This window comes from Hoplias malabaricus, chromosome 17 (assembly GCF_029633855.1).
Source record: "Hoplias malabaricus isolate fHopMal1 chromosome 17, fHopMal1.hap1, whole genome shotgun sequence".
Lineage (NCBI taxonomy): Eukaryota > Metazoa > Chordata > Actinopteri > Characiformes > Erythrinidae > Hoplias > Hoplias malabaricus.
Window position 1 is genome coordinate 4,091,843 of NC_089816.1, and position 550,059 is coordinate 4,641,901.

At 39.8% G+C, this 550,059-nt stretch overlaps 26 protein-coding genes and 1 non-coding gene across 63 annotated transcripts; 17 read left to right on the forward strand and 10 right to left on the reverse strand.

Moving 5' to 3' along the window:
- The first annotated feature begins 51,712 nt into the window (after window positions 1-51,712).
- Window positions 51,713-68,951, forward strand: xpnpep2 (X-prolyl aminopeptidase (aminopeptidase P) 2, membrane-bound). Its single transcript, XM_066649901.1, has 21 exons — window positions 51,713-51,758; window positions 52,293-52,360; window positions 53,093-53,203; window positions 53,442-53,505; window positions 53,986-54,090; window positions 56,497-56,583; window positions 56,755-56,898; window positions 57,191-57,292; window positions 58,134-58,215; window positions 58,318-58,519; window positions 59,781-59,870; window positions 60,313-60,422; window positions 61,592-61,669; window positions 61,828-61,899; window positions 64,161-64,221; window positions 64,323-64,392; window positions 64,942-65,046; window positions 66,398-66,457; window positions 67,334-67,410; window positions 67,510-67,599; window positions 68,239-68,951. Exons 1-21 carry the CDS (start codon window positions 51,713-51,715, stop codon window positions 68,428-68,430), a joined length of 2,016 nt encoding a protein of 671 aa, XP_066505998.1. The 3' UTR covers window positions 68,431-68,951.
- Window positions 68,952-75,595: 6,644 nt separating this feature from the next.
- Window positions 75,596-88,874, forward strand: sash3 (SAM and SH3 domain containing 3). Its single transcript, XM_066649547.1, has 8 exons — window positions 75,596-75,797; window positions 78,648-78,740; window positions 81,469-81,603; window positions 85,114-85,261; window positions 85,494-85,636; window positions 85,716-85,928; window positions 86,993-87,137; window positions 87,872-88,874. The coding sequence occupies exons 1-8, from the start codon at window positions 75,735-75,737 to the stop codon at window positions 88,087-88,089; spliced, it is 1,158 nt and encodes a 385-aa protein (XP_066505644.1). The 5' UTR covers window positions 75,596-75,734; the 3' UTR covers window positions 88,090-88,874.
- Window positions 88,875-89,716: 842 nt separating this feature from the next.
- On the reverse strand, window positions 89,717-116,264 carry zdhhc9 (zinc finger DHHC-type palmitoyltransferase 9). 2 transcript variants are annotated; one of them, XM_066649495.1, is made up of 10 exons: window positions 116,052-116,264; window positions 115,377-115,609; window positions 107,778-107,938; window positions 101,247-101,405; window positions 99,466-99,603; window positions 98,573-98,621; window positions 97,108-97,210; window positions 94,956-95,059; window positions 94,112-94,220; window positions 89,717-92,252 (listed from the first exon to the last, which is right to left on the reverse strand). In XM_066649495.1, the coding sequence occupies exons 2-10, from the start codon at window positions 115,541-115,543 to the stop codon at window positions 92,073-92,075; spliced, it is 1,170 nt and encodes a 389-aa protein (XP_066505592.1). In that variant the 5' UTR covers window positions 115,544-115,609; window positions 116,052-116,264; the 3' UTR covers window positions 89,717-92,072. The 2 variants fall into 2 exon arrangements, with proteins under 2 accessions (XP_066505592.1, XP_066505591.1); XM_066649494.1 differs by having other exon boundaries at window positions 116,038-116,264.
- Window positions 116,265-118,985: 2,721 nt separating this feature from the next.
- Window positions 118,986-121,329, forward strand: c1galt1c1 (C1GALT1-specific chaperone 1). 3 transcript variants are annotated; one of them, XM_066649659.1, is made up of 2 exons: window positions 118,986-119,044; window positions 119,965-121,329. In XM_066649659.1, exon 2 carries the CDS (start codon window positions 119,979-119,981, stop codon window positions 120,927-120,929), a length of 951 nt encoding a protein of 316 aa, XP_066505756.1. In that variant the 5' UTR covers window positions 118,986-119,044; window positions 119,965-119,978; the 3' UTR covers window positions 120,930-121,329. The 3 variants fall into 3 exon arrangements, with proteins under 3 accessions (XP_066505756.1, XP_066505754.1, XP_066505755.1); XM_066649657.1 differs by having other exon boundaries at window positions 118,990-119,044; window positions 119,887-121,329; XM_066649658.1 differs by lacking the exon at window positions 118,986-119,044 and adding an exon at window positions 119,121-119,156 and having other exon boundaries at window positions 119,887-121,329.
- Window positions 121,330-122,210: 881 nt separating this feature from the next.
- On the reverse strand, window positions 122,211-128,960 carry mcts1 (MCTS1 re-initiation and release factor). The gene is made up of 6 exons (XM_066649587.1): window positions 128,761-128,960; window positions 126,505-126,657; window positions 126,300-126,397; window positions 125,606-125,739; window positions 122,589-122,656; window positions 122,211-122,458 (listed from the first exon to the last, which is right to left on the reverse strand). The coding sequence occupies exons 1-6, from the start codon at window positions 128,769-128,771 to the stop codon at window positions 122,377-122,379; spliced, it is 546 nt and encodes a 181-aa protein (XP_066505684.1). The 5' UTR covers window positions 128,772-128,960; the 3' UTR covers window positions 122,211-122,376.
- Window positions 128,961-131,276: 2,316 nt separating this feature from the next.
- Window positions 131,277-145,080, reverse strand: cul4b (cullin 4B). The gene is made up of 20 exons (XM_066649553.1): window positions 144,061-145,080; window positions 142,703-142,818; window positions 141,068-141,171; window positions 139,534-139,603; window positions 139,133-139,206; window positions 138,792-138,954; window positions 137,677-137,766; window positions 136,701-136,783; window positions 136,533-136,600; window positions 136,307-136,425; window positions 135,630-135,822; window positions 135,368-135,472; window positions 135,130-135,240; window positions 134,612-134,697; window positions 134,420-134,527; window positions 134,205-134,318; window positions 133,866-133,971; window positions 133,520-133,692; window positions 133,283-133,435; window positions 131,277-132,586 (listed from the first exon to the last, which is right to left on the reverse strand). The coding sequence occupies exons 1-20, from the start codon at window positions 144,491-144,493 to the stop codon at window positions 132,491-132,493; spliced, it is 2,565 nt and encodes an 854-aa protein (XP_066505650.1). The 5' UTR covers window positions 144,494-145,080; the 3' UTR covers window positions 131,277-132,490.
- Window positions 145,081-148,935: 3,855 nt separating this feature from the next.
- Window positions 148,936-156,269, forward strand: lamp2 (lysosomal-associated membrane protein 2). 2 transcript variants are annotated; one of them, XM_066649249.1, is made up of 6 exons: window positions 148,936-149,090; window positions 150,826-151,352; window positions 151,450-151,581; window positions 151,740-151,794; window positions 151,880-152,050; window positions 154,634-156,269. In XM_066649249.1, exons 1-6 carry the CDS (start codon window positions 149,045-149,047, stop codon window positions 154,774-154,776), a joined length of 1,074 nt encoding a protein of 357 aa, XP_066505346.1. In that variant the 5' UTR covers window positions 148,936-149,044; the 3' UTR covers window positions 154,777-156,269. The 2 variants fall into 2 exon arrangements, with proteins under 2 accessions (XP_066505346.1, XP_066505347.1); XM_066649250.1 differs by lacking the exon at window positions 154,634-156,269 and adding an exon at window positions 152,191-153,678.
- A 2,026-nt stretch (window positions 156,270-158,295) lies between these two features.
- atp1b4 (ATPase Na+/K+ transporting subunit beta 4) lies at window positions 158,296-171,538 on the reverse strand. Its single transcript, XM_066648592.1, has 9 exons — window positions 171,348-171,538; window positions 170,640-170,714; window positions 167,853-168,081; window positions 163,679-163,807; window positions 163,378-163,491; window positions 162,721-162,920; window positions 160,452-160,508; window positions 160,276-160,368; window positions 158,296-160,002 (listed from the first exon to the last, which is right to left on the reverse strand). Exons 2-9 carry the CDS (start codon window positions 170,703-170,705, stop codon window positions 159,841-159,843), a joined length of 1,050 nt encoding a protein of 349 aa, XP_066504689.1. The 5' UTR covers window positions 170,706-170,714; window positions 171,348-171,538; the 3' UTR covers window positions 158,296-159,840.
- A 7,366-nt stretch (window positions 171,539-178,904) lies between these two features.
- On the forward strand, window positions 178,905-190,425 carry tmem255a (transmembrane protein 255A). Of its 5 annotated transcripts, none has more exons than XM_066648597.1 (10): window positions 178,905-179,654; window positions 180,145-180,287; window positions 180,675-180,737; window positions 182,489-182,578; window positions 184,784-184,849; window positions 185,403-185,488; window positions 185,668-185,739; window positions 186,216-186,378; window positions 189,243-189,380; window positions 190,285-190,425. In XM_066648597.1, exons 2-10 carry the CDS (start codon window positions 180,189-180,191, stop codon window positions 190,423-190,425), a joined length of 918 nt encoding a protein of 305 aa, XP_066504694.1. In that variant the 5' UTR covers window positions 178,905-179,654; window positions 180,145-180,188. The 5 variants fall into 5 exon arrangements, with proteins under 5 accessions (XP_066504694.1, XP_066504695.1, XP_066504690.1 ...); XM_066648598.1 differs by having other exon boundaries at window positions 178,905-179,348; XM_066648593.1 differs by having other exon boundaries at window positions 178,905-179,232.
- Window positions 190,426-191,820: 1,395 nt separating this feature from the next.
- zbtb33 (zinc finger and BTB domain containing 33) lies at window positions 191,821-196,715 on the reverse strand. The gene is made up of 2 exons (XM_066648591.1): window positions 196,578-196,715; window positions 191,821-195,202 (listed from the first exon to the last, which is right to left on the reverse strand). Exon 2 carries the CDS (start codon window positions 195,198-195,200, stop codon window positions 193,290-193,292), a length of 1,911 nt encoding a protein of 636 aa, XP_066504688.1. The 5' UTR covers window positions 195,201-195,202; window positions 196,578-196,715; the 3' UTR covers window positions 191,821-193,289.
- A 504-nt stretch (window positions 196,716-197,219) lies between these two features.
- Window positions 197,220-201,024, forward strand: nkap (NFKB activating protein). Its single transcript, XM_066649063.1, has 8 exons — window positions 197,220-197,904; window positions 198,418-198,498; window positions 198,590-198,654; window positions 198,754-198,849; window positions 199,072-199,111; window positions 199,200-199,388; window positions 200,324-200,473; window positions 200,564-201,024. The coding sequence occupies exons 1-8, from the start codon at window positions 197,588-197,590 to the stop codon at window positions 200,736-200,738; spliced, it is 1,113 nt and encodes a 370-aa protein (XP_066505160.1). The 5' UTR covers window positions 197,220-197,587; the 3' UTR covers window positions 200,739-201,024.
- Window positions 201,025-203,671: 2,647 nt separating this feature from the next.
- ndufa1 (NADH:ubiquinone oxidoreductase subunit A1) lies at window positions 203,672-205,083 on the reverse strand. The gene is made up of 3 exons (XM_066649064.1): window positions 204,860-205,083; window positions 204,162-204,251; window positions 203,672-203,778 (listed from the first exon to the last, which is right to left on the reverse strand). The coding sequence occupies exons 1-3, from the start codon at window positions 204,959-204,961 to the stop codon at window positions 203,758-203,760; spliced, it is 213 nt and encodes a 70-aa protein (XP_066505161.1). The 5' UTR covers window positions 204,962-205,083; the 3' UTR covers window positions 203,672-203,757.
- A 340-nt stretch (window positions 205,084-205,423) lies between these two features.
- On the forward strand, window positions 205,424-210,929 carry upf3b (UPF3B regulator of nonsense mediated mRNA decay). Of its 2 annotated transcripts, none has more exons than XM_066649061.1 (10): window positions 205,424-205,796; window positions 207,236-207,342; window positions 207,470-207,576; window positions 207,722-207,820; window positions 207,914-208,024; window positions 208,108-208,151; window positions 208,717-208,908; window positions 209,130-209,290; window positions 209,442-209,766; window positions 210,086-210,929. In XM_066649061.1, exons 1-10 carry the CDS (start codon window positions 205,683-205,685, stop codon window positions 210,215-210,217), a joined length of 1,392 nt encoding a protein of 463 aa, XP_066505158.1. In that variant the 5' UTR covers window positions 205,424-205,682; the 3' UTR covers window positions 210,218-210,929. The 2 variants fall into 2 exon arrangements, with proteins under 2 accessions (XP_066505158.1, XP_066505157.1); XM_066649060.1 differs by having other exon boundaries at window positions 205,426-205,796; window positions 209,439-209,766.
- A 2,141-nt stretch (window positions 210,930-213,070) lies between these two features.
- On the forward strand, window positions 213,071-215,949 carry rpl39 (ribosomal protein L39). Its single transcript, XM_066649684.1, has 3 exons — window positions 213,071-213,131; window positions 213,410-213,513; window positions 215,759-215,949. Exons 1-3 carry the CDS (start codon window positions 213,129-213,131, stop codon window positions 215,805-215,807), a joined length of 156 nt encoding a protein of 51 aa, XP_066505781.1. The 5' UTR covers window positions 213,071-213,128; the 3' UTR covers window positions 215,808-215,949.
- Window positions 215,387-215,516, forward strand: LOC136674212 (small nucleolar RNA SNORA69). The gene has a single exon (XR_010796016.1). It is a non-coding gene; the product is annotated as a small nucleolar RNA SNORA69 (small nucleolar RNA).
- Window positions 215,950-216,017: 68 nt separating the features above from the next.
- Window positions 216,018-219,379, reverse strand: sowahd (sosondowah ankyrin repeat domain family d). Its single transcript, XM_066649683.1, has 2 exons — window positions 219,145-219,379; window positions 216,018-218,752 (listed from the first exon to the last, which is right to left on the reverse strand). Exon 2 carries the CDS (start codon window positions 218,680-218,682, stop codon window positions 217,684-217,686), a length of 999 nt encoding a protein of 332 aa, XP_066505780.1. The 5' UTR covers window positions 218,683-218,752; window positions 219,145-219,379; the 3' UTR covers window positions 216,018-217,683.
- Window positions 219,380-226,296: 6,917 nt separating this feature from the next.
- Window positions 226,297-245,825, forward strand: septin6 (septin 6). Of its 5 annotated transcripts, none has more exons than XR_010795931.1 (11): window positions 226,297-226,412; window positions 228,816-228,930; window positions 231,030-231,225; window positions 232,106-232,292; window positions 234,472-234,633; window positions 237,556-237,652; window positions 238,570-238,738; window positions 238,860-238,992; window positions 239,232-239,422; window positions 240,866-240,922; window positions 241,851-245,825. XR_010795931.1 is itself a non-coding variant. In XM_066648796.1 (11 exons), the coding sequence occupies exons 1-10, from the start codon at window positions 226,383-226,385 to the stop codon at window positions 241,202-241,204; spliced, it is 1,284 nt and encodes a 427-aa protein (XP_066504893.1). In that variant the 5' UTR covers window positions 226,297-226,382; the 3' UTR covers window positions 241,205-241,248; window positions 241,851-245,825. The 5 variants fall into 5 exon arrangements, 4 of the variants coding, with proteins under 4 accessions (XP_066504893.1, XP_066504891.1, XP_066504894.1 ...); XM_066648796.1 differs by lacking the exon at window positions 240,866-240,922 and adding an exon at window positions 241,201-241,248; XM_066648794.1 differs by lacking the exon at window positions 240,866-240,922 and having other exon boundaries at window positions 244,420-245,825.
- A 1,175-nt stretch (window positions 245,826-247,000) lies between these two features.
- On the forward strand, window positions 247,001-259,123 carry rab41 (RAB41, member RAS oncogene family). Of its 5 annotated transcripts, XR_010795941.1 has the most exons (9): window positions 247,001-247,218; window positions 248,238-248,296; window positions 248,795-248,848; window positions 251,717-251,822; window positions 252,310-252,421; window positions 252,965-253,058; window positions 253,395-253,488; window positions 254,034-254,100; window positions 256,994-257,063. XR_010795941.1 is itself a non-coding variant. In XM_066649159.1 (8 exons), the coding sequence occupies exons 1-8, from the start codon at window positions 247,140-247,142 to the stop codon at window positions 257,056-257,058; spliced, it is 636 nt and encodes a 211-aa protein (XP_066505256.1). In that variant the 5' UTR covers window positions 247,001-247,139; the 3' UTR covers window positions 257,059-259,123. The 5 variants fall into 5 exon arrangements, 4 of the variants coding, with proteins under 4 accessions (XP_066505256.1, XP_066505257.1, XP_066505255.1 ...); XM_066649159.1 differs by lacking the exons at window positions 251,717-251,822; window positions 253,395-253,488 and adding an exon at window positions 250,801-250,906 and having other exon boundaries at window positions 256,994-259,123; XM_066649160.1 differs by lacking the exons at window positions 251,717-251,822; window positions 252,965-253,058 and adding an exon at window positions 250,801-250,906 and having other exon boundaries at window positions 256,994-259,123.
- A 2,729-nt stretch (window positions 259,124-261,852) lies between these two features.
- On the forward strand, window positions 261,853-266,570 carry stard14 (START domain containing 14). Its single transcript, XM_066648572.1, has 6 exons — window positions 261,853-262,239; window positions 262,613-262,760; window positions 263,062-263,165; window positions 263,389-263,506; window positions 263,598-263,650; window positions 264,788-266,570. The coding sequence occupies exons 1-6, from the start codon at window positions 262,057-262,059 to the stop codon at window positions 264,992-264,994; spliced, it is 813 nt and encodes a 270-aa protein (XP_066504669.1). The 5' UTR covers window positions 261,853-262,056; the 3' UTR covers window positions 264,995-266,570.
- A 135-nt stretch (window positions 266,571-266,705) lies between these two features.
- Window positions 266,706-276,051, reverse strand: pdzd11 (PDZ domain containing 11). Of its 5 annotated transcripts, none has more exons than XM_066648574.1 (7): window positions 275,807-276,051; window positions 270,514-270,588; window positions 269,477-269,579; window positions 269,246-269,386; window positions 268,615-268,713; window positions 268,465-268,525; window positions 266,706-267,970 (listed from the first exon to the last, which is right to left on the reverse strand). In XM_066648574.1, the coding sequence occupies exons 3-7, from the start codon at window positions 269,567-269,569 to the stop codon at window positions 267,936-267,938; spliced, it is 429 nt and encodes a 142-aa protein (XP_066504671.1). In that variant the 5' UTR covers window positions 269,570-269,579; window positions 270,514-270,588; window positions 275,807-276,051; the 3' UTR covers window positions 266,706-267,935. The 5 variants fall into 5 exon arrangements, with proteins under 5 accessions (XP_066504671.1, XP_066504672.1, XP_066504675.1 ...); XM_066648575.1 differs by lacking the exon at window positions 275,807-276,051 and adding an exon at window positions 270,731-270,746; XM_066648578.1 differs by lacking the exons at window positions 269,246-269,386; window positions 275,807-276,051 and adding an exon at window positions 271,031-271,046.
- gdpd2 (glycerophosphodiester phosphodiesterase domain containing 2) lies at window positions 270,689-299,878 on the forward strand. 2 transcript variants are annotated; one of them, XM_066648570.1, is made up of 15 exons: window positions 270,689-270,796; window positions 284,683-284,865; window positions 287,507-287,610; window positions 287,885-287,978; window positions 288,082-288,141; window positions 289,441-289,539; window positions 289,810-289,903; window positions 291,067-291,206; window positions 291,726-291,808; window positions 292,403-292,562; window positions 292,652-292,852; window positions 294,025-294,173; window positions 294,767-294,914; window positions 296,259-296,341; window positions 297,580-299,878. In XM_066648570.1, the coding sequence occupies exons 2-15, from the start codon at window positions 284,782-284,784 to the stop codon at window positions 297,650-297,652; spliced, it is 1,572 nt and encodes a 523-aa protein (XP_066504667.1). In that variant the 5' UTR covers window positions 270,689-270,796; window positions 284,683-284,781; the 3' UTR covers window positions 297,653-299,878. The 2 variants fall into 2 exon arrangements, with proteins under 2 accessions (XP_066504667.1, XP_066504668.1); XM_066648571.1 differs by lacking the exon at window positions 270,689-270,796 and adding an exon at window positions 275,126-275,409.
- A 7,131-nt stretch (window positions 299,879-307,009) lies between these two features.
- On the forward strand, window positions 307,010-412,984 carry dlg3 (discs, large homolog 3 (Drosophila)). Of its 9 annotated transcripts, none has more exons than XM_066649144.1 (25): window positions 307,010-307,459; window positions 309,359-309,490; window positions 315,641-315,726; window positions 321,515-321,628; window positions 369,069-369,122; window positions 369,845-369,895; window positions 371,882-372,006; window positions 374,347-374,516; window positions 374,999-375,135; window positions 377,295-377,439; window positions 378,941-379,115; window positions 381,111-381,257; window positions 390,729-390,885; window positions 391,746-391,848; window positions 399,656-399,770; window positions 405,300-405,476; window positions 405,782-405,857; window positions 406,784-406,886; window positions 408,462-408,503; window positions 409,029-409,079; window positions 409,169-409,270; window positions 409,359-409,531; window positions 409,637-409,746; window positions 409,840-409,931; window positions 411,413-412,984. In XM_066649144.1, exons 1-25 carry the CDS (start codon window positions 307,381-307,383, stop codon window positions 411,517-411,519), a joined length of 2,823 nt encoding a protein of 940 aa, XP_066505241.1. In that variant the 5' UTR covers window positions 307,010-307,380; the 3' UTR covers window positions 411,520-412,984. The 9 variants fall into 9 exon arrangements, with proteins under 9 accessions (XP_066505241.1, XP_066505244.1, XP_066505243.1 ...); XM_066649147.1 differs by having other exon boundaries at window positions 378,959-379,115; XM_066649146.1 differs by having other exon boundaries at window positions 321,518-321,628.
- A 1,253-nt stretch (window positions 412,985-414,237) lies between these two features.
- On the reverse strand, window positions 414,238-424,685 carry tex11 (testis expressed 11). 3 transcript variants are annotated; one of them, XM_066649155.1, is made up of 29 exons: window positions 424,298-424,678; window positions 424,038-424,153; window positions 423,340-423,424; window positions 423,115-423,194; window positions 422,898-422,978; window positions 422,247-422,363; window positions 422,010-422,090; window positions 421,794-421,879; window positions 421,617-421,674; window positions 421,407-421,502; window positions 421,174-421,255; window positions 420,974-421,049; window positions 420,710-420,861; window positions 420,486-420,559; window positions 420,235-420,372; window positions 420,041-420,143; window positions 419,794-419,918; window positions 419,202-419,287; window positions 418,982-419,035; window positions 418,631-418,671; window positions 418,385-418,474; window positions 418,178-418,248; window positions 417,940-418,056; window positions 417,231-417,303; window positions 416,952-417,101; window positions 416,472-416,580; window positions 416,243-416,363; window positions 415,580-415,747; window positions 414,238-414,800 (listed from the first exon to the last, which is right to left on the reverse strand). In XM_066649155.1, the coding sequence occupies exons 1-29, from the start codon at window positions 424,323-424,325 to the stop codon at window positions 414,729-414,731; spliced, it is 2,730 nt and encodes a 909-aa protein (XP_066505252.1). In that variant the 5' UTR covers window positions 424,326-424,678; the 3' UTR covers window positions 414,238-414,728. The 3 variants fall into 3 exon arrangements, with proteins under 3 accessions (XP_066505252.1, XP_066505251.1, XP_066505253.1); XM_066649154.1 differs by having other exon boundaries at window positions 420,486-420,571; XM_066649156.1 differs by lacking the exons at window positions 414,238-414,800; window positions 415,580-415,747; window positions 416,243-416,363; window positions 416,472-416,580; window positions 416,952-417,101 and having other exon boundaries at window positions 417,277-417,845; window positions 420,486-420,571; window positions 424,298-424,685.
- Window positions 424,686-427,837: 3,152 nt separating this feature from the next.
- kdrl (kinase insert domain receptor like) lies at window positions 427,838-487,021 on the forward strand. Its single transcript, XM_066649054.1, has 41 exons — window positions 427,838-428,245; window positions 437,753-437,837; window positions 439,793-440,001; window positions 441,397-441,518; window positions 442,941-443,100; window positions 443,452-443,588; window positions 444,516-444,684; window positions 444,780-444,900; window positions 445,059-445,225; window positions 445,939-446,095; window positions 446,573-446,693; window positions 448,233-448,338; window positions 450,706-450,790; window positions 452,162-452,370; window positions 453,221-453,342; window positions 455,327-455,486; window positions 455,845-455,981; window positions 456,686-456,857; window positions 456,953-457,070; window positions 457,228-457,394; window positions 458,154-458,310; window positions 460,532-460,652; window positions 461,740-461,845; window positions 463,303-463,587; window positions 463,746-463,892; window positions 464,925-465,053; window positions 465,886-465,992; window positions 466,428-466,563; window positions 466,968-467,072; window positions 468,615-468,728; window positions 468,814-468,902; window positions 469,771-469,924; window positions 470,430-470,527; window positions 471,304-471,426; window positions 472,724-472,835; window positions 474,127-474,226; window positions 478,172-478,277; window positions 479,815-479,936; window positions 481,603-481,681; window positions 482,326-482,426; window positions 484,927-487,021. The coding sequence occupies exons 1-41, from the start codon at window positions 428,182-428,184 to the stop codon at window positions 485,102-485,104; spliced, it is 5,457 nt and encodes a 1,818-aa protein (XP_066505151.1). The 5' UTR covers window positions 427,838-428,181; the 3' UTR covers window positions 485,105-487,021.
- Window positions 487,022-513,747: 26,726 nt separating this feature from the next.
- cdx4 (caudal type homeobox 4) lies at window positions 513,748-518,018 on the forward strand. The gene is made up of 3 exons (XM_066650082.1): window positions 513,748-514,201; window positions 516,933-517,078; window positions 517,755-518,018. Exons 1-3 carry the CDS (start codon window positions 513,748-513,750, stop codon window positions 517,983-517,985), a joined length of 831 nt encoding a protein of 276 aa, XP_066506179.1. The 3' UTR covers window positions 517,986-518,018.
- Window positions 518,019-520,331: 2,313 nt separating this feature from the next.
- On the forward strand, window positions 520,332-524,865 carry chic1 (cysteine-rich hydrophobic domain 1). Its single transcript, XM_066649441.1, has 6 exons — window positions 520,332-520,480; window positions 521,505-521,559; window positions 522,453-522,608; window positions 522,946-523,002; window positions 523,406-523,465; window positions 523,609-524,865. Exons 1-6 carry the CDS (start codon window positions 520,338-520,340, stop codon window positions 523,657-523,659), a joined length of 522 nt encoding a protein of 173 aa, XP_066505538.1. The 5' UTR covers window positions 520,332-520,337; the 3' UTR covers window positions 523,660-524,865.
- A 776-nt stretch (window positions 524,866-525,641) lies between these two features.
- lnx2b (ligand of numb-protein X 2b) lies at window positions 525,642-547,296 on the reverse strand. Of its 5 annotated transcripts, none has more exons than XM_066649672.1 (10): window positions 547,081-547,296; window positions 539,708-540,268; window positions 537,186-537,376; window positions 536,027-536,220; window positions 532,111-532,512; window positions 531,691-531,825; window positions 528,719-528,893; window positions 527,796-528,039; window positions 527,498-527,656; window positions 525,642-527,356 (listed from the first exon to the last, which is right to left on the reverse strand). In XM_066649672.1, the coding sequence occupies exons 2-10, from the start codon at window positions 540,100-540,102 to the stop codon at window positions 527,221-527,223; spliced, it is 2,031 nt and encodes a 676-aa protein (XP_066505769.1). In that variant the 5' UTR covers window positions 540,103-540,268; window positions 547,081-547,296; the 3' UTR covers window positions 525,642-527,220. The 5 variants fall into 5 exon arrangements, with proteins under 5 accessions (XP_066505769.1, XP_066505768.1, XP_066505771.1 ...); XM_066649671.1 differs by having other exon boundaries at window positions 539,708-540,271; XM_066649674.1 differs by having other exon boundaries at window positions 547,071-547,296.
- Between the last annotated feature and the right edge of the window lie 2,763 nt (window positions 547,297-550,059).

Genomic DNA, 550,059 nt, shown 5'->3' on the forward strand with positions numbered 1-550,059 from the left:
TATCTCCATGGGCACTTCATCGGAAGTAGCCTTATAGTCACTGACCCGGCCCAAGCCGGTTTCAGGAGAATTCATACCTGACACAGGAAAGACTCAGATGTTTACAGGAAGCCCTTTCAACAAAGGAATGCTATGTATGCGGTGTATGAAGCATGTTTGCTACCGTTGATGATGCCCTGATGTTTTTGCAGGAGACTCAAACCAAGCGCTACGTGTTTTGCGCCTTTATTATTAGCAGAACATGTGTTCCCGCTTCCTTCTCACCTGAAATTGTGGGTCATGAACATACGACGCGAGTCACGTTTATGAGTGCTATCGATCGACAGCGAACATTCAGCAGGTGGTCTTTCTAAAAAAAGGTCTCTTATCTGACAAAATGTTTACCTCGTTATTTGTCTCCATTCATGATTAATGTCTTTCCTGTTTATTATCCGCCCCTTAATTGCAGGCCTCAAACATGGAGCAAAGCAACAAACAGGGGAGGATGTTTGTTGCTGTCGTTATGTGGGTTGAATGTTGTAGAAAAGGTGGTTGGAGAAGTAAATTCTAGCGCTGACCGCTCTATGGAGCTCACGTTACAGCCAATTGCTCCCATATGCGATAAAGTCGACAGATAAAAGTTAACTGAATCTGTCCACAGGCTGGTTATTTGTTTCTCTAACCAAGATCCAATTTCATCCAGAAATGTAGTTTTTTGGACTTTCTCTTGGACAATTAGATTTAGCCGGTGCGGATCCCGCTAATGCGATTACATTTCACCTCTTTGTGTTTTTCCTCATATCACAAAGATGTACAAATCTGAGCTCAAAGGATTAATACAGAACCACTTCCAGAAATGTTGAGATGCTGAGAAAAATGTAAATAAATAAAAACAATATGCAAGGATGTAAAAATCATTTACACCCTATAATTCATTGAAAATAGAACAAAGACAATATTTCAAATGTGTAAACGTAACATTTTTGTTGGACTTTTTCATTTATATATATATATATATATATATATATATATGTGTGTGTGTGTGTGTGTGTGTGTGTGTGGACATTGAGACAGGGACTGGATTTAAAAGAAGCATCCTAGTGAGGCTGCGATTTTTTAGAAGTAAACATGGGAAGTGGTTCATCACTGTGAAAGAATGTGCAGGCAAATACTGAGCCACATTGCTAAATGTAAAATGGCAAAGAACCTGGGGATTTCTTCATGCACAGTGCACAACAGCATTGAAAGTTTCAGAGAATTTGGAGAAACGTCTATATGCACAGACATACAAAGTTTGTCGCTGCAAACTCACAAACTCAAAGAAGACAATAAAGAGAATCCATAAGTGCTGCCACCTTCTCTGGGCCTGAGCTCATTTGAGATGGACTGAGAAAAATGTGGGATTCCTTTTTGAAACCATGGATGATGCGTCCTCTGGGTTAAAGAGTAGATGAAATGTCCAGCTTATTATAAGATAACAGTTCAAACGCCAGCATCCATGATGGTGTGAGGGGGCATTAGTGCACATGGCATCTGTGACTTGCACATCTGTGAAGGCACCATTAATGATATATATAAGTTAGTTTGGACCCATCTACACAACATCTATTTCAGATAGGGCCTTGTTTATTTCAGTGAGACGAGGCCAATTAACATTCTGCATGAATTACAGCAGAATGGCTGCTTAGTAAAAGGTGTTCAGGAGCTAAACCAGTCCAGACCTGTTACCCACTGAAAACAGCTGGTGCATTATGAAACAGACAAACACTAACTGAGCCCCCCGAGCTGCTGAGCAGCTGAAATTCTATAACAAGCAAGCATCTGACATTAATTCACTTTCAAAACTATAGTAACTGGTCTCCTCAGTTTCCAAACGCTTACAGAATGTTGTTAAAGAAATAAGTGATGCGACACAGTGATAAGAGCTTATCCCAGCTTTTTAAAAACATGTTCAAATCCAATTCAAAAAGGGCAAATGTTTTTTTAAAAATTGCATTTGTTTCTTTTTATTTAAATGTCCCAACTTTTTTTGGAAATGAGGTTGTAGAGCTGGTTGTTATTCTGACATTTATTGACTGTTATGTTGTTGCAAATGCCCTGCAGAACAGGGATTTCCAGAACATTCTTCAAGTTGTCCTGGCCAATTACACCCAATGAACATTTTCTCTGCTGTTGCGTGACTCTGCAGCAGCTGTCTCCATAATCTGGGTTATCCGGCCCATCACACAGAGAGCAGTGACTGAGGCTAACCTATGGAGGAAGACAGTTTAGGGTCGCTGTCGCCTAAACAGAGAGAAATTAACCCACAGGCGCTCATTCATTTACGGACAATGCCAGTGGGTCCAAAAATGTAGCGGTAATTCCCACCTGCACTGCCTTGTTTGCCAGCACTTGACGTGTCCATTCATTTTCACCAAGCTCTGAGTTTTTGTGTACTGATGTGATAAAGCACAAGGATGAATCTCTGACCTAGTGTATGACTTTAGAGAGCTGTTTTTTCCCCCTATCATTATTTCCAATTGAATCGTGAATACTGAAGGTCATGCCCACATGTGTCTGTGTCATACTCAGCATAGGTGTCTTAAATCAACAAACACAGGACAGCTTTGAATTCTTTGTACAACCAGCCCCTAATCAGAGAGGCAGATCTTCACAGAGCTTTCAAAAGTGACACCCTGCTTTCTGAATATATTGTGCCGTGGAAGTTGGAGGAATCCTCTGAAGCCTTGCTCTTCACCCCAGATGTTCTGAACTTGAGTGAATGGGAATGGACTAATGCCAGCTTTTCATACGCTCTCCTGGACATCTAAATGGCACTGTCCTTCCTCTTAAAGTGCATTCATCTTTATGGACTTGTTTTTTCTTATTCCCTTGCACCTCTGAGATTTTAAAAAGGCGATATGTTGTTCATCCGGATCCAGGAGTTCATTTATTGTAACAGCAAGATCAAAAGAAGTCAAAGCACGTTAAACGATTGAAAGGAAGGAGCCAAAGCGCACAGTACTCCCTGCTTCTTGGGTGATGATTTGTAAGAATGCCGGCTGGAAAAACTGGGGGTTGCAGAGTGCTTGAGATTGGCTGCAGCTCTGGCTCGGCAAAGATTCTGATGGACTGATGCAACTGGACAGACAAGAGATAAGAAGTTCTTTTTTTAAAGGAAAAGACAGGAGCAGCAGACAAGGTGTCACTGAACGGCTCTTTGAAAATGCACAATGCTAATGCCTCCATGCACTAATTGCAAACATAGCCTGCTCCTCACTGAACATCTCTGGGGATTTTTTTTCTTCTGTTAACTGATTGTTGGACCATGCTGATCTTACTGTAGATCAGCGCAGTGTGATAACAGACTCACTGAGTGTCAAGAACGGCATGTTGAGTCTGAAACATGTGTAGTACTGGAACATGTTCCAAACTGTCCTGCGGCGAGAGATTGTAATCTACAGATGAAAAATTACAGCTCTTCGACAGGAGCTGAGAAAGTGCTAATAACAAAGAATAGCATGTTGTTAGAGTGTGCTGCTGCTGGCAGTCTCTATATTTTCCTTTTCATGTCACCAGCATTTGCTGTTCATAATTTCACATTTAGCTTCACCGCTTCTGTTTCATGTGTTGCCCTGTCTGCCAGTATACAGGAATTTCAGAACACAATCATAGCCATTCTTTTGGAAGAGGTCATTGTTGGCTTTGATGCAATCAGGCCAAGGTGAACAAAAGAACAAGCAGGAAAGTTTCAATACAAGAGGGACATATTTTGAATGTTGTCATGGGCTCGGCTTCTGTAAAAATCGAAACCCATTTTTCCTCCTCTTCCTTTCCTCTGGCTGAACCTGGCCTGTAAGGGTACTGATGGATTTGTGTTCTCTCTAGGATCCCCTTAAAGGCAGTGACTTCCTGTCTCTCCTGAAGTGGCATGCCTTTTTAAAAGTAGAGGGATGAAACGAAGGTGTTGAAACGAAGTGAATGCCTTCTTTTGGAGTGGTTTGAATGGGAAATAAGAAGCCTCCATAAAAGCTATGGTGGAGTGGCAGCGTTTTGAACCCAGTCTCCTTTGTTTCTTATCTGTGTGAAATTTGCCTTTGATGCGCTGACACCTTCCCTATTATGAATTCTCTTTGCTCTTTCTGGGAAAAATATCATAAACATTCATGGTGGGAAGTGTAAGGTTTTCATGGTATGCCGAGTAATAAATGTAATTTATATTGTGTCACATGTAAAGCCAATAGCAATACATTTTGTAACATTTTTCCCACAGCTGTGTGTTGTTATCCGCTACAAGGGTAATGGGTAAGAAAAGGCAGCCCTATTAATGACCTGGGGTCTGTAATGACCACAGCCAGGACCGGAATACCTGTATCATAAATCGTTTCTTTTTGGGTCAGGCCCACTCCTGGTCCACACCTGTTAGGGGGAGTTTTTCAACCTGGGATCATGGACCCATTAGGAACCATTTCACTCTGTGACCACTGAAATGCATGGAAAACACCTGAGGTAAAAATTCCATGTTTCCTGCCCGTTAGTGCTGGGAAGGGGTCAGGTTGTTTGAACTGTTCCGAAATTCCTTTTTTAAATGATGGAAAAGTGAAATTGGAATAATTGGCTTGTCGCTTTTATATTAGACACAAAAGCAGCATTGATTTTCAGGGTGAAAGTGGGCATAAAGTATGCAGAACAAAAGATTGTCTGTAATTGTAGAACTACCAAGTTCTCCTGTGTGGTCAGTGGAGCTGAGAGAATGGGCAATGAGTGTAGAAGCAAGGAGGTGGTCTTAATATTATGGCTGGTCTGTGTGGGTGTGTGAGAGTATAATATAATGCAACTATATAAACATTCTGGGTTTGAAGTATGTTGGCTGACTCCATTTGATGCATCTGAGATTAATGATTTTGATAATTTCAGAAGAATTGAGAACATCTGAAAGGAACTTTTGGAGGTAGAAATTAAAAGGAGGGGAGTGAATCCAGCCAAGGATGTGTTCCCCTTTGTGTATTTGGCATATTGATAAATGGACTTCCTTGGAGGACCCCATTCCTCTCATACAGTGCCACTGGCCTCTGTCTGTAACGTAGCAACTAGACTTGATGGACAGAACTGTAGTCCACAGCTGTTATATCTCATGGTATCTTGTAGCATATTAGACCTCCAGTTCTCTCACTTTCCCCTGGGCAGATGGAACAAGAGCATACTTTCAGTACAATAACACGCACCATGTTTATTGTCTAAAGCAATGCATTCAAACTTACGTTCCATGAGCTGAGACCTGGATGATGGAGCTGTACTCCAAGGCAGCAATACTCACAGCTCAATGCCAAATCTATTAATATCCCTGTAATGTTATTTGCTAACATCCATTGATTGTAATGCCTGATGATTAAAGTGAAGACCTGTAGTGAGCTTGAGTCTTCTGTGTGGTAAACAATATGAACTGAAATAACAGTTTTATTTTTCATGTTTAACACCGTTTCAGATTCTGACCAAAGCATCCCTACTCTAGGGAGTGCATATAAACCCATTTGATTTCCAGAGCATAAATCTTAGAAGATGAATCAGCAATTGACTGAAGAGTTGCAGGAACCTTCGCCTGCAGTACTAAGAAGCATTTGTGCTATTACAGGGTACTTCAGTTTCCCAGCTGACCTCGCAATCAATTATTTTCCTGCTTGAGAGTCTTTTTTTTGCATAGCCATTTAGCCGCCAGCTGTCTTAAAGTGTCTGATTAGCTCATTCAGTCATGGCATATAATGCAAAATATTGCATATTTTAAAAATATATATACTATAGATATATAGATCTTAGTTTTCAGAGTAATATGTTTGAATCAGTGGACAACTGAAGTGATTTAAGTGGCACTAATAGTGCTAATGTCAAAATAGGTTGTAATGAAATAGTAAATCAGAGGGTATTGTCAGAAACCCAGTACCTGCCCCCATTCCGCTTTGTGGACTGTTAATGTTATCAGCCATGTAAGGGAATGCCTAAGACAGCAGAGTTGGAAGGATGCATGGGGTCAGTTGAATCGCCCAATATTCGTCGACACACTGTTCAACATTCTGGTACAGGTTTGTCCTGTTTTGAGTTGCAGCCCGTACTCACTTTAGAATTGATGTATATTGCTGTGGATTTGATGACATTCACCCAAAAGAATATTAGTGATGTGTTGGATAATTCACTTTGGATGCCTTTCCAGTGCATCCATTGCAAAAATTAACATAGAAATGGGTATAGATTATTTCCTATAAATTAAAAACAGGAATGTAACTGAAACCTAGAAGGACTCACGTAGACAAGAAGACTATTAATAACATGCAAATAGGATTGTTTTTAATGGTGATATTGAGAATGTGTAGACATATAAAAGCAACAAGCAATCTGGGCCAGCCCTTATTGTCCACTGATCCCTCAGGGTTCACAAGGTTTATGTCTTAATGCACCTGCGCCAAGGCAACGAATGCCCATTAAACTTTGCAAAACTCCCAATGGAAGCGTCACATGCTTTCAAGCTCTGGATGTGGCAAACAAGCTCGTACAGCTTATCCTGTCTGTCCAATCTAAGACTTCTGTAAAAACCATGGTCTGAGCCGGTGAACAGTCCTCAAGGGGGTTATAGGCTCTGAATTGTGTACAAAGAGAGGAGTGACTCATCATTTGTGTTGGTCCCTCATAGACACGTTGTTGTGTAAGTCAGCAACTGTGTTCTTTATGGTCCTTGTGTCTAAGTACTCTTCATCAAACCCTATGGCCAGTTTATCATTGGCCAGGATGACAGCACTGGACATCTCACAGCTAAGACTAACCCATAAGAGATTTCTCAGTGGTGGGGGGATGATGTTTTTGCCTCCTCCACATACTGGCCTTTGTCCCAACCAGGGCAACAGCTGTGGCTGCTGGGAAGAAGCACAGGGTGCTGAGGGGCTCTAGAATGGTAGCACATTCCCTAGTCTGATGATTGCCTCAAGCTTTGCCAAAACTGTCCAAGCCAACAGGCAGGGAGCGTATCGTCCTCTCTGGCTTTTCCACTGCCGAGATTTAGTGTGCTGCCTGCCTTTCAGCTTTCACTGATTAGCTGTACATTAAAACCACTTTTTTTGCTGTGGGAGGTGGGGGTGCTCTCACTTTTAAAGGTGGAATGACCTCTCTGAGCGGTGGGGCTGTAATAATAGGTGCTGAAGCAGACCAAAAAAAAAAAAGAAACAGGCCCCAAGCCTAAAAATGTAACACAAACTTTTTTCTCAAACTCGTTAAGACAAGAATTTTGTTCAGAGACATTCCTCTGCAAACTGCGTGAAAATTGAGGGTTTTTTTCCCTCTATTTCAGCGGCATTTTCAAACCCCATCTCCCTCTGCCACAGTTGCATTGTGCTTTGGTGTTTTGCTAGAACGGCTTTGTTTGTGGTTCATAAAAGAAATGGGCTCAGGCAATTTTCACTGACAGCAATTTACCATGGCACAGCATGTGAAATATCCAATTGAAACCTTTCAGAAGCAGACTCCCAGTGGGTTTTGCTTACTAAAGAGATAGACTGATTTATTTAAGAAAGGAAGACTGTGTTTATTGGCTACTTGGATGGACTGTAGATTTAATAGTGTGAGTTTGAATTTGATGTCGCAGTAGCATATTTTTCCATCCTGTGGCATGACTAATTGACTCATGGTGTAGAGTAGGATGGCTTGTTGGAATGACAGTGTTATTGCTGGACAGTTACTGGCAAAGAGAAGCATGACTATAGCAAGTATGACTATAGCAACAAATCCCAAAATATTTCCAAATGAATGTACGTTTTGTTGAATTTACAAATGCATGCAATGTCCACATTCACAGTCTTTATTTATACTGATGTTTTGAATGGTTTGCTGTCCCATCATGAGGAAACAAACAGATCTGTTGTATTTTTTATATATTCTACATCAGTGTTTATATAGTAAAGTCTCAAATGAACTTGTGTTTTTTTCTGATTCATTCCCATCTGTTTTTGCATGAGGGCAAATATGTGCACATTGATTCAAACAGAAGAATAGAATATGTTTTGGCTCCCACAGCTTCCCTCCTTTGACCCTAGACTTGAGCAGACAAATAGAACGAACATAAGGGAAGATGCAGAAGGTGTCATGAAGGAGCATCAACACTATTACTCACAGGAAACACTCTGTGATACACTCTGCTTTATCTTACAAAAACTCTTCAGTCCCCTCCTGCTGAATATATTTGTCTGTGCAAGAAAAAGCACTTCTCATTGGAGGTCTTTTTTAATATTTGGATTATATTTATATTCAAAGTCACACTTAATCTTTGGGATATGTGTGTGTTTTCCTATTATTTTAAAAAGTAGCCTAGCAAACAATGTAAAATTATTTTTATGGATACGAATCACACACCTGAAACACAAAGGAGCAGATTCACAAAACACACCACTTTAAAATGTCCGGCTCTGTAATTAAGTCATTCCATACATCAGTGCAGCAGTAGCTCTAGTTTTCTCTCTTCCACAGTCCAAAACCACATGTTGGTAGATGTAGATGTATTGGCCGTGCAAAAACTGTCCATAAGTGTGAATGTGCGAGTGTGTGGTGCCATGTGATGGACTGGTGCCCAGTCTAGGGTGGGTTTCTGCCTTGCACCCAATGATTCCAGGTAGGCTCCTGACCTATTGAGACACTCAACCATACGAAGCAGTTACAGGACATGAATGCACAAATGAACCAATAGTAGCAGTAATCAGAACATCACTCTACTCACTTAAAGTGCATGGTTCTGACGTACTGAATTTGTTAGTACTGCACTCTGAGACCCATGCAGTAATTGACTTGATACTCAGTACTAATAGATCAAAATGTAGCTTCCTATAATTCATGGTAATAAACTGAGAGGGTATGTGCGCATAATTGGATCATAAACAAACTAATGTCCTAAATATTGGTCAAACACCATATGCAAATTAAGAAAAAGTCTGTATGTGGCATGTATCACACAAATGAAACATTAATTCATTCATTGTCTGTAATCAATTTTCCAGTTCAGACTGAAGGTGGGTCTGGAATCACTGCGTGTAAAGCAGGGACACACCTTCAAGAAGGCACCAGTCATCACAGGGCTTTCGCACACACACACTGGACACCAACATGGGTTTTTTGAACAGTGGGAGGAATCCGCAGCACTCGGAGGAAACCCTTACAGACACGAGTAGAACACACCACTCCTGAGAGACCGTCATCCAAATCTGGGTTTGAACTCACAACCCCAGTCATCTTGCCGCCCACAAATGGAAAAATACTAATCCTTGTTTACTAATCAGCAAATGCATTATGGTGAAACTAAATTCTTCTTAATGCCATGACCTTGTTGCATAATGTTACGTATGGTTTTTGTTACTGTGTCTATGGAGCAGAAGTTCTAAACTCAAAAAGGCATGACTGATGTATTTTTGGGCCATTTGCATTCAAATATTTTCTTAATTTAACCCTGATGTTCTACCCATTTAATCACCTGAGTGTATCTTGAGAACTCTCTTCTCATTTGTTCATAAGAGTGTTCACGTCAGCAGGGTTATTGAAGCAGACTGAGGGAAAATAGCTGGCAGTTGTTTGTTGCCATGGTTCCTCACAAAGTTAAGCTCTGTCATCAAAGCCTTTATGAGAAAGCAGAATGGATCCATTTTCTTCTGTTGCCTTTCAGCGTTATATTACCAGGTGGTACAGTGATAAGAAGGAGTAAAAACTTTTTAAAAATGCTTTGCAGAAACATAATCAACACCCCAGTGATTTATTATCGTGTCATGACTGAAATCCATCCCAATTACAGCAATCTTCAATGAAATTAAAGTATGTATGCAGAATATTTGCTTTGAGACACTTAAAACAGCTTTTAGTCATGGATATTAAAGGGGACATATTATACCCCTTTCACCATGTTCCCACAGTCCTCTGGGGTCTTAATGAAACATCTGTGACATGTTTTGGTAGAAATACCACAAGGATCAAACACAGCACAGATCACTGTCTAAACAGTGCTGTTCAGAATGATTGGATTCAGCACCTGTTCCTTTAAATGAAAATGAGGCTCTGTTTACTGCAATATCACAGGGAGCACAGTGAGGCGCGAGAGGCAGAAACACTCACATTCTCACAAATTCTCACATTTGCCATATTCAATCGCTACTCTTATTTCTCCACACTTGTTTGTTTTGCTCCGTTTAGCTTGGTCTTTGCACTCTCACATAAATGCAGGTCCAGCGCTGTGATTGGACATGTTCAGATGAGGAGGTGGGACCGTTTGAAATATACCGTCTGTGAAGAATTTTGTAAGACAAGGCAGATCACAAAAACGGACTTACTTGTATTTCACAGTTTGTGTAAATGTCCCTTTCAAGTATTTCATGTTTTTCATTTCACAGTGCCAGTCAAAAGTTTGGACACAGCAAATATATTTTTATTGTTTTCTACATCTGTGAGGAGTGTGGTGTGTTCTCCCTGTGTCTGCATGGGTTTCCTCCGGGTGACTGTCTGTGAGGAGTGTGGTGTGTTCTCCCTGTGTCTGCATGGGTTTCCTCCGGGTGACTGTCTGTGAGGAGTGTGGTGTGTTCTTCCTGTGTCTGCGTGGGTTTCCTCCGGGTGCTCCGGTTTCCTCACACGGTCCAAAAACACACGTTGGTAGGTGGATTGGTGACTCAAAATTGTCCGTAGGTGTGAGTGAATGTGTGTGTCTGTGTTGCCCTGTGAAGGACTGGCGCCCCCTCCAGGGTGTATTCCCGCCTTGCGCCCAATGATTCCAGGTAGGTTCTGGACCCACCGTGACACTGAACTGGATAAGAGTTACAGATAATGAATGAATGAATGAATGTTTTCTACATAGTAGATTCAAATTAAAATTTGTAATAAACATCAAAGATTATCAATGGGTCATGGAATGTGTGGATTAAGCAGATAGGATGACGTTTACAAGGTATTCCATAGTTTTGGTGTCTTCAGTGTAGGAAATGATTGTGTGTTCAAACTTTTGACTTTTCGCAAATCTTTCCTGTCACTGTTTAAACAGAAACAGCATTTTTTTTTGTGGCAATACAACTTCAATAATGTTGTAATCCAGCTGTAAATCTGTGTGAGGTATGGAATGGGAGTAGTGCATTTATGCTGTGCATCTTTTTGTCAACTTACTCATATACATTCTATTAGTCATAGATAACTTTGCCAAAAACCAAGATGACCACCAATTATTTGGCCACCTGTGTTGTCCCCTGTGCTTTTTGATGATTTGTGTAGAATAATTATCTCAAGCTTTCATTGTTCCCTGGAAGAGAAGCCGCCCTTTGTTGCCAAAATAGATACCGTATGCAACCGCTTAAGGGTACTGCGAGAGGGGAAAAAATGCTCCGGCCATCTGTGTGCTATTTAGATTGATCCCCAGCCATGGCTGCTTAATTCAAAAACTGTCAGGGAGTGTCATTAGGTGCGGCCATTTTCGAGCTTCGGATTTCATTAGCCACAGGAAGGCCCATATTACCCCTCAGGATTAATGTCAAGTCTTCCAGTGCAGCTATAGCACAGTGGACTGCTTTGGTGCAGCTTTGCTGACCCTCTTGTCTAACTTCAACCCGACTCATTAAAGATTATGTAGGCCAAGGGGAACCCGAAAATAGCTGAAGAATTATGGGCATTTGGCCCCTAAAGACTCATTCCCAATGCACCAATAGAGAGAACATTGTCACCCACTGTCCCATCAAACATATTTATTTCATCCTCGCTGGGGGAATCACCTCATGCTGACTTCTGCTTCGTTTACTACACTGCCCCTAATTGTTTTGCTTTGTTTTAATTTAGTCTCTTGGAATAAAACTGGCACTGTAGGCTGTAATCAGCACCAGTTTATCCTGGGTGGAGTAAACAAAGCTGTGGAGGTGACGTGTCTTTCCCTTATTGGTTTCTCTCTCTTTAGTACTATCAGAAGGAAGAAGTGGAGTGCTGAGTCATGGCCACAGCAGAGCCACTGAGCATGATAACTCAGTGAGGGTGAGAGGAATCATCCCTCTTCCTGTTTTAATTAGGAAGAGCAGACCCTTGACAGGCAATCATGTCATCAGCTTCCTTCCCCACGTTGATTATATATAGAGGGAGAGGGAGAACTGCGTCACAGCCGCTACAATAGGTTTTGGAGCATCTCAACTGGTCTGGTTATTTCCATTTTGGCTTGAAGGGTACTTCATGTGGTCCTCACAATAACATAAATTCAGATGTGTGATATTCCAACAGCTGAGCGTGACACAGCCAACTCTTTAACAACTGGCCCAGATTGGCCATAAACAGCCTCTCGCTATTCAGTTTGACTTCAACACGCTGGCATTTCGTGAGGCCCGCAGAATGAGAGTCTTGCCTTCATTCACGTGATTCTGTATTTTTTTCCCCTTTTCATGAGGTTCTTAAATGAACTCCATCACCGGCCATTCATCACACATTGCTGGCATGTCAGAACCTCTGCATGCATTTCCAGGTGCACTGGTGACCTGCTTTGTGACCCAAAAATCAGGAAACTATGATTCAGAGGTTGGTCCTTGTGTCAAAGCATGTGCTTCAGAGCTCAGGTGTAAGGTTAAGTGTGTTGTCGTCTGCGCAGGTGTTTTTAAACTCTACCTCCCCCTTTGATGCACTGTAAATACCTACATTAATGTTTCCAGAGCATTCTCCAAAGACCCAACAATACTTGTTCCAGTCCCTTTGAACATTTTATATCTTTTTTTTTTTACTATGATAATGCTGTCCGCTTGCCAGACTATAAGAACAATAAGAAGTGGGGTTCCAGGGGTTGCACAGTGGGCTACAAAATAAGCAATGCCTTAAGGGGGGTGGGGGGGGGGGATCTCTGTTTACCAACCCATAACCGAACTGCTCAATTTTTCTACTAAACTGCTAAAAGTTTAAATTGTTTGTCACAAACGACCAGAAGGTAGTTTTCTGGGCAGAGCAGACCTGATTTAAGGGTAAATAATATGCTGAAATCATTCAAGGAATTATGGTTCATCCTTGACATTTGATAAACTACTAAATATACAACATTTTATTCTCATTTTTTACTTTACTACATTATTTTGAACCCAGTAGCTGTCCTTCAAATTGTGTGAAAATGTCATGATAGATTGACCAATAGAAATGCTCCAAAAATGCTACTTGGAATCAAATAAAATGTAAATGTTTTGAAACCCCTGAAGTTAGTATTTTGGACATGGACCTGTAATGAAGTAGGTTTCATAGGACTGGAAACAGTAATCCCAAATGGTAGTGCATTTCAGGCTTGGTATTTCATTTACACTACTGTTAATTTATGAGCAGTTATCATCGAACATTACGCAAATATACCAACTTGGTTTCTTCAAATTGAGGTGCTTGAAGGGTAAAGACATGTTTTTCCAGATATTTTGTTGATGAGTGCTGTTCTGCATCCTATGCCAGAAAAGGCCTGATGATGACTGCCTTTAACTGTGAACAGCTTATTGAGTTTCCTCCAGGAAACCTCCCTTGTGCATCGCTGAAACCTGTGCTGTAGGCAGTCACTGTGGAGACTTCAATTACAGGCAAGTCCCAGTCGGCTGATTTCTAACTGTGGCCGGCAAATTAGAGGAGAGTGAGAGAGTGAGAGAGTGAGAGAGAGAGAGAGAGAGAGAGAGAGTGAGAGAGAGAAGAAGAAGAAGAAGATCATTTGGAGAAAGCCAGTCTGAAGTTTGGTTACAGTACCAAAAAGAGGAATTGAAACAAAACAAAACTCAAGCAGAGTTAAGCAAGTATACTATTGTTGTTGTTTTTTTTTGTTTTTTTGGCAGACTAAATAGAAGCAACTTTTTGTTCACACACTGGATATGAGCCATCTCTATGCTCACTGTTATTCTGAGCCATAATCCACCCAATGACTGATTTATAACAGGCATTAAAGTGTTGCCTAAACTTCATAAACATAAACTTTTATACAGTAAATATAGATAATGCCCTTAACACAGGGAAAAAAAGGGTAGGAGGGCTATGCACATGCATTAAACTTGGGGGTAGGTGGGGGCAGGTTGTGTGATTTGGTATCCCCTTCACAGTGGAAGCAGGTCATTAGAGCTCTAAGCTCAAAGTTGTACGTGTGGACTTGTTCAATGAATGGTATTCAGCCAAGAGTGAGAGCTGCTTAAGTTGAGATTTACGCCCTTTGAATTCTGCATACGGTCATTTAGACACGTACAAGCCAGAAGTGCATTAAAGAAATAAGAGATTAGTGGACTTTTCCTGCCCATATTTATATGAATACAACATAGCTGAGGGGCTAAAAGCCTGATTCATGTACTGTGCTCTACCTCCTACACTTTTCACGTCATTAGACATTTTCCAAGGTTGGGGGAGCTTCAGTGCATCACTTGTTCCAAGACTCCAGCTGTATTTTTTATTTACTGATTTTATTTCACAAGTTATCTAATTTCCCAAGAAAGACTCATGTCCTTTTGGAGTGATGAAGGCTAGTAGAGCCATATTTTGACACTAAGGTGAGATTACATTATGTGAGTCTCTTGAAAAGAATAGCCTTTTAAAGCCATTCAGGAAATTCAGACGAGACATTGTTAAACATGCATGCTTAAAGATAAGAGCTTTTAGAAACTGAAGGACAGCTGCTTGAGTCATCATTGACGTCTGCTGAAAAGATAACTAAGTTCAAGTAGAAGAACATTCCTTAGAAAAACAGACTAATTTTGATGATGTTTTCTCAGAATTGCATAGTATCTTTGTAGGGGACCTTGGGTTTCTTTATTGATTGATTTTTCTTTTTCTTTTTCTTCCTCAGCCCTTACACCCTTTTGCTTTATATTTTTACCTAGCAAACAGGTAAAGGTGTTCACCCACTTTTCGTCATTTCTCATATCTCACACCACATTACACATACATCTCTGGACAATACGTCTGCCATTTTAAAAACCAAAGCCTTATCTTGATATATAGAACAGAAGTGAAAAAAGTTATAAGCTCTTGCTCTCTTTAAAGTTTGGTATTTGCTTACGTTTTGGTTTTAAAGATTGTGATTTGTCTTAAAATAACCATTTTGTCCATGTTTTCTTGTTGTTTGACCATCCATCCATCCATCCATTATCTGTAACCCTTATCCAGTTCAGGTTCGCGGGAGGTCCAGAGCCTACCTGGAATCATTGGGCGCATGGCGGGAATACACCCTGAAGGGGGCGCCAGTCCTTCACAGGGCAACACACACACTCACACATTCACTCACACAGTCACACCTACGGACACTTTTGAGTCACCAATCCACCTGCCAACGTGTGTTCTTGGACTGTGGGAGGAAACCAGAGCACCCAGAGGAAACCCACGCGGACACAGGGAGAACACACCACGCTCCTCACAGACAGTCACCCGGAGCGCGAATCGAACCCACAACCTCCAGGTCCCTGGAGCTGTGTGACTGTGACACTAACCTGCTGCGCCACCATGCTGCCTGTTGTTTGACCACCATGCTAAAAAAAAAACTGAAATCCTAATATTCTCATGATAGAGATTGTGACAAGAATGTGAACTGCTAATTAAACCAAAAGCAGTGATTAAAGGATTGTGTTTAACCTGCAATAAAAGTATGTAATGATAACAGGTTTCAGATTACCGTATCTAATATCCAAATAGTACATGGACCCTCCTGGATTTTACTTAGCTTTTAGCATTATTTTCTTTTAATTGCTTTGTAAATAAAGTGGAACCGCCCATTCACACATAGCCAACTTCAAGTCAAATCTCTAATTAAATCCTTATGCCTTCTTAACTGAAGTTAAGCTGTTCAGTCTCTGTCCATATGTTGGCTCAGAAGAGCAGTGCTGTCTCTGAACTTCACTCTGCTTCAGTACACAATATATATATATAGGACTAAATTGGACGGCCCTGTATATAATTTTCGACATGAACATTACACTCCTACATTATTTTCCCCTTTATTATTTAGGTACCTTTCCATTGGTAGCTTGCCAAATGTGGACCTCTTCCTTCATCTGTTTCAGCACTCTAACTGATTTGGTCTCTCTGCCAAGAGCAGGAGGTTCTGTGATTACATTTACTCAGCTCTTAACGCTGCCATTTACACCTGATTAAATGAAGTACAGCACTTGTTAGTTTAGTCATTTGTGTCAAATACTGTTCAGAGGAGTTTTTCTTGTTCGGGCTTGTTTTGCAGTTGTTTTGTTTTGCTAAATCATTTATGTGAAGATTTGTGAAGATTTGTTTGAATTCACTTCATAGGAACTTGTGAGATCAGGTTCCAGTGTTGAATGATTACTTTTTGATCACAAAAGCAACTCCAGCTCATCTCAAAATTGTTGAATGGAGCACCATCACTCTAGGGAACACAGCTGCAGTGTTCCAAAGCCAAGTGATGGTTTGAGCGCACACTTTGTATTGGATATGGAGAAGGTTCATATCCAGCTGCTCCAGTTGGTATAATTCTACTGACCATACTGGAGCACTTCGTAGTTATACAATTACAGACAGTAGATCATCTTTTTCTCTGAATGCTTTCTTATCGTATCCCAATCTCACTCTGCTTTTCAGTAGTCTGAGCAGGAGCTTAAGTATTTAAAGCCCTCAGTGTCACCGTTGGACTGAGAATAGTCCAGCAACCAAAAATATCCAGCTAACACTGTCTTGTTGGCAGGAACCTGTGTCCACTGAGGAAGGACTAAAGGATGACCAACACAAACTGTGCACCAACAGATGAGCTACTGTCTCTGACTTTCCATCTACAAGGTAGTGTCAGACAGTGAACAGCGAATGGATAAAACCTCAAGTAGCTCTTGTGTCTTATCCACTCATACCAGCACAGCAAACAATAACACATTACCATCATTTCAGTGTCACTGATCAGTGTGAATGATCTACCACTCATGCTCTGTGGTGGTCTTGATCATTAAAGAACAGGGTGTAACAGGGTTATCGAAGTACGCAGAGAAACAGGTGGGCTATGTGTTTTGGTACAGTCAGTGGAGCTGATAAAACAGACAGTGAGTGTAGAAACAACGTGTTCCTAATCCAGTGATGGTTCAGTGTAGTGTACTGCACCTTTTCTATTATAAGGAAAGCAGTAAAAAATGGTAAATAGCACTGTCATGGTTCCTTATATAACCATATATAGCGTTTCCCTTACATTGTTTTTGTGACTTTTGGAAATGATATTTAATAATAAACTCCCTGAGACAAAGCAATCCTTTCAGTTTCTCCTGCAGAGTTCCTGGCATGACTGACAGGAGGATATTAACAGTCTCAGACTTTGTTTTCAGCACAGCTTTCAATGTGTCAGTTGTGAAAACATCCAGTAGGTATGCATGCACGGCTGGCTCTGCAAAGCCACAACACTTCAATGTCTGGCTCAGAACTGGAGAGGGAAAGTGCTAGACGAGCAAAAAACATGTGATCCTGAAGGGAGAAGACTTCCTGCTACAGCAGAATGTCAGAGAGCTGCGAAATGTAATCACAATTTTCGCTGGCTTCAGAGCACCTTAACCCTGATTCCAGAGCCATCTATCTCGATTCTAGGTGCATGTGTTGGGCAGACTACTACGGTAAGGTGTGACTGACACCTGCTACAGAAAAAGAGAGGTTGCATCTCAGTTGTGTACTACACATTAATACTGTACTGTATATGCTTTGTACTAACCTTAAAAGTGTGAGTTTAGCCTGATAGTACACAACATATTCATATACTACAGTTTACATTACTAACAGGAGGTGATGAAATGTTGCTATGACAACTCGTGCCATACCAAACTGCAGCTGCAACCCTGTTCTGACATTTTTTCAAATGGTTCAAAGTTTGAATCTCAAATTTCTCACTCCACGCTGTGTAGTGCACAGTGCAATTCATACAATAATCATTTCTGCATTAAAACAAGCTTTACGTTCTTCTGTCTAACATTTTTTGACACTGTCTGTGTGTAGTAGTAGTAGTTTTAGTGAAGTACACTATTTGGGACTTAGCCAACATGTATTTTCCAGATGTGAGTGGAATTTTCCAATTCCGTTTCTCGTTAAATTGTGGAACAATAGTGTCATTTCTTACCATGCTGAAAATTCGACTTGTTCTAAGTATGCATTGTGGATTTTTTTTAGTATATCCAAATTTGAAACTTGTGACTACAGTACATGTAACATAGTGCGCGATTGGGACATAGCTAGGGTGGCCTAGCATCGTGGGTACCGACAGTCCAAATACTAGGGATGCCCCTAAATGGGCAAGATCACACAGATGAGGGGTCTCGCTTCAAAGACAAAAACAGTAATATACATGTATCACTAGCTGTGCATCATGACCAGGTGTGCAGACGAAAGGGATGAGGCGCTGTTTCCCAATCTCTGAGGTACTGCATGTGTTGCATGAGTATTTAAGGAAAGAATCAAGGAAACCCTGCATAATGTATCAGACAGACTTGCAAATCAGCATGTCAAGTTCAAGCTCAAATCACCTTTGATATTTTTTCTTTAGCTACACTCAGGAGAGACGGCAGCTTGCCATGTGCTTAGGTAATTCTTTACATCACTCAGGTATCGACTAACGCTGCGTGTGATGAATCTCAACACATCGTGTTTAAAGGAGAAAAAAATGTTGCAATAATTGACTCATGGTAATTCTAAAACAGAACAGTTGAACCCTGTGGACTTTCCCATAGGAAAGTGACTGTGGAAATGAATTCATTCTTCTGTACCTGACTCAGATTACGATATCAGTGAAGGACCACTACATACTACGTAAGTGGCCTTTGAGCCTCTCTAAGTTCACATTCCTCCTCTGTCATCTTTTGAGTAATGATAAACCAAATATATTCCTACAATTCCCAATGAGTATAAATCAACAAGAAAGAGCTGCTAATGGAAACATTTATGTTAATTTATATCTTGGGAAAATACATTTTTCTGTTGAAAGTTTGAACTAGTCCAAAGTTTCACAGGGACCTATACACGGAAGTTTCTTTGTTCTCAAAAAAATCCTACGAACATTATGCCCAGCCGATATTATGTCCTTTTGCCGTGTTCAACATCACAGAGAAGATAGATGTGATGGCGTTAGCAGAAGATCAATGGAGCCAGCAGCCCAAGCCTAGGCTGCTCAGCCCATCCAGAGCTCAGCGGGGTGCTTCTCATGTGTCCACATGAAACCCCAAGGTCAAATGGTGAGAGCTGGTCTTTGTGATTGGAATCTGTTAGATTCTATGATCGCCCATGACATCAGATGGAGAAGATCAAATCAATTCCTCACAACCAGATTAGACATGCCGGCAGGGAGTCGGGAGCATGCTTGCGGGCTTATGTTAAAATGCCTTCATCTTCTCTGGCAAGCCTCTTTTAAAAGAAGAAAATGGACTCCTAAAAGATTAGCTAGAGTCCACAAACAGCATGTAAAATCTCCCCATTATATGGGGTTTTAGATTGTCATATTTTTTATTATTATAATTATTATGGTTATTAGTGGTTTGAGAGTGCCTTGTGATATTGTTGTTACGATGCAAAAATAAGGTGTAGCAGTGTATTGAGGAAAATATTTTATTCAATATTCCATGTGATGCAATTTTTAAAAATATATTATACCCAATATCATAAATTGAATTAACTTTTGCTACAATTATTTTGCTAAATGTATTTAGTTTTTTGACAGTCCTTGTTAGAATAACATTTAAAACAACGATAATCAGATTATTTTGCTCACCTTGTGGTTTGCAACTGCTCTTCATTCTTGTTTCTTACTGAGAGAAGATTGTGTTTTCCTCCTTCAGCCAATAAGATTCTTTAAATCCAAATCTTTAAAACTAATTGTGTACAATCTGCTCAGTTCGTAGTATCCATCTGAATCCTCATTATGCCGTCCTGAGAGGATAAGGCTTGCCATAGTTTGGCCTTCACATCCGGCTGTCAACCCCACCACAACATATAGCATTGGTTAGCTAGCCAATAATCCAAAGACTTGGTAAAGTCCGACCGTATGTTTGCTGTTCAAACTGTTTTCTTGCTCATGGCTCTTAATCCTGTGATGGCTTGTGGCATATTGGGGGGATTTCACAGGAGATATGGACAGACAGAGTGCAGGCTCTATCACACTAAGACTAGCCAGCAAAGTTAGCGCTCAGGGCATCTTCCTCAGTGTTTGCCTGCCATCTGTTTCATAGGCGCCGGTCCAGCAGTGAGACAGGGCACCAGAAGGAAAATGGTTTCCTTACACCCTTGTCCTTGCACTTATTCTGTAACTCACCCACCTTTTTATTAGGGGTAAATGTGTTCAGTGTTTTCATATCACTGCCAAAGAAGAAGACTTAGTCACATCCTGCAGCTTCCTTCATTTACTGTTGGCTGTACAGTCTCTGCTGGCTAACAAATCTTTGCGTGCCAGTTTAGTTTAAGTTTCTTGGCCTCATTGGTTTCATAATGTAGACAGCAATGTGAAGACATGAGCTAGTGTCATGTTTTCCACATCCCTCCTATCTCTGCTCAAGATTTTGTGCAGTTAATGTGTTCAAATGTGTTTTAACGGAACACTGGGAGGATATTTGCCTTAAAATTACAGCTTCAGAATCTGAATAAAAAAATTACTCCAGGCTCAGCACTGCAGAAACTGCATTATGTAAGTTATGGAGGAGGACAGCGTCCATTATGATCTAACAAAATCTGCCAAGTCTAAATGGGCCCTTACTGGCCTGTTCTTAACTTCACATAAAAAAATACACTTTTGTTTTATGAAGGTGCAGAGTCCTCCTCCTTTTTTCCAGTTAACGAGTTATCATTTGGAGACACCGCTGCACATACCTTAGATAACTAAAAACATTGCCAGAATGTTATGAGAGCTCCCTGGACTTTAGACTTTAATATAAACAAACTGAAGCCTGGCTCTCCTGTGTCACATTCAGGAAAAGACATGCTGCCATAAATCACTTTGTCAGCCTCTGAGTTTTTGAACCTGGAGACTGCCCACTGCTTGTATCATTTTTGATGTTGTAGCTTCCCTCCATGAGGTTGGCAGTAGTTCCTGTATGCTCAGTGTGCACTCGGCAGATGAGCGTGGGAAGCTCATTCCAAGCTTAGTTTGACAGCATCCTGCAAAATGCCCCTTTCACTATAAGAGTGATGGACTGATATAAGACTGGATATGGCAGTTTTGGTTTAATATTGGAAGTCATAAATTCTATATTAGAGATGGTGCTTTTGCTGGTGTCAGTTTTCATGCAGGGTCACACCGTTCTAGTCTTTCTGTGAGAAATCTGGACTACATCTTTCTCAAGCTTCCACCATAAAGACTGTTATTTCTAGGGAGGCATTGGAACGTATTCAAAGTGGAGTTAAGCACCCGTAGCCTCATTATTAAGATTTAGTACTTAAAGATTTTTCTCTTGCAAAATATACACTCCAGAATGTAGCTATATGACTGCTTCACTGTCCTTTCTGTTCTTTGCTCTTAACAGTTGCATTTTATAGCAGTGTTTACTGGGAACCTATAATCCATTTTCTGTCATTTCTTCATTTAAGGGTCGCAGTGGCCCTTGCCCTTAATTACGGGGCACAATGGAGGAACATGCCCTGGACGGGTCACCAGTGCATCACAGCTATGGTTTTTGTACTGTGGGGGTCAAAAATATGGCCAGCTGTGCTTAAAGTGATCCTAATTCTATCATATAACTCATTGTTTTGCACTATAATGCTTTTGGGACATGGTTGTTTGTTGTAAATGCTGGGTACTGTTGAACAAAAGCCTTTAAGGACATGATTGGCTGCATGGTTTTTGTTTCCACAGCAGTATTTTGTGGACAAATAGCCAAAGGAGTGCGGAGGTTTTTAATGCGGATCAGGAACTGCATTCCAGTGTCTTTTGAACATAAAAATGTTCTTATTCCCAAACATTGTTCTTACTCAGCAGATTATTTCCCATAACATCTGTGTGATTTCTTCCACACAGTTTTTAATTGCAGCAAGTATTTATAAGGAAACCTTGTTGGTGAGGATTCTGGATTACTTCTCTTTACAGGCAGACTGTGTTGATTGACAGGGCTGCTCCCTGCCCCTGCTCTGACAGGGTTCAGTGCGGATGTCTGGTTAATGAGGTCGACTTCGAGGATTATAATCAGAGGGGGGATATTACTGCCCATATGTGTCAGGCCAGATGAGCAAACCTCCCAGATCTAGTGTGTCCACAGAGTCTATTCTGCTCTCAAGCGCCCCTTATTCACCATAAAACAACATGGATCCATGTCACTGAATCCCTGGGGTGACTTAAAACAGTCAAACACCAATGACAGACAAGTATTGTTTAAAAAAAAAAAAAAAAATATATATATATATATATATATATATATATATATATATATATATATATATATATATATATATATATATATATATATATATTTATGTTTGCAAGACCCTAGAGATATATGTATCTTGACTTTTCAGCATCTTGTACTACATGTGATAGCTTGTTTTAACAGGCACATAAAAATCATTAAGAATGAACTGAACTATTCATCTCATTTGAATGAATAAATAAAGGCAGAAAAAGCAAAGTTCAATTTGTACTGTTTGTGCGTTATCAGTAGGCATGATTTAACACTCTCCTGATTTTTCCATGAGTGTGCTCACCTATCCTTCACTGGTCGGCACTTTTGAAGAGGAAAAACTTGAGGGAAAGATGAAAGATGGAAAGAAAAACAACACACACACAAAGTTTTGGTGGGCCCTTAGGAACAGCGCAACATATGGAAGCTATCAGAGGGCTACACTCCCATCTGTGTGCACAACCGTAGCCCACTGGCACCCATCGGCCATTGCACATCGAGCTGGAAATACTCCTTAGATGAGGACCCATGGAATTGCAAGAGGACTCGGAATTCCTCAGGGATTCTGAGTCAACTAGGAAGAGTGCAGGAAGGAGAAAGGACAGAGATGATATCAGAGGGACGTGCAGATGTTTGGTTGTGTTTAAAGAAAACAGGTGCGTATGTTTTTTGGTGAGTTTTGAGGAGATTCTCATGTTTCTGCTTGCACCAAATTCTCCAATCCAGACCGACCATTCCTTCTTTATCATGAAAACACTGCCCTAATACTCAGAGACAGGGCTCTCAAGTTTTCAAGTTTGCTTGGAGTGAGATTGATGGGGCGCTAAGTATAAAAGCATAGCTAAATATAAAAAAGTATATATATATATATATATATATATACTACTTGACGATCCTGACGGATCTCTTCCACAACTTGTGCACGCACTCGGAGCCTATGTTACGTCCGATGCGCATGCGTGCTTGTAGCGGAAACCTATTTCAGACCTCACCTGGCAACAAGAAATCTTGTTTTCTGATTGGACTGACTCGTTTGTAGGATTAATTTCTCTGCGGCGAAGTTAACCATTTCTCAGCGTGAGAAATGCCATATTTGGCGTGTGAGCCTATCAACTTGTTGAAATTCATCATGTTTCTCGAGCCCTGCTCAGAGATTTTGTGGCAAAATATCTATTTTCTATTACCTTTTACAAGAAGGTGTATAATTAATTTAGCACAACTGTCAAGTCAGTCGTAATTTTCAATATCTGCACCAGAAAATAAGTTTGATTAGCCTCTGTTTGTTAATTAACAGAGCACAGATATAACCAGAAAAAGAAAGAAAACTGTGATTCCCATGACTGTCAAGAACAAAATGTTTTTTTTTTATAAACTTTTAAAGTTAAAGCTTGGGTTTTATTGGGTTATAATTATATTGCACCCTCTGCTGTGATTTGTGACCAGTAACCAGTGCATACATGCATCTATTTCTCCTGTGTATGTTCACACTTGGGCGGCACGGGGGTGCAGCAGGTAGTGTCGCAGTCACACAGCTCCAGGGGCCTGGAGGTGGTGGGTTCAAGTCCCGCTCCGGGTGACTGTCTGTGAGGAGTGTGGTGTGTTCTCCCTGTGTCTGTGTGGGTTTCCTCTAGGTGACTGTCTGTGAGGAGTGTGGTGTGTTCTCCCTGTGTCTGCGTGGGTTTCCTCCGGGTGACTGTCTGTGAAGAGTGTGGTGTGTTCTCTCTGTGTCTGCGTGGGTTTCTTCCAGGTGACTGTCTGTGAGGAGTGTGGTGTGTTCTCCCTGTGTCTGCGTGGGTTTCCTCCGGGTGACTGTCTGTGAGGAGTGTGGTGTGTTCTCTCTGTGTCTGCGTGGGTTTCCTCCGGGTGACTGTCTGTGAGGAGTGTGGTGTGTTCTCTCTGTGTCTGTGTGGGTTTCCTCCAGGTGCTCCGGTTTCCTCCCACGGTCCTAAAAACCACGTTGGTAGGTGGATTGGCGACTCAAAAGTGTCCGTAGGTGTGCGTGTGTGTGTGTCTGTGTTGCCCTGTGAAGGACTGGTGCCCCCTCCAGGGTGTGTTCCTGCCTTGTGACCAATGATTCCAGGTAGGCTCTAGACCCACCGTGACCCTGAACTGGATAAGGGTTACAGATGAATGAATGAATGTTCACATTTTGTTATATTCAAAAGAGGTATATTTCAGAGAAAAACAGATCAACGTTAATTAAATTGTGTCAAAATCTTACTAGAAGTATGAAGTCAAATGTTTTTTTCACAGTTTCTAATTTTGAAATAGGGTTTTAAGAAAAAAAAAATTAAATTATACACATCATTATACGGTTACTAGAAGTTACCCAGACCTCTCATTCTCTCCAAGACCTCACTAACTGGAGCACTGCAAGTTTTTTTGTCAGTGAAATATTTATTGCGAGTGGGTACATTTTTTATGACCTCTTTTCAGTGTGCCCTGGATGGCATGCTGTATGCTGTATCAATCTAGCAGCAACTAGCCCTTAACATCCTTACAACCACTCCCTGGCGGCTCTCTGACACACACAAACACACACACTCCTGAAAAGTTACACAGTTTGAGAAATCTCTCTGATTTACTGCATTTGCAGCAGTGAGGCTTTCTGGAGCCCCAATGACCTGACCAGACAAGTGGAAACGATCTGCCCCAGCCGGACCTGTTTTTTTTTTTAGAGAGAGAGATGGTTTTTAAAATCACCTCGTTACTAATAATGTTCTGTGTTTACAAGACCTTTGGGAATTTCAACTTGAACTTAATATCAGTTACTAAGTAAATGGCAGCAGAAGATTTTGCTAGATCCACATTGTAAGTAAGCAAAGTTCAAACTTATTTTCAGTACCTTACAGTAGAACACTGTTAGGGCAGAACAGGTACAGGGAAATTGGGTAACATTTTGAGACCAGCATAAAACAACCTTAGATTTGAAGGTGTTGAGAAGGGGGTTTTGTTGAGAACATTTTAATTTGGCAATTACTATTGCTTTTTCCAAACAGCTAAAAAAATTAAGAACCGAAGCTAACAGCTAACAGCTAACAGCTTCCAAACAGCTAAAAATATTTAAGAACCGAAGCTAACAGCTAAGCTAACAGCTTCCAAACAGCTAAAAATATTTAAGAACCGAAGCTAACAGCTAACAGCTTCCAAACAGCTAAAAATATTTAAGAAGCGAAGGCACCAAATCTGTAAAGTGTCTACAGGTGGCCTAGGGGAATTGCCCTTCCAGAGGGATCATTGCCCCATCCAATGATATATCACTCTTATATCTGTTTTTCGAGATTTGCCTTGTTCTTTACTCCCTCCTTCATTTTTATGTGTTCTTTGCTTTATTAGTGTTAATTCTTGTTTTTTTAAGAATGGCACGTGAGTGTGTAGCTCTATTGAAAGCCGCACCAGAAGAGAGAACAAGGCTGAGAAAAGAACGCCAGGGCATTTCTGACCTTACTTTGCCAGTGTGCCAATGTTTAGAAAGGGAAACAGAGAGAAAGAGGCATGGCCCTCAACATTCTAAAAAAAATTGGATGCTGTTATTGTATTCCTTTTTCTGCCATTTTTCTCACAATTAAACTACACCCTTATTTGCATATCCTGTTTAGGAAAATCAGCGTTTTTAAACAAATTATCCAAATGCCCACCCACCCAATGTAGTCAGATGTTGGCCTGTTCACCAAATGATGCAGAGTTCTGAATGTAATGTTCCATTATTCATGCCAACTTCAAGGTTGGTTCCTGACCACCATGACCATGATCTGCATGAAATGGTTACAGAAGATGAATAGATGAATGATTTATATCGGTGACCACAGTCTTTCATTCGTGTAGTCACATGTAATAGTTTTGGGCTAGTCAAAAACCAAATAAGAACACATTTTCTGCAGGGAAACATACATTTTTGCATAATTTAATGCACAGTTTATTTACTGAACTTAATATATTAGAAAAAAAAATAATTTACCGCATGATAATAATGGGAAATTGCAATAGGAAGGTTGCACTCTTCATATGATCAATCATTCAGTATGTGTGTGTGTGTGTGTGTGTGGGCGCTTCAGCTCCTGAACCTCCCCTACGGCAAAAGTGGCTGGGCCTGCAGACTTCACACCTCTCAGCACCACACACCTGTGACTGATTAGGAGCTGCGTGAGCAACCAATGAGCCATGTCTTCTCTCATCAAATATTTCATCCCATTTCAGGAAAGTTGGGTCCTGACCTGTGTTACAGAGAGAGCTGTTCTCGTTTCAGATTGATTTACCTGCAGGCTCACTATTAAAAGTTTAGGAATCACATTATTACGTATTATATTTTATATTATTTATCATTTTCTTTCAGTGCTTCAGTATTAATAATGCAAATGATTATTTCATAGAGATAAACAATCTTTATATGTATTTATTTATTGTGTGTGTGTGTGTGTGTGTGTGTGTGTGTGTGTGTGTGTGTGTGTGAAGTTGGGGAGGTCTGACTCATAGCATGCAGCCCAACAGCAGCCGAACACCTTGATCTACTTTGTACCTTCTTTTTGTTGTAAAAACATTGCCTCCGTCTCTTTCTGTGTAAATGAAAGAACAGCTGCCTGAGGTTTTTCCCCTTTTTTCCCATTTTCCTTTAGAAGTATTCACCCCCATCTGGATCTGTAGTTCGTGTCTTTGTCCCCAGAGCCAACCCTCAGGCAGCCGTACCCTATCCCACAGGAACTGACTGGCCACAATACGCTGGACGCTCAGAAGAAGCCAGAGCTTTCTTATCATCAGGATGTTGTTCAGTGAGGGGAGATGTTTTTGTTTGTTTGTTTTATAAACGTATTTGTTTCCAGAAGTGAAAAATAAATAAATCAGGTGACACCCGCGTGAAGAGGGAGCGGTGAACTGGGCCAGCTGCAGCCGTGTGTGGAGGAGAGTAATGGAGTCATCAATCAGCACGCCGGATTAAAACACCACAACAATACAGCTGAGGCTTCAACAGTGACTGTGCTGTCCGAGCTCAAGGTTTCCATGTTCATAAACAGGATGCAAATACAAGTAAACGCTTACAGAATCATTTAATCATCTGTGTAGTGCTAACTGAGAGGTAGGCCTAAACAGACATATGGACTATGCAATTGGAATAAATATTCACTATGATGTCCAAGTACAAATAAATACATATTTTTATTAATTCATTCATTCATTCATTATCTGTAACCCTTATCCAGTTCAGGGTCGCGGTGGGTCCAGAGTCTACCTGGAATCATTGGGCGCAAGGCGGGAATACACCCTGGAGGGGGCACCAGTCCTTCACAGGGCGATATTTTTATTATATTTTTGTATAGAGTCATTGTCAAAAGAAAAAAGTCTCTCCAAAATAATCATTTTTACAAGAGAAGGGAAAAAAACTAAATAGAAGTCCATGTAAAAAATGATTTTACTCCAAACAGTGTGAAGGAGAGCTACTGTGTTCAAATGATGTAGTAAACAAAAAATCCACAAAAATGAAGGTGCTTTTCTCTGAACGTCGACGATATGTTTCTCATATTCACAGTCACAAGAAGTGGTCCCACGTTGCACTCCTGTTGAATCTAATGGAATCATGAAATAGTTTGACCATATATTTTCTACGTGGCTTTTTATATCTCTACATGTTCAGTATTTGAAGTGAAATATAAAACCATGATATTTCTACTGATAATCTCTGCAGGGACTCTGTGGAAATACCCCTTGATGTAAATTACTCTTTGCACAAACATACATCTACTGATTATCATCCGTTTCTATTACGTTCTTTGATTTTTTTGTGTTTAGCATCACTAAGCGATGGGTTATAATTTCACAAATGGAAAACATGATTGTTTATCCCGCATTACCTGAAATCTGTCTCTCTGATTTTTGATGTAGTCTGATCCACTTGTACCTTGTTTGTTGGCTTGCCATTCCTGAAGCACCGTCCAAAGTTCAAAATGGAGAAAATGGCCAGGCTCTTTTCCCTGAATTACACTCAGTTGACCATTTTGGAATTCAAAGCCTTAGAGTTAAATTAGCCTGAATTCAAAGGAACAATGGCTTCTTCTCATCAAAGCCAAACAAGGTTCTCAACTTCTCCTTTTGATAAAGCGTTTCCCAGTCTTTTTCTCTGAGGAATGAAATTCAGGGGTACACTTGTGGCTTTCAGAAAAGCTTGTGCAAAGCATTCAAAACCACTCATAAAATGTTTTTTGGATGAGGACAAAGGACTAGTGCCATAGAAATGGAAATGAATGAGCTTCTAGTGAGTAAGCTGTTTTTCTCCCAGCATCAACCCAGTCACCACTTTTGATGAAATCCGTTTTAAAGCTGAATTTGCTTTTTTCGCTTTCGTCACTGTCATTTATGCAAGCTGTGGCCTTATTCATTTGGCACGTTGTCATAGATCTGCTGAGAACTCATTCAAGCTGTGACAGACTGAGCGATTTTTGCTTTTAAAACCAATTCTTATAATCACCATGGTGATATTTAAAATGTGATCAAACACTGGGAGTTCCCTGCTACAGTGTCTATGTTCCTTCATCTCACTTCTTTTAGAGAGCAATCATGTCAGTACCACTGTGTGATGGTTCACCATCCCTTCATCTGAGGGTTTTTTTTTAATCTTCTGTGACCTGCATCTTTGAACATCTGAAAAAGTCCCCTCGTCTCTGTGTATATATACACAATATCTGGCAAGCAGCTCAGGATCCTATTAAGAGGCACCTATCTGTATAATCTGAGGCATGTAGGTATGCATCCTCTTGAATTCCACTGCCTTTGTTTTCAGAGGTAAGGGAAGAGCATTAACGAGTCTTCTGTTGACTTGACATCCTTGGAAAGTCATCTATGGCCTCGCACCTGCTGACAATCCGGGCTCATGCGCTCCCCATTTGCGTTGCTTGGAGGATGCATCAGCTGGAAAGTATGTTTATGCCCGAAGACTTAAGGAGGTGCAGACGGCTTGAGGAAATGGCCAGGAATGTCAAGATGATCATCACTTCCATGTCCACCTAGGCAGCCAAGAATGTGAGCATTGTTTGGAAAAACGGTGCGATACATCATTGATATAAACATCTGTGCACTTCATATAACTCCACAGCCCTGTTGTGTATGGGTTTCCCCTTATTGTGGCAGACACTCAGAAAGTATGGGTCATGAAGTGCCAGCAATGATAACAAGAGTCTGACACTCTCAAGTGGCTGAGGTTCATGTATTATTCCATTTATGTTCCAGCTATTAAGGCTCCTGACAGGGACACTGTACGGTAAGGGTAGGGTCAGTGAGTGCACTGGCGAGATGAAGGCTGCTTCTGTTTGACAGGGACACGGCTAGAAGTGTCCTTGACAGTTGGAAAGCTCTGCTCAGTGTAGTGAAAAGCTACACATAGCACATTTAATTGGTAACACTATGAACAAGGATATTTGAAAGCCCTCTTTTAACAAATACGCCTGCTCTCTCATGTCAGAATCTTTGAAACATGGTTACTGGACTTTTAGCAAAATTCTAACAGCTCATTTATTGGGAGACTTGTATACAGTCTGTACAGGCTCTTGCCTATATTAACTGTATTTATAGCCTGGACTGGCGCATCTATGAGAAAGCTGCTGAAGAGTGCTCTCATGAGAAAGACATGAAATACGGCTCACTATTTTACATCGTTTGGCATTTCCAAATGAATCTGTGTGATAAAATGGGTTTATTATTCTCCATAAGTCCAGCAGCTGGATTTTTGTGTCACAAACACATTGAACTCACTGATAGTGAGACTGCTGAATTTAACTAAATGGTGATGCACACTATGCTGAATAGTTTTCAGGAATTGTTTCAGGTTGAAGAGCTTATAGACACCTTCCATGAACAGTTGTGGAACGGCTAATGTTTAATACACTGTCAGGTGAACAGCAAATTAATGAATGTCTTTGCTAATCCAAGCCTCTCTGCCAAGTGTTTGTCCCTCAAATCTTAAGCCAGCAGTTCAAGGAGCACTGGGAGCAGGGTTGCTAGGATGTTGTGACAAAATTCTTTTAAAAGACACGCAAAAACCAAAATCTTTTATGTGTACAAAATAACTTGTATTTTCTGATGTTTTACGTATAATTGTAATTTAATCATTCAAACATTTCTCACACTCTTTTATCGTTTTATGGCAACTGTTGCATAGTATTTCTAATGAAAATGCCAAGGTAGAAGAGCTTATTCATCTCTGTGTAATTATGAGTTCCATCAAGAAAAATGTGCTGCAAAACAATTTCAATTTGGTTAAAATGATTCAATTTGGTAATTTCCCTGTTGGCAATAGTGAAGGTTTATTAATACTTCATTCATTCATTCAATTTATTCATTATCTGTAACCACTTATCCTGGAATAATTGGGCGCAAGGCGGGAATTCACCCTGGAGGGGGCGCCAGTCCATCACAGGGCAACACACACTCACACATTCACACCTACGGACACTTTTGAGTGCCCAATCCACCTACCAACGTGTGTTTTTGGACTGTGGGAGGAAACCGGAGCACCCGGAGGAAACCCACGCGGACACAGGGAGAACACACCGCACTCCTCACAGACAGTCACCCGGAAGAAACCCACGCTGACACAGGGAGAACACACCACACTCCTCACAGACAGTCACCCGGAAGAAACCCACGCTGACACAGGGAGAACACACCGCACTCCTCACAGACAGTCACCCGGAAGAAACCCACGCTGACACAGGGAGAACACACCACACTCCTCACAGACAGTCACCCAGAAGAAACCCACGCTGACACAGGGAGAACACACCACACTCCTCACAGACAGTCACCCGGAGGAAACCCACGCGAACACAGGGAGAACACACCGCACTCCTCACAGACAGTCACCCGGAAGAAACCCACGCTGACACAGGGAGAACACATCACACTCCTCACAGACAGACACCCGGAGGAAACCCACGCGGACACGGGGAGAACACACCACACTCCTCACAGACAGTCACCCGGAGCGGGAATTGAACCTCCAGGTCCCTGGAGCTATGTGACACTACCTGCTGCGCCACCATGCTGCCATATTAATACTTAATTATTACAAATTCCATTTAAAATATATGTCATTTAAATACTACACACCAGTTACCATAAAATGACAAACAAGCAGCAGACTTCTTGTTACAGACTTGGAATTACAAATAAACATTGAATAGAAATAAAACCTATTTGAACACCTTATAAAAACCACCCATGTAACAGAGCAGCAAAATAGGTTTAAAAGAATGTGCAGTATGTAAGACATGCTATAATGGGCCATTTGTTTTTATATATTATATATCTATTTATATATTTTTATTCGGATATGTCACACATTTTTGCACGGAGGCACTTAAAAGCTCAGCCCAAGGATTGAGATTCTACATCTGCACTTCAAAAGTAACCCACTTCCACAGCAAAGCCACAGATGTGGCAACAATGTTCATGAAGAATGCTTGATTTTCCTTGTTATTTGAAGCTCACAGTTAATCTGCGTTCACATAGCTTGTAGGGTCTTGTGGAATGTTTAAGTCATATCTACAGAAAGCAGAAGCTTTGATTTTGGTCAAAGACAAAAATATATCCGTGTTAAACATTGTGTTTTTCCATACAAGACTACATAACTCTATTTAAATGTCCTGGTAACACACTTGCCCTTCAGGTGTAAGCAATGGTCAGTCGCAGGCTCCTCTACGCAGGTCACTGGCACACAGAAGGAGGTGCTGAAAGGTCAGATATATAATCTGGAAATTAACCAAGCTGGCTTCAGCTCTCCCAGCAGGCGTTTGATTCCCATGATAGAGATGGTCAGACCTTCGCTATCCTCCACGGCTCTGGGTTAACCTGGCAACCTGTGATGCTGCCCTCTGCACCGATGCCCTGAGTGAGATTTATGAGAACCCTGCTTTGTTTGCCTTGGGCTTACTGTTGTTTTGCTTGTCCTTTTAGAGAGTGCAGCTTGAGATAATGAATCAACAAACTGAGGGGAGAGTTCAAGCATCTGAGAGACCCTTCTTTTGACCGGTCATCTGTTTTGACCATTTACCTGATACTAGGAGACACACGATAGCCGAGCAACCAAAGCTCCTTCTGGTTGGTGCACTCAGTCAAACACGCTTGAATCAAGCATACGCTCAGAAACTGTCTTATCCCAGGAGCAAAGGTCTGGACTTGAATAGGCTGGACCCAGCTGGAGGGTCAATTTGGGATTCCTTTTGGCTCGTTTTAAAGGGACTCAATCATCTTCAATCAGCACAAAGTACTTGGGGCTTTTCAAGAATCACAGAAGGAGCGGAACAGCAATTTCTTCATGCCCCATTGGCAGAACCACTTTTTTTTTTTTGCTCAGCAGGTTCAGAGTATGCTTTAAGCTCACTGTGCTAGTGTAGCATTTTAAAGCAAATGCAGCATATCATCACTTTTAGGATTAAACCCAAAAATATTTTGTTATTATCTGGTATTTTCATTTTTATATATTTTTTCTTGTTCTGTACATGTGACTGCTGTATGAACCTAATGCCTTTTTAAATGTTAGATGTGAGAGATGGCGCAAGGTGATCATGGCAGAATAAGAACTGCCAGGGATATAAGAGCTATAGAGCTAAATATAGCAGGTGACACCAGAGTAGTGAAAGGAATGTATTTGTAGGGGTCAGAGCTAGCAGTGTGTTTCTGTGTTTGAGATGCAAAATTGCTGGAGGTGTGAGTGACAGACAGTGTGGCCACTTTTTTTTCCACTGGTCAGCTCTGAAATGCTTAGCTTATGACAGAACCATTTTCAGTTGAGCCCCATGCTTCTCTCTCTCTCTCTCTCTCTCTCTCTCTCTCTCTCATAGTGAAGAGTAAAATCAAAAAATCAATGCCCCCTCACAGGCCTTGTTTTTCCAACAAATTGACTGCAGAGCTTGTGGAATATACATTGTTTAATATTCATATTGAATTTCATGTGTGTAGCTTTGATTCAATTAAAGGGTAATTCTATCATTTTGTAATCGGTACCAGGGTTCATGATTTATAAAAATAAATAAATACATTTTAGTTCTGCACTATGGAGTCAAGTGCCAAATTCAAGTCAATGCAAAAGAGAGCACCCTACATACAGGCTACTTGGAGGTAACCTTTCATGAGGTAGTTAAGAGGAAAAAAATAAGACTTTCTAAATCTGTTGAAGAACTATTACAAGAAATGGTGCTGCCAACCACTGCATGTGTTAGCCCACCAAACCTGCCCCCATGAAATCATCAGTGTCAACTTTGCAAAAAAAAGCGCAAGAAAAAAAAAACAATAGGTAGTGTCACTCTCACACAGCTCCAGGTTGATGTGTTTCCCTGTGTTCGCGTTGGGTTCCTCCTGATGCTCCAGTTTCCTCCCACAGTCCAAAAACACATTGGTAGGTGGACTGACTACTCAAAATTGTCCATAGGTGCGAGTGTGTGTCGCCCCGCGATGGACTGGCCCGCCCTCCAGTGTGTGCTCCTGCCTTGTACCCTGTGATTCTGGGTAGGCTCCGGACCCACCGCCGCCCTGAACTGGATAAGGGTTACAGACAGTAAATGAATGAATGAATGAAAAATGTAGACATTTAATCCCTGCGCCATCGTGTTATTAGTTGTCTTTGTATTGGTGTCAGTGCTTTGCCATAGAGTAGTTTGGTGGTTTAGTAAATGTAAAATTCATTCATTCATTCATTATCTGTAACCCTTATCCAGTTCAGGGTCGCGGTGTGTCCAGAGCCTACCTGGAATCACTGGGCGCAAGGTGGGAATACACCCTGGAGGGGGCGCTAGTCCTTCACAGGGCAACACAGACACACACACATTCACTCACACAAACACACTTACACCTATGGACAATTTTCAGTTGCCAATCCACCTACCAACGTGTGTTTTTGGACTGTGGGAGGAAACCGGAGCACCCGGAGGAAACCCAGGCCAACACGGGGAGAACACACCGACTCCTCACAGACAGTCGCCCGGAGCGGGAATCGAACCCACAGCCTCCAGGCCCCTGGTGCTGTGTGACTGCGACACCTACCTGCTGCACCACTGTGCCGCCCATAAATGTAAATATATATTTTTATTATTTATGAATGAATGGCTTATATAAAAGAAAGAAGATGAATATAAGCAGTTCAAAAAATCTTTCAGTTCATCCATAGACAAAGTACTAATTCCAGCATTGGCTTTATGTAAATGCAGGCACTCGTCCAAAATTATTAAGATAAGACAAGGACCTGAATAAATTTGGTAAGAAATAGTCTGTTTTAATAAAGCCTAAAATCCATTTAGTGTGTGTGTGTGTGTGTGTTTGTGTGTGTGTGTGTACAGAAGAAAAAACTACTCAAGCTACTCAAATTATATCTCTGCATGTAGATGATTTAATTTCATGCAACACTTTCATGTAAAATTTAAAAAAAAAGAAAATTCAAAGTTAATTTTTCAGTGTGTGTGTGTGTGTGTGTGTGTGTGTGTGTGTACATGTGTACACGCGCATTTCAACTGTTAGCTTGAGGTCACCAGTGAACTATGAAATCCTCCATGATTAAAGTGGAAAACCTTCAACAGCAAATTAAGAGCCTCGATAATAGGCATCATTGAGCAAAACAAAGGCCCAGACATTTATAAACACTTAAAAACATGCACACTCAAACACACACACACGCACACACACTTATCCAAGCCAAAATACAGGATGCCAGATAGAGAGAGGAAGCTGGCCGGAAGTTAGGAAGCAGGGACGGTGGGGACCGGAGCGTGGCTGTGTCCCTGAAACCAGCATGCACTTGAGCCTTCTCCTTCCTCCCTGTATTTTTCCTGTTTACCATTTCTCTCTCACTTCGCTCGGATGTTTTCCTTCACTCCCCCAAAGTCAATACCCTCCTGTGGTGAGCAGAGCACTTGTCTGATTTCACCACTTCTGTTTGGCTGCCGGACATCATTAAAAAGCTCAGAAAATATCGACCCTGGGAAGTCTGAAGTCCAACGTGTAGTGCATTGTTTTGAAAATCGTTCTGGTTTTGGCTTAAGTTATTTTTGGAGCTCCCCCCACCTTGCAGCTCCACTCACTCTTTTCACTTAGACTGCCTGCAACTGCAAGAGGCCATTATTTTCCACCCACGTCTGTGCAGAGAAATAAAACAATGCCACTTCCAAGGATTTCCCAAAGAATCTGTTAATTTCATCTTGCCACTGACTCTGGAGAGAAATGTTTTCATGTAATTGTATTTTAACCACAGCTTTCCTTTTACATCAGTGGGAATATTTGATGTGTCGGAAACTCGCCCTATTCACTATAAAGTGCACTCTTTTGGGGTTCCATCATTTGCTAGTAGTGTCCAAGTAGCTTTCAAACAATTTCACAACACAAAGTAGTGCACAACCCATGTAAACTATTGAATAGCAGATACCCATAACAACCTGCATGAGTTAGTGTCAAATTATTTACTAACCTCTTGAATTTAGTTCCCTCTGATAGTGCACTGTGTAGTGAATAATATAGAGAATAGTGAATAGTGACCCATTTCGGACACAGCGCTTGAATACAAATACAAATCAGATTTCTACGCACGAAAAAATGTTGCATCAGATTTTGAAATAGAACCTGATCTAATTTCTGCGTTTTACAGATGCGTTAAAATCAGCTCGACCAATCAGATCTCAGTTGTCATGGTTACATACCATACAAATGAGCAGGATGGCGGTGGCTGAACAGCTTGTATTATTTGTAGCAGAGCACAAAAGCTTAAAAAACAAGCAACACTGTAAAACTATTAATGAAAATATATTTTTATTGAGAGGAGCAACACACAGAAGCAAAGCCTCAAAATGACGTTCAGAAACACTGCTGAACTCCCCTTGTTTTTCTGTAGACTCTGGGGAATTCAGTGTGTGTATGTCGATTAGTTGCAGCACTTAAAGTAAAATAATACATTCATCATTGATCCTACTCAATGAACAAAGTTCTTCTACCTCTTCCAGTGTCTTCCCATGATTTCAGAGCGCTGAGACCAAAACGTATCAGACTTGGTGTATATATATATATATATACTCTGTGTGAAATGGCCTTAAGAAATACAAGTCATGTAAAAAATAAACAACCTTAATTTTACTGCACATTGAACTGATGGATGCCAAATTGCAAACAATTTTCTTTTTGAACGCCCTTTTGATACGTCTGCTCTTTACAGATATGCTTAAGATGAACCCAGCAAGGGTCAAACATCACCAGCCACTTTGTGTGTTTGATTCAAGCATTTGTACATGTTGCGATCCTTAAAATCTGGAAACCGCAAGGGGAAATGGAGCTCATAGCCAACCAAAACAAGAAGTGCACCCCAGGGGAGTTCCGCTGCATGAGCGCCCTCTTCACTTCTTCCTTTCCATTTACCCAGGGACCCCACTGATGTGCCTTTCATCAAGGCCCAAAATCAACTCACACATGCAGCATGTGCAAGCATGGTTCAGCCAAGGCTGCAGCTTGTTCCCCAGAGGCAGTGCTGTAAAGCCTAATGCACAGCAGGTGAAAGCCAATTACTGAGCATAGATGTGACTAAATAACTACAAGAATGAATGAATGTACATCATGCCTTGAATGTGGTGCTCAGTTAAGTCCACAGAGTTTTTGTGCTTCTGTGTTTGGACACTGTGTGTGTGTGTGTGTGTGTGTGTGTGTGTGTGTGTGTGTGTGTGTGTGTGTGTGTGTGGAAGCATATGTGGATAACTAATGTTATATTATATCTGTACAAGAAATACCATGACTGTCTTTTAACTTTGCCTTGTCACTGCTTACATGTTCAAGCAGAACACACACTGCTCTAAATCCCACTAATGTATTGTAGTTACATCGGTCCTTTCTGTATTCAAACAACAGGCTGAGCATGTTGCTGATCTCACAGCCTAAAGTACACACTTGGAGCATGTGTTGGGATACATATTAAGCACCCTGATGCTCTGAATATATAGTGAACTGCTGATAAGGTTATGAGGCCTAATAAAACCTTTCATAGGCCCAGTTCCAGAGCTACATCGTGGGGGCATCCAAAATATAGGAATGTCTAATTCCAATGCAGTAATGCATACAAATATAAACTAATAAAAATACAATTTTACTGCTACTGCTGGTGGTTGGATCAATAACATTTAGCTGAATATAATTGCTCTTGTTAGGGACCTGATATTTCAAGGAGATTTTTTTATGTCCACGATGGTGATCTTTATTTTTGGAGCATGTTTAAAATGGAGCATGTTTATGAACTCGTCTACAGCTCCCTGTGAATGGGACTGTTTTGCAACATCATTTTTTGTTGAGTTTATTATTATTATTATTAATGCCACAACTACGGGAGATTGAGACTTAAGGCGATTGTAATCAAAAAACACTTTTTATAAAATTTAGAAGATAATTCCTTACCATTTGCTGGTCTCCAGTCTGTTTTCCTGCTGGAAACCAGTGTGATGTGTACTACTGAGTTTTAGGGTCACAGCATTTGGGAAGGAAATAAAAAATCAGAGAATAAAGTCGGAATTCTGAGAATAATGTCGCAATAATTCTAATAATAAAGTCAGAATATTTTGCTGAATAAAGAGGCAGACACAACCACAATGTAACTGAGGAATGCAGTGTATTGCCAAAGTCATACTATGGTATAGATTTCAGGAAAAATCACTCAGTTCTCTTCCACATCAGAACCAGGTTGTGATTAGTTTTTAAACCCTGAATCGGTGCCAGAACCGTTTATTCAGAAGAGGGCATGTAGTTTCACAGGATACAGTTAATGATCACCAAAATGATGGATCCAGAGCGAGTGGAACTCTGGCGTATCCACGAGGCTCCATCGTGTTACGGCTCGGACTCGTAAAAGTAAAGCCGTATGCATCGCAATCTGGGGTTTCCACAGACGGGGTTTAGTCGTCATGTCGTGTGGATGCGTTTAATAAAGAATTCTGTTAACTTCACTGACTGCTTCTTTCACAACTCACTCATGGCACACAGTCTGTGAGTCAGTCTGTCTACATTTTATAATCAATAATAACCCAAACAGTGTTTCTCTAAATATTCTGAGTTTATTCTCTGAATTTTACAGACCGTTTTTCTCAGAATTATTCCAAGATTATTCTCAGAATTCTGACTTTATTCTCTTTTTTTCAATGCCGTGGCCCTAAATCTCCATCATAGATGTGTTTATAAAGCCCCAGTGTCTGTAAATGAGTGAAAACACAGACTGGCTCGGTCCGGTATGCTAGGCTTTCTTTCTCTCTACTCGCATTTGGTGTATTTTTAGACATTAAAAATAGGAACCGAAAATAAGGAGATTGCTCATGACTGCTTCATAGGTGGATATTGCCTTATTTTTGCTGTGTGGAAATGTCTCCAAATTCAAGATACGGCTAACTGCGTTACTGAACGTGTTACAAAGCTAAACAGCTCGAGTTACAAATGAGTTTCTGTGGTAATTCAAACAGTGAATAAAATCTTACAGACGAGTTTATCCATGTACAAACAACAAAAAGTTTTCCCCTCAAACACGTCGTTCCACCTTAAAAGATGCTTTAGTGTCCAGAAAGAACTGCGCTTATCAACAATCGTATACGTTGCAGAATGGTTTCCATGCTCTTTGTGCGTCACACTGCTTCTTTATGCCATTTAATTTCAGTGACCTGATGACTATTAAAGATTGTTTCTACTGAGAACAAATCTACCAAGCATCTTTCATACCTCACGTGCTACCAGGGCATTTTTGATTCAGTGTTATATATATATATATATTAATGTGGCCTGTGATACCTTCTTGATTCTTCTAGACTGCTCAGCACAGGTCTACCAAAGTTTACATTTATAGCTTTATAAGTCTAAAGCTTGGCTCATACATGAGATTTTGGAGGCTCTTGGCAGGCTTTGAATTCCATTAGGAATGTGAAACCTGTACTGAGTGCTGAGTCTGCCATCGTGCTCTCTGGTATCACCAAAAAGTGCCTCGACCCATAAATATTTAACAGGGGATACTAATAGAATCTTCAATTTCACCTCTCTCACTACAGAACACCCTTGCTTGGATTTTTGTTCTCAAAGCATGCCCTCTTCTCTCCTTTGCATAAATATTTATAAGGGAGCAGTCCTTATTGGAGCATCAGTGATTTAGTCTAATGAGCTAGTCAGGGGAAAATAGTTCTGCTATACATTCTCCATCAAAGCCGAGTGATCCACATTAGTGAGAGCAGATTAGAGGCATCACACTCTCCTCCCATTGAGCAGCACTGAACCCAGAGCTCTCTATTATTCAGAGGTAGTAGAAGTCCACACATCTTCATTAATTCTGCTGAGTGAAGCTAAGCCCAGTAGGTTCTGTTCTTCTGATACAGGCAAGGCATGTAAGATAGTGTGAGAGAGAGCATTTTGTGTGTGTGTGTGTGTGTGTGTACACATCTCTGCCTGGAGACCACCCGCTGATTATGTAAAACTCCTCCGCCTCCGAGTGTCTAAGCACAGCCAAGAGGGAAGTTTAGCATCCATCTCTTCTGACCTTGTCTGACCTACTTAATCCCATCATTTCTCAGGCTCTTATTAAATACATCAAACACCACGGCCTTCATCAGTCCGTCCGAGAGACTGGCAGCTGACAGCACACAGCCTCTGCTAGACTCTCCACACTCCTCTCACACTCCCTGCATTCTTTATGTGGGAGATACACTTCAAAGCCACGTGGTATCTGCTAACATGTCGGGGTGATTTGGATTGATCAAGGTATTTGACCCGAGAATCACCCACACGAGCAGTGCCTCATGAGTTATCACACACTCTTTACAAAGAAGGTTCATTAAGGGTTTTTAGTAAAAGCGATATTTCTACTTTGAGTTCTATATAGAACCACCTGCATCATGAAATTGTTCTTCGGATTCATGGAGAATGTAGTGTATATGGTTTTAAATGTAACAAGCCAGACTTCGTAACAATAATAGAACCCTTTTTGGTGCTGTACAGAACCATCTTCAAAAAAGTGTGCAATCTGAAGAACCATTTCATCAGAGGGACAAAACCTTTTGAGAATGGAAGGAGTTCTATAAAGAACACATGCTTCTAACTAAAGAACCATACAAGAACCCTTTGTTAAAAGTGTATAGCATAAAGATCTTATGGGATGTGTTATTTGTTTCATAAAAATAGGAACCATATCTCTCTCACACACACACACACACTTTCTTTTTTTAAACCACTTTTCTGCTGAATTTGACTTATTTCCACTTCCACCCCCTACTTAGGACTCCCCCCAGTCACACAGTTCTACGAGGTGACAAGGTGAAGGCAAGCACATGCACCCTCTGAGACACTAAAGCCAGCCCCTGCTTCTTTTAAAACTGCTGCCAGCACTAAATCACTCGAGCTCAACACACTTTGTGGAAAAGCTAAATGCCCACTTTTGTTATGTTATAGATGTGATAGATGTGTTTTATAGCATTGTGCTTAGTAACGGGGAGAGGGAGGGCCTTCCCACACATCCAAAAAGAGCAAGGCCGATTCTGTTTACTTGGACTCTCAACCACAGAGCACTAAGGCATTAGCAGGCACTGATCTCCTGATCATATCTGCCAGTGCTTAGACAGTTGTGCTCTGCTGGTATATAATATTCATGTCACTTCCAGGTTGAACAAGTCATTCTAGAGTAGTCTGCTTTTTGTTGGGCATCAAGGACTTTACAATAGCCTATGGCTACCGAGTATGAAAAGGTCACTGTGAAAATGATAATCCAATTATCACAGCCAGAAAATGTTCTTATATGTCTGCCAAAAGTTTCATGACGATTAAATGTAACTGAGATCTTTTTGCAATTTATGTTCCCTTCCAAAACTATAGCTTATTCTAATTAGATGGGAGTTTTGCAGAATTGTGCAAGGCAAAGACTAAAGCCTTCCAGAATCTGCCCTTCAAACATGAACATTTCCTCAGCTTTTATCTTGAGCTGTTAGTAAAGTTTGTGCTGATTAATTTGGAAAAGAAGCAGTGGGACTCTGCTCGCCGAATGCCAGAAACACAGATTACTTTGTGTAATCTAGAGGGAAATTGTTTCATTCACAATCAGCGTCTAAGGGACCTAAGAATGGAAGTGCAAACAAATGGTACTGGAGCCCAGAGAGATGTTTACACTACCTCAGAGTCACTCTCAAGGCCACTGTGTTACGTGACCCCCCTCACAGAGCTACAAGCTGCACTTTTACTTTTCTGTGGCTTTGCAGCTACATGTCTGTCTTCCTGTCTCCCTGATTCCTCGCCTGTACTCTATATTTCAAACTGTAAAAGCATGCTGTGTAATGCTGGCTGGGACGGCTTTGCTCCTGGGGGTCTTCTATAGTGTCTGTGTTTGCATTTATGATTCATATCTCAGCCCTAGACTTGACCTTTTTCAGCAGACGTGATCATAAAAAGGCGTCATGACTTCTTCCTGTATTCATCTCAAAGTAGAAGCAGACAACGTTCATTGTTTTCATTTTAAAATCCTTTCTATTATTTTTTTTTTAAATCACTCATTAATATTCACAAAAACAATTGCAATTCCATCCAAATATGATTTACTGCTCTGCAATCCATCGATGGGAAGATTAATACCTCACTAATTCATGCTTGGCAGTTTCATGTTTGAAAATGTGTGATTATCAGTGAGTGATGGTTTCACGCTGCAGCCGAATCCCAAACGTCTCCCTGTACCCTCTGTAGGGCGCAGTGTATGTCATTAAATAACAGTTTCTGTACTCACGCAGTGCCTTATATTCATTCATTCATTCATTATCTGTAACAGCTTATCCAATTCAGGGTCGCGGTGGGTCCAGAGCCTACCTGGAATCATTGGGCGCAAGGCGGGAATACAGCCTGGAGGGGGCGCCAGTCCTTCACAGGGCAACACAGACACACACACACATTCACTCACACCTACGGACACTTTTGAGTCGTCAATCCACCTACCAATGTGTGTTTTTGGACTGTGGGAGGAAACTGGAACACACTGAGGAAACCCACGCAGACACAGAGGGAACACACCACACTCCTCACAGACAGTCACCCGGAGGGGGATTCGAACCCACAACCTCCAGACCCCTGGAGCTGTGTGACTGCGACACCTACCTGCTGCGCCACCGTGCCGCCCACTAGTGCCTTATATGTCAAAAATAATTTTAGAGCACACTACAAGGTTAGTACTTGTGATGTAGGGCACTGTCTGCGTGCAGTATTTTTAGTTTTATTATCTGTTATCTGAACTATGTAAGAAGTATGGGATCGCTCTTTGGGATGGAGCCCAAGCCTCTACTGACTTACACAGATGAACAAAGCTTTTGTGATGTGGATAAATGGGTCAGGGATAAGTACTTGTGTTTTTTTTTATATTATTTCAACATCCAAATTAGGACAAGATAAAATGTTGAAAGGAACAATAAAACTATTTTAATAGCACAGTTTAGCACAGAGGTATGTATTTGAGTAATGAGTAAGCACTCAATATGGTGGCTACTGTACAGTGATGTCACCTGCATGGATGGACAATAACCAGTGTGTCCGGAGAACAAGCATGTGCACATTGGTTGAATTCGTTCTTTAAAGAGGTGGCTGCAAACCTTATACGACATACAGCTGCAATTAGAATTATTCAATCCTTATTGCAAATGAGGTTTATGAGTAAAATACACTAACTTTCATCTGTTTGCAATGTTGAAAGTTCCATTGACGACCATCCTTCAGCTTCCTCACAGAAGGCAGTTCGTTTTCTTGTAGGATTTTCTGATACTTGATTTAACTTACTTTGCTCCAGTTGCTGCCGGTTTCCAGTTCCAGAAGAAACAAAGCAGCTCCAGAGCACCACCAAGCTTCACTGTTGACAAAATGATCTATTCAGCCTATGTTTCATTTTCCTTCTTCCAGACATACCTCTGATCCACAGGTCTGAACTGTTCCAGTTTTGTTTCATCACTCCACAAAACAGAATCCCAAAACAACAATAAACCTGGTTGTTTATATGGTTATGAGCATTTTGGAGCCAATGTTTTTTGTGCTTCTGGGTCAGTATAAGTGCAGATTTTGGAGTTTGGGCATGAAGACCTTCAGCTTGTAGTATGCGCATTACATTGCAAACTGAAACCCCAGTGCCTGTTGCCACAGGACGCAGTCACTCAAGCACTATTAACCAACTGTCAACTCAGAAATTTGGTGGCTACCGACCTGTGTAGTGTAGCCAGTGTTCCTTTAACTTTGAACCTGAAAATGATGCTTCCAACCATATCTCTACACAGTCAGTTGTCAACGGTCACTATGGTGGTACCCTCAAGGGTACATTTTCAGTACATTTAGTTAGGGAATTGTACCATATTCTATATTGTAGATTTTTAAGTTGATTCCATATTCCATATAATATACCTGTACCTTACCTATTTTTTTCTGAAAGTGTAGGCACGTGTAATGCCTTAGCTACCTCTTATATATATTTCCTTTCTTTGTGCAAGGCAATGATCTTTTTGGGCAATTCTCATGACTTTGATATGAAACTAAATGTTTAACTTTTCCTCCGGGTGCTCTGGTTTCCTCCCACAGTCCAAAAAACACACGTTGGTAGGTGGACTGGCGACTCAAAAGTGTCCGTAGGTGTGAGTGTGTGAGCGAGTGTGTGTGTGTGTGTTGCCCTGTGAAGGACTGGCGCCCCCTCCAGGGTGTATTCCCGCCTTGCGCCCAATGATTCCAGGTAGGCTCTGGACCCACCGCGACCCTGAATTGGATAAGGGTTACAGACAATGAATGAATGAATGAATAAACATTTAACTTGGGGAAACCACTTGTTATATTATAGTTTTAAGCTTTTTCAATTGTTTCTGTTTGATTGACCGAGTCGGTGTGTGACTGTGACTGTGACAGTGCAAGCTAAAGCTGGGGATATATATAGATACATTTCATTTTTACACAGTTTTGAAAATGACTATATTCATTATGCCGAGGATACGCAGGTTTCCATCGAAGTAAATTTCAGCTGTTTTTCTCTCTCGCAGCCGCTGGAGCAGTTCTCAGCACATTTATCGCCCGCACTCAGGTCAGGTCTGATAACTGTTAGTAAGTCAACAAAGGACAAAAATGAAACCAGTGCCGAAGCTTTAATTCCAAAAAGGAGCGCTATTAAGACCTTGACTGGTTTGAGACACGATGCTCTCCTAGAGCCGGCGGGAGGGGCAGATACTCCACAGCTCCCAAACAGAGAATGCGCTTCTGATTGGTCGTCAATTTTTCTTAGCCAATCAGCAGCCAGATTTAGCTGTCAGATTTAGTGCTGCAGCTAATGGAGTCACCTTCCCTCCTACTAGGGTTTGTTTGTTTTGTGGCGACTAATGCTAATAATAATAATAATAATAATAAATAAAAAATCTTATTTTACCACCGTGTCTCAAAGAAACTACATTTAATTTTTCCCTCAACACATCTGTGACGGCAATAAAACAGACTGAGTTTTAGAATCAAAGTAATTGTTTATACATAAATATCACATAATACGATAAATAATAATATTAAGTTATGGATATGAATGGTTTATGAAGACACCATTTGTTTACTTTGTTATAAAAAAAAAAAAAATAAGTAGCAGCTTGGATTTTCTTTGAAGTGTGTACTGTGTAACAGTGCTACAGGAAAATCTAATTATCAGATTGGGACAGTATCGAGAGATACTCAATATTTAACGGCTCGTAATGGGATCTAGGCAAAAAAACCTTGATTGGGACATCACTATTTCTTAGACATACAGTTTGATAATTACGGTTCGATAATGCGGTATGTTCCTTTTGGTGTTAAAAATAAACATTAATACGTTGACATTATATTTTGGTATGGTTTTCATAATATTGTATCGTATATCACCATTTATTTAGTATATATATATATATATATACTATATAAATATATTCGATATATACTATATACATATATTCGATATATACTATATACATATATTCGAGATATGAGTTTTTTGGCCCTACAAACTAGTAAAAGGTTTGTGTAGAAGCATAAATCACAGTTTTTTAGACCAAACCTATACAATATAGTAGGAGCCCATTATAAACAATGTAAGATTTTAAATAGAAAAAATAAATAAATAAATACTGTTAATTTAAGTTAATCATCCTACCCACGTGTCAGGTTTAAATCTCTCCCCCCTTCCTTTTAAGAGCCGAAAAGCCTCCATTAGTGAGGTGCAACCATAACACTGAGGCCTCATGATCTCCATCACACACTGTTATGGGCTTGTAAGATACATAATGGAGAGAGTGTGACAGTGGGAGCTGTATTAGATTCAGCAAAAGACCAAAGACCAGATGCCTCTGTTTAATCTCAGTTGTACAACATTTATCATAACTTCACTGACCAGTATGGCCCAGAGGAGGACAGCTTTCTTTTTGATACTTGGTTCCTCTTAATATTTCTCCCTCATGGCCTAAGGGAGTCTTCCTCTTCTGCACCAGTGTGAATTAACTTGTATTTTTGTAAGGGTGATTTGTGACAATGTATGGTGTGCACTCCCTTAACCCAACATTTGTTTTGGAATGAAGGGTACTGCTCTGTCATTTGCCCACATTTCCAACAGCATCTAATTTTCTAGGAAGGCTTTACCTTAGATGTTGGAACAGTTTTTTGTGAGGATTTGACTGCATTCAGCCCTGAGAACATTCATGAGCTCCGGTGCTGATTCATTATTCCAAATGCTCGGTTCCATTGCTCCACAGCCCAGTGCTGCCAATCTCTAGCCGTTGCTTAGCCTTGAGAATGGTAGCCCTTAGATCATGTGTGGTTGCTCCAGAGCATCCCATTTCATTTTAATACCTTTGTATAGAGGGTGGCACTGTGGCGCAGTAGGTAGTGTCGCAGTCACACAGCTCCAGGGACCTGGAGGTTGTGGGTTCCAATTCCCGCTCCGGGTGACTGTCTGTGTGGAGTGTGGTGTGTTCTCCCTGTGTCTGCATGGGTTTTCTTCGAGTGACTGTCTGTGAGGAGTGTGGTGTGTTCTCCCTGTGTCTGCGTGGGTTTCCTCCGGGTGACTGTCTGTGAGGAGTGTGGTGTGTTCTCCCTGTGTCTGCGTGGGTTTCCTCCGGGTGTCTGTCTGTGAGGAGTGTGGTGTGTTCTCCCTGTGTCTGCATGGGTTTCCTCCAGGTGACTGTCTGTGAGGAGTGTGGTTTTTTCTTCCTGTGTCTGCGTGGGTTTCCTCCGGGTGCTCTGGTTTCCTCCCACAGTCCAAAAACACACGTTGGTAGGTGGATTGGCGACTCAAAAGTGCCCGTAGGTGTGAGTGTGTGAGTGAATGTGTGAGTGTGTGTGTTGCCCTGTGAAGGACTGGGGCCCCCTCCAGGGTGTATTCACGCCTTGTGCCCAGTGATTCCAGGTAGACTCTGGACCCACCGCAAACCTGAACTGGATAAGAGCTTACAGATAATGAATGAATGAATGAATGAATGAATGAACCTTTGTATAGATATTTTACAAGTTTACTCAACTGGTGCACTTTTAGGTAGCTGAGTTCACTCATTGGAAGGCATGTCCACAAATTGTAGTACGTATAGTGAATTTATCTGTGGAAAGAAGCACCTAAAAGCAGCACAGTAGGTTTGTTATTTGTATTAATGGTGACATGTGAGTGTCACAGTGTGGAGTGTGACAGTGGTAGATTCACTAAGTGTTACATTCCGTATGTACTCAGTCTTACACTGAGGATAGTTATATCCATAAGTGACTGTCCACCCTGGGCTCAGTCCTCAGTGTCAGCTCTGGTAAAGCTGGTGTTTCAAGGCTGCTGCACATTACCAGGGAACGGTTGCCAGGGCTACCATTTATTAATATCTATTGGTAACTTTGAGCACTGTGCTCATTTGAGCAAATAATGAAGGCAGACACCGTCTCCTGGGGAGAATATGCTGACATTTGAGCGTTGGAATATGCATAGCCTGTGTGTGTGTGTGTGTGTGTACGTGTGAGTGTGTGTGTGTGTGGGGACGGACCTTGTATTTGAAAAATGAATATCTATGATTTGCATTTGTCTGGTTCTCATGCATTAAAGTGCTGTATCATGTTTTAATCCTATGAAGTTCATAAAAATACAAGAGTATCTCATTTTTTTTGACTATACAGGGTACATGTTGGGTCTAGACAGTGTATTATTTTTCTGTGTTTAGTGGAATATACCCAGTAAAGATAACGTGCATGCATTCTGGGGCCAAATGTAAACAGTGTCCTTACATTGAAGGGACAATGAATGGTTTCCATATGGAATTAATATATTACGGAAATTATATTATGGCTTCTATGTCTACAGTAGAAGCTGAATATTTTATAGTTGTATATACGTTAGTTGTAAGGGTTATATCTATGTTATGTACATTCAGAAACTCGTTCTCTTTTTCTCTCATTCTTTTCAACTGTATCTTGTTTTTTGTTGTTGTTGTTGTTTTTTTTCATATTGGCAGAGGCCATCATTTTTAAGAAAGGCATGTGAGTGTGAGGCAGAGCTGAGGGCGACATGACAAGAGCATGATTGTGCAGCTGGATTGAACGGTTTGTCCACCGTGAGGCTCTGCAGAAAACACAAATCAAAAAGCAAAGCTGAGTAAAGAAAAGCAGTGGTGTGTCTGTCTGTGCAGAGAGAGGAAGAGTGTGAGAGAGAGAAAGACTAGAGAGATATTTCTTCTTTCTCACAGGATAATGGCCCTAGACCTTCGTACAAAAATTGGATGCTGTAATTGTATTTCTTTTGTCATCTTCCCTCCCTCTTAAATTACATGACACCCTCGTTTACCAACTCTATAAAGAGAAGCAAAAAGCAAAACAACTTGCCCACACACATTACCCAAATGCCCACCTGAAGACGAGAGCCTAGCAATGCTTCTGCAGTATAACAACTATTTACCTAGTGTTTGCATTGTATTTGGTGATCTAGAGATGTATATTTAATGTGAAAATACAATGCCACCTTTTATAATGGAATTGACCAGCTGTGAAGAGTGTGGTGTGTTCTCCCCGTGTCCGCGTGGGTTTCCTCCGGGTGACTGTCTGTGAGGAGTGTGGTGTGTTCTCCCCGTGTCCGCGTGGGTTTCCTCCGGGTAACTGTCTGTGAGGAGTGTGGTGTGTTCTCCCCGTGTCCGTGTGGGTTTCCTCCGGGTGACTGTCTGTGAGGAGCGTGGTGTGTTCTCCCTGTGTCTGCGTGGGTTTCCTCCGAGTGACTGTCTGTGAGGAGTGTGGTGTGTTCTCCCCATGTCCGCGTGGGTTTCCTCCGGGTGACTGTCTGTGAGGAGTGTGGTGTGTTCTCCCCATGTCCGCGTGGGTTTCCTCCGGGTGACTGTCTGTGAGGAGTGTGGTGTGTTCTCCCCATGTCCGCGTGGGTTTCCTCCGGGTGCTCTGGTTTCCTCCCACAGTCCAAAAACACATGTTGGTAGGTGGATTGGCGACTCAAAAAGTGTCCGTAGGTGTGAGTGAATGTGTGTGTGTGTCTGTGTTGCCCTGTGAAGGACTGGCGCCCCCTCCAGGGTGTATTCCCGCCTTGCGCCCAATGATTCCAGGTAGGTTCTGGACCCACCGCGACCCTGAACTGGATAAGGGTTACAGATAATGAATGAATGAATGTAATGGTAGATAGGAATACTGGATATATACTGGGTCTGGTTCATATACTGGATATACGTTCATTGAGGTTTGGGTTAAAAAAGAAGTACTATTACAGTTCAGCTGAATAAATAAATAAATAAGTTGGCCATCTGCCAAGGTGTAGGTGTAAAGGTATTTTCCGACACAAATACAGTTCCCCGGATAGAGATCTCTCGTGTATATGAATGTATGTTTCTTGCTGTGTTTCTGAATGTTTAGAGCATTCAGAAGCAACTTTAACCAGCAGTTAATATGTGTATCTAACATGGAGTGTAGAAGAGCATTATAGACTGTATGAGAAAACAGAAATGAGAGAGAGAGAGAGAGATAACAGTCCCTGTTAACAGCTTTGTGTTTGGTGTTTGCTGGTATTCGTGAAACCTGGCAATAGTCCTTGCATACGGGCATGTTTGTATGTGTTTGTGTGGTATAGGGGTAAAAAAAAAAAAGAAAACATGCACATCTGTCACTCCCATTTTCTCACGGCAGCATAGATCTGATTTTATGCCCCAGTGTAAACTCTTGCCAGTGGCTCTCCCTATTGTCTCCCTTTGAGTATTACATGCTCTCCATAGTTCACGTTCATGTCAGTGTGCTGCCTGAAGGGGGATGAAGTATGAAACCGAATGCAAAAACAAATATCATCATCATCATGTTTGAGGACATTTTTACTGTCAATTTGTGCCAGAATATCATTTGTTAAGGCTGGTAAACACATTAGAACAAGTGAATGGACAAATCTGTAGTGCCTAAAAGCAGATTCGTAAAGTTATGGATTTTTGAAACTAACCTGTTGAATTAAGGTATTGTTAAAAATGAATGGATGAATGAAATAGAAAATGAAGACATTATTAATTGACATTACATGACTATGACATTTAGGCATAAACTGCTCGCTAATGTTTAAAAGCTCTCAGTAATGCTAAGCTACTGAATATATTCAAAAATATATACTCAGAAATTAATGATTATATTATCAATCACATTAATAACTACTTGTTTATTTATTATAGTTCTACCCACTGCTATAATTTAGACCCTAATCTGTATGTAGATCTACATTTCTGATCTTAAATGGTCTTATATCTGAGATGCTTGTGTGTATGTTTACATTCTCTATCAGTGTTATCTTGACAACTACATAGTGTAGCTCCTATTACAGTCAGAAGCCATTAGAATATTTATAGAGCAAGTCTGCCCCCTGCTGCAAGATTCTTGACATTTTTATTATAAATGGGAAATTGCATGATGTGATACAGCGGTTATGTGTTTAATCATCATTGGTTTGTACATGAACTGATGTGGACATAAATACAGCATTCTCCAAATTTTATATTTTATATGTACATTGTAAAAAAAAAAATACAATAATATTAAAAAAATAAATTAAAAAAAAATTAACTTTGTGGCTTTTTTTATTTATAATATTTATCTAAAGTAAATAAAACTGGATATTTGCTTTTTTTTATTTAGATTTATGTTTAATTTCTATCAGTGTAATTTCTACAAATTTCTATGAACTCGGTCATAACACAGTGTAATGTTATGAGGCATTGCTGCTGCTGGGGAATATGATTAGAGTTAATGACAGCGTTTATAATTCACAGTTAATTGTTTACTAAATACATTATATGTAATGTTCATAACTGTACTCATTCTTTCTATATTTTGGTTTACTTGAGACTCGTTTGTTTATTTTGTTTCTTTTTAGCTTTATCTTTAATTCTTTTGCTTGTAACTCATGAAGCTCATGTGCGCTTCTTAATTCAGTTCATTCCTAGTTTCCTTCTCATGGCCAAACATTAACAGCAGAGCTGAGTGGTGCCAGAAGTCATGTGTTTATCTTTTACTTAGAAACATCATTTGAGGCAAAGTACAAGCACCCAGCAACATTTTATGGACAGACAAAGATCAGATTAATGACGTTATAAGATCATAACTGAACAAAAGGCCTCTCTTCACCAGGCAGGCACATGACAGGACATGACAGCTGCTCTTCAGCCTGGTAACACAGCAGTGATCGTGTCTCTAAACAAGCAGATATTTTATCTACCGTTTGTGACCACTGAAGATATTTTGAGGGGAATTGTAAGCACTATCACTCCTGTCGGTTTATTGCCTTAAAATAACAGGGTATGAAATTCTGGAACCCCATGGTAACGGTTTGGGTTTTAAATGTTATAATTTTTTCTTGCTGTTCTCATTATTATAAGCATTTACCTCAAGTTCAGTTTTAAAGAGTCTAAAATCACCATGTTCAATGGCAAGTGTGGATTTTAGAGGTGTAATTGAAATCAGAAGAAATGCTGAATGAGGTGTTCGCTAACATGTGGTCATAATAATGTGTGTTTTGTGCAGTAGACGGATGAGTGATGAAGTGTATGATTATGGTTGGTGTGTATTATAAGTCAGAAACATTTGCTTGTCTGTATAATGTAACGAGAAAATTACTGGAATTTCCTCTGTGACAGTCAGATGATTTCCCTGAGTCCCTGGAGTGAGGGCACCATTAAATTGAGAGAGGGGGAGAGAGAGAGAGTGAGAGAGAGTGAGAGTGAGAGAGTGTGTCCTAGAAAAAACGCACACTCACCCCTTCTTGCAAGAGCAAGCATGCCTTTATTGCAAGAGTAAAGAGCCAAAGTTCCACCCCCTCGTCTACTGCGTATTACTCTGATCAGAGAACGCCTCAGAACACAGATAGAAGATATTGCATATATATATATACACTCACACACATCTGCTCTGCTGCTTCTCCGTGTGTGTGTGGATTTGCTGGGAGCACATGGTCCACAATGACTTCTAGGTGGATTCTGGTTCTCTGTCTTGTGGTTCTTGAAGGTAATAGAAATAGTTTAGAAATATTAGACGTAAATAAAGAAGGGTTGCATGCTTAATGATCTATTATTAATGATTTATTATCTGTTGTTTGTGATGAATATGTGGCTTTATTCATTAAAATATGTTTGCATCTGAGATTGTATTCTGCATTGGCGAGTCGGTTTATAGATATTTATTTACTAACCTGGTGTATCTTTGGGTTTTGGGTAATGGGTGTTGTTTGGATTTATTTTTGGATTGTTTTTCACTCATGCCGTGACATGTGCTAGGTTCACTCCAATGTGGCTGTCTTTCTATAGAAATGGGCATTTTTCTGACTTATTTTCTTACTTATTTAAATGTATTTATATTATAGGAAGTTAAAGAAGCTAGTAGTGTTAAAGTGTCATGAAACTTTAGGACCAGTCCACTCACTTTAGCTCATCAGCACACAAGCTAAAGAGCGTTCACTATTGTATTTGGATGGCTAACGAAAACAAAGTGAATGATTGTGATTGTTGTGCTTTCTTTGTGTTTTTGTACTCTTCATTACAGGAGAGAGGCATGCAGCATTTGCTGAGGGAGGAGCAGGGAGTGAAAGGAACTGCTCTACAGTGCCGCCGGTACTCTGTCTCTCTACCCTCAAATACACTTCATCTCTCTCTCTCTCTCTCTTCCAAATTCCTGTCATCGTGGCCTGTTCTTTTTCTGTTTTTTTCTCCCCTGGGTGTTGGTCACAGTGAGCATCAGCTCTGCTCAGGCAGCCTCCAGATTTAATCCAGGCTGCCAGGTGTGAAGGATTTAGCACCGGTACCTTGTTCCCTTTTGTGGGTTCTTCTTACTGTAATGTTCTGCTCCTGAATGGCTATTTTCTGCTCTGAAGACACTACATTGAGATGTCTTTTTGGTTTATAATAAATAAAAAAAAAATAATAATAAAACCAAATGGAGTGATATGGATTCAAACAATAGGGATATAATGAAACTATAAAATGAATATCTTCATTAGTAACACTGTTAGGATTACATTAACTGGTTAAGAAATGTTTCTGAAAACAACATGCTTCTTTAAGGGTCTGGACAACACAGCGAAACAAATCCTCTAGAGTTCTTGAAGAATCTTGTGTCTAAAACACTGGGCTTTGTTCAATACTGAACGTGTGTAAAAATCCTTAAAGAAACAAAGCTGAAGGGACTAGAAGATGCTTAAAATGAATACATTGTTTGAGAAGAATAATCCTCACATTGTCTCATTGGTTCCCAGTTAATTCAAAAGTTGTATTTCTGTTTTTGTTTGTTTATTTTGTTTGTTTGTTTGTTTGTTTGTTTGTTTGTTTGTTTGTTTGTTTTTGCAGTATCTCCCCTCAACAGCTGTGAACACAACTCTGAGGCTACTTCAGCTGAGAGCAGTGATGAAACCCAAAAACATCTTGGCATACATCATACCTGGAACAGATGCACATCTGGTACCAGAACTCATTTAACGTTCTCTTTTCCTTTTCCTTTCAACCCCCCCCTCCTCCCACACACACACACACACCTTATCCTTTCTTTTTTCCTTTCACCAACCCATCCCTCCATTTCCCTTTCCTTGTTTCCCTATCTTTCATTTCCATTCCTTTTCTCTGAGTCCATTATTTTCCCTAATTTGTATTTTCTCTCTCGTTTTTCATGTTCTTATGAATGACCTCTTGGTTGTTGCAGAGTGAGTACATTGCCCCTCGGGATGCCAGGTTGGGCTGGATATCAGGCTTCACTGGCTCCTCAGGTGTGTTCAGATTTTCTTAAAATACATTAGTGTATTTCCTCCCACAGTCCAAAAACACACGTTGGTAGGTGGATTGGCGACTCAAAAGTGTCCGTAGGTGTGAGTGTGTGATTGAATGTGAGTCTGTGAGTGTGTGTGTCTGTGTTGCCCTGTGAAGGACTGGCGCCCCCTCCAGGGTGTATTCCCGCCTTGCGCCCAATGATTCCAGGTAGGCTCTGGACCCACCACGACACCGTGGTTACAGATAATGAATGAATGAGTGAACATTAGTGTACAGGTGTTCCGTGCACACATAATTAATATAATCACAAAAGACAAGCTTTGACACCCTATATATTTGTCTAGATAAAATAACTAGGCACAATGGCAATTTCCCACAGGGTTAATATTGCAAACGCTATAATAAAACGAATGCAAACATAGCTTTATATCTTTAATGAAATGTTGTAATTTTGAACCGAATTCTTTTTACCTCTAAAGGTACAGCAGTTGTGACCCAGGACAAAGCGGTGTTGTGGACTGACAGTCGCTACTGGGTCCAGGCAGAGCGCCAGTTAGACTGCAACTGGGACCTGGAACGAGACGGTAAGCACAAGAATTAAGAGCTTTGTCACAGTTGTATGCCTAGGCCTTTGGCAAAAATCAAGGTATCACCACATTTCCCCTGCTTTTTGCTTCATGACATGAAACATATTGTAAACAAATGTAAATAAATAATTTATATTAATGGAACTTTTCCCAAATCAATAAGAGGAAACAATTACGGAATCCCTGACGTTAAAAGGGAGCACTTATTGACATTAAGGAGCTGTTGGTTTGGCCTAATGAAAGAAAACTTGGCCCCAACAAGAGATGTGTAAATAAAAACATGGAATTGATTATGTACCTCCCTCAATTAGCAAATCCAACACAGTGTGGCAAAACAAGTTAGTTGTTCCTTGTCAGCTGTGTATAAAAAAATTGGAAAGATTATAAAAGGACAAAATACAGTTACACTCAGGATAACAAGAAAACATAAGGATAGAAAACTCAGAGCAATATCTACAGTAAAGTTTGTTTGTTTGTTGTTCACACTATTATGTTTTGCCATTGATATGTTAAACCTAGCCAGAATGTTCAACTTATAAACAAACTGTTTTCTGTTATCTCTGTGATTTGTTTATTTTCTATGTAAAAAAAGAGAGAGAAGGGTAATTCCATTATTTTCGTTTGCTAAAGTTAAACTATGTGCATATTCTGCTGGTTCCCACTGCAATAAATAAATAAAATTTATTTGTGCAGCAGGTAGTGTCGCAGTCACACAGCTCCAGGGGCCTGGAGGTTGTGGGTTCGATTCCCGCTCCAGGTGACTGTCTGTGAGGAGTGTGGTGTGTTCTCCCTGTGTCTGTGTGGGTTTCCTCCAGGTGACTGTCTGTGAGGTGTGTGGTGTGTTCTCCCTGTGTCTGCATGGGTTTCCTCCGGGTGACTGTCTGTGAGAAGTGTGGTGTGTTCTCCCTGTGTCTGCGTGGGTTTCGTCCGGGTGACTGTTTGTGAGGAGTGTGGTGTGTTCTCCTTGTGTCTGTGTGGGTTTCCTCCGGGTGACTGTCTGTGAGGAGTGTGGTGTGTTCTCCCTGTGTCTGCGGGGGTTTCCTCCGGGTGACTGTCTGTGAGGAGTGTGGTGTGTTCTCCCTGTGTCTGCGGGGGTTTTCTCCGGGTGACTATCTGTGAGGAGTGTGGTGTGTTCTCCCTGTGTCTGCATGGGTTTCCTCCTGGTGATTGTCTGTGAGGAGTGTGGTGTGTTCTCCCTGTGTCTGCGTGGGTTTCCTCCGGGTGACTGTCTGTGAGGAGTGTGGTGGGTTCTCCCTATGTCTGTGTGGGTTTCTTCCAGGTGACTGTCTGTGAGGAGTGTGGTGTGTTCTCTCTGTGTCTGCGTGGGTTTCCTCTGAGTGACTGTCTGTGAGGAGTGTGGTGTGTTCTCCCTGTGTCTGTGTGGGTTTTCTCCGGGTGCTCCAATTTCCTCCCACGATCCAAAAACACACATTGGTAGGTGGATTGGCGACTCAAAAGTGCCCATAGGTGTGAGTGTGTGAGTGAATGTGTGTGTGTTGCTCTGTGAAGGACTGGCGCCCCCTCCAGGGTGTATTCCCGCCTTGCGCCCAATGATTCTAGGTAGACTCTGGACCCACCACGACCCTGAACTGGATAAGCGCTTACAGATAATGAATGAATGAATGAATAAAATAAAAAAAAAACACATATCTCCAAAACTAGTAACTTTCTAAACGTTCAATGAACGCCAGTGTAAAAGATTTTATTCCAAGTAATTTTGGACCATATTGGTCCATTCATCATGAACTTTTCACATAGTCTGACGGACGGCTGCTGTGTTTGATATATGTAGAAAATATTATAACTGTAAACCGCAAATTGGCAAAAAAAAGAGTAAATGTTTTTCACTGGACAGTGATGAAATGTGCATAGTTTTCTTTCTGGTCTTTTGTGGGTTTTCCCTTTATTTCAGCCCCAGTACAACAGCTGTATTATTGTCGGTTGTACCAGTGTACCACTGATAATGTTAACTCTTTGCATATGCATCTTATTAAGTTAATTGGAGGGGTCATAATATGTTTGTCACTACAGAAAGGGGTCACAATGTTAAGATCTCCTGAAAATGAGAAATATAAAGCCCCCAGAGTGTTGGAGCTCCATTCAAATGTTTCTAGAACAATAGAGGCTAAAGCTAACAGAATCCCTATTAATATACCCTCCTTTTTAGAAGTTATGTTGAAGGAGCATTCCAGGTAGGCTCTGGACCCACCACGACCCTGAACTGGATAAGAGTTACAGATAATGAACGAATGAATGATTGAAAGAATGTTGAATGAGCAGGTGTCCACAAACATTTGGCCACATAGTGCATAATAATCACTGCATCAGAAAGTCAAGGAATATTTGTGGGTACCTGATACAAAGCTGTATTGATATGTTTGGTCTAATTATACTGGAACATAGTCTCTATCTCCAGCATCACCAACTGGCTCATAAAAGAAACTAAAGTGGGAGATGCAGTGGGCATAGATCCATTCCTCTTCTCTGTGGGTAAGCAACAGCAAACACACGTTCTCTTTCTTAGAACTTAGAACCCTTCCACTTAAAATTACCCTCATATTAGTGCTGTATATGGATTTACGCTGAAGGTTAATTGATCCAGTAACCAAGGACAACATCCCAATGTGTTCACTATTGGATCATTGCTCTTTGTCAATACAGACACATTTGCTGCCTACAACAACAAGCTGGCTCCAGCTAAACTGACCCTAAAATCTATCACTGATAACCTGGTGGATGAAATATGGGCCGGGCGGCCGCCTCTCCCTCCTGATAACCTCACCCGCTTACCAGACGACTTCATCGGTGTGTTTGTGTGTGAGCCTCCTGTATCTGATTCCTTATCACTTCACTGATAAATACCTGCAAACATAAAAACAGAAAAGCAATCACAGCCATAAAGCTCCCATGTACATTATTGCTTAAAGTAATAAGAATGGCAGATGGCTTTAGGGATAAACGCTATTGTGGTCTGTGTATTTACTCTTCCACAGACAGTTTAATTCTGAATGGAAAGTCAGGTAAATGGAGTGGTCGTAAAGTTCATAAGTATCCACAAGGCCCTGAGTGTGCATTTGTTTTGCATTTGAATCAACAGAGAGGACCTGGCAGAACAAGGTGGACCAGATACGGGATCAGATGATGGAAAATCAATATAAGCCAACTGCTCTCCTGCTCTCAGCTCTGGATGAAACAGCGTGTAAGAGAAATCTTTTTTTTTTTGGTGACCTAAGTTACTAAATCATGGTGATTGTGATAGATGAGTGGTCTTCAGGATTACACCACAAGTCCAAAGTCCCTCGGGTGAGTGGCAAAATGTCTTCCATATTACGCCACAAGTCCAATCTCCTTGATTTACTACACTGAGAAAAGGGATGTACTGAACTAACAAGCTTTAAACGTGTACAGCATGTCCACGTCTAAAATGTTCTAATTTGTGTAATCTATTATTTTAATGTGTACCTAACACTGACACAGAGTCAGTTGTGCACAAACATATTATAAAACATCTCTATAGAGATTATTGTAAATTAAAATGATGCCAGGGAAAGAGATATAGAGCCCTTTTGGGGCTGTAACTTTGTGCTCTAATGTGATGGAACCCCATCCACTACACTTCACATAGTTAAAGTGGTCTCTGTGATACAGAATATTTGTAATGTAATATATGACAATTTATTAAGAATAGTTAAGAAATTATATGCACATTTAAAACAAGCAAATTACATTGTATTTCATATTCTACTGCATTTAAGGAACAATAAATAGTACTTTTACCTTAAAATTACAGCTTCAAAATCTTTGTGATGCTTCACTGATCTGTAAGAGGGAGAAAAGGGCCTTTGTTTGTAGCTTGAGTTCAGCACTGCAAAAAACTGCACTGTGTAATTTAAGGAGGAGGATAGAAACCCCACTACACCACCCCCCTTTTTAGGAACAAAACTGTTTGCAACTTCAGTTTGAAATTAATATTAAATGAATAAATTACGTTGAGGTTCCAGTCTGTTCAAATGTTTTTTTCTATTTTTATTTCCATTCAGGGCTCTTTAACCTGCGTGGTAATGACATCCCCTTCAACCCTTTCTTCTACTCCTACACTCTACTCACATTTGACAGGATATGGCAAGTTGATTATTTTCCTTTTCATAATTATATTACTCTAGAAATGTATATAATCTATACAACATAATTGTGACCACCAACCCTGCTACTTCTCTTTTAAAGGCTCTTTGTTCACACTGAAAGAGTGACAGAAGAGCTGAAGTTGTACTTGAACACTTCCTGCAACACTTCCCACTGTGTGCAGCTGTTTCGGTATGACTCTGTCCGCAGTTTTTTGGTAAACTACCTGCAGGAGCCATTTGTACGAGTTTGGGTGGGAACAGAGTACACTAACCAAGCCCTCTATGAGCTCATCACTCCAGAGGTAAGAGTGTGCTCTGTTACACAGTTGCTATTAGACCAGAGTTTAGCAATTAGAGAGTTTATAAAGGAAGAAGAGACGGGTCACTAGTTAAAAATTAATGGAAAATTAATGGAAATTTTATAACTTGTTATTCTCATCAAGGTGTCTGTTTATGGTTAAAGCCTTGCCCTTTAAAAAAAGAGAGCCAATCAGATCACAGAAAAAAAACACAAACTAAAACATAGTAGAGCTGGTATTTGTCCATTTTTAAAGTCGTATTTTTGTTTTTGGTTCTAGATATAAAGGTCCCTCCTCATTGGAAGAGAATGAAGCCTTATTTTGGACATGCTTACCTATGAATACTATAGTATTTCACACAACAACAGATTTTAAAATAATTCCAACATCATCCAAATGCAAACTCAATAAGCCATCAGCAGTTCTGTCCCTGCAGAGTTCTAAATCACTCTCTGCTTGTGCTTGGTGTGATTTTCATTACTATATGATGTCTCTCAAATGAGGTGTGAAACCATTTTCACGATTACCAGAGCCAATTGTTTTGATTCACTAGGATACACAATGATGGAATGAAATTATTTCTCTCAAATATTTCATTAATACACACAAAAATGAGAGAATCCTCTATTTGTATTTCTTAACTGTTCAGCTAAAGGTGTAAATATTCCTAATTTCGAAGTCCAAATCAAGTTCTAGGGCGGCACAGTGGCACAATGGCACAGCAGGTAGTCTTGCAGTCACACAGCACCAGGGACCTGGAGGTTGTGGGTTCAAGTCCCAGTCCAGGTGACTGTCTGTGAGGAGTGTGGTGTGTTCTCCCTGTGTCTGCGTGGGTTTCCTCTGGGTGACAAAAGTGTCCGTAGGTGTGAATGTGTGTGTGGTGTGCTGGTGCTGGGGTGCTGGGGTGCTGGTGCCACCTCCAGGATTAAGTTCTAATCTGATCATTGTAACAATATAGCAACAGGTTTGATATAAATTCTTATTTTCCGTCTAGGACATATGGAGTGTTTATGCAGCACTGACAACATTAGATGTGTGAAGACAAAAGAACAGTTGTCTCACTTTAAACCATAATGTGAATATAACCATTGTCTTTGATGTATGTGTGAATGTAGTGTGAATCTGTTGCTTTTCTTGATCCTCAGTGATGACCTTATATTTGTCAGAGCAGTTTAAAATGTTAGTTGTAGCTCTTAAGTTAGTCCTTTAATGAGGGAGATGAAAATATTTCACAAGCCAATAAATATGCTCGTTCCCCTTCCAGGAGAAACTCCTGCAAAGCGCATACTCTCCGGTGTTGATCACTAAAGCCGTCAAAGACCAGACAGAGCAGAAGATCCTCAGAGAAGCTCATGTAAGAAAACACTGTTACTCTTAAAAGGAACTTGTCTGGAGCACTCAGACAATAGGAAATTTCCACAGCCATCATTATCTCAGAGTTATTGAGTGATGCTTTATTATGCCATAAAACCAAATCAGGAGAAAGCTCTTTTCAGCCTGACTACAGCACTTTGTTCTTATCAAATAACCTTGATTTAATGCCTCTTTTTTATTGATATTGATGACTTGTCTTTTATATTCACTCTAAATTCTTTGTGGGTGTTATATCTCATAAAGACAAAATTCCATTTTCTATTTTGAGACTGCATTCAATTAAAGCTCCTCAATCTGGCACCTGTTTGGTCTTGTACCAGTGATTTTATTACAACTCAGTGGCGGCAGTATCTTGGAGAACAAGTGTGTTGAGTGCTCATTCTCTCCTTCGAGCTCTGAATGTGTTTACTGGCCTGTCATAGGTAAGGGATGCTGTAGCGGTCATGCAGCTTCTCCATCATCTGGAAAGGACAGTGCCTGAGGGCAAGGAGACAGAGCACACTGCAGCGGAATTTGTCAATATATGTCGCAGGTAGGAAACTGCTGGACCTAAATGAGCAAAAAGAAACTCATTTTACACCTTCTACAATTTTGCACAACTTATATATATATTGTCATTGCTCGAAGAAAATATGATTGATTATTGCTTTTAAATATAAAGTATTCTTTGAAAATACCGGTTGTTGTTTACAATGTGTCTAATTACAGGCCTTAAACTTAAAATCATTACTTTGTAAATCTACCAAATGAGACGAAAGCTCACCTTTGTTCTTAATTTGTGTTGGTAACTGGTCAGTCATACAAGGTTAGTTTTCCATCACTCATACTAGCATATTACACATGCACACAAAAAATACACAAAGATGCACATACACTAGGACTGGGCAATTAATTGACATTCAGAACTTCTAATCAACACAAACTACTTTTAATTTTGCTAAATTTTTTTAAATTCTGTTGACATTCCCCCCATTGTGTGTTTCATGTACTGTCCCCTTAACCCATTCTACCGCACATGCAGTTCTGTGATTCTGTCACATGGAAGTAACATGGAGTGCAACCTAAACACAGAGGCCATTCGAGAAACTCAAGCAGTTTTTCCAGAGAAATATGTCATTTGGACGTATCTTGACTTTAATGAAGATGACACTGAATGTAAAGAAGTAAAACGTAAACACTGAGAAAAAACAGATTCAGCATCCGGCCTTAACACCATCCGTCTGTTTCAACACTTGAAGCACAATCACATCACCACATAAGAGCAGTGCATGGCTTAGAAAAACAAGACTGACCAGCTCCCTGCAACACTGGAAAAAATATGTACAAGCACTGTCTGTGAACTGTTTCTAAACAAAATAATCATTCACGAATCATAACTGAGGTAAAATGTTCAACTAATCGCTATGTTAAGTTGTGGTCATATCACCCAGCACTAACAGACACAAACACACACTAACCTGTCAGTGTCGCTGCTGTGTTGAACAGGAAATGATGAATGTGACAGAGGATAGATGATTATCTGTTTAATAGCAGATGGGCTGCAAACAGATAATGTACACTTATATTTAGGACAAGTTAGGTAGATGGGTATCGTTAAGTGGTCAGTAAATAGAAGGCCTATATTAATTAGTGGACCGTGGGTTTGCTTTCTTTCTATGTGTTTTCATGATGAATGATACGATTGTGTGATTGTCTTGTCAGCAAACAAAAAAACAGCAGGGGGCCAAGTTTTGAGACTATATCTGCCAGTGGACCTAACGCTGCCCTTGCTCATTACAGGTACAGAATACATTGTATAACACTTAGCAGACTGTCCTGTTCATTTTCTGATTTGGATACTGCCCACTTGTGCAGGGCATTGCATATGTTTTATAAATTTTATTGTTATATAATAACATAACTTTTATATATAAAAGTTTATTGATCTAACATTGCAGCCCGTCTAATGAAACCACCAGACAGCTGAGTGTGAAAGAGATGTATCTTGTTGACTCAGGTGGACAGTACCTGTGAGTATGACATTACATGACATATCATTTTTTGATAAGCGCAGCAGTGTGCAAAATACCCACTTGTAATCGGGGTCCCTATGGTGTACAATGTGTGCTGGACACTTGAGTGTTATTTTGGCATTATGAAATATAACTGAATAATTTAGATCACCGCTGCATACTCTAAACATATGTCTAAACAGCCTTTTAGTACTGGATAAGCAGCCTGCGTCTTTTCTCTCCTCACACCTCCTCTGCTCGTATTAGACATAAATAAAAAAGGGGGAGCACCTCCAAGTTCTGCATAATGCATTAAGGAGACAAGTACGGGATAACAATCATTCCTAAAACTGAATAACTAAATAACTTAAGGTGGATGCACACAGCTATGATGTAACTCTTCTGCATTTGTGTGTATATATATATATATATATATGTTTCCTATCTACAGCAGAGCAAAGAGGAGCGAGATAACATACCAAATCCCTACAGCACCCGCCTAATAACAGACTAGTGCTGCTGTGCTGATTAGTTAAAAAATATAAGCATAATTTCTCCATTTCAAGGGAGAATATACAAACCGGATTCCAAAAAAGTTGGGACACTAAACAAAGTGTGAATAAAAACTGAATGCAATGATGTGGAGATGGCAAACGTCAATATTTTATTCGTAATAGAACATAGACGACAGATCAATAGTTTAATCTGAGTAAATGTAACATTTTAAAGGAAAAATGTGTTGATTCAAAATTCCACAGTGTCAACAAATCCTAAAAAAGTTGGGACAAGTAGCAATAAGTGGCTGGAAAAAGGAAATTGAGCATATAACAAACAGCTGGAAGACCAATTAACACTAATTAGGTCAATTGACAACATGATTGGGTATAAAAAGAGCTTCTTGGAGTGTCAGTGTCTCTCTGAAGCCAAGATGGTAAGAGGATCACCAATTCCACCATTGTTGCGCAGAAAGATAGTGCAGCGATACCAGAATGGTGTTACCCAGCGTAAAATAGCATAGACTTTAAAGTTATCATCATCAACCATGCATAACATCATCAAAAGATTCAGAGAATCTGGAACAATTGCTGTGCCTAAGGGTCAAGGCCGTAAAACTCTACTGGATGCTCGTGATCTCCGGGCCCTTAAACGTCACTGCACCTCAAACAGGAATGCCACTGTCAAGGAAATAACAGAATGAGCTCAGGAATACGTCCAGAAAGCATTGTCAGTGAACACAATCCACCGTTCCAGGAAGCCATTTCTAAGCAAGCTCCACAAGCTCAGACGTTTGCACTGGGCCAGGGGTCTTTTAAAATGGTGTGTGGCAAAATGGAAGACTGTTCTGTGGTCAGATGAGTCACGATTTGAAGTTCTTTATGGAACACTGGGATGCCATGTCATCCGGACCAGAGAGGACAAGGATAACCCAAGTTGTTATCAACGCTCTGTTCAGAAGCCTGCATCACTGATGGTATGGGGTTGCATGAGTGCTTGTGGCATGGGCAGCTTGCATGTCTGGAAAGGCACCATTAATACAGAGAACTATGTTCAGGTTCTAGAACAACATATGCTCCCATCTAGACGTCATCTCTTTCAGGGAAGACCCTGCATTTTTCAACAAGATAATGCCAGACCACATTCTGCAGCAATCACAACATCATGGCTACGTAGGAGAAGGATACGGGGACTGAAATGGCAGCCTGCAGTCCAGATCTTTCACCTATAGAGAACATTTGGAGCATCATAAAGAAGAAGGTGCGACAAAGAAGGCCCAAGACGATTGAACAGTTAGAGGCCTGTATTAGACATGAATGGGAGAGCATTCCTATTTCTAAACTTGAGAAACTGGTCTCCTCTGTCCCCAGACGTCTGTTGAGTGTTGTAAGAAGAAGGGGGGATGCCACACAGTGGTAAAAAATGGCCTTGTCCCAACTTTTTTGGGATTTGTTGACGCCATGAAATTTTGAATCAACATATTTTTCCCTTAAAATGATACATTCTCTCAGTTTAAACTTCTGATCTGTGATTTGTGTTCTATTCTGAATAAAATATTAGATGTTGGCACCCCCACATCATTGCATTCAGTTTTTATTCACAATTTGTTTAGTTTCCCAACTTTTTTGGAATCTGGTTTGTACATTTAGATGTTTACTTTTGTTGCAAACCCAGTAGGGTTTAGACATTCACTAAAATGTGTTTTTTAGGGATACCCAAAACGGAAATTACCTTGATATCAAGTCACTACATTAACACACTTGCCACTTAATTCTGTTTCTCAGTGATGGAACAACTGATATTACCCGCACAGTGCACTGGGGAGATCCTACTGCCTTTCAGAAGGTACTGTCAACCGGCAAAATAGAAGGAATTTCAAGTTTACTGCTGCATATTAAATCCAAATATGAGATAACAACGTTTTCTTGTTCATTCTTCTATAAAAGGAGGCCTTCACAAGAGTCCTGATGGGAAATATTGAAATTTCAAGGACCATCTTTCCAGTGGGGACCAAAGGTAAGACACTCTGGCTTTGTTCACACTACAAGAAAAAATCTAATGTATTTCTTATAATTTTAAAGAATCTTATTTCTAGACCAAGTTTTCTCACTTCAGGTCACAACTGACCAAAAGCAATTTGTAACATTTCCTTATGTAGCCAGGTTGTTTGTCATAGTAACAAACTACGAGGGTTTACACTGAAGGTGGGGAGAGAAGAATATCCCACCTGAAATAATAGGAGAAAAATATTAAGTCTATTAGTCTACTTACTTATAAGTCTAATCTAATAGTCTAGTCACATAAGATCTAATGTTATAATGTCCCTCATGTAGAAATCAAATTTTACTGTTAAGGGTATGTAGAATAATCTGATTTGTGCTGCCAATATAAACACAGTTTCTGTGTATTTTTCACGCACATATGCACATTTCATGCATATATACGTATATACTCACAGCCTGCCCCTGTTCTCCCACAAGAGGTCTCCCTCTAGTCAGCAGTTTTACTCACTGACCTCAAAGCAACATCAAATGCAGGCTATTCATCAGTTGTTGTTTTTTTAAGGTATCAACATTGAGATGCTTGGACGCAGAGCACTGTGGGAGGTTGGCCTGAATTACGGTCATGGTACAGGTCACGGTGTGGGGAACTACTTTGGAGTTCATGAATGTAAGTTTGATAGTTTAAAAGGATTTCTCTGTAGTAATAGTTATGTAATAACTATCATAATTGCATACTTAGTTAATAAAGCACTTTCATATATGTAGCAGCTGAAAGCATACTTCACAGACAGGAAATATACTTCAACAGTGCTCTGAGATGGAACCATACATAAAGTATAAATAAATAATTCATCAAAATTTTACATCACAGGAGAACATATTTGAAACACAATATTTATTTAAAAGCTGGATTTAACAAAGATATTTTCAATTTTTTTTAAAGTGTGTACCAAGCCTGACCTTCTAATTAAAAGAATAACAGTGGTTGCACTTTACAGATTGGTAATAAATGTGTAATTGGTAGTAATATAGTAATAAGATGTATTTCCCCATAAATTAAATGTTTCATAGTTTCTAAATGTTTCCTGTTAAATAAGTATTTAGTAATTACACATGTAAATGATTTCTAATATTAATCTTATTACTCAAGAGACAGTAGTCTTATGAAATGATGTGTCGTTAGAATAAAACACCCACTCTACAAATACTGAAATTACAGGGAAACTCCGTTTCCTCATTATTGTGTCTTACAGTAATGTGGGTACCTGCTGTAATGTGTGGTTGCTCTGGTGGGTAAAGCCACTGCCCACTGCTCAGGAGACTAGAGTTCAAAGCCCTGTTTGGCTAAGCAGAGATCAGTATGAGCCAATGACTGAGGTTTGATTTGTTGCTCATGTAAAGCGTAGATCGGTATGAACTGATTATTAGGATTCAATTCCTTTTTCAGGTACAGCGCAGATCAGAAAGGCTTGATGCTATCAGCTGATGTGAGAGGCAATAACTGTCTATACATCGCACTGTACCTAATCTCAGCCACAGACACTCCGCCCACAAGTAGATAAAGAGTCTGATACTTTTAGTGTATTAATCTGGCCTCACTGTCACATCTGCGTATATGCACTTTTTTGTACTGGCTCCGGTACTGGTCCAACGTGAAATACCGCCTCCACACATCCTTCTAAATTTGCAGACTGGTGATTGGTCTTTTGGTGTCTGAGTCAAATTTCTTTTCCTGCAGTAGTGGCAATGCAAGACTTCATTGAATTTGATCATTTAAAGGCATAACAGTGAAGAATCAGAGTCAATCAGATATTGGCTTTTATCCAATTTTTTACATCACTAATTACATATAATTACAGCATATTTTACTTGTGGTCATATTACAAAAAAGTAATAAGAACATGTATTTTGTGATTCACTCTGCTTTAACACTATAGTCAATGGGTGGGTATCATCTATTCCTCTCTCACATCCCAGCTCTTACGTAACCTGACATCTTCTCATATCCTTCTTCTTAGGGCCTGTGGGCTTTCAGTCCAATAATATTGCGTTCAAAGAAGGCATGTTCACATCCATTGGTAAGACATTAGTTTGTAATTCATAATGTAAAACTCATAGCTGAAACAATAACATGTTTAATGGAAGATGCAATTCAATTTGCTGTCAGAACAGAAATATGAAAATATGACTGCTCCTTGAAGTTGTAATGGAATTCAGTGTGGCAATAGTATTTACTGGTCATTTTTATTGGTTTTTCAGCATATAAACAGAGTTTGCACAATATGCCAGAAAGTGCAAACAGAGAGAAATCAGGGGTTAAATTGGATATAGGAAGTGGCAGAAGCAACGCAGTCACACAGCTCCAGGGACCTGGAGGTTGTGGGTTCGATTCCCACTCCGGGTGACTGTCTGTGAGGAGTGTGGTGTGTTCTCCCTGTGTCTGCGTGGATTTCCTCCGGGTGACTGTCTGTGAGGAGTGTGGTGTGTTCTCCCGGTGTCTGTGTGGGTTTCCTCCGGGTGACTGTCTGTGAAGATTGTGGTGTGTCCTCCCTGTGTCTGCGTGGGTTTCCTCCAGGTCACTGTCTGTGAGGAGTGTGGTGTGTTCTCTCTGTGTCTGCGTGGGTTTCCTCCAGGTGACTGTCTGTGTGGAGTGTGGTGTGTTCTCCCTGTTTCCGTGTGGGTTTCCTCCGGGTAACTGTCTGTGAGGAGTGTGGTGTGTTCTCTCTGTGTCTGCGTGGGTTTCCTCCAGGTGACTGTCTGTGTGGAGTATGGTGTGTTCTCCCTGTTTCCGTGTGGGTTTCCTCCGGGTAACTGTCTGTGAGGAGTGTGGTGTGCTCTGGACCCACCGTGACCCTGAACTGGATAAGGATTACAGATGATGAATGAATGAGAAGCAACATTTAGTGGCAAAAATCCAGGAGCTATAGCCACCGTTTTTCTTTTCCCTTATACAGAGCCTGGATATTATAAGCAGAATGATTTTGGGATAAGAATTGAGGATGTTGCTGTCACTATGCCTGCTAACACAAAGGTAAGCACAGGTCACAATTTCCAACACCGTGTGGAGCATTTTTCTGGATTATTTCAAGAGGTGCTGAATTGTTTGCTGTTCTTTTTGATTATTATCCAGCATGGTAATAACTTCCTGACATTTGAAACGGTGTCCCTGGTCCCATATGACAGGAAGTTGATTGACACTTCTATTCTCAGCCTTGAGCAGGTAATGAAACATGCTCCTCTAATGATGTTGCTGTAAAACTTTGTTTGTGCTGCTGATGCAAGGATTGTAAAGTGCTAATTAGAGTTGGCTTCCTTTAAAAATCCCCCTCAACATCCTTCCCCAGTCACAGATCTCAAGCGTATCGGCACAGGGCTGCTTTCATGAAAGCTTTGTGTTTTTTTCGCTTAGTTGAGCAGCAGCTGCTTTATTGAGCTTATATTTCCTGGTGTTGGTTAAAGTGTTGGTTTTTATTCACCTTTAGGCATGCACCTTACATATTAGATTCATTGTAATTACTGAATAATAATATTGAAAAACTGAAACAATTATATTGATCTTTGTTACATGCTAACACACTTCTTGGGTTCATAGTGACAAAGTAATATTTGTTTATTTAAACCTGGGAATAGATTACAGAAAGATTTAGAAAATATATGTATATTTAAAGATAAATAAGGAGAAAATATTGAAATTTGAAAATATTTTAGGTAACTGTCCAAATTAAGCAATTTTATAAAACTAACGTAATGTGTAATGTGCTGATTTTGTTGTGTGTGTTTGTGCTCATGTGTGCTTCTGTTCTGTGAGTTATCTTAAGGAATGACAAGGAAAACCTTTGACTCTTCTCATTTGCTTTAGCTGGTGTGGCTGAACTCGTATTACCAGATGATCCGGGATAAAGTGGGTCCAGAACTGAAGAACCAGGACCTGACGGAGGTGTATGATTGGATGTTGAGGAACACAGAACCTTTACTAAAAGATGGATCATCTGCTGTGGTTCACTCCGTATATCTGCTGCTGCTGCTTGTGCTGCCCACAGCCTTACTGTGAAATCTCCTGAGAAAGATATGATACACACACACACACACACACACACACACACACACACACACATATACCCCAAACCTATCTAAACCAATATATACCACTCCAGCACTGCCCTGACCACACCACTGTCCAATTCTTAATTTGTGGAAATATTCCATAGAACAAAATTATAAAAGCTTTAAGAACTTTTCACATCAGGACACATTGGATGCTCCACTGTTTTTCAGCCTAATCTTCATCTATATTTAGAGGGAATTATATATATTTATTATTTCTGCATATTAAGTAAAAAGAACTAGAATGTTCTATTTTTGCAATGGAGCTTCAATTGACAACATGAACATTTCAATGAATATTTATATGTTTTAGATAATTACCACTCTCCAGATTAGTTTTGTTGTGCCCCTCATACATTTCCAGTGCGACTGCCAGGCCTATTTTTAACCCAGTAACACAAGCAAAGAGATTTTTTTTTCCTCAGTGATACAGCGCCATGTATCTGTTTGGTGGATGTGTTTATATTTTCAAAATGTGGACAATTTTGTATCTACTGACAATCATTGTTGACTGATAATTTATTAAATCAAGCTTCTAACTTTCTCTCAATGTGGTATTACATACTTAAGAAATGTCTGTTCCTGCATAAAGAGAGAGGTTCTGTGGTTTACAATTAACCCCTCAACCCCCATGAACTACCAGGAGCTCCACTTACAGTCAGAGTACTTCACTCTTCCTCTTTCTTCCTTCATTGCTTTGAAAAGAGTGTTTTCATTTTTGTCAAGCTAGTAAATTTGTCAAGAAAGAAATGTAGTTCCTCCAGAATATGGTGGTACGTTAACACAGAAGAGCTGTAGACAGTTACGATAATAAATATAGTCAGTTGGCAAACAACAAAAATATCCATAAATACACTGTAAAAAAAGATGTAATTTTACAGGAAAAATCTTAACGTAAACTACTGTTTCATTTAAATACAGAACATCACTGTGGACTGAAAAGCATTATGGGTAACTTTGTTGTAATTATATAGCCCCCATGTGAGCATTTCCTAAGTTCAGTAACTGTTAGTAGCAAAGGATGCTGGGAAACTGACTGTTCAGCCTGAAATACTTGTCACATAAGGAGTTTGACTTTCGTTTGCATCCTAATTCATTTTGGCTCAAAGATTGTTAATCAGAGGCCGTTTATTTATAAGAGTGGCCTTGACAATACTTTTATTGACAAGGACTTTTATGTTGTATCCACTCTGGTGGAAAAGTGCTACATGAAATATGGCTGAACTAACAGCAGAAGGTGAAATAACGTTCCTACTCATGCATGTAGGAGTTAATCAGTCAGTCTATAAGGTAAAATGCCTCTTCTAGGCCCAGGAGGCGGTCTGGCAATAACAAATACCTACTCAGCAAAAGAATAGCCCATTCAGGTCCAGCCCTAAATTTAATGTACAGTACTGCTTAAAAAGATTTTTTAAAAATTACAGTAATAACCGTGTTGTGTTACAGTAATAAATGTGCTGTATTTACTATTACATACTCTAAGTACTCTAAAAAATATAATAATAAACAAACTGCTGCCAGTAAATTATTGTAAATGTAATAAATTCTCATATCTCCAAGGAAAAGGAGAAGATAAAATAAATACCTTAAGTTTTTAGTGATGGAGAAACCCATGCCCATTAGTATATACTTACATCCTTCAAAATATAAATATATAAGCAATATAAGGTGGAGCGGTAAATATTCAGCTTCGTTGATCTTTTCCAACTTAAATGGTGCCGCAGCTACACTGTGTTTTAACACTGAGAAAGATGCTTGTAAATAAAACTGTATTTAAAGCTGTGTATATGCACTGAATGAAAACTAAACAGAGTGCAACTATTGAAGGTGGAATGTTATAAATCCACTCTCCCAGTCCGCCAGGCACCAGTTAACAGTGAGTCAGGATTTCCCTTGACCAGGAGTGACAGAGAAGCACCAGTCCATCATTACAACCACACAGCAACGTGAGCAAAGAAACACTCCACCAATATTAGGTGTCAAGGAGAAGGAAGATGAGTTCAGTCATGTTAGAGCCTTTTAGCAGCACTTATTGTTCTCCAGAGGTGAAAGTGAATCCAGTTCAGTGTTAACTTTTGTCCAGAAAGAAAATCTCCAGCAGCACTGCTGTGTCTGATCCACTCTTATCAGCACACACTAACATCACCACCACGTCATTGTCACTGCAGTGTTGAGAATGAAACACCAAATAATAAATGCTCTGTGGTGGCCTTGTGATAGTACTGACCATTGAAGATGAAGATAAAAGGATACAAACAACTCCAGTGTGTAATTGTAGAAGTACGAGGTGAACTCATGCGGTCAGTGGAGCTGATTAAATGAACTCTAGAAAGGAGGAGGATATTTTATTATTTCATACTGAAATTATTTTATGCACAGTAGAAAATATAGGTCAACAGCATTAATTAGAGCTGTTATTAGTCCAATGATCATTTTTAATAGCCCCTAGCAGTGTTAAAATGAGCAGATTAAAATGTCTGTGCATGTAATTAAAGTCTCTAGCTCCACAGCTCATTTTGCAGCTATTGAGGTTTGCTGCTTGTGCCAGTGGAGGTCCTGTTGCCTGGCAACGGTTCTGTCAGTGGCATAAAGGTGTAAATGTGGTTTCTGCACTCTCTCTCTCTCTCTCTCTCTCTCTCACACACACACACACACACACACACACACATACACACACACACAAACATGAACACACTGTCTCTATTGCTTTCTTCCTCTTTCTGTTTACTCCTCTCTCTCTCTCTCTCTCTCTCTCTCTCTCTCTCTCTCTCTGTCTCTGTCTTTTGCAGACACTTTGTTTGTTTCTGAACAACAGGATGAGAATGGTGCACGTGTGTAACACCAGGGTCACTAAGGTCTCTCACTTTTCTCTCTCTCACTCTTTTATTATTTTTAATTATTTTAATATTAATTGAAAAAGAAAATCAAATATTGGGAAATGTTGTAAAATTAAAGGAAATGCAACCTTTAATTTTATTTCATTCTCTTGTACCTGTACATAAACACATTTAGAATTTGATGCCTGTAACACACCTCAGAAAAGACAAGGACTGCATGTTTTTTGACTGGCGTGCAGTCCAGATCTGTCTAGTATGGCCTAGCATGAAACTGAGAATAGGGCAACAGCAGCCACAGATTGTTGAGCAGCTGGTATATATCAAGCTAGAATGGGCAAAAACCCCACTTGGAAAATTTTTACAATTACTCTCCTCAGTTCCCAAATGATTAAACAGTGTAATATAAAGAAAGTTAATGTAAGGCAATGGTAAAAATGCCTCTGTCACAGCTTTTTTGAAATGTGTTGCTGGCATTGATTTTTGGGAATCATTTTTTGTACTTTGTCAGTTAAATAAAGCTTCAAAAATTCTTGATTTTATTGCATTTTACAAAATGTCCAAACTCTTCTGGAAATGGAGTTTACACATATAGCTTTCTGTTCATGGGACACATGTGAAACCTGACAAAGCCTGAGATGCTGTGTGCATTTTAATATGTTTCCCTGCTCACCAACATTGTAGAGATTGCTTTTCTTGATTTATTATAGCCTTTCTATTAGTTTTAATTAAGGGTGGGACTTTAACGTGTTAATTTTGATTAATTAATTACAGGGAAAATAAAAAATGTAACGCATTTTAATCGCACTTTGCACCATGGAAAGTTTCTCAGTGCATGAGTTCCAGGCGTACAGATTACAACGACGCACAATGTGATGAACATGACGGAGATGACGGAAGAGACTACGGTGGTGGATGGGAAATTTAAATACAAGAAACTTCCAGATGGAAGTGCAAACAAAAATGTTGTTATTTGCACTTTATGCAGGAAGCAGTTTACGCATCACAGTATCACTTCCACCATTCGTTACCACCTTAATGCAAAACACGTTAGGGCTAGCACGCAGGTCAGTAATGTTTACAGTAATGTAAACAGTGTCTGGGTTCACATTCAGAAACAAAATGTCAAAGTCCACGTCAGACCAATTGACCAACTGGGTGTAGACTGGTGGAAAAATAAACAAGATTTTGAATTTAAGCTTATGTTCGTTGATTCATTCATCAACCAAACTTCAATCAATAATTATCATGCTAACTATCAAAATGTGATTAATTTCGATTAATTAATTACAAAGCTTCTAATTAATTTGATAATTTTTTTTATCAAGTCCCACCCCTAGTTTTAATCATTTTGCATGGATCACTCTTAGGGTGCCTATAGACAATGCAAGGACAGAACAGTAGACGCATGCAGCCCTTGTCCGTCTAGAAGTTCAAAATCCAGATGGAAACAAGACATTTTGTGACTGGAAATAAATAAGGACCGTACCAAACATGGATACACAGACACACATCTTTATATTCTACCAATCTGGCATCATACAGAACTGGGAAATAGTACACAATGCCCTGATTCACCTTTCTGCCATTTTGGATTTAGTCATTCGTCGGTCTGTATCTGCACATCCTCGTCTCTATTGGTTGATGTCCTTTACGACATCAATTCATTGCAGTTCATTGCAGCAAAAGTTGAAATGGCTTGACGGAGCATCGTTAACTGCATACAGTTTGTAGATACATTTAAGGAACGTGTCTCTGACGCCCCATCAGCCGCTAGTGTGCAAACACCCTTATTAGCAAGAAGTCCCTATGATCAAAACCGTTGCCCATGGATTGGATGTTTTTTCTTTATTGCTCTACTACCTTTCTGAGTACACACTAGATATTTTGTGCATAAGAGAAGCAGCCATATTCAAACCAGAGACCAAATAAATTCTTGTCTGATGTGAACAGGTCCGTAGCTGCATGATTTTTTTACTTTTATTATTAATGCTTTTTCTTGCACTTCTGCCATTTTGGTGATTCAACAATTCAACAATTCAACAACAACGTGCTTGGTATGTCTTACAAAAGGCTATTAAGGTCAGTAGATATAATGACACGGTCTCTCTGTTTTCCCCCTCTTATTCCTATCATTCTTATTGAAATTAGAGAAATACATTAAATATTGTTCCCAGAAAAAATAAAATAAATAAAATTAATTAAAACATTATTGCATTTGAGCAACAGGATGAGAGGCAGAGGGAGCACAAACATGTGAGAGTCATTAAGGTAGTTAGATGACAAGTGTTTTTGCAGTTCCTCTGTAGTTGTCATTTGGTTTTGTTTCTGTCTTTTTTTTTGTTTTTTAATGAAGGCAGCTCTGACTGGTGAGGAACTTGGTGATGGGCAAAAAAAGCAAATGTTGCCATGGATGAGATCATTCTGAAAGGAATGATGGCTCCGAAGTTTCTAAATCACATTCTTGTTTCTTCTTCTTTTTGTAAATTAAATAGTGTGTGATCACACAATGTACGCTGGTGGGATCACTTTAAATTAAAAGGCAACCCTGACCCATAATGATTCTCATCATGTGGTCAGCTGAATATAAAAATAACCCTCTCACAAAACACACACACACAAACACACAGGGACTTCCTCTAGTTTCTGTTTATGTACTTCTTTTTCTTGTTGTCTGCTAAAAGACAAGCGCCACTTTCCAAGGGGCATTTAAGGCTTTTTTTATTGTTATTCACAATATATTCACAGTATTTTAACTGTATTCAGAACAGGCCCAAGTCATGAAGCATGTCTTAAATCCCTCTGTGGTCAGGTTTCTGTAACAAATCACACTTTGTTTAAGTCACGTTTACACCTGCTCATTGGTGGCCAGGTTTCAGTACACATCAGCTTGTAAATGCTTTCATTTCTAATGGTGATTTTTGCTTTGTTCTCTTTTTTCTCTTTTGATTTCTCCAGTCTAATTATTTCTGTGTGCTCTTAGTGTTTGATTGGCTAGGTCTAACCTTGTTTTGCACGTTTACATAAATGCATAAAGAGGCGGGACCACTCTTAAGTGCCTGTTGTCTACATAAGACCTAAGACATAATCAAAATATCTCCTTTATCATGTGTTTTCAGGCTTCAGGCAGATTACAAAAAAACTGACTGGGCTTTTTATTTCACAATTTGTGTTTTTGTAGGCTCCAGATTCACAGGTTGCTCAATACTAAGTGCTGTTAATCACTCAATACACTTTGCAAAAAACGTACTCTACTACTTACTCTAAAATCTGACGTTACCAGTGTTTCCATGTACATTTACATACACCCTTATATTACTCAAATGTCTAAAAGTGAAGGAGCTTTCTGTAGATTCCTTCCGATATGTAGATTTCTTACTGATGATCGTGCAGGGAAAATGATGACATCCGTTAATGTTGAGACAGCACCAGTAGTTCAGTTTCAAAAAACGGTAGTTCAGTTAACGTGTCCCTGTGTGGAAGCTGAAGATGTAGGAGTTGACAAGTTTTTAAAAAAAACAAAAAACCTGAACTTATTTTACGTGCTGAATGAGTCACCTCTGAAACTCATGTTTCCCTGGGCCGGCTTTGTTTTGCAAGTTAGACACAACAGCTTGTTTCTTCTGCATTTTCTGTCACACCATAAAACGTAAGTGTACAAAGTGATTGCAAAGGTTTGTTCTATCAGAGGTGAACATTATGGAAACGTAAAATGTATTCCTCATCCACTGTGTAATAGCCTCTGCACTCACTAGATAGGATTTTCAGCCTCATAAACATTAATAAGGTCAGGTACTCATGTTGGATGATTAGTTCTTAATTTGGAACCCATTCCAACGCATCGTAAATGAGTTGGATGAAGCACCATCATTTTGGAAAACACAGCTGCACTGCTTCACAGCCCAATGCTAGGGGCTTTATGTTATTGTAACTCAAACTTGGTGTAGGGAGATACAAGACATGAATGAACAACAAACCATTTGTGATATCCCTGAACATACCTGAATTTACTCATTATACAAGGTTTCCACAAAAAAACTGACAAACAGCAAGTCGTGGTGTGACTGATGGTGTCACTGCTGTTGAAGAAACTGTACGAGGCATGCTTTGTTAAAGTGCTGTTAGATACATTTTGTTTTTACACAGGTATAAACCACCAAATCCAACCCAAGAAAAAAAGAAGTTCCTGTCTGATCATATGACTTCCTCTCACTCACAGCTCTCCACTGCAGCAGCAGAGAGAAAGAAGTTTTTTTCTCTCTTTCTTCCTCCTCTGGGTGCTATTGTGTGTGTGTGGGGGCCGCTCTGACAGTAAGAGTGACAGGCGTCAGGGCGAGCTGAGAAAAAGTTTATCAGAGACGCCTTTAATAGTTGTATTTCTTCAGTAAAAAATAAATATCGCCTTCATTTGAGCACTATGTTACGACGGAAACCCTCCAATGCCTCAGAAAAGGAGCAGGGCCAGGTGCAGAAGAAGAAGGTGAGACTTTGTGATACTTTGCTACATGTTTAGTCCATTGTGTGTGTGTGTGTGTTTGTGCCCTTGAGGGTGGGGGGTGGGTTTACAGTGAATGTGAAACTGGATCAAAGGTAAGGTCAAACATTGGCCCCAAGACTTTCATCAGATTTTCAAGAAAAAAAAAGTGTCCTTTGTTAAGTTTTTAGAAATTGGTAGACACTCTTATACACAACAACTGACATTTTTTGTCATGTTACAAATGTGGGCCGACATAAAGGAGTCCTGCTGAAGGATTCTTACTGGAACAGCATGTGGTCTTGCCCAAACTAAGTATCAAACCCTACTCTTTGTAAAAGGTACTGGTGTAGTTTTGAAATGCACACCCTCTGAAACCTATGAGGCAGTTAACAGCAATGTTACGGGTTCCTACTTAAGAGCCTGTCTTTTAAAACCTATGTAATGAACCAATTGTCGATTGTCTTGTATTGGGCCATTGTCTCAAAACACTAAAGTGAATCCTTCTTAGGTTTGCACCACTGTATCATTGTTCAGGTTGAGCTGCATGGCTGCTCAGTTTCCTGTAGAGACACAGACCATCGTCACACATCCTGAATTTATTCTTATCTCATAAGCCACAGAGTCAGGCCCTTTAGAGGCTCCGATGTGACATTTTTATATAAGTGCTTTTGAGCTGATATGCTCCAGGTCTCTTCGTTTAGCAGGGAATCATTTGCACCTCCTACGCCTTTGCAGCTCAAACCCTGTTTTCCACTCGATTGTCATCGTTTGTTCATCGCCCACAAGTTTCAGTATTTCTCCTCACAATGCCTATGTGTGCTCTACATTCTTCTGAAGCAACGAGCAGCCCTAAAGGCCAACCATCAACCTTTGAAGAGCACTCAAAGACAAGACAGAAAAGGGCTAAATATACAGGCAGAACGTATGGATTTAAGGCTCTGGTATTTTCACCAAAGCCGTTTTACCATCATTTACACCACAGTTTCTGTTTGTAAGAACTTTCTCAGGAAGACGATTTCTAAATGAGCTTTTTTCATGGTTCCCTCGGTTTTATGAGCAAACTTACTTGACTTCTCATCAGAGATCATTTGAGCTTTGAGTACATTGTGACTCACAAAAGTCCCATTGGAGAGTTATATTTGCCAGGTACAGGAGAGAGCTTACATTAAACTTACTTAACAAAATCAATTATATATTTATTCCATTGCAATATATGGTCCTTTTGAGTTATGCTGGGAAAGAACAATCTTATCAGAGACAGATAAGCAGTTATGTATATATCAGATTACTACAAATCTTACTAAACTAGGGCCGTTGGTTTGGTTCAGTCATAGTTACTGCATATTATAGGTTCTAAAACGGTCCCACTGTGTGATATTACTAACACGTTTAAGTGTACACAACCTTATCCTTTTCATAGGTGTATGTAATCTTTGATACATTCTTCCAACTGTGTAATGATTTGTACACATACCCAAAGCTGCTACATCCATTAAATTGACTGTTATATTAGAGTAACATTCTAAACAGGTATTTGCTATTGTTCTGGTTGAGGATTGTGTCGCTGGTAAAGAGGTTATAGCAGATTTCTCGGTAAACGTGTGGCTTTTCTTCTTAACTCCACCCATTATTCATGCCACAGTTTCTCAGTACAGGAAGTAAGTGCGACAGCTAACATTTGCAAACCAATCCCAGCTAAACATTGCACTGGCTCCATAGCAGATGACTGATTTCAACTAAATTTGTCATCTGTGTTCAAAGGACTACCCACAGTTTTGTTTGATCCTAGTCGTGAAGCCTATTGAGCTTGTGTACCAGTTGTATAGGATATAATTGTTTTTTTCTGATCTCATTTCTCAGGAACCATAGTTGTACTGTCCCTAATATAGATACGCATCTAGGAACACACCATAAAATACATCATCACAGATCGCATGACATCATATTCTGTTTGTGGCTGTGGATTTGCTCAGAAAGCTGTATGAAAGCATTGGTTAATTTTAGCCGTACGTTATATGTAATGTGGGGTAAAAATAAGTAGGGGATTTTGCGTGTAGGCATTTCATGTATTTCTGTTTTTTCAGTGTGATTTTTCATTTATTGTTTCTGTTTAAAAGTCACCAAATTCACACCCGCATTATGTGAAATGTCCTTATAGTGATTTACAGTCACTGCCCGCTGTTATGTGAGTGCTCACTCCCATGGTTGGGTTAAATGTGGAAGACACATTTCATTGTACATTGTTTCATTTCATTTTATTTAATTTTTATAACACAGCACCATTGTGAAGCACATGACAGGCTCACAGTGAGTTAGCCAGACTGAAGTACAGACTCCACACGTTAATTTAACACAGTGTTACAAGTAGGTCTCACACAGTAAACAATAATAAATATTTTCCTCTTATAATGTTTATTTCTTTATTTACTTACTTACTTACAGACTCACAAATCCTTGCTCTGTATGCACTGTAAATGCATAATAAATAAAGGTACATATTGAGATTGTAACGTTTGCTTTCCAACTCTCTTTCTGTTATTGGCATAAAGAAGTAATGCTCCTCGGATACTTTTTTCGTTATTAAGAAAAACATATTATATCGTGTTACTGTGCTCTGCCCACAGTTAATATTAGTTAATTGCCATCAAACTGACGATCCAAGCAACAGAGAATAAATTTGCCAATAGTTAATAATATTAGCTTTTATCCTAATTGTCACTTCTAGCATTTATTGTCACTCATTATTAATTTGTATGTAAACATGGTACAGAACAGCTCCTCAAAATCTTTTGATAGGACATAATGCCATCATATTTCTCTAAGAAGAGTGTGTGTGTGTGTTTGTGTCCACAGCTGACACTGCAGAGGTCCAGCAGTTTTAAAGACTTCATGAAGCCTAAGCCATCATCACCTGTGGTTAATTCTGAGTTCAATCTGGAAGAGCCGGTGAGTTTATATGTAATAGTGGTTCTATGTATTTTGACTCTTGTTCCAACCGTCGATAATGTAATAAGTCTGTTGCTTTGGGAAACAACACGTTAAATATATCGTAGCTAAAGCTCACTAATCACTGAATTATGTGCTCAAACATACACCGATTATATTCGAATTACCTCTTTATTCAGCAGTAATTCTCCATTTTTTTCAGCTTCACTTTACAAATAACTGCACCTTGGAGTTCTGCAGTTACAGAATGTAGTCCATCTGTAGTTCTGCATACTTTGTTAGAACACTTCCACCCTGTTTTTCTATGGTCACAACCACAGCACCACTGCAGGAGGTAGCATTTGGAACATGGATCATTGTCAGCACATGAGGTAGTGAAGCGATAGTGTGTTTTTGCATTGGTATAAGGGGAACAGATGCAGCAGTCTCACGGTCGATTTGAAACAGTGTGTCCACTCACTGGCCACTCTATTAGACGCACCTACCTTGTTTGTCCACCTTGTAGATCAGTGAAAGTAGATTCACTCTTAAAAATAAAGGTGATGCAAAAGTATTTGAGCAACGCCATAGAGGAACCATTTTTCTGTTCCACAAAGAACCATCTTTGCTCAAGATAGAGCATTGGATATTTTAAATTTAAAAGGTTCTTTATCTTCACATCTCTTAAAAAAACATGCTATTTGTGGAACCAACTGTGGTTCTTCTATGGCTTTACAAAAAGCACCCTTTGTAGCACTTTTATTTTTATTGCTATAGTAGCCATCTTCTGTTCCTTCATCAATGTTCACAAAACGGAAGAGACAGGAAGCTGCTGGTTGGATATTTTTTGGGTGGTTGGCTATTCTCAGTCAAAAAGTGACACTCAGGTTTTTTAAAACTCCAGTCGCACTGCTGTGTCTGATCCACTCATACCAGAAGAGTGTCACTGCAGTGTTGAGAATTGTCCACCAAACATGCATTGTGGTGGTCCTGCCAGGGTCCTGACCCTTGAATAACAACGTAAAACGGGCCTAAACATGTATACAAAGTAACTGGACTACAGTTTGTAACTGAAGAACTAGAAGATGCACCTTTTGGAGTAGAGCTGATAAAATGAACAATGATGTAGAAACAAGAAAGTCATTTTACTGTTTTGACTTTAATATATTTACTGTCTTGCCTTTAGTACTCTTTCACTGGAGGAAAAATATGCATATTTATGAAATACATTAAGTAAAGAAAAAGTACTATATTACAGTGTAACCAGTCTGCACACAGCTGAGGGATGAGACAGAAAAAAAGATGAGTTTGAGATTTAGCAGTGGCCTGTAAAACCACACAGGCTCTATTTAAAAAACAGCAGGATATCAGCTCTGTCTGAGGCAGCCAACCATAGAGCCTGAACAGTCTTCTGAAAACACACTCATCTAACATAAATGTAGGACATACTAAAAAATATAGAATCAAATGTTAATACAGGCACAGGGATGAATGATCATTACCACACACAGTTCAAGGGTTTTTACACCCTTGCACTAAAAGACTTAAGGAGACTTATGTAAATCTCAGTAAAGTCAAACACAATGCTTAAATTTGCTGTGATAACAACACTGTGAACTACAGATAGAAAATAACCCTATTCTCATCAACACTAAGAACCTTCTCAAATTTCATGCTGAAAAAAAAATTACTATTTTTATCTGCACAGAAGTGCCTTATGTCTCCTTATTTGTCTGATGCTGTTTGTCCTGAGAAATGCATTATCTGAAATATAAAATAACAATATTAAGGCACTGATATCTATTACTGTTGGTCATTTAAAAGTTAATAACTGTTCCCAGGAGAGGTGGGAACTTTTATGTTAGGCTGTGGTTTTTTAACTTGCTGTAAGTGAACCCAGTAACATTGGTCAGAGCAGCGGGTTCCTTCTGCAGAACCTGTTGCAAACTGTAGCTGCAACGACAGTGACTCACTGTGATAATCACACAGTATACACACTCTGATGCAGAAAAAAAAAACGTCAAACACAAGAAATACCCAACTCTCAGCACTGTAGCTAGTCTTAAATTCAGAGATAAGCTTAATATTGGTTTAATATTGTATGATATTGCATTAACAGCTCGTTAAAGTACTTTCCCCAAAAAAAAGTAAACAATTTAATGAGAGTAAGCTTGTTTTTTTATATATTTGTGGTCAGTTGAATTTCTCAGAAAGTCTTCCAGCATATATCAACACAGGAACTGACGTGTTACCACTTGATTCTTCTCCTTTTTGGATCATATTGGTTTTAAAGTGGCCCAATCTGAAAGCAGCACCAGCAACAACTTCAAATTCAGCACCTAAAATAGTGACGAAATATGAAGGAAGTAAGAAGTAGATTCCTTTACTCACTTACTACATGATTTGACGTAAAGATATTGTGATTTGGAAAAACGCAAATCCGTCAGCGGTGAAATGACATTCTTAATAACCTTATGTGACTTTAGAACATGGACAAAACACCTTAGATGTCTTTTTAAAGTGTATATTTGGTTTTGAATCTGTGACTAATTCCAGTTAATCTCCCTATATGCTATATGCTATATGCTATGTTATGTAGCATACATAACATACATTTCATTAATGGTTTGGTTAAGTTTACTTTTGGTTTCTAGGTTAAGATTAGGGCTAGGTTAAGTGAAAGGTTAAAGCAGTGATTTAATATCTATGATAAATTTTTCTAAAGTAGTGTTTGCTGAATTCCATGCAGCTTCCCGAGGGGGTGGTTCAAGAAGAATCTGGAAAAAACAGCGGGAAATTGGGAAAGAAGTGGCGGAACGTCATCACCAGAACTATGACCCGCAAAACATCTAAAATGGTGCAGAAAGCTTTGCAGGAGGAGGGGGTGAGTCCAAAGATCCACCAGCACATAACATGCAAATTGCTGAATAAATAATAGTATTCAAAAGGGGATTTTCACATTACCAGCCACCTATTTACATCCAGCCTGGGTGAGTAGGAGAGTGCAAAAGGAAACAAAAGCAAGGGCAGCCTAGATTAGCCACATAGCCATTGCATGACAAAGCATGTGTCATATAAGCATCACTGATATTTCAGTAATAGATAGGCAGTCATGTGTCCAAAACATACAAACTTATAATTAGAAGTCCATACATGTAATATAGTAATGCCCTGTATTTCAGTAAGGTCATTAAAAACTGACGTTTTATTTCATGCAACATTTCATGTGATCATGCCTAATAAAGGACATGAGGCTTTTCCTCGAAGCATAAAAAATGTATATAAAATATATATTCTGTTTTTACAGTGATTTAATTATAGTGTACTATATATTACAGTGATATTAAATGGCTGTCACTAGAAGTTTATCATTTAAAAGGAATTTGTTAATAATTAGAAATTATGACCCATCAGATTTATAAATTACATAGCTATTCTTGTTGTTTACAAGTAGACATGATCTTGTGAAGACGATTATTTCTGGTGTGAAGCAAATAATGTCTTACATAAATCATGTCTATTGAGTGAACATCTATAGTTAAAATTGCATTAACCTTACTTCGGAATTATCAAAAATAAACTTGGTTGACAACCACTGTAATGATGTCACACAGACATCAAGAAAATATGTTTATAAAATAAAATTATAAAAATAATAAAAATGAAACACGTGTCGACTGTTGGTTGACATCAGGGAAAGATATCTTCTCAGTATCTTTTCAACTGACCCTTGCCCACTGGGCTTGGACCGTTCATGAAAGTCATTTCCTCCTCTTCCCTGCTGGAATTTTTCTGTCTGTGCTCAGTGACTGTCAGTAATTCCATATATCTGATGTCCAATAGAACATAGGTGATCCACAAGCTACTATAGTGTAGTTAAAATTCACTATGTCCCATATGTATTCACTGCCACAGATGGGTTACATGCAAAGGTCAAATTTCATTATAATGTTGTACAATGATCATAAAGCAAGATTTCTCAAGAGGCTGTTTCTCAATATGTGTTCTTGTGTGTTCTTATGTCCTCATGCTCTTGCTTGATGTCATCTTCCACTGCTAAAGAATACAGGCCACAAGAATGATTAAAGTACCTGTACTTTACTATTTAATATAACACAGCATATTAATCTGAGATATTAAATGTAAGATAAACACTATGGTACAACTCTAGATCTAATAAGAAATATTGTTGATGTGGTTCGGGTTGAGGCAAGAACAAAGCCAGCTGAGAAAGAGCCCTGCCCCAGAAAAGAACTGCTATAGTGAGTGTTCTGTCCTTCACTAGAGCTTCTGTCAAGTCATATATCTTAAAGTGTCCTCTGATGGAGTATGAAGTTTGGAAATGTCTTTTGTTTTCAGTCAGCCATGAGATATTTTGAAAATGAGTAACGGTAATTAGAGGAGTAATGTTCCTCTCGTGACTTTATGCATGAAGGAGGGAACACAGGTTGTTTCCTGAGAGCAGGAATAGCATGATAAAGGAAAAAAGACAAATGAGAATTACAGTCTTCAAGTGATTGCTGTAAACAACATTTACCCAGTCCTATAAAAAGCAGATTTCAGATTCATAGTCATCACAGTGTAGTCTTATTATGCATATTGCCTGTTTTCAAGATAGTAATGAAATGTAACAGTGCTAACAAGTAATTAGCATAAAAAACTAACTGTAATTGCGTCAGACACAGTCCATGTTCTCAGCAGAGATGGTTTAATTGAGGTCAGCCACTTATTAAAGGAATCAATTTTCCCTAAACCAAGCGGACACTGACCTACATCAAAGTTCTAATTGAGAGACATTCAAACTCCACTGTAGACAAATCAGAATCTTTATTTCAGTTGGAGATAGGCTGCTCCATAACCGAAATGTATATAGTGTGCCCTCAACAATGTAGCACCTCATGTTCTCTACAAACATTAGCTAGCCCAGATAAGCTTTGTGTGAACTTTAGGGCTACAACAGTGTTCATGAGTTAATTTAATCTAAGTTCTGTGTTAAAGAGCGTTCATGAACAGGTTTATCAGGATGTGGTTCGATGAGAGGCTTTGAGAGGCTAATCCGCTAGCGGCACACTTTAGCCCTTTAGCCAAACTGTGCTACTGGCATGTAATTCTCATTTAACTATGCACATGTTGATTTAACACGGCCAAGTTAGCTAGTTCTTCACACACACATCTCTTTTACAAAAAAGGTTTTTTATGGAAAGATTTTAGCACATTTAAAAAGAGAATTGTTTCATCAGGACACAAGAATGATTCATGTGGCTAAGAATGTTTAGTTAAGACACAGAAAAGTTTGATGTGGCTTTATACATTACGTTTTTTAATTTGCTCTTGAATATAAGGCTTCAAAAAGACAAGTAATCCAAAAGTATCTGAAAATAATCTATATTTTTTGTATAGTGATGATATAGTTTACAGTTTTTATCATGTATTTACTAAAATATATAGCAATGCAATAAATGTAATTTTCCAATATACCATTTAAGGTGGAAAAAACATTTGAATATGAAGCTGAAACATTTTTGAATGTGTGGATTTAATGTATTCTCTTCTTCAAATGGAATAATGTCCCAATACATTAGCACATGCCTTCAAGCAATTGCAACAGCCAATCCAAACAGAAACCGAACACAAGAAAAAAAAGAAATTGGAACATGAAAAAACAAAATTAAAACCACAGTACATCACACACATATGCAGTAATGAAATGTTTTGGTCTCGTGCCTTTTGTGTTTTCTGTTCATGTTTGTTGTTTGTGCTCAGGAGCGTCACCTATCTCTAGCTGTTAAGGCCTAAAGGTGGTAGTCCAAAAACTGATTGTGTCTCCCCCTTGTGGACATTAGTGAGAAAATCAGGCCAGGATTAAAAACAGGATTAAACTGCTTTGTACTTTTAGATGATGTAATTATTTCAGCACAGCGTTTAAAGCATAAAATCTATTTAAAATAAATACAAATCAGGATTGTAGAGATTTTCTGATTTCTATTAAACATTAAAAAAAAAGCTTCACACATGAATTTTTTCTAAAATGTATATCTTTGATTTATTTGATTTTGAAATGAAATGTGTTTTTGGAGCCAAAATTATCTGTTTGCTCAGTAAAAGCATAAAATTGACTTAATAATACAGAAACTTTGATGTTAATCCTGAGTAATCCTAGCTTTGTGTTGGGTGTGGCTTTAAACAAATCTGAAGGTTTGACTCTAGAATTTGAAATCATTTTCTTTTATACACCTGCTGAGTGTCCAGAATTTTTAGATACTTGGTGTGAGTGAAGGTTACTTCATAAGAAAATACACTATGGCAAATTGTGCGTAGACACCCTTTATACTATGGGTTTAGCTACTAAACCTCCACTAAATCTGAAGGTCTGTGTTGGATGCCTTTCTTGCAGATTGAAAGTGGAGAGGACGGCTCCTCGTCCCCCATGTCCCCACTTGACAGCTGGACACCAGACCTGAGCGTCGGGAACCGCACATCTGTGTGCTCCAACAGCTCAGAGGACACCGTTCACACCCCTCTCTCCCGCCAGCTCTCTGGGTGTAAGTCTGTGTTCCCATTGACTTATACAAAACACTGGTGTACATGTTATAACACTCTAGCCCACACGTGGCTTTGATCATTGTGACTCCTGTTGCTCCAGATCATCCCAGTCAGATTCATGCTAATGTTCCCAAAGCCTGGCAAGGGACGTTTAGCAGTGGAAGTACTTTCCTTTGTCCGTTCCGAATTAAAGGCTGATGGCTGACTGTATTCACTGACTGTTTGGTGCAGGTGGAGACAGGCAGAGCCTGGACAGCGGTTTCAGTCAGAGGGACAGTATGGAGAGCACTTACACTGGACCTTTCTGCGGCAAATGCCTCGTCCACACCGACTTCACCCCCAGCCCTTACGACATCGACTCTCTGAAATTACAGGTCAGATTCTCTCTGTATAATGAAAGAGTGAATTTGGTACTTTCGTGTTAAGTAATTAATAGTGGCCTGTGCTCCGCAGAAAGGAGACATCATTCAGATCATTGAGAAACCACCCGCTGGCACATGGACCGGGAAACTTAATACCAAAGTGGGCTCCTTCAAGTTCATTTACGTTACCATTCTCCCAGAGGAGGACACACCACCAAAGAGGAAGAGGACCCATACCCAAGGACGTCGCAATAAACCCAAACCCAAAACAATGGAGGAGCTTCTAGACAGGATCGGACTCACTGTAAGATGTCTTTAAATTCGAATGTACCTTCTTATAATATCACCCATTGGGCTTTGATGGGCTTTATGTCATTTGGCAGACACTGTTAACCTAAAATCTTGATCTGTCACAGAGGTAGTCTAATGCAATATAAGAGTCATATTCACATCACAGTACACATTCATTCATTCATTATCTGTAACCGCTTATCCAGTTCAGGGTCGCGGTGAGTCCAGAGCCTACCTGGAATCATTGGGCGCAAGGCAGGAATACACCCGGGAATGGGCGCCAGTCCTTCACAGGGCAACACAGACACACACATATTCACACCTACGGACACTTTTTGAGTCGCCAATCCACCTACCAACGTGTGTTTTTGGACTTTGGGAGGAAACCGGAGTACCCGGAGGAAACCCACACAGACACATAGAGAACACACCACCCTCCTCACAGACAGTCACCCGGAGGAAACCCACGCAGACACAGAGAGAACACACCAAACTCCTCACAGACAGTCACCCGGAGGAAACCCACGCGGACACAGGGAGAACACACCACACTCCTCACAGACAGTCACCCGGAGGAAACCCACGCAGACACAGGAAGAACACACCACACTCCTCACAGACAGTCACCCGGAGGAAACCCACGTGGACACAGAGAGAACACAACAACTCCTCACAGACAGTCACCCGGAGGAAACCCACCCGGACACAGAGAGAACACAACAAATCCTCACAGTCACCCACCCAGAGCGGGAATCGAACCCACAACCTCCAGGTCCCTGGAGCTGTGTGACTGCGACACCTACCTGCTGCACCACCGTGCCGCCGACAGTACACATCACATTATGAAATATATACCTAGGAACACTGTTGAAACGATGAAAGATTAGTTTGGTTTTAAATACTGTGTTGAGAATTGTACATCACCCTCTTACAGTCAGTCAATGACTCTTTAGCTATAGAAAGGTATCTTATAAAATGGTGAATGAGTGCAGAGAAAATCTCTAATAAACCTAATAGACTCATAGATTCATACATTCATTATTCCAAACAGTTAAATGGGCTCTTTTGTGTGTCTAGGAGCTGGGAAATCTTCTCTCCATGCATGGTTTCCTGAGTCTGGAGGACTTTGGAGCACTAAAGGAGTCCCACCTGAATGAGTTGAACATCACAGATCCTGAACAACGTGCTAAAATACTGACAGCTGCAGAACTGCTTCATGACTGTAGGAACTTTTCCCTTTCTCTGTGTGTTTGGCTCCGTCTGACCTCCTCGGCTTTTATGGAGGAGCAAAGTTCAATAATCGAACTGTAGATGAACGCTATTTTTTTCAGGGAATTAGAGGGACTATGACTTGGGACAGTGGCATTAGTCTGAATAAAGATAAAGTTCGGTACAGAACTTCAGGGCTTAAGTGGATTGAATACCTCAGCAATAGCAGGAAGGAAATGCTGTACAGCTGCTAGCAAGTCAACGTGAGGGAGTCCACTGATAACGATGGATGCGTATTTCGCTCCTTCTTTTGAAGTGGATCATTATCTTAATTTGAATATTCCCACATTTCCCTCCTCTTGTTAAACACATGGCTGCGTGTTTAGACCAAATCCCAGCGATTGTGTTCACCCTCGTTTTTTGCTGCTAATTGGACGAGCCTCTGCTTGTTTACTGTTTATTAGACGTTAAGGATTCGATGAATGTACTGGTCCCCAGGAGCTGTTTCAGCAAACGTTTGTGGGGAAATTAAAGAAGAAGCAGTGAGCACTGGTCACTAGTGTTACACAACATCTAGTTCTTAATTATATGAATTTATGGAATATAAAAGACATCATTTATGAGTTTCAGGGAAGAGATATGTTCTAATAAATGGATCTTTAGAACACAATGATGATTGTGAGATTATTTTGTACTGTGTTCTGAGTCTACACACATTCTGAGTGTAATTCCCTTGTCTTTGAACAGCTGAGAGCGAGTTGGAGGAGGAAGAGGAGAGGGCTGATGAGAAGGCTGATATGCCACGGGACTCTGGCTGCTACGAGAGCACAGAGAACCTGACGAACGGACGTGAGGAACCCGAGACGGAGCCTGAGGCCGGGGCTAAAGGTGACGAGGAAACAGCCGAAGAGCTGGAAAAGGTTCAGGAACAGCTGCAGGAACTGACAGTGGACGAAGGTTCCTGAGAAACGCACAGAAGTCAGCGGTGGAGTACTCCACCAGCTACGTTTTTATGGGGGTTGCCTACATTCACATTAATGAAGGATTAAGAGCTCAGTGTGAGCTTGTAGTATACAACCTCCTAGGTCAGATCTTTGCTTCAGCTCCAATTTGAAGACTTCACCTCAGTGAACTGACTGAAATATTTACATGTGTTTGAAGCTGAAGGGAGGGATTTTAATGTACTCACTGAATGGACGTTACTCTGGTAATATGCTTCAGGTTTTAAGAGCTTTTCATATGAATTTCAGTGAAAAGTTAATGTACATTGCGCTTAAGTGTCTCAAAGTCAAGATCGATATTTTGACTGTCCTTCCTTTTACAGTTTAGCTATATTTCTTGGGTGAAGCATATCATCTCTCTACTACATCGACAATTTTATATTTTTAAATGTCATTTTAATGTACAAGAATGTACAAGATATTCATATTCAGGTTCCTATAGATATTTGACTTATTTACAAGAGAATACATTATGCCTTTTCTTTGAATACGTGGAAGTTGTTTGTTCCTCTAGCTGTCTTTGTTCTATGTATTGTTTAATCATCAAGTTGCATTGCCGTGTGTAAATATTTATGTAGTCGTTATGTATTTGTGTCCCCATCGGTACTTTCTGTTTTGAGTGTGTGGTCTTGTCTGAATAAATTCATTCATTTATTCATTATCTGTAACCGCTTATCCAGTTCAGGGTCGCGGTGGGTCCAGAGCCTACCTGGAATCATTGGGCGCAAGGCAGGGATACACCCTGGAGGGGGCGCCAGTCCTTCACAGGGCAACACAGACACACACACATTCACTCACACCTACAGACACTTTTGAGTCGCCAAGCCACCTACCTTTTTTTTGGACTGCGGGAGGAAACCGGAGCATCCGGAGGAAACCCACGCGGACACAGGGAGAACACACCACACTCCTCACAGACAGTCACCCGGAGGAAACCCACACAGACACAGGGAGAACACACCACACTCCTCACAGACAGTCACCCAGAGGAATCCCATGCAGACACAGGGAGAACACACCACACTCCTCACAGACAGTCACCCGGAGGAAACCCACGCAGACACAGGGAGAACACACCACACTCCTCACAGACAGTCACCCGGAGGAAACCCACGCAGACACAGGGAGAACACACCACACTCCTCACAGACAGTCACCCGGAGGAAACCCACGCAGACACAGGGAGAACACACCACACTCCTCACAGACAGTCACCCGGAGGAAACCCACGCAGACACAGGGAGAACACACCACACTCCTCACAGACAGTCACCCGAAGCGGGAATCGAACCCACAACCTCCAAGTCCCTGGAGCTGTGTGACTGCGACACTAACCTGCTGCACCACCGTGCCGCCTGTCTGAATAAATCTCACATAAAATAGTACAGAGTCAGCATCCATTGCCTAGGAAAATTAATCATCCAAAATTGGCAACCAACTTGATTAATCCTCTTGTACTTCAGTGCTATTTGATGCTCACAGCCAAATACCAGCAGAGTGTAAAGCCTAAAAAAGTAGAAACCTTTACTACAACAAAGAGTTGAGAAACGCTGAATGACATACAATTTGGACAAGTGTGATAATAAGACATTGTATAATTTAATGAACATATACACACACACACACACACACCAATTCAGCATGTAAAAAGAAGTGGAAAAGTATGTATAAGGGGATCACAGTGTTAATACAAAAGAAAACGTGAACGTAATTTGACCTGTGATGCCTTATATCATATACATTACACACTGTAAACATATCTAGAGCAGACCTTCATTTGCTAATATTTCCAATACATTTAAACCTTTGCATTAGGACTAATTGTTAACTTACAACTCATGTGCTTGATCGTTTTCATCTGGCAGCCACAGAATCAGCATCTTTGAGCCTTTACACGTGGTTTCATACAGTCAGAAGGAAATAAAAAGATTGAGCTCGTTTTGCAGCATGTCAGTGAAGCGCAAGTGAAATATCACTGCTGTACGCTCATTTGTGCAGCTACTCTTGAAGCCTAATAATAAAACAGGCAAAACTGCGTTAGAATCTGCCCAGCGAAAGATGTAAATGCACATAATCCCGTGGTAGTTTTGTCCTGCTGTTGATTGTATAAGGCCTCTGATCAAACAGCACCAGAATGTGGCCTTCACATGATTTTTCTATTGACGTACAACATAAAACCAACTGGGGAAAAAAACGTATACAGCTCTTAAAATCATACAAGGAAACAAGCCATGAACATGCAGAAGTATCAATTAAACACAGCGTGTTTTCTCATTCATCTGTGGTAGTGTTCTCTATATGGATATTTATATAAGCATATAGTCCTTATTTCATCTTTCAATTCCCAATCATTTCACATCAAACACAAATACTGACTGCTTGCTCTCTTCAGCTTGGTCACAGCACTCAGGAAAACAAAGTGTAACCACATATACCCCCCGCCCTGCACCCAATTTACAACTCTAACACAAACATAATCAAATTAAATAAATCATTAAACAAAAAAATATAGTAAACTGTTGGTTTTACTTGGCAAAAAAAAGGAAGGTCATTGTAATCCTTCATTGTACACAAACAATCCTTCCACTACCACTTGGCTCAAGCACAGACAGACCCCTACTCTAGCACACACACAAAAAAAAAGACATGTCAAAAGCACAGATCATGGACAAGCATGGGTTAAATATGTTGCCCACAGGCCATCAATCATCTGACACCTCTCATACCTCTTGTAAACACTCTTTAGTTCCCTGGGCCCGGTTCTATTTCTCAGCATGGACATCAACGGATGTGTGTAAATGACGAGCAAAACCCTTCTACCCCTTGTCTTCAGCTCTGCTGTTCATCAGGGGTGCCCCTCACTTGCAGAGATTTTGGAAAAGAGAAATTAAGTGCCGAAAAAGAGAATCTGACTACGGACAAAACACGAGAAGAAGATGAAGATGACACTCACGCTAAGGTTCATCAGGTGAATGAAGCAAAATCAGCGGATTCTTGCCTAATGTCCACAACCTCGCAATGTTATTTTTACACTATGTACATTTACACCATGGCATCCTGTCGTTTTCTTTTTGCTTGTCAATGTATCACTGGTGTCCTCTTTATATTAAAAAAAATAAATAAAAAAACAAAGTCAACTTATACTCAACACAGACTATTTTGGCTAGTTCTATGAAATGAAGTTCTGAAGGGTTTCTCTGCGAATGGCCTTGTGGGAGATAGTGCAGCTTTTAGATAAGGCACTGTTACTAGTGTCTGATACTACTTACACACACTAACACAGAGACACATACACAGCTCACTGAACCAGAAGATCAGAGTGTGAGAAGCCTTCGTTTATACTGATCGGGAACATTTGGTACTGAACCTAAGCCTTGGTAACATTTGGGGGAGGAAAAAAAAACAAAAGTTTTCTAACATGTACATTACAGAAACGATATAATGTAGGAAGCAGGGTGCTGTGCAATCCCACAGACTGGGAAAGAGTCCGTTCGATGTCCAGATGTCCAGTCTGAGCATAGGCTGCTAGTTCATCCTTGATCCAATCCAGAAATTCCGTGCTGTCCCATCTTCAAAATATCCCCCATAGGTTTCTGTGTTGCATAGGACCTGTGGCACCAAGGACTAGAGAGTCTACAATTGCATGTTCTACAGGGTGTACGTTAGCTCAGGTGGAGCAGATGAATGGTAAAGGGCCATTCAGGATCAGATCAATAATGCCACTTGAAAGCATTGCATGTGGACTGTCAACGAAACACAAGTCACTTTGTTGACATTTTTACTTCTATGTCTGTATTTGCCATGCAGCTTTTCAGATAAAAAAGGACCTTCAACAGAGGTGTGGCTCAGCTGCCACTTTGAGAGGTCACTTGTCTAGAAAAGGGCATTTAAGTGGTCTCTTTCAATGTTCTTCAACAGGGAAGTGTTTTACAGTTTGCAGCAAATGCCTAATGCGCAGACTCCTTAACAACAATCGGGGCAGGGGATGCTTTAGGACTAGTGTCCCTAGGGCTGGATGGGTTTTCCTCCTTTGGGGTGCTGGCAGAGCTGTTCTGGGCTGCTGCAGCGATGCTAGGCTTGGCCTCGTCTGGAGTGTGCTCGTTGGGAATCAAGGGAGCTGTGGTTTTCTGCAAAAAAACAGAAGAAGCTCTCGTTAGAACAGCAGAAAGCCAGAGAGGTGGAGATAGCAGAAGATCTTTAATAACATAAAAAAATTGAACTGAGTGACTACAAATGTCTGCATAATTAAATTATTAAACTTGAAAACACAATCTTGAGTGGCTTGAGGTTAAATGTGTTCTTCTAGAGAAATGTAGGAGGTAGAACTGACAGTGTAGCAACTGCCACAGCAAAACTGCCCAGAACTCCTCTCCAACCTTTTCAGAGTTCACCTTCCGTCACAGCTTTGACTTCACAGCCCAAAGTTTCACTAATAAGAAGGGTATTTATTCTAAACCCTACCTTCCCATAGTTGAGATACCAGAGACACCTGTATGACTAACACTATGTTAGTCAAGCAAAACTATGCTTGCCTATTTGCACTTGTTATTATTATTATAAGTGTGAGGTGTATTGTTTTTTTGAAATTGTAATTACAACACAAGTTGTTGGTTTTTTTTCTTTCTCTCCTTATATCTTGTATACAAATACAGGGGTTAGACAATGAAAGTGAAACACCTGTCATTGTAGTGTGGGAGGTTTCATGGCTAAATTGGAGCAGCCTGGTGGACAATCTTCATTAACTGCACACTGCACCAGTAAGACCATGTGCATCCAATGGTTCAAACATTGTGTCCTGAAGGCGGTGCCGTGTATCAGGACGACAATGCACCAATACACACAGCAAGACTGGTGAAAGATTGGTTTGATGAACATGAAAGTGAAGTTGAACATCTCCCATGGCCTGCACAGTCACCAGATCTAAATATTATTGAGCCACTTTGGGGTGTTTTGGAGGAGCGAGTCAGGAAACGTTTTCCTCCACCAGCATCACGTAGAGACCTGGCCACTATCCTGCAAGAAGAATGGCTTCAAATCCCTCTGACCACTGTGCAGGACTTGTGTATGTCATTCCCAAGATGAACTGACGCTGTATCGGCCACAAAAAGAGGCCCTACACCGCACTAATAAATTACTGTGGTCTAAAACCAGGTGTTTCACTTTCATTCTCCAACCCCTGTACATTTGTATTTGCTTTTATTTTTATTGTTTACATATTGTTGGTTGAAAGCTAAAGTGGTTTGCAAATTAACGTTACATTTGTATATAAGGTTAATCTGGGTTCTCTTTTTCTGCATTATATCACCTCTAGCAGATAATTAGACTTAGTGCAATTTGTGTAATTTGAGCAAAGGGTGAAACTGTATTTGGTTATTTTTAACAAAACTATTTCTTTAAACATGATCACAGCATTTTACCATCACAAGGGTCATGTGAGCACCACTGCAGGGCTAACAGTGCTAATAATTTCTTGTGAGACTTGCCTGGAGCAATGTACTGACCCCAAAATGCCAACGTTTTATTCAAGACGTTGTGAAAAGGATCCTCAAACATACAAAAGGTCACCTGACTAAATATACGGGCTCATTCAGTTCCAAAGCCAGAGAACAGACACAGCAATGAAACACCCACACACACACCTTCCACAGCTGTTAGAAAGTTCCAGCATGTATCACACACATACACGTGACCACAGCAATCAATCACTCAGGCCTTGATACTCAACGTATTCCTCTGCAGAGCTAAATTAGGTATAAAATTCGAAAACCAAAACATTGAGTCTACCTGGATTTTCTTTCTGAAAGATAACAGCAGCTAAATGCAACTTAATAAATGTAAGAATCAATGTTCCTTCTAGCCTCTCTTTTCCACATGTCCCATCTCCTTCGCTCTTTCAGCAGACTGTAATTGATTTATGAAGTAAGCCTCTTCTGATATGCATAGTCAATATTTTATGCAATCTGGCAACCTTGAAGAACTGGCTTACAGTGTTCGGTGTAACTGGGTGGTTCTTGGTCACAGCAGGGTCAGGAGTGGGTGGGGAAGGGGTGGAGCCGGAAGATTCTTCTGGCATCAACCCTCTCCTGTCCAAAACACTAGAAAAAAGGAAAAAGAAAGAAAAACAGAAAGAATTTATACTTCTTACTTTCCATTTAATCATCATCATCATCATCTTTTCTGTTTAGTGTATTTTAGTAATGTGGTCACAACAGGGCAAACAAAGAAGCATAGGCATTTCTGCCCCTTGCAACTTTAACTCCTTCCAACAAGTTGCTTGGTCTAACTCCATGGCAAGGATGAAATCTGCATTGTTCCTCCTGAATACAAGGTTAAACTATTGGACGGATTCTCGTTCCCATCCCAGAGGGCATCTTATCCACAAAAGAGCTTTCTAACTACTTCAGTGCCAACCAAGGTAGTGAACTGTGATACCCCAAACACCTATAGCCACACCTCCTGCACAGGAGCCATGTCTCTTGGGTTTAGGAGTTCCTCAGAGTGCTCCGTCAAACTCCACACAATATCCTCACTTTCAAAAGTATATTCAGGTTGACTACTGATTTTTAATCTGAAATAATGATCATGATTCCTTATGGCTATATTCAAACATTTATGGGTGGGGCTAAACTGCAGCTATAGACATGGGGACGTGATGATTTTCATATTTTAACAGATATACATTGTAAAATGTCAATAGTAACATCTGGTTCTGTTTTTCTTTTTCCACGACAAGGCCCTTTAACAAATTGTATATATTTTTTCTGCTTATTTACAACATCATTTGACATTGTACAAATCATTTCAACAAAAGAATGCTGTATAACTCCTACCTGGGGTAAGTGGGGCCACAGAGCACTTCACAGCAGTTCTTGATGAGGTTCTTGTGACTGTATGGGTTTTGCATGCGGTTCTTCCCCGACCATGAGCCTTTTATCTGCACAGAACAGATACAGAAGCTTCAGAACTAAGACCTGGACCTGGCAGGACACCCACACCAGCAACTATAACCAGCTCCAAACTCAACGCATTCACTGTCTTCTCATATTCCTCCTGATGCTGCTGCTGCTTCAGGTTAAAACTGGCACTTCCAACAGAGGCTTGGGCAAAGGAACTCACTTCTGACTTATATCTTATTCAAAAGTGCAGTTTCAGTTTTAGTTGTTAACTCCCTCTGGGCCTGGCTTGACCTAGTAATAACAGAATGGGACTTAAAGAATGCACATCTCAAGGAGCAACACAAGCCTACTTGGGCTTTAGCAAGAAGTCTTTCATCTTTTCCTGGACGGAATTTAAGTATAAATCAAAAGCACTGGATAACAGGATGGAGCTTTAATGAATTCTATTTCTGCACAGCCATGGTTAAATAAGAAATGGGACTTAATATGAAACGACTGAAGACTCCATCTATCTGTCATTTTCTCTCGCAATAAAAATAGGAGTTGTTTTGAAGGTGCCCTTTGGCGTCCAAAATCCTCATTTATTTAAAACACGCTTTGTGTATGTGATGTGTACCACTGCCAGCAAGTATTGATATGTCTATTATTAGCAAGATCAGATTCACACAAACAAGACACTGACATGAGCTAATGTGTCAGCCAAGAACATTTTCCCCTTCTCTTCAATTCTCTCTCTTCTTCTCTCCCTCCCTCTCTGTGTCTGCACCGATGAGTAAAGGGCTGGCAGGAAGTGTTATAAATTAATCATTACAGTAAAGGGTGAATGTACCAAAGCCCCAAAACTAGGAACTGCGGTCAGATCAGCAATCCTCAAGTATTCTTCTGTCAAATTTCCAAGGTGATGGTTGTTTGTTTTTCTTTCTGACATTGGGTTATTTTTGTAGCTTACGTATTATAAAAGGCAAACTGGAACTCACATTACCTATTTCTCGGTTTTGATCCACTACCCTAACATGGCACGCTATGTCATATTATCAGCATCATCAGTGTCATACACCGAGCTACAAAAAGTCATTTCATTCCTGAAAGTCATAACCTCACATACACAGTGTTTCTTGTGAAATCAAGACTTTTAATATGGGATTTGTTTCTCCTTCATTGCAGCAAGAAGTCTAGAATATTCCTGGAATATTTTTGTGATGATCTGGGAATTCAGCCATGAGAGCATCCCAGTGGTATTGGATGAATCTCCATCCATCTAGAATAGAGTATACTGCTCTCCTGCCTAATTCCGGTGGACTTTATGCCACTGTAGCTCATCCATTTTGTTTCATGCTTTCTATAGACATTTTCTACAGCCATGTGTGCCCTAATGGACCTGAATTTTAAAGAATCCCTATAGTGAACATACACCAATCAGCCATACCATTATGACCACCTAATTTTTCTAAACTCGCTGTCTATTCTGTCATACAGGAATAGTTAAACACTTAAAGGTTATAGTCCATGTGTTGTCCTGTATGCCATGTGTTTGATACTAGTGGATCAGACAGAGCAGTGGCTGGAGTTTACCCACAGGACCCTACTGCCTGTATATTTTTGGTTGGTGTACTAACCTCACTCCAGCATTGGACATTGATGTGAGACTAACTCACTACCACTGAGTCTGGGGCAAACACAGTTTGCAGAACAACAGATGGACCACAGTCTAACTGCATTACGACCAGTGCATCTGTATGGTCAGTGGAGCTGAGAGAATGGACCATGTCTGTAGAAATAAGGAGGTGGTCCTAATGCTATGGCTGATCGCTGTACCTATGTGATGTTATCTAGCCTTATGAACACTACCCTTCAGTAAATTATCAACACACACACACAGCTAGACAAGTGCATGCACATGAATGTGTTTTACTGTAAATGTGTATTGATTTGGCACATTTTCCATACTCCTACAATGAAGGCTTAGACAGCACAGTTGCCAAGGTGATAGCTGAGTAGTTTAAACACTTCAAAAGAGTTTACCACAGTTCAGTGCATATATTTATCTCTCCACAAAGTGACAGAGTACAACAAAAGAAAGACTCACATCCTCGTTGGTGGTCTGGTTGAGGGAGATCAGGTAAGTGTGGAAGCCCGTTAACCCCACAACAGACCAGAGAGTGAAGAAGCAGACAAGGACCTCTATCACAGTAGAATAAATAGTTAAGGAAACAACACAGAGAACAGTCAGTTAATTCACTACATTTCCTGACTGCTTTGCATGAAAACCCAGTGCCTTCCACTAATGGTTAACAAAAAATTTACATTCACTGCCAACTGTGAATAATGCATGGTGATAGTATTGCCCTGTGACACACCTGATTTGAAAACAGGGTTATTTCATACTAAAATGTGTTTTGAACAGACAATGTTTCATATGCATCTTTATTAAAACTGAACATGGTTGGGTTGGCAAGTGAGGGGAAGAGTGAACTAATTTGACCGATTAATTGCCCAACTGAGATCCGAGTGAGCAGCCAGACGTCCGGACAGATTTATGTCTGAAATTTTGGTCACATGTCTTGCTATTTGAGCAGTCCTGCTAGCCCATTTCTCAACATTACAGTTACAGAATACACAGAGCAAGCTGCTCTGAACTGAGTATTTGTATCTAGACAAAACTCTGCCAATGGGCTTAGCTTCACCTGCAGTGTGTATTCTGAATTTCAGTTGGACCGATTACTTTGGTAGTGTGCCAGAATATAAATCACAGGCTTTGTCCATACTTTGAACAATTTAAATGTGAACAAACAAGATTTTCAAAATTGCACAGTGCACAAAACTGCTTTAGCCATCCACTATTCCTCTATCAAAGGTTGATTTCTAATACTCTATTAGGATGAGTATTTTTGAGTGGTAGACCACTCCTAACCTAGTACTGACCAGATTAATTTGTACCAGTGCAAACCTGCCACAACCAGTCACTGGTTTGAATTTGGTATTGTCCACCCTTCAAGAAATATTGTGTCAGCAGTCGTCTAGAAGTTAGGAACAATTATATAAAGACGATAAACTTATATAAAGGTCCTATAAATTAGGTGGACCTCAAAGTTACCAGTGAGTGTTGGTAAAAGATGATTCTAATAAAGTACATGGTAACTATATATTGGCCATACAGTTATAACTATAAAATCACAGGCCCGTGTCTGCGTTATTCCCTAAATAGACCTTGTCAGAGAGCTTTCCCTCTGTTTTGGGTTTGAATTAATTCTACAAATCTCACTGGTCAGCAAAGTGAAAACTGAGCTCTGATATTTTATGGGCTTAATATCTGAGATCTGTGTTGGCTGTGTAAATGGTTTAATGAGTCCAAAGTGCTGACGTTCCAGGACAATTATCTGCACAATATAATAATAAAGCACGCTGTGTGTGAGGTTATTAAAATATACAGAGCTGTGTGTCTTTGTTTTTTTTGTAATTTCATAATTTTCATGGCAGTTCTGAGGATTTATGCAGGGGTTTTGACAGGATTTTGATGAGAGGTGGTCTGCAAAATCCAAATTAAAGGATATGTTCCTGGGGTTTCCTTAAGAGTGTTCAAAAATCCAGAGTCCACTGAGCCTGTAGGATTAACATGACAAACAAACAGGGTTAATTACTACAAATAATCATATCTGCACACTATTACCATCCCTGTACATCTCTTTTACACTATTTAAATATTAAAAAGAAAGAACCACACACACCACACACACACTTACACTTACACTTCTATCCAACCCCAACCATACTCCCAGCCTGGGCTCATTAGGCGTGCATTTTTATATAACATTAAAAAATCATGATTTAAAATTAGGGATGACATTCAGCGTGCGTTACTCCATAATTTTCGATCACAGGCTCTGAACTAATTAACCAGACTTCGAGTCTATTCAGCAGACTACAGCACACTGTGGAATTCATATGCCTTCTCAACTGCTCTCTCCCTCTCTCTTTCTTTCACTCATCTTCCTCCCTCCCTCCCTCCATCCATCCATTCGTCTCCTGCTGTCTATGCATGGGAGCAGTCTGAAGCAAAGAAAGATGAAAGGCAAGGCATGTCAACCAGCCAATCACCGAGGCACATCAGTGGCCTTCAGAAGATCTGGAACATTCTCCTGCTTTAATAACCCGGAGAGAGCTTATTACTAGAGCATTCGGAGCACTGTTTAATGCCGCAAATGTGAAACACATGGATTCATGACACACCTCTGCACTGAAGGCATTTAGCTTGCAGCTAATGACCATAACCCTCATGTGTGCATATTCATTATTTATCTACATTCTGAAGACAAGGAAATTAAAATTTCATGACACTTTAAGGAGGGGCTCCATAGAGAGAGCAGCTGTCAAAGCCACAAACATTAAGGAAAAATTGTGTAGAAAATGTCAATTATATAAAAATATCTCAGAAGATAACACTCACGCAGTGCCACATGGACGATGTCAAAAGCAAAGATGTAGATGGTAAGGAGGGAGAGGGAGAGTGTGAACAGGTAGAAGTAGCGGTAGTTTCTCTTCCCCACACAATTTCCAACCCATGGGCAGTGATGATCAAAGCGATCTAAAAGAAATAAGGAGAACAAGAGACATGCAGGGGTTTGGAGGTGATATGGGGGAGAGAGAGAGAGAGAGAGAGACAGACAGACAGAGAGAGAAAGAGAGAGAACGAGAGACAGAGAGAGAGAGAGAGAGAGAGACAGACAGAGAGAGAGAGAACGAGAGAGAGAGAAAGACAGAGAGAGAAAGAGAGAGAACGAGAGAGAGAGAGAAAGACAGAGAGAGAAAGAGAGAGAACGAGAGAGAGAGAGAGACAGAGAGAGAGAGACAGAGAGAGAGAGACAAAGAGAGAGAGACAAAGAGAGAGAGACAGAGAGAGAGACAGAGAGAGAGACAGAGAGAGAGACAGAGAGAGAGACAGAGAGAGAGACAGACAGAAAGACAGAGAGAGAACGAGAGAGAAAGACAGAGAGAACGAGAGAGAGAGAGAAAGACAGAGAGAGAACGAGAGAGAGAGAGAGACAGAGACAGAGAGAGAGAGAGACAGAAAAAAACACATTAGTTTCAGATTTGCTATGTTTGCAATTTTAATGGAAGTGAATGCTTAAAAATTATCATCATGTTATTAGAACAAAATATAATAATTATTTTTGACTAATTATTTTGAAATATTAAAAGTGCAGCCCAGAACAAATGAAAATAGTAACCATCACTACACTGGTTGTAAAAATGCCTAGTTTCTTATAGTCATGGGTCTCTAAAGCAAAATTTTGTGGTGCATCAGCAAACAGAAAAAATATACTTTTGCACCATAATGTAAAATAAAGAAGAAAATAAATAAATTCTGAAATATTATACAAATATGTTGCCAAAACTATGTATATAAATCATTTTGTCCAAAAACATAACGTGCATTAACTATGTAATTCCACCAAGAGCTGCTGATTCACTGAGTGATTTCCAATCAGTTTATAAAAAGTGTCGGTTTCAATCACGTTTTATTTCAGTCACATTTCATCAAGCAAGAGTGACAGCCAAAACATTTCTCCTGAGATATAAATCTGCTGGTGTGAAGCCTTCAAAGCTCCCAGAAGCCAAAAAAATATTCCTATCATCTCTGCCATAGGAAATGCTGCACCCATAACGCTTCATAATTGAGCAGAAAGATGAACGACATAGAATAAATAACGCAATAAACACAATAATCACAAAACCTGCAGATCTGAGACAACTGTGCACTGCTTGAAATAAACAGCTTTATTGCCTTTTGGCCTGTATTATCTACCGAAGACCTAGGCCCTGGGCATCAACTATGGGGTGCAGGAGGCAGGAGGAGAAAGGGGAAAAAAAACTTGGCAAGCTATGATCTGTGTGCTTGTGTGTGTGAGAGAGTATACCAGACGCAGAGTAGCAGGTGCAAGCAGCCTAGACAGACAACCCTGTGTTCACAATGACGGTGCAGAGAGAAGGAAAACTGAGCCTTCACTGTGCTCTGAAATCTCCACACATAACTCATATATTTCAGTGTCTATGTGCATGCATATATACATCACTCACAAACAACCTAGCAAGGGCACTTTAATATTCAGCTTCAGGAATATTAGCAATACACACTTGGCTGGACAGTGACTTGTATGGAGCTCTAGAAAGAGTTGTACTGCACAGGAGTATCCAGAGTGTGCAGATAAATAGCAGCAGTTCACTCACCCACACAGTTGTCACAGATGCTGCAGTGTGAGGCACGAGGTGGTCTGAAGATCTTGCAGGTGTAGCAGTACTTAAGTTTGACGATCTGGTTGTTAATCTGGACGTTCCTGATGCGTGGAGGAGGTCGCTGACCTGCCTGGATGTTCCCATTGGCCGCTTCTGTCAAACGATGAATAAATTACAATTAATTATTTATACTGCTACTAGACTACTAGAAGAAATTGTATATATTAAGTATACAAATAAGTTTAAAGCCTTTGGAATCGGAATTCAACAGACTTTTTCACACTTTCTTTGTCGTGTTATGGTAACTGTGTTGTAGTATTAAAATATCAATTGTCATTTCATTTAAAAAAGTATTAATACGCTAGGTTTACCAATGAACATTGAACTCACCATTTTTAAATAATCTAAACCAAAACTCTCACACACACACACACACTGCTTCACGTCAGTATCTACGGTACACCCCATGTGTGTGGGTTTCCTACAGGTGCTCCAGTTTCCTCTCGCCATCCAAGAATACACACTGGTATGTGGATTAACTGTTCAATTAAGTGCATAGGTGTGAGTTTGTTAGTGAATGTGTGGTGCCCTGTGATAGACTGAAGCCCCATCCAAGGTGTGTTCCTGCCTTGCGTCCAGTTAATCCAGATAGGCTCCAGTCCCACTTTGCCCCTGAACAGGACGAAGGTGTTGATGGTATGATGGGTATTGGCCATAGAAGTGTTTAGTATCTAAATTGTTATTGGAAAAGACAATGGGGTATCGTGGCTCATAACACTCAAACTCACTCTCATAACATGCTGTATTTATTCAGAGAGAAGATGAATGGACACAAACACCCAGCAAACCATGCACACGTACATGCACACACGCCCAAGAGCCAAGAACCCTGAAAATGTCAGATCAGGCACTGCTTTTTAAATGCAGGTTAAATCTGTCAATGTAAAATGCCTTGTTTTGACACTTGGTGTATGTGGTGATCAAAACATTGCATTAGAAACAAAAGGCTTTTCTTTCATTCGTGATTGTAGAATTGAACCTCATCCCCTGATTGTCTTATTTGGTCTAGTTCCCAAAAAATGCTTTTTCAGCTGTATATTCTGATGCTTTGGCATTTTGCACCCTTCTAGCAAGACGTCTTATTTTAATTCAGTCGAAAAGTTTCACATCACCTTCATTTGAGCACTGGCTTAAAGATGTTATTCTTGTATCTTGTATTTGGACCCCTTTTGTGCCTTCTTTTTTTTTTAGAGACTCAGAATCCTGATCTTCTAAATTCACCACAATAACTGTAATAGTCTTTTTCTTTAATAAAATTGTATTCTTTATATGTTTTGAGAAATTGGTATATTTAGGTTGGTTTAGGGTCATACCAGTTGACGGGGTGGGTGAGAGTGGGTGAATGTGGACAAGGGTGAGAGAGTGGGGGGGTAATTGTAGTGGGTGGGCCAGGGTGGCTTTTTTTTGGGTGTAGCTAGGGAGACATTACTAAGAAAGTTGAACTGAATGTTGGTCATCTTGTTTTGATTATGTCAATCTTTGTATCTTGCCTACCCAATTTAAAAGATACTAAAAGCTAAACAAAAAAAAAAAATTTCTTAAAACATTTCTTATAGTGGCCCTTATTAAGCAAATTTGTGTATGTTTAAATCTTACCATGAAATTACCATTTTCATTTTTGGCATATGTGTACAACTAACTTAATTCCATCTAGAACAAGCACATGAAATTGGAGTGTAATTGGTTAACAGTGCCTCATCCATGTTACATTTAAATATATATTACACCGTGCTTTTATTTTATATGACTGAAACTGTCCAAAAAAAATAAAAACACATTCAGAGCAGGAAAATAAAGCACAATCAAATATTGTTTAAATATATTATTTTAAACTAATTAAAATGATTTTATTTTAAACTAAATTTATACTACCTCATAATATTAGTAATAATAATAATAATAATAATAATATTAATAAAGACAACATCCTTCCATCTTAAATAAATCTAAGAAGTTGTGTTTTATATATATACACACACATTCATTCATTATCTGTAACCGCTTTTCCAATTCAGGGTCGCGGTGGGTCCAGAGCCTACCTGGAATCATTGGGCAGAAGGCAGGAATACACCCTGGAGGGGGCGCCAGTCCTTCACAGGGCAACACACACACACCCACCCCCCTACGGACACTTTTTGAGTCGCCAATCCACCTACCAACGTGTGTTTTTGGACTGTGGGAGGAAACTGGAGCACCCGGAGGAAACCCACGCGGACACAGGGAGAACACACCAACTCCTCACAGACAGTCACAACACGGAGCGGGAATCGAACCTACAACCTCCAGGTCCCTGGAGCTGTGTGACTGCGACACTACCTGCTGCGCCACCGTGCCGCCCCTATATATATATATATATACACACACACACACATACACACACACACCTCTTATTCATCACCAGTTCCAACCAGATATCTACACACCCAGCCATGAACCTAATCAGTAAGAGCAAACACATGCTTCCTCTTTGAATAGAAGTGGTAGCAGGCTTCACATATCTAAGTGCCCTACTGGACAACACAGTGCACTAGAGGTAGTCCAGATCTGCTACATTAGCCAACAGATGTCCATGCTTTTTAGCACTAGATTGAGGAACAAGGGAAGCCATCCTCCCCACCCAGAGAGTGAGATAACTGTTCTCGTTTAGAAGTCCAAGCCTCAGACAGTGATTAGCACAGATCGAAACATTTCCTCCCTGATGGAAAAAAAGAATCTGCAAATTTCTCAATAACAGATTGCAAATTAATGATGTAATCAATTAAACCAGTGTCTGATCATTTTCCCAGACACATTAGCTACACTTGATTTTGATTGGTCTTTTACTGCTCTGACATTAGACACAGCAGAAAGGTTAGTGTTCCATACACAGTTCCCTGCAAAGTGCTCCCTCTGTTTTTCTGCCTTGTCCTCCCTTGTATTTTTCGAGAAAACACTAGCATCCTATTTGTATTCACTCAGATGCCAGGCTTTAATGAGCTGAGGGGACAGAGGAGCACAGCTGCCCTGTTCATCGACTAGTCTGTGCTAGTTAGCAGCCCATCTATTCCTGCAAAAGTTGCAATCACTCTGCCTCTCATACACACACAAACACATTAAACTGGACTACATCAAGCTCTGAAAATGGAAAAATTTACACAGAGTAATAAATTGTCATGCTCAGCCGAAGGAATCTAACAAAGATCATCTCAAGGAGACACGGTGCTGCTGGGGATATGAATAGTTTGTAGTAGGGTATGAGAGAAAAATAGGGTTATTGGATCAGTTCCACAAGAAAAACATGACCCGCTCTTCCAAAGGACATTATAAAAGACAAAATTCGTTCTTTTACACACAGTTTAATGTTGGCCTTCATCCTAAATGTAACATACAACTCAACAAATGTGGTCTAAACATAGTACTAGCTCATACAACCTTACTTCTGAAATTAAGCGTATACAAAACAACGTCCCCTCTTTTCTATACTAACAGCCTCTAACCTCCCTGGGAGGCGTTACACTGAATATTGTTATAACAATTTGATGGCATTCAGCCTCAAGAGCATTAATGAGGTCAGATACCGATGATGTATGATTAGTTCTAGATAGTGCTAGACGATAAAACCATTTAGATATGTTTCGTGATTCATTTTTGCTCAATAACAATAAGTTTGGGTACTAGAGCTCAATAAACCTTTATTTCTAGTCCTGATTCACACAACCAGCTGCATGCTATCAGGCACATATACTTAGGCTATTACAGTAAATGTAAAAGGATGTACTTTGTCACAGTGACAAAATGTTAATATTGTGATAAATATCGAGATTCATCCATATAGAAAAACTTAGTGATAACATTTTTAGTCATACCACCCAGCATATGTTCTAGATCACAAACTTCACTCAAACTCATCTGAAATATACTTGAGAACACAGTTCCACTGCTCCACATCCCAATGGATTTCAGTGTAGCTAATGGATACAGGTTGTGAGAGAACAACAGAATGGGTGCACCTTAAATTACACAAATTCACTCATTAGAATGAAGGTCTACTTATTTGTCAGTGACGCGCTGTGTTACTTTAAATATTCCTGCTCCCACTCTTCCTGAAGGTGCTGAGTGGAGACAAGAGAATGGAGGGAGAGGTTGAGGAAGGAAGGATGGAGAAAGGGAAGATACAGGAGAAGCAGTGCCAGCAGCAGTCCAAGGAACAATAACAGGGAGGAGGTGGTGGAGAAGTGGAAGTGTGGAGACGGTGGGTTGAATGCAAATAACTATCTCTGCAGGACATACCAACATAACAATGCATTTATTTAAAGAGTGTGTTTTTCTATTAATACACGAAATGCTCTCAGGCACATGTCATACAATGAAATGTTTACTAATTATTGTTTTCTAATTATTTAAAGGGACTTACTCCATTTGAACAACAGGATATTTTGCAACTTATGATGCCCCGTTGCTTGCTAAGCAAGGGAAATTCAGGCGTTAGCACACTCACATGATTTACATTCTACAGAGATTTTGCAGGGCTACCTCTACCCCTGTTCCAGAAAAGTTGGGGTTATGGAATGCAATAAAAACAAAATTGTCTTGAAAGTTTATTTAACGGAAAAATTATCTAATATCTTCACTATTTTATATTGAATGTGTATCTACAACAACAGAGGCCTGTTTTTACACTGTGTTACATTACCCTCCCGGTCAGAATGATCCATTTAAGCTTTGGCACAGAGAACTCATCATCCATGTTTTTCCCAACACAAGCTGAAATATGGAACCATCTGAGCATAGCACAGGTTTGTCTTTCGAACCGTCTGAGAGGAGCTTGGGCCCAGTGAACTACATTACAGAATGGCTTTTGATCCAAGGCTTTCTCCTGGAGTATTTGTTTCAGGGCATTTCTTGATGCAGCAACTTAGTGTTGAGCCACAACACTAAGTTACTATTTGTGAAGTACTCCCGAGTCAATGTGACTATATTTATCAGAGTAGCATCATGGTTTCTCATGCAAGGCTGTCTGAGGGCTCAAAGGTCATGCTGATTCAACAGTGAGTTATGGCCTTGCTAAACTAACTGACATTTTTCCTGATTACCTGAATCATTTCACAATATTATCTTGTACATTGTAAATGGCACAACATTTATTCGCACCTTGCACTGAGATGTTTTCTTTCTGAGTTGTTTGACAATTCTTTCAGTCTGACTCAAATTTGCAAGCCACAAACCACCTCTGCTTGCAAAGATTTTGGTGGGTGCCCCTTTTTATACTCAATCATGGTACCCTCACCATAATGCCAGTTTACAGAATATCACATCTTTTCCTCAAACTAGGTTTGTAAATCAAAACCAAAAAATCCAATACAACATGAAATATCTAGAACAGAATCACAGAGAAAAAAATGAATTGCGCTTTAAGTACATTAAAGTCCCAGGCACAAGTGCAATGCCATAAATAATAAGTCTTAATCCAAACCATAGAAATTATAAGAGCTCATAATAAGAGCTCAACCTTGTTTCTTTCATAATCTACTCACATCCAACTCTGACATGTATGATAGTTACAAAAAACCCTCAAAACTTAACAATTCTTACAACTACTACAATATACGCAACAAGGACACAGATTCATTGATGTAAAGCACTGAATAGTGCCCCTTGTATAGCTTCAAGTATGCTTTGCAACTGAAAACACACAAATACCATAATAATAATAATAATAATAATAATAATAATAATAATACAGTTTATTTGTAACGCACTTTACATTTGAAACATCCCATGCTCCAAGCGACAGTTATTCAGTTAGCCTGCAATAATGCTATGCTACACACACTGCTGATTTTGAGGAAGAGGCTGATGAGCTCAGAGCACACGGGTGAATGCACCCAACTGCCTGTAAACACAGTGGAACTACATGATGAATAAATCAGAACAGAGGGCCTTCAACACCCTGCTTACGCCACAAAGCTTCTGCACTATTTACACCACCACATTCACATCACTGCCTTTACCACACCCTCCATGACATTGCTGAAATTTCACTCACACACAGACATTTATACTAAATATACGGGGCAAAAAAAAGAGATCTTAATATTTCTGTAGTGTCTCATAGACAACTGTGAAGACAAAGGAGGCTTCACCCTGAGAAAAAGACTCCAGGTATATTACATGCGTCTCCCCTTGAGTTTTAGAGGGTGTTTCAGTAGTTTCACACCATTTTCAGATTTACAGAGATAACCATCTTAATGTTTATCTCCATCTAGCCTATACAAAAGACAGATCTCAGCTATTTCTCATCAACTCTAAGAGTGCTGTTGGTTTTGATGTTGTAATCATTTCTTATCTGGAAAATGTTTTCCAGTCTCCATTTTGTTTGATACTGTTTCTCCTGAGGAATTTTAGGAAAGTCACCACAGAGTCTCCTGGGACATCAAAGAGCAAAATTTGAGAAGTGCATTGTTTTCTCTGGGCACACACACTTACCAATCTCCATTTCAATGAAGTTGGCCTCTTCGGGCAGGGCACGAGGCAGAACACCCGGGTCACTGAAGCTGGTCCTCAGTAGCATAGCCATCACAAAGACAAAGAGCACCACGGCAAACACCGGAATGGCTGCAGACAGATGGACGGCCAAGTATGGACACCTGCAGGGGTCAAAACACAAAGCCGATGTTAAAAGCTTGTGCTATCAGTTCATAAATTTAAGATGCTTGGGCATTAAGGTCAAAGCGGAAGTCACAGACGCCCACCCAATGCACTAAAACACACAAAATGATGCCTTCCAGGCTCAACATCGCAGAGAAGTAAACAGAGGAAATATTTGGTGCATTTCTCATGAGGATATGGTAATCAAATCTGGCCATGTTTGCCCTCACATATCCAGTTTCACTATTCAAAAACGATAATATTACAAAAACATTGGACAACACTGGACCAGCATTCTATTAAGGAAAGTGTGACCTGTATTCAGATACTATTCTCATTTCCTGAGGTACTGTATTTCATACTAGACATACACTCACAGTAAACATTAGGACTGACAGCAGTCTATATGTGTATGCTACTGATAGAACGGGTGCCAGTATTGGGGATTAACTTTAGATATGAACTTGGAGAGTAATAAATAATAAAGGTTAAACCAATTATTTCTCTGTGAACTGTGGGGGGAAAAAACAAGCACAGTTACTTCAGCTAAGCATAGGGATGCATATTTTATAAATGTTTCTGCAGAAATAGATTACATGCAGTAAACACATAATAGTGATAAAGTCTTAAATCTTCTGTTCTTCCAGATTACAATGAATTCAACATTAAACATATAGTTTAAAATCAGTTTTGATACATTAGTTCAACGACCAACTCTGGTCATTTAATTTTAAACAATTATGAATCCAAAATATATGAACATGAAAAACAAACGTCAATCATTAACATAACTGATAAGGTGTGAACTGTGACAAAATGTAAGACTGTCTCACCAGTACCTATGAATACAGGATAAACTGATAAAAGGTGGCATTTTAACCATTCATTAGTTTATTGCTGCTGCTCTATAGCCATACCAGAGAGTGCCTCAGAGCCTGGGATAATGTTTACAAAAGAAAACATTCATTCTCCCCAAGGCCTGACCATTTACAGAGGAATCCAAGCAGGTCTCATAAATTTGCAGGCAGCTCGGGTGCATTAAAGCACTACCCAGTGCTCTGGCCACAGACTTGCTGCAGATTGGCCAGGCCTTCGGGCCACTGCATTGAGCTATTAATAGAGAAGGCTCTTCTTCTCTCCTCCTTCTCGGAAGCTCTCGTGCGCCAAACATATGGATAATACATCACTGTGGCAGGTTCTGAGCTAGGCCTCAGAGGGACTATTTCTTACATTTGTTGTCATAAATATATCAGCAATACAACATGGGCTTGAATACAGTCGGATTGACCGGAGATGTAGCTGTAGAAGCACAGCCCTCTTTTCTATTTCCTGACAAACAGGTAAGGCAGAGTAAGGTATCCTGGATCCAACAGTGTAAACCAGCTAGGTGAGTCAGCACAAAGAAGCCAGAACAACAGCAACACAAAGATGCTTGACCAGTGAGACAGGTATGTTCAGTTTGATGTGTGAATAAACAGGGCCAAAAAAAAAAATCCTGACCAATCCAGTCAATAAAATGTTCCATTGCCTGAAGCCTGAGTGGAACACAGCAGTGGTGTAAATAGGAAAAACTCAATATGCATGTGAGTGTGTGTGTGTGCGCGTGTATCGCCCTTGTGTTGATGACTACTATATATCACAGGCCAGTACCATCAATGCTTCCCGGACCAATCTCGCTGCAGCAGAAATGCTCCCTCTGCCACAGCAATCAAAACTACAAATCTATTAAATCACAGATTCAGTTTAAGCTTTAAGCTTATGATGTTATGAAGATACAGTCAAGGTTATAGCATCCCAAGCTGCATTTAACTTAAATGTGCCACAACTATTTGATTAAACATATTCCTATATTAAATGTTATATTTTCAAAGAATGCTCCATTCCATTAATTGCAAACTTGCTTAAGAATTATGCAAGATTTTTTCTCTTTCTGACAGTCTCTCTTTCTGACCTCTTTTATAAAATAGAGGGAAAGTCAAATTTGTTGAGTGGGTAGTTCTTAATTACAAAAACCACTGCAACTTATCCCAAATGTACTGGGGATGTTCCACTGTTTCACTGCCCAATGTTGGCGGGCTTTATAGCCCACTAGCCAATGCCTTGGTGGGTTTAGACACATGTGCAGCTGCTGTGGAGCATGCCATTTTGTTTTATGCTTTTCTACAGAAATTATACCAGCCGTGTGAGCATAACTGAACATGTGAATCCACTAATAATAAAGGTGAAATGCCAACATTAGGACAAGGTGTATTGAGAGCCCTACATATAACGCTACCCTACATTCACTGCCTCTTACTGTAATGAGAGCCTTATTCTCCCTGAACAGCATCCAGACCAGTGACTAAACATAAATCTCCTTTTGCCTTTCCCAGGCACAGATATAATTTAAGCACCCCAAAAAAAGAAAAAAAAAATCCAAATGCTTTCATTTTCCAGCCAGAGTAAATTGGAAAATGGCTGGTTTTTAGAACAACAACTGAAATTACACAACAGAAGTGTTTTATACTGTTTGTGTTATTTAGAATTCCGATTACTGAACTTAAACACTTATCACAGTTCACCTCACTACAGTCATTCCACTCCTTCTGATGCTAGTGCAAATGGTGGCCTTTTATTAACCAACTGTTTTTCACTTTATGGGGGCAATGAGTCGTTGAGGGTGTGTGTTTGTGAGTGAGCAAGAAACAGAGGGACAGCAATAGGGAGAGAGATGGAGAGAGTAATAAGGGTTGGATAAGAGCCGATCAATACTACTGCATTGGTCAGGCCGGTCTCTGGGTGGAGTAGGACAGATGGATGGGGGTGGGGTACTATGCCTTCATTACTAATGGCGTTTTTAAAAGAGCTTTTGTCATTATGCCAGGGAGAGGCTAGTGAGAGGGACCGCAGCCAGAAAAATGGGAAGGGCTAAGACTGGAATATGTATAGGTGTCCCGCCTAGAACACTAAAAAACTGGTGATTATAATCCTATAAAATTTAGCTCATAACAGCATTACTTTAACCATTTCTATGAGAATCAGCCTTTCAGTTCATGGATAAACATTAAATCTATGATAATAATAGCAATACATTCTATTCTGCTAATTTCTGAAGGTGTCACTATGAGACTATAAGCAAATGCTGTTCTCATTAAAATGATCATTAATCTTATAATGTTATAAGACCTGTTAATTTTCTGAAGGCCATAGTAATTGGAGAGCACATTTGGCTGCATCTACCCTGATAACGTGAAGATGAAAAATCCAGATCAGCTTTTCAATTCCAGTCAGTTTTTCAGCATTAAAACAATGCATACTAAAATATCAAAAATGACCAAAGGCAGAATTACAGTACAATATCTAATTGTAAACTAATAAATTATATATTTACAAACTGGCTTTTCTCTCTGCTTTAAATAGTCAACCACATAATTAACCACAAAATTATCACTCACATGTAAGTAAAATATGATCATTTTTGCAAACCAAAATATGTTTGTGTTCTGTGTAATTAAACTGTGCCATCTAAGAGCAAAAGGACATTTGCATAAGCAAACTGAACTGTAATTTTGCATCAAGGTCTGACGCCTTGGTATTTGGCTTCTACTTTGGAGTACAGTGGGTGTTTCAGAGTTACAAAAGCCTAAAATTCACTACATGGCACAGGTCTTAGCCTTGGCATTCAGTCTGTGTACTGTCATTAGCAAGGGGATGAAATCAGGCTGAAATGCTTTGATGTTGTCTTTGCACTGAGAATTTCATATCCAGTTTGGTTAATTCTTAATAAAGGAGTTTAGCTATTTAAGAACGGAGTGATTCACAGAGCAAATTCATTACGTACTGCTGAAAAAACCACATCAGAGCCAAGCAGCAGAATGTTCGTCCCCTCATAAAAGCAAAGTCCACCAAGGCCTCAGCTGTGTTGAAACAACAATCAGACACAAGAGCCCTTGGAAAACCTGCTCCTCAGAGAGCCGTCTGCCATGTTAGACCAAATCATAGCAGCTTATAAGGCCGCCATCTTGCTGGAGGTTCTGTAAGTTGGGACCCAGAAATCCTTCATGCTAGCAGCTAAAATCCCTAGCAGATTCTAAGGCAACTGGTAAATAACTACCACTAATACAAAGACTGAATGTTTTAAATGATTTGTCCTAAAAGTTTCAAGGGCAGATAATCAGCTGAAAGAGGCTCAGGAAAGTATGTCATCACTCAAGCATGTCATTAACAAGTACATTTAAATTTACAACACTTTGGAAACACTCTATTTTAGAGCAACTTTCAGTTTTAATCATGTTATAGAGGCAGTCAAATGCAGTGTTTTGAGTCTTGTCTAGGGACACATTGATATGGTGTTTCTAACGAAGCTGGAAATTACAGCATAGTCTGTTGAATTGATCATCCAAGACCAGGACATATATGTTTATAGGCCTAAAAGTAAGTGATTAAAATCCATGTGAGGTTCATAACAGATCAGAATTCTGTTCAAATACTGCCACTCAATAGCTTATTAGAATTCAGAATCTATCGTTCATCGATAGAAATGTAAATTATACTTAATAATAACACTCTTGAATTTCAAAGAGAGAGAGGCAAAGGGTGGGAAGTGCCTTTCTGTAAAAAAAAAAAAAAATCAATTCAGACCATTTGCCCGAAAACACATTACTGCTGGGTGGAGAAGGAAGTATTTAGCCTACTGATAAATGAGTTACAGGGAAGTGCAGCCTGAAAATAGATCCGTCTTTGAAATGATCGGGAGAAGACCCATTATTAAGGGATAATATTTCACGTCAAAAAGACCAAAAAACATCACTGACACACCCTACTCACTGCGATGACACTAAAAATATGGAAACAAAAGACAAAGCTACAGCTATGAGACCAATCTTGCCTAATGGCAGGAGCCCTGGTTTCACAGATCATTACAGAGGGAGAGAGACAGAGAGAGAGAGAGAGAGAGATGCATGCCTCTGGGCTCTTATTTCTGAGATACTGTCAAAATCTTCTGGCCCAGGTCACAGTAAGGTCAGTACTATGCCTTCCCTCTGCTCCCTTTCACAATCAGTTCCATGTACTTAAGACAGTTAGGGCACGGCGTCTGACCGACATCCAAGCCTCTGATCCGAATTTGCCAGAGCAAAAAAACCATACACAATGACAAATGCTGGGTAATGGCACACTTAGTGTTATTCAGATGAATGCTGTCTGGACCGCAGGACAAAATTTGTAAGAAAAACCTCAGAACCGGACAGGCTGATGTGTTTGTATTTGCGATCAGAGTGAGGAAAAAAAAGGGAGGGCAAGCAAGAGAGAGAGCATTACTCCCCCATCTATCCCAAAGGGCTATGTTGCAATGGAACATCGCAAGCAGGTAACCCAGTCTGAGAGGAAACAAACCAGCCATCCTCAGGAACAGAGACACAGAAGTAGATAAAGCCTGTCAGCCAAGGAATTGGTAAATGGTTGGACTAGTGTAGTGTATATCACAGCTGTGGACAAAACTCCAAACACTGCCTTTGTCTACATCTGTAACATGATAAAAAAATTTTAAGATGATTTGGAGGACAGCATCTGCCATAGATGTAAATCAAAATAAACGTAGGATACATCTAGTATTTCCACTTCATTTAAATGGATTAAAATCAAGTCATTTCCCCAACAGGTAAATACAGAGCAGTTTGGAAAAACTATATAGTGATAAAGGTTTAAACCCATTAAGATTACAACCAAGGGCAACTGATTAAAAGAATTTCTTTTGTTTGTCTCCTTTTCCTGTTAGAGATTTCGTTCCCAAGAATAAATGCTTTTCCTTATTGACTTCTTGGTAGGTCTCCCTCTCTCTTAGTTCTGCTGATGGGCAATGATGTCCACCCAGTTGTTCTTGGATTTCGTCCAGCCTGCTCACAAGGACACTGTCTCTCTGTTCCACATGCTCCCGCTCTGTCAACTCAAAGCCACAGTGCTTATAAAAGGGGCTGGACAACAGTGAGAATAAAAGGATAATAGTGGTGAAGTCCATTTAAAAGCCCTCCAGCACAATTTAACACTTGGTCTCTGGCATATTCATGTCTCAATCTAGATGGTCAACGGGTTTAGAAACCCAAACAGTCAACAGTCATTATAGCTGACTACTGCTTAAAATACAAGAGAGACTGTGAAATGTCCAGTTAATCTATTAGCTCTTCACGGGTCTTTATGGGTTCCAAAACACAGGTTTTTATGTCTGTTTAACACAGGCATTTGTATTATTTTGTAAAGGAAAGCCCATACGACCTGAATTGTGCCATAATAGGTTCTTTTGAGTTACAATACTGCACAGTGGCTTAATTTCAAACTCTCCCCATGAGGTATAATTAACAGCAACTTCGATATTGTGGATGCATGTAATAAACAACCCTCTGGCCATTAGCAGATATTTGCTGAGCCATTTCCAACCTGGGGCATGACTGTAAGCTGCATCAGCCTCATCACTGGCTGGGGGCATGCAACCATTTCCTGTGTGGAACAGTCCCAGTGGAAGCCAAAAGACGCTAGCAAGGCGGATAACGCATGTCTCAGTATTATTTTAGCTTATTGTGAGGCCCAGATATTCCCAGTTCAACTGCAAGGCCCTGAGGTATAATGAAATCTTAGCAGGTTTTTTCCCCCCATATGCATCTCTCTCCAGTGAAAGCTACCATGGCACACAGCTTTAGAAAACAGAATATTAGCAGCCGTAACACACATTCAATGGTCCAAGCATTTGTTGACACCTGCTGATCTCTCAAAGAGGGAATCTGACTTCTTATTAATGCAGTAACAGCGTCTATACTTCTAATAATGTTTGCGATTAGATGTGGGATGTGATGGCATTCGGCCAAGAGAGCCTGACTGAGGATAGGTACTGATGTTAGATGATTAGTTCAAGATCACAAACTCTGCTTCCAACTCCTCCCAAACATACTAGAAGGAGCTCATTCGTTTCACACAACATCAATAACTCACCACCCCATGCTAGGGGTTTTGTACCCCTCTAGCTGACTCCTGGCTATGAGCATGGTGACCTAAAATCACAATGATAAGAGATAACGATTATTTATAGACACTTCATAATCAGAATCAGTTATTTCATCTACATTTACGTGTTCATTTTTGGATGAACAGCTTGTGTATTTTACAAAGAACAGCATGAAACCTTGCTCAATGCCAAGCGCGGGCAAGACGAGGATAAGCCGTTCAGCACTGAGATGTGGGCCAAATGAGCTCTAGTTTCTGGGGTTATGAAGCTCCATCCAAAATCTGCGGTTGGGCAGAGAGCGAAGCCATCGTTATATCCTCACAGCATGTTCACACACCTCGTGTAAAGCCTTCCTTGAAGTGTAGAGACTGACACAGCAGCAAAGCACGGACAAACTACCTGTAAACAGCGTTGGGTGGGTGTTTAGTATTGTATATAATGCATATGATTAAACTTATACTTACTCGAACGCGAAGAAGAGAGAGCAGGTCCCAATAATGAGAAACAAGGTCAAGTAAAACACCCCTTTCTGCCTGGCCATCATTACTCTTCCATCGCAGCAGAAAGTGTTCTTCCCTGGTAATTTCTCCCATTTTCGAGTCACCTTTTTGGAAATCATTACCGCCGACATTATGAGGCTAGTGAGAGGTTTATGCTAATATTTTTACGATAATGCCAGTGTGGGGTGTTGAAAATCCTGAGGTAAAAAAAAAAAAAAAACGACATATAATGAGTAAAAAATATTCAAAATAATCACTGAAATAGCTAAAAGAAGCGAGAGCGGATAAACGATGGAAAAAGATGCTTCTCGACTCAAGAAAACCTCGTAAATTCTTGGCCGGTTCACATATTTTCGTACTGGTTATTAACCATTGCGTTAGCAGCCAATGCTAGCATCTATTTCAATTCTTATCCTATGGCGTTAATGATAAGGAAAACAACAGCCAAAATAATCTCACGTCGATTTTTTTTCAGTCAAACCGCTCTTTTTGCGTTTTTCCAGCCCATATCACTTTTCAAGATGCAAAAATCCGATACATAGAAGTGAGACAGACTACTAAAAAGAAGATATTGGTCGAGGTTTAGTTTGTCGCTGAAGCACAGCTGGATAAACAGAGATTGGACCTTGACCGACTGACATTCGTGCTGTTTTTAAACGTGAGCTGTTTCATTCCTATTATTTCCTTTCCTCTTCTGCATTTAACACGACCTCAGAGCCCAGTGAGAAAACACTCAGTCCCGTTTTGAAGTCTAGAAACAGCCATTTTTTATGTATAGAAATTGCTTGCAGAAATCTTCTAGGCGTTGATTCTTTCTTTTTTCTCCGCAGAGCTCAAACCTGGATTGTGAATGTGAATGGAGCAGAGAAACACGCCTAGAGAGCGAGGGCTCATCTTAAAGGGCCAGCACGTGTACAGTAGCCATATCCAGCAACAAAGAAAACACAACACAATAGGCATGTCCATCTTATTTTCTATTTTAATTGAATATATTGACCAAAACTGTGGACACCCCTTCCAAATAGGTGAATTCAAATACTTTGATGTGCACAGGTGTTCAGTTGCACCAGCAGCATGTATACTAGGCTGGAACACCTGCATATTAGATTAATGTGACTGTGCTCCGTGCCAAGTGTTGACTAGAAGAGTATAAACACCCCTGGCATTGGCTTGTGGATGCTCTGAAGAAATATAACTCCATCCAGTACCTTTAGGATGAATTGGAACCGTGTGTTTTTTTAAATCATGGACAACAATGTCATCAAACATTAGTACCTGACGTAAACCCATGCGGACATGAGGAGAACACACTACATTCCTCACAGACAGTAATCCAGGGCATGAATAGAACCCAGCACCTGAAAACACTGGAGCAGTGCAATAGTGACACTATCTACAGTGCCAGCCTGCCACCACAATTCATTATGTAAATTTAAGTAACAACACAATGTATACTTTATATTATCTATTACCTATACGTTATTATAACCTTCTCCCAAAGGAGTTCACCTGGGCTATTTAATAACTTTGCTTAAGAAGATCAAGGCATACATGGTTGTCTTACCAGTGTTTTCTCTATGTTTATATCCTGAAACATGAGGGTCATGATTCATACAAAGAGATCACGAAGCAAGACGTGTGAGAATTAGGTGAATAACTAATTTTCCTTGCAAATATATGGCAATTTTATTGTCTATTAAAAACCATGTCACTTAGTGCTTTGCTGCACATATTTCTTTTTTTTTGTCCCATCCTGTGAGTCACATTTTAAAGGGAATATAGTTGGCTATGCTAATTTAACTGAAGCACTTTGCATGCTGGAATGTTTTATTTTATCTGGAACACTACAGACTTCCATTGCCAGACCATCTGCTGCCTCTCAGTACAATATGAGTTAACTTTATATTTATCCATCCATCCATTATCTGTAACCGCTTATCCAATTTAGGGTCGCGGGGGGTCCAGAGCCTACCTGGAATCATCGGACGCAAGGCGGGATTACACCCTGGAGGGGACGCCAGTCAGTCACAGGGCAACACAGGCACACACATTCACTCACACACTCACACCTACGGACACTTTAGAGTCGCCAATCCACCTGCAACGTGTGTTTTTGGACTGTGGGAGGAAACCGGAGCACCCGGAGGAAACCCACGCAGACACGGGGAGAACACACCAACTCCTCACAGACAGTCACCCGGAGTGGGAATCGAACCCACCTTTATATTTATATTTTAAATAATATTGCATTATCAATTTTAATGTATTAGAATTTTAACTAGATTTGCATTTCCGGAGAGAAACACATAGTGCTTGAAAAGAGCTGAATGTGTGTGAGTGCATGTCTCTGTATATGATTGAGTGTACACCAATCAACCATAACATACTGAGCACCACCTATGAGTGGATCAGACACAGCTGTGCTACTTTTAAACACTGTGTCCATTCCTCCCTTGGTGGTTCACTTTGTAGATTAAAAGTCAGAGACAGTAGCTCGTCTGTCGCTGCACAGGGTGTAATGGTCGTCCTCTAGTCCTTCATCAGTGGACACAGGACACTGTTGGCTGGATGTTTTTGGTTGGTGGATATTCTAAGTCCAGCAGTGACACTGAGGGTTTTAAAAGCACTAGCAGCACTACTGTTAAAACCATTTAAACCTTCATAAACCAACATCATGAATGAGCATTGATTTGATTGAAGCATGATTCTGCCAACCCTTTAAAAAAGGGTATGCTGTGCAGAGTTGTAGAGTTGGAGTTTGCTCATCCGTTGTGTCCTCCAATCCTTGTTTGTGTTTATACATCAGTAGCTGTTCACATAAGTAATTTATTTGCTTTGTTTCACCCTCAACAGGGCAGGATCTACATAACCTCATAAATATATCAATATGGTTAAACTCTTACTCAACAACCAAGCTGATGTGTTTTGTAATCACTTCATCCAGTTCAGGGTTACAGTGGGTCTGGAGCCTACACAGAATCATCTGATGCATGGCAGGAACACACATTGGACGGGGCTCTAGTCCATCACAGTGTACCACACATTTATACATGACCTCACACAGGTTTGAACCCCCAACCCCAGTGTTGTGTGACAGTGAGACTACCTGCCAAACCATTAGACGTGAACAAGATCACCTTTTCTTTTCATAGCGAGGATTTGTCTTCCAGTAGATGGCAGCATAGCTCGTTTATGTAGAAACCGCTGTCAAAATAGACACACATAAATGTATTATGATGTTCTCTCATAAAAATGTTTATCAGACATTAAACTCGATAAACGTCTTCATATTTTATAACCTGCACATCCTTGAAATAATTTAAAATCCAGGGGAAATCCAGATTTCTGTAGTTTGGTCAAAACTATTAAACAACATTTCCCATGATGCATGTCGGGAAGTCACGTGATAATCGTCCAATCAGCACGTTAGTAGCGTTCTCGCCCTTACAGCCTCCATTAGGTATTTGGAATTTACAGCTGATCTACGGTCAGTTATTTAAAGCGCACTGTGAACTGCAGAGGGAATTAATAAGTAGAGGTCTGATCCCAGAACAGAAATTTGTTTCATTTCTTGTCAGGGAACGTTTACACGTCTAGCTGGTCAGCTACCGACCGTCGTACTGCGCGGAAAGGTAACGTAAACTTAGTGTTCACATTTATTGATTTTTTTTTTCATGAGAAAACGGGTCTGGGGTCGAGAGGTTTACTTAAACAGCGTATGAAGCGTAAGAGGAAAACATAAACGTGTGTTTACCTCGTTTGTGAGAAATAACATTATGTTGTCGTTCTGTAAAGCTAGGTCAGCGACAATGGTGATCCAGCATTAACGTTTATTTGACGCTACTGTTAAAAACTTGATAGTTAATACACTGTATTTAGTGGCTCATTTGGTCATCTCATTTACCTCCTATCTAACTTCATACTGAACTTCCTGGTGATTAAATGTTGTATGTAAATGCTCTCAAATGTAGTTCAATTTTTTCCTCATCGCCTGCATAGTTAAGTTGGTAAAATATTCTTTTTAACACCTAGTTTGAAGTGGTTTTAGCCGAATGTGCCGTTGAGTTAAGTGGTGGGAATAGGAACCAGATATTTGAAGTGTGCAATGCTTCTAAATGCCATCTTACAGAGCAATGTCTGACCAAAAAATGTAAATACATTTAACAAAGGCTACTCAGCCTTACATCAATTTCTAATAGTTTTAAGAGGAGGTTTTGGCCTAATGCGTATATTTTAAGTACATTTACTCAAAAGAGGTACAAGCATATAGGTATGTTTGTTGTTTTGTTTCTCGGATTACTCTAGACATGTTTTCTGGTGGAATTCCCTTTCTAAAGTGTTTAAACGTGTTTCAGAGAATTATACAGATTGCAAAATTAATGTATTTCTTCAGGTGACATATGGCATGGTAGAGGTACTTTTATATTTCTACTTCTGTCCTATTCATGACTTATTTTTCTAATATTTTTCATAGGGCCTTGATGTCTTGAAGACCATTTTACCATTTTTTGCTTGTTCTTTAATCTCACTGACTGATCTTCCTACTCTGCAGAATCGTCCTGCAAAATGTTGTCTGAAAGTGGTTCTTTCCTGAAGGGAATGGTCCTAGGGGGCATCTTTTGCCTGGTATTGTCTCTACTTGGGACCCTTAGTCCAAGGATTCCTTCTCATATAGAAGAACATCTCCATCATCATCTTAAACCCCACAGTAAGGAAGAGCTTCAAAAACTGTCAGAGACACAGATGTCTGAACTCACACAGCAGGTGCAGGTGTACTGTGTCATTATGGTCACGCCTAAGATCCTGGTATATTGGGCAACTGCCAATGACACTTGGAGCAAACACTGTGATAAGTCGGTCTTCTACAGCTCTGAATCCGCCAAAGCTTTGGAGGCGATAGATCTGCAAGAACAAGACGAGTGGGTGCGACTTCGTAAAGCCATCACACATGCGTTTGAGAATGCAGCGGGCCTTCGCTGGTTCTTTATAGCTAAACCCACTATTTTTGCCATTATTGAAAACCTCAAGTATCTGGTGCTGGTTAAAAAGCCAAGTGAGCCTTTCTACATTGGCCATGTGCAGAAATCTGGGGAGCTGGAATATGTGGAGTACGAGAGCGGGATTGTACTCAGCTATGAGGCTATGAGGAGACTTGTGGAAGTGTTTAAGGATGAGGAAAAATGCCCAGAGCGGCGTGCCTTGTGGAAGATGAGTGAAGAAAAGCAGCTTGCTACATGTCTGAAGTTTAGCGGAGTGTTTGCTGAAAATGGGGAGGATGCTCAGGGGAAAGAGCTGTTTAACAAAAAGACAGTAAGCACGCTAATTTCTGAGAGCATGAACCAAAATCCCAGTGATGTCGTTGAGGCCTGCTGCTCAGATATGGCCATTACCTTCAGCGGGATGTCTGCCAATCAGATGCAGGTCATGATGTTTGGAGTTTACAGACTGCGCCCTTATGGACACGACTTTCATGACTCCTTGACGTTTTTACCTCCAAAAGGGTCTGACAATGACTAATACCAGTCAGAGACACTGCTATATTGAATATGTTTATTTAAATGGTGTGGGTCCATTTTGAAAACAGCGTTCTTTATTTGGAATTAAGTGCATTTAGGCTTTGTTTCTTATTTTGTTTCCAGACTCTGGGTGAAAGTTGAGTCAATAGGGGGTTAATTTGCTTTGAAAATGGTTTGGGTTAATTAAAATTTGAAAACCTAAAGGACCAAAGACTGTATTTAGAACTGTGGATGTGTCTGAAAGAAAGCCTGTGTTGCATTACACAGTAAAACAACGAATGAATCAAAGAAGCACTATGCACATTATGACAGATCTGTGCATAAGTGACTTCAGTTATATGACTTAAATGAAAAAAAATTAATATAACACCATAGAATTATGTATCAGAAGTCTGATATTGCCTGATGATTTTATGGTTTTATGAAGATCTTTATACTTACTTTATTCTGCTTTTTGTGGAGGTTGGATCTTGGGGTGCGGACCACTTTACACTGGTACAAAATGAAGGTGTTCTCTTTTTTTATATATAAATATATGTTTGTTTTTATATATATATATATATATAAACAACTGTTACTGTGTTGTCTTGAATGTAAGTAAAATGTTTGGTAATTAATGCCACACTGGTGTGTTTTGAAAAATGGATGCATTTCATTGGAGGAATCTGCTATAACTGATCTATAAACTGTGATTCATTTTTATATAAAATGGTTAATATATTATTTAAATAAACCTTACATCTGGATTTCCTTTAATGCCTAATATGTTTCAGATTTCTATAAAGTTATTTTGTATCAACAGTTATTTAAAAAGCACTATATACAATACATTTATAAAAATGTATATAAAAGCACAATAAATGTGATTTGATTAGAGTTGAGTTTGCCTGTTTTAGAGGCAAATATAATATTTAAAATGTTGTAAATACCAATTAAAAATGTATACTAGAGGTCTAAAAATTTGTTTACATCATGAGATTGCATTATGTATTTGTGTTTTACAAAAATGCAAAATGACATTGTGAGATATCCAGTTCAAAACATAATTTTGTTATAAACTGAAGTTCTAAGAAATTTGGCTGTCCAATTTTACAATTTGTAAAACACATTAACAATTTCATTCATTATTTAATAAAGTGAAGTATATTCCAAGATCAAATCAGTACACTTCCAGCACCACACAAACCCAAATAACTGACCCATGTGAGAAGCACTTGAACTGAGTGTGATTAAGAACTTTTTTCTGATGTTCTACAGCACTACACACTCTTTACAACAAACAAAAACATAATAATAAATCCCCACAAGTTTAAAATAACATGAATGCAAGTTTTATTTGTGCATCAAAATTGGGTTAAATGAAAACATTTGGTATGACTTTCAGTGAGTCTGATGTACAGTAGACTGTTGGACTGTAGTTCAGAAATTATCACATTCAGAATTCTGGTTTACTTGTATGTTTTCATGTGCCACAGTCCATCGTTGAGGTAATGAACATTCTCGATCCCAATCCCCTTGTTTACCTTCTCTCTGTTCAGAACACACACAAATAGGTTATTCCAAAAAACGATGAATGTATTTAAAATGAAAGAACTATTATATTTATTGTTGTCAAAACCAATTCTTTTATTTACTTTTTTTTTGAGAAAAGGACACTTACATGTTTTCTGCAGACATCTTCATTACTCCCACAGAGAGTGCATGCTGCTTACCTTCTGCCATTATGGCCTGAAACGAAGTCAAGGGCTAAAACTTTTTTTTTTTTGACCTTATGTGTTTTGGAAATTTCATCCAACGTTTATTCTGTAATGAAGTGCAGTAAGTAGAAGATTGTTATAAAGTGATCTCGAGGCGCACTTCCTGGTAGAAAGTGTCCCCGTGCAATGGTATCACCCGGCCCGTCTCAGTCGCGCAACAAGACTTGAGTGCAATGGCCGGGGACAGTAACCATTACGAGATTCCTGGCAACCAGTTGTAAGATTCTAAGGGGTGGTTCCTCCTCTCCACCCTGGAAGCTACCTGTCCCGGGGGAGTGCCACACCGATATGCAGTTGCGCCGTATTCGGATCACCCTCCTTACCTACACGAGGGGTGTCCTATCTTACAAGAGAAAAACTCCCTCGCAAGCCCGGTTGCCAGATAGGTTGTGCCTGTCTGCCGAAATGTCAAAGTACGTCTGATGAGTACAATAGAGCACACGACTGAACAGCCTGCCAAATGTCTTGGCCCTAGCTGCATCGATGGGGAACCTGAAAACCTGCACCCTTTCTGCTCCAACAGTGTGGCAATCTGATTCGTAGGGTGCTACTTTGCCCTCTGCCACAAGCCCAAGGGACTAGGCAGAGTACTCAAATCGCACCGTAACTTCAATGACCAATTCGGTGGTTCCTTTGGAGAATACCAGGTCCAGCGGTCTAAATTTGCCCACAGGTCCCCTGATCCGTGGTTCCTTAAGTACACTCCATCCCCACCTCGCGGCCTCCTTGGAGAGAAGGGCACATAACTTTTTGTGTCTCTTGATTCTGCTTTCCTGAACCGCGGGACACTGACCAAGAATGTGAGAGCAGGATTCCAAGCATGCACCCTATCTGGGCAGATGCTCCGGCAATCTGCCCAACCCTTTGACCTTTCACGTGTTAGAGCCTCAAGAGTCAGGTATACATTCGCCCTTAGCTGCAACGCTGCTATGTAGTGTCTTTGTCTAAACCCACACCCTGATGGGTTCTTCATCCATGCACTACTAATTGAGTTTAGTAAACACCTCAACCCCCCAGCTCTGAACTGGCAGATTACACCACTCACGCTTTTCCTTCTGTCTCCAGTCACTCTGGACCAGCCCTCCACCTTCTCCACCTTGTCCGATGGGGGGAATCCTGCCATGATCCCCACCCGCTCTGCACCACAGCCACTCAAACTCTGATTGTCCACTCATGCTTATCATTATCACCCTTACTATACCGTCATTCGAATTAAGCAGCCGGAATAGACGTCTCGCTTGGATGGATGGCATGAGGGCCTAATGTCTGGATACCCAAGCGACCATCTCAGGCACTCGAATATAGCAAGCCATCACAGGTTGACTGTGGAAGGTGCAGCCACTCCTTCCCAGCCTTCCTGATTGTGCCATCCATAGTGGCTAAGGCCGTGCCCTCAAAATCGCAGTGATCAGCTAGATAGATCATCCTTGGGATTGCAAAGATATTCAACATTGACTTCCTGGGCCAGTTTGAGAAGAGCATTATTGATCTTAGTCGCCGACTCCCTCAGTTGGGAGTGGATATCTGGCTTGGTGATCCCAACCCAAGATCATCTGTGAATGCTAAAGGTACTTCCAAGGTTGTCCAGGGCTTGGATTAGGGGATCCATGGCCAGGTGGAGAGGATTGGAAACAGTCTCTCCCTGCTTCACTCCAACCGTCATCTCAGTTGGATACATCTTGTCCCCATTGACAATGATCCTGGTCACGCAGTCCACATAAGCTGACTGGATCAGCTTAATGGGCAAGCATGCGCTAACCTCTCTGCCAGAATCTTAGAAAAGAGCCTTAAAATCACTGATCCAATGGTGATGGGAGATCGCTACGTTAATATACCTCTCACCCACATATTTCTCCTCGAGTCTTTACAGCTCTTCCACCTCTCCGGCACTCCATAGTGAGGTCGCATCTCCCTTCACCCTCTTGGCGTGTACCTCCGTAATCCTCTCCATATTCGGTTCGCTTGGGTGGACGTGTTGCTTGTGCTGGCTAAGCCTGCTCTTAGTTGCGAAGGACACCTTGCAGCTATCACACTGATGGGCCAGTTGAGCCCCCTCTGCTCCTTCTGCTCTCCCCTTGCACTTAGGGTATTGAGAGCTGATAGAGTGGCTATTCTCACTGACCCTGACACACTTACGACAACTGTACGTTACCAGGGTAGTCTTATGACAGGCTGCAAATTGCCTTGCTGCCTGAGTGATTTTCCCTGGCTGCACGCAACAAAGTTTACAGACTATGTCCTGGTCCGGGAGTTCCACTACAAAGCATGCCTGTCCTAATTCCCCCTCGGGGTTGTCCTGAACAGATGCACCACCGGGCATGGTGGACTCTGGGGATGCGTGAGAAGAGGACGGTGTCACCTACACTTCTAGAAGCAAATCAGCAGTTGAGTCACTTTGACCATTAGCGTCAGGCTCCTGAATAACGTTTATCTCGTCAATTCTTCCCCCCAAGTTCGAATTGACAAAAGTCATTGTTTCAGTCAGGTGGGGTACCTCCCCCTCCGACCGTTCTTGAGGGAGTCCTACACTCCTCCTCCCAGGTCGGAGCTTCAAAGCTACACTTAATTTAAGACCATTACATTCAAGATTAGATATCATTCAGTCACACATCATTTAGGTGAGATACTAATTCATCTTAAAAGCTATTGGGTGGAGCTCCATCCCTTCAGAGAATAGTTCCACTGCTTCACAGCCCAAAGCTGAGGGAATTTATACCCCTTTATCCCACAGTTGACATTAGGCTTCTCCAGAGGATCCCATTTATTTTTATGCATTTGTATAAAGATTATACAAACTGTGCACAATTGAAAATCATTTGGACATATAACATCATTGTGTCATCCATTGTAATTGAACATACAAATATCGTATCTAATTTATTAAATAAATAAATAAATAACCATGTTTCTGAAAGGATACAACTACTGTGTCTACATCAGCGGGGTACAGTTTGGCTCCTGGAGACGTCAGCCCAGGGCACATAATGTTGGCTCCACTAAGAACAAACTTAATAGCTCCTTTATCAACCTGTTGGTGTGGGAGAATGAAAGGATCTGTGGAAAAATCCAAAATGTTTATATTATTCATGTACCAGTTCATTAAAAAACATAACAGCCTTTAAATCGCAGAAGTTTTTATTAAGTAAGTTTGCATCTAAAATAAATTGGTCTTTGGTTACAAAGTAGCTCACTGCCTACTTAATTCTGATATAAATGATATAATGTAATTGGGTTTATTTAAAGACAAGTCAGAAGTAAACACTTTTCACTGTGTACCTTTTGCAAAAGTCATCATTTAAAAAATATCCATGGCAAGTTAGAGAAATCAAGCACATGGCTCAGTACAATTTTAAAGTTAAATCCCAAGTAATAACCTAATAAATATATAGTTTCTTCCTCAATTTTTGTTTAACTGTAATTTACTGCTGCAGTTTGCAAGAGATTATTCTTGTACTAAACATAACGCAAACACAGAAGTGTCTTATTCTTATCCTGATAAATGTCAAAGTCATTGGAGTGATAATCAGTAATCGCAGTTATGCATCTCATCCTTAAATGAATATCAAATTGAATTCAATCATTTGCTGTCATGTCTTAATTTAAATTGAACTTACATTTGTGTAGGAGTCTGAGGGTTGGGAAGAATGGTCCCTCTCTCTGTCTGAAGAATAGCAGCTCTCCATTTACCGTAAGAATTTCAATATGTTCATGACTGCAACAGAGAACATGGAAAACAAAAGGAATGACTTAAGTAAATGTTAATAAACACACAATGTGAGCAAAAAGAAAATATATGCAAAGGATCAGGGATTTTCACACCATCTCACGATTTTCACCGGATCCTTTTTGGGCATTATCTGATTGAGCCATGCATCGATGTCGGGGAACTGATCAATGAGCTGATTCTTAATGCCTTTGATTACTGACGTCTTCAGCTGAATACAGTTTGAAACATTTTCCTTTTCATCAAATCTGTAAAAGAAGATAGAAACCAAGCATTCATTAAAAATGTGTTAAATCGTTTTAAAAAATGATTTTTAACGAATATAAAATAATTTATTTTCTGCATAGTTGGTGTTTTCATTTCAGCCATTTTTAAACAACCTCGGATAATACATTTTTCAGTTGATTAATTTTTGTGAATTCTGCTTCAACCAAAACTAAGAAACACACAAAAGGAAACAAAGATGGACACTGTGACAGAAGCACAGCGAGTGAGACATACAGATGTAGAGAGGGACAGAGAGGAAGAGGCACACTCAGAGAGAGGACAGACACATATGTAGAGAAATTATTTTAGGAGGGATAGACGTTTTACCCCGTATTATTCTTCTGAATATGGGTGGAATACATTTTTTTTAACTACATTGTGATTCTGACTGTAGCTCATCGCCAGTTAAGCTCTCTGGTTTTCATTACAAAGTCCTTTTGTACTGGAAACTATAATACAAACAAACTTCACACCAGTGTGGGAATAGCCTCAGCCACATACAGTCAACCCACTAGTAGACGATTAGGAGAAAGTGATACCTTCAGTGTGTTAATGTGGACTCACTGTTTGGATTCTGCCTGTTGTGTTCTGACTGGCAATCTGTAAATTCACATACACGCACTTCTGTGTATTGTTCGTACTGGCCCATCATGAATCACAATGCTTCCTACATGTCATGCCAGAATTGCAAAAAAAAATTCCCGCAGTAGTAGGTGGTTCTTGGCCACCTTAAGTGGCGAAAGGTACTAGACTCTCCTTAGAGATACTTGCAATGCAAGACTAGTGTGGGAAAAACAGATACATATTTATTAATAGAAAGAGCGTATAGGGTACACAGAGCAATAAAGATCTAAAGGGATTTGGGCTGTTGCTCATTTTATGGAAAATTGTGTGAAACTCTGAATCCAAATTTTTTGTTAAGAATTATAACAAACCAAGAAATACCTTTTTAATTTTCTCTGATAATAATGGTTACTCCAAAATCTCTCCGCTGAGATAGAGTTGCGTTGAAAGTGGCTACGCAAACCTGGCTATAGTCCGATGAGATTTACTTGTTCCCCTTGACAGTGAAAATAATTAAGCTTATATTTGGTGTTTTTGCTGAAAGCATGACCTTGGATTTTGTTGTCAATGCTGTGATGCTATTGGGGTAGGTCTTTACATTAAAAAGGTAGGTAAAACTAGACCCAGTTTGGTAGAGTTGAACAACGTTTTAAAAACTTTATGTCACCCCACTCGGGTGGCACAGTGGCACAGCAGGTAGTGTCACAGTCACACAGCTCCAGGGGCCTGGAGCCTCCGGGTGACTGTCTGTGGGGAGTGTGGTGTGTTCTCCCTGTGTCTGCTTGGGTTTCCTCCAGGTGACTGTCTGTGAGGAGTTGGTGTGTTCTCCCTGTGTCTGTGTGGGTTTCCTCCCACAGTCCAAAAACACACGTTGGTAGGTGGATTGGCGACTCAAAAAGTGTCCGTAGGTGTGAGTGAATGCGTGACTGTGTGTGTTGCCCTGTGAAGGACTGGCGCCCCCTCCAGGGTGTGTTCCTGCCTTGCGCCCAATGATTCCAAGTAGGCTCTGGACCCCCCGCGACCCTGAACTAGATAAGGGTTACAGATAATGAATGAATGTCACCCCACTCCTACCTTCTCTTCCTTATATACTTTTTGGATGGTTGTCCTTCATGTGAAATTATAATTTGTATACATCTTAAATAGGGGCCTTGTTTGTGTGTACCTGCTGGATCTTTTTCAATAAAAATGAGACTCATAGGACAGAGAGAGAGAGAGATGTAAAAATGTAAAAAAGAGGTTAAATGATACAGAGACCTTAACAAACAGACAGCTAGAGAGAGCTAGACGGGTAAAGTGACAAACACATGTAGAGAGAGATGCAGAAATAAAGACAGTTAGGGAGTGAGACAGTTTTAAGAATACGGACACTAGGGGTCCTAAAACTGGACATTTTAGGTTTGATACTGTCCTCAGTATCCGAGAAAGTACTGCTTTGATGAATTGTTCCTTGTTGTCTACTGCGGCTAACGTTAGCTTTAGCCTCGCCTGTATCCCCCCTCAGCCCACGGTGTACTCACTTCTTAAACATTCTGGCTGGCAGGTGTTTTCTCTTCTGTCCTGAGTTCTGTAGCTTTTCTGGAGGATTTATAACCAAACAGCAATGAAGAGAAGCAGAAAACAGCCGCTAATCAAGAAATTCGAATTCAGCACTAGTACTGGCGAATCGACTCAAAGTAAATCAATTCTTCAACTGATTCTTCTGAGTCGATTCTTAGTCACTGAACTAACTGACGAAATGCCATATTTATATACATAATGGGATATGACTGGAAGTACGTCAGTGCCTTCAATCTATTGCCCTGTTGCCGTATTTATTAAGATTAATAATAATTAAATCATTGTTAAATGAAAATTAAGTGGGATCCAGGAGTCGACCCTTTCGATCAGCAAGAGTCAAGAGTCGGAGTCATCGCCAACAAACTCGAAGTCGTGCATACTTAGCACAGCAGCGTGCACGCGCCTTTACGACAGTGCCCGTCATTTTACGGCGGTAGGAGTCGTATGAATGAAAGAAATACAATAAAACTTGTGATTGGGTTAGTGTGTGTCTGTCTGCCTGCCTTTAATGATACTGTCTGCAAGTGTGGGGCGCCACGATGTGTGTGTTCTCCCCCTGTCTGTGCAGGTTTCCTCTGGGTGCTCTAGTTCCTTCCCATAGTTCAAAAACATGCTGGATTGGCTATTCAAATGTGTGTGTGATGGAACGGCACCCTGACCAAGGTGTGTTCTTGCCTTTTGCCCAGTGATTCTGGGTAGGTTCTGGACCCTCCGCATCCCTGAACAGGCTGAAGTGGCTATAAGAAAATGAATGACTGAATAATTTACATTCCTTTGTTTAGGTGGAGGTGGGTGGCACGGTGGCGCAGCAGGTAGCGTCACACAGCTCCAGGGACCTGGAGGTTGTGGGTTTGATTCCTGCTCCGGGTGACTGACTGTGAGGAGTTGGTGTGTTCTCCCCGTGTCCGCGTGGGTTTTCTCCCACAGTCCAAAAACACATGTTGCAGGTGGATTGGCGACTCAAAAGTGTCCGTGAATGTGTGTGTGTCTGTGTTGCCCTGTGAAGGACTGGCGCCCCCTCCAGGGTGTATTCCCACCTTGCACCCAATGATTCCAGGTAGGCTCTGGACCCACCGCGACCCTGAATTGGATAAGCGCTTACAGATAATGAATGTTTAGGGGGAGGCTTTAGAGCAAAATTTAAGAAATTAGAATGAGTACAGAGCCAAAAGCCAGTGGTTTTCAAACTCAGCAAATCTGACCTAGGGACATGTCTCAGAGCTCCCAGTTCCTTAGATAGGGTACTAAAACAGAATTAGGCCAATAGAATCAGACATTGTCTAAACCATTATAATGCACTGGAGCTTTTATCCTGTAAGCTCCAACCATACACCAGTAAATATCATCACCTGTTGACTACACCATTAACTGTTTACTATGCACATGTTATTCTTAACCCAGACACTATGGAATGGTTTCACAGACAGTGAATAAGCCTAGTCCTGGACCATATCATCCTGGAAAATCCCAATTCAAAATGCAGTGTAGCTCAAGACTAGTCTTAATCCCTGTCTTGGAATCCACCCCTATGTGTTGATTTCTCAGACAGTTATTAAGTTTAGTCCAGGACTATATCCTACTTCCAATGGAAGATCTCCTTTGAAAATGTTGTTGTGTAAGACTAGACTTATTCCCTCTGGGAAAGTACTAGTCCTCTAAGTGTCACACATAATTGATTCCTCAGTGCTACGAGTACCAGGGACCATGGCAGGGTATATGTTTACTTTGTACTGATGATCCTCTATAATCAGAACTAGTGAGTGTATGGAGCTGCTGAGCTGGACCTGGCGTGTTGAAGCAGGAACACTTAACACAGCTGTAGAGGACATCCCTGTCCAAATTCTTATAAAACCATATCAAACCAATGTTTGTGATGTTGAACAGAGAAAAAGAGTTGAGTAAAATCATCAGAAGCTTGAAAGCTCAGCTAATATGCCTTAAAGCAAAAGTACTTAAGATTTTGTGTTGTTGCTTCAGGGCTGCCCCTACAGCTGCAGAGCACAATCCACTTTTACATTACTGTCCGGACATCAAGATGTGCTGGTTCACCGGCCTACCTCCAAAAGTTACATGGTTCAGTTTCTGCAGTGCCATGTCCAGAGTAGCAATGACAGTGGCTATATTCTCCCTATTACAGGTCAGTGGAACAGCACAAAGATTTTGATTTTTAAGGTAAAAATAACACCTAGTTTTCTTATACCATCATTAAATTCAGATAACCTGTGCATCCACCCCTCAATTCAACAACACTTTCTACTCAGTCTTTATAAAGAAACAAAGATTAACTATTTTCTAAGTAGTTAGTAGTGAGTATGAGCACCATTTTTGGGGGAGAACTACAGACGAGACACTACAGCCTTGTGCAATTAGTGACTGCAAGTGAGAGTAACGGAACAGCAACAGAACCCTCTTGCATTTCACAGTTCTCCAAAATAAGCAGCAAATAACACTGCGGTAGGAAAATGATCATGGAAACACATACGGATGTTTAATCTGAAGCAATAAAAACAGGCAAACGTATTCAGCAAGAGGACAGCCGTCCACTTAAACATGATTTATCGGAACACCATCATCATACAACGCTATAAATCCAGTGATGCCATACAGGAGTTCTCAGTGTATCCCCCTCTACCCCTTTCAGAAGGTCAGGAGACACTAGAATAACGCAGCTTGTGACACTGTGCTTCTTATAGAAACTATCAGGTTTCTGGAGAAATCCAAATGGGCTTCAGGGCTTTTAATTCGTTTGAGTGATGTTCACATTTGTAAATGTTGTGTACCAGCTTTACACAAAAGCTCAACTCTTGTCCTCTGCTAAAGATTTTCTTTGTAATTTTGTATGAAATTGGTGGCCAGGAAACTATTCCAATTTTTGTTGCAAAGTGTATGTAATATATGTATTATATAGATTTATGTACAAAAATAAACAAAGACAACAGGAACACAAAGATCTGAGTAGAAAGGAAAACATGAAAAAGTGGATGCATTGACATGTTAGTGTTTCACAGCATGAATATACCTAATGGAAAAAAAAAAAAGCTTGATCTATTTTGGCACAATTCTTTTTCCAATTCTGCTTCAGTCGTAGTTCTGCATCAAAAGAAATGTGACTTAGAACTTTAAGACTGTTAAATTCTGACTCTGTTAAGCCTCTTAAAAAGAAGGAAATACTATGTTTCAGTGTTATATACTGATGCCTAATACAACACTGACTGAACAAATGTCTCATTTTATTAGTAATGTTTTTCCATTTTTCTCCCCCCACATGTGATAAGAACATTTTGCACAGGATACACAGTGAATTAAAAGGAAATGTGACTTAAAAAAACAAACAGAGGATGATGCAACAAACAAACTGACTTAGAACCAATTCTGAAAATAAATACTGTCTTTCTTTCAGTAAATAAAAAAAAAAAGAAAAGAAACAAAACCTAAAAAGCGTGTTTCTGGGATTGTCCAATTCTTACTGAAGAGCTCTGGAAATGAAGAATATATTTTTCTCTAAAGGGCATGCAGCGGAAACACACCCCTGATGAGACCTGCTGAAGCCAGATCCATTCAGTTGTCGGTCGCTGGGTTAGAAAGGTTAACATCAAGTGGAGCAAAGGTATTTATTCCATATGTTCACTGAGAACATGCTCCTCTTGGGATTCTCCATACATCTTCTTTCCATCCATTCCATCTTTTACTCTAAGCCACATAGTTGTACTGATTGGGGTTTTCTTTATCTCTTTCCATGTAGTCCCTATCAATGAGTGACTCTATCCTCTTCTTTAAATCAGCAGGCTGTAAAGGAGAGAGAGAGAGAGAGAATAAGTAAGAATGATTTAGAGGTGGGAAGTTCGGATTCAGAAAGTATGTATAAATAAATAAATAAAGGTGTTTGGTTCCTCCTCTGCTGGTTTGCACCAATCAACAGATTTTCAATGCTGGACCTATGTGGTATTCCACAAAGCCAGATTTCTCATTTTAAGCTTTAGGTTAAATGTATCCAGCAGGAAGAGAGCACAGGGACATTTCTGTTTGAGACTCTTCCACTCGGCATTTAAGTTTTCTATCTAACTCAAATCGTTCTCTATGGAACAGCCACTGAGTACACACTGTGATATTTTAGTTTTCCTGCTCAAATAAGGACATCATTCATTCATTATCTGTAACCCTTATCCAATTCAGGGTCGCGGTGGGTCCAGAGCCTACCTGGAATCATTGAGCGCAAGGGAGGAATACACCCTGGAGGGGGCGCCAATCCTTCACAGGGCAACACAGACACACACACATTCACTCACACACTCATTTACTCTGAATATTATTAAAAATCTAAAACCAGGGCTCAGAAACACTTATTAGACAATGTCAGGCAGTTGAAATGAAATCCTGCGGTGGATTTTCACTCTGTTCATCACACATTCTAACTGCCAGCAAAGTGAATTAAACATTAGTGAAGTTATTCCACATTAGTGCAGGTGATGCATTTCTTATCACCTTCACGGGGAACTTGAGCTGGTTGTAGACTTCAGACATCAGGAGGTTATGGCTCAAAGTCTTTCTCATTTTCATAATCCTGACGATGGCAGCATCTATTTGGTACTGCCGGTCCTGGAAGACTCTCTCTGTAGTGCTAGCTTGCTCTTCCACCTGAAATACAGAACACATCATGATCAGAAACACACAAAGACCACATTTTACCGCTGGCATAAAAGACAGACGGACACCACGTACAGTTTCTTTCATTTGGATCTGGTTGATCTTAATCCTGAAGAGCTTGTGTTTGAAATCGTCGTTGCAAGAAAACTTGTCTCCATCTTCTACATCTTTGCTTTTCGGAGTTTTTGTGAGAACTCGTGCCTTTCCACAGGCCAGGGACTGCAAGGTACGTCTAAGTTCACTGTCCTCTGTGAAATAGAACACAATGATACAGCTAGGGTTAATTTATGTTCATCTCTTACATGACCTCTATGCTTCTCAGAGATACAGGTTGATTCTTCTACAGGGTAAGCCTGTTATATTTGATCTACATCACATTATTGAGCTTAAATACATGGTGGAATAGGAAAGGGAAACATACCAATGCCTGTAGCCAGTTTTATCTCTTCCAAGGAAAATTCCTCCCCTTCATTAAACATGAGCAGAACTAATGTCTGAAAAAGTGACACCTGAAGCTCTTTCTTACCCTGTAGGAAGTCAGGGAAAAAAATGGTAAAATTACCTCACAGTCCCAGACTTACGCTTCTGGAATGCAATGTTTAAAACACACAAAAGCTATTTATTATGAATCTAAGTTTTCCCAACAACCAGTTTTCCTCACATGATTTATATCAAAATCTCTCGACTTAAAAGTCCACTCAAAAGTGACCTACACTTCAGGGTATTCTCAAAAACATACCTCCTTGAATTGAAAACATACCTCCTTGAATTCTGCTTTCAGTACACAATGTCCTAATGTCGACTGCCACTGTAGTTTCCTTCCACTGTGTTTCCCAAGATAAAACGTCTTGAAGATTTCCTGCAGTCTGACCATCTGGAGGAATACAACAAAAATGAACACTAATAAGATCCTAGATTTAATCATCAGGGTGATACAGTCAGAAAGACCTAAAAGTAAATTAAAATAAAACAAACCTCTGGAGGGAGATGTACTTCCATGGGGATGTACGTCGGCCAGTAACCCATAGTAAGAATATTCACAGTCAGCTCTATATTACCAGGGATGTTTTGGCATTGCATGTACTAAGAAAAGAAATAAAAAGTGAGATTGGTTCCCAAAAAATAAAGTCTTATTTCACTGAACTTGAATGTTAACAAGACCACTACCTGTTTGAATTGCACCATGATGTCTTTCGAAAGCTCCATGTCCTTAAACATTCCTTCCAATTTACTTGTAAATGCAGCTCCACATTCTAAAACAAAGAAAACAAATACGGTCAGTATTTGATTTGCTTAATATGGTGATGGTAATACGTTATCAATGAATAGGGTTTAACAATGTTGTACCACTCTCATTTCCAAGCATCATTAAACTGTAAAATCCCAATTGAGGTTTACATGCACGGGGGTAACAGCATGGTGTGTACTAGCCATTTTGATTTTTCCACTGTTCCCATTATTATTGTTCCTGTCTTACTGTGAGTCAATATAAAAAAATGGGGGGATGTTTTCTTCTTATGGGAATGCTCTCACTGCAACTAAATTACACTCGTTATTTGGCAGCATGCATCAGACATAAAACAAGTTTTTCAAAATACCACCCCATACAACCTATCCCTATTCATGAAGTTATTCTAAAATTAAATATATTGCCACAGCTTTGTGGGCCGTTGTGCAGCACTAACCATGTTTTAGTTTTGACAGCATTGACTTCTCAGCATCTACAGAGGCACTTTTTCCCACCAGCAACCTCTTTGCCAGATCTTTCTTATAGAAGGCTTCAAAGACGTCTTTACCTATTAAACAAAACGGGCAAAAACTTTAGAATTGGAAATTCTAAAGAAGCTGGAAATAAAAGAAACCAAACATATCTAACAATACATTAAAATAATTATTAATCTCAAAAAGACATCAGTGTTTTACCATAAATGAACCTGAATATGATCATAATCTTGTCCAGCATTTTTTCGAGTTCCTCATCAGTGGCTTCTTTGTTTCCCGCCCTTAGCTTCGAATCAACATATTTTGCTTAAAGAGAGGAAAAATACAAAGGAAAGCCATTAAACTACTTATTCATACAGGTAATCTTTGTGATTCTACACCCAAAAAAAACACCACAACGGCAGTTTTTGAGCTTATGAATAACTACTATATACTAAAGACAGCATGTGTTATCAGCACTGACCTATAAGCTCTGCAGGTTTGTTCGGCCGCTTGTTGATGAAAGTTTCAAAGGCTTCTTTCATAGCATTTACAAATTTTTCATTCTTCATGAAGCACACATCGATGATGGAGTCCACTTTGTCTTTAAAATCCAGCAGTTCTTGCACCATTGTCTTGTCTTTCTCAGGATTGATCACTATTGTGCTGCCAAAGGCCTGTGATATAAACCCATTGAAGAAGGTTTGTTGTTGTTGTTGTTGTTGTATCAGTACCACACTAACATATCGGACACTTAAGAACATATATATCTTGGTTTAAAAAAACAACAACAGCATAACACATACATAATATAATAAAATATAACAAGAACATAAATAATAATATAAAAATATAATTTGTATGTCTCGCATGTATAAAAGCCTGATTTGTTGAATTCTATCAACCGTTACATTTACACTTCATTTAAGACAATGATAGATTATACAAACTAGTTACAGGAAGATACAAACAATACTGGACTAACATGAGATGTCCCACATAAAAACAGTGCATTATAACTGTCTTCTGCAGTAATGAATAAATAAATAAATACTGAGTGACCAGATAAAAAGCTTTTGAAATATTGGATTCTGAAGTGCCTAAAATGTTTGGACAGTTCAGCACATATAGCAAACATAAAAGGTAAGGCTTCAAATGTACCTTAATGTACTCAATCCAGTGCTGCAGGAGAACTTGCACTCCTCCTCTAACACGACTGAACAGTTGATACAGCAGAGACAAGTCCTGGATACGGTTCTCATCCAAGAGGTGATTCAAGCCTGAGAAAAAAATATCAAAGAAAGAAGAAAACTTTTGTTTAAACAAAAATGGCTGAGAAATTGTGTTACATTTGGACCATCAAGAAAATCATTTTTCAACATAGTACCTTTCTGAAGTGTTGCAGTTAGGTGTTCACCAAGTAACTGCTTTTCCACAGTGGCAATGAGGGGTTTCCTTAAAAAATAATAATAATAAAAAAGATTTTACAGTCACACACCCCTAAATAAATACACGTCCAATTCAATAAATAAATGTATGTGCTCAGCAAACTCACTGTGTGCTCTGGTCCAAGTATGTGATGACTCTGTCTGCTTCCTCCTCCAAGCGTTTGTTCACATGATGAAGATACTCTGGAACCTTCAGAGAAAATGGCACTGTCACTGTTACCGGTCTGTAAACAGGTGGATTAGCTTTGCGCTGTGAGCTCAAAAAAGCCATTTCTGTAAATCAGCTAATCAAAGCTTGTCATAAAACCGCACACAGCGTCCAAACATACATCTAGAACACCTCTGCTGAAAGAACTATCACGATGCGCCCTACTTGTAGGGTCACACAATATACCGAAATTTCAGCATGTTTTCAGGACTGCAATGTCTTCTGCAGTAGCTTTTCTGAATCAAGTTTTTATATGGGTTCTTCTTTGCAATTGTGTCTGGATGTAGTAATCTCCACTTCAGAAATGTGTCAGTTTTCAAATGCAGTGACACCTGAGGGTCCAAAGATCACAGGCAAGCAATACTGACTTTGGGCCTTGTTCCTTTCTTACAGAGATTTCCCTGGAATCTCTGGTTCTTTACTAAATGTGACTTGTTGTCCATTAACATCTTTTTTTTTTTTTTTGTAGTTTTACACCAGTCTAATGTTAATCCATTCCAACATTTTTTGGAATGTGCTGTTGGCATCAAATCAAAGTTTGCATGTATTTTCAATAAACAATAATAATTTCTTATTCTCAACATTTGTATTTTGTTTTTGTACTAATTTCAACTAAATATAATGTTTAAATGATTTGCACACCATTGTATTTTGTTTTTAATTGACCTTTTGCAGAGCAATCCAACATCTCTGGAAATGGGCACTGTATTTGTTTCCTATATTCAGTTTTCAGAATGTGTGTTTTTATTATTTATCAGTTTTTTTTAAGTATCAAGCACTATGCTGTAAGTATTGTTTTCACAATCAAAAGTCTTGCATCATATCTTCATATATATATGTTATTTCAAGCCAAATAATCTTAATGTTTATATCACCTCTCTTTCTTGCATCAGCCTCTGTCCTTCTGCAGCATACAGTCGATTTGTCTCCTCCAGAAAACGCTGCTCAAATGAATCTTGATAGATCTGTCCAAAGCAAGAGAATCACATTTAAAACATTTCTTCCCCACCACTCTCCTATGACAACTCTCTCTAAGTACTACTAAATATAATAAATCTGACAGCACAACAGTTTCTAATATGCTGTAACCTGTTGTTTCTAAACAAAGGTGGTTATGAAGTGGATGAAAAATAGCAAAACAAAGAACACATTTCTCATGGAACAATACAAACGACAGACATGGCTCAGAAATGAAAAAGCATATCTTTCATTGTTCTTTAGCATATTCATGGACATAATATAGAGGGAAGTTTACAAAATTCAGCCCTCATTTTATTCACACAAGCAATATCTACAACAACCATTGTGTCTACTCCAGCAAATAAAACTACAGTCTGGAGATACACGCTGGATTTGGCCATTTGTATCTATCCGTGAATGCTCAGTCTGAAAATGAACAGATTTAAGGAATTAATCTGGTCTTCCACATGAACAACGATTTTAACTAGAGCTGGGCGATATTTTTTAGCTGAGTGGCGATATATGATATATATCTCGATATTTTTCTTCTAGATAATAACAAAAAGGCACCTCTGAGTCAAAGCTACATGTCCCAAATCTCACACAGGAACTTTTATTAACATTCAGCTGTAGATGTCCATGAGACAATGCTCAAAAATAAACTATTGGCACATATTAAATAATAATGCTCTTAATAAAATGTTATTTTCCTGCATAACTAAAGACTCATAGATGTGCTGTTAAACTGTAAACAGAAAACATACAGAGCAACAATAGCAAACAGTTGATTTGTTCTTTAAAAAGTCAGTTTCCTGTGAAGCAGACTTCACCAAAGTGCTTCCTTCTGTGTTTACTCCTGTACGTCTAGTACTTTGTGCAAATAACAAATCATGTAAAGATTTTTGTTATTTAAACAATGTTTAATATAATGATATATCGTCCAGCCCTAATTGTAACTGTATCAGGAGAACTGGCTCATAGCATAAAGCCTGGAATAATGCATGTAAATTTGCTTGTGTGTCTGTAGTACCTGCAAATCAGAGAGCATGCTCAGTAAACTCCTCAGAAGACTGCGGTCTATTGCCTCTCCACTACGCTCTCTCTCAATCAGCAGCAGAATCCCATCAATCGTCTTACTCTGAACTTTTAAATCACTGATGATGTAGAAACGAAACAACTCTAATCCCATGTCCCTGCAGAGTTTAAAAGAGGAAGAGAAAATAATTCCACATATCCCAAGACAGATTACTCATGGCAGAAATTGTCAATTTTCTGTGACTATATTTATTTATTAATTAATCAACAAACAAATACTTTTATTTTTAAATAATAAATAAATAAATCTGTGTTAAAGCAGGAGGAGGTACATACCAAATTGATGGCAGCATTGAATTTTGTAAAACATACGTGCGATCCAAAAACAAAAATATACTCCTAATCATTATCTGGGAAAAGAACGAAACAATAGAGACATTTCAGCTCCAAGGCAACAGAACTGCATTTATTCAAATATGAACAATATCTCAGAAGCTAAATACTAAATGTGACAAGCAATTCTACTGCATCTATATTAGTGAGGCACATTCATATAAAATCATGAAAATATTGGTGTTGGACATAACATTAGATTTCATTGTATTCTAAGGAGCAAAATATTTCTAATAAACAATGATTTACTGTGATAAATGAATTTGAAGACCTAATTATATAAACGTGTAATTCTATTCCAGGTGGATCTTCATTTTATAAAATGTTTCTGTACCATTTCTTACCATTTGTCTGCAGTGATCTTGCCAACATTTATCTATCTTCTTCAAGAAAAGAACACTGTCTAATGAGTCCGTGGAAGCTGAGTTAAGGAAAAAGTTCCATTCACAGAGAATATGTATAATCTCACTTGCACAGATGTTCAACAACTATACAATTATGATACCATTTTTAAGCATCTTTTAAGTTCTTGGCATTGAAGTACACCATGTGTCATTGCACTTCTCACTCTGGCAATGCTGCGTTCAAACATGTCTCCCAGAATCTTGCCGTACACGTGCAATGTGTTGACAAAACGTTCCCTGCCTTTGCACGGCACCTTACCAAGTTTTCAGTGGGGGCTCATTTTTTTGGGCTTTACTTGTAGTTATCTAACCTTACTGAGTGGCAGCGTGATAGTTCGCTGTCTAACTGTCACTTTAATTTATTCAGGTCATTGCTATTTTTTTTAGTTACCGTTTTGCAGTTTCTCTTTAAAAAGGTGGTTCTTCGACAAAATAGAAACATAAACACACAAAAAAACATTAGTGTGCTTACAGGATTTTCTACACTGTGAAAGGATTATTCACACTGATGTAAAATATATTGTAAATGGTTAAATCTATATTAGAATAGAATTTGTAAATAGAATCTAATAGGGGGCGGCACGGTGGCGCAGCAGGTAGTGTCGCAGTCACACAGTTCCAGGGGCCTGGAGGTTGTGGGTTCGATTCCCGCTCCAGGTGACTGTCTGTGAGGAGTGTGGTGGTGCTCCGGTTTCCTCTCACAGTCCAAACACACGCGTTGGTAGGTGGATTGGCGACTCAAAAAGTGCCCATAGGTGTGAGTGAATGCGTATCTGTGTGTCTGTGTTGCCCTGTGAAGGACTAGCGCCCCCTCCAGGGTGAATTCCTGCCTTGCGCCCAATGATTCCAGGTAGGCTCTGGACCCACCGAGACCCTGAACTGGATAAGGGTTACAGATAATGAATGAATGAATTAATCTAATAGGGTTTTTCTGCTGTACAGAACCCTTCTAAAAAAAGGTGCTAGACCTAACCATATACATTTATAGGTTTCATGAACCTGATGACGATTTCCACAATGCAGAGAATCTTTTAAGCATGCAAATGGGTTTTCTGAGTGTTTTAAGAGTATATTAAATGCAGACGATTGTTTTGTCACCAAGTCTGACTGAGAGGGGGCGTGTCCTGAAAGTAACGTGACGTTAATGCATACCCGCTATAAATTAAAATCAGGGCTAAATCCAGACTGCAGGGTGATCACACATTTTTTCTAGAATTCACCTTCATGCACAGCACAAACAAAGGAACTGGTGAAGTGGTTGAGGGAGTCAAGTACTAATGTCTACAGAGTGTGTTATCACCATGACCTAAAAGGCTTGCGTGCAAGACCAATTCAGCTGGTACTATACAATTCTGAAATTCAGTACCGAGACACGGTTACAGATTTAAATCTCTTAGCATTCTCTTTGATTTATAAACACCAGAAGACAGTTGTGGAGTTTTCTGATTCAACACAAATATGCAGAAAAGGATATTCTCTGAACTGATCAATTTGTGCCTTGATGTGGTCTTCGCAAACAGCTCTCAGCTGCTTATAAAGCTTGGCAGAGATCTTATGGGAGCAGAGATTCTCGACAGCCTAAAAAATTAAAAACACATTAAGTGACATTTCTTATGAGATGCTGGTTCTGTTGTGTTCCTGCAGTGGATGTAGAATACTTCAATACATGACAAACAGCATAATCAATGCATATTAGCCCATTAGTCCACATTTTAAATACTCTCACACCTTATACTTAACTTTGATGGCACGGCTGTATAATTCTTTAAAACCTCATATTCGGTTGGTTAAACTCTTTTTCCATCCTCTGCCCTATTCTTTCATTAAAAATGCTAAAATTCTGGTTCATGAATTCATCTTGTTTTGTTTAGACTTCAGCAACCTTTTCGCTGGCCTTCCTAACAAAATCATATAATCTCTGCTAGACGTTCTTCTGCTGACACAAATATAAACCAGTCTTGTAGATGGTCTGGCAGCAGTCTTTCTATCTGAACTACACCTCTACTCTCCTGCATCATCACTTCAGTCTTTTGTCTTTGCCCAAGTTCAGATTAGTTCCTAACACTCACTCACTCTCTCTCTCTCTCTCTCTCTCTCGTGCATAGACCTTGCATACAAACACTAAATAAATGCAAAATAACAGTAATAAATACAATAATAATAATAAAGAAAAAAAGCCCCCCACAGAGCAGGTAAAAATCACACAAACCAGTGTTTCTGTTAGGCTGTTCACTCTGATTTTTAAAATGTGACATATATATGTCTGAAACGCTCATGCTCCAAAAAACGATATGCTCAAAAGAACAATATTTCATTCAGGTTCAACAGAGCAGGAGGGTCCATGTACATTCCGTCCAAAGCATATTCATCTGAAATTTAAAGATTCATAGAAGCAGACAATGCTTTATCTGACGACACGACAGTTTGTAGAGACATCTTTTCTTTCACAAAGTAATTTTCTAGGTGAAAGAAAGAGTTAATTTAAATTAAACCATTAACAGATACCAAAAAGTCAACCATTTTCCACTGGACATTTGAATGAAGGTTTACTTTGTCCTAATTGTGGCCTCTTGCAAACATGGTTTCTCCAAAAAAGGAGAACAGGAAACCGGACAAAATGAGTTTAAAATTACAGGTGATCCACATTCAACCACCTTTACCTTTTAAAGTTGGATTAGTACATTTCAGTTTACCAGATTTTTAGAAAATGATAATGTTTTATACCCTCTGTTTCCAGTGCCTACAAATATCTAATAAAAAAAATGCTTTGGACAAATGTACAAGGACCATTCCTCATGGTGCTGTCCGTCTCCTTCAAACTGCGTTTGAGGAATGCGAAGCTGAACTGACATAACTGTTTCATGAATTCCCATTTGAGTGTTCAGAAATTGTTGCATTAGCCCCAACAAATCTGGATCGGATTTCAGTACCACACATGAAATCGGCCTAAATTCCAGCTGAAACGATCAGATTCTATGAGTTATGATCTGTCCGCGCTGTAACACAAATGACACACCTGTGTCACATGAGAAAAAGAAAATTAGAAGATCTGTGCCATTTTTCCACTTTTGATGTGTAGCCTTTGTCATCTTCTGACATTGTTTCTCACCTGATAGAGTTCCTCCAGATTGTACTTTATAGAAGTGCTGTTTTGTATGGCCTCGACTGCTTCTTTTAACTTCTGCCAGGTTTCATGTGTGTAATTTTCTGGTAACTTTGGCTTTTCTGTAAAAATGACACACAGTACATGTACGCAACCGACGTTAAACATATCAACATGAGAATGTCATTATAAACAAACTTGTCCATCTTTTGCTAGCAGTGATCAAACGTCATTAGCCTTGCCACACCCCCCACTTTGGGAACCACTGGTGTAAGGTGTCCCTTTGTGAATAAAAGCTGTATTGGCCAACATTTATGTGGGCATCGCTTCTGATTTAAAGGGTATTAATAGGTTGTCCATTCCACATTGATGCAGCAACAGTCTCTACTCTCCTAGGCAGGCGTTAGACTAGATGTTGTAAAATCTAGGATGATTTGGTGCTATTCAGCCTCAAATATTAAAGACAGTTCAGGCGCACCAATATCACTGCTATTCATACAAAAGATATTGGATGGTGCTGCATCAGTCTAGAGAAAACAATTCCAATAAGCTGCAGCCCAAAACGGGCCATTTATATATTTCTGGCAAAGGCTTGGCTTTACACATGTTCATTTTATGATTATGTGCAGCTGCTCCAATGCACCTCGGTCTACTCCAAATTTTAAAGCACAGAAATGTTTACATGCCATTGTTACAATGCTAGAAGCATTAATGCAGAATCGTGATAAGGTTTTAGCCAAAAAACATGTTTGTTTTAAAATAGTTTATGATAGAAGAGTTAACGTGGATTGTTGCAAAAATAACACCAATATTTTGTGCAGTGAACAGTAACTTCAGGGTCCATCATCGTCGCATGTGAAGTTCTTTTTAAAATTAAGTTCAAAACTATTAAATAGTTCAATCACATCAAAATAAGTCTGGAAGGTATGACCAATGATCAGAAAGCGCATTTATTTTCATGAACATTTTATTTACACTGCCTGTAATTACACCTTAGGCTGGTCTTGTTTGTGACAAGTGTGTCCTACAACTTTACCAGCAGGTCTATAAGTGTTCACTCCCTCACTGGCAGCTGCTGGTCAGCCAGCGGCAGGTGTCACTGACCATGGGTCTCTCGCTGGAAGCTGCCACTCTGCCAGTGACAGGATCTTTAGTTTGAGAGGTTTGTTCAGTCTCTGACTGGACTAATGTCCAGCAGAACAAAGCTGCCACTGACCAGGTAGTAGAAGCTGGTGACTGAAATATTACAGAAATGCTGCCAGGTGCCAACTGATATTTACCCCCCTCTCTCTCTCTCTCTCTCTCAAGAAAACTGTCAAAGAGCAAAGAACTGTGAGCTGCTGAAAAGCTCCAGTTCAACTAACCTTTAAAATTTTTGATGACGAGTTTCTTGGCGGCGCCCGGTTTGCTGTTGGAGAAGGTGGCCGAGGCAGCGCTCTTTGTGAGGCCGTTGGCGTGGTGCGAGACCCCGGCGGCAAGCAGCGCGCTTTTGGCCTTGGAGCAGGAGGCCGAGGGAGAGTCGGAGTCGGCCATCTTCACATCCAGCCCCAGCCCCAGCAAATCCAGCGGCTCCTCGAACCTCAGTTTTTTCTGGATGTGCTGCGAGGAGGCGGCGGAGAGCGGCTGAGAGATGGCGGCTCTGGGGGAGGACGGAACGGACTCGGGCTCTTCTCTCTCCGCGCTCTGAAGCTTCCTTTTCTTGGGCGACGTTAAGCCGCTGTCGCTGCGGACATCCGAGGCTCTGGGCTCTTGGCTCGGCGGTGGGGGATTAGGGGAAGGTAAACCTGTTGGAAACATGAAAAAAAAAAGGCAAAAAAAAAAAAAAAAAAAGAATCAAAACGGAGTCTGTTACTAATGTTAACAACAACGCTCCGCTCCGTTCAGAGAGGACGCCGTCCGTCGCTGGAGAACCGACTCTCCTCTCTCTCCTCTCTCTCCCCTCTCTCCTTCTCTAACTCCCACTCTCCGCGGTTCCCAGCTTTAGCTTTAATCTCAGTCCGGTCTTGACTGTGGCAGAAAAAAAAACACAGTTCTGCCTCTTTTTCTCCGTAGAAAACGGATGATAACCCACAACCCAGAGCCCTCTACGGAGCCTCTCTTCTCTTGTTGTTGCTGGCGAGAGGAAAGATGGTTGATTTCTGCTTCCTCTCGGACCCTTCTGCCTCAGAGATTTCAACTCCAACTTTCAGTTAAAAACTCCGCTTCTCGAACAAAACGCCACCGGCGAGTTTAAGTGCTCTCACTCAGCTGTAAGATTTTCTTCGACGAGACGCAGTAAAGCATTCGCTGGTTAAACCTAAGTCTAAACTGTTTGTAATAAACTTTTGTATTGCGGTGTATTGACCTACCGGAAGAACTTAGCTTAGCCGCCGCTATGTAACGTGAGTGTGTTTTCGCTTTGATGGAGTCCAGCCCAGCGCTGCAATTACACCGGCGACTTGCAGGGGGCGCTCTACAAAACAATATCTTGTATACAACTTGATACAACTTGTGTGTGTGTTGGGGGGGTAGATGGATGTATATATTTGCAAACGTAATTGAAAATGCACATACCGAAACACACAGATTCAAATGTAAATTTAAGTAAATGACTGCACATCAAATAAAACTAAATCATTTTCAGAACTGGACTTTGCTGTGCATACATTTTAGGAAATGTATAATATAGGAAATTATAATTTTGAAATTGTTATTTTCTGGTTTAAGGCCAAAGATATTGTAGAGCAGCTCCGTGGTTGGTCCTGGTTTATAAAGATGTAGGTTCAAATTATCAGATTTTCAAACACAGATATGCAACTGTAAGAGCTCCTGCGTGGGTTGCCAGATGATATTAATAAATCCGCACTTATGATGCATAAATCTCCCACACACAACCACACACTTTACAGTCGTATCTTACACGGTCATTTTTGTTTGTTTTACTTTATTGGCCAATATTCTCAGTTGTAGTCCTGTACAATGATATTGATTTCTTATTTTTTACACTTTGTATACTCAGCCTGTTAATAAGCTATTCAATAAGCAGATGAAAAGTATAAACCTGTGTTAAATGTTATAAGTAAATAATTAAGTGAAAATCACATGTAAAATGAATGGTATGTGGGAACTTTTGTTTTCCGTAAAATTTCAGTTCTCACTGATTACTAAACACTGCTTAAATAAAAATCTGTTGAAACAGGTGTGCGTTTCAGTTTGTGCAATTGTAGTTCTTCTGTGGGATCAATACCCATTCACTCCCCTTATGTAATAATGAGGGGTACACCTGGGTTACTTTCATTGGTCCAGTGACATTGTCGTGTTCACCCTCCGGAAGGTCAGTCCACACTTGTAGTGCATCCCCATCACCATTTACCGGCTGCATCATCGTTTTCACTCTCCATTGTTGTGTACCAGAAACGTCCTTGAATGTACTTTGGGCTTATTGCTCACAGCCATCAATTTTATCAGGGTGCTGTCTGGCTAGGAAATCTCAGCTGTCATATGTCTTAACCCAATCCTGCATCAAGTGAAGAGCTCCAGGGTAGTGTCATAAGGGCATGCAAATAGATTTCCCTTTGAGTTCACTGAAAAGTCGCTGGTCTTGTCAGTCTCTTCAGCAATATTACATCTCTGCAATCCTTTTAGCAAAGGTATTGAAGCAAGAGAGAGAACAACATACCACATATGGGCAATTCTACATAGCATTTCTACAGAAAGCCTCACCCAGTACTTTTTCAGCTCAGCAAAACACAGGGAGATCACAAATATCTGATAGATGTATGAGGACGTTGATATAAAAAGTTCATAAGAGATGCAACTAGATTCAAACCACATCACAAAACACTACTCCAACAACAACACCATACACCACACAAAGGCTTGACCGTGAGTACTGCAAGGCAGGCTAGCAGGCATTTTGCCATTTTCCAAAAATACATCTTGGTGTAATCTCTTCCCCACATAAGTGATGCACACACATTCAGCCTTCCACATGATGTAAAAGAAAATGTGATTCAACAAACCTGGACCTGTCCATCACTCCATGATCCATATTTGATGTTTAGGTACTCAGTCAAAAAGGGCATTTTGATCAGTCTGTAGTTATACAGCCCAGTGTGCAACAAGCTGCATTACACCATGTTCTCATCTCTGAAAGCTAAGAAGAGCAAGAGCTCCCACCCCCATCATGATCACCTTCTACTAGGGGGCCATCGAGAGTATCCTGACTAGCTGTTTCACTGCGTGGTACGGGACCTGCACAGCATCCTGCCGCAGAACCCTCCAGCTCCCGACTCCTGCGAAAAGCCTTCTGCTTGGCAGGTGATCCCACCCACCCACTACACAGCTTCTTCAGCCTGCTGCCATCAGGGCGGAGACTGCATAGTCTCAGGGCTAGGACCAGCAGACTGAGGGATAGCTCCATCCATCAGGCTGTGAGAATGCTGAACTCTCTCCCTGCTCTGCCCCCCCCCCCCCCCCCACACACACACACACACACTTCTGCCTCCCACACACGCTATTCAACAAACTCATCATTTGCTGGTATCGTATGTCCTGCACTTGTCTTCTGTTTGTTCACTTTCATATAATTATATACTTAGCTTAGTTGAATTTATTCTATTTTTTGTTAAATGTGACTGCATCTTGGAGAGGAGAGTAACCTAATTTCAATCCTTTGTATGTCTTGTACATGTGCAGAACTGACAATAAAACTCTCTTGATTCTTGACTCTTGACTCATACCTTTCTATCATATTCAGCATTAACCTTTCCAGCGATCTGTACCTGTTCTGTGGGACCGGACCAGACAGGCAAGACTTCACTCACCTGGTTTTGGTAGGTAATAACCAATGTAGGCAGCATAGTTGTGCAGCAGGTAGTGTCGCAGTCACACAGCTCCAAGGATCTGGAGGTTGTGGGTTTGAGTCCCACTCCGGGTGACTGTCTGTGAGGACCTTGGTGTGTTCTCCCCGTGTCCGCTTGGGTTTCCTCCAAGTGCTCCGGTTTCCTCCCACAGTTGTGAGTGTGTGTGAGTGTGTGTCGCGCTGTGAAGGACTGGCGCCCCCTCCAGGGTGTGTTGTGTTCAACAATCTGTGATTTGTTAATTCTCTTAAATTTTTCTGTAACTGACAAAAGTGCAAAGAAATATCTTTAGAGATAAACAAAACTTGACATTGCTTTGTCAGTACAACTTGGAGTCATTGGGCCAAAGGCGGGAATACACCTTAGAGGGGGCTCCAGTCCTTTCTTTCTTTTGATTTGCCAGTCTGTCAGAACCACAAACTAACTCCAGAAAAATTTTATCCTCTTCTTAAGGTCAACATTTGATGTTGTGTAAAATCAGTCACATTCAGAACAGTAGCGAAGTCAAAAACAGACAGTTGTGTAGCCTTAAGCAAAAGTGGGTATTTTTAGTTAACTTTTGAACATGGGGATGCGGTTATCTTAATTGTCAACAGGGATGGTGGGTGCACCTTACGCAGTTAACTGATCATAAAGGAACATCCTGTAGTTCTTTAATTTATCATCTTTTTAATTTATCTTTAATATCACACTGTAGTCCATATGTTACACTGTATACTTGTTTGCTCATTTTCACCCTGTTTTTGATGGTCATGACCCCCACAGGGCTACCACCAAGAAGCCATGATTTGTGAGATGGATCATTCTCAATGCTGAAGTTGTTGGTGGTGGTGTCTTAGTGTGTGTTGTGCTGGTACAAATGGATCGACACAGCAGGGACGCTCAAGTTTTTAAACCCCTCAGTGTCACTGCTGGTCCAATGGTAGTCCACTAACCAAAAATATCCCGTATCAAAAAAGTATCCCGTGGGCAGCATCTAGTGACCACCAAGGACTAGAGGACGACCAGCACAAACTGTGCAAGAACAGATGAGCTACTGTCTCTGACGTCACATATACAGCGTGGACTAATAAGGTGACCAGTTATAAAAACTCCAGCAGCACTGCTGTGTCTGAACACACTAACACACCAACAAATTAGTGTCATCTCAGCACTGATAATCATCCACCACACAAATCATACCTGCTCTGTGGTGATGTGAGGAGGAAAACAAGTATTCAGTTCAACAGATGGACTACATGTTATAATTGTTGAACTACAAAGTGCTCCTGTATTGTCAGTGTAGATGAGACAATTGAGAGAATCTCACATAAAACTGTGGGTTTCACACAATCTGGCAACCTGGCCCGGCCTGTGATTGGTCATATGACCGTGTCAGCTGTGTGCGCGGCTCTTAAAGCGCTCCGCGGCGCTGTGCTTTACACCCCGGCTCTTCTCCCCGTACTCACAGTGGTGTAGCTCCGCAGAGCCTCGGCCTCTTATCGCTCCCTTCCCGCGGCCCGTCAACATGGCTCCCAGTCTGGTGTTCACCGTCTTCTTCCTTCTAACGAGCGGTGAGAAGTCTTTTATTCTGGCTTTTTAATCTGGGAAGGTTTATTTTTGGGGTTGTTTCTTTGCGTTTTGAGGCCTGAGCGGGAAAGGCTAACGCTAGCTAGCGTCTTTATTGGCTGTGTGCGTAGTTTAGTTTCTTACGTTATCTTGGTTTATTTGCTGTTCTTCGAGTTATAGCTGCTATTTTCATGCTTTAGGCTCCGTATTTATGAGCAGGAAGAGTTTATTTGTGTTTTAGGGCGTTAATATCACCCTAAACTCTGCCAGTATCTTTACAGTTCTAGCGTTGGCTTTGACGTGAGTGATATTTGGTTTGTTTTTTTGTGAAGCAAACTGTCAGCACTTTGTTTTGCTGTTTAGTGCACGTTTTTTCTGTTTCTCTATCGCTTTGTCTGTGAAGCCAGAAAAACAAACGGGGCAAGCAATAAGCTCTTATGTAACTTTCAGTGAGCACTAAGCTGCAGATTTTTTTTTTTGTATACAGTGTTTAAACGCCACAGGTAACGTTAAATATCTTTAATTAAAGTTATAGCTTTCTTGGGTGACGAGTTGCTTAATGAGTAATGTTACTAGTTAAGTGAGTTTGAAATTAATGAATTTCTTTATTCGTTATGTGTTTGAAAGTTGTTAAATTGTAATAAACCTGGTTTAATTGTGGTTCTAAAGTTTGAGAAGTGAGAAAAAACAGCTTATTTTACAGTCACTAAGCACAGACATTTGAAGCAATGTTGGATTAACAGGAGTTGTAATTTCTAATGAGTTAAAGCAGGTATTGGACTGCAGTGTGTTTAGGAGTGATCACCTCTGCTTATCTTTACATAAGCATGTGATTGGCCTTTGCCTGCTGTTCTTCCTCAGCCTTGTGACTTCAGACACCTTTGGTAAGATTCCTCAAGCTAATCATTACTTGACCTGTCTGTAGTGCAAGGCATGGTTCAAATATTACATGGACCTGAGGTGCGCACACCCTTTCCCCAAAGGGAGAGGCCTTTGGTGTACAGAACATCTGCTTGTGGAAAGTCATTATGGCTGCCTGCAAGTTTCTAAGGCTCCTGATTTGTCTTGTGTTTAACAAAGCACATACACAACTTGTAACGAAGCCAACTTTAAGAAACTGTTTGTGGTATTTTCTGTATCTGCATTTTAAAATTACCTGGGTTCCCAGTCCAGGAGTCATTTTTTTTACATCGTATGAAATGATCTTCAGTTTGTTTTTTTCTAATCCTTGAAGTTATGTAACATAATGAATTGCAGCCTAAAGCTGCTTTTGTCTTTTAAAGGAAGGTTTGCTAGTTTCCTGTGTGTGGGTATTTGCTGTGACATTTGTCATGTTGAGTCATTTTGTAGTATCTACAGATGCTGTCTCTTCTATTGTGCTGTCCTTGATGGCCCAACTTAGTAACTTAACTTAGTAACACAAACATATCACATAGGAGACCAAACGAAACCTGAATGCTTGTGAAAGTTATGACTTTATTGTAGTTTCTTTGTACGTTGGAGACATGTGTGAAATTAGTAAAACAAATCTCAAAGGGGTTGCTTCATGACTTCTGCTGGTTTTTCATAATTTGATATTGATATAAAAGCAATCCTATTTTCATTGAGAGAATGTCTCTTGCTCGCACAACTCCAAAGAGATTGATAAAGGGAATGATGTGATGCTGGCTGAAAGTCAATGTGTTTTTCTCTAAACCTAAAAGGTGGTGTCATTTCACAACCCTCTTTTTTTTTTTCTAGGTTTTGTTTGCGCTGACGTGTTCCTGTCATATCCTGAGAGCTATGTCTGGCCTGCCAGTACAGCCATGGAGGACAGGGATTCTTCTACCACAAAAGGCTTGTTTGATAGTGTAACAGACTACTCGGACAGTTCTGAGCCCACTGAGACAGTGCCCAGTTCCACTGCAGAAACATCTACCACAGTGTCAACAACAGCACCAACTACTCAAACAAGCAATGGTACTACTGTTGCGCCAACTACTCAGCAGACCAATGCTACAACACCACCTCCGACTACTCACGTAACCAATGCCACAACTTCTCCTCCAACTACCCACACCACCAATGGTACAACGGCTTCAACTACAGAGCCGACAAATACCACATCAGTTGTTCCAACCAACTCCACAACGCCCTTCATCCCCACCACCAGTGTCCCTACAACTCCTACTCCACCCAGTCCTTCTGTTGGAGACTACAGGGTCTATGCTGGGCCTAACTCTGTCTGTCTGAAGGCCAATATGGGCTTGCAGTTCAGATTCAAGGAAGTATGTGCATAAGTCTCCTCTAGTCAGATTTTTGGCAGCTTTTCAGTATTGTAAAACAAACCCATAATCAACTTGTTTTAATGTCTTTTCTGCTTAGGAAGCCATCTTTCAGACAATTAACCTTGAACCAAATGTGACAAACGCTAATGGATCTTGTGGAAGCAATGGTACAGACTCTACACTCATCCTGAGATCAGAAAACATCACAGTCCAGTTTGTTTTTTCAAATGTAAGTATTAAGTTGAGTTCTGTAGGTCCTGAAATGCTGTGCTGTTCAGTTTCTAGTGTCTTAAACGTCCTAAAGCCGTACCATGTAGGTTTAAAGTGGCCGTGATTTTTACTTTCTAAATCTATACTCAAATGATTGAATTTGTTTTTTGTTAATAGCAAAGCAACAAGTTCCACTTGAGCACTTTGAACTTCACTTTGCAAAATGCCGATGGTAAGCGTCTTAAGGTTTATTTTAGCCCTTTTTTATGGTTTGAAAAAGTGGCGTTTTAAAATTGTTAATTTGGTTTGGTCAACAGGAAGCATCTTCAGCTCTTGGAACAGTAACCTGTCCCTGTGGGAGGCTTCACTGGGAAGCTCATACATGTGCAGGAAGGAGCAGACGTTCAACATTTCAAACAACCTCATCTTGAACACGTTTGATCTCCAAGTACAGCCCTTTGGAGTCAGCGAAGACAAGTTCAGTACAGGTATGTTCTGCCCAGCTTTAAATTCTCAACAACAATCCTTTGCAGTGAACTTTCCCATAATTGTTTGATCATGTCTCCTCCTGTATACTAATGTGACATTGCCACTTCACTGTGTTAATTCATGTTCTCTCTGCCTGCAGCCCATGAATGTTCAATGGATGACACCAGCCTCTTAATCCCAATCATTGTTGGTGCCGCTCTCGCTGGCTTGATTCTCATTGTAGTGATTGCGTACATGATTGGTCGACGAAAGACCTATGTTGGATATCAGACCCTGTAATAACTTTTTAAATCGCAATTCCAAATTCAAGCATTGTAGGTCATTTAATAACGTCCTGGGCCTCTGCAGTTCTTTTCCGTTGGTCTTGGCTTCTGTGCCGAAATGCTGAAGTGACTGCAGTGGTTCAGGTCTATTTGTGCTGTTACTGTTAATGACCCCACCCACCCTCATCTTTCCTTTTAACAACTTAGTTTGATTTGTCACTCTTTGTTTAGCAGCAAGTGGCTCTTTTTCCTAATTTAATGAGGAAATTGCTCAATGATTTATGGTTTTTTTGGTAGTTTTGGATATGAAACATTGCATTTGCTCTTGATCACTCAATCATCTGCTAAACTCATTGGTTTAAGTTGTGTTCTGCAGTCTTTTAACATCTAAATCACTTCAGGATAGCTCTAGAGATGTAGGATTAATTTAGGTAGTAACGTTCATGCAGTTTTAGTCTTGTGTGGGGGTGAGTGGTTCCTTAAACATATTTAAACAACCCTTTTCCACTGACAATTACATCTAACCACTTTTGCAAATATTAAAAACAAAAGGGAAGACTTCACCAATGGACATCAATCATTGGGGAACTGCTTTTTGTAAATAACTGGGGGTGGGGGAGATGCTTATTGCACCTGTAAATTGCCTTTGCTGTAGGATGAGTTCTAAAAGCAATACTTGACTCAACCTGAAACTCTAGTGTTTGTTGCTCAGCTGGACCCCAATTCAAATCTAATCCTGTTCACTCTAAATGGGCTGTTTGTGCACATTCAAGATTTTGGCTGAGGCTTTTTTTTTTCTCCAACTATAATGTTCCATTTTTAAAAAACTTCCCAAACTGCAGTGGCATTTCCAATGCGAGTAATGATGAATGCTAATGAGTTAAGTCAGTGTTTCCCTCTTCAGTCATGAGCTGGTATTACAGATCCCTAGAGCTTTAGGTTGGTAAAGCACTGCTTTGCACTTTTTGAATTTCTGTAGTGTACAGCATTAAAGGAAAGTCAATGTTCATGTTGTGTGTACATTTCTTACGTTCTCTGCTCCTGCTTTATCAAATCTCACTACACTTATGATCTTCCAATCACCTGCACTCTGGCGTAATTGAATTCGGTGTGATTTAGGCTCTGCAGCACAGCGGGGAGGGGGGAAGAGGGAAATCAAAATTTGTTCACTTTGTTGCCCTCTGGAAATTGTGATTGGTTGATGCTGACCTTGCCTTTCTTAATGAAGGTGCATATGTTAAGATGAGCTGTGATTGGTTCAATAAATTCACTGTCAAATTTCCTGCTTTCTGATGAAGAGATGTTAATGGAAAAGGGAATTCTGAATGACAATCTTTGTGTAATAAATGACGTCAGTGGCTGTCTTTTCGGGTGATTTTTCTTTTCCTCCCCCTTAATCTCTAAACATGTCTTAACAGTGCTGTGCATGGTAATGGGTCCATATCCTATGACATGTCTACTTTATCTTAGTGATGACTTGGTGATAGCAGGGGAGTATTGAGTAGTTTTTCTTAAATACCAGCTCTGATTGCATGCCCTCTTCATAATACAGATCAGGCTTAAACATTCCTTGTGACCTCCAAGGTAACTGTGGATTTGAATCTGCTGTAAACTGAACAGGTGCATGTTTGGAGGAGTCTATATGGAGTGAAGAGGGACTATTGTAAGCTTCGTAAACATGACAGATCGGTGATATGGGCCTTTTTTAAAATGTTAACACTAGCACAGGCTGAGCTCACTCTTAGCCTAATGCTTCTAGTGCAGCGTAATGTTTGTCTTCCTTCTCCTCAATGGTTTAACCGTTCTCCTTCATGAATGCTCTCTTTCTCAGCGGAGGACTGCCAAGCAGATGATCCAGACAACTTCATCGTGCCCATAGCAATCGGAATTGCCCTCATTGTCCTCATACTGATTGTTGTAGTGGCCTATTTTATCGGGCGGAAGAGAAGCCGCACTGTGGGCTACGAACAGTTCAATTAATGTTTGGGATTGCACGTTTATCACAGCTGTGCTCTTCCTTTTGATTTTTGTTTGATTCCACCTCTGAATTTTTATGTTTTGTCACTTGTGGAATTTGAGTTTCAAGTTTAGTTTGTGTGTGTGTGTGAGAGATCGGAGTGCAGTCAGATGTCTACTGAATTCCTGTTTAACAGGGTTAACCTTAAACAATTCCTTTGCTCTCCTATCTATCTCTTTCAGGGCTTGACAGGATACTTCTCAAGTTTCCTTGGTTCAGCCCTTGGTCTTTTCTACGTTTACACATGTCTCCTGTCTCTGAATCTCTTCAGATCTAACTGTATCTCTGTTCTTCCCTGGCAGCGGAGGAGTGTTTTCTGGAGGCTGATTTAAGCTTTCTGGTGCCAGTCGCTGTGGGTGTGGCTCTTGGCTTCTTAATCATCCTCGTGCTTATCTCTTACCTGATTGGTCGGCGGAAGAGTCGCACTGGTTATCAGTCTGTATAAAACCTCCTCAGCAACTCCAATCATATCTTTCTCCATAACTCCATAGCACTTCACTTCTGTCCTCTTTTTTCCATCGTGACCTTTCTGCATCTTCGCTCCTTGCACACCTACAGCTAGCCATTTCAGCTCTTAATTAACAGCTTCTTTTCCAACATGTAAAAACTAGAATTTAAGTGTATTAAAATTGGGACAGCAGTGTTTCTATGCTTCGAATTAGTATTTCAAATGAGTATTTGCCATGTTGACATAATCCCATTATACTTTTACATGTAACAATTCCATGAGAAAGGGGTGTTTCAACAAGTGATTTATTTATTTTGTTCTCCCAACAAACATGTTTTTATTCTAGTACAAACGACCATTTAAAAACAATAATAATTCTGATTTTCATAAGTTGCCATTCCTTATCTTCATCCTGCAAACTACTCTCGTGTATCCTGTAAACTGTAAATGCTTCTGTGAAAATTCAGTTTCTGGTTTGTTTGCAGCCTGTATTTAATTATGTAAGAGCTCTGCTGACAGTAGTTCTCATCCACACTCGGTGCGATGGCGTAAAACCCAGAGACTCCAAATAATCACTGGCGTTGCACTAAATGTTAAAATGCATGGAAAATGAATAGCTCTTTTAAAAATGTTATCTATTTTTAACCTCGCGGAGACAGACGCTCGAGGCTCTACACGATGATTGTGCTGTGATTTCTCGTGTGATTATGAATGTATGAATGGTTAACTTAGAGTTAGGATCTTTTGTTGCCCTACTTTATTAACCTTGAATGTATGTGTTCTGAACTTGTATGGATCAATGTCGTGGAACTTCAAGGAGGAGGAAACAAAATCTGGCATAGCATATTTCTTGATACCTGTCAATAATAAACTGAGGTCATTACTGTCATAGTAATCATTGCACTTATCACGTTGTAAGATAAAGGGACACTAAAGTTTGCAGTGACACTTTACCAGCTTTTGTAGGTGGTGAATGTAGTGGATTGTAGTGATTTTTTTTTTAGCATATAAACCTTTCTCATCCCTCTCTGTAGGTCATTAGGTCCCTTCTCAGGGATCGTCAGGAAGTGTGTGGGGTCAGTTGCACTCCAAGTGTCTTTGGCCAGGAGCAATCATGACTTTTAACACCATTAAGTAGAATGTTTACACTCTGTGTGTGTGTGTACCCTTTTTCATAATCTAAGTTGAATAAACCAGTTTATGCTCCTTTAGAGTGGAGTCTCCCAGAGGGGGTGGCCTTGCTGATTAAACTGATTGCTCCTTAAACTCTTATTGGAGGTCTTGTCAAATTCCTGTGGAGTGGGTCATGGACATATCAAGAGTTTTTCTGTACATTTAGAAGCAAAACCAAAAATCACACACCAGAAAATGATCACCCCTTAAATAGTGTGCCTTTTGTGTTGCGCTTCCTTGTCCCTACACTTTCAGACGTGATTCAGTTTGTGAAAGAATGCCGAGTTGAGATCTGAAGAGATTTAAATAAAATGGCTTTTTTTTTAAATATTGCAGTGTATGGTTTGTGTTTCACAGTTTGTAAAATATAGATCAGTTAATTAGACATTATCTTGACAGGATTGTATATGGAATTTTGAATTATTAAACGGAATTTCATAAAACTATATGCAATCAATAATGAAACAATCCTGGCAGCACTCCCATTAAACAAGGAACGTCCCTGGACGTTCAAAATAGGTCTAAAAGCAGTCTGTCCATCAAGGACATATTTTAAATGTCAATGGACGTCCAAATTCCATCGTAATAAGTTAGTTAAGTGGTGACCAATCGCTAACGTCAGTGGACGTCCAAAACGCGTTTTATACAAGTAATTTATTTCGGGACCAATTAATAACGTCAATGGACGTCCAAAATACGTCTAATAGTCGTCTTTTCAATGTCTGTGTTTGGACGTCTTCTCAACTTTCATTTTCAACCGTAAGAGAACGTTGATTAGACGGCAGTCATTACGTTATTTCAACGTTGAATCAACGGCTAAATGTTTACTGGGCTATGTCGGAATATTGACTTATTAATATATTCGCACTCTGTATAAAAATATTTTCCAAAATTTGGACGTGCTCTAAGTTGTTAGAAAAAGCAACATTGAGAATTCATAAAAAATACTAATCAGCTGTTTGGGGATTTTTATTAATTTATTTAATTCTTGAAGTCATAAGTATTTTTACCACTGGAGGTCTGAGATGTTACTGACTTGAGCAACATCAAACACACAAAAAAACTCAAAGTCTGGGTGAATGTTTTTTAAAAGTAAAGAAATATTTTGAGAATCTTTCAGTAACTGGGGAATAAGTCACTATTTCAAGATTAAAAGTCCATGTTTTGACAACCTGCTGCCAAGTAGAGGATTTACACGCCATAAGGTTCTCTCTCTCTCTTTCCTGTTAGTCCACTGTGAGCAACTCTAGTGTTACTGTCTAACAGTTGACTTATACAGCCACGGATCATGCGATCAAATGTCCATGGACTTGGTTCATGCTGTAAATGTTTTTTTTATGTTGAGAATTCTGAGTAGCACACTCTTATCTGATCCTGACGTGTATTGGATCATGGAAATATGTAAAACTTTGTCCTCTGTTATGAGAGAGGGCTGAATAACACACTGGAGAAAGAAAGCTAAAAAGTTTGAGTCACATTGTGTGCATTTTACAGCTGTGTTGAAGTACTTTAGTTGTTTACTGCTGTCCAGACTTAGTACACTTATTATATACTAAACAGTCACATGATTAGGAACACCTACCTTCCCAGTAAACAAGGAACGTCCCTGGACGTTCAAAATAGGTCTAAAAGTAGTCTGTCCATCAAGGACATATTTTAAACGTCAATGGACGTCCAAAATCCATCTTAAAAATGTTGACCAATTGATAAAGTCAACGGACGTCCAAAATCCATCTTAATAAGTTAGTTAAGTGATGACCAATTAATACGTCAATGGACGTCCAAAATACGTCTAATAGTCGTCTTTTCAATGTCTGTGTTTGGACGTCTTTTCAACTTTCATTTTCAACCTTAAGAGAACGTTGATTAGACGGCAGTCATTACGTTATTTCAACGTTGAATCAACGGCTAAATGTTTACTGGGTTGTATCTACACTCATGGTCCATTTTATCAGCTCCACTGACCATACACTGCTCTTCAGTGGTCAGGACTCTCACAGAGCAGGTATGAGTTGGCTTGTGGATCAGACACAGCAGAGATGCTGGAGTTTTTAAAGCCCTCAGTGTCACTGCTGGGCTGGGGATAGTCCACCAACAAACAATATTCAGCCAACATCGTTATGTGTCCACTGATGAAGGACTGGAGGATGAGCTACTGTCTTTGACTTTACAAGGTAGGTGTGTCTAAAAGAGTGGACGGTGTTTAAATACTTGAACAGAGTTCCCAGAAGGTACAGTATTTAGGTCAAAGGTGAGAAAAACTCCTTAAATACTTATTTTTGCAGAATGCTGAATACTGGATGAGAATATAGTGTATCTTCAGTAAACAGAAGCAGTCAAAGAGAAACACTTCATTTAGTTAATTCTGTTCCACCTTTATTATGTCTAGAACATTAGGAGTGTTGTTTGTTTTTTTTAAAAACATGAGCCTGTAACTCCTCTGCATTTTACCGAATCCCAAAACTCACACTTTCTGATTTTCATCTGCCCATTACCTGAAAACTGATTGTTCCATGTCAATGGCACAAACACAATTAATAAATAAAATGGTTGAAGCCCTTCTCACAGAACCAATGAGGCACAGTGTTTGTTTTTTTTAATCTGTAGAGATACTGAGCTATATTTAATTCGGGGCCTGGTATCATGTTTGTGCGTGTAACATTTTCATTATCTGCTGAGAGGTCAGGTTACATTTCACATCAAGAAAATACAATTTTTTTATAATATAACTGATAAGATCATGAAAATTCCACAATTCATACATTGTTTTTTTCTGGAAAAATACATTTATCTCTGAGGAAAAACATTAGTGGTGCTAAAACACGTAAATCAATTTAGTTCTCAATGTAGTAAAAAGAAATCACTTCTAAAGCCCAACTGATTGTTATAAAACACTGAGCGAGCGTGGTGATATAAGGTTTAATATTTGACAGCAATCTGCATTTAATGGGATCATTCTGTTGCAAATGAAGGCCATTCAAATCTGAATTATTGTTAAACAGAGTTCACTTACAATCAGACCGAGGGTCTTAACAAAAATTTAGTTACATTTGGAACGTTAGCTGCACAAATGCTATTTCTTACAGTTTAATCTTCAGTTCTTAGGATGCTTCATACACTGAAATGTATGCTGGTATCTATCATATATATATATATTTTCTATTAACATATCAAAATATTGAACCTGTTTATATCTTAATATATATTGATTTTAAACATATAGACATATGTTTCATTTAAAAACTGGCCTTATTAGGTTTCGTACTAATGTCTTTGCACCCATACTTCGCTAAAGAAATATACATATGTCTGTTTTCTCTTCATCTCGAGCTAATTAATCTGTTAAGCAATATAATTTCTCATGTGACCTAGAAGTGGCTTTGTACAAAAGAAGCAAAAACGAGTCCCCACTGCTGTAAAACCCAAAACAGAAATCCTACTCATTGTCTTTTAAAGTTACATATATCCAGCTATGTATATATGTACCATCTGACTTAAAGTAGTTAACGCTCTAGAGTAAACGGACGGCGTCGATTATCTCTCCATACTGTACAGTGTATAAATCTGCATTTAAAAAACTACAGTCATGATTATTTGCCTGCTCTACAGAATGTTAAGGCATGACTTCATTAAGGCGTGGTGAAATGAAATCTCACTCTTTTTACTATTCCACAGTCTCTCCAGTGCTCTCTGCTCTTTAGTTAAAATTACACTAGTCTAGTTTACTAGAGCATTGGAAGTGTGGGCAAATCGCTGCTGAAACAAAGCTGCATTAAATTCAAGTGAAGCCACAGGGGCGAAGAAACATGGATAATGAAAGTACAGTGGACTATTTCTTAACCAAAATGTACACTTAGACGTTTGCGTTTAGTTACTTTTACACCTGCACTATGCTCCCACTTCCAGAGAGAAGGACACACTGCCAAGGAAGCGGTCAGTTGGAGAATCATTGATAATGCCCTTGCCGTTTAGTTTGCACTGGACATGTAGATGAGTGTCCAGCTGGAGACTGGGAAATTGCACAGCCACGAGAGGAGAGGTGTAGTTTACCTGCAGCAATATAAACAGTTCCTTGACATCCAATCAAATATTCAGCTCATTACACACTAAATCACTGCCTCTGCCTTCTCTGATTCTGAATAAACTGTCACGGATAATACAACTGCTAATGCTACATGTGCATAATTATATTTACTTGTGAATATATAAATATGAAGTTAGTGATAATGTCTAGATGGTGTAACTTAGGTAGATATGTATTAAATAGGCAATTTAAATTCCACAAGAGAGAGATAATATAATACAGAAATATAATATACTTACGTGTCTCAGCTTGCCATAGTAAGGATAGTACGTCAGATTGAAATTATTGTCTGGAAAGAATTTGACGGTTCCAAGGGCCTCGGGCGTCCCTTTCTGAATAGACAATGTGAAATCTGAAAAAAGCATGCCCTCAATACATTATATTCTGCACAGTAATGTTAAGGCTTTGAACCTACTTTAGCCACACAGTCCACATTCACTGGAGTTCCTTGACCGGGCAAGTACCCAAGAATCTGTGTAAAGAATGTAAAAGAAAGTAGAAAAGATTGTAATTCACAATGTGTTTTGCAGGTAGGTTATATGTTGAATTTTGCACAATCTGTAAAGTTTTGGAACAGCTGCACATGAGACTAAAGTCATGCCCAGTAACGCACTATAGCAGAGCGGAGCAGAGTGATAGCTTTCCATCCAATAACTTGAGGATTGGTTGGAGTTGTGTTTGTGCTCCAGAACTAATCATCCAGTGTCAGAACCTGTTCTCAGTAATGCTCTTGACTTGTGGCTGTGTCAGTTACTCACAACACCTTGTCTGAAACCTTCCCAAAGAGTAGAAGATGATGCTGATGCAAAGTAAGACAGACCAACTATAATTACGGTTCCTTTTAGAAGTTAGATGTGTCTGTGTCCACTAACTTTTGGTTATACAGTACAGCTTGAAGCAATAAGTTTAACAAATATAAGAAAAAATATATCGCGTATCTCCATTTTTGTACATCATTTGAATACAGCAGCTGTCCTTCACATTGTATGAATGGACCAACAGAAATGCTCCAAAATACTTGGAATAATATCTTTTTTTCACTGACATTATTCTCCTATAAATTTACTATTTTGGAGATACATGTTATTCCTGAGATCCAGGGACCTGGAGGTTGTGGGTTCGATTCCCGGTCCAGGTGACTGTCTGTGAGGAGTGTGGTGTGTTCTCCCTGTGTCCGCGTGGGTTTCCTCCGGGTGACTGTCTGTGAGGAGTGTGGTGTGTTCTCCCTGTGTCTGCGTGGGTTTCCGGTTTACTCCCACAGTCCAAAAACACACGTTGGTAGGTGGATTGGTGACTCAAAAGTGTCCGTAGGTGTGAGTGAATGAGTGAGAGTGTGTGTTCTCCCCGTGTCCGCGTGGGTTTCCGCCGGGTGACTGTCTCTGAGGAGTGTGGTGTGTCCTCCCCGTGTCCGCGTGGGTTTCCTCCGGTTGACTGTCTCTGAGGAGTGTTGTGTTCTCCTTGTGTCCGTGTGGGTTTCCTCCGGGTGACTGTCTGTGAGGAGTGTGGTGTGTTCTCCCCGTGTCCGCATGGGTTTCCTCCGGGTGACTGTCTGTGAGGAGTGTGGTGTGTTCTCCCTGTGTCTGCGTGGGTTTCCTCCGGGTGACTGTCTGTGAGGAGTGTGGTGTGTTCTCCCTGTGTCTGCGTGGGTTTCCTCCGGGTGACTGTCTGTGAGGAGTGTGGTGTGTTCTCCCCGTGTCCGCGTGGGTTTCCTCCGGGTGCTCCAGTTTCCTCCCACAGTCCAAAAACACACATTGGTAGGTGGATTGGTGACTCAAAAGTGTCCGTAGGTGTGAGTGAATGAGTGAGTGTGTGTGTTGCCCTGTGAAAGACTGGCGCCCCCTCCAAGGTGTATTCCTGCCTTGCGCCCAATGATTCCAGGTAGGATCTGGACCCACCGCGACCCTGAACTGGATAAGCGTTTACAGATAATGAATGAATGAATGAATAATATTTTATCTCCTCAATAAGTGTGGTGGATTTTCTTTACAAAGTAGTAGACGTGTTTCAAAATTCAATACTCCCCTTGATTTTTTTAAATCAACAGCGCATTTGATTTAACATAATGAAGTATTTGTAAATACAGCTATTATATGATAATCTCAAATAATACTGGACTGCCGTGAGGAGAGATTTGGAACTGGATAAGCACACACAGAATATCACTACTTATGGTAATAATGTTATTTGTATTTATTCTAATATCATTATAATAAATAACAAATAAAATCTTTCTGCTTAGATAAACAGCTTGTGGGGTTTCCTGCTTGTGAGTGTTTGATGTCCAGTGCTAAACTTGCACCCTGTCCAGCATGTGTTCTTGCCTTTTGCCTAATGATTTTGGAGAAGTTCCTGACTCACTGTGACCCTGATTACTATGAAGTATTTAGAAAAGATAAATAAATGAACACATGTTTTCTGGGGATCAATAAATCTAAGCACATAAAAATGTTAAATCCTTCTTTAAGAAAGCCACTATATTTCTGATTTCTAACTTGGTGCTCACCATATAGTGTACCACCAATAAATTATTTTTATTCTATTTTATTCTTGCAGTTATCTATTCCACCATAAGGTGTCGCTACATATCCATGATTATTCTTTGTGTAAAGGATTACTCCACATCAGTCTCACTCCAGCACTCTTTCCTCGGAGGTTGTGTTTCGGTGGTTTGAAGCAGTGCTCACCCGGTTCATCTTGAGGAGGATGCAGGGTTTTCCTGATGCATAGCCAAAGTCACGTTCCAGGAGCCCTGAGCAGGGCCCCAGCCATGACCTCTTAAACTGACAAGCCTTCCTCTCAGCACTCTCCTCCAGGTCGTCCTGCTTGAAATAGGTGTTCTCTTTGCACACAATGTTACGCCTATCCTGAACTGCATCTTCATAGGCTGCAGGTGTAGAGTGGGAAGTTTGAATAGGGAGGAGAGAGAAAGATTAAAAGAGAGAGAGAGAGAGAGAGAGAGAGAGAGAGAGAGTACAACAAGAAAGAGAGAAAGAGAGGGAGATGGTGATTGAGAAAATTTAGAAGGTGTGAGAATGAGAGAAAAAGTGAGGAAAAAGAAGAACAGAAAGAGAGAGAGAGAGAGAGAAAACCATAAATAAACCAGACAATGACTGAATACCCTGCTTGGCCTCTCGGTCTAACGGACCAGCACAAAAGTGGGGCCCAAGGAACCCAGTGTGGTTGCGCTCAGCCTACAAAAGGGCTTCCCTCCCTGCCCTCAATGGTTGACTGGGGTTGTGTGAGGAGGGAGCATAAGAGGGTAAGATTGGGGGATGGTGCATTGTAAGGCGGATTTAAATGGGTTCACATTTAAAGGAGACACAGCAAACTTCAAGACTCACGTTTGAGCTGAGCTTCCAAGGCTCGTGCGTACTTCTTCCATGAGCTGCGGTCTGAGGCATTGAATGTGATGTCAAAGCCATGAGCATCATGAATATGTGGGGACATGGTCATACCTACCAGTAAAAAAAAACAATAACAATAAACAAATAAATAAATAAAAACAAAAACAAGTAGCATATTTTTTATATACAGGGGCTCAATTAATGTTGCGCAACAGCTGAACTAAATATTTATTATTTAAATAGGTAAGCAGTCATATAAATATGGAGATATGTCTTTCTCCCAGATTTTTAGATCTACCTGGAGGCATCACTCGATCATTGTAAGTTGGGGTGTAGGGGCTGATGGACCACATCAGACAGCACATACATCCGCCAAACATCGCTGCCAGGAAAATGTACAGTGCTGAGTAGAAGAAAATAATGAGACCTGGGGAAAACAAACCAAGAATATTAAAATAAATTCTTATTTATTTAATCAATATGTTATAACCTAACATTTGCATTTTAGTGTAATTTTAAAAGTAATTCATTCATTCATTATCTGTAAGCGCTTATCCAGTTCAGGGTTGTGGTGGGTCCAGAGCCTACCTGGAATCATTGGGCACAAGGCAGGAATACACAGGGCAACACATTCACATACTCTGACACTTTTGAGTCGCCAATCCATCTACCAACGTGTATTTTGGACCGTGGGAGGAAACTGGAGCACCCGGAGGATACCCACGCAGACACAGGGAGGACACACCACACTCCTCACAGACAGTCACCCGGAGGAAACCCACACAGACACAGAGAGAACACACCACACTCCTCACAGACAGTCACCCGGAGGAAACCCACGCAGACACAGAGAGAACACACCACACTCCTCACAGGCAGTCACCCGGAGGAAACCCACGCAGACACAGGGAGAACACACCACACTCCTCACAGACAGTCACCCGGAGGAAACCCACACAGACACAGGGAGAACACACCACACTCCTCACAGACAGTCACCCGGAGGAAACCCACGCAGACACAGAGAGAACACACCACACTCCTCACAGGCAGTCACCCGGAGGAAACCCACGCAGACACAGGGAGAACACACCACACTCCTCACAGACAGTCACCCGGAGGAAACCCACGCAGACACAGGGAGAACACACCACACTCCTCACAGACAGTCACCCAGAGGAAACCCACGCAGACACAGGGAGAACACACCACACTCCTCACAGACAGTCACCTGGAGGAAACCCACGCAGACACAGAGAGAACACACCACACTCCTCACAGACAGTCACCCGGAGGAAACCCACGCAGACACAGGGAGAACACACCACACTCCTCACAGACAGTCACCCAGAGGAAACCCACGCAGACACAGGGAGAACACACCACACTCCTCACAGACAGTCACCTGGAGGAAACCCACGCAGACACAGGGAGAACACACCACACTCCTCACAGACAGTCACCCGGAGGAAACCCACGCAGACACAGGGAGAACACACCACACTCCTCACAGACAGTCACCCAGAGGAAACCCACGCAGACACAGGGAGAACACACCACACTCCTCACAGACAGTCACCTGGAGGAAACCCACGCAGACACAGAGAGAACACACCACACTCCTCACAGACAGTCACCCGGAGGAAACCCACGCGGACACGGGGAGAACACACCACACTCCTCACAGATAGTCACCCAGAGTGGGATTCCAGGTCCCTGGAGCTGTGTGACTGCGACACTAACCTGCTGCGCCACCCTGCTGCCCAAAAAGGAATTCAGAGTCTGAAAATACCCATGTATTTGTAATGTATTGGATACTTTCTTGAATCTTCAACAGTGAAATGAATTGTGACCTATTTTGAAATCTGTTTAATTAGGTGCCAAATCCATGTAAATTTAACTGACTTAGTAAATCTCAGTGATTGTGACTGTATTTTTCAGGGAAGCAACAGGTAATGATTGAAAATTTGAATTGAAAATCTTTATGGAACTGGTGCTGTATGAAGAAAGGGCACAAGATGTGACTTAAATAAACTGCATCTATTCTGTTTTTATTTCCAATTAAGTGTCCATTAAGTGTCCTGATCAAACAGGATGTGTCTCCAGGTTAAATGGTTTTTGCTGCGCAGGCAGTTTCACAGGGACTAGCTGCAGCCAGCCTTGTGTCCCAGAGCCACAAAGGCCTTTCTGTTTGAGCCCAGTGAGAATTCTCCCAGCTGTCCTTTTCCTCAGGAACACAGTGAACCTCCGGTTGCCATCGAAGTGACGGTCTTTTTCAGTCATCCAGAGCCACCGGCAGCTCCAAGGATCCCAATCACCCCACTCTGGCATTGTGAGGCCTCCACACACTCTCCTTTCACAAAATACACACCATGCACTCAGCCAGACCCTCCCCCTCTCACGTGTAAAGGGGACGCAGTTCGTTTTAGCCATCAACTGTACTCTTCTAATCAAACTACATCATCATTTGCCTCTATCCAAAATAGTCATTTTCAGAAGAAAAACTGTTAACATCTAGTGTAAATCTAAGTGGCATTTTTACCAAACAATTCTGGAACAATTCTTTTGACCCATTCATCTTTAAAAAAAAGACTTTAACACAATGAAAAAAGTAACAGCAAATAAAACCCAAGCAAAATACACACAGAGGAGTTGGCCATCAGTGACTGTGACTGTGACATCTATTCATCTATTTACAGCAGGTTATTACCACCCATCCATTCTGAAATAATGAGAGTTTCTGTGTGAACTGCTTCCTGAATGAGGAACAATTCAAGGCAGCCAATCAGAATAGTGCAGATATAAGTAAATGAGCGCTATTCTGATTGGCTGCTCTGCCTTTTGCCTCATTCACATTTAAAATGAAACAGTCAAAGTAAGGCACAGTATTGAAAATCATATAAAAAACTCACTTTCTGAGTGCAGTAGCACTATAACGTGTGTATATATATTAGTATAATAAATTAATATAAGCAAATATATTATTATAAAAATATATAAATCTGGAGCTCCTACCAACCCATTCAATTTATTTTTTGATTGCCTATGTCTGAAATTATGGGACAATATGAATGGTTCTGATTTTGCACTGCATCTCACGTAAAGTGCAGACAATTTAGAACTGTGTGTACTGGTTCATTATGGAGGAAATAAGCATAGAGTAGAAAGACAACAAAGCAACAATGACTAAAAACCAGAGTTTCTGCTCCTTGCTCCTTTCTCCTTGACTTTTGCACTAAACTGACATACGGCTCATACGTATTTAATGAACAGATGTTACAACTGGTTGATGTAGCTGATTTTGTGCTATTTTGACCAAAGCACACCACAGATATTTTAATTAATGAACACTATGCAACATTTTTACCTTAAAAGTACAGCTTCAAAATCATTGTGATGCTTCACTGATCTGTAATAGGGAGAACAGAACCTCTGTCACTGCTACTCTGGGCTTAGCACTGCAGAAACTGCACTGTGTAACTTCACCCTGTCCTCCTTTCAGTTCACTGCTGTAAAAATGAAGTACACTCTTTTTTTAACTTGGATTAATTAACATTAACAATGAGGGGATGAGCTCACTTCCTCAAAAAAATACTATAAATATTCCTTGGGGGGAAAATAACAAGAAACTATAATGAATTATTGTTTTTGTGGTGGACAACTAAAGCATATCTCTGCGTTCATGCTATCTGTTCATCTCTCTCCTTTCTGTGTGACTGTCTTGTGGAGTAACGTCCCCAAAGGGAATTTGATATAGCAGCCATCTATTTAGCTGCTGTTCTACTACACAAACCTCTACAGGAAATGACTGTTGCCAGGAAAGTTTGCTGTAGTTATAATTTCAGTCTGACAGAGTTTCTGGGGACAAACACTTATGCTTCTCTACGTGTCGGCGTGCACTTGGGATAAGTGAGCATGTTTGAGGTGGTCTGGAGGTCAAGGGGGTTTTGGGAAAGAGGCAGGGGAAGGCTCGGTAGGGGTAAGAGGAATGTGATTCCTGGCCAGCAAATGGACTGCGACAGTCGTTCTCCCACTGAGAACCATTCCCCAGGCAGTCTGTTTTTGTCAAGATTTCTCCAAGCTATCTGTGCACCTATGTAAACACTCAGTTTGGACACACGGACACACACACACATACACATAGTGATACACTGCTTTCCAAGTGGAGAAAGTAGTGGTAACAGACGTTGGAGCCGCAGTTCAAAGCTTTCTCTCGGCTCATCCTAACATAAAACCCAGAGCTAAATCCACAAACGATGAGCAAAAATAATAGGCTGCGCACTCAACTTGCCTTCACTTTTCAGACAAAGACAGGACATCACTAATTGAAGCCTTTCGTTTACAACCCAAGCTTAATCTGCTCATGCTCTCTTTGCCCACTCTCTAAAACAAGTGTCCATTGTGTTTGCACTGGAATCATTAAAGTGCTCACTATTCTACCATCACACGCACAACTATTATAAGTTACTCACTCCAGCTCTTCCCCGAGCGGCCCATGAACTCGTTCGTCTCAGGGTTCCAGAGGTATGTTTTAAGGTCATCGATTTTCTCGTGCAGTGTCCTCTTGGGCTTTGGCTTGGGTTTCCATCTTTCAAAGTTGAGGTCGTCCTGCTCCAGAGGCTGATGCTCCACCAGTCCTTCTTGTTCTACCTCCATGGCTTCGGCTAGCTCGTGGCTGTGCTTGTGCAGTGACCCAGCACGCTGATGAGGAAAAACAGAGAACGCTTCTTTAAAATCAGTCTGGTCGGCAAAACAAACCAAAAACAATCCTTTGGTAAAGCACACGGCGGTGTGGAGTTCAGTTATGTAATGTGTCCTTACAGAGGATCTGGAGAGAGAATGAACAGGGCACTCCAGTAACAAGCTAAAAGGAATAGGCACATTCTTAGAACAGTACGAAACGTAGGGGGTAAAAAAAGCTTCATTCACAATCTCTGTGCAGTGAATGTGATGAGCGAAGGGGGCGGAGAAGGCCTGCTGGCCCTGCTGACCCTCATTGGGTGTACTAACCTCCAACAGCTGCAGAGGCCTGAGGGTCACCCTCCAGCCAGATGTAGCCCACTAATTCACAGCACACACTGAGATCTCCACCTGACCACCGTAAAGGAGCCTCCAACCCCTACGGAGGAGCTGTCTCCCTAGGGTTGAGTCCTCTCTATTGGCTTATGAATCAATGCAAATGATCCACAACAACACTTATGCTTAGATGGCCCATCAAAATATGAACTTATATAATGACTGTCTTCTGCAACAGCTTGCAATGCTTCAGTTCAAAAATCCAGTTTACAATGTGTATTAAGCTTATTAGTATTAAATTATCTAGTTGCTTTGCTAAAGTAGATGATACGCCGTCAGTGCCTCTGCATGTGTACTTTGGCATGTATTAAACATTCATTCATTCATTCATTATCTGTAACCCTTATCCAGTTCAGGGTCGCGGTGGGTCCAGAGCAGGGGTGGGCAATTATTTTTTCCATGGGGCCACATGAGAAACAGAAAATATTGTGGAGGGCCGGCCAAAAGGCTGATCTCAATTCTGCATAATATTAACTGTACTTCGTTGTAAAAAGCAGTAAATAGCATTGTTTTGACAAGCTGGTAAGAGTATATGTTATAATTAAGCAATGAAAACATGAGGTTGCCTTCCAAAAAATGTAATTTATTCAAGCGAATTTCACAAAACAATGGGAAAGGCAATTAATCACTAAAACGGCATCATAAAAACACGCTAAACATGCAAATAAAAATAAAAAAAGAAGCTTGGTAAAAAACGCCTTGCTGCTTTTGCAGTTTAGCTAGCAAAGCTTCCGATGTCCGCGCCCTTTCAGCATCAGTCACGTTCTTGTATTTCTCCCCGTGTTTCGTCTCGTAATGCCGACTCAAATTGTAGTCCTTAAACACGGCGATCTGCTCCCCGCAAACTAAACACACGGCTTTACCTCTCACTTCAGTAAATAAATACTTAGCAGTCCAATTTTTGTTGAAAACCCTGCATTCGGCATCTACCTTTCTTTTTTAGCATGAGCAAACATTTCTGAGGGCTAAAGTCGTCTTGTGACTTGCTAGTGACAACGATCAAATCACGCCCATGCCTCAATATACGTTTTGCGTCATCATGTACGTAAATAAAAAACAACTTCAAAATAAAAGCAATGCAGCTTCAGTCCATGCATCAGGTAAAATAAGAAAATATGTTTATTTTGTCATTTCCAATTAACGTTACACGGGCCGGTCAGAGTCAATCAAAGGGCCGTATGCGGCCCGGGGGCCGTACAATGCCCAGGTTTGGTCCAGAGCCTACCTGGAATCATTGGGCACAAGGCAGGACTACACCCTGGAGGGGGCGCCAGTCCTTCACAGGGCAACACACACACACACACTCACACCTACAGACACTTTTGAGTCGCCAATCCACCTACCAACGTGTATTTTTGGACTGTGGGAGGAAACCGGAGCACCCGGAGGACACGGGGAGAACACACCACACTCCTCACAGACAGTCACCCGGAGGAAACCCACGCAGACACAGGGAGAACACACCACACTCCTCACAGACAGTCACCCGGAGGAAACCCACCCAGACACAGGGAGAACACACCACACTCCTCACAGACAGTCACCCGGAGGAAACCCACCCAGACACAGGGAGAACACACCACACTCCTCACAGACCCAGAGCGAGAATCAAACCCACAACCTCCAGGTCCCTGGAGCTGTGTGACTGCGACGCTACCTGCTGCGCCACTGTGCCGCCATGTATTAAACAGCAGTTGGTATAACAGTGAACAACACAATTACCATTCATACGCTCCCGTTAGCCTATATCTGTAACATGATTAGAACTGCAAGACACTGTGGATATTTCCTCGGAAAGTAAAAGGTATATTCAAGTGCTATTAATTCAGTAATTTCTAGAATCTATTTAAAGTTTTCAACTAAATTTCATTCCAGCATTCTTTTTAGCCTACTCAAGATTTAAATCTAATTATTGATGATTAATATATTTCAGTGTTTTATGTGTGGGTTATATTACCACTTCTGTTAAATAAGACTACTGCTCCTGAATCTGTGAAATGTGCTCTGCATATTCGATTTATTCTTGTTATTTATTCTCCACTTCTGCCATTATAGGTATAATCTGTGATTACTACAAATAGATCAGTGATAGATCAGTGATAAATGTGTAAAGGAGTTACCACAAGTGTGGAAGGTTCACAATGTACCAGAAAAGAAGAAAAAAACAAGGCTTGATGTCTTACCGCTTTGGGAGCTGAGAATTCAGCATTGAGCTCCTCAGCGCCACCTGCAGGGCACTCAGCCTCCATGATGCTTCACTGGAGAAGAAAAGAGACCATAATTATTAAACCAATCACATCCAGGCCCAAATAACACTCACAGCCTTAACTCCAGTCCAGTAACACGGAACACTTAGGGCCAGTATCAGTCCCAAAGGGGTGAGGTACAGAATACATTTTTTTTATTATTATTAGTTAAAACAATATTGCAGCTGTATAGCTGAATATAAAAGACGCTGTTGTTCAGTTAACGGCCAGAAAATAAATATCCGTGCACACCTCAGCAGGCGGTTGGGGAAAAAAAAAAGTCCTGAAGAGAATTTCTAGTTTCTGGATTCGATGAAAACCGGCAGATATTTTGAAAAACAAAAAAGACACAAGGGCAAGTTTGTAAAGGTGAAAAAAACCCTTTTTTTCACAACAGACAAAGGGAAATTCGAAACAGCTAAAACAAAACAGATATATCTGACAGTAGAGTTTAATTAGAGCTAAAATACGAGGTTAACTAGTCCTCTTAGATTAGGCCCTGAGGTAAACCACTGTTCACTGCACAAGAAAAAAACAGAAATAGAAACGGGAGCGCGCGGGTGTTGTTTATAGCCTCGAAATAAAATTAATAATCCGGTAATTCATTAAAATAAAAGTGCACCGGAAATGAGAAAACTGAAGTACCCGGGAATGAAGGTAGACTTTCTCTTGCCAAACAGTTCTGGAGTTGTTTCCCCGGTTCTGTTCGTTCTGTCCTGAAGGAGCGTGTCACGGTTTCCTGCGCGTGCCCGCGGCGGCGGACGAACGGACGGGAGAGCTCGTGCTACAGGGAGAGCATCCTCCACGGATGGGGACCGGACTAAAGCAGCGCGCGGGGAGCGGGAGGGAAAACGTGGTGGGGCACTTTTTCTCTTTCTTTCTTTTTTTTTTTTTTTTTTGCTTCTTTTAATCCCTGAGGGTGTTTTGGCAGTGAGGGACGGGGGTCTGGTGGGTGTGAGTTACAGAGTATTCAATACACGCTCTGTGCCCCCCACCACCCTCCCCCTCAGAGACACGTGGACTGGGTTCGTTCAAACCTATTTTATTAAAACAAAAATCAAAAGTCTAGATATTTGTTGGTATACTGAAGTGGGGAAAAAAAGTGGGAAACAAAGACCCTCTCCAGCGAAAACCCTCTGTAGTTTGATCTTTTTATCATGTCTGTGTTTTGTTGTAAAATGTTTCATGAACAGACAGTGCTGAGCTTTCTGGTTTGAAACTGAGGCATTCGATCAGGGAAATACAGACAGCCAAGGAACCAATCCCATCCACTCATAGTGCAGGGCTTTTAAGCTGCTGGTGAGCAGTGGTGGGGTAAGTGGAGTGAGAGGTGGGGATTAATTGGGTATTCATAGATCTGAATGTAGCGAATTAAGGTACAAATGTTCATCTAATTCACATCTAAGACACTTTATGGCATTATTCATTTAGAATATATATATATATATATATATATAATCAGTCATTTTGATGAAATGAGAAATAGTAGAAGGGCGGCACCGTGGCGCAGCAGGTAGTGTCGCAGTCACACAGCTCCAGGGACCTGGAGGTTGTGGGTTCGATTCCCGCTCCGGGTGACTGTCTGTGAGGAGTGTGGTGTGTTCTCCCTGTGTCTGCGTGGGTTTCCTCCGGGTGACTGTCTGTGAGGAGTGTGGTGTGTTCTCCCTGTGTCCACGTGGGTTTCCTCCGGGTGACTGTCAGTGAGGAGTGTGGTGTGTTCTCCCTGTGTCTGCGTGTGTTTCCTCCGGAGGAGTGTGGTGTGTTCTCCGTGTGTTTCCTCCGGGTGCTCCGGTTTCCTCCCACAGTCCAAAAACACACGTTGGTAGGTGGATTGGCGACTCAAAGGTGTCCGAATATGTGTGTGTCTGTGCTGCACTGTGAAGGACTGGCGCCCCCTCCAGGGTGTATTCCCGCCTTGCGCCCAATGATTCCAGGTAGGCTTTGGACCCACCGCGACCCTGAATTGGATAAGCGGTTACTGAGAATGAATGAGAAATAGTAGGGGTTTAATTGATGTCTGGAGGGGGGGCTTTAAATGTGGCAACAACAACAACAAAAAAATATGCATACAGTTGAACGTATTTAACACATTAAACACATAAAATGATCCATGACTTTTGCAGAGGTCAAAATGTTTTAGTTTCTTCTCAGATCTGTTAAGTAATGTATAACTGACAAATGTAATACAGTGTTTAATACCTCCACGAGCACGAATAACAACTGCAATTCAACTTGACGTGGACTGGACAGGTTTTTGGATGTAGTTGACAGCCGTGTTCAACCACTCTTGCATCAAAGGATTGCACAATTCAAACAGAATTCATGGTCACCTTCCTTGGCGTGCAGGTAGCCCCAGAGACGTACAAGGGCATACACATTTGGCCAGTCCAGCTGTGTCCAGTGTCGAGTCACATTTGCAGCCCTGTGAGTATTTTGGTACAGGGAATGTTATGTTACTCTGTCAAATTATGAGCAAAAGGCATTGAAGTTCAAAGTTACTGTCAACTTAACCAAAAGACCCAGTTCAGTGTAATTAACCCAGTAAACAAGGAACGTCCCTGGACGTTCAAAATAGGTCTAAAAGTAGTCTGTCTGTCAAGGACATATTTTAAACGTCAATGGACGTCCAAAATCCATCCTAATAAGTTAGTTATCAAATAGTGACCAATCAATAACGTCAGTGGACGTCAAAAATGCGTTTTATACAAGTAATTTATTTCGGGACCAATTAATAACGTCAGTGGACGTCCAAAATACGTCTAATAGTCGTCTTTTCAATGTCTGTGTTTGGACGTCTTTTCAACTTTCATTTTCAACCTTAAGAGAACGTTGATTAGACGGCAGTCATTACGTTATTTCAACGTTGAATCAACGGCTAAATGTTTACTGGGAAACCACCCCAGAACAGCCTCCTTCAGTTTGAACCACACTGTGCACCTGAGGTCTAGGATACAGGTAGAGGCTCTCTGAGATTTATCTGACCAGTTAACACGTTTCCAGTCATGAACCATTCAATTTGTTTATCTCATCGCCCACTGTTAGCAGGCAACTTTGTGAGCAGATGTGTGCAAAGGCCTGTTGCGTGCCACTCTGCTCCACATGTTCTTGGTATGCAATTCCGTGCAGACTGTTCCTTCAGAAATTGGTCATTCCAAAAATTACCTGCATTATTCTTTTAGAAGCGATTATTTCCATGAAAGATTTTCTTTTACAAGCCGTGAAACATGTCAGCGGCCCCTGTCCATCAGTTTCACCTTTTGGTCTGAAATCTGATGAGAATTTCCTGTAATGTTTGCCACTGCTGGTCGACTGTATGACCTTACGCTGCAAATTTAGTTACTTCCTTCCCGCTGTGGCTTTGGGCATGCCCTAATGCAATCACCCCGTTTTGACAATCATTAACATCTGCTTTGTGACCCATTTTCCACACATCAAACTAGACAGTCACTGCTCGGTACCTCCTCCTATCAATGTCTGAGTCCTGTTGAACATCCCACATATATATAGCGCAAACATCCAGTCTTCTGCAGGAGCCAAAACTTATTGCCAACTTAAGCAACCAAGGTGATTCATTTTTCGTTGATTCATATTGCAAAGCAGAATTTCTCAATTAATTCAGAAGATCTGAATGTCAATTCATAGGTTCAGTAGGTTCGGTAGGGTCAGCTAAGGATTTGTGTTGGACATGTGGAACAGCCCTCAGGGGGTGGAATCAAAACACAAATACAAAGAAAACTATTTAAACACACACTAAAACCACCATCACAACACAAGACAAAACCCAACACAATCATAACACAAACACTGTGCAATCACAATACAACAAAATCACAATGAAAACAATAACAATGCGTTCTCAAAACAGACACAAACACATAAACAACACGAACATATATGCAAAAAGCAGCAGTCTAGTTAGAAACTTAAAAGGGATATGTGTGAACAGCCCCTCCAGGTTTGAATGTTGGAGCCGGTGTAGTTTTTGTCCCCCGTTTTTGCGAGGGTTATAATAAATTTCGGTGCTTGTCATCGACTTAAATATTTGTATCCTAGTCACGTTGAGCTCTGTTCGCTTGAGAAGCCGCCTGGGTTTTTTCCCCCCTTTGAACCTGAATAGGAATGTCGTCATGGAAAATCCGGTCTTTTTTTCCCGCGTCTTTTTTTTATGAACCGCACGTAGAGCCTAAATACACCCCTCACACACTCAAACACTCGCAGCCACTCACACACACTGGAGACATGGTTTTTAATGAAACAACAAAGAGTAACCAGCCAGAGATTAGCCTAACCGTCACTGCTTAGCATTAGCCTAAGTGGCTCCGCATAGTTTCACGGACTGCGTCCCAAAGCCCTTCCTACTCCCTCCACAGTGCCACAATGTCCACAATGGGTCACGAAACCATACATTATACACTGACTTGATTCAATAACTGTTAGATTCAGAGGCTTGAACATTATAATGACTCTATATTGGGCTGAAAAAGGCAGTTTTTTCGTGTCTTAGACCTAGCTAACAATTGAGAAGGGCGCAAGTTGGGATTCAGCCTCAATTGTATCCATCATGGTGTAGTGTTTGTCTCTGTAAACCTTGCCAAAATATGAACAAATATAGAAACAGATGTCCACTGGGGATGAGCAGAGTATTAAACGCATTCCCCACTTTAAACTCTGATGTGCAGACGGTGATTCACACGGATAAATGCTTTTAAAGTGTTTCTAATTTAAGACCTGTTCAGGGGGCAGACATTTGTTTAGCATTCCCACATTTCTAGTCCTCTAACCAATATTGGAGTTTTTGATCTGGCATTTGTCCACTGTGTGGCGCTCTAAAACAAATTTTGCATACGGGAGGAGGCAGAAAACAGATTTCTACAGTCACTGGGAGGAATTAACAGTGGCCAGTTTCTAGTTTCACATAGGAACGAAGCCTTATTTGGTAATGTTTACTTTATTGAAGTAAAATTCTATTTTTATTTTCAAAGCATTGCAAAAATCACATATAAATATACAGTATTTTTTTCAGTAATGAATGCTCACACACTTTCTGTAATTTACTTTGATATATATATATATATATATATATATATATATATATATATATATATATATATATATATATATATCAGCAATAACTTTAAAATGATCTCCTTGTTTGCACACTATTTGTCCTCTCCAGTTTATCAGTTCCAATGACCCTGTAGATGCATTTTGTAGTTCTAAAGTTACAGCCTGTAGTCCATCTGTTTCTCTACATATTTAGCCAAGTTATCCAGTTCTTCATTGGTAAGGACCTCTGGCCCAACAGGTACTAGAACAGGTGGAGAATATTCTCAGCACAGCAGTGACACTGTCATGGTGGTAATGATAATGATAATGGGTTAATGTCGCAGTCACACAACTCCAGGGACCTGGAGGTTGTGGGTTCGAGTCCCGCTCCGGGTGACTGTCTGTGAGGAGTGTGGTGTGTTCTCCCTGTGTCTGCGTATGTTTCCTCCGGGTGACTGTCTGTGAGGAGTGTGGTGTGTTCTCCCTGTGTCTGCATGGGTTTCCTCCGGGTGACTGTCTGTGAGGAGTGTGGTGTGTTCTCCCTGTGTCTGCGTGGGTTTCCTCCGGGTGACTGTCTGTGAGGAGTGTGGTGTGTTCTCCCTGTGTCTGCGTGGGTTTCCTCCGGGTGACTGTCTGTGAGGAGTGTGGTATGTTCTCCCTGTGTCTGCATGGGTTTCCTCCGGGTGACTGTCTGTGAGGAGTGTGGTGTGTTCTCCCTGTGTCTGCGTGGGTTTCCTCCGGGTGACTGTCTGTGAGGAGTGTGGTGTGTTCTCCCAGTGTCTGTGGGTTTTCTCCGGGGGACTGTCTGTGAGGAGTGTGGTGTGTTCTCCCTGTGTCTGCGTGGGTTTCCTCCGGGTGACTGTCTGTGAGGAGTGTGGTGTGTTCTCCCTGTGTCTGCGTGGGTTTCCTCCGGGTGACTGTCTATGAGGAGTGTGGTGTGTTCTCCCTGTGTCTGTGTGGGTTTCCTCCGGGTGACTGTCTGTGAGGAGTGTTCTGGTTCTTCTGAGTGTTCTTCTGAGGGTGCTCCGGTTTCCTCCCACATGTTAGTTGCTCCTGATATGTAACATGCACAGAAAATAATGTGTGTATTGGTAAAATGGCATATTTCAAGGGGTGGGATATGTTAGGCAGCAAGTAAACAGTTGTCTGTTCTTGAAGTTGATACGCTGGAAAATTGATAAGTTAAGGATCTGAATGACTTTAACAAGGGCCCAATTGTGATGATCATAATGTTGTGGTCAAAGCAGTTTTAAAAAGGCTGGGCACGTGAGTTTGTCCACTTGTAGTGTAACATATCCCATTTCCCACTTCACTTGGGAGTGATTTTAATTGTTTGAGTGATTTGTGTATCATATGGAGCACACAATTTCCTGGAATCTCTTTGCTTCAGGTATGCACTGAGGTTGCCAAGTACAGCCCAGCCCATAGCATTCTTGGAGCACAATTGTTTTTTTTTCTCTTGTTTCTTAATCAGGTGGTCCTCTCGATTAGCCAACACCAAACCTGAGCTGATCCTTGACAGAACTGTGTCAGCTATGAAGTCCTGCATGTTCCTGTGTACAACAGTGACCAGGGGCTTCAGGAGGGACACATCATTTCAATATTCAAGAGTGCCCAGCAGAGGATGCACTTACTGTGTCAGGTGAGGATGTTCAACCTGCCCCAGGATCTGATGATGCAGTTCTATACTCTCTCATCTCCACACCCATCATGGGAGCAGCTCAGCCACCAAGTAGGACTCACACAGATTGTAGCGCATCTTCAGGTCTGCAAAGGAGAACATTGGAATTAAGCTGCCCACACTGACGGATCTGGATGCTTCCAGAAGTAGGAAGTGTGTAGAGAAAATATCCACTAATTCCCTCACACCCCAGACACCACCTGTTCCAGCACATTCCCTAAGGCTGGAGTTTTAGCCAAATGAGGATCAGGACAACCATGCTACAGAGAAGCTTCTTTCCATATGAAATCATACCCATAAACAAATAAATATTTTAGTACAGGGTCATGCACCTTGACTTTCATATTTTTACAGAATGAATGTAGCCTCATCCTCGAGCTTGGGCAGGTCAGTTGTGTCAACCTCTGCCCAGCCCTAATAAGATGCTCCAATACTACTGACTACACTGGCATTAATATCCATAGATTAAGCTGCCCCTGGGCGGCACGGTGGTGCAGCAGGTAGTGTCGCAGTCACACAGCTCCAGTGACTGTCTGTGAGGAGTTGGTGTGTTCTCCCCGTGTCCGCGTGGGTTTCCTCCCACAGTCCAAAAACACATTTTGATAGGTGGATTGGCGACTCAAAAAGTGTCCGTAGGTGTGAGTGTGTGAGTGAATGTGTGTGTGTGTCTGTGTTGCCCTGTGAAGGACTGGCGCCCCCTCCAGGGTGTATTCCCCACCTTGCGCCCATTGATTCCAGGTAGGCTCTGGACCCACCGCAACCCTGAATTGGATAAGAGTTACAGATAATGAATGAATGAATGAATGAATGAATAAGCTGCCCCTTTGTCAGTAAGGAGCACACTAGTCATGAATATAACTGCGGTTGTATGAATGTCTGGATGAGAATGCCTGCCAGCTGTCATTCAGAGAATTCTATGTTCATATAAGATTCGAGCTGTGTGCTTTTATCCAGTGGATATCTCACACATGATATTTATTAACCTAAATTTCAAGCCTCTCTGCGCACAAGGGGAAACAGACGCCTTCTGGCAGTCATTGAACCACCAATTTGTGATGAGTGTTTTATGACATCGGCCTGTTTTCCAGGGTGATGTTGTTCTCACAAACATTATGGGGTGTTATTATAATGGATGCTTATTTATTTTACTGTGTAAGCTGCCAGAAAGTGCTTTGGCACATTAGCTTCCTGCAAAATGTTTATGGAAAATGGCAAGTTGTGTCCTGAGAAAAAAATTGACAAAGCAGTATTAAGAAATTATTACTATTGTTTATTGATTATTATTATTCTCTCTCTCTCTCTAATAAAAGATTATGAGGTAAAGGGAATGGAATGAAATAAACGAAATAAAGAGAGAGAGGGGGAACACAGAGTGGTAAAGGAAAATGAGTGAGAGAGGTAAAGAAATGTAAACAAAAACAGAAAGGATGATGGGAAAGATAACTAGAGAGAGAGAGAGAGAGAGAGGCAGAGAGGCGAGCATGCGTAGTGGCGACAGGCGCGTGTCCTGCTCCTGGAGCGCAGTGGCGGAGGGCAGGCACTGATTTTGATCGTGGCGGCGGCGGGATAACGTGAAAAGCTGCGTGAGCGGAGTCCCGGAGGATGACGCGACGAACCGCGGGTCTCCGTAGCGCGAGCCCGTTCGAAAGAAACGAAAGAATCCGCGCGCGCTCTTCAGGGGCTTTAATGTTCACCCTGAAGTCCTCACTGTAGCTTTAGCTCATGCTAGAGAGAGACCCCCCGACAAAATGCCAGCGGGACAGACTCCTCCGGCCAGCGGGATTCCGGTGTCCGACACCGCAGGTACGAGCAAGGTCATTGCGCTGAGTCTCGGACCCGCCCGCCTGCGGTTTACCTCTGTGCCCTGGACTGACTGAAGAGCCGATACCGTGCCGTGAATATCTGTGAACACGCAGCCGGTCGGAGTAGTGTTCTGTTTGTTATAGTAGAGCCTTACGGAATCAGTGTTGTTTACGCTGTTTACCTCAGTAACAGTCAGATCTCTATGGCAACCGCGCCTTACAGCTTTAGCCGTTATTTGTTTGTGCTGATTGTAAACCGTCCTGTTTTTATAATACCTAATTCGCTATAGGCTAATATAAAAGATACTTCTCAAATATATTCTAATAGTAGGATATTAAAATGTCTGCTTATGCTGTATTATTGTAAATAATAATTTTAAAAAAGAATAACAGCCCACAGTGGAATGGGCTGAGTTTGAAGAGGTAATATCTCTCAAGATGCTACTCTTTGTTAAACACCTGCCTTTCAAATTCTGCCAAACATTCATGACTAGTTCATTAGACACAGTCCAAAATGACAGAATTAATTACTGCTTTGTGAAGGTACACTGAAAGATTTGAAGATTTTCTTCCCCCTTTTGGAGAGGCAAAGTCTGAATGAGAAAATATAACATTTGAGAAGATTCTGTGATGTATTTGTATTTTTCAGTGTGGAATGTTTCTGTATAATTGATAAACCTGCAAACAGAATCACTTTAGTATTTAGTTGTCAATGTGGATAGAACAAAAAGAGACAATGAAAATACAAAAAAAAGTGTTTTAGAAGTTTCTGTGGTTTGTATAATTTTCTGTTACTGAACGGATGAAACATCTGTCTGGTGTCAGCTGAGAAGCTGATAAACTTGGAAAGCATAATGTCCTGAGATATGAATGTGCTTTTTTTATGACACTGCCCTATTTTCCATCTTTATAGGGTCATTCAAGAGGAGGAAGAGGAAATCTATCATAGTGACGGCGATGTTGTTCGTGGTGTCTATACTTATCCTTGTCTTTGGGCTAGCTGCTACCACAAGGACACAGAACATCACTGTCGGTGGTTACTATCCTGGAGTTATTGTAAGTAAGAATAGTCATGATTCTGTAGTTGGTTTACATGATATTAACTTAAGTAAAAGTAATAAATAATCTCTTTTCACATAAATAACTAATAGATCCTTAAGGGTGGAAGCTATCCTTCTCACTCCAAAAAGAACATATTTGTCCATGTACTCCAGTTCATATGAGGACATTAATATAATGGAAGGACTGAGCAGAGTAATAAAGAACTGGGTCATTAGGAAAAGAACAGATTTTAATACAAAGACCACAAACACATGCTACAAGTGAACAGAAACTGTTAATAATAAGCTGGGTTTTCTCCCTCAGGTTCTTGTCAAATTCAAATAACTTTCAATAAATTGATACAAACAATAACAGCATTTATTTCTCCTGTGTTATTTTTAGCTCGGTTTCGGCTCCTTTCTCGGAATTATTGGAGCCCATTTAATAGAGAATAAGAGGCAGATGGTAAGAGGTTTTAAATTACACCACTTCTTCTTCTTCATATCAGTTTCTCTGTTTTTGCCCGGCACCATGAAAATCATTCTCAAACTTTGAAACAACTGCATTACTCTTTGGTTGAATAGCGTTTATAGGTTTAATGAAATAATGTTTTTGAGGATGTTCACATATTTTTGAAAGGCTTTTGTGTTGATGTGATGGAGGAAGAGGCTCACTGGGTTCAGTCCAAATATCAGAATTTGTTCCAGGGACTCTGGCAAGATGCACCCAGAAATAGCTGAGTGTAAGAGGAGCAGGATGGATGTCAAGGCAGGAATGTACGGAAGCTGTTGCAGCGCAGATGGAGCAGGAGGGTTCTTTCCAAATTAAAAATGGGCTGTGCCAGGATAAAGTTTTCATCACTTTTCAGTGCTTTGAGATACACAAAGTATTTTCTTCCATTAAAAAAGAAAAAAAGCATGCAATCATGTTGTTGCACAGTTTACTAATGACCCTAGAATTGGAGGGCTGTGGAAATGGTGCAGTGAATTGCTAACTGGGGCTAATCATCTGCAATCGCTGTTTATAAAATGCAGTTGTGTTGTGTGTCGTAATGAACCGACTGCCCACTTTCATCTCTCAACTACACACAGATTTGCACCGTGATAGCTCACATTCTTACTGCCCTACTGCTTACAGTGTTTATACTGTTTTGGCACACTGGAGCTTCATGATGCTGTCGGTCGTAGAATGTAGCGTGTCATTGGGAGTGTTGGAATGTTTCAATGCAGCGGGGCTGTGTGGACTGCAGACAGAACGAGGCGAAGTGAAACATAATCTTCTGTGTCTCTGAGTCACAGGAGGAGAGCAGCACTCATTCAGAGAGAACCTGGCACTTGTCCAGACAGAGGGCACCAAAGAAGGGAACCAATGGTCAGACCACTTTATTCCCTTCGTGCCCTCTACAGAGGGCTTCACACTCACTGACCCATGTCTAAGAGACTGCAGACACAAGTGAACCATAACACTACAGTTGCTATTAGTGAATAAATGCATATAGCCCAGGATGACCAATAAATCATTAAGCATTAACCTAATGTCACAATGTTATGCCAAAAGAATGCTGACTTGAAATGAGAGGTATTAACAGGAAGTTTCTCTGTTTTTCTTGCACCAGACTGTAGTCTTTTAGGAAGGATTTACACTAGATACTGGAACACTTTTTTTTTTTGAAGTGTTGATGGCATTCAGCCACCAGAACATTAGCAAGGTCCAATATTTATGTAAGTTGATTAGTTCTAGATCAGAAACTCCACTCCAGCGCTTTCCTGAGGTATTGGATGGTCCTTCATTACAGCAGAGAATGTAGTCCCACTGCTCCAAAGCCTAATGGGATGCAGCTTTATATCCTCGGCTCATTTGTAGCTGTTCCAGATTGTACTAATTAATTGTTTGCTTTTATATGGAGGGTAAACAAAGTGTGTGCACAACTGAACATCTGCGTTCACAATGTGTGCACCTTAAAGTGGCTGAATTCACTCATTTTAAGTGTGTTCTACAAAGTTTTGGACAGTGTAGATATGATTCTACAAACATTTTATCAGAATCAATGTAACAGACTTGACGTACTGCTACACAAATTAAAGGACTGCGTTTGGGCTGAGTGACTTTTGCAGAATGGCTGTTAATAGCATGTTAAATAATTAGCAGCTGACTCATGTGTCCACTGCCACTAAGCTACTGCTTTGTTTGTTTCTTTATTTATTTATTTTTTGCAGCTGGTGGCCTCCATTGTCTTTATCAGCTTCGGTGTGGTAGCTGCATTCTGCTGTGCTATTGTGGATGGTGTTTTTGCTGCGAGGCACATAGTGAGTTTGGAGCACTTTGGGGAATTCATTAAACATGCATTAATGTTATATAACATATTTATAAAGAAGTACATATCTGTTTATGAATAGTTTATGCCGGTAAATGGCATTGTATTGGCATAAGGATTCTTAACTTAAGTAATGGACATATGTGCTGTTTATAATATTATTTTAACATTATTTTACAATTTTATGCTCAGTGAAGTGGGATGGAATGGAATGTATTAGATCTGTATATTGTAACATAAGGTAAAGTACAAAAGAGCTATTTCTACTATGAGGAAAGTTGCACAATTCATTCATTCATTATCTGTAACCGCTTATCCAGTTCAGGGTTGCGGTGGGTCCAGAGCCTACCTGGAATCATTGGGCGCAAGGCAGGAATACACCCTGGAGGGGGCGCCAGTCCTTCACAGGGCAACACAGACACACACACGTTCACTCACACCTAGGGACACTTTCGCCAATCCACCTACAAACGTGTGTTTTTGGACTGTGGGAGGAAACCGGAGCACCCGGAGGAAACCCACACAGACACAGGGAGAACACACCAACTCCTCACAGACAGTCACCCGGAGGAAACCCACACAGACACAGGGAGAACACACCACACTCCTCACAGACAGTCACCCGGAGGAAACCCACGCAGACACAGGGAGAACACACCACACTCCTCACAGACAGTCACCTGGAGGAAACCCACACAGACACGGGGAGAACACACCAACTCCTCACAAACAGTCACCCGGAGGAAACCCACACAGACACAGGGAGAACACACCAACTCCTCACAGACAGTCACCCGGAGGAAACCCACACAAACACAGGGAGAACACACCAACTCCTCACAGACAGTCACCCGGAGGAAACCCACGCAGACACAGGGAGAACACACCAACTCCTCACAGACAAGTTGCACAATTATAAACTTAACTACAACTATTTAAATTACATTTGAAAGTCCAGTAGTTTGAAATGCAGGTTTAAATTGATAGAAGATATGCATATTGATATTGATATTGATATGCATTTTAAATTGATAGAAGTAGTGTTATTATTTAGCCTTGTATTTTATAATCTACAATACATAAGAAACCCCTGTGATTGATTGGCCCCCATCCAGGGTGTGACCCTCAACTGGATAAGCACTTACAGACAATGAATGAAGGAATACTTAAGAAATTATGTTTCATAAATGGAGGAATAATGTCACTTCATTTCAAGCTCATTTATGCCAATCCAGTGTTATTCATATATCAGTTAGTGGCATCTTCTTAACTAGCAGCAACACAGTCAAACACTAATCAATTTTACTGTTAACTTTAAAAGTACATGTATTTTAGATATGATGTTTAATGATTTATTATTTCGATTAGCCATTGTATAACAGACACACGTGAGACTGCAGACATGCTGTAAGTCTCCTTAATAGGAAGAGGTTCTGTTGTTCTTTAGTTCAAGTAGGAAACAATATAGTTCACAATAATGTTCTTAACTATGCCTCTGCCTTAATATGATGCCATATAAATGCAACAAATGAGCTACACTTAGTATACGTAATATACTTCATTAAACATCATGTATACAGGGGTTGGACAATGAAAGTGAAACACCTGTCATTGTAGTGTGGGAGGTTTCATGGCTAAATTGGAGCAGCCTGGTGGACAATCTTCATTAACTGCACACTGCACCAGTAAGACCATGTGCATCCAATGGTTCAAACACTGTGTCCTGAAGGCGGTGCCGTGTATCAGGACGACAACGCACCAATACACACAGCGAGACTGGTGAAAGACTGGTTTGATGAACATGAAAGTGAAGTTGAACATCTCCCATGGCCTGCACAGTCACCAGATCTAAATATTATTGAGCCACTTTGGGGTGTTTTGGAGGAGCGAGTCAGGAAACGTTTTCCTCCACCAGCATCACGTAGAGACCTGGCCACTATCCTGCAAGAAGAATGGCTTCAAATCCCTCTGACCACTGTGCAGGACTTGTGTATGTCATTCCCAAGACGAACTGACGCTGTATCGGCCGCAAAAGGAGGCCCTACACCGTACTAATAAATTATTGTGGTCTAAAACCAGGTGTTTCACTTTCATTGTCCAACCCCTGTATATTTGCAGTGTTAATGTAAGTCGTTTTGTTAGGAGCAAATCTGCTTTTGTCCTTTTATATATATACATATATTTACATTTCTCACAGGACCTCAGGCCACTTTATGCCGGACGATGTGAATACTACTCCAGCGTAGCGTCCTTTGACCACGACGTGAGTTCACACAAAAGCCTCAGAGGATCCTCATCAACCCATTTTTAACTCATAATAACTCCACTGCTCTCCACTCAATTTGCATCTTAATTTCTTGTTTTTAAAATAGAGTGATGGGCCTCTGAGTGGTGCAACTGTTTAAGTGTTGGCCCTGTCATCAGGAGATCGCAAGTTCGATCTCAGGTGATGCCACAGCCATCTGTAACTGGGAGTACAAGTGAGCACATTTGGCCTCGTTCTCTCTCTCCCAATCTGGGTGTGTAGTATGGCCCTCCCTGTCCCCACATCACTCAGCCCATGTTAGCCAACATCAAGATCTGTTGCCTACCATAATTGAACTGGGACTTTGGTGTTATCCAAATGTGTTGAACTCCACTGACACATTGCTTTAGCTGCATTTTGAAAAGATTCAGTGGCTTGCACATGTCTTGGTGGAAGCATGTTGCTGCCAAGACTCTTCCAGTTTGGTAGCATCATGTTATTCGGCGAGTCCTAGCTAGAAAAAGTGGGTAACATTGGAAGCCATCGTATTCTGTGTGTCTTGTGTGTTTAGGTCCAGTGTCAGACGGCTCGAGTGTCCTGTAAGCTGCGTGTAAGGAGTAACACCTGCTACTGCTGTGACCTTTATAACTGTGGCAAGTACGTGTGCTACAGTACCCACTCGTCCACTCAGGATTTCCTGTTTCTCCAGGCACTTCTCAGGCCAAACCCTGCTATGATTTATAATCTTGGTTATGGTTTCTATTTGCTTTGACTGAGCGTGCCTTTGTTTCCTCAAGCTCCGTTGGAAAGAACGCTTGTGTTTACTTATGTTTCAGAGAACATCCTCTTTTGGGACTTCAGAGTAAAGATGTTTTGAAAAAATTTAGGAAATCGACCATGATTTGGAAGTAGGTCTTTTCATTTTTAGCCTCTCGACAACATTGACAACCCATGATTTGTTGTGGTTGGAGTACTCAGTGTGGCTGTGTACAGTTTTACTTCATTGGGAAACATGCAGCACTATGAGAGGAATGAGTGGAGGCTTTTTTTTCTGCATGTCCTGGCACTTCTTTATGAAGTGAGAACCAAGCCTCATTCCTGGACCCCACAAGCAAAAAAAATAAATAAATCAGATTTTGGCCTAAAACATGAAAAAGTTTTAAGTACACAGCAGCATAGATTTAGGGGTTGGGTTCATTATTAAATGTTTCATGTCATGCTCTTCTTAAGAGTGATGTGCACTGGCAGTTCTTTTTCTTTTCACTCTTAGTTTTGCATGACTGTGTTGTGGAGGTTTATCTTTTGTTGCTCTGTGTTGTGTGTTGCTAGTATGGTCTCATTTGATCACGTTTTTCCTAACACAATTCTCTATGTCTTGTACCAGTCGGGTTGAGCTCAGAGGAGGATATCATGAGTACACGGAAGTCCAGAGCTGCCAGGATGTTGTCCACCTTTATCACCTTCTGTGGTCAGCAACCATTCTCAACGTTATCGCCCTCTTTCTGGGCATCATCACTGCAGCAGTGCTTGGTGGATTCAAAGACATGGTACGTTTAATGTTGGCGGCACTTTTGCTTCACTATTTCATTTAATTTCTTTTCATACACAGTATAATTTTAATATTTTAAATAATAATTTTTAAGCATTAGAAAATAGGCAGAAAAAGTCTTTTCCAAAGACTTTATTAAACTTTTCCAAGAAATCTGCAAAAATATTTTTACCACACCTTCAAAGTTCAAACTTCAAGTAGTGCTGGGGATATGACCTCAAATCTACACCACAATTAATTAAACACTTTACCTCAATTAAGATTAATGGATAATTATTTAGCTTTTTTTTTCCTCTCATAGTTCACAGTGCTTGTACTCTAAATATGCTCAAATATTATAGCTGGGATATTTAGTGTCCAAATGACAGACACAGCATATCCTTTGGTACAAGCTGCTCAAATTGCTCTGTTGGCCTCAGTGTTTAGGCTCCCCTCCATGTTGCTTCCATGTGGCAGATTGGATGGGGCAGCATCACGTGACTGTACATGAACACACAATGGGGGATGTATCAACGGAATGAACATAAAAGTATAAAAAGAATTAAAAGAAAGATCAGTGTGACATGATTACAACAATTAAAAGGTTTGAATATTGAATTTGGTGTGTTCTCCCTGTGCCTGCGTGGGTTTCCTCCGGGTGACTGTCTGTGAGGAGTGTGGTGTGTTCTCCTCGTGTCCACGTGGGTTTCCTCTGGGTGACTGTCTGTGAGGAGTGTGGTGTGTTCTCCCTGTGTCTGCGTGGGTTTCCTCCAGGTGACTGTGAGGAGTGTGGTGTGTTCTCTCTGTGTCTGCGTGGGTTTCCTCCGGGTGACTGTCTGTGAGGAGTGTGGTGTGTTCTCCCCGTGTCTGCGTGGGTTTCCTCCGGGTGACTGTCTGTGAGGAGTGTGGTGTGTTCTCCCCCTGTCCGCGTGGGTTTCCTCCAGGTGACTGTCTGTGAGGAGTGTGGTGTGTTCTCCCTGTGTCCGCGTGGGTTTCCTCCGGGTGACTGTCTGTGAGGAGTGTGGTGTGTTCTTCCTGTGTCCGCGTGGGTTTCCTCCGGGTGACTGTCTGTGAGGAGTGTGGTGTGTTCTCCTCGTGTCCACGTGGGTTTCCTCTGGGTGACTGTCTGTGAGGAGTGTGGTGTGTTCTCCCTGTGTCTGCGTGGGTTTCCTCCAGGTGACTGTGAGGAGTGTGGTGTGTTCTCTCTGTGTCTGCGTGGGTTTCCTCCGGGTGACTGTCTGTGAGGAGTGTGGTGTGTTCTCCCCGTGTCTGCGTGGGTTTCCTCCGGGTGACTGTCTGTGAGGAGTGTGGTGTGTTCTCCCCCTGTCCGCGTGGGTTTCCTCCAGGTGACTGTCTGTGAGGAGTGTGGTGTGTTCTCCCTGTGTCCGCGTGGGTTTCCTCCGGGTGACTGTCTGTGAGGAGTGTGGTGTGTTCTCCTCGTGTCCACGTGGGTTTCCTCTGGGTGACTGTCTGTGAGGAGTGTGGTGTGTTCTCCCTGTGTCTGTGTGGGTTTCCTCCAGGTGACTGTGAGGAGTGTGGTGTGTTCTCTCTGTGTCTGTGTGGGTTTCCTCCGGGTGACTGTCTGTGAGGAGTGTGGTGTGTTCCCTCTGTGTCTGTGTGGGTTTCCTCCCGGTGACTGTGAGGAGTGTGGTGTGTTCTCTCTGTGTCTGTGTGGGTTTCCTCCGGGTGACTGTCTGTGAGGAGTGTGGTGTGTTCCCTCTGTGTCTGTGTGGGTTTCCTCCGGGTGACTGTCTGTGAGGAGTGTGGTGTGTTCTCCCCGTGTCTGCGTGGGTTTCCTCCGGGTGACTGTCTATGAGGAGTGTGGTGTGTTCTCCCCGTGTCTGCGTGGGTTTCCTCCGGGTGACTGTCTGTGAGGAGTGTGGTGTGTTCTCCCTGTGTCTGTGTGGGTTTCCTCCGGGTGACTGTCAGTGAGTAGTGTGGTGTGTTCTCCCTGTGTCTGCGTGGGTTTCCTCCGGGTGACTGTCTGTGAGGAGTGTGGTGTGTTCTCCCTGTGTCCGCGTGGGTTTCCTCTGGGTGACTGTCTGTGAGGAGTGTGGTGTGTTCTCTCTGTGTCCGCGTGGGTTTCCTCCGGGTCACTGTCTGTAAGGAGTGTGGTGTGTTCTCCCTGTGTCTGCGTGGGTTCCCTCTGGGTGCTCTGGTTTCCTCCCACAGTCCAAAAACACACGTTGGTAGGTGGATTGGTGACTCAAAAGTGTCTGTAGGGGTGTGTGTGTGTGTGTGTGTTGCCCTGTGAAGGACTGGCGCCCCCTCCAGGGTGTATTCCCACCTTGCGCCCAATGATTCCAGGTAGGCTTTGGACCCACCGTGACCCTGAACTGGATAAGGGTTACAGATAATGAATGAATGAATGAATTTGATCCATTTTTTAATGGCCCAGCACTAGAGTACATTAATTGAAACTTAATTGCACAGTCCTAGTTGTCTTTTATGGCATCTCACAATCAAAATAATCTCAGTTACATATTTAACATTACTCCACATCTCAGATATACCGTTTAAATGATCTAGTGTAAATGTTTTCTTATATTGACTTTCAGACCCAGTGTTGAGTCCTGTGTTCTCTGTCTCTACGGTGAAAGGTCTTGTGGGGGGGGGGTCCCCATTTACCATTTCAAATATGCATTATTATGAATATATGAAAATATATTATAAAAATGAACTACACATATTTTATGTGTAAAATATAGACTCCTTGGCTGAACATCAACTAAGCTTTATTAAAAGGTGGTATCTGGGTTTTGCAGAGTGCTGTTGCTTGTCTTTTATAAAAGGTTTTAAATATGTACCCCTACAGTATGTAATTTATTGAGAACTGGAACATGAAGGATAACTGTGATGTTATTCATACCTATATTTTTAAAGGTGCCAACAGCCCCTGTCACTTGTGAGCCAGAACCTCTGACCATCCCTGGACCCCCTGAGAGTCTTCCTCCAACCACTTCCAACTCTTTCTACAATACTGCCCCCTGCCTACCACCTTACACTACTTATGACCTACAGGTAATGAGTATTCACTTCAAATCATCCATTCATACTCTGCGTCATCCTCCTCTACCTGGAATCACAGGATGCAAGGCAGGAAGGAAACTCAGGGAAACTGTGGGAGGAAATTCGAGCACCAGGAAGAAACCCACACAGACACAGAGAGAACACACCAAACTCCCTATAGGAGTCACTCTGTCCTGAAGAACTATTTTGGAAACATAAAGTGAACTCACAATTAGCCTCAAGCCTGAGTTCTTTGAATCATGGATATTAATCAGAAGCAATATTCTGCATCAAACTGCCTCTAAATGTCATGAATAGCAATAGACAGAATGGAGTATTGGTGTGAATGTGTTCCTTTAATTTCCACCATACATTTTCAACCAGACTGAGATCTAGACTGTTTGCTGACCTTGTTATTGAGTTGAGAACAATTAATTAATTATTCATTATGAAACCTGTTTTCTACCAATGGAACGAGAGAAGTCCAAAATCTCTCTGTACACTTGTTGAAGACCACTTCAACTGCCAGTTACAGGGGAGACTGCAATCTCCCTTGGTCCTTTTCCTGACATGAGACCACATATCTATCATAAATGAGTGGGGACCTAGACAAGAGTGGAATGCTGGACAAAAGTTCCAGCATCATCTCCACTGGACAAACCAGATATGTGACTTCTCACCAATACTTTCATCCAATATTACTTTAGCTCCCTGCAACCGTTTCCTGTTTATGCATTAAAGCTGTTTTTTGTATCCTACTTCACTTAGCTAGTTTTACACTGTTCTGTTACAAATATTGACTTCAGCCTTTTAAAACTCAAAAAAAATTCACGTCAATGCACTCTTTACCCTTGAAAATTGTTCTATAATATAAAAGCCAACACATTTATTAATAGATCAATCTTTGTCCTTGCAGGGCTCCATGTTTCCTGACTCTTCGGTTCTGTCTGATGACTCTCAGTCTGGAGCCAGTCACATGTGGCCAAGTATGATCCCTCCTCGATACTCTCCTCCTTATTACCCACCGGATGATAAACCTCCACCGTACAGCCCTTAAGGGACCAGAGAAACAAATGCAGGAACACTCAAGATTGCCAAATTTGGCACTAAAACACATTGAAGAGTAGTGGTTGCTGCTAAGGAGGCCTGATGTGGAGGACTCTTTTTTGATGAAAAAGAAAGAATCGTGACTTTGTGGCTTTGCGGAACAGCTGGAGGAATTCATCTGACAGAGCAGATGTGTGTAATAATTCAGTATAACTGCAAGGTACTCTGTGGCCTCTCTTTCCTACAACCAACATCAAGACTGTTCACAGTTATGCCTTAAAAGTGTGTCTGCTTCCAAACAGTGTAAATCCTCTACTTCTTTTAAAGGTCTTCTCTCTGGAGAGCATCTCTTGTATTGACTCTACCACCCTGCATCTGCCTCAATAGAAAATGTGAATGCTTCCAAAATGGCCCATGGTCTTGCTCAAGAGAGTTGAGGGGGAATCTTGAATTTCTGTTGATTAGCACTTTACACCAACATCAAGCTAGAGTAATTACTTGAGTTATATTTATTGAGTTGGGGCGACTAGAGATGTGTACAATTTTAATATCACAGGCTACATCTGCTTGTAATGTCTGGCAGTTATTTAACACACAGTCCAAAGGAGTGCAAAAAAAGTGAAATACGCATAAAAAAAAACCTTTTGTGATGTAAATATTCTATTCCTGAATTGTGCTTTTATGAAGTTTAGATGAAAGAAACAACATGCATTATAACCATCCACCTTGTTCAGGTTTAGAAATATGGAAAAAATTATTAGTGTGTGAGAATGTTAATATAAAAATGAGGTCCAGTCATTAGACCAGCTCTCATTTTTTTCATATAATCCTCTTAAATGTAACAGCAGAAAAACAGTTATAGAAAACATACTGTCCCTGTGTGACCTAGTAATACGTTGGAATTCTTGCAACATTCCAGCCTTCTCTTAATACACATTTACACAAGTCTTAATTATACCCTGCAGATGTGTTTCACTGTGATTAGTGATGAGTCTAGATTGTGTTTTATACGCTTTATTTAAAGCAAAACGTACATCGGTAACTGTCAGAACAGAATGAGTATGGGTTAAAAATAGTCTGTTCAAAATATATGTCGTGTAAAAATGTTCTTTTAACAGTCTTACCTTGACATTACACAGCAGGCTTCGTGGTAGTTTAAGGTACACAACATGAAACATTCGTTTCCTTCTCCAATCACTCACCTTATTGTTCATGACTTCACTCAAAGCCATACTGTGAAAACTATGGAAATCATTAATAGACACCACTTTTCAAACGGGACGCCATTCACATGATCAACAACAACAAAAAGAATAAGGAAGTACTCTATACAGTTTTATTTCACTTTGTACATCACTAAGACCTAATAAATATGGTTCCAACACAAAAGAGAAACTGTTAAAAATGAAGGTCTTTAGTAGTATAAAATATGTTCATGATTAACAACTGTTAGAGCACACGCTTTCTGACTGAGGAAATACTGAATTCAATCCTATGGTCCGAAACTGTTCACCTACTGACAAGACTACAGTGAAATATACATAAGACAAGAATTGTACAAAAACACAACATGTAAATGACAACCCAGGACTCTTTTAAGTTAACCGTACAACTCACTTGGTTGGGACACTACTGTTCAGTAGAGGCATATCATGGTTGCTTTGAAAATTCAGATTTTCTTTTTGGTGGATGATATTAACTGCAGGATATATGGCCAGCATATAAATAAAATAATACAATTTTATGGACATATAACTAAAAGACATCCACAGACTTATTCCATCCATCACCAAAACATAAATAAAAACGATGCCTCTTCGTGTTTGTATCCATGTAGTAAACTGATCTACTGCTAGTCTGCCAGCAAAACAAATACATTTATTTAAATTATACAAAACCTAAGAGATAAAATAAAGTTTATGATCAATCCCTGTGAAAACCAAGGGAATCAAAACGACGTTGATGTTTTGAGGCTGGGACGAGGTTGTGCTGTTTATTATATGTCTTTTGTTGAGAGTATGAGGTGCCAAAACACTGGAATATGTAATACACAGTATTTTCAGCCCCTGAAGTACTGGATGCTCGTATAGACTGTAAATAAAACCGTTGCACATTTACCTCCATGTTTGTTATCCTTGTCATGATCCTTTAGTATATCCATAAGTGTAAATTAATCTATACATTGACCTTACAAGACCAGAAAATAAGAGCATGTAAACTGACATTTGAAGAGCTATCATGATTGACGTACAAAAAGGAACCTACAGAACTGTATCAAACTACACCATGATTCAAACAAGATTTGAGACACATTTGTTCCCGCAATCTACTCATCCACTTGTCCAAGGCAATTCAACAATTCTATCATAAAAGGTACAAAATGTAGTATTTTCCTAGGTTAGTTCGCTTTGTGGCATCGTTTGAGTGGTATGTAATTTAGATGATTTGTCATAATGTAACTTTCATTGCTCAAGAAAGAGTGAAAGGCATATTACAAGTCACATCTGGCCACTCTGTGAAACTGGTAATTACTGCTGTTAGGTTGATTTCACCTAATGTTTTGCTTTAAAGAAATACTACTTGCTGTACCTTAAACAGAAGCAATATTATAGAAGAGCTGTTATTTTTAATGTAATAAGTACTCTTACCAATCATTGGTCAAATGTGAATAAGAGCTATAAAAAATGAAGAGGAGAAAGAAAAAGAAAGAAGGAAGGGAGCAGGAAGAAAATAAAAATAAAAGCACCTTGAATTCCCAACTCATACTTTTCTCTCTGCTCAGTCCTTCTTTGCTGAAATTACCCCGCTTTCTCAGGTACAGAATTCATTGAGACCCGAATACAAAAGGCACCAAATTCAGCACATCACGTCTGCTCAGTATGTCTCTGGGATGACAAATTCAAACTCTGTCATGTTCTCAGTGTTCATTTGGTTTCCAGGTCGAGGCGGAAGTGCTGGGCGCGCGTGGGCACCTGGACGTGTGTGCGCATCTGGTTCCACAAAGATGTCATCCCAGTTTAACGTTTTGCTTTGGCCAGATTGAACTGGCTGGTTTGTAAAATGAGATTTCCCAGGGCTGATGTGCTGGACAAGTCCTTCTTCGTTTATGATTGGAATCCCTCCTGTTTCCTCTGACACAAAGGAGTATGGTTTAAACTGCAGTGTTTTACAAGGAAGGAGACGGTACAAGTTGTTGTCTGTGTCGTCCTTTTCCTTCCTGCCTGAGGGATCTTGATTGTGAGCTTGTTTACAGTGAGAAGACAACAGCTGGTAGTTTAGGAACATTTCATTACACAGCAGGCACTGGTACCTCCTTTCCCCTGTGTGAGTAATCTCATGTTTCGTTCTGTACTCTGCAAGGGCAAATACTTTGTTGCAGTAACGACAGGGGTACTTTCTTTCCCAAGAATGTGTGTTAAAATGACGCCGGAGACTTGTCAGGCACACATAAGGACGCTTACACACAACACATACATAAAAAGTCTTGCCATCCATGATGAGCTCATAGTGATCCTCTTGCTCCATTTTGGATTTCTTCTTGCCTCGAGGTGTGATGCTGGACACGTTGCTGGCATTCACTGGAGTTGTCTGTGATTTTCTTCCAGGGCCTGCATTAGACTCTACCTCTCCTGTGTCTTCTTTCACAGGAACAATGTCGTAAGTGTTCTCTCCTATGTTTGCGTACACTTTACATCCGGGTGAAAGTGAATCAATTTCCGAGGCTTTGTCTAATGTTATCGTCTTTTTGGTGGACACTTTTGAAGATGTGTCAACTCCAGGTCCATTGCTGTTGCTGAATAACGGCCTCACATCTGACAGTTTGATTTTGCCTGGCTGGTCAGGGGATTGCTCCAGCAAAACCTTCTTCCTCTGGACTCCAAGCACTTCAGTGCCTTCCAGAGGTAGAGAGGAATTATGGGATTCTGGGTTGAAGCTGTACATGTGCGCTGGAGTGGAGGGGGCACTGTGTGTGGATGTTCTTGCAGGAGAAGCAGGAATACTCCTGTTGGGGTCTGGAGACCTCATGGGGCTGGCTAGAGGCGTTGTCTCTCGCTGTGGTGAAGGGACTACTACAGGCTCAGGAGGGCGCTTGCATTTCTCAGGTTGGTCTGTGTTCACTCCTTCCTCATGTGTCACTTTTTGTTTTTTAGCCTCTGGTCCTCCTTCAGCACACACGTTCATATCCTGAGCTGGCTTGGCCTTCTGAGTTTTCGGAGCTTCCAACTCTGAAACAAAGACAACATCACCGCTCTCTGTTTCATCCTTCTCAGGGCTGCAGCCAGTCATTTTAAATTCTTCAGCAGACAACGAGAAGGTTTCAGTGATGATCGGCATGTTCTCTAATCCGGACTCATTTTTCTCAGATGCACTGACGCTGCTGTTATCTCCTTCTTTTGAAAAACCACTCAAACCCTTTACTTTTGAAAGCGGTGCTGCAAGCTTGGCAATAAACTTGACACCCAAGATCTGTCCGGCATTAATAAGCTCTTCAAGTTTGTCCGATCTAATTCTGTGGAGTTTCGAGGTATATATGTAATTCAAAATTATCTCAAATATGTCTGCCTTGATAAAATTGAGTTCTATTACATGTCCCGCGACAGAAAAAAGCTGGCGAAAATAAGTGCTGGCTGCTGAAAGCATTGTCTTGTGGGCCTTGAACTTGTGGTCTTGAACAACGATGGTCACGTCACAGAATAATCCATTGTTTCGCTGCTCACTGATAGACTCCAGCAATGACAGAGGAAACTGTGTGTCTGCTACAGATATCAGCTTTAATTTTGACATACCTGCAAAGAGAAAAATGAGGAAGGTTCACAAATACAGCAATTATTTTGGTAGTCTCAATATGCTATTAATGACATAAGATTGTCTTTGCTCAACTATTTTTACAGCACAAAAGACAAAGCATTAAAGAGAAAATTCTGTCACTACTTAAAGAAATACAGTATGTCAGTGTCATTGTCATTAAGAGTGGTCTAAATGTGAAAGGATTTTACATTATTTGTAAAAGGATCCAGGCAAGATGATGTCATACACAAACATTTCATGTACTGTTCAGAAACACCACTCTTTACACCTATGTTTTCTGAATTTTAATCAGTAAATGATGATGATGAAAAGGCACACGTCTTGCAACATTTTCCTTGGGGACTACTGTGACATTCCTTTTGATCATGAATGAACATGTAATAACTATATCCAATAACTTCATCCAAAAACTACATGTATGTGAATATACTTTTTCGCCATTAACCATTTAAATGTTACATATTTCTTTGAAAAGCTGTTGGAGGACGCCTGGTTACCATCACCACTGTGAGCAACCCTAACTATTAGTTTCACTAAATTGCACTTCATATCAAACAACTCTCATGACACTGTCTCAACTATTAAATTATGAGAGCGTCTGAAAATTCATGGGAATTACTTTTTAAACTCAACATAGTGGACTAAGCCCAGTATTATGAACAGTTCTAAAGAGTAATGGACATATTACAAAGAAAGGTTAAGTGAATTTATGTTTATTTGACACTGCTTGGGTGGTTAAAACTTAAAATGGATGAGGTATAACTGAAAACGTGTGTGAGATATCACTTCATACAATGAGATGTATTGTTGTGCAAAGCGACATAGGCTATGCCTCCCAAACGTGCTGTCAGCTTTATTCATTAAAGACATTAAAACAGAAAGCACACTCTTTAACAAATTTAGAGCACCGTATACGCCTTAAATTGCAGCTGAGGTGATTAAAGCTGCATTTGTGTTGTTTGTAGGATATTAAATGTTGATAACTGGTCATATGCAGAGAGCTTTAGCCTGCTAACGTTCGCTAATCTGTACAGAAACAACAAAAGCACAGATTAATAAAAAAAGGCTGCGGGAATATTTTATATACATCGAGAATAGAACATTGTGACAGTCAGATTTTTCGTATTGGGGCTCAGGAAATACCCCACGGAACTACAACAGTCGTGAGAAAGGAATTATAAACAGAAAAACCGGGCTAACATGCTAATACGTGTCCACTTTATCTTCCTGCTCCGGCGGCGGGCTGAGGCCTGGCTCTGTAGAAACTTACTCTAAAACAGCTTTTAAGCCAAACACATCCCAGATGTTAAAAACGTGTCCGTATCCACTCTTAAATAATGCCCGAATACACACCTGCAGTGCCGAGTTTCTGCTTCCAGTCTTCTACACCTAAAATCTACACAATGTGTCTTTTGTGGCGGTAGACAACAAAAAAGAAGACCTTTCGGTGAAGCGAAGCTGTGAGTCAGTGTTCAACCAACAGGAGCCGCACAAACCCCAATAACACACACATCAGCGGAAAACATCTGCATATGAACACGCTTCATATCCTTTATTTCTCTTTGGGTTATTAAAAACTGATTTGCCGTCCAGGTATCAAATGAAATCCTTGTAATATATAATGATATATCTACTCTGGATAGTGGAACTGAGTTGGTTTCATAAGTTTATGATGTCAAAAACCCCGATTGTCTACTGTTTTTCGAAATATTGCAGTTTCAAAGCTGACGTGTTGAACCATAGCGGTGTATGTTTATTTTGCTTATGATACATCTTCCAGCTTATACCAGTTGATAAGCCTCCACCTTACCACGTGCAAATTAACAGTGTAAAATACTTGATATTTACTTAAGGGTCTCGATATCTGTATCTGTACTAAAAACATTAAATACACAATAAACCAGAGGACGTGTTTTTATGCTATTAATTATTCGAGTACAATTTTGAATTTGTTAGTGATTGATTTATTTTATGAGTGCTGGCCGCACTTCCGCTCCGGTGCTGTAGGGGCGCTGCCACAGAAGAGAGGGAGGGTCAGTAGCTTTAACTTCGACAGGCCGATATACGCCATATCTCTGGTTCTTCGTGATTTATCTATGTAAAACGGCCTGTTTTAGTTGATTCTGTGGCGTGGTTGAGGTACAGTGCCGGAGCGAGGTTAAATGCTGTCAGTTTTGTATTCAGTTTATTTCATTTTTGGGCTATAAAGAACGTATCGCTAACGTTTTGTTAGAGCGACAGTGTCACAGAGATGTAAATAACGCAGGACCAGTAAGTGTTTGGTTATTAAATGAACATAAAGAGAAGAATCCAGGATAAACAGTTAAAATAAAAAGGCTTTAGAAGCAAATAATTCCTGAAATATGCCGGAACTCGCAGCCCATGACTCCGAGGCGCCGAGCCCCAGAAGACGGAGACGGAGCGGCTCCAGCAGCCCGGGCAACGAGATGAGTCCTGCGGCCAAGAGCTCCAGACACGACCGCGGTGAAGAACGGAGGCCGGAGCCTAGAGAGCGGAGCAGAAACCGCTTTAGGACAGAGAGCTCCAGGTCCAGATCCCGCTCCAGAGACAGGGCTCGGGATAAAATGTCCTGGGACCGAGGATACGGAGGATCACGGTCCGATTACTACGACAAGAGAGACGACGCACAGCGACAAAGACAAGAAGCTTTTATCGCCAGGTAAACATTAGTTTAATAGTTTTTTACACCGCCCCTGAAATGTTTTTTTTTTTTGAGACAACCACAACTGACCACCGAATATAATGTGGTGCACATACAGAAAGTATCATATATTATTCAGTGAATGCCTGTATCTGATGCTCAAGAGCTGTTCTTTCAGAGTCTCACCACATTCCGAGTCCCCGAAATAACTTAATGTGATATTAGGAGTATACATTTACCGTCTAAAAGCCTTATAAATATCCAGATTAAAATGGAACATCTTTTCAGTTAGTTCAGAATATGCATTTGCGGTTCTATATCCACTTTGGTAACTTGCAGCTCTAAGTTGGCAGGAGTTGTGCCCTAGGTTTATGACATAAGAAACTCTGGCTGACAGAATTGGTCCATTTGGGAATGTCTTTGGGATACCGCAATGCAGAAACGATCAGCTATTGGAACAACTGTTTTTTTCACTCATGATACATCTTTATATACAGTCTTATAAAATTCAAGTGCCTTTTTCTTTCTTAGGCGTTTGCAGGAACGAGAGAGGATCGGTGAACTGGGATGTCCTGAGGTCTGGGGCTATTCACCAAGAGTCAGGGAACCTGAGTATGTCTAATATTAAAGCGTATTAAATTCATCTACAGCAAGCGACTGTGCACAGATCTTTTACGACCTAGTGTTGTTCCTTCTTTTCCAGCTCTGATGAACACACTCCCGTTGAGGAAGATGTGAAGAACAGCAGCTCAGTTTCCAGTTCTGAAGGTAAAGTGAGGTACCATTTACCAGACTTTTATTAGAAGGAATGTTCTAGTCGTCTTGTAACAAGAAATTAATTAGGTATTTTAATTTTCATATTCACAGAGGAAAGAAAAAAGAAAAAAAAGAAGAAAAAGAAGTCAAAGAAGAAGAAAGCCCGTAAGCACTCGGAGGAAAGCGAGTCAGAAAGTGACTCTGAGGGTTAGTTTTATTGTTTTGTTTTTTCTGCCCTGTTTGTCCCCCAATTTGAACTTATTTCTAACATTAATTAGCTCAATCTTTATGATAAATTCATGCTTAACAAATTGTGGTAACCCCCCCCCCCCATTGGAGTAAAGTAATAAAGCTTTACAGCAGAGTTAAACCAACAAAGTCAAAAAGTCCAGTTTGATTTCATGTATATCATAAATGTATTGTTTGCAGAAGAGGTCAAGAAGAAGAAAAAGAAGAAGAAAAGTAAAAAGTAAGTGCTTGGTATTTTCGTGTGCTTATTTTTACTTTTTTATGGTTGTTGTAAAAACGCTGTTTTGACATATTATTGTCACCTATAGGAAGAAATCGAAGAAGAAGAAGGCTAAAAAGAGCCGTAAAGAATCCAGCAGTTCTAGCAGTGATCAGTCTGGTGAGGAAGAGGAGGACATGAACGACGAGCTCTGGGTAGAGAAAACCTCTATAGATGAACATGTTGTGGGGCCTGAAGCTCCATTAACGCACCTGTCTCAGGACGATAAACCATTAGAGTGAGTTTTTGCATCTACTAATTTTTCTATCCATGGTTAGTACAGCCATTGTGTTTTTATAGACCACCGTGTCTGTGCATTTGTTTTTCTTGAGTTTTTCAAAAGAAACAGAAATGCACTATTAAACAATATAATTAATTAACACCAGTTCCTCACACCAAGCCCCTGACCACCACATCAGACTGAATTTGCTGCTGTGTATATGGAGTATTTTTCTGAGATTTCCAGCCTTATGATGTGAATTCTGCAGATAGCAATATTTGTGGCAACATTTTCATTCATTATCTGTAACCGCTTATCCAGTTCAGGGTTGCGGAGGGTCCAGAGCCTACCTGGAATCATTGGGCGCAAGGCGGGAACACACCCTGGAGGGGGCGCCAGTCCTTCACAGGGCAACCCAGACACACTCACACACACATTCACTCACACACTCACACTTTTGAGTCGCCAATCCACCTACCAATGTGTGTTTTTGGACTGTGGGAGGAAACCGGAGCACCCGGAGGAAACCCACGCAGACACAGGGAGAACACACCACACTCCTCACAGACACTCACCCGGAGGAAACCCCCGCAGACACAGGGAGAACACACCAACTCCTCACAGACATTCACCCGGAGGAAACCCACGCGGACACAGGGAGAACACACCAACTCCTCACAGACATTCACCCGGAGGAAACCCACGCGGACACAGGGAGAACACACCAACTCCTCACAGACAGTCTCCCGGAGCGGGAATCAAACCCACAACCTCCAGGCCCCTGGAGCTGTGTGACTGCGACACCTACCTGCTGCGCCACCATGCCGTCTGTGGCAACATTTTGTATTTCAGAACCCTACCAATCCCAGAATTCACGGGATACCTGTGACAGCTTTAGGGGTATACAGTAAAACTTTTTCCCCTTTCTTTCCTGGTCTTCTTTCTTTCTCTAGTTTTGGTCATGCCCTGCTGCCTGGTGAAGGTGCCGCTATGGCAGAGTATGTAAAAGCAGGAAAGCGTATTCCGAGGAGAGGTGAAATAGGTCTGACCAGTGATGAGATTGCAGATTTTGAGAAGTCTGGATATGTGATGAGTGGAAGCAGGTCTGTATCAGTGTCTTTTTAAGTTCAAATCATGTAGTTGTGTATATAACGACACAAATCTATGTACTGACTTTTCTGTGCTTGATATAGACATCGTCGTATGGAGGCTGTGCGTCTGAGAAAGGAAAACCAGATTTACAGTGCAGATGAGAAGAGAGCCCTCGCATCTTTCAACCAGGAGGAGAGGAGAAAGAGGGAGAGTAAAATTCTCTCCAGCTTCAGGGAAATGGTGTACAGGAAGACCAAGGGCAAAGAGGAGAAGTAAACTGTCAGAAGTAGTTATTCAGATCTTTGCTTTCTGTGTAATGTAATTTAATGGGAGATATTCATCTTTTTAATTTTTAAAATTCTTGCTGTACGAGGTATAATACCATTTTCACAAACACTGTGTATTTCCACATTTTATTTTGTAAAATAGTCCCCGTGCCTTAGATTATCTTTTTAGTGCTCTGAAATGTTTCTGCAACATCTCTATAAACCTCATTCAGTCTGCATCTAAATAATCATATGTACAAAATATCCATTGCAAACCAGAATAAACAATCTTTTTTGTCACATAAAATTATAGGTGAGCTGTGTATTTTTTTTAAACATTCTTATACTGAGCAGCTTTAGTGTTTAAAATAAGGGGTGGGAAGCAGTAAAAATGTACACTAGGTAAGATTTGGTGATTTAGTTGCTGGGGCTCCCCCTGCAGTTGCATCACAATAAGTTTAAAGCAGGACTCGACTAATTTTTTGCACTGGTTCGCCAATTTTTTTTTTTTTTTTTTTAGGTGCACCAGCCCAAGTTAGTTGCACCCACATTTTCATGTGAATCACAATTAACACAGCAGTTTTACAATTTCTTTTACAAGAGGCCCTCCCACCTGAACTCTGAGCAAAACGTGACCATTTTTTGACAGTTGCACCTGATTATCCTCAACTACCTCCTTTTTTGGCTAAAGAATAAACAGCCAGCTGTATACAGAAAACATAATGAGGTGTAAACAAACTATATTTAGTTTAAAAATGTATACATATACAGTTTTAACATAATTAGTTTGTGATCAGCCCTCCAGCATCCAAGTCAGCATCACTCTAATTCTGTACCAGGTTCAGTCCTTAAGGTGGCTGTTTATACTCCAGCTTGCAGCTTTGTGTCACCTTAAATTATGCAGTAGTTTTGTCCAGGCACCTGTAACTCTTTCACTGTTTAAGGTGTAACGGAAACTTTAAATATGCTGGTGTTAGTATGATTGTGTGACTATTGCGACAGCATTTAATGTGGAACTGAAAGGTTGAAGAATTTAACGTAGCACTTGGAAATAACTACTTAATTTTTTAATGTGGAATGAAATAGTAAGCAACTTTTAGACTGTACTGGTGTGTTTGGGAAAGTTTAAACATGTACTAGACAGTATAAAAGAGGGAAGCATGAATTGCTTTAATATATTTCCTGGTAGACGTCTGCACTGACTTTGGACTTGATGTAACACAGTGGACCAACACCAGCAGAAGACACGGCTCCACAAACCATCACTGATTGTGGGAACTTCACACTAGACTCAAGCAGCTTGGACTGTCCCTCTCCACTCTCCCTCCAGAATCTGGGACCTTGATTTCCAAAGGAAATGCTAAATTTACTTTAATCTAAAAACAAGGCTTTGGACACTGAGCAACAGTCCAGTTCTTTTTCTCTTTGGCCCAGTTGAGATGCTTCTGCCACTGTCTCTGGGACATGAGTGGCTTGACACAAGGAGTGCGACAGTTGTGGCCCATGTCTTGGATGCGTCTGTGTGTGGTGGCTCTTGAAGCACTGGCTCCAGCAGCAGTTCACTCCTTGTGGATCTCACACACATTTTTGAATGTCCTTTTCTTGACAATACTCTCAAGGCTGCGGTTATCTCTGTTGCTTGTGCACCTTTTTCTACCACTGAACTTTCCATTAATATGCCTGTTACAGCAGGAGGGTGTCAATGACTGCCTTCTGGACATATTCATCAACATTAAAAGAAACAAACACTTGAAATGGATCTTGCTGTTTGTGATGAATCTGAGGTTCACTTTTTGAATTGAATTACTGAAATAAATGTACTTTTAGATTATATTCTAATTTATTGAGATGCACCTCTGTGTTCTGTAAGTTTTCTATAAGATAGTGTATATTAAGATAGTTTTTTTTCCAAGACTCTAAACAATAGTGTCCTTTGCCATTTTAGAAATACCAATAAAATTCTAATATTTAATATAGGATATTGTCCTTAAATTTTCAGTAGACCCCATATGAATTTGGACATCAGAGGTTTCATTGTTGTAAGACATATCCTCATGACTCAGCAGTGTTTGAAAACTTTGTATTTTAAGCTTGATACCTACTCAGATACAAGTTAAATAATCAAAATTATTTTTGTGGGCGGCACACTGGCACACCAGGTAGTGTTGCAGTTTCATAGTTGTGGGATCAAGTGCCACTCCGGGTGCCTTTCTGTGAGGAGTGTGGTGTGTTCTCCCTGTGTCTGCGTGGGTTTCCTCCGGGTGACTGTCTGTGAGGAGTGTGGTGTGTTCTCTCTGTGTCTGCGTGGGTTTCCTCCAGGTGACAGTCTGTGAGGAGTGTGGTGTGTTCTCTCTGTGTCTGCATGGGTTTCCTCCGGGTGACTGTCTGTGAGGAGTGTGGTGTGTTCTCCCTGTGTCTGCGTGGGTTTCCTCCGGGTGACTGTCTGTGAGGAGTGTGATGTGTTCTCCCTGTGTCTGCGTGGGTTTCCTCCGGGTGACTGTCTGTGAGGAGTGTGGTGTGTTCTCCCTGTGTCTGCGTGGGTTTCCTCCGGGTGACTGTCTGTGAGGAGTGTGGTGTGTTCTCCCTGTGTCTGCGTGGGTTTCCTCCAGGTGACTGTCTGTGAGGAGTTGGTGTGTTCTCCCTGTTTCCGCATGGGTTTCCTCCGGGTGCTCCGGTTTCCTCCCATGGTCCAAAAAACACACGTTGGAAGGTGGATTGGTGACTCAAAAGTGTCCGTAGGTGCGAGTGTGTGAGTGAACGTTTGTGTGTTGCCCTGTGAAGGACTGGCGCTCCCTCCAGGGTGTGTTCCTGCTTTGCGCCCAATGATTCCAGGTAGGACCCACTGCAACCCTGAACTGGATAAGCGGTTACAGATAATGAATGAATGAATTATTTTTGTTTATAACTTGGCTACATATAAATCATGAATAAAGCACAAATCAAACAGAGTATTTACATAAATTTAATGGACAGATGAACAAAATACATATTTCTAACTTTTGGACAGGGTCAGAACACATGGATGCTCCTTAGTTGATGTTTTCAAGCCCCTGTGAAATCAAGCAGACAATAATCAGAGTACTGCAACAGCCACTTACATTCACTCAAGTACTACTTCTTGAATATATTCTAATTGTAATACACATCTATTCAGGTCTGTTAGTCGGAAAATAATCCTCTTTTTACTTTACTTTATTCCATTTTAACTGTTCATGTTAAGTCACTTAGACTTTGTGTATATTGTCATTATGTTTGCTGCTCTGTTACTTCGTGACACATCGGTGACTTTAGAGCTTTGACATTTTACTTCATAAGGATCCAAGAACAAGAACGAAATTGTACAAAAGAAAGTTCCAAAGCTGATAGATACAGGAATATCTAAGTAAAGACTTTCAGAAAAAATAGTATAAAATAATAATAATCTGACATTTACCTTTGACTTGTAATAGGCTCCAGTCCCTGACAATCTCTTGTCTCTCTGCATCAGGTACCAGTGGTAAGGAACTCTCGCTACCCTTTTCTCCTAAATAACACAAGAAATATAAATATAATTTTAGCCTAAATTAAATTAGAGTATGATTTGTTTGTGTCCTGTTGTTCTTACGCACAGATGTGTGCTCTTTAAATGATATTAGTAAGATGAAGCTTAACAGCAAAGTCTAATCCAAAAACGCAATGCAGTATGGGTAGTAACTAGATACACTATATACACGACAATGTTTTAGCAGAACCAGCTTCTATTTTGCCAAGGCCGTACCCTTTAAAGGTCATTTCCCCCAGTGATTCTTCACCATATGCCACATAATTGTACTAACACTTATTATGGGATGTATTAGAGAATCTGTTCTAAGCATAGTACGACTACAAAGCAATTTGGGTTTTACATCTCATTAGATTGTAATCAAAATAATCATACTATATAGTGTGCTGATGTTTGGAGGTAAAATGACTAATTACCTTTTTAATAAAAAGTCTAATAGTTAACTTTTCCCAGCACAGGGTCCAGAGAATTTTCCAGTATCCATTTGTGAAGTACAGAACATATATGTATGAATAGTCAATGTAAAACGAATAAAGTTGATTAATAACGCGGTAGAAAATGAAAAATTGGATGAAGCTGTGATCTCTAACCTTTCCTCCGTTGGTGTATTTCTGTATCTCTGCGGTGGCAATGCCGGGAATTATTAAACACACCGTCATTATAGCAAACCCCGGCAATATTTCATACCACATGATGGAGATAAAATGTATTCCTGTACAGAGTTTATTTACAAAATAACTCCTCTCTGCTCTGTTATTGCCAAAATGTCGGCTGTCCTCACGGTCACCAGACTGGTTTCCGGTTCTGTTCCTATTCTTCCCCTACAGCCCTCTGCTTTTCTATGAAGTGGACATCTTCCCCTCGAAATGTTGCCTTTCAATCCTATAAAATGTATCATATTGATTAAAGGCGTATTGTATTTACCAGTATGGATGTTAAATGTTTTTTCGATAAGCCAATCCAATGTGTTACATCATTCTTTCCAACATCCGTGAACGAAGACGAATTGTTAAAGAAATGTGATTCACTTAAGGGGCGCGAGTATGAGAATGGAACAGGGCCGCCTTCTGCTTTCCTCATTAAATCACAGCTCCCTCTTGTGGTTGAAAAGGGCCTTGAGCCCCGCACAAATCTCACAAATATAAAATGGACGAAAACCGCAAGAATTTGATGTAAAGAGAGAATGCAGCTACAGTATCCACAGCTGTGTTAATGCAATAATTAATAGGTTTATTTATGTGCTTTAGTTTATACACCACTGCAATGGAGAGTCCCCCAGCCAATCAGAGACGAACTCCGAGCCTACGTCACGCCTAAAGGAAAAGTTGTGGAGCGGTTTCGACTGTTGACAGCTTATGAGCTTTGGGCTAAAAGACAGTGACAGTGGAATAAACGTATTTATCTAACAGAAACATGAAAGAAGACAAAGAGAATACTCGGCCCAGAGAAAAGAAAGTAGAAATCAAGTGTGAAGATGGTGAAAAGACTGAGAAGCCGACTAAAGAGAAGAAGGAGGTTATGACAAAGGTAGTTAGCTTTAGCTTAGCTATGTTGTTAGCTTCACAATAGTATCGTTAGTTTTAGTTTAGTAACTAAATTAATGCAATATTAGAAGAATTACGTTGGCCTGTCTTTAGTCAAGCTATATTATCTCGCCTATTGCAAGGGGTACATGTTTTTACATGTATCTAATTTGACTAACACTGCGTTAACTGCCTTGCTAAGTCCTAGCTAATGCTAATCTGCCAGAGCTGATCATACACCGATCAGTCAAAGGACTAAAATTATCTGCCTGTTTTTACACACTTTTGCCCATTCTGCCAGCTCCATTAACCGCACAGGAGCACTCTTTAGTTCTAAATTTACAGAATGAAGTCCGTCTCTTGCTTTGAAGACCTTTAGCAAATAAATGTCATCATGTCCGTCTGTCCATCACAGAGCAGCTATGATTTGGGTGGTGTGTCATTCTCAGCGCCGCCGTCGTGACATTGACGAGGTGGCGATGTGTTTCGTACGAGTGGATCAGACACAGCAGTGCTGCTGGAGTTTTTAAACGCCTCAGTGTCACTGCTGGACTGAGAATAGCTCACCAATCAGAACAGAACCTGAGGGCGGCACTGATTTAAGGACAAGAGGAGCTCCTGTCTCTGACTTTGTCTACTAGGTGTAGTTAGGTGTGTCTACAGTGGACACAGTGTCTAAAAACTCGAGCAGCGTTATTATGTCGGATCCACAACACACATTTACGTACACCACCACCATGTTTATGTCACAGCAGCACTGAGAACGATCCACCACTCAAATCACACATGCTCTGTGGTGGTCCTGAGCATTAAAGAATGGGATGGAAAAAGAGCAAAAAAAGTGTATGAAGAGCAACAGATGGACTACAGTCTGTAAATGTAGAACTAGATAGATACAATGTACCTATAAGGTTAGCAAAGCTGATAAAATGGAATAGGAGGACATTTTAATGTTGCAGCTGACCATGGATGGCTAAATATTTTGTAGACGCCTCGTACAATTATTGAATTCCACAACCATTTGATTTGCTCATGTACAGTGTTTATTATCTCAGTAGAAAAGCATGACATGGGATGCTCTGGAGCAGGTGTGTCCTTAATGCTAAGTGTGGGCTAAAGTGGTGTAAACAAATCATTTCTGGTTGTGGAAATACTCTTTTCTATTATCAGTGAAATTTCATAGTCTCAATATATGGTGGAGATGTTGTTTTTGGGCAGTTAAATGACTCTCAAACTGTGTTCATAACCAAGGTGTAACTAGGTGAGGGAACTTTCAGTGGTGTTATAAACTTTGGAAGCCTGGTTTCTATCAAAACTGTGTTTGCAGAGAGTTAAAAGAATGTTAATAAAAGAGTAAGGCATAATAATGTCTTCGGGGTTCTCGTTTAATTTGCTTCTGTTCTTAATCAACATTGTTATTCTGTTATGTTCTCTTTCACGTAGATCGTAATTCGTCGCCTCCCTCCGAGTTTAACTAAAGAAGAGCTAGAGGAGCAACTGCAGCCTCTTCCAGAAGTGGATTATCTTGAATTCTTCTCCAGTGACACTAGGTCTGTGACAGACAGGTTCAAAATGAAAACACTGACCACAGAATTAAAAACAGATTAAAATAACAGCTTTCATCATTTCTAATGTACTGTGACAGGGGAAGTGATGGCAGTTTCTGTTTTATTACAGCCTCTTTCCTCACCTTTTTGCAAGAGCATACATAAATTTCAGGAACCAGGAAGACATCGTTCTCTTTAGAGATCGATTTGACGGTTATGTCTTCATTGATAATCGAGGTTTGGCCAAATCATTTCAGCTCTATCCCACATTTTGTTTGTTCCCCAACGTTTTTCTTATGTTCGCTTATGTGTTTGTGATTGGCTATTTGATTTGGTACGTACCACTATTGTATAATAATATAATGGTGCTTTATGTGTAAAGGCCAAGAGTACCCTGCAGTTGTTGAGTTTGCACCATTCCAGAAGACTGCTAAAAAGAAGATTAAAAAGAAGGATGTCAAAAGTGGAACAATTGAAGAAGGTGATGAGACCGTCCTCTTCCATCTTTAAGAAAACAAGCAAAGTGTAATGGACCTTTCTCCAGCAATTAATAATACAATGTTTGTTTATGCAGATGCTGATTATAAGAAGTTTTTAGAGATATACAATGGGGATGACGAGAAATTGTCTTCTACTCCAGAGACTTTACTCGAAGAAATCGAGGCAAAGACAAAAGAACTGTTCGGTAAGGGAGTGTGTGCAGCTTTAGTTAAATATCAGTCGCCAGAATGAGAATGTTTTAATTATTTCTGAAATTTCTATTTTCAGCCAAGAAAACGACTCCTCTTCTGGACTTCCTCAAGAACAAACAGGTGAGCTCCCGTCTCATCTATGAGTGCGTCTTTAGGTCTGTTTGTTAAGTGATATCTGCATCAACTGGTGTGGAATACACAAAGGAACACAGATGTTTAGGTAAATCTAGAGTGTGAGATTCATTGTATTCACTCTGGTTGATCTTGATTGGGGCGGCACGGTGGCGCAGCAGGTAGGTGTCGCAGTCACACAGCTCCCAGTCACACAGCTCCTGGAGGTTGTGGGTTCGATTCCCGCTCTGGGTGACTGTTTGTAAGGAGTGTGGTGTGTTCTCCCTGTGTCTGCGTGGGTTTCCTCCCACGGTCCAAAAACACACGTTGGTAGGTAGATTGGCGACTCCAAAGTGTCTGTAGGTGTGTCTGTGTTGCCCTGTGAAGGACTGGCGCCCCCTCCAGGGTGTATTCCCCGCCTTGCGCCTTAAGTCACAGTAACTTATTACACACAGCTAATCCTTGTGCTTCAATATTTTGTAGAGTGTCAAAATATCAGTGTACAGGGTCAGCTTATTCTCATTTGCCTGCATAAATGCATAGGAGTACTTACACACTGTCACTCTTAATTCAGAGGATAAGAGAAGAGAAGAAGGAGGAGAGGAGACGGCGAGAATTGGAGCGAAAACGCTTACGTGATGAAGAACGGCGTAAGTGGAGGGAAGAGGACAGAAGGAAACGCAAAGAGGCTGAGAAATTAAAAAAAGCAGAGAAGATGACTGAAAAGGACAGAGAACAAAATAAAGAAGAACATCCAAAAATCAAGGTAATGAAGTGTATGTTGTGAAACCTGAGTAAAAAAAAGTGACAGATTTCCTTAAAAGGACACTACACAATATTTTTACCTTAAAATGACAACATGAAAGTCATTGTGATGCTTCACTTATCTGTAGTAGGGAGAACAGGCCCTCTGCACAGCAGAAACTGCACTATGTAATTTCACCTCCCTCCCCCACCCCATTGATAGAAAGTTGTTTTCTGCCGTAGCTCTTGAAGAAACCTGATAAACCAGAGATGGGTGATAACGAAAAGCCAAAAGAGAAGCCGAAGAAGCCAGACCGAGAAAAACTGAAAGATGAAAGAGCTCCAGGAGGGGCTGATGCAAAAAAACGTCAAAATGGTGAACACAGGGAGGATAAGGGAAGAAGGTCAGCACTCAAGGCATATGCCCATATACTGTTACAGGAAGTGCTTTTGTTTTCTTTGTAAGGTTTTTCAACCACTACGTATATGTGTTGTGTCCATTCTTAATTCTAATTAAATACTGAATCAGCACTTTTTCTCAACATCCTAAAGCAGGCTAGAAGACGACGGACGCAAAGAGCACAGAGACCGTGACGTAGATCGAGAGCGTGACCGAGACAGAGACAGGGAGCGCCGCCAAAAAGAGAAGGAGAGAATCAGAAGGCAGGACGAAGAACGTAGGAGAAGGCGGGACCGTCATGATGGAGAGAACACCTACAAAAAGAGAGAGGAAGAGGGGAAAAAGGAGCATGTTTGGGAGAAGAGAAAGCATGAGAATACTGGAGAGTCCTCTGGACACACTCAAACAGACAAGCCTGAAAAATCCTCTAAAGATGGTAAAAAGGAAGAAAATATAAAAAAGGATCGTTTAAGAAACAAGGTACGTCTGCTCAATGTGTGTCTGCTTACTATACACTAAAGTGGTGGAATTAAAATACCTTTCAGAAGAGAGTCAGTTGGAGTTTGCTGAAGCAGAAGCATAAAAATATAACACTGCACTGCGAACGTGTTAACTTTAAAGATAAATATAAAGGTAGCACTTCGTAGATCCTGAAATAAATAGTACACGGACCTTTGGTATTCAGACAGAGTGGATGTGGAACCCCTAGTTTATTAGCATCCCTAGGTTAGGCAGCTACCTGCTTCAGAATATGAATTGTTTATTGTTTTCATAATGAATACTTCTCGTTTTGCCACAGGATCGACCTGCCATTCAGCTGTACCAGCCTGGGGCGAGGAGCCGCAACAGAGCAGGAACAGGAGATGGACAAGTTGGAGATAAAAAAGCTGAGAGAGATGCCAAGAATACACAAGAGAAAGGGGGAGAGTGATGTTACCTGTTAGCATAATGTGAAGATTGAGAAGGAATTCTGGTGAAGCCAGGGCAAATGAGCATCTGAAAGGAAAGGTGCTGCCAAAGCAAGAGGTTTCTGTCCTTCTCAAGCTCTCTGTCAGAGAGACAGAGGCAAAAACCCTGTCACCCTACAGTGCCTGAATGAGCCCCCTTCATTTCTGTCTATAAGAAACACAAGGGAATGCTCTCACTCCCTGACTGATGCTTAGAGTTGAGCAGTGGGGCATAGCAAGAGAAGCCAAAGCGATTGGACCATGAGGATGCAAAGTGACCTTACTCTTGGTACACAGCCAAAACATACTTTACATCTGTTCCACTTTTTCTGGTAAATTCAGTTCCTTTAACTTAGCACACTCCAGCAGTAGTCCTAGGAAGTAATACCTGTCCAGTTTCAGTTCACTCGACTAATTAGTAAACTATGTTTTACAGTACACTCAGCTCAGACACTTACATCACTGATGCAGAGTTTATTTTGATGATATACATTTTGTTTCTCCAAACCAACCTTTTAATTTGTTAATTTGTTTGTGAAATATGAGATGAGCCATACACAAAGGTGTGATTTGGTAACATGCCTTTGCCATGGTCAGCTTTTTGTTGTTGTTTTTGTTTTATTCAAAGCTGACACTTATTTTGGACTTTTGCTGAATTTGATGAGTGGCCTTCCCTACTTTTGCAATAAAGCTTTACCCAACAAAGAACTGCTTTACTGAGTTTATTGGAAATTTCCCTCAGCTTCACACCACATCCTAAGGTGCACTCAAAGAGCCATTTGGACCCATTTCACACAGTAAAGAAAACATTAGGAGCCACAAAACCCTTTTTAAATTTTTAATGAAATAACACTGCGCATAACAGGGTTTTTGTTATGGTTATGTATAAACAAACTATACTGTGTTACATTTATGAAATCAATGAACGACTGCAGAGAAAATGAAATAACATTTCTGCATGAAACAAAACATTTTTAACTCCGAAAAAGACGTTGTGTTGACGGTTAAGTAAAATACTCAATGTCTATTTGAGTCCTTGTAGAAATGGGGAAAAAAATGCCGAACTAAAATTATCCACTGGAGGCAAACAATGCTGTCCTCTCTCTGTGTGCCGTCATTATTTTACTGGCGCCGTGCAGTCAGCGGTCAAACAGTTCAAGAAACCGCACACTGACGGGTGTCGCACTTTGGAAGTTGTGACGTATATTAAGAGCGACAAAAATATTTTAAATATTAAATACTAAAATATTTTAGATGTTACAAGATCGCCATAATCTTCATAGAATTACATTCTGAAAACGAACGAACCAAAATAAAATACATTTTAATTAAATACTCAGTAATTATTTTCAAAAGCTGAGCCGCCTCAGAGGGATCAAAGAGCCGCATGCGGCTATGGAGCTAGGAGTTGAAGACCCCTGCTAAGGTGTGTACTGCTAATGATCAAAGTTTGTGGTATTCAAACACCATTCTATGAATCATTTTTGAATGACAGAAGCCCAAAGGATTAGTGGCAAGCATATTCGACAAGTCCTTTTGATTTGACTGTTATTAAGAGAAATAACTCAGGGATTTCTGGACAAATTGTCAATAAAGTAGCAGTTTAAGAAAATATGTATTACTGCAAATACAAGCACTTCTAGGTCCCAGCAATAAGTGTTTGGTTATTTAACCATAATTATATAATAGGAACGTTTTTCAGTGGCACGACGTTTTTCACACACAAAAATTAAGTGTAAATATTAAATATTTAATGAAAAACATTAATTTTGTTTGTGTGTGTGTCTCTAGATGCATGGTCCAACACGTTGGTGGGTGGATTAGCGACTCAAAAGTGTGAAGGACTGGCGCCCCCTCCAGGGTGTGTTCCTGCCTTGCGCCCAATGATTCCGTGTAGGCTCCAGACCCACCATGACCCTGAACTGGATAAGCGCTTAACAGATTATTCATTCATTCATTATCTGTAACCCTTATCCAATTCAGGGTCGTGGTGGGTCCAGAGCCTACCTGGAATCATTGGGCGCAAGGCGCAAGGCCAATGATTCCACACCCTGGAGGGGGCGCCAGTCCTTCACAGGGCAACACAGACACACACACACACTCACACCTACACCTACGGACACTTTTGAGCCAATCCACCTACCAACGTTGGACTGTGGGAGGAAACCCACGCAGACACAGGGAGAACACACCACACTCCTCACAGACAGTCACCCGGAGGAAACCCACGCAGACACAGAGAGAACACACCAACTCCTCACAGACAGTCACCCAGAGCGGGATTCGAACCCACAACCTCCATGTCCCTGGAGCTGTGTGACTGCGACACTACCTGCTCCGCTTACAGATAATGAATGATTGAATTTAAAAATACATTATTTCAAATAATACTGTTTGTAAATACATCATGGAAAAAGATCACATCAGCATAGTCAACAAAATTCAACTGTAAACCTGAATGAAGAGTTTAGGGAGTTGCTATTTGTTGAACCATCTGCTTATTGTATGAAGGCTTTGGATTAGATGTTGGAACGTGAAATCTGAATGCCACTTCATCTCATCACAGGATTATTTGATGGAGCTCCATTACTCCAATGCAGTTACACCACTCTGGCCAACGCCTACAATTGAACATGATCCCCTTGTTTATTTCCCAGTTTTCTGTGTAGTTAATATACACTGTATGTACTCACCAGCCCACCTTAAAGTAACAGTATTCACCAATAAAATAATGAAATAGGTGTCTTCAGATATTTGTACAGAGCGCGTGTCCGCTGGGTGTCGCTGTGCTAGGTGTCAGCGGCCCGGTTTGTAGGCGGATATACAGTCGTTGTGCTCCCTCTATTTCCTCCTCTTCAACCACCGCCATTGTGGAGAAAGGACTGTGTGTCTAAAATGGTGAGAAAGAATCTGTCGACATCGGTGTTTACACGCGATTTTTATCGCCTTTTTCTGTGTCAGTTTGTGCCCTCAAGTGTTTAATATCCAAAAGTGTGTGAATTTAATTTAAGTAGCTTCCTAAAGGCCTTTTATACTTGTTGATGCTGGGTGTACAGCCAGCGGTTCTCTTTTAGCTTCGTTGCTAACGGCTTATTTCCAGCCTGTAATATTGTGGTAATATTTGTCATTTTTTGAGCTGGCTGGCTGATATTGTAAAGGTTATTCCTCTCTTCCAGGCGTCACACAAGACTTTCAGGATTAAGCGGTTTCTCGCCAAAAAGCAGAAGCAGAACAGACCGATTCCACAGTGGATCAGAATGAAGACTGGGAACAAGATCAGGTAAAAGAGCCCGGAGCACTTACTGCCGCGGTGTAACGGAGACTTCTAACTTCGAGACACAGCTCAGAATTCTTGAAGTTGATGGGGCAAGGGAAAAAAAACCCCGATACGACTGTTACATTTTACATTAATGGTGTTTAGGAGACGCTCTTAATGGTAACGTATGCTAAACGAACACTACAAGAGTGAAAAGACTAACGAAATTTTAACCTGCGTTCATTTAAGATTAGTTACTATTAGAGTCATAAGTTGCATTAAAACTCTGGTTGGTTTTTATTATAACATCGGGGTGAGTTAAACTGACTTAAGACATCAATACTGACCCCCTACCACCAAGAGAGATGTGAAGCACGCAGCGTCTCTGACAATGTTCACAGGGTTTTATTCCCAGTAAACAAGGAACGTCCCTGGACGTTCAAAATAGGTCTAAAAGTAGTCTCTCCGTCAAGGACATATTTTAAACGTCAATGGACGTCCAAAATCCATCGTAATAAGTTAGTTAAGTGGTGACCAATCGATAACGTCAGTGGACGTCCAAAATGCGTTTTATACAAGTAATTTATTTCGGGACCAATTAATAACGTCAATGGACGTCCAAAATACGTCTAATAGTCGTCTTTTCAATGTCTGTTTTTGGACGTCTTTTCAACTTTCATTTTCAAACTTAAGAGAACGTTGATTAGACGTCAGTCATTACATTATTTCAACGTTGAATCAACGGCTAAATGTTTACTGGGTTCTGACGTGAAAATTTGTCAGACACTCAAGTGTATGTATTAAAATCTTTAAGTTGTGAGGGATGAGGGTTGTTTTTTTAAGCCTCTACCCTGCACGTTTCAGAGAGAAAATTACTGATAAAACTATTGTGCTAATTAATTACAACCATTTCCTAATTTGACATGGGTGTGATGGAGCAAGGAGAAACCTACAAGATGCAGGTCTGTGTCTGACGAGGACCAGGAGTGAGAACCACTGCTGTTTCTTGACCTTCTGATAAACACATTATTATTATTATTATTATTATTGTTATTACAATTTTGCCTGCAAATACCAACCTTTAGCCTTTGCAGAAAGATTTATTATGAGAGAGAGTGTATCTCGACTCTGGTCCTGGAAGCATCCTGCCTTGCACATTTTCTTGCTTTTTCACTCCCACTGCAACTCTGAAATTAACCCCATTAGATACACCTAGATACTTTTGTACGTCTGAAAACTATAAAAGTGTACCTAGCATAAGTGCAGATAGAAACAATACTTTGCAAAAGTACAAGTGCTAGATTACTGTTCATTTAAATGCTGAACAACAGTCTGCATTTGAAGACGGCGGTGGACGAACAGGTAAACGGAACCTGATTCCACCTCGGGGTCCAGGACAGTGAACAACTCAATGGTTGTACTCAATATGTAACAGTGCTCTAATGTTACGAGGCGGGTAGAATAGCCTAAATCCACATTCAGTTATTTGTGAAATGCTGACTGAAGTTATTTATATCCCTAAAACCTGAGTAATAGTAAATATAGCAGTTCCATATACTACTTGTTGTAGAACTTCTTTGCAAGTTGTGGAATTTTTAGAAGTGTCGCACAGTAAGTGTACACTCTTCTCATTGGGGAGCAATCAGAGTAGAGCACATGATTGCAGTAATTTGACACTGTCATTGCCTACCTCATGTTGATCTATGGTAATAACACGGTGCGACCTATATTTATTATTTTCCTTATAATGTTATACTTGGTTTTAGCTCGTTACATACACCAGTGTCTTCACATTGAGTCAGGAGTGTCATGAGCCTGGGTTTCCCCTCACTGCCTTTGGGCATCACTCATTTAAGGCTATATTAGGCACATTTCCCAAGTTCTGAAACAACTGTTTAAAGCAGGACGCAATTACAGTGCTTCATTTGGTGGGAGTACTGCCATTATCCTGCTGAGAGCAACATTCTGTATAAATGATGCAGCTTATCATCCTTGTGTGATAGGAATGCTCTTTAACAGATACAGCTTTAAGCACGTTTTGAAAGATTTCAGTGTAAAATAAGCTACACTTAAGTTTTATTAAAAAGTGAGTTCACGAGTAACATCAGAGTTTTTATTTTTTTATTTAAAGATACTATGACCTGTGGTGCCATGTTTCATATTTTCAAAACTCTACGCAGGAGTTTTTGTTGTTAAATCTGTAACTTAGTCCCCCCTGGCCTTGTAGATTGTGTTTTAATGTGTGGTATACTTTTTTCTTTCCTTGCAGGTACAACTCCAAGAGGCGACACTGGAGAAGGACCAAGCTTGGCTTGTAAGTCCACCGCCTGCATCTTTGTCCAGCTCTACCATCTTGGCCCAGACCTGGAGGAGAAGCCATGCAATGTGGAACTGTAGTCTCTCTTTTGTACAGATTCTCTGGAAACTATCTTGTGGAACAATAAACGATTTGGCTACAACACAAATATTTGCCTTTTGCCCTTTCTTGTTGAATGTGGGTTTTAATGAATGTGCTCCAGTTCATGAAGATCTTACGTGGGTTATTGTTAATGGGTTTGTTGTTTATAGAAGCGTACTGTAGCTCCAATCAAGTCAAAGCCTTTGAGCTTAGATACCCAAACTCTTGCATAACAGTATAGTATTTCAACTTGGTATGGCTCAATGTAATCAACCTTGAAAACTTTAAAATAGGAAAGAAACAATTCTAAAGTAGTCCTGTAGTAATTTGAAGTATCTTTAAGACCTAATCTGTGTTTATCTGGGCCAGACTGAGTCTACGTGAAGTATTATCTAATATATAACGGCAGAGAAAACGCAACAAAAGCAATTCTTGGTTATTTTCAGAAAAATCTTGTGAGAAGTGTTATCAAAGAGCAACTTGGAGAAATCTGGGACAGATCATGGAAGAGTGGCATGATAAAAATATCCCTCGTGTCAGAGGAGCAATAACGAATAAGGAACTCCTCTGGGAGGCACTGGATTATGAAAGAATTACAAATGAAACAAGTTGCAGAAAGACTACAGAAGTTGTTGGCTGGAACAATTTTACATAGAAATACGGAAGTTAGTTTATATCTGAGGATGTCTTGAGCGAACTATTTCGTAACTTTAAATGTACAGGTCAATTGTGAAATATAACATGGGGGAAATGTCCAGCTGTTCACTGAAATGTGCAGAAAAACCTTTTCACTTAAATTGTTTTCTTTAGGAATCAAACCTTTGTATGTATCTTTACACTTATATAGCGCCTTTCTAGACTCCCAAGGATGCTTTACAATCCACACTGCTCAGAACACTCAATCCACACACACTGGTGAGAAGCGGCAGCCAAACACACACAGCGTACTGTTGACCAGGAACAACCATCCACCTGGAGGACTGCATCGGGCGCTAGGGTTTAACCCGGGATACAGCGCCAATCCATATCTGGGCACACATACAGACATTCATTCACATACACACTCATTCACCAGGACAGTTATTAGATAGAAGCCAATTCACCTACCCTTTTGGACTGTGGGAGGAAACCGAAACCGGAACCCACACAGACACAGGGAGAATATGGAAACTCCACCCAGATAGGACTTGAACCCAAGATCCCAGCGCTGGGAGGCAAACGTGCTCACCACTAAGCCACCGTGCCGTCCAGTAAACAATTTGGCATTAGACAAAAATACTGGTATTACTATAAACAATACTACATTAAGCAGTGACAGAACTTCATTAATCCTGATAGAAATTATTTTAGGGAACAATATTGAGTGTTTATAAACATTACATTCTTTTCAAACCACCCACAGGGCCTTCACTGACCAGACAAATAGCACAAGCAAATGTGAGATTCGCATGTAATTCAGAATGAACACGTTTTTCCGATTTCTGGCAACTGCAGAACTGATTCTTCAACTCTGCCTGAAAAACCCAGCATTTAATCACAGGTCAAATCTTGTTTTTTTGGAGAGGGAGGGGGAAAAATAATTTGACTTAGACTGTAAGTAAATGGAAGCCATTTTGGGTCATTACTCCATTCATCAATATTCTATTCACTTAATATAAATGGCAAATGGTGTTTTCAATTTATGTCAGAAAATGAAAAAACAGCAGGAATGTGGATATACCATTTTGTTTTAGGAGCTGGAATGCTGTCCAACCGGTTTGAGCTGTTATCATTTTTTTCCCCCCAGCATGGATATTTCACTTCTTGCCTCCAGAAAAAAACGGTGACAGTAGCTTTCTAAATGACCCAAAAGACCATCCGGTCCTCCTGTTGAAGGTATCAACCTCGTCTGTGTTCGCCGGTGCTTCTTGAGCCGAGGGCACTTCAGTACCCCCATTGTTGTTATTAACGTTCAGCTTGCAGTATCTGTGCTCCTCGTCCCAGGCTCCAAGGAGCTCCTTCATCTCCGTAGGTGCGCTGTCTTTGAGATATTGCCAAGCCCTTTTCCCACTGTAGTCCATGGAGTCTATGTTGGCACCGTATGCTCCCACTAACAGCTTGATCACCATGTACTGGTTATGGATAGCAGCCACATGAAGAGGTGTGAGACCCCCACTGCCTTTTACGTTCACGTCGACCCGGGAACCTTCTTTTTCGGCACGTTTCAGGAGTTTTATCAGTGTCTCGTGTTTGCCATTTTTTGCAAGCCAGTGGAGAGCTGTGTATCCACTTACAAAATCCCCTCTGGTCAGCAAAGTGGGGTCTTCAGAGAGAAACTCCACCATGGTGTCATAGTTTCCGTCCACTACTGACAGCATCCAGGCGTGCTCTAGAGGATCTAGGGCCCAAAATTCCCCACCAGCTGAGTCCTCCAATCCATATTCTCCTGCATTCTCCCCATCCCTTGAACACAGGCTTGCACTCTTGAAGGACAGTATGCTGGACAGTCCCGTGTGTGACTTATGATACAAAAATAGGTCCTTCAGGTACTTTTTGCGCATAGCAGGGGTGATTGAGCCCTTCTCCTGACCGTCTGGAAATCCTTGAATCTCGGACTGCTTTTGGAGTCTGGACCTACGTATCCGAACCAGGCTCCCTTCACTTATACTGACATTTGAGACTCTCTTTTCAGAAAGTTTCTGCCCCCCTAAAAGCACTCTACCCATCTGAGAGTCTGCTGAGGGTTCAGACGAGCTGTTTTCTGACAGGGTCTCGTATTTATTGCCTACACTGCCTTCTACCGTGTCGTCCTCCATTGCTGGGAGTTCACACGTGAAGTTCACACGTCAGAGGGTCCTCTTCCAATGTGCCCATTCTCAGAAGTTCCTACAGGACACAGATAGACAGATACAGTCAGGCAGGCCCAAAATATGTGGAAGACAAAACGAGATAAGACTTGGTCCCTTGGGACGTTATAGTTGCTTTAAACGTGCATTCTTTTCCTCCTGAAGTGCTGTGCTCTTCCTTGTTCTGGAAACTGAATAGTTCCTCTTTTTTAATCTTTTGAAACCAGTTCCGTACGTCTCAACTTACATTAAACAGCAATAAATAAGCACAAACATCTACACTTTCTTCATATAAACAGTAGTTACATGGAAACCATGGTGTTCCTGTATCACACATACCAAGTGATTTTGGGTTTAACCCTCTGTCGCTAGTGGCACAGACTAAAACCCTAAACACCGAGGGCTGTAAGGGATCAAACGCAGTTGTCTCACCTGTCGTTGTTAGCGTTCATCCATTGCTGGTCGACACATTGTATTCCGATACCGTCTGAAACAGATTTACTCTCTGGAATCCCGTATCCAAGCGGATATATGGTCTCCAAACCGAAACACGCGCATTTTATCTGCCCCCAAAATACAACTAATTGTCCGTATATTTGTTTTCTTCCAGCGCGCCACCCCTTACGAGTACAAGCCGCTTCAAAGTTCAAGTCTAATATCTCTGACCGCTCCACGCTGAGTATCTCTCAGGAACACGTGACGTTTCTTATGGGCCGAACCCAAAACAGCGTCACCGTTCATCAGTTACTGATTAATTATTCAAAGCAGTGGGTCACAGCGGTGATTTGGTCACAGTTGTTTTACAGAAGTCTTGCGTAATTCAGCAAGTAAGATTTAAATGGTCATACAGTGGGATATGAAGCTTTACAGTCATTCCAACTATACCAAGGTGCAACAAAGAACTTAAGTATCAGTGTAGGGCAGTATCAGTGTTAGACAAAACAGTGCAATCCCAGTAAACAAGGAACATCCCTGGACGTTCAAAATAGGTCTAAAAGTAGTCTGTCCGTCAAGGACATATTTTAAACGTCAATGGACGTCCAAAATCCATCTTAATAAGTTAGTTAAGTGGTGACCAATCGATAACGTCAGTGGACGTCCAAAATGCGTTTTATACAAGTAATTTATTTCGGGACCGATTAATAACGTCAGTGGACGTCCAAAACGCGTTTTATACGAGTAATTTATTTTGGGACCAATTAATACGTCAATGGACGTCCAAAATACGTCTAATAGTCGTCTTTTCAATGTCTGTGTTTGGACGTCTTTTCAACTTTCATTTTCAACCTTAAGAGAACGTTGATTAGACGGCAGTCTTAACGTTATTTCAACGGCTACATGTTTACTGTGATACGTCCAAGGACTAACTATAAATACGGGGCAGGGCTGACAGTTTTAACCAGGCACAACCACAGATAGACACTTAGTGGTGCTCAAGCACCTGTCTTTTTGCCCTGGATGAGGAAAGTGCCCTTTCTGCTGGAGCACAATTGTTTTCTTCATTCATCAATATTAAAAAATAGAAATTGCCCTCCTCTGTCATCGATTCCTCAGTGTTTTGATATCTGACGGGCGTTTATTTGAGTTCTTATTTGAGTGAGAATGCTGCACTGAGATGATCCGCGGCGCGCGCTCCCGCCTTGCCCCTCCCTCCGGTTAGCACTCATGCCGTGGTGAGCGCCAGGCCAAACCGCTGCTGCACACTTCTCCTCTGACCCGGAGCATCAGACAGACGGGTAATGACAGTGTTTGGTGCAAAATTAACCACAACCTGAAAACATTACGTGGCTACTGGGCTGACGTTTCCTTTAAAAAAAGTGTAAATAAATAAAGGGAGGGGACGGCCTTTCGTGGATAGGATTGACAGGGGCGTGGCACCAAAGTCTGGGCCCTATGCACAAGCAGTGGCCATGGGCTCCCCTCAACAATCATTCATTCATTCATTCATTATCTGTAACCCTTCCAATTCAGGGTCGTGGTGGGTCCAGAGCCTACCTGGAATCATTGGGCGCAATACACCCTGGAGGGGGCGCAGTACAGTCCTTCACAGACCAACACACACACACACACACACCTACGGACACTTTTGAGTCGCCAATCCACCTGCAACGTGTGTTTTTGGACTGTGGGAGGAAACCGACGCAGACACAGGGAATCGAACCCACAACCCCAAGGTCTGTGTGACACTACCTGCTGCGCCACCGTGCCGCCCTCCCCCCTCATCAACCAAACTTAAATGTAGGCTATTTTTTTTCACATTTGAGCTCAACTTTCTTGTAAAATAAGTTTGTTAGCAGTTGCTTTCCCTCTTTCACTGCTTTCTCTTCTTTTCTGAAAACCGGATTTAGCTTTCTTGGTCATCGTCTTTCACGCACGGACACTTCCGCTTCCGCAGAATGAACGCTAAGCTAAACGCGCCGTGTTAAAAAGCCCGGTGAAGGCAGACTTAACCATTCCGTGCAAGGGGTGAGGGGTTCCTGTCCTCAGACACTGTATGTAGGCTAGGACACACAATTCAATCCACCAATCCACCGATTTATTTACCCAAAACATTACAGTTACATTAGTTAGCAACATTTATTGTGATCTTTAAATCACTTTTCACCCCAACGACGCCCCTGAAGATTGTTGACCCATGGCCTACATTTGAGTTATCAATCATTTGAGTTATTTGTTGTTATTAGTTGTGTGTACATCATGTAAAAGAAAAAAAAACACATATATGTTGTTGGTTTCCTCCAGGTGCTCTGGTTTCCTCCCACGCTCCAAAAACACACATTGGCAGGTGAATTGGTGACTCAAAAGTGTCCGTAGGTGTGAGTGTATGACTGAATGTTTGAGTGTGTGTCGCCCTGTGAAGGATTGGCGCCCCCTCCAGGGTGTGTTCTTGCCTTGCGCCCAGAGATTCCGGGTAGGCTCCGGACCCACTGTGACCCTGAACTGGATAAGCGGTTTCAGATAATAAATAAATGAATGTTTTTGTTTGTTTGTTTGTTTGTTTGTTTTTTAATTTTATGAATAATGCAGGCGATGTGTGCTCTTTTTTACGGCTTGAGCACCTGCCCCCTAATATGTCTGTGCACATGCCTGGTTCTAACTATTAACCAGTACACAGTACTGAGAAATGTAACATGAGCTTGTGCATAGACAGGTGAAAAGATAAATAATTATAAGGAATAGCTGCCACAGGTAGCAGCCAAAAAAGTAACAGAACAAAGTATTACTTATATTTCTTAATTATTGTTACGTAATAAATATTACTTAATATTCTCAGCAGGTATTTTTAGGAGAAGAAAATTTGCAAATGTGCTAGAAATAATGTACAGGGGTGTCTGTACATTCAGTCCCTGGGACTAGAGGAATTCCTGAGTTTTCAAGGCTAATACTCTAAAATCCTACAGTAAAAACACATGCAAATTATACCCTATGTACTTGAGCACATGATCTTTAAGACTGTAGTGGACTGTAGTGGAATTTTCTGGCAGAATTTCCATTTTATTTTTAAATGACAGGGTAACTGTGCATATTATGTTTTCTGTTCTGTTTAAGGATTATACAACTTTATTTTGACCAGTCAGGTTTGTTGCTATTGAAACATTGTACATTATGTGTAATTATTTTTTAGAATTCATTTTTATTTTAATTTTCAACATTTGCAGGAGACGTCTATGTACTTGAGATAAGAAGAGCAAAATCAGACAGGCTTATTTTATCCCATGTTTTCAGCTATTGGCAGACTACTGACTTATATTGCATGATGATTTCCAAATCGGGAGGGGGAAAAAAACGAAAGAATTGTAGTGGTTGTGAGTGAGTGGAGGCGGCACGGTGGCGCAGCAGGTAGTGTTGCAGTCACACAGCTCCAGGGACCTGGAGGTTGTGGCTCCAGGTGACTGTCTGTGAGGAGTGTGGTGTGTTCTCCCTGTGTCTGCGTGGGTTTCCTTCGGGTGACTGTCTGTGAGGAGTGTGGTGTGTTCTCCCTGTGTCTGTGTGTGTTTCCTCCGGGTGACTGTCTGTGAGGAGTGTGGTGTGTTCTCCCTGTGTCTGTGTGTGTTTCCTCCGGGTGACTGTCTGTGAGGAGTGTGGTGTGTTCTCCCTGTGTCTGCGTGGGTTTCCTCCGGGTGACTGTCTGTGAGGAGTGTGGTGTGTTCTCCCTGTGTCTGCGTGGGTTTCCTCCGGGTGTTCCAGTTTCCTCCCACAGTCCAAAAACACATGTTGGTAGGTTGATTGGCGACTCAAAAGTGTCCGTAGGTGTGAGTGTGTGTGTGTTGCCCTGTGAAGGACTGGCGCCCCCTCCAGGGTGTATCCCCGCCTTGCCCCCAATGATTCCAGGTAGCCTCTGGACCCACCACGACCCTGAATTGGATAAGCGCTTACAGATAATGGATGAGTGAGTGGAAGTCTGAGTAAAGATTTGAGTAGTGCTTTGAAGGTGGAAAGGGAACTACAGGAGCAAATATATGAATGTAAAATGTTCCAGAGAGAAGGGGCAGCAACCTGCCACCCTTTAGTGGACAGTGGAATTATTGGATCTTATTTTGCAAGATGGGACATGGGGCTTATTTATATATGCCATTAAAGGTACAATAGTACCACGGTGGAGTATGAAGTGCACATCCTCTGTGTGCGTTGTTCTCAGCTCAATGAGAACAAATGGTACAAATGAGATTCTGATATAAGTCAAACAGTGAAAAAAATGTGCATATAAGATCAGTTTAAACTATGCACAAACACTTGTTGCTGCTGTCCTCAAACACACCACTCCACTTTAAAGACGCTGTGATTGTGAATATGAACAAACCAGAGTGAACAGTTCCATCAAAATCATAGAGGTTGCCTTTAAGTGATTAAACTAAAGAACAATACTGTTAAATATTTTTATTAACCAGCTTTTTATTTGCAGTTTTGGATCCACTTTATATGATTGAAATTGCTCGGGTTGTGTCATTAAATCATTAAATATGAAAATATATCTACTGTTTTCACGGCATACTATGGTTATGGTCATGAATTTACAGGTTTTCATACTGCACACAAACTGAACCATTGCTCTTGTCTGCTCAAAGGGAAGGAGGAAGTATGGATGAATATGCACAAAGTGTTTGATTTGGTCTCAGATTATGGTGAGAATGCAACATCTACATCTCCTTGCAGTAAGTTGTATATTTCATGTTTAACGTGGCTTTTTAGTGACTGGCTCACATTCAGATTTCACCTGTGCGCATGAAAACCGGCGTAAACACCCAGAAGGTGAATTGGGATCAGATTACAACAGGATCATTCAAACCACATTGAAAGGTGATCAGGGTCAGGTTTCATCCATATTTAACACAAGTAAACACACAGATGGATGGAGTTACAGGAACAGAAATGCATTGGTCAAGACGAGGGACAAGGTAGGTGTGTTGTTTTTCTGGAGAATAGAGGTCATATATTTTCACAGATTAATTAGAATGTCTGTCCTCATGAGCAAAAGAATGACAGGAACTCTGTGTGTGTACAACTGGACACAATTCTTTCCCACCTGTCTTGATTCCTTTGTCATATCCATCAATTTCTTTGGACAATCATGACTTTTACCACTGCAAAAATCACAACAGTTGCAAGACACATTCTTTTCCTCTGTTGATGCAGATAGTCCACTGCCTGTTTTATGCCTTTATAGGTCTGAGAGCAGATTATACACAGGTAATAGCATGTGAGAAACCATATACATAGTCAGTTAAGGGAAGGTAAATGGAAATTATGTATGCATGAAAGTAAAATGTGGTGTGGTGTGTTCTCCCTGTGTCTGTGTGGGTTTCCTCCGGGTGACTGTCTGTAATGAGTGTGGGGTGTGCTCCCCGTGTCTGCGTGGGTTTCCTCCGGGTGACTGTCTGTGAGGAGTGTGGTGTGTTCTCCCTGTGTCTGCGTGGGTTTCCTCCGGGTGACTGTATGTAATGAGTGTGGTGTGTTCTCCCTGTGTCTGCGTGGGTTTCCTCCGGGTGACTGTCTGTGAGGAGTGTGGTGTGTTCTCCCTGTGTCTGCGTGGGTTTCCTCCGGGTGACTGTCTGTGAGGAGCGTGGTGTGTTCTCCCTGTGTCTGTGTGGGTTTCCTCCGGGTGACTGTCTGTGAGGAGTGTGGTGTGTTCTCCCTGTGTCTGCGTGGGTTTCCTCCGGGTGACTGTCTGTGAGGAGTGTGGTGTGTTCTCCCTGTGTCTGTGTGGGTTTCCTGTGGGTGACTGTCTGTGTGGCGGATTAGCGGTTACAGACATTGAATGAATGAATGGTCTTTTCAACATTTACCATAAGAAAGTAAGTGATTAACAAGTATTTTAACATCCTGAATACAGGTGTCATGGTGACAGTTGGAAATCATTCTATGTGAATAATGTTAATGTAAATTGCAGTGAGTCAATTAAAATTAAGATTATTATGACAAATAATGTCTCCAAGGAGCAGGATATAGACAATAAAAAGCAGGGGGCCAAGAACAGAGCCTTGGGTAATACCCAGAATTACAGCAGCAGTATTTTGCTTATGCCTCCCAACAGAAATAAACTGGCAGTTATCTGATATGTAGGACCTGAAACAGACAAGATCAGTGTCAGTAAAACAGATACTGGAATGTTGTGAGATTAGTACGTTATGAAAGACTGTATTGAAAGTTGTTCAGAATCAGGTCTCCACAGGTGAAGCCAAGCTGAAATAGAAGCAAAAGAGGAGAGTAGTGGATCATTAATGCAAGAGCTGTATGTGCTATGATGGGATTAAGGCTCCAGAAGCAACCAATAGGCCCTGTTCCAAAGGAATCATTAGACACAAGGCAGTAACAAGTGCTAATCAGGGTGCTAGTCCATCGCTGGGCAAAGCCAATTCACTTATAATTAAAAGTCACCAATCATAAACTTATGAAGTGATAGCATATGACTCAATACAAGTGGAAAAGCAAGAATTCAGATGCAAACACTTGTAAAGGCCGTTTGAAGTTTTAAATTAAACCATTACACGATTTAAAACATACACTTGAAGGTGTAACTTAATTTGGAACGTGGGTGTGGCATTAGACTGAATATTTCCCATTTCTTCCCCTACATCATAGCTTGAGTTTTAGGGTGTGAGAAATTTCAGTGTTGCTTCACAGAAATAAACATATAGTGTAAATCCATAAAAAAAGAATCAAAGACTATCACCTAACAGAGACCTCATAAATCACATTGATATTTACATACCATCACTTAGATATGGATATGCAAATAATAGGACAAAAAGGGCATAAAATCTGTTTTGAAATTGTACCATTTCAAAATGTGAATTCACCCTTGTTTTCACGGTATTTGGGAGTCATTTGCAGACTGTACTACAGATTCAATTTTCTTAACCTTTTACGTACCATTTTTCTCATTAACGTAGGCTTGAGAATTAACCATTTCAAGAAAGCTGGGGGTGAATCGCTGAGACTCCAGACTTGTTTTGTTGAGATACGTCATGTTTATAAAGATTTATTTAAACACGATAATTATATGGTATTTATTATGTACATGTTAAGTAAATCCAATGTAGAATTAAAAATAAATGCGTTGTAGATTGTTTATTAGTTAAATACACCCCCTCCGCGCTGAAGTGCTGTAGTCCGCTAGCTTTCTGCGGCCGTTTTCACTCCTCGAGCGTTTTCCGTAATACAGGCGAACCATGGCGGCTACTGAGATAGCAAGGCAAGCGGTAAGGGATCGCTCTGTTATTTTTTTATTTTATTTTGTACATATTTTTGCTCAACATGGACGTAAACGCGACCGATACACGCTTTGTGTGATTATAACAACAAAGTGGCCTATTTTTTCCCCATTCGTGCACGTTAAGCGGCGACAGCGACCAAGCTCCTCCCTCGAATTTTCCGTTCCACCTTAAATGGGGCTGAAGTTTCGGTCTGGCGCTCCAGGCACTAGAACGCAACTGCTGTAGCATTTAAGGTGGAACAGAAGACCCGAAACAGCAGATGAATAGGAAGCACAATTCTGATTCGATGCAGGCACACATTCTAGGGCATTTGAACATTATAACAAACGGTAGACATGAGGGTAATTTTAATGGTTAGCTGTTACGATACGTTTAATAGTTTTGGCCTTTTTTCGAGAATGACTGTCTTTTTCACATGTTGATGGTTACCAAGTCAATTTTATATATTCTGGCTCCAATTGACTAACATTGGTGTTTGGTAGCTTTAGTTATGCCCTAGAGATATCGGGTGGGTTTTTCTCCTTTGCTGCATATATATGTAACACACGTATTCGTCCAGCAACATATAAAGGAAGGACCACCCCATGTAGTGTTCGACTGGCACCGTTAGTTTAGTGCTGCTTTTTTTTTACCATCCTGTGGCACACTAGCTCAATGGGCGTTGTCTACTACAAAGCATTTGGCGTGATATGTGATAGAGAAATGCAGACTTTCATTTGTAAATATTCCAGGCGTAGACTACATTGTGTTGTTGTGCTCTGTAGTGATAGCCCTGTTCCTGATATTTTGTCTATTACTCCGTTCTAAAGATATAGCTTTCTCTCTGGCACACCATGATGATTCATTAAACGTGTTTTCCCTGGGAATAAAAAAAAAAATCTTAATGGACAGCATATACTTTTCCATTGCTCCCCATTCAGTCCTGCTTTTCACAACTCCGCACATGTGGAGCAGATGGTGGAGTGTTGGTTCAACCAATAACGTTGTTTTGTTCTCATTTGTTTTCTGCCGGTGTAAAACCAGCTTTATCACTTTATTGTTATCTATATTTCAACCGCAGTTACCTGGGTCAAATTGTTTGTAATGTTACATTGATGCATCTATGTGTAAAAGGCATTCCCAACACACAGATAGATGCAAAAAATCTTGAAATTCTTAAATGTAACATGAAACATGGCAATGGCTGTGCACAGAGTTCGAGTTTTCTCAGCAGTTCAATGTGAGTAAAACCCAGAAGGAACTTTATTTTCCTCCAGTAGTTCTGACTCTGTGTAAAACCTAAGGAAGACCATTTTATTTAAGCCTAACTATGCTGTACCTTAGTCTGGTTCAAAATAAAGATTTGTGACTAGGGTGATTTTCTTGTGTTTTGAATGCATTTTCTGTGGCAGTGTAATACATAATATATGACAACCATGTTTATATCTAGTCTATTGTGTGGATTACACAGAGCCGGCAACAGGCGGGTGTGCATCATTTCCTGTTGGGTTTTGAAAAGGCCAGGTGAAAACACTGCGAAACGAGAAACGGTAACAAATATATGCTGGAATACGCTCTGGTCAAGAACAAACCTACAATATTCCCAGTTAACGAAATAGTTCTGTAACGCATCAGTTCTTCTTTAATTTGCAAAACTGTTATACATAGGCGTCAGCATTTTCCGTTTGTTTGAAGTATTCATTCTGCTGTTGGAGTAGACTGTCATCTGTTAAATGCGGTTTGAACAGTTGCAGTTAGACAGGAAAGAGGAAGTGTTTGATTAACTACCTGATCTTCACCTCTCTATGATTTTCACTGCCACTGAAAGTTGGAGGGGAAAAAAGCATGACCTAAAAAGGCAATAATTGTTAGCGGTTAATATATGTATATTGTTTTTTGTTTTATTTTAAGTTATTTGTTTTGAATAGTTACGTGGAATAATATGCCTATGTGAAATGTTACACAAATGTCTTCATAAATCAGTGACCTTTAATCAGCTGAATAATCAGATTTTGATTAAAAAAACAAAAGTGAAATCACTGATTGTGCTTTGTTGTGAATGGATGTATACTAGAGAATTCTACGTAGGTTTCTTTGCGGTGGTGGTGTCAGGAACCAGAAAAATGAGCAGAAAATCGTGTAAACAATTTTCAATTCTCTGTAAATCTCTCTAGATCCAATCATTACGATTAAACTTGTCAACGTCTCAGTGGTTGAATTAGGCGGGGATAATATATACATATATATATAAATTAGCTTATTGTCACATTTAAGTAGGTCTTGAGGAAGCATTGTTGGTGTCATTTGCTTGCTCCTACATCTGAGTATTTCTAAGGTATAGAGAAAATCTAAAATGAATTTATCAAATGTTTTTTCTTTAAAGAATGTTGTCCTGATTACTGTTTTTAGGGAGAAGGCGCACGTGCTGTCCCGCTCTCTGGCCATGTCGGCTTTGACAGCATGCCTGACCAGCTGGTCAACAAGTCTGTTAACCATGGCTTCTGCTTCAACATCCTCTGTGTTGGTGAGTGTGTCATGTGGGAGCTCCCTTCCACTCCCTCAAGCAAAAATCTCTAACTATCCATTTCAGAATGCTCACTGATCCCCTCCTTTGACCCAGTTACTGCGTATGGGGGGCTGAAGGATTCTGTTTGTTTTATTTTATGGTATTGTTCAGATTTCAGATTGAAATTGGAATTAAAACATCATTTTATTTCTACGGTCAATGCGCTTTACAGGAGACATTTTTCTGATAATTTTTGAGCAGTTCTTATGAGTGTTGAGACAGGTAATCTAATCCAGTGTTTGACCTGAAGTTACCTACAGTCCACGTTCCAGAGGTATGGAAATATGACTGTAAACGCAACCTGCTAGTTTGGAATGCAAACTTTGATTCATCCATCTTGTCTTATGTTTTGCACATTTTTACTGTCAGTATTGCAGATTTGGATATCGATTATCGAAGACCATGAGGTGGTTTATCTGAATACCACAGCAAGTAACGGGTGAGGGGGGGTCTGTCTTTTAGACTATGTCCAGAACATGTTGGATCAAGGGAAAGTTTTTCCAATGGGAAGGTGTTCATGTAACATATCAAAGCAACAAAAACGGTGTCCTGCGACTTTTGACTCACCCTGTATTCTGCAGTCCTTGCATCTATGCATTGCTTGTCTTGGTTTAAAGAGTTTTCTGTGTAGTTTGGCCCTTTTGCTACAACCATCTAATGGCAGATGTTTTTCCTCTTCAGAAAACAGGAAAAGCTCCACTCTTGATATTTAGCAACAAAAATGTGATGAACATATTTTAACAGTGAAATCATGAGACGCAAATAACCTCTTATTATTTTGTAGTTAATAGGAAGTAATAAGATCGCTGCATAAATGGTATAATCTGAGAGTAAGTTCATGAGTCAAGGCTTATGTGCCAATACCATGAGTAAACACATAAGAAAGCCAGTCTAAGGGCCTGTCTGTGGTTTAATTAAAACTGTAATTTATCAGCTGCAGTTAGTAATTTTGGACAATTAGTGGGGGATGTTGATGCCTAATAATATTTTTTAGAGAGTCTCTTTGTGCACTTTTGAGGTTGAGCCAATGGCAGTGTCCCAGAATGCCAAGTCCAGCAGAGAACAACTAAGGAACTGAATTTTGGGATTTTGGGAGGAAAAGCCACCTTGAAACAGAACTATATCTCATTTTCATTTGTGTATCGGGCACAGAGTATCCTGTGTGTATTTTACTCTGATTGTGAGGAAAAGAGAAAAGTCTTGTGACTCAGGGAGCATGCATTTTGTCAGTATGAGTCTGGTTATTCATGAGTAAGTATTCTGCTGCCATTTTTGTAATCACCCTCCTGCTATTGCTAATTTAACCCAGGTACTGAAATTTCAGGTTCAGTATTTTAATTCACACAGAAGAAGAAAGATATCACAATTTTTGGCAGCAGTTGTGAATTTGAATAAAAACTTCCTATTTTACTCTCAGTGGAAAAGTGTTTCTTTCATTCCGGCAGCTGAGAGGCCCATGGGAAGGTGCTCTGCAAGCTAAATATATGAAGAAGTGGCCAATAAGAGCCATCCATGTAATTAACATTCTAGTGGTGTAGCATGATGAGCCTTTTTCTGCTCTCATAGTTGTCAGGAAACCAGGAATCATAGCCATAAGTTTGCTCAAAAGGATTTGACCAGAGATGAATTTATTTAGGGTCCAAATGACCAGGCTGTGGATCGAGAGTTCATTATAAACGGGATGGATTTTAATTGTATAGAGAAAAATAGCGTAAGGTAACACATACAATATCTTGTGCTGACATCTAATATTTTTAATATGTGTATTTCCCAGTCCTGATACAAATACCTTGTGCGGTGTAAATCCACGTGAGTTAGGTTTGTGAATAATGACAACCTTTTTGTAAGGTTACAGATGAATGTAAAGCAATTAAATGTCAGTTTTAAGTATTAGTCTGTCCAATGCTATTAATTTTGTAAGATATTATCTGCCAATACTGATATGATTTTCACAAATCGGTGTATTACAATAATGCATACGAAGTAATGTAGCAGTAATGCTTTTAGAAGTACAGAATAATAAAGACACCATTCACTTTGCGTTTTTTATTGTGTAGGAGAGACAGGGTTGGGGAAATCCACTCTTATGGACACTCTGTTTAACACCAAGTTTGAGGGTGATCCGACGCAGCACAACCAGCCAGGAGTGCTGCTGAAGTCCAACACCTATGAGCTGCAGGAAAGCAACGTCCGACTCAAGCTCAACATTGTTAACACAGTTGGATTTGGAGACCAGATTAACAAAGAGGACAGGTGAGATCTATCTTACTTATTACTTATTGCAGTCCACAAGATGTTTTAAAATAAGCAGGATAATGCCTTATTGATGACATGCTTAGCAGAACACACCTTTCTTAACATCATACTTCAGCTACACAAAGTTATCTCATTCCTTTTTGGATGTCTGCACTGGTATTAGCCACATTTTAATGAACCAGCCTCAGATACAGAACTCTAGAAAGAAGTTGGGGTATGCCATGGTTGGCAAATTCAGACAGAATCTGACTTAATGCAGTTTGTTTTGCATTCAAGAAGACATGCTCAGGATGTGCTATGATGTTATAAAGCTGCGAAAAACTAAATTTGAATTGTTGCGGCATACCCTGTCCTTAAGAGCATTTTAGGTCCGCACTGACCTTAGCACGGAGAATGTGACCCTTGTAGTGAGTAGTGTTATGTAGTTTGTGATAAGCTGATCCAGAAGGATCTTACTTGTGGTTATATGGTATACTCCAAACCTGGTGTCTGTGGGAACATGCATTGTGTGCTGCTTTTCTGTAAGGTAATACTCACATAAAGGAAAACTCCCATTGTTTCGTGTTTTCTCCCTTGTGGTAATATGACACTTCCGTGTGATTTTAGTGCCTGAAAGTGACGGTGTCTATTTATCAGAGCTCTCACAATTCATGATTAATGTCTTGTTTTGGTCCGTGCAAGATTAAGTTGTATTTTAATCACAGCTGGAATGGTAGCTGGACCACTTCAAAATGACTGCAGCTTTTGTTATTTATTTATTTTTTTCAAATAGTGGGAGGCATTTGTTATTCAGCTGTGTTGCGTAATAACATCCATTCCACACACATTTCCCAATTGAATTATTATCACTTCATTTTTTTTGTTTGTTTTTTTGCAGTTACAAACCTATTGTGGAGTTCATTGACACTCAGTTTGAGGCATACCTTCAGGAAGAACTGAAAATTAAGCGCACTCTACACAGCTACCATGACACGCGCATACATGCCTGCCTTTACTTCATCGCCCCCACTGGACACTCCCTGAAGTCCCTGGACCTGGTGACCATGAAGAAATTGGACAGCAAGGTTAGTGCTTTGTTCCATTTCAGTGTCTGAGCTCTTCACTTCTTCTGTGTTACTGGGGTTTTTGTTTCAGGTCAGTGTGCCTGTGAAAGTTAATTTTTGGATAAATATTTGCTACAGTTGGTACATTAAAGGCTCTGAGTTATGTGTAAGAAGATACATAGCTGTTTTTTTTTTTTTTTTTTACTAAGGGTGGATATTTGGGTTTAAGTTTCAATGAATGAGTGAATGTGTGGAGGAAAAAAATACCACTTTTGCTGATGCATCTGAATTTTTTGGTTGAAATATAATATGGCCAGAGTTACAAGGCATAATTAATTTCTGCTGCTGGTTATACCAGATGGACCCAGTTGTCCTGTTTTTTTTGTTTTTTTTCCTCCAGTGGGAAGGTTTGTTTTTTATCTGACTGATTTCCTTGCCTGTGGATACTGGGAGAGCCTGAGAATGCACAGTAAATCTCTGATGCTCAATGCAAACAATCATACAGCTTGCAGGAGGCACCAAGCAATGGAACTGTGAATGAGATAAAGGAACAGATATCAAGACATGCTGTTCTGTTTAGAATTGTAAATTAGCTTTTTTCCCAACATATAACAGCACTTTTGATTAATAGTTTTATCACCTTTATCAATAGGTTTTGTACTGATATAGAAAACCAGTGTATTGGTTGTTGGATTAAAGGATTAAAGGCAGTTGGATCTGGATTAAAGGCAGAAACTCCTGCTTTTCTAATGGAGAGTAAAGGCAATAATATCTGAAACAGTTTAGAGATTTTGACCAAAACCCATCAATGCAGTAGTGCATTTGTGTCCTCTGACCACCTGTTTCAACAGCATTCATGTGCATTGGTTTTCAGAATAAACACACAACATTGGCTAAATGTGTTAGACAGTCATTGTGTACACAAACGAAGAATTAACTATTAAGATAAGCACATATCCTGTTTTTTTTTCCCATAATGTAAATATGCTGTTAGTAGTTGTGTATTTGTTTAGGACTGCAGTACTGTGCCTACTTGAAGATTAAGCTCCACTGTGCACTTGTGTGTGTGTGTGTGTGTGTGTGTGTGTGTGTGTGTGTGGTGGGTAAAAAAAAGGGGGCACATGTATAGTATGAATGCTACTGAAAGTGCATTTTGTTCACAGAATTTGTGTTAAAAGTAGTGAGAATTTTCTAGTAGAGTACAGGTTGCTTGGAATATCACCAGTGAGTTGTGTGGGTGGAGGGCTTTGTGTGGGATTGGAGCACAGTGTGTGTGCCATGAGTGGAAACTGAATGTTTGATTAACCCCTCAGCAGTAGCACACTGCTTTTGTGCTTTGTGTAGTGCTGCAGTATTGTATCATACACATTTGAAGTAATTGCCTTCTTTTTGGCTTAAATTAGCAAAGTAGTTGATAATGTTTTACTGTGATTGTTAACTTGTAACAATATATTTAGTTCTAATGATCACAAGAACCCCTACAGAGTGTGTTGCCACCTTGCGCCCACTGATTCTGGGTAAGAATCAGACCCACTGCGACCCTGAACTGGAAGAATGATCAAATTATTTTTAGATGCAAAACACAGCGCACGGAGTTATACGAACTAACAAACATATAGAGAATGTATATTTTCCACACAAGCGAGGGTTCAGTGAGGCATGATACATATCAGCTGGAGCAGTAAATTTCTGCATCTATTTTTATCTCTTCTCTGACAGATGTTTTCAGAAACTGACCTGTAGAAATGTCAGATTTGGGAGGGAAAGGGACTTGGGTTTTTTCTTTCTTTCTTTTTTTCTAGTTGTGTTGAAAAAGAATTGAACACAGGCCCATTTGCATTCCTGTTTAGACTCTACCAAATTGTTTTATTGTATCAGTTTGGTAATGAGTATTAATGTGATTAATTACACAGATATATCAGTAAATTTTATGGTCATTTTACTGCTCTGCCCATTTTGGCCATATTTTAATAATAAAAGAAAAAATCTTACCTTTACAATATAACATTCAAATGTAATTGTAAAGGACCAACAACCCATATTTAATATACCTTTATCTGAAATTAAAAAGGGCATATGCTGTTAAACTATTGATAATAGGTAAACTGTTAATTATATTAATATATCTGAAACTTTAAATTGCTGTTGGTCTCTTAACTAATTTTCTTCTCTGATGGCTGTGTCTTTTCGTATTCTGCAGGTGAATATCATCCCCATCATTGCTAAATCCGATGCCATCTCCAAGAGTGAACTCGCCAAATTCAAGATCAAGATCACCAGTGAACTGGTCAGCAATGGAGTCCAGATCTACCAGTTCCCCACTGATGATGAGACAGTGGCAGAAATTAACTCCACGATGAATGTAAGCTTGCCACAATCTGTATCTTAACATTTTTGATTATTCTTACTGAGGAAATTTTGTCACATATTTTTACCATGTTCTTGTTTAAAAAAATTGTTTTTAAATCAATTGCCTCATGAGACATGGATGCTTTTGTGTATAACATTAAGTTGTATAGCCATATACACTGGGCAAAAAACGTTCTGCTCGTTCAATGTCTCTTTGGAAATTTACCCAGAAAATTTACAATTGTTCTCTTCATTGCTCCAGTGACAGTTGCTACCCTCAGAAGTTAGAATTTTTATATTTTGCATTCAGGCAAGAAGAAATGGGTGAGGTCAGGAGTTGATGATGTTGAATGATTTGTTGTGGATCACAAACAATACTCCACTCTAAGCAATTGGATTGAGCTCCATCACTCCAAAGAATGCACGGCTCAATGCCAACATTATATCCTCTAGCTGGAGAATAGGTAGTTGGGGATTTTACAAGCAATAGGCTGTTTTTTCGGTCACGTGGTTCAGACAACATGCAAAACCTAGGTAGAGGGCAGGAAGAGAAACATAGTACTGGCTTCTTGCACAGTCTCCTCCAGTCTATGTTAATTGAGGTGATATTATGAGAGAAATATAGAGCGCGATTTTTAACTCAACTGTGAGATTAGCTGATACTGAGGCAGTAATTACAGTCTCAAAATGGCTTTTAACTCAGGGACACTAATGAAAGCTCACAAATGTATTGAGACAAACTTGTTTGTAAGTAGTCGGGTTGACCTCGGTACCAATGAACTCCTTGTTGACTCTCTTAATGTCCTGTGGATTAACAGAGCAACAGCAACATTCACTACCGCAACACCTCTTGTCGTTAATGTGGTTATTTACTTAACGTAATGTTAGGTTTTAAATCCATCACCAACGGACTCTTGCAGCACCCACAGAACTGAGCAAAATATTATACTCGTGTATCTTAGTCAAATTAAAAGCTGACTCTAGCCTCACGTGGTTGTGAGAAGTGATAATTGGGTTTTTCACTGTTCTTTTTGTGTGGTGACTGTGCCCTGGTGGTGGATTTAAAACAACATATACAGGAAACAAAACTAAATTCGAACAAGAAGCTTCTGAATAGGAAACCGCCTCAGTCTTGTCCTGAACCCCGGCAGCAGCTCTAACAGTTTCAGTCAAATTCTTGCACTTGTTCCCTCATGAACAACAGCTTTTGGTACTTGATACATGCTCCTTGTGATTTACCAGTTTAAATGGATTTGAGGGACCATTAATTACGCCAAACGCGGGCTTAAAATATCATTTCCTGCCCTCCGTCTGCAGTTCATGCAGTGACATGTTGTACAACCTAAAAGTAACTGGATTCACTAAATATAAGGGGTGTGTGTGTGTGTGTGTGCTCGGTTTTATAGTTTGCAATTTGTGTGACAATAGTAAGCTGGAAAGAACACATCTGGTGTCCAGCAATATGCTTGCTGTCAGGAAATAGCAGCACAGAAGGAGAGAGTTGTGTAATGTGTGTTCTTACAGCAGGAAGTGTGGGAAAGACATGCATGTACATACAGTGTACATAACACAGTAAATTATTATTTTTTTTCTGCTTTTTTCATTGTGTCATTAATTAATTGGAAATTTTTTTTGATTAACGTACATTTGATATAAATAATATTTTTGCCTCTTCTCTGTAATATTGCTGTGTTGTAGAAACGTAATATAGTCCAGTTTACAGTAATATAGTCTAGTTGCTTATAGAGCCAGTGAGATCTCACTAACACTAATCCTCATACAGAGTCAAAAACCCAATGGGTGAATCCCTCCCACAGAAAAGGTATGTTAATCTTTTGTCCCAGTGTGAAACCACTGGCTCTCTCTTGGTGTGTTTAAAGTAGTTTGGGCTGTCATTAATGCTTCCATAGAGTGGGACGTGGCTCATCTTTCTCTTTGCTGCTGTAGAGGGGCTTCTTGAAAGTAAATATTGTCTTAACGAGGTGGCGGCATTATGTCTGCTTTGTGGGCTGTTCATTTAGCCGATGTCACTTTAAGAGTTAGAGCTGACATATTGTCTTAGAGCTGGAATGTGAGTTCATTGGCTTTATGTCCCAATGGGTTCACTGTTGTGTTACAGGGTGATGGCTGTTGGTTAATGAATATCAAGGAAAAGTCTGTCAGTGCATGTTTATAACCTAACTTTACATTCCTTTGTTTCAAATAACCCATTCTCTCTCTGTCAAATGTGGCTGAATTTATGAGTACATTAGTGTTCAAAATGTGGTAGTATTTTGTTTTTTTTTCATTTGTATCAGTGTTTGAATTATTATTATTATTATTATTATTATTATTATTATTATTATTAATATACACTGAACCTACACTGATTGTCCATTTTATCAGCTCCACTTACCATTTTGTAGCACTTTGTACTTCTACAATTACAGATTGTAGTCCATCTGTTCCTCTGCATACTTTCTGTCTTTCTACAGGACCACCACAGAGCAGGAATGAATTGGATGGTTGATAATTCTCAGCACTGCAGTGACATTTAAAGTGATGGTGGTATGTTAGTGTGTGTTGCGCTTTTTACCTGCTCTCTGATGGTCCTATGGAGGGTCTGACCATTAAAGGGCAAGTTCAAATGGAGATAAGAATATGCACAGAAACAGAGCTACAAAGTGCTCCTGTATGGTCAGTGGAGCTGATAAAACGGACAAAGAGTGTAGGCGCAATGGTAGATGTTCCTAGTCCTGTGATTACTCAGTGTATACTATAGTTGTATTTGTTTGAATGCTATGCAGGTGCAGCACTAACAACAAAATGATATATTTTTCTGAAAACAGATGACCTGTATATAATCTGAAACTATTAACTCTTTGTGTTTGTGGAAATAATATGTATTTATGCCAAAATGTACTACTGATTTGCATGTAATTTGTGTGCTGTGTAGGGTCATTTGCCATTTGCTGTGGTGGGAAGCACTGAGGAAGTGAAGATTGGGAACAAGATGGTGAAAGCGAGGCAGTACCCATGGGGAACAGTTCAGGGTGAGAGAAGCTCATGTCTTTTGAAGGAAATGAGGCTGAGATCATTCTACAGGAACATGGCTCTTAGTTCAGGACATCCAGGCCCATCCTCTTCCTTTATTTCCGACTCATAATTTTCATAATCTAGTTACAGGCTATTTTTTTTTTTTTTTCTTATGCAAAGTTGGAGAACCAGATCAATACTAACACTTCTCACATCATTAATAGAATTCTCGGTTTTGATTGGGAAACTGTTAACCATTATTTAAGGAGGTTTGTGATGTTTGAATGATGAGCAATGCAACACAAGCCACATGAAACTTGACCAGCATAGTGCTGTCCCCAGGCTATAGCTGACATTGTGCCCCCCCTTCTCTCCCTCTCTCTCTCTCTCTGTCTCTCTCTGTCTCTGTCTCTGTCTCTCTCTCTCTGTCTCTGTGTGTGTCAGAGGCCACAGGGCCATTGCTTAAATTAGTTGTTGTTTTTTTTCTTTTTCTTTTGGTTGAACTAGCAGAGAAACATCCATTTGAAATTTTTTTCAGGATATATATGTTTATTTTGCATTTGTGATCTACTGCATGAAGTGTGCAGCTTACATAAAGCATAAGAGAATTTAATGTGATGATATCATGTTTCGTTAATGTCATGAAGTGAGTCACAAGCATAGCATTGAATATGAAGATCTGAAATGCCTTCCATAAAGTGAAAATTGTATAGAGGCCTGATACAATACAAAAGGCTTGTTTTCTTTTACTGAAAATACCCTGTGAATATTAAATTTTGCTAAATGTATTTTTTGAGCTAAATAAGTATAAATAGCATCTTTCTTAATTTGCCATGGCTTATGGAGCTGGACAAAATATTTAGTTTGGCTAATAATTATAGGATTTATTTTAATTGGTCCCTGCTGTCTATGTAAAAGTAATCATCTTTTTCAGTGGAGAACGAGAACCACTGTGATTTTGTGAAGCTGAGGGAGATGCTGATCCGAGTGAACATGGAGGATCTGAGGGAGCAAACCCACACACGCCACTATGAACTCTACCGCCGCTGCAAACTTGAAGAGATGGGCTTCAAAGACACAGACCCTGACAGCAAGCCTTTCAGGTAAAGAGAAAGGCTGCCATTTTTAAGACAACGTTTGGGTGTTTAAAAATGTTACTAGGATTAGGTTTAGAGCTTTTATTAGTACCTACATTCAGTACATTGTGTTCTTTGTCGGTTTCAGTCTTCAGGAGACATACGAGGCCAAGAGAAACGAGTTTATGGGTGAGCTGCAGAAGAAGGAAGAGGAGATGAGGCAGATGTTTGTCCAAAGGGTAAAGGAGAAAGAGGCAGAGCTGAAGGAGGCAGAGAAGGAGGTCTGTGTGTTTAATGGTGCTTTTTTTTGTGTGTGTGAGAAAGTCCTTGCTAATATTTCACCGTGTAACAACACTTCAGAAAGTGATTGTGAAGTGCTTGGTTTAATTTTTATTACACACTTTGCCAGAGTTTAAGCAGTTCCTTTTAAACGAGGAAGCCACATACATATTCAAAGATTTAATTTGATTTAAAAAGTGCCTAGTCTGGACAATCTGACCATGCATATCCTCATACACAGCTGCATGAAAAGTTTGACCGTCTGAAAAAGCTGCACCAAGATGAGAAAAAGAAACTGGAGGATAAGAAGAAATCTCTTGATGATGAACTGAACATCTTCAAGCAGAAGAAGACAGCAGCTGAGCTACTGCAGTCCCAGGCCCAGCAAGCAGGTGGCTCTACCACACTCAAGAGGGACAAAGAGAGGAAAAAGTAAGTATCGACTTCTGTCCTCTCTCCATCCTTAACACACCTCGCAGAGAAACAGCTGCGTTTACACATTGGGATGAATACAAACTGCTAGAAATCCATGTGTCCTCCACAGTCTGCAAAATGGGCAGCAAACATATTTTCAACATATGTTTGTCTTCCCATTTAGTTCTGGTTTTGAGCACTAACGAGCTTATTTTCAGGCTTTTTTGTGCTTTGATTTAGTTCATTTTTATTCATGAGTTTCTCAGACCACGGTTGCCATATTGTAATGCTCTGACAATGATGTAAAAGATGTTTAAAGGATCAATCTGTAATTGAAAAATGATTGCTGTAAAACTGACAGCAATCATTTAAAACAAATCATGCACTTCACATTCAAAATAAGTGGAGAGAGCTTTCTGTCCCCTCCTCCTCCTCCTTCACAGACACAGTCCACATGGGTGAACCTACACAAAGAACTGTTTGCAGCTTTCGAATATTGTAGCTAAAATGAATATGTCATAAACAACCTATTTGCACAGGAAAGTGTATATATCACTTCACTAAAACATCTGCCTACACTAACAAAAGGTGAAGAAGCTGCCACTGTTTTTTGTATTTACCAGCTTCATGTTTTACTTAATTTACACCTTAAATATTTCACTAGATAAGAATGTATCTCCCTTATTGGTACTTTCCTTCCACCTTAAATGTAATTTCAGGAGGCAGATGTTTGCTGCTTATTCACAATTCTCATATTCATAAGTTTAGTTCCACTTTACATCAATTTCCATGTCTAATACTGGAGCTGTTCCCTATGCAGCTTCCTATTTTAATTTAAATAGACAACTGTATGAGTCTAAAGTTATCATTGCCGTGCTAATCTAATGTTATTTCATCGCTGTAGCACACTGTTTGTGTTTTACCTGGCAACCTGGGGTTTATGTACTGTGATTGGACAGGATCTCAGGCCTAAATCACAATAGAGCTCAGCTCCAAGATGGGCCTCCTCATGAAGAATAACCAGGCTGCTACATTACTCTCAGGGATGCCAGAGTTTTTACTTATAACTCCATAATCTCTGATGACACAGTTTTATTATTTAGTACAGTAAACTACAGATTGTTTCTTTAATAATACTTTATCCTTGAGTTGTTTATTGTATTAGCATTATTTGTCAGAAATATATAACTTAACCTGTACAGTATATCAGATCTCACAATGCACATTTCATAATGTATCCTTGTTATTGCACTGACACAGATTGATTTTGATGATTATTATATATTTTACTCCGTTGCCTCATGAAGAAAAAAAATAAGTAAAAGCAGATTAGATATTAGGCTGAATGAAGTATAAGGTATAAACCCTACAAATGAAATGGAAAGGCCCAGTCTGGTGTAAAATTCAGAAGTGAGAAGTATTCCTGTCATGTTGGTAATCACTCCTGATTGTGTATTCAAGCTGATTTGGCCTCCTCACCAGACCATGATACAGAAGGAAGACACTTGCACTGAGAAGGTTTACATTTTTTTTTTTAAATTTCTTTTTCTCCAATTTACCTCACTGCCTTATTTGCTCCTTAAGCTGTTCACAGGTTCTCATAGCCTGATGAGAAGCACGTCATTCTTCGGTCCATCTCACATTTACGTTACTGAAGAAATGCTTTCCATTGGTTGAGAGCTATGTTCAGGGCTATGTTCCATTTTCCTCAGTAACCAAGCAGGGCATGGCATGTGTAAAGTTGTTGCTGTGTGGTCTGTGCATGTTCTGCATGTTAAATCAGTGTTGTTTTCCAGTTAACTCCTCATCTGCTTGCCGCATGCTGCATGAAACACCTTATGCTGGTAAGGCTTTCAAACAATAGGACAAATAGTACAAGTGGTTAAGCAACTGTAGGTGTTGTGTAGTGAACGTTTCTCTTAAATGCTAGGACTGTAATAGTCTACGACAGCTGTAAGACTAGCACCGTCTATATTTCTCTTATTTAGTTAATTTATTTATTTATTTTTAATCATACACAGTATAATCTTCATTTTCATTTCTGAGACATGTGAAAGTAAAGCAGTGCAAATACTGATTCTGTCAGTTTTGGGCCAGGGCTGTAGTGTATTACTGACCCTATTTGATGCTCATTTCCAGCCTTCCCTTGTGGTGCTCCGTGTCACAAAGGAGAAACGCTGGTCTAGCCGGTTGCTATATGAGTATGTAGTGCAGATTATTTAAAACATTATGCTGCAAGCTTAGTTCATTAAAACCATAAAACATTAATGAAACCTACCTTTGTTTGGTGGTAAATGATTTTGATAGTTGAACACATCTGCATTTCTCCCATAATCCTTTCCAACAACTTTAACTAACACGTGTATTAACATTTAACTTCGTTTTTTGTAGTGTGTGAATAATCTAAAGAGGAAAGAAAATAATCCTCCTTTTCTCTCATTTCCAGTTCAGGATTCCTGTAGAAAGTGCTCCCCCCCCTCCCCAAGCCAGCTGTGAATGAGTTCTTCCCCCTCAGTCTCCTGAGCCATGTCTCCGATCCTCCCCCCCCCCCCCCCCCCCTTATATTTCCCTCCGCTCTCACGTCTCACACATAACCACGCTGAAGAGGGACCTTTAATGTGAATGGAATTCTTGAATCAAACATGTCCTGTTACATAACTCATTTATATTTACGTTTTTTGTTCTTTTTTTCTTTTTAAGAGCCAGTGTTCTTCTTTTTAATCACCTGTTTTGTGCTCCTATGACAAATATGATGATGATGATGATGATGATGATGTGTTTTGCATGATCATTGTATGCTATTAACATTGAAGAGCGTGACTACTGTTGTGTAGAAAGAGTAGCAAGCGAAGATGAGACTGGCATCAACTGGGCATGGTTTGGCATCTCCAGCGTGGCTTTCAAAGTGCCATCTGTGATGCATTTATCCGGTAACTTCATACCTGATACTACTCATACTGAAGGTGTATTACACTCCCCACTCACATCAACTGGTCTTAAAGTTAGTTTTTGAAAATACTGAATTATTTTGACATATACAGCACCATGGCAACTCTTCTGCACACCTCCAGATTCTGAGTAGTACTGAGTTTAGCATGTGCTGTTTGTGAATTCATTTTCTACTGAAGCATGTTTTATGAATGTTCTTTAGTCATCTACAGCCCATACCTCAATATCTTTGTGTACTTGCCGTGAGCACGCTTGTATTAGGTGTATTAGAGCAAGCTTTGCTGTACCACTTTATCTCATGTCAGCACCTTCTTATACTTCTGCTTCTTTTTTTTTTTTTTTTTTTTTTAAATCAATTAAGATTTATGACAAACTCCTACAAAAATTGCATTTTGTACTTTTGTACTTTTTAGCCCAAAACTGCCAAGGGACTCGTACTGAACCTGTGTCAGTGTAAAGCGTTTTCTGAAAGAAATAATAAAGGGTAATTTTCACCAAATATTTAAACTGTGGGCAGAATCATTGTCTAAGACCCTCTTACAGAAAAATGTGCATTGTTACGTTTTCCCTTTGTGAGCACCTTTTTATCTCTCTCCCTCACCAATGTATTCTGTTTGGATTTACGGTTGTGCTTGAATCTTACAGATTTTACAAATATACAAGCATTTTTCTGTCTACTTGGTGTGTTATGTTCTGATTTGCACTTTTTTGTAGAGTAGTAGAGGCTTTAGTTAAAAAAGCTTTGTAGGAACTTATCAGAATTTATTCCTGTATTAAAACCCCAGCAGGAAATATTTTTGAGCCAAAACATGCTGAGTCATTTAGTGTTTATGCATCGTTATTCTAAAACTGGTTAGATTTTCTTCTCCTCTCTCTCCATCCATATAGATTTATACATGCATTTCACTGTTGGAACAAAACCTTGTATCTGAAACTATAACTTTACTAGGGAAGGATAAAATAATCGTAAATTTAATAGAAGTTAAAGCAGACATTGGCTGGTATTTTTTATCTAAAATTATACCACCCTCCAGGAAGAAAAAAAAAACCAAATACAAGGTTTTGCCTCTAGTTTAATTAATCAATGTATTCATTGACACTTTCATATCACTTTCACATCAACCATAAACCATGTTTTTATAACAGCAGCTTTAAAGAGAACAGCAGCTGTTAACAACAGAGATTCTGATCAGTAGCACTCAGACGGTGTGTGTATGTGTGTGTGTGAACGTTTGGCCTTTTGAATTTGTAGGTTTGATGATGGGTGTGAGCAGAGCTGAAGTGTGGTTCTTTAGTTTGGGGCCGAGCTGTGTTCTCTGGTGGGTGATGTCTCCTGCTCACTGCTGTGTGTGTATTACTTTCCTTTGCAGTAAATCCTGGCTCTGCACTGAGTAGTGCCCTGGCCCCCCCCCCTACAGCTTTGCTAAGAGACCAGACCATGACTTTTCGGTTAAGAGCCGTGCTCCAAGGCCATGGGGAGACAGTGTGGATCCCAGCCTTCGCGGCCTTTCCGATAGAGGCCTCCATTTTTTTTTTTTTTTTGGTTAATGCAGCAACTAACAGTTTTTAGTGTGTTACTAAATACCACTTGCTTAAGGCTGTGCTGTCTTGGTGTATTTGCTTCTAACACGGTGACTAATATGCTTATCATGACTCTTTTAGGAAGATGTTACAAATTCATCTTTATTTAAAAACAAACAAAATATCTATTCTATCTTAAGGGTTAAAATATTTTCAACAAAAGTAGCTGAATAAAGCAGCACTCGCCGTTTTTTCAACTAATCAAGGGCCCACACTGTCATCCATGATACATCACTCTAATGGTAACAGGTCTACAGTTTTCGCATGTGGTACTTCTGGCTGTGAAGTTAACACTTGAAATGTGGCTTAAGAGCAGTGTGTATCTGCACATAGACCAGTACAATGCTTTTGGCTGTCCAAAATCACAATTAAGATTTCTGATTTTAAGTTTTGTGTGCCTTTCCTTCCCATTGGCAGCTTCTGCTCTCTGGCTGCTTTACACTTCTCTCTAACCTGTGTTTGTGTCCCCTTTTCTCTTTCTCTAGCTTCTTTTAAATCTGTCTTGGGCACCTGTCTGAAGAGGGGATTGCAGCTTCCAAGAAAACTAAAGCACCTATTTTCCTCTTCCTGTCTCTCACTCTGCCAGCCTGTTTTTTATTTCTATTTTTGAACGTTTCTAAACGTTCGTGCTGTCTGTTCAGTCAAACCGGGCCTTACGTGGGCTTCACATGGTGTTTTTTGCAATAAGCATTAACCCTCTTTCCTAATTACAGCATGCCAAGCAAAGTCCCACTCTAATATTTTTACAGATCTTGCGAAAGGCACCGGAAACAAAGTTCTGGGATTAAAATAGAGCATGAAGGAGACATTTTAATTATTTGCTGAGAAATCATCAGCGCTTTTTTTTTTACACATGATATAAAGATAGATATATATATCTTTGCATAGCTAGCTTACATAGGCCCCAGTCTTTTACATTCTGAATTTCTCCTGACTGAAACATGGATGTTGTCTGAAACGGCCCCAGAAACTGTGTAGATGACATACATAAGTTTGTTTCCCTGCCACGTGTTGTGTGTAAACATGCAGTTATGGAATTTAAGTGTCTGAGGTTATATTTTGTACGACTTGAAAACACTGACTGTCTGGCTGTGAGTTAAAAGAGGAACCCAAAGAAAACTTTGGTTTAGAATTCAAAGTGTATCTTCAGTTAAGACCTATGTGACTTCAGTTTATTGGGTTCTTTATTTTATTAAAACTGAAAGTTATAACAAAGTTATAATGTAGGCGAGTTCAGTTCGGCCCATTTAAAGACAGAGGAATCTTAAAGATCCTGATATTGGGTTCTCTAATATAGAGAACTTTAAAAGCTATGGTGAAATGAAGTACTTCTAAATACCATCTAGATCACATTCAGCCCCTTTTCATTTAGACTTCACCTTTGACCCCCTATTCTGCCCTTTGCATGTTTTTCACATGATCTTTTTTTTATATACATATACATATATATATTCATACGTTTATTTCAAGGCCTTTTTTTCAGTGTCAAAATGCTTTCTGTATTGGCTTGTTTTTCTCTTGTATTTATTCCAGGTTTATGTGCAGTTTTATCTGCTTTACAAATTGATACAAGTTTTGCCAAATGACATTCAAATCAATATAATTTTGTCAGTTTTATTCTAAGTGAGTGGCAGATAAAGATATTCATCCATATATTATTTATAAGGATCTATTTTGTGTATTGAAGTAGAGACGTGTCTTAATAAAAAAAAGTACTATTGTTCATGGGACGTGATGGTTTTCGCTGTATACAACAAGACTCTAGGCTCCATTTTTATAGTTCCTTCCATACCTGCCTTTCATTGTCAGCTCCCCAGCCCCTGTTATGAAACAAGGTTGTGAAATATTTAATTGTAGTAAGATTTAATTGATGTACATTTTCAATAAAACTAAACCAAAATAAAAAAAAAAAACTGGTTTGATATTGAATATTTTGTTTTGATTTTTTTTCATTGATACAGACCAGCTAAAATATGAATGCTGCTGTTACATACTGTCAAAGAGACCCCTAAATCTGAAGTGGTAACAAAAACATTTTCCACTGATTTATGTGGAATCCAGTATCCAGTTATTAAAATGTAAACAAAGTTGTCTGCACCAAAACAGCACAAGTACGTTTTCAGTGACTGGGAAGTGGATGTGGAAGAGATCGTTTCTTGTGGCGAGGCTCAAACCATTGCCCACACGTCCCTGGAGCTGCATGGCAGTGACGTCCCTGTCGTGATATCGCACAGCCAGAGTGTTCAGAATGTTAACGTAGCAATTTTTTAAACCCTGTGAAACCACACTTGAGGTCTTATATGTAAGGACTGTACTAAATAAATACACAAAGTGTAGTTGATACGAACCACTAAATAGCACCCCACCTGTGTGAGTGGTGCCAACTTATGGAGAATTTTAAGCTAATGCCGTGTGAGTGAGTGTATGCGGCTATGTATAAAAGTTGATCTCAGCTTTCTAGGAGGGTACATTTAGAGGTATTAAACACTACAAACGCTGGTCCCCATCAATTCAGACTCTCCGAGTTTCTCTATAATTGACCATTTTACATCATATGACATAATTGTGTATATCTTAATGAATTAAATAAGGAGAATTTTGCTATACAGCTAACAGAAGCCACTTATCCTACCATTATTTAGTGAATAATTATGTTTATATTTTTAATATCACATAACCACTGTAACAATAGAAACACTGTTAACCAGCAAAGTGACGTTCATTAAATCATTCCTTCTAAATCATTCCTGTACGAGGAAACCCACTCAGACTGAGCCTCAGGACACTTGAGCTGTGTGATAACGAAATACATTGTAATAAAATCATGACTATAATTATTAGAATTTATATAATACATAATTATATCCAATGTAATTATAATCAATTATTATAAGATGACTTTTTTAGTACATTATTATTATTAGATGTTAAGTCTTAATGAAGAGAAACCATATTATCTTGAAAGGCTGAGATTGTGAGCTATGATTTGGTTACTGAACATTAAGATGAGAGTTATAATTGTATGAGAATGATGAGCCTCTACATGTTGACGTTTCCATTTTCTGTCACTGGGCGGCGCTGAATCGCGGAGGAAAACACTGGAGAAGCTCGGTTCTGTTTGGACAGAACACTGCCCTTCGTCCGCTCAGACACGGAGAGATACTCAGCGGAACCGGGGTCTTTTTAACTTAAAATTTATTTAAAAATGACCAGTACGACCGGCGGCGGAGAGTTCGGCAACCCTCTGCGGAAATTCAAGCTCGTTTTCCTTGGAGAACAGAGCGGTAAGAGGCCTTGAGGCAACGGCAAAGTCAAAATAATTCATCAGAGACAGGGCCCAGGGAAGAGCTTATTATAGACCGTTTATGTTTTAAATATCAGGTGGTTAATGTGTTTAAGTTCTTAACAATAAGTCCAATAATTATCCCAGCTGAAACGCATCCCTTGATTAGATCCGTTTTGTCGCTAAGAATGCATGAATGAAGCTGAATTTGGCTTCACATTCGAATTTTCCTTTCCACCTTAAATGGCGCAGCAGTTACTGCGTCTTTTAAGGTGGATCGGCGAATTGGAATGAGAAGACAATTTCAGTTTCAGCTAGCATCCACCCTTTTTCAAATAAATAATTTCCCTGCTTTCTGTGTACGATTTAGAGCTGAAAATAGAATCATTTAGAGTCTGTGACATCTTGTTTTTATAAAGGAGTTAAAGGTAGCTTTCCATTCATTTATCCTTATGTTTTTAACGAAATGTAACTGCACCTAGCAAGAATTGTAAATGTTTTTGCTGAAGCTAACTAACGTTTTTAAACGTTGCCAATTTTAACAGCTGGTTAAAAATGAAGCCGAGTTTTTTCGTAACATCAATAAGATTATAACACAGGAAAGCTCATTTGTAGTGCAAATTACATAGAGTTTCCTGCTGAGCAGCTAACAGGTTGCTAAACAGCTAGCATTTTCATGTTAAATTTCTCAGCAACGTCAGCTTAAGAGAGACAAGCTAACATTAGCAGGCTAGTTATGTCAGCGATGTGTCATAATACGTGACTCTCCCACACAATATACCGCATCCTCTTTTTAGATTCGTATGGATTTGAAGCTGCAAATCACTATTATATTTATTGTATCGCTATTGTTGTTAATTTTAGTGTGAGAGTCCTTAGCAGAAGTCGCTAACGTGGGTAAAGAATAGACACCACCCTTATTCCGCCTCAGACAAAGTGCTTCGGATAACGGTTATATGTTTTTGTTTTCTAGTTATTTGTGGTTTCTGAAGTACTGATGTAATTGTCCCCTTTTTGCAGTTGGGAAGACATCTCTTATCACCAGGTTCATGTATGACAGCTTTGATAACACCTACCAGGTACACATCTATGTCTTTTATAGTCTTGAAATTATGACATTACCTGGGCATCCATACTTAAAAGCCTTGTATACTTAACTGAACTGCAATAGTCAGTATTTTTGGAAATTGTCCTGACTGAAGAACAGCATAGAACCGCATGGATGCCATGCTGGTATGTGTTAGTTAATGTTAATTTCATGCTGGTTCCGTTTGTCACCCAGCATGGTCACGTTGGCTGACCATCACACCAGCATCAATAATTAAACATATACTGTTTTAAGCTGGTGATCAGCATATAAAGCCTAGTGCATTCAACACAATTTTATGTTATTTAGTGTCAGCTTAGTTAAGTTTCTCATCCTGCTGATGTATTTAACCGTACCCAAAACACATATGCTGTATTTTTCTACAAACAACACGATCTAAATTTAATGTTAGGTCAATATTTTAAAAAGAATATTAAAAATCCTCTAAGCAGCAAGAAAGAATTTAACTAATCTATGTTTCTTTCTACAGGCAACGATTGGCATAGACTTTCTTTCAAAAACCATGTACCTGGAAGATCGTACGGTAAGAAGCTTTCACCATGGGTTGGTTACTAAAATTTAATGGCTATCAGAAATGAAAAATTTTATATTTATTTTGCAATTGAGAGCAGGAGTGGAAAATGGAGAAGAGTTGTACCTATGACAAGTATGTACACTGTGTCTAACCAAATTAAAAATGAAATTCTTTAAACAGCATTATTTTTGAGTGGAGGTAAATTGTAGTTGCAATTAGACATACTAATGTACACTATATGGACACTATAAGGTCTTGGGGCCCTAAGTCAAGCACCTAGCCGTGCTGTTTGCCTTTACAAACATTTGAGAAAGAACAGGTCTAATTTAAAAGAGCTAATCTGAATTCGACTCTGGTACTATAATAGAGTGGCATCATTGCAAGTCAGTTTGTGAAATTTGACAGTGCTCTGCAGACTTAATCACAGTGCATCTCCAAACCTCCCTGGCCTTAAAAAATCAGCACCAGGAACTTCATGGCCAAGCAGCTGCAGTACAAAACTCAGTGTCAGATGGAGTTGTGAAAAGCATGCCACCACTGGGTTGTGGAGCCATGGAAGTGTGTTCTGTGGAGTGACTTCTCTATCTGGATCAAGGGATGACTTAATGTTTTAGCATACCAAGACATTTTGAATAGTTATATTTGTCCAAATTTGTGTGGAACTGTTTGGGAAAGGCTCTTTTCTGTTTCGGGACAGATGTGCCCCAGTGCACAAAACAAGGTCCAGTCATGTATGTTTGGGTGAGTTTGGTGTGAAATGGCCCACACAGAGCTCTGATATCAACCCCATCAACTTCATCAATCACCATTTGTATGAACAAAAATGGAGACTGCGAGCCAGGCAATCTCTTCCAACGTCAGTTTCTGACCTCACAAAAACTCTTCTTTGTTGAATTGGCAAAAATTCCTATAGACACACTTCAAAATCTTATAGAAAGACTTCCAAGACGAGTGGAAGCTGTTATGGCTGGAAAGAGGACAACAAACTTTTGTGGATGCCATTGTATTTACAATGGGGTGTCATTAAAGGTCCTGTAGGTTTCTTAATACTTTTGTCCATATAGTGTGTATGAGACAGGATTTTGTTTTTTTTTTTCCAGTGCGTGATGGTGTGACTGTTAGCACCAAAAAGACTCATTTGCATTTTTAATTGGTAATCATTTTTATATGGTATAAGTTTGGTTGTTATGAGGAAAACACAAGATGAGAGAAATCCTGATCTTTTAAATTGTAAAAAAGGTGTAGTTTAATTAAAGTATTCAGGGTATTTAATAAATTATAAATCTTTTTAAGTATAGTATAGTAAATAAATTAAGCATTTTCCACTTTCTCCGCAGAAGGTACCTCCCTCATGTTATGTTCATATTCTTGTAAATAGCATGCCACATCTTGATTTATTTCATATTCATTAAACTAGAGTGTGTTTTGTTTTGCATCATCTTAAAACAGAGGCATTGCAGTTTTTATTTGCAAAGAACACTATGTCCAAAGGGTTGTGGAAACCTGTTTTTCCAACATATCTTCAAAAATTATTATGAGATGTTCATTAATGATGTTGGATAATTAGTTCTGAATAATAAACTCTACTCTAACTTCCACTAAAGGCACTGAATGGAGCTCCGTTACTCTAGAGAACACATTTCCACTGCTACAGCAAACCCAGTTGGTGTCTTTATGCCCCTGCACTTGAAAATTAATAATGACCTTAGTGTTATTTTGCTGATGTCGTGCATTTATTGAGAGAATACGCAAACTTGAAGTCTACAATGTGCACGCATTAAAATTTAACTAAATCATAAGGGATGTCTACAAACTTTAGGACATAATGTTTCTTTTGTGCATGTTTTTGCCTCATTATAGTCACTCATTTGTGTCATTATTTTTAGTTTTTCATTTCGGTTTGGTTTTGTCTTTGTCTACCCTTACTTTGCCGTGGTTGTTTGCCATGTGGATGGTGATAGATTCGGCTACAGTTGTGGGACACTGCAGGGCAGGAGCGCTTCCGTAGCCTCATCCCGAGCTACATTCGTGACTCTGCAGCTGCTGTGGTGGTCTATGATATAGCAAGTACGTAGCTGGTGCTCCTGCTTCAGCCCATCACTGTGCTTTTAGCACATGCTGGAGACAATGTTGAAGGTGCTGAGGCGAATGGCACTCTCTTAGCTTTTTATGTGTTTGCTGATAGCTGGATGACACAGAGCATTTTTCTCGTGAGGCTGAAGAAATATAAAAAGCTGTAATGAAAATAATCATTAAGGCTGAGTGATATGGATTAAATTTAAGTGAAACTTAATGCATTGGACTGCATATTATTATTGATCTAATGTTTGGAGTGTTGACTATATTATTAAAACTGAAATCATCATATTCAAATTATTGCTCAGCCCTTATATCTAGCACTTGTCATGTGTCCAGATCTGTCAGAGGCAAATCAAAGCGTGTAGCAGAAAATAAGCATCTAGCTTTAAGGATAGCTTAAAGCTAGCTGAGATTTAGGATTGTGCTGGACACAGATGGTTTTGCCCCTCATGTAGAAGTGTCTAGCGTGTCTTCAGTTCAGAGAGTGCCATCCTTAAAGCATCTTACAAGGAGCAGGAATGAGGGAATGCATCACACATCTTAACCTCTTGTCTGCATGGAATGATCCCTAACATCTTGAAATATGGATGATTAAGTGCTGTGTGTCTTTATTAGTTGGGCTGTGTAGTGCGCAACAATGTGCATTCTTTGATATTCTGTTTTTTTTTTTGGTTTGTTTTTTAACTGTGCCCTTTGAATTTCTAATCTGCTCTTTCATGTCTTTGCTCTTTTCTATCTTCTCCCTCTACTTTTCTGTTATTCTCTTTTTATTCTGCATGCCGTGGACTGGCTCCTCAGGTTCGGCTGCAGCTGTGGGACACTGCAGGGCAAGAGCGTTTCCGTAGCCTCATCCCCAGCTACATCCGCGACTCCACAATTGCTGTGGTGGTCTATGATATTACCAGTGAGTCAGAGACATTTGTTGTGTCCGATAAGTTTTGTGGCCACAGGGGACAAATAGTATTGTCCAGTAGCTTCTGTTCATAGTCTGGTCACATTGGCACTGCTCTGAAGACTGGGAGGGGTTTTAAATACAAAATTTTGTCTTCTGTAAACAGAAGCTTTGTATATTTGTAATGAGACAAATACTTTTTAAATAAAACAGGATATCATAAATTGACCTAGGGATATTGCCCTAAAGCATAAAGAATTCAGGCTTGAATGGAACTAAAAACAAACTGCTCTTTGCTGCTTACTCCACTGTTATACTAACTTTCTCCATATTCAGTTTATTCTGATTGCTTGCTTTTGATATGCAGTGAATGTGATTTTCTTCTGAAGAATAAACAAGCCTGAAATTCTAACTAGATGGAGTAGCTCTATATCAGTCTAAATGGATCCATGTCTGTAATAGACCCATGAAGATCTGTGTTTTTCTTTCTCTTCTTCAGATCTTAACTCCTTCCAGCAAACTTCAAAATGGATAGATGATGTTAGAACAGAGAGGGGAAGTGATGTCATTATCATGCTGGTTGGCAACAAAACAGACTTGGCTGATAAAAGGTAATGTAATGATGAAAATGAGACTGGGACAAACCTTTACTGTAGGGCAGGTATAAAAAGGTTGTATGACACCTACATGAATTAAAAGCATTTGTTACAACAAATTTATAACACCTTCTGTTATAACACTTTCTGGATTGAAAGGAAGTAATGCCACTGCCTATTGGAATAAGCTTTTATAAATATTAATGATGGTATACATCCCTGGTCATGACATTTGTAGGCGTCATAATACCTTTCAGTAATGTATTTGCATATTCTCCCAGTGTCTTCAAGCCATGTATTATATGTATTCAGCTACTCATTTCATTTTAATTGCTCCTTAAATCCCTATGTTTGTGGTGCAGTCTTCTCATCACCTGAGTTGGAATTATGTTAATTTTTTTGTTGTTTTCTTTTTAAAGTCGTACTCCTCTAATTTCCATGGTGTGCTCTATTTTTAGTTGATTTATTTTGATTTCCCTTCTATCATTGTTTTTGTCTTTTCATCGCAATTATGATTTGAACCATTCCACACCACTCCTTTCCATTGGACTGTGGCAGGCAAGTTTCAGTTGAGGCTGCAGAGAAAAAAGCTCGGGAACTCAATGTGATGTACATAGAGACCAGTGCCAAGGCTGGTTATAACGTCAAGCAGGTGGGTCTTGAATTGTGGTTGTTTTAGATACAGAAAGGGAAGAATGTACCAATAACTTTTCCTCTAAAATTGTATATTGTTTTGATTTGGCCACAAGTCTCAGTTGTTTCTGTGAATCCCTTGGTCTTGAGATCTTCAGTAATTTTTTTTGCAGGGCTGCTGTTTCTTATTCTTGCCTTTTGAAAGCACGTTGGTAGAATACTAATCTTTCTCCTTCCTCCTTACTAACTTGAAGTTGAGTGTCTTCTGTTTTCTTCTTCTCTCCTCTTTCTGCTCTTGTTTCTATGTTTTCCTTTTATGTCTGTGTATCCCACCCTCCTGCTCGGACCTGAGCAGACAGATCACCACGGAGGAGGGCGAGCAGAGGGCTAAGGAACTGAATGTCATGTTCATTGAAACCAGTGCAAAGACTGGCTACAATGTCAAACAGGTATAGACTCAGTGAGCAAAGAAGAATCCCCGCCCTATCTGCCCCTATCAGCTCATTGTCTCTGCCTCTATCTCTCTTTCTCTCACTTTTACTCATGCTTCCTTATGTGGTGTTACCTCTCTCTACTTTACCCACACATGAATATCATTAGACTGCCCCCCCTCACATGCAGAAGGTCCTCTGCATTTGCCCTTTTGTCCACAGTCTTTTTTTTAAACTTTGCATTTGTTTTGAGTTCCTCCCTTCCAGTGCTTCTTGTGATCAGGGCATAGGGAATCATCTGCATGTTTGTGCAATACAAAGATTGATTTGTATGTGGAGACATGTTTCTCTCAGTCATCAGAAGATTTAGATCCTTCAGTTGCTTTATCCTTTTTTTTATTACCCCCTGCCCCTTTTTTTTAATAAAAATAATTTGTGAATCATTGTATGTAAACACCATCTGTCACAAAGAATAAGTGCTATAACATTGATGTATTTATCAGTATTCATAGTATATTGAGGCTGTATACAAAATGTTTTAATTTATGTCAATCGTTTTTCAGCTGTTCCGACGGGTTGCAGCAGCCTTACCTGGGATGGACAGCACACCAGAGAAAAGCAAAGAGGACAGTATCCTTTTAAAATGCAAAATTAAAAATTTTAACGATGGCACATACAATATTCTTTGTACTATCTTTGCTCACATCTAGTTCACTGCATATGTTCACTGCTGCCTGACTATTGGTATCAGTCATGTAATCCTTGTAAATCTGATAAGGGTACATGACAAACAAGTTTTTCTTGGCAGATCATGGTTTGATTATCCTTTGTGATACAAGAGCCATTGTTCTGTGTCCTCTTCTCCATACTTCTGGTTAACTTAATGCTTGCTTTACATGTAAAGTGGCAATTTTAGTGGGTTTTCACACCTACCTTGTTTGTTTGGAACCAACATTGCAGGTGTGAAAGGACCAACATTTGGTCCAACCAAATTAGGTGGTTTCTGTCCAGATCAAACTGAATCAAGGTTCGATTCATGTGCAGAGTGAAAACACTTTTGATTTGTTCAGACTTTCTGACCTGTTTACAGGAAGCTGAGTCAGGCTATCTCACCCAATATACATTATAATGTATATATATTATATGTATACATAAAATAATGTATAATATAATATAAAATCTTAAGCCCTACTTGGATGGGATTGATTTTATTTGGAAATCTGGGTGTTGTTTTGCTACAGGACATCTGTAATGTTTATGATTGATTCATACTGGATATGAAATTTCATTATAAATGAGAGATATGGGTATGACCACATCGTTTACTCGCAACTTTCATTCCAAAAAACAGTAGAAACCATGTAAAAACATTTTATTTAGCTGTGCATTCACTACCACAACCATAACAAAGAGTTTGGCATCATTTGATAGAAAGCTGTTTTCTGTGTGTTTTAATATTCAGAGTTTAATCTGAAACAGAGAATAACATATTACATAGAGTATAAAAATACTGCATTATTATTGGGGCATTTGGCACTCAGTAGCCTAGAAAGTAAAGTGCAGTTGTGTGTGGTTTGGGACATAGCATTAAACGACTGTTTAATGCAAAGGGTGGGTTGTTAACAGCACAGGGAGGGGTTTAAAAGTCCAAATACTCGTTAAATACATAAAAAATATCTTTCCTCTACTTCGCGGAAATTCGTTTTTCGCAGGTGGTCTTGGAATGCATCCCCCACGAAAAACGAGGGATCACTGTATACAGGTGCTGGTCATAAAATTAGAATATCATGAAAAAGTTGATTTATTTCAATAATTTCATTCAGAAAGTGACACTTGTATGTTGTACTCATTCATTACACACAGAGTGATATTGATTACAGATGAACACTGATTACAAGTGTTTATTTTTTTTAATTTGATGATTATAACTGAAAACTAATGAGAACTCCAAATTCAGTATCTCAGAAAATATTCTAATATTACTTAAGATCAATACAAAAATAGGATTTTTAGAAACGCTGGCCAACTGAAAAGTATGAACATAAAGTATGAGCATGTACAGCACTCAATACTAAGTTTGGGCTCTTTTTGCCTGAATTACTGCAGCAATGCGGCGTGGCATGGAGTCAATCAGTCTGTGGCACTGCTCAGGTGTTATATGAGAGCCCAGGTTGTTCTGATAGTGGCCTTCAGCGCTTCTGCATTGTTGGGTCTGACATATTGCATTTTCCTCTTCACCATACCCTATTGATTTTCTATGGGGTTAAGGTCAGGTGAGTTTGCTGGCCAATTAAGAACAGGGAGACCATGGTCCTTAAACCAGGTACTGGGAGCTTAGGCACTGTGTGCAGGTGCCAAGTCCTGTTGGAAAATGAAATCTGCATCTCCATAAAGTTGGTCAGCAGCAGGAAAGCATGAAGTGCTCTAAAACTTCCTGGTAGACGGCTACGTTGACCTTGGACCTCAGAAAATACAGTGGACCAACACCAGCAGATGACATGGCACCCCAAACCATCACTGACTGTGGAAACTTTACACTGGACCTCAAGCAACGTGGATTCTGTGCCTCTCCTCTCTTCCTCCAGACTCTGGGACCTTGATTTCCAAAGGAAATGCAAAAATTACTTTTATCAGAGAGCATAACTTTGGACCACTCCGCAGCAGTCCAGTCCTTTTTGTCTTTAGCCCAGGGGCGAGATGCTTATGATGCTGCCTCTTGTTCAAGAGTGACCTGACACAAAGAATGCGACGCTGAAACCCATGTCTTGCATACGTCTGTGCGGTGGTGGTTCTTGAAGCACTGACTCCAGCTGCAGTCCAGTCTTTGTGAATCTCCTGCACATTTTTGAATGGGTTTTGTTTCACAGTCCTCTCCAGGGTGCTGTTATCCCTTTTGCTTGTACACTTTTTTTTCTACCATATCTTTTCCTTCCCTTTGCTTGTCTATTAATGCTCTGTGAACAGCCAGCCTCTTTAGGAATGACCATTTGTGCCTTGCCCCACTTGTGTAATGCGTCAATGGTCGTCTGTCAAGTCCACAGTCTTCCCCATGATTGTGGAGCCTACAGAACTAGACTGAGAGACCATTTAAAGGCCTTTGCAGGTGTTTTGAGTTAATTCACTGATTAGAGTGTGGCACCAGGTGTCTTCAATATTGAACCTTTTCACAATATTCTAATTTTCTGAGACACTGAATTTGGGGTTTTCATTTGTTGTCAGTTATAATCATCAAATTAAAAAAAATAAACACTTGAAATGTATCAGTCTGTGGGTAATGAATGTGTATAATACACAAGTTTCACTTTTTGAATGTAATTGCTGAAATAATTCAACTTTTTCATGGTTTTCCAATTTTATGACCTGCACCTGTACACAGTCAAACCAACAAACCTTGGTTCAGACTTTGGTCCTTGCTATCAGGTGTGAAACTTTCCTTGATGTTTAGATGAAAAATACTTTAAATTCCTAACTCATTGTGAATTTTTGATCTGTGTGACGTCCATCCTTAACCTAATTCTCTCAGTGATCGATATCAAACTGGAGAAACCTCCAGAACTGCCTGTGACTGAGAGCAGCTGTTCCTGCTAGTAACCACCCCCAGACCCCCACCAGCCCTACGCCTCCTCCCCACCAACAGCTTGTCTCTCAGTGGCCACTTGCTCCACTCTGTGGCCCTGTGCCATTAGTTGGAGAATCTTTTATTTACCCCTTGACTCAGTGACTTTTCGGAGTAACCGTGTGGATGTGCTATTACTCTGTATTAAAAACGGATCATCAAAAAAATATATATGTTAAAGGGAAAAAATTAAAGAATTCACAGCGTAGGTTAAATGCTCATTGGATTTTCATCTATTCTGACTGCATGGCATTATATAGGATTGCAGAGTGACATGGCTCAATCGCTCTTAAGTTTGTGCACTTTTTGAGCATCAGTGCTGTCACACATTGTACAATTGTTTTCTGTTTTCTTTTTTTTTTTTTTCTTCTTTTTTTTGGACATTCTTCAGCCTGCTTATGTTGGACCAAGGTCACTTATTTTTTAATGTCTTGCTATTTAATTTGATCTAAGAGAATGGCAGGGGAACCAAGGCTGCGTTGTGCATTAAGGAGCTGTAGTTACTGAATAGATTTTTATTTACATTTACACGTTGACAAATGATTCATTTTCTTCTGGTCTGTTTCATATGAAATCAGAAAAGCCAGACATTGAGTTAAAGATGCAATCTAGCTCTGGGCCAGTATGAGGTTAAACGTCATCTCTGCAGGTGGAACAGCTTACACAGTTATATAATCGGATGTTGTCAAATTAGGCGTTAGGGACCAGTACAGTTTGAGTCATTTGTTTGAGGATTCAGGTTTATGGCCAAAGAAGACTTTGTAGGTTATTATTTTTAGACTAACATTAGCGTTCTGGTCAGGCTCACTTTTCTACACAAGTCTTTTGCGGCATTGCATGAAATGTGAATGTATTTAGCTGGGGGGGTGAAAAGTTGTGCATAATCATTTTCTGTAATTCAGTTATTCTAGATTCTGATCTCATTTAAACATACAGCCTTTATTACATAACTTACCCATAAATTGTAATTACCGGACTTGACCTTAACAGTAAAACACCACATGTACTAACAGAGCAAATACCTAGATTAATACATGGCATCTTACTTTAAGGCGAGGGAGCAGCGTTGGTAATCCCCACTCGGACGTACTGAATCTCAGCAGCTGCATCTGGTATCTGTGTGCTTGCTGTCCCATTGTATTGGCTTGTGTTTGGTACAACATTGTAGCAAAAGCATGCTAACTAAGGATGGTTTTAACACAAAATGCCTTGCTTGTTTTTTGTCAGTCACTTTGCACCAGATGAAGCCACAATGTGGTTTACAGGGGCCAGCAAATTCCTGAACAGTTTTTTGGAGCATTTTTTAAAAAAATATTATTAGAGGCAGTTGCGTAGTGTAGAGAAATTGTCTTGAGGAGTTTAACCTGTGTTGCTATTGCTCGTTTTAAGACCATTGGTTTTAAGTGTTAATTTATTTATCTCGCTAGGAGCATAATATATGTTGTATGCTTAGCCTGAACGACACATTAACACTTGGGAAAACAAGCAGTTGACTCTGGTTTGCCTTTCTGCTTGGCTACTGTATCACAGAGACCTGGTCGTGCAATTTTCTCATCACTATGGTCACACTACTTACGACCTCTCCCTTTCAACAGTATGCTCTTTGTGTAGTTGTGAGAATTATAGCCTGAGTGGGTCTGTAGTTGCTGAAAGGTGTCACTGCTAACATGCACGCACGCACGCACACACACACACACACACACACACACTTTTAACTGTACACTTTCTGACGCCATCAGTACACACGCACTTGCCTATCAGCTAGCTTGTTTTACAATGATAGCCTTTGGACGTTATTTGGAAATGTAAGTATTTAAATACAAGAATCAAATCTCCTGAAATCAGCTCTGCCACTTGTTGTCACCAACTGAAAACTCAGCTGTGTGCTATACTGAAGTGTGTTTGTCTATTTGAAATATGCTGTCTACTAGTGTTTAGCAAAGTTTGTGTGGAAAAAAAAAAAAAAGTACTATTATCTGCTGTAAAAAAGGAAGGTTAAAGAAACACTGAAGTGTATCACATGAAATAAAAAAATCACCAAACAAATTAGTGTTTGTTTTGATTTAACGTTTTGTTTATTTAATAAAATCATTAAATATAGATAAATGTTATCTACACTATCTACAATTGTGGGGAACCTCAGTTACATTAAGAAACTCGACGGCTATAAAGGTGGAACAGTATGTTTGAGGGGCAAAACAACTAGTTTGTATGTGGCTAAAGTTTAACTTTCTGTATGTTTTTATTCACTGATTGAATTACCGCAGAAACTAATTTGTAACTTGTTTAGTTTTGTAGCATTTTGGTTTACATTCATGCAGTTGGCATTCTCACAAATGGAGTTCCAGCCTAAATAATGACATTCCGTTGGATACTTTCAGTTAAGCCACAGACAGTAGTCTCTATACATACTGGGGCTTAAGAGGGAACAGTTTGAAGTGTGTGGACAATTTTGTTAGGAATACATCTATTCATTCATTCATTCATTATCTGTAACCCTTATCCAGTTCAGGGTCGCGGTGGGTCCAGTACCTACCTGGAATCATTGGGTGCAAGGCGGGAATACACCCTGGAGGGGGCGCCAGTCCTTCACAGGGCAACACAGACACACTCCAGGGTGTATTCACTTCTTGCGCCCAATGATTCCAGGTAGGCTCTGGACCCACCGTGACCCTGAACTGGATAAGGGTTACAGATAATGAATGAATGAATATCTGGAATTCAGGCTGGCTATTCTATGAAGGCAGGCAGATGTAAGTTTTGTATCAGGTGCAGAAGGCATTGTCTTGCTTAAATAACATGGACCCTTCCTGGGAAAAGCCTTTACCACGATGGCTGCGTATGTCTAAAATACACTTAAAACACGGCTCTATATCAGAGGGATGGTCCCTTTTATCTTTGGTAAAGAGAACTCATCTGACCCCAGGACATGTTTCCAATATCATTCAGAACATCAGAGATGAGGTTCAGAGCGTTCTGCCGTGTTTTTCCACAGAGATAATATGTAATTTAGGCTGCATTTCTTGGTGTGTAAAGTGATTTTGTTTTTCTCTTCTTTTGTTTTCTCCAAATCTCTCCTGAGCCCATGTGATAATATCACAGTATAGTTTCCTCATGTACTGCCATCTGAGGGTTTGAGAGTTGTACAAATTAATCACTGGAGTCTAGCCTTGTCCTACACAAATAATTTCACATCATGACACATTTACTAACGACCAACTCAGTTGTTTATTGGGGAATATTTCAATGTAAAGTAGCCTGAATATTCCATTAACTTTTCACTCTTATTTTGTCCCTGTCTCAAGTTTTTGAAGTGTGTTGCAGGCGTATCATTCTAAATGTGTTAATATTTACGTAATACAGTGAAGTTGGTCAATGAAGACGTTTGCAATGAAATAAATTGTGTAATTTTGTCAGTTAAAAGAATGACCAAACTACAGAAAATCTAGTTTTTATTGCATTTTTTTTTAAATGTCTAATATGAAGTGGGATTATATTATCGCTATTATTTTTATTTTGTTATTTTTGTTTAAACTCATTAAACCAAAATGTTTCTGATTACTTACCTCTGATAGGCTAGTTTCACAGTTACACACTCACTGTTGACACCCTGCCTGTACACACCCAGGGATTAGGAATCACTGAGAATATGTAAAAGAAAACATTTGAAACTAAACAGTGTCAGTGTTATTGTTGTTCTCAGCTGATAGTGGGTTAAACCTTTCCCACAGTTCTCTGAACAGGTGGGATGTGTGATACTGGGCGATACCTGGTGACACATTCTTTTAGAGGAGATATAGATTATATCATGGCTATTATCACAATACCCAGGGCTGATATGTCCTTCCATGCACATTCTTTGGAAACCCAACATTTGCATATGCTGGCATTTTTTTAAATTAAATATGCACATAAATACATATATACTCCATAATAACCGTCATTATGGAGCATTAAATTCATCTCAAGTCATTATGAAATTTAAAGCGAAGCTGAAGTTAAACTGAAGAGGTCATGGCAAAATCATTTTGTTGGTCCAAAGTAAATTTTGATTGGGGTTGGTTCATTCAAGATTGATTTAAATGAATTAAACCCAGTTTAAAATAATTAAGAATTTATGTTGGGTTGTTGTTTTTTTATTTATTTATTAATTTAATTTAGTTAATTGTATTACAATATTTATTTAAGTTAATGCTTATGAGTTGACTTTATATTTGAGTTATTTTATAGTGTGTTTATTTAAGATAAGATTTAGTAGATTTAAGTGTTTATTTGAGTTAAGATCATAGATTTAATAAAGTATTTAAGATTTATTTAGAGTATTTACTTGAGTTGAGATGAGATGAGCTGTGTGTTTGTGAGTGAATGTGTGAGTGTGTGTTGCCCTGCGAAGGATTTGCGACCCCTGCAGGGTGTGTTCCTGCCTTGCGCTCAGTGATTTTGCACGTTTCCTATCCACGCCGACCCTGAAATGGATAAGTGGTTACAAATAATGAAAATAAATCAATAAGATGAGCGGAGATGGATGAAAAATAGTTCCCTAAACATTTGCTTACTACAATAAAAAAGTTTGTACTTCTGAAACACGTTCAGTTCATTATCCATTCTAAAAACGATAGAAAGAACCAAGTATTGATATGTTAGTGGGAGGAATGGTTGGTATCGATGAAGGGGCGTGGCCTCTTGGCGAGGGGGTGTGAACTCGCGGTGGGGGCGTGGTCTCCTAACCCCTCACACCTGAAGGGCTCCAGGAAGTGCTGATAAAGTGGCCGCGTTAGAGGAGGACAGGAATCCAGTCCGACTTGAAAAGCTACGCCGGGATTAAGAGCAAGACTAAAACCACAGGAGAAGAGAGAATGAGGTTTAGAACTGACTAGGAATAAACACCGACACTCTGTTTAGCTTCCTCCAGGAGTTAAAACAAGCTCCAAGTTGCTGTCTGCTGTGGGATTATATTTCAGAATTCAGCCATGTCTCTGGGGTCAGGGATCGTTCCGGACGAGTCCGTTTTTTCCGAATTCAGGAGACAGTGCCTGTCCACAGAGAACTGGCAGAATAAATACAACAAGAACGGAATGGAGGTGTGGGTCGAGGTGCCCCCCAACAACTTACAGGCAAACAAGAATCAGGGCTCCAAAGTTCACAAGATCAAGGCAAGGGCTGTTTTTACTTGTGCTTTTTATTTTATTCTTTACTCAGAATGTGTTTTATAATATCAAAAGCATATGTCATATGTATATCATTATTATAATAAGAGTATCACTTTTAAACTGTTGTCACAGTAATTTTTCTAACTCAAACCCACAGCAACACAATTTGGAAAGTTATCTGTGGGCTGTTACACGTGAATTTTCTAGTGCTAAAAAGGCATAGACCTTGAACGTGTTCATCTTGGAGGATATTTAGACTAGTGTCTAATTTATATTCTTGATTTTAAAGTCTCTTTATGGACAGTGACATTAAATTTACATTGGCAAATTTGGGTTTTACTTAGTTCTCTGCATGTCTTTTTTTTCTCCCCCACAGTGTAAAATTGCCATAACTGATGTATCAGCAGCTACGATGTATGATGTCCTTCATGACAATCAGTATCGTAAAACCTGGGACCCTGCGATGCTGGAGAGTTTTGAAATTGCTCGAGTCGCCCCCAACGCAGACGTGGGCTACTATTCCTGTGAGTTTTCGCTTCTTTCTCGTTCATTTTGTCTTCATCACAAATGCGTTTTAGGCTCTAAATATTTAATTATTGAGAAAGACAATTGCGCTTCTCTAAATGGTACATAATGTGATTATTATTTCATAGACACTATACCCGTCAAAATTTGTAAATATGTTTTTAAAAGGTCCCAAGGTTATGTATTTTTACTATGTTCCATATATATGACGTCTGTCTGTGGCTGTGGTGTTGTTCTTTAACCCATGTGACCTCTGGAAGACACAGGAAACTGAAACATGTTTATATTCTTGATGGACAGGGCTGTGTCCGAGACCACTGAAGAACAGGGATGTGATCACTTTGCGTGCTTGGCAGGCATCTGAAGACGAATATGTCATTGTAAACTACTCTGTCAAACATCCGGTATGCCCCTCTTTTTCATTTGTTTGTATTGCAGTGGGTGAGTGTAGTGGATAACCCGACTGGATGCAACAGATTAGGGGTTGACTTCCAGCTTTGGCGCAAACACACCACTCTATTCTCACTGGGAAACACTGCTGCGACTGCTGCGTCCTATTAGCGTTTATTTTGAAATTAACATTCTGTAATCTAAGGTGATAATGTTTTATTTTTTTTTAAACTACAGAAATACCCTCCACGCAAAGACCTGGTCAGAGCAGTATCCTTAATGACAGGATATTTGGTGAAACCAACAGGACCCAACAGCTGCTCTTTTACTTACCTTTCACAAGCTGATCCTAAGGGTAAGAAGAAAGATTGGATTTTTTGAAATAGCTAGTTTGGCAACATTGACTATTTTTAAGTAATGGATTTATGTATATTCCCTTCAATTAGGTTCCCTTCCCAAATGGGCAGTCAACAAAGCGTCTCAGGTCCTGGCTCCTAAAGTAAGTGAACTCTTTTAGTTTTAATGTGTGTTTTATTCATGACTGACATCCTGTAACAGATTGTTCAGTGGAAGATCAAAAATCAGTGCATTACGATTGTGTGCTTGGAGTGCAAACTGGTCTTTCCAGTTGACCCAATACGTTTCAATTTACAAAAATCTACATTGACATTTCAAAACCTTTCAAACGGATTTATAAACGTTTAAGCACATTTATTACTTAATATTTAAACATTTCTCACTAATATATATTAGCTGTCCAAAAAAGTGCAAAAATTGAGGAAGGTAAAAACTGCTTTATTTCTAATGTAACTTAATGTAAAGTGACTTATCTCAAGCCCTGTGTTAACCTGGAAAAGAACAACATCTTTGAGACAGTGACAGTGTTCTTCTATTTTGTTGCGCTTTGGCTGATTTGTGATAATGTCAGGAGGGTTGAAGAGACCTAGGTTTCCTACTTCTGAAGACTCTCGTATCCATAGGGACCCAGCGTTCTTGTCTCTCTGTGTTTTCTAGAACTAAGATTCATGCGGGACCTGCTTATCTGGTTTCAGAAAACAACTGCATTACAAGTGTCATTTAAAACTATTTAGGGCAAGGTGTGTATTGTGACACATGAAGGTCTTTGAAGCCTTAACCTTGGTTGTGTTTAGTTCTTTGTTTTGCGCTTCTGAAAGTCAAGGTCATAAATGACTATTAGATTTATCGTAACTTGAAATAAAAGAACATTTGTCTAAGGGTCCTTGAAGAGGAGAATAGCAACCTGTGTTTATTAAGATTTAATAGGTTTTGTCTACATTTTTTTTTTCTTGGAGGTATTACAGTGATTATCATCTCTGAACCAGTAGATAAACTGAAGTAACCCTTGTTTTTTTGTGACTGTGATTATACAACAGTGTTCAGGCATTAATAACAACACTCCTTTACAACAAAAGAAGCACGAGAACGCAATGTCCAGATAAACGTCTAACTCGGAAGAAAAATGTAGCTCAGATCCAGATTAGTTACTCTATGCCTGAAGAGCAGGATTCCAATGTTGTAGGTCTTTAGTCAGCAGAGGAACAGAGTTCATCGTCACCGTCATATCCGTCGAAACTAGTCTCCACCTCAGCCTCACCCTTTCTCTGTCACTCTGCAGGTTATGAAAAGCGTGTACAAGGCAGGCCAGAACTACCACACGTGGAAAGCCTTGAACAATCCAGAACACAAGCCTTGGCTCTACCCCATTCAGAGTGAAATCCCCATGATGGACCCAGCAGAACTGCGCATACAGCGCGGGGACTCGCTGGAGAATGTGGACGAGAGTTCATCCTGGGACTTGCAGGAAAATGAGGACAGTAGCTGAAGTAGCAAAGATCAATGAAGAAATTGACATTTTCTTCTGAGATTCCTATCCTGACTCGAGACTTAGTTTCTCAACAGCATCTTAGTCTTAAAGGAGCAGTCTTTTTTACCACAAAAATCCATTATAAACATTATATTTTTGCAGTTGTCTTTAAAAGGCACAACTTGCATGAACTGGAGAAACATTGCCTGTTAATCTTTTGAAATGATCAGTTTATGCTTCACATAGCAAATCCCCTTCAGAATGGTGGCCTTCGTTTTAACATGTATTAGATCAATAGAGAAATTGATCACTCATTAAAATAGTTTATTATTTTAAATAAAATATTTCGATCCAAGATGCTTTTGAGAAACCCAGTTTATCCTTTGCATACGCAGTGCTATAATTAGTACTTGATAGTTTTTTTTGCTGGAATAGAAGTGTTTATAGCCATTGTTCCTTACACCTGTGGCATGTGACATGAAGTGACTTTGGTGTTTACCACAATTTTATACAGACTGTATGATCTCAAGCTCTCATATGCGCACATCATCTATAACTCTACTAACTTATTTATTTACTTTTTTTTCTTGCTGCCTTTGAGAGTGGAAGTAATTGAAGTTGACGGTTGACCAAACCCGAGGTGTATAAATCTGTAGATCTAAAAAAAAAAAAGCAATAATCAGTATCAGTTTTAACGGTTTAATTTAAATGCTTGAGAATGAAGATAAATTATGGTCATGTTGTTGTATTAAACGTAAATAAGCATCTATCTGAATGAGTTACTTGTTAATAACATCTATTTCCATGGGGCTATGAGAAATAGACTGGTGTTTTTAAAAGTTAAAATGTTACTTTAGCTCATTAAGGGAGCACTATCAACTTTATGCTTTCTACGTTTGTTTACACACCTTCTCAGAGGTTATATTTATATTGGTGTGTGTGAATGGTTGATTTCATTTTAGTTGGCAATTCAGGCCAGTTGCTTAATTGTATGCCTGTCAGAATAGGACTGTCAGTTTGTATTACCTCGGTTTATTTATTGCTTTATGATTTGCTGAAATAGCATGAGATGCCAGGGCTAAAGTACAAATCCTGAATGACTATTCACGTTCCTAAAACTCCTCTGCTGTACTGTACAGGCCAGTCGTTTTCGATTAGTCCAGGGGACCACGTTTTTAAATCAGCTTATGAAAGCTTTTGTAATTTGCTGAGGGGTTGGTTTAAAGTGCCTTACACTGGAGGAGTAATGTGGATAACGTGTAGAGTATGGGTTTTCTTGGTACATCACAAACAAACAACCCTGATAACTAAATTCAAAGTTCATACTTGTCCAGTAGAAGAGAGAGGTGTTCCTAATGGGCAATCCTCATTTTGTCCAGTCGCTGAGAAATTCTGCTTTCCAAAAGACTCCTTAGAAGTAAAGCTGTGAACTCTCTGGTTTAGTTTTAATTTTCCTGCAGAGAACAGCTACAGTGCAATAAGCAATTATCACACAAACACTGTGATATCCCTTCAGATCACCTTTCCTACCTTCTCTGCATAAAATATGCATCTTGTTTGGCATTTATATAGAAGACTCTGGAAAGGGATGGATGTGTTTTATATATTAATAGAAAATCTGAATAAATGTTTCATGTTTTTTAGTTAACATTGTTTTTGTTTCCTCATTCATAGCGTGAACTGTAGTTTTTTTGAACATTATACACATGCAGTTTCTCTATTTAAAAAAAAAAAAAAGCATGCCAGAGGCCACAAACAGTTTATTGAAAAATATTCCACACAAGAACTTCATACCAATTACAGTGGAACATTAACTTCAAGATTTCATATTATTGATATTCTTCCAAATGCAAAGTGCCCTGGGATTCATGTGCCTCCAGATACTTACTTTGGGCATAACAAATTACAGAGAGTATCAATAACATACATTTGGGGTTCCTCAATTAAACACAAATCTGTTTATTTTTTATACAACTAGTTAGTGATGGTTATATATTTCAGTAGCAAAAATATCAGCAGGGCAAAAAGCTGAAAAATTCAATGGTAATAATAAAAACTATTAAAATATATTCAAGCTGCACTATGAAACTTTTGCAAATTTGGGGAATTGGCAACTTTTCTTGTGGCAGGTTCCCCAGTGTTTTTCAGTGTTTTTTTGGCACTGTGAATTATTTCTATATTGCTAAGCATAAAAAATTCCATGTTGTTCAGTGTTAAATTAAATCAGTGTCAATGAGCCAATACTCAAATCTAGACTGCTGATTGGCTGTCTAACGTAATCTCAGTATGTATGGTTTTAATATAGTAAATAATTAGGCTGTTGCAGTCAGTACAAATCCCATATTCCAGAAACTCACTTAGGGCTTAAGTCGTGCTGGAATGAGATTCTTCATCAGTGTTGACACTTTTTCAAAAGATACCCAGCCTTAGGTACTGTAGTAATCAATAAATAATATCGCATGCTTATATTTCATACCCAGACTGTGCTAAAAATAAAAGGAAAAGGAATATCAGAGTTAAAATAACTTAATAGCCACAGCTCTGAAATGATACATCACTCCGTTTGCAATTATATTTCTGTAGCAACACTTTTGATTGGTTTTCCTAAGTCCAGAATGAGATAAAGAATCAGATACGGTGTTTAATCCTGGTTTTTGGGCTACAGGTAGTGTTCTTTTGCTTTATTAAAATAGTGTTATAATGTTATTGTCCCTATAAAACACATTACCTTACCTGCATGACACTACCTGTCACTAACATATTGTAAGTAATAATGAAGACTGTTAAAAAAAGCAATGAGAGGTAGTCTTATTTGTTATGAAAAATGATGACTCTTACACCTCTGACGTTCCCGCTTTAGTCAGAGACAACAGTCTGGATGAGGATAAACTGCATGTTTGTGATTGAACACCAACGCCTCAGTGACTCACTCTTTCTATCTTCAGCTCATCTCTGCCATCTAGTGTACGGTCCTCTCCTTCTGTCGCTGGTAATCTGACAAGGGAGAGGAATATGTTTGAACATAGTGATATATACCACAGATCATCCTTGATCAAAGATACATGACACTTACATGAGACTTTTATAACAACTTTCAAACATCCACAGAACTACTGTTCATAAATACGGGTGGAAATAAACCGATTTGGAATAATTGAAATTAATATTTATAATATATTAATGTCAATAATAGCTATAGATAAATGTGCGCAGGAGAATGAGTCAACTCATCAATTGTTCCATATAAATCTCTCTGATCTATACCCTGTAATATCCATTAAAACTGAGTAAATCACGTTTAAAATGCTTTAATGCTAACTCAATCTGTCTATGTCTTTGTTAAATCAGTGACTATTGTTTTATACAATATTTGGTGAAAATGAAGGAGTGACAAAACAAGCAGTTTCCGTTGTTTCGGACTTTGATTTAAATGGATTTATTGCTTTAAACTGTATCCTCCTCCCCTAGAAGAAAACAAGAAAACTCACTGTATGGGAAGTAGCGCACCCTCATTACAATCTCCCTGGCCGTCTTCAGGATCTCCACAGCCTAAAGAACAACCAAGACAGCTGAAATATTGTTTTGGAAAAGTGGGGGGAAAAAAACACATCAAGTATGAAATTCTTTCACTCACTTACCCTTGAGTGCTCTATGTCCTGAAAATCCACTTCATTAACAGACAGCACCTGATCTCCTTCCTGAAGTCCAGCCCTGTGGGCATCAGAATCTGGCACCACCTGATAAAACATGCAATAGGAGAGAAATTCCTAAACCAGTCTGAACGAGTCTGTGTGTTCATCATTTATTACGATGTCAAGCAGCGGAGTTATTATTTTAAAAGACTAATCAATCAGTCATTTTGCTACCAAAAGTTGCAAACAGTCACATTACATCAAGAATCTAACTGCACTGTAGTCTCTGAATTAACCAGTTGTTGCACTATACAGCAGGTCCCCCACCTTTGGTTGGCCAAAATATTAATGCAAAATTAGTACAGAATGAAACACCACAAAGTTGTCGAAGTTCAAGTTCAAGAAGTTTATTGTCATTTCAGCAGTATTCAGTGTTTACAGTACACAGTGAAACAAAATAGCGTTCCTCCAGGACCAAGGTGCTACATAAGACAATACACAACATTAAAGTGCGACTAGTGCAAAGCTAGTGCGAACATAAAACAGTGCACACGCATTAAAGTGCAAAGGACATAGAACACAAAACAATACACAACATTAAAGTGCAACTAGTACAAATCTAGTGCAACATACTCACCTTAGAAATAAAGATCCCAAGCTGTGAAGCCTTTCCCCCTCGGATATTAAACCCCAGTTGTGCTCCTGGAGGCTTTTTCAGGACTATAGCGCGTGGTAAGAACTGGGTAAGCTCATTGTTATAATCAGGGTGATTTATCCTCTGTGTTAAAATCAACAGTAATATTAAAACAGAGAAATTACACACTGTTAGCTCTGTACAGAATCTGTCGAGAAACAAAAAGAGTCTTACATCCTGAGGTGGGATCCATGCTGGGGGGTTTTCATAAGGGGGTAGAAAAACCACTGGCAACTGATAGTCATCATAAGGAATTTTCTGATCCATTCTTGTTGTGCTAATGGAGGGAATCAGAAGAGATTATGTTTTAGGACAAAATATTTAAATAGTTAACACTTCATTTAACACAAAAAAAGGAACAAAACCTAGAATGAGGCAATAAATGTTTACAGTAATATTTACTCTAGGACATTAATTAATGTTTCAAGAGACCTCCATAAGCTTATTATAACAAATGACATAGACCTTAATAAACATTTATGTAATGTGCAGTGCCCCTTTGCTGCAAAAACAGCCTGTACTCTTCTATGACGATTTTACACTAGATGTTGCGACACTTGTGTGACAATTTGATGGCACTCAATTCAGAAATTTAGTGAGATTAGGTACTGATGTTGGATGTTTTTTTTTTTTTTTATATATAAGCTTTTCTGATCTAATCTTAAAGTATAGCTCCAAATTATTGAACATTTAGAGTTAGGGCTGAAATACTGCGATTTAAATTGCAAATATTTTCTATAAATTAAGGTCCAGACCTGTTTTTATAACCAAGAATATATCTGGATTTAAATTTTAACGCTTAAACACTTGCTCCCTTAATGGTCTACTGTTAAGACATTTTCAGTCTGTTTAGCATGTCGTGTCTGCTAGCTAGCTAACATTCTGAACATTGCTACCTGATAATTACTGAAAAAGAAAAACGCCAACGGATAACAACACTCTAACAATATCTGAAATTTAAAAAGCTGAAATACAGTTAAATTCTATTACGTTTAAATCTTAATAACCACATAAACCTTCCTTAGCTTTCAAGCTAACAACACGGGCAGTTGAATATATACAGTATGAACAGATCGTGTTGCCTAGCAAAATACACCGTTCATAAGCCTTGGTGAACTGTGTGATACCGCTTCAGGTTAAAACTGAATATTAACTGCAAAATTTGGGCTTGTTTTTAACTCGCAAACGTTATTCTGCTCATTGTAACTCACCCAGCCCTAAGCTCCGACTTCCTCTCTTTCTCATGTAGAGGATTAGTACCACCGCAGTCAATACAGCGCCACCTACTGCAACAGACGGGAACATCCATTAATTGGTTGGTTCGTTAATTCATTCATTCGTCCATTCATAAATTGTGACCGCTTTCTCCAGGTCAGGTTCGCGGTAGGTCTGGAGCCCACCCGGACTATTTGGGTTCAAAGAACACACCTTAGACGGGGCTGCTGACTGTGGGAAGAAACTGGAGGACGTGAAGGAAACCCGCGCAGACACACGGTAAACACACAAAACTCTTCACAGACCGTGACCCAAGGGGTCAAACCAACGAACCCAGGACCCCAGAGCTGTGTGACAGCGACACTATACCTGCGTGCCTCTGTGCATTTATTGTAATATCAGTATTGTCCCTTAATAACATCTACATTAAGAACAAACATTCACTTGATTTAAACTGTTCTAAAAATAAATACAAATACAAATAAATACCAAAGATATCCAGGCATCAGTTACCTATGGAATTGTTCTGATCCCCTCAATTCAGCACAACACATTCCAGTAAGACAACAGCATATCAGTGTCACGTGAAGACTAAGAATAACCTGCCAACCAATACACGCTCTGTGTTCTATTAGTGATCCTTGCCATTAAATGACAGGGTGAAATGGGGCTATTAGTGCAGAGCAATTAATCAACTATACAGTCTTTAAAGAAACAGAAAAGTCCACTGACATATGTTGTAAGTGTGCATTTTGGGAAAGCATTTAATAAAGGACAACGGATAATCTCCATGAAATAAATACATTTATATCGTGAACAGGAAGTTGTTTGCCACTATCCACTCTATGTCCATTTTCTCACTTGGTCATTCCTGCTCTCGTACTCTCTCAATCTCTCTTTCTCCTTGTTCCTCTCTCCCATTGGCACTGACAATCATACACAAATATATTGAATTTGACTCAGAAAAAAATGCTAATAAAAAGGCCAAGTGGTTGGGGAGAATCCACATTTATGAGAGGATATCATAAGTTCAGTTTGGTTATGTGAAATCATTGTAGACTGGAAACCAAAAGCTGTGATCAGGCATTATCACGAATGTGCTCTTCACTAACATTAACTGTCAGCTCTCACCTGCTTTATGCCATCCATTCTTCTCTCAATATCACGAAGAACGTTTACTGAATCCTACTGATTCCTGTAAACATCTTACCAGTAGATATGATGGTAATAAAACAACTGGAAACATAAATACAATTTTTATCAGCTACATCAGTTACTGTTTAGGGAAAACTAGAAGTATTAGGAGATTATGAGAATTTAGTCCACTACTCAAAAATAAATAAATAAATAAATAAAATTAAATATTATTTTGTGGCCACGACTTATTAAAATAACACACCATGTCGCCTTAGGGGCTCCATAGGAGAGAGAGTGGATTATACCATTTGTGAAGTGGTGAGGGGAGGGGGGTTGCTGTATTTTCCTTGTTAAAATATTGGTTAAACCATGGACTTTCAATGGATATTGACTCAAAAGTGTCCATAGGTGTGTGAATGAATGTGTGAGTGTGTGTCACCCTGTGAAGGACTGACTCCCCGCCTTGAACTGGATAAGCGTTTTCAGACAATGAATGAATAAATTAATTGTAATTGTGTAGTAGTTCTGACTGTGGGGCAGGGGGCTCACAGGGGAGTTCCCAGCATGCATCTTGGTCTCCTTCAGTTGATTGTTTTGGGGTTTAATCCGGTTTTTTTTTCTGTGTGTATGTTTTTGATTGTGTCTGTTGAGCTTGGTGTTCAAATAGTGTTCCTTTCTTGTTTTCCATGCTATTATGTGTTAATTAAAGAGCATAAAATAGCTAATCGGTTAATAGCATTTTTTTTTTTTTTGCATAAACAGACACCAGGTGTCATTAAAGAACCAAGTAAATTGAACAGAACCAAGAACAGCTCTGAGTTAAAGTCCCCTTCCTGTGGAACAGAAGTTATACATTATTTTACTCTTTGAAGAAAAAAATAATATATTCCCAATATTTTCACATTGATTGCATTTTATAATTTTAAACACAAATACCACTTTTGGACAAGTAAAGTTTAAACACATCATTCTCAGTCAGCTTTTAAGGTAGAAACACAAAAAGAAAAAATAAATTAAAAACGCATAATAGTAGAAATAATACTGTGCTTCAGGTTTTTTTTTTTTTTGGTGTAATATTTTGTACAGCTTTCGTTCACATATGATATGGTTTCACGAAGGAGATAATGGAACGTTTGACACATTCAGACTGCCTCCAACTGACTTATTCATACATCTCTCATATTTGTATACAGAATGAGAACGTTGCCCACTGAACACGGATGGGATCCAGCGTAGAATTGATGCTTGCCCGACTCCCTGTGGGACAGTGGATGTCTAAATTTATCCCAAGCCCATGTGGCTTTATTTATCACAGTAGCCTGTGGCATTTCTTTTGCAATGCCATCTGACAATTCAAAGGCTTAGTCAAAAACAGTTTCCACTCTTGCTCTTAGCTGACTGACATTTCTCCAGACGTCCGTAGTCCTTTTCCATAGATGGCGAAAGACCTAAATTCTTTGCAACCTTGCATTGAAAATTGTTCCTCTTGAATTGTTTGACAATCCTCTCATGAGGTTTACAACAAAGCTGTAAGCCATGGCTCATCTTTGTTTAAAAAGAAAGACTGATTCTTTGGTGGATGCTCCTTTTATACCTTTTATATTCAACTCCCCATTGTGGAGTGTTTCAGAACAGTGTAATTTGAAGTCTATTCTAGTGCTGGGCGATATGAGCACAAATCAATATCACAATTAATTGTACATTTTACCTTGATTATGATTAATGAGCGATTATTTTGTTTTTGTATTTTTGACCCTCATCGTTCAGTGAAGAGGCTTGTGCTGTAAATATGCTCCACACTCCTCACAGACAGTCACCCTGAGCTGGAATCGAACCCACAACCTCCAGGCCCCTGGAGCCTTGTGACTGCTGCGCCACCGTGCCGCCCATTAATTTAATTTCATTCATTCATTCATTCATTATCTGTAACCGCTTATCCATTTCAGGGTCACGGTGGGTCCAGAGCCTACCCGGAATCATTGGGCGCAAGGCGGGAATACACCCTGGAGGGGGCGCCAGTCCTTCACAGGGCAACACACAGACACACACACATTCACTCACACCTATGGACACTTTTTTTGAAAGCCAATCCACCTGCAACGTGTGTTTTTGGACTGTGGGAGGAAACCGGAGCACCCGGAGGAAACCCACGCAGACACGGGGAGAACACACCACCTCCTCACAGACAGTCACCCGGAGGAAACCCACGCAGACACAGGGAGAACACACCACACTCCTCACAGACAGTCACCCGGAGCGGGAATCGAACCCACAACCTCCAGGCCCCTGGAGCCTTGTGACTGCTGCGCCACCGTGCCTCCCAATAACTTAATTTGTTTCCCTAAATTCAATACTGGGATAAGGCATTTTTGGTATGCGAAAAGAATACACTGTGCATTATACTGCATTTGTAAACTAGTTTGTATTCACATTATTGTAGGGTTTCCTGAGGTTTGGGGGAAATCACCACAAATAGACTTTTGTGAATGTTCTTTTACCTAAAGTGCTTACACCAGAGGATGCTTATGTACACCATCAGTATTTCATTTTGTCCTCAATTTTTGATTTTTGCCTTCGGTATATGATGCATATTTTAGGGAAATGTTTATCTAGAAAGGGAAACATCCATAAATGTGTAAACAGTTTAAGTAACAGCTTAAATTAATCCCTTAAACATTTAACTGAAATGCTAAGGATGCTTTAATAAGCGGCCACAGATTGTACGGCCATTGACTTACCACCGTGATTATAAAATCTACTCATGGAACAGAAGGGGCGATTTTCACTTTGTTCATTGTTAAACAAAGCGACTCCAGGTCTTGTCCCATGGGAAAACACTGACATACTATTATCTTCATAAAACAGAGCATGAAGAACGTTTATCTTAAACAAACTGAGAGAAATGACCTGTGAAGCTTAAGAGCTAGGTGATGTTATAGTGGTTCTCAAGAAAAGATGATATCAGACCAGTTGGAGCATTTGATAAAGCTTTGTAATTTATGGGTGCCATTTACAGCCTACATCAAAGAATTATTTCCACATTTACACACATTATTACTTAAATTTGTGACAAAAATATCCTAAACCATTCCCGCCATCTCTCTTTTTAAAACGTGATTTGTAATTGTTTGGTTTTTGGCCGTAGTTTATCAATAAACATTATTATTATTATTATTATTTTTTTTTTTACACTTTGAAAAAAAATCCCTCCGTAAAACATATTTAAATATTTAAAATTAGAGAATGAGTTGTAAACTCTGATGAATGTAAAAAGGTTGTGCAAAAGTGAGATACATAGGATTTTAAGAAAATGAAGCAACAAAGCTGAGCAAAAACGTGCGCACAAAGTCGTCCAGGGCTCCACGGAATACAGCGGGACAACACAGAAATGTGGCCGTTTATAGAGACTCGGTCACAGGGTTTGAGCGGGAGCCCTTCCCCCTGCTGTGTGTGAAGAGGATTCTGCATTGATCACAGCCATTAACATTCAGCACCAGCAAATACAGAGAGAGAGAGAGAGAGAGAGAGAGAGAGAGAGACGCAGTGAAAGTTCTTTGAAAGAGATGATAGTGACTACTCCAACAGAGAGAGCACTCAGTCGTAAAGGAGACAGAATACTCTGAGAAAAAGATAACTTTTATTTGTTTTTGTACGTGGTAAAGAAAGCTACAGCGAAACGAGAGATCTTTGCTTTGAGTGTGTTTTGAGAGAGAGAGAGAGACTCCTTGTGCTCCGAAATTGTGAGTTTCTTCAAGGTAAGGGACACTGTTTCTCGCTGTTTTAACTCGGCAAATTGTCTGCAAAGTACGGAAATGTTGACATGTTGATTAACATTTTCAAAAGAAGAGCGCAGAGCTGGGCTCAGTTTACGTTTTGTTAGCACTGACTATAACCACTTGGACCTGATCTGAGATCAGCACTCTTGCTCTGAGATGGTTGATATGAACCAGTCAGAAATCAAGTTCATTACGACAGTGGGGCACCTCCGAGACTGGGTCGAGTGGGTAAAGGGAAGCTTTGTCAATTTTATTTAAAACGTTTATCTGTTGTAGTCTGCTGCTGTTGGGAGTTTAGCAGAAACCACGCGTACCTGATTTTCTTTTTCTTCCGCCAGCGGCGTTTTTTTGTTTTTTAATTGCACAAGCTACTTGCCTCCACGTGCACTGCCTAACGTCTGTGGACTTTTCTTCTAAAATGAATGGTCTGTCCTCACTTTGCTGCAGGTTCAGTCTCTACACTTTTTTTTTTAAAAAAAGGCTTTGCGTGTTGGAACATTGCTGTGAGCATTTGTTGGCACTCAGCCACCACCACTTTGAGGTCAGGTATTGATGGAAGATTAGTTTCGTCTGTAGAGCCCAGATCAACCAGCCCCATCTCCATCACTACGAAGAGCAGCGTTCCTTTTCTGAGGGGATTTCAGGGATTTGATCCCACATTCAGACGGTTTTACGCGTCTTTAGAATGTTGACAGATTATATAATGCCTCAACATTTCGCATCTTCTTAAGTGTGTCGTGAGTTCACCTGGGCAAGCACGGAGGCGGGGTTTTTCTTAAAAGAAGGTTGAAGTTCATTCTATTCGTGAAAAAGGTCTTTTTAACGACCGTCAGATCGAAAAACACGTAGCGGAACGAAAAACAGAAACATCTGAGAGGGTTCGCGCTTTACTCAACGCGAGCAGATCTCTCACATCTGAACGAACGTTTCTCCTGAGTCTTGAAACTATTCCATCTGTTTAAAAACAGAAAAAAAACTGTTTTCACGTCTAGAATAATTTGTGCTTAATGTGATCCAGGTTTTAAATAAGAATCAGGTAAAAATCTAATTTTTTCACAAATTAGTGAAGCTCGGTTTGTGATTAATTTACAGCACACACAATTTATTGAAAGGAATATTAGGCTTGTGCCTGTTTTTATTTTTATTTTTTTAAACTTAGGATTGTTTATTTTTTCAAGAGATGCAAACTTTTGTTGACAGTGGCAATACTGATGAAACTAATTGATATTAATCAATTTAATTTTGTCATAAATCTGACACCAGTTTTATATGTATGACACCAGATAATTTGATAATTTTATAATTTGACACCAGTATTTGGTCTGTATGACCAAACACACATCTGCTAAAAGTGTAATTCCAATATTTATGTAAATGTCAATTCAGTACTTACCCAGTAAACATTTATCCGTTGATTCAACGTTGAAATAACGTAATGACTGCCGTCTAATCAATGTTCTCTTAAGGTTGAAAATGAAAGTTGAAAAGACGTCCAAACACAGACATTGAAAAGACGACTATTAGACATATTTTGGACGTCCATTGACGTTATAAATTGGTCCCGAAATAAATTACTCGTATAAAACGCGTTTTGGACGTCCACTGACGTTATCGATTGGTCACCACTTAACTAACTTATTAAGATGGATTTTGGACGTCCATTGACGTTTAAAATATGTCCTTGACCGACAGACTACTTTTAGACCTATTTTGAACGTCCATGGACGTTCCTTGTTTACTGTGTAAGCGGATTTAAGATTTTGCTATTGTTGTTACGTGTACACTGATGTAAATAATGCTACTGACGTGTATTTGATCCATATGGTATTAAGTGCAGCATTAAGAGATGGTCACTGCTCTGAGTTTATATGTATGTTCTGAGCCTGTGCTCCAAAAAAGGAAATGTTTAGGGTAAGCTACCAGTGAGGACAGGGAACTGTAAGTCTTTGTCTCTCAGTCCCTTGAATATGCAAATGTAAACCAAACTTCATATTCATCATATTTGGGTAAAGAACCATATATATTTGATCGCAAGCCAAGAGCCGGGGGAGAGAGAACGGAGTGCAGAATTGAACACCTCTCTCATGGGATCCTTAAGAACCCGTAAGACACTGTTTCTGTGAATAAAAATGTATTTACAACTTTAAACGTGTCTGCGGAGATTCTTTCCCATCACCTGTCTTCACAATACAGTAATAAACAACACTACTAAACTAAATTAGTCCCAGTTTGTCCGTCATATGTCCATCAATTCTGAAAAACCATTTGCCCACCCAAATAATACAAATACACATCAAAGATGACGTCCTAGTAACGCCCTAGGAACTTGTTCATTAGGCGGTGCACTCACTGCTTGACCTCAAACTCTGCCTATGAGCTCAGATATTGGCTCACGGAACATCAGCATGAAATAGGGCATGCTTTGACGATCAGAGGTCATCAAATCCAGATTCCAGGTCAGTATATTAAAATGGTCATCTGGTATGTCACTATAACCTCCACTGCTAATGCTCCTGACAGTCTAGGTATAGTGGCATTCCAGCTGGCAACTGTAAAACCCTGGCCTGGAACATGGATGAAATGTTTGAATTTGATGACCTCTAATGTAAATGAAACCTGATGGGCTGGCACTTGAATTCACACACTAATGTGATTCATCATCTGCGGTACAACGTCTTCTATTGCCAAGTCATAATATTGGTGAGTCAGACAATGAATAGTTCAGTTAATCAATTGTCTGTAACCGCTTATCCAGTTCAGGGTCGCAGTGGGTCCGGAGCCTACCGGGCCAAAAATATAGTTGCGCACACTTATATTCTACACACCTTGTGCAGAAGTGTTGAAAAACTTAAGCAGCACTGCTGTATCTGATCCACTAATACCAGTGCAACACATGTTAACACACCATCACCTTGTGTTCGTCACTGTAGTACTGAGAATGAATCATCACCCAAAGCTTACCTACTCTGTGGTCCTGTTAGGGTCTGGGACATTGAAGGTGAAAGAGGATTAACAAAGAATGCAGGGAAACTCGTGAACCACATTCTGTAATTGTAGAAATACAAAGTGCTCCTGTGTGGTCAGTGGAACTGATAAAATGAACAGTGACTGCAAATTCTTACAGTTTGCAATGAGTGAGAGAGACATAAAGTAGGCAATGAACCCTTGGTCAGTGGATGCTGGACAGTTTGGCTATTTTAAAAATGGACTTTTTAAACGCTTATTGCCAGGAAATGAATTACATTTATGTTCATAAGCAAGACATGTTTATTTATGCAGCACGTTGCAAAAAGCCAATACAAATAAGTGTTCAAGTTCAAAAATTACAACAGAAAAGCAAACAAACAAACAGAAAACTAAGGCGGTATTACTCACATCTTTTACAGCAACCTATGGGAGGATGATCACCATCTTTAAGGTATTAATCATTGAGATAACAGCCTTTATCATGAGTAAGGAACTGATTAATTCAACAATAGCAGTTTGACAGCCTCACCAAGAAGGAACAGTGAGTTAACCCCTTACACTGAATGACTGCAGCTAGCTACATTATATTTGAGGACTATAGGACATAACCTTAAAGACAGTAAACAGACCTTGGGATAATTTTGCTAATATTTGAACTATTTGTAAATTAAAGTGTGTGATAAACACCTTTAAACCCAAACATTATATTTAGCCTACTTCTTGAAATATTAGTGCAATATATATTTCTGTTGTTCTTCTCCACTTTCTGCTCGAGGTCATCTCATGACCTGAGGCAAAACGTATTTAATCGCACATTTCCTGTTTTTTTTTTTTTCTGTTCTTACTGTGATGCTAGGAATTGGTGTCATTAACATGAAAACTTCCTGCTATTCAATTTATCACATTCACACAGCGGGGCATTCCCACAGTTTCTCTTTTTATATTGCACAATAAGACTAGGGCGACAAGTGATGACTGTGACACTTAAGTCAACACTAAACCAACTTGAAGCCTGAGATATGATGATTGAGTAATAGTGTAAAAAAGCACCTTATTGTCATTGTCGGAGGTTCATAACAAGCTGGAATTCTTGTGTCATGGATTATTAACGAAGTTCAGAACTCAAAATTTGTTCATTACATACCAAAGCTAGTAGAGCACAAAATCCATTCTTGTAACCATATCGGAATTCTTGTGAGGAAAAAAAAACCCAGCCTCTTATCTCGAGTGATCTTAATTTTACCTGCCAACTTTAGTTCCACTTTGGTATTTGAAAAGATGGGTGTGTGAAGGTGACTTTGCTTTGTTTGTTTGTCTTTTAAAGGTCATCACGTCCATGGAAATATGATTAAAGACAAGTTGTGCATGACTTCTCTGAAAATTCAAAAGCTGAAATATGTCTGCATTAAGTTGGCACAATATAATATTCAACTCTTTATATCAATGATTTCAGTTACTTTATAATGCAGCAGTTGTGCGTACTGATCCTCCTCCTTTTAAATATCATCAGATGTCCTACTCATGTGTCATGCAGCCACTTCCTCGTCTCTGGTCCTAGGCAGCCCGTAAATTGGTGCTCAACTGTCTGTTCAGGTTTGCTGCACTGTCCAACAGGTCCTACTTCTTCAGAGATGACTTGAAGTGGCTGATCCCAGTGCATAGACTTTTCAGCAAGGTCCACAGGTGGCGTGGCAAGATTTCTTCGTCTACACCGCCTCTTGGGTATGATGTACACATGCTGCCAGCCAGGTGTCCCTAGACAAGTCCTTAGGGAAAGTCCGTAGCAGTTCTTGTGCTGCCTTATTGTAGGGATGGCGAGACTTGAGACTGCCTAGAGACTTGAGTAGCCGGTGCTGTTTTGGCTTTGTGCAGGATGGGCCAATCATACTTCTGGGCTTTTCTTGCCATGGCGAGTGTAGCTGCATCCAATCAGAGATGGCGGATGAGTGAAACCCTTGTTGTTTCCTTGGCCTTCACTTCATCCAGGTGTTGCTTATAGGACAGTGTCCGATCTAATCACACACCAAGGTACTTGGGGGGTTTGCTGGAACTCCAGGCGGTTGCTGCCAGCATACACGTCCAGTTCCCTGCTTGTTTGTTGAGATGGTATGCTGCAGATATTGTCTTGTCCACACTGAGCTGGAGGTGCCACTTATGCCAGGATGCTTCAGGCCTTCTGTGGGTTTGTTTGACTTTGGTAAGGCTATGACAAAGGCATAACGCCTTGGACCCCCGTAAGCATACTGAGAAGAACAAGCAAACATAACCAGTGAGCTGTTCTATCACTTTGGTGTATGACAAACTCTGGGTGGATATTGTCTTGACCTGCTAACTTGCCCAGCTTCAGTTTGTTGATTGCTGCACTTAGTTCAGCTGCTTTGAAAGCTCCTGAGAGGTTGTCACTGGCACTGGCTGCCCACGGCGTTGTCACATGCGCTGATTCTCACTTCACCTGGATTCTTTACTAAGGTGCGAGTAGGATAAAGTCCGGGTAAGTTCCGGGACAAATATTAAAGGAGGTCTAGTTCACACATACAACACCTCTGGAAAAACTCTGGAACACTTCTGAATTACAGTGCATGTGTGAAAGGAGCATAACACTCTTGTGGCTGTCACAAAATCCTCTCCAAAAATTGACTCTCTTAATAAATAGTAGAAGCTGTTATTACAGCAGGGCGAGGAAACGTTTTTTTATTAATAATTTTGATTCCAGAAGGAATGTTTGGTGTGCAGGTGTAGTTTGTCATATTCTAGTCCATAAAGTAATTCAACATTCCTTGACTTAATATGAGATAAGAGTCTGGAGTTCATTGTTTAGCTACTTTCTTACCTTTGACCTTACTTATCTCAAATGCTCTGTTTACTCATGGGTGAACCTTGTGATATAAAGATTAACTGACCTCATTTGTGTTGATTTGATGTGCAAAGATATTAGCATGTTAACACACCTGGTTGGCCAGTTTGTTAAGTACACCTGTCTTACCACCTACAGTCACTGGCTAGTGGTGTGTGGTGCACTTTTGGATCTGTTAAAATACCACCTACTTATTAAAGGAAACCATTTCACAAAATACACTATATTGACAAAATCTTTGGGACACACTTCCTAATCATTATATTCGGGTGTTTAATTCTGTCCCATTGCCACTGTGCCTAGCCATACGATCTGAATTTACAAACATTTGTGAAAGAACAGGTCAATTTAAAGCACTCATTGAATTCGAACCTATACTGTAATAGGATGGCACCATTGCACCATGTCAGATTGTGAAATGGCGGCCCTCCTAGACATTCCATGTTCAGCTGTGAGTGGTATTACTGAAAAGTGGAACCCCAGTAACACAAAATGGCATGGTCAAAGAATGCTGAGGCTCAAAGTGTGTAATATCAACGCAAAGACTGTACGCCAGGAGGTTCATGGAATGGTTTTCCATGGCATGGTTTCCAAGCATTGGATGGAGTGGTGTAAAGAACACCTCCACAGGACTCCATAGAAATGGAAATGATAAATCATGCTTCCCTGTCTGGAAGACTGATGGATCAGTATCAGTTTGGCGAATACCAGGAGAACATTACACGCCTGACTACATTGTGCCAGGTTGGCCCAAATGTTCCACTATAAGAAATATAATTCTTAAAAGAAATCGAATTCTTTTAGGCAACACTTAAAAAAGGGAAGGTCCATAAAGGCGTGGGTGGGTGGGTTTGGTGTAGAAGAACTTACACAGGCTTAGACAGAGCCCTGACCTCAACCCCACCCAAAACCTTTGGGATGAACTAGAATGGAGATTGCGAGCCGTGCCCTTTTGTCCAACGTCAGTGTCTGACCTCACAAATGTTCTTCTAGACGAAAGAGAAATAAATGCACAGAATGTTGTAGAAAGCCTTCTCCGAGAAGTGGAAGCATTGATTGCTGCAAGAGAAAGCCCAAATTCATGTTAATGCCCATGGATTTAGAATGGGATATCATAAAAACTCAATTTCTGTCTCTCTAAGATTTAAGCCCTTATTATCTGATGGGAAACGTTTCCTTTTCTCGGACCGACATTTTATTACAAATTATCCCTGTTAAATCTCAACTACTGAGGAGATAAAATATATATCCTAAATCTACTGTGTCCAGGGAGGGGTAAACATTACAGGTGGTTTGGAACATGTGAGTCTATGAATTATAGGATGCTTGATGCTAAACCTATGATTTAATGTAAGTATTGGGAGTGAATACGTTTCTTCCTCTTTGGGGGATTGCTTCTGCCTGTATTGAAATGGTTATTCATTTGCTGATAAATGTACATATGTTTGTACTTGTATTTACGTATTTAAGTTCATCAAACAAGCTCTCGTTATAAGTTTTTTTTCATGTTGAAGAGTAAGAGCCAATGTATTGTTATTGTCTTTGGCTTTAGAATGTATTGTTCTTTGGCATTGACTTGACCAGAAAAATCACTTCTCGTTGGGACCAGTTACTGTTGTGAATCAATGAGACTCTAATCTTAAAATATGCCATTAAAGGCGGTTTAACTTTCATTAATTTTAATTGTGCACTGTCCTGTCTTTTCGCTCTCTGTGCACACCACACAACCTTTTTCCCTGGCTGGCATTTTGTGATCTTTGTTTGGATCTGTTGTCTCCGAGGTTGCTGCCTGCGTGCTTCACTCTACTTTATTAGATGTGTTTCAGAGAGCTTATTTTTTTTTATTAACCTGCTTAGACATGCCATGAGTTGTTTCTCTCAGTTCAACCAGAGAAAACAGGGGAGACACAGCAGCATACTCTCCCATTCATTCCATTCATACTCCAGCAAAAAAAAAAAAAGGACTCCAGTTACCACAGAGTAAATTTCTCAGTAAACCATGTGTGAATCGATGACCGAACTGAGAGACACTTGCAGAAATCTTAATCATCACTATATGAATGTGTGACCTGAAGAAAATCCATCTTCACACTAACACAACACCACTATGTTAGTGTCACTGCAGCACTGAGAATCATCCACCACTCAGACCATTCCTGCTCTGTCTTGATCTTGTAGGGTTCCTGACAATTGAGGAACAAGGTGAGAGATGGCAAACAACGTGTGCGGAGCAGCACATGAATTATAGTCTGTAACTGCAGAGCTGCAATGTGCTCCGGTAGGGTCAGTGGACCTGAAAGTATGATCAGTAAGTGTAGAAACAAGGAGGTGGTCATAATATTATGGCAGATTGATGTATATTCAAGTGTGGGAATGTGGGTGCACAGTCTCCATAGAAAAGAACTTCCAATAAAATGGAATGCATTGGAGCGGCTTTGGAACGTGAGCCTGGGGTCACGGTGTCAGAGGTGTAAAGCTCCACTGGGCTGGGGAGCAGTGGAACTGTGTTCTGTGGAAGGATGGAGCATAGTGGTGTTTGTGATGCAGAACTAATGATCCGACATCAGTAACTGAGCTCAATAATGCTTAGATGGTGGAATGCACCCAAATAAATCGTTGCACTCTGCCTGTTTGAGTAATCTCATGTTCAGCAGAGCAATACATTTGATTGGCAGTCACTTTCTGTGTGGATGCACCAAGTAGTTGAATTCACTAATAATAAGGGGTATCTTTTAAACATTTTGGGCATACGATGTATATCATAGAAAAAGCCCTGACAGTATTTGCTGATAACTGTCTCCGTTTAATGCAAATGGGGCCTTTAGAAAATGAAGGACTTATAAAGAGAAATATACACATGAATTAAAGCATGCAGGATACATTAATAAATCACAGTATACTGCTCAAATGAACCCTCAACTGATTACAGTGAGGAAAATTATTATTTTAATGTAACAAATAACGTAAAGCATAAAGTGTACATGTGTGGAGATAAACAAAAAAGGATTATTGTTATTAGCAGATGAGTCATGAAGTCATGAAGAGTTTTCACATGGGATGTGGGTGTAAAAGGATTTCTTAATTCTAAAGAAGCAATGAATGAACAGGTGTCTACAAGCGTTGCCTTATGTACTTTCTTATCCTATCCATCTATCTGTTTATCTGCTTAACTAATCTCACCTGCTTATCTTTCAATCTATCCGATCACCCATGCATCCAGCCAATCAAAATAGCTGACCAGTCTAGGCTTGTAGGAGCTCTGGGGAACTGAAGTTTGAAGTGAGTCTGGAGTGTGTGTGTGTGTGTGTGTGTGTTTCTCTCTCTGTGTGTGTGTGTGTGTGTGTGTGTCTGACATTTGGGGTCTAACTCATGAACAGGTTTAACTTCTTTTATTTATGTTTCTCAACTTTTTTTTTTTTCCTCTTGTGCAGATGTGAGACACCTACAAACGAGAATCCAGATATATACCCGAAGGAGGTTCCTTGATCCTTCATTTCTTGTAGATTAATTTTCATCAGGCTCTGGAGATAATGCGCTCACAGGAGACCATTTTCCGCATCTGCCTCAGAGGGATCAATAGCTGCAACTGGAATCGCAAGACAAACAAGAAAAGAGTGAGCATCTCTTTCAAACACTATGAAAATGAAATGAAAATTTAAGTGGAAAAATCTCAAATCTAATCAGTATATCAATAATATTTCTAATTTTCTGGGATGAGAAATCTGAGATGGGATGTTGTAAGAAAATTGAGATTATTCAACCTTATTCATTTCAGGTATAATTGCCTTTATCTGATAAAGACGCCTTATTCCACAGGGAGATAATGAATTTTGTTTTTTAAATAGCAAAATGATCAGCATTTATTCTTGAAGCGCTTTACTTCAGGTACGGTCCTTTAGAGTGATGTTGCTGTAAGGACTTAATTATCTCTCAATGTGGACTATTTTATAAACTAGTGCTTCTATGTCCTAAGACTGTATATAAAATGAATGTAACTGCAGTGGGAGGTGATACAAATATATTTTCTAACTGAGAGTACAGAAGAATACTTATGAGAGCCCCATCCTGACTGACAGCTTTAGTACCTTTTTCTTAGAGTGTACTAAGAAGTAAATTATTACAGTTTAGAGAAATAGCCTTTGATGTTGGGTAATAGCTGGAGATGATTAGATCATTACAACAACTGACAGAATTGGAGCAGGACTCGGGAATGTCTCTTAATGACCGCACATCGTTTGTGTTCTCCCATTCATTGAATACGGTCTTGGATGGATGCTTTAATGGTAAAAGCTATGTTAATTGGATGCCTGATGACTGGAATAGAGAGAATCTTTGTGCCTAATTAGGGATGTATTCAGAAATTTCTAAAACTCAGTGTGAAGGGACTAATTTGAGGTCTTCTGCAGGTCTCAGTAGTTTGGGGGGTATTTCGTGTCTCATCAGAGTTTTTCATAAGCAGGCGAAACTCGACATGAGGAAACAGTGGCATGGCTCCAGGGGCCACACACGTACACACTCCATTTACCCACTTTCATGTGAAGACACAACAAGGGTGCTTGTTGAACTAAGTTCTTAAAGAAAGGTTCAGGGGATTTTGTGGTTATGATTATTTTTTTCCCCTAAGAATATTTGCCTTGGGTGCGCTTTTCAACTGCACTTGCCTAAAGGGAAGAAGTATAGAGAATTTCTTTACCTGAAGTGTATAAGTTGGCTTTAAGGGCATTTCTGGCAGGTCTACTGTTGGTGGTATTAAAAACCTTCAGTGACTATCCAGGGGTTTAACAAATATCAAACCATCGTCAATAAGGGAGCGTTGATCCTTACATCCACACATCACATTGTACTTTGGAGCAGGAATTCTCAACTGGTCTCAGCCCGGGACCCACATTTTCTCAGTGTCATTAAGTTGTGACCCCCTTTTACAGAAAACAAACCAAAAAAAATATTTTTGAAAAATAGCCTTATTTAAAAACACATTTAAACATGCATATGCATGCAAAGTGAATTTAAGAGTAATTTTTTAAGAAACTGAGGAGGAACATGTATAAAGTTACATTAAATATCAAAACTGCACAATAATAATAATTAGGGATTAGATATTTCACTTCTCTGCATATCACTGCATTCAGAGTACATTCCCAGTAAACAAGGAACGTCCATGGACGTTCAAAATAGGTCTAAAAGTAGTCTGTCCGTCAAGGACATATTTTAAACGTCAATGGACGTCCAAATTCCATCTTAATAAGTTAGTTAAGTGGTGACCAATCGATAACGTCAGTGGACGTCCAAAACGCGTTTTATACAAGTAATTTATTTCGCGACCAATTAATAACGTCAATGGACGTCCAAAATACGTCTAATAGTCGTCTTTTCAATGTCTGTGTTTGGACGTCTTTTCAGCTTTCATTTTCAACCTTAAGAGAACGTTGATTAGACGGCAGTCATTACGTTATTTCAACGTTGAATCAACGGCTAAATGTTTATTGGGTTAGTAAGAAACTGAGGAATGAGGACTATGCCAACTGCATGTATAAAAGTTACTACAATAAATTTAAATATTTAAATTTAAATAACCTGCATAAAATAAATAAGGCTACAAAACAAGATGCTTTCACCTAACCTGTCTTTTGTGGAAGTCAATGAGACATTTTGGCATGTACTTTAATTTTGATCAGAGTTTCAAAGTCTGGGGTGACAGTAGACAGAGTTACTCTCAGGTCCTGCTCAGTGTTTAACCTGCGCGCATCTGACGCTGCCTCTCTCTGTCTCTCTTTTTTTTTCCCCCCAAGATAAAAGATGAGTACAAAATCATTCATTCATTCATTGTCTATAACCACTTATCCAGTTCAGGGTTGTGGTGGGTCCGGAGCCTACCCGGAATCACTGGGCGCAAGGCAGGACAATACACACTCACACCTAGGGACACTTTTTGAGTCACCAATCCACTTACCAACGTGAGCCATAAGTGGCAAGCCCCTTGCTACCCACAGACAAAAGGGTAACTAAGGGCAAGGGCTTTCCAACTCAAAATAACCAACCTTTCAGTCGTCAGACAACACACATCAGTCTGTCTTTTTCTAACTGACAGAAAAGAGCCTTCACAGATTGTGATGACAGATTGATATATTTGTTTATGGGGGGGGGATTATAGGTTTTGATACCAGTTTGAGCCGAGTTATTGCCACAAGTTAAAGTGACATGTAGAGACTTGCACTGTTTTTATTACTATCTGTTTTCTCTCATTCTCCTTTCCAGTACTCTTGCTGCTGGTTCTCATTCCTCGCTCTGGTGTCCAGTCTGGCACTAGTTTGGCTGTATATCTGTTTCATCGCTTATAATGAACACAATGATTTCAATGGGTGAGAAACTTAACACATTTCTTAACACACTTCTCTGGTGCTTCTGAGTCACAAAAAAACATCAGCATGAGGAAACACTTGACACACAGGCACAGGTTTATTGGAAGTAGTGTGGAGTTTCTTCTTAATTCTCTCTCCTCAGAGAGTTTAAGAAGAAGTTATTAATTTCTCCAGTTACCCCTTAGATCAGGTGACTTGATCAGATAATGACTCTTTGTTATTATTATAGTAATTTAAGCTAAAACTCTTTGATTTTGTTGTTTTTGTTCAACAGGAAATTTTTTCAAAAGCTCAGTTTTTGGGTCAACTGGTACATGGTTATCATCATTGTGTCTGCAGTTCTGGCCATATACTGCCTCCTTCTATTGGTGAGACTAGAGAATAAAGTAATGTGTTTTATGCACTGTATTTTCATTGAACTTGTGATTGTTTATTTATTAAAATATTAATTATAAAACTTGTTCTTTTCAGATATTTTCATTGTTCCAGTTTGCCATTAAAGAGCCCTTGGATTTACACTGGTTTCATAAGGTACTACAGCCATGTAATTAATGTTAAGATGTACTTCAGATGTCAGATTTTAATTTTGTAACTCCAATACATAATTCATTTATTTGTTAACATTTGCAAATATAATATTTGTTCATTCTCTACCATATTTAACACTGGTCAGTTTCTGACCTCATGAATGATTATTTCTGGTCTAAATACCGTAGCCCATCTGTTAACGGACAGTTTGTGTTATGCACTACAGGGTGGGCCATTTGTATGGATACACCTTAATAAAATGGGAATGGTTGGTGATATTAACTTCCTGTTTGTGGCACATTAGTATATGGGAGGGGGGAAACTTTTCAAGATGGGTGGTGACCATGGCGGCCATTTTGGATCCAACTTTTGTTTTTTCAATGGGAAGAGGGTTATGTGACACATCAAACTTATTGGGAATTTCACAAGAAAAACAATGGTGCCTGTGCTAGCATTTCTCCTGCGGTGTTGCTATCAGTGTGTGAAGAGTGGGAGAAGAGGGTTGCATTGACAATCCAACACAATGGGCAGCACTTTGAACAAATTTTATAAGTGGTCAGAAACTTGTAAATAACTCATGAAAAAATAAAGTTACGTAAAAACCAACACCATTATTTTTCTTGTGAAAATCACAATTAGTTTGATGTGTCACATGACCCTCTTCCCATTGAAAAAACAAAAGTTGTATCCAAAATGGCCACCGACTTCAAAATGTATCCATATAAATATATGTATCCATATAAATGGCCACCCTGTATATTTTTTGACAGATGAATTCCAATCAATACTCTGAATTTCTAATGCTTCCATATGTCTATAAAAATATAGATTAAATAATAAAAATACACAGCAAGCTGTTTCTTTAAACAAATTAGAAGGGATAAATGTTTTTGTCACAAAACAGTGTGAAACTAATGAAGAAGGACAAATGAGGAGTTATTAAATATTGTTAAACAATCCTAGCTGTCATGTTTGGTGTTGAGTTGTTAATATTCAGTCAAATAATGTTTGAAGATTTTTTTTATTATTGCTAGAATATTTTTCTCCAGATTAACAATGTAATATGTAATGATTTTGTCATTTGCTTTACCTCCACTGTTTTTTCCCCAAATCTATTTTTGGTCACTCCCTGTAAAGGTTTTTGCTTCTTTTCAACAGATAGCAGTGAGGCATATTTTATAATTTTAAGGAGACAGAATAAAATAAATTTGGGGACTTCCCAGGTCCACAAGGATAGAATTTGGTAACACTAATTGCTTTTGTCGTGCTTTTATTTCTGAATGGTGCTTTCTCCTTGTGTAGGTGTTCCTGATTCTGGGTCTGATTATAGTGGTAATTGGCACAGCTGCTATAAGCCTTGAATGGAAAGAAGAATGGAGCACTGTTCGTTTATCATTGCAGGTGAGGAGTCATGTTGGAGAATAACACATTATATCTGATGTCACTTGACTGTAGGTGTTTGTTCATATGGCCTCTACATAAGCCTTTCATGACATCTCATAACTCTACATTAACATCTACAAAGGATTGTGTCAGTTGATGAAAAGCATGTGTAGGAATCATGAAGCCTTAGGGCCGAACACTTACAATAAAACATTACTCTCTGTCTTTATGAAAAATAAGCTCAACACTGATGATATATATCGAATTTTTTTCTCTCCTCTCCCACAGGCCACTGCTCCCTTTCTGCAGCTGGGAGCAGTTGTTGCCTTGACTTTGGTCAGCTGGCTGGTGTTCCACAGTTACCACAAAACTCAGAGTACTGGTCAGTATCAGCCTTGTTTCACAACATTCATTAATTCACTCATTATCTGTAAGCGCTTATCCAGTTCTGGGTTGCGGTGGGTCTGGAGCCTAACCGTAATCTTTGGGCACAAGGCAGAAACACACCCTGGAGGTGGCGCCAGTCCTTCACAGAGCAACATACACACACATTCACTCACAGACTCACACACTCATACCTACGGACGCTTTGTGAGTTGCCAATCCACCTACCAACGTGTGTTTTTGGACCGTGGGAGGAAACCAGAGCACCTGGAGGAAACCCACGCAGACACATGGAGAACACACCACACTTCTCACAGACAGTCACCCGGAGGAAACCCACGCAGACACAGGGAGAACACACCACACTCCTCACAGACAGTCACCTGGAGGAAACCCACGCAGACACAGGGAGAACACACCACACTCCTCATAGACAGTCACCCGGAGGAAACCCATGCAGACACAGGGAGATCACACCACACTCCTCACAGACAGTCACCTGGAGGAAACCCACGCAGACACAGGGAGAACACACCACACTCCTCACAGACAGTCACCCAGAGGAAACCCACGCAGACACAGGGAGAACACACCACACTCCTCACAGACAGTCACCCGGAGGAAACCCACGCAGACACAGAGAGAACACACCACACTCCTCACAGACAGTCACCCGGAGGAAACCCACGCAGACACAGGGAGAACACACCACACTCCTCATAGACAGTCACCCGGAGGAAACCCATGCAGACACAGGGAGATCACACCACACTCCTCACAGACAGTCACCCGGAGGAAACCCATGCAGACACAGGGAAAACACACCACACTCCTCACAGACAGTCACCCGGAGGAAACCCACGCAGACACAGGGAAAACACACCACACTCCTCACAGACAGTCACCCAGAGGAAACCCACGCAGACACAGGGAGAACACACCACACTCCTCACAGACAGTCACCCGGAGCAGAACTTGAACCCACAACCTGAACAATCTTTATGATTAATGACATATTTGTTATGTGGCCAGACATATTTGGACACCATTACACCCTTATTGTATGAGCATTTGGGCCATCCTGTTCCAAAACCATGGCTTTTAAGTTAATCTTTTGCCTTTTGTTTTTTTTGTGTGGGGTGGGGTGGGGTGTGGGGACAGTTTCTAAGGTGCTGATAATTGGAGCATTATTGGCAGTTTCAACTGGAATTTTCATCAGTCCTCTTTGGATTAATTCTCCATGTGTCATTGAAACACTATACCCGAAACCTGCTCTGGTTGGACACCGTGGTGCACCTGTGGTAAGGGTTACTTTTCAGGGAATATTTATCCAGTGGATGTAAAATTGTATCAGTTTACACCTGCATGCACCTTCAAAGACAGTGTTTTGGATCAGTGGGTTTCTGCACTAATGTTTCATTCTGATCAGTGCAGCATGACATTTTTATTTTTTTTAACAATGTCAGTTTGACAGTTTCACAACATGAATCATATGTGGTTATTTCATTGAGGCTTTGTGGCATCAAGCCCAGATTGTAGGCTGTCACTATGAGCCAAAGTCAAAGTATCACAATCCTTTTTATACCACAGTGATCTATAGGCTCAGTAGGACCAATTACACTAAGCACTGTGAGCAGAAACCCTCACACAGTGATGTTCTATGTACTGGTTTATCTACAAATAGATCATTACATCCTGAAAAAAAAAACATGGTGGCATGATGTTTGTTGGATGTGAATAAGGACATTTAGGGCAAGGATATTTCTATGTAATATTTTGGAAATATCTATTTAAACATATATTTGACATGCTGTGTTCAGCTGGCTCCAGAAAACACAATGATGTCATTCAAGAGAAGCATGGAATGCAACGTCACAGCCTTTGAGACAGACGTACAGCTCAGGTATTTCAGTAATAAAACATAACAATGAAAACAACACCCTCTAACCCTCTGTTACCCCTTTACCATGATGTGATTCAGCGAGGCCTAACGGACAGGTTGATTTGGCAATGACTAAAGTGGGGGGATATTTGGTTTAAAAAATCATAGTAAAATATGTAAATAATGTAAATAACTTTATGAAACTTTTATATCAGATGTTTCAGGAGCTAAATATCAAGCAAAAAAGGGGGGAGAAAAACTACTTTCAAGAATTTGTGTCCTTGGTTACCAAACTAATCCGGTTTCCTTCTCTTCTGTTAAAAGTAAAGGGTGTGTAATATAATGATTAACATTTCCTTGTCCTTTTCTTTGGGATATTTTTCAGCCATCAATTTTAGAATAAGAAAATATTAAATATCTTGATTTGTGCTTTTTTTAATCTGACTACAGTAAAATGTAGAGTTTGGACATCATTGATGTCTGGTTCAATTTAAATGTTAAACATTGTTTTTATCTTGAAACATAAATTTTCTTGTCATATTTGGTCACTTCACATAAAATAAACAAATACTCAGTAGATTTGGGTGCAAATTCTTTCTCTATCTCTTTTTCTAGCAAAGACAAGACGCCTTTTCTTATGCATGACCATGGCACAAATTTTCTAAAGAGGACGACAAATGCAGACGTTATCTTTCCAAATCGAATGTATAACCAGAGCACTGACTGGACCTGGCAAGAGCTGCAGATGTTAAATGCAGGAGAATGGTTCATAAAGGTAAAGTGAGGAGTTGTTTTTGTGCTGAAATATTTAGGCTGAAGGTTTATTCTACATCTTAAGTGGTGAATATTCTTTTGCCCATGCAGAATGACCCTTTTTGGTCAGTGTCGTTACTATCAAAAGAGGAGAGGCAACGTACTTCCAACCAGACAGTCCCATCTCTCTCTGAGCTTTTAGACCTCGCTAAGGAACACAACATCCCCATCATCTTTGACTCAAAGAATGACAATGATGACTGCAGCTATACAGTGGAGACAATCCTGAACTCTGGCATCTCGCGTGATTTAGTGAGTTAATTATAAAGATGTACTTTCAGATTTCTCTTCAGTCTTCTTATAATTATACCTACTACTTTATTTACATAGATGAGCGACGTGATTTAAACAACTACCATGTGCAGTGAAAAACAATGATTTTCTTGTTACCATAGCACCTGCCAAGGTCATTTTAACTGTTGATGCTCTTTCTGAAGTGTGTGCTGATGCAACCTTCATATGTCTTGCTGGTGTAACATAGTGTTTGTGTAATATACTACTGGAATGGGTGTTTAGACATCCACATATCATATCATATATACCATGACAGACCCTGCATTTGCACGTTATGCTGGTAAAGCATGCTTCCTCTTACAAATCCACCCAAGCTGAAAGATTAACACATCAGAACACAATACGAGATTCCACACTTGGGTGTTTTTCAGACAAGCTGACGACCCCTGAGAAGACTCTGCCATTTGTGGATATTGTGTCCTTTAGCTTTCTCTGTGCATAATTTTGACTTGGCTTGCATTTATGGAAACAGGGACAGTTGTTTTTTATTGGCAGTATTTTTTCTAAAGATTTCTTTTAAAGAAGCGGATTGCAGTGCAGTTCTGTCTGAGGGATTGAAGGTCACAGATATTCACTTGGTATACACAGAGAATTCTTTGGATATCCTAGGTCTTTTGGTGAGGAATCAATACACAAACTCTTTTAAATAGTTTTGTTTAACGGTTGGGATATTCAGAGGATTTTTTATTTGCTTGTTTGGCAAGATGGCAAAGCTTCACACTTCTCTTTTCATAACAAAGGGGACCTTTCCTGAACATTAATTTTTATGTCCAAACATGATTGAATCACCTCTAGATATTTATATTTGCAAAAATGTGAGAAAAAAATTAGGTCAATATAGTAAAACACTTAAAATGTATTTATTTTTATTATTATTACAAGTCAAAGTGAATGTAAAAATCATTGCTTTCTGTTTATTTTTATTTTTTTTCCACTTCATATACTATACATTTTGGGACTGAGGTTTGTGAAAGACACCCAGCTGCTGGTGGTATGTAGCTGAAATTTGATTATAGATAGAGCCCCTTCATGCATTGCAGGAATGAAATGATTCGCTTCTTAATTCTGAATGTGAAAGCTTGGGTCTATGATACAACTCCTGATTTGTGTGCTTCTTGTGTTTCTCACAGATTTGGTTGCTTCCTAAAGCATGCAGGGAATATGCTAACAAACATGGTCAAAGATTCCAGCAGGTCTACAGCGATGCGTCTGAAATGGAAGCAGAGAATGGGACGTTTTTAAATATGAAATACAACAGTCTGAGTGCTAAGGACATTAGGTGTGTATCAGGGGTTTTTACACATTCATGTGGCGTGTAGGGACATGAATGCTGGCTCAGAGAAAGCTAGCTACATAAGAAGTGTTGTCTTACACCCTGAGGGAAAGTGGGGCTCAGATCAAATTAATAAAAAAAAGATATCTATTGTGAGATATAGAGAGCTGATAAATGATATTTCAGTGAGTAACTTAATGCCAGGCACTTTGTGTGTGTGAATTTGCACCACATACATTTTTTTTCTCTGATACAATTCATTACGTGTTTTAATGCCCGAAAGAATAAGTTGTCACCAACTTTTAAAGGAGCAATCAGTTAATACATGAGAAAGAAAGATTTCTAAAAGTTATTTATAAACAAAGTGCTGTGTGCTCTCTGATTTAACCAGTTTACCCTCTATATAGCAGACCCCCCACCCCCCACTTGGAGGTAGCCATGTTTACAATATGTTTAGTACAGAATCTCTGATTTATTCCATCCACTAGGCGTGATTATAGTTTTAAAACCATTAATAAAAATGCAGAGAATGAGGATACTTCAATTTAGTTTTGGTTTGAATTTGTGTGTATATAACGTGTGATTTCTCATGTATACAGAGAGTATCGCCGCAAAAATGTGAGAGTCAACATGTGGGTAGTGAACGAAAGCTGGCTCTTCTCTTTGCTCTGGTGCTCAGGGGTCAGTTCAGTGACCACAAACAGCTGCCACCTCTTCAGAGACATGTCGCAACCTGACTGGCATTTGGTGAGAACCTTTCTGTCTATTCTAATTTCCTTAATCACTGTAACATTCTCAAATTAATGATGATTGACAGCTCCATTGTACAGCAGCATGGAGGAGCGTGCATATTTATAAACAAAGGAAATAAATGTAACCAAAATAACTTTGGACCAGTGCCGGTAAAAGGAGGTTTTCTGTCAAGAGATGATTATTTATAAACAAAAGCAAAGAGAAACTAGGCAAACCTAGTTTTGCAGGACCCCCATTAGCCATATAGCCATTGTCACGGAGGCGTTTCTTTGTATAAATGTGGCACCAGTGCCTTTCTTGTTCATTTTATTTAAAGATAAATACTAAATTATCTACCACCAAAGAACAAAGAAGATCAAGAATGTTTTGTTGATTTTAAGAATCGCAATTAATTATTTATTCAATGTAGCTGGTTAGAGTAATACATGTGAAATTTAAGGAGGCTGTATGTGCAGCTATATGGAGCTTTATAAAAACACACACAAATCTCCACAGACATCTCCACAAATGTCTCCCCACCATTTCCCTTTACGATATTTCAGGCAAAGACATACATTCACGTGGAATAAGAAAAATTCACCAGTCTTCCACTCTCTGTGAGATATGTGTGTTAATGTTGCTGAGTTCCGAGCCGTCCTGCTGAGCTTATGAACTAACCAATGCCTAGCCAAGGCTCTGGCCAGCAAGCCAAGCACAGCCCCAGAAACACACACAAACAGAGCGTATTCCTTTCTTACTTCTTATTATTCAGCCACGGTTCACTCTGAAGAATCTACTGTTCTTTGGTTCCGGCTGGGAACAAATTTTTCCTGTTTGCGAACCAGTTTATGTAAATGGAAACACGCCAAATGGTTCAAAATTTACTTCACACACTATGTGAAATATGACTTAACTAACAGTTCCTACTCACGCATGCGCGTTTCAATATTAGTAGTCAGTCAGTCAGTAATACAATTGCATTTTCAAGTTTTAAATAATCTCTGGATAATGTCAAATTAATGTAAAAATTACTTGCAACTGTGTGTTCCAGTCAGTAACGTTTTAGGGCCATATTATCCCTGAACTAAATATTTTATCTAAAAAAAAGTATCTTAACAGAAGAAAGAAAAAATGTCTAACTTTAAGTGTAGGTTGATTTGAAGTTTACAGGTATTTCTGACATTTGCTGTAGGTCATTTGTAACAAAGTATAGATATACATTAATTAATTATGTAAGAAAATTGAAAGCACGTTTTTATTCCAACAGTGACACTGTCTTTTTAAGAATGTGCTTTACTGATATTTTCAGGATGACAGTATTAATACGTATGTGTTCTTGTAACTATTTAACCCCCCCAGACTCCTTTGATGTATAATGTCATCTGGATCACTGTTGACCTGGTCTCATTGTTTATGATGGTCATTCTCTTTCTTTTGCAACGGTAAGAACTGTGATACAGCACAGATTTAGTCCTGATTTCAAATCAATAAACTCATACTTTTTCAGCTGTTACGTAAAGATGTCATCACAGACAAGTGATAGGCAGAAAACATTTTTTTTAGAAAACCAATAGGTTTTCTTCTGTTTGTTGATTGATTAGTATGAAAAGGACGCCATTTATGTCAATTTTGTATGTAATAATGTTACATTATTATTTGTGTACATTTGGACAAAGGTAAATCCTCTTATTTTTAAAAATTCCTTCATTTGGCATTAGTTGAGATGTAAGCAAAATTATTTAAAAGTAAATGCAGGTGAATTCTGTTTCCTATCACTGACACTGTGAAGTTTAAGTGGAACATACAATTTTACAACAGAGCACACTGAATGACTTTGTTTTAAATGTATAATTACGCAAGACATTTTGAGGGAAAAAAATTGCCTTCCTTTTGAGCAGGTAAATGTAAACTCAGCACAGGACTTTGTGTAATTATTGAAATAAACTAAATACTGAAATGAAATAAACTTAGCCCAAAAAGTAAGTACATTTTTGTTTGGTGGATTATTTGTTTGTTGTAACAAAGCTTCTTGGCAATAAATCTTATACCATTGGAAACCCTGTCATTTTTCCTTTTAAACGGTGCCACATTTGGGATTAACATGCATTTGTGGGATGAGCTGAGCTGAGCATGTGGGTTGCGCCAATGAAAAATTTGCCAAATCCTCTCTGCCAATGCCAAACAGCTTATTCTGCGGTTGTTACTGACACTTGTTTTGAGCTTCTGGTACCCCCAGGTGCTGCCAGTCAGGTGCCATCACCTATGAGCATGAGCCCTGCTACAGTGGTCAGCAGGTGTCTGCTCCATGAATCGACATGCCACTTTTGACTGATCTGGATAGGGCCTGTGCCATAGGGCAACTTTAAGCTGGTGTTCCGCAAACTCAAGTTGCGGCATTATATGAGTGAGCTCTAGTACTATCTCCAAATGGAAGGCCAAGTTCCATATAATGTCTCCTACAGATTTGCAAGGTCAAGGTTCACAGGATGGTATAGCCAATTAACAGACAGAAATCAACAGGCTTTCCAGCAGTATAACATTTATTGCCAAGAAGCATTTTTACAACAAAGAAATAATCTACCAAACACAAATTCCTTGCTTTCTGTGCTAAGTTTATATACTGTATACATATTTAATAGCAACTTCTTTATAGTCAGTACGTTTCTGTTTCTTTGTACAGGAGAAAGAAGACAAGGAACCAAAGTCACCTGGAAAGAGATATTCCCCTTCTAAAACAGAGTATTTCTAAATAATTATAAAAGCACATGTTAAATTTTGTACCAGTCAACATTTTTGAATCTGATTTAATAACATTTCAAAGCATCCCATAATAATGTGAAGTAGCCCTCGATTTTTAAAAAAAGACAAGAAATAAGTACAGTTACAGGTTTGTGGAAAGGTATGTAGAAAATGAGATGTCGAAAAGTCTTGACACACATTTTTGAGGAATAAATAATGTAAAAATGTTTGTACGCCCAAGGCTGGGAGGTTAATTATTTAAATTCTTTCTGGAAGACACATACTTTGACAAGTTTTGACATGGCTGTGCAAAGAGATACGCAACTTTAGTCCTATCACAGGGAGAATGTAAGTTCAATCCCTGGTAATGCTACAGCCTCACTCTCAGTGGGCAAGTAGGATGGCTTTTCCACATTACCCAGCATTCTGCATGAAGCTGGCCATTGATGGTGTCCATTAGTTGATATAACAGATTTTTACAGTTATTCTTGTCTTCCAAATGTGTTGAGCTTGAATTATTTTGGAATTGGGGATAAAAAAAATGAAAGATACGTGAAATTTTGAACTAAGGTCTTAGACGTTTTGCGACATTTCAAATTTTCTGGCTTGTTTCCGAATGTGGTAATCCACTCAGTGTGAAACCAGACGCTGATATTTTGGTTTCACTTTAGTTTATTTTCCTGATCATTTGTGTAAAGTTTATTACATTCCAAAATCTGCTGACTTAAATCATACTTTCTTTGATTTTTCTTGTTTCTTAAAGATAACATTTTTGGTTCCTCTTGAGAGAATAATGTTATATAATGTACAGTTTGCAGATTATATTATTATAGTAGCATCATTCTAATCTCCAAAAGGGAAACTGAAGTGTCATAATTCTTCAAACATATAAAAACAAGAACAATCTGAAACTGAAATCATCAAATCAGAATATCCTTGTTTGGGGATTTACAACACAATAATCAGTAGAAAAACACCTCATTAATTGTAATGTTCATAAACAAGTTATTGGTTGATACATGTGCATCAACAGAGAAGAACCATGGTTAAAAAGTTGTTTGTGTTTTACAGCAATATAGATATATAATAAACATTTTATGACCTATTCTCTTCACCGTCTCAGCTTTTAATGAGTCACTCCTCTGTTACTGTAAGTTGACTAATGGACACTCCTAATGAAAACTGTAAATGCTTCCCTTGTGACTGTCACTTTTCAAAATTACATGAAGAAATGTACATAAACCCAACAGATTTTGCAATGGGCAAATGAACATTATGTGAATGTGGTGAAAAGTAAAAAATATAAGCTCCTATTATTTTGGAGAGTAATGATTTATTAAAGCATTTATTCAGATGAGAAAGTGATATGTTCTGACAACAACTCCTGTTTAAGTGGCAGTTCTTACATTTAGAAGAAACATTGTTACATGGATCTGGTTGTAGCCTGAACTGAGATTGAATGGTTTGACTGTTGTTTTTGGCTGAATCTGTAGCTGGTCAAGTAAAACACTCTCTGTTTATCATCCTCTGGGTTCGGATGTAACCTCCACAAAACATACACCAGGGTTTTGCTAAAGTCCTTTTTAATTCTCCTCAAGACAGAAATACAATAAATAGACTCTTTTGAGTGGATTTACTTTAATCCTCAGTGTTTAAACACTTCCCCTTGAACCCTGACTGAGAGGGTCAAAACTCTCCAGGAGACAGGGTAATAGTTCTAGTGATTCAGTGCATCCAATGCATCCATAAATACTGTATACTGTCAAAAGAAGAAAAACGCTTTATATTAAAAATGGTAAATTTACAGGCTTTGAATGGGATGATAATGGAAACAATGTATTTATGACTGTTGTATTGTCTATTCCTCATAAATGTTTAACACAGCGTTTTGAGTAGCTGGTATTTTCAAATAATGTCAGAAGTGGATAGACAAGCTTTTGTGTATTTTTTTTTTCCTGAGAGGAGTGCTATAAACACTGTGAATATATGAGCTGTAAATTGGCACTGCCATTTTGTATCTGGGCCAGTGTGATGTACAGTGTGCATTTTCAGAAACAAAAGGTTTTATAATAGACATTAACTGTAATCCTTTGTACATTTACAAATAGAGCATTTATCATTCTTGTATAATATGTTAATGTCATTTTATTTGTTTTTTAACATTTATTTCATTGAATCTGTTTTGTATGTTTTCAGGCAGACATTTTCATTGTTGTGTAAATAAATGATATTGAGTACACCCATCTCCCTGTGTCTGCGTGGGTTTCCTCCGGGTGCTCCAGTTTCCTCCCACAGCCCAAAAACACACGTTGCAGGTGGATTGGCGACTCAAAAGTGTCCGTAGGTGTGAGTGAATGTGTGTGTGTCTGTGTTGCCCTGTGAAGGACTGGCGCCCCCTCCAGGGTGTATTCCCGCCTTGCGCCCAATGATTCCAGGTAGGCTCTGGACCCACCGCGACCCTGAACTGGATAAGGGTTACAGATAATGAATGAATGAATCAATCAATAATAACATGTAGTCTATTTACCTATATCTGTCAAATCAGCCTGTAGCAGGTTAAAACCCTTTACATGCTGAAGTTATAAGCAGTGGTTCCAAGTGGGGCCTGGACTGGTTTATGAATGAGATACTATAGTTGACATAGAGGTTAAAATAGTCTTGTAATAAAAATGGTTATTTTGTCTGCATTAAACCAAATATAAATCAAAGGCAATTCTGCTGCCTTAATGCTGTTGTTTTTATTGTTTGTTACAATTTGAAAACGCTGTGCACCGTGATTCCAGGTAGGCTCCAGACCCACCGCGACTGAACTGGATCAGCGGTTAAAGACAATGAATGAATGAATGAACAATTGAAAAACTCCATGTACCACATTCACTAGTAAAGAATACAAACTCACACTCATACTTAGGACCTGCTCCACAAGGTGTGCTAGTCAGTGCTTTGCATCAAAGACACTTGTGTTCCTTGTTTGGATAAGGTTTTGAGATGATGTCTCTCAACAGCAACAATATTCTAAAAAGGATGATGAAAAGACAAGTTTTTTATGCTTTTTTTACTTCTCTTATTTGGAAAAACTAACACCAGTGAGCCCGCATATAATCATTGATACTGTCACAGTTTCTTTACAAAACCTCATCAGATAAACACACGAAACACACGCAAGAGTTGGCACAGGTATAGTCCTTATCCAAAGGCCAGAGGGCCATAAATGAAGGTTTTGTCACTGTATAAAGATAAACATGTATCAGCATTTTCTGATTTCAGTTTTTACACATGAATAAGGAAAAAAAAATGCTTCCCTGCATTAGTAAGTGAAGGACATGAACACAGTCATCAATGCTTAGCTCAAATTTTTCCAACAATTGACTAAAAAAACTATATTCTAATTATTATATTAATACCTGCTATGATTCCAAAGATACATCTTATATAAAAAAATAAACAACCTTGCAGTTATGCTTGGTTTTTAAGCATTTTAGATGAAAAACGTCTCATAGAACTCATTCAGTCACTCAGCTACTCACAATCATACGTACAAAGAGTTTCCCACATAATCACATTTAGAAACTGCACCACATTCAAATGCTACGATAAAGGATTTTCCAGTTCTCCAAAGGGTTGGGTGAAAGTGCCAAAGTAAAGTGCCATATCCTGAAACTCTCCTAGAAACTGAATCACTACTGCAATAAACTGACCATCTAAACTTTTTCCGGTGGTTGAAGGAGTGTGTATATAATTTTTTAAACATACTGTGTTTCTCACCAAAGTGGTCACTTGTGTTGTACATGATGCAATATGCACAATGAACAAGAAAAGTGAACAAAAAAAGAATGGGGACTGAAGCACATATACCACGAGACTTATAAAATGTCTTCATTCCAGAGTTACTGTTTTATCCTAAGAACCACCAAATTATTTATAAAGATAAACAACACATACATATGACACTGCAGATACTGTCACTGCCACACAGCCCCAGGGTTGCTACCTATGAGGAGGTTGGTGTGCTCTCCTCAGGTCTGCATGGGTTTCCTTTAGCTGCTATAATTTCCTTCCAGATTTGAAAAACACAGGCTGTCTGAATGTCTTCCCAGGAGTTTGTGATACCCCCTGATGGACTAGAAGACTGTCCAAGGTGTGTTCCTGCCTTGCTCCAATGATTCCAAGGAGGCTCTGGACCCACCACTTGTCTGATCAGGGTGAAGCAGTTACAGAAGATGAGTGATTGTATAAACACCTCTAACCCCTTAATCAAACAGATCATTCATTTTTCTGTATATCAGGAAAAAAACAACACCAAAAGTCATACAAATAATTAAATAATAATTGCATGACACCAGAGTGAAGAAATGTGCTTTGATTTAGCTTTCTCCGGTCATCCATTCACCCAGCAATGGGTTACAACCCACAGTTTAAAAACCTCTCATATAACACATGAGTCAGCTGAGAACCACAAGGAAATACAGATCTCACCTCAAGTCACAATTTATGATGCTGCTATTTGAAAGAGAATGGACAAAATTTTAATCTAAGGGAAGTTATAATAAAAAAAAACACTGATACCTGAGGAACATAAAGGCCTGGCTCATATTTGCCCAAATATTTTTCTCCTTGACCCCTTCACCTAGACTTTCAGAATAATATTCAACTTGAACTGATGGCTGTAGTTTTCTTTTTTTTCTACATTCATTCATTATCTGTAAGCGCTTATCCAGTTCAGGGTCGCGGTGGGTCCAGAGCCTACCTGGAATCATTGGGCGAAAGGCGGGAATACACCCTGGAGCGGGCGCCAATCCTTCAGAGGGCAACACAGACAAACACACACTCACACCTACGGACACTTCTGAGTCGCCAATCCACCTACCAGTGTGTGTTTTTGGACTGTGGGAGGAAATTGGAGCACCCGGGGGAAACCCACGCAGACACAGAGAGAACACACCACACTCTTCACAGACAGTCACCCGGAGGAAACCCACGCAGACACAGGGAGAACACACCACACTCTTCACAGACAGTCACCCAGAGGAAACCCACGCAGACACAGGGAGAACACACCACACTCCTCACAGACAGTCACCTGGAGGAAACCCACACAGACACAGAGAGAACACATCAACTCCTCACAGACAGTCACCCGTAGGAAACCCACGCAGACACAGGGTGAACACACCACACTCCTCACAGACAGTCACCCGGAAGAAACCCACGCAGACACAGGGAAAACACACTAACTCCTCACAGACAGTCACCCAGAGCAGGAATCGAACCCACAACCTCCAGGTCCCTGGAGCTGTGTGACTGCGACACTACCTGCTGCGCCACCATGCCACCCAACTTGTTTTAATTGTTGAGTTATATTACATTACATATGAAGACATATGTGTCTTCTTCTTCTTCCTTCGGCTGCACCCATCAGGGTTTGCCACAGCGAATCAACTGATCCGCATTATCGATTTGGCACAGTTTTGCGCCGGATGCCCTTCCTGACAAATCCCTCCCTATTTATCTGGGCTTTGTGACAGACATGAGGGTGTATGTATACCGTGACAAAAACACCAATTCTGTAACATGCAATAAAAACCAAGAATAATTCCTTTGTGAATTCTTTTGAACCATTAACAAAAGTTCAAAGAAAATATTTATATTGTTTTCAAAGACCAAATGTTTGTATTTTGTAAATATAAACGAATCTAAAATGAATTAATGCCTTTACCAGGACACATGACTGTTCCATTTTAAGAAAATGTATAATCTTTTGGGAACTGAGTATACCAAATGTTGCAGGGTTTTTTCTTTTTAATCCTAGGTAGCTGAAATTTCCCCACAAGTTTTAGTGGTCTCCAATTCCACTCTTTCAGTGAATCTCCCTTGTATTCTTAGGAGGCAAACACATGCTTACTCTGAGACACGTGAGGCAAACCCCCGGTTTCATTCTGCCACTAATGCTATGTCATTTGTGCTCAGAAATCATTTAGCAGTTTTACAGGTGGAAAATTGGCTAATTCTTGTTTAATATAAGAAGCCACATTTTGCTATCTCAGCAAATCCTAGACTGAATGCATTCAGTTTTGTTGTGACTTCTTTGGTAATAGCCTTTTAAAATTTCCCAGAACGTCCAGTGTGTGCTTGGTGCCAGTCTGTATTCGTCTAAGCAAAATATCTGAACAGAATATCAAACTACCTGCATTTCCCAAATTTTTGTTTTTCAAGATGGAGTTGATATAGATCACACACAATGCCTCCTGTTGTTGCTCATAGCTTTTTATGACTACTATCTAGTTGATTTTAGTGCAGGTTATCTCTAGGCACTTTATTCAGATTTATTCAATCGAGTTTCTGAAAATCACAGTTGTTTAAATTGGGACTGTAGGTTTAGTGTCTTTTGAAACAGAATATCAACGGGGTAGTTACAAGCTACTGGAAACTACATTCACAGATTTAACATGTTTAGAAGACATACCAGTTGTGTACTTTTTTCTTCGCTGGTACGAATGGATCATACGCAGTTTTGTTCTGCACTGTCCACTCCTAGACATACCTACCTTTTAGATGTAAAGTTAGAGACACTAGCTCATCTGTTATTGCAGAGCTTGTGTTTGTCTTTCTGTGTTTGTTATTCTTTCCACAGTGTCCACAGGATGATGCTGAGTTGATTGTTTTTGCTTCGTGCCTTAATCTCAGCCCATCTGCAACACTGAGGGTTTTAAAAACTCCAGCAGTAATACTTGTGTCTACACATACTAACACACCGTGACCACTTCAGCACTGAGAGTCTTCCAAAGCTCATATCATACCCTGCTCTGTGGTGGTTCTTTGGGGGCCCTGATAATTGAAGAACAGGGTGAAATGGGATGTGAAAAAATATACAGAGCAACATGGACAACATTTAATAACTGTGGAAAAACAAAGTGCTCCTCTTTGGTTAGTGTAGCTGGTAAAATGCACAATGAGGCGGATTTAACGTCAGGGCTAGTAAGTGTAGAGTAGCTAGTTTGTAAATTATTCATTTAAAAGCTGAAATATCAACCCAGGATCATTGTACAGCCATTGTACGTGGATATTTTATCCATGAGAAGCAACAGTAATTACAGCAATGAAACAGGACATACAATGTCATCCCCACAGACTACTCTTGTACCATTCTCTACTCCATATAAGGATTTGAAATAGCACCCAAACTTATTCACTCAGAGTCACAGCGCCACCTGCTGTGCTACAAAATAGTTATTTAATTTTACAATGCCTTAACATCTCAGAGAAGGAGGGGAAGAGGCTTAGTGTTTTGTCATCATTTTAAAATCACAGTATCATTTAGGGGGCAGTGGAAATGCAGGCTTGGGAATGGATAATTGCCGGTACGATCCCCACAGGGAAATTAAGGGCTGGAGAATGAGGGGAATAAGGGAGCGTTGATCCTTATATCCACACATCACATTGTACTTAGAGCAGGAATTCTCAACTGGTCTCAGCCTGGGACCCACATTTTCTCAGTGCCATGAAGTTGTGACACCCTTTTACAGAAAACAAACCCAAAAAAATATTTTTGAAAAATAGCCTTATTTAAAAACACATTTAAACATGCATATGCATGCAAAGTGAATTTAAGAGTAATTTTTTTAAGAAACTGAGGAGGAACATGTATAAAGTTACATTAAATATCAAAACTGCACAATAATAATAATAATAATAAGGAATTAGATATTTCTCTTCTCTGCATTCCGAGTACATTCCCAGTAAACAAGGAACGTCCCTGGACGTTCAAAATAGGTCTAAAAGTAGTCTATCCGTCAAGGACATATTTTAAACGTCAATGGACGTCCAAAATCCATCTTAATAAGTTAGTTAAGTGGTGACCAATCGATAACGTCAGTGGACGTTCAAAACGCGTTTTATACAAGTAATTTATTTCGGGACCAATTAATAACGTCGATGGACGTCCACAATATGTCTAATAGTCGTATTTTCAATGTCTGTGTTTGGACGTCTTTTCAACTTTCATTTTCAACCTTAAGAGAACGTTGATTAGACGGCAGTCATTACGTTATTTCAACGTTGAATCAACGGCTAATTGTTTACTGGGTTGCACTCAATTATTCTGCATAGAATCCACACCCACCCCAACCCTATTCAGGATTTAATTAACTTTACCTTTAATATAACAATCTTAAAGGCCTTTTTTTACACCAGTTGACTTCATACTGTGTGAAAATGTCACAATGAATGGACCAAAATATACTCCAAAATTAATTGGAACAAAGTGTTTTTATTTTTATTTCCACTGAAAGACCCCCCCCCCCCCCCTTTTCCTATAAAGTTACTATTTTGGAGATACATGTTTATCTTTGGACATTGACGATATGCATGTATAATTATTAATTTCTTAATTATTCTTTACTTTTCATTTTTCTTATTTTTATACAGGGGGTCCTCGACTTACGACGTTGATCCGTTCCTACGTCGCGTCGTAAACCGATTTTCGGTGTAAGTCGGAACATATGTAGATACTGTACGTAAATAACTTACTGTAAGCACTTATCCTATCCTAACACCTATCCTCCTCGGTCCCGAGCCGCGCAACCGTGTATTCTTCCGCCGCGCACACCACACACGAAGTTCGCGTTACGACGTTTACGACGCAAACCCACTTCAGTCGAAACAAGGCTTTATACAGTAAATGGGAGATGTGTCGTAACCACGAAACATCGTAACTCAGGACTGACGTAACCCGAGGACCTCCTGTATTTATATATTTAAATGAATCATACCCTAAGCCAGAACAGAAGCATTATAGTGTAAGGAATTTTATTGTTCGGTGTAACAGGTTTACTCATGTGACAATAAAACTTGAATCTAACAGCATTACTGAAATTTCTCCAGTAGGTGGCAGACGATTCCTCAAAACAATCTCGACCTCGGGTCCGCACCTTTAAACACATTGTGATGAGAGTTTTTTTTTCGGTTTAATGAACCGACTCCTTGTTCGATTGAACAGTTCAGTTATTCTCGAATGCTATTTCATTTATATATCCAATTCATTTGGTATAGGTTACAGTATCGGTGATCTGGAACAATAGCCGTCCAACATCACAACATCTCATAGAAATGTTCCAGCAACAATATACTACCAGTATGCTTCGTTTAAAAAGTAGCCATGAAGTTTAACTGTCAGTAAGCTTAAAAGCTCTTTGCTCTTCCTTCGATATTTTCGCAAAAGTGTGTACTTCAAAGAGGGCTTGCTGCAAGGATTGGGACAGAGCCGTGTACAGATGATTCAAAACGCTCAGTTTTTATGATTCAGTTCACTGAAACGAACCGGCTCCATTGGAACGAGACGTTCACAAGTTGAGATTCAATGGGAGACAAGTTTCTATCCTCAGCTCAGCAGTGAAATAGCGAACTATTGATGAGGACGTCTGGTCAGTTTACAGTTTCTTCTCCCGCCTATTCGCTGTCCTGTTAAAGTAATGAGGTATGGATAGACATTTTAGGACACCAGTGAACCAGCCCCTTAAGCAGAGATTGCCAGCGTAAAGTTTATTTAGTTCTACCAGAGTGTAGTGAACTGCACCGCCTTCAACCGCCACCACCCCCCCTCCCCTCTCTGAGGAACTTATGACACTGTTATTAAACGGCCACAACGCATCTCCTCTCCAAAAGAACCGAGACACTTCGTCCAAACGAAAAGACAACAAGCGACCAAACAAATTCAGAGGAACTGAGAGAAAAATCGAAACGTCAAATGAAACCGCTTGGAACAACAAGCACTGAAGTCGTGGAGTATAAAACTAACTCAAACTTCACAATGGTCCATAAGTACGGTAAGTGCGTGGTATTCCGTTACAATAACTTTGTGTATCTCGTTTTATTAACATTGGTAGCCGTTCATTGACGCTGCATTGCCTCATAAGAACTGAATTCCTCGTTCAGGTGTTTATACTGAATCTTCCCCAGTGACTCCAAAAGTGACATTGTGACTTCGTAATCGGGAAAATCCCTTGGGAAACAGGAAGTACATTTCTTGGAGCTGTTGACAACTTCGTTTAATTTCTCCTCAAACTCACTGAGCGCTTTGTGAAGCTTCTAGAAATATTGTATTGTTACCGTTAGTCTCTCTGTGATTTCACTGTTACACCCATCTTCTGAGTCTAACTCATACCTTGTGGTGTGAGGAGTGTGTCACTTAGGAGTATTCTGTCAGAATTTGGCAAAGTTACGTGGAATTCCACCCGTTTTTCCATTTTTAATATGCATGCTGTGAAGTGTAAAAATGTCAAAAATGTCGTTCACGTACTTAAAATTACATTTGTACAAGGAAGTTAGATTTTTTGGGGGATGTATCCCAGTAAACAAGGAACGTCCCTGGACGTTCAAAATAGGTCTAAAAGTAGTCTGTCCGTCAAGGACATATTTTAAACGTCAATGGACGTCCAAATTCCATCTTAATAAGTTAGTTAATTGGTGACCAATCGATAACGTCAGTGGACATTCAAAACGCGTTTTATTTCGGGACCAATTAATAACGTCAATGGACGTCCAAAATACGTCTAATAATCGTCTTTTCAATGTCTGTGTTTGGACGTCTTTTCAACTTTCATTTTCAACCTTAAGAGAACGTTGATTAGACGTCAGTCATTACGTTATTTCAACGTTGAATCAACGGCTAAATGTTTACTGGGATAAGATTGTTGTCTTTACTCAAATTGTTAACTTGTGTCTCTAAATCGTTCAGTGTTTTGGTTTAAAAAACAACTATTTATCACTCTCACGGTGCATTTACAGTAGTAGTTGATAATCAGTTTTAAGGCTTTTTATTTTGCCCATTCCAAATGAAGGAACCCAAGTGTCTTCCATATTAAAAAAGCTGACAGTAGTGACATATTGGTAAATCTAAATAAAATTTAATTAGTTACAGTTTTGCTTTACTCTTGGCATGGGTTTCTGACATTAATAAAATAAAATATTTGCACTGTGATAATAATCAAAATAATTAATTATAGTAGTTTAATATAGGGTGACCAGACGTCCTCTTTTACCCGGACATGTCCTCTTTTTTAGACTTAAAAAAATGTCCGGCGGAATTTCACAAACGTCCGGGATTTTGTTTTTCTAGAGCGTACATAGAACTTCGAGAAGTTTCGTTCACAAACTAGTCCCGCCCTCCCCTACTCCGATTGGTTCGCTTGAGTGTAAAGGGGGCGTGGTGAAGTAGCCTAAAATCTTCTGATTGGATGGTCTGACTGTAGCGCTACCGTTATTGGTCGATAACCTTCTCTCTAAACATTTAATTGGTCATATCAGATCTGGTCACCCTAGTTTGATGAAATGGGATGTTTTCGAATGGCTGCGCGTGAACCTATAAGGTCACCATGCTCAATAAAACTTGTGAGCTAGAGGGGTGTAGAGCACTGGAACTACTCTATGTCATACCTTTGGGATGTGTCTTTTTTGTGATTCAGAACTACTTACTTAACACCAGTAATTGATGTCACTGGTGTTCTTGTGGTTGAATAACCAAGTCCTCACAGAAATGTTCCAAAATCGAGTCTAAAGCCTTTTTAGAAGAGCAGAACCTGTTACTGCAGAAATGAAGGGACACATTATTAATACTTACTTTCAGTGGAATGCTGTCTGAGCAGGAGACTTTGACACATGAAACATCATTTTTGAAGGTATAAGCAGTGAGGGTGTATAGTGAAGTTTATTCTCGTTATGTACAGACACTGAGCGAGCTGTTGGGCTCCTGAAGCAATATCAGGCCAGTCTGACCAGCCCAGAGGAGCAGGCTCTGAAGACCAGTGTGGGAAAGGTTTCTGCTATCTTTAGCAGCCAGCTGTTTAAGGCCCTCTTAGGTAAGATTTGTCTCTGTGTGAATCATGTCTCAGGACACATTTGTGTCTGGTTCATTTTTTTCTAGAGCCCAAAGACTTTAGCATACATCACATAGAAAAAACAGTTTCTAAGGACTTTTTTATTATTTTTTTTAACTTTGTAACAGTCTATCTCTTTTTTCAGCACAGACATAGACTGTATTTTAGTTACACTGTAATCAATCAGTCTTCAAAGAATCCAGCTGTGCTGTGATAAAAGTTACAGAAGGTCATATATCCACTGCTGATGTAACATTTAGTTCATTTTGTTCACTCAGTTTGTAACTCGTGCAAACAACCGGGCAGCCTGACATTTAATCGTTTTAATGAATTGTGTGTAAGAACAGTAAAAGCTGTAACTATAGTAGCTATAGTACAACAATTTTATATAGCTGTAACTGTAGAGCTACAAGTGCTCCTGTGTGGTCAGTAGAGCTGAGACAGCTCTGCGACAGAGTGTAGAAACAGAGGTGATTATACTGTTATGGTTGATTGGTGTGTTTTACTGTATCACAACCCTCTTTTCTTTTGTCTTCTGTCTTGTCTTGTGTTTTTGTCGTCTGTGAAATTGCATCATAACTTACTTAGTTTTGCTCTATGAAGGAAAGAAGTAATTTCCATCAACATATGGCTGTGTGGTTATGTTAATTAGTAGCTCACACTGTAGTCAGGGTTCAGTATAAGGCTGCTACTCCTGCAGCAGTGGTGGGAATACTGCCCTGGGCGTCGTGTCTCAGGCTGGGTGTTAGTTTAATGTGGGTTGCTATGAATCTGTAGTGATGAGAGGGACTGATTTTCCCTTTAAAATCCCATGTGATCCCTGCACCTGTTGGACTGAAATATTAGCTACACTACACTCCTAAAAATGATAGTTCTACAAAGGTTCTTTAGAGAACTATATAGAACATTTTTAGTGTCATATAGAATCCTTTTCTAAATGGTGCTATATAGAACCATCTGTAGCACATTCTCTATCAATCTGAAGAACCCCTTCACATGCAAATTATTCTTCATGTGTATAGGGTTCTTTATAGGACAATTTTCCCCTTGAAGAACCATAATATTTAAGTGTGGTGTAACTGGAACCATAATAACAAACACAGAATTAGACTAATAAATTACTATATGGTCAGAACAAAAGTATTTTTATTTTTTTACATAAAAAAAAAAATAATTGACAATAAAAATTAACAAAGGACATTTTTTTCTATTTCAGTGATGTCATGTTTTGGAGATGACAATGAAAATATATTATTTTGACTTGTATAATGCCTTAACACCTTTGTAACTCTTTGTAAGTTCTGTGTGTTATAATAATTTAAATGATGTTCTCCTGTAGTTCTTTACTACACCGTTCTTAATGGATTTCACAGTTGCATCGTATTTCAGCTTTTGAAACAAAGATTTAGGAACTACACATGATAATTCCAGCCCAAAACTCAGTAAAATAAGCGGATAAGGATTCCACACATTCCGGAAAGAGCCGGGATTGTTAGTGGAATGTGCAAGGCTGACATTTACGGTAGATCCACTGAAAACAAACAGAGCATGGCTTCAGCCCTTCGTTCCAGTCTTTCTTCAGGCTGGGTGTTCTTTCCCTTTTTCTGAGCGATTCCGTACATTGGAGGAGAGCTTATATATGTAGCTCAGTTAGAGGAAAAAAATGGGGTCAAATAAGGCCCTGCTTTGAGAAACATGTGGTTTTAATCAGCATCGACTCTGAGGTGGTGACCAGTGTTAAGAAACTGGAACGAAATATTTCTACATGATATGTTTCTCTATCACTTGATCTGTGTGCTCTCTCTAAGGATCTGGATCTTCTGTTACGTAGCAATGGTTTGTAGGTTTTAAATGTAAAATTGTTATTAAACATAATGGTGTTTTTATTCATTTCTGTTTCACACACGGCACAACCAAGTAAATGTCATTGTAAACACATTTTTGTCTTTAATTTGTGATGTATTAATCATAATAAAATACATAAGTGTTTTACAGGCAGGAAATCTGTTTATAGGAGAACTAATGTTAGATAAATATCCTCAATAAATATAATGGTTGTTCAATGTAATAGAATTTGAAATACGGAGACTGTACACCAATAAGTTGCGCTGAATCCTGCAGCTCATAATGTCCATCTGTTTTCGTTCTACTTAGTAAGACTGAAAGTTTACCATCGCTGAAGTTGTAATTATGGTAAATGTATGTAAAAACAGTGCAAGGTCTTGCAACAAGCCAAACTCTGTGCTCTCTGGAAGGGAGAGAGGATGGACAGAAGGCTTGATTGGGCGTTTCTGCATGATTGCACAATTTTGAACAAAGGTTCCCTTAACAGCAGACTCATCCCCTTGTTCCCAAAACACACATAAACACAAGAGAGCATGCAGCTCTTTCAAATGAGGTGCTGTAGCGACCTCTATCATAGCATCCCTGCTTTGGAAATGCATTTTTAGATTGTTTTGGAGCTGTATTTTCACTGAAAACTCTATAGCTCTAACTTAATTTGAACATCACGTTTTTAATGTCTTAAAAGTGGCTTAAGTATATCTTTACACCTTCCTTTAGTACACTCAGCTATGAATATGGAATTAGTCCCCTCCTCTGTTTCCACCCACCCCTCAACTATTTGACTGCAGCTTGAAAGCCCGGCCCCACAAGCTGATGGGGTTATTTCCTTAGGTGTATGATGTAAGAATCCCTGGCTGTCCGAATACATATTCTGGAGTCTGTCGTTTGAACCCTGCATTTTCAAAGTGGAAATTCTCAGCTATTACATTGACTGCTTATTTCACACATGACACTTCTTCGAGCGAATAAACATCACAGAACTGTTCACAAGTTTAAATAAACATTTTCATGGGAGAGAGCCTTTAAAACACAAAAGCATATCATGAAATGTCTTAAAGTTAGCTATAAATAAATAAATAAATAAAGTGTGGCTTACAAGGACCAGGGCCATGCAAATAAAGCAGTTCTGCAGAAATGTGGTGGGAGCTGTGCAGTTTTGCATTTTTTTAGAGGGCTGGATAAATTTGTAGTTCTGTGGCCAGGAATTCATGAGGTCTTCTAGGATTCAATTGTCTGTGGGAAAGTTTTCCAGAGCAGTTTGATTTAAGCATATTTTTCTTCATTGAAATGCCCTGTACCCTATATTTTCTTGTTTTTCACTTGTTTTACAGGGATTCAGTCTTATATATGTTTATGTACCTTAATATTTACCTGACTATTGTACTCAGATTTGGGTCTGAGATATGCAAATGAGCTCTCTTCTGATGGGCTGGTCTGTATTTGGCCTCATTCAGAAAGCAGCCAGAGCTGAACACATCTTTTATAGTTTTAGCATGAATGGCCAGGGATCAGCTGCTGCCGATGTAAGTATTCAGGTGTCACATCATTAAAAAAAATGTCCTTAACAATATTTACATATTATATAAAAAAAGAAAGCCTCATGCTTTAAAATAGGTGCTTGAAAATACGCTTGTGGAGACAGCATTAACACGTTGAACTGAACAGCTTTTGCAATTTTAAACCTTTATTCATTGAATATTTATTAGCGTTAGCAGAGAAATTGGGGCGTTTAGTTTTTGAAGGTTTATGTGAAAGATTCAGAGGATGAGAATAAGAAAAGCAGTGGAGCAAAAGCGAGGATGATGAACCAGTGCCATTGTCTGTTTTGCTGCGGTCTCTGTTGCAATTACGGCTGAATTTATTCTCAGTGTACAGATACAATTTCCATACATCATTATTGCCTCTGTCCTGTGAGACAGCTCTGAGAAGTTTAGTAAATGAGGAGGTGTTTCTGTCTGACACACTTAAACATTTCCATTCATTATAAATCTGGATGTTTTATAAGTGAGCATCGTTTAGTTTTGGGCCTTCATCACTTAGGTTGCACTTTAGTTACTGTGTTTTCACTCTCTCTCTCTCACTCTCTCTCTCTCTCTCTCTCTCTCTCTCTCTCTCTCTCTCTCTTTCTTTCTCTCTCATCTGTGTCTGACCAGCCGGGCAACATAACTACCTCCCACACACTGTTCTCTTCCCACTCTCACAGACTCACACAGACACAGCCATGATGAGTCACATCGCCCCATTCTTCTACTGTCTTTCCCACTGCACCCCAGTGGGACACCGACATGCCCCTAACACCCCCTCATGCACACACACACACACACACACACACACACACACACACACACCATCAATCAGATCCCACAGATACCTCAAAAAGTTCATTTTAAAACATATTTCTTTTTTCCTGGCTACACTTCTTTTTTTCTTTGTAATGGAGCATGTGCATGTTATTAGTAATGAGACTGTGCTCCACTTTGGACAAGCAGCACACTGTGCCATTAGAGCTGGGTCTGTGTGTGGCTTGCACTGTGAGTCTGTGTGACATCAGCAGTATTGTCTCTCCCAATTGTCTTCAAATGGCTGCCCCTCAATTGGTGACCACAGGCCCTGGACAGTTAACGACCCGAGAGGTGATGAATAGAGATGAGCGGAGGGCAAGTGCGGGAAAGATACACAGCTGAAATAAAAAGGGTGAATGGCAAAAGCAATAATGTTTGGTTATGATCCTCTACATCAAGCAGTGCAGAGGCTGAACAGCATGGCCTAGTGGTGGGAATGGGAGAGAGAGTGAGAGAAAGAGAGGGAGTTTATCACTCTTACTCATTTCAGGCCTTCAGTGGACTCTTATAAAGATAAGATGTACACTGCTGGTTTAATGTTACACATGTGAGTGATGCACTATAACAACAGGTTCATTTTTCATCATTTTCATAGCACCTTTGCAGTTTTCATATCTAGTAAAATGCTTGGACATGCTTTTTCAGGACTGTACATAAAGTTAGAGACCACTTTTCTTTCATTTCCAGTCAAGTTCTGTATCTTTTTTTTCCCCATAATATTTCTGAGGATGTTAAATATTGCATAATCCATTTGTATAAAGAAGGAAAAGGTCAAGACTAACTGGATTTGAGTGGATCTGGTACTCCTAACAATCGTGCAAGACTGGGTGTTATGCCAGATTTTTTTTCTATTAAGATGAACAGTATATCTCCTTGGGCGGCACGGTTATGCAGCAGGTAGTGTCGCAGTCACACAGCTCCAGGGACCTGGAGATTGTGGGTTCGATTTCCGCTCCGGGTGACTGTCTGTGAGGAGTGTGGTGTGTTCTCCCTGTGTCTGCGTGGGTTTCCTCCGGGTGCTCCAGTTTCCTCCCACAGTCCAAAAACACACGTTGGTAGGTGGATTGGCGACTCAAAAGTGTCCGTAGGTGTGAATGTGTGTCTGTGTTGCCCTGTGAAGGACTGGCGCCCCCTCCAGGGTGTATTCTCGCCTTGCGCCCAATGATTCCAGGTAGGCTCTGGACCCACCGCGACCCTGAATTTAATAAGTGGTTACAGATAATGAATGAATGAATGAATGAGTATATCTCCTTCACCAGGGCCTTCACTAGTTGGCTCAGAGTAGCCATCTTCTTTGAATAGGCAACCTACTGTTTCAGCTGGCATTCTGTATGGCATTCTGTTATATGGAGTACAGAACAAAATAGTTATGTCAAATGAAATTTCTTTCAGTTTGCACTAAGTGTTATTGTTTTAGTTCTGGGTCATTAACATTGCTAGTTAGAATCTCTGTGACCTGCACGAATGACAGCAGTGATGATTCTAAAGCTGAGGAATGCACTGTGTACTTCACAGTGTTATCAGCAGTGAGTCACATTAACAGCCTCTAAGTGAGTGTTACTGCTGCTGCCCTCTAAACTTGGTATGGGCAGGAAATTTGGATTGAGCTACTGGAGGATATATATAGGCCTCTACAATGGCAGAGTGATGCTCAGCTTGAGCCAAAAGCTGACTTTGTTCTTGACCTTGTAACATTTCACTGATGGAATTTTGCACCTGTATTTTGGCGTTGCTGTGAGGCTTGGCCTTTGTTGCTTTGGTTAAACACGATACTGTTTAGTACTTTGAGAACTAGGCTAATCTCAAACCATTTTTCATATGTGGCCATATACTTCAAATGGTTTACCATAGGTTACACTACACATGCAAGCTTTATTCCAGCTGTGAAGCACGAAGAATAAATCATATGTTTCCCATGATAATATCGTTATTCTATGCTTTACAGATATTCAGGAGTGCTATGAGGTGACCCTGCAGCTAAACACAACAGAGAATGGAATAAAAGAGAATGGCCCCAAGGAAACGTCAGAGGTAGGAGACTTTAGAACAAGAACAATAGTCAGAATATTGATGCTTTGTACAGCGATAAAAAGATTAAACATTACAAGAATGATATATAGTAGTGCATGTTGAATTTTTCCCACTGGCACAGTTTACTTCAGTTTCTGAGGCTATGACAAAACTTGCCTGTTCATTGAAACATGAAAAGGATACAGTGGGTTCTAATGAGCACAACAGATGGATTACAAAAGGACGAGAGATGAACTGTAAGGAATAAAAAGGGAAAAGCGGGCCTGAGAGAGAGAGAGAGAGAGAGAGAGAGAGAGAGAGAGAGAGAGAAACAATGAAAGAGGGAACCTGGGAGTGTGTGTGTGTGTGTGTGTGTGTGTGAGAGAGAGAGAGAGAGAAAGAGAGAGAGAGAGAATGAAAGAGTAAAACTGGGAGTGTGTGTGTGAGAGAGAGACAGAGAGAGAGAGAAGGAATGAAAGAGAGAACTTGGGTGTGTGTGTGTGTGTGTGTGAGAGAGAGAGAGAGAGAGAATGAAAGAGAGAAACTGGGAGTGTGTGTGTGTGTGTGTGTGTGTGAGAGAGAGAGAGAGAGAGAGAGAGAGAGAGAGAGAGAGAGAAACAATGAAAGAGAGAACCTGGGAGTGTGTGTGTGTGTATGTGTGTGTGTGTGTGTGAGAGAGAGAGAGAGAGAGAGAGAGAGAGAAACAATGAAAGAGAGAACCTGGGAGTGTGTGTGTGTGTGTGTGAGAGAGAGAGAGAGAGAGTATGAAAGAGTGAAACTGGGAGTGTGTGTGTGAGAGAGAGAGAGAGAGAGTATGAAAGAGTGAAACTGGGAGTGTGTGTGTGAGAGAGAGACTGAAAGAGAGATGGAATGAAAGAGAGAACCTGTTTGTGTGTGTGTGTGAGAGGGAGAGAGAGAGAGAGAGAGAGAGAGAGAATGAAAGAGAGAAACTGGGAGTGTGTGTGTGTGAGAGAGAGAGAGAGAGAGAGAATGAAAGAGAGAAACTGGGAGTGTGTATGTGTGTGTGTGAGAGAGAGAGAGAGAGAGATAGAGTCATACACTACAAAGCATTAGTCATTTCTAGAAAGAACTGCAGAGGTAATATTGGGGGCTCATCAGTGGGCAGGATAACAATGGCATTGGAACCTTCCATTAAAAGTGTCTAGTCACATGGCCACGTGAAATATTTATAGACCGTCAGAGAAAATAACCTCAGCCTAGTGTTTGGACTCTGGGAAAGGCTGGTGGTGAGGAAAATATTTTGGTGTAGATTGTTTCTTCAGCCCCCACTGCAGAGAACAGCAGTCTATCTCTATCTTATTAATTTATTTTGTCTCAATAATCAGGTTGTTCTTATGGTGGAATGCCATCAAATCCTCGTAGCAAGTTTCTGAAATCAGTGAAATGTCTTTTTACAAGAGGAGAAGAAGAAGGAAAAGGAAACAACTACAAAAAAATACCCTTCATTTTAGAGAAAATGTGGGCTGAGGTGTATAATGAATCTTATTACAGACAGAGGGGCTTTGCAAAAACGTTAGACCAGTTTAGAGCATGCAAACAGACTAGAGCATATTTTAATTTTGCACAGCATCCCAGCTTTTTGGAAATAGGGTTTAAATAAAATTGTAAATTTCACAGTTAAGTAGTGTTTAAATGTATGAATAGAAAAGCAAATATATTTGGAGAAAATTTATCTTAAATTGACTTACTTTAAAATTAAAGCATATTTTTCTTGTCTCATGTAACATTGCCTTTTACAGATACAGTGTTTTGATTTGGCAGTGATGATAATCCACCTGCCATGACATGTTTATGATATTGCTATTGCAGTGTTGTGCTTATTACCACTCATGCATTATTTCAATGCAGATGTAAAGCTTTTTATTTACGCTTCCTCTTATGGTAGAGGAGCTTTCTTTCAGACTTGCTGCTGGCCCCTGTGTCCTGATGCATGGTTGCTGTGTGACGGCAGCCTCTCTTCCACTGAGATACTGCAGGGGTCACTGACTCACTGCGTTTCTCTGTTATCTGTGTTTTTCTGGTGGCGAATGTTCCAGCCCAGTGCAGTGGTGACTGTATGGAGAAATGCAAAGCTCTGCCCTGGGGATGTGCTGGGTGTTGAGTGAGTGAGAGGCAGTGGGCAGTGAGGGGGGGTGGGGCAGAGCCCAGAGATTGTCCAGCCCAGCTCTCATTAACATTCACAGCACATTGTCACCTGAGCTGAGAAGAGGAGTTAAATGAAATGAGTCTGCAAATTTACTGATTTTGTGCAGAGGCTGGAGACAAGTAACAGACATCAGCACCTTTTGGGACTGAGCACGAACATCACAGTAAATATCAGTCACTTGTGTACACAGTTATGTTTACATTGGCTTCTGGCAGATGCTATAACCCAAAGCTATTTACAGTTCTAGTCATATTACAAAGGTAGGTGAATGCAGTGTCAGGAGCCTTGACCAAAGACTCTTATTGGTTTAGCATGATGTTCTTACCCTTGATGGGAATTAAACCCCAGAGCTGTGCTATGCTATGTCAGATATATGTAATTTGCCATCAGTAGAATTTAACGATAGATTGTTTAGCATTTGCTTATTTTAATTAAATGACTGTAAGTAACAGTAATGTGTCTATGCACCTCACTGGCTTTGAGATGGCAGCAGGGCATCAGCAATTTCATCAAGTGTTGCAGTGAAGAGAAGTACTAAATAAGATTTCAGAATCTGACAAAAACGTTAGAAATGATGGTGCAATTCCGGAGTCATTAATAGCATTACTGCATTATAATAATAAGTGGTCAGTCTTAGTGGCATGAAATTAAATGCACAATTGAAATATGAAGGTATTAATAGTGAATATATAGCTGTTCTACAGTTTATCTTCTGTTGCCTTTTGATTTTGTGTGGGATGGGATTTTGGGAAAGAGACAGCACAGTAAGAGGTGTAAGCATAAACTGGTGATTAAGGCCTGATTAAGACCTAACACTGTCCAAAGAAAAACATGTATATGCAAAATAGTATCATCACAGGACACGGAAAAAGACATTTGAACTTTGCTTTAAGTGACAGTAAGTTCAGAATACAACGTTGCGGATGTTCTCCCAGGGTGCAGTATTTTGCGCTATTGCTATATTTACAATCTGTGACTGTGTGTTATTATTGTGGAGCCTTTACTGTATCTGTCCAGTGATTTAAACTCCTCTGATCTGATCTGCAGTGCTTTGCATCTTCTCTCTGCTACCAGAGTGTTTTTATTTATTTATTTATTTATTTTTATGGGATTTCTAATGCTCAGCATATTTGGTTTTCTTTTTTTATTTGTTTACGTTGTACTTGTTTGCTTTTCTCTCATGGTGCTATTGCTTTGTCATGTGCTGTCAGTCTGATAGAGAGAAGTTTCCAGTTTATGTTGCCAGTCGTGCAGTGTTTGCCCTTTTTCTGCAACACTGTCTTTTTGCACAACAAATGCTTTCCATTTTGCCAGCTGCTGTTCACTCTGCTGTTGGTTTTGATAGGACAGGGAATGAAACAACTGAAACAACAGAAATAAAACATCAATTTTATTGAGTTGATTAATGTACTTAGAGTAATAACAATAAGAAAAACATAAAAATTGTAATAATATTAACAGGCACAAAGCAGGAACACACCCTGGACAGGGCACCACACACTCACACATTCACACTAATGAAAACTCTTGGATGCCGTATCCTATCCCTGAAGCTTATTTCTAAAAAAGCTGTGATGCTATGCAAAAGTGAATTAGAAAAAAAGACAATATCTTATAATTAACTGAAAATAGTTCAAAGAATACATTTTAAAGGAGACATTCATGATTTCAATAAACAAACGCTTTATTAAAAAGTTGAGAATGTTTCCTCACCATTTGCTAGCTCTGTTTGCATGCTTGAAACCGGTCAACTGTGTTTGCAAATCCTCAGTGTCTGTAAATGGATAAAAACACCAAATGTCTCTGTACAGTATGCTAGGCTTTCTCTCTCTACTCACGTTAGAAAGACTGCATTTTTGAGATTTTTAACAATGAATAAACATTCAAAGGTTGAAAAGCATGAACAGAGATGAGGATATTGCTCTATTCCTGCACCATAGGTGTGTAATATTGATAGGGTGTGGGGGGAATGAGCTCTCGTCCCTCGCTTACGTTTCGGCATGAGCTTTGCCAGACGTAAACAAGGACTACTGACGTGTAGACTGACCAATTAAATGTTTACAGAGAAGGTTATCGACCAATAACGGTAGCTCAGCGTCCAATCAGAAGATTTTAGGCTACTTCACCACGCCCCCTTCTCACTCAAGCGAACCAATCGGAGTAGGGGAGGGCGGGACTAGATTGTGAACGAAACTTCTCGAAGTTCTATGTAAGCTCTAGAAAAACAAAACCCCGGACGTTTGTGAAATTCCACCCGGACGTTTTTTTACGTCTAAAAAAGAGGACGTCTGGTCACCCTAAATATTTACTTATTTTTGCTGTAGATGGAACAGAGTCTAAATATTGGAGTACACTAACTGCAACACAGAACAGAAGTGCTACAAAACTAAATAAATCGACTAACAAAGCAGATTCTGTGGTCAGTGAATAAAAACTTACAGACAAGCTAAACCTTAGCCACATGCAAACAACAGCTGTTTTTTTCCCCTTAAACATCTCATTCCACTGTAAAAGACACAAAGCCCATTTGGAATTTAATGAAATTATTTAACTGAAATATGTTCCAAAAAAATTTTGGACAGAGGCATGTTTACCACTGTGTTGCATCATCTCTTATTTTAACAACACTCTGTAAATGTTTGAGAACTGAGGAAACTAAATGCTCTGGTTTTGACAGTGAAATGTTTTCCCATCCTTGCTTTTCAGATGATCTCAACTGCTCAACAGCACATGGTCTTCATTAGTGTTTTTCATTTCATAATTAATTTCAAATGGTGACAGGCCGGTACTAGTTTAGCACCTAGACTCTTTATTAAAGAGCCATACTGTTGTAATCTAATCAGGATAGTGATTGGCCTTGTCTTACTTAAACAACCAAAGCCTTCCCAGTCGTTGTCTGGATGGCTGCGTGTTGCTCCAACACCTGTATATATTGTTCAGCTTTAATTAAATCAGCGCTGTGCACTAATGCACTCTCATACCATCACAGATGCAGGCTTTTGAACTGTCTGCTAATAACAAGCCGGATGGTCCCTCTCCTCTTTAGCCCAGAGGAGTCTTCCACTTCGCCTCAGCTCTTCTTAAATGAGCTTGGGTCCAGAGGAGGCAGTGGCATTTATAGATCCTGTTCATATAAATAATATATAAGTATATGGTTTATCCTTTGCAACACACATTTTTACTGGGAATGTTTTGCGACTTTATTGCATTTGTGGCTGCAACTTCAAAATGTGATCCCAGTCTTTTACATAAATGGTTTAAATGATTCCATTGCATTTTGTTTTTATTTACATTTTGCACAGGAGCCTTAACTTTTCTGCAAATGTACATTGTATAAGTTATAATTATTAATAACAGAAAGAGGCCTCTTCATGTCTTCTATACTCTACAGAAGGCATTTGCAGAAGGCCAGAACTTACACATCTAAGGTTGAGCGATGTAATATAACCAGAGAGACTGCAGTGACTCAATTAGTTTGTTGTAATGTTGTAGTATTGAAGCTTTTCAACTGTACTAAAGTTTTAATATATCAGACAAATATACCCGAGCTTTCAAAGGTATCATTCAATCAAACATATTCAGAGTTATATGTTTTGTTCATACTTTGGCTATACAGTTTTATATTCTATATTCTGTGTGCAGCAGAACTCTGAGTCAGAGGGTGTGTCCCGAGTGCGAGTGACCAGCAGGAGGAGCCCACAGAAGGTGGAGAGAGTGGCAGGACTTGTGAGTCTCTCCCATGTAGAGGCACCCAAGGTTAGTGAGAAACTGGAGTGTACTTGGTTGAATGGAGGAGACTGTTCAGGAGTTACAATGAGATTTGTTTTGACAACAAATAACCAAATCCGATGTGTACGGTCAGACTCTGTTTGCATCGGTTGTCATAGTAATGGTGTCTGCATGAGTACACGGAGTGAAGAAATGGGGGAGGGGAAAAAACCCCACACATGATATCTGATCTGATTGGTCAAACTGAGTCACGTGTTCAAAAGCAAATTTGAAACTGACTTGACACCATGAACAAATATTTATATATGACTGTAAAAATTCTTGTTTAGACTGCAGAAACTCTGTGATGAGCTGCCGATCTGAACAAGGCAAAAAAACATTGACACTTTCAGTTTGCATATGAAGACCTCATAGGCTTAAAAACATATAATTTTTGTCTATGTAATGGAGGCTTTGAAAGTTTAAGCTTTTTAATAAAATGTGTGTTAAACATAACAAAAATTACTTGTACTTTACGAATGTCATTGTACTTGTAAATGGCATGGTGCCGCAGCTGGTAGTGTCGCAGTCACACAGCTCCAGGGACCACTCTGTGAGGAGATTGTTCTCCCCATGTCTGCGTGGGTTTCCTCCCACAGTCCAATATCATGTTGGTATGTGGATTTATCGACTCAAATGTGTCCGTAGGTGTGAGTGTGTGAGTGAACTGGCGCCCCCTCCAGGGTGTGTTCCTGCCTTGCGCACAGTGATTCCAGGTAGGCTCCGGATCCACCGCAAACCTGAACCTGCTCCAGGTGACTGTCTGTGAGGAGTGTGGTGTGTTCTCCCTGTGTCTGCGTGGGTTTCCTCCGGGTGACTGTCTTTGAGGAGTTAGGTGTGTTCTCCCTGTGTCTGTGTGGGTTTCCTCCGGGTGACTGTCTGTGAGGAGTGTGGTGTGTTCTCCCTGTGTCTGTGAGGGTTTCCTCCAGGTGACTGTCTGTGAGGAGTGTGGTGTGTTCTCCCTGTGTCTGCGTGGGTTTCCTCTGGGTGACTGTCTGTGAGGAGTTTGGTGTGTTCTCCCTGTGTCTGTGTGGGTTTCCTCCGGGTGACTGTCTGTGAGGAGTGTGGTGTGTTCTCCCTGTGTCTGTCTGGGTTTCCTCCGGGTGACTGTCTGTGAGGAGTGTGGTGTGTTCTCCCTGTGTCTGCGTGGGTTTCCTCCCATGGTCCAAAAACACACGTTGGTAGATGGATTGGTTGGGCGGAACAACGATATGTGTGGTGAGTCAAAATTCTGATCTGTGTCTTTAAAAGTTGGCTAAAATGATCATGTGCATTTAAGAGAGCCACAGGGAGGGGGCGCTGTGGGAGCTCAATGACTGCTGATATCACGGTCTGAAAATGTGTGGAGAAAAGCACAAGCCCAGTAGCTCACCGCAGTCGTAAATTTAGTGCTGAGTTTGTGTTAAAAGAAAAAGGAATTAAGCTGTAAACAGACAAAATTCTCAGAAAATCCTTCACTCGACTTTGTGCTGCTCACAGGTGTATGGCTTTATCCCCTAATTATGTGTGTTTTGAGCCTCAGTTCACTGAAAAATCTGCTGTGATGTGCTAAACCACAAGTGTCCATTAGCGCCAGCTGTGCTTATAAACAGTGTACACCGTCTTATTTCGCTTATTTTTTAACTTTTCTCTTCCTTTAGCACCAGTTGCTGAAATTTGCTCTCTCAGAAAAGGGTTTTTATTGTTAACAGGTGTGTGTCGGTGTGTACTATCAGGCTGTGTTTAACTAAATTCACTCAGATTTGTGCTTACAGATATAAGGCTCAGTGCAGCCTACCAGAGCACCCCCTCCCCACGGTAATACCTTATACTGCGATAATATTTTGAGACCGTATGACGGTATGAAAAATGGTTGTGTGTGTGTGTCACCCTGTGAAGGACTGGCGCCCCCTTCAGGGTGTTCCCAACTTGCACCCAGTGATTCCGGGTAGGCTCTGGACCCACCACTGCGACCCACCTAAACTGGATAAGCTGTTACAGACAGTTAATGAATGAATGTTGTCATTCACATAGCTTAGTAACATATTGGCTGTTATGTCAGGAGCAATGTTAAGAGATTCACCATCAGTGATCAGCAAGTTTGATATTATTCATAAAAATACTTATGTAATAGGAGACTCTGGAACAGCTGCACATGAATATGTCACAGTCTCCAATGCCCAGTGTCCGAGTTGGTATAGCGTTTGTGATCCATAACAAATATATCTCTGCAAAAGCAATAATAACTTAAACATAATGACAATTTTGATCAGAAGTTAAATAAAAAAATTCCACCTTTTGCATATAATAATGGTTATTAAGGTGGTTAAATCGATCCCTAAGATGATTAAAACCTGGCATTTAGAACGATGTACTCCTATGATACTAGGAATTTAATGATATGCCATTAAATATTATAATAAGGTCATAAATTCTGCTTATTTTGCATGAATCTTATGCACTGAATATGATTGTAGGTGCTGCGATCCTGCATTAAATACGTGTTATTCCCAAGGTACAGCTGAATCAATAAGCCCCCTACCTTGCCAAAAAGGGGAAAAAAAGATGGCATTAATCATGATGTCACAATGTTTCTTTGAGTGCTTTAAAGGCGTCATGGCTCCAAAGGCATAGAGAGCCCCACTGTATCATGGCAGCCCTCATTTTCACATGCCTTCCCAATCACAACACGCCCAGCGGCACATGGCAGCACAATGCCTGCAGGCACTGCCTTTTCAGCTGAGTGGAGAAGTAGCGCGAAGGTGGGGGCGTGAGGGGGAGGAGGAGGAGGAGGAAGAGGAGGAGGTGGGTGTGAGGGTCTCGGCTTGTGGATCAAGAATATAGGCTTGGTGGGTTTTAAAGACGTGTCAAGTGTCATTTCTCTGCATTAAACCATATAGTGTTGCACGACTCAGGAACATTCAGTTGACAGCGACGCTGAGTCGAATGAAGCGTTGTGCCTCACTCCCTTACTCACACACATACACACACACACACACACACAGAGGAAAGATAAGGGATATGAGGTGCAGAGGAAGGATAGAGAGAGAGAGAGAGGCGCGAATAAAGAAGAAGCAGCAGAGGGAGAGAGAAAAAGAAAAAGAGAGTGGGGGAGGATAGAGGGAGCGAGCCGGCTGAGAGGAGAGGGCCGGCGCAGTGCAACACAGTCAGAGCTGGAACGGACACCCAGAGTTCAGCCTTCTGCAGGTTGCCATGGAAACCAAATTCCTCCCTCTGCTTGCATCCCCACAGACTGGCTGCCTCGCTCGCTCTCGCTCCTTCTGTCTCTGTTTTTCCATCTCTTTTCCATCCCTCTACCTTACACATTTATCATATGTTTGCACAAATAGATACGTGGCTACAAGCACTAAATCGTGTGGACGGCAGCCTCAGTTGAGGCCGAATCGAATGCCTCAATCAGACACAGAAATATGACTACACAAACACGTTCATAACTAAGAGAATAGTTATTTCCTACTTTCCTTTTTCAGATCCTGATATATCTTTCCCTGTCTAAGTCCCATCTGTTCATAAGCACAGATTTCTAGTCATAGTCCCTCCAGCCATTTCTAGTCCAGTGGTTTCTTCCCACTAATGATTAGCATTCTCCATTTACTCTGCTCCTGTATCTCTTCTCTGGTTCCTCCCATTAGTCTCTCTTACCTCTTCCTCATTCCCTGCAATGCCTTATTAAATCTTCTTCACTTTAATCCCTTAACTCCCATTCGTTTTCCCATGCACCTCATACACTCCTCCTTTCTCCATTTCTCTTTTCCTCTCGTCACTATCTCTCTTTTTTTTTCCCCTGTAGCTCTCCCCTATCATTACTCTGTCACTCAGATGTGCAGTGTTTGGTGCAGCAGCTGTTTTCTGCCACCAGCCCTATTAATAGGAGTCACATCTTTCATAGGAGCTTTTGTTTAGTGTCTCAGAGAGCACGGTAACGTGGGAGCCATAACAATCTTTACATCTTCGGCCTCGTCTTTCCTAACTTCACCTTACCATGAAAACACTGGTGCGTGCTCAGTCTATCAGAGAGCCAAACTGAAGCTTACAGCCGTATGAGCCATGCAGAATAGGAAGGAAATCATTTGTACAAAAATATTCCCCCGTACCGTGACCTAGCCGATGAAAATTACAGGATGAAAGGTGTCAAGGCCTGTGACAGATCTTCACACCGATTCAGAGAGCACTCTGTGTTCTATAAAACATTGCGTCTGCTTTTCATTCAAAGGATGCTTGGTAAGAATATTCCTGTCCCTTTAAGATTGCCTGTGCCTCATCCCGTCTTATATGGGCATGCATCCTGTCACATGATCAGAGAGCAGTGGCATGGGCTGATATGAGAATACACAGAAATTCCAGAAATCTTCTATAGATGCCTTACTGCATGAGAGTGTATGCGAGGGGCGTGAGTTCGCTGCAGGGTTTATGTAATGGGGGGGTTGCAGGGGCTGAACGTGAGAGTGCCAGGCCTAAGGTATATGCAGTAAGGTGGGCTCCCTCTCTCCCTTTAATAACCAGTGTGGATTTTTTTCACTCATTGCTTATCAGTTAATTAAGAGTATGTTAGATATAAGCCGTTTCATTTTCCAAAAATAAAGGATAATAAAGAGAGTGCAGCTTGTTCCCATGCTTGAAACCTGCTTTATAGACATTCATGAGCATCTAGTTCACAGCTCTTTTTTTAGTTAGGTAGTGTATTAAAGGCTACCAGACATGGTAACTGAACTTAAGGAGACATTCTCTGTGGTATAGATGCAGTTTCAGAGCCGTTTCAATGTCTTTTACTGTAGCATCCAGCTGTACTAATGATTGTGAGATTTGTTTTTAGAATTTACCCTGAGAGGATGCATCTGTCTCCTTCGACACATGGACACACACACATACAAATGTACAGAAATGTGATTGAGGGAGCTTGATATTAAAAACATAACAGTAACAAATACAAAGAGGGCAGATGTTTTCCTTGAAGCATGGCTCCAATGTTCTGATTGGATTGAAAACCCTTAGACAGCCTAAACTTGCTTTCCTTTTATTCCTCTCTCTCTCTCTCTCTCTCTCTCTCTCTCTCTCTCTCTCTCTCTCTCTCTCTCTCTCTCTCTCTCATGCATTTCTTTAGTATGACAGATGCAAACCTTTCTGGCCACTGATTGGCTCTGTTTGCAGAGACATACAGACATTTTTTTTAATGTATTTTTATATTATATAATCTTTGAAGGAGTAGGATCCTTTCCCTAGAGGTACTAGGAACGCCCACATGCACTCACACACTGGATTGCACACAAACACATGACATAATGCCAACATGTAATGTATGCATACAAGCATGAAGTGCTGCTCGCCCTTCTCCTTTAATCTGCATCTCTCATCATGGAGAGTCAAGCTGAGCTGTGTGTGGCGAGCGCTGAAATGTGCACCACTGTATGGAGAGGAGGGCTGTGTGCAGAGGGAAAGAAGAGGATGGCCACAACATGTGCCCAGTCATGTGGGTTGTGGGAGATATGCTTACATCGTCTTTTCCAGCCACCAAGCACCTCCTGTATGTTCTGATTGGCTTTGGCAGGGTTAGTGTGTGCTTCTTCCCTCAGATCAGCGTTTTGAGTGGCCATTAAATCTCTGTCCAAAAAAAAAAGTTTGGATTCTTTCTCTTCTGCTGCTGGAATCTTTACACTTTACAGGAATAGAATATTGTGAAAATGAAAGAAGTCACCGTTACATACGTTTCTATGTGTGTGAACCTCTATAGATTGAATGGTACAACGCTCAGTCAGTGTGAAGACCCAGTCAGTTACACAAACAAGGCAGTTCGTGCAGGAATAAACAAGCAAATGCGCACACACACACATGCCCACCCACACACAAACACACACACACTCACTGTGCTCACATTATCTGATCTTCTCTCACTTAGTTTCATTTGACACCGTATGTGGAAAATTCTAATCGTGGAATTATGTAATTATTCCTTACCAGCTGCATATTGTAGTTTTAAAATATCCAGATGTGCTACTTACATCTTCCTTACTGTCCAGTTACATCTGTCTAATTGCAGTCATGTCGTTGCTTTCTAAATTATAAGTATATTATTTGGATTCATGTTTGGAATTGGACTAAATTAAAAAGAGCATTTGTTTCCTAATATTTTTAATATGCAGCTTTTGCCAATTTAGCCAATTAAGCAGTACTTTATTTTAATGTTACTGTGCTATTTGAGGGCGGCACGGTGGTGCGGCAGGTAGTGTCGCAGTCAAACAGCTCCAGGGACCTGGAGGTTGTGGGTTTGATTGCCGCTCCGGGGGTGACTGTCTGTGAGGAGTTGGTGTGTTCTCCCCGTGTCCGCGTGTGTTTCCTCCGGGTGACTGTCTGTGAGGAGTGTGTTGTGTTCTCCCTGTGTCTGCGTGGGTTTCCTCCAGGTGACTGTCTGTGAGGAGTGTGTTGTGTTCTCTCTGTGTCTGCGTGGGTTTCCTCCGGGTGACTGTCTGTGAGGAGTGTGTTGTGTTCTCCCTGTGTCTGCGTGGGTTTCCTCCAGGTGACTGTCTGTGAGGAGTTGGTGTGTTCTCCCCGTGTCCGCGTGTGTTTCCTCCGGGTGACTGTCTGTGAGGAGTGTGGTGTGTTCTCCCTGTGTCTGCGTGTGTTTCCTCCGGGTGACTGTCTGTGAGGAGTGTGTTGTGTTCTCCCTGTGTCTGCGTGGGTTTCCTCCGGGTGACTGTCTGTGAGGAGTGTGGTGTGTTCTCTCTGTGTCTGCGTGGGTTTCCTCCAGGTGACTGTCTGTGAGGAGTTGGTGTGTTCTCCCCGTGTCCGCGTGTGTTTCCTCCGGGTGACTGTCTGTGAGGAGTGTGGTGTGTTCTCCGTGTCTGCGTGTGTTTCCTCCGGGTGACTGTCTGTGAGGAGTGTGTTGTGTTCTCCCTGTGTCTGCGTGGGTTTCCTCCGGGTGACTGTCTGTGAGGAGTGTGGTGTGTTCTCTCTGTGTCTGCGTGGGTTTCCTCCGGGTGACTGTCTGTGAGGAGTGTGGTGTGTTCTCCCTGTGTCTGCGTGGGTTTCCTCCGGGTGACTGTCTGTGAGGAGTGTGGTGTGTTCTCCCTGTGTCTGCGTGGGTTTCCTCTGGGTGACTGTCTGTGAGGAGTGTGGTGTGTTCTCCCTGTGTCTGCGTGGGTTTCCTCCGGGTGCTCCTGTTTCCTCCCACAGTCCAAAAACACACGTTGGTAGGTGGATTGGTGACTCAAAAGTGTCCGTGTATTCCCGCCTTGCGCCCAATGATTCCAGGTAGGCTCTGGACCCACCGTGACCCTGAACTGGATAAGCGGTTACAGATAATGAATGAATGAATGTGCTATTTGAGGTGAGAGATAATGGTGAAAGAGTTTAAAAGTTCGGTTTGGTTGTAAAGAAATGGGAAACAGCCAAAATCATTCTCAGCACTGCAGTTACACTGATGTGGTTTCGTTCTGCTAGCACATGCTGGATTAGTCACTGAATATTCCACCAATGTAAGTTGTAGATGGGTGAAAGGGCTTCTGATGGACTGCAGACTGTAATTGTAGGACTCCAAAGTGCAGCTACATAGTAACTGGAGCTTGTTATTATATTGACAATGGATGTTAAAACAAAGAGGCAAATTTAATGTTTGGTTATTAGAGAAAGCGGAATCAGCCTTAGCAGATGTTTCTGTAGGTTTATTCCACAAATCATAAAAGGCTTATGAAGGATGACATATAAGGCAGTCTTAACAAACATGAGATGATTGTATTTTTTATTCCTGTTGTCCCTCGTGTGAGCCTCTGTAGTTATGTGACCAAGGCTCACAGGTGCTTCTGGTCTATGTGAAGGCTTGTGTTGTCGGTCATTTCATATTTGCTCAGGTTCCTATGTGTTTGGCCTTTATGTTCAGTGCATATTTTACTTAATCTTAGTTCTGTGTCAGTTTCATTGGTATCCATGTTTTAGTTTAGCAGTCCTCGCATATGCAACATTACAATTAACAAACCAATAACAAAAACATTGAATTAAACACTTTGAATTCAATTACTATTAAATGTTACCAATTAAATAACATTTTAACAGAGAAGCTTAAATGCTGTAAGCAGTAATAACTTGGCTTTAGTAGTATGGTGAAATTAGCAGGCTTCACGTTTAATAAATCATATTCCCAACTAAGTTCAAGGGAAGTTGTTATTACAGATGTCTTCTAATACTTCTAATAAGTTCAGACTCTACTCAATTTATTCCACACTTTTTCAGCCAGCCATCCCTTTCATTCTCACTGTCTTTCCCTCCCCCTCTCACACCACCTACGCTGAGACAGAAGTGCGTAATTCTTATTCTTAAGTGGACATGCATATGAAGATGTCACAATGTGCTTGGGCCTGATGTGTTTAACCACAATTAAATGAAATTCTTTGTTTTATTATTATTATTATTATTAGTGGGTTTCCTCAGGGTGCTCCTGTTTCCGGTTTCCAGGGTCCAAAAACACACGTTGGTAGGTGGATTGGGGACTCAAAAGTGTCCGTAAGTGTGAGTGTGTGAGTGAATGTGTGTGTGTTGCCCTGTGAAGGACTGGCGCCCCCTCCAGGGTGTATTCCCGCCTTGCGCCCAATGATTCCAGGTAGGCTCTGGTCCCACCGCGCCCCTGAACTGAATAAGTGCTTACAGATAATGAATGAATGATTGAATATTGGTAGGTGGATTGCTTACTCAGAGTGTTCATAGGTGTAAATGTGTTGTGGCCTGTGATGGTGCCTCATCCAATGTGTGTGGATGAAGTGGTAACAGAAAATGCATGAATGAAAGATGTTGCTCCAGTCCACTATATAAAGGAATAGCATGTTGTTCTCTGGTTTAGACCACAATGCAAAACAATAACATGGTCAAAGCATTTCAAACAAATAATGATTTATTTACAACGAGCGTGCAATTCTGAATATGCAATTTAAGAATAGAAATGTGCCTGTCATTGGACAGCTGTGTTCAAGTGAGCATATAAAAGCAAATTAGCACATGTTGGAACCCTCTCAGAAGATTGGACCGAAGACTTGGGTGTTATGTCTATGATATGAACCATGTCCATATCACGTAAGCACTGGGTTAAAGGCTGGAATTGTTGAAATAGTTGGAAGCATTGGAATCTGTGAATATCTGTGATTAAGTGCCGTGCCGTCCCTTTAAGAGCAGTCACTGAAGCTCTGAGTCCTGATGGTGCTGCTGCTGATGGCCGTGCTGCGAGTTGATTGGCTGTGGCTGTCAGGGCTGAGGTGCTGTAGGGATGCTGCTGCGCATCTCGCTCTCCCCCTCTCTGCCTTTCTCTCTCTCTCTCTCTCTCTCTCTCTCTCTCTCTCTCTCTCTCTCTCTCTCTCTCTCTCTCTCTCTCTCTCACACACACTCACTCTCCCCCTCTTGCTTGCTCACATCCCTCTGTATAATCCACATCTAGGGCAAGCAGGCTGAGAGGCAATTCAGCACTCAGCTCCTCTCTGCAGGCTGAGAAAAGAGAGAGAAAGAACGAAATCGCTTCCCAACACAGGAGGAAGAAAAGGAGGAAGGAACCTCACTGGTAAAAAGGAAACGGAGAGAAATACAGGGGAAGACTTTACGGATATCATTTATATATATACAAATTGTTTATATATATTTGTACACACACATATAGATATTTATATACATATACATATATATATGTATATATATATATACATATATATCTATACACCTAAAAATAATATTGTACCTGTATATAACTGTGTATTTGTGCTTGTCTGTTTATATTCATATTTTTATATGTATTTGTGTGTGTGTGTAAATATATACATATATAAACAAATGAATATATATATCTATGAATTTGTATCATACATATCACTGTGATCCGAGAACGGCACGAAGCGAATCCTGTCATCGGGGCTGGTCTCTGATTGCGAGATCGTGTACAGTATTTTCAACGTTATTTTCCAAGATCTTTTACATCCAGAGGAAGACTACAGTCATTTTTCTATTTCTCATTATTGTTGTTTCCTGCTTGCCGCCTCCTCATATGCTGTTTTTTCTGAATTGGGAGAAACAAAGAGGTGGATAAAACAGGGCTTGGGAGAGGGACGTTGGCGACGTAGCTGTGATCCGCGAGCTTTTCCCAGCAGCGTTGCTGTTCCCTGAGCCGAGAAACGAGCGCTGTGTTTGATCTGAGCAGAGAGAGAGAGAAAGAGCGAGAGAGAGCGAGAGAGAGAGAGAGTGATAGAGCCAGCATGCACAAACACCACCACTGCTGCAAGTGCCCAGAATGCTACGAAGTGACCCGCATGGCTGCCCTGCGCAGGATGGACGCCCCGGCATATGGAGACTGGCAGCCGGAGCCGTATGGATACCCAGCCGGATACGGAGGCGGTCAGACCTTACCACCCCAGACCTCAGGCGGAGGAGCAGGCATGGGAGGAGGGGGCACTCTAGGGAGAAGTAAGGGAAAAATGATGTCCGCCGGGGGTCCTGGAGGGCCCAACCCCAAGAGCCAGTCCAAGGGTGGCCCCAAGGTGAATGGCAACAACTCGGGAGGGCAGGGAGGATGGTGGCCCGAATGCACATGCTCCAATCGGGACTGGTATGATCAGGTAAATGTGCTTTTCCCTGCTTTAATAACTGCACATGCCACTGGGGGCATGAGTCTAGGGAGTCGCGGATGTGTATATGGTTGCTAGGCTGGAGCTGATACAAATATGAGCACGTTTGCTGATCCTTCTGTTCAGAGCATGGGTGATGAACGTTTTAATAAGGGCTTGATCCTTGTTTTTGTTTGATATATGTGCTGTGTTTTCATTGATTTATTGTCTTAGCTGTACATGCATTACTTAATCTCCTTGTCTTCGCAGTAGTAATATTAGACCATCTGCAGTCCCTTATACAGATCCAGATTATCTTACATGGATTTGTGACTGTTCAGTTGAACTGTGTTCCATCAGAAAAATAGCCATAGAATCGTTGATTATGATGCTGCTAAATAATTTATATATACATATGATAATTATTTTTATATATATATATATATATATATATATATATAATTACCTACCAAAGCAGACATGTTTATTCTTATAGCACAATGATGTGTTCCTGTTCAAGGTATTTCATGTTAGAATATAGAGTGAGTGGGTAACTGTATAGAATACATTTTTTCTTTGACATGTACAAATCAAACATAACAGAGATGAGATGAATGACTACCAAGGAAGCACAAAACCTGACGTATAAAGTATAAAATTAAATGATCATTTTTACATTTATTTCAGCGCAATTTCAGCTTTTTGATTTACCTCTTTTTTGGCCGAGCATGTGAGACAGCAGCCATGAATTTATAAAAACAAACTATAATTTAGTAAGGTGTGTGTGTGTGAGAGAGAGAGTGAGTGAGTGAGTGAGTGAGCAGGGTGGGGGAAGGGTCTCTCTTTTTGTATGAAATGGAAGATGCAGCCTCTTATGTGAGCAACAGCCTGCATGGATGTGCGGTGCATATGAACCTGTACTTGCCTGCCGTGCCTAGAGGAGCAGGATCTGGATGTGGGGGAGGGGGCAAGGGGGAGCTTTTATCTGTATGTTTCATGAGCGCGGGAGAAAGGAGGTGAGAGAACAGAGGCCAGGAGCACGGCACTAAAATGGAGGGTGAAGTATCAGTGGTTTGGAGACAAATTCCACCAAGCATATCCAGGATGGCACAAGAAAAAAGGCAGACATCTAGCAGAAATATTTTCTCTTTTTGTCTCTATGTATGTTTTCATTGGTGTTTCTCTTTACTGTAGGGTGTGCATGAATAAACAAGCTTGCACTCATTTGTCTAATTAGATTTAGAACAGCTTATATGTTGATATTTATCACATTCAATGATGATCAGTGTCCTTCAGTAGTGGTTTGGCAATGAGTCACTGATTGAGCCTTTGTTTGATTCACTGACAAAAACAGGGGCCATAGATATGTATGAATTTAACATAAAAGGAGGATATGACCATAACAGCATTAAAATGCCTGGTTCATGAAAATGCTGTACATCATGCAGCCCAGAACCCTCATGACTCCATCTTGTCTGTCAAGATTCCAGAGGAGGCTTCAGTTATCTCTGAAGGCCACATCAATATGCTTTATTTACCAAAGCGTCCATTGCAAATGTGAATGAAGTGCGGCAGGCATAAAAGGACAGTGTTAGAGACAACAAAAGCATCGATCATAATGTAGACATCATAACTGGGTGTCAATCCTACTGCATGGGAAAAAATGACTGTAATAAAGGTGAAAATCCTAATGTCGAGATAGAGAGAAATGAGCCAATAAAGGCGAGCAGGCTAGAGGGGGAGGGGATTATGTAAGAAGAGGCAGTTGGTAGAGAGAGAGAGAGAGAGAGAGAGAGAGAGAGAATAGAGCCATAGAGCTGTGAACTAGCATCTGCCCCCCACTCTCTTTAGGGCAACAGTTTATTGCCTGCTAGCTCTCATTAGTGTGTGTGCTTGTATGCATGTCTCTGCCATTTTCCTCTGCTCTATAAATTTATATGCAGTAAACCCTTATTTGAATCCTTTCTTTTATTCTCAGCTGTATCTTACTCTGATAGATAGACTTCAGTCCCAACCCCACAACCTAAATTTCACTGGCAGTGTACAGATACATTGTATACATTGTATAGACACAACAACAGGGTGTTGTTTTGACTCAGGTCTTAACAGAATACTATGTTTTTAAATCATTTTATGATAAATGGCTGACAGCAAATGACCCTTGGACCTATTTGACAGTAAATGATTAATCTCTACAAAGACAAACCCTGGAACGAGGCATATTATCATAGTTTGCAAATGTTAATAAATGAATGCTACACTTTGGAACATGCAAATGTTTGAGCTGACTCGATCAGGGATCTCTGTCAGGGATTATATCACAGATATTTATTATACACATGAACATTGATTACATGCATCATAAAAAAAATCATCCAGTTCTGTAGTATGCAGTAGTATTCATAAAAATGTGTGCTGACATTTCTGCTTCTATTTATTGTTTTATAAAGAACAGAATGGAGTTGACACCCATGTCAAATTCTTTCTTGATCATCTTGGAGGAGGTCTGAAAAACACACATGAAATGAGACAGAGCCGTTGAGATTCATAATATATGGCGAGATGGTATGCAATAAAAATCACCACGAGATATTACGGTGATTAATTTTTAACATTGATTGCAAGTCCAATTTCTTTACAGCTGTTTTTTATCGGCTGACTTGATTACTTTTGAAGCTCACATCATGTCCCCCAAATTAACACTTGAATACACATTTAGCCAGAATTACAATTACTCGGGCAAATAGTTTGCAAAATGAATGAAAGTAATGTGAATATTTTTAGCACAATGGGTCATTACACTTTAGTGTAAGTGTAGCAAGTATATACATTCATTCATCAATGAGGTGGGTCCAGAGCCTACCTGGAATCTTTGGGCACAAGGTGGGAACACACCCTGGAGGGGGCGCCAGTCCTTCACAGGGCAACACACACATTCACATCTATGGACACTTTTAAGTTGCCAATCCACCTACCAATGTGTGTTTTTGGACTGTGGGAGGAAACCGGAGCACCCGGAGGAAACCCACGCGGACACGGGGAGAACACACCAACTCCTCACAGACAATCACCCAGAGCGGGAATCGAACCCACAACCTCCAGGTTCCTGGAGCTGTGTGACTGCGACACTACCTGCTGCTCCACCGTGCCGCCCCAAAGTATATACAGCATGAGATTAATTAACTTACTTCATACAATTACAACACAGACTCAGAATATCCATCCATCCATTATCTGTAACCGCTTATCCAATTTAGGGTCGCGGGGGGTCCAGAGCCTACCTGGAATCGACTCAGAATATATATATATATATGTATTTGCTGAATGTGTGCTAATTAACATGCCTGGAAAAATGTGTATTTGTCTCAAAGTAAGGTTCAAATTAAAATAAAAAAATATAGGAGTATCACCCTGTCGATCACGGGACTGTGTTCTGTTTTTGAATGGGACTATAACAGAGAATTTTACTGTATGCACTTAAAACAACACAATCACTGTACAGTGTTTGTACAGTGAAATGAGTTTACCTGCTAAACACTGGTCGATAATAATGGAAAACTTAATGCTGTTCCTTCAACAAGAGAAACCTTCAACACTGCCAGATCCCACACCTAATGAAGTAACTGTCACTTTCTAAAATAACACGTATCTCAAAAGTGGTAATTTGACAAAGGTTTCTCAACATTTTAAGTCCCTCTACACCATTTCTATTTTCTCACACAGTGTTAAGGGCTGCTCATGTGGCACCATTTGACAAATATATAAGATTTAAAATGAGTTTCAAATGCTCTCTGTGATTTTGTCCTTGTACTTAGTTTAGCCCATGTGTGGCATACATAAAAAAACGGGAGAATATCTTTAATACACAGTCTTTAGTGCTGTACTCGGAGCTTTAGTCCAAAACTTTCTTTCCCTGGGCTCCATCCTGTCTTCTTATGAGCATCTACTCTGTGGCGCAGTATCCAAGCGTGATACGTGTTAAATATTAATAGGTCATTAGTTATCACAGACGAAGTATAAAGCATTTCTTTTACATTGAATAAATGTTGTGACACTTGATATGGCTGTGCTATAGGGTGAGAGCATTTGATATACACCAATCAGCCATAAGATTATGACCACCTCCTTGTTTCTACTCCCACTGTCCATTTTCTCAGCTCAACTGAGCACACAGGAACACTTTGTAGTTCTACAATTACAGACTGTAGTCCATCGCTTGCACTACATACTACATACTATTTGCCCTCTTTCTACCGTTTTTCAGTGGTCAGGACCCTCAGAAGGAATGATCCCACCAGCAGGAATGATTTGGGTGGTGGATCATTCTCAGTACTGCAATGACATTGTTGTGGTGGTGTGTTAGTGTGTGTGGCACCACATGTACATGTGGATCAGACACAGCAGAATTCCTGAAGTCTACTCACTGTCCACTCATCTGTGCGCTTCATCAGTGGACACAGGACGCTGCTGGCTGGATATTTTTGGTTGGTGGACTATTCTTAGTCCAGCAGTGACGCTGAGGGGTTTAAAAACTCCAACAGCACTGCTGTGTCTGATCAAATCATAACAACACATTGCACACTAAAACAGCACCATTACGTCAGTGTTTATGCAGCGCTGGGAATGATCCATCACACGAATACATTCTGCTCTGTGGGGGTCTTGACCATTGAAGAGGAAGGTGAAAGAGGGTAAACAGTGTATGCAGAGCAACTGGTGGACTACAGTGCATGGTCAGTGCATATGAGGGGACTGACAGTGAGTGTAGAAATAAGGAGGTGGTCATAATGTTATGGCTGATGGGTGTGTAGCTTGTTTTCCTGAGTAGATCTTTCTTGATTGAGGTTTTCTTGATTTGAATCAGCCTCTATTTGAAAGTGTAATTAATTTAGGGTTCTTTGCTTGATTAAAATCACAGCATAGGGTGAGCTGGGATTTCTTCATACATGTCTGCTGACGATTCCTCAGCTTTAAAAGTGCTTTCAGGGGAGCTTTGGACAAATTTAGTGTTATGCATCCTTAGTCCTTGAGCACAGAGCATGTATTTTAAGAGAAGAATGTAATGTAAATGTCTTCAGCTCCCGACAGAACCTCCATGTTACAGTGTCGTCATCATATCAGAGTGCACCAGTTGAAGGATCTAAAGAACCTGCTTGGAAGCAATATACAGGAAATGTGATGTCATCAGCACATTTCTCATATCTTCACTGATGGATGAATGATGGATGGCCTCGTTTACCATATTGAACTCTGTTATAGATTATCAATGGATGCCATTGAAGATCCTCATCAAAGTGAAAGGTGGAAGGATCATTTGCATATCCTGCATCAAAATCATTAAGAAAATCATGTAATTCGTGTAAGTGAATGTGTCAGTGTGTGTTACCTGCAAAGGACCGGCGCCCCCTCCAGGTTGTGTTCCTGCCTTGCGCCCAGTGATTCAGGCCAGGCTCCAGACCCACCTCGACCCTGAACTGGATAAGTGGTTATAGACAATGAATGAATGAAATAATTGGTATAAATCCTCCTTTAATTCTGAGAGAAATGGTTAAGAGCATTTTATCCAGACATCTGATATTTTTCAAGTATGTCTACTGTATGGCCAAATGTTTTTGGACACCTGCTCATTCAAAATTTCTTCTCATAATAAAGGTTACTATTAATGGGTGATTTGTCCAACTTTGCTGTAGCAGAGATTTATATTTAACATTAATTAAAGGACACTTCTGTAGGGATTTAGTTACATTCGCCCTTACAAATATTAGTGAGATAAGGTGCTAATTTTGGATCATTCATTTTGGAACCCCAAAGCCACCCCAGATCCACTCCAAAGGTACTGAAAGGAGCTTCACCAGAGAATCAACCAGTGTTATGGGGATTTATACATCTCTAGCTGAGAAATGGCGTTGGTCTTTATGATCTCCGGTGTCCGAATTCATTTCAGACATTTCTTTGAAATTTATTAGCATTTAAGAGTCAAGATTCTTCCAATTTATTTTTATAATCTTCACTATAATCTTCCAAATTATAGTGAAAAGACTTTACAATTGTCCAGCCTGCTTTTCTAAGTATCTATAATCACAGCAAAGATGAGGTTACAAACACGAATAAGGCAAAAACAAGAATGGAGAAGAAGCAGAAACAAGAGCTTCTGCTCCTTATGCCTCACTCCTGGGCTCTCACACAGAACTAAGCTGTGGCCTATTATCAGTTAAAGGAACAGGCACTGAATTAATTAGTTCTGTACTGAGCTGTTTAGACAGGGGGAGAACTGTGCTGTGTTGTTCAATCGTTGTAGTACTTTGACCAAAGCTTGTCCCAGACCTTTTTCAGCAAGACCCCAGTGAACTTGTGGAATATTATATCCCCCTTAAAGTTAAACCTAGTTACAGTCTTTTTATTCTCTCGCATCTTATTATAGATTTTGTGTAAAACACATTGAACTGCCTTTGTGTTTGAAATATGCTTTGTAAATAAACTTGCCTTACCTTAGCTGTCTTGTTTCCCCTGCATGGTACCTGCTCAGCTTGGCTTGAGTCAGCTCTGCTTTTTTGCTTTTCCACTAGGCAAATCTGATACTTAGTCCCTGAAAGTGGGATTTTCCAGAGAGACCGATCTACATGGCTAAATGCAGTCATCTAGCACAAACTAGCCTCTTGCAAAGTATGTCCAAGCTACAGTAGTGAACACATTGTTTAATATGACTCACAACAGCAACTCACAAAAGGGTTTTGAACAGGTTCAAATAGTCTTTAAATTGGTAAAAGAAACCAGCGAGAGACGGAAATATTAACAAGGAACGGGAGAACTCCATTGGTCTATGTGAACTGGGATTCTGTCACAATCAGTTGTTGTTGTTCTGTCATTAATGCTGCCATTGCTGCAGTTGTTGCCATTGTAGGGGGACTAGTGGAAACCAACCAAGGACCGTAGAGTCAAGCAGAGCACATACCATGCTGTGGAAAAGTGCCATTAGGCACCAAGTGTATAATACTGTACATTTTTGAAAGGAATGTACAAATCTGTACATTCTGTAATTATAGAACTACAAAGTGCTCCTTTATAGTCAATAGACCTGCGAGAATGGACATTGAGTGTTGAAACACAGAGGTGGTCATAATGTTATGGCTGATCAGTGTTTGGAACTCTAGAATACAAACCATTTAACATTTTAATGTTATAGAAAGGTTTTTTTTATAGAATGTAAATATTATTTAGCCCAGCCTGACCAGAGAGACGTAAGGGTTCCTGTAACAGATTTTTGAGGAGGGTCCCAGTGGTGCTGTTGGTTGTGATGTTGAATGGGGAGTAGGCTGAAGCAGCCCATGGTGGCAGACAGCTCTCTCTCTGTGAAATTGGGTGGGTCCCAGTAGGCTATGCTCTCTCTTCTGTGACCATTATCTGTCCTAGCCTCAAAAGTTTGGACATCCTAGAAAGCCAAGAATGATGTCATACCCAACACAGCTGAGCTATGATGAGGTAGAAAAATACTACTACAGTTGTTGAATGTTTTATAAGTTACAATCATTATGTCATGTTTGTGATGTACATTCTCATCCAAAATTTCTTCTGAAATCCAAGTTAACAGTATGAAGTTTGTCCTTTTTTGCTGCAATGCCAGCTTCTACTCATCTATTAAGGAAGTTTTCTGTGCAGATTTTATGGCATTTTTCTGCAAATACAGTAATGAGGCAAAATATTCCTGTTGGATGTAGGGGTGGGCGATATGTCTCTAATGTAATATCACAATATTTCTGGGGATTTTGGCAAAAACGATATTTGTGGCGATTTGACAAAACGCTGAAAAATACTTTTATTGATTTCAGGAATACACAATTGCACAATTACACATTGCACTGTGTAAACACTTGCTTATTTTGTAAACAACTATAACTTACCAAGATTCTGATACTGTGTAATAAAATATAGCATATAAACTACCACATAACCAAAGTGCAGAAAATTTAGTGTGTGCATAAACAGTAGTGTCACTGTCACTCAGCTCCAGGGTCCTGGTGTTGTAGGTTCGAGGCCCCCTCCGGGTGACTGTCTGTGAGGACTGACTTTTCTCCCCGTGTCTGTCCGTAGGTGTGAGTGACTGTGTGAGTGTGTCGCCCTGCAAAGGTCTGAAGCCCCCTCCAGGGTGTGTTCCCACCTTGTGCCTCCGGACCTACCACGACCCTGAATTGGATAAGCGGCTGTAGGCAACGAATGAATGAATTAAAAAATACCCATAAAGCTTCACAAGGCGGCACGGTGGTGCAGCAGGTAGTGTCGCAGTCACACAACTCCAGGGGTCCTGGAGGTTGTGGGTTCGATTCCCACTCCGGGTGAGGAGTGTGGTGTGTTCTCCCTGTGTCTGCGTGGGTTTCCTCCGGGTGACTATCTGTGAGGAGTGTGGTGTGTTCTCCCTGTGTCTGTGTGGGTTTCCTCCGGGTGAATGTCTGTGAGGAGTGTGGTGTGTTCTCCCTGTGTCTGTGTGGGTTTCCTCCGGGTGCTCCGGTTTCCTCCCACGGTCCAAAAACACACGTTGGTAGGTTGATTGGCGACTCAAAAGGGACCGTAGATGTGAGTGAATGTGTGAGTGTGTGTGTTGCCCTGTGAAGGACCTGTGTTCCCGCCTTGCGCCCAGTGATTCCAGGTAGGCTCTGGACCCACCGCGACCCTGAACAGTTACAGATAATGGATGCATGGATGGATAAAGCTTCACAATAAAAATGCTGAGTCAATGTGGTGCTTGGTTTAGATCTCATTGGCTGTTTAACTCTCCTTGTGGCATTTTTGACTTTTCCTCATTCTCAACTGGGTGCTTCTGCTTGAGGTAATGAAACAAATTAGTTTTGTCTCTTGTTTTTTTTTTTTTTTGTTCTTTCATATGTTCATTACCATGCATTTTTGCTCATTGTTTTAAGAATTATAGCGATATTATCACAAATGATGGCACAATATGGCACAGTCCTAGATGAATTATTAGTTTTGGGACACAAACACCTCTCAAACTCACCCGAGAGGTTTTGAATGGTGCTCAGTCACTCCAGAAAAATCTTGCATAGTGCTGCACTGACAGTTGGCATTAAGCTTAAAACTTTGGACTCATTTGCAGCTTTCTTCAGTTCTTTCAGTCTTGAGTAAAATCTTTCTATTTATTTGCTGAAATATATATTTTGGATTTTTAAAAATGTATTGTGTAATTATGCATTAAATCATGAAGAATCTTGATCTCCATATTGAGCATTTACTTACGTATTATAGTACTTTAAAACTAACAAAGCGTATAGTTTAGTCAGGGATGATCAAATCTTTGCGTAGGTAAGAAATAGAATATACTGAATGAAGAAACCACTGCAAGGTACCAATGTTGAAAATATGAAATATGAAAGTGAAAGATTGTTTCTGATAATTCGGCTATTAGCTTATTTAATACCTTATCTCTCTCTACCTCTCTCCAAAATGTTTGTTTCCAACAAACAGAAACATGGTTTCGACAGAGCACAGTTTGCCTAATTTTACCCAGGACGCAATGTTGCCATAGCGACGAGAGAGCGAGAGAGAGAGAGAGAGAGAGAGAGACACACTGAATTTTTGTGCTAATTTATGTGTTATTATTTATTAATTATTAGATGCTGTCTGTATGGTTACTTTGGTTGGCTCCCTGTTGTTTAAATTGCATGCAAATTATGCAACATTTTATTTATAGATTTTGTGTGTTTTAACACTCTCCATTTCAGAATTATCTCTGTTCGTCATCTAAAAAATTAGGTTATATTTTTAATTGCCAGGCTCTGTGGTATTGCTTTGACCTTAGCTATTGCATAAGACATCATTTTGTAATTTTAATACCACTAACAAACATCAAGTTTGATTAACAGCTGCAAACCTGGTCTGTAAAATTTATACTGTTGCTTTTACCACTGTTTCCATGTGGATTGTCTCTAGGCTGTATAATGTCAAACAAATTCTGTAAAGGCACCAATCTATCCACACACACACACACACACACACACACAGAGAGAGAGAGAGAGAGAGAGAGAGACTCCTTGGAACCCGTTTTTAAAACAAAATGTACAGAGCACATAAAAATCTGGAGAAGGAGAGCACAGTAAATCCCAGCAAATGCACTATGAAACAGAGGGACAAGGTACACTGCAATATTTATATCTGCGTTTACAGAAATTGGCTTTTATCCACTTTGAGGAAAAGGCAAAAGCCTCTGTTCCCATGGAAAAAACAGTACAGAGAAGGTAGACAGTTTCTTATCTGGGAGCCAGAGGAGACAGACATCATTAAAATTCATCGTTTTGGTCAGCAGTGGTGACGTGATAGTGTCTTGATATTTATGGTAAGGCATGAACTCCATCTCTTACCATAGACGTGACAACACCATCTCAGTGTTATTTTTATAGCCTTATCATGTTCAGTGAGTGCTCCAACATCATGTGCATCATCCATGTTTTTGCCTCGCAACAGAAAAGGAACCAGAGAGTGTAAAAATTAGGATGTAATTGTAAACTCGGTGGGCTGGTCATTTGGAGGATAAGGGATGAAGGGGGAAAAAATCTAAAGAAAATTTGTACCAAAGCAGTAAAATTAGACAAATAAGATGAGATGGTCAAGTTTGACACAATTTTTAAATTTTAAATTTTTTTAATTTTGGAGTCCGGGTGACTGTCTGTGAGGAGTGTGGTGGGTTCTCCCTGTGTCTGCGTGGGTTTCCTCCAGGTGACTGTCTGTGAGGAGTGTGGTGTGTTCTCTCTGTGTCTGCGTGGGGTTCCTCTGGGTGACTGTCTGTGAGGAGTGTGGTGTGTTCTCCCTGTGTCTGAGTGGGTTTCCTCCGGGTGACTGTCTGTGAGGAGTGTGGTGGGTTCTCCCTGTGTCTGCGTGGGTTTCCTCCGGGTGACTGTCTGTGAGGAGTGTGGTGTGTTCTCTCTGTGTCTGTGTGGGTTTCCTCCGGGTGACTGTCTGTGAGGAGTGTGGTGGGTTCTCCCTGTGTCTGAGTGGGTTTCCTCCGGGTGACTGTCTGTGAGGAGTGTGGTGGGTTCTCCCTGTGTCTGAGTGGGTTTCCTCCGGGTGACTGTCTGTGAGGAGTGTGGTGGGTTCTCCCTGTGTCTGCGTGGGTTTCCTCCGGGTGACTGTCTGTGAGGAGTGTGGTGTGTTCTCCCTGTGTCTGCGTGGGTTTCCTCCGGGTGACTGTCTGTGAGGAGTGTGGTGTGTTCTCCCTGTGTCTGCGTGGGTTTCCTCCGGGTGACTGTCTGTGAGGAGTGTGGTGTGTTCTCCCTGTGTCTGCGTGGGTTTCCTCCCACAATCCAAAAACACAAGTTGGAAGGTGGATTGACGACTCAAAAGTGTCCGTGGGTGTGTGTGAGTGTGTGTGTTGCCCTGTGAAGGACTGGCGCAATGATTCCAGGTAGGCTCTGGACCCACCGCGACCCTGAACTGGATAAGGGTACAGATAATGAATGAATGAATGGATTTTGGAGGAGCAGAATATGCCATCAATTTCTAGGACTGAAATTTGGTGGTGTAAGACAAGACAGACATTCTAAGACAAATATACCTACAAGATATTTTTTTTCCTTGGAAACACTGAAAGCAAGTCTCACGAACATGAAAATGAATTAATAAATACCAATGTTAGACACACTTAAACTATGAACATTTTTATATTATATTTAATAGTTTTTGCTTTCGAATAAAAATGAATAATGTAGTTAAAAGCATTTTTTGACTGAAAATTGAATAAATTAAAATTAGACCTATATTTGACAATACAATAATGCTGAGTATATACAGACATGAGTTACCATTCACTGGTGCCTTTTATAAAAACTATCAAATACTACCTTGACTATTTATATTTAGTGTTAATGTAGCAGTGTTTTCTACATGTTGTGCATACATTATATATGATGCATCATTTCCTGTTTTGGATAGCATATACTAAGTGAGTGCCAGTCATTTGTGTTTGTGTGTTTTTACTATGAGTGTGCACTGAATATAGTAAAACACTACATCCTCTCTTTGCTGGACATGCCAGCCATATGCTCTCAGGCTCTAGTTGGAACTCTCTCTCCACCCTCCCCTACTCTCTCTACCTGCTCTGCTCATGAGTGGATGGAGGTACTGTTTGTATTCTTGTTTTCCTTGTTTCCCTGCTTTGTGTCATTCCTCTTCCTTTTTTTAACTCTGCTGATCACAGTAACGAGTGTTCTGGAAACCGTAGCCGTGTAGTGGTCAGGGTTCCTCTCATGATTCAGCTTGTTCTCTGTGTTGACAGGGAAAACAGGCGGGCACGTGCCATCGAGAGGCCTGGCACAAAGATGGTTTTTTTTTTTCTTTTTTCAGCTGTGCCATCATCACCACTCACACACCCACCCTCTTCTCTATCATCACAATGCAAACCAGAGCTATGTTCAGAGCACCAATGTGCTGTGCCGCACACTTTTCTTTATGATACTTGTAGAGTCATCATCTGCGCTTGGCCTTTGTTTGCTCTCCTCGCTGTGGCAGGCCTCAAATAGCAGCGCTTTGCATCCACCCTCCACCCTCCACCCTCCATTGGCCAGCCTCATCTACTACGCCTACACACCACCACAGAACCTGCACACATCAATACGATGCTCCAGCATGTCCTCTCCCCAGCCTCTCACTCATCTCTCCTCCGTGGGTGTCTGTGGGTGCTTTGTTCAGGCACATGTAATTTTAGACCTGTTTCTTACACAAATCCACAGCATCAATTGCAGCTCCAAAATACCCCCCAACCCCCAAAAGACTCTCTCACACACACACACACACACACACACACACACATTTAAAAAGAATGCGCTTTGAATTAGTGCTGGGACAGAATATTGAATTGCAATTTCTCTCACCCACTTTGTGATTATTTTTTATTTACAGAATTATGTTTTATTGCTCTGTTTTTGTGGACTGTATACATTACAAACTATGTAATGTTTGAATATAAAGTATCTTCAAGCCACCTTTACAATTAAATACTGATTGCTGCTCTCCAAACAAAAAATATGTATCTCCAAAATTTTACTTTAAGATAATTACATTTTTTTTTGAGCATTTCATAGCATTGAGCATTCGTCGTGACATTTTCACACAATGTGAAGGAGAGCTGCTGTGTTCAAATGATATAGTAAACTAAACATTGACAAAATGGGAGATACATGTTTTTCTTTGGACAGCGACGATATAAAAAAAGCTCCCCAGAGAAATAAACCACACCTTTCATTCACTCATTTATTATCTGTAAGCTCTTATCCAGTTCAGGGTCGCGGTGGGTCCAGAGCTTACCCAGAATCACTGGGCACAAGGCGGGAACACACCCTGGAGGGGGCGCCAGTCCTTCACAGGGTGACACACATTCACTCACACCTATGGACAAATAGACACCTTGCGTGTTTAATATGTTGGTAGTAACTTCAGGCTCCTGGAGATGGTGATGCATGAGGATGAACAAACTATAAATACTATGGGATCTGAGAAGGGACTAATTTGTCTAGTTTGATGTGTGGAAAATGGGCCACAAAGCAGATGTTAATGAGTGTCAAAAAGGAGTAATAATGCGGGCATCCCAAAAGCCACAGCATGAAGGAAGTAGCTGAATTTGCAGGTTTATCAAAGCATGAGGTCATACAGTCGACCAGCAGTGGCAAACATCACAGGAAATTCAGACTGTAAGGTGAAACTGATGAACAGGGGCCGTATTGTTCATCGTAGATCTCAATGAGGATGGCGTGAAAGGTGTGGTTCAAGCTAAAGGAGGCTCCCTGATATTTTAATTAGGCAGAAATGGGTCCTTTAGTTGAGGTGACTACATTTGAACCACAATGCCTGGTTTTGTCTTTAGCTCATGTGGCTGAGGAACATATCAATCCTATCCCTGTATTCCAAGATGACAGTTCTCATGCTCACAGGGCTGGATATGTGGCTGATTGGCATGAACAATCAGGAGCACTGACACATCTGTACTGGTCTGCAAAGTCCCCAGATTGAATCCCCTTCTTGAACCTACCTGGAACAGTGACCAGGGCAGGCATCCACGAAATCTGGCCAAACTGCACAATTCTTTAATGCAAGAGTGGGTGAACACTTTTGTATATCAGCGGTTATTTATGCTTGTGGAGGTATTTAGGCAAATACTGATCTGTGAATAGTGACATTTTCCTTTATCATTTAAAGGGCATTTCTCTTTGACGGAAAACCTGCTGTTTGGTTTTTTTTTGGGGGGATTGACCTCACAGAACTGGCTTATAACCTACTTCCTCACTCACTCACTTGCATACATTTAACAAAAATCCCTTAGGATTGTTAAAGGTTTTTCTCCTGGCGGTGTCAGAATGAAGAGAAGAGAACAGTCTGGATGCAATTATTCCTTTCCAGGATCCAGTATGAGGTCTAGGAGATCTAGAAGGTCTCAAAGATTTCTAAGGTCTGAATCGAAAACTAAGAGGCATCTACATAAATAACACATTTTACAATCTAACATGGACACTGTCCGAAAACACAGACTAAGACTGGATCTGAAATGATTCACCATAAGGCATAGACCATATTTGTATGACTATGTTTAGAGGTATATTCTGGTTAAGGAGTGCGTGACCCTTCAAACTGTGTTAGATGTTAAGAAGTGTGTTTTTTTTGTCTTTGACAATATTTGCAAATATTTCATTCATTCATTCATTATCTGTAACCTTTATCCAGTTCAGGGTCGCGGTGGGTCCAGAGCCTACCTGGAATCATTGGGCGCAAGGCGGGAGTACACCCTGGAGGGGGCGCCAGTCCTTCACAGGGCAACACAGACACACACACATTCACTCACTCACACCTACGGACACTTTTGAGTCGCCAATCCACCTACCAACGTGTGTTTTTGGACTGTGGGAGGAAACCGGAGCACCCGGAGGAAACCCACGCAGACAGAGGGAGAACACACCACACTCCTCACAGACAGTCACCCGGAGGAAACCCACGCAGACACAGAGAGAACACACCACACTCCTCACAGACAGTCACCCGGAGGAAACCCACGCAGACAGAGGGAGAACACACCACACTCCTCACAGACAGTCACCCGGAGGAAACCCACGCAGACACAGGGAGAACACACCACACTCCTCACAGACAGTCACCCGGAGGAAACCCACGCAGACACAGGGAGAACACACCACACTCCTCACAGACAGTCACCTGGAGGAAACCCACGCAGACACAGGGAGAACACACCAACTCCTCACAGACAGTCACCCAGAGCAGGAATCGAACCCACAACCTCCAGGCCCCTGGAGCTGTGTGACTGCGACACTAACCTGCTGCACCACCGTGTCGTCCTAAATATTTCAGTATATTCCCAAATATATGTCCAAATAGAGTGCACTCACTGCACTATACAGTTAATTCTACTAGAAATAAAGATTAGTGTGTAAGCTAAACAACACTTACTTTTAAATATACATCCTGAAAATACAGTGTTTAAACCTTCATGATGAAGTGGTGCCTATGAAACAAATATTCAGAAATTGACAGGAACATTTAAAGTGGCACATTTTGCTTCAGCAGACTGATGGTATTTGTGACAGTGTTGGCAGAGAAGTGCAGTTTAACATGTAGAGTGCCATCTCTCTCTAAACCCTCATCTAAGCAGGCCATCAGACCATTATATTCTGTTATATTTTGTCAATTTATTATAATAGAACCTGTTAGTTTTCTCAACATCTCCAAGTGCACATTAAAAAAAACATTTATTACATTCAAATTTTTTAACTATATTTGATATATTTTTTCTAAATAAAAGCTGCACAAAGCCAAATTTAGTGAAATACCCTCCTAATTATCATCATTGTGTTCATCATCATCATCATCTTCCTCGTTATTTGTTATATTCTCTTATCGTACATGCAGCACATGCAACATTTTACTTTCCAGTTCTTTTATTTAAGATGTTTAAAGTCATAGTCTCTGAACTTCTCCCTGTGTCTGTGTGGGTTTCCTCCGGGTGACTGTCTGTGAGGAGTGTGGTGTGTTCTCTCTGTGTCTGCGTGGGTTTCCTCCGGGTGACTGTCTGTGAGGAGTTAGTGTGTTCTGTCTATGTCTTTGTGGGTTTCCTCCGGGTGACTGTCTGTGAGGAGTGTGGTGTGTTCTCTCTGTGTCTGCGTGGGTTTCCTCCGGGTGACTGTCTGTGAGGAGTGTGGTGTGTTCTCTCTGTGTCTGCGTGGGTTTCTTCCGGGTGACTGTCTGTGAGGAGTGTGGTGTGTTCACCCTGTGTCTGCGTGGGTTTCCTCCGGGTGACTGTCTGTGAGGAGTGTGGTGTGTTCTCTCTGTGTCTGCGTGGGTTTCCTCCGGGTGACTGTCTGTGAGGAGTGTGGTGTGTTCTCTCTGTGTCTGCGTGGGTTTCCTCCGGGTGACTGTCTGTGAGGAGTGTGGTGTGTTCTCTCTGTGTCTGCATGGGTTTCCTCCAGGTGACTGTCTGTGAGGATTGTGGTGTGTTCTCCCTGTGTCTGCGTGGGTTTCTTCCGGGTGCTCCGGTTTCCTCCCACAGTCCAAAAACACACGTTGGTAGGTGGACTGGCGACTTAAAAAATGTCCGTAGGTGTGAGTGTGTGAGTGAATGTGTCTGTGTTGCCCTGTGAAGGACTGGCACCCCCTCCAGGGTGTATTCCCGCCTTGCGCCCAATGATTCCAGGTAGGCTCTGGACCCACCGCGACCCTGAACAGGATAAGAGCTTACAGATAATGAATGAATGAATGTTTGTGTGCTTCTGTAACTGTGGCCAGAATGGCTGATAATGGACACTAAAAACTGCTCTGCTAGCACATAACCAATGCAGTTAAAATGCAAATATATTGTGAAAATTAGTGCAGTTTCACATTAAAGCCTGAAGTAAAACATCCTTAATTTTAGTCGTCTGTGCAATAGACATTTTAATCACATGTTCATTGTTGTCTGTGCCTTTGTATTGTAATTGTGTGTGGGTGTGGTGGGTGTTTGAAAGAACAGAGTATGTGAGTGGGTAATGCATAAATGATAACTTCTGGAATCTGTCATATTTGCTTTTAACACTTCACATGTATTTAAGCAATATACAGTGAAACCTCGACTTACGAGGGAATCAACTTACGATTTTTTAGAGAAACGAGCCACCGCTCAGTCAATTTTTTGCGTTATGATGCACCTGCTGCCATAGGTAGCCCAGCGAGCACTCGGTTCACTTGGTTATCTTTCCGCGCAAGCATCTCTGTCGTATCGCTATTTTTGTAGTGTGTCTTAAAGGTAAATACACTTAATAGAACCAGTTTGTTTCTTTACATTCTCTTTTATTATGTATTATAATTTTTTTAATACATTATTGATTATTTATTAAGTACATTTTTCTTATTTAAAAACTTGTGTGGTTTTGGGGGCTGGAACGGGTTGATAGCATTTCAGTTCATTTTAATGTGGAAATTTAATTCGATATATGAGCAAATTGAGTTACGAGCTCGGTCACAGAACGAATTAAACTCGTAAGTCTCATTTGTTTAACAGTGGTGACATAATACTAGGGGCAGATGGAAAACTTGTGGCTGATACTGCGACTGATATCAGGGGCAATGAAATGAATGAATGATTTAACATGATTCAGCAATTTTTTAACATTTGTCTGTTTATCTTCAATCTAAATGAGTTTGGTATGAATTTCAAGATTAATATCTTTTAAACAGCCAAATATAGTACATCAATCTTAAATGCAGAGTAGGTTGTGATAATGGTGTCTGATGTATCTAAATATTGTTTTTTAGAAATTTAAATTTCAAATTTCTAAAGTCCTTGGGTCAATAAAAATTTTACACGCTGCACACCGGAGGCTGATTCATACTTCTATTGATAGCGTCGTTATTTCATACAGAATTTATTACAGTAAGCTGGAAGACCAGCTGTGCGGTTCTTGATCAAATTGCCAGGTTCATTATATCGCTAAATGTGTGTGAACTTATCCATGAAAGTATAAATATTCAGATTACATTCATGCACAAGTGCACATAGTCTGATGATGTGCTTTTATGCCCTGCTAAGATGGCTCCGTAGTAATTATGGACTACTGTCTCACACGTACGTTTCTAAAGGACATGTGGGTGATAGAATAATGTAGAGTTTGAATTTATATACACCCCTGCCCTGTACGTGTTTGCTCCCCCATATCTTGACAGAGATAAGGATCGAGTCGCACATCTCTCATCTCGCAGAGTCTCAGCCTCTGGCAACAGCTCAGAGAGGGTTGAGCTGAGCCTATAAAGATTACATGCTGGATTATCATACTGCCTTATCAAAGTTTCTCAGTGCTACGCGGTCAGCAGGCAGCAAGAACAAATTTCAGCTGCTGTTTGCTTCTCTGCTAATACACATTGTACTCTTTAGGCAATAATCGTTTCAGACAGTTTCGTTCAGTCATAGATGACCATTTGATACTCAGTGTTGTTAGATGCAGAATCTTAACTCGTTTATAATATTAGGGCATGTGTACTTAATTACTTCTTTTAGATTCCAATCCTGTCTCAGATAGAAGCATATGTTAGAAGTCTTGCCCAAGGACTTGTTGATAATGTGTGGTACAATTTTCAGAGCAGGGAATTGAAAACTAGTCTTCAAGGCAGTATTGTTATTCACTACACAACACCACAAGGCTTAAACATCTAAATAGGGTCATGTTTTACTTTTACAGGCCTGTATTTCCAATTATAAAAGTAGGGAACTTTTCCAGAATTAAGAACTCTAAACCATACGCTATCCAAAGATGACATATCTAAAATCAAAGTCCCATAATGTATAGGTTTGTAAATAATCTGTGGAGAATTTCCGATGTGGTAGAATTAATGCTTTCTGTTTCTGGATGTGTGAAAGGTTCAACCACTTTCGAGCCTGAAACGTTAAATTAGAACGTGTCTTTGGCTCATGGTAATTTGCCGTACTGTATTTTCATTCATTCATTCATTCATTATCTGTAACCCTTATCCAATTCAGGGTCGCGGTGGGTCCAGAGCCTACCTGGAATAATTGGGTGCAAGGCGGAAATACACCCTGGAGGGGGCGCCAGTCCTTCACAGGGCAACACAGACACACACACTCACATACTCACACCTACGGACACTTTTTGAGTCGCCAATCCACCTACCAACGTGTGTTTTTGGACTGTGGGAGGAAACCGGAGCACCCGGAGGAAACCCACGCGGACACAGGTAGAACACACCAAACTCCTCACAGACAGTCACCCGGAGCGGGAATCGAACCCACAACCTCCAGGTCCCTGGAGCTGTGTGACTGCTTTTTTTATTATGATTATTATAGTAAATGTCTACAGTGCTACTCAGAAAATATGTTTGCAGCATTTGTTGTTAAATGATAACATTTTTGAACAGGTTCAAAAATCTGTGGACTATGGAGTATCATAGGGGGAGGCAGAGAGGTCATGAAATTTAAGAATGTTTTATCAATACATGGTCACTGCAAACCATATATTTTACTATATAAACGGTGGCGCAGCAGGTAGTGTCGCAGTCACACAGCTCCAGGGACCTGGAGGTTGTGGGTTCGATTCCTGCTCCGGGTGACGGTCTGTGAGGAGTTGGTGTGTTGTCCGCGTGGGTTTCCTCCCACAGTCCTAAAACACACGTTGGTAGGTGGATTGGCGACTCAAAAGTGTCTGTAGGTGTGAATGTGTGTGTGTGTCTGTGTTGCCCTGTGAAGGACTGGCGCCCCCTCCAGGGTGTATTCCCGCCTTGCGCCCAATGATTCCAGGTAGGCTCTGGACCCACCGTGACCCTGAATTGGATAAGGGTTACAGATAATGAATGAGTGAATGAATGATTCAACATCAGTGTGCAAAAATATTTTTGTTGACCTTGACCTCATTCTTTTGATGGTCCAATCCTAATCTTGAGTAGAATTAAGCAGCTCTTAAGTCAGTATATGTGTAAGTGTATCTTTCACTGGCCAGTGTGTTGTTTTTGTGATAATAACCTGCAGTGTGTATAAATGTTGATGTGAACTTTAAAGTTATGGAGAGATGTTTGTTCACAGAGGGCTAAAGGAAAGTCATGACAAGTTAGTGAAAAGTTGAGATGCTTTAAGAAGTACCGGAGTAGACCTTTTGTGTTGTGTTTGCTCTGCATCTGGAAAGAATGGTTTATGTGATATTAGTCATCATGACTTTGTGACTTTGTGGCTGCTGTGGCTGGAGAAGAGAGAGAAGATGAACAACCATTAAGGTTTTGTTATGGCATGAGGGACTGCTCTTAGTGAAGCAGCTCATAACGCAGAGCTTTTGGATGCCTTTGAACCTTTTACAAAGAGCTGTGAATGTATTCCGGGTCCAATCAACGTTTGGACTTGTCTCTGTCATGGACATGTGGAATATTATAAAAATCCCAGCACGTAACAGAAACACACACACACACACACACACACACACACACACACACACACACACACACACACACACACATTTCAGCTGCATCCACTTTGGCGCTGGTAGGAGGGGAGCTTTTCCTGAGCCACACATTGCCGGTGTTGCCATGGTGCGAGCTGAACTGAGCTCTATATAAGCTTTGCTCTGCCTAATAGGAGGAGGACTGCACCGAGGAAGCATACACAAGCAAAGAGGTTTTAGAACTGGAGGATACGTACATAATGTCCACATACAGGCAGATACCAGCATACATAGAGTAGTCAGCTACATGCAAAACGAGCACAGGATAGTAATTTCATACCCACTTTATTAGCAGCATCGCCAGTGATTCCTCTTCATGTTATGAAACAAATATTATACAGGCATGTTGAAGCCTGAATATATCCACACTTCTGTATTATGTCTATTTTAAAGACTGGGCATCATGTGAATTACACTGTATAAAAAATTGTAAAAAGGATTAATAACCACCTTCATATTTTTTCCTTGTTTTCAGCTGAGTATTCGATTTAATTTGTGTGGCGTAGACTCCACACACTCACTAATTAAAGATGCACCAGACGAGTGCAAAAACGGAAAGCCATGAATAGAGCAAACAAAAAATAATCGTCACATCCTCATGTTTCACTCATTTTATTAACAGCTTTAATAACGTAGCTTTGGTCAGCCTTAAGCTTCGGCTGAATGTTCACCGTATCTTACGTGGGTCTCTGTGTAACGTGCGCTTGTGTAACAGTGTGTGCTGTGAATAGGTTGTTGGAACAGATCCTGATCAGCCAGCTTATAAAACCCAATATGGGTCCTCTGTGGATTAGTATTCCCCATTAAAATTCCAATTATGTAATCAGCCAAATCCAAGTGCTTCATATGCTCATGAGAATCATTGGGAGGCCCGTGACTGTGCTGTCTGTGGCGGGCAAGCGAGGGGGGGATGGCCTGGGCTAGAGAGAGTGAGAGAGACAGAGACAGAGAGAGAGATGTGATGCAACACAAAGCCATTCAAATATTTTTGACGTTCCTTATTTGAAGGTACTATTTGTATTTGATGTTGAGGAACACTGCCTCTTGTATCGCTCCACTATTTATCATCATTTCATGACAAAATGACTAAATATGGCAAAATCGTATTTCCATTTACCTTTTATTTTTATTTTTTTACATAACTCTCAAATACCAGCTGTGGGATGATGCAACGTTCATATTACTTATCTCACTTTTTTGTGATTACTTGTCACCTACAAGCACTGTTTAACATTTGCCAAGTGCTCCCTCGTCAGAGCGTCCTTAGAGAGTGTGGGTTAATGAGTGAGAGTCTACACGTAATTACCTTAGGTGGTGTGAGTTGTTATATTAAGCCATCTAAATCAGAGCTGGGCATATAACTCTGTTCCAGGATGTAAATAATTAGGATTACAAGCCTGATATTTTTTATTAAATATTCATTTATACGTATTAATTACATTTTAAATAAATGTTTACATTTTTACATTTTATTGTTTTACAGAGTTTTTTTGCTGGGACAGAGGACAGAATGATTTAACAGTAACAGCAGTAGATCAGTAAAATAGACTGGTAGAGTTGATACCTCATGACTTAATATTGAACTGAAATATGAAGGTCGTAAAAGCAATGAGAACTTAACATACGTTATATATGTAACATTGATCATTGCGCAGTGATTTGGCATAGGCCCCAGACCCACTGCGCTCCTGAACTGGATAAGCAGTTACAGACTATGAGTGAGTGTGTGTGTGTGTGTGTGTGTGTGTGTGTGTGTGTGTGTGTGTGTGTGTCTGTGTCTGTGTATGTGTTTTTATGCACGTAAATTGAGATGGCAAGATGTGTTTTTGAATTAAATTTGATTATTGACCAATATTTTTATTTGAAAATTTACTATGCTTCAAAATGTTTTTTTTTAAAAAATAATTGAATGTATATTCATGGTTCATTTGTTTTAATATCTTTACAATAAGCCTGATTATTCTTATACATGTAAAGTATGATTTCTCATATGTAAAATTCCTATTATGCCCTCCCTCCCTCTCTCTCTCTCTCTCTCTCTCTCTCTCTCTCTATATATATATATATATATATATATATATATATATATATATATATATATATATATATATATATGTGCGTGTGTGTGTGTGTGTGCATGATTAACTGATTCAGATCGATTGTATTTAGTGCTTGAATCACACGTCTTCCTCTGTGATGATGATGATGATGATGATGATGAAAGTGTAGCTCTAAGATCTGTTGATGTGATATTTCTGTGATTTTTGGTGATGCAGACTCTGATCTCAGTCGAGTTACGAGTCCTAATGCTCTGACGCTTTTCTCTCTTTCCTAAGGTGTATGTTATAAAGCGAGAGAGAGAGAGAGAGAATGAACAAATCTGGCCCCTCTGTGGGTGGCAGATTATTTTGGCAATCCCCAAAGTGATACAAACGTTTAAAACAAAGGCTTTTTTTCACGGCCTTTTGGCAGTAAATACGCCAGCATATGGATAAGCGTCCTCATGAATATATTCATAATTGTGTGGAGAGAAAGTAGTGGCCCAGCTCTTGTTTTGGTGCCGTTTCCTTGCCGTTGTCCTACTTACTGTAATTCTTCACCACTTTCCACACCTACACAAATTTGTCAGTCAAAAGGAGTGAATGGAAATATGTGGGTGCAGTTGAGTGGAGTGATGGAGACCTGATCCCTCGCTCCTGTCTCTAGAAGAGTGGAGAGAGAGAGAGGGAGAATGGCAGAAAGAGTAAAGATCAAAGGCAGGATAGGTGTCTTTTCTTTTTCTGTACAAGGAGTGAAACGTGTTTCTGTGATCTGTTCTTGTTTGTACTAATGGCAGATCTGATTGGATGTCTCTCTGTTTTGATGACACGTGTGTTGCTCCAGTGTGCTGCCCTCCACCATGGTCCTGTAGTGCTGGGCCGTTTGGTGAAAATATCTAATGTGGTTGGTATAGTAGTTGGGCGGCACGGTGACTTGGTGGTGAGCACGTTTGCGCCCAGCACTGGGATCTTGGGTTCAAGTCCCATCTGGGTGGAGTTTCCATGTTCTCTGCGTGGGTTTCCTCTTGGTTCTCCAAGGGAGGAGGGTAGATGAATTGGCTTCTGTAATAACTGTCCTGCTTTGTGAGTTAATGAGTGTGTATGTGTGTGTGCCAAGATATGGATTGGTGCTCTGTCCTGGATGAAATCCTAGTGCCCGATGCAGTCCTCCAGGTGGACGGTCGTTTCTGGTTGAGAGTACGCTGTGCGCGTTTGGCTGCCGCTTCTCGCCAGTGTGTGTGTGTGAATTGAGCGTTCTGAGCAGTGTAGATTGTAAAGCATCCTTGGGTATCTAGAAAGGCGCTATATAAGTGTAACGATAACTAACTAACTAACTAGTTAACACCACAACCCCTCCACACAGAGTTTGTCTACATCTTTATCATGATCCAATTGTAAGATGCTCTGGAAATGAGCTTCTACCAAATGCCATAAATATATTATCAATTAAATTTCAGGAATTCTTTCTTCAAGAACGTCTTCCCTTAGGTTGTGTCAAACTAATAGGTTTTTAAGTTCTACCGTTATAGATTTATTATAGATATAATTTAAACTGCATTACGTGCTTTTAGACAGTTATTTAATTTAAAAAGAATTCATTTTTATATTCACACTGCCTTTCAGAAGAAGCAAAAAATTACTGTGTATTTTTTGGGTCTTTTTAGAAATTTGACAATGATAAATACCAACCACCAGGAATCTTACTTCTACTAATTTGATCATAAAAGGCCCGTTAAGAAACGAAGTAGTGATAAAATATGGATCAGATGTTAAAAATAAACAGTAGCACAGGTGTGCTGTAGGCTCTAAAGCACATTTCGTGCACATTGAAATATTGTAATTGTTTGTACACAAATATTCAGAACCCTTGAAACATATTTAGGAAGAAATTAAAATCCTTTTCTACGACTGAGGGCCTAGGGGCTGTGTGAAAGGATAAAGCCTGTAAGGTCTGTCAAAACAAAGTTAGTAAAACATTACCACCTGCTCGTTTGCAGAGGAATGAAAAAGAAAATTAAAAAGTGAAAAGAACTGATCCAGTAACAAAATGCATATATACCAGATTCACAGCTCTCAACACAGCAAAACAACACCAAAAAAAGAGAAAATGTGTGAGATCTTCTGTTCCCTGTTACTGACACTCGCTGCTAGAACGGCACATCGGAGCAGACAGTGCTGTTATCTTAGCACCAAGGGGGGGGGGTGTAATAGCAACCAGCTGAAAAAGTAGCAGGCACTGGCCACGGGAAGATTTTATTATTAAAGCCTGAGTGATGCATCATACTAATCATTGCGTTGTGTGCATTGTGTCGATCACACCTCGGTGTGCGCATATACTGATCTGCCGTAGCATTATGACCACCTCCTTGTTTCTACAATTACTATCCATTATCTCAGCTCCACTGACAGGAGCACTGTGCAGTTCTACCATTTTGTACATCATTTCACCCTATTTAAAGCTCAGGAACCACAAAGCAGGATTTATTAGGGTGGTGGACCATTCTCAGCGCTGAATGTGGTGGTCGTGTGTTAGTGTGTGGATCAGACACAGCAGTGCTGCTAGAGATTTTACACACCTCAGTGTTCTTCTGTGGATCAAGGACAGTTCACTAAACACGACTAAACAGCAGCACTGCTGTGTCTGATCCTCTCTTTGAACTCTTTGAAATGATAACACTATGGGCCCTTTATCTGACTGACGTTTTGGAGGTGGGTGTGGGTGTGGGCGTGTAGCAAAACCTACACTAATACACCCCCACCAGGTCCTGTGGGGATCCTGACCATTGATGAACAGGGTGAAATGGGATAAGGTATGCAGAGCAACCGATGGACTACACCCTGCAAAATGCTCCTGTATGGTCGGTGGAGCTGAGTGAATGGACAGTGAATGCAGAAACAAAGAGGTGGTCAAAAAGATATGTTTGATCAGTGCTTCAAACAACGTATCATCTGTAAGTTTGCATCAATAAATTGGCCTTATTTGTTTAATTTGTGCTTAGTCTTCTGTCTCCAGGCTGCAGTAATATATCGTGTCACTGATCATGTGCTTGTGCTGCGTGTGATGGCTCAGACAGGCACAGCAGCACGGCCTTTATTTGGGTGGTGCTGGCGATGGAGATAGTTTCCTCGATGTAATGATGGAGATGATTACAGTGCTCCTGGCAGCAGTGAGATATCACAGAGCTGGGATTTAATTATTATTTCAGATCCAGTACTTACAAGGACCATGCGAACACTCCATACACATTCTCAAACTCAACAAACATCAAGGCCTTTTAAAATGTAAATACAGGGCAGACTTGTACATTGCGTTTATTATGTAAGCTGCATAGACCATATTTATCAGTATATTGAGGAGTATATGAGTTTCCCAGTTGTTGTGTTTATTGTTTTTGGCAACAATGTCATGTGACACTGGGTCTTGTATCAGACCCAGCAATAGGCAAATATCAACATGAAAAATTCCTCATATCTGATCATTTTCATTATGTTATGTTATCTATTGTACATATTTGAACACAGATACCTACACACATTTATTATTAGTGGGTACACAACTGGGACCTTGATCAAGATGGAGAGGTTTCAGAAGATGAGGTAATGGATGTCAAAACAGATACATAAGTTTTCATTAAACAATAATATAGTTTTTGTATAGGAATGCAGAGAAATGAATAAAATGCAGTGTTTTTAAAGTGGCATCCCAGCAGAGGTGTACTGTATGTTACATAGACCTCATTGAGGTAAAACCTCGTGTTCAGACTCAGCCTCACATTGCTGTTGCGCTTGTTGCTGTGGACTTAATGTCATTATTTCATGGTGGCTCTAAGTGTGAAGGTGAAAGTCAGTCGGCTGACCTCTCTGAGACTCATTTAGAGCTGCTCACCATGACCAAATGCAAGGTTGAGCAAGAGCACACTTTAGGGACATTATGTGGAACCAATGGAAACACTGCTGAATGTTTACTTTTGTGTATTAGTATAAAATATATGTTTTGTATTGATTTAGGAGAAGGGTAAGGATGCATGCTTTCTGCATCAACATGATTTTGTAAAACTTAATGTTTTTTCTCGATTTCTGTTTATTTACTGAATTTAGAATAAAGATGTAAGGGCACATTTTAAAGTTCAACATAATGATTGATTCTGAAATTATGATTCAATTTGATATTCAGTAATTTAGGTTTTAACAAGGACACAATTTCATTTATACTAAACACCACTCTTGTGCAGTACTTGTGTACTAAGAGTGTCCACTTGTTGAGACTCGTTAGTCTATTAAACATGAAAGGGTGAGTGAAGGAATGAAGGAGTAAAAGTGTTGCGGGCTAGTCCATGAAGTGCTTTTAAACTACAGTACTGTGCAAAAGTTTACGAGATTTAAAAAGCTAAAAATTGTACCTAGTACCTAGTACCTAGTTTTAACGGTTAATAAATAATGATTTTAAATAATGTCTGCTGATGATTTAACAGATTCATACAGTCCAGGAGAATCTGAACAAAACACTGTTCTTCAAACTCACTCTCACCTACTACTTTATAGAGAAAAAAATCTTATTTCTCTCATTTGTTTATATTATTATTTTTTTTGTATTTACTGTGATTATATATAACTTCATACAAGCACCACGCTTATTGAGAAGACATTAGTTTATTCTAGAGGCCAGTTAGCTCAGTTGGTTAGAGCGTGGTGCTAATAACGCCAAGGTCGCGGGTTCAATCCCCGTACGGGCCAGTCGCGTTTTTGCACGCTAACCCAGCAAGCACCGTGGCCTCTGTCAGTCTCTTTAGGGGCGGCAAGGTGGCGCACCAGGTAGGTGTCGCAGTCACACAGCTCCAGGGACCTAGAGGTTGTGGGTTCGCTTCCCGCTCCGGGTGACTGTCTGTGAGGAGTTGGTGTGTTCTCCCCGTGTCCGCGTGGGTTTCCTCCGGGTGCTCCGGTTTCCTCCCACAGTCGCCATCCCACAGGTGGATTGGCGACTCAAAAGTGTCCGTGTGTGTGTGTGTGTGTGTCTGTGTTGCCCTGTGAAGGACTGGGTGTATTCCCGCCTTGCGCCCTATGATTCCAGGTAGGCTCTGGACCCAGAATTGGATAAGCGGTTACAGATAATGAATGAAAAATGAATGAATAATTATATTAGGTGCTTAAGACTTCTGCAAACAACTGTATAAACCTTTTTTTCACATTTTATTGTGATAAATGAAATCACATTATGTATCAATATGCTTTCTGAGTATATTTTATGTATGGTTGGTACTAATTCTAATATATAATTATTTGCAAATCTCACACCCGTTTTTTTTCATTTCTCTTTCTTATGCCAGGAAGACAACACGATTTCCTCAGCATCAGCTGTTTCTGACCGCTTTCTTCACACAATATTATCAATGGGAATTTTTGTCGATCTTGATAAATCTGTAACCACTCAATATCAGCTGATATTTTGGGCAAACTGATATATTTGTCGAGCCCTGTTTCTAATGGTGTTTCCTGTTGCTTCATAGCGTATGTAGAAACACACTTAAGACACTTGTTAAGTTAAACCTGTGAGTCCTGGGTGATTGGTGAACAAATACAGCATATCCCTTCCTTTTACCTACCCAATCTCTCTCTCTCTCGACTTCTCTCTCGATTTCTCTCTCATCTCCAGTACCCATGCTGGGGTGAAGTGAATGAGATGTTGGGTGCATGGTAATTGGGTCTTTATTGATCGCATTGCAGCGTAGCTTATATGAACCTGTTTAAGGCGGGCAGAATGAAGCCCCTAACAGAAGAACCCCTGACTTTCCATGTCTATCACTTTTTTTTGATCTTTTGGGTCCTACTCAGCAATAAACACCCGTCATATAGCCCCAGCAGAGCCCCGTTCCCTGTGCCCACTGGTGCTGCCCCAGGCTGCAGATCATGGAACATGTGAATTACTCATGCACCAAATGGATCCCCTTTTTGGTGCAGCTTATCTGCCTATTAACATGAGAACAAAGCACAGGGCTATCAGCCTCACTATGTGCGGCATCAAGACATAAACCCACCTTTATTTATGAGCAGTAACATTGACGTGGAGGTAGGTTTTTTATTTGTTAGGTGTACTACCGATATTTGTCCTTTTAAATCTGTCAAATTATAGCATGAAAACACTGTGTTAATATGTAAATATAAGCCACAGTGTGCTGTAAGTAGGGTTACAAAGGTGTGTTCCAGTCTATAGGAACGATAAGGATAAAACTATGCTAGTGCGATCCTGATATGTATGTATATATATATATATATACTCTGTAGTTATTTAGTGCATCCAGCTCCACCTTACATAATGAAGAAGTTACATTCTGGTGCCTGATTCTGCTGCCACATTTAATGTGGAACTGGAAGTTTGAACAAAAACGTGCCGAACAAGAAGCTGAATTATGCTTCATATCACAGAAGAGTTGAGTGGGTGATAATAGTCAGATGCTTCTGAAGGGGTATGATGTTGTCAGTTTTATTAAAGTCAAGCAGTACTCCTCTGATATCACTGCAGACTGACACACTGGCCAACAGTCACCACTAGTAGACAGGTAATGAAGCGCTGTTCTTTTTTTATGTGTTCTGATGACATAGACACTTGAATGATTGTCCCATTTGGTAGGGGAAGATTTAAACCACTCCACCAGGTAATTCGGTTCCAAGGGTCATGAGGACACTTGAAAACAAGGGGTAAGGTTAAAATAAGAAATGGGATTTGCCCTTACAAGCTATCATTTAGCTAGCATATCAGCTACCCGATTTGACAAATCTAGCTCAGTCCCCTGAATACACTAATTTAAAAGATAAAATTACCAAACACAACTAAATGAAATAAAACTATAGATTTCATAAATCTAAAAAATAAATCTCAGAAGATTGTATTTTATGATTTGTTTTCTCTTTACCACAGAAACGTTTAACATTTACCAGCTCACTACAGCTATTCTGTGGGCTATGTTAAGAATGAACACAGCTTTCCAAATTGTGTTTAAAACTACGTTAGTGTTAAAAAAAATGTGTGTATTTGCAGAGTTCAATATTAATAAAATCTTGCAGCATTCACTGCAACATTACTTGACCATTTGTAGCATGCAGCTGTGTAAGTGTTTTCAAGGTCCACAGTAAAGGAGAACATGAGTTTATATGTTTAAGGTGAAAATAAAAAAGACTAATATTGAACACATTAATATGCAGCAAAATTCATTTATTCATTCATTATCTGTAAGCGCTTATCCAGTTCAGGGTCGGGGTGGGTCCGGAGCCTACCTGGAATCATTGGGCGCAAGGCAGGAATACACCCTGGAGGGGGCGCCAGTACTTCACAGGGCAACACAGACACACACACATTCACACACACCTACGAACACTTTTGAGTCGCCAATCCACCTACCAACATGTGTTTTTGGACTGTGGGAGGAAACCGGAGCACCCGGAGGAAACCCACGCAGACACAGGGAGAACACACCACACTCCTCACAGACAGTCACCCGGAGGACACCCACGCATACACAGGGAGAACACACCACACTCCTCACAGACAGTCACCCGGAGGAAACCCACGCGGACACTGGGAGAACACACCACACTCCTCACAGAAAGTCACCCGGAGGAAACCCACGCTGACACAGGGAGAACACACCACACTCCACACAGACAGTCACCCGGAGGAAACCCACGCTGACACAGGGAGAACACACCACACTCCTCACAGACAGTCACACGGAGGAAACCCACGCTGACACAGGGAGAACACACCACACTCCTCACAGACAGTCACCCGGAGGAAACCCACGCAGACACAGAGAGAACACACCACACTCCTCACAGACAGTCACCCGGAAGAAACCCACGCTGACACAGGGAGAACACACCACACTCCTCACAGACAGTCACCCGGAGGAAACCCACGCAGACACAGGGAGAACACACCACACTCCTCACAGACAGTCACCCGGAGGAAACCCACGCTGACACAGGGAGAACACACCACACTCCTCACAGACAGTCACCCGGAAGAAATCCATGCTGACACAGGGAGAACACACCACACTCCTCACAGACAGTCACCCGGAAGAAATCCATGCTGACACAGGGAGAACACACCACACTCCTCACAGACAGTCACCCGGAGGAAACCCACGCTGACACAGGGAGAACACATCACACTCCTCACAGACAGTCACCCAGAGGAAACCCACGCTGACACAGGGAGAACACACCACACTCCTCACAGACAGTCACCCAGAGCGGGAATCGAACTCACAAAAGGATTTAAACCTAATTTCTTTATTTAGATCTCTAATTTTAGAGGAGCAATTAAGGTGGTTCTGAAAATGTCAAGAGTGCTTTGACACGTGGAACATGGCTCCCTCTGAGAGCTCTCTCACTATGAGTGATGTAGTGATGGTGATGGTTGTCGCTGTGTAATGGACAGTCTCCCCCACCTGGCTGCTGTGCCTCAGCTCCAGAGCAGGCTGCTTTTCGAGCCAAGCTGAATGTGACACAGCCAGTCTGTCCGCTGAATGGTTCTGCTAACCACACACAAGGCTGCTGTCCTGAGAGAGACCAAACCCTGAGGGGGAGGGCCCAATCCACTCCCGTATCCGCTCCTCACAGCCAGGGTGCTGTCGCCATGGGAACACATTGATTATTTAACAGTTTGGATGAAGCGCTTGTCCTGCCGCTTGCCAAGGTTCTTTGAGTGCTATTGTCAGATTGTCGTCCCAAGGGGCTGTGACCACGTCCACTGAGACAAGACTGTTTAATATCAGTTAACCCCTTTCACGAGAAAACCAGGGCCTAAGCAGTAGTTTCAAAAAGCAGTCTTTTGTATATTCAAATTATTGTAATTTATGGGAGAAGCTTAACTTTTTATGAAAGTTAAAGTAATCAGATTTTTTTTCAACTGGTTTGTATTTTCTTGAAAAGTGTAAGTAAAGAGCAGCTGATATATTAAAATATTGTAAAATGGAAATCTGAAAAAATAGTGCACAATGATGTGTGTGTGTGTGTGTGTGTGTGTGTGTGTAAATGTGTGCATGGCCTGAGCTCTTTCGTTGCAGCTGGAGGGAAGTGAAGAGCGACAGCTGGCTGGAAAACAGCCTTTTAATGATTAGTGTTTGAATTAAAAGGAAATTAAGGGATTTATGATAATCTAATCCAGATTTGGTTAATTCCACCCATGGCCCTTCGTCTACCCCCTTCTGCCACATCTGGACACCCTCCAACCTCCAACCTTTTACTGGGCTCCCCTCTCACCCTCTCACCTCTTGTCAGCACTCCCTGTGTAAGCCCAGAATCCACCCCCCAACTCTCTCTCTCTCTCTCTCTCTCTCTCTCTCTCTCTCTCTCTCTCTCTTGTGCTGGTTTTAATCTGGGATAGTGAGTGAGTTAGTATGCAGCTGAGTGACGTGTGGTTTAGATGTTGTAAGCCTCTCTCAGGACCTGTCTCTCTAGGTCATGTGTCACCACGATGACTTGTTTTCACACTCTTAAAAATCAAGGTGCTACAAAAGGTTCTTTGAGTGATGCCATAGAAAAACCATTTTTGGTTCCATAAAGAACCATTTTTCCTATTGCATTTAAATGGGTAAAAAAACCCTTAAGATTGAGTGAATAATTTTTTTAAAACCTTTAAACTCCCACATCCCTTAAACAAACGTGATTCTTTATGAAACCAAATTGGTTCTAGTATGGCATCGCTCAAAGAACCCTTTGTAGCACCTTCATTTTTATGTGTCTACAATCTTTCTCTCTTCATTTGTCTTCACTCTCGCTCATTGCTCTTTCTTTCTTTTTATATAATTCTCCCATGTTCTCTCATTCCCTCTCTATTTTGTTTCCCCTCATTCCCCTGGTTTACCCACATTCCTCTAAATCTCCTCATTCTTCCTCTTTCCTCTTGTTTTTAATTGCTCCCCCGATTATCTCTCATTCTCCCTTGGTTCCTCCTCCTCCCTTGTTTCCCTCCTTTTCTTTTTGTCCCCCATGAACCTTGTTCATTCTCCCTCTTGGTTCCTCCTTTCCTCATTCCCTCATTCTTTCTCATCTTCCTTTGGTCCCTCCATTCTGCCTCTGCTCTTCCTTGTTCTCTCTTTTTACACTTGTTTACACATCAGAAAAAGTCAACATGAATGATCTGAAATGCAGTGAATATATAAATGTTTTTGCTTCTGACGTTATTCAGTAAAAATATTTCATTTCAAGGTAAATTACATTAATTCAAATAAGTAAAAAGTCACTTTCTCTGGATGGGATCACTTTCAACAAGTCAGATTTTCAGAATAATGTAAACAGTTTTATAATATTCTTATGACACACTCATGATGAGATGTTTTCAATTAATAAGAGATCATTTGTTGCAGTGAACCTGCCCTTCCTCAGAGACCGCCCCCACCCCACCCCAATGGATCCCACGCTCAGATTATTGTCTGCTTTATCTTGTTTGTGTGTGTGTACTGTGAAAAGATGTGGGATTATAGACAAAATCCCACACTCGAATGACGGTTCTTACAGCCTGAGACTGTGGGTGGTTTGTTGGTAACTGCTGCAACATGTTTTCAGTACAAATTAGCTTCCTGGCCGGTGGACCGGACCTTATTACTGTATGTCACTATGTTCTTTAGTTTTCTTTTCAACGCTTTTCTGCACATAGTAAGGGAATGAAATGTATTGTTATTTCTGTGTACACTGTAAACAATTATATTTTAAGGGTTAAACATGATGCAATATTGCATCATATTTATCATTTTTATGGTCATTGTCATTACAAAATCTAAAGTTTCTGCTTGGACAGGAAATATAGGTCAGAAATGTATCTATTCGTCTACATTTTACAGTAATTCATGTAAATGTTATATGCTACATACACTTACACATGAAAATAGTTATATTCACGCTTGTAATACATTAATATACAAGGCCAACAGCTGTAATTTTGCAGTAATATGCAAGATTATTTCGATTACAGTTGTCTCTCAGCTCTTTAGAAGTAGTAATAGTGATGTTGTGCATATTAATATAACTGCATATTCTTATTTAAAGGCTAAGAACCAGCTATATGAAATTTGAGTTCCTAACTTGTGTTTATTGATAGTCAGAAAACATGTTATTTCTTACTAATTGAAGGAATAAGGTTTAAAAGACCGTTGGTCCCCCCCCCCCAACGGTGTTCGGAAACTCTAATAGGCGTCTTGCCTGTGACGTAGATGGTGGACAACAACTCTAGAAGCTGCACTTAATTTAATGCAAAATGAGGAAAAAAGATCCAGAAATATCCAGAAAAAGGACTAAATTTGTCCACTTTAAACGGCACTTTGGAAAGGACCATCCGCTCACTCCGTTATCTGTAGCTCATTTCACTGGCGCGTTTCCAACAATATGGGCATGTAAGGACACCAACGAAAGGTGTTCAAGAGCCTCTGTAACATGGAGGTAAACAGGGTAAGGACACTCACTTCGCCTGTTTTAGTTGGTGTTAGTTAACGTTAGCTTGACTCGCTAAACTCGGTGGCTCAGATTATACTCGGCTACGTAGCTGCATTACGGAGGTTTATAGTGTCGGATGAATTCGAGTTTGACTTCCATCACATTTACAAGAATAACGGTACCTCTACATTTGAGTTTAGCTTATTGCTAGGCTATTGTCATGAATAATGTTGGTTATTTAGCTAGATACTGTCATAACAGTCAGTCATAACAGTGTTTTACCGCGGCGGTGTTCAGCTGTTGTCCACCAGTGACGTCACGGTTGCGGTCAAGAATTTCCGTAGCGAGCTCGGGTTTTTCCGTCAATTTAATAAAATTGTCAGTTTTAAAGCAAATTAAGCAGCTATTTTCATTTTAATTCATACTTATATCTGTCAGTAACTACAATAATGTGGAATATTCATGGAGGTCCATTAAGTGGTGCTTAGACTTTAAGGTGCTCTCCTAAAATAGTAATGTAAGGATCTGAATTGTTCCAGATTTTAAAATGGCAAGTGGTTGTGAAAAAAACAGCCACACATTCCTTCTTTCCACAGTGACACTGTGTGTGTGGGTTATCTGCAGCAATCTTACTAAAAGAGCCATGTGCTCCTTTTGAACATGCATCATTGTTTTTTAATGATTCTTGTTCAGAGGACATGGTAAACTCAGAAACTGGACTTTAGAAACTAAACCTGATGATTGTGTTCAGTTATTGAATTCATCACGCTGAGTTGATTGTGTTACCATTATTCAGTTGGAACGTTAGGAGAATATATCCCTCACAATATTTGTTCAAAGTTCTTGTGTGATATATTTGTATGATAAAAACTTGGATTTTAAAACTTTATATAATACTTGAACCAAACAGCTAAATTTAATATATTCTTTTACATATTTATCCAAACAAACAAGGACAGGCAATACACGTTTTCAGTGATTACTGTCTTTTGAGAAGGAATGTCTCAGGATACACTGATGGCAATTGTGGGCTGTTGCTTGCAAATTTTTATTGATTTGTAAAAATTCATAAAAGGGAATATATCTGCTTGGATTAGTGTTATTTCTGCATATTTCTAGAGTTAAAAAGGCAGGAAAATGACCAAAATGTTGCCTACATGTTCTGCTCTTGCAGGGTACAATAAATAAGCCATTGAGTGTCTGTTTGCAATGCTGCACAAACACAGGACTAGTGCATGTATTTTTTCAGTAGGTAAAAATCGACGGATGTTTACATGAATTTGATATGATCATGCATCCCTAAATAATGTAATAAATAATGTATATAAAGTTGGCTGATGTAATCGATGGGCAGTAAACGGATAAGGATAAAGTAGGATGTGTGTTATTGGTTTCTGATGGAGAACAGGTCATGTTAAGCCTGACCTGCCGGAGCAGTGAGTCTCTGTGTAGAAGCCCAAAGATGAGGTGAAAATGGAGCCTGAGACACAGGAAAAGCTTTTAGAAAGCTCTGTCCATGAGAGTGAAGCATAGAAATTATTCAGCAGCTGTTATTATAAAGCTATGACGATGGAAATGGAGAGAATCTGAAGAGTGACTGTCTGTGGTCCTTTGCTGAGCTTTACGTAATTCTGTGTTCTGCTGTGTGCTGTTTACATGTGGGATTTTGTGGAATTTATTTACAAACGAATGTGAAATTGAGAGCCAAGCAGAAGAATGTTTACTGGAGATGTCAACTTATATGTCAGAATGATTTTGGAATACTGCTGCAGAGATTTGCAAGAATTGTTTTGGAAAACTAAACAATTTTTCAATAAAAATAGCACATCCTTTCAGAACAGTTCCTAAACAGGAGTGTATAGCACCACCTTGTGGAGAATTGTTGTCTAGTGATGAAGGAGTATGTATGTGAGTGAATGAATGAGGGAATTAGAAGGCACTTCCAGGTTTAGCAGTTGCACTCATATCAGCAGCCATTTGGGGGCAGGAAAAGTATATTAAAAAAAACATTTTTCAAAGAAAGTAATAGAAATATTTCCCCTTACACAAGGATTTTTAAGGATGCCAGTATTCAGTAGTTTTAGTTTTCATTTACATACCTACTGATGTACGTAAGACTTTATCTACCTGGAATAGCAACATGGGGAAATATGAGAATATGATGCCCATATTTCATTGAGCCTGGGAATGTGATTTCAGTAGATTTCCTGAGGTTTTTTGCTTCAAAATTCAATATATTTCACTTATGTCTAGTTTCAATTGGAAATGTTTGTGTCCAGTTAGTGCCAGTGGAAGTGTCTCAGCCCTGCAGACCACCTATAAAATCCTAGAGGAGACCAGTCCCTCTACAGCACTGTAAGCATCACCACAGTATAGATTAATCAGATCAATACAGAGAAATGCAGCTGATTCTCTGTGTGAAAATCCAGTAATATTCAGTCTGCGTGTGCTCATTCACATTCTGAGCACTGGAGACCTCAGGAGTGTAGTCAAAAAATATTAGAGCCCCTCCCTTGCTGAGTTTCTGACACATTACTCTGTCCGTTATCTCCGTTCCTGGCATATCCTAGCACGACTTAGTAACACTTTATGAAAGGAGATATGATAGAATGGAATACTGGGTAAGTCCAGGGGGGAATTGCGCACATTTTCTACGTGTTCCTCTTGCTGTAGATGCTTGCTTTAACTCAGAAGAGCAGGCCATTGTAATCCTAACACCTCCATCCTGTTTCCTCTCTCTCCCTAAGGCATCACACCACACTGATGATGTACCGTGTTCCAGTGAAGCGCACTAGCTGTTCCCATGGCACGCATTTATTTTCTCCTCGCCCCTGACAGCACGTGTGCGTGTGTGTGTGTGTGTGTGCATGTGTGAGCAGCCTGCCTCACACACTGAGGTAATGCGCATCTCTTTATCTTCCAGGCAAACCCTCCTCCCATCATTGTCAACGCAGACTCTCTGGATGCAGGCCCTTATGTAAGTATCTGTTGTCTCTTTCTGAGTGCACCTCCAATACTCTCTGCTCTCCTGCCACGTGGAATTATCCCCTCACTCTAACATAACCCTTCCCTGTATGCATTCCAGATGAATAAGTTAAAAACAAAACCTACACTAAATGACACAGCGCGTGGTTTAATGGGAGATTGCGTAGCACCATGTTTAAAACTGTCATTAGAATTAATCTACTTACAGAAAATCTACACCGTGTACGGTGCATTCATGTAGCTTGCAGATTTTAGCCTTTAGAATCAAAGGTCACAGTGTAATCTTTCAAATAATATCCATTTATTAAAAGACCCATATCATAGATGATGTAGTATGTAAAAATAAATATTTTGACGTTTTAAAAATGTACCGTTCAGCCCTTAATCCATATAGTCCTTATATGAAATCTTTTTTGTGACATCACATATTCATTCACATACATCCTTCTTTTCAGCTTATGACCGTTTATCCCTTGTCCATCAGGCTGAATAAGGAGTGTTTTTTGAATAAAAGAAGTTGAAGAGAACCTAACAGAACAGAGCTCATTTGCATATTGTGCTTCTGTTTTAAAGGCACATATTCTTAAAAGTAGCAATAATAGAATTTGGACCCTGGAGGCTTTGTGACTGTGCATACATAAAACCATTGTTATGGATATCATTATCAAATGATATCCACAGAATGTGTTTAATCCTCCAGTGTTTGTGTTCCAGGTGAATGGAAGTGACGGCATGTACAAATATGAAGAAATCATTTTGGAAAGGGTGAATATCAGTTATTATTGCATATGCACCTTTTTACTGTCTTTATTTTCTGTATTTCTGCATTGACTTTAGTGCTACCTGTGCAGATCTTACCACTAGATGGCAATAAATAGTGATCTGAGAATCGAAAAGAAGGCTGACGGTTAAATGGCTTCTCATTAAACAAACAGCCACGAATCACCACAGTCCATCTTTGCTCATAATTCTTTCAAACTCCTCTGCTGCTGCTCACAACGTAAGACAAGGTGTCCCCAGGATGAGACTATTTTTAAGTGAGCATTAAACAGCAAAAGCTGAGTGAATAAATAGCTTTTATAGGGCCAGGCGTCTGCATACCTCCATCTTGTATAAAGCAAAATCATGTAGTTTTAATTAGGCAGTATAGCGTCCATGAGGCTGTTGGAAAAGGGTCAGTGCTTCGACAGAGCTTCTGTGGGCCTCTGTCCTCCCACAGGTCTGGAAGCATCTCTGGGCTTTCAGGATAATTGCAGCCCAGCTCCTCCGCTAAATGGCATTTCTGCATGCCCAGGCCTAAATAAACTATGTAGGATCACACGTTAAAAGGTCCGTGGGTGTATAACATTTGGCAGTGGGACCCGGCTCTGGCTCACTCTGGCTCGGACGCCTCAGACTTGCTCCATCCTAATTTGCTATGACTGTTACTCATTAATTATAGAAAATAAAAAAAGTGAAATCTTTTTCTCAGCTGCCTAGTATTTTTTTTTTTTTTTTTTTGTGAGGGAGGGGGCAGTCTCTGATGAATATTATAGACCACAGAGTCACAATCCAGAAAAAGGTGAGGAAATGAAGGATATGTTTAGGAAGAGTGTACCATCAAATGAAAGAGAGAGAGAGAGAGAGAGAGAGAGAGAGAGAGAGAGAGAGAGAGAGAGAGGCGCAAGACCAGAGGAAATAGTGTAAAATGAGTTTTTGATGAAGCAATTCATATGCCTGAGATTTTGTATACTATACTAAAATACTATATTATATTTTTAATGATTACTTCATTATTAGCAGGTATTTAGGGCTCTGCTGTACGTTTTCTTGTAAATATTTCACTATTTGGTTTTATTTACACTGAGCATGTGTTAAAAGACTCACCAGTTAATTATTATGGTGTCGTAATAATCACTGTCAGAACCAGTAAAATAAACAAATTACTAACATATACCACCGCACTGAAGAATCAGTTCAGTTAATTATTGTGTTATGATAATCTCACATAAAGACATTCATTCATTCATTCATTCATTATCTGTAACCCTTATCCAGTTCAGGGTCGCGAATCATTGGGCGCAAGGCAGGAATACACCCTGGAGGGGGCGCCAGTCCTTCACAGGGCAACACAGACACACACACACATTCACTCACACCTACGGACACTTTTGAGTCGCCAATCCACCTACCAACGTGTGTTTTTGGACTGTGGGAGGAAACCGGAACACCCGGAGGAAACCCACGCGGACACGGGGAGAACACACCAACTGCTCACAGACAGTCACCTGGAGCGGGAATCGAACCCACAACCTCCAGGTCCCTGGAGCTGTGTGACTGCGACACTACCTACATGAAGACATATAAAGTTTATTAATAAGTTTACAGTAGTTTATGGTTACTGGTTCACACATCATAGAAAAATGTGTACAACATTTCTAAGCTTTTTCAGTTATTATTTACAAAGGCATTATTATCGATAAAATGTTTTTTCAATGATTTTTGTTCACATTATGAAACATTAAAAGACACCTATAGGCCTGGATTTGTCAAAGATTGTGTCTGCCCTATTTTGGGGACCCAGGTTGTGGAACATAAACTGGTTCATTTAGCACAACAAAGCAATTAGTTTTATATTTATCCCATTTTTAGTAGCAGGACTGCCTGCTCTTTAAAATGAAGTGTTACAGAAATTCCTAATCATTGAGGAAATATTAATACTTCTCTTTACGTATGCACTTGTATATAATATATATTTGCTGTATTCAATAGGGAAACTCTGGCCTTGGCTTCAGTATTGCTGGTGGGATTGATAATCCACACATCCCTGATGACCCAGGAATTTTTATCACTAAGATCATCCCTGGAGGTGCAGCAGCTATGGATGGACGACTGGGGTGAGTCCACACTCTCTCTGTCTCTGCTCTTTCATTCTTTCCTGTGCTTACCTCACACCACGGAGAGGGAGCTCTGCCCTAGTAAACTACTGCCATGGTCCTAATTCTTTAGTGCGCTAGTGACTTTCATCAACATCCTGTTCTTTTTAACTCCACATATCACTGAGTCAACTTCATTCTATGTGGCTGTTTTTAGTAAACAAGGTGCTTTAATTTTCACCCTAGTAGGGATGTCCTTTAGGCTCAGCACGGTTTTATATTGGAGTAAATTGGAGATTACTATAGGAAAGATACAACAAATTATATAGTGTGGTGGTAATGATGTTTTTTAATAGGTTAGAAATAGTATTATTTATGTGAGAAATTAATTAGGAAAAATTTAACATAAGAGATTTCTAAAATGTATGCATATATACATACATTTCAAAATTGATAAATAAATCATATAGCCTGAGCTACAGTGTTTCAGTGTTATTACTTGTTCAGAACAATTCTAGTAGTAGATTAGATACATTTTCACGTTCCAGTTTAGAGAGAAGACATTGTGGGTCAAATGTTTTATTGGCCTCTTCAAACTAAAAACCCATTCAAATGCAGAAATAAAGAGTAAATCATGACTCATCTGGCCATTTTAGCTTTACATCCATTGCTCTAATGACTTACAGGTTATGTAGCTGTAATTGATTTTACAAACTTACGGTTTTGACTGAGTGAATGTGGATTTATATTGGATTTGTGTCATTGTAAGACATTTTTTCAGTGAATTCAAACCCTTTCCTCTCTCTTTACAATCTTTGAAAATGGCTGTCTCTTTTTTACGCTCTCCTTTTTTGGCTGTTGTTGAGACTGGCACCATTTGGGACCAATTACTCATTTTCACTGAGTCTAAGTCTTAGACATCTTAAACTGCTTCAGAAACTCAAAAACAAATATTGGTTAGTTGTGTTAGTTTTCAGAGGATTAAGAAACTTTTAGGTATGGTCAGATATGTTGTAAAGAAATACCAAGATATTCCGCTTATACTACTGTTGTTGTGCTTAGCTTTAAATAAGGTCAACCCCATTTTAGCTGGACTATATCTGGTTACAAATATCCCACTGTGCTGTCACATTGTAGTACCATGCTGTATGTGTTTGTACAGCTGTTTTGCTGTTATTGTTATTTATCTGTGTGCCTTCACAGTTTATGGAAAAAACATGTAGTGCTATTCTTTCTGTATTTTTTCTACTCAAGAATATGGAGATTTGCCCATGAATAATTGGTTCCATTTCAATTTTAACCATTTACAAAAATATCTTTCTTATTTTTAAAGATAAAAAAAGGCATACTTTGTGTAATTTGAATGGAGTCTTAGCATTTTTGTGTTTCTACATTTCTTATTGAAGCAGAACTTACATTCTAGTATTATAAGAACATTCCCAGCCTGTTTATTTGATTGTTCCATATTCTGCATGCCTTATCTGAGAAAAAGAACAGAGAATACTTAAAACAATGATAGTACTCTTCATTCACACAAAATGTGGCCACTGGCTAATGTTCATCACTTCTATAGCTTTAACAAAATGCACTACTGTTGTAAATCTTTGAGGAAGAATCTACAATTTTGAGGAAAGCTGTTCCCTTTGGTTTGTTTATGTTCAGAAGCTATATGTGTTTTAAGACAGAATGGTATGTTTGAGGAGGAAAATGACTTTTGTTTGTGCCTGGATTGTCTGTAAGTTTTATTTTCAATGATTACATTAATATAACAGTCCACATTTTGTAAAATGCAATAGAAACAAGAATTTCTGAATTACCAATTGTCTTGAACGTTATTTAACTGATAAATGTAAAAAGAAAAGATTTCTATGGAATTTACTGAGCAAATGTTTTGTATTTTGTGAAAACCTGTTTTGCATATAATCACTTGTTTTATTTTACGAATCAGTTTTCAAAATATCTTCAATTAATCTATTAAGATAAAGTTGTGTATAAATTTAAATAAGTTCCTTTAATAAATGTTCACTTTATTATTCTAGTATCTCCATCTTTTAGTTTTATAAATGGCAGTTAAACTTGAAGTTAAACATGAAGGATCTTTCCATTATTGAACAGAGTAGAATAGAAATTCCTCTGAATGCTGAAGTATCACAGGTTTGTAATGACTTGCTGTGATTGACAGTGCCAGTATTTATGCAGCTGCGAATATTGTGCCATTTGTGTTTGTGTGGGGGTGAAAATTGACTGTAAATGTACTGTAACGCCTTTATGAATGAATGAGTTGAAAAACCTATTTATAAAAGAATTTGTTGTTCTTACTTTGTGAATGGTAACAAATAAAGTGTAAATTGTATGTGTCAGGGTGAATGACTGTGTGCTGCGAGTGAATGAAGTGGATGTTTCTGAGGTGGTGCACAGCCGGGCAGTTGAGGCTCTGAAGGAGGCAGGGCCTGTAGTCCGGTTGCTCGTTCGAAGGAGACAGGCTCCACCAGAAACTATACTAGAGGTCAACCTGCTCAAAGGGCCTAAAGGTCAGAGCGCAAACAAATACACACACACACATACACACACACAACCTCCCCCTCACCACATGTAGAAACACACAACGCATCACAGATAGCATTTTATTATTATCCAGAGTTTTGTACCATTGTAAATATATTACAGGTGTATGTCAATGTAGCATTAGGAGTCTTGCCCAAGGACTCTGGAATATGGAAAAACCACCTGCTCTAAAAGCAGTTTTATCTGTTTTAATCCTTACTACCCTTATGTGGGGACCAAAAAGCAATTTCATTAGTAATTTTATGTGAGTTACATTTTATTAAATAATTGATCACATTCATAAATACGGTTTGTTACTTTTTGGTACGGAAGTTTCTGATTATTCATTTAATGCATAACCCATTTTGGTCTCTTGAAATCTGAACAAGGGATACCCAGCCTAACAATTTCAGTATCAGACTTCCCTGCTAATTTCCTTCTCATTTCATAATTTCATATCGTGTTCTAGGCCTGGGCTTTAGCATTGCTGGAGGTATCGGCAACCAGCACATCCCTGGAGACAACAGCATCTATATCACAAAGATCATTGAAGGAGGGGCTGCACAGAAAGATGGAAGACTGCAGACAGGCGATCGTCTCTTGGCTGTAAGCCCCCCATCTGCGTCTATGTTAGACGCTTCTTTATTTATTTATATTTTTCAAGCCAAAATGGTCAATTATGTATGTTGTTTGTTTTTCAGTCACTTGGGGAAAAATAAACAAATAACATCTGTTTATTAGAAAATTGCACAGAAAAATATTTATAATATGCCATTTGCACAACCCACAACTCCCAAGTTCAGTCCTAGACATTAGTTGTATTTTCTGCTTTGCACAAACCAAGTTATACCAAAAACACTGATTGATGTTGAGGTTTTCTGAGTAACCGCTTCTTGAGGGCTCCATGTCTTTTCCGATGTGTTTACTCACCTTAATGTGATGAAGGCTGTACATGCATTTTACATGGAGTACAACTTTTGATCCTGTTTTTGCATTATATTTTCTTTGACTTTGCCTCCCTGCAAGTTCAGTATCATAAATCTGAGATTATATGTGTGTTGAATGGCGTCTGATTCTTGCATGAAATGGTACAGTTACCCAAAATGTTGTACCTATTTGTAGATTTCCACATAATTCAGCCTTAACTTTGCCCATAAATGCAGACTGAAAATGTCTGAGAAAGTATAAACCACTGTGTGAGTGATAAGGATCTGCTGCTCTGACAGGGACCCAAAGCAGGTCGTGAGCTGCTAAAGAGATAAAGAGAGCCTCAGCCTGTTGAAATACAGAGAGATCCTGAGGAAACCTCAGTCTGGTGAGATTACCAGAGTAAAAAAAATCTAAACATGCATTTATTTGTCATGGTACAGTGTAAAAATGTAACCGAACCTTGGCAGTGAACATACAGTCGTGAGGTTGTGGGGCTTGAACAAGTAACCTTCCAGTCCCAAATGTGATGATATACAGAGAGCCTCAGTGTGGCGAGATAAAGAGTCTCAGTCTGGTGGATGAATGACGAGGCAGTTTTGAGAAGATGGCTTGGTCAGGACTTTCATAAATCATGTCCCATTTATCAGATAATGCCGCCATCAGGGAGGTATGTAAATATTATAAATGATGCTGTTCTTTTTAGTATATGACTTAAAATATTACACACCTTTTATCTCCCTAAATGCAACTTTTCAGGAGAAGAGAAAAGCCTTTTTAACTTTAAGCAAAAATATTTTACTTCAATCAATGCTGAACATATATACAGGTTTTGCATGCTGCCATCCGGACGGCATCATTTTCTGAGAAGGCTTTTCTTATTTCAGAAATACATGGCCTTTCCATATTCAGCATGGATTACAACAAACCAGCCCCTTAGTAAAATAGTGATAAACTATTGCAAAACAATTGGTGCATTATTAAAATAAAAACCATTATAAAGGAGGCCCTGAGCTGTTGAGCAGTATTACATGTTTAACTTTTAAAACTACAGCAATTGGTCTCCTCAGTTACAAAACATTTACAGAGTGATTTTAAAAGTGGAGGTGATGCAACACAGTGGTAAACATGCCCCTGTCCCACCTTTTTGTAATGTATTTCTGCATCGCATTAAAAAGGGGCCTATATATATTTTTTTAAATTATAACATTTCTGGGCGGCATGGTGGCACAGCAGGTAGTGTCATAGTCACACAGCTCCAGGGACCTGGAGGTTGGGGGTCCCACTCCGGGGTGACTGTCTGTGAGGAATTCAGCATGTTCTCCCTGTGTCCTCATGGGTTTCCTCTGGGTGCCTGGCGCCCCCTCCAGGGTGTGTTCCTGTCTTGCGCCCAGTGTAAAGGGTAGGCTCTGGACCAACCGCGACCATGAACTGGATAAGCGGTTAAAGACAATGAATAAATAACATTTCTCAGTTTCAACATTTACAATATGGTATTTGTACACCTTTCATTTAAATATAAAATTAATATGATTTGCAGAGTATCCCAACTTATATGGGAGATTTTAGATAATAATGTGCCCATACACACAAAATGTAAAATACAGAAAGGAAAAAACACTGACCCTGACTGACCCTAACTTCCACTCTTCACCTCCTTCCCTTTGTGGTGGAGAATATGAAGACATGAGAATGGAAACTACTCCCAGTGCTAAGAGTCATCCGGTCTCCTCTGTGCGGCAGTTTCCTTCCCTTTCCCTCAAACACAGTGTCAAACCTCCTGCAATAATCCTCTAGAGATGCACCTATATGACATTTGTGTGTGTGTGTGTGCGCAGGTGAATAACATTGTCCTGCAGGATGTCCGTCATGAGGAGGCTGTAGCTGCGTTGAAGAACACTTCAGACATGGTTTATCTGAAAGTGGCTAAACCTGGACCGGTTCACCTCAATGACATGTACGCTCCTCCAGACTACTCTAGCAGTACGTACCTCCTTCTGCTGGATCACACCTTTACACCACACCACAAACTCCCACTTCATCATAACAGACAGACTATGAATTCTGGAATGAAACTCTTTTGGAAAAGTGACAGTTGGTGGTGTCAAAAAAATCTGAATTTAAGATATCAATAGAATACTCTAAAACTCTATGTAAAATAAGTTTAAAAATAAAGGCCAGCCTTGACAACGAAGTTAGCCTCTTAGCCGTGTTTCAGCACAAAACACTACAACATCTGTACGTGTATTTTGATTTGTACCAAAAATACCAACATTTCAGAAATATTAAAATAATTGATTGAAATCTCTTAATTTTCTGTGTGTAGTGACAATTAACCAAATAACAAGTAGCAATACATTTGTCTGCACCCTGCTAAATTATTAAAATGCAGGAACATAAGAGTGCATAATGTACGTGGGGGTGAGGGAACATTGACTGTTCTATTTGTCACCAAATTGTCACTTCAAATCACAGGTAAAACTGCAAAATTTAAAATATAACAGTCATTTAATACACATTTAATACACTAAAATAGTGCTGGCCATTGATCACTCATGCTATTTTAATGTGAGAATAGAGAGAAGTAGAGAGGCTGTTTGCCTTGGAGGCTGGTCTCTTGTGCAGTTTTGTAACAATGCGGCGTTGTAGCTCTGTTCTCAGACTCCCACAATGCAGCAGTGCTGCCCACCACACTGCTCCACGCTCAGCCCTCCTCTCTCATGCCTGCTGAGTGAGGAGGCGCACAGAAATCTGCGTGGAGTCACACTTCAACACTCTGCCAAGCACAAAGCAGCCTCCATCACTCGAATTGCACTAGCAATCTCTCTCTCTCTCCAATATTTCTCCTTTCTCTTTCACTCTGTTTCTCTCTCATGCTGTCCCTCTTACCTCCTGCTCTCTCTTCTTATCGCTCTCTTTTTTTCTCTCTCTTCCTTCTTGAACACGTTAGATACCTCCTATAAATTAGCACTAAGTTTAAAAAAACAAAATACAATATTTAGATTTAGCATAATGAAATTCAGGGTGACACAGTGGCGCAGCAGGTAGTGCCGCTGTCACACCGCTCCAGCGACCTAGGGTTGTGGGTTCATGCCCTGCTCCGGGTGACTGTCTGTGAGGAGTTTGGTGTGAATCTGAACTGGATAAGGCAACAAATTAATGAATAAATGATGAAATTCAATGTATCATTACATTCATCGTTTTAAACCGAGCAATACCAACTGTTTAGCTCATCCTTTTCCAAGTTCAGCTGTTTTTTTTAAATAACACAAAACATGCACACAAACACACCCATGTGAACTTATAAAAACATAAATCTGCACTGTATAATCCAACTACTAAAGAACAACATTCCTGAACAAACAGTTGCGCAACAGTTGTTTTTACCCTCTGTAAAATATCATATACACATGCACAATACACAGACACTTCCACCCAGTATTAACCACTTCGGGACTAATCATCTCTCTTTTTCCTCCTACTGGTCTCGCCCTTCCCCCAGCCTTCCCCACCATGGTGGATAACCACGTCAGCCACAACTCCAGCATGGCGTACATGGGAGGCATGGAGCCCAAACCTGTGTACCAGCCACCACAGGTCACCCCCTCTCGCTACTCCCCAGTGCCTCGGCACATGCTGGGGGAGGATGACTTCACCAGGTCAGTCACCCACCTTCACAATTCACCCACTGTCACTGTGAAACACAACCCTCAGTTCGGAAAAGATTTGGAGAGGATGTGAAATGCAAGGAAAAACAGAAAGCTTTGGTTTGTGTATTCTCATATGAAACTGTAAGTCAATAGACAGTACAAAGACATATATGTATGTACTTTTACATTATTTAACTTCATTGTTGGAAACTTTCTGGTAAACATGTTCTCAGTCTGTAAATGCTGTTGGGACAGGGCCAATTAAGGACTACGAGCATTAAAAAAGTTCAGTACTATTCAGGACAAACCTTCATGACCAAGGAAAGATCAAGGATCATCAAAAATGCTCAGCAAGTAAACTAACAGTTTATAAAAAAATTTCCACAGTGAGTGATTTTAGGTGTTTTATACATTTCATTGTACAATTTCATGAATTATATCTTCATGAAATATAAGCATCTATAAATATCTATAAGTGAACGCCTATTATATTTGGTCCCACATTTCCCACAGCTGTGGGGTGGGGCTAAGGAACACTTTGTCAAATTAATGTCAATATACACAGTTTTTACTACACAAATGCAAGCGTGTCAACAACGCCCAGAGTCATTTATTTCAACATAACGCCAAGCCACATTTGCACATGTTATAGCAGCATGGATATGTAGTCGGAGAGTGCGGGTGCTAGACAGGCCTTCCTGCTGTCAAGATCTGTCTGCTATTGGAAATGTGTGGCACATTACAAAGCGCAAAATACAACAAATGGAGGCTCTATGTGTCGCTGCAGATGAAGACTTGTTTAATGTAACAAAGGGAAAAAAATCTTCTTTTAAAACAGGACCAGTGCTTGTCTTCAGTCCCAAATGATCATTAATTCTTGTTTAAAATTAAAGGTGATGCAACACAGTGGGAAACAGTCCTGATCCAAATTTTTGGAAAGTGTTGCAGGCAACACATTTTGAACAAGGTGTTTTTGTCCTGTTTTCAGTTTAATATAAACTGTAAAAACCGTAAAAAAATTCAAAAATCCCTGCTTTCTGTTTTTTATTCAAATTTGACATACTGTTTCAACTTTTCTGGAGCTAGAGCACTCATGCACTGTCCTGCATTTTTTCTCATGCACTGTCCTGCATTTTTTGGAGATGGAAGTTTGCCATGTATTACACATTACACTTTCACTGGCTTCTTTTCATTTAACTTTTCTTTAGTTCCTTTGTTTGATTCCGTTGATTTCTTGGTTGTTCTTTGATTCAGATTGTTCACATCACATGCGATAGTGTGATTTATGAAAAAAAGAGAGCAAAAAGTTTTTTGGAGTAGGTGGAGGGTGTGGGCTGAAGTAGATCTATGATGTGTCCGAGTTTTGCCTCTCTCTGTATGGTGGTGTGTTTGTGGACGTGGCTTAAATGGACACGCGTGAGAAAGCAGGTCTCTTTTGGCTTGGGCAAACACTACTGAACAAGAGGGGACTCTACATCGGGTCAAACGTCATAGACGATCAAAGTCTCAGCTTATAAGTGTGTAAAAAATTTGACACGAGATTTGTCTCACAGTGAATAAAGCATGCAGCTTGTGAGTCGGTCCGGCCCCTGCCCGCTGCTGCCGTCCAGTCTGGAACACGAGAGCCCTCCAGCCCCCTCTGCTTAATAAGATGAATGCATCTTCACTGATGCATGTGTGTGTGTTCGTCTTTGTGTGCATGTGTGCTCTTCTGTTTTTTTGATACACGGCAAAGGATAATATCTTTTTAAGTTTAGACATCTTAAATATAGTCAATATTTATAACATTTCTCTTTATGACATCATAGAATATTAAGATTTTTCACACTACCCTCCTTAAATGAGAAATAGATATTGACTCAATTCAAGATGATTTAACTTAGGAAGGTATAGACATGTGTATACAAGTGTACAGTACAAGCCTGTCTGTTTGTCTCTTTGTGTCTGTTGTGTCTGTGTGTCTCAGCTTGCTCCATTCACTGTGTGATTTCTGTACCCCACTAGGGCCGAGCCCATTTACAGTGTCATCCACAAACATCTTGGGGAAACCAGCCCTCCCTCTCCCCATCTGTGCAGAGGGGGGTCAGGGGAAGGTGGCTGTGGCCCTGCCCCCTCTGCTATGTGCCAAAGCCTGGTCCCGTACTCTGGCAGGTACTAACCCTACTAACCCACTGCTTCTTGATGCTTCTGCCTGGCCTAGTCTAGCCTAGCCTTGCTAACCTGATAGTCACCCTGTTCCACATTGCCAAACATCCCCTCCTCTATCTCCCCACCACTTCCACCTCAGGAGTCTGCACAGCATGTGGCGGCTATGTGCTTCTCCTGTATGTGTGACAGATTCACATGGAAAAGGCAGATGTGCACATGACAAAACGCAGCAGGGTGAATGAAGAGGAGGAGGCTTAGCTGTGCTTCAGGTTTGGCCTTAGTGCCTTTGTATCACCTGTAGACTGATAGGACAGCGTAGTAACAGCTTTGTACTTCCATTTTTATTTATTTATTTTATATAGTACCAGGCAAAGAAGTTGGATGCACCTGTTGTAGTTTATTTTCATGAAAAATGAAAAATCTCATTAGGCTTTATATGACACCTTCAACACTGAGTTTAACTGAATGAAGTCAGTTGAAACACTAACTGTGTATCAACATAACCTTAAGAATGATATATCACTGTAATTTAACTGGTTTCATGTTAATGCGTTAACCACAGATAAATGTTAAAAATAACTGAGGCTGAATGCCATTTACAAACATGAGCAGATATAAGGAATAACATTAATTAATTTAATGGAAATATGCGAATTGTCCAAGCATTTGAATGGTACTCTATGAATTCTTCCAATTCAACACGAAGCAGCGTTGTCTCCGCCCTTAGACTTTTCTCTATAGGAACATATTGTATGTACATAAATTTAATCATGTTTCTAGTCTTTGTCCTTTATCAGACCATGATCATCCAATCATCCAATCAGCGTGTGTCAGTGTTTTAAGCGTGGTGTGTTCCTCTTGTATTCTTGAGTGACTGAGTGTGATGCTTTTCCACAAATAGTGTTTGGACTATTTCAGGCACTAAGGTGTTAACACTGAACTAAGAAGGTAAAGCATTTTGTTTGTGTATAAACGAGTGCTGTGCAGGGTTTATAAAAACAGATTAGAAGAGGAGCTGACTGAAATATGATAACCTGCATGTTTCTGCATGTGTATATTAAACAGAGACATGGGATTTTGCAGTTTTCGTGTCCTACTATAATGACCAGGTTGTAAATGTTTCAGTCAATATATTGATCAATATATCAATATATTTAGTTCTTTTTTTCTACTTATTTTTCTAGACTAATATGCTCTAATCAATGTGTCATGTTCATTGTAGTTTTATGTGGATATTTTGACGTTTTTGTGGTTGTGTTTTCAATGTAAAGCAGTTGTTTTTGGTTATTGTACTTCTACAGACATTGTAGTGAAATAACAATTCTCTTGAAAGGATGGCCGCAAGCAGGGTTACCTAACATACCTGACAGAAATAACACAGAGGTTTGTGTGTTCTGTGTGTCCACTGTTTTAGAACATTTTGGGAGAATTGCTTTCAGTTTTAACATTTTCTGCTTCTAATGGTACATTCTTTGAGGCTGGGCTCTGGGCTCTGAGGCAGCAAATCTATTGTGCGGAGAGCACCAGAATGACCTTTGGTTTCTTTTTATGTGTCTATTTCCTTTTTTCCAGTAAGTGCTTCTTGTCAGTTCCACATCCTTTCAGACCCAGAGCGTTGAGTTTTCTTCTCCCAGTGAGAGTAGTCATGAATTTTTTTCAGAACTGAAGCAAAGAGGACTTGATATTTTTCACCTCTCTAATATAAAATCAATAACTGCAAATGTTTGGTAATTTATCAGTTCTTTCACATTCATTTTTTTGTCTTATCTTTTTAAAAAAATCTAGTTTTGAAAATTCTCCACCCTTATATCTTTTGTGCTCAGAAATATCTTCCAAAGAGTACAGTACTGTACATATATGTACGCACACACATACACACACAAACACACATGCGCGTGCGTAACTAATGTCACCCTGCAGCTCTGGAACATTTTGGCTGCTGTTGCAGTTATGTAAATATAAACACAGGGCTCTGTTCTTCCTGTAAAGGTATTGGGAAGTAAGAGCTTGCTTCTGTAGTCAGGGCACAACTGATGAGTGGAGCACATTCCTGCAGCTGTCGTGATTCATCTGCACAGAGAGGAAAGGAGGCCACACACCCTGGTCCCCCACCCCCCACCTCCTTACACACGCATACACACATACATACATACATACACACACACACACACACACACACACTCCAATACACAACAAGCTGTGCCTATCACGCAAACAGATTAGACAGCCTTTCAGAATTTGCTGACATGTACACAATGCATGCAAAACACACATACACACACACACACATGCAGATACACAATTGCAAATCACTAAAATTATATCACTTGTGGCACACACACACACACACACACACACTGCAAAAGAAGGCATAAGGTGTGGAAATAAGTTTTAAAGACACGTTACTTGATTACACATGTGCATGTTTAGTGAAGGTACCAGAAGATAAATATGCATAAACATGTACAATAAATATGTATTCTGTTACAGTGGCAGTGCTCATGAAGGATTTTGCCAGACCGAGTGTGTGTGTGTGTGTGTGTGTGTGTGTGTGTGTGTGTGTGTGTGTGTATGTGTGTGTTTGACTGAGTCACAGGAGGGACGTAGATCAGCCTTCTGCCCATCTGTGCTTTCCCCACACTAGGCCTGTCACTGACACATTTCCATGTCTATCTGATCCGCCACAGGACAACAGCACTTGCCAGATGCATAATATTAAGGAAATTCTGAGGAAAATTTTCCAACTCAACCTTGGACTGAGGGCATCCACTTTAAAACTACATTAAAGAATTTAGAAGCTGGTGTGTCTGTATCATTGTTAAGGCTCTAACATTGTGTCCTATCCGACCCCTAGCCGATTCATACCCTTCTGGGCACAGTTTAGAGATTGTTTGCCTTGATTATAAACATCAATATTTGTAAACAAAGCTAATAGAATTTTAAAGCATTATCCCACTCTGTTTCTCATAATTGGCTCTCTGGGTGGGAGAGATGCCCAACAAAGGCGTCTGTTAACCTACGTAACAGAGTTGGGCAGTTACAGTTCTCCTTCAAGCATGTTCAGCTGTCCAATGACATTGTGTTGGCAGCAGCTCAAAAACAAGTGTGGCTGGCTTCAAAAGTCTCAGAGGAAGCTTGTGCTGTCTGTCTTGTCAGCTTGGAAGCATCTTGTGATTGGGGGAGTCCTAGTTAGTGGTTGGAATTGGCAGTGATTTTAATCTCTGTGTATTCTGGTTAAAAATACAACTACGACAAACAAAGTGAACTGATCAATGAGATAGGGGATGTGCACTTCTAGTGTGATAGGACGTAAAGTGGACTTAAATAGTTGGGGGACCTCTTGAAGTAACCAGAGGAGGGCGAAGGGAGGTGTTTGTAAAAATGTAGGTAGATGATTGTATATACAAGTATACATTTAGACCCACATCAATGCGGTCTTTATCATCCTCTGACTTGACCTGTTCTACATTCTACAGCACCGGTCCATCACTGTTGGGTGACATTAACATCCTACTGGGGTCAGTATAAGCTCTGTGTGTGTGTATGTGTGTGTGTATGAATGTGAGAAACCTGTGTAGCTCAAATGCTCTGTTTGCTCACAGTACACAAGAGGACAAAGCAGATTGATCAGTAACTTAGCCGCTGGTGACTTTCATGAGTCAAAGACTGTAAAATGGTCAGTTCTTTACAGCTCATAATCTACAAACCCCTTTCAATTCAGTTGTGTATCTCTGTGCCTAAGCTATATAAACCTCTTTAAACACAGGACAGGTACGATTAAACCTAGGGATAATATTTGTCAGCGCTTAGGCAAGCTGTTGAATTTAAAGTGTTAATCATTCATCACACCAAGTTTATTCTTAGCTGCTCTGGAAGGTCTAAAGTGTCTCGAACTGAGGGCTGGTTCAGAGCCAAAAAAGAATGAGGTAGTGAGCTCTGAGCGAGAGTGCTGTGGCTGAAGTATTCACCTGAGATTTGGAAAACTGACCCGCAAAGAGGAAGAAAGAGAAGAGTACATGGCTGCCATGAAAACCATTGTCCTGTGATCTTGCCAAAGAGAACATGGTTCCCAGAGAGAGTCAGCTCTGTGTGTTTTCGCAGATAGACTTTCTAGTCTGCCCACATTAATTACCCAAGCACAGCTAGTAACTGTGATGAGAGAGAGAGAGAGAGAGAGAGAGAGAGCGATGATTTAAGTGATATAGTGCTGGGGTGTACTGGGGCATTGCGACCCAGTAAACCACCAGGAAAGGGCATTGGGGGATGGGGATTTACCACATACATTATTAGAAAGAGACAGGGAGTGGTAAATACAACAGAAACAGGAATAGAATAAAGGGGGAGATATAATTGAGAATTCTTCTGCACAGTAAATATTTATGTACTTATCGCAGATAAAAAGGCAGTGGGGGAAGGGAGGCTAGTCTCATGATATGGAGAAGAACCTGATAGTTGTGTACATAACCTTTGGAATTTACTCCTCCTCTCTCTCTCTCTCTCTCTCTCTCTTGTGGGGGGAGCATGCTGGAGACAAAGCATGTGCAGTGTGGCCAAACACATGACAAAACCCAATACTGTGATACTTAGTTCTCAGATTACAGTGTTCAAAGAAAGTTTATACTCTTTACTGTGTTTACACCTTCTCAGATGAACAAACAGGCCACATAAACCAAACTCTTTATTATTTTTGCATTTGGAGTTATATCAAACTGTAGTACAACATGTACTTAATACAAACCAATGCAATGCTCTCATATAATGCCCCAGACAGTTCTTTAAATCTTTCGAATTTTCTTTACATTCACAAATAATCAGAGAAATTCAAGTATGAAAAGATATTTAGCACTGGTTTGCAGGCCCAGAAGAGCTTATGTCTTATCTTAGTTTTTTGTTTTTAAAAATGGAATAATCCAATACATTGACTTCGTTAGTTAAATCCTTGAAATGAGCGACATTCTAGAATAGACTACTGTTTGTGTGATGTTGTCAAATTAGAAATAATATATATTTTTTGTTAATTAGATCCTTTTTAACATATTTAATAGTTGTTATTTATACACTGTTGGCCATACAATATTCTACTGCACTCTACAATACAATACAACACTGTACAATACTATATTATACTATATACACTGTCTCTGTGGTGGTACACTCAATGGTACATATTCAGTAGTGTATAGTATAGCATAGTACCGTACAGTACAGTGTAGTATAAACAGGTACTGTACAAATACATTCTACTTTAAAGGTACAACAGTGGTTTTGAAGTTCTAATTTGTTCCCTAAAGGTTTCTTACATTCTCTTCTCCAGAAGGAAAGGAGTAGATTTGTAAACTTTCAGTACGGGACTGTGTAAAATAAAGGAACATAATATAAGAGTTGGGCGGCACGGTGGTGCAGCAGGTAGTGTCAGTCACACAGCTCCAGGGGTCTGGAGGTTGTGGGTTCGATTCCCACTTCGGGTGACTGTCTGTGAGGAGTGTGGTGTGTTCTCCCTGTGTCTGTGTGGGTTTCCTCCGGGTGCTCCGGTTTCCTCCCACAGTCCAAAAACACACGTTGCAGGTGGATTGGTGACTCAAAAGTTTCCGTAGGTGTGAGTGAATGTGTGTGTGTCTGTGTTGCCCTGTGAAGGACTGGCGTCCCCTCCAGGGTGTATTCCCGCCTTGCGCCCGATGATTCCAGGTAGGCTCTGGACCCCCCGCGACCCTAAATTGGATAAGCGGTTACAGATAATGGATGGCTGGATGGAAGAGTTGAAATTGGGTGTATTAAATCAACACCACTTTAAAATCTAAAATTATTATAGAATAAAGTACAATTATGTTACCCAACTAAAGATGTGGAATCTGAATATTCAGTAGTATTTCTCAAAGAACCATTTGTTGCACATATTTTTTAAAGTACCAGGTCCTCTTTGCTGGTGTGCCTTAAAAAGTGGTAAACTAATCCAGGAAATGAGATAGAATGAGACTGTTTAATGACTAAGCCCTCTTTTAAACTAGTGACTGATTAATTGGTACCAATATTGCAATAACTTGCTTAAGAATATTGTGTTATCTAGAACATGTTAAGAGATTGCAACCAGCTTTTAAGATAAAACGGCTTAAATCTGACAGAATGTAGCACATGTAACCATGACCGAGCGTAAAAGAATATGAGATGAGATAGCTGAGCCACTTGAAATATGTTCCCATATTTACCCAGACCTTGCAGTCTTTTTCGACTATAACTGTTGCATATAAATACAATTTAGGAAAAAGTTATTAACCTACAAGAGAAAAGTCCACTGAAATTTTAATTCCAGCCACAATGTATGAATATAGTTATGACCTACAACTATATATTTGCTACAACTTCCCTGTTATAGTCAGGAGTCTGTTGACAGGTTAACAACTTGTGCGTCAGTCATCTCTGAATGATCAGGACGAGAGAAGATATAGTGAGGATATAGGATCTCTTGTATCACATCTGAAGTACTTGGAAACCTGAGTGGCATTTTAGACATTTTATTTCACATTTAAATAATGTTGCTAAAGTGGCATGTATTCCATTAAGGAATATTACAAAATTTAGGTTATTCCAGAGTGACATTACAAAAAAATACTAGCAGGAATCTTATTGAAAACTAATAGAAATGTCACATCATTCCAGTTAATGCCCCAAATGTCTGTCTGCTCGTGTTCCAACACAATCTTAATTTAGCAGGTTCTAACCTTCTTTTTATACCTTCTGTTATTTACAAAATCACTGGTGTCTTTCTGTTTTTGTGCTTTGAAATTATGGATCACACAGCTGCTTTACAAAAGAAATATATTTACCTTGTTAAAATTAATTAGAATGTAACAAAGATGTACTTCTACAATGATTATCATTTTTTGTCCATTATATATGCATTATATTTTCTTTACTTTTTTCTGATTTTGTGTGATTCTGCTTATATCTCTGCTGTAAATCATTGCACAGTACTATAATGCACCCTAATGTGCTTTTCATATTTAAAATACCCTATAATTTAATATTATTATTACTATCAGTATTAGTACTACTGGGGGAAATGATGGTGAAGGAAAAATGATAGTGTGGAAAAGTTAAGTCTCACATAGGTCCTGAATTAGTGTGAGTGTGTGACAGCCAAAGCGGAGCTGTTTCCCATCATACCCCTGCAGCCAGAGTCCAGAGATCTCTCTCACACACACACACACACACACACACACACACACACACACACACACACACATACACAGAGTGAGAGAGAGAGAGAGAGCATAATGCCAGACACTGGATGGAGGAATAGTTAGTCTCAGGATACCATCTTCTCAGCTTGTGTGTTTGGGGGAGCTGGTGGAAAGCAGCATGTTCACAGTGAACATCTCCTCCTCTGTGCCGATGATGAGGTTTAGTTTACAGAAACAAGCTGAGAAAAACTGCTCCTTCAAGACCAAGCAGAAGAGCTCCAGGTAACTGTTTGTGTGCATGTCAGAAGGGTCTTTCTTTATGAGCAGAGGCATTAATATACAGGACACTGTGCAGTCTGGATTCCTACAGAAACATAAAAGAGACTTTTCAACTGCTAAGCTGCTTTTGTTGCTATTGGTAATGTACAATGACTTGCTTCAACTTGTGCTTCAGACCTCATATTCACACCATTTGACTGTGGTTTTGCACATGTTGTGTGTAAAGTAAAACACGGTACTGTTAAAAAGTACTCTGGATGGATAGCAGTGTTGCTTGGTGTGGTAGCTCCATTATTATAAATCAGAATCTATTCATGTTTGATTTAACACTAAATGTACACTTTATTTAAACTTTTTTTTTAATACAGTCTGACTATCAGAACAGTCCATTTTGTCCTTCTGCATTACGGGTGTTGTTACCTAAGTAGAATCCGTGAATTCAAATTAATCACATTGTATTATAATTCAAATATATCACAGATAGTCCCCTTATGCCGTCTTCCAAAATTTTCTCAGTAACAATTTCCATGGTTGGTTTTATTTTTCAATTTTAGGCATCAATAGTAAAAATTAAACTAAATATGTGCATCATTAAGCCTCTAGTGTTCATGCATTTATACTGAGTGCCAGGTGCTAATATGAACACATGGTATATGTATTCAGAAACGTAATTATATCGTGTTTATCACCACTGAATTACTTTTAATCAAACTTTGAATTTAGTTTCTCATTACACTTTTATTCAGCACAGACTTTTATATTATTGTATAATGTTTTCCAGGTCAGAATCCTTCATTTATTTCCTTTTTTTGATATTTTGACGAGAACTTTCCGTGTTTGGTGAGCTAAGCACTCATTTGTGGTCTTTATATCTTCAGTAGAAAAGTATGCAGTCTTTCACATAGCACCACTAATATAAACGTGCCATCAGCAGCAGCAGGAAATGCAGCCACAGGAATCAGAAATGGGATGGATTAGGTTAACTCAGCGCCAGTATCGAATATTTAAAGATCACTACTTTAATGGAAGACATGGACGTGGAAGGTAAAGTCTTGCGGTGTTGTTTGCAGTGTGGTACTCTATGAACGTGTGCCTGATGTCTTTCTGGGTTTGTTGCTGTTGCTGTGGGTTAATTTACAGTGAGTTTGGAAAGAGTTTTGGATCTAGTTCCCCTCTGTGGCTCAGACTAGCTGGTTTGCCAGTTCTGGGCAGTCTGGAAACCCTCTCTGGCAGATGAGTCACAGCAGCTAATACCGAAATGCAGTGGAGTGGTCAAGAGCGAAGCAGGAATGGGCTCAGTGTGTGAGTGTGAAAAACGTGTGTGTGTGAGTGTGTGCTGAAGGAACAGACTTGCTGTTAAGCTGAAAAAAATGAAAGCTTGCCAGCCTCATCAAGTCGTGACTAAAATCACACCATTGTTTTATGTGACAGTGCGATTCATCTTGATTTTTTCTCTCTATTCTCTGTGTATTATACTTTGTATTTTGCATAAAAACACAACCCCATTCTATTTCAAGTGGTGCAACTTACACTTATTAAATTCTTTGCACCCTGCCGAGGATGGGGACCACTTACAGCACCAGATGCTGGAAATTCTAAGTGAATTTAAGTTGTAATATTTTCTGTACCTTGTACTCCATGTCTGATTTTTTATTTTATTTGTGGTTTTGATGTCACAACATATTGGGATTTCCTTCTGATTGGTATACCTCATTCACACAGAGTTGAGCTGTATGTTACTGGGTTAAATTCCTCAACGTGGAATGTTGATTAATATTCTGTGCTATAATAAAAATTGCACTGTTGCGATTGCAGTGAACAAAGATTAATCTTTCAGATCTAAGTAAACAGAAACTGCTGCTTACCACTCTCCAACACCCCTAGCTGAGTTGCACTTTTTCACTCATCTCTCTTTTTCTTCTGCACCAGTGTCTCTCTTTCTCACTTGCCCCCACTCTCTGAAGTTGGTTAGTTTGTGTCCTTCCTCTCAGCCTTACACTTTTACTCTGTTTGGCAGGGAGCCACGCAAGGTCCTGCTGCACAAGGGATCCACAGGACTGGGTTTCAATATTGTGGGTGGAGAGGATGGAGAAGGAATCTTTGTCTCTTTCATCCTGGCAGGAGGGCCTGCTGACCTGAGCGGAGAGCTGAGAAGGGGAGATCGCATCCTTTCGGTCAGCAATCATGAATTCGTTTGTATTGTTGGCTTTTGGTAAACACATAACCAGAGTGACTTAGACTTTTAGTCGTGCTAAATAGGCATGGTAATGCAGGAGTCTTGTCCACATATGTTTATTGGTACAGGCTGGGAATTAACCCCCTTCTACTGTATGGAAGATGGTGGTGTTACTACACCGTATGACCCACTTAACCAATAATATTCAAAGCACCGTTTTGTGACATTTTTTGTTATGCTTTTCCTTGTATGTCTTCCAAGAGTATTGGCAATTTTTTACTCCAAAAGCTCTCATTAAATAGATATTTGACAGTATGGACAAACCTAATGGGTTCTTATTGCAAGAAACTACACATTGTACTAATAATAATAATCATACACAAGATAAGATGTGAAATATCCAATGCCAATCCATTAGAGCTTCACATAGGGTCCACCCCACTCTCTTCCTGCCAGCAGCCACACAATTTCCATTGTTCCAATCCTACAGCTACACCCTATGGTTGCTGTGGTTTTTATGATCCAATCAGCAACCAGCTACTATTAACATCTATGGTTAATCATTGAGCCCAGCCCATGAGTACCCAAACCACCCACTGCATCACTAGCTCTTCACAGGGGTCATCAGGTAGGCACCTCCCCTAGTCAGTGATTGGCTGATATATGGCATACTTGAGAAACACCTGTTGCTTTACATTTTTGATTAAAAAATATATAATTTTGTGCCAAATAACCACTGATCATTTAAAAGATCACTGTGTTTTGAAACTTAAGACAAACGTGTTGTATAAATCTTGACTCATTGTTAATTAAAACTGCCTTTTACCAAGGAGACGTCTTTTATCTTTTTGGTTTCAGGTGAATGGTGTGAATCTGCGTAATGCCACTCATGAACAAGCTGCAGCTGCTCTGAAGAGGGCTGGCCAGACCGTCACCATCATTGCCCAGTACAGACCAGAAGGTACAGAGAGATTTGTAACTGTAGGCTCCACTGTATTTGTTAAAGCAATGGAAATGTGCTCTAAGGACAGTGTCATGAACAATGAGTTGACAGTTGATGTTCTCATCTCATTGTTTCCACAGAAAGAATTGCCACAGTAATATTTTGTTTGGAGACCAGGTGGTTTGGTGTGTTTTGAATGGATTGAAGACTGAACTATTTGTGAGATGATATTGTTGTGTTTTTGTAAACTAGCAAATGTTTTGGAAACTTTTTCCACACCTTCATCTGCCTGAGGCTTGCTTGTTTGGAGGAAAAATCAGAAACTGGCAAAGCAGCTTTCTGTTCATATGGAATTATTTGGCCTTGTGCTTATACGTCTTGGACCACTAGCTTTCAGCTTAGTTTTAGTTTTTGTTGATAGTTACTTGTGTTTGTTCTGATTGTTTTGTTTTGACAAAACAAGAACTAAGAAGTGTGGAGGGAGCAAGATCCAGGGGCACTAGATGCCAGCAGACCTTTCTGCTCCACCGAGAACCCCCAACAACCACACATCACGCTACTCACCAAAAATACACACACACACACACATATACTAACAAAAATAACCCAGAAGTATTTGTCAATTCAAAACAGTTCTAAATGATAAATCTGGGAACCGCTGTACCTACTGGGACCTTCCCATGCGTCCCAGCCCCGCTCAGTCCTCAGCTACTATTACATCATTATTATCATTCTGGATTTGGTCCACATTTTTATTCGTATATCGATGGGCCTGTTTTATCTCATTTTAAATTAAAAATGTAATCTATCTTGGCTATCTTGTTTTACATTTACTACATAATTTGAACACAGCAGCTGCCTTCCTCTGTCAAGAAAGATGTGTGACTAAATCCGTTTGATTTTATAATGCAGACACTTTGGTGGAATTCACGTTGAAGACTTCAGTTGTGAACCCACTATTGTATTAAAGCTCATGTCCCTTTAAGGCAGGTAGCTCCTGTGCCTCGCCTAGTTCAGAAAAAAAGGAGCCTAGTTCGCAAACGAGGACATTGTTGGTGGACGCTGATTGGCTGGATTTGGATCAGGTTTAGAGGCCTTTATTACAGCCGCATTCTCCAGGGACCCAACGCGGAGCAGGCGGGGGTTGTGGTGCTGTGTCCGGGGGTCGGCAGCCTGCAGGCGGCTTCTCTTAATCAAAGAGTCGGAGAAGGGAACAACGAAAAAAATCCTACCGGAGTCAATGTGGAAGGGGAAATAGAAACTGGAGAAACGGAGCTGTGTGGGGAAAAATCACTCTCTTCGACTTTGTGCTGGAAAATGAATGGACATATTTCTCCCGGAGTTAAAGGAAAATCCCGCGTTTTAGAGTGAGTGTGTCCGGCCGAGGTGCAGTGTGAATGGGAGGAGCATAGAGCAGGGAAGAGCAAAGCGGCTTTAGTCTCCTTTTTATCTGTATTTTAATCTTTGTTTCGTTTAAGAACAAGAAAGCTTCTCGGCTGTATGTCCGCGTTTACCGCAACATAAGCAGCTGTTAGTTTGCAGTCTTCAGAACACGGGTTTTCTACCGATTTTGGCTTGTTTTCCCGAGTGGAACAGAAGTTGACCACGATAACGTTAAACACACGGCAGACTGAGGAGAACCCAGCCGGGTAAGAAAGCTAAAAAAAACATTTCTATCTGTGCTTCCACAGAAGGTGAAGAATATATTCACCATATTATAACTCAAGTTACAGGTGTAAGTGAAGTTTGAGGCGAAACCCTTTGAAATAAAGCCTTCTAATCTCTCTGTAACAGAATGAGTCCATGTTTTGGACGTTTTTGAATGAGACGAGCTCTCGTTATGTTCAGTAATGCGGCGTATTTTCGTGTTTTTTTTTTTATGAACGTTAGCTACATTAGCTTGTACCTGTAAAACACACGTTTACTGCAGAGTAAGGAGAACTTAACTCTGTAAACGGTAATATTTCCCAGCATTCATTGGTGAGTTTTCTAGCTTTGTTAGCCAGAAGGTATTATTCCTATTTTGGCCTGTTTATGAAGCGGGAGCTCAAAAGTAGTAACATGAGAAGTAAGGTAATGTAGCTTCTGGGGAAGGAAAAAAATATCTTCCATAGGATTTTGGTTAACTTTATTAATTCTTCATAATTATATACTGGTTAGCAATATGAAGCGGGGAGTAATAAAGTAATTAGAATGTTGTTTTTATTTTCCTGACATGGGAATTATCCTTTAGCTGTCAAACTCGTTCACTAAGTCAACATTAACCTTAATGCAATAACAGGCCACGACCACATATTCAACAGGTGCTTAGAGAATTATACTTTAAAGTCTATTTTAAATGAACCTAAACTCGTTGTACTATACACACATAACGTTTTTAATATGTTTGGCCTCTGAATTAAGTTGGAGCACCAACTGTCATCTCACGTTCTTCCATTTGCTAGATTCAAATAGTAATAAAACAACATAAGCAAGTAAAATAGCACTAACGGCACACAGTGGGTCCGTAATCCAATAAGGAGTGAGTAAGGAGTAATACATTATTTCTGATTTTGTTTGTTTGGTGATTTCTTCCCTGTAAACTATGAGAGGAATGTGGCGGTAAGTTATGTTACAGCTTGCTCTCCCTCATATTCCTGATCTCTCTCTTTCAAACTGGAATATAAATGGCCTACTCCTCCCACCCAAGGGCTTGAATATCTACACAGAAATAGAAGTGACATACTAATTTGGGCCAGAATAGCTCATTGAATGATATGGAAAAGCCTTAAGACACCATTGCATATACAACAAGACCGAGGGTAAAGATATTTCTGTTGACTGTATTTTTATTGGAATTATTTTATCATCTGTTTTTAAGATTGTTTTGCTTGAAAAGCATTGAACTATTACTTTTTGATCGTTCTTATTTCGTCAGCCCCATAGCCCCCCTTCTTTATGACGTTTAACCCTATTTTCTGTCCTGCATTCACTTTCTACGAGGGCTCCTAGTGTATGTGATGTCATCACCATTAGCTGTTAGCGACACTGTTTGAAATGCTCTTTTCAGTACAAGATTTTCTTATAACTTCCTTATAAAGCCTGAACCAGCACGTTAACACTGAAACGTATCTTTTTATTAATAAGAAGCGATGGTTCCATCAGAAGCTGGCTGTGAAGTGAATGATGGGTTCTGCACAATGTCTGGGGGGGAATCCCCCAAAAGAATCCAGCTAGCATGATGCCTTAACCATGTGCCCTCAATGTACTGTGTGAAATATTTGTCCTGTATGCAAGAACTTAGGATGTGATTTCAGTTGGTTGATTAAGGGTATGTGTTTATTATGCCCTTATGCTGCCAGTTGAATAGGGGGAGTGTGTGCTGTTGCCACACTGGAGTAGTTTTAAATGCAGTGTTAGAGTTCAGTGTAATATTTTTTTTTGCCATTGGAAGGCTTCTGCTTACAAAATATACTTGTGTTTTTTAAACTGCTATAAAAACTAAAAATTCTTGGTTTGCACTTTGTGCAAATAATGAATGTCACTTATTAACGATGGGGAAATAATATTTTGAGCTTTGAGGATTTGTTTGTAGTGAGGAAATTTAGCTGGATGAAGGATTTCTCCATTCATTTTGATGAGACTTGATTATTACTCCTTTCTTAAAGTTTAAACAGTTACTCCGCCATCGGCTTTTAAGCTAGAAACACTAACATTTCTAGTATTGTAAACCCTGTACATTAATACATGATGCATTCTAGTTTAACTGCAACAGTTTAAATAGTTTTTACTGTCAGTGATACCTAACGAACCTTTATAGTTAGAGCTGGAAGCTCCAAATTTGCAGGACCATGGATCCAAATTCTCCATTCTACACTTTTCCTGTGTCTGAAGTGTCTCTGCAACAATCAGTATTAAACATTTTTAGCCACCATCACATTTTATGTTCTCTCTCTCACACACACACACACACACATTCAGCTATTTTTAAGCAGTGTATTTCCTTCAGGAAATGCAAATCTAGTTATACTTCTTCTGGTTTCTGCAGTTAATACAGCATGAACCACCTAATGTGCAGACTCTGTTCAAACTTCTTTTTGAAGGTCTCTGCAGTGAGTGACGTGTAACGTATTTTTGGAGGTGATCTGATCTGTCATTTTTAGTAAATATATGTTGAGTTCTTTCCTGTGAATAAGTGGATTAATCACAGAAGCATTTTTTCATGTTTTGAATTCCTTATATTTATTTATATGTCATGCTGCAAATGAAGAACTTGTAGAACATGCTATTCTTTAGTTTCTCTCTCTCTCTCCCTCCTCACCCCTAACACTACTCTATATGCCCTCAATTTTCTCTCACTCTCCTTCCTGGTACAGTTCCCGTTCCTGAACCTAAAACACATACAAATGCATGTGTTCCTGATTTTATTTCCTATTATTTAGTTATATAACATGTAAATTACTGCATCCAATTCCACTGCACAGCTCTCTGCTCTTTCTGGAGTTCCTGAAGCTCGACATGCCCATGGATGATGTCACAGTTTGCGCTCAGGAACAAACTCTTCCTTGGTTTCAGCTGGGAATGAACGTTTCTGGTCCGTGTGCCAAATGGTTCCAAATTAGGTTTCCAAACGGGAACTGTTCTGGTTCCTCGTTGGTGGAAAACAATACGTTTGATTTCTGATTTGAAATGAAAACGCTCTGTATCTGTGATACAGAGCCTCAACCTTCCTGTTGATGACCTACCCTTGGTTCTCATACAAAACTGGTGGAAAAGTGTCTAGTATGCTGGATGGCACCAAGTTTCTAAGAACCCTGAACCCTAAGAACCCAAGAACTTAATAGGGTAAAAAAAAAAAAAAACTCTTAACTCTCACTAATTCTTCCCTCACTGAGTAAGTGCAAGTAGAAATGAATTTGATGGTTAGTATTACAATTGCAAAGTTTAATTATCATTAAAGCCACAGTCTGAACAACTGAAGCACAGCGTCAACCAACGTTAGCAACCTTCTCCCAGACACTGCCACATTGGCACAGCACATAATGTGGGTTTTTGTGTCAGGGGAAACATGGTGCAGTGACAGAGCTATGGTGTGATGCCCAGTATCACTTTTACATGCTGATTTCCATCCACAGGATCCCTCAAAACCAGGGGAGGTAAAATCATGAACTGGAGGTAACATTGGGCACCACATTAGAGTTAATGAAAAATAAGAACTAGGCTAAATATGGGCTATTAATGTTGATGCTCTAGTAAACCCTGTGTGGCTGTAGAAAGCTGCATATTCTAACCAGAGTAACTCTCTTCTTTCATCCATCTTTAAAAGAGGAGCATCTCAGCACTGAGTTTCATGTTAGTTTGTGCTCTGTTACACCATAAATGGTGCTGTAATTATATTTAAATCCCCCCCTTGCCCCACACTTTTAAATTAAGAAGTTCTGTCTTAACATTTTGCTGCTCCCGACTACCTTAATCTAATAATTTTGTAGTGAAGGAAAAAAGGCTGTGCTCAGTGTATTGTTTATTTTTGTTTAAGCTTTATTTTAATGAGTAATAGTTTGGTAGTGTTTGGTATAAAGATTTATGAAAGTAGTTGTGAATCTTTTTTTTTTATTTATTTTTTTTTATAAATGAGCACATTTGAACAATACTGCAATAATACTAATAACAGTGTGATTATTTTGGCCACTCTATTAGTAATACTGCCCCCTCCAAGGTGTTTCCACCTTGCACCTAGTGATTCCGGTTAGGCTCTGGACCCACCGCGACCCTGAACTGGATAAGCAGTTACAATGAATGAATGAATTAGTAATACTTAATGTCTAAGCAGATGCTTCACAAACAGTCTGTTCATTTGTTTTACTTAATTTTGACACACTATCTCAAAGTATAATAGGTCTCCCTAATTTGTACGTATTGTAGAGGTATTATTCCAAGTAATTTATCAGTCCATGCAAAGGACATCTGTCTTCAAACTGTAGAAAAGTCTTTAGCTGGATTCAGATATTAATATTTATATTTATTTCTATGTATCTCCCCCCCCCCCCATCTCAGTTTGCAGTAATGGGTCTAAAATTGTATGGCTTTGTAGCGCAAGGTAGTAACTGATTACTCTTCTTTGATGCTGGCAAATGATTTTCTTTCTTTTACCTCCCACCCCACCACCTATTTTCTCTGCTTTAAACTTTAGCCAATCTTGTCACCCTTCTGTCCCATGCCCAGTTTCCTGTTGTGCTGACCAAGGCTGCTGGTTCAGAGAGCAGCTGGGGTAACTAGAGTTGCAGTGGTTGTTCTGTAGTTGATTCCCTTAGATGTCTGTGTGTCTGGGAACTGTGCCTAGTTCTCAGAGGGGCCAGAGCCTGGCTATCTTACAGACATCTCTAATTGAAGCCTGATACTGAAGAGTTGGTTCCGTCCTCCTTATTCTTCAGTCCTTCCATTAATTCATTGATTTTCTTGCTGGTGGTGGGCCAATTTTTTTTTTTTTCTTTTTTTTAAATGGGGCTGCTGCTGCTAGCTTTGCAATTTTTTTCGCGTGTCATATTTGAACATTTAAGTAGTTGAATTGGATTTGCAAAGCTCTATATTGCAAATCAATGAGACAGAAGTGTTCTTGCATTACCTGGCTATTCAACATTCCACATGTGTACAGCTGTATAGTTTCTGCTCATTATGGTTAAAAGCAGCATGCAATTTGTCATCTTTTAAAGAGACCCTTAAAATATAAACCTAATATATTTTTTTACCAGTTTTGTTTACTGGGCCTTTGGCTCACTTGACATGTGATGGTTAGAACATTTGTCATATTAAGGGACCAAAGCTGAGCTGCAATTGACTGTTAATGAGTCCCAGTGGATCAGAACAGTTGTGTCTAACTAGTGGCGTGGTCCGGAGCTACTTTTTTTTGTATGACATGATACATTTATCATCACAACCATATTGTGGGTTTCTTTCTTTTATTCTTCAGGGTAACAGTTATCTTCCTACTTTTCCCTAATGGTGCAAGGGAGTCTCCTTGGTTACGTTTTAAGTGGTGTCAGGTTTCTTAATCTTGTGTCATTTTCAAAGGTAGTTAACTGCAGGGCAGGTTAAGGTAGGATCTGTGGCTTTTCTTTATGATGATTTTCTGTGATTGCTTGTGTAACTTGAATTTATATTAGATGTTGTTTTATTAGACCTTTTCTCCAGATGTGAAATGCTATAAGGGAGGTTAGTGAAACCTTCTCTTAGATCTTATTTATGTCCACAATAAGCCTCCTAGTCCGTTTCTATCCTCACAGGACTAATCTATTTCTGTTCTTCTCTCTTGGGTATATATGCTCGAGTGCTGTTGTTTTTCCTTCCTGCTCTCTTGCTCTTTCTCTTTCTGTTTGTGTGTTGATTTGTTGCTAAGCTAGTGACTGCGGCCAGACCACAGTGCTGCAGAGGTGTAGCCTACATGTTTAATCAAGAGCCTCTTGTACAGTCATGCGTCATGCTTCAGTACTGCTCTAGAAATGATTTTTGTCTTGTTCGCTCAATGAGAAATGATTACTTTCAGGCATATGTTGGAGGTCTTCATTCCATTAAACTGAATAGTGCATGTTCTACTTAATTAATATGCATAATTAATTACCTGGCAGGAGATATTAGGGCATATTTCATGTAGATACATGATTAATATCCATCTGTTCCTTAAGTCATTAATCAGTCTGTAAAAGGCTGCTGCATTTCACGTTATGCCCTTTGCGACATGGTCTTCAGACAACTGGCATTATTTCCATTGTGTACTCCGTTTGTTAAATCTGTGAATAATGTGCAGAAATGTTGTGTTAATATAAATATGGTATTTTCATTTTTTTTGCAGAGTACAGCCGTTTTGAGTCCAAGATCCACGACTTGAGGGAGCAAATGATGAACAGCAGCATGAGCTCTGGATCAGGCTCCCTGCGCACCAGTGAAAAGCGCTCCCTCTATGTCAGGTAACCAACACACACATCAAACTTATATTTCTGTGTACACTTAAGGTTTGGAGAATGTCTGAACATTTTAAGCTACTACAGATGAATAACTGAATAGTCTTTGTGCTGTTTATTTCATTTATTTTACTTTTGTACGTTGACCTCACTGATATGGGTTATGGGTAAAGCTACATCTCATATTTCAGGAGTCAGTTGGCAGTGTTATCTGTCTCTGTTTGAAATATTTTTTTCAATGCCCATGTAACTGACAGCCTGTGGTTTGCACATTTCTGAGGAAGGGGTTAACAGAATAACGCATACTGTATGAGAGAGATGCTCATGGCTAAATAGCAAATAACCAGATGAACCTAAATAATTTTAAAAGTGAGTAGGTAATTTTTTGTGCTGTCTTGAAGACGACCTCACCTGTTTAGCTGGCATTTCTGCATCTGCATTTTGCCTGTTGATGCTCATTTCATCCTCACTTTTCAGCACTTCATAGAAACTGCTTTTCTTTTATTTCCCCTTATGAATTAGACAGGATGAATCAGCAGAATTCAGACAGAATTGAACTGATGGTGCCTTTGAGCATTTATTTATTTATTTTTGACTTTTAAACCAGGGCACAGAGTGATTGATACTGAAGATACATACTCCAAACTTTAATAAACATTCCTTGTTTTTATTCAGTAATGTGTTTGTTTCTATTAGTCCTACTTTCTTCAATTTAGCAGCTGTTTGTCCTGCAGTTTCCAACTTTTACATTACATTAATGACTGAAATAACTGGTGTTGGAGTTCAAAAATTGCACACTTGTAAAGAGTTTAAAAACAGGATCTGTATTTTGACCACAGGAAGTTTATACTTAAGTTTTAGGATTTAAGAATACATTGTAATGGGCAATGGGTATTGTTGCTATGACACAGCTCCAGGGTTCTGGTGTTGACAGGGTGAGGAAACAATTTTCTTGGGGTGTCGTCTTCTTGGGACGCCCACTTCACGGCCTGTCTCTGACATCCCCTGCTATATGGAACTTGGCCTTAAATTTGGAGATGGTACTAGGGCTCACTCCACATATGGCTGAAACTTGGGTTTGTGGAACACCAGCTTGAAGTTACCCTATGGCACAAGTCCTATCCAGATCAGTCAAACCTGACATGCCGATTCTTGGAGCAGTCACCTACTGACCACTGTAGCAGACACCTGGGGGTATCAGAAGCTCAAAACAAGTGTCAATAGCGACGGCAAAATAAGCTGTTTGGCATTGGCAGAGAGGATTTGGCAAATTTATCATGGGCGCAACCCACATACTCTGCTGTATTGCTCATCCCACAAATGTATGTTCCTTACAGATGTGGCACTATTTAAAAGGGAAATTAACAGGCTTTCCAATAGTATAAGATTTATTGTCAAGAAACATACAACAAAGAAATAATCTACCAAACATGAATATCCTTACTTTTGGCAAAACCTCCAAAATCTTAGTGATAAATGCTTTAATTCTTCCTTTTTTAATTCTGCCCTTTGTGTAAATATATGTTTAGTTTGGTTCCCTTGGTCCGGATGAATGAATTGTTTCAATTTAGTCATGGTTTGCTTTGTGTTCACGCTGACATTTGACACTGGAACCAAAATTTAAACGATGCATCGTCTTAACAATACAAAGTTGTTAACGCAGTGCATCAAGCTGGGAGTAAATACATTTAGGTGGGTTGTGTAGGCTAAAGAAGGTATGCTGCAATGAGTTAACAAGGTCTGAAAAGCCTGTTCCTGTAATGGAAAGGTTGATGAACACCTCTTCAGCATCTTTAGTGTCACATCTTACGATATCATACACTTTGTGCATTTGGATGCGTTTTGTTTTCATACTTGAAGCGTATCACTCTAGAATTGGTTTAGAAATGAACTGAGACTCACTATGGAGATGCCTGCTTTCTTTCCACTGTGCCAAAACTACTACCACATTATTTGCTAACTATATTACTGTAAGTGATTGGCCAGACAATTCTCTTGACCTAAACCCCATTAAGAATCTTTGTGGTACTGTGAAGAGGAAGATGGTAATCACCCAACCCAAAAATCCAGCTGAAGGCCACTACAGTGGAACCTCTACTTACGAACTTGATCCGTTCCGTGACCCGGTTCGTAAGTAGAAAAATTCGTTTCTCGAGTCACTTTTCCCCATTTAAAATAATGGAAAAGCAATTAATGCGTTCCAGCCCCCACCCCGAAAGTCACCCTTTTTGCACTGATATATGTTTACAACACTCTCAAATTAGTAAAAAAAAAAAAATAGATGTAGCGTTACTAAAAATAAAAGAGAAATACAGTGGTAACAGTAATAAAAAAGAATAATAAAGTTTTAAGTGGTTACACATCGCTACCTTGAAGACGTGACGACTGGCTGGAGGAGTAACACAGGCACTGGCTGTATGACGGGAGGTGGGAGGTGGGGGGTGGGTGGAATAACGGAGAGTAGGCGGTGAATGTGGGGAGACGAAGCGTAGATACGGTTTAACTTAGCACCAATTTCGATGTCTGCTATTTACACTAATGCTAAATTGCTAAAGCTACAATTTGCTAATCTTAAAAGCTCCCTCAAGTCTGCATCAGTGTGTCATGGCATGGGGGCAAGGAGCTTGCCAGAAGTTGGACAGAAATAATTGTACAAACATTTACATTTGATCTTAAGATATGCTCTTAAACTTTGAACCTGGATTTCTGATTTTCTATAACCCTTCCTGATCAAAACCAATCGTCTGGAAATATGTCAAACTGTGTTATAACTTTTAAAAAAAGAATGTTTACTTGTTTGAATGAGACAAAAATAACGTTTTCACAATAGTCATGATTTGACATGCACCTGGAGTTATGATTTGGCAGGAGCTCAAATGCATATTTAGAGGATTGAAAGCACTGTGGAAAATGTAGGCGGGTTCTGAAACATTTAAACTACTACTGTCACAAACCTCTATGGTTCTGGGATTTTGGAATCATACCCCACAGCCTTTGGGTCACTGTCTGTGAGGAGTTTGGTCTGTTCTCCCCATGCCTGCCTGAGTTACCTCTGAATGCTTTGGTTTCCTCTCGCGGTGTGTTACTACTACCTTGCTCCCAAAGATTCTGAGTGGGCTCCAGACCCGCTGTGACCCTGAATGGATGAAGTAGTGGTAATTTCATTCATTCATTGTCTGTAAGCGCTTATCCAGTTCAGAGTCACGGTGGGTCCAGAGCCTACCTGGAATAATTGGGCACCAGGCAGGAACACACCCTGGAGGGGGCGCCAGTCCTTCACAGGGTCTCTCTCTCTCACACACACACACATACATACATTCAATCACACCTACAGACACTTGAGTTGTCTATCCACCTACCAATGTGTATTTTGGACTGTTGGAGGAAACCCACGTGGACACAAGGAGAACAAACCAAACTCCTCACAGACAGAGCAGAAAAAAATAACCTTTTATTTATAAATAAATGTAATATTTACACTTGTATAGTGACTTTCTAGGAACACGGACGCTTTACAATCCACGTTGCACAGAATGTCATTCCAATCAACATTCCATCCATAAACACACACACACTGGAGAGAGGCAGTAGCAAAACGCACACAGTGTACTCTTAACCAGAAACCACCGTCCACCTGGAGGACTTCATCTGGCTCTAGAGTTTCACCCTGAATAGCGTGCCAATCCATATCTGCATGCACACAAATTCACTCCCACACATACAAACATTCGTTCATATACACATTCACCTAACTTCCATGATTTTGGACATTGGGAGGAAACCAGAGTCACATAGAAACTCCAAGATTGGACTTGAACCCAAGATCCTAGCGCTGAGAGGCAAGTTTGCTGTGTCTTGGGTGTCTAAATTGCATTTGTTCTTGATGAACAAGCTGACAGTTATGTCTGCAATGCTGTCTGATTGTTATGGTGGAAGGGCGAGATGTAAAACATACATGTGTCAGCACACTGAAGTAGTTTTTTCACATTCTTGGGCATTAGGGCTTTTACAGTATTTTACATTCAAAAATTTGCATATAGTTTAAACATATAAGTTAAAAACCTAATCTCCAAACGAGTTTTATGGGGGGGTAGGACATACATTTCTTATTTTTTAGTGGAAGATTTGATTCCATTCATACGTTTTCCCACGTTTTCCCAAGTTGGTGCTTTAAAAGTCCATTGAAAATTAAAAAAACAGAAATATCTACTAGCAACAAAATGCATAACAAGTGTGAACTCACTTGCGTTAACAGTACACACATCTAAACATTTCTTTTGTTAAAAGAAAGTATTTGTGTGATTTACAGAGTGAAAAATGCTGGACCCTACAGTGTGAAGGAAAGTTGCAGAGCCGGTTTGAAACGAGTGAACACTAGCAATATTACTGTAAATATGAGGATGGGTCACATGTTGATCTCAGTTGTACAGAAAGCTATTTATGATGCAAAAACCTTACTTAATCCACCATGGAGCTGGTTAGGATGCAGAATAAATGGCAATCACATAAATGGTGATTATTATTGAGAAAAAGTGACCCGTTGTTTGGAGAAAGGAACTCAAGTGGGACTCGAACTCACAACCTCCAAGTCCCTGGAGCTGTGTGACTGCGACACCTACCTGCTGCTCCACCGTGCCACCTTTGGGTTTTATTTAAATTAGTCAAAATAGAATGAGTCCTGTGATGGATTGGTGTCCTGTCCAGGGTATGTTCCTGTTGTGTGCCCAGTGATTCCAACTATGGGCTCCAGGCCCACCCTGCCCCTGAACTGGATACACGTTTACAGACTATGAATGAATGAAATTATAATCAACTGTTCTCTATGTGGATTATCCTGTCCATTTCAGTACACTGTGGGCATACAGCAAACGTGTCCAGAGTAGGATGTAGAGAAAATAAAAACCAGTGGAGCAGGTCCTCCTCCTTTTTTAGGCCTTACCTGTCTGACAGGGAGACAATGGAGGTTCCACACTGGGCACAATGCATGACTGTGTCTTTTACACTAAGTACCTGGGGGGGCCACAAAACATTCCATTACAAGGAAATTGGTGTCGTGTGGGGGTTTTTGTTTTTTTTTATTTTATTTTTTTTTCTCTCTTCCTTACATTTGAGTTTAAATTTAATTTTTTTTTTTCCTAAAACAAATTTAGTTTGATGTACTTGAGTAAACAACAAGTGGGACACATAGGAGATTCTGCTGGGCTGTGGGCTAAAACGGGTTTGTAGTGGATCATCAGTAGCACTGTTTTTATTAAAAGTCAATGAAAAAAAACATGCCAAATATGTTCAGATGGTAAGCCATGTTAACACAAGCTTTGAAATAAAAGCACACAATGCTATGTTAATGTCTAGGTTAAAATAGATGAAGAGAAAATATTTTAAGCTTAAACATTTAGCTCTAAGCTCTACCTTCAAGCTTTGAACTTGAGTTATGTTTTCCTGTGTAGCTTAACAATTTCTGGTAGAACTGGTGGGCCATGTTGTTCAGAACATGCACAGTTTTAACATGCACTTCTCTCTCTCTTAAATATACAGGGCTCTGTTTGACTATGACCGCACAAGGGACAGCTGCCTGCCCAGCCAGGGCCTGAGCTTTTCTTATGGGGACATCCTGCACGTCATCAATGCCTCTGATGATGAGTGGTGGCAGGCAAGACTGGTTACACCCCATGGAGAAAGTGAGCAGATTGGGGTCATTCCTAGCAAGAAAAGGTACTGGATTCTCACCCACTTCTAATGAAACGTTCAAACGTATGTTACCCGTTCGTCATTTGCTCCATGGAACATGAAACAATGTGTGCACAACATACATGTACACAGTAAACCCAGAACCAGGCCTTTGTCAAAATGCATCCGGATACAATAACAATTCAGACAAAAGGTGCCACTGAAAATATTAATGTTCAATGTTTTTGGTAAAATGCCTTTCATTTGGCTTTGTCTTACTGCTGTTATAATTAGAGAAACATCCTGATTATTTGGAGAGGCTTTGAAATATATTTTATTTTACTCTATAGGGTGGAGAAGAAAGAACGGGCCCGGTTAAAAACGGTCAAGTTCCATGCTAGGACAGGCATGATCGAGTCCAACAGGGTGAGTGTGGTTGAATAGCATCTCTCTCCCTCCCTCCCTCAAACCTTTCCTCCTGCCATCCAGCTGATGCCACGTGGTCACTGACCCATTTCCCCCTGAGTGTGAGAATAGGAGCCTTCTCAGTCTATCAGAGAATAAGAGTCTTCTATTTCAGAGACCTCTCCTTTCTCGTTTGGTGTGTGGACATCTCAAATGTGTTTACATAAAGGTGCTCTTTGAGACTTGTGCATAGAGTATTGTCATCAGCAACTCTCATTGACAGTAAGAGATTTGAACATCTTCACACTTATGTTTTCTGGTGTCCTTTTATACTTTTTTCTGTTTTGTTGATGTACCTCCAGCAAGGAGGAATTAGCTGTATATCCTTGTGTTGCTATCACTTAAATGTCATTTGTTCCATTCATAGTTCATGCAAGTAAGGTCCAAGAAATGTATTAGGTGTGTAACACTACACTATTTGATATTCTCACATTACTTTGAAGAAAGTCATGCTGATGTCAGTAAAAATGGGAAGCTGTATGAGTTAGCAGAATAGCATCTCCATTATCACAACTTTGTGTTAAAATATCACAATGTCATGCACTGTGGTGCCCCTTTTTTAAATCAGTGATAATTCATGGTGTTATACACACAACATAGAAATAGTAAGAAGAAAAATCATAGAATCAGAAGATGTCCAAACTTTTCACTAGTAATGTACAGTCACAACATGTGGAAAATGGCCCCTGAAGGAAACTATATATTGTGTGCATGTAAACGCTAATTATTCATTGTCCCTGCTTTTTGTTTCATTTTGCATGTTGTTGTTTTTTTTTTTTTTTTTTTTTTTTTTTTTGTGATTTGTGCTGTCTACCACATTTGAAATCCATTCTGTTTTGTTCTGTTTCATCTTTCATTTCCACTCCCTTCATCTGGTCGTCACCCAGCAGCCAGTCAAAGTAAAGCGCAAAAAAAGCTTCAACCTCTCACGCAAGTTCCCCTTTTACAAGAGCAAGGAGAACATTGTGCAGGAGTTGGTGGAGTCTGAACGTAAGTATGAAGTGTGTGAGTGGTGGGGTAAGGGCTCTAACGCTGTCCTTCATGCTTCATCCTCCTTCTGCTGTCTCTCACTCCAGGGACAACGTGCCGTTGGCTCTCGACACCACCCGTTGTCCCTTTTATTCCCTTCTTAGAGACAGAGAGACGTTCATATGGGTCTCTGGCCTCTGTGCTCTGAGGGGACCTCAGGTGTCTGCTGCTCGTTGATGTAGAGACTCAGTAATCCTCCAGTACTGTGCTTGATTTCCCATTATTTTGCCGGTAAAACCTGTGAACTTTGGTTTTCCACTTTAGTGACTAAAGCAATAACCTGGAGTTTTTCTTCTGACTGCGTTTGTCTTACCCAATTTAACTTCTGCATTACACTGAAAGTACAGAGCTAACTCTTAAGCACAGCTGGATTGTTAGTGTCCCTACATCTACAGACAGCACTGCACCTCTCCTCTCAACCTCACACTAACATCTTTTCTTGTTCCTGTGTGCTCTCTTCTTCTTTGTTTCTGCTCTCACCTGTCGGGACACTCAGGACTTCCCAGGGTTAAGCGATGACTTTTATGGATCAAAGAGTTCGAGTAAGTGTGTGGTTATACTTGTCAAGCAGCTGCCCCTTGTGCTCAGAGTTAGCGAACTGACTGGCAATAGCTGTGCCACACACATTTTCCCCCTGTTTCTAAAGAAAGTCTTCATGTGATTCAGTAAACAGGGATTTTAAGGTGGCCATATTTAGTTTATAACGTCAAGTACTTGTAGGATACAGCGTTTCACATTGGTGTAATACCGAAGGCTACGCTTCAACATTTATTTCTTAAACTGCAATTACAGTGGTGGACCTGTTGTATCATTCATTGTATTGATTTTTATGAATAATATGTTCAAAATAATTTGAATGCCTTGGTATAGCGACACAGGCCACGTAGTTTGACATACGTCCACTTAAACTCTGAGGTTCGGGTGAGGTATTTAATATCGACTGTGATGCCACGACAATGAAAGATAATAGTTGTTCGAGGAGGACAGTTTTAGTTAGACAAGATATTTACTGAATCAAATGAAACCAATTTGCCCTTGAAACAAATCACACAATTTGTCATTGGGGCTTGGATATTATACAATTTTTATTATTATTATTATTTTAAGTTATAGAGCAGCAGTTTACACCTGTCCAGATGCAATATGTGGGCAATTTGATGCCTATAAGGAACATAATACTGCAGTGTTTACTTTGGCTGAGTGGCAGTATCAGTATCTAACAGACACAAGGCTATAGGAAGCCCTGACCAGGGAGTGGAGGTCACCCGGGACTTTGTAGAAGGAAACATTTAATTTCCTATTACTGCCACCTCCTACCACTTCCCTGTAAAGGAAGTAGTGGCTGTGTGTGCGTAACACTTCTTTCCCTTTCTCTGTTTTGTTTCCTTTACATAGTTTACTGGTGAGACCGTTTATTTATTTATTTATGTATTTATTTTTCCTCTTCTCAAGCTCTTTGGGATTTTGTGTTTATTATATATTTACAAATGTTTGCAGTCCTGTTGTTGTTATAAGATCTACCACTTCTTCCTGCAGAGTGCTTGACATCCAATACCAGTGACAGCGAGAGCAGCTCCAGTAAGTCATTTTCAATGTTCATACAGTTGGTTATATTTGTTATATTTAAATGTTATTTAGTGCATTGAACAAAGCTAACATTGAGAATTTCAGAGGCTATGATCAACAGGCTTTGATTTGTGTATTTTCCAAAATAAAAAATCCAAATGTACCAACAAAGCTAAGGCTTCCACTGCCATAACTGTCTGCATGTTTATATTTCACATTTTGTGTCGATAACATTCAAGTCATACATTACCAGAAACCTCATCAGCAAAACTATTTGAGATTATCAGCTTGAGATAAGCTCATGAAGATGATTCAGGGATGCAGATTGCATAATGCTAGTCGTCAAGCATATCTTAGCAGTTCCAATTCCACAACTCTTAAGGAAACATTAAATGTTTAGGTGCTGTTCAAGAAAACAAACGTCTTTTAAGTTTCTTGGCTGGTCATCTATGTTTGGGACATGGAGAAAGGTTTCACTTTTTGACTACTCTTTTTTTTTTTTTTTTTTTTTTTTTTTTTTTTTTTTTCTTCTTCCAGAAGGGCAGGAGGACACTATTTTATCCTATGAGCCAGTGATTCGACAAGAGAGTAAGTATTAAATTGGATGCAAAATGTCTATTTGAGCTTTTATTTACAATAAGAAATTCATTTTTCTAATTAACCGCTCCTTTTCTCAGTCCATTACACAAGGCCTGTGATCATCTTGGGCCCAATGAAGGACAGGGTAAACGATGACTTGATTTCAGAGTTTCCTCATAAGTTTGGATCTTGTGTTCCACGTAAGTACGCCCTGTACGTCTGATGAAACTTTAGAGCGGTGTCTTGTTTTTGGTTCGGTGAGGTATTAACTCAACGTATCCTTCACAGATACAACTCGTCCACGACGAGAAAATGAAATGGACGGACAGGATTACCACTTTGTGGCCTCAAGAGAGCAGATGGAGAAAGACATTCAGGACAACAAGTTCATTGAAGCCGGCCAGTTCAACGAGAATCTGTATGGGACCAGCATTCTGTCTGTTCGAGCAGTGGCTGATAGGGTTCGTAAGAGCAACACGTCATTACAAACACAAAGCGTCTTAATACATTGCTCGAACAGTTTAGTGAGAGTAGAGATGTTGAGTTTTTCTGGCTTTTTGTTTTAGGGGAAGCATTGCATTCTGGATGTGTCTGGGAACGCCATAAAACGACTCCAACAAGCACAACTCTATCCGATTTCCATTTTCATCAAACCAAAATCCATTGAAGCCCTAATGTAAGTTTCAGACAGGCTCTGTGTGTTGGTGTCCATGTGTTAATGCTAAGGTAAAGCCATTCAATATCCTGCTTGCTCTTTTGTGTTTAACAGGGAAATGAATAAGAGGCAGACGTATGAGCAAGCCAATAAAGTATTTGATAAGGCAATGAAGCTTGAACAGGAATTTGGAGAGTATTTCACAGGTAATTTGTGTGTGCTATATATAGATGTGCACGTTATACTCTGCATAACTCTGAGATGGTTGGAGACTTCACACACAAAAAGACATGCTGTTTTCAAATGTGGAATATATATATATATACACACACACACACACACATGCAACACTTCTATGTGCACAAAAGGCCTCTTTCTCTCTCAAATATTCTTCACAAATTTGTCTAAATCGGTGTTAGTGAGCACTTCTCCTTCGCCGTGATACTCCACCCCCCTCACAGGTGAGTCATATCAAGATGCTGATTGGACAGTTTGATTATTTCATGGGTGTGCCTTAGACTGGCCACAATAAAAGGCCACTCTAAAATGTGCAGTCTACTTTTACTCTATTGGGGGGTCCAGGGGGTCAGAAAACCAGTCTGTATCTGGTGTGACCACCATACGCCTCACGCAGTGCAACACATCATCTTCGCATAGAGTTAAACAGGTTATTCTTTGTGGATTGGTGTGTTGTGTGTTGGTCTACTCCCCTTCGATGGCTGTGTGAAGATCATGCTGCTACATGGTCATGGATGAATGGCACAGTAATGGGCCTCAGGATCTCATCACTTTATCTCTGTGTATTCAAAATGCCATCAATAAAATGCACCTGTGTTCGTTGTCCATACCATAACCGCACCGCCACCATGGGCCACTCGATTCACAACGTTGACATCAGCAAACCACTCACCCACATGACGCCATACATGCAGTCTACCATCTGCCCTGTAGAGTGAAAACCGGGATTCATCTCTCCGACGTGCCATACACCAACGAATGTGAGCATTTGCCCACTCAAGTCGGTTACAACAATGAGCTGAAGTCAGGTCGAGACCCCGATGAGGACGAGCATGCAGATGAGATTTCCCTGAAGCGGTTTCTGACAGTTCGTGCAGAAATTCTTTGGTTAAGCAGACCAGTTGTTCTCAGACGATCTTGGAGGTGAAGATGCTGGATGTGGAGGTCCTGGGTTGGTGTGGTTACACGTGGCCTGCGGTTGTGAGGCCGGTTGGATGTACTGCCAAATTCTGTGAAACGCCTTTGGAGACAGCTTATGGTAGAGAAATGAACGTTCAATTCACGGGCAACAGCTCTGTTGGACTTTCCTACAGTCAGCATACCAACTGCACGCTCCCTCAAAACTTGTGACAGCTGTGGCTTTGTGCTATGTGATAAAACCGCACATTTTAGAGTGGCCTTTTATTGTGTAATCAGCATGTTGATATGCCACACCTGTGAGGGGGGATGGATTATCTCGGCAAAGGAGAAGTGCTCGCTAACACAGATTCAGAGGAAGAGACCGTTTGCGTACATAGAAAAAGTCTTTAAGGTCAGCTCTTGAAAACTGGGAGCAAAAACAAGTGTTGTTTATGTTTTTGTATGTATGTATGTGTGTGTGTGTATATATATATATATATATATATATATATATATAATATAACCTCTTTCTGTGTCTTCTGCTTCACAGCCATAGTCCAGGGTGACTCACTAGAAGAGATCTACAATAAAATCAAACTAATCATTGAGGAGCAGTCAGGCCCTTACATCTGGATCCCGTCCTCAGAAAAACTCTGAGCTTGCAGCCTCCAGTCCTCTGCACGTGTGCAGAGTCCTATCCCACCCCCAGTCCTGCTCCATCCCGAGTCCTCTCCTTCCCTTTTTACTGATATGTTTCATATCAAGTTTTAGTGTCATCATTATGTTACTCTCAAATGAAAAGAAGTCTTATCACCATTACTGTGACTGTGCACACCCCTGCATGAGTTTCTCAGCAAATCCATTCAAGACTGGAAATACCGTTCCAAATGAATTTTTTGTCATGTAAAACAAAAAGGGAAAACGAATGAATCCTTTGTGTGTTTGGATGGACTTCAGAGGAGAATGACTCAAGCTGAGAGAGAGAGAGGGCCCTGGGATTTATATTCCTTGCACATGGAGACTGAAATGCTGGAACCCTGTATATGTTTTGTTACATTCTAAAAAAACGGAAGATGCTGAGCAAAGACCAATAAGGTTTTCTACAAGGACTAAACACAGATCAAACCTGCTGAAGGTACTGTTAATGGAGTGATTGGTCATGTTTATAGATATTTAGCAGAGGAAGATAGAAATCGGTGATCTTCAGTAATCACGTCAGTTTGCTTCTTGGTGAGCTGCCGCTGCCTGTTCATGTGGCGCAGATGGTAGAGGTGCCACTGAAGGCAGAACAAATGGAAAATAGGGTATGAATATTTACATTTATATTACTGAAATCACATGATAAAATAAAAAATCCTATGGAGCGATTTTACTACATAATATTAAATACTATGGTACACATTTTACACTTCACTAGAATTGTCTACTTGGAGGGCTGTGTGAGTTCATTTAATTGTCTTTGGGTTTTTGTGTTCTCTTTCTTGTGGTTTTTAGCTGCTCTGTATTTAAGTTGGAGGTAGAGGGGTGTAACTGGGCTCTCTGCAGAGCACCAAACTGCCTTATAATTAATAAATTGTACGATTTCAGTCATTTTGGGGAACCTACAAATTATTTCACTGATCAGTGCTTAATGGAAGACTCTGTTGAGTTTTCTGCTACTTATTGGAGGCCTAACTTGTGAGTGCAATAGACTTAAGTGTCTTACCTCTTTGAAATCCCTTTTTTCCCTCATTACTTTTGTCTTAAGAGATTAATTTATGAATTCTGATTTTGGCAGCCAAGGCTCCCTTGAAGTTGTTGAGCAGCAGACAGCCCATTTGCACTTTCTCTGCCTTCCAAGACTCTTCTCTTAAGACTGAACGGCAACATGGTACTGTCCTGTAAGCTGCTTGACCAAGCAGCCTTAAAACGGGTAGAATCAAGACAATAATTGTATTGGATGTTCTTCTCAATATTAAAGAGTCGCTAGAGCCTGAACAGGCCGAGTATCCCCAGAACTCAAAAATCTTTTGATTAAATCTGTCATTTGTAATTCCTTTTACTTTTTTTTGTTCTGTTTTGTTTTGTTTCTTTTCCCTTTTTTTTCTCTTGGGCTGACGTTACTCAACTGTGTCGAATCTTGTGCTGAGGCTGAGCTTGGGTATAATGCGATGGATAATTCCTGCCAGTAGAATATTCACACAAGGAGAGGAATATATTTTTCATTGAGCACATGAAGCTAACATATATATGTATTTGCAAGATTTCCTCTCCGTTTTGTGACATGCTTTGTTAACACTGCACCTGTGGAAGACCCTCCTGTGCATGCTTTGATTCAGCAGACGAGGAAAAGGCCCACCCGCAAAGCTGAGCTTCATCACTGCTGAGGCTCTGTTCGATGCAGGAGGGACTATGCTGACTCAGTGATGCAGGATTACTACAGCCCCCAAAGGCTCCATGATGACACTTCCCCCACGCCCCCCTCCCTCCTTCCCATTTTCTGCTAAAGATGAAGGTTTCTTAATCCTGGAGGCACAAGAACCAGACCAGCATTTTCCTGTCCACAGGAAGTGATGAAATTGCTTTACACTCTGCGCCCTGCTCTTGGGTCTGCAGGTGTTTTCAGGGCAGGTGCCACCTGCCAGACACCTCCACTAAACCAGCTGTCATACCTGTGTCAAAACCAGAGTTCAGGGAATAATCGAAGGGAACAGAGCCATTTATAAACTGCTTACAGACTGTTTCAAAGGGTGTGATAGCTGTAAAATGTAAATATCCCCCTCACTTGTGCTTCATGCATGTGTGAAACAACTGGGACAAATGTTTTATAGATCACAAATGTCAGGTAAGTAAACTTTGAATTATTCTGAGATTAATTTCCATACAAATGTGCCGTAATGTGGGTATTTCTCTATAGACAAAAATCTTCAGCTGCCTATCAGAACACATTTTCTAGTCAGTTGGGAATTGACTTCCCTAAACTAGGGCCTGTCTACTTGTGATATCTTGTGGAACTTGTCTGAGTGTATAGCTGAAAAATTGTAAAAAGTTATATAAATATATACATACTTATTTATATACATATATAAAAATCAAAATGCAGACAGCAACCTGTAGGGAGATAACGTAAACCAGGAATATAACTAACTCATAGTGTAGAACTGGTCCTCTCTGGTGTCAAGTGGAAAAAAAAACAAAACACACTGCTGACTGTTAATGTGTCTGGTGTCAGTCAGCCATGTCAGTTAAGCCCAAAGAATTTTCATTCATTGTACTTTCTATTGAGGTTGCTGAATACCCCACTGATTCTGAATGGTTCTGCGTGTCTTGAAGAGGGTGTCAGTCTCTGCTCCAGAGAAGAAATTAAATAAAACTTATAAGAGAGTGGGGCACAGGGATTCTGATTTGTCTTTTTGGGTGATTAGATGTTGATGATGTGAAAGCACATGTGCAGTAAGTGCTTGCCAGTATGAATTGATTGTACAGTGGTGTCCTCCCTATGAATACAAATGGTAGAACCTATTGGGACACAAGGAAACAAGTCTTACATCCTGGTCTGGAGAGAACACAGTCCTAGATTTTATTTTTTTTTGTTTGTTTTATTTTATTTATTATTTTTCCATTTCTTTCTTCCTTTTTTTTGGACTGGACAAGAGTTTATTTGTTTGGAAATAATAAAATATGTGGTTCTGTTAAGATCTGAGTGTCCTTTTTTCCCCCCATCAGTAAAACAAATTAGATACTGAACTGTACAGGAAACGCTGTAAACTTTGACAGAGAACAATGAACTGCAAATAACAATTAGCCATTTTATGATTATGAACTTCAACGTTAGGGGAAATTCATCTCCTGGTAATTAATTCTGCACCCAGTGGCTAGAAGAGTCATCACTCCTCCATTATGACACTCTTCTTGGCTTTGTCCAGTTTGTTCAGGACCTCACTGTACAGAACACACATCTGAAAAATAACACGCTTTGCAGTCACTTCACCTGGAAATTTACACTATATGTTTGAACTTTGCTGTGATGATTCCAGAGCATTTGGCTAGTGAAGTTAGGTACCGACATTTGGAAGATTAGTTTTGGATCAAAAGCCATTCCAGCTCATTCCAAAGGTATGCCAAAAATGCATCTTCTTCCTGAGAAGGCAGCACACTCAACTGTACACAGCCTAATGCTTGGAGGGCTCTACTAAATTGTGCTAAGCATGCAGCATGGTGACCTTAGTTCATTAGTCCAATATGGGGGCGTACATTAATATTTCTGAATTCACTAATTATGCAGTGGTCCCTGTGGTCAATACTGGAAACAATCCAGAGATTTCAGAGCGGGGGATTTTCTCTGTCAGACACGTTCTAGCAGCTGGAAATGCATATGCTAAATGCATGGGGCTGTGACTATACCGGCTCTGTTCACACATGCACTCTCTCAGACTTTAACTGGACTATGTACTAGGGCCTCAGCAGGATAAGCAGGTAATATCTGGGACAAATGTTACAGATGTTTGTGTTCACACCTGGAAATATTCTCAGTTACTTTGCATATGTGAAAAGGGTGTTAGACATACGATGTAAGATTTTTCTCATAATGTGAGAATGTTACAGTTCTAACAATAAGGGTTGTACTTTTATAAATTACAACATACCACAGAAAACGAATATATATAGAATATATAAATTAAATCCTCCATCTGCCTCTCCATCACGCAATGTGGGCCCTTCCACCCTGATATAATACCTTTGTTTGATAGCTCTCCTGCAGTGAGCCCAGGTATCGCAGGAATCTCATCCCCAAACTGCACCATTTTTCTGCCTCAGGGTACTGGTCCAGACTGTACAGCAAGATTCCTGTGTTCCAAGCTCGGGTCAGCAGCCACAGGATCTCCAGCTCAGGGAAGCCTTCTGACTGAAGGAAAACGTAAGAATTAAACTGCTGATTACCAACAAATTTTACTCTAAAACCCCTAGAGCTTTCAGGATATTTCAATGATTCATTCAAGTTTAGAACATTAGAGCATTAAAGCAAGTTTTAATAATCAGTATTTTACACAACCATAAGGCCGTATACATGATATTTATGCCTGATACAATTGCCCTTAGAACGATTCTGTTAAAAGTGAAACATCCATGTATGTTTCAATCGGTTCTCAACGTGTTCAGAATATCAGTCACCATTTAGTTTCTTTTAAAAAGAGTCCAAAAAGCAAGAGTTATAAAGAACATTTTCAATTAGGCATCCAAATTGGCAGGAAGAGGTTGGTGAATGGAGCATCTGCTAACTGAAGTGTAGCTAAAAGCCCATTGACAGAAACAGGAGATCTTTTCAGAAAGAGGGATAATTGTACGGCTGAGCTACAGTAGGTCATGTGCGACTGGTGTTGAGTCATGCTGCCCGGCTCACTGTGGCTGCAATGATGGACAGGGCCTCTTCATAGTAACCCCACACTTCCTCCAACACATGGGGCTTGACTTCACATACACCGCTGGGTAGAGACAGCTGGATCAGACTGTGCAAGCAGCTACTGTTGAATAAAAAAGTAACATATATCAATATTATGTTTAAAAGATATATATTTATATTTATAATGATTTATTAATAAAGTATTATCCGGCAACAGGTTTTCTTTTACCTGCACCGTGACAAGTCTTCATGTGGGCCTTGTTTATGTATATTAAAGGCGACTTTCAAGGCTTTCTTAGACAGTACTGGGTAGTGGGCTGGGGGCTCCATAGCTAAAGCTGCGCACACAAAATGGGGTGCAGTTTCTAAAAAGTACATCTTATTGTGTGATAATATTAAAATACTTGACATTCTTCAGTTTTGTGTTGCTAAATATTAAATGAATATGAAAATAAACAACTATGTTTCATTTGCTTTTACACAAAATGTAATTTTATTTTGATAAGACAAACTTGTTTTATTTACTGTGAAGTATTTCAAGTATATTTGGACTCTTCACACAATGCAAAATGCACACACACACACACACACACACACATATACATATATACATATATATATATATATATATATATATATATATATATATATATATATATATATATATAGTAACAGTGACTATTTGAATCCACAAACATTTATATCCTACCTGCAATTGTCTCCAGCATTTTGGGGTCAACGGGACTGAGCTCTAAAATTGACTCCAGCACAGAGTCCAGTTTGGTGTCATTCAACTTGGCCCGAGCCTCGAATTCATACAAAAGTAATAATTTTTGAGTTGGGTCTGAAGAACCATCATCTACAGAAGAGTTAAATAAAGTAGTAATGATTTTAAAGCAGTCACTGTGAAGGTCCTCTGCACTTCTACAGGATGTTTACATCAGTACATATTTAACCTCTACAAGTATAATAGGGAATTAGAATGTACCTGAAGCATTTAAAGCTCTCCAAACCTCCCAGCACACCTCAATGTGCTCTAAAGCCTGAGTCAGGATTTCGGTCTGCAATACAGAACATGGTACATTTAGCAGATGACATACTGCACCCTCTGCTGGATAAATTAGGTAACAACAAATACGTTTAATGCAACGGAGTGAGATTTGTTGATTTATATTAAGATTTGAAAAATATTACAAGTATTTGAGTTTAGTTTAAACATATCTATCAATAACTATTAATCAACATGTAGCTGGTTCATGATTTTAGCCTGTTTTTAGCTTGATGTATTTGGCTGTTAATAAATAACTAATTGGGGCAGCACAGTGGCGCAGTCACACAGCTCCAAGAGGCTTGGAGGTTGTGGGTTTGATTCCCACTTCGGGTGACTGTCTGTGAGGAGTTGGTTCTCCCTGTGTACGCGTGGGTGTGTTCCGGTTTCCTCCCACAGTCCAAAAACACACGTTGGTAGGTGGATTGGCGACTCAAAAGTGTGTGTGTGTGTGTGTGTGTGTTGCCCTGTGAAGGACTGGCGCCCCCTCCAGGGTGTATTCCCGCCTTGCGCCCAATGATTCCAGGTAGGCTCTGGACCCACTGCGACCCTGAACTGGATAAGGGTTACAGATAATGAATGAATGAATGATGAACTTACTAATTGCATTCTTATAGGCTTAATGTTAAATGAGTATGCTTTTTTTTACCTGCTGTTCAGACATTGAAGACATCCTGCAAATTTCCAGACAGGCAGCAGCAGCCATCAATAAACAAGTCTTCTGCCCCATCAGCACATTTGTTTCTGGGACGCACAACTGAGACAGCTAAAAGAAGAGTAAAATGGAAAAATCAAAGTGTCTGATTATGCAAAATATTAACTAACCTAACTAAAATGTCTTTTTTCCCCTAAGATAAACAAATGTATGCTGTGTTTGACGCACTTACCTGGTAGCAGAGGACAAAGAAATCCCTCATTCTAAAAGGACTGTCCTCGCACTGTATGGCTGTATTCCACGCTAACAGAGAATTAAAAAGAAGAAGAATATTACAGAATACAGCGAAGACATTAATTCTACATGTCATTGCTTGGCAAATAGAAAAACAATAGCATGCACTACTTGCTGTGAGAGTAGGGCAATAGTGTAATTGTACCTATTTTCCTAAACCAGTTAGCCTCCTCATGGCATAGGACATCTCCTCCCTGGTAAGGCGTTTTGCTGAGCTGGGACACATTCTGCAGAGCTACAGAAAACAGAAAGGCTTGCTCACTCATACAAACACATTTTTGATCGTTTTATCTGGTGACAGAACAAACTAAGGTTACACAGAGAGGCACTATTATAATCTGAGATTTATTTGGCGGGTCTTCGCTATGTCACCCATAGTATTATTACCTACCCATCTTTAGATATGACGAGAGGACATCTAAACTGGCATTCCTGCGGCAGATGAAATAAAATAATGTGTCAAGAAAGAGCTATGGTTTTACAAAAACATAGCTGATATAATATTTATCCTGACCCTTACTGCAGGAAAGTCAGAAATCAAGATTTATTGTATCAGAGTTTATATTTCATAGTTTCAACAATTTTACAACCTTCCATCCAGTGTCCTGTAAAACTGCCTGACATAATCTTCATTTCTGTCTTTACATTACAAAAATCTACAATTGCACTGAGGGAGTGTATATAAATTTTCATGGCAGAAATGATATTTGTGACCATCTGTTTGCAGCAGACAACTACTGACCTCTTTTCTTCATTGTCATCCTCCATTAATGAAGACACAAGTCGAACCAAACACCTGACAAGAAGTGGTTTTAAGACACGTTCTGTTTATTCTCAGGGTGGTCTCACTGTTAGCACTAACACATTGTTTGTTTTTTCCACACTGATGTTGGCCAATGCAAGAAAAGTGTTAAGGTTCGACATTCAAGACATGATATTGTTTATGTGTATTTGTGACAAACCTAAGGGCAGTGAGCACTTGTGCTGCATCTTGTGACTGTTCACAAATACACTCTAAGGCTTTCATGGCTGTCTCTGACTGTTCATTCTGCAGGGAAAAACACTGCTATTACTGTAATTCTACTATAATCAAAGTTGTATATTAGTAGAAATCACTTTCATTAGGCGAGTATCAGTGGTAAGATATTGTAGTGTGTTGGCAGGGCTTTTAAGTGTAAACCTAAATAAAAAATGCTTTCATGCTAGAGCCAAATGACTGGTAATTTATAACGGCAATTTTTTCAGACCAATATTTTACCTCTGGTTTAATATTTCTATTCTATACTTTACTTAAGGTATTGTATATCTACTTTTAGGGATTTGTTTAGAACACTGACATTTACTGCCAATGTGACTGTGATGTCTCAGCACACATATGGTGCAGACTATTAACTTAAATCTCCACAATTATAAATGGAGACAAAACCATTGATATTGTACACACTAATTAAAACAGCAGCTCTTCCGATCTGAAAACTGCACATGTTCAATTTGTGATTTTAATACAAAAACTATTCATTTTTTCAGCCCAATTACATACAATGTCTTACTGACCTCCAGCGCAATCTGAGCAGCCAGAAGGAGAAGTTTGCCTGCTGCATTTTCTGTCACAAGTAACCGGTTCTCGCTGGTCACAGTTGCCTGCGCTAAGAGTCCAATCTCCCTTACAGCTTCTGCAGCTAAATAAAACATAGCACAATGTTAAAAATAACCATTAACATCTGTGTCAATAAATAAATAGTCCTTCCTCTTTCTTCTTATATTATACACAGCATGTTTAATATATTACTTTATAGCTCACCCTTCTCTACATTTTTCTCTAGAACTGCAATCTTGTAGATACTAAAATGAGTAAAAATGCTGTTTGGATCACTTTTTACAGCTTCTGATATAGCTTCCTTTGCCTGAAACAAACCATTTTGGGGGGTGGGAGTATGACCATTTGTATATTAAATGACACTGCTTTATTGTAAATATATGATGGAAAAATAGTACCTTATCTAGTTGCTGCATGTGGATGAAACAAGATGCTCGGTTTCTCTGCAGTTTTGCCAGATTCTGATCCAACTCACCCGCCTTATAAAAACTTAGTGAGTAGTTGTACCAATGAAGAGCCTCAGAGTAATTTTTGGCCTGGGCAAAAAAGCGCCACATGTTTGGTGATGAGTATAATAATGATAAAACTAACAACTGCAATAATCCAGTGCCTGCAGTAATGTTTGTGAAATGTACTGGGTACTAAATACCTCAAAATATTTGGAAGCTTTATCCCATAGAAGGACATGGAGACAAGTCAGAGTTTGTGGTGATAACTGTGTTCCTGTGTAATGACCTGAACAGAAATGAGACTGCAACTAAGAAATTTATCAAGACTATTTAGTATCTGCTTGCCACTGACCAGTGTCAGACTCATTTAGCTTAGGTTAGCACAACGAATCGAAGTCTATCCTGTGCTTTTAATTGGCAGTACCTGTGATTGCATCCTCGATTTTCTGCTTGCCCAGCAACTCTTTGCCTTTTTGCAGCAGCAGCTTTATATGCAACAGGAGTACAGATCCCAGCTCAGGAGATGACTCAAAATGCTGACACATCTTCTTCAGGAAGTCAAATGCTAGAGTTTCTCTAAAAAACATGATGATTTTCCTAGTGTCTCAGTTTGGACATGGTGCTTTAAAACTGAAAATACTAAATAGTCAGTGTGCAAGGGAGCATTTAACTATATGAGAGCTGATACCTATCCTCTGCCATCAGCAGTTTTGCTGTGCTCAGACACACATCTAGAGGAACTACGTCAAGCAGTTCCATAAGGCCTATCAAAAGAAAGAACACAGTTCGGAAACAAAGATAAACCTAGAATTGATCTCTAAGTAAATTTGGTCCAGGATTTACGTCAAAAACAGCACTTTATTAGATCAGCAACCTAATCTGACTCACCAGATTTTAATGCTTCATCTGATGCTCCACTACGTAGCAAAATGCGAATTTTCAGATAAAAACCTGCTGGGTGGAAGGCTTCCTGCAGAATTGAGTGACAAAAAAAAAGGTATTTTGGTACCTTTGAGTTTTTACCAGCAGGATGAAGTGTTTTTCTCTGAGGTTAGAGCTCAAGGAAGATGTCTGACAAGCTTTGCTCTTTATTAAATCAGAAAAGCATTGCAGTATTTTACCTTATTAGCCAGGTTAACAGCATTAAGAGCTTTATCCTGATACTTCTGACAGTCCAGCTCCAAATACACTGTAGCAAGGAGTCTCAAGACTTTGGCCTGAAAAAGGTTAATATATAATGCACTACTACCAAAATAATTACAATAACTTCCTTAAACAAAGAGCACAAAGAGTGCCAGCATTGTAAAAGTGTAACTGTTTTAAGTGCTTACTTGCATTTCGGACCCTGGGGAGTACTTTGGATTCAGTTTTCCTATATCATAACTCTGACTGGAAAGCACAAGGAATCATCAGTCTGACATAATAATTTTTATTTGAAATATAAAATAATTTAAAGGACATGAAATAACTGTATTGATTACTATATTGACAGGCTTGTGCAGTCTCACCTGAGCCAAAATGAACTTTCTTCATACTTCTTTTGATCATATGTTTCTACTCCAAAGTTGTAGCAAATAAGAGACAGATATCCAGTCTAGAACACATTTTAAACAGAAAATGGATTTTTAATTGAAAAACAAAATACCCATACATTTCAAAACCTGTGTAAGAACAACAGAAAAAAAACAAGAAACAACATTATATGTAGAAATATACTGGCTAACCTCTTTGGGAAGCCTCAGCAGCATCTCTTTACAACGCTGCATACAGGAGACTGCCTCCTGGTGATTTTCTTGAGCAACTGCCTGCAAATACACAAACATTTTATTATCCTGTACATTTTAGTTCATTTATATGCTTTAAATTTTCTGTGTGTCGTTTCCTAGGTCACATTTACTTTCAGTCATTAAAAATTCACTGCTGTGAATTATTTTTTTTGGGTTATCTATATATCTACTCACTGATTCAACTTGATAAGACAGAATTCGCAGCAGGTCTTTTTCAACATCTCCTTTCGATGTGTTGATATCAGCAACATCTCCATTGGATGTTAATCTGCAGTAAAGAATCTCCAGGCGCTGATAAATCATACAAAATGTCCATTATAATTGTATCACAGATCATATAATAGCCAACATTAGAAACATCCAAATAAGCATTGCATCAGAGAATTATATTAATGTAGAAGAGAAAATGCTTAATTTATTCATTCATTATCTGTAACCACTTATCCAGTTCAGGTTCGTAGTGGGTCCAGAGCCTACCTGGATTCATTGGGCGCAAGGTGGGAATACACCCTGGAGGAGGCGCCAGTTCTTCACAGAGCTACACAGACTCACATTTACTCACACGGACACTTTTGAGTTGCCAATCCACCTACCAACGTGTGGGACACAGGGAGAACACACCAACTCAGAGACAGTCACCTGGAGCGGGAATCAAACCCATAACCTCCAGGAGCTGTGTGACTGCGACACTACCTTCTGCGCCACCGTGCCACCCCGAAAATGCTTAATCTTTACTTTAAATTATATTTAACATCTAAAATTATTTACAATTCCATACAATTTCTGTATGCATATGAAATGTAGTGCAGTGATATACACACTTACATTGACAGCAAGCCTCAAAAAATCATCAGCGAACTTTGGGTTTTTACAATCAAGCCAGGTCCTCCCTGTCTTACTGGCCATCTATAAAACAGATTCCAAAACACATCTCATTTGCGACCAGCCCAAACTGGAATCTTGGGGGAGCTACTGTGGAGCCTAAACTGCTTCAGAAAATTAGGTAATGAAGTAATCATATATATAGTGAGAGCAGACCAACCAAAATCCGCTTGCGAATGTCATTCTCTGTTGGGATCTCCAGTTCACATAAATACAGGAGTCTGCAAGCCACATGACGCACTAAAACACAATTAAAATTTTGTCACATGTAGTATCAGTGCAGAATATGTAAAATTAAGCAACTGCCACTAAGTAATTGGCTGTATGGAAAATACATGATCATACTGAGGTATACTTAAGGAAATCTTAAGAAAAAGACCTGGACCTTTTGCTTTTTGCTGCTCATTAATAGTTGATCCAACATTTTTGGTCACAGCCCAGTTCCATAAATGGACAGCAATCTCTTCAACCTTTAAAAAAACAAACATTTACTTTAGATTTTTTCTTTGTCTCACAATTTATTTTTAGATCATATGCTGAATTCTGAAAGTCCTGGGGTCTGTTTTTATTGTACTCAAAAAATGTGCTTTGCATGTGGTGTTATGTTAAATAGTCTACAGGTATATGCATATAGATTCATTAGCCTTGTTGTTGCAGCTCCAGTTTACACTAATTATAATTAAGGAGTTACAACAAATATATGAAAAAATAAGGGAGACATCCCATAGCCATTGAGATGGGTAAGTGTATGGGTAGATGACCCTTGTAATAAACGAATTCAGCTACCTTTTGTTGCACTTATTGTGGACGTTCAGTTGTGCATATAGCCTGTGTATTTTCCATAGAAAATGCATAGAAATTAAATAAGATTTCATGGAATCAGCAAGGAGACACGAATTAACTATGTTATGTAGATATTCTACGTCAAATGAAAACAATTTTTTCGAGATTATAGCTATATACTAATAAAAAATAACAAGGTTACATCATACAGAAATAAACAATTCTTGAAATGAGTGTGTTGTTCATTTGTGTGTGTGTGTTATAATTTAAATTTTGAACAGTTTGAACTATTTTAGTCACCTCGGAGTCCAGTATTTTTGTGGGTTCCTCTAGTGACAGAAAATGTCTGAACAGCTTCTCAATCGCTTCGTTCAGACTTTCATTATTCTGTGCAAGGAAAAGCTTCTCTGTGAGAGCTGGGAGAGAAAGTAAAGTTTAAAATAAATAAAGGTGTTTTCATACATCGTTTTTATACCTCGTAAAATGGACGTTGCTTGCTAACGTTACCAGGCCACACACCCTTAAATTAGCAAACTGTAGTTTTCGACCAATTTCCTTACCTTTTATGTTAATTATAAAGGTCTCCATTAAACGGCAATTTTTGTTATTTATTAATAATATATAATAGTATATTAAGGCTGTACCAGGAACATTTGTATTCAGTTTGTATATTATTCTTCACGCGTTAATAAAATGTCCCCCGTCACCGCCTCACAGCAGGTATCGCTAACGGCTAACCGAAAGGTCGCGCGCTCTGGTGTGTGATTTTTCCATTTATTTTTCTTTCTTTCTTTTTGGATTAGATTGAAGTTGGGGTGTGGGGTGTGTTGGATACGACGACGTTGGGCACTAAAAAGTCGTTTGCTGGAGGTCTAATCTGAACTAATTTACATGTCCTTTAGAGTCTGTTGAAATATTTAAATACATTATACGCAGAAAAACGGTTCCTCTGATTTTTACCTCACGTTAAAATGCCTCACAAGGTGCAGTTCAGCTTTTTGCCCGCAAGAGGGCAACTTGCACAATGTATTTCAATTGGTACTGCTTGAAATATAGTAATAGTAATAGTAAATAGCAAAATAAAGTTTTGTTAATGCATTGAGTTATCGCATTCTTTATTCAACATGAACAAAATGAATTGAATAAAGTAGCAGTGAAGGATAAATAATAATAATAATAATAATAATAATAATAATAATATTTATGATGCTTAAGGTTTGAGCCACATTCATTTAAAAAGATTTTTTTCTGTTGCTACAGCAGTCAAAGTTGTTTTAACATAGGAGTTTCTTGAGCTAAAGGAAAGAGCTCAAGCTGTGTACATAGGGCTGTTCAGACCCTCTTATTGTGTTCTGCACACTAGATTAAAATAAGAAATGTCTTAAAAGGCCAGTCCATTCAGCCTTCAGCTTCCAGCAATTGTTCCCGCTTGAGCCTTATCTAGCTGCCCTCCTGGCTCATAGAGAATGAGCACAGTTCTGAGGACTTGATTACCGTAGAAAAAACAAAGAAAAAAATGTACAGGAGGTGTGATTTGAAGATGTGAAATTCCTATAGTGTAGTGCTGATATGATGTGAAACAAGTTTTATACAATATAACTTTATAAATAATATCTTACTGCGCATTATCTGACCATGGTCGGCAAAATTCCTTACCAAAATTCAACTGATTTTGATGAGAACCACTTCTTCATTTGAACATAAACGATATTTAACACATTGGTAATAAGAAACAAACAAATTGTATTCAATTTTAGAGATAATTTTAAAATAGAGTTAATGAGAGTGGATGGATTTACAGTGTTGCAAATGTTTATGAAACATATTATATATAATTAGTGGTGGTGATTGAATCTTGGGCCTGAAAAAGCAATAAAAGCCCTCTTAGAAAATCACTCTCAATTATGAATAAAATTGTACATTTTTTTAGAGTTCCCTCTTTTGCACGCAGTTGTTTTGTCTCAAACAATTTTATGTTCTCATAGCATCAAGGTAAACTAGATATATATTTTAGACTACAACTTTAAGATTTTTGAGTTATAACAACTTTAATTTTGAAAATGGTGTCTAAGTGTGAAATGCATGTGATTAATTCAGATTGATTAAATTGTGAGACCAGTGGGATACCAGAGGGATAATGGAAATAGGTGACACATAGTACATCTGTAATTAACTGGCAAACCACAAATGCACTTTGCCATAATCATGTACAGAATACAAATATACTAAATAATCAATAAAGAAATGGCAGTATAAAGGTGAACAAATGTGTCAATATCTATATTGCTCCCACTCTGTGCCCTGGCTCCTAGTACTCATTGACCCCTACTCCCCAGAACTGACACAGATATGTAATAATATAGTGTTTAGTTCTAATACCTCTTGCTAAAATGCAAAGCTGAGAGATATGCCCCATAAATTAATGTTGAAGAACAATAAAAAAACAGAAAAGTAATAATCCTTTTTTGTTTGGTTGTTTTTGCAAAGAAGAATTGATACTGATGTCTATGTCAGAGCAACACACTTTAGAGTCATTATCTCTGGTTTGTAATGTGTACATTTCTAACTAGGACAATTCCAATTTGTTTGATAGTTTACTTTAAATAATGCAACCGCACAAATAATAAAAAAATCTTCCCCACCCACGCTGACATAAACATCCCTCAGAAGGACGTAAATAAATATGAAAATAAACAAAAGTTTCATAATTTTTTTAAACAAAGAAAAAAAGCAACAGAAACACTCTTCACTTTAGTTGGTATAGAAATGGACCCCAGATCAAACTGGAACGTCTCTGTGCCCTGGGGTCACTGTTACACATTCTCTCCACTGTGAATACACTGAGCATTTCTGAAAACCAATGTTTAAATCGTGGTGGAGAAGTTGATTTCCAATTCAGAAGGACAATCTTTTTGGCCACAACCATGTTAGTCATTAATGCTTGTTGTTGGAAATAAGGAAGAATTGATTTTGAAAAGCCACAAATTGCAATGAAAACTTAATTAAGAGATACATTTTATTGGTTTAAAAATCTTGAGTATAAATGTTATGACTGCCCTGATAGGTTTAACTTTCACAAAAAGCAAGACTGGAAGAGAAGAACTAAAGAGACATGGCTTTTAGCTTAGTCCATATTGAGTTCAAAAATATATATAAAAAAGTAAGATCTGGCAATTGCAGTCCAATATTTCTACTATATTTTAGCAAAAGAGTTTAATTAGAATATAGTGATAAATAGTGTAGCTGTGGCCAACGATTAGGGAAGCAGGCCTGGGATCAGAACATGAATGGCTGAAGTGCCCTTGAGCAACCCAAAATGCTCCATGCCTACTGCTCCTATTATGCAAGTTCAGTACCCCTAACCACTAGTGTGCATGTGTGTGTGTGTGTGTGTGTGTGCATGCGTTCCCTGCCATGGATGGGTTAAATGAGTAGGTCAAATATAGCTGAATCTAATGAACATAAAGCACAATTTCACAATTGGAATATTGTTGTTGCACTTCAGCTGTAGATAAAATACATAAATAAATACATATGTGTATACATTTTTTTTTCATAAATAGGTCTTAATAACCTTTGTTATAATATAATCTTATATAAATAAGAAGCAAATGTCATTATTATGAGATGCCAAGTCATAGTTAAAAGTCATCAGATGCTAAGTCAGAATTTCAATATCAGAAAACAAATAATTATCAAAAATCATTATGATTAATGAACACCCACATGTTTTTTTTCCAAACCGTAAAACCAAGATTTCAAACTCTACATCAGTGTTTAATTTCATGAAGGAGATTTTATGTTCAAATGAAAACCTGACTTCTTAAAAAAGGGCATCAAAGGGCCCTACCCATTTAAAATAGGGGTTAAGTGCCTAATACTGTGTGAAAGTATCACTCCCAGAGCTCAAAGCTGAAGGTTTAGAATTCCACGAATAAAGGCCACGAAAGAAATAAACGTCTTTAACGTAACACGCTGAAACATTACAACGTGAAAGTGCCACAGTCTCCTCGCGCTCAGTGACGTTGTGTCCGTCCCTCGCTATAAAACCCTGGAGCAGGATGAGAGCTGGAGTCTCTCATTTTACAGCTGCGGATATTTCACTTGCGTCGAGTCGCTCTCGGACGTCTTTCAACATCTTGCAGAGGAGCCGAGTTAAACTGAAGGCTGTTATGTTTATTTTTTTAATTTAAATTTTCAGAATAGAACATTGTAACGTTAAGGGAAGGAACAAAATAACACCTGCCCAAGGACTTAATAACATTACCCCACTCTGGACACGGGGCAGGATTAGAGCCGAATAAACGTTTGAACAACATGGAGTAACTTGGATACGGCACCAGAAGTCTTCCTGCTGTAGGGCAAACCAAATTCTGTCGTGAATAAAGGGACTTTTATTGTCGGTTACTGGCAGTTTTGGTGTTGTGGGCGCCGCTGGGAAAGCATGAATCCCAGACAAACAGCAGTGCTCCTAGCCGCACTTTTTCACTGCCTCACATCCTCCAGTGGTGAGTTTCTCATTCTCACGTAGTTAGGGTTCAAGCACTCAGGGCGTAGAACCCTATTGTTTTATTTTCTATTTAATTTGAGTGCCATTTTCACGGTTTTAATTTTAATTAATTAATTAATTTATTTATTTGCTGGTGTTAACTATCAGCGTTTCATCATGCAGTTAATATACATTAGTTGAACATGAATATCACCAAATACTGATTCCTACTGGTACTGAGGTACTGCAGTCTCCTGTCTGTCCTCTGTTTGACTATATTTCCAGTGGGATGCTCTCAAGTGGATCGGTCGTAGGCTGTCTGTCGCTTAACACGTAATCATTTAACATAATAATAATAATAATGAGAAGTTACTGTCTCATAATAATGACATATAACCTTCTAGCCCATAATTAAGACAAGCGAATCATAACAATGACACAAAGAGCAACTTAAAAATGATGATCCAGTATCTCCTTATACATTTTATTTATATAACATGGCAGTAAGTTTCAATAGGAGGGTGTTCAGACTTATTGGTACACTTACATTAATTTTAAGGTGGTGTCATTTTGAGAAAAGCAGGTTTACAACTTTTTTTCACTGTCAGGTATTGTCTCTTCAAACAGGGTCAAAGTTAGTTATGAAAAAACAAGTTTAAATGAATGAATTAATGGAAGAAAATGCAGCTCCTCCAATGCCTTAGTTCTCTGTATATATGCTGTAGAAGGTCTTAGAATATCTTGTATCTATTCGCATATTTATTGATATTTGTACAACTATATTCTTTTCTTTTTGGATTTTTTTTTGTTTAACACACAATCATAACAATCTAGGGTTTAAATGGTCACTGTATGCTATTATGTGTGATCAGCTGGCGAGTGGTGGGTTAATGTATATACTGTGTTATTCATCTTCCAAAAATTGTTTGGCATTTGGGGAAATAATACACATGCCGTGTTTTCAATATCAGCATAAAGCACGTTATTGTGAATAATTCTGCCAGTTTCCAGTGTGAAAGGTTGCTCTCCATCTTGTGAGGAGAATGTCTGTTTAGAGGAGAAAGTATATTGTTTATAGTTGGCTGCGTGGTTGCCTGCTGCCTCACCTCATAAATAAAAGTGAGTATAAAAGGTGGATGTTGCTGTGCATTGTGCCGTAGCTTTTGCACTGCAGATACGTGTCTTCCTCCTAGTGTCCAAATAAACAGCAACCCTTGCTCTGATCCAAACAGAGGAAGTACACCCCCGTCCATACCTCCCACCGCTGTTTTTTTGGTCTTCAAGCTTTGTCTACAAGAGTTCCAAGTAGATTTCCTTCACCGTCCTCATGCCGAGCGTGGGAAAGACACATGGAGGAAGCGCACGGAGAGGCAGGAGGCACCCTGGAATTGTTCTGGCTGCCAGAGGTCAGGGAAACAACACGCTACCTGAGTAAAGATTCCTTCCCCATGCTCCTTGTTTGGCCAATCAGCTTGGAATACACGTCGGTCTCTGCACGATACAAAGACTGGGTGGGGATAGCTGTACTATTGTTTTCTAATGCCTTGAAATGTACGCTGAAACTAAAATATGTAATGCTTGCAGTCTCTGTAGACTGATGACTGATGGGGTTTCCCATTTAGATCATTTGACCCATTGTCAAGACTTATAGACATTAGGGCACATTTTGAATTTTTAGCATTAGTCCTGATGTGTTAAAAACCGCAGTGGACTTTAATATTGCTGCTTAATTGTAGCTGGCTTTCAGTGACAGAGAAGTAAACCATTCTAGAAGATACTGAATTAAAGGACTTTTGTAAACTTGAAAGTATCATGAGATATGATGTTATCTGTGTGTGGTTTAGTGATCGGCTTTGGAGAAACAAACAGACAGTCATAATGCTTGTATTCTGATTACAACACTGCTATTGATTGTCTATTGATTTAGTGTTGAATAAATTATCTTGGGGTGGCCTTTGGAAGAAATTGGCTGGTACGTTATCACGGTAATCCTATTTGGCTTCATTTGTTTAGTAAAATCGTTTCCTGTCACTGATTTAACATCCTCAAAATCTCTTCTGATTAAAATCTGAAATTCAAATGTGAAAATCAATGCTTATGAGAGTTGGCTCATGAGAATTTACTGAGTTTCTTCTGCAAATGTGCAGTTGTTATTTTATTATTTGTCATCGTACAACAACAAGTGGCACCTTCTGAATGTGTCAGTGAACACACATATGCTAGTGCACTAGGGGCATTAAGCACACAACACACCTGTAGTTAAGTTAAGTTCCCTGCTTAGCCTCACCTCAGCCTTGGATTGAGGGAGGAGGATAGTGCTGTTCCTTCAACCCCACACCCCACCCACAAGTTTTTGGAGTTGAACCAGCAACCTTCTAGTTCTGAACCCGCTACCCTACACTCTCAGAAAAAACATTATTGGTCACTAAAGGTACAAACAGTGTAAATGTACCTTTAAAGGTACAACAGTGTTTAAAAGTCAAGTTGTGTTCCCTGAAGGTACATTACATACTCTTCTCTAGAAGGAGAAGTGAATATTTGTAAGTTTTCATTTTACAGGGTGGGCCATTTATATGAATACACCTTAATAAAATGGGAATGGTTGGTGATATCAACTTCCTGTTTGTGACACATTAGTATATGGGAGGGGGGAAACTTTTCGAGATGGGTGGTGACCATGATAGCCATTTTGAAGTCGGCCATTTTGGATCCAACTTTTGTTTTTTCAATGGGAAGAGGGTTATGTGACACATCAAACTTATTGGGAATTTCACAAGAAAAACAAAGGTGGGCTTGGTTTTAACGTAACTTAATTCTTTCATGAGTTATTTACAAGTTTCTGACCACTTATAAAATGTGTTCAAAGTGCTGCCCATTGTGTTGGATTGTCAATGCAACCCTCTTCTCCCACTCTTCACACACTGATAACAACACCGCAGGAGAAATGCTAGCACAGGCTTCCAGTATACGTAGTTTCAGGTTCTGCACATCTCGTATCTTCACAGCATAGACAATTGCCTTCAGATGACCCCAAAGATAAAAGTCTAAGGGGGTCAGATCGGGAAACCTTGGGGGCCATTCAACTGGCCCACAACGACCAATTCACTTTCCACATTTACATTGCCACCATGAGGATATTTATTGCATTGTTAAGTAATGGATTTGCAAAGTCATAATTCTGTCTAATTTGTTACTTGCTATAATATGCTGTGGGCTAGTCCACTGGGGAGCAGAATTCTCACTGGTTGATTCATCAAAACTCCCTCCTTAAGAGTCAGGCTCAGCACAGAGTCTTTTGTGACTAAAGAGGTGGCAATAGTATGAGACCTTATTTAGCGTAGGTCAAAGTGTGATGCATTCAGACTATTCAGAACGTTGAAAGCTGATATTGGTTATAGATAAAAGATAGATTCAGATATTGTAAACCCTTGTAAATCTTTCTGTATTCTTATATTGCATATAAATGAGGAATATTATTCCTTCTCATATGTTACCATACCTACAAGGGTTTTTTTATTGCATAGCTCAACATGAGATTTAGATTCACTTTAGAAGCACAGGGCTTTGGGCTTGGGCAATATGTAAAAAGCCAGTGTCCTTTTTTCTTTTAATGTGTGTGTGTGGGTCCACACTGGGCTGTGATGGCGCATTATTGAAGCCTGAGAGGCGTACAGTAGGTAGGGGTCAGCCAAGTTGAAAGCACGATTATCCGTCAGCGAAGGAGTGGAGCGTGAGCATGCACACACACACACACACACACACACACACAGTCATTTTCTTGCTCACAGAGAAGTTGCTGCCAATGCTAAAACTGTGCTTTCTATTTGTGAAATATTAGCAGAGTTGTTAATGTTGGCAATTTACTTCCCCCTCCAACCTCCCAGTGTACTGAACAACTGAAAATGTTGGAGAGTTAATGCTTTAGACTAGTGAAAACATCTTCATAATTCGTACACATGCCTTTTTGTAATTGCCTTTATTACTGAAAAATGATACCAGTGTTAAATTCATTCTCCTTATGTTTGATAAGCAGTTTAGTTTATACATTGGTGGTAATGCATTTTCATCCACCATTATATTGCAATTTCATGCGACTCTCCTTCAAAAGGATGTTTGAACTGCAGCACAAATCCCACTGAGATTTGTAACATATGGTGTGAGGTTATGGGATTCTGTTGTTCTTATGAAGGATCTTTGTAATGTTTTGTTAGTCTACAGAGACCCCTTTTAATACCATGTTATATAAGTCGTAAAACCTGACTGAATTGGCCACCCAATTTAACCTTTTTTTGTGCTTATTGCCTGCATTCTATTAAGAACCTTGAGGCAGGCAATTCCTTAATCTCTGAGGACCAATCTTCAAGCTAATAAAAACCCTGTTCTCCTTGGCTGTTGTCTTAACCTTGCAACTTGGCAGAAGGATAAGCAAGAATATGAGTATTCTCTTGCATGTGAGAAGCAGGCCTCACACTAGGAGATGCAGTAGCAGCCTCCTGTTTTGGCAGGTGTTCACAAGTCTTGTCTTGACTTTACCATTGTGCTTGTAAATCAGCTTGAGCTCAAAAGGCCTTGTGCGTTAGTAATATTGTCGTCTAGACGTTGTGAAAACCTGGATCCCCAGATTACACACTGTGAAATACTAAAAACAGAAAGCAAACCAGAATATATCATGTGAATATAAGAAAAGAAGTAAAATATGTGCTCTCAGATGGAGAGTCTAAGTGTCCCCTCAAGGATTTGAAAGATTAAAAAAAAAATAATAAAAATAAAAATATATAAATAAATAATAACCTTGGGCGGCACGGTGGCGCAGCAGGTAGTGTCGCAGTCACACAGCTCCAGGGACCTGGAGGTTGTGGGTTCGATTCCCGCTCCGGGTGACTGTCTGTGAGGAGTAGGTGTGTTCTCCCCGTGTCCGCGTGGGTGTCCTCCGGGTGCTCCGGTTTCCTCCCCCAGTCCAAAAACACACGTTGGTAGGTGGACTGGCGACTCAAAAGTGTCCGTAGGTGTGAATGTGTGTGTGTGTCTGTGTTGCCCTGTGAAGGACTGGTGCCCCCTCCAGGGTGTATTCCCGCCTTGCGCCCAATGATTCCAGGTAGGCTCTGGACCCACCGCGACCCTGAATTGGATAAGGGTTACAGATAATAAATGAATGAATAATAACCTTGCCATACAGCTTATTGCTCATAGTCAGTATTTTATTGAAATCCCGCTTTGTTTATAAATCTTTTGTTCTAAATATTTGCATTGTTATGGACCTAGCATCAAGGTTGAAGGAACCATGGTTCTTTATTGTTTTTTTTTTTTTGCCCCCAAAAAAGATTTCCTCCACTGAGAGGGCTTTACGGGCATGGTGTATCACAGGGAAAATGGACGGGAAGCACAGGGAGTTCTGTACCAACAGCTAGAGAAGGGAATTCCGCATATTATGCCCAACACTTTCAGGGCTGTGATGGGACTTCCTCATCATGTACAGACAGTTCATGACTAACCCTAACCGTAACCCTACAACCACTGCTGATGTGTAGTACCTTGGAATTGTATTCTAACTTTCTCCGTCAGTCAGTTCTCAGTCTGGCTATAGTTAAGCGATGCTCTGGGGATCTATAATAATACTTAACACTGAGATTGTTGTTGGATTACAGTAATGGTTTGGCAAACAACATGGATACTATTTCTGTCTGTGATTTGTTTAAAGATTATCACTTGGTTTCAATTAATGGAAAATATGTCCTAAAGGCACATACATTTGTTTCAAATCAGATATTTCCTGTGATTTTGCTTGACCACAGTTCAGACCACAGTTTGTAACAGTGACAACACGAAGTCTATAATTAAGTGAAAAATCTATTTTTTTATCAAATACATAACATAGTAGGCTACATATTCGGTGAGCAAAGTTTTTGTAGTTTTTACAGAAGCCAAAAATCTACTGTTTGCTATGTAATTTATATATGTGTCTTTTTGATACTGTAAGATAGTTATCTGTTGACAACATGACATGTGTCAAAAAGCACACTTGAAATAGGTTTAGGAAGATAACCTCATATAATACTTGACTGCCTAGAGGAGAGATTCAGAAAGGGTTAAACACATTAATTTTATTTATTTATTTATTTACATATGTATTTTTATATAATATAACATAATAGCTTTTTTTCCATTATTTATTTATTATTTCCTACTTTAACAACTCAAAAATAATTAAGAACAAATAAACATACAGGCAAATAAACAAAAAGAAAAATAAATAAATACATAATGTCAGCATAGAGTCCCAGTGCGGATTATAAAGTAATTTCATTAGAGGTTCCAATATATTTTGGAAGACATCTTCTTTATCTCTTAATATAAGAGTTCGTTGTTCCAGTTGCAGTGTTTCTATCAAGATTTTTCTGAACCAATTGAAAGTTTGAGGCCTTTGTTGATTCCAGTTAAGTAAGATGCATTTCTTTGCTATATATGATATCATCCCAAGCCTATTAGCACGAATAGGGTCCAAGATCCTATCCAGATCAGTACCAAACAGGTATCGGTGTAAAATCTATTTGTATTTCCAGAGCCTTAACAGTCAAGTTGTGTATATCTTTCCAAAAGTATTTTAATTTACTAAAGCTCCAGAACACATGCATAATTGAACCAGTACATGTTCTACATCTATTATATATATGAGACATGTTAGGAAACATTTTGCTTAAACGGACTGTAGATTTAAGAAAACTATTTTTAAACAAGTTCTGAAAGTTTTGATGCCATGTTCTTTCCACTTTGGGAACAGAGACTTGCCTATTGTAGGTGGTAGAGCTGGATTGTATATAATAGCTTTTTATAGATTTTTTTCAGGTGCCCAGTGCTGTAAAACAGTGACACGAGATACTTAAGTCTCAATACATTTGTTTCCTGTTTTCTTTTATTTAGATATTTGCATCAATCTAAATGATGTAGACATAAGATTTTAAAAGATAATGACTGTTTAACATAATTACAGTTAGAGCTTATATTTATATCAGGCAGATATGTAATAATTATGGCAACCATATTACATCTTTAGTAAGAAATTGTGTTTCTTTTCATTTTTTACTGAATGTTCTCTTTAAGAACTACACTATGTGGGACCCAGTGGGAGACTATTCTTGAGAGAGTTTCCTTTAGTATTGTGTGGCTCTGCAGCAGGAACGGGTACCTGAACCAGTCTCCTCTCACATCATTGCGTTTTAATGACCAGTGCTGGAGTTCAACCAAGCTCACTAAATACAGCCAGCACCACCTTCCCCATATCTTCATGCCTGCCCTGTAGTTATAATGGGCTTTAATTGAAACCACATCCCAGGCCCCTAAAGCGCCACAGTGAGCTCAATTTTTGGCATTTTTCATGCTCTGTTCTGAAGGAATGCAGCACACAGCTGTTGGAGAGGGGGCGAAATGACTTGTAGAGGTCAGCACTGGGCAGGAGTCAGGGGCAGGTGGGGGTGTAAGAGAGACAAAGATGATGGGCTTTTATGAGAAAGAAGTCTTTTTAAATGTAGTTGGATGCCTCCACTGGTCAGGCCAGCTGTGACGATAGCAACAAGGGTTTTTGAATTATAAGCGATGTGTTTCTCACTAGTTCAGTGGATGCAGGTCCCCATCTTCATTTTCCAGTATTGTTCCCAACCCTTGTTATAGCTAAGAAGAAGGAAAACAATTGGCCACGGAGCACAAGGTTTTGTGTGAATACTCTTAAGTTGTCTTTGCTCTGCCATGTGCAGAGAGAGAGAGAGAGAGAGAGAGAGAGAGAGAGAGAGAAAGCCTAGCGTATCGGACTGAGATAGTTTTTTTTTTTTACCCATTTACTGACACAGAGCTTTGTAAACACATTAGAGGGGTTTTCGACCGCAAATGGAACGGAGAGCAGCAAATGGTTTGGAAATATCTAAAATAAATTGTGAATTTTTAAGTCATTTTTTTTATACTTAAGATCAATAGTTCACTCAAACTGCAAAAACAATTGAGACACTAGAATCTCAGAGAGTGAAGAAGATCGGGACTAGTGAAGGGTTCTGTGCAAAGGGGCAGTATCCAGCTGAGTGAGGTGTGGACGTTGTATAAATAAAGGATGAGACATCCGCCTCCCCTAACAAACCTTGGACTGTAAAATAACAATGATATTATAGCATACTGGGAGGAAGTTCATATTAAGTAGCAACATCAGTGGGGCAAGTCCATACAGCTGTGCTTTCATGTGTTTCCATAATTTCCCACTACACTGAGAATATTTGCTTTGTTTTCTGGATGTGTTTGCAGGTGTCTGTTGATGACACTTGAGATAACAGGAGAGGCAGAAAGAGGTTATGAATAGGTCTGTTTCACTCTAATTGAAGCGTTGTTTAATTAAAATAAACATGTCCCATGCTATAAATGTCACATCGTGCCTTTTTCTTGAATTTCCCCTGGGGATCAATAAAGTATCTATCTATCTATCTATCGTATGCAGTTGTGTCCTCTTTTGTATATCACCCCCAAACTACTGCATTTATAAATGGCTAATAAGTGCCTTTTACTCAGCAACATGAGCTACCAAACACAGGCTGTTTGGGGAGTAGAATCAAAAGAAGGAAATCACATATGAAATGACCGTCACCCATTCTGGGCAGCAGGGAGGACCCCAGCGCTTCCTATGTTGAGTCCCACTCTCTCCACCCCTCAGCAGCTTGAACTGGCCTCACAACAATAATCCTTTGGTCCAAAAATGTTTCAGTCCTGTCCCCACAATAGTAATAATAGCGCACATCGGAGACCACACAAGGTCAGTGCTCAATGAAAAGCTCCATTAGCTTTAAAAAGGGGGAGTGGGGAGTTATGTAAGGTAGTTGTGGCCGAAGTGACTGAGTGATCTGGAGGAAGTGTTTGAGGACACTGCTCAGACTCATCTGAATCTGCCAGGTTCGCTCCAGTTTTGAGAGCACATGTGCTGACAGGGTTGACCTCACTGTAGTGGGGGCACATCTGCACACATGTTCTTCCTCGTTATTTTTTTGGTGTGTCTTCATGCAGTCATGCATGCACACACACACACACACACACACACACACACACACACACACACACACGCTAGGCCTCATTTAACAGATATTCAAAAGGAATAAGTTCATTTTTAAAAACATGCAGAGATTTCAAGCCCGTATGCTTCTGCTCACAGTGCTACAATGGGCCTCATCTGTTCATACATTTCACCTGAGCGTGAACTGAAAAACCATAGGCACAGTGCTGAATTACCAGACACTACAAAAATGCAAGCAAGGACACTCCAACACAGTGCTGAACGAAAAAGCAAATATTGTGCTAAAAGGTCCAGTTAAGTGAAATCCTCTCATAAATCCTGTGAAATGCTCACTTTAAAATCTAGACATCATTCCACATACGTTTGCAGGACAGGTGAGATTTCATACTCATAACCATTATGGTTGTTCGTAAAATGTGAGCTATAAGGGTGGCTGTGGTAGTGCTCTGTCACTGAAGGTCTGCACTGTGTTTGTGTTTCCTGCAGGTCTGCAGGAGGGAGCTCCACAGCTGTTTCCTAAAGGAGAATCACACCTGCAGCATGTTGGCAACATGCTCATAATCACCTGCAGGTACTGTATACTCTCTCTCTCTCTCTCTTTCTCTCTCTCCTACACACATCCTGTACAATTACTACTTCCACTGGTGCTACTACAAGATGCACACACAACTGAGCCAGGAATTCACAACAAAAGTGTTTCCTTTTTAATGTTCTCTTTTATTACAGAAGCTGTAGCCTTTTAATGCTTCTTTATCTCTCTCAACTCGGACTCTGTAGTACGAGCCACATTTTTGTAATATTGTTATTGATACATAATTATCTTCTGGCACTAACACTCTGTAAGGTCTGGGTATGAGCTGAGTTATTCTTCTGTTATTCTGATGCAAACAAATCTCATACATTTTTAGGCAGTAAATAATAAAACAACTAGTATTTGAGTAAATATTAAGGATAATATAAAGCTATAATAAGAATCATTGCTTTCATTTACAGCCCAGTTCTTTTTTTTTCTTTTAAATCATTTATAAATGTAAACGTTAAACATGTCGGGTGTCTTTATGTGTCATTGTTCCAAAATGTTTTACTCTGTGAACTTGGAATTGGTTAACAAATATGTTTCACTTTACTTTCCTCTGACATTTCATGGGTTTTGACTTGGTTATTGTAAATGATTATACATATATGAGATATTTTAAGCAACCTTTGTCTAATGGTTAGAGGACTGGGCGTGGTACCAGAAAGTTGCAAGTTCGATCCCCAAGACATCCATGGCTGAAGTGACCTTGAGCAAGGCACTAAACCCCCAAACGCTCCCCGGGTGCTGGGCATGGCTGCCCGCCCTTTGGGTGTTTGTTCACAGCCACTAGTGTGTGTGTTCGCTGCCACAGATGGGTTAAATGTGGAAGAAACATTTCATGTTGTACAATGACAAAAAGAAGAAAAAAATATTTATGATTTATGATGAAATGAAGATTTAGCCTTAAGAAATACCCATGTGAGTGCAGTTCTTCAGAGAATGTGCACAGTCAGATTTCCTCATAAAAGTGAGTAAAGCTGGTGTTAATACAGATACTTTCTTCATTTCCATGTAAGAATATATATATATCTTTTGTAATGAATGGTATTTCCACCCAAGGAAGTGAACAACAAACCAGTCATTGGAGTTCCATATTTATCCTCAAAATTTGTTTGCGTATTTATGTGTGTGGGTGGAGGTGGGGGATATATAACGACTAGGAACATAGACATTTACTGAATATTGAAAGAGGCTTGCATCACATTGGAACCATGTCCGGAATGCTAACCCGCCTCCAACATGTTTTAATGTGTCACTTCCCTACAAGGCAATATGTAATAAATGCCTCGCTTGATACGGCCTCTCTATCTGGCCCATGATGAGAGGCTGATGTTGCTTGACCCCTGAGACCAGAGGCAAAGCCACTGGTATGTCAGACATGTCTGAAGCTCCTCAGGGATCTGTTTAACGGGATCCCTGTTCAAAATGGACATTTATCTGGAGTATGCACTATTTTAAAACATCATTCAAGAAAGCCATGTTCCCACGTGAAACTCTGACTTGCCACATGACTTAAGATTATCATAGCATCACTTCGAAACAAACATGATTAAATATCTTGTAAATAGCTTGTATGGGAAATCATTGGCATACCAGCAGTGTAAATGGTATATCATTTAAAAACAAATAACCCTCTATACGGTAGAAGTAAATAAATGTTACCACAGTGCAAACAGAACTACCACCAGCCTAGACAATAGACAAAGGATACGTTAATTGAGCATTATTACATTTTCTAATTTCTGCTGTTTATATTCACAGTTTCTGTTTGACACCATTCTCTTTAAGTTCTAAGTTCTTTATTCTTATCATTAATCGTCCAATGAAATTAAGTAACAATTTGTAAGGCATTCTTCTGATTTTGATCACTCTATACTAACTTTATAGTGACTTGGTTTAACTATGTTACCTATGATAATTATTATTCCTTTCTACACTCTCTTGATTAGGGCATCCACCAAAGTGGAGTGGAGGCTGCCCAATAGGAGCCTGACCTCTGAAGGTGTGAAAATTGATAAATGTATGGAGAGCGATTCTGAGGAGGAGAACTGCAGTAAACTGATGATACACAACCTCAAGCCCAGTGACACCGGCCTGTACACCTGCAGCCACCAGAACTCCAATAAATATAAGAGCTCCACTTATGTGTTTGTCAGTGGTATGTAAATTGGGTTATACACTTTCAGAAACGCTTTCACTAAAGTGGAACCTTTCACTGTCACTGAGGTGGTAATCTCAAGGTTATGCCTTCGGTACCATTTAATTAGGGAACACAGTTGTACAATAATTTGTACTCTAAGTAGCACTGTTGTACCTTTGAAGGTGCACATCAACGTTCTGTACCTTTAGTTGAACATGTAGAATGTGCTTCTTCTGACATTGTATGGTTAGGTAATATTTAAATATAATATTATTATTTATTATTAAAAAAATATATTGCCTAATCTAAAAATACATGGATTCAAATTAACTTTTCTTATTTTGTTATCCAATCACAGTGGGGGACCAGTGATTATGTGGGAAAGTTAAAAGGAGTAAAACTGATACAGCAAGTGTGGAGAATATAATTTATTACTAAGTGACAATGTTAAAAATAAGATTGGAGATGAAAAGAGGTTATTTAGACCGGGTGAGGATAATAAAAAGTATAATAATACGTTTTATTTATAAATTGCTTCTTCCAATCACAAGGGCCGAGACATGTTCAGTGAGAAATCTGATGTTCTTCTGTGTGAACCTGGAAGCACTCTACGCCTATGGAAAATTCTGAGACAAAAAAGGAGGGGGAGGAAAGTTGACTGGCTTCATAGTTCACTTCACTGAGGCTCCTACAAAGCCATAAATCAACAGACCAGGCAGTGAGGCCAATTTGTAATAACACGACTGTGATTGCACACAGAGGAGAGATTTAATATACCAGGTCAGACGGATGGAGCTCAGCTGTCCAGGGACAGGGACACAAAGGGGTAGAGAAAGGAAGGCATTCATGCAGGGCTGGACTTCTGGGAGGCGAAAGTGGAGTGTGATTGCGTCGTAAGCCTTGTTAGTTGGCTATTATTTCCTAACTTGGACTTCTGCTTTTCCAGTCACTCCATGCAGCACTTGACTTGTGACTGGACTTACAGCAGAGACTTCCCAAAATGTCACATAGGGAGTTATACACATCAATAGTCTTTTCACAAAAAAGGCAAATTTGCAATAGACTTGAACATCTAATATACAGATACGGTAGAAATGTGTTTTGGTAATCAGTACAGAATCTGTGCTTGTTGTACTAAACTAATCTCACCACATAACCATTACACGGAACCTACTGTCTGATCTGAGATCTGTTTCTGTTCTCGCCGTAATGTGCTGGTTTAAGTCACATAGTCTGGGATATCTTATTACTCCACTACAGAGCAAGTACTTACAAAAGCATTATGTTAATTCATCAGTATCATAAAACGAATCAGAGAGAATGATTGCAATGCTTGCTTGGAACTGAAGGAATCTATGATAATCTTTGAGCACATATTGAGCTTTTACATTAAGATGCTTATTTGGTCCACAGATCATAACCAGCCATTTGTGGAAACCGAAGATATGAAACTCTTGTATATGTACAAAGAAGATAAAACACTGGTTGTCCCTTGCAGAACAACATCTCCTTTACATAATGTTATTCTGCAAACAGTGAGTATTTCATTCACATATTTTATTTTTATTTATTTATTATTAATTTATTTATTTTTGTTTTTTTAATTGTATTGGGTTCAGTTGTTTCAGGGTTCTGTATTTTAAAGGAGAATGCCACATATTTAAAAAAAAGAATAATTGAATTAATATATAATCAAATTTATAAATCAAATGATATAGGGTTGAATTTTTTGTAGTGGAATTTGGAGATTAATGAAACATGGGATTGCTATGTATTTATGTATGTATGTATATATCATGATTGAAGATGTATATATTGAAGATCATTGTTTATTATAGTTTTGTTTATTTGAATGCATAAATATTTCTATTGTTTAGATGTATAGCACTTTGGTTATAAGGTCGTTCATGTAAAATTTTGACCTTATATTTGACCATATTTATTTTTAACACTGTTACCAACAGTGCCTCAGGCATCGGCCCATGTATTCCTGACCTTTTCTTGAAATCACATCTTGCAAGCTTGCTTTTCTAAGCATTTTAATATTAGGATATATGGTTCCTATCATCACCACTCTGAACATTTCTGACTTTATTATTCCGACATTTGGATACATTTGTAGAATTCTTTTTAACAGTTTGTAGGACATTTCTTCCTCCATCTTGGGCCAATACGGAAGGGAGTTGGATTTCATGATTTGTAGAGTATCTCATGCACTATGGACTATCTTCAGTAGAAAACTTGAAGACTTTAAAATCACTGAGGAGGTGTTTGATGGGGCCATGGAACTGGTTGGGGTTCTCATGTCCTCACTCTCTTCAAAACCTCCCTGAAGTATGCGGATGTGTACAGGGACAGTGGCAAAGGCTCTGGGAAGCTCAGGGTGGACCAAGGAGTCATCCTGTCTCCATCCTGTAAGAACAGGAAAGTGTTTGTAAATTGCCCTGCTCCATCCCAGAATAGAAATACTAAGCTATTATTATGTCCCATTCATTATATGTAAGAAACACAGGTAGGAAAAATAAGTTAGGTAAAAGAGGTCAGGGGGTTGATTAAATGCATTTTCCAATGAATGGATTTGAGATTTGTGCTGGGTATTGGTTCTAGCTGTGTCCCACGATGTTTTGCTGTGAACACAAACTCCTCCGTTAGATGGCACAGATAGATGTGGGACCTTCCTGCTACTGGAACATCTGCTGCATTCATCTTGCCTACATCCTTCCTTCCTAACATTTCCTAACATCATGAAACAAAGAAAAGCAGTAAAATACAAAAGACTTGTTTTAATCATAATTTGCAATCCAACATTTTGTTTTACATATATTTTTATGGAAAAATACTCAAAGACCCTAAGGTTGAAGTGATTAGTAAGTAATTGTTTTTCAGTGGAAGACCCTGACACTGGAACTACCTATGAATTGATTAAAGTAAAAATATACCATTTTTCTGTCTTTCAGAGTCCTCCCATGTTACTATCAATAAAGGAAGGTGTTGTGTGGGACCCAAAAGTAGGCTTCCAGATGCCTATAGGACCATATGACAGCTACAGCTTTATTTCATGTGTCACCAATGTGGACGGCAGGCAAATCATGTCAACCTTCATTCCTATACGGCGTAGTGAGTGATTAATGAATTAATGAAGAGTGTCATTAATGAACATGCACATCTCAAATCAGCTGTTAGTAAGCTGACCTGTCTGTTTGCAACTTTCTCTCATAATAATATAGTAATAATGTAATAATTTAGGTCTATAATAATCTCTGGGACACCAAGGGCTCACATCATACTTTAGGTGTTTAGCATATTTTAATCCTTAAACAGAAAGTTACTAATGCCTTAGTTCTCCATCTAAACCAAATATGTGAGTGATGTTCAACTCAAAATTGTTTTCCAAATATTACAGTCTTCAGCCCTGAAATCTCATCCTTCTGTGTTGTGACATTGTCTTTTCTTCTGTTTTGTGCCCAGCTACTTATCTGGATGAAGTTCACATAACTACAGAGCACCAAAGAATCCTGGTTGGAGACACCCTTGTCCTCAATTGCTCAGGAGACACTGATTATAATGGCAGGGTTGTATTCAATTGGGAATTCCAGAAGAAACCTGTGAGTTTTAGAACTTTTTTGTAGGACTGTGGAAAACACTACAATTTATTTATGACAGTTCAAACTGCCTTTACATTATTCATATACTTTTTATTAAAACAGAAGAAAATGTATTAAATTATAAATTACAAAGAAGGCCCAACAAATGAAAATAATATCACCTTTTCAGTATCCAGTTTTTTTTTTATGCATTTTGTAAACTCCTCCAAAGTTTAGTCTTATAAATATGTGCTAAATTACAAAGGAGGCCCAGTAGGTCAAGTAATATTGCATTGTCAGTATCAAGGCTTTCTGCCCTTTACCTTTAAAAGAGCTTCCACATTTTTTCTGGAGACGTGATTTTTGTTTTTCAAAAAAAAAAAAAAAAAAAATCAGGTAAAAGCATGTTTATTTTTTTCATGCATTGTGTAAACTCCTCCAAAGTTTAATCTTGGAAGCTGATTATACGGTCTCCTTCTTCCATTCCAAGAAAGCTGAATCACATTCATTAATGTATAGGTTTGGTGTCTGGACATTTAGTCTTCTTATATTCATAACTGAATGATTCAGAGAAAGATAAATATTGCTTTTTAAATAGCATTTTCTAAAATTAAGGTCCATGCCTGTTTTTTAGAACCAAGAAGGTCATGAAAATCAGGTTTTAAATTTGAACACTGAATGTAGAGTACCAGTAGATTAGTTGTGGTTGTTTTAAAGTACACAGTACAGATTTTGCTTGCTTCTGATTGGTCTGTATATATAAACTAAATGCCCCCATTTAAAACTTAAGACATTGTACTTGATCATGTAAAATAGAATTAAAACTGCAACTCTTGCCATTTAAAATTGTACTTAGAAACTTAAGCAAAATTAATCTTGTATTGTTAGTATTTATGTAGCTGTGTCTAGAGCAATAACCATAAACACATTTCTTTTTCTGCGCTCCAGATCAGTCGCCCTCATAAACTTCACAAGGTCAAAAAAACTGCCACATTGACATCATTCACAAATGTACTAGAAATACCTAATGTTACCATGGAGGACAAGGGCACCTACAAGTGCACAGCAACAGTTGGAAGAACTGTGAAACATGCTGAAGTTAAGATCACTGTCATTGGTGAGTAAAGGAAGGACACATGCTGTACTACTGCTCTCAGTCATTACGTTAGCAGCACAGCATTGGAATGTAAAATTTTCAATGAATTTTTGTAGAGCATCCATTCCTGAATGTGAGCAGAGGTCATCGTAAAGAGCCTATCAGCGCTGTAGAAGGAAGAACGTTGGTGCTTGCGCCCCGGGTCAATGCACTGCCGCTACCTGACAAAATTGATTGGTAAGGTCCTAAAATTACTCTTAAATAAAACCACCTTTTTCTGCCTCTTTACACATAAACTGCTCAGACTTCTAAGAATTGATTGGCGTTCCATAATACAGTATTAATAATAAAAGCTGATATCCTTTGTAAATTCCTATGGTGATTTTTTTCTTTAGGTACAAGGATGGCAACCCCATCACAGACTCCAGATGCTATGAGACAGTGGGTTATAACCTCACCATCAAAGAAGTGGAGCCAAAAGATGCTGGTATCTTCACAATCATCCTCTCAAACCAGGAGAACGGGCTTCAGACAAACCTCAGCTTCACAGTATATGTCAAAGGTATACATGATTAAGAGCACAGAGAGGTTGTGAACATGTTTGTCTTTTTTATTCAGCCTTAAATGCACGGTCCCCTGGTCATAACTGCAGGTAGCTACTACAGGAGGAATTTCTGAATGATGTTTCGCAGACAGTATTAACGTATCAAGCCCAGCTGGAGTTGATTAGAGTCTTTGGAGGAGTTTTAAAGATGTGTGGGACTCCGGTACCGCACACTGCACTCAGCCTCCATTGGACTTCACTGCCTCCACTGAACTCAATTGCAGGCTTATTGAACAAACAGAGCAATTTATAGCACACAAACTGTAGTGCATTAGAATCTGTCCTGACAATGGCACAGTGTGCACCTCACCTTAAGGCCAGTTCATAAGGCCAGAGAAGCCTAATTAACTCTCCTCTGCTTTTAAAAAAGATTCATACATTGTACCATTAACACACGTCATTACAATCCTAAAACAACTTAAAGTCACAAACAATGGAAATAAATTTCACAAATTCTGGGTAACATCAAACTACTTTCATGAAGACCTCAAATTCGTCTTCAGCTCTCTCTCTCTCTCTCTCTCTCTCTCTCTCTCTCTCTGCTCTTTTATTTTTAATGTTTGTTCTTCACTTAATTCTTCACTCTGGGTTTTATTTGTATTTATTTTTTATTATTTATATATATTTTTTATTACATCAGTACACTCTAATGTTTCTGTGTGTTTTCACAGTGAAGCCAACGATCGCTGAAGAAGTGATCCCTTTTTTAGTCCCTCAAACCTACAGACATGGCCAAAGGCACAAACTCACCTGTACTGCCTATGGATACCCAACGCCTAACATCACCTGGCTGTGGCAGCCATGTGATCCCAGCCCTAAACTCACAAAGTGAGTCAGCATTACATTAATTCATTCATTATCTGTAACCCTTATCCAGTTCAGGGTCGGTGGGTCCAGAGCCTACCTGGAATCATTGGGCACAAGAAGTGAATACACCCTGGAGGGGGCGCCAGTCCTTCTCAGGACAACACAGACACACACATTCACTCACATGCTCACACCTACGGACACTTTTGAGTTGCCAGTCCACCTACCAACGTGTGTTTTTGGGCTGTGGGAGGAAACCGGAGCACCCGGAGGAAACCCACACAGACACAGGGAGAACACAGACATTTCTTGGTGCCCTAAATATTGGGGTTAGTGGCAAAATGTGAACAATCGTGAATGACATAAGTAAAAACAGATGATTTCTGGCTGTTTATTTTAGTTGTCGGAGATGGAAAAAGCTATACTGTGATCATTTTACTTTGTTTTTTGGCTTTGCTTGTTTCTTGTGAATTTACATTATTTTTTTCTTCCTTTTAGGTGCAGACATTACCGTGTTCCAGATATTGTCCAAAGCAACATGGAACCAAACTCCCTTTTCCCATCTAATGTCATCAATGAAATTGTCACAAGGACTGAGGTGTTAAAAGGCAAAATCAAGGTGCTTATATCTAGGAATTACCAATATGGCAATATTTTATTTTTAATTTTTAATTTAATAATAGTAATAATAATTAATAATAATAATAATAATAATAATTGTGACTGAGTTTTACCTTGAAAATTTTTCTTGTGAAGAAGAAATGAATTCAGAGCCAGAGACAGATCAAATCTAAATCAGATGTACCCTAAAATATAACCGTATGGAACACAGAGAGAAAGAATACACCTGCTTAAATACTGCAAACATATTAGTCAAAGTTATCCAAGCATTGTTATAGAGTGTCTGTTATTTTGATTTTCAGATGTCCCTAAGTTACAGTAATTTTCTTACGGCATCATTTTACTCTTTCTTTAAAAATTAAATAAAATAATAGAATTGCCCATTATATGTTAATTGATCCATTGCTTTTATTACCTTATAGAAGAGGCAAATATATCTTTAGAAACTTTGTTATCAACACAATTCTCATCATATAATTAATGAAGCACACGTTTTCAAATGTTGCATTCCCCTATACATGATTTAAAGTACTGTGACAATTCTGTAATGATATGTGATTTTTACCTGTTTTGGCCCCATTTTTCCCCTGAGAGGGATGGGTCACTGCAAAAGACAAAGTACCACTTGAATCATTCATCTATATTTTTATTGATATTTCACTCAAGGCTTGAGTCAAAAAAGAGAGTTCACGTTAGACTTCATGGAGCAGGTGAAAGTAAGGATTATTACAAAAGCCTGGGCAAGTTAATGGGGCAATATTTTCTTTTAGCTACAACAAGTGATAGAGATATGTGCCCATAGAATTCAAGGATTTATCTAAAGGTTTATTCCTATGGGTAAATGTCTGAACAACTTATCTGTTGAGGGCAGATCACTGTAAGCTTTCCTGGATCATTTTCTGGTCTTTTGGAATAAAATTAACGCAAAGAAAACCCTTAGGGCTTAGGGATGGAATCTAACTCTTTCAGGTCTTGCGCAACATGAGCTGTCTGACAAAAAAAGCATGAAAATGCAATTGTTTCTAGATAAAAATGTTGAATATACATTCTAGATGTCAAATATAACAGGACTGAAAAACAATAGCTTGAGAAAGCCAGGAAATTCACATTGAAAAACTAGGAGTGACACTTTATGTACCTTACCTTTGATGTAAAGGCCCCATATTTAATTGGATAGCTCTGAAAACATATCGTATTTGGAAAAGAAAGGAAAGCTGAACTCTTACGTCTGGTCCCTTGTAAAAATTCAGCCTTATTAATAGATACGCTATGGCTATTAACTGGCTTCCACTTGAATGGTGATGGGATCAAGTGTGGCATTGTAAATGTGCATCAGGAAGTGGCATGAAACTCAGGCAGTCATTCAGCGTTGTGCTCTCAGCAGTGTCTTGGCCTTAAAATCTCAAGATGTATCCTTCTGTTAATGTGAGGACTGGTGAGTGGAAAATGGCCAGGTTCAGATTAGACCAATAGGTAGCATTTACTGAAACTTTGATAAGTAATTTCTAACCAGATATTTGTTTATTTATTTATGCAGACCATAAGCACCTTGGTTGTGACAGCTAATGTGTCAGGAGTCTACACCTGCAGCACCAACAATGAGCTAGGGGAGAAGAGCATGAAGATGGATTTCTTTGTGGATGGTGAGTTAGCCCTATGTAACAAGGGTTTCTTAGACCAGTATTCACTTCTTTCTAACAGGCACAGATGCCATTTCAATGAGTCTGGCTCTGCTGGTTTTTATGTGTGCAGCTAGGCATAGTGCAGAGATTTTTAATTCCTTTTATCCAGATTCTAAGCCATGGTTTTAAAATGGCCAGCCGGTATGACACTACACCTGGACAGTTAGGTGCATTAGCATTTACAGCTGTAGTGTCATACCACCAGATTATTTTTAAATTCCAGCCTGAATCCTGGGTCCAAGTCTGGGTTTGATGACATCTGACATAGTATAGCACAGTTGTGTGGTTTATGTTGACCTACACATATATAATGTGTTTCTTAATGCCCCAAGGATGCCCGTGTTATATTGTGCAGTAAGAAGTGCATGGGGGGAGGGAGGCTTTGTTTGAAACCATGTCACCGTGCAGTATGGGAGGGTGAGCAAAACATTAATGTTGTCATATGTCACTTTTTAAAGAGTGTCTAAACTCAACAGTCTAAATGAAATGTGCTATTGGCAAAGGAGCTTGTTGCTTATCTCCCAATGGTCGTTCTCCAGTGTGAATCGTTTTTATATGCAGCTGACCAAGTTCAAATGTTCCTCAAGAAAAAAAAGTGGGCTATGTAATCAGAAGTCTTCGCTGTTCGCTGTCTCTAGATTGGAACGATAAAGAAAAAAGAAACCATTAATAGTCTAAGACTGTTGTGATACCAAATGTCAATTTCCCACTCCAATATACTCCAGTATACCTCATTATGCACGATTGGGATTTTTGTAAATCTGTTTTCAGATATCTGTTTCAGCTTTTTACCAAAGCATAGGACTGATTTACCACAATATAAGAACACAACATCTGGATTTTTTCAAATCTAAAAGACTGGTACTCCTCCCCACAACCACCACCCTCTGTCAAAAATGAAAATAATATTGTTTATTAAGCGTTCACAGTTTACAGGGCTCTAAATTTCTTTTAATAGTTTTTAGGGGCCTTTATATTTTAACTTAACTCACCTGCATTATTTTATTTTTGAAGTAGAATGAAAAGAATGAAATTACATATGAAAAGACAGCCACCTGTTCTGGGCAGCAGATAGGACCCCAGCCCTTCCTATGCTGAGTCCCACTTTCTCAGCTTGAACTGGCCTCACAACAATAACCCTTTGGTCCAAAAATCATTCAGTCCTGTCCCCACAATAGTAATAATAGCGCACATCAGAGACCACACAAGGTCAGTGCTCAATAAAAAGCTCCATTAGCTTTAAAAAGGGGGAGTGGGGAGTTATGTAAGGTAGTTGTGGCTGAAGTGACTGAGTGATCTGGAGGAAGTGTTTGAGGACACTGCTCAGACTCATCTGAATCTGCCAGGTTCGCTCCAGTTTTGAGAGCACACGTGCTGACAGGGTTGACCTCACTGTAGTGGGGGCACATCTGCACACATGTTCTTCCTCTGTATTTTTTTGGTGTGTCTTCATGCAATCATGCATGCACACACACACACACATACACACACACACACACACACACACACACACACACACACACACACACACACACACACGCTAGGCCTCATTTAACATATATTCAAAAGGAATAAGTTCATTTTGAAAAACATGCAGAGATTTCAAGCCCGTATGCTTCTGCTCACAGTGCTACAATGGGCCTCATCTGTTCATACATTTCACCTGAGCGTGAACTGAAAAACCATAGGCACAGTGCTGAATTACCAGACACTACAAAAGTGCAAGCAAGGACAGTCCAACACAGTGCTGAACGAAAAAGCTAATATTGTGCTATAAGGTCCAGTTAATTGTAATCCTCTCATAAATCCTGTGAAATATTGCATGCTCACTTTAAAATCTAAACATCATTCCACACAAGACTCTTTGAATGTCACTGATTGTTTCCAGCTTAAAGCAGCCCTGACAAGATCAGACTGGACTCTACTGAGCTGGAACTTCGCTCTCCACATAGGAGTGGAAGTACACTTGTATAACACTTAATCAGGGCAGAACCACACAGGAGCCCTGAGAAAACAGACATGATTTAGAGAACTCATTCTAAATAGTGGTTCTTTTTTGAAGAAGTGTCTTTCAACAACTACTACATTGTACCATTTTTTAAAAAGGAATAAAAACATGGAATCCTTCCCATTTTGGTGTTTTCCAATTTTCTTTCCACACAGTTTAACTGATAACACATACGTTTGCAGGACAGGTATTAGTCTAAAACTAGAGTTTAAGATTTCTTACTCATAACTATTATGGTTGTTCGTAAAATGTGAGCTATAAGGGTGGTTGTGGTAGTGCTCTGTCACTGAAGGTCTGCACTGTGTTTGTGTTTCCTGCAGGTCTGCAGGAGGGAGCTCCACAGCTGTTTCCTGAAGGAGAAACACACCTGCATCATGCTGGCAACATGCTCATAATTACCTGCAGGTACTGTATACTCTCTCTCTCTCTCTCTCTCTCTCTCTCTCTCTCTCTCCTACACACATCCTGTACAATTACTACTTCCACTGGTGCTACTACAAGATGCACACACAACTGAGCCAGGAATTCTGCCTCAGTGTCCCAGAGTCATTTCCAAAATTCTCAAATTGAAGACACTACAACAAAAGTGTTTCCTTTTTAATGTTCTCTTTTATTACAGAAGCAGTAGCCCTTTAATGCTTCTTTATCCCTCTCAACTCGGACTCTGTAGTACGAGCCACATTTTTGTAATACTGTTATTGATACATAATTATCTTCTGGCAGTAACACTCTTTAAGGTCTGGTATGAGCTGAGTTATTCTTCTGTTATTCTGATGGAAACAAATCTCATACATTTTTAGGCAGTAAATAATAAAACAACTAATATTTGAGTAAATATTAAGGATAAAATAAAACTATATCATATATTTTTAATGAATGATATTTCCACCTAAGAGAATACACAGTTTGTGAAAAAGAAACTGGTCATTGGAATAAATCCATATTTATCCTCAAAATGGGCTTGTATTTGTATGGTTGTGGGTGGAGGCACATAGACTTTTGTTGAATCTTGAGAGAGGCTTGCATTACATTGCATTCATGTCTGGAATGCTAACCCCACCTCTGACCTGTTTTAATGTGACACTTCCCTACAAGGCAATATGTAATAACGCCTTGCTTGATACGGCCTGTCTATCTGGCCCATGATGAGAGGCTGATGTTGCTTGACCCCTGAGACCAGAGGCAAAGTCACTGGTATGTCAGACATGTCTGAAGCTCCTCAGGGATCTGTTTAACGGGATCCCTGTTCAAAATGGACATTTATCTGGAGTATGTACTATTTTAAAACATCATTCAAGAAAGCCATGTTCCCACGTGAAACTCTGACTTGCCACATGACTTAAGATTATCATAGCATCACTTCGAAACAAACATGATTAAATATCTTGTAAATAGCTTGTATGGGAAATCATTGGCATACCAGCAGTGTAAATGGTATATCATTTAAAAACAAATAACCCTCTATACAGTAGAAGTAAATAATTGTTACCACAGTGCAAACAGAACTACCACCAGCCTAGACAATAGACAAAGGATACGTTAATTGAGTATTATTACATTTTCTAATTTCTGCTGTTTATATTCACAGTTTCTGTTTGACACCATTCTCTTTAAGTTCTAAGTTCTTTGTTCTTATCATTAATAGTCCAATGAAATTAAGTGACAATTTGTAAGGCAATCTTCTGATTTTGATCACTCTGTACTAACTTTATAGTGACTTGGTGTAACTATGTTACCTATGATAATTATTAATCCTTTCTACACTCTCTTAAATAGGGCATCCGTCAAAGTGGAGTGGAGGCTGCCCAATAGGAGCCTGACCTCTGAAGGTGTGAAAATTGATAAATGTATGGAGAGTGATTCTGAGGAGGAGAACTGCAGTAAACTGATGATATACAACCTCAAGCCCAGTGACACCGGCCTGTACACCTGCAGCCACCAGAACTCCGATGAATATAAGAACTCCACTTATGTGTTTGTCAGTGGTATGTAACTTGGGTTATACACTTTCAGAAACGCTGTCAGTAAAGTGGAACCTTTCACTGTCACTGAGGTGTTAATCTCAAGGTTATGCCTTCGGTACCATTTAATTAGGGAACACAGTTTAGTTCACTTCACTGAGGCTCCTACAAAGCCATAAATCAACAGACTAGGCAGTGAGGCCAATCTGTAATCACACGACTGTGATTGCACACAGAGAAGAGATTTAATATACCAGGTCAGACGGATGGAGCTCAGCTGTCCAGGGACAGGGACACAAAGGGGTAGAGAAAGGAAGGCATTCATGCAGGGCTGGACTTCTGGGAGGCGGAAGTGGAGTGTGATTACGTCGTAAGCCTTGTTAGTTGGCTATTATTTCCTAACTTGGACTTCTGCTTTTCCAGTCACTCCATGCAGCACTTGACTTATGATACACATCAATAGTCTTGTCACAAAGGCAAATTTGCAATAGACTTGAACATCTAATATACAGATAATGTAGAAATGTTTATTGGTAATCAGTACAGAATCTGTGCTTGTTGTACTAAACTAATCTCACCACATAACCATTACACTGAACCTACTGTCTGATCTGAGATCTGTTTCTGTTCTCGCCGTAATGTGCTGGTTTAAGTCACATAGTCTGGGATATCTTATTACTCCACTACAGCGCAAGTACTTACAAAAGCATTATTTTAATTCATCAGTATCATAAAACAAATCAGAGAGAATGATTGCAATGCTTGCTTGGAACTGAAGGAATCTATGATAGCCACATTTGAATAGCAATGACAGTACAGTGTTTGAGCACATATTGAGCTTTTACATTAATGCTTATGCTTATTTGGTCCACAGATCATAACCAGCCATTTGTGGAAACCGAAGATATGAAACTCTTGTATATGTACAGAGAAAATAAAACACTGGATGTCCCTTGCAGAACAACATCTCCTTTACATAATGTTACTCTGCAAACAGTGAGTATTTCATTCACTGAAATGTTTTTTTTCCTTTGAAATTGAAAGTTCTTTATCTTAAAGGGGAATGCCACATCTAAAAAAAAAAATGTAGTGGGGATTGGAGATGAACAGAACTAGGGATTGTGATTTACAGGTACATCTCAATAAATTAGAATATCATCAAAAACAATTTTTTTCACTAATTCAATTCAAAAAGGGAAAATCATATATAGAATCATGACAAAAAAAGATCTTTTTCCAGCATTTTATTTCTTTTAATGTTGATGATTATGGCTTACAGCCAATAAAAACCAAAAGTCATTATGTCAGGAAATTAGAATATGCAACCAAAAACACCTGCAAAGGTTTTCTAAGGCAGAAGTGTCTTACCTGGACCAAAGAGAAAAAGGACTGGACTGTTGCTCAGTGTCCGAAATCTTGTTTTCAGATTAAAGTAAATTAGCATTTCCTTTGGATATCAAGGTCCCAGAGTCTGGAGGGAGAGTGGAGAGGGACAGTCCAAGCTGCTTGAGTCTAGTGTGAAGTTTCCACAATCAGTGATGGTTTATGGAGCCGTGTCATCTGCTGGTGTTGGTCCACTGTGTTATATCATGTCCAAAGTCAGTGCAGCCATCTACCCGGAAATATTTTAAAGCACTTTATGCTTCCCACTGCTGACAAGCTTTATGGAGATGCAGATTTCATTTTCCAGCAGGACTTGGAGCCTGTCCACACTGCCAAATACCTGGTTTAATGACCACAGTATCACTGTGCTTGATTGGCCAGCAACTCGCCTGACCTAAACCCCACTGAGAATCTATGGGGTATTGTCAGGAGGAAGATGAGAGGCACCAGTCACAACAATGCAGACGAGCTGAAGGCTGCTATCAAAGCGACCTAGGCTTCCATAACACCTCAGTAGTGCCACAGGCTGATCGCCTCCATGCCATGCCGCATTGGTGCAGTGATTCATGCAAAAGAAGCCCCGACCAAGTTCTGAGTGCATATATTGTACATACTTTTCAGTAAATTGGTCTTGTGTAATATTCTAATTTTCTGTGATACTGACTTTTGGGTTTCATTGGCTGTTAAAAGAAATAAACTCTTGAAATTGATCACTCTGTTTGTAATTAATCTATATGTTCAATATGTTATATTGCCTCAGGCCATGTATTCTTGAAATAACATCTTGCATGGTTGCTTTTAGAGGCATTTAATCTTAAGATATTTGGTTGCTATCATCACCACTCTGAACATTTCTGACTTTATTATTTAGACATTTGGGTACATTTGTAAACTTTTTCTTTAACAGTTTATTGGACATTTCTTTCTCCAACTTGGGCCAATATTGAAGGTCTTTGGGTGAACCACAGAGTCATCCTATCTCAGGTCCTTTAAGAACAGGAAAGTGGTTGTAGATTGCCCTGCTCCATCCCAGAATAGAAATACTAAGCTATTATTATGTCCCTTGTTTTATTCATTATATGTAAGAAACACAGGTAGGAAAGTAGAAGTAAGGTAAAAGAGGTCAGGGGGTTGATTAAATGCATTTTCCAATGAATGGATTTGAGATTTGTGCTGGGTATTGGCTTGCTTATGGTTAAATACAATAAAATAAAGGGTTCTAGCTGTGTCCCACGATGTTTTGCTGTGAACACAAACTCCTCCATTAGATGGCACAGATAGTTGTGGGACCTTCCTGCTACTGGAACATCTGCTGCATTCATCTTGCCTACATCCTTCCTTCCTAACATTTCCTAACATCATGAAACAAAGAAAGGCAGTAAAATCATATGGGAGACTTGTTTTAATCATAATTTGCAATCCAACATTTTCTTTTGAATATACTTTTATAGAGAAATACTCAAAGACCCTAAGGTTGAAGTGATTAATAAGTAATTGTTTTCAGTGGAAGACACTGACACTGGAACTACCTATGAATTGATTAAAGTAAAAATATACCATTTTTCTTTCTTGTGTTCTGTCTCTGTCTGTCTTTCAGACTCCTCCCATGTTACTATCAATAAAGGAAGGTGTTGTGTGGGACCCAAAAGTAGGTTTCCAGATGCCTATAGGACCATATGACAGCTACAACTTTATTTCATGTGTCACCAGTGTGGACGGCAGGCAAATCATGTCAACCTTCATTCCTATACGGCGTAGTGAGTGATTAATGAATTAATGAAGAGTGTCATTAATGAACATGCACATCTCAAATCAGCTGTTAGTAAGCTGACCTGTCTGTTTGCAACTTTCTCTCATAATAATATAGTAATAATGTAATAATTTAGGTCTATAATAATCTCTGGCACACCAAGGGCTCACATCATACTTTAGGTCTTTAGCATATTTTAAGCCTTAAACAGAAAGTTACTAATGCCTTAGTTCTCCATCTAACCCTAAAGTTTGAGTGATGTTACTAAAAAAACTCAAAATTGTTTTCCAAATATTACAGTCTTCAGCCCTGAAATCTCATCCTTCTGTGTTGTGACATTGTATTTCCTTCTGTTTTGTGCCCAGCTACTTATCTGGATGAAGTTCACATAACTACAGAGCACCAAAGAATCCTGGTTGGAGACACCCTTTTACTCAATTGCTCAGGAGAAACTGATGATAATGGCAGGGTTGCATTCAAATGGGAATTCCATAAGAAACCTGTGAGTTTTAGCACTTTCTTGTAGGACTGTGGAAAAAACTACAGTTTATTTATGACAGTTAAAACTGCCTTTACATTATTCATATACTTTTTATTAAAACAGAAGAAAATGTATTAAATAATAAATTACAAAGAAGGCCCAACAAATTAAAATAATATCACCTTTTCAGTATCAGGTTTTTTTTTCATGCATTTTGTAAACTCCTCCAAAGTTTAGTCTTGGAAGCTGATTATACGGTCTCCTTCTTCCTTTCCAAAAAAGCCGAACATATCCAGTGATGTATAGGTTTGGTGCCTGGGTGTCTAGTTTTCTTGATATTCACAGCTTTTAGGGCTGAATGAGTCAGAAGAAGTAAATTATTGCCATTTTTTAACTAGTATTTCAATTATGTTTTAAATTGCTTTTTTTCAATTAAGGTTCAGTCCTGTTTTTTTATAACCAAGAAATATACGAATATCATGTTTTAATTTTGAACACTGAATGTAGAGTACCAGACTGTCATTTAGTTGTGTCATTTTATTTTGCTTGCTTCTTATTAATTAACTTAAGACATTGTACTTGATCATGTTGAATAGAATTAAAACAGCAGCTCTTGCAATTTTCAAATTGCAATTTTGAACTTGATTAATCTTGTATTGTTAGTATTTATGTAGCTGTAAGTCTAGAGCAATAACCATAAACACGTTTTATTTTCTGCGCTCCAGATCAGTCGCCCTCATGAACATCACAAGGCAAAAGAAAAAACTGCCTCATTGATATCATTCACAAATGTACTAGAAATACCTAATGTTAGCATGGAGGACAAGGGCACCTACAAGTGCACAGCAACAGTTGAAAGCACTGTGAAACATGCTGTAGTTAAGATCACTGTCATTGGTGAGTAAAGGAAGGACACATGCTGTACTACTGCTTTCAGTCATTACGTTAGCAGCACAGCATTGGAATGTAATATTTTCAATGAACTTTTGTAGAGCATCCGTTCCTGAATGTGAACAGAGGTCGTAAAGAGCATATCAGCGTTGTAGAAGGAAGAACGTTGATGCTTGCGCCCCAGGTCAATGCACTGCCGCTACCTGACAAAATTGTCTGGTGAGGTCCTAAAATTACTCTTGAATAAAACCACCTTTTTCTGCCTCTTTACACATAAACTGCTAAGAATTCTAAGAATTGATTGGCGTTCCATAATACAGTATTAATAATAAAAGCTAATATTCTTTGTAAATTCCTATGGTGATTTTGTTTTTAGGCACAAGGATGGCAACCCCATCACAGACTCCACATGCTATGAGACAGTGGGTTATAACCTCACCATCAAAGAAGTGAAGCCAAAAGATGCTGGTATCTTCACAATCATCCTCTCAAACCAGAAGAACGGGCTTCAGGCAAACCTTAGCTACACAGTATATGTCAAAGGTATACATGATTAAGAGCACAGAGAGGTTGTGAACATGTTTGTCTTTTTTATTCAGCCTTAAATGTACGGTCCCCTGGTCATAACTGCAGGTAGCTAATACAGGAGGAATTTCTGAATGATGTTTCGCAGACAGTATTAACGTATCAAGCCCAGCTGGAGTTGATTAGAGTCTTTGGAGGAGTTTTAAAGATGTGTGGGACTCCGGTACCGCACACTGTACTCAGCCTCCACTGGACTTCACTGCCTCCACTGAACTCAGTTGCAGGCTTATTGAACAAACAGACCAATTTATAGCACACAAACTGTGTAGTGCATTAGAATCTGTCCTGACACTGGCACACTGTGCACCTCAGATAAAAATGTAGTGTTACTCTGCATATGTTGTCTTTCTCACCACTGTGAGCTTAATACTTTTTTTTTTGTCTTAACTTTCAATTCCCTAGTACTTTCTAGGAATTGTATTTTCAACCTCTCTTCTATGTAATATAAAAAAAGATTCATACATTGCACCGTTATCCAGCTTGACACACATCATTACAATCCCAAAACAACCTGAAGTCACAAGCAGTGGAAACTGAAAGTGGAAAGTTTCTGATAACAATTAGGAATTACATTAAAAAACTTCTAGAAACTATCTCTTTCACATTCTCTCTCTCATTTTTTTTCGCATTCATTCATCTCATATATTGTGTAATGAGTTGGTGAATGTTCTACGTTCGTCTCTGCAATCACTGTGGTTTTTCTGTGTGCTTTCACAGTGAAGCCAAGGATCTCTGAAGAAGGGGTTGCTTCTATAGGCCCTCAAACGTACAGACATGGCCAAAGGCATAAACTCACCTGTACTGCCTATGGATACCCAGCGCCTAACATCACCTGGCTGTGGCAGCCATGTGATTCCAGCCCTAAACTCATAAAGTGAGTCAGCATTACCATCATTAGAGCATTGTCTCCAAACCAGCAGCCCTTATTTTTTATTTATTTTTTGGTTGATGAGCGTTTTAGAGACATATTACGATGATATAGGTTTCACAAACTAATTCATTTTTACTGATGATATTTAGCTGACCTTCTGAAGAAAGATTCCAATTCTTTTTTGCTGTTTCCTTGAAAAAATAGATGACTCAAAACAGGAGTGTGACCAGTAAGGCAACAGTTTTTTTGTTTTTTTAGCTGGGCTATGAAGATCTGTATGACCCAAGTTTCTCTCTTGGCTTTGAATGACCAGAACGATGCATAAGGACTGTGTAAAATGGCTCAGAAATTATCTCTTAAGAGCAACATAGATGAATCTGGAGAACTACTGTTCTCACAACAAAACAAACTCCCCATCTTATTTGTTTTCATTCAGCAACTCTGCATCATTTATGGTCGAACGATATGTTTATGTGAGAAGCTGACAGCATATTCATGTTTGAAGCTTACCTTCTCTTTAAGTTTTTATTCACTCTTAAAATTATGAGAGAAATTGAGTTGTATACTTTTGTGGTACTTTCTGTATGTGTTTACTTTCATTGAATGTTAGCAGTCAGAGTCAGTTCCGCCTTAAGTAATACATCTGAAAAACTAAACATATGTCAGTATGTCACACCTATAAAGCAGAAATAGAACAAAATCCTCAAACATGTTCATACTTTTCAACATTTAGAGGTCTATAAAACTGTCCAAATGCCTCCAGATATTGTTTCTCGGCCATGGCTCAGCCAGCAAACTTCTGAACTTTTTCCAAACCTATTCAATTTTAGGAAAAGTGTATTGGACATATTGTAGGCATGTTTTTTCAGAATTTGGCCTCTTATAGCCAAAGAGGACTAAAAAGTCTCTTTTGGCTTTGAATGATCAGAAGTATTCTCTTGTAGTTACTTGGCTCCAGGGCTATCACAGCAGTAACTTTTAATGAAAAGGGTTTTTGGAAAGCACACACTAAATGCGTAAATTATCTTGCGCCTCAGTGTGATTTGACAAGGACTCTTTATAATTACAACTAATTATTTAAAAGATGCAGTTTGCCAAAATCATAACTACGCGTCAGCCATGCCAACTAAAACCTGTGTTTTTACTGTTTAAATAATAATCAGTTATGGCATTTGGAAACAACGTAATGTAGCTGTCAGGTAGGCCTGTATTTCAGCAGCTAATGAGGGCGGCACATGTACCAAATTCATTTCCCATGGTTGGAGAGAAATAATAAAAACATTCCTTTTATATGGAAACAAAATCTTGTCCTCAGTGCCCCTTGAAAATACATAATGTTTAAAGGGTGCAGAAGTCATGAATCTTTCTGGGGTTATAGAGTAAATTATTTCAAAGGGTCAGGGGTATGGATGATAAATGGAAAGGACTGTAGCAGTGTTTGTGGGTGACTGTCCCAGGTATTTTTCAATTCAGCAAACAAGAAGTTATCAGACATGCCTTGTTGAACATCAAGGCCTGGGGATCAGCCTTATCTCAGACATCCAGAGTGTGGGGGGTGTTTCCTGTGTCGGTGACTCATGACTCAAGCCTTCCTGTCATGCTGACGCTTCCTCTGTGTTTTCTACTCTCATTAATCCAATTGTTGCACTCCTCAGAAGGATGCCGAATTGCCTTTTGTTGTCCTCAAGACCCCAAGGACTGAGGCAGGCCACTCAACACATTATACTTAAACACAATGAAGCAGAACCTAGACAACTAACATTTTGTGCTTGAACTTGATATTTTTAGTGCCCATAAAAGTTTGAGGTTAGTGGTAAAAGTCAAACAATCTTGAATTATAACAGAAATATTATGATTTCTGGCTTTTTCTTTTAGTTGTTGGAGATGGAAATAGCTATATTGTTACACTTCTCAATGACAATGCAGGAAAAATGTCATCTCTGAAAGACAATGGTATCTGTTCATGTGTGTGTCCTCCATGATGTTCCAAGGAAAAAAAATTTCCTTTGTAAATCCTGTAATTAGTAGTTGTGGCATTCCGCTGCCAAATCAGAAATTGAGAACCAAGGTGTGCCTGAATAAAGGTTTTAAACAGTTTCTACCCATTGCCAGGAACTCAGCATGATTATGATATATAGATCTGAGTCTTTGTTGAACAGCCCCTATTTTGTTTTTTGGGATTGCTTGTTTGTTGTGAATTTACATTCTTTTTTTTCCCTTTTAGGTGCAGAAATTACACTGTTCCAGATATTGTCCAAAGCAACATGGAACCAAACTCCCTTTTCCCATCTAATGTCATCAATGACATTGTCACAAGGACTGAGGTGTTAAAAGGCAAAATCAAGGTGCTTATATCTAAGCAAGATTTTATGCATTTTCACCTATATTGTAGAGAAGAACTGAATTCAGAGCCATAGACAGATCAAATATAACCACAAAATATAACTGTATTGAACACAAAAAGATAGAATATACCTTTTTAAATACAGCAAACAATTTTATGTGTTTCCAAGCTCAACATTAGAATCTGTTTGGTGAATAACATAGATTTCAACTGTAGATATCAGTGTGACTTCTGACCACAGTTCATTAGGTAACTCAGAAAGTTCATGTGTGTCCATGCTTTAGTACATATTGAGCATGTTTTCTACATCTCTACAGCTGCCAGTCAACACTTAATAGAAACAGAGGCTAGTTAATGGGTTGGAAGTGAAGGAAGATGGCCTTTTCCATATCAGCCCATCTGTTGGAATTTTGTTTTGCTAATGTCCTCATAAATTGTCATACTGTCTAAGCCAATGTTATCTAAGCATTGTCATAGTGTTAGATATTATCATTTTCAGATATCCCAAAATTATGGTAAATATTTACTGCAGCATTTTACTCTTTATTAAAAAACCTTTTTTAAAAATTAGCCGAATATTTAATCTGATAGCTGTGAAAACATATTGTATTTGGAAGAGAAAGGAAAGCTGAACTCTAGCGTCTGGTCCCTTGCCAAAATTCAGTCTTATTAATAGATACGCTATGGCTATTAACTGGCTTCCACTTGAATGGTGATGGGATCAAGTGTGGCATTGTAAATGTGCATCAGGAAATGGCATGAAACCCAGGCAGTCGTTCAGTGTTGTGTTCTCAGCAGTGTCTTGGCCTTAAAACCTCAAGATGTATCGTTCTGTTAATGTGAGGACTTGTGAGTGGAAAATGGCCAGGTTCAAAATAGCCCTATAACCCACCTGTTAAAGTCAAATTAATGAGCTACTAATTAATGATGGACATTTCTACCTACGGAAAGATACTTTAAAAACGTTTTGTATTTGGGTATACTATATTTTTTCAAAAAATACATGTTTTTTCCACCTTAAAAACCATACCAAAATGTACTGAAATAAACAATAATTCCAATCATATTTTGTTTATTTATTTATGCAGACCATAAGCACCTTGGTTGTGACAGCTAATGTGTCAGGAGTCTACACCTGCAATGCCAAGAATGAGCTAGGGGAGAAGAGCATAAAGATGGATTTCTTTGTGGATGGTGAGTTAGCCCTATGTAACGAGGGCTTCTTAGACCAGTATTCACTTCTTTCTAACAGGCACAGATGTCATTTCAAGGAGCTCTGGCTCTGCTGGTTTTTATGTGTGCTGCTAGGCATAGTGCAGAGGTCTTCAAATCCTTTTATCGAGGTTTCAGGCCAGAATTTTACAATGGCCAGCTGGTATAACACTATACCTGGACAGTTAGATGCATTAGCATTTACAGTTGTAGTGTCATACCACCAGATTTTAAAATTCCAGCCTGAATCCTGGATCTAAGTCTGGATTTGATGATGTCTGACGTAGTGTAACACACACTCATATGGTTTATATCAACCTGAGGGCTGAGCACTATGGCTGTGAGAATGTGCTGTGCTCCTGCAGAGGTAGAATGATTCTGAGTGTAGGAATGCAGGAGAGAGAGTGACTGAATTAAAAAAACAGCTGTATTTTCTTATGGAGCACAAGACACTCTAGTACTGTGAAAAAAACAAGTGTGTTCCAGATCTCCTGAGGCCCGGCCTCAGCCTGGATCCACTTGTAGCTACTTCAGGTCGGCCATTACTGCCGCCACCCGCCAACAACATGCTTCAAATTAGCAGTGATGAAACAGGAAATAACTGCAAATTTGACATTCCTGACTCGGTGATGTACACTGTGTTCTTTGAAATGGGCCAAACTAGGGCCTTTTCTATTAACAGCCCCTGTGGGATTGTCTCAAATAGTTTCAGGGTATTTAGAGACAGGAAATGGCACACATATTTTCACCAATATACAGCTCTCAGAAATTGCAATTTTTAAAAAGGAAATTAATCATTAAACATTACCTGAATATGTAAATATATTTTAAAAGGCTTTAATAGATTGTAAGCCCTGTGTATTGCATGATGTAGGTTCTTAAATAACGACTAATAAATACCGCACAATATATCTTTCACAAATACTTTTATATTCAGATATCTCTTGCATTGCTCCTTTTCTGACAACTCAGTTATTTTGGTGCAGAAGACATAGCTTATTCACCTGTGCAGTGCACTCTGTAGAAAGCATGGAGCCTTTTGAGACACAGTCTGCGTGTTGCTGCTGGTGCTAATTACAGCACTAAGAACATGCGTACAGGCAAATAGACAACATTCATATTGCAGTCTAAGTAATTTGATACATATCTGCTCTAGGACTACATATGAAAGTGACTCATATCGGATTTAAAAAGAAGGGAAACCATCAAACCCTGAAAACATCAGATCTGTGTCTCATTGATGACATCACCCAAAAAAATGACATCACATGAGTGATAGTGTGCTATTTCAGGATAGATTTGTCACAAGACTGGAAAAGTCTTTTTTCTTCCTCCTCTGTCCAGTCTAGCGTCTGCTTATTTCAACCTGATACTTTAGTATTTTGTCCATTAAATTGTACTCTTAACCATTTGAACTGTAAATTCACACTGTTTCACAGATCAAGTGCAGCCTTTTGATGTTGAGCCATTGACAGCCATTGACGGAGATGATACCAATCTTACTTGTCGGGGAACGCGTTATCTCTACGATCAGCTGACCTGGTTTGATCCACAGAATCATAAGGTCCATCACGACTCCACACAGCAGGTCGGACCTTATTCCATCTCCCTGTCACTCAGACTGAAAAATGTCTCCAGAAATCACAGCACAGGCTATCAGTGCAGAGCAGTCGACCTCAGAACCAACACAGAGGTCAACATGACTTCTACATTAAAAATTTATGGTGAGTTACTTTTACCATATACGGCATTATGGCATGGCATTTTATGTGATATGAGGTTCATTCGTTATGAGTTGTAAAAGCAATAAAATGTGAACATTTTGAGAAACAGGTCTCACTCAGCGATGAGTTGTCTGATTGTGTAATTTTCATTGGAACAGAGAGGAGAGCTCCACAGCTGACTCAGAACTTGACCAGTCAGTGGGTGAACAGCAGCCGAACTCTGATCCTGACTTGTCTGGCTCAGGGTGTCCCAATTCCAGGCATCCAATGGTACAAAGACGAAGTTCCTGTAACCGAAGGACCAGGTGATGAGGCATTGCTAATCACCTTTACAGTGTCAGAATTTATTTATTACATTTTTGGTCAAAATTACTGTAAATACTAGATAATTTCAGCATCAAGAAAGCAGAAACTTTAATCCCAACTTTGTGTCCACATTACTCTTTTGTTACAGCTATTTCTTTCAGTACACTTGGTTACAGTTATTCAGAGATGTCTACTGGAGTATTTTCCACACCTCCAGTTTTAGTCTTTAAAGGATTTCTTGCTTACTAAGTTGCAAGTTTTTTTTCCCTACACATTCAGTTATATTGAGCTTTGGGATTTGGAGAAGCTGTTCCATTTATACATTCATTTATCTGCTTCAAACCTGATCTGAAACCTGACAGTACTGCGTCATGGCACCACCCACTCACACACTCCCGCACACAGTCACTCACGCACCCTTGCCTATGGCCAATCCATATATCAGCACTTTTTTTTTTTTTGGACTGTGTGGGGAAATCGTAGCACCTGGAGGAAACTCAAACAGACTCAGCGAGACCCCTAGAGCTGTGTGACTGTGACACTACCTGTTGCACCACAGTGCCACCCTTGTTCTGAGAACACTAGATGCTTATTTGTTTGATCTGGAAACATTATTATTTTGTGTCTTTCTCTCATTATTTTACTGACAACTCTTTTTTTTACACCCTCTGTCAAAAATTTAAATACTGCTATCAGTTTGGGGGTTCTACAGTATCTTTTAATGGATTGTAGGGGCCTTTATACTTTACCTCTTAAGTCCAACTTGACTAAATTGCCTTATTTTTTTATTCCTCCCTTCAATGTACAAGTGGATTATTTTAAGTATAATCTCATTAAAAATTTATATCTATTTTAAATAGCAATAAAATAGATGAGAATTTAAGACTTTTGCAGAGTAATAAATTTGAAGATTTCATGTGATCAAAATACACAATGAATTACTGCAGTAAATGAACTTCTTATTATAGTGTATGTGCAGTTACACAAGTCACACTGTTTAACTAATTATGAATAATCCTATCAAAATTTAGGGGTTACACTGAGAGATGATGGGGCCCTGATCATCCAGAGAGTGAAGAAAGAAGATGAGGGAATATATGAATGTATGGCCAGTAACACTGAAGGAGTGGCAACATCTAGTGCAGTCATCACTGTACAGGGTGAGTAAAACATCAGCTAACCACCTTCTTGCCATTTCTTGAAAAAAGGCTTTGAATTACAGTGCAGGGCATCTGAAGGCATGGGCCCACCCTTTTTAGCAAAGTTTTTGTATTACAACTGGGACAGTAGCAAGCTACAAAAGAAATATTTAAAGACACACAATAGGAGACATAACAAATTGTAGTCTCACCAGAGCTTTTAATAGGTCATGCTGTTTTAGCCAAATTTCAGTATTTAAGTTATATTTAAACTATCCCATGAGAAGGAGCCTGAAGTTGCTCGGAATGCAGTGCAGATTCCAGGGCAATTTTTATGATGGGGTTCAGAGAGGGTCTCCTCACATGGGAGTTGACCCTTGCTCCGTCTGAGAAAAGCTTCACTAATAACTGGCAGGATGACTTTGTGAAGGAGAAAAAGGCCTGAAATGTGAAACATACTGAGGGAAGATAAATGACCTATTAACATGCTCATTGCGGAAAATCTCCAGCATCTCCCATTCATTTTCTTAACAGCAAACCTGCTCTGAAAAATAGACTTGACTGAATTTGGGAGGTTTTTGTGTTTTGCATGAAGCCCAGCCAAAATCTCTCATTCAAGTAGAGCAGGGAGTGTGTAATGAGTACTTTATTCTGGCTTGTTTCTCTCCTTATAGAAATAGAAATTCCTAATGGATTAGGCAGTGTGCTGACTGTTGAAATTTTTGCAGCGGATCACTGAGCGTTCAATCTGTGATAATGTGTTATACATATCATAAATAAACATTGCACAAACAATGCCATGCATTAAACATGCAGCTTGACAGTGTTTACATGTTTATGTGCATGCCCTTAGGTGATGAAGGCAAGCCGAATATTGAGGTGATCATCCTGGTTAGCACTGGAGCCGCTGCCACCTTCTTATGGATCATGCTCATCCTCTTTATCCGCAAACTGAGAAAGGTAAAGACTGATTCTATTTTAAGCCTCAGTTCTAATACTCAGCTTGAGTGTCTGCTGACTTGTGTTAGAAATGTTTTCCTTTTTCTATTTTTTTACTAGTATTTTGAAATATACACACTCAGTCACACTTCGTTGAATTTCTTTTTAAACTGAATGAGCAGTATGGCACATGTCCAGCTTGACTCATATGACATTACGTAACTTTCATTTTAGTAAGAAAACATAACTTCTTCATTTATTTTTCCATGCTTTTGGTTTTGGACTGCAACTTACATTAATAAACCAATTAATAAAATAAACCAATTAATAAAATTGATGACATATATAAAGGTTATAATAAATGACAATGTCAATATAAACAGGAAAGCATATACTTACAATCAGAAATATGAATTTAAACCATTTAAATATCTTTTGTTTTCTGCCTCCAACTAGCCAAGTAATGCAGATTTAAAGACAGGCTACCTGTCAATCATCATGGATCCAGAGCAGATGCCACTGGATGAGCAGTGTGACCGATTGCCTTATGACAGCAATAAATGGGAGTTCCCTAGAGACCGTCTCAGACTGGGTGAGCTCTATGTTTCTCCAATTTTCTTTCATTTTCCTCAGTTTTAGCATAAATATACCAACAGCTACACAAATAGTAGCTGAAATATTACATATAATAAAGTATACAACATACAGTGGCTAATCCTAAATTGTCCAGAGACAAAATAGACACCATTAAAGAGATGGACTGTCTTCAGGTTTCTGTTTATTCAGATGAAAATTTTGTGCCATTATTTGTCAACAACTTGTTGCTGTTGTCCAGTCTTACTTACCCCATAAATTCTCTGTGTAGGGCCAACCAAGCTTAGCGGGTTGTTTTAATTATGGGCCCATATCTTTCTTGACAGGTCAACCAGCTTGATTTATGAGCCTCAAGTCAACTGGCAAACTCATGGCTCTTTCTGTGTTGTTATTCTGAAATAGGTAAAACTCTGGGCCATGGTGCTTTTGGGAAAGTGGTGGAGGCTTCTGCATTCGGCATAGATAAACTGTCCACGTGTAAAACAGTTGCAGTTAAAATGCTCAAAGGTAAGCTCAATAAATGGTACATATTTAAGGACATGCTCTCTTTTTGTTCCAAATAAACATATGTTCCTGTAATTTTCTGTACATAAACTAGAAAATTTTGTTTAATACATCAGACCCATTTTGTTATATCTCTCAAACTTAATGACAGCAACCATGGCAATGTTTTAATCTCATTTCATCTCATCTTCTTTTTCACTTGTCCATTGTTTTAACGTAGGATTTAAAGCAAAAAAACATTATATGGCATGAATTATTTCACATGGATACAGACAAAATTAGCAACTGTGCTAGAACACAGAGGTTACAGCTAAAGATTCAGATAATATAATGATGTTCAAAAGTGTAAAGCGCATAATACAAAATATAGAAAGCTCTAGGATCCCATTGCAGATGATATGCTTAATGGATGAAATTATAGTTTTTTTTCCCCCTGTAGCAGGACACTTTGTTTGTGTTTGTTTTGGTCATAATAACTTGCCCCTCTGGTGATGTGAGGTGACAGCTTGTGATTGGCCACTGGGATAAAGAAGATCACGGCTCTTGTTTCTTGTTTCAAGTGTGATGATGATAAATCAGAGCACATTACATGTGTAATTCCATTGCTGTCACATTATAAATCCTCCCTAGGCATTTATCTTGGAGAGAGACAGGCTAGCTGGATGCCGTTTCATGCGCCCTGGGTCAACTCCTAATGAAAAGCACTTTCCTAAAATTCCTCTATGTTATGAAACTACACTGTCTGCACTGCCTTTCACAGCAACCTGAGAATATCAGTGTGATCATAGAATGTTTTTTTATGTTGTCTTTTTTTTATTGTTGTCATTTTTTAGTAGAATTTGCCACTAATTTTCCTGTGAATTGTATCACTCATCTTTGAGTTACTACTGAACATTGAACATAGCTTTTGTGTGTCACTTTGGTGGAATTCAACTGTAGGACGTTTAAAAAATGATATGTTTAAAAAACAGCCTCCCTCCATGACTCCATAACCTCTAAGGGTCACCAGGATGGCACACCTGACCCACATCCCTGACTCTCACACAATGTGCATTTCTGAGAATACAATTCTGCTTTTTATTCTAGAAATCTTGGACATGTTTATATTGCTGCCAGATGTTGATTTCAGGGCTTATAACATAATGCGCAGCATGTGCTGCATTGTCAGTTTGAAAGACGTAAAAAAAAAATCCCATGACAGATGTAACACAGCCGAACCTTAGCCTCATTTGTGTTGTATTGAATTTCTGTGAACACCTCACATCAAAATGCACTCAGAGAGGTTGATATTCCTGGCATATTATACAAAGACAAATTGATGTTGGTAAAGCAGAATTCAATTACAGTTTTTTTGGTTATTCCAGGGCTGTCCAAATTGGGCAGGCAGGCTAAAGATATAAACATAAATAATACATATCTTTAAAAAAATTTACTTTCAGTACAAATACTGATAATGATTATTTAAATGTTGCTTATTGTATGTTTGGGAACTGAACACAGATTTGTATGTCTTATCTTTCTGTTTCCACTCTTTATTTGCAACAGGCGGAGCTACAAATAATGAATGTAGGGCACTTATGTCTGAATTGAAAATATTGATCCATATCGGCCAGCATCTCAATGTGGTCAATCTGCTGGGAGCCTGCACAAAGCCAGGAGGTGAGAACAGGAGGTTTTCCAATCCCACAAATCCTCACCCATTTGTCAAAGAGAGCTTAAAACATTAACTTTTTCCTTGTTTCAGGTCCATTGATGATAATAGTGGAGTACTGCAAGTATGGAAACCTTTCCAACTACCTAAGAAGCAAACGAGGAGACTTTGTTGTGTATAAGGTATGCAGTATCTGAATTTTGAATAATGAATTTGAATAATTATTTATTTCATTATTAAAATCACTAGTCACTAGAGCTTTGTAGATGTATCCAGTATATTTAGAGGCACAGGATAAAAAAACAAACATTGCACGACAAGCTGAACATTTTTGGTACCATACACAACATATTCTACAAGGCAGTGATCGCAGACGATTGATTTCTGAAATCAGTCATAGGAATTCCCTGGATATGGATGCAGCACACGCTCCTGTTACTAACCCCTTCAATGACATTCCCGCTGTTTTTACCTGCACCTATGGTTAATAAATACAGAGTAATAGGTTGAAGCATGTGTCACACATAGCGACTGTTTAATAAGGTAGAGTACACAGAAGCACATCAATAAAAATCGTGCAGGCTTGCTTTATGGTCATTGTACAACAGTGCAATGAAATTTGACCTCTGCATTTAACCCATCCATGGCAGTGAAAAAAAAAACACACACACGTGATTAGGGGCAGGGAACACCCACACCCGAAGCAGTGTATAGCAATCCTAACCCTGGAGAGCATTTTGGGGGTTAGGTTCTTTGCTTAGGGGCACTTCAGCTGTGGATGTTTCAGATGTTTGTGGGGATCAAACCTGTTACATTCCAGTCCAAGCACACTTCTTTTAACATTAGGCCATGGCTGCCCACTACAGGGATGAGAATTTGAATTTGTGTTATTTTTGGTATGTAATATTTGCAAATTGAATACCTTTTACGTGTTATTAAATCAAAATTATTATACTATTATATAAATATAAGCTTGTGATGTATGCCGTGTATGAACTGTGTGTGGCACTGTGACAAGACTTCATACTAAAGTGTGTTTTTCTCCACTAGTCTCAGGACAACAAGGTTTTGCGTTCAGGTTCTGGCTGTGATTTGAGTGAACTGATCAAGAGGAGACTGGAGAGCGTGGCTAGCACAGGAAGCTCAGCCAGTTCAGGCTTCATAGAAGATAAGAGCTACTGCGACTCAGAGGAAGAGGAGGAAGGTAGTGACTGGGTGTCTTCCTTCCCTCTCCATCCACCCTCCCAAGCCCCCTCCTCACCTCCACTCCACCCTCCTCCTTTGCTTGTTTTTGTCCTCTTAATCTGATAGGAAGCTTCCTCTGAGATTTATAAATACAATCAATATTTAGTGCATGCCACTGTCACCCACTGTGCCTCAAACCTTTTTTTTTTCGATTTCCTCCCACTACACTAGGATGTGTTGTCCTTTGCCTGTTATTTCTAGTTTGATAAACTGTTTACTCAGGTGGGACACTGGAAGGGACACACCCTAGTCCCCCCCATCCCTCCCTAACTGAGGATCATTGACAAGCTGCACGTTTCAGGCAGCATCTAAAAATAAGTAATATCTGAGAAAAGCAAGCCAGCTGACAGTTGTCACGACAATAATACAAGCTTACTTATAATGAATCTCCTTTTTGTAGATCACAGATGGAAAGATGGAGCCTTTTATTTCATTTAATCTCTATTTTTCTGATTTTCCTCCAGAGCAAGAAGACTTATACAAGAGAGTGCTAACCCTAGAGGACTTAATTTGCTACAGCTTTCAAGTGTCCAAAGGCATGGAATTCTTGGCTTCACGAAAAGTAAGCCCTTGGCTAAATTACTGCTGAAAATTGTTAAAATAATTTAACATTCCAGTGTTCGGAGTTTATAGCTGCAGTTCATTATTTACAATACTTCTGTAGCTAAATACAGTGTTTAATAAAATCTTACTCTTGTGTTTTCAGCTGTAGTTAACACGTTATGCAGTTTTATTTATCTAATAGCAGTAACACATTTCAGGATTTTTAAACTACAACTTATTACTAATTATAAAAAATGACAATTACGTTTGTCTGGCTTATTTGCCAGAGACAGACAGAAATCCTTTCCTGGAATTAAGTCCCAAATGCCTGGCTTCTCTGTTTGTCTCAAGCCAGCCTCAGAGTAGTCAAAATATATGAAATAATATTCTGGAAGGCTTTTTTGCTTTCTGGCTCTGAATTAGTCACCTCCACTACAACTTCAGACACCAAATATATATGATGGATTACATTTGAGACAATACAGAGAAAATGGAGATGTCACATGGAACCATCTCTCTGTTTCTAATACTCACACCAGCTTAGACATTGATGGGACTCATTAGCACGGGTGTAAAATACAGGTTTGAGTGAGTGATTGTTGTGGGCGTGAAGTCCGTGGAATGACTCACACTTTCATTACCACACCTCGGCTCCATGTCTTTGGAACAGTGACGCACCACATGACCCATATAAGAAATATGTACTTCTATAAGACATTTTACCCCTCTCTTCATAGTAGAAGTGTCTGCTTTATGGATCAAGTGTTTTGTCTGATGATCTTTTTCCTTTTCCAGTGCATTCACCGAGATTTGGCAGCACGGAACATCCTGTTGTCTGAAAACAATGTTGTTAAGATATGTGATTTTGGACTGGCTAGAGATGTGTATAAGGACCCAGACTACGTCCGTAAAGGAGATGTAAGTGTGAAGTGTAGCTTTTGAAATTGTGCAATGTGTGACAGCAATGGACACTTCTGGATAACCAATCCATTTACCAGCATGTCTTTTTGGACTGTGGGAGAAAACTGGCACACCCAGAGAACCCACAACCCCAGGATCATGGTGTTCTGTGAAAGCAACATTACTTGTTGCACCACCATCATGCCCAAATTGTGATGGTCAATTAAGTTTTGGTCAGAGCATCTTCAAAATAGTATGCCTGCCCAGTTTTCCTGTTTCTAACACGTCAATTACAAGATGGACTCTTCACATGCTGCCTAATATATTCCAAAAGAAATGGCAACTTGCTTATTTTACGAAACAACTTACGCAAGCATTGAAAGTATATAGTGATAATAGTGATTTGGATTTTTTATTTTTTTTTGTGTTCATCTGGGCCTCTCTCAGTCTGGTTTTCTGAAGAATGCTTTTTTAGATATTTTTGCTCTCAGTGTGTGGTATAATTTAGATGCAGTGATTAAAAGAGAAATGATATAGGCCTTTACAATGTACTAAAAACAATTTAGTCAGGCCTTAATGCACTACTTTTTCATGGAAATCCTTCATGTCAAAACCCATGATTAGCTGTGATTCTCATAAAATATCATTATTGCAATACCAGTTTGTTGAAGGACAGATAACAGTCTGCAAACAATATATCGTGCGGCTATGTGTAAGGTGATGGATTTTATGGCCATTCATGGTCACGATATACAGTTCTATCTTTCAGAAATTATGAGCGAAGCACAATAACAGCCTCATCCTGGAACAAGAACCATGATTTTTTTTAATGCAGAGGGTGTCTTGGGTACATTCAACCTTTTTTCAGCAGTAGACAATATTGACAATGTTGTTCTATTTATAGAGTGTTTGCTTGTGGTCAGGCATGGCCAGAGATGTCCTGGAGATTGTATAATCAAACTGTGTGCTGGATGTGAACTGTTGCAGGGAGTGGTTCTCAGACAGTGGAACATGGCACAGATTGAGATGATTCATATAAATTTCTCAAAAAATAGTGATCAAATTTACAGGCAGAAAAATTGTTACTGTCTTATGCAGTTTTATTTTTTAATCTAGTTCTGTTACTGTTTTAGTAACAACCCAACATTTAACCAGTTTACATTTGGTGTGTGGTTTTTAATATGATAATTTTTAAAATGATTGTTGAATAACAAGCATTAATATGTAAAGTGATTCCAAACTGTAATTTCCACCCATTCATTTTGCATATTATTATTATTATTATTTATCTGAGTTTATATATTTATTTTTGCAGGCAAGACTTCCTCTAAAGTGGATGGCACCAGAGGCCATATTCGACAAGATATACACCACGCAGAGTGATGTGTGGTCCTTCGGTGTACTGATGTGGGAAATTTTCTCTCTAGGTAAATATAAATTCTGTCCTTAAGAAGCTTAGCCTTTACTATCACTATTACACCCTAACAACACATCTAATATAACAGTTTAACAGAGTGGTTTGGCATAGTAAATCTTGAGTTAATTATTTGGGGTAAGATGGTTGTGCAACAATCAAGCAACACTTTCAGATTTTCAAGAAAATACCCAATAGATTTAGGACCACAACTTAGAAGAAAGCAGGCTGACCATCATATGCCCTGAGCTAGCTCCCACGTTTAAACCCATTGAGAAATCCCTTTTGCCAGCTTGAGAAAACCTTTCCTTTGCACATACATGAAATTCAGCAAAGATATCTGGCTATGGGTAATAAAAACAAATGGAAATTCCAACCATGTTACTAAGTACAGTTAAGTGTAAATATTTGCACTCACTGTGAATCCACTGCAACCTTTAAGAGTACAATGCATCCTATGCACTGTAATGTCCTTGCCTATGCAAGAAAGCTAAGTAAGCACATTTTTAGAATACGCTTTTAGAGTCTGGGGCTCTTACTGAAGCTGTGGGGCAGTAAACCATGCTTCAAAGGATGAAATTATCATCAAGGTCTATCTAGAAGTAATGACATCTGTTCTGCTTTAACTTAACTCAACTAGATAATCAGTCAGGCAAAGGTCAAAAGTTGGCATCAGATCCTAAGTGCACTCTCATGTATATTTGTAGGTAACCTAAACATGTTACAGGTTTGAATTTCTTCAAATTATTTTTGTGGGCAGTACTACGCCTACTGCATTCTATGACCAATACAGCTAACCATTCTGTCAGTATGTTTGTTTTTAATGAATATTTGCTCAGAGTTAGATGGAATTAGAACACATAGTAGTCGGAGATTTATTTTTTGTGATTCAGTGTTATGATGTACATATCTGAGTGTTATTAAATATTATGCAAATCTTTTCAAGCAAGAACAGAATAATATTGTTTCATGAGTCATGACATCTCAAGTGGGCTACAAAGTCACATTACTGATTCTTAGTGGCTACCAACTCATGCACGATTTGACTGAAGGTGTTTATACTAGAAGACCACAAAATTATTCATTTATGAATCAAACATGAGATTTGTCAATTTGTTCATAAATATACAACAATGTCCCACCACCACTGGCTGTGTCTGGTCCAGCTCTCTCCACTGATCTCTCAGCGTTCCAAAACCACTGTGTAATTTAGAGAGTTTCTCGTCAGGCCTCTTTGAAGTGGCCAGTCCTCTGTTTCTGGCAGATGTCTTGATAACCCTCTCCATTTTCTTTCTACTCCCCAGGTGCCTCCCCTTACCCTGGCGTACAAATTGATGAGGAATTTTGCTGTCGGTTGAAGGAGGGCACCAGGATGAGTGCGCCTGAGTATTCTTCTTCTGAAATGTAAGAAAGAGTTTTGTGTTTACAGAAACATATTTGTACCCTGAATGTTTTATATGCACCAGTGCCAAAAATATTAGTTTTTATCTCTTAAGGTACTGAAGAAAAGAATTGGAATTTTACATTTTGCCTCAAGATGATTGGCAGAGACAAAATGACTCACCTACAGTAGAACAATATATGTACAAAATCTTTAATGTCCTTTAAGGTCCACAGAGTTCTTTGGGGACTTCAATAGTGCAGTTCTCTTGAACAGTTCTCTGTGTGTTTTATGTGAACTTGGACTGAGTACAAAGGAAGTTTCCCCTCTCCCTTTTCTTAGCTCCAGAACAACTGCTCAAGGTCATTAGCAGAGACCTGTGCTTTCAAGCAAAAAAAAAAAAAAGCTCCTCATATAAATACATTTGAAAAGAACAGAAGCATCTGATTTCACTACAAAAACCTCAAAGACTCCAGAGGTAGATGGAATAGCACAATAATACAGTGAATGCAAGGGGTAGAGTGGATCTTTTGATTGACAGGTGCTTCAAAACATGGTGGATGCTTTCCAGGGATTCAGTTCTACCTAATTCCAGTATAAAAGCAAGTGAGCCTTACAGTATCTGGCCCACCTGGATAGCAGTGGGTGGCTTGACAAAGTCGCCAAGCCCTGAGACATTAAAGTGAGCGATACACTCAACCTGGGGTGCAAAGTTTGATATGTTTCTTATGTAACAAGATATGAGCGGGGGAAACATGGTGTTACTTCTCAGTCAAGAGCGGCAGTGGATTTGGCAAGCTGTTTTGGCGGTGCCCTGAGGGGACAGCTTGGGGCACTTGTGCACTCAGGCTGAATGGCCTCACTCTGGACTTCGGGCTACAGCTTTGTCAGGAGTGAGTTTTTGCTGCCTGTTCTTAATAAGAGCCCGGTTTCCACTCCCATGAGGATTGCACTCAATCTCGTTTACTGAAATACGAGCTTATACATGCTGCTCACTCCTTTGTTGTGATGTACTAGAAATGTGTAACAATACAAAAGTCCAGTGCCTCATTCATTTGGAGAGACTAAGCACAGTGTAATACACATTATGACTTGGTGACTTAAAAAAGTCTCACGTTTGCAACCACTCTTGCCAAGTGTAGGCAATACAACAATATAAAGGGGCCATTGGAGGGAGATGATGATTGTAGATGACTTGCAAAATGCGGTCCAGACGTCAGGCCTCAAAGGTGAGGTATCCAGCCGTGTGCTATGAACTGGCGACTCCGTGACAAGCACAAGAGCAGAATCTTAGCTTTCAGTTTCAGAGAATTTGTGGATGGATTTTGCAGATAAGAGTTAACCTCTTATACTGCAAGGGCTTGAATGTAGTTCAGTTTCTTAGATCAATTCATATACATTGGTATAACATTATTTCGCAACTGTTGTCGCAAGCAGCTTTACAGAAATCTGGGTTCAAGCCCTGAACGAGCAAGCCTAGCTGACACAATATCTCCAAAAGCATGATGAAACTTTATAGGAACCATGTGTCAAAAGGTGATCTTCCTCTCATGATCAACAACAGAAATATGCTAAATCTGTATTGTGACAGTCTTGGATATGAAGTTTAGGAGAATAATATTATATGTAGAATCATTCAATCCTCATCCTTATAGCTACATTACTTAAATGTACTAGGTACAAATTTATATAAATATATTACAATATAAATAACAAACCAGGGGTGGCATGATGGCACAGCAGGTAGTGTTGCAGTCACACAGCTCCAGGGGCCTGGAGGTTGTGGGTTTGATTCCCACTCCGGGTGACTGTCTGTGAGGAGTGTGGTGTGTTCTCCCTGTGTCCGTCTGGGTTTCCTCCGGGTGACTGTCTGTGAGGAGTGTGGTGTGTTCTCCCTGTGTCCGTGTGGGTTTCCCCCGGGTGCTCTGGTTTCCTCCCACAGTCCAAAAACACACGTTGGTAGGTGGATTGGCAACTCAAAAGTGTCCGTAGGTGTGAGTGTGTGTGTTGCCCTGTGAAGGACTGGCGCCCCCTCCAGGGTGTATTCCCGCCTTGCGCCCAATGATTCCAGGTAGGCTCTGGACCCACCGCGAACCTGAACTGGATAAGGGTTACAGATAATGAATGAATAACCAACCAAATGTTTTTGACCATAATGCAATAAACACCCAACTTTCTCAGAGAAGGTAGAAGCTTTCGAATATAGTCCTAACCTCTTATGTCAAACATTCTTCCAGTAAACTGAAATACTGATCTTGCTGGGAGGTAAATCAGCTCCAGTACTCCAATAAATTAATCTGGGCTATGACCTTTTAGAGTCATTTGTTAAGCCTGATTCACTGTATCAAGACTTCAGAGGCTAGTGCACAAGTTAGAGGTGAAACAACCTGGAAGAAGAAAACAAAACAGTCCTCCCAGAGCTCTTTAGCATCAAATGAGCTATGACCATCAAAAATCAATCCATCTAAAGATTGCTATTTTTTGTCTCTGTTGTAAGGTACATGTGAATTGAGCTCACAGATTGCGAGGGGCTAAATTGCCCTATCGTCTTGTTGATTTGAAGGGAACCACCAGTTGCTATTGCCCAGACTTCCTGTTGGTCAGGAATCTCTCTACCTTCATTTAAAAACATTTTATTATGCTTACTTCCTCCAGCTAATCAGCTCTGCAGACCAGAGAAGAATACTTTCATTCATGCGTTCTGAACATAAACACAGATGGACGTAGTAGGTCAAGATAGAGGAAGTATATACAGTTATTTTCCCAAACACAATATTGGCCCTGTCTGGTGCTAATCAAAAAGTCAAAAGGTTAATAAGGACTAAGGGTGGGCAATGCAATGGTATTTACATTGTAATATAAATTATATGATTTTGATTATATCATGGGCACATCAGTATATCCAGTGTACTGATTATATAAATGACAAGGAAACAACATCCGTTTTGTAAAGTATATTTGACAACTTTTACTTCAGGTAAATTTCAAAACTAAAATAACAAGCTTTTCATAGTAATTTTTAAATGTGCCAGAGCTTCTGCAAAAAAAAAAATCAAGATTTTATAATTTTCCCAAAATGGTGGCCCTTAATTGAGAGTTGGCTATATGTGTTTATGGAGCTACTTGTGCAAAACCAAACAAACTGAAGCCCCATATTCCGTGTTGTGGCAATATGACAAACCTAAACAAATGAAAATTCCAACAATTAGCCTGAGAAATCCCATATGGAGGGAGATGCTGACAGCTCATCAAAATAATGGAAAGCACCTTTCACCACTAAGGCTTGTGCTGAATCCGGTGAAATGAAAGCCACCAAACTGCTCAAAAATATTAATGATGAACTATAATTGGATAATGGAAAATGCGCTGAGGGAATCATGGAGGTCAGGTCAGAAAGCCGGCAGTGTCAGGGAGGTGGTAACTCAAGAAGAGATTGTGAGGAGATTTATCACCACAGTGACCACAACTCTGTGTGAGTGTGTTTATAGTGCTCTTTTCTGCACAAACATGTGGAGAAACTGATGTATAGCTATATCAGGCCTGGTTAAATTACACCTGTGAAAACCCTTATATATACACATGCATGTTTAAATCACTTATGGAAGTGACTTGTTAATCCAAAAGGGCATTTCATCCTCAATATTAAAGTCTTATGTGACATATTTTATAATAATCTGTTGTACTTAATGGTTACCCTTAGTTTGACCTACCTTAGTACAGTCATTATCTGTACTCTGATTCTGTATTTATTTATTCATCAATATTCTATTCATTCTACTACATTCCCCACCATGTATTACACCAATACGGCCCAGTATGCGACCTTGCAATAGAGATTGCTGTGACACAACTATAGGAGGGGATAAGGCATATTTATAACAGATTTAGAAATGGTTACGTTTCAGTAGCAATACTGAAGACTAAGGGACTAACTGGAGTGAATGTGTGTGTGTTTTTTTTTTCTGTAGATATCAGACCATGCTGGACTGCTGGCACGGAGAACCGCTGCAGAGGCCTACTTTCACAGAGCTTGTGGAAAGGCTCGGAGACTTGCTTCAGGCCAGTGTGCAACAGGTGAGATAGCTAGACAATAATTTATTCATTTGTTCATAGGAGTTCAGATCTATAGCCATATCTATAACCCTAGCCAAAATAATTACTATTCATTAGGGGCAGGAAAGGCATCCCCAGCCAGAATGTACCTCTCCTCTCATCTCCCACCCCTCTACCCCCCCCAAAAAAAAATGAACAAAGAGATTAGTCACTGATCTGGTGAATGAGTCACTGTGCTCAGTTCACTCTCAGGAAGCAGCAGCTTTGAATGGACCTAGGTACAACGAGGACACGGTGAGGAGCTTTACCCAAGTGAGTGCTTTACAGTAACTGAGACGGGAAATTGCAATCAACAAACTCATTCACTTCCCTTTGGAAAAAGAAAAAGAAGAAAGAGTATCCTAGTACAAGACAAATAAAAGCACTGAATGTACCAGTGTTTGTACAGAACATATTAAATTAAGCCTGAATTTTTGCCTACATGTCGCCAAAGATTACACCCAAGAAATATGCCGTTCGCTTGTAAGTTCAGAAGCACCGTAGAAATCATTCTGAAATTCAGTTTTACAACTAAGAGAAACATGTCTCTCATTTGTAATGGTGCCCTAAAACACAGATGCTAAAGGGTTTCAGTTATAGTTCTTGACTTGATTCCTAAACAATATATTTGAATCCTCTCTTTTTAAATTAAAGGCCAAAAGTGGATGAAACAAAAGCAAGTAATGAGTGTGAAGCATTAGAATTGGTGTATTTATTGACCACTGTTAACTGCAGAATAATCTATAAGTAATGGCATTAATAACATTCATCAGAAATTTAAGTAGACACAAAAAATAAGTCTAGATTCTGGAACAAACATGAATACTTGTAAGAACAGGGATTTAGGTGCTGAAATGACTGAATGACAAGTAATCGGTTTATAGTACTGAACTAATTCAGTTGCTGCCAAAGTATTGAATTTTGATATCCAACCCAACACCAATCCCAGACAAAATGGTTGCTCCTTGCTGTGGGATTATTATCTTAAATCCCAGAACCATTTGTTTGCTGTCACAGGAATAATGAAGCAGCCTCTTCAGATAAAGACTAATTTCAGTTAAAACCTGTTGAAAGAGATGTGACTTTTGGCACATCATTAGTCAGGACTAGTTCAAAGAGAAGAATGTAAAATGAGCACAGCCTGACAAATGTTGATAAGGGAAGGGGGACAGTTTTGTGTAATAAAATATAAACGTATGCAGAGTCAAAAACCAGAAATAATTGTACACACTATACCACCCAGGATCTTTCATTCCACCTCAACTAAGATTAGACTGCTTATATAGGAATCAACACCTCTCAACTTAAATATACGCCCACACTAAGAAAAGGATTTATTTAGTGTGATATTTTCCAGTGTTTCGACTAGTTCCTCTGTTATGTGCATATGGGATGTCTCCCCAGAGGATCTAATTTCTCCCAACTCTTAATTACCTCAAACTACAAAAGCATATGCATGGTGATGTCACTGTTATGAAGGGGGCCTATGTTAACAGTTAAACTTTGTGTTTAATATCAGGAGGGAAAGCATTACATTCCTATCAACACAGCCCTGCTGGCCAAAGGGGATCCATCAAAGTCATGCACTATAGAGGAGACCTCCACGGGACCTGTTTCTCTCCGAGACTCAGGCAGCTCATGGTAAGAAAGGCTTTCTGAGTAGTTATGCATAAATGGCTGTTTGTAACTGAACTGCACTCTAAGAACAACCTCTGTGATCACGATTCTTTTTAAACAGTGCTTTTTTTTGACTTGTGTATTTATTCACACAGTTACAGTGTCATATGTTTTCCTTGCTCTTGTTCAAAACAACTTGCAATTTTAATTATGTTAAACTGTTAGGTTAATGTAGTGTTGTGTAATGTAATGTAGATTTACTGGTATATCGTAGTTTTCTTCCTTTAGTAGGAAATTGAGCATTAGTTAATTAGTTAGTTTCATTCATTCATTCATTCATTCATTCATTCATTCATTCGTTCATTCGTTCACTCATGTCATGTAACTGTTTATTCGGTTCTTGGCTGAGCCTACCTGGAATCACTGGGCGCAAAGCAGGAACACACACTGGACGGGGAGCCAGTCTATCACAGAGCATTAAACACTCACACATTTCCCCTGACTATACCAACCCTTGAATTAACATGAATGAATAAATTAATGAATGGTTTCCATTTTTGCTTTGATAAAGCATATAAATTCTCTCCTGAATCCATTTGCTTATAAAGAGAGCGTCTTTAAACTGTTTAGACAACTGTGCAATTACAACTACATTCTGAGAGTGCATATATCAGACGTTAGAAATTAATATCCACATTTACACTTGTTTTGAGTTTTTAAACTTGCACTACACCTCACACCACTAATCAGTTTCCGTGAGTTCATTATGAATTGGCTTAGGACAAAGGGAGCACTGATTGGCTCCTGATAAGATGTGTAAACCATTAGAGCCATGTTGAGAGTTTTCATTGCTCCATGGGCCTCTGTAGGAATTTCCTTCCAAGCCACAAATGCTGCCTCAGGATTTATGTTTGCTTAAAATAATATTTGTTCAACCCTTGTAATTTAACAGGTCTGTTAAGAGTATTTATTTAGGACAGTGTTGAAATGTAGCAATGACAGTTATCCCTAAAGCTGAATTAAGCAGCTATCTGATAACTTTGACCTCAAAAAAATAATTATAACATAAAAGTCTGTTCACATTTTAATAGAGCTTCCAATGAGACCACAAAACCATTGCCCCACATTAGTCTAGTTGTCACGGTTTTGCTTAATGTTTATATAATATTTATGCTTGTATTATTAATTTACTTTTTTATTTTGTTTTGTATTATTTAATAGTTTGTTTATACCATCAGTTAACAATATTAAAAGCAGATAAACTACACTCCCAAATATACTTTCACATCCATTATTCTATATTACATGTTGTTGGTAATAAAGAACATAATAAGAACAATTTAAAACCTGTGAAATATTAATATTTTTTGTTCAAGCGGCAGTAATCCTTGAAACATCGTGAATGGTAGTCATCAATTTTTGTGATCATTTTATTACAACTTATTAACTTATGAGTAGTTATAATAATGGGAATTGAATTAAGAATGGGCATCTTTGTTAGTATAAAAGCAAAAAGATTACAAGGGTACAAGACAGAGGGTCACTGTGCCAAATAACAGATCAAAGCAAACCGTGGGTGGATGAAGCATTTAGATTTTTCGGATTTTGGTCCAGCACATGCTGTGGTATTTTACTGTGTGAGTGTTGCTTTGTCAGGACTATTCTAATGTCGAATATTTGATTTCCTCAGGAACATCAAACTCTGCCCCGGCAGCATAAAGACTTTTGATGAGATAAACATGGAGAATGGGACAGACGAGTTCCATGAGGTTAGTAATTTCATCTGACGCTCCACACAAACACATACACACATACAAGTAACATAAATAGCTTCCAACAATGATAAACAGTTGTTTCATGTGTTTTTTTGAGATAGTACATAATAACGTACATTGAATATGAACAGACTGTGTGGAAGCAACCACCAGTTTTCATCATGTTTATTGACAGTTTTTTTAATATTCTATTGAGTTCATTCAGTGTTGTTGTACCCTCAAGGTTCAATATTCAGTAACTTTAGTTAGGGAACATAAATGTACCTTATTCTATTATAATTGTAGATTTTAAAATTGTATTGATTTCATCTCCTATATTATGTTCTTTTATTTGGCACAGTTCCATAATGAAACTTTACAAATGTTCACCTCTCCTTTCTTGAGAGGAGAATGTAATGTAACTTTAAGGGACATAACTGAACTTTTAACACCACTGTTGCACCTTTTAAGCTACATTTACACCGTTTGTACCTTTAGTAAACAATAATGTACCTCTACTGTACCTTTTTTCCTAATTTTAATCTTGTAATAAAACTATATGCTTTATACATGATCAATTTATAAATTAAATGTACGGCAGTGTAGCTTTGCATACAAATTTTATTGGTTACTTTATATGATTTGATGTCCATTCACAGGGAAGTCAGACGGACAGTGGCATGGGTTTCTCCTCAGATGATCTGAAGACACTGAAGCATCTGGAGGCTCTAACTCGACCCTTGAGCATCATGGCCTTGGCGTAAGTGTTTCCACTGGCCCCTCCCTGGCAACTCCCCCGCTCGCCTGGGGAGATGACAGAAAGGTCATACAGATTTTTGTCCCACCCAACATGCCCCTCCACATGACTCTACCTAAATTCCAGTGACTGACTCTCTCTTCTTAAGAAGTTCCTGGGTGAGAGAGTCATGGAGACAATGAGACAGTGGCGGGATATTGCTCGAGGTGACAAACCCAACAGCTAGACAACAAAAGCGAGCTGGGAAGTGTGGCTCGTTAAAGCAGGCTACAAGCCTGCTGGCTAAAATCTTTGTCAGCGCCGCGCACCAGGCACTGGCTTCGCACTTCTTCTAAACTCAAAACATGCATGCATACCACAATGCTTCAACATAGTGTGGGACATTAGCTGCTCAAATTCATTGCCAGATCAATGTCAGAGTTTGCCGCAGTCTGGCAACTTTCACTCATTACTTTGCAGACAGAGCTTGAAAGATCATAGCAAAGACCTGGAGTGCACCCTACACAAATCACACCGTACTGAGAGCCTACGATGGGTGTTATCAGAGCCATTTGGGTTTTTTGTCTAAAATTCTACACTCTAAAAAATGATGCACTGAATTTACGCGACTGATATATATCTTTTACTCATGAATAAAATATGACATCAACAGAGATACTGCCAAAGGGAAATAAACTAAAATACAAGCTTGTGAGATGTGAGGTTTAAAGGATTTATGTCTGATCATCAATCAAGATTAACCCTTTATTGAGCATTACATTCTAGGAAGCTCTTTAAAAAAATAGCAGCCAATACAATGCAACATATTCACAAATCTGTTTATGTACTTTACCAGAAACATATTCCAGTAAGAAAATGGTGGATTTGCATTCATACACACACACTGTAATGTTTTTTTAATTAAAAATATATGTTTGACTATTGATACAATGACCATGCTTTAGCCATTTAAAATGTACTTTTTTTTAGTTAATCCAGCATTTATGGTAATCTTAATGTCATAATCAGATGGATAGGATAGGCCTCAATAAAATCTATTAGAAATCAATTAATAATCTGTTGTACACTATTGTTGCAGACATTCTTGAATTTTTTTAAACTATTCATTTTTAAAATTAATTTTTTCCCATTTTAACACAGTAGGTAAGACTTCCTTTTAGCCTATTGTCTACATTCAAGCATCAGAATTGTAAGCTGTACATCAAAGAGCCTTTGGTCAATCTCTGTTTTTTTAGTATTACATTCCTGGCCAGATATATGGTTTTCACCATAGCAGCTGTCTTGACACCAAAACAGCTGCTATTTGGGTATTAATATGGGCTTATCATTTTTGTTGTTTCCCTGTGTGATTAACGAGGCAATGAGGACTTCATTAGAAATATTTGGGCTCCCTGCAGTCATTGTCGCCCCCGACCCTCTCATTATCCCATTCACTGTGCACTTATCAACACCTCCCCTTCTCAAATCCAAAATACATCATGCAAAAGCTGGTTGAAGCCCACAGTTGGTTGGCAGTGCCTTGCCCGTGTTACCATGGCTTCCTGTGTGAGGTAAAACGAGCCACTCCAGGCATGCGGAGAATGATGTATATATTGTGAGGAGGTGGCCCCCGCTGAGAAACCACTCGATCACTGCCACCTTTGACCTTCTAAAGCTTTGCTGGTCTGTCTCAGACCCCCATAAGGTCTCTTGTATTGTGTGGGTAAATTCCACGTGGTGCTCTTTTATTGCTTCATTCAACACACGCATGTGCTTTGTCAGCATATGCATCCTCTCATCTATGTGCTCTTAAGATGTCCTGGAGTGTGCAGATCCCTGAAAACATGCCAGCCAGTCCATATATGAACCTCACAGAACCCCAGACTAATCGCCCTGCACACTCGACCCTTTCCTGCATGGAGTCTGACCCACGGCCCTTGAGGGAAACTGTTTTAGAAACCCATAGCAACAAAAGAGACAATTCAATTTCAATGACTCCTTAACTGCAGTGAATTGTGTGTGTGGAAAGCTCAAGCTGTGACTGACATAGTTGAAAGTTTATTGTAACTTCCATTACCAATATGAGACACGTGCACTGCACACTCAATATATTCATAAATGCATAGACACGTTAATAGGGAGTTAATCTCTACTTTGTTGTAGATACAGCCTGGAAAGGCTTTCCACCATGTGTCAGAGCACTGCTGAGAGGCTCTGATGCAATTCAGCCAGAATAGCATTTAAATCAGTCATCAATACAGAGAATGCTGCTAGTACTTAGTTACAGGTGCAACATAAATTTGTACAGGCTTCTGGAAATGTTTGAATATCTAGTTTATTTCTATAGCGTAACATCTGTAAATGTTGCAAAAGTTTGAATAATTGGTCCATTTATTAAAAATGTTTTCAAAAATGTAACTTAAAAATACATTTAAAAAAAGCTAGTAAGAAAGGTGGTATATACCCATTCTATGGTCATTATTGTACATAGAGAATAATTTATTTGTCATTTCTCCTGCTGCAGGATGAAGAGTAAGAGTAAGGAATCTGTTTTGTTGGATGGAGAGAAAGAGAAGTATCCTCCTCCTGTTCCTTCACTGGACTTCAGTCTGGATGACTCGTCTCTAGACCCAGAGCTGGAGTGCCACAGCCCACCACCCGACTACAACTATGTTGTGCGCTACTCCACTCCACCTGTCTGAGTTTGAGTCTGTACCCAGAAGCCACCAGGGCTCAACATTCTTATATCCTGGGCTGGATATGTGACTGATTTTTTTATATCTCTTTTTATTATATTCCATTCCTTAAAACTAGGCCAGGATGAAGTGTTGCAAGTATTTTGATCAATAAGAAGGCAAAAAAAAAGCTATAGAGCTCCTGCCTCACCTATATCTTGGCACTTTTCAGAATGAGGTCCGCCATGTATAGAGAAATAAGGTTATGTACTGCCCGCTAAAAGCTGCTGAATTGTGTCACTCTGCACCACTGTGATAGACACAGATACAGCCGGAAAGCTTCTCAGGTATTTTTGTTATCTACTGTGAAACACAACAAGCACATTATGCAACAAAATCGTTAGCCTTAAGATTCTTCAGTCACACCACAACTTTACCCAAAGATCGGTGGCTTGACTCTTAAATGGAAAATATATTTAAATAAGAAGGAATTCCTTATTACTTTACTAATCTAAATATTTTAATCAAATGAAACTGGAATGTTTTTTAATATTTCATTTTGCTTTAAATATTACTACTTTCTACTTTCTTGGTTTAAAAGTTATTTTCAGGAAATGAAATGCATTACTGGATATAATCAACACTAAGTCAAACCATGGAATTTTTCCCTTTATGTATTTTTTTGTGCTTTTACAATTAGAATTCGCACATTAACCTGTGTCATGTGATTGAAAAAAAATGGAAGGTAGATGAAATCTGATTTAAAGCATGGACTACAATGTTTGGTCTGTGCCTTTTAAGTCTGCTTGTATGATCAGTGATATGGAGAAATCAAGTGAATCTAATTGTGATTGACAGCTACAGAACAGCTGAAGTATTTCATACTGAAAAGTACGGCAGTAATAGTATCAGTCTTCCATGCATTTCTAAGGTGAAGCATGGATTATTATTAAATAGTGAGCCTCCCACATTCAGATTTACTCTGTCCTGCCTTTCATTAATACATTGATGATGACATCCTATATTCATTCATCAAACATCAACTAAACCCCTAAAACTCATCTCTGTCTATACTTTGCACACATTTATGAACATCCAGTTAGTTCCTGCCTGTATCTCCACCCACAACTCCTCACCTGCAGTTCTGTTTACCTGGAAAATCCCACCGTTTTATGTTGACTGGATTTTTCATTTCTTCACATAGGAATCCCTGGCTGTCTGAATTCACGTTTTTGAGGCTGTCATTAGAACAATGTCATTTCAAAGCTGAAAGCTCATCCATGGTGTTTACTGCATATTTAGCTCATGAGACATATTCAGGCGTATATGAATAATAAAAGCCACCACCACACAAATGATGTGAAGATACAAAAATCTGATTTTCACTGGAAGGGGTCTTTAATGATCAGTACCAGGTTTTAGGCTCTTCACACTGTGGGATTAACCAGTATGATTTTAATAAGAATGTCATTATTCATGTTTGTGCTATAATCATAAAAAGGCTTGCAGGGCAGGCTAAAGGAATATGGAATACATGGAATATCAACAGGCTGGTTACTACATATAAATGATCATTATAAATAATATGAGACCTGTGTACACATTGAAGATTATACCAATATTAACAATGTTACAACAGTTGTAGAGAATTAAAGAAAAGTGTAGCTTTGCATCAGTCAAACCAGGATTATAGCCATCAGTGACAAAGAGAGAGGGCTGTTACTACAGAATTTGTTACTTCTTGTTATCCACTTTTTAATTTTGTCAGTATTAAATTAATGACCTAACCTACCACTTTCCCATCAGTATGTATTGCCAAATGATATTTGTATTATTGCTGCATTATTTGTGTCCATCTGAAAATGTAAGTGTAGGCACTGATATTTTATATGTGTTTTTATTGCATTTTAAATGTATTTTATGTATATTAACCAAGCATAAATAAAGATCTATATATTTATACATAACGTATTGTTGGGTTGATTTTATAGTAAGTACTCCATGTATCACTCTGGGGGAATAGTTGACTCTGGCTCTATACACACTTTACCACACAAATGCAATGCAGATTATGCAGATTATTATTAGTTTTTGGGGATGGAATTGCATTCAGCCACAAGAACATTAGAGCGTGCAGGATAAATATTGCTACAATGCTTACAGTTTTACTGCTCCACAGCTCAGTGCATCATGGGACATTTACCCCACTGAGCATGTTAACCTGGAGTATCTGCTCCTGAGCATCTAATTTCAATTAATGTTTTCACTTTAATATTACACAAGCGGTGTACGCAGTTAGTAGTTGAACTCATGAATTTTAAGCAGTGTCTGCAAACATTTGGACATGTAGTCCGTCTGTAGAGAGGTTTGCCTATGTTATCACATTATATAATAATTGTTATCAGGATGCAAACAACATACTAGTCTGGTGACGTAACCTGGCACACGGGTGTAAAGCAAAAAAAAAAGTGATTTTAACTCTACAACTATCCAATTTGATTCATTTAAAGGACCACTCATTTTTATCTTAATATTACAGCTTCAAATCATTGTGATGCTTCACTGAGCTTTAATAGTAAGAATAGAGCCTCTGTCATTGCTGCTCTGGGCTCAGCATTCCCCCAATCACTCCCTTGATTTCAGGACAAAGCTGTAAAAGTGAATTACACTCTAGGTGGCGCACAGGAGTAAAAAAAAAAAACAACAAAATCTAGTGTTCTGTAATGTGATGTTTGCGATTTAAACCCAATACACTTTTTATAAAACTCAGAGATCACCATTTGCTAGCTCTCCAGTCTGTCTGCGTGCTCAAAAATACTCAAGATTTTACACAACAGTGGCTCGGTAAATGGGAAAAATGCTCAGTCAGAACTACCTCAGGCTTTGTCTTTGTGCGACGCTGGCTGAGGAATTGAATCTGGAAAGACTTAGATCAGGGGTGTCCAAACTTTTTTCAAAGGGGGTCAAACTGGATCATGTCAAAATTCTTAAGGGCCAGTCTCTCTTTCCAAATATATTATTAATGAATTATTTATAACAGTGTATTTAAAATACGAAAAACACAAATTTACAAAACAGTTTCTGTTTATTAACTACTGAATTTCACTTTAGTGCATTAACTGTTGCAACATCTAACATTTTACTGCAGATACTTCCCTCTCTCTTGAAATCAGACAGACAGCGAGCATATATCGGTCCACTGGCATAAAAAGGTTGGCACACCACTGACTGTAGACCACCATCGGGCCACTCAGATTACTGTCCTGTACAGGATATAACTCATTAATAATCTCCTCAAACAGATACATTCACAGAGACTTTTATTCTGGAAAACACACTAATACAAATACCAACAACTATGAGAGATAATAATGAGTATAAGCCTGATATAAAACCATTATGCTAAGACACTGTGCTGGAATAAAATTATTTGCTAATATTATTTATAAAGAATAACAAAATAAACCAATGAAGGAAAAAAAATATATGAATTGGACTGTGAAAGGAAAAGTGCTAAAATGTGACATTTTGTCTAAAATATTGTTCTGTGAATCATTGTTGGCCCAGGGAAATGAATGGTGTTTAGGTTTAACTCAGTTCACTAGCAATGGTGGAATATCCTATACATTGGCGCACTGCTGCTATCGTCAGGTGAAAGATAAAACTGCCAAGTGCCAGTGTAACCATGATAATAATGTTTGGGTATATTTTTTATTTTAATTTTTGGATTTGAGTGAGGTAGTGACAGCTTTAAGATTTAATAAAAAGAAATGTGACATTAGAATATATGGTTCCTTTTGTTGGTTCCTACCATTGGTTGTAGGTGGGGCATTAATTAGTGCAGCGCAGAGCCTATATATCGCGCCTATTTCCGGCCTTTCCTCAGATGCATAGTGTATGCTGAACGGGTTAGAGAGAGTTTCTGTATGTGAGTGCACTGATACTGCCCTTAACTCGTGTGTTCAGGAATAAAAACCACAGACCCGGAATCGTTGTGTGTGGTTTGACTGCATGCTGTGTCCTGAACTGTCTACCTTACCGTCTAATATAGGGTGACCAGATCTGAGATTGTGAAAAAGAGGACGCGTCTCGAGGGTGGGGGGGTCACCCCTCGCTGCCGTTGTATTCTTATCTGAACCTATGTGTTCTTTAGGGCCTTTACACCTTTATTTGCTACACATGGGAATTAATTATTTAATTCATCCGAGAACTTACATTTACGTTTCGTGCAATAACCATTGCAATATATTCAACAAAAATAAACCTATTGAAAGAAAATCCCAGTTACGTCTGTTCTCATATCTCAGCTTTGAGATGAGATAGGCTGAAAATAATCACACCACTGTGTAAGCCAGGGCCTCCTTAATCAACAACGTGAATTTGGAGGAAATATGAGTCGGTCAAAAATTTAGTCTGAAAAAACACAAAGGGGTACCCCTTAGTATTTTTGGGGTAAAAAATGTGACCCACTCAGATCTTCATCAAACTCACACAGTGTGTCTTGGAGGTCCTGACAAAAACAGTGGCGTGGTTATTTTTGCTCCACCACATTCCAAAGCTGAGATATGGGGACCTCTTCTAGTCCATAAAATGTATAACTGTATAATTATCATATCTCAGCTTTGAGATGAGATAGGCTGAAAATAATCACACCCCTGTGTAAGCCAGGGCCTCCTTAATCAACAACGTGAATTTGGAAGAAATCTGAGTCGGTCAAAAATTTCGTCTGAAAAAATACAAAGGGGTACCCCTTAGTATTTTTTTGGGGTGAAAAATGTGACCTCTTCAGATCTTCTTCAAACCCACACAGTGTGTCAGGCAGGTCCTGGTAAAGACAGTGGTGTGGTTATTTTCGCTCTACCACTTGCCAAACTGAGATATGGGGACCTCTTCTAGTCCATAAAATGTATAACTGCATATATCAAGATGGGATTCCTATTTCCAGTGAAGCTAGCTAAACACATGAGTAGAGGGGTATGATCAGAAAAGCCTGCTCAGTCCAATATATCCTACATTGAATTTGTATTTGGCCAGGGGGTCTCAGTTCTAATAAATTAAAGTAGGTATAATAGGTGAGACATAGGGATGTCAGAGGAAGCCTCACCATTGCAATATATTCAACAAAAATAAACCTATTGAAAGAAAATCCCAGTTACGTCTGTTCTCATATCTCAGCTTTGGAATAAGATAGGATGAAAATAATCACACCACTGTGTAAGCCAGGGCCTCCTTAATCAACAACGTGAATTTGGAGGAAATATGAGTTGGTCAAAAATTTAGTCTGAAAAAACACAAAGGGGTACGTATTTTTTTGGGTGAAAAATGTGACCCACTCATATCTTCATCAAACTCACACAGTGTGTCTTGGAGGTCCTGACAAAAACAATGGCGTGGTTATTTTCGCTCCACCACTTTCCAAAGCTGAGATATGGGGACCTCTTCTAGTCCATAAAATGTATAACTGTATAATTATCATATCTCAGCTTTGGTGCATATGATGGAGAAAACTCAGAATGCTGAAATGCATGAAAGATAAGGGTGTTCCTCTATTCCTGCTCCATAGGTGGGTAACACTGACTTATCTTTTATGTTTCGGAAGTACTATTTAACTCAAAGTAGAACAGACACTGACAGAAAATTTCCAATGCAACTACTTGAGTTACAAATGGGTTTTTCAGTGAATTAAAAACTTACAGACAAGTTAAACTTCAATCACAAACACCTTAAAAGATGTGGTTTGCTGTAGTCCTCCCAGATCATCTACATTACTTTGCTTTTAAGAGTAACAATACAGAGGCCTAGAGGACCTTAGTTAATTTATTATCATGTGTATTGCCCATTTCCTGTATGTGTATTAGAAACTACCCTAAGGGTCGAAAAATCACTTACAATGTAACTGATAATCCCAGCAACCTAAGGGCAGCATTCTTTTGAAATGAAATACATGTCTCCTATATAGATATTTAGCAGGTGAACGTGGTGTCGTTTTATTTCGTTTATCCACGGTCCTCAATATGTTGTTCAGATACAAAGACAGCAGCGAGAGAGCCTTTAAGCCAGGAAACTTCCACACAAGCCCAGATACTCAAAATATAGTGAAGCAACATAAGGTCTGGAACAGAGAGCACAACAGAGCAGCATGTGATAGATTTAAATCTACCTTGTCTCTTGTAACTTCTGAGTCTTCCAATATGTGGCCCTCTTGTTTACCGGAGGAAACCCACGCAGACACTGGGAGAACACACCAACTCCTCACAGACAGTCACTCGGAGTGGGAATCAAACCCACAACCTCCAGGTCCCTGGAGCTGTGTCCTGCTGCGCCACTGTGCCGCCCAATGAGTGAAATGAAATACTTTATTAACAGCTATTACAAGCAGGTCTGTGATTCCTCAAGCTAGTCCAATACAAAAGGAGATGATCATCAGGGATGAGAAGGAGAAGAATGATTGATGTGTTCAGTGAATCTTCTAGAATTCTACAGGTAGGGGTCATTAGGCTATTATTCTGTTTTTAATATTTTACAACCGCTGTAGAATCAGAAACATTTGACTGAGATCGTCAAAGATAGCTTTGAGGATATGCTGCAAATCTTCAAAAAACAAGGAATGTGCTTGTTTTTTTTTCTTCAAATGGAAACTGAGATAAATTGGTAGTGTGAACAGTTGTTCATATCTCTTATGCAATGCTTATTATTCTCCAGGAGCAGTTCAATCGAGACTTGGATAAGGAACAAAGGACAGCACATGCCTCACCAGCCAACTGATACATCCATAACTCAGTACGTTGTTTTAATCATGTCTTGTAATTCTCATTCCTACCTAAAGCAATGAATATATTCGATTATCCCATGCCCCAGTACACCTAACCCAGCATTCATTCATTCATTCATTATCTGTAACCGCTTATCCAATTCAGGGTCGCAGTGGGTCCAGAGCCTACCTGGAATCATTGGGAATCATACACCCTGGAGGGGGCGCCAGTCCTTCACAGGGCAACACACACACTCACACATTCACTCACACACTCACACCTACGGACACTTTTTTTTTGAGTCGCCAATCCACCTACCAATGTGTGTTTTTGGACTGTGGGAGGAAACCGGAGCACCCGGAGGAAACCCACGCAGACACAGGGAGAACACACCAACTTCTCTCAGACAGTCACCCGGAGGAAACCCACACAGACACAGGGAGAACACACCACACTCCTCACAGACAGTCACCCGGAGCGGGAATCGAACCCACAACCTCCAGGCCCCTGGAGCTGTGTGGCTGCGCCACTGCGCCACCCCCTAACCCAGCATAAAAGTGCTAAATTACTTGTACTGTGGTAGTTTCAGGTCAGACATTGAATCGAGAACCACATTTGTTACAACCTGTGAGTTAACAGCAAGACCGTGGTCTTGTGTCTTCCGCGTTAAGGTTGAGCCCTATGTAGGTTTGGGCTTGTTTTTATTCTGTACCCCTATATATAACAGGCCATCATTCAGAAGTCTGGCCTTTTCAGAGGCTGTATCTGATAGGTGGGCGGGTAAGTAAACATGATTTATTTATTATGTTTATATTAACATTATTGTATTCTGAATTTTGGACGCTATGCCTTAGCTAATGTTATAGTTTTCCTGCCAGTACTCACAACTCTCACCACAGACAGAGCAATAATTACAAGGTTTAAATCTTGATGACCAAAGCACTGTTGCTTAATGGAGTATGTATCTATCTTGTGACTGTCAGCACCCCTTCTTTTGCTTATGTTTCTTTTATGGTTTTGTCTGTAGGCAGACCTTTCAATCCAAAGGGAGCTCAAGGAAATTGCAGTGGCAGAGAAAATTTGAATAAGGGGATTTGAGAGACTCCCTACAAAATGTTATGACCCTGTACATAATTCTGGGAAAGACGCTTAATAGCACTTTTCTTTTTCCCCAGAAAGGGTAACATATTATGTCATAATAATGATAAATTAAATCAAAACATTGAGGTTCTATGCCATACTTATGAGACCTATGACAATTATATGAAATCACAATGATGACATACTGAGCCAATGTTATGAGACAGTAAGAGGTAATTATGAAATACTCAAATTTATGTGAGGTTTTCTCATTATTAACTATGTCATTGTTATGAAATGCAAAGTCACAATGAGATGCTTGTCTGTCCTCCGGTTGACAGCTACTCAAAGGAAGACACATATTTATTTTCACTGATTGGATATCGGAAACGTGACTAATGTCTAAACACAACACAGGGAACATAATTCTGATGAAATAATGATGAATAATGCTCTCATCCGTTTCTCATAATTAATCATGAATGCCCTCTCTGTATAGCCTGGTACTGTGGGAGTAAAAAGTATAGCCTTTAATGTCCTTTTATACTCTAATCTACAGCAGCCCACAGTAAAAGTAGCTGTTGCCCATAGTACATACATAGAGACACAGCACTAAACCTCAGGGACAAATGATTCCATAAAGAGGTAGGGCACCGCTGCAAACTGGAATATGACTTCTCTGAGACTTCTTAATATCACAGGTCACCTAGAAAAGAAAACAGCTGTGCAGAAAGTGTAGAAGGGAAGTGGAAATCTGCACTGGAAGTAAGTGGATTTTTCCAGCTCCATTAACCATATAGGTGCAGTTTGTAGTTAAAACACAAATAGAGCTTCAAGCTCATCTATTGCTGTTATATTTTGTTAGCCCACTTTCACCCTGTTTATTAATGGGCAGACCCTTAAAGGACCACCAAAGTGCATGAAATTACTTGGGCGGTGGATCAGTCTCAGCCCTGCAGTTGTGCTGCGGTGCCCATTGACTGTGCCCAAAATGGTTCAACGCTAGATAGATGGATGGACGGAAAGACAAACAGTTGGACAGATGGATGAATAGAGGAATGGATGGATGGATAGATTGTAGTAACATTACTTAAATAATCACAGGGTTAGTGTGAATGTAAACTGTCTTTATATTATATACACATGAATAAGCCCCAAAACCTATAACTGCAAAAGCCAAATTGGCAGTGCACTGGCGTCTACCACAAACTGTGCAGCAAAAGATGAGCTATTTTCTCTGACTTTACATCTAAATGTTGGACCAAAAAGCTGTGTCTACTAGAGTGGACAGTGCGTTTGTACATTTATTTACAAATAAAATGAATTATTATTATTATTATTATTATTATTATTATTATTATTATTGTATAAGAACTTGAGCAGCACTGCTGTGTCTGATCCACACGCATCAGTGCAACACACAATAAATCACCACCACCACGTTCTGTACAGGACCAGAACTATGTTACAATAGGAAATATGGAAAGAAATAGGAAGCACGCTTTCTTTTTTTTTTACAAACTTGACAATATTTTGGAGTATTTTTGCTGTTACATGTACTGCAAACTCATACAGACATTTACTAATATGAATTCTGCCTAGATGACAATACAGTACAATAAAATAGGAAAAAGTATCACCACATATTCTACAGTGTCTGCTGCTTCTTACAGTAAACTATGCCACTGCCAAACTAACTGCATCATACAGAGTTCTGGGCATTATTTTCAGTCAGGGTGATACTGAGGTGGTGTGTCATTGGTGTGTGTTCTTCCTCCTGCTCCTTGGCCCTGGACACACACTTCCTGAGAGGAGAGAGGTGTCGGCAGTCAGTCTGTCACCAGCACAATACCTCCGTCAGCGGGACAGGAAAAAAATCTTAATCATTAATGTCCTGACACGGCACTGCTGTGGGACAACAGTGCCCTTCAGTAGTGATCCTGGGTGTGTCCACAAGAATGTGTTTACAAGAAACATGGCATCATAATAATGAAGAACCCAGCAGACTGACTTTAATGAGAGGTGTAAGTTATACCCCTGTGTGGGACATCTAGTGCAAACTGATTCAGGAAAATGATTCATAAATAACTAAAGGAAGGATGTGTGTTAAGGGTCATCAAAACTTTGGCTACAAACTATGTCTGGATTTTCATGCACACCTATTACTTTTTACACACACACACAGAGATAGAGAGATTGGGTGGGGTGGGGAACAGACTCTAGGAGCATGCTTCTCATACACTTTGGGAGATACATTTTGTAGCTGTCGTAAAATTCAGAGAACAACTTACAGTCTCTTAAATTTCTCATGTAATGTTCATTTAATGTTCTCCTAACATTCCTTAAAGAAGGGATGTACATGTTTCATATTTCATCATTTAAAAAGATTCTGTACAACAATTTTAAAAACAAATGGCAAATAAAAAGAGAAACATGATTAACATAATTAGAGAAGAGTCATTACTGTAGCGTACCAATGACATTTCTGATGGTTACATCTTACAGTAACAGTAGGAAGTGTAGAGGCCCTTGCCTTGCTGCAGGAAATCATCTATTTCTCCCATTCTTGTTTGAATTTGTTCCATTCTTCTTTCAGTCTCTTCCAAGGTTCACAAATTGTAATGGGATTCTTGGCCATAACTTTGTTACCAGTTATCCTCCAAAAATTCCTATCAGGATTCTGCGTAGGTTTCATGCAGCGAGGGACCAGCGGAGATGTGAACACATACGCTGAGGCGAGTTAAGGTTTAATAAACACCACAGATAAGCGGTGCAAAACTGTTCACAAGTGTGTAAGTGACTGGGATTGTGTTTAGTGCCCTGTGATGGATGAGTACCTATTATTCCCTGTAGGATCTGGACTCTAATAAAAAACAAATCAGGATGGAATTACAGAAGATAAATGAATGAATTCTGGTGAAGACACTGTTGGTTTCAGGGAAGAGTAATTATTACATTTATAGATTGTAATAAAAAATACAGTACAGGGCAGAACTCTTATATATATAAACTAATGTCTTCTCAATAAGCGTGGCGCTTGTATGAAGTTATATATAATCACAGTAAATACAAAACAATAATAATATAAAACAAATAAGAAATATAATTTATTTTATTTTTTAAAGTAGTAGGTGAGAGTGAGTTTGAAGAACAGTGTTTTGTTCAGATTCTCCTGGACTGTATGAATTTGTTAAATCAACAGCACACATTATTTAAATCATTATTTATTAACCGTTAAAACTAGGTTCTGGATGATCACCTCAAATAATACAGACTCCATGAGGAGAGATTTGGAAAAAGTTAAACAACACATTCACACACAGAGTGTCACACTCACTGGAATAACGTGTCTACAGCTCAGATAAATGGCTTTTTGAATCTTATAATCAATGGTGTCTAAAACCTTTGCACAGTACTGTATATATATAAATAACATGTTTTTTTAAGGCGGCACGGCGCAGCAGGTAGTGTTGCAGTCACACAGCTCCAGGGACCTGGGGGTTGTGGGTTTGATTCCCGCTCCGGGTGACTGTCTGTGAGGAGTGTGGTGTGTTCTCCCTGTGTCTGCGTGGGTTTCCTCCGGGTGACTGTCTGTGAGGAGTGTGGTGTGTTCTTCCTGTGTCTGTGTGGGTTTCCTCTGGGTGACTGTCTGTGAGGAGTGTGGTGTGTTCTCCCTGTGTCTGCGTGGGTTTCCTCCGGGTGACTGTCTGTGAGGAGAGTGGTATGTTCTCCCTGTGTCTGCGTGGGTTTCCTCCGGGTGACTGTCTGTGAGGAGTGTGGTGTGTTCTCCCTGTGTCTGCGTTCCTCCGGGTGACTGTCTGTGAGGAGTGTGGTGTGTTCTCCCTGTGTCTGCGTGGGTTTCCTCCGGGTGACTGTCTGTGAGGAGTGTGGTGTGTTCTCCCTGTGTCTGCGTGGGTTTCCTCCGGGTGCTCCGGTTTCCTCCCACAGTCCAAAAACACACGTTGGTAGGTGGATTGGCGTAAAAAAGTGTCCGTTAGTGTGTGAGTGTGTGTGTGTGTGTGTGTGTGTGTCTGTGTTGCCCTGTGAAGGACTGGCGCCCCCTCCAGGGTGTATTCCCGCCTTGTGCCCAATGATTCCAGGTAGGCTCTGGACCCACTGCGACCCTGAACTGGATAAGGGTTACAGACAATGAATGAATGAATTAATTTTATTTTAAAGGGTAACTTGACAAGAAAATGTGAAAATGTTGACTTGTAATGTGCACTGATGTAAATTTTAAATGTAAATGTAAATTTAGGATTGTGTTTTGGTCCTTGAATAACTAGATTTTTATTCATACTTTAATTTTATGTTTGGCCTGGAGCCTACACAGAATATAATTATTAGATTATTGTATTTCATTAATCAGATCCAACACAACAAAATGATTCCTTTGAAACGTTTCCTGTGTTATAGCATATGTGCAAGTGAAGGGGCTTCTTAATACCAAGAATCAAAAGAAAGGACTTCACAAGAAAAAAAAAACAAAACCACACTCACACACACACAAACAGGTAACACAACTACAGGAGATTCGCTGAATATTTTTTTGCCTCTTCCTGATAAATTTTAAGGCATTGCTGTGAACAAAAGTTTGATGACTCCATTTCCAGTTTGTCTCTAAGAAGAATGTCCCACCCATGTGATGGTGGAACACACCTATTTTACATTCTGACAGAAAATCAACTTTTTTTCCAAACCCATAAATATCAGCATTGAGCTGACATTCATTTTACTGGATAAAACTAAAGTGAACAACGGTCTTATTTTCTTTGTCTTTCGGCTGCTCCCATCCGGGATCTGGCACAGTTTTTACGCCGGATGCCTTTCCTGACGCAGCCCTCCCTTTGGGACCGGCACTGCAACACGATGTATTTCAGTGGCTAGGTACACACAGTCACACCTATGGACACTTTTGAATCGCCAATCCACCTACCAACGTGTGGAAGAAACCGGAGCACCTGGAGGAAACCCACGTGGACACAGGGAGAACACACCAACTCCTCACAGACTGTAGTGAACAACATTAAATTTCATAAATAGATTTCAATGGTTCAGTCAATAAAAATAGCATCATAGTGCAAAATACTAAATTATGACAATATTTGATTGTTGTCCAACAACACAATAAGCTAAAAAAAATTCATCCCAACACTCCACTGATGTTACAGTGAACAGCAGAAATTGGAATTCATCAACTGTGGCAGATGGCCAACTTCATCATTCAGCTCTAGAACTCTTCCGACTATTTTAAGAGTTCTCGGCACTCAAACACTTCAGTATTGGAACGGACCTTGTTTTCTGCGAGATGACGTCAAGAAGACGTCTGTGAGAAATCTATAAAGGTTGAAGAATGAGAAACGGACAAAATAACATGAACATTACACTGTCATTTTCCACATTCTCTTCAAATTGTGACCAACCAATGTTTAGTAGAGTTGTGTGATTGATCAAAAATTAAAATTCATCAAATATTTTGTGTTTTCAGAGTATAAGAAGATATATAGATATATGAGAATCAAAAACCACATTGATCACTGAGCTTCCACAAGATGGCTCACAGAATAGAAAATATCTCCATTTTATTTTCTCCTGGAAAACAGTGAGATCAGATGGAGAGACAAAGGAGAAACTGCTGAGATATTTCTAATGAGAAGAAGTGAGAAAGAGACCAGAGATCTCATCTTGTCCTTGTCCAAGTTGGAGAGCTCACATTCAAAATTTACAAACATGTTTTTATATTTAATATAATACATTTAATAAGTTCTTATGCTTATGTCATTATTTCAATGCAAAATTTAAGAGTATATTTTTGTAATGTGAAAGCACTATTCATAGAGCGCACACAGACGTTTGGTCAATTTTTATTGCCTGAGAAGGGCAAGGTGAACACAGCTCCATCTCCAGCCTGTTTCAGCATTAAGGTGCAGGTGTTGTGATTGTTAACTGATAAATATCGGGATGAAATGAAATCAATGAAAATACATGTGAACTGAAAATATGAAATTTAAATACTTCATTCATTCATTCATTCATTATCTGTAACCACTTATCCAATTCAGGGTCGCGGTGGGTCCAGAGCACTACCTGGAATCATTGGGCGCAAGACAGGAATACACCCTGGAGGGGGCGCCAGGCCTTCACAGGGCAACACAGACACATTCACTCACACACACTCACACCTACGGACACTTTTGAGTCTCCAATCCACCTACCAACGTGTGTTTTTGGACTGTGGGAGGAAACCGGAGCACCCGGAGGAAACCCACGCAGACACAGGGAGAACACACCACACTCCTCACAGACAGTCACCCGGAGGAAACCCATGCAGACACAGAGAGAACACACCACACTCCTCACAGACAGTCACCCGGAGGAAACCCACGCAGACATGGGGAGAACACACCACACTCCTCACAGACAGTCACCCGGAGGAAACCCACACAGACATGGGGAGAACACAGCAACTCCTCACAGTCAGTCACCCGGAGCGGGAATCGAACCCACAACCTCCAGGTCCCTGGAGCTGTGTGACTGCGACAAATACCTGCTGCGCCACCGTGCCGCCCAATTTAAATACTTTATTTTAAATAATAATATTAATTAAATGAATGAATTTTAAGTACAATTTAAAATTAAACTATAATTTGTTTAAATCACTGTTCATTTGATAGTAACCAAAAAAATGATGGAATGAAGGTTACTCAATATGTTTTTAATTAAATAATTTAGTACATAAAACTTCAGATTTCCCTTAATAAGCATTGTAGAAAATGCAAATGAACACTGCTGTAGTCAAATTAATATATTATTTTGATTTTCTTTTCACAGATGTGTCCAGTAAAAAATCTGAGCAAAACTGTGTGTGACAAGTGCAAATCTGAGTGAACATATTTATTTTAGTTTATTAAAGCGCTCCCTGTATACAGTTAAAGTTAAATATATAGTCTTAATTTCTGTCATAAAAATAATGTCATACATGTTCACCTTAATTATTTATGTTTATATTAATTATTTTAATGACAGAAGTGAAGGATATAGCATACCCTTAAGTAGTATAAGCTAATTAGATTAAGGGCTATCTAAGGTTAGATGCTGAGAATAACAGAGCCTGTCCAATGAAAAAAAATATATAAGCCATTTGTGGTTTTGGTGGCTTATGCCTGCTCATCTAGGTAAGTGGGATGAAACATTATTCCGCATGAGCATCATTTTGATGTAAAAATATTGCCTAATGAGAAGAAATGCTTTAGTGATGGCTTTATTTTAAACAGTTGCCATTTCAGGTCAAAGTGGTGAATAAATAAATAAATCACATACATAGTTTTTCATTGCAAAAGGTTATAAATATGATTAAAATGCAATAATTGTACCACTGTAATCCAGCTTTTTCTCAACATATGATCTTTTGAAATACAAATATTAGTATATTTTATATCAACAAATGAATGATGTGCCATTATTTTTAGCATGTATTCTGTTGATTGCGATATTACTGTGCATGCCTAAAGATATTTTGGATTGTGTTCCACTGGATTAAACAATATCACTAACTAATACACCTAACTAAAGCAGGTAGAAGGATTTGCTCTTCTATAATATCACATTTACATTGTTCCACTTCTGAGCGGTGGTGTGTAAAAGTGCTCTATAAGAAAAACATCCTGTGTGTGTCTAATTAAAGTCTCTCACCTTCTGGGATGTGTTATTGTTTCGCTACTGCAACAATTGAATATTTGTATATCTCTGTGTTACCACTTCCACAGCTCTTCCCAAGGAAAACACAGCCTCCAGTGGCAGGATGCTCCATTAATCACTAAAGCAGAGGAGGGAGCATCGAGGGGACACAATACCCTGCAAAAAAATAGACTTATCAGAGACAAAACTGTAAAAATTTTAACTAAAACTCCACTTAATCCAACTTCCTTAAACTTCCTATTAATGGAGATGTATTCCAGTGCACGCTGGAGACAGTGTGTTATAGCCTGCATGTCCTCTCCTCTCACCCACAGCTAAAACAATGGGACGGATGTAGTCACAGAAAGTGACCGTACTTTGCCTTGGGGCACCTTTACCCAGAAAGGAATTTTAGAGACCAAAACATAACAAAAATATTTGGACAAGCTCCCAGGAGTACTGTGAAATTCAGCTGCTATAAGGTGCAACCAGTTTGGAAACTGATGTTTAATAGTGCACTAGCAGGTTGTATGAGCAGCCATACAGGAGCCAGTGGTCACCCTTACTAATTCAGCTAAATGGATATGAATTCCCGAGCATCAAGCTGTGGATGAAATAACTTTGGAATGTCCTAGAGTGATGATTTTGATCCCAAACTTATCACAGAAACTTCCCAGAAAAGTAAAAGCTGTTAAGGCAGCAACTTTTGGCTGTGTAGTCTATATGTAAATATATATATATATATATATATATATATATATATATATATATATATATATATATATATATATATATATATATATATATATATATATATATATATATATATATGTGTGTGTGTGTGTGTGTGTGTAAGGAAAGGCATGTGAAATAAAGAGAGAACTGCAGTTGCCAAAAAAGTTTGGTATACTCCAGATTTATGAAACCACTGCAAAGAAAACGGGAATACAGCTCTTTCATGAAGTATGTATAGTAGTGAGACATTACCACAAATATAGCCCAACTCAGACTGAGATGCTGTTTACAGACTCTCTCTCTCTCTCACACACACACACACACACACACACACACACACACAAATCAAAATCTTGTATCTGTGAATTCTGAAGACATTACATTTCTATATGTCTTCACCTTTAAATAAAATGATGGCTCCACAATCCCCACAGTGTAAGTGTGTAAGAGGTTTTGGTCCCCACAATGTGATATATTCCTGTTAAACACACACACACACTCACAGCTGAGGGGATTTGTGGTCGTGGGATGACAGGAAGTTGCAGAGTCATCACACTGGAGCTGTCAGTGAAGTCCAAACCAGCCAGAAAGCCGAGCTACGCCACCCATCTACACAAAGACAACAAGCAGTAACTATGTCAGCAGGAAAAGTGTGAATATTAAACAAGATCAAAAATGTTCAGTTATTGTCCAGCTGTCCGTAGAAAAACATGTATCTCCAAAAATAGCACATTGACATGAGAAGAAAAAAACTTTAATTTTCATTGGAGCTGGAGCATTTCTATTGATCTATTCATCATTATGTTATTACACAATGTGAATGACAGTTGTTGTGTTCAAAAGATGTAGTAAACTAAAATTTGACAAAAATGGAGATACGTGTTTTTCATTGGACAGTGACAACGTATCATTGCGTTTACACAGGGTTATGTGTAGACTCTTCTGCAGAGCCCCTTATTGTCATGTTATCAAGTAATGTTCCCTTTATAACATCATTATTAGTTTAACTGGAGACTGTTGACTCTGTGTGTAAAATCTTGTGTCTATCTTGGGCCATTAGTGAACACTGTGGGTTTGAATATGGGAAGTATCGCCTTAAAGCACTTCCACTAAATGTAAATGATCTGCACCCATATAAGGAAGTATCTATATAGGGAACTGTACATCCAAGCCAAAATCCATTTCATAATGCAGATATAGAAGAGAGGATGGCCACATAAGGAACTGTCCTCTAATAGAAGCCACAAGATGAGACCACAGGATGAGACCACAGGGATCTGAGGTGGGTTTAACAATACAGCCCACCAGAAAAACATGTGTTTGTGCTCATAAACAGCCCGTTCTGCTTCGGTGCTTCAGAATTCTTCATAAACTCTTTTCTCTGAATTGTCCTCAGGCCTCATTTTATTGCTTGTCGTTCTTGGGCTATTCACACAATTAGAAAAACATGGAAATATAAGCCCCCAACTACAATGAAGACATGTCTGTGTTGTTAAAGCTTTAAATTCTAAGTCAATCTTAGCTTAATGTCATAGTTATGAAGGTTTATATTTGTTTTTAAATGTTGGTACACACCACTTCTAATGAGTGCATTTAGCAAGTTTAATGTGTGCCCATTGTGAAACAAATGTTCGGCTTGTATACTGTTAACTGAAAAGCACAAAACATGAACGAGACATTCTGAAGCTGCTGCACAAGAGCTTAAAGTCACCAGGCCCAATGCTACACACAGGATAAAGAAGTATAAAGACCCTCAGCATTGCTCTGAGGATCTGCATTCTCTGGAGTGATGGAGCTCCATCCAGTGGTGTTTTTTGACCCACAACCAACATCAGTACCTGACCTCACTGGTATCTGTAGCTGAATAATATATAATTCTCACAAAAATGTCCCAAAAGTCACAAGTTTGTTTAATAATGAGTAATGTATGTAGCATTTGGTGTTTATGGCACCAAATTCAGCCCAAATACATTTCACTGAAACAGCAAAACCCTCACAAACATGTAATAAAAGTCATGTAAATGAATGAGAACCAGTGATTAATATGTGTCATTTTTTTCTCCATTTAATTTGTGTACAATTTAGCAGTACACTTCAAAACAGCCTCTCTATAGGACAGACATGGAATTAAATGCATTACCACAATACAGCACCACATGGAAACAACAAAGACAGCTTCATGGACTTACACATTTTCCAAGAGAGGGGAATTTATCTGTCTAGTGATTAAAAATACTATTCTCTATTACTTATTCACAAAATATATTTTACTATTAAACTTACAGAATTAACCTTCACATGTTAAAGCTTGCCACATTGGTCTGCGCTGGTTTAGGCTAGTTTTGTTAGCTACTGGTTTAGTTAGCGATAGTCAACTAGTATTCACTGGTCCACTGTCCAAAAGCAGGACATGCTACTTTTTTTAAAGTATGTTCAGTTCTTGTGAGAAATGCCTAAACTGACCTGGTGAAATAAAAAAATATATATGTTTACAATGTTACAGGTAGCGTTTTATGAAAGTTTTAGCTATTATATCTCACCTTCAACATGTAGCATAGCTAGCCTAGAGATACATGTTTGTGCAGCAAAAAAAAAATAATACTAATAATACTACTACTATTAAAACTACTACTACTACTAATAATAATACAATTATTTTCAAAATGACACCATTAATGCGTTTCAGAAACGGTCAAAACCTTTATCAATAGGCAAGGCACGTTTATTTATAGAGCACCTTTCATACAGAGCAATTCAAAGTGCTTTACACAAGAAAAACAGCTAAATTAAAAGCCAGAATAACATCATAAAAGTCCAATAAAACAATTAAATAAAAAGAGTAAATGATTAAAACAATTTAAAATGATACAATAAAAGAAAGCAAAATAAAATGCCGTTACAGAAATATAAGTTGTAACGGTTACAGCTACGCTGTGCCTTTAAGAGAGGGGACCTCTATGTTTATATATGGGTGCAGGTATATAAGGGTCTCTCCAATGAGGGGTGGGGCCAGTAGAGTGACCTCCAAGGAGAAGAGGGTAAGCTGGTGTATCAGCTTTAGGCTGCATTCCTCCAATTTAGTGTAAACTCTACTGAACCCAGTAACACTGTCAAGAAGCTCCGCGCTGCCCTTTTTCTTTATGTATGAACGGCTGGGGTAGTAGCCGTGTGACCTGGCTTTGTATGGTCTGTGTATGTAGCTCAAATAAACTAGCCTTGGTGTAGCCCACTCCGGAGTATGTGTCCTGAATGCTAACAGCTAGCGGCCTACTACACACCACGTAACCTCTAAGCCGGGAGCTTCTCAAATTCCCCCCGCCCTAAAGGGGCAAAGTGTTACAAGTGGCGCCCGAACAGGGACCAATGCCCCTCCAGTTCAGTCAGTCCTGTTTCTGTTGTGGATAGCGGCAAATTTTCAGATGGCAGGAGGTCTTCAGGCAAGCTGCAGGGAAACGGCAAAGGGGAGAGTTCGTTTTACAGAGGCACCCCTCCCCCCAAACAATAGACCTGCCTCACTCAGCTCAACCATATTTAGGACACGTGGAAGACATCACTTCAGGATCTTTCTGGAACACTCCTTTTAAAACTAGAGTCAACCTTAGAGGGGAAGCAATTCCTGCCACTTTAGACACAGGCGCCTCTCTGTCAGCCGTGCGAGCCGACCTGGTACCACCCAACAGCCAAAGCAACCCCAAAACTCAACTATGGGCTGGTCCACCTTTACAGTTAGCTGACGGTGCAGGCTGTGAACCATCAGGAATAATATGGCTCTCAATAGGTTTTCAAGGCAAGCGGTTCTACCATAGGTTTGTTATTATTCCCCACTTGTCCTCACCAATGATTTTGGGAATGGACTTTATGCAACGTGCCTCACTGAGTATTCATATCCCGTCCAGGACTGTAACGTTTAGTGATGATCTTGACCCCACTTTTGATTCCGATGACACATGCGGCTCAGCTGACCTACATGACTGCATAATGGGTCTCGAAACTGCAGCTCCCACTCTCAGTGACAAGGTGGAGACAGCAGCACTGAGTCCAGAACAAAAGGTGAAGCTAAGAGAACTATTGGAGCAGTTTTATGATCTTTTTGATGGTCATCTTGGTCACACATCGTTAACCGAACACATCATTGACACAGGAGATGCTAGGCCCATCAGCCTTCCGCCTTACCGCACATCACCAGCAAAGAAGAAAATTATTGAGGACCAGATACGGAAGATGCTTGAGGAGGACATCATTGAGCCTTCTTTCAGTCCATGGGCTGCCCCGGTGGTTATTGTGAGAAAGCCTTGTGGGGAACCGAGATTCTGTGTCGACTACAGGGGACTTAACCAGCTCACGGTAAGAGACTCTTATCCCCTCCCAAGGATTGATGAATCTCTGGATTTCTTGGCCCGAGGAAAATTTCTTTCTACTATCGATCTAGCACGAGGATATTGGCAGGTGGCAGTTCAGGAGAGTTCAAGATCCAAGGCTGCTTTCATTTCACATCAAGGTTTATATCAGTTCAAGGTGCTTCCTTTCGGTCTCAGTAATGCCCCGGCCACATTCCAAAGGCTGATGAACACAGTTCTTGCTGGCCTCACTTATAAGATTTGCGCGGTGTATCTTGATGATGTGGTCGTGGCTTCCCCAACATTTGATCAGCATCTGAAAGACCTGAGAATAGTCCTAACCCGACTCCAGTCAGCTGGCCTGTCGCTTAAACTAAACAAATGTCAGTTTTGCCTCAGTGAACTTTCTTTCCTGGGCTACCGTGTCACACCTAATGGCATTCTGCCTGATCCTTCTAAAGTGAGCGCTGTAATGCAGTTCAAATCCCCAACGAATGTGAAGGAGGTTAGACAGTTCCTGGCACTGACAAGTTACTACAGGCGGTTTATCTCTGGTTATGCCCAGCTTGCCGAACCACTGTTCAATCTCACAAGAAACGATGTGTCTTTCTCTTGGGACAGCAGCTGCCAAACTGCCATGAATGCCCTGAAAGACCGCCTAACATCCTCCCCTGTCCTGAGATTCCCTGACTTTTCAACCCCTTTTTTCATACACACTGATGCCTGTGACGCAGGATTGGGTGCTGCTCTGATGCAGAGAGATCAAGATGGTCGAGACATCGCTGTAGCTTTTGCGAGCCGTACACTGCATAAGGCAGAGAAGCCATATTCAACACCTGAAAAGGAGTGTCTGGCAGTCATCTGGGCCCTAGAACACTTCAGGCCCTATGTCGAAGGTCTTCATGTGACCGTTTTCACAGACCAAAGTAGCCTGAGATGGCTGATGTCTCGCCCTAACCCTTCTGGCCGGCTGGCAAGATGGTCCCTCCGGCTCCAAGACTTTGATTTCAGCATCGTCCACAAGCCAGGAGTTCAGAATAGGGTTCCTGATGCGCTCTCCCGCAACCCCCTGCCAGGCAACGATACACCCTTGGATATCCTCCCAGACTATGCCACATTAGCTGGGCTGGACCTTCGTGCCCTTCCCCCAGTGCTGCTGCAAGACCGCTCCCACCTGAGACAACTACAGCTAAATGACCACGAGACTGGTACCCTGTTGCGTGGCCTAGAGAATGCTTCTGAAGACAGTACAAATGAATTGAATACTCCATACGTTGAACAAGATGGGCTGTTGTACTTCCTCGACCCTAAATCACACTTGGGTCTGAACACAGACTTACGACGGCATACCATCCACAGACAAACGCAACGGAGCGTGTTAATCGCACCCTGAAGACAGCCATTCGTGCCTATGTGGGTGACAAACACTCTTCATGGGATAAGTACATCCCTCAGATCTGTTTTGCCCTGAGAACTGCCCCACATGAGAGTACTGGACTCAGCCCATCTGTGATGCTCTATGGAAGAGAACTGGAAACCCCACTCGACCTCATCACACAGCCTTCCTCTGAGGGGTTTGGAGTACCTGAGGTCCCATACCCTGAACACCTAAGATCCTCACTGAGGGAAGCACATGATCATGCTAGAGAAGTGCTGGAGACAAGCCAGAAAAGGCGCAAACACTACTATGACCTGAAACGTAGACCTGTATCGTATCAGCTGGATGACCTTGTCAGAGTCAAGACTCACCCTAGGTCAGATGCCGTTGCAAATTTCACAGCCAAGCTGGCCCCAGTGTACTGTGGACCATTTCGCATAACCCAAAAACTTTCTGACGTGACATACAGGCTGGAAAGTGTGGATACAGGCAAAGACGCTGGTGTTTTCCATGTTGTTAACTTGCAGCCTTTCCATACATGGGACACAGCTGCTACTAACAAGCTTACACAGCCCCATGTTGATTTTGAGAAAGTAGAAGACTGGTTGGACCCTGACTTTAGTAAACCAGACCCAGCTTGTCCAGAAAACATGCATGCTGAGTCCTTAAGTGACATTTTTGACTCATTCTGCAACCAGTCACAAGACATACCCGACTATGACTCTGCCAATACTGAGTTGCCCTTAACCGACCCAGTCATGACACCTAACAGCCTACACATTGCACAAAACCAAGTGACTGACTGTGATTTTGTCCCTGACACCTTTAGTTTATACAACTTTAGGCCTAGACGGGTTCCCAGGATCACATCAGGTTGGTCATCGTCTAGGTGGACCAACCCTTATCATACTGACAAAATGAACTTTTAGTCCCATAATGCTATGGGTAGAGATAAGGGTCTGTGCATTTGTTCCCATTTATTAATGTTTGTTCATTAAGTTTAAGTGTTAAAAAGAAAAAGAAAACATGTTCTAATGTGGTTTATCTCTGTTTTGACATTTGATTGGGCACTACACTGATGTGGGTTTACTTGAGCCTTTGCAGCTTTTGTTGTTATTTAGTTTTGGCCTATCTACTGACATGTATGCCAGTTAAGTATATTCAAATCTGTATATCTTCTCCATGGGGCTTTAATAATTCTCACCCGGTCCATGTATGAAAATTATATTGTTGGTCTGTTCCTCACTGTGTACGGCTGGGGTCAGCCTCTTTATTGTCTGGGGAGAAATGTAACGGTTACAGCTACGCTGTGCCTTTAAGAGAGGGGACCTCTATGTTTATATATGGGTGCAGGTATATAAGGGTCTCTCCAATGAGGGGTGGGGCCAGTAGAGTGACCTCCAAGGAGAAGAGGGTAAGCTGGTGTATCAGCTTTAGGCTGCATTCCTCCAATTTAGTGTAAACTCTACTGAACCCAGTAACACTGTCAAGAAGCTCCGCGCTGCCCTTTTTCTTTATGTATGAACGGCTGGGGTAGTAGCCGTGTGACCTGGCTTTGTATGGTCTGTGTATGTAGCTCAAATAAACTAGCCTTGGTGTAGCCCACTCCGGAGTATGTGTCCTGAATGCTAACAGCTAGCGGCCTACTACACACCACGTAACCTCTAAGCCGGGAGCTTCTCAAATTCCCCCCGCCCTAAAGGGGCAAAGTGTTACAAAGTGCAGAATATTTCAAACTGAGCTGTAAGCTGCTCAAACAGGAGTGTTTTAAGTCTTGATTTAAAAGTGTCTAAAGTCGGGGCTCTTCTAATATTCTCACTCGGCTTGTTCCATTTATGAGACGCTGCCTCTCCATGTTTAGTTTTGACCCGAGGCAGGACCAACTGACTAGCTCCTAAAGATCTGAGAGCTCTGCTCGGCTCAGACGGACAGACTATTTCTGTTAACAAGTTTCAATATCCATTATAAAGACTAGAGCGCCCTCTTGCGGATGCTACTGTTCACTTTATATTCAGTTAGTTACATTTTACAGTGAATATTTCTAGATGTCGTTTACTCGGTTTAGTTTCTGATCGAAAATCTTTACCTGAGACAGCGCTAAAAATAACGGTAAAACGAGACTTTTGGTATTATCAGCTATTATTAGAAACCTACGTTGTCTTTATTTTCTGATCGTTATGGCCTTTAACTTGGCAGGACTATCAAAGACGGGGGTAAACTATAAAAAAATATTAGGGAGAAAAAGAAAAGCATTTTCTACTGTATAATTTCGGGAGGGTTTTAAGGAGTATAACTCAAGCACCCCGTCATTCAGACAAATTATTACTCTACTGGCCACAAGGGGTCACTCCCACCTCGATGGTGCAACAAGGATTAAAGCACATCTGTCCTGCTGTTAGTGCGCAGGGGTGTACATTTATTATTGTTTTTGGTAACAATTTAAATTACAGCCCGCTAATTACTGGGTGAGTACAGAGTAATTGTCTGTTACGGAAGCTGTAAGATAAAATAAGTACAGGGTAAGTAAAGAGTATCCCAGTAAACAATTAGCCGTTGATTCAACGTTGTAATAACTGCCGTCCAATCAACATTCTCTTAAGGTTGAAAAAGAAAGTTGAAAAGACGTCCAAACACAGACATTGACAAGACGACTATTAGACGTATTTTGGACGTCCATTGACGTTATTAATTGGTCCCGAAATAAATGACTTGTATAAAACGCGTTTTGGACGTCCACTGACGTTATCGATTGGTCACCACTTAACTAACTTATTAAGATGGATTTTGGACGTCTGTTGACGTTTAAAATATGTCCTTGACGGACAGACTACTTTTAGACCTATTTTGAACGTCTAGGGACGTTCCTTGTTTACTGGGTATGATAGTAGAAACGTGTGGTTATTACTGGGTATGTTATAAATACTTTACAAATAAGGCACGTGACTACGTTCCGAATCCATTGTACCTCTCAGCATAATTGTAGATTACAAACATTGAATTAAAATAATGACAGTTTATGCAAGTGACTATCACTGTCATTTTATATAAATAAGGAGTTCACCTACTGTTTTGTCTTGATTGTAGTTCTGAATGTAATTATGGATCCTTTAAATCTATTTACAGTGCACCTACAGAGAAGGACATGGGCAGCTACTTTCATTACAGGCACTAGCAGAGTTTCATGGTGCTTTGTACTCATTAGGTTCAGGACGTGTGATTTACCTCACCAATCATCATCATCACACACTTATAAGACATTTTACACGTTTTAAACTATGTGTCGTGAGGCATTATATGAACACAGCTGACTAATGAGTAAAAATTATGAAATGATTATAATAACCACATATTTCTAGTATCAAACTTTTACTTACTCAGTACTTATTTTATCTTACGGCTTCCTGAACAGGTACTTACTCTGTACTCACCCAGTGAGCTGTAATTTAAAATGGTACCTTCTTTTTTATCCATTTATTTTTGTTGTCATGTTTCCCTGTTTCTAAATTTTGATTCTGTATAAATTTATAATTCTTCCTAAATACATTTTTCTTCGGTCATAAACATCTTTACTGGTTTCATTCAATTTTGGCATTGGTCTGTGGAATAGTGGAGCTTTGTTCTCTTGAAAGATTGAGCTCCATCCAACAGCTTTGAGATGAGATTGTGATCGAGAACTAATCGTCCAACATCAGTACTTCAACAGAAACCCATCAAATTCTCACAGAAATCCCCCAATATCTAGGGTAAATGACTACTCAGAAAACAGAGGCTGTATCTGGAGCAAAGGGAGATAAAGCTCTTATTGATACCCGTGATTTTAGAAGACAGTGGATAAGCAATAATCCAAAATCGTTTGGCCAAATAGAGTCAAGCTCAAAATGTACACATTTGTTTACTATAACAATTTTAAAGTTCTGAGATGAACTATTGGCTCCCTCAAACAATGTGTACTGCAGTACCAGGCACGACTGTTTTTCAAAATAGCTTTGGGAAAGTCCTCAAATGAATCTCAATGTTTATTTCTTGTGTTGAAGCAGAACCAGAACTTTAGAGCAGTTAAGTACAGCTGTCCTGAGTTAGTACTGTGATTCACTGTGAAAGCCTTTATGCTCAAAGCAAAACCATTCTATTGAGTTTGGTTACTCCCACTTATGTTAATGAATGGGTTAACAGTCTAAATCTATACATACAACGAAAGACAATATGGAAAATGATTAAACACATAATATACATGGCATCGTTTTCTGAATCTGAAATCGTTTGTTTATTTTTGAGGGCATTATTTTCTCACACTTTAGAGCAACCAATCACATGATCCGAGGAATGGGTTACAGGTGCAACTCATCCTTAAGAGTCATAGAGAACTGCGGAGGAATGACTTCTCTTAATATGTAGTAGTCTGGGACAATGATAGCTTTAACAATACAGATACAATCATAAAGGAATACCTTCCACTCTTCTACCTGCTCCTCATCCCCAAATAATACTTCTCTGCAAGGGGATGGAAAGTCCATGCCCATCATACTTAAGGCAAAATGCCATATCTGGAAACAAAGGATGCTGAATAAAAGGACATCACAATAGAAGCTGGTAGATTGTGGCTACATCATGAAAAGTAACATCAGGAGTAAAGTGAAAGAACACTCTTCAGCCAAAACATTACGAAATTAAATGATAAACTATAGTTTAGTGAATAATACTTTTTGTATTTAACATTAATTTCCAATTATTTCAATTTCCGGATACGATACACGCGTCTGTTACACTGTGTCAATTGATTTATGACATCACAGCATTTATGATATATTACAAACACAACTAAACTTTTAAAAAGAAAAATACTGATTATAGGCCCGTCTTGTTATGGTTTGCACCTGCAATTTTACAGAAAAAGCTGTCTCCGTGGTACAATGAAGAGAAACGTACTTCCGGTGAGAACAGCCATTTTGTAGCAGCGGTGTATTAACTACAATGTCTCGTATTACGCGATAATAATGCAGCGTTTCATTTTGGGGCCTTGCCCGAATTCATCGGTTCATTTTCTTAATTTTTAAGTAAAATGTTTTTCAGACTTCACTCTTAATGTTTTATGACGAAATAAAATATTTTTATAATAATAATAATAATAATTTTTAGAATCTCTCAGGAACTGTGCTCAACAAACTGAACAACAAATGTAACGAATGGCCTTCTACTGCTACTGTCTAGTAGGCGGCTAGGGTGTGGTTTGGGACACAGCCTCTAAATCAGCGTCATTGTCACACAGTGAAAACGTGTGTATTAAAACTACCTAACGACTTGTTAAAGCTTCTAAATTGTACACAAATCTTTCTCCACAACCTTTAACCCTCCCACCACACATACACACACACACCGGAATTAACTGTTAAGTGTGACCTGTCCAAGGTGTGAAGTGAGAGAGAGAGAGAGAGAGAGAGAGAGACTTTAACACACTTCACACCTCACAATGCGCCAACACACTCTGACATGGAGACTCCACATACGAGTTTTTCCCATCTCCACACTTTACACCTCCAGATTACTACGGCAATGGGAGGGTGATAATAATAATAATAATAATAATAATAATAATAATAATAATAATAACAACAACAACACAAAAAATTATGATAATCCTAAATGAGGAACGTTTAGAATAATATTATTAATAACTGTACAGTTGTACACAACTAGAAAGCGAGGCAAATGTAATCTTATGGAAAAATGTTTCAAGTGAATGTTTACAAAATTAAAGCAGAATGAACAGGAATGTGATCTGGTTTACATCCTCCACACAACAAAACTATTGAAATAAGGAGTTAATTAACATTAACATTTTACAGCAATAATAACGATTATTTGATCATTTTATTATAATTAGTTGTTGTTAAGATTTTATTTTTTATTATTTTTTATAATGAATATGTGGAAAAATACGTATCGCAGTTGGTCATTGGACACGTCATAATAATTATCATATTAAACATATTCATTATTATTATTATTATTACGTTCCTGGTATGTTGTGATGTCCACAGTCCTGTCTCTGTCTCTGTAACAATGTGTCTAAATGCTACTCCAGTGCTTTATATGATGGTGGTGATGTAGCTGTACTGACTGACTGTCTGATTGGTTGCTTGATTGGACGCACTCTAAATGTCCTGTAATTTTTAAAGGGGGCAGAAAGAGATTGGAAGAGTTCTGCATTGCATCTAAACTCTGTATTCCTGCAGACCTTGTTGGTTTTCGTTGGGGAACGTGTGTTTTCTGTCCTGTCGGTCCTGTGATGCTTCCTCCTGTGTGCTGGGGTACAGTGTGTGTGGGTGGGTGGGTGTGCGTGGTCTCATTGGCCGTTATTTGAATGCAAATCCGCCGTTTTGAAGTGTCGGCTGACGTCAGGAAGGCGCTGTTATACCTACACCAGCAGCACCTTGTCAACACTCACACATCATGTTTGATTGAAGCACGTCACGGACTTAACCCCGCGCGCGCGAGCTGAAGAGCTGCTCTGGACTACACCTCGTTTTAAGACATTTTACCACAGCTTACAGCATTTTTACTCAACAAAAACAAAGAGAAAAGCCCTCGAGGGCCTGTTTGGGATTGATTCGGATTTCTGGCTTGATTCTGATCCGCTTTCTGGCATGGTGCGGGGCTAGTATGTTGCCATAAAACGGGAATTTTGCTTTTTATTTCCCTCTTTAACGCATCATGTATGTTGGATATCTCCTGGATAAAGAGGGCAATATGTATCACCACCAAGGACCCGTACGCCGCTCCTCAGGTATCAACCTTCCACCTCAGAACTTTGTGTCCACGCCGCAGTACTCGGACTTCGGCGGATACCACCACGTGCCCGGCGTGGAGGCGCACGCGCAGGCGCAGGCGCAGGCGGCGGGTCCGTGGGCCACACCGTACGGCGCGCAGAGGGAGGACTGGGGCGCGTACAGCCTGGGTCCCCCAAACCAAATCTCCGCGCCCATGAGCAGCGGCTCCTCTCCGGGACCGGTCTCGTATTGTTCGCCTGAGTACCCACCGTTGCACGCGCCCTCCTCCGTGCTCCCGCCGCCGCAGGACAGCGTCTCAGTGCCGCCGCTCTCCCCGCATTCTGAGCGCCGCAATTCCTACCAGTGGATGAGCAAAACTGTGCAGTCTTCCTCTACAGGTACGCACGCACACACACACACACACACACACACTGTACATTTAACTTTTAACAGAGCACTAGCGCATTACACTGAGCCTAAAAGAATCCAGCACTGAAATATTTAAACCCCACTGCGTAATCACTGCAAACCGAGGACGTGTAACTCTTCCATCTTCCGCCGTGTCTCACGTGTCGTCCAAAAAATAGTTTAAAACAAATTTAACGAATTTTGACTTGTGACGAATTCAAGCAACATGTCTGAAAAAGACTGGGCAAAATGTAAGGCGTGTTTCTGAATAATCGCCCAGCATTCCACACCAAACTGTAGACTTCTCTTTCCCTTCCTCATTCATTATCTGAGCTCTAACTCACTTTACATTGGGCTCAAACCGCAGTTTGATCCGAAAACTACGCTCTGTGAAATTATTATTATTATTTTAATGAAGCAGGCTGCATGCAACATTTTGAAAGACGTCTTTTGCTGATGCTGTTTTCTGAGTGAAAACCATAGGAACGAGCTCTGTATTCTGTATTCATTTAGAATTGTAGAATTTTAACAAAACTGTATTTTGACCACGGGATTCAAAATGTTTCAATTGAACGTTTCCATGGCAATTAATGCACGACGCAAGTTAGGCCCAACTTTGTTTTCTTTTCTGAACTCAGAAGTGAAATGCACTCACCATGCAACAGTTCACCATCTGAAATTAAATGAATCATTTTGTAAGTTTAAATGAAAAGAGTTTTAGTTTTGAAAGTTTCTAATTCAACAAACTGAAGTATGTGATTTCCCTGGATGGAGGTGGTCAGACATTTTCGAACGATTTTGAAACGTTCAGGCACCGAGTGAAGGTCTGATGTGTGTATAACACTCACTGAAAAAGAAATAAAATGAGTCGATATTAATTTAAATTTAAAGTGAGTATTAAACGCGAGTACGCGCGTTTCCATGACAATACACGTCTCTGTTTAACCTGGAATATATGGGCCTCGGTTCCTTCCTTTAGATCTCATAAAATGGTGTTGTTTTTGACTGACAGACCTGTTCATTCATGAATGTTTTCTACGCCCGAGGGCAGGAGTGAGCTGCACGTGCTTTTATTTTATTTTAACTTATTTTATTTATTTATTTATCGTGGTGTGAACTGCAGAATCGGTTCCGTGGAGTTGTATAAATCCAGTGAAGCTCCTTGTCATGTCTCCTTGATGAGCCGTGTTTCCAGTGTAAATCAGAAGGAAAGAAAGAGGGGGGGGGGGCGAGCCGAGGAGGGTGTCTTCCACTGTGATCTGCAGCTGTATTATTTTAAGTGAAGTTGTTTCTGAAGGGTTTGGGTCGAACTGGAGCAAATGCAACTGTGGCAAATGCGCGCGGAGACAGGTGGAGGTGTGGGGAGGTGGCGCCACGCGCTTGTGTGATGCTAATGCGCCGAGTGAAGGAGATGGGAGCTACGAGGTTTTTTCCTGTTTTATATTGTCTCCTCTCCCTCTTCTTCTCCTTCTTTTTTCGGGGGTTATCTGTCAGATTGAGGCGTCGGCTCCTTTCAACACCTCACTCTCTTTCACTTTGATATGCAGCAGAGTCTTCCTCTCGCCTCTTCAGGAGTGTGAGGGATTTCACAGCCAGGCCCTTGTTATAAAACAGCCCAGAAGGACAGTAGGCACATCGTTATTTTAAAGGGGATTAGTCATAGTTTTAAACAAGCTGTGCGATGTGGGAAAACTAACGTGGCAGTTATTAATAGAGTCAATATACAAATATTAAAGTTATTTTAAAGTGAGATAGAAATACAGAGTACAAGAATCCTTATAGGACGTATGTTAGTATTTAAACCATTATCTGACAGTGGGGAATATGTATGAGAAGATGTAGCCAGACGGGTCACTCAAGTACAAATTTGAAGAGAGTATATTTCATTTGATTTGACAAGATTAGTGATGCCTTTAGATTTTATGGTCAACCCCCATCTGTACTTCAATTACACGTATTTAAATCATGATTTCTAATCAGCCAAAGCGAATAAAAATCATTTTACATTGCTGCCATTATTAATAACAAGAGCAGATACCGTGGGCAGACAGTGAAACAGGAGCAGCCTGCTCTGATTCTCTCAGGGAAAGTCTCCTTGTAAATGCTTTTACCTCTTGTGTTGCCTCTTAACACTTGAATGGCGTTTAGCTAAGATCTCTTCGACTCTTTGTTCTGCAGTTTGTAGAGAAAAGTGCTGTAAAGGAAGATCAGAGGGATGATTTACATGTCTTGATGCAGACAGATAAGATCCTCCTCACAGCCTTGGGCTCTTTACTGCACTCAACTCAGACTTTTCACCACTGATTTTATTTTATTTATTTACAAATATACATCTGTTCAAATATGGTTTAATTACACTGGTTGTGAATGTAAGCTAATTTTACATTGCGGTGATCCTACATGTTTATAATCTGATTGATCAGTTGCTGGTCTTTTTTTATCTAATCATTTATTTATTTATTTATTTATTTATTTTTCATTCCCTTACATCGCTATGCTTTTTATCCCCACGTAATAAAGCCCTACATTTTCAGCCATGTCGACTTTTTCCTCTTAAATTTGGCTTTGTACGTTGTTGGTATTTATTTCAGCTGAATAAACCCAGTCAAACGTCGTTTCCACGTGAATAATTGTTCATGTACGAGCCATTTTTCTCTGCGTGTTATTTATCTGTTCATTTATTCCAGTGCCTTCATTAATGCACTTTATATATCCGTGCAGGTAAAACGAGAACAAAGGAGAAATACAGAGTGGTTTACACAGATCACCAGAGGCTGGAGCTCGAGAAGGAATTTCACTTTAATCGTTACATCACCATCAGAAGAAAGTCGGAGCTGGCAGTGAACCTAGGGCTTTCAGAGAGACAGGTGGGACACATCGTTCTGTTCAATCTGAAATTAAATGATGTTGATTATTTTCCAAGTGTTAGTAAATGAGTACAACCCCCCCAGTAAATATTTAGCCGTTGATTCAACGTTGAAATAACGTAATGACTGCCGTCTAATCAACGCTCTCTTAAGGTTGAAAATGAAAATTGAAAAGACGTCCAAACACAGACATTGAAAAGACGACTATTAGACGTATTTTGGACGTCCATTGACGTTATTAATTGGTCCCGAAATAAATTACTTGTATAAAACGCTTTTTGGACGTCCACTGACGTTATCGATTGGTCACCACTTAACTAACTTATTAAGATGGATTTTGGACGTCCATTGACGTTTAAAATATGTCCTTGACGGACAGACTACTTTTAGACCTATTTTGAACGTCCAGGGACGTTCCTTGTTTACTGGGTCTGCATGCAGGGAGCAAAATTATTTGCTGTATTTGCATATATTACAATTCCAATAATAATAATAATATATTGTACTTTTTTTTTTTTTTTAATCAGCAAGAACGTTGTATACCTTGTAAAACCGTTACTATGAAAGTGCAAAAGCGCGGTGAAAATCTTTAAACTTTATCATGGGTTCCAAAACGCAAATATACAATGATGTAAAATATAAACTCTAACGGATCTCTATTGGCCTTCCTTCACAGGTAAAAATCTGGTTCCAGAACCGCAGAGCCAAAGAGAGGAAGTTAATAAAGAAGAAGCTAGGCCAGTCAGACGGCAGCGGCGGCTCAGTGCACAGTGACCCTGGTTCGGTGAGCCCTCTTCCGGGGACCGGCTCCCTGAGTCCCGCCGATATCCACAACTCCCTGTACCCTCCGCCCATCAACTCCTTACCGACGCTCAGGAACATTCAGCAGCTCACTGTCTCTCAGTGAACACGAACTGGGTGAAAAACCTTCCAAACTGAGCACTCCGTCACACTGAGAAAGAGAGAGATAAGACACGGATTATTAAAGAAATCATTAATATGTAAAACCAAGCCAACAGCCTCGGATAAGTCGTCCTAAGGAGCGCACTGTGGATTTACAACTGAGAACTTTTATTCACGGGTTTAAAGTGCAAAGGAAAAACCTGCTGGAGGCTCTTCACATATTGTTTTAAATAGAGTAGTTTTAAAATTAAAATAAATAAAAAAAGACATAAAGCTACAAAAATACTTTGTTCGTCTGGTACAAACGTGTAATATTCAAATGGTTTGTTTGTGTTTTTAAAATATAAATCGTTTTCTGTATGTGGTGAGTGTATTTGTTGTTGTTTTTTTTGTTTGTTTTTTTTGTAAATAAAAATGACTCAGGGTTTACAGTGCTTCTTAAAAACATGACTCGTATCTGTGGAAAACTTCTTTGTTCTGCTTCTTTTAGACTATTTTTATAGATAACAACGACCACTACAGCTATAAAGAAGTATTTACAGAGGGGAGAACATGGTAACGTCGTGTAATGTTTTATCTTTATTTTTTTTTAATAAGAAATCACGGTGTATCAGTGTATAATAAATTAAGATTTTTTTTTAATCTTAATTTAAACTTTAACCTAGACTTCACTCAAATAAATAGCTACACCTATACTGTATATGCACTGTCTCCAACAGAGAACTCATACCACGTCTTGCAAATTATTAGAGAAAGTCCTCCATTTTGTTTTGAACATTTCAAAATAAACCAGTCCTTGAAGTGTAAACAGTCAGAGGGATTTTGTGTGAATCTGTCAATTTCAATATTCTTTACAGAGTTTGTGACAACATCAAGAGTTGGGATGTTATATTCATTTTAAAAATATGGGAAAATATTAATTTTATTTACTATTAATAACCAATACATCTTCCTGAGTTTTTTTTATAAAAGTTAATTTTGGGGATCATTTTGCCAACAGGTGCTTGCACATATCTCTGAATTTATGATAAATCGTATCACAAAAAGATTGTTGAACCAATTCACGAACATCACGAAGTATAATAAAGACTTTAACTTTCTGAGTCAGCTTGAGGCTTAAGACACTTCAGCCATCTTGTTTCTATCACCACCACCATAATAATTATAACGTTTAAAACATATCTAAATTTACTCTGAGTGACATTTTTTCTAGTTTACTTGTCTGTGTTAAAGTCTAGGTATAGGTTGGTCTTATATAAAAATATTTAAGACCAAAACACAAGTGGCTTAATAAGTGGCTAAGACTGTAGGTTGTTTCACAATTCAGTATTTGGCAAACTCTCTAACTGGGGCAAGGTCACCTGAGCTTCATAATTATTTGCCTAGGATACAATTTTATCTGTAGCCTATATGTCCTGGGTTTAATATATATATATATTGTTGAAGTGTCATATCAAGAAAAGGTTATAGACCGTTGTGTATTTTTAAAAAATAAATATTTCATTGTATTAATCCTACACTCTCCTGAACCCTGAAAACTTGAAGACCCTTTTGCATGAGTAAAGGCTTCTTTACGTCATAGGTTCTTCAGATTGATGGAGAGTAGCTGTAGATGGTTATTTATGACACATTTTAGAGAATATGACATCACAAACGATTCTTCTATTGTTACGATGTCAAGCTTGTCAACCTTCTGTAAAAAGTGCTGTACAGAAACACATTGTCCATCAGTCTAAAGAACGTACCCCTTCATCATTCAAGAAACCTTTTAATCGGGTTCTGTATGGAACCATTTCCTTCTATAAAGAACCCTTGTAGAATCATCATTTTAAAGTGTGTAGCATGTGGGATTGGGAGGTTGTATGAATTAATTTAACCAGTTAACCATTACAGAAATTTGAAGATTGTCCAATAGAGCAGATATGTTCCTGTTGCACAAGCCTGAATTTGGGCTTAATTAATCTGAATAAACTGATTAATTTCAGTGTAAAAATACATTCAAAATCTCAAGCCGTTATTTCAACGTGTAAATTTCAAGAAGTCCTACTTCATAAATGCACTGTAATTTCGTGAACGTTTAAATCGGTCTGTGGGCGACTGTGATTAACGAATCAGAATCGCTCCATAATGTAGCACAAACAACACATCTGTCCACAATGTATAAATTTGAATGTAAAATGAATGTAAAATTTACTATTACGCCTTTCTGTTTACAAAAGAACAGGTGGGATGCTTGCAGACATAACAGAAATGTTTAAAGAAAATTAATAATGCTTAAATTTTCCCGCCTTTTGATTTCTGACGTCTCCCGTGAACACGTTCGCTCTGACGTCACCCGCACAGAGCCAAAAACGTCATGAGCGTCTTACTACCCAACATGGCGGACTTTGATACCATTTATGAGTTGGAAGAGGAAGACGAGCGGATAGTGAGTGAGGAGCACCTCGCCAGATACTGCCCCGAACCAGTGGTGATGCGAGGGGCCGGACACATTACCGTGTAAGCGTCCCGGGGCTCGGACGCACTGTTTCCGTTACGTTTTTGCTGCTCTCTGTTGCCTTGCCTCGCCTCGCCGTAGCCTCTGTGCTATGGCTATGTGTATTTACTCTCTCTCTCTCTCTCTCTCTCTCTCGTTCTCTGGCTGTTGTTGTCAAAAACATGCATCTAGGCCAAATCTCTCAGCTTTCGTTTCAGGTATACGACTCTGATTTTGATCCCTACAGAACGTCTCCCTTTTACTAAGGAGACATATATTCGCCTTGTTCAAGCGTCACTGTCGCCCCATCGGTTTAACAGGGAATAATCTTAATAATACTTCTATATAGTCAACAGGAACGTTATGATGTCACACGCATGTAGTTTACACTCGACCAAACTTCATTTAAACTCATTTCTTTTAACACGTTTAACATTCTTGACCCAAGATAAGAGTTATCAGCGTGTTAATTCTGTAACTCATTTTATATGTACGGTCAGTGAAATCTCCATTCTCCTCCTTTGTTGTCATGGTTTCATTAAAATCTAACGTTACTGTTTCGAAACCTGGCAACCAAGACGCAACCGTCCTTACATTCCCTTTACACAACTGTTATTGAATCTTAAATTAACTCTGTATGGTCTCTTTGCTTTGCTTTTTATATTAACCCTGATAGGAAACTCAGCTTCACACAGGTGTAATGATAAAATCAGCCTATCTTTAGTTTTACTGTACAACTTTTTTTTGTAAATTAAACTGTCATTTCAAACAATCATTTAGGCTGTCTAGATGTAAATTATGTATTATATTTAATAACAGTGATATTACAATTATATAGTGCACACAAACTTAAGGTCACTTCAATTTTTAAAAGAGAGAGAGAGAGAGGGAAAAACCTGGTTAAGGTAGTAATTAAATGACTTTTATTATAGTCTACTGCTGTTTTTATACACAACAGATTTATTTCTTGTTTTAAAAAGTGCTTGTTCAGTATTAGTTTTTTTGTTTGTTTTGATTAATTGAATAATTTAAATTCCATCTTTGTAGGTTTGGGCTGAGCAACAAATTCGACACAGAATTCCCCTCAGTTCTTACAGGAAAGGTAAGGCTGTTTGTGATTCTACAAAATCCTTTAATGTTGTCTGTAGTATTTTCTTTTTACTACTGGTGGAACTTTAAAAAATACAAAGTTTTCTATTTGAGACCAAGGGTGTATGGTGCATCTAACGTAAGCTGAATGTACCAAGGTAGGTTCCTGTAAATGAGTAAGCCGCGTGAGGGTCTTTCTGGCCGGGACCCTGGTGTTGGGAGGACACCACTCCAGGTGATGAAATAATGAAATAAAGACTGTGCCATGCACAAGAAAGGAAGGCTTCCTGGGTCGGACGCAGAAACACAAAAAGGTTGCAGGGGGAAGAGCGGGCTGAGGGAAGTGCGGGGCAATAAAATGTATCTTCAGTATTGTGACCCAGGGTGACATGTGATGGATGAGGTCAGGATTATGATGACTGAAGGGTGCAGATCAGGCCTGCTGGGCTTTATTCTGAGCTCTTTCACTGTTTGCAAAGAGACCTTTGCATCCTGTCATAAAAGATTACGACCCCAGTTTTATGGTGTACATACCCAGAGAGGAATGAGCAGCCATTCATGTTGTTTGGACGGCTCAGCCACAGGCCATGGGCCTTATCTTTTCTTTTTGTCCTCTCTTTACACTGCAAGTCCTGGAGCTTGGTTGGCAAGTTAGAAGCGTGCAATTGAGAGATTGCTTTTGATTAGTTGAGAGCATCTACAAAGACAGGGAAAGATGCTTTATTTTCTTTCAGTTTGGCACTAGGAAAATAATTGTATTATTATGTCATGTATCATTTTCTGTCACTAGGTCTTTGGCAAAATAATAGCATCATAAATATCACATATGATAATAGAACCTGTGTTATCTCGGACAGGTATTGACCACTATATTTCTGTTTGCTACTTTTCTTCTGCTCAAACTAGGTTGCTCCAGAAGAGTTTAAGACAAGTATCAGCCGGGTAAACGCTTGCCTGAAAAAGAACCTGCCAATTAATGTGAAATGGCTGCTCTGTGGCTGCCTGTGTTGTTGCTGTACTGTAGGCTGCAGCCTATGGCCTGTCATATGCCTCAACAAGAGGGTGAGAACTTCTGTAAATCAACGCTGTTTGCAGGCCTTTAACACACCAGTCTTTTTTTTTCTCTTTGGTGATGAAGCCAATAACAGACTGTTAAATTAGCGATAGTGTGAAATTGATGCATTAAAAAGGTTATTTGGAAGATGTAGTGTGGAAACTTTAAGTTATTGGCTGTAACGTGCAACTTACGAGCTACTTAAATAAGGGTTTCAGTCTATAAACGTCTCTGAAGCTTTAATGCTGAGTGTTTTATTGGCATTTGCTAAGCACCTGTTTGAAGGTTTTGATGAGGTGATTATTGGCACCTTTTAAATTACTCGTGTGTTCTTCTTTCCGATAGACACGAAGATCCATTCAGAAATTGTTAGAATGGGAAAACAATCGACTATATCACAAGGTAAGCAACATTTTTAGAATTAGTACCTCACCACCGTAGACGGACTTGCCAATAATATCAAAGGCTGTAGTTAAGGAAGTGTTCTGGTATGTGGTAAATAATGGCTGTAAAGTGGCTGCCAAACTGTGAAGACACTCTCCCTTGCAGGCCCTTTTTTGGCTAATCTGCTGATAGAGTGCAGAGGCTGACCAGGCTGTGCAGAGGTCAAAGTAAAAAAAATACTGTTGTGTCTCAAACCCAGACAGTAGCTACTCACACTGTGTCCAGCACTCAAAGGAAACTCCTTAAAGCACCCATAGCAATTTGACCCCAGTGAACCCTTGTTTATAAACCTTGAAAGCATGTCGGGTGTGCTTGTGAATATTGCCCCACTCCATTTAATAACAACTTTATTTCTCATCAGCTGGGACTACACTGGAAACTCAGCAAAAGAAAATGTGAGAGTAATAACATGATGGAATATGTAAGTGGAAGATTTTCACTTCTTACTCACAGTTAAGTAGTTAAAAGGATACTGTAAAAAATATTTTGACACATCCAGTAATCCATAGCAAACACACAGTCTGATTTTATTTATTTATTTATTTGTTTTCTCCACTCCTGCAGGTGATTCTCATAGAATTCTTACCGAAGTACCCTATATTGAGACCTGACTGAGAGGACTCCTGGGGGATGCTGGTGAACGGTCCTCACTCCTCTCCTTAGTGCCTTGTAAATATGTTGGATTGAGGGTCTTCACAGGTGTCTCTTGCTGACCCCTCCTTCTCCCAGTACCTTGTACAGTAGAATTGCAACACTGTCACTTTGCTTTAGAGCAGATTTTGCACATTTCCTGATGTAGTAAAAACGCTCCTCTGAAACGCAATCAGATGTTTTTGTTACATAAATATGATACTATTTAAAAGTGCATTTACCCCAAAGAGCTACCTGTCCTTCCCTCCTCCCACATGATATTGTTGGTTAAACAAGGCGCCTGAAGGTGTGTACTTGCCTTATGTTAGATATGTAACCTTTTTTTTAACAGAGGTGCATTTTGGGATGCAGAGATGCACAAAAATCCTTTTGTAGTTGTATGTGTTTGGGTTCTTTACAGCTAATAGGAGAGGTAGTATTGAGTTTTTAGGTAGCTGTAATATTTGTCACAGGGTTTTCCCCCCTGCACTTGGATTGTCCTTTAAACAAGGGATGGTTAAAAGTCTGACCAGTGAATTTTTGGAAAAGATGTACAGCGTGGTATGCCATGTTTACATAATGTATTTTAGCTGGTGATTAGTTTTCCGCCAATATATTATTGTAACATAGTTTGTTTATAAACTGTCTCTGTAACTTTCCAGTTTATATGGACCCGTTTACCTAGTAAGCCATAAAATGTGTGTACGACATGCCAGTCGAGTTAGGGCTGCAAATTGCACTTGAGCACATGAAGTTGGGCTTTCGGTCAATCTTTTTTTTAATTTATATTTTGTTTAAATACGTTGTGTCAAGTGAAAGGACAAAATTGTTAAAAATGGTTTGCCAATTAAATTTTATCAAGAACATTTGTCATTCATTTCAAGGTAAATTCTTGGTCAATTTCAGGTGTTTGTTTTTCCTTGTGTCTGTTTTTCCTTGTGTCCTGCTGTTCCCATTTTTGTCTTCAGTACCTGTTCTCATTTTTTTATTATTATTATTATTATTATTATTTAGTCAGCCTGCTGCATTAGAGTGCCTCTGGAGGTGTGGATAAAATGTGGAGCAAGTTGTGTTTGAGAACTTTGCCTAATCATATGGGAGAGGGAAATCTCTCAGTATTGGTCCTACAACAGTGTATCTGTAAATGTTTGTCTTCACCTTATTCTGTGGAAAGCATAAATAAATTCTTGAATATGATTCTTTTTCTACAGTTGTCCTCTATCTAAAGTGTCATTTATTTAAATTGCAGTTGCTACATTCACCTGAATTTTAGGCATTCAGCTTTATAGATATCATAGGGTTAAGATTAGTGAACAGAAAAATAGAAACAGCTAAATCTAAATGTAAAAAATGTTATAACAATTGTAACACTGTCATATATTGTACACCTTATATAAAAAAAGCAGAGGGTACTAAAGGTACATACGGTTCCATTTGAAGCTAAAAAGGAGTCTAAAATGTTCTCACATCAAATTGGATGAGCAGTTACAGACAATGAATAAATCAATGACCTATAGGTAAAATAAGCCATTAATTTACAACGTAAGAGTAGGGGCAGTTTTGTTGTAGGTGTAATGTACAAGCCAGTTCAGGTCAGTGTGGGATTCACTTTCTCACAACTCCACACAAGTCCCTAATGTTTCATGGTGCGTTATGAAAACGGCTTAGATATGTGATTTTACAGAAAAATTGATATATGTGTTAAAGCTAGAGTTTCTGGCAGCCTGAAGAGGGCAGACTAACCCACATTCAGCACAGCATACATGGGATAGAGTGAAACATTTTCTTCTAAAACACACACATTAAACATATTTGACAGCGGTTATTCAGCAAGAATTATGCTCATGATATAAAGCCATAAAGATGAATACCAAAGGACTATATATTGTTTTATTATTTACAAATGTATTCATATTAGGATGAAGATGTGTTTACTTCCTGTCAGCAGTCAGTTTTCCTGTTTGAGATCATCTATGCTCAGCCTGTACCAAATCATTTCCAGCCATTTACTTACCCACTGAAAACATGTATACATGACATTTGTCTTTATATTTTCCACTTCATTATTTCTCCTGTTCCTTTTAATATGTTGTGAAGAAAGATTCATGCTTTCATTTACTGAACTGTTTGAATCCAAAAGGTTTTAACTCCTACAGCAGATATTTAAATACTTAGACATCCCTCATCTAGTCAGTTCAGCTACTTTATCATGCACCCGTTATTGACACAATTTGCATAGATAGATGCTGGATTTCAAGCAAGGATTGGAGGGGTGAAAAACACCCATGCATTGGACTATGGAGTGTTGTAGTGCCATAGATTATCTTTGGGGTGTGTTGTAGTGGTTCTTGCCATCTAATGTTCTCTTTAGTGCTGCTAGTACCTGCTCTTTTCAAAAAGTGTTTCACAGTAATCATGATTTGGATTTTTAATTATGTAGCACTTTAATCACTTAGATTCCAGAAGAAATGCAGTTTACAATTGGAAAGCATTTAAGGCCCAACTACTGCACATGTATATTCATATAGTTTATAAATACATTCAGAATATTTACAGGAATTAAAAAAGCAGGTAAGAGATGAGTGTCTATCATGAAGACCAGGTAAAGTTTGAGGATGTAGTAAAAAAAAATAAAAATAAAGCCTGAATAACCACATCTACAACTCCAGCGAAAAATAAATCGGCATGTTTTCCATTGCTGCACTCATCATGTGTCACAGAAATCCATCCCAAATTGGAATATGTCTAATAAAAATACCTAAAAGTAAGAAAACAAAGAAAAACAATCTGTTTTTGGTATATTGGGGCAGTTAAGGCAGTTGTGTATTGATTTGTTTGAATATATATATATTGGCAAGGCACCTGAATAATCAACACACAACAGAATAGTAGGCATGAGCTTACAAATAGTTCTGAAAACAGTCAATGCCAATACTCAGCAAACACGAAGGCAGATTTGTTCAGATAAAATCCCAAATGATAAAACAACAGAGTATAATAAATGTGTAATTAGAGTGGCCAACTACTTACGAGTTTTGTTTGGTCCCATCCCATGTAGCGCCATGATCCACAACTAACACAATGTTCATGTGATCCTTCAAGCTTATCAAAACTATCATTATGTAGGTTAACTTCAGGAACATATCATGCATTACAAATATATATGCAAGAGGTGAAACAGCAACACAAAAGGTGACTAAAGTTTAGTATTATTCCTAACTAAAAAAAACAAAAACAATAATAAAACAGCTCAAGAAGTGTCCATGTGCTTAGCTGTCCACCTTTCCACATTACCAATCATCCTCCAGACAACGGAAGAGACGATATATCATAAGACGAAGAAAATAATAAGCGTTCTCTAAAATCAAGATCAGTGATTGTCATACTTTCCTGATTTACTCATGTGCACTCTTTGACCTCTATATTGTGTATCATAAAAAAAATGTAGTAGAACACATGCTAGATTTAGTGGAGGAGGATCACAGTCATAAAAAAATCAGTGTTGATTTTTGAGCCAAGAGTCAGAATTGAGCTGTGAATCCACCCTTACACCAGGCTTCCAGGCCAGGACACAACTGTGAGTGTGACTTTATTCTTCTGCAGCTTCAGCATGGGGATCAATGAGGAGTTGTTCATGCCCACTGTGGTGGCTCCGTTTACTGCCACAATTTCATCACCACACCTTCAGGGAGTCAGAGAAGACACTCAGTATGTGCTTTCCTCCAGAGAGAAACTACAACCAATAGTTCTATTGACGTGTACACTGACATTGTACAGATTCCTTTCAAGAATTACTGTGGAAGAACTGTGGAAGATGACTTACTTGAGACGTCCATCAAAGTGGGCAGGTGTACCAGGCACTATGGTTTTGATGAAGAAAGGCTGCTGACCACGACTCTCTTCGTAGCCTCCAACTATACTAAAGCCCCAGCTCTCGCTGTTGGTCTTCAGAAGCACAATGTCACGACACCAGTGCATGTGGCTTGTGAAAACATGAAGGTGCGAATTAGGCTTCATTCCATCAATGTACATATTTCCCATGAAGTAAACAATAAATGTCTAATTTCAATGGAAATCTGGTAAACGGAAACCAGCCCCTGATAAATAACATCATCTCCTACCTGGGTAGGCCCAACCAGCGGGTCCACAGTGGGGACCAGTTAATGTCATCCTCACGGGGGTTCTCTAGCATATCCATGTCCTCTTTGTTGGCCGTGTCCCCATTCTCCTCTTCTTCATCTGTGATTGTGCGGATGACCCGCAGCGAAACAGCATTCTGTGCTGCCTGGGTTTTCAGTGCAGAGACGGCTTCATTGTAGGTCAGCTGGGTCAGGTCCACACCATTGATGCTTAGCAACACATCGCCTGAGCAAACAGAGCCTCTGAGCACTTTCAAACTGACATTAACTGTTACTATAGCTGCTAACAAATGATATGTATATAAGTTAGTGAATTCAACTACTTAAGACAGACCCACTGTGGACATACATTTGTGAGCACAGAACTTGTATAATCTCCACAGAAATGGGACGCTCTGGAGTGGCAGTACAGACACATGAACATAGGTTTTTCAAATGTCATGCATCAGCTACCATCAGAACCCCTAACCCATGGGTCACCAATCTTATCCACAAAGGTTTCATTCCAGTTAAGCAGAGCACACTCGATTCTACTTGTTTAATCAATTAGTCTCCTCTCTATATACAGGTATACAGGGTGTGCTTCTGTTTGGTTGGAACGATAACCTGCAGCCACACCGGCCCTTTGTGGATAAGATTGGTGACCCCTGCTCTAAACAATAGGTCTGAAATGAGCTGGAGGTGCTGCTTGTGATCAAGAATAAATAATTAATTATCAGTAAGAGTAATAATGAGTGATTGCCTTAAAATACTCCCCTTATAGCCCTTCCAAGGTATAATGTAAAGGGTAGTGTATGCTACAGTGGTAAAGAGGAACTCTGGAATGATTGATGTTCACAAACAAAATGTAAATTCAGAGTGGACTAAGAGTGCTGACTAATATTTAGAGATTCAGTGTGTCGAACCTGTTTTAATTGTGCCATCTCTATGCAGGCAGCCCACAGGTTGGACGCTGGTGATGTATACTGGCAAGCGGCTGCGGCAATCTCTCCCTCCTGCGATTGTGATGCCCAGTGAGTGTCGTGGCTCCTTTTTCAGACTCACAGTTTTCTCCTGGCTGGAGAATCCCCCAGGAGGATCCTACACACACACACACACACACACACACAAGTAATCCTGCATTTAGTCTTCAGGACATAAATGAATATAATGGTATTCTTATTTTATTCATTCATCCATCCATCCATTATCTGTAACCCTTATCCAGTTCAGGGTCACGGTGGGTCCAGAGCCTACCCGGAATCGTTGAGCGCAAGGTGGGAATACACCCTGAAGGGGGCGCCAGTCCTTCACAGGGCACACACACTCGCACATTCACTCACACCTACGGACACTTTTAAGTCGCCAATCCACCAACCAACATGTGTTTTTGGACTGTGGGAGGAAACCGGAGCACTCGGAGGAAACCCACGGAGACACAGAGAGAACACACCACACTCCTCACAGACAGTCACTCGGAGGAAACCCACGCAGACACAGGGAGAACACACCACACTCCTCACAGACAGTCACCCGGAGGAAACCCACGCAGACACAGGGAGAACACACCACACTCCTCACAGACAGTCACCCGGAGGAAACCCACGCAGACACAGAGAGAACACACCACACTCCTCACAGACAGTCACCCGGAGTGGGACTTGAATCAACAACCTCCAGGTCCCTGGAGCTGTGTGACTGCGACCTATTCTTATTTCCAAAATTCCAATTTTATTCATTTTTTTTTATAAAAGAAAATTGCATTTATTAAGACCTGGGACAACAACAGTGTCAAGGCTAGGCCTAATATTTTTTAGCCATACTAAATAATTCCGCCTCCTTGTTTCTACATTTACCGTCCATTTTCTCAGCTCCACTAAACATATAGGAACACTGTGCAGTTGTACAATTACATACTGCAGCTCCTAATAGATGACACAGTTCAAACTCAGACAAATGATCATTACTCAAGGAATGTGCCTCTCTCACTGCTAGTGACCCCTCACTATGTCTCTTCTAGCATTCCTAATCCAACTCATTAACTAATTAATAACCTGGTTTAGTGCTAGGTCAAGTGTACTAAAGTAGGGAAGACCTTAATTAAGAGAAGACTTGGAAGGGGAATCTGGACGTTACTTGCAGTCCCCCTCAAATGTTATAGCTTAAGCCAGATGTATGAGCTTTTGTTGTTTTTAAGACTAAATTTCTTGTCTCAAGAAACATTCAGAGCATTTGTATATTTGCCTCAATCCACTGAATGAAAACACAGCCAATTCCCCTTCCTTCTAACATGTAAGCATCATAATTGTAGCTGATAACTGGTTGCAGTGGCCGACGTATATGGAATAATGAGAGACCTAGTAACTGCTAATTTAAGTGATGTCAGCCACTCTAAAATAACTATACAGAAACACCTCCATAGTTAGTAGCTGCTCACTGATAGAGGGATACGTACGTATGGGATGTCTAGTAAAGCAGCTGATGCATTAAAGCCGTTTTGTACTTGTGTGTAAATAAGTCAGTGTTGTGGTGCTGTAGCGAAAGTACAATCAAGGTGTCTGGTTCCTACGGTGAAAACATTTGTAAAAACAAACGCTCCCCATTCCAGATCCTGCCACAAAAAGGGTGCAGTGATAATGTGAAGAGCTTGACACGCTGCCATCATAACTCAGTGCTAGTGGCAAAAGCCTCAGCTTCCACTATCTTCTCCCAATGCCTCTGCAGGGGGGTGCAGAGGGCTCTTCCTCCCCAGCAGGGGGTCGCTCCCTCCCAGCAAGAGTAAAGGTTTCATCTCCACAGGCCAAAGCTAACTGTCACCAGCTTTGATCCCTGGCCACAAACAAACAACAGCAGAGGGAGAGGGAGGTAGAGAGAGGTTGTTGGGGTGTAGAGACAGCAAGAGAGAGCAAGAGAGAACGCCAGAGTCCTTTTGATCAAGACCGAGCATGAGAGAGAGAGAGAGAGAGAGAGAGAGAGGACTGCTTTAATGTCACCCAAACTCTGCATCTGCCTCTGGTTTTCACCTCTTCGAGCCGGGGAGGAAGTGACACTGAAGCAGGGTGTGATGGATGGGGGTGTGAAGAATGGTTTCAGGGACAGACTCTGGCAGCAGCAGAGCAAACAGCAATATTCTACAGTTCAACTGTACTGTATATATATAGCTTTGTTCTTAGAAAAGTCTGCAATGTGCAGACACTAAATTCCCTGAATGTTGAAATAAATGACAGAAAAATGTTACATTATAAAAACTTATGATGAGACAGATTAAATTTCATTTAGTGCAAGACACTATAGGCACAATCTCTGCTTCAGTCCAGTACTTCAGAATATAAGTATTTTCCTAAGTAGTAGTAATAATCTTATAGGTTTAACAAATTTGTTTGTAATTCCATGTTTCAAAAATAAGCAAATTTAATGACGACTTCCATAATCTCACTATGCAATGCACACCTGAGATCCTGATTCTTATTTCTCCAACTGTAAAATAATCAGTGTCTTCTTTTAAACAAACATTATTGCTTTAAAACGTAGGCTTCAGCCATTACCGCAACCATCATCAGAATTAAGCGCTTATAGCAGATAAAAGTAACAATAAATGAATGTTTTAATGTTATCCAGAAGCTAGCATTTTTTTTGCAGATTTATAATTCTTCGCAAAATGTGAAATAAAACAAATCAAATGTTTGTCTGGCAAAAACGGTATTAAAAAGGACCCATGTCAGCTGTCTCAAAGCCCTGATTTCTGCTACAAGTCAGAATTACTGCATGGATGAGCCATAAAATACAGACGCAGAAGACGGAGATAAGGATGAAAAGCCTGGTTTGTTGGTGTTAAACTGGAGCAGTGGTGGCTAGTAGGTAGATGGACCATGATGCATGCAAATGCAGGATTCTATACCTTCATGAACGTGGAGCGTCGCCTGAAGAACTGAGTGTCAGGAGCTCTTCTGGCACCTCGGCTCTGGACATCACCTCCATCCTCAGAAGAGTCCAGTAGCCTCATCACCACAAAGTTCACACGCACTTCGCTCGCCTACACACACCAAACATGTAGCATGGATTACTGACTCTTTAAATCCCACATTGCTTACTATTCTGAACTCCTAATGGAAACACACATTACATGTACTAATATGGAAATCTTGGGTGTATATATATAAGTAATTACCACCACCCTGTCCTGTGTAATAGCAGTATGAGCAATACGTTTTTTTTGCATTATTTTTCAAGTTCATACTATAATCCATACATTTACTACTATATACACCTTGCCATAAAATATTTGTAATGTTCTTTTGACTTTTATCATTCTCATTACCTGTATAATCTGAGCAGCGCTCTCTGGGGTGCCATGCCTCAGATCATGACCATTGATGGCCAACACTTTGTCATTGTTACGTAGTTTTCCATCCTTTGAGGCCAAACCCCCAGCAAGCAGGTCCAGGATAAACACCCCTGGCTCTTCCGACTTACGGATGAGTTTGATCCCGAGAGGCTCTGAGCGGTCATGTTTGACAAGGGTCACCTGGATGACTGTGCCTGGGTTGTGGGTGGTATGTGATGTGTTTGTTGGGGGAGAGGCAGAAGAAAGTGTGTGGTGTTCAGGTCGAGGTTTGAAACCTTTTTCCTGCATTACAGTAATCCTTAGGACACCACAAGGCCGCCGAAGAGCTGTGATGGCTTGAGCATGTGGGACAGAAGTCAAGCTGACATCATTTGCCTGCAAAAACAAATAATTTATGATTATTTTTAGGCCTGTAATAGACATCAAACAGCACTTCACATGCACAAAGACCACAGACAACACAATCTAATCTAAGGGTGTAGCTTGGGGTACTTCCAAATTCCTCCTCTGTCAGTTTGATTTATCGGTTTAGAGCATTCTAACGGCACGGCTGTTTTTCAAAAGCCTATGTAATGCCATAGTATTAACTAACGTATGTTGATTTCTGTGCCATACTCAGGCAGGACTGAAACTGACAGGCTGAATCTTGCCCTTACTAGAGACAGTGTTGCAATATGATCTGCCACTGTGGGAAATTATTATTATTTTTTAAAAGTGCTAACATCCATTACCTCAATTTTCTCTGTTGAAAGACAGCAGTATGTGGACACCGTAAAAGAAAGCTCTTGATTGTGCTTATATATTGCCAAGCAAGCAGTCCACTCTGACTCTCAGAAAAGCCCTACTTGAAAATCAATGCACTGATGAGCCAGAGTTTCAAGAAATTCGAAATCTAATATTCACAGTCTTCAGCTGATTTCTTTACGAACTCCCACAAAAGTCAAAAGAGCTCCACTTGGATTATCTTTGTGGACTTGGACTCATCCTCGGTCAGCCTGTTGGACAGGCGAGAGCTAAAGGCATTCATTCATTCTGCCTGGGATTCCTGAGCTGAATGTAGAGCCAGTCATGTTGGTTCAGTTCTCTCTTGTACTGCATTACAGCTAAAACTGGGACAGAAATCCTAGGAGAGCTCTCAATTGCAGGAAGGAGGGCACCACACTGAGTAAAAATAAACTTCTGAAGAATGAAGACTTTAGCCCTATTTCCAAAGACATGCAACTAAAAACACACTCTAATTAATGATTAATCTGTGTCCAGTACATTACACAGGCCACTGTTAAGTAAGGAATAAGTTCAAAGGTTAAATTGGAGTGTCCCACTGGGACAAACTGAATGTTAAAAGGGGACATATTATCTTCGTTTTACACAAGTTAACACAGTTCCCTGGGGTCTTAATGAAATGTCTGTGAAATGCTTTGGTCAAAATACCTCAAGGACCAAACAAAACAGCCGTGCAGCTGTGGGGCAGCAGAGGCCTTGAGGTCAGAGAATGTTGGAGAAGCGAACTTGAGACCGGAGGGTCGCCGGTTCAATTCTGGCAAGAGAAAATTAATTCACTGCTGAAGCGCACCTAAACACCAAACTGCTGCGGTTAGCAGCACCCTGCTCCAGTTGTGTGTTTGTGTGTGTGTGTGTGTAGAATTGCTCACTAGTGTGCGTCTGCGTATTCACTACCACAGATGGGTCAAATGCAGAGAAGCATTTTCCCTAAGGGGATCAAAAAAGGTTTTTCTTCTTCTAAACGGCAACCCTGTACAAAAAGCTGTTTCAGAATGCCCTTTTTCAGCACCTGATCCTTTAAACCAGAATGAGCCCCAGCTCATTTCAACACTAAAACCCCACAGTAAGAAGCACTAGAGCTATTTCTGTTTGGCTGTCCGTGCTTGGTACCAGAATGTTGCCAGTTCAATCCCCAGGACATCCATGGCTGAAGTGCCCTTGAGCAAGGCACGGAACCCCCAAACGCTCCCCAGGCACCGGGGATGGCTGCCTGTGTGTGTTCACAGCCCCTAGTGCACTAGTGTGTGTGTTCACTGCCACAGATGGGTTAAATGCGGAAGACACTTTTCTTTGTACAATGGCAAATAACTGCATATTATTATTATATTATTATTCTTATCTTCATAACAGACTAAATCTAGAATAATAAAACCTTGGAAAGAGTTACAAACTTCCACAAGCATTTTGTCCTGATGCCCAACATAATCAAATCAGCAAAAAATATAATTAGGAATAACTCACTAAACCAGTCAAGAATAAGCCAATACCGCCTTTCGTTTTCATTTGACCTTACTCTTTTTAACAGGTAAGACATTAGGAACAGGTTCTTATTTATAACTACTTGACATTGAGCATGAGTCACCATGTAATAGGTCACTGAGGACAGCAAAGTCTGACATGACTGTGAAGGCTTTTCCAAGAAAAGTGAAAAATATTTGCTCGGATGAATGTCTGAATAGACTCATTTATCCGAACACCGAACAGCACAATAACACTACATCCCCAGTGTAATCGCCAAAACAAGACAAAAACAGGTTAAGACCTATTCAATCAGGCAACATTTGAGGCACACCTACTTATAGGACAGAATGACTACTTTACTAATACTGACTTTAAAATATGAAATAACATATATAAAACCTTTAAAACACTATTCGGAGTTAGATTTTTCTAAATGTAGCCCATTTGGTTTCAACTATACACACTCTTAGCATTATCTCAAGCAGCTTCATGATGATTTTCCCCCCGTATCTTCTTGAAACCACACCAAATCACAATGAAGTTACACGAAGTAGTTTAACCTAGACTACTTTTTGAGAGAGTCACTGTGTAAGTTAAAAAATTCCAACTTGATTCATTTACACAGAATTGTTTAAAAACAGGGCAGCACAGTGGCGCAGCAGGCAGTGTCGCAGTCACACAGCTCCAGGGACCTGGAGGTTGTGGGTTTGATTCCCGCTCCGGGTGACTGTCTGTGAGGAGTTGGTGTGTTCTCCCCGTGTCTGCGTGGGTTTCCTCCGGGTGCTCCGGTTTCCTCCCACAGTCCAAAAACACACGTTGGTAGGTTGATTGGCGACTCAAAAAGTGTCCGTAGGTGTGAGTGTGTGAGTGAATGTGTGAGTGTGTGTTGCCCTGTGAAGGACTGATGCCCCCTCCAGGGTGTATTCCCGCCTTGCGCCCAATGATTCCAGGTAGGCTCTGGACCCACCGTGACGCTGAACTGGATAAGGGTTACAGATAATGATTGAATGTTTATAAAGAACTTTAACAAAAACACACTTTTTAATTTAAGGGACAAAAATGTTATAATGTATTTGTTAAATAAATCCACACAGCTAATATTAATAAAATGTAACAAATATTTTTGAGCTCCTTAAGTCGGGAGATTATTTTTATTATATGAAAAAAATAATTTAAATGCAGTCAATGTAAAGTACTTACTTTGTAATACTTTACACAGTAAGTAGCACTGTCAGAAAGTAAAAAAAAATGTACTGATAGTGTATTTCATAAACATACACAGGAAGAAAGGGTGGAACTGAACCAATATCTGAACCAAGCAAATATATTATGACTTTTTAGGGTCACGGTCTTGTAAGTCATTGCTAATGTCTATGATAATAATTGAAGTAGAGCCACTGTTTGCACGGCAAACCCGATGCTAGCAAGGGGAAGTTTCACAACACGCAGTAAAAGCATGCCCTTTATCCCGGGTCATAGCTGGAATGCAACAACACTGACATTCGGATGTGGACACTGACAACACACGAGGAACGGGAAAACTGATATTTATACGGCTTGTACAGAATGATAAAATCTCCAGTGAACTGAGCTTAATGTGTTCTAAACAGACACAGATTATGTGATGAGCTTTAATGCGTCTCACCTCTAGAATGTGGTCTCCTGGGGCCAGCCTGGCATCACGGGCTGCTACAGAGTCACGCACAATCTCCTGAATGACGATGTTCCCCAGGGGTGTGTCCTTCCCTCCCACAATACGCAAACCCAGGTCTTCTTCTGGCTCTTCTCGAAACAACTCCACAACATTCGCCTCTGCCACAAGACTGGACCTGAGGGGGGCTTGTTGGAGACAGGTCACAAAATTATCTGACAAGCAAGTGTTAAATGACCAGCTATAGTCTGACACTGAATCAGCTCTAATGATTATGATGAGTCAGTTTTCCATTTCAGTCTAAGTAAGAAAAGACAGACATGGTATCATAATCTAATAGACAGTAAAATGGTTGCCAGGTGATTCTGTTATGATTAAGAGGCCACAACACAGACGGCACACATCCTCACAAAATTCCAGGACTGTTAGCTTTCACGGGTAAACCAGCATATGTGAAGGTGCGGGCATGTCCACAGAAAGCAGACACTGATAATGTGACGAGTGCTGCCGATTATTGCATAGCCTACAGCTGTATGATCTTACTGAGATTTCCCTGCTCTCTATGACATGACGAATGGCCTCATCAAAGGCCCACGTTGTTTTGCTTACTAGCCAAGAGTCAACACAGCTGCAAATCCATTTCCTCTGCTTTTCACCAACTACTTCTGTAAATGCTTCACACCTTTTCCTCAAACCTGACACAAAGAGATGAGCCGTAACACTCAAAGCATGTTTTTGGGGCAACAATGGCCACTAACGAACAAAATAATAATAATGCAACACAAATAAAATAAAAAAATTTAGCTAAAACTACACTAATAAAAAAAGTCCAACCTTATTCCAATGTTATTTCTTAGAATTCTTTATCAAAATGTAGTGACTTTTGCCTGACTCTTTACATCAGGCAACAAAGCCCATTAACCTCAGCGCCCTTTCATAATACAACTTTTCACGTAGACAAATATATGCTAGGTCACACTGACCTTAAAATGTTACTCTGCATTTTGTCAAAAATACAATTAAATTAATAAAATAATCCAGTGGGAACAGCTCCTGAAGACTACCAGATTTTTTCTGTAAAAATGTTGGTCATTTCTCAGCAAGACACTGCTCATAGATTGGTGACTAAGAAAATACAGAAGTGATGCTTTACCATCCTCCCCCTCTTCGAAAGCAGGGTTGACCAGGCCGGGTTCTGGAGGCCCACGGGGGTTGTGTGCGCGTGTTTGGGCTGGGTTAGATTTGGTGTCAGACTCTCCCTCTGTCTTACATCCCTTCAGCTCGTTCCAACAGGGCCTCTTCCTCTTCTCAGCCTCCTCCCTGAGACGCCTGAATGCCGAGCATCTGGGGAGGGAGGGTGTGAGAAACAACAGAAAGAGTAAAAAAATAAATAAAATAGGAGGGGGAGAATACAAGTGTGAAAGACTGAGGGGAAAAAAGAGCAAAATAGAAAGTAGAGATGCAGGAGAGGTAACTGGAGCAGAGTGAGATTTAGCAGGCATATTTCATTAGCCTACTCAGTGGTCTGCTGTTAATTATCCTACAGGACATTCATTATGGGATGACAGCAGAAGTAACTAAAAATAACCCACAGTAATTCTGCCTGGTGCTTTGGAGCTTCTTCTTTTCATATCCAACAGTCAGCGGAAAAAAAAAAAATCAATGCTCACTTTCAACTGAGAGTAGCTACATGCTAACTTGCTCTCACATGTCAGCATTTGTTTCAACAGGCCTCACGTCTCTGGTGGCTGGGGTGTGAGAAAGGCTTACTAGGGCTTAGCAGAGAGAGTGAGTGAAGATAGAGGATGAGGACAGGGGAGCTATGCAGATGAGGACACAGCTTTTCTGCTGCATTGCAGGGAGGCTGATAGGACAGGTCAGTCCAGAGCACAATCAGGTCTGACCGAGTCAACGCCCTCTTCCTCCTCCCCCTTCTCTCTCTACACTCCCTGCTTGCAGTGTGTTTACACTGAGCTTCCACAGCCCACGTGAATTACCAGCCAAACAACCTTTAGACCTCGCCATTACATCACAGTTGACAGTTCAGATGATAAGCAGCAGAAAGTCAACCCATGAGAGAGAGAGTGGAGAGAGAGAGAAGAGAGAGAGAGAGAGAGAGAGAGAGAGAGAGAGAGAGAGAGAGAGAGAGACAGGAGAGAGAGAGAGACAGGAGAGAGAGAGAGAAAAGAGAGAGAGAGAGAGAGAGAAGAGAGAGAGAGAAGAGAGAGAGAGAGAGAAAAGAGAGAGAGAGAAGAGAGAGAGAGAAAAGAGAGAGAGAGAGAAAAGAGAGAGAGAGAGAGAGAGAAAAGAGAGAGAGAGAGAGAGAGAAAAGAGAGAGAGAGAAAAAGAGAGAGAGAGAGAGAGAGAGAGAGAAAAGAGAGAGAGAGAGAGAGAGAGAGAGAGAGAGAGAGAAAAGAGAGAGAGAGAGAGAGAAAAGAGAGAGAGAGAGAAAAGAGAGAGAAAAGAGAGAGAGAGAGAGAGAGAGAAAAGAGAGAGAGAGAGAGAGAGAGAGAGAGAGAAAAGAGAGTGAGAGAGAAACAAAAACTGGGGCACACAAAAGGTGTCTAAATTTAGGCCAGAATTATTAGGAACAATATCTCACAGGACATTTTTGAGTAACGATATGCGTGTGATTGTTTTCCATAGATTAGGCTTCATGTTTTTTTTTCTTTTCTCAAGGAGACAGTACACTAAGGGTGCCAGACTGCCATTGCACAAGTCCTGTGTTATCAGGTTCAAATAAGTTACTTGAAGCTGGTGGAATTATTCAATAATATATTTATTTTTATACTGCACATAATTTCAGAGGGAGGATGTGTTATGTTTAGATAAATTATTGGCTACATTAAAGTCTATGCACTGAATATTGTGGGAAAGGTTGTACAATATGACCTTCTCTATACTGCTGTAAAACGAGACATGACACAACATAAACCGCAGTCATTCTTTAGTAACATACTAACACAGTAGAGCAATAAAAGACACTGTACAGACAGACCTCAGTCATCAGTCATGTGGCTTCTAATTAAATTTCATAATTTGAAAATGGCACACAGTTATAAGAAATGCCAAGTCTTTTCTTCCAATTTGTCATTTGTTATATTCATTATTCATTAATCCGGTTAAGCTTAGTCAAATCTCCCTGTTCCCACCAGGCTCGGATAAGCTGCATACCACAGATGCCTGAATAGCATTTTTCTGATCAATGTTACTCTGTGAAATAATATTTTTGCGGATGTTTGCTTTAAAAAACATTGCCACATATTATTTATATTTAATAACATTTGAGAACATAGCTGATAACACGTTGTTATTATGCGAAAATGTCAATGTCAAAATGTCAACTTTTTCAACGTTAATCCATATATATTTAATAAAATTTTTCAAAAATTTCACATATTGGCATCATTAAATATTAACACATAACAATGTTCATCTGTGATAAAATTAATTGGTGCCAAGCCTCCATAATCACATTATCCCTATTAGTAAATATGCCAAAAATGCTTGTGAATGAACACAACACCTACTATTTTGTTACTTGCCTACTAACTTAAAACTCATGAACATATAACATCAGAATTAATTAAAAACAGAACATCAAACACTTGAGAAACCTTTCTGGTCCTACATGTATGTATGTAGACCAGAATAACACCTGGCCTTGGCACTGACCTGTTGTGTAGGTGAGGCTGCAGTTCACAGCGCTGCATACTATGCTGGCACTCATCGTGAAAGGGGCACAGCACGGTCAGCTTGTCCAGGAGGTTTCGAACGAGAAGGCTGGAAGCTCGGCACTGCTGCAGCTGGAGCCGCTGCCTGTCCACGGGGCAGAAGTCCTGGTCTCGCAGGAAGCTGCTGAGGCACTGGAAGCAGTATGTATGTCCACATGGTGTGTCCATGGGCTGCAGAAGTGGCTGCAGGCAGATATGACATACCAATTCATCGTCCACTTCCTCTTGGTACTCATACAAATGGCTGTCCTGGCCTTCGTGGCCTTGGCCACACTCTTTACAGACCCGCGCCCACGTCAGTCCGGCCACTGGCGCCAAAGCCTTCTGCTCCGTCATGGTGGTCCACTCCTCGTTCAGAGACGTCTGTGTGCTGTGTTTGCCTTTTCTAGACCACCCTCTCTTTCTATCTAATCTTCATTAGATGTAAACTCTGTCCCTCAAAGATATTTTCAGCCCAGAGAAGAAAGGGAAGCATGCTCTCTCTGTCTCCTCAAACGCATTTCTGCTGGAAAAGAGAACAAAGAAAGAAAAAAAACTGAGCCTGGTGGAGGTGCATTCTTTTTTTGGCTCGCGCTGGGCTGGCTGGACAGGAAATGACACAAATCCACTTAACAGCAACAATATGGAGAGAGAGAGCTGCAGCTGTATCCTCTGCAGCTCAGCCAAGTATCAGTGCTTGGCTCACTTCATTACAAAGGTTAAGCTCCATGAAATGATTTGCGCACAACAGTCAAAACTCACCTAATGGGAAGCAGCAATAGGCATTAAGTAAAAACAAGAACTGAGACTGAACTATAAGGTACGGCGCCATGTCACTAATGAGCCCCTCGTGCTAATTGTTGGTCGGCTACTAGCTGTAACTTTCGTCCACATTAAAACATGACTGTGTGGCACAACTCCCTTAAACATGCACTCTTATCCTACACAATGAGTTTCAAGGTAAATTCCACTGTTATTTAATTAAATACATAGGCTAAATCATTCAGATACGCTTGATGTGAAATGCTTAATTCTAAAAAGAACTGTTTACTGTAGGTAAGTGTTTAATGCCAATCCTTTCATGGCACGGAGATACATTTAGGGCATTGTGAGACACAAAATTTCCCAAAGAAAACTTATTTTTCAAGATTTATCATCATTTGTGCATTGAATCTGTCAGTACACACCTCTACAATGTAGATTTTTAATCAATTTAAATGGCAAAATTATGCAGAAAGAAATAATCTTTTCAGATGCATTCAGAAAGACATCACTTCTGATAGAGGACTAAACAACAACAAATCACAAATCTAAGAAAACTAACTGACTAACAGATGTTTAGTTCACTCTGAAAAGTTCAATCCTGTACCCATTACAGTTACAACTTAAAAATCAACAAAATTCAAGACGAAGGCTGTCATTTAAATACATTTTAATCCTGAAAAATCCTTCCTCGAAAATGAGAAAGCCCAATGGAAACTGCTCCTTCAACTTTAACATAAACAGGACATGCAAAGTAAACAAACAAATTGCATGAGGCAGTGAATATCATCTGTCTCTCTGACCCACCTCAGATGCTGACAGCAGTGGTAGACTTCAGCACACGCCGCATGCAAAACAGAAATTCAAAGTCAACTGCTGCACTGGCTGCTTGCAATCAGACTGAAACTAAACTCCTTCATCGTTTCCAGTGTGTGTGTGTGTGTGTGCGTGTATGCATGCACACACACAAGAAGGGCGCAGACAGAAGATTGGGACTAGCTAGAGGAGAGCTCAGCTGAGTGGAGAGGTGTTCTGTGTCTAGTCCTACGGATTCAGACAGCAGTGCATGCGCGTGCGTGTGCGCGTGTGTGTGTGTGTATATAGAGGCAGGGAGTAGGGGGAGTTTATGTGCTGATGGCGCACAAGTACAGGCAGAGCATTCCAAGAGGCCGTCACCACTGCTGACCAATTACACTGCTCTCTGGGAGTGTGTTGGTGTGACAGGGAGAGAGCATGCTTGTGTGTATGTGTGTGTGTGTACGAGAGAGAAAGAGAAATATGCTGTCTGTGGACAATGAGAACCTATTGGAATCTATGGAATCGTAGGAATCTATGATACCTACACTGCAACAAATAAGACTACACTATACTATATCATATACAAAATGTAACTCATTCACAACTGACGAAACACAATATTCAGGAATATTTTTAAAATTACCTCCTGTTTCTACATTCATTGTCCAACACTGTCCAAACTCCCTTGACCAAACAGGTACACTTTATAGTTCTATATTACAGACTTAAGTCCATCATTTGCTCTGCATACTTTGTAAACTTTTTTCCACCCCATTCTTCAATAGATTTGGGTGGTGGATCATTTTCAGCACGCCACTGATATGGTGGTGGTGGTAATATGTGTTGCGTTGGTACGAGTGGATCAGACACAGCCGTGCTTCTGAAGACACCTGTGCTCACTCACTATCCACTCTGTTAGGCACAACTAACTTTGTAGGTCCACGTGTAGATGTAAAGTCTGAGAAAATAGATCATCTGTTTCTGCAGTGTCTGTCATCCCAAACTCCTTTATCATTGGTCACTGAACACTGCCCAAGGGACACTGTTGGCTGGATATTTTTGTCAGCAGTGTCACTGACAGTGTCTGATCCAATCGTGCCGGCATAACACACACTAAAGGCTGATTTATACTTCTGCACTGACTCGAACCGGAGCCTGTAGCGAAGGACTCCCGTGTAGCCTTGTTGTTAGCGCTTATATTTTTGTGTTGGTGTCTGCAATTACACCGCCACACCACTAGGTCTGAATCCCAAACATCTTCCTCTACACTATGTAGTAATGCAATGCAGTGGTGGAGTAGTATTACATTTATAAATCTTTAAAGTGAACTATTTAGGAAGGAGGTTGTAGTTTGGGTCAGAACATTGTTTACATGAGTTGCAAGGACAGAAACAAACACGATTTTCCCACGTGATTACACTTCTAGTTATTTGTTCAATGAGACGTCTGTATTTTTCCTTTGTTCAACATTTTTATGTCTGAGCACATCTCTCATTATAAAATTGCTGCCGTCTCTATAGTGCGGAGAAGAGGAGTTCATGTTCCCATACTTTATTCAGTTCAACATAAACAATGCCTGACTGACTACTGACCAATCGCAGTCATTGTGGTCTATTGCCTTTGGCGTAGGTTTGATGCTGAAATATCAATTTTGCTTAACTAACCGTCATGTCAGTGTCACTGCAGCACTGAGAATGACTCACTAGGTGAATCACACCTGATCTGTGGTGGTCCTGAAATACAGGATTAATGTGGGTTAGCAAGGTATGCAGAGCAACTTAAGGAATACAGTCCATAACTGCTGCAGAACTAAAGTGCGCCTCTATGGTCTGTAGAGTGGATATAATGGTCAAAATGTGGAAACAAGGAGCTCATTGTAATGTTATGGCTGAATTTTATACGTACAGAATTTATTATTTTAAATTAGACAACTTGGTGGTCAGTAAAATCATCCAAAAACCTAAGAGCCATTTTAAACAGCATATAAATTTCTCATATAAAGTTACATTTAGATTCTTGTATACAGCAGTGACAATATGCATGGCTAAACAAGACTGGAGATAAAAAAGGAATCTACATTTTAACCTTTCCAGACGTGTAGCACGTGTCCTGTGAGTACAGTTGGTGCTGCTGTGAGAGCAGTGACCCTGGTTAAGATAGATGGGAAAGTACAGGCTCTTGGGAAAATCTATTAAAAGGGAGAGGGTGATGAAAGCTGCATCAACAGCCGCTTTCTACTTATGTAGTACCTTGTGATACAGTGGTCTGCAAAGGAAATGCTAAAATGACACCAATCTGAAACATCAAACCTATTTTAAGATGCTTAATCTATACAATATTGATACTGGTGCCTGGGGATCAGTCCCTGTCAGTATATACACACAGATAACCATGTAAACAATGGTTTGGTTATTTCTCTGTATTCAGGCCAGATAGGATCAATGAACACGGTCCATTCCCTAAACCAATAGTCAATACAGAGTAGCTTTCCAATTTGAAAGGGAGGTGGTGTAGGCTAATAATTCAACAAAACTGGTGTCCACGACCTATAGAGAAAATAGTAAATTATGGTAAATGAGAGTGCCTAGTTTGAAATGCTCTCCTAAATCTGACTGTCCTGAGCACCATGAATCACTCTCTCCACCGCACCCTAAGACGAGCAGCTCCACACTCGACTACAACACTGATAACAACTGAAAAAGTACACCTTGACTAACCTAACAGGTTTTAATACAGTAGAAATATATCACTGCAATAGCTGAAGGCAACATCACATTGAAATTCTGCACTGCGGTATGACACTCAATCAGATACAGGTTATACACACTGTGGTTTTCTTTTTCTTTTTAAAAACAGGCACTCTATTATTGGCCTAAATCTACACATTTATGAAAGTATTAGACATAGTTGTTCAGTACTTTGAAGTATAACTGAGCCATTGCAAGGTAGAAAAATGTATCAGCCATTTTCATTTTTAGTAGCACCACTTCCTAGTAGAATCTTAATATTGGATATAAAAACAATTCGGGGTGAACATACATTTAAAAGCAATGTTCGCAATTCTAATAAAAAACAAACAAACAATTTATTACATTTTGAAGATGTTTCCTCACCATTTGCTAGCTCTCTATTCTGCCTGTGTGCTGGAATGAAACCCCAGTGTCAGTAAACAGTTAAAAAAAAAATGCTAAGCTTTCTCGCTCTCTCTGCTCAAGGCAGAGAAAAGGCACGTGGAGGTGTATGTATTCCGGACAGAAACCAAACATCGAAAACCATGTAAAGAAATGAGGTTATTGCTCTATTCCTGCTCCATATGTAATGTTGACTTACTTTTGTAGTTTCAGATTATTTAAGGTGGAACTCGAAATTCTGGTGAACTTCATGAAAACAAACACAGACTGAAAGTACTTCAAAACTAAACAACTCAAGTTAGTAAATAAAAACTGACAGACAAGTTAAGCTTCAGCCGCTTGCATCAAACAATGTTAGGTGTTTACAAAATGGGTGTTTTCGTTACATATATAGTTCTTTTGGGTTATTGTTTGCTCATTTGTGTAAATGCAGCAGTGTCCGTTTGGAACTACGTTGAGAATTTTGTTTAATTCAGCCATTCAACGTGGGAACAGACAATACATAGTGCAAAAACAGGTTGTGTAGCATGCACAGAATCACATTAAATGAAATTAGATGCTCTAAAGCAGCTGCACATGAGCCAAAGGTCACCATACATAACCCCAGCACTGGGCAGTGGTTCAGTGGAGGGATTTAAGCATTATTTAACGCCTTTCTAGAAACCCAAGGACGGGTTACAATCAACACAACTTTCAATCCACAAACACACACTGGCAAGAAGCGGCAACCAAACATGCCCAGGATAGAGCTCTAATCCATATCTGCGCACACACACATTCAATCCCCACATATGCAGATATTCATTCACATACACATTAATTCACTCACACACCACCACTGGTATTAGAGAAGCCAATTCACCTAACCTCCATGTTACTGGATTGTGGGAAGAAATCGGAGACCCTGGAGGAAACCAACGCAGACACCGTGAGAACATGGAAACTCCACCCAGATGGGACTTGAACCCAGCGCTGAGAGGGGAAAGCACTAACCACTAAGCCACCGTGCCGCCCATTAGTAACTGACGTTGGTAAAACATTTGTAGTTGAAGGAGCTGTTAGAGCAGCAAAATCGATAAACTACTTTGTTAGTAGTAGCCTGCATTTCAGAAAGAATGTTGGAAAAGAAAGCATCCACTCATTTTTCTAGTACATTTTGTTCTTCTTTTATGGGCATTTGCATAATACAACAACTCACTTCCAGCTCAAAATACACAACCTGATAGCCTTCCTACCACCTGACCCCGAAAGATCTGTGTACCAAAGACAAAATACAGTAGATCATTCACAATAAGGCTAATGTAAACTTAAATCCTGTGAACACAAAATTTGACCATTCTACTTTAACAATAACAAAGTGCAGACCATGTACTCAATACAGTGAGTCTTTAATGACGATATTCATGATTAACATTACAATACTTTTTATGTATATGTAAAATTCAGAGGATGTTTCATCACCATTTGCGAGCTCTCCATTCTTTTTGCACACTGGGAACCTGTCTAGTGTGTTTATGAAGCCCAAGTGTCAATAAACGGGCAAAAATAAACAAGGGCTCTCCCTCCGATAAGCTAGGCGCTCTCTCGCTCTCTGGTTGTTTTATCTTTTTTATTTTATTTATTTATTTGCTGTTTAACATTTCTTAATGAGCAGATTGTCCCCCTTATATATATAAATAACAGCTTCTGCTCTTCTGGGAAGGCATTACACCACGTGTTGGATATTTCTGAGAAGATTCAATTATTCAATTGCATTCAGCTTCCAGCCCCAAGAGCATTAGTGAGGTTTGGAACTGATGACTTATCATTAGTTTTGGATCGAAAAAGCCAAACCAACTTCTCCTAAATGTACTGGATGGAGTTCCATCAAACTAGAGAACACTGTTCCACTGCTCCTCTAACACTGCTTGGTGTTGGCTGTAAAGTTTTTCTGACTGTGTGCCACCCCCTGTCTTTGTACATTATACAAGCTGGGCAACTGTTCAATATAGATGAATTCCCAGATGAGAAGGAATGCCTACAAACTTTAGGACATAGTGTATCTTTGTGTTTTTATTCATATTTTTTGTGATTAATGGACATCCAATTGTCAAAAAAAATAAATTAATAAAAAAGAATCTAGATAAGGTGAAAAAACAAAAATTTGACAATTATTTCTAGCATTACACTTTGCAACAGATACGTTAAATTATATGGCTAATGTATGGGAAGTGAATGGAAATGATGAGGCCACCAAATCTCCATGTCATTTACCTGACACTTGAGTGTTGGGTCATAAATCATTTATCAGTCAGTCAGCTCACAGAAGGTAAAAGGGAGTACAATTTCCACGCAAAAACACTCAAAAATTATCAAGAAACACTTTAATATTCAGGTAAAACTTCATTTGGTTACAGTTAGTTTTTTCATATTAGTCAGCATAAAGCCTCCAGGCACCTGAACACAGCACCGTGGACTTGTACTTGGCAACAGTCGCCAAACACTAAACCTGACCAAAGCTACCTCTAACCAAATTACAAATTCAAAACGACATTTTAAAGAAAAAATAGCATTTTTGTGGCATAGGGTCTAGTTGTAGAAAAACAACGCGTATTTCTTCGAAAAATTATCAGCTTCACAAACATCGAAACTAACCTTAGCTTACCTGGGATCTTTCAGGAAGTGGTTAAAACAATAAAGGAGCAGTGAGGTGGAAAAATTCGTCTTGAAACTTGGACGTGGCGCAGAAATATAACAATATCATGAGGATAGGGCTTCCGGATACATGTTTAGCGGTATTTTCTTGTCAGGTGTTGTTTTTTCATTCCGCTGGAGAATAAATTCTGCTAGTTTCGATCAGAAAAGCCCACAGGCGCGTGACGTCGCATAGAAAACGTGAGCAGGTGAGAACGAGAGATGGGTGGTTCGAATCACTACACAGAACCGATTCACTCGGTGAGCCGATCAAATGATTCAATGATTCAATTCAGAAGTAACTTCCAAATTCTTAAAATTCTCTGAAAGTTCATTAAACTAATAAAACTGTTATCTAAACGACATATTTTTGGAAAACAAATCTAAATCTTAGGTAGTTTACCTGTTACTCTAAACTTATACTTTCAGTCTTTATAGGCAGATTTATGAATATGTAAATAGTCCCTACTTCTGATTCCAGGCGCCCCTTCAGTACACACTTGTTCAATAAAAAAGCCCCACCCCACGAGTAGATCTTAATTGTTGCTTAAACTGATGATGTCAGAAATCCTGCCTTTCTGAATTTGCACTTTTGGCACTTTGGCAGGCTGTGGACCACAGTTGGTCCACTGAGGCAAAGTGGGGGTTCCGTTGGCGATTTGCACAGCATTTTCTGTGTGGACCACCGGTGCTTAAACAGAATTTTGTCACATTGTTACATTTTAGCACTTTTCTGTTTACTGTCCAGTTTACTGAATTATTCTTCACTAAATTTTCTTGTTATTAGTTGTAAATTAGATTAGTATTGTGGCAACATTTTCAGCTTAATCATTTTATATCAGGCCTACACATTTCCAGTATATCTCATAGTTCTTGATAATATTCTTATTAGTTTATTTTGCAGAATAAAAGACTCTGTGAATTTAAACTCTTTTTGAGGAGATTAAAAGAAAATAGTTAGATGTTGTGCACAGGACAGTAAGCTTAACGGTCCCATGGTGGGTCAGCATTGGACTTCCGTCTAAAGTGTGCCAACATTTTTAAGCCAATGGACCAATATATGCTTGCTGCATATATGTAGTTTTAGATTATTTTCATTCTAAAAACATAACACATACAGGGGTTGGACAGTGAAAGTGAAACACCTGTCATTGTAGTGTGGGAGGTTTCATGGCTAAATTGGAGCAGCCTGGTGGCCAATCTTCATTAACTGCACGTTGCACCAGTAAGAGCAGAGTGTGAAGGGTTAATTAGCAGAGCACAGTTTTGCTCACAATACTGCAATGCACACAACATTATGGGTGACATACCAGAGTTCAAAAGAGGACACATTGTTGGTGCACGTCTTGCTGGCGCACCTGTGACCAAGACAGCAAGTCTCTGTGATGTATCAAGAGCCACGGTATCCAGGGTAACGTCAGCATACCACCGAGAAGGATGAAACACATCCAACAGGATTAACTGTGGACGCAGGAGGAAGCTGTCTGAGAGGGGTGTTCGGGTGCTGACCCGGATTGTAACCAAAAAACATAAAACCACGGCTGCCCAAATCACGGCAGAATTAAATGTGCACCTCAACTCTCCTGTTTCCACCAGAACGGTCCGTTGGGAGCTCCACAGAGTCAGTATACACGGCCAGGCTGCTGTAGCCACACATTTGGTCACTCATGCCAATGCCAAACGTCGGTTTCAATGGTGCAAGGAACGCAAATCTTGGGCTGTGGACAATGTGAAACATGTATTGTTCTCTGATGAATCCACCTTTACTGTTTCCCCAACATCCGGGAGAGTTACGGTGTGGAGAAGCGCCAAAGAAGCGTACCACCAGACTGTTGCATGCCCAGAGTGAAGCATGGGGGTGGATCAGTGATGGTTTGGGCGGCCGTATCATGGCATTCCCTTGGCCCAATACTTGTGCTAGATGGGCGCATCACTGCCAAGGACTACCGAACCATTCTGGAGGACCATGTGCATCCAATGGTTCAAACACTGTGTCCTGAAGGCGGTGCCGTGTATCAGGACGACAATGCACCAATACACACAGCGAGACTGGTGAAAGACTGGTTTGATGAACATGAAAGTGAAGTTGAACATCTCCCATGGCCTGCACAGTCACCAGATCTAAATATTATTGAGCCACTTTGGGGTGTTTTGGAGGAGCGAGTCAGGAAACGTTTTCCTCCACCAGCATCACGTAGAGACCTGGCCACTATCCTGCAAGAAGAATGGCTTCAAATCCCTCTGACCACTGTGCAGGACTTGTGTATGTCATTCCCAAGACCAACTGACGCTGTATCAGCCGCAAAAGGAGGCCCTACACCGTACTAATACATTACTGTGGTCTAAAACCAGGTGTTTCACTTTCATTGTCCAACCCCTGTACATTAACAAGGTAGAAAACATGATGTCTTTAAGGTACACCTACTGTGGACACACAAACTTGTTAATGCCACCAGATCCTCATTGATATGTTCTAACACCTAATGTAACCCCCTACTTATAGAATAGAAGCTGCTACCATAGCAAGTAGCATCACTGAACAAAAAGCATATCTTATTTTAAAAACCAAATACATTCTCTCCATAGTGCAACCCACATAATCGAATTTGAACAGACTTTAACAACTTTCCTTATACAGCATTATATAAGCAAACGATGAATAAATGAAGCAGAAAATCGTGGGGAATAAATTCCAGGCATGCAGCAATCCACATGAAGTGTCAGTATTAATTAGACCATAGCGATTCAGTAAATGTGTTAAAATTAGATGTGTCTCCATTGGTCCTTCAGGAAAATGGTTGCGAGTTGAGGGATGAGTGTCTGGGGGATATTCTTCAAAGTGACCTTGAATGAATACAACTGAACAGCAACTCTGATAAACCCAGAACTACATCAAAATATAGACACTGGCCACATGAACGGTCATTTCTGATTTCTTTCTTTTTTTGCA

Bases quoted from the DNA above. Each gene is read 5' to 3' on its own strand.
- c1galt1c1 (XM_066649659.1), top strand. From the start codon at position 119,979: ATGTTGTCTGAAAGTGGTTCTTTCCTGAAGGGAATGGTCCTAGGGGGC.
- lnx2b (XM_066649672.1), bottom strand. From the start codon at position 540,102: ATGACGGAGCAGAAGGCTTTGGCGCCAGTGGCCGGACTGACGTGGGCG. The intron at 532,513-536,026 runs GTGAGACGCATT...TTGTTTTTGCAG, and splicing joins CAGGAGACCACATTCTAGAG to GCAAATGATGTCAGCTTGAC. The intron at 531,826-532,110 runs GTAATGAGAATG...TGGTGTGTGTAG, and splicing joins GCGCTGCTCAGATTATACAG to GCGAGCGAAGTGCGTGTGAA.
- septin6 (XM_066648794.1), top strand. From the start codon at position 226,383: ATGGCGGCTACTGAGATAGCAAGGCAAGCG. The intron at 238,739-238,859 runs GTAAAGAGAAAG...TGTCGGTTTCAG, and splicing joins CCTGACAGCAAGCCTTTCAG to TCTTCAGGAGACATACGAGG. The intron at 238,993-239,231 runs GTCTGTGTGTTT...CCTCATACACAG, and splicing joins TGAAGGAGGCAGAGAAGGAG to CTGCATGAAAAGTTTGACCG.
- gdpd2 (XM_066648570.1), top strand. From the start codon at position 284,782: ATGCGCTCACAGGAGACCATTTTCCGCATCTGCCTCAGAGGGATCAAT. The intron at 291,809-292,402 runs GTATTTCAGTAA...CTCTTTTTCTAG, and splicing joins GAGACAGACGTACAGCTCAG to CAAAGACAAGACGCCTTTTC. The intron at 296,342-297,579 runs GTAAGAACTGTG...TTCTTTGTACAG, and splicing joins ATTCTCTTTCTTTTGCAACG to GAGAAAGAAGACAAGGAACC.
- mcts1 (XM_066649587.1), bottom strand. The intron at 125,740-126,299 runs GTAAGTTCAATT...ATTTTTCCACAG, and splicing joins CCTCAGACTCCTACACAAAT to ATCCTTTCATTCTCCCACAC. The intron at 122,459-122,588 runs GTAAGTGTCCTT...TGTTCTGAACAG, and splicing joins AAGATGTCTGCAGAAAACAT to AGAGAAGGTAAACAAGGGGA.
- rpl39 (XM_066649684.1), top strand. The intron at 213,514-215,758 runs GTAAAAGAGCCC...CTTTCCTTGCAG, and splicing joins AAGACTGGGAACAAGATCAG to GTACAACTCCAAGAGGCGAC.
- xpnpep2 (XM_066649901.1), top strand. From the start codon at position 51,713: ATGACTTCTAGGTGGATTCTGGTTCTCTGTCTTGTGGTTCTTGAAG. The intron at 51,759-52,292 runs GTAATAGAAATA...TCTTCATTACAG, and splicing joins CTGTCTTGTGGTTCTTGAAG to GAGAGAGGCATGCAGCATTT. The intron at 64,222-64,322 runs GTACTGTCAACC...CTTCTATAAAAG, and splicing joins ATCCTACTGCCTTTCAGAAG to GAGGCCTTCACAAGAGTCCT.
- zbtb33 (XM_066648591.1), bottom strand. From the start codon at position 195,200: ATGTCAAAATTAAAGCTGATATCTGTAGCAGACACACAGTTTCCTCTG.
- kdrl (XM_066649054.1), top strand. From the start codon at position 428,182: ATGAATCCCAGACAAACAGCAGTGCTCCTAGCCGCACTTTTTCACTGC. The intron at 468,729-468,813 runs GTGAGAACAGGA...TCCTTGTTTCAG, and splicing joins AGCCTGCACAAAGCCAGGAG to GTCCATTGATGATAATAGTG. The intron at 474,227-478,171 runs GTAAGAAAGAGT...TTTTTTCTGTAG, and splicing joins GAGTATTCTTCTTCTGAAAT to ATATCAGACCATGCTGGACT.
- rab41 (XM_066649159.1), top strand. From the start codon at position 247,140: ATGACCAGTACGACCGGCGGCGGAGAGTTCGGCAACCCTCTGCGGAAA. The intron at 250,907-252,309 runs GTACGTAGCTGG...TCTCTTCTTCAG, and splicing joins GGTGGTCTATGATATAGCAA to ATCTTAACTCCTTCCAGCAA. The intron at 252,422-252,964 runs GTAATGTAATGA...GGACTGTGGCAG, and splicing joins ACAGACTTGGCTGATAAAAG to GCAAGTTTCAGTTGAGGCTG.
- atp1b4 (XM_066648592.1), bottom strand. From the start codon at position 170,705: ATGGAGGCTGAGTGCCCTGCAGGTGGCGCTGAGGAGCTCAATGCTGAA. The intron at 163,808-167,852 runs GTGAGTAACTTA...TGTTTTCCCCAG, and splicing joins CCGCTCGGGGAAGAGCTGGA to GTCTCATTATTTTCTTCTAC. The intron at 162,921-163,377 runs GTGAGTCTTGAA...CTACACCTGCAG, and splicing joins CTTGGAAGCTCAGCTCAAAC to CCTATGAAGATGCAGTTCAG.
- nkap (XM_066649063.1), top strand. From the start codon at position 197,588: ATGCCGGAACTCGCAGCCCATGACTCCGAGGCGCCGAGCCCCAGAAGA. The intron at 197,905-198,417 runs GTAAACATTAGT...TTTCTTTCTTAG, and splicing joins CAAGAAGCTTTTATCGCCAG to GCGTTTGCAGGAACGAGAGA. The intron at 198,655-198,753 runs GTAAAGTGAGGT...TCATATTCACAG, and splicing joins CTCAGTTTCCAGTTCTGAAG to AGGAAAGAAAAAAGAAAAAA.
- chic1 (XM_066649441.1), top strand. From the start codon at position 520,338: ATGAGCGTCTTACTACCCAACATGGCGGACTTTGATACCATTTATGAG. The intron at 521,560-522,452 runs GTAAGGCTGTTT...TGCTCAAACTAG, and splicing joins CCTCAGTTCTTACAGGAAAG to GTTGCTCCAGAAGAGTTTAA. The intron at 523,003-523,405 runs GTAAGCAACATT...ATTTCTCATCAG, and splicing joins ACAATCGACTATATCACAAG to CTGGGACTACACTGGAAACT.
- tmem255a (XM_066648593.1), top strand. From the start codon at position 179,178: ATGCCAGCGGGACAGACTCCTCCGGCCAGCGGGATTCCGGTGTCCGAC. The intron at 184,850-185,402 runs GTGAGTTCACAC...TTGTGTGTTTAG, and splicing joins TAGCGTCCTTTGACCACGAC to GTCCAGTGTCAGACGGCTCG. The intron at 189,381-190,284 runs GTAATGAGTATT...TTGTCCTTGCAG, and splicing joins ACACTACTTATGACCTACAG to GGCTCCATGTTTCCTGACTC.
- sash3 (XM_066649547.1), top strand. From the start codon at position 75,735: ATGTTACGACGGAAACCCTCCAATGCCTCAGAAAAGGAGCAGGGCCAG. The intron at 75,798-78,647 runs GTGAGACTTTGT...TTGTGTCCACAG, and splicing joins GCCAGGTGCAGAAGAAGAAG to CTGACACTGCAGAGGTCCAG. The intron at 87,138-87,871 runs GTAGGAACTTTT...GTCTTTGAACAG, and splicing joins TGCAGAACTGCTTCATGACT to CTGAGAGCGAGTTGGAGGAG.
- upf3b (XM_066649060.1), top strand. From the start codon at position 205,683: ATGAAAGAAGACAAAGAGAATACTCGGCCCAGAGAAAAGAAAGTAGAA. The intron at 205,797-207,235 runs GTAGTTAGCTTT...TCTTTCACGTAG, and splicing joins AGAAGGAGGTTATGACAAAG to ATCGTAATTCGTCGCCTCCC. The intron at 208,025-208,107 runs GTAAGGGAGTGT...TTCTATTTTCAG, and splicing joins AAAGACAAAAGAACTGTTCG to CCAAGAAAACGACTCCTCTT.
- ndufa1 (XM_066649064.1), bottom strand. From the start codon at position 204,961: ATGTGGTATGAAATATTGCCGGGGTTTGCTATAATGACGGTGTGTTTA. The intron at 204,252-204,859 runs GTTAGAGATCAC...TGTGTTATTTAG, and splicing joins AATACACCAACGGAGGAAAG to GAGAAAAGGGTAGCGAGAGT. The intron at 203,779-204,161 runs GTAAATGTCAGA...TTGATTTCACAG, and splicing joins GAGCCTATTACAAGTCAAAG to GGGCTTGAAAACATCAACTA.
- stard14 (XM_066648572.1), top strand. From the start codon at position 262,057: ATGTCTCTGGGGTCAGGGATCGTTCCGGACGAGTCCGTTTTTTCCGAA. The intron at 262,240-262,612 runs GCAAGGGCTGTT...TCTCCCCCACAG, and splicing joins CCAAAGTTCACAAGATCAAG to TGTAAAATTGCCATAACTGA. The intron at 263,507-263,597 runs GTAAGAAGAAAG...CCCTTCAATTAG, and splicing joins TTCACAAGCTGATCCTAAGG to GTTCCCTTCCCAAATGGGCA.
- zdhhc9 (XM_066649495.1), bottom strand. From the start codon at position 115,543: ATGTCGGCGGTAATGATTTCCAAAAAGGTGACTCGAAAATGGGAGAAA. The intron at 97,211-98,572 runs ATATCCTTTAAT...TATTTATTCTAC, and splicing joins CTTAAGGAAACCCCAGGAAC to TGTGATAGAGGTCCTTGTCT. The intron at 92,253-94,111 runs GTAAGCCAGTTC...GTTTTTTTGCAG, and splicing joins ACCCAGTTACACCGAACACT to AAAACCACAGCTCCCTTGAT.
- lamp2 (XM_066649249.1), top strand. From the start codon at position 149,045: ATGGCTCCCAGTCTGGTGTTCACCGTCTTCTTCCTTCTAACGAGCG. The intron at 151,353-151,449 runs GTATGTGCATAA...TTTTCTGCTTAG, and splicing joins TGCAGTTCAGATTCAAGGAA to GAAGCCATCTTTCAGACAAT. The intron at 151,795-151,879 runs GTAAGCGTCTTA...TTTGGTCAACAG, and splicing joins CACTTTGCAAAATGCCGATG to GAAGCATCTTCAGCTCTTGG.
- dlg3 (XM_066649144.1), top strand. From the start codon at position 307,381: ATGAAACCGCTTGGAACAACAAGCACTGAAGTCGTGGAGTATAAAACT. The intron at 379,116-381,110 runs GTCAGTCACCCA...GTACCCCACTAG, and splicing joins GGGGAGGATGACTTCACCAG to GGCCGAGCCCATTTACAGTG. The intron at 390,886-391,745 runs GTCAGCAATCAT...TTTTGGTTTCAG, and splicing joins GGGGAGATCGCATCCTTTCG to GTGAATGGTGTGAATCTGCG.
- sowahd (XM_066649683.1), bottom strand. From the start codon at position 218,682: ATGGAGGACGACACGGTAGAAGGCAGTGTAGGCAATAAATACGAGACC.
- pdzd11 (XM_066648573.1), bottom strand. From the start codon at position 270,611: ATGGATGTTCCCGTCTGTTGCAGTAGGTGGCGCTGTATTGACTGCGGT. The intron at 269,580-270,513 runs GTGAGTTACAAT...TCCCTCCATTAG, and splicing joins AAGTCGGAGCTTAGGGCTGG to CACAACAAGAATGGATCAGA. The intron at 268,526-268,614 runs GTAAGTGAGTGA...GTTGTTCTTTAG, and splicing joins AGGACATAGAGCACTCAAGG to GCTGTGGAGATCCTGAAGAC.
- tex11 (XM_066649154.1), bottom strand. From the start codon at position 424,325: ATGGAGACCTTTATAATTAACATAAAAG. The intron at 420,373-420,485 runs GTATTTAGTACC...TTTTTTGCCCAG, and splicing joins AAGCTTCCAAATATTTTGAG to GCCAAAAATTACTCTGAGGC. The intron at 415,748-416,242 runs GTGAGCCGGGCA...GTTTTCCTTCAG, and splicing joins TGTCCATCATTGCAGCCACA to TCAGAAGGCTTCCCTGAGCT.
- cul4b (XM_066649553.1), bottom strand. From the start codon at position 144,493: ATGTTTCCAACAGGTTTACCTTCCCCTAATCCCCCACCGCCGAGCCAA. The intron at 142,819-144,060 runs GTTAGTTGAACT...TCATTTTTACAG, and splicing joins CGTCATCAAAAATTTTAAAG to AAAAGCCAAAGTTACCAGAA. The intron at 133,693-133,865 runs GTATGTTTCCCT...TCTATTTCACAG, and splicing joins AAAACTGGCTACAGGCATTG to AGGACAGTGAACTTAGACGT.
- cdx4 (XM_066650082.1), top strand. From the start codon at position 513,748: ATGTATGTTGGATATCTCCTGGATAAAGAGGGCAATATGTATCACCAC. The intron at 514,202-516,932 runs GTACGCACGCAC...ATATCCGTGCAG, and splicing joins TGTGCAGTCTTCCTCTACAG to GTAAAACGAGAACAAAGGAG. The intron at 517,079-517,754 runs GTGGGACACATC...CTTCCTTCACAG, and splicing joins TAGGGCTTTCAGAGAGACAG to GTAAAAATCTGGTTCCAGAA.